Raw genomic sequence first — 576,716 nt, 5'->3', positions numbered from 1 at the left:
TGAATGTTATACGGTTCACAGAAACGTTCACGTAAACTATACTCCATCAGTGAAGTTCATTAGGTAACCTTGCAGGGTTGGTAGGAGACTATAAAAGACAAAGGGACACAACGCTGAAAGAAAATCAAACGTTAGTTTTCGAGCGGAAATGTGCATCCCGATAGCCGCACTCGCTCCCAAACCAGTTCGCAGGATTAAATGCTTTGCTTTCAGGCCTCAAAGAAGGAATGACAGGACCGATATCAGTAATGATGACTATGGCAATAAAAATGTCAACAGCTGGAAAAATAAATAAAAATCATTTAGTAGATGGAATGTGCAAACACTACACAGGAATGCGAGCAACTGGATTGTACTGAAGCAAAAATGGTGATAAGTTAGCAGTCTCAACAGATACCAGATACAGACTGAAAGGCGCAAAGGACACAAACAACTGTGTTCAAGTCACTAAAATAAAATTAGATTGCTACGCATTCTGAAATGAATCGACTGTAGAACTAAGACTAAAATGCAATGAGGCTTCCTCACAGTCATAGGCGTGTTTTCTCTAGAAAAGGGTAGAGAGGAAGAACTTCACGATACCCTAGACAATACCACTAAGAAATAGTACTGTGTTCTAATGGGCGACTTCAGCGCGAGAGCTGCTAGCACAAGAGCAGAGACCGCAATTAGAACCCGTAAAAAAATAGGAAAGTACAAACACTGTTGTACACATCAATTTATAACAAACTCTACATATGAAACACATTTTTCCCGGACGATGACTTGTACACGTGTACTTGTTCTACAAAAGAACAAACATCAGTCATAGAATGCAGGATAACCAATAAGAATCTGAGTAAGTTGATACTTAAAGAAGAGTCTGTAGAGCCTATGAAATTGAATCGAATCATCACCGTTACTATCACCATGCCCAGATACATTTGAAAAATCCGGGGAAGATCAGTGTATGGCCTGCACACAACATCAAAAATGAACAACATGGAGACGTCCCTGAATAAAATCAATTATGACCTTCATTGGGAGAGACTACAAGAGAACCAAAATGTCAATGGACCACACAACCCTCGAGCAAGCATCGGCACTTGGGTACTACGGGTGCAACGTCAGCTGCATTCAAGAAAACGATTTGCAGCACAAAATCACACACTTCACAAAATAATATCTTCAGACCACCTCTTGATCAGCAGCCGTTCGGACTAAAACTGCACCTGCCGAACGTACCCTCTTGTATGTGAGCCAAGCTTGGACAATCCGTAGCGAGGAAGCACGGCAACTATTGAGCGCGGATCCGGTTCATGAGAACAACAGATGGCTCAGTCTGTGGGACAAGAAAAGACCTGATGATATCCTCAGGACCTGAAAGTAAAACCGGATATGAAAATAGTACAGAAGACCAGAACATACTGTAAAAACCATGCGCTACGGATGAAGACCGGCCGGATCACCCGAAAATATCCTCAAATACCAACCTAGAGATAGAAGAGATGATGGAAGCCCAGCAAGGAGATGGACTGAGATCGGAACAGGCCACTGGACCTAATACTGGATAGGAAGAAGAAAGAAAGAAGTAATTATTCATTATCAAGTGGTATTTGGTGATTAATAAACACAGTGGGTAAGTGTTCTTAGCTATCAATGTTCCATGTCAGTTTTCCTATGCTTACTAGTACGAGGTTCCATTTGTGATAATTAAAATTACACTGTCTTAAATCAGCCCCAACGCGTTTTCTCTGTCTGTTCATATTACAAAAATTCTTGCGATTTCGTGCTATTCTTGGTCTGACAGTATTGGACGAGTGCAGATATTAGGATGCCCCAAAGGGTACGAGACAACTTAAGTGTCATGTAATTCTTCTTGTAATTAACTTGGAGAAGCAAAGTAAAGTCTGTCTGATGCACCACCTCAAAAAGGTTCTTTTTATTTAAGGCTTGTCCGCAGCACGTGGTCTCGCGGTAGCGTTCTCGCTTCCCGAGCACGGGGAGTCGGGTTCGATTACCGGCAGGGTCAGGGATTTTCACCTGCCCCGAGATGGATCGGTGTTGTTGTGTCGTCTTCATCGTCATCATCATCATTCATCCCGATTACGGTCGGAAGAAGGCAACGGCAAACCACTTCCATTAGGACCTTGCCTAGTACGGCGGTGCGGGTCTCCCGCATCGTTCTCTTACGCTCTGTGAAAAAGCATGGGACTTCATTTCATTTCCTTTATATAATGAATAAATGTTTCGCCTTTCCAGATGACGAGAGCAACATTACTGGAGAAAAGGTATTTCTTTGCTGTTGCAGGGTGGCAGGAGCACCAGAAATGAATCTAAGAATGGAGACAGAGCAGGAAAAGGCACATTGTGCAGCTTTGTTTATTAAGACGAGGTCAGATACCCAAGTTCAGAAAAGCTTCAGAATGCGATACGGGAAAACGCTGCCCTCCCGGCCATCCATAAGAAACTTGCACAGGAACTGCATGGAAACAGCGAGCGAAGGACAGATGACGAAGACACGGAGAGAAGTCGACAGGATTTCCACCATTCAGCACGAAAGTCTGTTCGCAAGGCATCGAAAGAACAGCGAATCCCTGCGACAGCAGTGCATCAGGTACTCCAAAAGCATCTTCGTCTGTTTCCAAGTAGTTGTTGTTGTGGTCTTCAGTCCGAAGACTGGTTTGATGCAGCTCTCCATGCTACTCTGTCCTGCGCAAGCCTCTTCATCTCGAAGTACCTACTGCAACTTACATCTTTCTGAATCTGCTTACCGTATTCATGTCTTGGCTCCGTCTACTATTTTTAGCATCCAGTATTAAATTGGTGATTCCTTGATGTCTCGTAATGTGTCCTACCAACTGATCCCTTCTTATGGTCACGTTGTGCCACAAACTTCTTTTCTCCCCAAATCTATTCGGTACCTACTCATTAGTTACCTGACCTACCCATCTAATCTTCAGCATTCTTCTGTAGCACTGCGTTTCGAAAGTTTCTATTCTCTTCTTGTCTAAACTGTTTATCGTCTGTTTCCATAGAGACTGCAGTTGTTACAGGAAATAAAACCAGATGAAAAGCCAGAAAGAATAGCGGCATCTAGTGAGACAGCTGCCTTTGACATGTTAGAATCTGCTTGATCTGAGTTTAAATGTCTACTGGATACTGTACTTACCACACGGGGAACGCACGTAGAACTTGATTAAAGGACCAGAATAAAACTTTTTGAGTCGTTGCTTCAAACAACCTTTACTTTATTTCTCTAAGTTAATTGCAAGTTGATTGACACAACATTAAAGTTACAACGACCATTTTGGGTCACCCGAATCCGTCATTTTCTGTTTAGAGGATCCTATCAGAGTGCGCCCTTCTACGAAGTTTCCTACTTTTTATGTAGCTAACACCACATTAAAATAAACGCTTGCGTACAGTAACTGCTCAACAGTGCTTGCACAACGAGACCGTCAGCCCACACGACATAAGCATGGATTCATTCTAACCCAGATTGTCGGCGATACAGCTAAAATACCCAAGTGCATTCAAATACAGCGGGCACATACCGTCAAATGTTCAAACACAGAGCTACTTCGAAATGAAAGTATAGATAACAATAGTATTCAATTGTTTTGAGATTTATTTGGTTATAAATTGTGGTTCGTGCTGTCCACCGCTTCCTCTTGCCTGAAGAAAATTCACTGACGGAAAAAAATTGCAAGACCAAAAAATAATCCACTCTAGTCGACTTAATCGTCTGGAAAGCTTTCGGCAACTGTAAGCGAGTGGCTGTTTAAGATAATTCTCATCTATTGTTCCGTCTCAGCTACACACTTTTTAATTTGATTACATGTTTCAGTCATTATGGACCATCTTCAGATCTAAGTATTTGTATAAGCAACCTGTATTGTCTACACAGAAAAACATATCTGAGTACTGTCAATACTTGTTATGAGTAGATAGATGGGCTGCTGATGCAATGACTTAGATCTGAAGATGATAGAGAAAGTGATCGAAACATGTAAGTGTGCAACTGAGACGGGACCATAAGTGAGAATTAGCTTAGATATCAAAAAATAGTTAATGTAGTGTAATGAAATTTCGGGAATACATTTGTGTAGGTAATATATTTATGTGATTAACACATCAAGATCACAGGTTAATGTAAGCGCAAGACAAGCCAATGCAGATGTGAAACACTGGTATATTAATAGCCTGTGTAACCGCCAGAATGTTGAATGCAAGCATGCATAGTATTGTGCAGGTGCCAACTGTCAGTTTATGGAATAGAGTTCCATGTCTGTTGCACCTAGTCGGTCGATACAGGGACCGTTACTGCTGTTTGTGGATGAGGCTGGAGTCGAGCAAATATGGGACACCATTGTCCCATATTTGCTCGACTGATCTGGTGATAGAGCAGTCAAGGCAACATATCGATGCTCTGTAGAGCATGTTGGGTTACAACAGCGGTATGTTGGCGAGCATTATCCTGCTGGAAAACACTCCCTGGATTGCTGGTCATGAATGGCACCACAACATACTGAAGTACAAATTTACAGTCAGGCTGAGTGGCATAACCGCCAGAGCGCTCCTGCTGTCATTCGAAATCGCACCCCAAGCCACAACTCCAGGTGTAGGTCCGGTGTGTCCGACACGCAGACAGGTTGGCTGCAGGCTCTCAGCCGGCCTCATCCTAACCAACACACGGCCGTGACTGCACCGAGGAAGAGCCAAAGTTCATCAGAAAACACAAGAGACCTCGACCATGCCTTCCAATGAGCTTTCGCTCGACACTACTGAAGTCGCAAATGGCGATGGTTTGGGGTCAATGGATAGTAAGATACAGGGCTTCTGGCTCAGAGCTGTCGTTGAAGAAACCGATTAGTAACAGTTCACTGTGTCAGTGTGGTGCCAACTGCTGCTGCAGATGGAGTACGACGCGCCAGCGCCATTCGCCGGACACAGTGGTGTTCCTTCTCGGTAGTGCCACGTGGCCGTCCAGGGCCCGGTCTTCTTCAGACCGTACATTCTGGTGACCACCGCTGCCGGCAATCATGTACAGTTGCTACATTCCTACCAAGTCTTTCTGCAGTATCGCAGAAGGAACATCCAGCTTTTCGTATCCCTTTTTCACAACCTTACTCAAACTCAGTGATGTGTTGCTAATGGCTTCTTTGTCGCCTTAGAGACATTCTTGTCTGATATCAGCTCACAGCATCCAATCCCAACATTAACTGAAAATCACCGTCTCTTCAGAGTATATTTAAAGCATAATTTGCATCCTCATAGGGGCGCTACTAGCGCAACTCTTACGCGACTGACACGAGATCTGAATAGACATCATCTTTCAGATGTACACTCGAGCTCATAAATTAAGGATAATTGCACAATTTGGTGCCACACAACCTGGCGCTACACAAAACAGGCGCTAATATCATAGGCACATAGGGAACACACACGACACAGATCTGTAAGTCCACGGCATTGGTAATAAGTTGAGAAAACCATCCCAAATCACACGCGCTAGAAAATGCCACTGTTTCCTGCGCATTTACCCCTACATCAGTATGGGATATGATCACCATGCACACCATGCACAGGCCGCACAACGGGTTGGCATACTCTGGATCAGGTGGTCGAGCAGCTGCTGGGTTATAGCCTCTCATTCTTGCAGCAGCGCCTGTCGGAGCTCCTGAAATGTCGTAGGGGTTTGAAGACGCGCGGCGATACGTCGACCGACAGCATCCCAGACGTGCTCGATGGGGTTTAGGTCCGGAGAACAGGCAGGCCACTCCATTCCCCTGATATCTTCTGTTTCAAGGTACTCCTCTACGATGGCAGCTAGGTGGGGCCGTGCATCATCATCCACTGGGACCCACTGCTCCCCTGAAAAGGCGGACATACTAGTACAGAATGACGTCCCGATACACCTGACCTGTTACAGTTCCTCTGTCAAAGACATGCAAGGGTACACGTGCACCATTCAAAATCCCACCCCACACCATCAAAGCACGGCCTCCATACTAGTCCCTTTCAAGGACATTAAGAGGTTGGTATGTAGTTCCTGGTTCACGCCAGATGAAAACCCGGCGAGAACCACTGTTCAGAGTATACCTGGACTCGTCCATGAGCATAACCTGGGAGCACTACTCCCATGACCACGTACTGTGTTCTTGACACCAGGCTTTACGGGTTCTCCTGTGACCAGGGGTCAGTGTAATGCACCTGGCAGGTCTCCAGGCGAATAAACCATGTCTGTTCAGTCGTCTGTAGACTGTGTGTCTGGAGACAACTGTTCCAGGGGCTCCGGTAAGGTCCCCGAGCAAGGCTACCTGCTGTACTCCGTGGCCGTCTGCGGGCGCTGATGGTGAGATATCGGTCTTCTTGTGGTGTTGTAGTCTGTGGACGTCCCGTACTGTAGCGCCTGGACACGTTTCCTGTCTGCTGGAATCGTAGCCATAGTCTTGAAGCTTTGTGCCACATGCAGGGCCTGTGCTATGACCTGCTGTGTTTGTCCAGCCTCCAGTCGCCCTAGTATTCTACCCCTCATAATGTCATCAATATTTCTTTGAGCCATTTTCAACACACAGTTACCATAAGCACGTGTGAAAACGTCAGCACACTTACTTGCTGCACCGTACTCTGACATGCATCAACACACCTTTGCGTATGTGGACTGCTGTCAGCGCCACAGTGCGACCGACGACCGCAGGTGAAATGCACCGCATGGTCATACCCCGAGGCGATTTAGACCCGCAAACCGCCCACCAGAGCGTTGTTTCAACCTGTATCAGCGTTATCCTTAATTTATGGGCATGTGTATAGAAACACGCCTACCAACTTTCGCTCATGTCGCAAAACTTCTGCTTGGTGTTGCGACTTTTTTTCCGTCAATGTATGAGTTGTTTCGCACTCTCTCAGATCCTGGATACGCTGTTGCTTGGAATTCTCCCTTAACTGCAGAGTTGTTTTTGATGTGGTCCTCAGTCCTAAGACCGGTTTGATACAGGTCTCCACGGTAGTTCATACAGTGTAAGCCACTTCATCTGTGAAAAATTACTTCGGACTGCATGCGTTCGATCTTGGGCGCTATAGAGAAGCTTTGTTCTGTCTCCACATTTTTACCCACCATACGTACTTAGCACCATTTCGAATTTGACTATACTTTGATGCCTCAAGAAATGCTTTATCGTCCGATCCCGTGTTATCAACTTGCGCCATACATCTATTTTCTCCTCATTTCGCTTCAGTAGCTTCTCATATGTATCCGATCTACCTATATTATTGTCAACATTCGCGTGTAGCATCAAAACTGAGAAGGGTCTGTACTCTTCTTGTCCGATCTGTGTATCGTTCACGTTTAACGTCTTACAAGGCTACACTTTAGTTAAATATATTACGTAAAGGCGAGAACCACTGTTCAGAGTATACCTGGACTCGTCCATGAGCATAACCTGGGAGCACTACTCCCATGACCACGTACTGTGTTCTTGACACCAGGCTTTACGGGTTCTCCTGTGACCAGGGGTCAGTGTAATGCACCTGGCAGGTCTCCAGGCGAATAAACCATGTCTGTTCAGTCGTCTGTAGACTGTGTGTCTGGAGACAACTGTTCCAGATTTTCACAAGATGTAAACAGTTTCACTTTTTGACAATATCTTTCCCACTGTTATTAATCTCCTCTTTTCATCCTATTTATTTCTGCTGTCTTCTGTTCTTTTACTTCCCAAACGACAAAACTAATTTGGTGCGAATTTACTCAATCAGTTTACTCCTTCGAAGAAACTGCTTGCTCAACGAATAAAACCGGAAATTAGAGAGATAATGGACTCCACAAGAAAATGTGATACGCTAGAGTGGACAATAGCCCAACACTTAGATAAAAAGACGATCTGTAAACCATTTTAAATCATCCAAGAGTTTTGGGAAACGGAGCTCCCCTAAGTGGTCGGGCAGAAACATCCGTTTTCTCTATTCTGAGAAAGAGGGGAATATAGATATAAGCGGCTTCCCGAAAATTTCGGTACTCTTCGTGACTCATAAAAAATTTCCAGCCCCTTCCTACAATAAGGGGAGAGAAAACGTGTACACAACTGGTAAGGTATCAAGAAGAGAACAAGAGACTGCCGCATCGATCATCTCATGAGCGTTAAATCTGCTCTGTCAGATCTGAATGTCGGGTATGATAAGCTCGTGATTACTCTTGTTGATATCGGGGAAAGCTGATGTGCAAGACTTATGATGCAAATCCTTAAAGAATTAGGCTTGGATTTAAAAAAAAAAGTGTTAAATAAATCTAGACTAACATAAATGACAGTTTTCTCTTAGACATCAGCAGATTTTCGGCGCGGCAACGTGCTGTCGCCTCTTTTATGATTCTAAGTTCTGGTTTAAGGTGTAACAGTTACTTATGTGATAGGCCAGAGTTACAAGAAGGGCTTTAGAAGTGCCTAGCTTGGGCTCTTTCCCACTTTGCTTCTGACAGCACTTAAGCGAATTTCTCAATTTGCTAAGTAGCTAAGCAGTGAGGTGCGGCAGAGCTTAAGAAACTCAGCATTTGGGAGCTGCCGACCGTGATAAAAAAAACTGTTACACCAGTAACCAATAGGATGGTAGGTGCATCTATTTTACTAGAGCAGTGTCCAGTAACTGTCCAGCTTCACTCAACGTCAAATTCGAACACAGGTGTAGAGCCATTTGCCCACAGATAGATAATAACATTCTGAAAGAGACGAGAAATTCAGAGATAGAAACGTCTCAGATCAGATTAAATGGTAAGTATACAGTATAGCAGAACGATCAGTTGAACCTAAATATGAAAAGGAAAACAGGAACCAGACCAAAAGACGAGTCGTTTTCCATGGACATGAGTAGGTAGATAGTGGGAGCATGGGCGTCGTTAGGTCGCAAATGACGTCATCAATGACTTCATGGGATTTCCCTCCCCCCCCCCCCCCCCGGAACTCCCCCTCTGAGAAAGGCCTAGGTCTGAAATACTGGGAAATTCTACATGACGTTAGATTTCATGACGCAAAGGATACTTTTATCTCCCCTACACTTCCAAGCCCGTGATTCAGGAACAAAGGAGAAGGCCATTCCTGCACCTGGCCCAGGTCTATCTGTTAGAAAAACGATATACTGCTTGATTGTTAGACAAAGGATATACTACTTGAGATGGTTTTCCCCAACCCAGTATTCAGTCAGAAGTGTATGGTCATTGTATACTGCTTCCCTCTATGTTTGAATCTTCTCGTTTTAAATGTTTAACACCACACTGTGGGAGGGAAAGGTCTCTTCGCCGCCACACTACCCACAGTGGCTGCCTCTGGATGCCTTAAGTCTTTGTGCCACGAGCCACGATCGTAAACTTACCCTTGCACACAACTTAAAGTCCAGAGTGTATGCTGTGCAACAGGGAAAATTGCGTCTTTATTTAAAGAGATAGCTTTCCAGGGAGAACTCTCTTCTAGCAGTGGCAAAGTTCATGACCACCAGACCGGTCGAGAAGTCTGTCACCACCCTATCCGTGACACCCCACTAGGAACTGAGTCATCTCTGCTGCCATCGGGAGGATGGGCAAGGCCAAACCATTAGCCGCGCCGATCGCCGTCCTCTGAAAGACATAATAGTCCAAAGTTAAAATGACAGGAAACATGAAAAATGCTGGAAGCACACTTGTACTTTAACCCAAGTGGCAGCTATCAAAATTCACCTAAGCTGATAATAACCTATAACACACATGTACATTCTGCACGGAAACGGACAAATCGAGAGATGCTCATTCATCCTCCTGATCTTCAACACTTTTACATTGTCTCTGCAAAAAGACAAAGAATGTATTCAGGTACCATACTTGTAAAATTCACCACAAAATAATTTGACACAGTGCAAAGTTCACCACAACGCTGTCAAACATGTGTTCCTATACATACCAACGTAATTTGTGAATGAAATACACGTATACTTATTTACAAGTCCAATCGTAGCCATCGAAAACGCGGCAACTACGTGTGATGGGGAAGTATAATATTTTCTACGAGACTAATGGTCACCACCATACTTGAGCACCACATTTGAAAACGGAAAACTGAACTGTCATCACTAGCAGAGCACACAGCCGTCTACTGGTCGTAAGATTTTGTCTAGAGCCTCCAGCACGCTGTCTCAGGACTAGAGAATGCCGCGCGCCTCCATAAATACACAGCATTATGTGATTCACATGGGTCGTCTTGCTTTGCAAGCGCTGACGGCTCGCAACTGTCAATAGCGACGCCTAATACAAGTCTGCCAGTCAACAGTGGTATACAATGTACTCCATATGCGCTGCATAAAGGCCTGCAGAGTATACATAGTCGCTTTTCTAAGGCTTGTCGCTTAGCACAAGCAGCGTGAAAGTCTGTTGCTTGGAATAATACGATAATTTAACGTGTTTCTTAGACACGCTGATTTTCGCTGCAGATATGCCTTGGTGTGGTGGAAATTTCCTAGGGATGTAGATGGAACACTACGCCGTCCAGGGGAATGAATGAACAGAATGAGTCCCCACCGTTAAGAACAACATGTTATTTGCTAGGAAGTCTTCAGTTCAGTTATAAATCTTGCCTTATATTAGAACACAGAACAGTATTGAATTCAGTATCTGCGTAGGTACACGTATGTAAGTCCATCCAAGGTCGTGAACGGACAGAAACACTTTATATTCCAATACATTCTGGCAACACAACCGAAAACCGTTTAAAATATGTCCACCATTCCCCTGTCTTTTACAGACCCAAAAACACCGCCATTCCCATATCTGCTACAGATCCAAAACCACAACAACTAGTAAACTAAGAGTTTCACATATATTTTTGACGAACACTGGTGGTAGTGATATAACGACTTGTTAACAGAGCAGTAGATCTCCACAGTCTCTCTCTCTCTCTCTCTCTCTCATATACACAATAGCTGTCAAACAAATGCCGGCCGGTGTGGCCGTGCGGTTAAAGGCGCTTCAGTCTGGAACCGCGTGACCGCTACGGTCGCAGGTTCGAATCCTGCCTCGGGCATGGATGTGTGTGATGTCCTTAGGTTAGTTAGGTTTAATTAGTTCTAAGTTCTAGGTGACTGATGACCTCAGAAGTTAAGTCGCATAGTGCTCAGAGCCATTTGTCAAACAAATGATTAGGAAAACGTACGAACAGAACTGGCAGACCTAAAAAAAAACTATAAATGTTTATATTCAACATATGCAGTGGATTTCTTATGGTACTGTCTTCTTGCTGCAAACGTGCTGGTGATGATTTAATACCATCCAACAGTGTTAGGTTCATATGTTAAAGTGAAATCAGTAGAGCAGTATTGAACTGATGTTTCTGCTGGCTTCTGGATCTTGCGGGCGAACAGTGCGAACTGGATTTCACACAATCAAAGTTTATGGAATATATGCTGTTTTCTGTCTTCAGAAAGGGCATAAAACGTTCTCCAAAACTTAACGGCCGTATAGCACTAGACATTTACACGTTTTGTTGTGTGCATCACCTCAATGACACTTCACACAATACATTTTATATTTCTACTATAACACAGAACTAGCAGAGCAGTTGCAGCTGTGACATGGCAGTACTAGCCTTTGAGTTATCAAGTTAAGGTGTTCATATTTCTACCATAGACTCGGAACCGCCACTATCTGGAAGCTGAAGTTCCATACACATTTCTGACGTTCAATGCAATATTTGAAGCAGTAGTCCGTTTCTTCGTCTTCCTTGATTGAGATACATTAGGATGAAAACGCTTCTTATTAAATCAAAACTACGAATACCAGGTGAGATTGCAGGATACACTCAATGCGAACGCGCTGATGGTGATTTAACACCATCCGACAATCATTAATCATAATTTCAGCTAGCAGGTGCCACACGCTATGCTTTCAAACTTTAAGAGGGTGAGATTAGTTCCTTGTACACAAAATAAAACATAGATCTCTCTGATACAAGTCCTTTATAGGTTTTTGGAGGTGTATAATGTCAAGTGCTTACTAAATTCACATCAGATCATACTTTGGTAACTGTGGTGTGTTCACATCATTCCTTCAAAATGAGAGTCAGCAACAGTAAATGTACATGACGCCAAAGCGACATTTTACGAGAACAGCAGCCCGTTCCCTTCTTTTCCATGCATTTTAGCACAAAAAACAATCACCAGTGCCAGGTACCACACCACAGTGCACCCTGTACTTAACACTGATCACGAATCAGGAATGGTAAGTTCATGTTCCAACACATAACTGAAAACATAATCGAAGAGCAGTCTAAGATATGTCCACCATAGATCAAGTCTCTCAATAGTTATCCATATGGCAGAGTACAGTTCTCACTGGTTCACCTCACTTGAATCCTTAAACTTGCTTGACGAAGGTACATATTCATTCTCCCATTGCTCCCTATGTTTATGGACTAGAAAAAGGGACTGGCTAGCAGTGATATGAGATATTCTCCATAATGTGTTGTACACAGGCTTGCAGGGCATCCATAATCGTCTTTCTAAAGTCTAGGACTTAGCAGAAGCAGCATCAAAATTTTTAACATGGCACACAACACACACTGGAAACTGCACATCACGCCTCTCATCTCTGATGATCTGTAAGGATGCTTGCACAGGAAAATGTGCTAAAACAGCTCATATAGACATGTGGGTCGTTTTGGCACAGTTGGTATAGTTCCATGCTAACATTTGTAGTAGTGGTAGATTCAGTAGATTCGAACAATACAGGACACGGCAATTTAGGTAAGGTAGATTCATACTATAGGTTGTGGTAGATTCATAACTAGCTGTAAGATTCTCACCCAGCTGTACTACAATGATCCACACAATCTTTTGATGGGTGACAGTCTTATTTCTTAACTAACACACATTTCACTGCAGATTTGTCTCGGTGTGATGGAAACTTGATACTGATGCAGATCAAACGATAAACTCCAACCATCTTTCCTATAAATAGATTGTGATCTAATATCTGAGCTAGCACTGCATTTTTAAGTAATATTCACACAAACTGTAAATTTGTATATTGTACATTTCCCAGCAGATTTCTATTCACCAGTCACCTGTGGTGTTCATAGTTACAAGTCATCAAAAATATATTGGAGAAACATACAGAACGGTTTCCACACAAGCGCCATGATACATGTACAGTTATTTCCAGACTCTGATACTGCACTAGCATCACATAGCGCAACAATGAGTATGATATTACTCGCTGCAGCGTTAAATGTGTTGTTATGGGATTATCATAAGATGGAGAGTTCAGTGTAGTGTTACTTGGTTGCAGTGGGCACGAACCACCCAAGAACAGTGAAAATACATATGTCACCAACGATAATACCATACTGTGCACTCACTTTCAGAAAACTGCCGCATGTCAGCAAAATAATCCATAATGTGGTATTGTTATGTCTACAGATTTTATGGAACTGTCTGGAAAAACCTTACAGAGCTCACCCATCAGAACACTTCAGAAAATGTCTCTGCTACGAATTTCTAAGATGATATTCACGTGCGACATTCCAACAGTGTACACCACTGAGCAGAGTGACTATGAATCGTTAACGTTACCCTATAGGTACTGACTTGTTTGGTTCTAATTTTAGGATCCAAGATGGCGATCTATGACGTTTTAGACGATGTCAGAATCCAAGGTGGTTGACATGGCGATATGAGCACAGTTCAAATCAGTTGTTCCAATTCTCATGGTGTTGGGGTTGTCTACCATCTAGGATTAGTGGCCATCAAGTGGACCAACCACTTGTGGCCCATACTCCACAGTGAAAGGTTGATCATCATCATCATGAAGTATCATCCAAGTTTTACCACCTTCAGGCGGAAAAAAACTGACTTGCACACTCAGTTGTCAGTATTAAAACATTCCTCTCTGTCAACGTGTATTATTTGTTATGTGTCTATGTGTATGAATATGTTATTTATGGTTTTATTTTATTACTCCCTCAGATAAATAGCTCCATGATGTAAAAAATACAACTGAGCAACAGCAGAAAATAACAAACCCATGTGCAGACACACACACTGATGCAGCTCCCAATAAGTTGGAGTGGAAATCAGGTACATCTTGGGAGCAGCAGAAATAAAGTCAGCAAGCAGACAAGCTCTCTGTTGCAGATCCCCATATGCTCGAGTGGAAATCATGTCAGCATGCCTTCATCACTAAGTCAGCAGGCAGACAAACTCTCTGATGCAGCCCCCAAATATATCAGATGGGACATGGAACTGTTTTTAGATTTAGACCAAAACCAGCACCACTCATTAAGTCTCAGCTAAGTTGTAAGAGAGTGCTGTTGCTCAACACTTCTTATCAGTTGACTGCCAACAGATCAAACTGTTGCGTTCGTTTAACAGCTGACGTAGACTTCGAAGTTATAGTTTAAATAGAGAATATCCATCGTGGTTTAAAGGTGCAGTTCAGTGATATGGAGTGCAAGCAGCTGTGGAGAAATCTGAAATACATCGAGGATTGCGTGACAAATGAGTACAATCCATTCGCTCCTGACAGCAACAACGCATCAATCATCTATGTGATTGGGGGTGATACAATGAAGTTACCATCTCAAGATCCAGTGCAATGTGTATATTTAAAGCGTCCAAGTGTCATGAAACTGGGCGGCTTGTATGATGCAATACGGATCACCACAGACAGTTTCAGTCTATGGGGAAGGTATGTTAAACTGTACTTCAACATTACTGACAAGCATCTGCTGGAACATGGAAGTTCACGATGAGGGTGAGGAGTTAAATGTGTGTGTAAGTGTGTGTATTTTTTTATTTTCTGACTGAGAAACCAGATCCCAGTTTTCATAACTGTAGCTCCGAAATTCCCTTAATATCGATACACTTTCAAAAAGCCTTTCATCTCGTATTTCACGTCCTTAGGAATGGAATTAGGGGAAAATCCTTTCTTAAACGATGCCTACAGTACAAGATGCACACCCTCTCCAAACTTCAAGTTTTTATCCTCAGTGATCTGGGTTGGGCGATGATGAGTCGGTGAATCATTCTGACCCTATTTCATCACCTTAGGGATTTAATTTCCAAAAACAGTGAAACGTATTTTTCCATCTCCAAATGAGAAGCTAAAATCACCATTTTCAAAGATTTAACTTTAAAAATGCTTTCGCAATGAAATATTTTCATAAAGGGTTTCACTCTCTATTTCACCTCCTTAGAGGTTGAATTTCCAAGAAAAGTGACATGCGTATGTTTTATTTCTAACAAAGAAGCCACAAAGAAATTTTCATAGATTAGCTTAAAAAATGCTTGCTTAATGAAATATTTCCATAAAAATTTTCATTCCCTGTTTCACCCTCATAGGGGTTGGATTTCCAAAAACAGTGAAACACATATGTTTTCATTTGTAATTGAGAAGCCAAATACAAATTTTCACCTTTAAAACTGCTGTCATACTAAGATATTTTCATAAGGCTTTCATCCCATATTTCAGCTGCTTAGGGGCTCAATTTCTAAAAACATTGAAACATATATTTTTTCATTTGTAACCGGCAAGTCAAATACCAGTGTTCATAGATGTAGCTTTAAAATACGTTAGTAGTTATTTAATAATCACATTTTTTTAAAAAAAAGCTTTCACCCACTGTTTCACCCCTACAGAGTTATATTTCCAAAATGCCGAGATCGTAATTCTTTATGTCTGACTGAAAAACCAGATATCAATTTTCGTAGATCTAGCGTCAAAATTGCCTTAATACCAACATTTTGCAGAAAACTGTTTCATCCCATCTTTTGCCCCCTTAGATTTGGAATTCCGAAAAATTGCTTCTTAAATGACGCCTACAGTATGAGATCCACACCTAGTCGAAATTTGAGGTTTCAATCCTTAGCGGTTTGGGCTGGACGATGACGAGTGTCAGTCAGTCAGTCAGTCAGTCAGTCAGTATGTTCGTGTTATAGGTGGTTGATCCTATACATACTGTAACGTTCCCTGGCCGCACACACACTATTAATACAGGTAAACTAAAATTTAATTGTACTATATACGCCGCTATGAAGCAATTTGTATATACCGTAATTATTTAACAAAAAATATTATTTAATTTTGTGTAAAGGACATTCGTTATTATTGTAATATTTTCTGTAATAATATTATCGATATATTTATGATTGTAATATTTCTATACTCATAATGTAATTACGAAATGTGTCAATATCTGCAATAAGAAAAATGTAAAATACAGCCGCAGATTGCAAAGAGAGAATAACGGTTGAGAGTCGTATAAATAGGAATACATAGTGTGCATTCTTTGTCTTCTTCCCCGAGAGCTGAGAAAGAGAGGAACCTGTGACGTAGCATTTTATGAATGGGTAGACATCATTTGTCTGTATCTAGATTTAGCCGCCATTAGAGGAGAAATTACAAACTAATGTAAGTTGAATTATTGTTGTGGTCTAAATACATTATAATTTATCAAAAGTGTGTATTACTAATGTACATTAGCTTGCCCATGTCATCTATAATATTTCTTTAAAGAATTTTCAGCATTTTTAGCGGTGTTGTTGGGCTGTGCCGCGACCGAACGATTTACAGCGGCGGCACATTTAAAAAATTGTTCCGCTAAGAAAAATTAACCAAACCCGTAAATCGGGAGCAGATAAAAATTAGCAGTGAATTAAGAAAATGTTTTTCTTTTACAGCGATCCAGAGACTGACGGAATTTATTACTAGTTTCACATTTGTGCGTTCATAGGCGGATAGTTAACGTTGAAATTTAACAATTTGCTGATTCTTTCAAATAACTTAAATGTATAGTGAAGTGTGTTTCATCAATGATAATTAAACGTCGGCTTGGCAATATTTAACCATTTTCTGCTAATAGACACAGTCTTGTGTTCCATAGCTAACGCCGGGAAAGAATTCAGTAAATATTTTAAAAAAAACCACTGCATTTAGAAAATGTGTGCCAAGGCCGAATTCTCAACTAAATATTCTTAATCAGTTAATATGAATTTATCAGCATGAGAGGGTTGACTAAGTTCACGTAATTTTAAATGTACTTAATTCTATCTAAATGGATTTTTATTACCACACGTAAATAAGAGGTTCTACAACAAAGTTCGTACTGACAGAAAGAAAGAAAGGCAAATTAACTAAAAACAAATTAAAAAAAGGTAACTGTTTATTTTTTTAATTTCATTAAAATACCCATCTAATGTGTGCCCTATACCATGTGATAAGATGAATCACAATCATGTACAACTAGAACTATACGTACTGTGGAGGTTAATCAAGCGCGGTGACTCGGCTGTTGCGGACAGCGTGGCGACGGATTTCTCTACCGGTGTGGTGATTAAGAACTTTTGGGCCGCGGAAAGGGAGTTCCCTCTGGCAAAGTATTATTTGTTTAAATAAAGATGCAGTTGTTCCTGCTTCCAGTCATACAGTTTGGACTTCGACTTAGAAGAACAAGTAGGCTTATGACCTCGGCTCGGCCCCAGAGCAACCCAGAGACTCACGGCACACAGTCAGCTAGTGCAGGCAGTGCTGGGATAGAGAGCCCCGCCGCTCCCCTCGTATACCGGTAGTGTTAAAGATATAAAGTGGAAAGAGCTAGAGTTAGGAGAAGCAGTATACAGTGACCATGCACCTCTGACTGAATAGTAGCTTGGGGGAAAGCTTATTAAGTAGGGTATCCTGTGTCTAACAGACGTAACTGGACCTGATGCATGGATGATCTTCCCCTTTGTTCCAGAACCACAGACCTGAACTTGTAGGGCGATACGAACATACTTTGTCTCAGGAAGCCGGCCGGGGTGGCCGAGCGGTTCTAGGCGCTACAGTCAGGAACCGCGCGACCGCTACGGTCGCAGGTTCGAATCCTGCCTCGGGCATGGATGTGTGTGATGTCACTAGGTTAGTTAGGTTTAAGTAGTTCTAAGTTCTAGGGGACTGATGACCTCAGCAGTTAAGTCCCATAGTACTCAGAGCCATTTGAACCCTTTTTTTGAAAGACTCGCTCTGTTTCTGAGGTGCAGTTGCTGCATGTCCATCGATACGGAAACAAAGACCCTGCCTGTCTCGCAAGTCTTCAACGTCGGATCTTCAGATCCCATTGCCCGTAGAACTCAGGCCAGCGGGGACGGGGTGGGGGTGGAGTGGGCAGCGGCGTGTGGGGTTGTGGGGACGGCCGCGGCAAGCAGAAGCAAATGAAGATGTGTGCAGAGTTGGACAGCCCTTCTCTGTAAGAGAAAGCAATTTATTTCTCAACTGATCTGGGAGCCCCTGCATTCTGATTCCTTTCGGATGTACTCGTAACTGCTATTTTTGGTCATTTCCCAAAATTCTACTGCAAGTGGAGGCTCTCACTAGAATTTTTCTACCAAGCTGCGGTTAGCTGATTTTCCGGACATAGGAGATCATGGATTGTGATTTGGGTTTTTATTCCTATTTACGACTTTACTGGGTAGCGTGCCTTGGTTGATAGTGTTTGCAAGCCTGTACTCACTGTTAAAATTTTTTCTGTGTGCTACTTGTGTGGCGTGTTACCTATTCAGTACTTCCGACTCTTACACTACTGGCCATTAAAATTGCTACACCAAGAAGAAATGCAGATGGTAAACGGATATTCATTGGACAAATATATTATACTAGAACTGACATGTGATTACATTTTCACGCAATTTGCATGGATAGATTCTGAGAAATCAGTACCCAGAACAACCACCTCTGGCTGCCATAATGGCCTCGATACTCCTGGGCATAGAGTCAAACAGAGCTTGGATGGCGTGTACAGGTACAGCTGCACATGCAGCTTCAACACGATACCACAGCTCATCAACAGTAGTGACTGGCATATTGTGACGAGCCAGTTGCTCGGTCACCCTTGATCAGACGTTTTCAATTGGTGAGAGATCTGAAGGATGTGCAGTCGAGCATTTTCTGTATCCAGAAAGGCCCGTACAGGACCTGCAACATGCGGTCGTGCATTATCCTGCTGAAATGTAGGGTTTCCCATGCATCGAATGAAGGGTAGAGCCACGGGTCGTAACATATCTGAAATGTAACGTCCACTGTTCAAAGTGCAGTCAATGCGAACAAGAGGTGACCGAGACGTGTAACCAATGGCACCCCATACCATCACGCCGGGTGATACGCCAGTATGGCGATGACTAACACACGCTTCCAATGTGCGTTCACCGCGATGTCGCCAGACACGGATGCGACCATCATCCGAAAAAATGTTTTGCCATTCGTGCACCCAGGTTCGTCGTTGAGTGCACCATCGCAGGCGCTCCTGTCTGTGATGCAGCGTCAAGGGTAGCCGCAGGCACGGTCTCCGAGCTGATAGTCCATGCTGCTGCAAACGTCGTCGAACTGTTCGTGCAGGTGCTTGTTATCTTGCAAACGTCCCCATCTGTTGACTCAGGGATCGAGACGTGGCTGCACGATCCGTTACAGCTATGCGGATAAGATGCCTGTCATCTCGACTGCTAGTGATACGAGGCCGTTGGTATCCAGCGCGGCGTTCCGTATTACCCTCCTAAACCCACCGATTCCTTATTCTGCTAACAGTCATTGGATCTCGACCAACGCGAGCAGCAATGTCGCGATACGATAAACCGCAATCGCGATAGGCTACAGTCCGACCTTTATCAAAGTCGGAAACGTGATGGTACGCATTTCTCCTCCTTACACGAGGCATCGCAACAACGTTTCATCAGGCAACGCCGGTCAACTGCTGTTTGTGTACGATAAATCGGTTGGAAACTTTCCTCATGTCAGCACGTTGTAGGTGTCGCCACCGGCGCCAACCTTGTGTGAATGCTCTGAAAAACTAATCATTTGCATATCACAGCATCTTCTTCCTGTCGGATAAATTTCGCGTCTGTAGCACGTCATCTTTGTGGTGTAGCAATCTTAATGGCCAGTAGTGTATTTTATTTATTGGTATTTATTCGTAATTTATTACAACAGCATTTAACTCTGCTCACTATTATTTATTCGTATTTTATTAGAACAGTATTTATCTCTGCTCACGTGTGTGTGTTACAGGACAGATTAGCCATTATTCAATACCTTGTTTATTAAATACAAGAGCAAACCCAGAAAGTGGTCTCAGCATGTAATTTAGTTGAGATTATGACTTTCATCAGATCATTTTCGGTAATATAAATACCTACTACCTCTGTGGTAAAGGTATCTAGTTTTTGTAAGACAGCTGGCCAGTTGTTTCTAGTAAATCTACTTTTTATTAGCTGTTTGCCGAAGTTGCCCGTGTGTAAAAATTGTGTAGTGATTTTTTTGTTTGTCCTTTCTGCTTGGTTAATTCTTGCAATACATTTGATCCCCTGCTGCTGTGGTTTGCTTGCCTATAACCTCCTGAGATTAAGTGCTTGCCTTTTTTTGGCGTTCTGTATACTTCGAGTTCTATATGATACCGGCCAGGGGACCTTCATATTTATGATTAGTTTCATTTAGGACTTACTACAACTGATCTCTTCTAAATCTCACTTAAGCAACTGAAGTACCACCGTCTAGAGGCGGCTTTTAATGTAAGTTTCTTTCGCCGTTTGTGGCACCCTGTATGTTATAGGCAATTTGACGTGATGGTTTCACGAACTTCACACCTCGTACCTGGAGTTTTGATCGGCCACTATGGTTTAAGCCTCACTGAGATTACAAGCCTGATATCCCGTCTGGCTGCAGAGGCGTGTTTGGACGTAACCGTAAGATCCTTTAAAATATGTCAACACCATGAAGGAGTTGTCCGTCATAAACGAAAGCTGGCAGGCATATTTCTACATCTGGATGATGTAGAAACAGCATTCCAGAGAGTGTTTTCCAACAAGATAACGCTCGTCCACATACTGCTGTTGTAACTCAACATGCTCTACGGAGTGTCGACATGTTGTCTTCACCTGCTCGATCTCAAATCGAGCGCATACGCGATGTCATCGGACGACTACTACAACGTCATCCACAAACACCATTACCCGTTCCCGTTTTGACTGATCGAGTGCAACAGGCATGGAACTTCATCCCACAAACTGATATCCGGCCCATCTACAACACAGTGTGTGCACATCTCCTTTCTTGCATTCAACATTCTGTCGGTTACATTGGTTATTAATGTGCGAGCATTTCACATTTGCAATTATTTATCTCGCGCTTTCTTTAACTTGTGATCTTGCATTGTTAATCACTTAAATATGTTACCTAGACAAATGTTTTCCGGAAATTTTAATTACATTAATTATTTTTTGGTGTTGCGTTTGTATTTTCCATCATTGCTATTTTTAATGGGCATCTTGTATGTAAACCAAATTTCCTGTAATTCCTCCGCCCATTGTAAAACTTTGTTTGCATGGTCACCGGCCGTTGATTGTGTCGTTCTAAATCTCTCTAAAATGCTATTAAAGTTTTTTGAATAGTGTGATTTTATTCAAATGAGATTGGTCAGCGTCGGCGTAAGATGGTACTTAGAGGGAAGGCATCTTGTTCTTTAATGTCATTTGTATGGAAAATTGGATTACTTGAAAGGGCTTCGCGGTGGTAGGCATTTATCATAGGGCCGTAAGCCGGTTGTGCATTTGCTAAGTACGTGCGATCAGTTGAAGTTCTTGACCTGTAGTTGTTTGTTAACGAACAACGGCTTATGGCAATAAATAATTCTTCCTGCAACTGCTTATTACTTTAAAATTTTTTTAGTTATCACCTTCACCTATGCGTTTTAAGAATTATATTTAGTGATATGGTGAGATTTGGATTTTACTGCCTTATTTATTAGCCACCAGCACTTCCTAATAAACTGTGTATTTTACTAACTGTAAAGTGTTCGATTGTTTTTTGATAGTAAACTACTGTTTAAGTATATTCTATTTTGAGTCTGCAGGCTTTTGTGGCTGTTGTCATTGAAGTTAAATTTTCCTGGGTTGTCAGGCCGCGCCATATTTCTTCAAACAATCGACGTATCGACCCCTTTTCAGTACTCATTCTACAGCGGACACCACAAGATCCCAGCCGATCCCAGCAGAGGGGTCGAAACATCGATTGTTTGAAGACATATGACGCGACGTAACAACCTAGAAGAATTTAGCTCCATATACGATTTTATTAACTCAGCGCCTTACCACTTCACAACAAGCTCCTTACCGCCTCACTAAGTATTCATCAGTGTGAGAAAACGTGTTCTACATCTATGTAATACAGACTCTGGTTAATATCTCTCTGTATAGAAGCAGCTTGATCATGGTTTTGCAAACTAATAGTAAGTTACCGTATATTAAAGTAGTGAATAGCAGGCGCGAAATTATAGCAGTTAGCCAGTAGCAGACCATAGGTTTCGTCAAGAATTTTGGCCTGCGAAGTGTGATCTTCAGTCCACACGCCGTTGAGAAGAAGGCAAGCGTTATCAGTAGCACAGGTGTGGCAGATAAGGGCAATCGTGTGGCGTGTGCTGCTTATCTGGCCGGGTTTCACCGGACGCGTCCATATCAAGGTTATCAACACTCTAGGCAACACGTTGCGTAAAGGCTTATCTTCGATCTCGAGCGTGATAGCACACGTCACCTCCATCCCAGAGCAACGTAATCATGGCCAGCACTCACATTCTGTTATGTTGCAACGAATAAAATTTTACTGGGCCACAAAATCGTAAACAATTCCACGCTTCATTAATCTATCACTTTTCTAGATAACTTATGTTGTCGTGCGTTGTGAAAGTGAACTGTAGACTGACAGGCGAGGTTGTATGGGCACAGAAGCACTGACAATTCCTCTTGAAAGGTCTCTGTTGGTTTCCTTTCATGATAATTTTTTAAAACTGTTGTCATTTACGGCATACATTCCACTTTTAAATTTACGGTGGTGTTTCTGACTTTCTGGGAGGAGACTGAGCAGTGGAACGTGTTACTTTTACACATAATCAAGAACGATCTGTCACACTACTACACTTTAAAACATAGTTTATATGTAATTCATGTCACACAGTCTCATACGGAACCTACATCTGCTTTCTTTTATATACTGTATATGATAAGATACTGTCATCCCCCTTCCCTTCTGTGTGATAGGATGAATGAGCAAATGTATTTCTAGTTGCATGCTTGATGGTAGCAGACAAGCCTGTCTGCTAGAGAGCAGTAGGACCAACGTCAGAACAGGTAGCTACGCTTTCTAAAACCAAAGAGGTTTCTATTCTGAGGATGGTCCTGTCCGTCCCTTGTCATGTTGGTACAGGAAGCTGCCTCTCTGGTCACTTCCGTTTGTATCTGTTAAGCACCCTCGGCAGGGGCCCAAGGCAGTCGGTCTGCGGCGAGCGTCTGAAGTGGTAAGATCTCTGGCTAAGCGCGTCTCTGCTAAGTCCGTAGGGCAATGGATTTCTTAAGTTCAGCCTAACTGAAAATTTAATCACCTTTATTTCAGGTTTAGATCTAAAATACCTAATGTTATCTTAAATTGCAACACAGTGTAATTTGAGTGTGAAGTTCAGAATATTTTCCAGCAGTTGCTTTGTCACTACTTTGCGAGTAAAGTGGAACCACATGTGGATGATCCTAACTCTAACTAAGATCATCAGTCTTAAATGCAAATGTGCGTGAGATTATATCGTCTCATCTCGACAATATTTTTCAATATAGCAATTTTTCTTTATGTTCAACCCATGTGGGGTGTACTTTGTGAGACCAGTACCACGTGCTTATACAATTGTTTGACACATCAGGTTAATAGTAAGACGATAGTAACCAGTTCGAGGTTTCTCTTTTGTAATTTGTGTTTCGATGTAATTTATTTTAATTACCAAAATTATTGTGGAGTTACACTCTTTGTGTAAACCAAGTTGACCATGTGAAGCATGTAGTGTAATCATCAAAGTAGTCCTCAGCTATTCTTTTCGGGAAGATTTCACAGAGAGTTAGTATGAATTTAGTATGCCAGTGTGTGGTAATTTCATAACGGACAGGATTGCGCTACGAACGTAACTTCTTTGGGTGAAAATTGAATCGGTTGGTTGTGATTAATTTCCTCTTGCATATGTTTCAACGTTCTTCGTGTGCTATTTTATGAATGTAGTGTTGTATGCAGTCTCCCAATCCTGGCTCCATATTTGATGTGTTCTGTAAGATTAAAAACTCACATTTTCACAATCCTAAATAAGGCACCAGTTTAGTTATGAATCAAGTTTAATATGCTGAAATTTTAACGGAACAAAGATCAATGTTAAAATAAATGTCCAAATATAAACTGATTTATTTCTTTTTATTTAAATTGTCTTTATATATATATCACCGGTTATCGTAAGATGACTACTAAAAGATTGTAATTAATGTTAGTCTGGTTGGCAATTTGGTGAGCTAGACTGGATACCTGGTGAAACTGTTGTTCAGTAATGCAAGGATAACTTCCCCCAGATAGCTCACAGCTTTTAACCCGCTTTTATTGTCTTGAATATCAGCACGGCTTTCAGAACAAATTAATGCAACAACATTACACTCTTTACTATTGAACCCCCGATTCTGTACAGAATCGATCTCCCATGTATAAACCAGCTTCAAACTTCGCTATGCTTAAAAAATTTAATGTCTTAAATATTTGACGTTCAGAATGTAAGCGAGAAAAAGTTCAGAAAAGGCTCGAAATCAGGTTCAAACTTTGTTTCAAATTGTTAAGTGCTCTCATTGTAAAACACTGGATCAATATAATCTGGGCAATTTGTGCTCCGTTTTAAGCAAATGCTAGTTTTTCTCACATCTCAGTGTTTATGAAGTCATATTTCCTGAACTATATGTCGTACAATGATATAATTTGGCCATATATTCATGCTATTTGTGAATACTGCCTGAAAATGTATTGCGGTTAGAATCAGTGGTAAATAACTAATAAATTAAAACGTCATGGTAGATGCTTAACTCTGACTGCATGAACAGGGATAATGTTGCAAACGATAAATTTTTCCTTTCGTCATTTATGGTTGGTGTCAGCGAGTGAAATTTTCGAAAAGGTCTGGAATTATGTGTAACGTTTGCTGTAATTCACTACATGTTCTCATTCTCAAATACTGAATGAATACACCCTGGGTATTTCCGCGTGCTGGGTTGCAGTGTCTCAAAACACATACGCATGTTGTAACTGTAATTCTTAACTTAAAGTGATAAACTTCTAATACAAGATTATACCTTTCTATAACTGGATTATGATAACATTTTAAATTTTTCAGTTTCGTCAGTAATTACACCGAAGCGCCAAAGAAACTGGCACAGGCATGCGTATTCAAATATAGAGATACGTAAACAGGCAGAATAAGGCGGTGCAGTCGGCAACGCCTAAATAAGACAAGTGTCTGGCGCAGCTGTTACGTCAGTTACTACTGCTACAATGGTAGGTTATCGAGATTTAAGTGAGTTTGAATGTAGTGTTATAGTCGGCGCACGAGCAATGGGACAAAGCATCTCCGAGGTAGCGATGAAGTGGGGATTTTCCTCTACGACCATCAGGAATCCGGCAAACACATCAACTCTCCGACATCGCTGCGGCCGGAGAAAGATCCTGCAAGAAGGGGACCAAAGACGACTGAACAGAATCGTTCAACATGACAGAAGTGCAACCCTTCCGCAAATCGCTGCAGATTTCAATACTGGGCCATCAACAAGTGTCAGCGTGCGACCATTCAACGAAACATCATGGATATGGGCTTTCGTAGCCGAAGGCCCACTCGTGTACCCTTTATGACCGCAGACACAAAGCTTTATGTCTCACCTGGACCCGTCAGCATCGACACTGGACTGTGGATGGCTGAAAACATGTTGCCTGGTCGCGAGAGTCTTGTTTCAAGTTGTATCGAGTGGATGGTTGTGTACGGGTATGGAGACAACGTCGTGAATACATGGACCCAGCGTGTCAGCTGGGTACTGTTCGAGCTGGAGATGGTTCTGTAATTGTCTGGGGCGTGTGCAGCTGGAGTGACATGGGATCCATGATATGTCTATATACTACTCTGACAGGTGACACGTACGTAAGCATTCTGTCTGGTCACCTGCATCTATTTATGTCCGTTGTGTACTCCAACGGATTTTGACAATTCCAGCAGCACAATGCTACGCGCCACACAGAATTGCCACACAGAATTGCTACAGAGTGGCTCCAGGACCACTCTTCAAAGGTAAAAGACTTTCGGTGGCCACCAGACTCCCCAGACATGAACATTATGGAGCATATCTGGGATGCCTTGCAAAGTGCTGTTCAGAAAAAATCTCAATCCCCTCGTGCTCTTACAGTTTTTAGGACAACCCTGTAGGATTGGTGGCGTCAATTAGTCGAGTCTATGCTATGTCGTTTTGCCGCACTCCGTGTTCGTTGCGGCCCTACACGATATAAGGCAGGTGTACCAGTTTCTTTGGCTGAAATATTGCAAATCGGTTTTTTGTCACCCCTAGGACTTCGATAGACAACTTGCAGCTGGGAATGTGCACCATGAACCATGGATCGGGTTAGCCGCTTAGCATCATACGGAATGAAACGGAACTGTATCGACCAACTTTCACAGCTTCTTCAGGGGTATCTTCTGAGTGTTTTGGTACAAGCGAAAAAATGCTTCTACTGAAGAGTACAAAAGGTGAATACATTCCTGTTTATTTAAAAGACTCTGACTAGAAATGGGGTATCACCCGCTTTATTCTACCTTGCTAAGCACCTCTAAAATTTTTTCCAAAAAATTTTGCATGCGAACATACTCGCGCTGCTTTTAACATGCAACTCACCTCTTACTCCCACAAATTCCCCTCACTGTTAACTCATTCAAACTCAGCAGTCCGTCGCTGTAAGTCGCTCATACCCATCGACTCCCACTTTCCCGTCCTCTTCACTCATTCAGCCCAACTCATTGTCCGTTTCTCTTTGGGTCTCTCTGGCTGTCACTGCCTCCTGCCTCACTGCCACAGTCTCCTTCCTTTCGTCCTACTACTACGATCTTCTCCCACTGACACTGTCTCCCTCTTGCTCTCTGTTGCTGCTGCTATCTCATACATCGCTTTCCACTGCTGCTGTCTCTTCTCATCGCAACTATCTCTCTCTTCTTCGCTGTCATTTTCAGAGACATTTTCTCATTACCACTGGCTCTCAACTACATCCAATTTCTCCTTCTCTTTATTCCTCGCCCATTGGCACTATCCTCTTCACTCTTTTCCTTGCACTGTTCTGGCATTGACAACTATGTTACATTACCACTGTATCACTCTCTTTCTCCCACATTGCCACTGTCACCTTCGTATTTTGTATACCAGAACCACTGTTTACCATCTTTCAATATTTATTACTTTTCCATCTCTTTCTCACTGCGCTGCCTCGTTCTCTCTCTGCATAAAAAAGCACGAATATGTATGCACGCGAAAATTTTTGGGAAATTTTTTAAAGGTTTGGAGGAAGGTAGTATGAGGCAACTGGTACCCCATTTTACAGTCAGCCTTTCAAATAAACAGGAGCGTATTCACATTATTTGTACTCCGACGGGAGCATTTTTCCACTGGTTCCCTTCTTTTCCTTGCTGCAGAAATGAATCGCTCAGAGGAATTTTGGTAATTTACTTATGTGAAACTGAAGAAAGGCAGAACTAATTTTACATCTCAAACCGGATTGTACGTGCAAAAAATTTTGCATGTGCTTCAGTACTATATCATGGGGTTCCCAGAACCCTTATGGTGGCAACAGAGGCACTTGACAGCAGGTTTGTCCTTGCTACGTCAATTTATATACTACGTTTTCGCCTCACACCGAATTTTCCGTGCATGTTTTACGTATACAAGCAGAATAAATTTGAACATCGGTATCCCAGAAACCGATAAAGATATCAGAAACATTTTCTATCTTGTTGGGGATTGGAATCCTGGAAACACATCTTAAAAATTTCAGTCATTTGGTGTGTGTAGCCGTCTTGGAATCCACGCCTCGGTTTTAATACGAAAAAGGGTTAAAATGTTTTTTTTTTTTAGGTTTTCTAACGAACCGGATATGAAGTAATGGTGCCCTCATAAGCCCCCTAATGCCCAGAGTAGACCAAGATTTGTTCATTTTGCCAAAGCTGGAGGAAGTATGTAGTATTGATACTTTGACCCGATACCATAAGGCAGCGACACTAAGACCTTCGTTCTGCCATGCATACAAATGGTCCCTAGCTCAAGGACGTATTACACTTGACCCTACCTTTCTATCAGGAATAGCCCCCGAGGAATGAGTGCCCGAAGAGTTCCGTTTCTATGCGCGGCATTTTGGAACATGTTGGGTAGCGCATGCTGTCGCATGTACGCCGATAAGGGAGCCACGGTCTGCAGTGACTCGATACAGAGAAATGCTGTCATATGATTTTTTCTGTTTGTTACGGCAGGCGCCCTTGTTCGTGTAAAACTACTTTCACAGCAGTGAAGAAGCCTGTAATATGCAATAATCAAAACTTACAATACGCAACACAGAGTAACGCAGCAAAGGACGAAACACTGTACAGTGATGGTTATACCGTCGCTGCGGCAGACAGCGCAACATAGCGGCTTTGTGTGCTCTTCCATTGCATTAAGTCAGAGGTTCCCAGCCTGGGAGTCATTACTGAGGGCTAAATGAGATTCTTTGATGGGCAAAAGCGAAATGGTTGTTTTTATTTCAGTAATGAAACTAAATTATTTTTAAAAGATCATAATTATTATCACTATTTCGTAAGACTGATACTAATTACATATGTTACCAATAACTATACTTTTTTCAAATATTAGCATTAACAAGTGACAATGTGGTGAAGATTACTGTTTGTGAAACGAATGTATGACATCATCTTCCTCACAGAGCCCACCCGATATACGCATAAAGGGGTTGGACAAAAAAGTGGAAAGACCCCCGGGAAATGCATGCGTGAACATAAACGCAGCCGCTAGCCAAGTCTGAGGTGGCGCTGTTATATCTGACCACGAATGGCTCCTGTACAATGTCCTCAATATGTTGCAAGTATCCGCCATGGAGAGAACATTTTTCTCTATACTTGTGTGGACATTATATCGGCGCTAAGTGAATCCGTACGTCGCCAAATTGTTGGTGCTCATGTGGTGGATGCTTCTGCAACCAAGTTAACCGAAATATTTGGTTACTTTTGAATACATCGTGGGAAAAGACAGTGATCAATGTTCTTACTAATAGTTACTATTAAAATCAGTCTTGATCAAAAATTTATTTATTCTGGTAACCGGTTTCGACCACGCTGTGGTCATCTTCAGACCTACAAGTCAAACAGAAAGTCTGAGCGGAGGGCTATATACATTAAAGAAAATTTTATAAAATTACAAAGTTACAGGATTTTGGTAATTCGTGGTTTTGTAACTTTGTAATTTTATAAAATTTTCTTTAATGTATATAGCCCTCTGTTCAGACTTCGTATTTGACTTGTAGGTCTGAAGATGACCACAGCGTGGTCGAAACCGGTAACCAGAATAAATAAATTTTTGATCAAGACTGATTTTAATAGTAACTATTAGAAATATTTGGTGTTTCAAGAAGCAACTGACCGCCTACAGAAAAAGTAGTCACAACGAGGATGAAAGTGTGTGCTGAGGGATCGTGACAGACGGTCACTGGAGAGGATTGTGACGAAAAGTGAGAAGGCAACAGCTGCAAAAGTCAGTGATCAGTGATGGAAATGTCTGAACAGGACAGGTGCCTAAGCCATGAAACCTGGAGTATGGAGGAATGGAAGAAAATCATTTGGTTGGATGAGTATTGTCGCACACTGTTTTCGGCTTTTCGCTGAGTTTACATCCCAAGAGTAAAATATGGCGGGGGTTAGCCGATAATTTGGGCAGCCACATCGTGCTATTCCAAGGGCCCCATGGTTGTTCTGCGAGGTCGCTTTACTCGCAAGGATTATGTGATCATTTTGGCTGATCACGTCCGTCGAGTGGTACAGCGTTTGTTTTCCAGTCGTAATGCTGTGTTCCAAGACAACCGGTCACCTGTCCCTGCAGCTCGTACCGTCCAGGACCGGTTTACCCTGCCCACCACAGTCACCAGGTCTGAATATCATTGTGCTTTTGAGGAGAAAGACGAGTGATAGCTATCCATCTCCATCATCATACCTGAACTTGGCACAATTTTGGAAGGAAAAATGGTGTAAGATCCCCTTAAACATGCCGTGTGCCACGACTGCGTGGAGCAAGTCTTTCGACTGGACACCATTTGCGCGACTTGTGCTTCTTTAAAGCCAACAGCACCCGATTTCCCCGGGCTGTGACCCATACAAATATCAGCCGGGCCCAATGTTGCTTAACTTCGTGATCGGAAGGGATCCTGTGTTACCAACGTGACAAGGATGTTGGCAAAATTTTCTTGAAAACTATAGAAGACCTGTTTTTCTCCACTCCGAGATGGGTGGAAGCTGTTACGAATGCCTACGGTTTTCCTACACCGTACAAGAAATGTTAATGTACCGTGTTTTTACTGTTTCTTTATTTTTGTCCACCTTCTGTTGTTTGTGCCACCTCTCTACGACAGTAAAATTGTGACTTATACATCCCATGTGCTTAAATAGGTCGTTAAAGTGTCATCTCTGAGCTGTAATTAGTCTCTGCGGCAGACGCGAAATTGCTTTATTATACACTTCGCAGTAGATAAACGAACTAACTAACAGTATGACAGTATATTAAGTACGTAACGGCTTCTAAATTGCTGCGTGGCATACACAGTATTATTACTATTATTATTATTACTATTGGAAGGGAGAAGAGTGGTGCAGAGAATGCATGTTTTGTGGCCGTTGTCCAGCCTCAGTGTGGATAGTTAGCTTTCTCTCCTGATAAGGAGTTGTAGGTAACAGTCATCGTGCACTGAGAACTGTTTTATCACTCTACAGGAAATGTTGTTGGGAACCCGCAGTGTCAACTGCCTCACACATTATTTAATAAAACACCTGCAAACACTAAATATCATCTAGCTCCTATCATTTTAAAAATAACTGTTTCAGCGAAAATTATTTTTCGCTCGTTCTTTTCCATTCTAATGTTTTAGTCAGGCGATACTTTTGACGATGGTGGTGGAAACGAGGGTGAGGTTTCCGATCCATGGTGGGGGGTGGGGGGAGGGGGAGGGGGAGGGAATTACTAGTTGATATGTGAACTCAGCGATAATGGTCTCAGAAAGATGGGGAACCACTGCATTAAGTAATTCCAGTCACGAGGTGCATATCGGTCAACTCCTCGTCAGCAAACCTACCCATACAACTGTGTGTCGCTGTTAACGTATGACTAACACTGCCGGTAGAAAAGCCCAAGATAGAACCGAGCAGTACTGAAAGAAAGCTGGAAGGTGGAGAGTAAAGTGGGTGCTACATTCGTCAGCAGCAGGCAGCGTGAGCGAATGGAAACAACACAAGACGCATATCGTCGACTTTTGCACTGTCGTGCATTATATTTGTTGCAATACAGGTACAAAGCTAACGGGGACAAGAAACCAAACGAAATGCAATCGGACCGCCGGATACCAAAATAATCAGAAGATTTCCGTGAACATCGTCCGAATGTTTGTCGACGCATTTCTGGTCCATCCTGTAGATCAGAACTTATAATGGAGAAGTACTGAAAAGAAAAAGTGAGTAAACAAGTCTATGACATACGCAGCGGTATCCAGGAATAGACGACCTGGAGCTGGAAGGAAAATCAGAGGAATACACGATGTTGGGCGCAATCATTATGCAGAGATGAAAAAACTGGCACATGAAGTGAGCAGATGGAGGACAACGCCAAACTATTCGAGAGATTGATGACGCCAATCTTTATCCGGCAACAGCCGTCGTTGAGAGTGACGCAAAGATATTGTGAGTGCTTTCTCATCCTTAACGCCATATGCCTTTCAAGAAACTTACTGATAAGAACATCAGCTTTTTGTAGTCGTTTCTGCGATCTTTCCTTGTCCGTGACAGGAGCGGTTTATCCACGTGGCGTATGTTACAATCTCCTCGCTATCAGAAGCCTCTACGGCAGCACTGCCTATTTTTTCTCCGAAAATTTACACTTAACACTTTTGATTCAAAAATAGTAATACATGATAGCATAATGTGCGCATGGTTGTGAAGCTGTAGAAATAATAGGTCATTTGCGTTGCACTGCGTTTATTTTCTAAAGTTTGAAGATACATTTGCAGTAGTTCTACATAATCATCAGAAGCATGCAGACATCACCGTCTAACGCGAAATTGGACATTAGACGTCTTGAGACGCACACCCGCCGGTGTAAAAGCGGGCGAGGAGTAGTGTCAGTAGAGAAGCAGTTAACAGCTGAACCGGTCGGTCAGTAGAGTTCAGTCACATCCAACGTGCAGTTGGTGTTGGATGTAACCTGAGTAAAACATCTGTCACGGATATTTCAAACCTTCTAAGGCCACCAAATTCGATTGTTAGTGATGTAATTGTGGAGTGGAAACGCAAAGGAACAATCACAGATAAACAAAGACCAGGCAGATCTGACGTACTGACGGACTGGGTGGGTGGCTGTAAAATATAGCATGAAATCATCGGATGGAATCACTAGTGAGTTACAAAGTACTACCAGAAGTCCACGTAGCACAATGACTGTCCGTAGGCTGTTCTGGAGTCTTTGCTAAGCGACGCTAGAGGTGGCGCAAAGAGCGACGACACGGAGAGAGGATCTCGTCTACATATACATCTACTTGGATACTCCGCAAATAGTACTTAAGTGCCCGGCAGGCGCTTCATCGAAACACATTCACAATGACTGTGTATTATTCCGCTCTCGACCAGCACGCGAAAAAAACGAAGATCTATATCTTTCCGTACGAGCTATGTTTCCCTTATTTTATTATGATGATCGTTTCTCCCAACGTAGGTCGGCGTCAACAAAATATTTTCGCATTCGGAAGAGAAAGTTGGCGATTGAAATTTGGTGAGAAGATTCAACCGCAACGAAAAACGCCTTTGTTTTAATTATGCCCACCCTAAAACCTGTATCATGCCAGTGACACTCCCTCACCTATTTTGCTATAATACAAAGCATGCTGCTCTTCTTTGAACTTTCTCGATATACTCCGTTAATTCTACGTGGTGAAGATCCCAGACCGCGTAGCAGTACTCTAAAAGAGGGTGGATAAGTGTAGTGTAGGCAATCTGTTTACTAGATATGTTACATTTTCTAAGTGTTCTGGCAATAAAACGCAGTCTTTGGTTCGCCTTTCCCACAATTCTTCTATGTGTTCTTTCCAATTTAACTTGTTCGTAATTGTAATTCCTGGATATTTAGTTAAATTTACGGCCTTTAGATTTGACTAATTTATCGTGTAACCCAAATTTAACGGATTCTTTTTATCGCTCGCGTGGATGACCTCACACTTATCATTATTTAATGTCAACTGCCAATTTTTTGTACCACACAGATATCTTTTATAAATCATTTTGCAATTTAGTTTGATTTTCTGATGACTTTACTAGAAGATAAGCAACGGCATCATCTACAAACAACCTAACACAGCTGCTGAGATTGTCTCCTAAATCGTTTACATAGATAAGGAACAGCAAAGGGCCTATAACACTATCTTAGGAAATGTCAGAAATCACTTCGCTTTTACTCGATGATTTTCCGTCAAGTACTATGAAACCTCAATCCAGTCACATAACTGAGGCGATATTCCATAAGCACGCAATTTCACTACAAGCCGCTTGTGTGGTACAGCGTCAAAAGCATTCTGGAAATCTATAAATGCGGAATCCATTTGAAACTTCTTGTCAACAGCACTTGCAGTGCGTCAGTAGCACTTACAATAGCATGACTGGAAACCAGTAATTCTGGAGTGATGACTAATGCTACACCCTGTGATGAGTTTGTGTTTGGCAAATGCCTGGACAGCATTACCTGTCGCTATTTGCAGTGCCAACAGTAAACTACAAGGGATGTGGAACTATTGTACAGCGATGTTCTTCGCGCTAAGCGTGTCGTCCCCTTATTGCGCTTCACAAAACGCTAAATACGGAAAGATGTGAACACATTTTGCAGCATCGTGTATTGCTACAGTAGAAGGACTGTTCAGAGACGATGAGTGTATCAGCGTCACAATCAACCCTGTCATAAAGCAGCATCTGTGAGGATGTTGTTTGTGGACGATGAGATTTCTAAAATCGACTGGCCTTCCCAGTGCTGACCTGAATTCAGTGGAACTCTGTAGTGAGTAACGACGATTGTTTCTGACGCCAGCATTCAACATCACTACCTTCTCTTGTTTGGACCGTTGAGTAAGAATGTGTTTCCACTCATCGACAGGCATTCAGACACCTCACTGAAAGTGTCTCCAGCAGCGGTAAAGCAGTCTTGCATAATAAAAATTGGCATAGGAGTTTTATTTACATATTATGGAGTTTGTGGTGTCACCGCCAGACACCACACTTGCTGGGTGGTAGTTTACATTAGTACATGTCGGACCCGCGTGTCGCCACTGTCAGGGATCGCAGACCGAGCGCCACCACAAGGCAGGTCTCGAGATACGGACTAGCACTCGCCCCATTTGTACGGACGACGTAGCTAGCGATGCACACTGACGAAGCCTCGCTCATTTGCAGAGCAGATAGTTAGAATAGCCTTCAGCTAAGTCAATGGCTACGACCTAGCAAGGCGCCATTAGTAACTTTGCATGTATCTAAAGAGTCTCACTTGTATCGCCACAATCTCCAGATGTACCAAAAGGATGGATTAATGTTAAGTACTCCAGAAGCTACGTACTTTTCTTTATAGCATTCATCACGTATCCTGTTTCAGACCTCACGCCATCCTGCTTTAGCTTAGCGCGTGCCTTTCGGCTTCCTCTCATTGTGTCTAGGCTGTCTTGTCTAGACACAACAGAGTTGCACCACCATACTGTCTGCAGAAATTTTTTGCTTTATTGTTAATAAAGCTCGCCTAAAATTGTTAGTTGATATACCCTCGCGCAACGACGAAGGCTACTACATGAAGAGAATTCTTCTCAGTTAAAGGTGTTGATAATGTAGCTCATTCACGGTTTTTGTTGCGATCCTGTTTTACGTTACGTTCACTAATTATAAGTTCAGCCAGTAAGCCTCCTAGCAACTTTGCCATATGTCAGCATTATTCTGGGAAGTTAACATTCTCACCACAGTGTTTAATGCATTCATATACGGCACTGTTCTTACCTTCTTACGCGAATGTCGCAATGTTAGATTTCCACCACTGACCGCCAGATCTCGCTTCCCGCGCCCGGGTTCCCGGGTTCGATTCCCGGCGGGGTCGGGGATTTTCTCTGCCTCGTGATGACTGGGTGTTGTGTGATGTCCTTAGGTTGGTTAGGTTTAAGTAGTTCTAAGTTCAAGGGGACTGATGACCTCAGATGTTAAGTCCCATAGTGCTCAGAGCCATTTGAACCATTTTTGACCGCCATATGAAACGTAGTTCGCCGTGGTTCGCGCCGTTTTACTGTCTCGCATAGTCTTATGTAGTAAACCGCAAAATGTTGCTCCATACAGAAGGTTGAATATTACAATCAAAGCGTTTTAACTTGTAATGTGAAATTTAATTAACTTATAGACAGTCTGTAAAAGCCAAACGGTGGGCAGCTGTCAGTTCTGTTTGCCGGTAACTGCTGAAAACCTGGAACACTGGTTAGATTGCCCTCCTGGATTAGCAAAACACTCGAGCAAGAACACGTCCGTTGCTCGGTTCGTAGGAGTGTATAGACTGTAGCAGTTCAGAAATGTTATTTCATACAGGGTTATTACAAATGATTGAAGCGATTTCACAGCCCTACAATAACTTTATTATTTGAGATATTTTCACAATGCTTTGCACACACATACAAAAACTCAAAAAGTTTTTTTAGGCATTCACAAATGTTCGATTCAGCAGACATCAAGCCGATAATCAAGTTCCTCCCACACTCGGCACAGCATGTCCCCATCAATGAGTTCGAAAGCATCGTTGATGCGAGCTCGCAGTTCTGGCACGTTTCTTGCTAGAGAAGGTTTAAACACTGAATCTTTCACATAACCCCACAGAAACAAATCGCATGGGGTTAGGTCGGGAGAGCGTGGAGGCCATGACATGAATTGCTGATCATGATCTCCACCACGACCGATCCATCGGTTTTCCAATCTCCTGTTTAAGAAATGCCGAGGATCATGATGGAAGTGCGGTGGAGCACCATCCTGTTGAAAGATGAAGTCGGCGCTGTCGGTCTCCAGTTGTGGCACGAGCCAATTTTCCAGCATGTCCAGATACACGTGCCCTGTAACGTTTTTTTCGCACAAGAAAAAGGGGCTGTAAACTTTAAACCGTGAGATTGCACAAAACACGTTAACTTTGGGCGAATTGCGAATTTGCTGCACGAATGCGTGAGGATTCTCTACCGCCCAGATTCGCACATTGTGTCTGTTCACTTTACCATTAAGAAAAAATGTTGCTTCATCACTGAAAGCAAGTTTCGCACTGAACGCATCCTCTTCCATGAGCTGTTGCAACCGCGCCGAAATTCAAAGCGTTTGACTTTGTCATCGGGTATCAGGGCTTGTAGCAATTGTAAACGGTAAGGCTTCTGCTTTAGCCTTTTCCGTAAGATTTTCCAAACCGTCGGCTGTGGTACGTTTAGCTCCCTGCTTGCTTTATTCATCGACTTCCGCGGGCTACGCGTGAAACTTGCCCGCACGCGTTCAGCCGTTTCTTCGCTCACTGCAGGCCGACCCGTTGATTTCCCCTTACAGAGGCATCCAGAAGCTTTAAACTGCGCATACCATCGCTGAATGGAGTTAGCAGTTGGTGGATCTTTGTTGAACTTCGTCCTGAAGTGTCGTTGCACTGTTATGACTGACTGATGTGAGTGCATTTCAAGCACGACGTACGCTTTCTCGGCTCCTGTCGCCATTTTGTCTCACTGCGCTCTCGAGCGCTCTGGCGGCAGAAACCTGAAGTGCGGCTTCAGCCGAACAAAACTTTACGAGTTTTTCTACGTATCTGTAGTGTCGTGACCATATGTCAAAGAATGGAGCTACAGTGAATTTACGAAATCGCTTCAATCATTTGTAATAGCCCTGTATTTATGATGGAGATACGTATTATCTGTGAAAGGCAAGCTAGTGTTCAAATTAGTTAAATAAACTTTTATTAGATATGGTGTTTACATTTTGTAGGATAGAAAAGTAATAAGTTTGAAAACGATGAGTGGTACACACAGTGCTCTCGGCTACACGTCCGTGAACGTGTCTTGAGGAGTACTGACTTAGATGAAGACTACGGACCTCGCTGTCCATCATTAACATTGATCCTACGCGACCTTAAACTTTTCATCAACGGTCTTGTTAGTAATTTAGTAGTAGTATCAAATTGTGTAAACCAGTGTTCCCAATCTCAGGAGACTTTCCTCCTAAGGGATAAATGGCTTTTCTGAGTGGTAGGAACCAAAAGGGTTCGATTGTGCTTCAGTCACGAAATTAAATTATTTATAAAAGTTCATCGCTATTATCACTATTTTTTAAGACGCTTAATGTTTTTTATTGTATATAAGTTATCAACAACAACATTTTTTTCTCAGTTACTATCATTACTACGGTATGCCATGAAATGGGGATAACAGCTTTTGAAAAACACGCGTGAAGATCTTCTTTGTTACGAAGTCGTAGTTACTTCTCGTTTTATATCATGCATTTATGACAGTGAAAATGAGACATTTACGTAACAAATAATAAACACTTCTCCAGAAAATATCTTCTCCAAGTTATAGATTGTTCCGACAATGGGTCAAAAATTGCTTCATTTCTCATTTAGAAACAGATAATGGGCTAAGAGAAAGCACGACATAAAAGTAAATATATCAGGACACTATCGTACTGTGAGCAGTAGCCGGCCGGAGTGGCCGTGCGGTTCTAGGCGCTACAGTCTGGCACCGAGCGACCGCTACGGTCGCAGGTTCGAATCCTGCCTCGGGCATGGATGTGTGTGATGTCCTTAGGTTAGTTAGGTTTAATTAGTTCTAAGTTCTAGGCGACTGATGACCTCAGAAGTTCGGTCGCATAGTGCTCAGAGCCATTTGAACCATTTTGTGAGCAGTATCATCATTATTGAATTGGGATTTAAGAGCCGAGTAACATTCTTGGAATTCATGATTAGGAAAAACAGTTTCTGGATGTGCAGTGCGAACCCAGGGAGATAATTAGGCACTGCCATATGAAACTCACTAACAAGTTTTAGTTGGGAGATGCAACGTGGACATAAATAATTTTTGTAATGTTCTGCGTGAACTGGAGTTTATGTTTTATGCTCAGCACAGCCACGAAGGGCGTCATCACTACGAAGGACACGCTGGCATACCGTCACGTCGGCAGAGGTAAGATAATGTCATGGCGTGTCAGGGTCAGAGCAGTGACTCAGCTTTCCTGACCATATATTACATCAATTGGTGGAACATACAGGTTACGACGACACCTTCATATCATGATGCACTGCAAACATTCATCGACATTGAAGTTAAATGTATTTACTAGCGCAGCCGGCCGGAGTGTCCGAGCGGTTCTAGGCGCTACAGTCTGGAGCCGCGCAACCGCTACCCTCGCAGGTTCGAATCCTGCCTCGGGCATGGATGTGTGTGATGTCCTTAGGTTAGTGAGGTTTAAGTAGTTCTAAGTTCTAGGGGCTGATGACCTCAGCAGTTAAGTCCCATAGCGCTCAGAGCCATTTGAACCATTTTTTACTAGCGCATAGTGACAAAAACTCCTAGAAACAATAGAAGAGCTAAATAAGTGCAGTAAACAGTCTACCCAGCTAATCCTAGAGACACATCCACGATTGCTACCATGCTTCCGCAAAATATTCGCAGAGCCAATCCTGTGGCGCACCTGGGACATGTCTTTCCTCTGCCAGATCTCAGCTCATCAACTTCAGCAGGCTGGTGTCAGCAAGAGGGTAAAGTAGGTCTTGGCACATATTGTTTCTGCACATTGCATACATTCTAGGGCAAGCACACATTCCGGGGTAAACCTGTTGTTCTGTTAATTGATTTATGTCCCCCTGGGGATATTCAAACATTCTGAGAAACCCACCACCCTTGCCCCTACCCCACTCTTCAGGGAAATCCCCAATATCCCAATACCCCCTACCTGTCTCTGATACACACACAGTTTTGATATCAGATTAACTGATTAATTAATTAAATTCATCACTTAATTATCCCCTCCCTCTCTGAGAAATTCATTGTCAATGCACTCCCCTCTCCCACCATACTTCCCTCTTCCGTTCCCTCATCTAGAAACTGGTTTGGAAAAGACTGTCTGTGCTGGAAAGCAAGGATCCCACAACACGAAATTCAAATCAGTGTCAATAATATATTGCTGCATATTCTTTATTTAATCAGTATACAGGAGACAAGACTCCTCCCTGGTAGGAATTAACTCAATTGCGGTGCATCCACTCTTACGACATCACCTTACATCCTATTGGTAGATACTGGTACAGCTACGACAAAATTCTTACTGCGTCGCTGCTACAATCCAGTGCTTATCCGGAAATATTGTGGCAATTTTGATTGATCGCTTGCATATTTGGTGGGATTTATCTCATCAAATTGATTGACTATGTAGAATATTGCCATTTGGGGGAAAACGGTCACCATGTGTCTGAGGTGTATGCACCAACATGTGATTACACAAGCACCATCCTCCACCACCACAACCCGTACCAGACAAAAAAAAATGTCCCTCTGCTTGGGCCTTTGCACAGACTGCAGGGCAAACATGCAGGGAACTGCAGATCCACCGGCCGCCTCACGTATTCCTACGCACACAAAATGGGATAGAGGCCCACAAACTGGGCTGGCTTGTGAGATGCAACGACCAGAAGTCGCACTAACCCTCAGACAAAGCGCCAGGTGATGGCAGCCCCCTGCACGGTTGTGCCGACAGGTAAGAGGTGGTACGAAGCAGTAGGTATCCGCTGCCACAAACATCAGACGTCACATCCTTCTCTCATTACAGTGCTACAGACTAGCGGTGTGAATAAGACATAAGAAAAAAAAAAGTCGCTAACAAAGACCTAAACATTCCACAAAGATCGCAAAACCCTGCCTACTCTGTATACCGCAAATAGACTACAAAACGAGCCCATTAACAGCTCCAAGTAGATGGGCTGTGCACTTTGCTGGAATTCTATGACAACACATCTGCTTCCCAAGGAGTACAGAGGCATTTTGCCAGGTTTGTGACAACTAGCGAGCGATCTCAGAGCCCTAACTGACATCTGTGGAAACTAATGACAACTGAGCCATGCTGCGGCTCACGTTCATACCGTTTGTAGGTATCTGTCCTCTGTTGGAGGCCAGAACGTATCGTTTAGTTGACATGGTTACAGTTGTTTGTCTTCTTCTCGTGTTGACTGGCGCCACTTGGTTTCGCAAGCGTTGCCTGTCCGCTAGTAGCAGGAGCGGTGGTTATCGTTATGTAGTATCTGTGGCCCTATCTTTGGGGCGACCTCTTGGTTCTTCTGGGTCGAGTCAGTGTGGAGTTCGGTTGCGGACTGAGGAGGAGCCAGGTGCACGCAGTGCGAGAACACGCTGGGACCGCTGGCGGTGCACATGGACTGCCAGATTGAAGGCCTGTGGTCACGAGGGTGCACGACCTCGTCGTAAACCGGATCCTGCAAGTTTTAAGTTGAGTGCATTTGGATTCAGGTTGAGAAACCTCGAACATTGTGAGGTCTTGCGATTCTCCAGTGACTTGGGTTCGTGTTGCTGCTTGTAGTGTTGCCGAGGCGAAGAGCAGCGAGTGGAGTGCTTGGGGAACGCGGATCTCATTAACTTTCCTGGACTACTAGTAACTATTTATTGCGTTCAGTTTGCTACTATTTGTTAAGTTCAACCAGCGGTATTTTTCCTGCCTCGTGGCCGCTGACGCCCCAGTTACCTGCCCTGGGGGTTAGTGTATGTAACGGGAGTGTACATTTCCTTGCCTTGCCGCTGCTGTCCGGTGAGGCGTGTAGTTTAGACAGCTTTCTTGATTGTAGGTTGTTTGGTGATTCTTCTAATCCGGTGGTAGTTCCGGGCGCTCTAAGCACAGTATTCTGTGGGCGGAGTCCAGACTGCTGGTTCCGGCTTTGGTGTATTTTTACGTCTTTGCATTTGGTTTATTGGAAGTCAGGTAGCCTCAGCAAGATTATAATTAGTCATTCGTTAGACTGCCACTAGTCTGAGTTACCATATTGTGAAGTGAATGCAACTCTTGTCTGCCAATCTCATTGCTCACAGAAGTGTTTTTTGCTAGACCTACTCAGAGGTCGATTCCTGGTGCACCGTCTTTCAAAAATGTTCAAATGTGTGTGAAATCTTATGGGACTTAACTGCTAGGGTCATCAGTCCCTAAGCTTACAAACTACTTAACCTAAATTATCCTAAGGACACACACACACACACCCATGCCCGAGGAAGGACTCGAACCTCCGCCGGGGCCAGCCGCACAGTCCATGACTACAGCGCCACAGACCGCTCGGCTAATCATGCGCGGCGCACCGTCTTTGACTGGCCGTTGTGTTTCATTATTATATTTGCTGTTTTATTGTATGTTTCTAAATTTTTTATATAATTGCCTATCTTGGCGTTACAGCAGGTTTAAATGGTTGTGCTACCAAGTTTACCATCATTTATTATCACCCGTTGGGTGATCAATTGCCTGTCTTTTTAAATTAACCTTGCTATTGCATTGCTGTTTTACAGTATGTTTGTTAAATTTTTATAATTGCTGTTCTTGGCGATAAAGGCCTTCAGCCGTGACTGTGGTTACTTGCCTTAAAATTCTAATTGGGATCACATTGGCTTGCTTTTAAAACATTTGTAGCTGTGTCTGCATTTTATACTCATTTGGTAAATTGTGATGCACTGAAAGCACTATTACTCACAGAGTTGTTTATTTCTTCATTAATAACCTATGATATCTTTATTTATTGCTGAGTCTGGAATTACCGTTTTAAAATAAATGTGTGTAATATCAAAAGGGAACCAACAATAACTTGCCCGCGAAAGGCAAAGTTCCCGAATTCGAGTCTCGGTCGGGCACACAGTTTTAATCTGCCAGGAAGTTTCATATCAGCGCACGCTCTGCTGCAGAGTGAAAATCTCATTCTGGAAACATCCCCCAGGCTGTGGCTAAGCCATGTCTCCGCAATATCCTTTCTTTCAGGAGTGCTAGTTCTGCAAGGTTCGCAGGAGAGCTTCTGTAAAGTTTGGAAGGTAGGAGACGAGGTACTGTCAGAAGTAAAGCTGTGAGTACCGGGCGTGAGTCGTGCTTCGGTAGCTCAGTTGGTTGAGCACTTGCCCGCGAAAGGCAAAGGTCCCGAGTTCGAGTCCCGGTCGGGCACACAGTTTTAATCTGCCAGGAAGTTTCATATCGGCGCACACTCCGCTGCAGAGTGAAAATCTCATTCTGGCAACAATAACTGATTCTGGCCCCTTCCACACTCGTAACCGAATCCTGCCTTCCTTGCTTACCAGGTTACAACAACATAAAGAATAATGTGGTCCGTTCCCACCTCTATGGACAGAAACACTCGCCGTATATTTGGGTCTTGGATGCAAAGACATTTGAGAACACAAGCACCCTCCTCCGTGTGTTGCCCATAACCTATGCGATCCCACAGGCAGCCAAATGCATACTGAGCAGTAATTCGCTATTCACTCATCCACAGGGCGCCTTGATTATCGTCACCTGGACAGTCCAGCGACCGTGGAGCAGAGGTCGGCGTCCTTTGATATTTGATACGTGGGGAATTCCCACCAAACCACCACCATCCTCTCTCAAGTGGCTATGTCCTGTTTGTGTGTGAACCAATGCCTCCAAACATGCAAATGGAGGTTTTCATCCCTCCTCAGAATACTGTGTTCCTAATGGTTAGTGCTTCCGGCCAAAATTGAGCTCACGCAACTGCGACATACAAAATGGGGGAAATAGATTATTTGCACTGCCCTATCAAATTAATTGCTTAACTATTTACAGCAGTCAAATAGATCGCATGAAACCCTCCCCGCCACATTACGATGATCATCCTTCATAATGAAACTATTTCCAACGTTGGAGAAACACACGCAAACATTATGCAAATCAAGTAATTAAATCTCCGCCACTTAATACAGGGTGATTCCAAAAGAATACCACAACTTTAGGAATTTAAAACTCTGCAACGCCAAAAGGCAGAGCTAAGCACTATCTGTCGGCGAATTAAGGGAGCTATAAAGTTTCATTTAGTTGTACATTTGTTCGCCTGAGGCGCTGTTGACTAGGCGTCAGCGTCAGTTGATGATAAGATGGCGACCGCTCAACAGAAACCTTTTTGTGTTATTGAGTACGGCAGAAGTGAATCGACGACAGTTGTTCAGCGTGCATTTCGAACGAAATATGGTGTTAAACCTCCTGATAGGTGGTGTATTAAACGTTGGTATAAACAGTTTACAGAGAATGGGTGTTTGTGCAAAGGGAAAAGTTCTGGACGGCCGAGAACGAGTGATGAAAAGGTAGCACGCATCCAGCAAGCATTTGTTCGCAGCCCAGGAAAATCGACTAGCAGAGCTAGCAGAGAGCTGCAAATTCCACAATCAACTGTATGGAGAGTCTTACGAAAAAGGTTAGTTATGAAACCTTATCGTCTGAAATTGGTTCAAGCACTGTCTGCAGCTGATAAGATTAAAAGAATCGATTTCTGTGATTTTATCCTTGCTCAAATGGAAACAGATGAATCTTTCGTTTCAAAGATTGTGTTTAGTGATGAAGCAACTTTCCACACTAACGGGAAAGTCAACCGTCACAATGTCTGTATATGGGGCACTGAGAAACCGCGGGAAACAACCCAGTATGAACGTGACTCGCCTAAGGTGAACGTTTTCTGTGCCATTTCAGCCAATAAAGTTTTTGGTCCCTTTTTCTTCGAAGGTGCTACTGTAACTGGACTACAGTATCTGGAGATGTTAGAGTTGGCTGTTCCCTCAGCTCGAACAAGAAGCACAACAATTCATATTTCAGCAGGATGGAGCGCCACCACATTGGCACTTATCTCTCCGTAACTACCTGAACGTCAACTACCCGAGGCGATGGATCGGCCGCCAGGCAGCCCGTGACAGAGCACTTCATCACTGGCCTCCAAGAAGCCCTGATCTTACCCCCTGCGATTTTTTCTTATGGGGGTATGTTAAGGATATGATGTTTCGGCCACCTCTCCCAGCCACCATTGATGATTTGAAACGAGAAATAACAGCAGCTATCCAAACTGTTACGCCTGATATGCTACAGAGAGTGTGGAACGAGTTGGAGTATCGGGTTGATATTGCTCGAGTGTCTGGAGGGGGCCATATTGAACATCTCTGAACTTGTTTTTGAGTGAAAAAAAGCCTTTTTAAATACTTTTTGTAATGATGTATAACATAAGGTTATATTATGTTTCTTTCATTAAATACACATTTTTAAAGTTGTGGTATTCTTTTTGAATCACCCTGTATATCTGAGTCTTGTATGCACCAGCGTTTCAGAACACAAGCACCCTCATCCACCACAACGACTCTACTAAACAGATCAAGCGGAAAAAGCTAATGGAAAAGCACACTCTCGCGATTACAAAGCGTGCACCGCCCACGCACCACTGCAGACACTGCTACACAACCAGGTGGGGCATGGACGTATAGTTATAACTGTAATTCCATTCAGACGTAACCTCCCCAGTTTAAAAAATCCATTTTACCCAACGCAAAACAGGGATGTTGTTGTCCATACACCTCGAATTTCCCACACTAAATGTAGATATCTCCCTTTTGTACGAGCTATTTTCGAAAACAGAAGAAATCGGACCGTATACGCACTTTCAGATCTCTAAAGTATCGTCACTTGCTGTGAAAATCCAGTACGACAGTGTCACATAGGCTATATTTTCTCTAAGAATTTTCTCATCTGCGAAAAAAATTGCTGTTACCAGTTTAACATATGTTATGTCCTGCTTCACTGGACTAGAATATTAAACTCATTTTTCTCTCATCATTGAGCGCTAAGAGCATGCTGTGCTGTCACGTTACTACTACATATCACTTCATAACTTCGATAACGTAGCTGATTTTATTATAATGGCTACCTCATCCTGTATAGGTGGGAGATTGGAAGTCCGTTAAAAGATCTCGCCGCAGTTAACAAACGCCTGATTACTGCTCCAACTCCAAAATCATATCAGTGGTACTCACCCTAGCTTCCATCCACCCGGTGGTGTGTCATTGATATCAAATTGATTGAATAATTAATTAAATTGAGCATGAGGGCCACTTTGCATGGAGAGTATTTTTTTCCTGCAGTCGGATTACACAAGCCAGGAACTTCAAATGGGAATTCTTAGAGGGAAAACGATGTTCTTTTCAAGGAACACTATTCAGAACCGACATCTGAAGCTGACTACAGAAGGATTTCGAGTAAGGATTATGAAGATAAGGTACGAGAATTAACGCTCATGTGGATGCATACAGACAGTCTTTCTCTCCCTTGCTCTGTTTGCGAGTGGAATAAGAAAGGAAATGACTAGTAGCAGTACAGGGTGTCCTCCGCCACACACCGTACAATGGCTTGTGAAGTAAGCATATAAATGTAAATGTAAACTTGCTCTACCTATTAATATGCCAGCCCATCCGTTTACAGACGCACAAAACTTGTGGAAGAGTGTTATCTCTTATTTACCGAGAAAACATAAGGCTCGTCCACCGAAGAGTAATGTAACAGCGGCAGAGAGGGCTGTTTACGCATTCTCCAAGTTGATCCTGACATTGGTATTTCACCTGCGGACAAGGGCAATGCCACCGTTGTTTTAAACGAACAGGATTATGTACAAAAGATGCATTGTTTATTATTTGACGCAGCGTATCGCACGATCGAAGCTGACCACACTAAAAGTATTGAGAGAAAGACCAACAGCCTCCTGACGAAAAGTGGTTTGGCGCAGGACACTATCAAGAGTCTTAACACTTTTAGTGCTGTTCCCCCTTGGTGATATGGCCTTCCGAAGGTACACAAGGAAAGGGTTCCTTTCCGTCCTATAGTGAGCAATACCGGCGCTCCGACATATCGTGTAGCTAAGCATCTTGCTTCTCTGTTAAGCCCACTAGTTGGTCGGTGTGAACATCGTATCAGGAACTCGGTTGATTTCTTACATCGTTAGGTGGGAATGCGGTTGAATATTTTAATGAGTTTTGATGTGGTCTCTCTCTCTTCACTCGTGTTCCTCTGTCTGATTCGCTGCGGTTAATTGAGATTAGGTTTGGAATTGAATTAACTAATCTCTTTCGACATTTGTTGACATCTACTTACTTTTTCTTCAATGACCAGTATGTCGAGCAGACAGATGAAGTTGCGATGGGTAGCCCGTTGTCTCCTGTTATTGAAAATTTGTTTATGGAAGACTTTGAGGAATGTGCATTGGAGTCGGCGCCTTCGAAACCAGCCTGTTCCTTCAGAAATGTTGATGATACTTTTGCTGTTTGGCCTCATCGTAGAGAAAATTTGAATGCCTTTTTAGAACATCTGAACTCGATCCTCCCGAACATTCGTTTTACGATGGAGGTGGAAGTGAATGGTTGCCTTCCCTTTCTTGGTTAGGAGGAAAGTTGATGGATCATTGGGACTTGCAGTTTACCAGAAACGTACTCACACTGACTTGTATTTACAGGCTGACAGTCGTCACCTCCTGGCTCAGAGTGAAGGGGTACTTCGTACTTTGGTACACAAGGCACATGTCATCTCCGACACTGAGACTAAGCTGGCCCATCTTGAAGCTACATTTCGTCGGAATGGTTATAGTGAGAGACAGATTGAACGTGCGTTGCGCTATCGACCAACTGTACATCGGGTGAGTGATAATAGTACTGAGTCGACACCTATGTCTACTGCTTTTTTGCATTACGCAGGAAGCACTTCCAACACGATTGGTCGTATTTCACCGAAATACGGTATGAAATGTGTTACCCGACCTCCATCTAAAATTAGAATGCTTTTGGGTTCTGTTAAGGATGCTCTAGGTCTGCGTAAGGCGGGTGTATATCGCATTCCTTGTAGCTGTGGCATGGCATACATTGGTCAAGGCTATCAGGACCGTGGAGGACCGATGTACTGAGCATAAACGGCACTCACGATTACAGCAGGCAGGTAGATCTGCTATTGCCCAATGTTGTTTGTATACTGTCACCTTACCAATACCGAGATATTGGCATGCACGTCCAGCTATTGGGACAGTGTTTTTAAGGAAGCTATTGAGACTAAATTAGCGAGCAACCTTGTAAACAGGGATGGAGGTTTTTGTTTAAACTCTACTTGGATTCCTGCTCTCTCCCTTGTCAAAAAACAGAGAGACAGAGTCCACGTTACCTCAACTGCTAGTTCGTAGTCTTTCACTATCCCTACCTGTGACATGTCATCTGTGATGGCACTGGTGTTCAGTGTGTATGTGTTATCTCTCCTGAATTACTCCTAGGATAAAGGTTTTAAATTTGTTTTTACATCGCCTGTCCGTTGCAGTTTGTGCCTTCAAAATGGCGGGGTGTACTCCCGCCGATATATCGGTGGTCGCTGTAAACATTAGCTGGCTGAAATCCCGTAAGTTGTTGGAAAATTGTATACGCCAGGAGAAACTCAGGTCTCACAGTATTCACCATCAGTAGCCAATGCCGCTGGTGGAGGAATAGAACGATTATCTTACACCTAGGCGAGCACGTGGGTACACTGAGTCCTTCATATTTTGTTGCATTTTCATTAATTTTACGTATTTTGCATCAACTTTCATAATTTTACCAGGTTTCCTACGCACTTTACCCAACTAACCAAGTTCCAAAACACCATGCTCGACGATTTGGCACGTCAAAAAGCATCTCATCACGTCAATTTAATCTTGCCTCTCAACCAATGACATTGCAGCATGATTCTCAATTTATGTAGCGTTGCTACGTCACCCTCTTCCATTACTTTGCGAGTGCTATGTACATGTGGACAGATCGAAAACACTGTTTCGCTACCCACATAACATGGCAGAAATCTGTTTCTTAGCGTACGAAACAGCCATCAGCAAACAGGGGGTGCAAGGCTACGATCCTTAACCAAAATACTTTGTAAATTCAGTAAGATTTTAGAACTTTTTGTCATTACCCCATATGTGGATAAGGGTCCCAAAGTATTCTCCAATTTGTAGGATAAAATCGGAGATTGAAAGATCTGACCAACACCTTTCATGAGTACCGCCCCGCAAATGAATCATATCCATAGCATCACTCTGCCCCCTATTTCGAAACGAGCAGCCCCTTCGGTGTCCAGATTCCGTCATGAGGGCTGCGTCATACACGATATCTCTAGGTGCATGCATGCTGAGGAGGTTAGCACTCCTCATTGGTGTATAGTAAATATGAGCTTGATACCTTTGAGAGTGATGTGTTGATATAACAGACGATTAACAAGAAGAACAAGAAGAAGAAGAAATGTATGGTTTATGCATGACGGATATCCAGAAACCTATTCCTTAAATAACTTGCGCTACCAGTTCTGTAGTACTGCAGCAGTGTTTGGATTCCATACTAAGAAGGTACTGAATGAGACGAATGACCTGTTGTCGTGTGAAGATACGATTCGATGATTTTTTCGCTGGGTACTGGCTTTGGTGATGGAGGAGGGTGCTTGCATAACCACACATCGGTGATAAAAGGCCTCGGATATATGACAAGTATTTTTCCTGTAAATTCCAGTATTTCAAACAATCAGTCGATTTGATTAGATATTTCCCACTAAACTGCAAGCGATAAATCAAAAGTGCTTCAATATTTCTGGGGAGTAAAAGGGTTGTTGGGTCTATGCAGTAAGGCTCAAATGGCTCTGAGCACTATGGGACTCAACTGCTGTGGTCATCAGTCCCGTAGAACTTACAACTAATTAAACCTAACTAACCTAAGGACATCACACACACCCATGCCCGAGGCAGGATTCGAACCTGCGACTGTAGCAGCAGCGCGGCTCCGGACTGGAGCGCCTAGAACCGCACGGCCACCGCGGCCGGCTATGCAGTGAGGATTTTGACTTAATTGTACCAGTATTCACCAACAGGATAAGAGGTGATGTCATAAGATTGGATGTACTGCAACTGAGTTATTTCCCACCAGTGATTAGCCTTATTTCACACAAACTTATGAAACAAAGAGTATGCAGCAACATATTACTGACACTGATTTGAATTTAGTGTCAGAGATCTTTTCCCTTTAGCACAGACTTAGACTTTTTCTGCCCATTTCCAGATGAGGAAGGAGAGATGACAGCTGTGGAGGTGAGGGGAAAGCTGGGGAATTTCTCAGAGTGACAGCATTAATGATCACTTTAATTAATTAGACAAGTAATTTGATATAAAGTCTGTGCTTGTATTGGTGAGGGGGAGAGGGGGGTTGGGCATTTTTCACAGGGCTGGAGATGCACGAGGGGGAGGGTGGGGGTTTCTCGGCAGGACAGATTATCCCTAGGGGGTCATAAATCAACCCACAGGGGTCATAAACCATTCAACAGAACAATAGGCTTGATCCTGATTGTATGCACACCCCTGAACGTATGCAACCCACAAATGCAAAATGCTCCATGACTCGCTTTACCCTGCTAGTGGTGTCTGGTTCAAATGGTTCAAATGGCTCTGAGCACTATGGGACTTAACAAATGATTCAAATGGCTCTGAGCGCTATGGGACTTAACTTTTGAGGTCACTAGTCTCCTAGAACTTAGAATTACTTAAACCTAACTAAGCTAAGGACATCACACACATCCATGCCCACAGCAGAATTCGAATCTGCGACCGTAGCGGTCGTGCGGTTCCAGACTGAAGCGCCTGGAACCGCTCGGCCACACTGGCTGGCCTAGTGGTGTCTCGCTCACAGTTAACTGCACGATGTTGAACTGAGCGAATCTGTGCTCGCCATATTCCCACCACCATTCATCTTACTTCCGCTCGTTTCAATTACAGATATATTATGTAATATTCATAAAATACATTTCTTCTTGTATTAGGAGGTTTTTTGTTTCTTAAACTTCTTAGTTTCTTGAGGTAATTCACTGTGCTAATAATACGTAGTTTAAGTTTCGTTATTTCGCACAATAATGTCTTCTCACAGTTTCATTGTTCATTCAAAGTCTTCCACTCTCGAGGATGAGGAGGGGGTGGGGCAGGGGGGAGAGTGATGCCCGTTGCGTAATCACTTCCTCGTTTCTGAAATGTGATAGTCCATTTCTCTCAGGCTGGACAACCCGAAAATATACTTTCCTAGCAAACTTTCGCCGTCTCCTTACCTTCTCTCACTCTCTCTCTCTATTCATTTAGTCGGTTCAGACTCTTCGTGACCCCATGAACCAAATCACGTCACTTTTTCCTGTCTTGCACTTTCTCTTCCAGGTTGGAACACATTGCTTCTGTGATGCCATCGATCCATCTCATCCTCTGACGTCCTCTTCTTCTAGTTCCTTCAATCTTCCCCAGCATTAATGTTTTTTCCAGCGAGGCGCGCCTTGGCATTGTGTGTCCAAAGTAGGTCAGCTTTTGTTTTATCATTAGACCTTCCAGGGAGAAATCTGGTTTTATTTGCTCCAATATTGATCTGCTGGTTCTCTTTGCAGTCCATGGAACTCTAAGAAGTTTCGTCCAACACCACAATTCGAAGGAGTCAATTCTTCGCCGTTCAGCCTTTCTAATGGTCCAGGTCTCACATCCATACATCACAACTGGAAAGACCATAGCCCTCACAATACGGATCTTTGTTGCTAGTGTTATATCTCTGGACCTTATAACCTTGTCAAGGTTTGACATCGCCTGTCTACCGAGCAACAGGCGTCTCCGGATTTCATGGCTGCAGTCGCCATCAGCAGAGATCTAGGAATCGAGGTAACTGAATGTGGTCACTACCTCCATGGTGTCTACTGCTATATCCCACGAAGTAGTAGGTGTAGTTGCCATAATTTTCGTTTTCTTCACGTTCAACCCAAGACCGGCCTTTTCACTTTCGTCTTTCACCTTCAGCAAAAGTGTTCTCAATTCTTCTTCACATGTTTTGATTTCAGAACTCGTGACACTGAACGTTATGCTCTTGTTTTGCACTCCTTTCGTCTTTTATTTCATTTTTTTATGTCTTGTGATGACACGATATTGTTGCTCTTAATTTGCTACATCAAAATCACACATACTTGAGGGAGGATGGCAGTAAGTTATTTTGTCTTAGTCTTCCTTAAATGCTTCAGTCTCTCTTACTTAGCCATAATGGTTCCCTTTTCCCACCTTTACCGTTTGGTTTGATAGCACGAGTAAGTGGTTTGGAGGTTTTGTAAAAGCCAATTAAGGCTCTTTACTTATTCTCTCATGTAGCAGTACCAACATTTAGAACTTCTCTTCTCAGTAAACTTATAGCATCAGCGCTTTCTTGTTCCCCTGTAAATTATTTGCTTTTATTGCTACTAATTGCGTGTGAAATTCTCTTAGTTTTGAGCAACTTTGGACTTCGTGACCGTGCTTTGTCCATTATTCACTTTTCATACACATGAACGCACTGGGTACACTCGCTGAGTAACGAATTTCGCGATTATTTTGATCAGTTTTGTCTTTAGTGATTTTTCTTCCTGTTCTTTAATTCGTGTGCTGAACGAATATATCCGAGTGAGTAACTTTTCCGGAGATAAAATCTTGTTGCTTTGTGTTCGATCTTGAAACCACATAGAAAGTGGCTATTATCGATAGCAGTAACAGTTTTTCTCGCTAAGGATCCGAGAATCGTGTGAGGAATTTCCTCTAAAGTTACATAAAAGTGCAGATGGGAAACCAATTTGTTCTTTTAATCGTCCTGCAGCGAGTTCACCGATCGATTTAGTCATCTTGTTGATTATTCCCAGTTCTGTGTATGCAATTATAAGTTTCTTTTCGCAACGGTCAAGCTCCTTTCGTATCTGCTCATTTTACCGTATTCCTTATCGAGAGAGATACTACTGCTGAGATGATATCCAGAAGGATTAGATTACATTGTGAGATGATATAATGAGTTACAAAAACTGACTTTTCATCTCATTACTACCCGAAAGTAAGATACTGTGTGATAAATTTGGTGTTGGGCTTTGAAATTTACTTATTAATGATGATACCGACAGCCCCCCCCCCTTTTTTTTCAAGAGATAGTTAACGTATGAGAATTTGCGGAGCTTCGTAACATATGTGAAGAATATAATGAAAACTGAATCACGTCGCCGTACAGTAGGCCGGATCTTGTGTTACCATTGCGTATTATTTGATGAATGAGATTCACGAAAGGGCTTAATTTCTTCTCCGATCCGACAAGACCATTGCACATGCAATAAACATTTACTAATGAATTTTTGTCATTCTCACTCGGAAATTTAACGTGTCTCACTAGATGGAACTTACGTAAAACCCAATTGATTTGGTGAAATCGTGAATTATTAGGAGAATTATTGTGAGACATTTATTAGTCAGGCAGAATTTCTATGCTTTACTTACAATTCGGTTTGCCTTCTTCACTGAACAACTCCACCCAACGAATGTCCTAGAATTCCCATAATGCTACTTCTCACTACCATTTACGCTGTAAAGTTATTGTGTTGAAATTCGTCTTTTATTTCAGTCTGGCATTAGAACTATTAGCGTTTATCACTTCATTGCACAACACTGTTACAGCACAATAACACGAAAGATTTTCGTCTTCAGTGTGAGATGTCAGAGATCGTTATGCAAAACACATCAAAGAGGCAGCGATCAGATGACATACTTGGGCGTGTTCAAATGGTTGAAATGGCTCTGAGCACTATGGGACTTAACTCCTCAGGTCATCAGTCCCCTAGAACTTAGAACTACTTAAACCTAACTAACCTAAGGACATGACACACATCCATGCCCGAGGCAGGATTCGAACCTGCTACCGTAGCGGTCACGCGGTTCCAGGCTGTAGAGCCTAGAACCGCTCGGCCACTGCGGCCGGCTTGGGCGTGAGAGACAATCACTATTCAGTCAGAGAACACGAAGTACTCAGTGGTGATGTTGCTTTAGGATTCTTTGTGTGTTGTGGTCTTCTGCCTGAAGACTGGTTTGATGCATCAAATACGATTTCCTTATCCGTGGTTGCAGCTGCTGCTGCATCTCCTATATTTGATTCCGTGTTGATAACCCTTTGCTCACCCGACGAAGTCCTGCTGTCGCACACTTTTTAAATTCCCTAGCTCACCTATCCGATTAAGGGGTCTAGCATTCAATGCTCCACCCCTCAGAACACTATATTTCTTTCTGCATGTCCATCTTTATGCAGATGGTTGAGGGACCTCGGTTGTTGAGTGCAGAATGTCGAATCAAAAAACATTTGAGCCCTCTCAATTTGCAATTGTTATTTTATTGGGCAACCAGCTTCGGCGATGTATTACGCCATCTTCAGGCCCCCTGACTGGACCAGAGGTGGGAATCTTCCTACACGTCGGTCAGGGGGCCTGAAGATGGATTAATATATCGCCGAAAGAGATTGCTCGGTAAGATAACAATTGGAAATTTAGACGGCTGAAAAGTGTTTTGATTCGACTTTCCTTAAATTCCTTTTTTTCCGATGTTAACAACATCTGAGTATTCCCTGCCCGGAGATCTGAATTGAGGACTATTTTACTTCTGGAATATTTTACCAAAGAATTCCATCGTAATTAAGGCACTCAGTGGAGGTGCATGCCCTTGGTAAATATAGCAGTTATTGTTTCTCCTTACTTTCAGCCCAAAGCAGTATCAATATTGCAAGGCCATGTCGGCCAATGTTACGAGGACACATCAATCAAATATTCCGCCTGGTGACCTGCTACTAGTGTAAGGGCCTCTTTTCAGGAACATCAAGTCAATCTGGGGTGTCCGTAGATACCCTTCGGTGTGTCTGGTACGGCTATCTCTATCATTGAGGCATGGAGACCTCCGAACCACGGCCAGGTACTTGACTCGTGGAGAGATGGGTCCACTTGAAAATGTGAACACCTTTGTTTTGAGAACTTGACGATAAAACCGAGGTCCACAGTTGATAATGTATTAGGAAGTGCTATAACATGGCAAATGGCAGAATAGTGGCATCTTTTCGTTGATTGCCTCAGTGTCGGAGATACGGCCCTTTGTTCGCAGTTATATTTAACAGTCTGGCGACTGGTGTGGTATAGTCCTCAAGTTTCCCTATCCTCTCAATGTCCATACACTAACGCTTACATGTGACAACCAGTACGGAGCTGTAGTTTCCTGTAATCGAGTGAGGCAACTCAGTGTTAAGACACTGTGGTGCTCCTCTTATTTCAGGCCCAATTTCTTTGCCGTTTCTAACATTATATTTGAACGCTACGTGGGAACTAGGTCAGCTGCTACTGCGAGCGGTAATACAGAGCACTACTGTAATGCATCGGGAGGCAATGCCCGCGGTCAGCGGTTAGAAGGCGGGTATGGTCACGCCATACAGGGTGCAGACAAAATTAAGGAAACATCACAAACAGCTGGGATTGAAAAAAGCTTCCAGTCATCTCGTATTGTATAAATACAGATCCTGTATGGATTTCAAGAAAAACTTATACCCTTATACCAAATAGCGGCAAGTTTAGATACCGTGGCTAGCGATCACACACCCTCCTCTCCAAAGTGGACCACTAAGGCTCTATGATGGTGAGGTTTGTTGACTTTTGTTAGCCAGGGGAGATGCGACAATTCATCCTGGTGCACATAAAAAGAGCCCAGAACGACGAGTGTTGTATCAGCACGGTCTTTTTCGTCTTGAAACACAGCAGCACTCTTGGGGAACCAACGTTGTCCAATGGGATGGACCTGATCAGCCGTAATGGTCACATGTCAAGAAATGCAGTCTGATATAGCGACTTTGGGACCCATGAAATACCACGATAAGGCCGCCCAAATCGTCACCAAACTCACACGTTGTTCCACGCATCGGGTGTAAACGCGTCAAGAAGTCGGAAATAGTATAAAACAAGACGAAGATGATCAAATGACATTGTTCCATTGCTCCACACTCCATTTTTTATGGCATCGGTACCATGCTTTCCTGTTACGGGCATTTGCATCTCTAATGAGTGGTTTCAGAATTCAAGCGCACCCTCCAATTCCCAGCTTATGTAGCTTCCTTCACGTTGTTTCTATGCTTACAGAGTTCACGAGTGCCACATTTACTTCTGCAGTGACTTTTGCAGTTGCCGTCCGCATATTTTTCGTCAGGTACCTGTTCAGCCACTCGGCGTGGCCGCGCGGTTAGAGGCGCCATGTCATGGACTGCTCGGCCCCTCCCGCCGGAGGTTCGAGTCCTCCCTCGGGCGTGGGTGTGTGTGTTGTTCTTAGGATAAGTTAGTTTAAGTAGTCTGTAAGTCTATCGACCGATCACCTCAGCACTTTGCTCCTTTTCAAATTCACACAGCTCACACACACACACACACACACACACACACAAACGCATACACACACAATCCTGTTCAATCACTGTCTCTCACGATCATTCAACGCACATTTTCATCCGCGTTGCGACTTAGTGGATCATTTTATTCCGTTTGCTCTGTATGTTGTATAATTTTTTCACACCGTTCCACTGGAAGCACAAAGTACTTCGGCTGCCTTGGTTAACAAAGAGCAGCAACATTTACGGACGTTTTTCCCACGTTCGAATTCACTTAGCTCCCAGATGACGCGCTCAGAACTACAAAAAGCTCTGTTCTGACATGACTGACACTTGCAACGTATTGAAGACATTGCTCAGATTTCAGACACGACAGTACAGTCTCCAGACTTGGTTAGCATCTCCATTTATGTTGAAACATGCATTTTTCACTGTGTTTCCATATTTTTGTCCAACCTTGGTACGTCGCTGTAGATTTGCTGGTGGTGAGGAACCGAACCAGGGCTGAGAGCGTAACTACCGTAGCAATCGGTGACGACGGGGACAGTCAGACATTCAAGCACGAAACAAATACTTTTTCTGTATCAAATATTAATCATTGGAATGTACTTGTAACTTAATAAATTCTAGTAGTACTCTGAGAGGCATGAAATCTTCTTTACTGTTACAGCACTCTGTAGTTTACTAAATGTAATAGGAAATAAAGTTTAGCGGCATATTTCACTATTACGATGTGCACTCGTGAATAAGGACGTGTATATGGACGTTTTTGTGACTGGCAGCGGAAATTTTTCTACAGCCTATAAAGGTACAAATTTTTCCGATGTCGTATGATGTTTGCCAGTATTTCTTGTTGCATACTAAGTAAGTCAGTGGGATTTAAGATATACTCCTGGTGTGAATTCCGTGTCAGCCATGCTCTCGGTTTTCTTTATTTTACGCATTTAAGTGTATAAAACTGAGTAATTGTCTAGCCTGTTATTTTGACGTGTTTATCAATAGACGCGCCGTAATGGCATCCCAAACTATTTAAATATCTTAAACATTTCGCGGCCCTGTCAGCAACAGTGTAAATATTAATTTTAATTTTAATGATCAACAGCCTCAGTTGCCCGGTTTGCCTGAAATTTTCCGAGGTTTCAGTCGGGATAACCCAACTTTCTTCAGAATAACAGTAACTATCGTCTTTGCATAGTGGACATCGTCAAGCTAAAACTACAAATAATTTATCGATTTGTAGTTTTAACTTGACGATGGAAAGACGGTAATTACTGTTATTCTGAAGAAGGTTAGGTTATCCCGAGTGAAACCTAGGTAAAGTCTAGGCAAACAGTTTAACTGAGGCTGTTAATTATTAAAATTAAAATTAATCCCAAACTGTTGTTTAAAGTACACTGATTCGTGGTAATTGTGAGAAGTGCGCGAGCCAATCTTGAAACTGTATTCATGAGGACGACGGTTCTAATCCCCGTCGAGCCATCCAGCTTCAGGTTTTATACACTTTTCCTAAATCGGTTAAAGCGAATGCCTGGATGATTCCTTGTAAAGGCTGCGGCAGGTTTTTCATCCATGTACTTCCTTAGTCTGGGCTGGTGGCTCATCATAACGAGACGTGAAACCATTTCTTCCTAGTCTTTTTCTGTAAACCCTCATTTGTTTTCATTTCTTTCCCTGTAATTCAGTCGCTCCACTGTTCACGTGATGTATATGTATTATCCGTAAGCTTAAACTACTTGGCCGAGGATACCCTCTAACAGTATTAATCAGTCCCTCTCCTATCCCAATCGAGAAAGGAGCGAAGCAGAGATGAATCTATGCTTATTTATATGTCATAAACTCTCTTAGGGAAATATACAATGGAACCAAAAAACTGTGGCGTATCAAGGTCAAATACTGGTTCTTCAGTTGAGTTTCGCAAAAGTTCCTTGTGTAAGTTCCCTGAGAATCTGTGTTACACATTCGTATCGGCTATATCTATCAGTTCTATACTCCTGCGACGTCTGCTGTTACGTTTACTTGACAAAGGCTACAGATAATCTACATTTGCCCTATAAGAGGCCATTTATGTAACAGGTGTACCGAACTTCCCCGGTATCCTCGCAAGAGATCTAAGTCTTTCGCCTGCGTTGTTGTCACGTGTCCTCTAGCTTTATGATACCCAGAGACATCAGAATGTAAGCTGCGCATGTCACCCGACACTAGCACCATTACGTTACGAGAGCGGCGGATTGTCAGAAGAGAGAACGTGTCCCAGGTTTTGCGCAGGCACAGTTCTGCTTGCATTACATTGTGCGAGTGATACGGCGTGGGAACTGGCAAAGGACTGCAAACCTGAAGTACGATTCTTGTCGGAAAAATGTCTAAATTGAACACAGGTTCAACATGAAATTCTGACGGTATATTGACCGATGCCACAGTGAAACGGTTCCAGTAGTTTGACTAAGGTGGAACAGATGTGGATGATGCTGATTGGGAAGGAGCGCCACAATGTCTAGACAATCGAGGAACTGATTCCTAGCAATCGCAGATTGAGTGTCATGGTCAGTGCACAGCAAATACACACCTCACTTCCATCGTTTGAGATCATTAGCTACATCGGATGTTGTGCTCAGGCCGGGTTCCGCGACCTGTGACCCACACATAATGGCGCGTGGCTTATGACTATCAAGAAAAAGTGGCGTGGAAAATTAAGCAAAGGCGTTGCTGTGCACAACAATGCAACACTACAAACGGTGTGCACATCCCAAGTCTTGCTTCGGTATTTTCCAGGGATGTTTGAAGTAACTCGCATACTGTCTAGATCTTGCGGTATCTGATTTCCATATTTTCGGTTAGCTAAAAAACATCTGGGGGAAAGTGATTTGCTATTAACGAGAGCGTTCACACAGCGATTCTCGAATACGTTCGTGACCAAGAACCGTATTTATATCGTCGAGTAATTAAACCATTGGCAGGAATCTCAGACCGTAGTTTGCTGACTTTCTTGAAAAATACTAACACGTCTACGTCACTTTGATTTGCTGCTGAGTTGAGGCGCGCTGCGTCGAGATGGTAGGTCTGAAACTGTTCAGTACTGAAGAACATGGATAATTTTTTTTTCTTCCATCTTATTTGTTTTAATAAAGAATTTTGGTTGCTGTGGTTACCGGTTTTGGGCTGACAAGCCCATACTTGAACAACACACCTAAATTTACATTTCACATGTCGTACAATAATACACTATGTATGACCATGTTACAGACACTTACATGCTGTTAGACATACCATATTATGAACCGTAACTAGTCATACAGCGTGGTGACAAAAGGCACGAATAGCTTTTGTACAGAAAGTCAAACTGTAGACTACGACTATTCCCACTGATAGTAGCCCATGTGTCTACTGTTGCACCCGACTGACACAACCAAACCAATAAATATTTCGTTCTGTAGTCAGCAGGACACGTTGGCAGGTTTGGCCTCATACATATGTCCAAGTGCATGCTGCTGCCTGTTAGTTTTCTGTAGTGCTGCCACACCGATTGTGATTTATTGATAACATTTTCAAAAAGTAGAAAAGTATTAGTTTTACATTCCTTTTCAGAGCGAATGGCGTTTGTTGTTATATTACTTGCGCTTGTAAGTTGTGTGCATGCATAATCACTTGATACACTTATTCAAACGTGTTTTACCAATTATCTGCATGCATTGAGATAACACACATTATTTGCAACAAACCATTTTGTAATGTAGCCCTATGTAATGATATATAACCGGCGTTTTTATATAATATTTTTATCTATGATTTTTTGCATGTACGATCGATGTACAAATAGTAACTGTCTATGTCTTTCACCTTATTTTATTTTGCTACAGTATGTGGATAACACACAATATAAAAAAAGCATATTTTAGATTTTATCATTGACTCTCTATATGGAAGGTAGTAAGTAATTGCTGCTACTGTACTGTGCAATAAAAATAAAGGGTTGTAGGCCCTGTATAAGAGGGGGTGATATGTTGTGGTATTGGGACAAAGAGCATCCTGTCCCACTCTCCATTGTCGCCAGATGTACCCAAGTTGGTAGCGTGATGTCATCAAGGATAGTGGCGCATAGACTTGGCGACAGCACATGACGTCATCCAAGATGGCGGCAACTGATGATGCATGTACTGTTATCCAAGATGGTGGGAAAGTGCACACCCCCTGCCATGTCCCCTGGTGGGAAGTTTGAATTTTGGAGGGAAGATAGGTCAATTGCGCTATCTCTACTAACCTAAGAAAATAGCGGGAAAAAAGGGCAGTTGGGCCACCTCCACTAACCTAAATCATCTCACCACCACCTCTTCCTAGGAAATGGTGGGAGGAGGACTCAGCCTGTGCTGCACATAAGTCTTTATTATTTTGCATGCACTATTTATTTAAACAATTAGAGGCAGTACCACCATCAAGTGTGGTACACAGTACTGCCACCGAAGGATGCTGTTGTCCGTTCCGTGACGTAATCCAAGATGCTGGGACAAATGGCAGAAAACAGTGTGGTCGCCGTAGGGTCCGGACCCAGCACACAGTACTGCTGTCATCTGTTCCATGACATAACACAAGATGGCTGTCTGGAGGGGAAAAAGATTCAGCATGCGCTGAGCTGTTGGAGAGAGGGAGGAGTGTACTTTATTTATTTTGGAACAATTTATTTAGTACATTTACCACACTGATACAAAACACACACTCTGACATGCTTGGGGTCACGCCACACAGCCCACAGACCTGTAAACTACTCCTAAATTACCGAAATAATTTCAGTACACAGCACACAGACCTGCAAACTCATCCTAAATAATGCAGTACACTGATGTGCAGACACACTGAGTACTCTGCCAAATAATGCATAGCACAGCCTACAGATCTGCACACAAAATAATGCAAAAGACACACAAATAACATGTGCAAACAACATGTGCCGCCCCTGTCCATTGGACCACACAGGACGCTACCACACACACTCTCAGAAGTCGAGATGCACCGACTGCTTTCAAACCATGTGCAGGTGCTTGCAAGCGTGAGGTGGCGACATCCCTTTCATACTTGACACCTGAGAAATTCAAAATTACCTAGGCTCCATTGCTGATGTGATCAGAGAAGAGCAAAGACATATTTGCAGAGCGCAGATTCTCCAAGGGCATGAGCCACCTCCGGACGCAAGCCACTGTGAGCCATCACCCTCATGCCACTACCGACAGCATGTAATACTTCTTCAAGTGCTATACTGACGTCAAATGGCTATCTAAATAAGTTGCTCTGGACCACGTGCATGTGTGTTCACCACTGTCAACGTCATCCATTTCCCTACCTGTGGTCCAGCGAAGACCTATTTGCAGAGCGACTCATCCTCACAAACGTTGAAGAAAACTGTTCCACTGCTTGCGATTCGTAAAGGAACATGTGTGACAGGCGTACTGACATCACAGATCATGCAAAAGAAAAATGGTTCCACTGCTCATGACATGTGTGTGTGTGATGCACATACTACATCACAAATCGTGCTCTAGGAAAACTGTTCCACTGCCTGCAACATGTGTGACACTCCTACTGAAGCATTACTGCACATAGCTACAAACAATCGCAAATGCATCTAATAAGGTTCTCAGTCTTATATTGATGTCACATGGCTATGTAAAATAAGAACCCAGACAAACTCTCGGAAATTGTATAGTGTCCCAGAAATAGTTAACGCTCTCTTTCTTGATGTCTCAGCATGTATGCAAGGAAATTCTTGCCCTGAAAGAACCTGTTTAAGAAAATAGCTCAGAATAACCTCGAATGCATCCTTCCTTGCACTCCTAATGTGGCAGCCCATCCATCACATATTTGCTTTCAACATACTCAAACGTTCTAACCACTACGTAGAGACTCCTATATCCCAGCACAAAGAATGTATGTGAATGAATTGAGCATTATGATTGGCTCTTATCGAATTTACAATCGAATTACTGATGCAGCCGGTGTGGAAGCACCATCTGCCTTTTCTTTCCTTCTGCAGACGATACTTTCAATGGCAAAAAAAAACTATTTTACACAGATCGCCATACTGCACCGACAATTAAACCGTGCAGAGTACCCCTACAGATCGTCAAATATGGAAAGACTCTTACTCAATTACACTGCTCTCCCACTGAGGACAGGAGCTTCAATATTAGAACATAAACTGATCTCCAACCCAGCAATATATCACTGTGTACTGTGTCGATATACTATACACGCATTTCCTATCTTGCGCCATACAAAATCATCCCATTTACAACATTCATACATAAACTGCGAAGACAGACAGCACCGTATATAGAAAAGCGAGCAAGCAAGCTGGTCTGGACCAGAAACAGTAACGCATTTGTGCTGAGGGAAAATGAGCCTGAATTTGTAGAAAAGTTCTGAGATTGACTTCGGCCCGCTGATGGTGCTATGGTCATCTGTCAGAGGTGGATGATTGCTGACCATGCATGGAAATATCTAGTGCTGCGAGGACTATATACGGTGCTGTCTGTCTTCACAGTACATGTATGAATGATGTAAAAGGGATGATTTTGTATGGCGCAGGATAGCAAATGTATGTTTACTACAACGACAAGTTCCACAGTGATATATTGCTGGGCTGGAGATCGGTTTCACTCTCTAATATTCAAGCTTCTGTACTCAATGGGAGAGCAGTGTAATTGAGTAAGAGTCTTTCCATATTTGACCGAATGTAGGGCCACTTTACAGGGTTTAATTGTAAGTGCAATATGGCGATCTGCATAAAATATTTTTTGCCACTGAAAATCTCATGTGCACAATGAAAGAAAAGGTAGATGGTGCTTCCACACCGGCTGCATCAGTAATTCAGTGGGTAAATTCTATAAGAGCCAATCATAATGCTCGATTCATTCACACAACATCCTTTCTGCTGGTATATAGGGGTCTCTACATAGCAGTGAGAACGTTTACGTATGTTGAAAGCAGGAAGGGTAACATGTGATGGATGGGGGACCACGTTATTATCGTGAGGAAGAATGCATTTGAGATTATTCTGGGCTATTTTCATAAACAGTTACTGTTGTTGCAAGAATTCCCATGCATTCAAGATGAGACATCAAGAAGTCGACTCGGTTCTTATTTTACATAGCCATGTAACATCAGTTTAAGATTACGAACCCTATTAGATGCGTTTGTGATGGTTTGTAGCTATGTGCAGTGATGCTTCAGTTGGGTTTTAACACATGTCACGAGAGGTGGAACAGTTTTTCCAGAGCGCGATGTGTGACATCAGTATGCACATCACAAATGTATGTCACGAGCAGTGGAACCGTTTTTCTATGTCATGATCTGTGACGTCAGCATGCACATCACCCCAGTGGCAGTACTGTGTACTAGGTCAGTTGGACCTCGGAGCCCATGGCAACTACACTTGACGGTGGACTACCTCTAATTGTTTAAACAGAAAGTGAATGGAAAATAATAAAGACTTATGTCCAGCACAGGCTGAGTCCTCTTCCCATCATTTACTAGGAAGAGGTGGCAGTCGGATGACTTAGATTAGTGGTAGTAGTCTTAATGCCCTTTCTTTCCTGCCACATTCTTAGGTTAGTAGAGATAGCCCAAGTGACGTTTCTTTACCACCAAAATTCAAGCTTCCTGCCAGTTCCTAGGAAGAGGTGGCAGTCGGGTGACGTAGGTTACTGGAGGTAGTCCATGTGCCCTTTCTTTCCTGCCATTTTCTTAGGTTAGTAGAGACAGCCCAAGTGACCTTTCTTTACCGCCACAATTCAAACTTCGCCCCAATTCCTAGGAAGAGGTGCCATGCAGATGACTTGGGTTAGTGGAGGTACCCCAACTGGCGTTTCTTTCCCGCAATTTTTCTTACAAGGGAACCTCCCCATCGCACCCCCCTCAGAGTTAGTTATAAGTTGAACAGGAGCAAGTTGTGTGGAACTATGAAAAAATAAGCAAAATATACAAACTGAGTAGTCCTTGCGCAAGATAGGAAACATCAAGGGCAGTGTGAGCTCAGGAGCGCCGTGGTCCTGTTGTTAGTGTGAGCAGTTGCGGAACGAGAGGTCCCTGGTTCACGTCTTCCGTTGAGTGAAAAGTTTACTTTCTTTATTTTCGCAAAGTTATGATCTGTCTGTTACTTCATTGACGTCTCTGTTCACTGTAATAAGTTTAGTGTCTGTGTTTTGCGACCGCACCGCAAAACCGTGCGATTAGTAGACGAAACGACGTGCCTCTCCAATGGGAACCAAACACATTCGATCGCAAGGTCATAGGTCAACCGATTCCTCCACAGGAAAACACTTCTGATATATTCTATACGTCACTGGTGATGGAATATGTTGTCCACCCGCCTAACTTGTACTGTAGTTGACTGACATCGTATGTTTCGATGTTTGTTTAGGTGTAGCGTCCCCATATTACGGCGCAGTTACCTCGCATCGGACAGACGGACGGACAGATAATAATTGTCTTAAAATAAAAAACTAAACTGTTCATGCGAGGGAAGACTTGAACTAAGGACCTCTCGTTCCGCAGCTGCTCACGCTAACCACGGGACCACGGCGCTCCTGAGCTCACACACCCCTTGATGTTTCCTATCTTGCACATGGACTACTCCGTTTGTATGTTTTGCTTATGTTTTTATAGTTCCACACAACTTCTTCCTGTTTTCTCGATTGATCTGTGTCCAGTTTCTCAAGGTCTATCCACTGTGCCAACTTATAACTAAATCTGAGGGGGGTGCGATGGGGAGGTTCCCTTGTTAGGTTAGTAGAGGATGCATTATCCTGATGGAATTTGAACTTCCCGCCATTTTCTGGGGGAAGAGGTAAGGTTAGTGGAGGTAGCCCAACTGACCTATCGTCCCGCCAAAATTCAAACTTCCGGCAAAAGCCATTATCTTAAATAACGTCATCAGATGACGTCACAGCCGATATCTTGGATGATGTCATCGCCACCATCTTTGATACATCTGGCAACAATGGAGAGTGGGTCAGAAACCGCTTTGTCCACAATTCCTGTTGTCACATCCTGGCTTTGTAAGTTTCATTTGGATGCTGCTTTACTCCGTAAAAAAAGTTATCATCATCTTGTGTAATGTAAAATTGATACCTTTGTACTTTTTTAAAAATGTAATTGGTCAATGACATGGATGCGGCAGCACCACAGAAAACTAATAGGTGGCCTCATACACCTGGGCGTATGTACAAAGGCAACATCTGCCAATGTGTCCTGCTGCCCACTGATATTAATATTCGTCAGTTTGGTTTTGTTAGTCACGTGCAACAGGAGACAAGTAGGCTAAGAACAATGAGAGTACTTTTTGTTCACAGTTTGACATTCTGTACACCAGCAATTTGTGCCTTTTCGCACCGTGTTGTATGAACAGTTACAGTTAGTAACAAGGTATTTCCAGTAGCATGTCAGTATCTGTAATATGGACATGCATACTGGAGGAAACATTATTGTATGACATGTAATTTGTAATTTCAGGTGTTTGAGGATGGGAGTGTCAGCCGGAAACCGGTAACCATTGCAGCAAAAATTTATTATTAATGCAACTCAGACGGACGAAAAAAAAAAAAAAAAAATACAATTTCCTCACTTTGACGTGTAATGCAGCGTTCAATAGGACTTGCTTGATCTGCTATAACAATGTGTAATTTAAATTTTTGAAGTGTCATCGCATTACCTCTAACAAATTAAACCATTTTATAGGCCCCAGAACCTTGTTACTGATCTTGTAATCAGCTACTATCGTTTCATTTTCTCCTGAGTGTGAGTAGTAAATTGCATTTAAAGAATGATTTCATGCAATACATCGCCAGAGTGGTTAGTAGCTTTTCAGTTTAGCACATGTCCCCAAACCTGTTTTATCTAATATATTTTCATTTTACAATTACCTGACACTGTCAGTGTTATAGGATGCGATCTTTAAATTTAGTGTTGTACCCTTTTACTGGAAAGCTTTGTATGATCCAAGATCCCACCTTGCGATCTTGGCAAATAAAAAGTTTTCTTTGAAGACTACTACTATACTTTCATTTCACAATTAACATACTAGCCTCACTTTTAAAATGCAATTGGTTTATTGTTTTCTGGTTTCTCCCTACACAGCTGTCGCTTCATTCATCGCCAAATAGTCTGTTTTGGTAACTCTTTCTATTCTTAGTCCTGATGTGTTGGTAAATGTGCCAACACCTTGTAGATAGAGGCGGCCTAAATGCACGCTACCTAACGCAGACGGGCGTGAATTCTGGAACAGGATAAGTAGTGAATGCTAATAAGAAAAGTCTGCAGCTCCTCGAATACTTAACTTTTATTTATCCTTTGTTGTTTACAGCATTCTCGATGAGACATTTCATACGATAACTTTCAAACTATGTAAGGCTAATGGCGCCTTGCTAGGTCGTAGCCATGGACTTAGCTGAAGGCTATTCTAACTGTCTCTCGGCAAATGAGAGAAAGGCTTCGTCAGTGTAGTCGCTAGCAAAGTCGTCGTACAACTGGGGCGAGTGCTATTCCGTATCTCGAGACCTGCCTTGTGGTGGCGCTCGGTCTGCGATCACACAGTGGCGACACGCGGGTCCGACATGTACTAAATGGACCGCGGCCGATTTAAGCTACCACCTAGCAAGTGTGGTGTCTGGCGGTGACACCACATTCCTCCCCCGCAAATCGGCGAACGGTCGTGTGATAAGGCTTCCGCCCGCCGTGGGGAGGACCCCATGTTGACGTATGCGGTGAGGTGGGGAGCCCAACAACAGGCGAGGCTGTGCCACCCGCACCCGGCCATTCGGTCCGAGGGGAGCTAGGAAACGCCTGAAAACCTAGTCCAGGGTGCACGTCAACATGCGGTGTATGTGCCCGTAAAGAGACAATAGGGGCTGAAGGGTCGACCTCCATTGCGTCGGGGTACTCGACGAGCGAAGACGCCATGTGGTCCGGAGCGGGCAAGAGTTCCATGGCGGAGGACAGCTGGTCACGGGAAGCGATCGGTGGCGCGTGACCCAGGGAGGCGCTTGGCGGCTGCAGCGAAGCGTCGAATGCGGGCGGCGCCGGCGGGAGAACAGGCGGCGGCGGCGGCGGCTGCGGCGGCGTGTCGCCATGGGGCAAAATGGAAAGCATCGTCGGTAACACCTGGGGATGAGGCGAGCCAGTAGATGGGTCCCCAGGGCGCTGACCGGACGGCACCGTCGCTGAAAGCAGACGGGGAGCGGCAGAACCCGTGCGACGACAGAGGCGCAGCTGATTGAGATGCCGACGCACCTCACCAGAGGCCCCCAAAGCCAAATACATCGCGCGGCCGAGGCAGCGAAGAATGCGCCCTGCGAGCCAACGCCGTGAACCACGATAGTTGCGGTAGAATACAACGTCGCCTGGAGCAAAAGCAGAAGTCTGCCGCTGCACAGGAACCTGATGCGGCGGGTGAAGCAAAGACATGAAGGTTCGATGAGGACGACCGTGGAGCAACTCAGCCGGCGAGCGACCATCTAGGGGCTGAGAGCGATACGAAGACAAAAAGAGCAACAACGCGTCCTCCCGAGAATGCGACTCTTTCAACTTGAACATCTGTGACTTGAAAGTCCGGACCAAACGTTCAGCAGCACCGTTTGACTGAGGCGAAAACGGCGCGGATGTCAGATGTTGAATACCATTGGCCTGGCAGAATGACTGAAATTCTGCGGACATGAATTGTGGGCCATTGTCGGAAACAATAGTCTGCGGAAGACCTTCAATGCAAAAGATAGCAGACAACGCCTGGATGTTGGCAGAGGACGTCGTGGAACACATCCGGACAACAAAAGGAAAATTACTGAAGGCATCTACCAAAACCAACCATCGAGCATTCCAGAATGGACCAGCAAAATCGATGTGCAAGCGTTGCCAAGGGGAAGTGGCTTTCGGCCATGCAAAGACTTTCCGCGGCGGTGCGGATTGTTGTTCGGCACACGCCATGCAAGAAGAACACATATTCGTAATCGCAGCATCGATTCCGAACCAAGTACAGTGCTGACGAGCAAGTTGTTTCGTTCGCACTATACCCCAATGTCCTTGGTGAAGAAGCCGTAAGACAGAGGACTGTAACGAACGTGGGACCACGACTCTGGACTGATCATTATCAGAACGCAACAACAAAACACCACGTCGAACAAATATTCTCTCCTTGTGAGCAAAAAATCGGCGAACCAACGGATCCTCGATCCGAGACTTTGACAAAGGCCATTGCGTAGCAACAAAACGCAAAACGGTAGCAAGGACCGGGTCAGCAGCTGTGGCTGTAGCTACACGACGAAAATCAATCGGAAACGATTCGACCACTTCATCGGTTTCCGAATCAATGAACATGCAAGCAAGTTCGGAAGAATCGAATGCTTTATCCTCAGCAACAGGCAAACGGGACAACGCATCGGCGTTTCCGTGCTTAGCAGTGGACCAATACAAGATATCGTAGCGGTACTGCGAGAGGAAAATAGACCAGCGAATGAATTTCTGCGCTGTACGCGTGAAACGTCCCCTTTGAACAATTCTACAAGGCTGTGCTTAACCTGACACACAATATTTTGTTAGCGCAACGCAATCTGACTTTCAAAATTCCCTTCAAAAGAATGGCCCTGACTAACATTAAACTATACCTTTCACAAATCACTTACCTCACAAAAATCTTCGCTGCTCAAGCTACTGCAATACAGCGAGCGCCACTACTGCCAGCTAAATAAAAGATTCAAACTATGGAAGGCACTAACTACTGATAGGGATAGTTAGCAAATGAAAGATATTAATAGAGAACAAACAATGTATTTACCTTGATATCATCATATATAAATATAGCAGTTCATGACAAATTTCAAAACTCCGCCATCTCTCTCCCCACATCCACCACTGCTGGCGGCTCACCTCCAACTGCGCAACGCTACGCGCTGTTCACATCCAGCTGCCGCTGCCCAACACTACAATGGCAGTATTACAACAATGCAAAGCAGCCACAGACTGCACACAGCACAGCCAGTGATTTTCATACAGAGGTGGCGTTACCAATAAAAAACCTAAACAGCCTACTTACATAGAGAAAACATAAACAGCCTACTTACATAGAGAAAACATAAACAGCCTACTTACATAGAGAAAACATAAACAGCCTACATAAACAGCCTACTTACATAGCCCCCATGCTCCCCACAAAAAATTTTACAAATTTTTTTTTTGGGCAGTGGCCAATAATGATTTGATAAAATTTTTCATAATTACAATAACAAAGAAATCAAATGCACACACTTATTGATACAACGTTGGTCAAAAGCTAAAATTTTGTCACAGTCCATAAAGACAGTCCTGAAAAGCTTCAATGTCGTCTTTGCAACGTCCTGCCAAAATAATATGTCGTAAATGTTCAGGCAGTTTGATTAAGCAAATGCGGATGAGTTCTGAGGGGCTGTATGGGTTTGAAAGATACTGATTCTTATGCAACATGTCTTCAAAATATTTCATAAGACTGGAAAATTCAGATTGTTCGAAACGTTTCATCATTATGATGCTATGTTTTACACGGTCTTGTGTGGCTTGAGACCAATATGCTGAGAGGAAGGCATGGTAAAACTCTCCTTCACTGTGGCAATCGTGAATTACCGATCGCATTCTTACAGCTGGTTCATTCTCCAAGTAGCCACACATAAATTCTAATCTGTGTTCCAACGACCAGTTGGGAGGAAAACAATGAGAGAATTGATGGAGCCATGCTTGTGGATGAATGTCGTTGCCAGAATTCTTAAATGTTTTGAATTTACGTGTAGTAATGAACAGCTTATAGTCAAAATCATCATGTCGGCGAGTAGCATATCGGTCATTGTTACGTCGTGTCGGCGGTTCCATATCGAAATTCGGTGCACATTGCCAGTTTCTTTCATAACTTCCGAAATGCCCTGTGTTATTATTTTGCGTCTTTTCCGTATTTCTAAGTCCCTCTTCCCGTGTTGGAGCGCGAGTGTCCTCTGAAATACGTAATTCTTGTATTACCTGTGTCAGCTGATCTTGTACTTCCCGGATTTCTCTTTGGTGTTGTGTATTAATTTGATTCTGATTTTGTTTGAATTTTCTTATTTGTTCATACTCTTCTGTGTCAGTGAAGGCTACGGGTCTTGTGTCATTCAGATCATCATCTACCTTTGTAGATAAGTTAGTGACCTGATCCGAAAGTTCGGCTACTTTCTCCGATAGTGTGCTTATTTCTTCAGTGTGTTTTTCTGAACCAAGTTTCAGAGTATCTACTGTGTCCTTAAAGTTTTCCTGAGTTTTTTCAAGTTGCGTAACCGAATCGGTAGATGCAACTGAGTCAAATTTAGCTTGCAAGGTCTCATGATTTTCATGAACAATAATTTGCAGTTCTTTTATGGCTGCTTCGTGATTCTGTAATGCATTTTCATGCCGCGAAAAAATAGGTTGAAAATGCTCACAAATTTGTGTTTTTACGTCATTACAGACTTTTTGACATTTCGATTCAATGTTATGTAACTCAGTAGTTAAATCTTCACGTGTTTGTTCAAGTGTTTGTTCCAATGAGTCTAACTTTTTAAGATTTTGTTCCACTGTGTCTAACTTTTGAAGCTTTTGCTGTGTTTGTCTCTGATTTTGTTCCATTGTGTCTAACTGTTGCTGTGTTTGTCTCTGGTGTTGTTCCATTGTGTCTAACTTTTCAAGCTTTTGCTGTGTTTGTCTCTGATTTTGTTCCATTTGTTGCATTAATTGCAATAATAATGTATTAGTGTCTGGAATCTGTTTCTCTACGCTTTTCGGCAGTGCATTTGCACCGGAAACATTCACATTTTGACAAGCAGAAAATGTGTCTTGACTTATTTGAGAAAACGGTGATGACCCAAAACCTGAATCTACAGTATTTGCGAAATTGTGTCCTGTCATTTCGGATTCCTGAGGCAAGCTGTTGCCGACCGATCGATCGATAATGCGTCCCTCTTCACTAATTGTTTCACTGTCCACGCCATTGTTTGCCGCCTGCTCCATTTCCCTATGAACAGTTACCAAATTACTACTTTGAATGTCTGTTAATTCATTACTCTGCGGCGCCATCACACTGCTTTCGTCTTCACTGTCATTTCTCAGTTTACTTTGGAGCCTAGTATTACGTTTGTCACACGCCATTATTGTCACAATATTTCACACGACAACACAGAAAAGCACAATTTGAAGAGCAAAAATAAGAGAACACATTAAAATAATATCTAGTTAATTGCAGCTGCGAAATATTTGGTGCAAATCTACATGCATGCCACAACTGTTTTACAGTACAACAATGAAAGATTGCAACTACAAAGGAGATTCTCTCTACAATTACGCGCTAGCAATAAACAAAATATACACTAATTACACAAACTACAAGAAAAAAAATCAGAAGATTCCAGTGAGGTATCCTAGGCTAAGGGTCGACATATGAAACGTCCCCTTTGAACAATTCTACAAGGCTGTGCTTAACCTGACACACAATATTTTGTTAGCGCAACGCAATCTGACTTTCAAAATTCCCTTCAAAAGAATGGCCCTGACTAACATTAAACTATACCTTTCACAAATCACTTACCTCACAAAAATCTTCGCTGCTCAAGCTACTGCAATACAGCGAGCGCCACTACTGCCAGCTAAATAAAAGATTCAAACTATGGAAGGCACTAACTACTGATAGGGATAGTTAGCAAATGAAAGATATTAATAGAGAACAAACAATGTATTTACCTTGATATCATCATATATAAATATAGCAGTTCATGACAAATTTCAAAACTCCGCCATCTCTCTCCCCACATCCACCACTGCTGGCGGCTCACCTCCAACTGCGCAACGCTACGCGCTGTTCACATCCAGCTGCCGCTGCCCAACACTACAATGGCAGTATTACAACAATGCAAAGCAGCCACAGACTGCACACAGCACAGCCAGTGATTTTCATACAGAGGTGGCGTTACCAATAAAAAACCTAAACAGCCTACTTACATAGAGAAAACATAAACAGCCTACTTACATAGAGAAAACATAAACAGCCTACTTACATAGAGAAAACATAAACAGCCTACATAAACAGCCTACTTACACGCGGAGGTACAGGCTTGTTCGGATGAAAAAGCGACGTCAAAAGTTTGTGGTCTGTGATGATGGTAAAGTGACGACCATACAAGAAATCATGGAACTTAGTAACACCAAACGCGAGAGCCAAAGCTTCTTTCTCTATCTGTGAATAATTTCTTTGCGCAGACGAGAGCAATTTTGACGCAAAGGCAATAGGGCGATCATGCGAGCCAACTTTGTGCGCAAGCACAGCACCGATCCCGAAATCCGATGCATCTACCATCAACAAAAGGAGTTTCCGGGGATCGAATGGCTTAAGGCAAGTATTTGAAAGTAACACCGATTTCAACTGGCGAAAGGCGCGTTCGCATTCCGTCGTCCAGACGAACGGAACACCCTTACGGCGTAAGCTATGAAGCGGAGCTGAAATAGAAGAGGCATTGCGCAGAAAGCGATGATAATAGTTAATTTTACCCAACACACTCTGTAGCTGCTTCACATTTTGTGGGGAAGGCAAATCTTGTATGGCACGGAGGTGCTCTGGACTCGGATGTATGCCTTGGGCATTGATGACATGTCCCAGGTATGGTAAGTCACGAGCAAAAAACACACATTTGTCCTTCCGCAAGCGAAGACCATTCTGTCGCAATACCTGAAATAATGTGCGTAGGTGTGCTGAATGCTCGTCGGCTGTCTTTCCGGAGACCACAATATCGTCCAGATAGTTCGCAGCAGTAGGGACCGACGCACAAACAGTTTGTAAATATTGCTGAAACAATGCAGGGGCGGATGCACACCCGAATGGCAGTCTTTTGAATCGGTACAAACCAAGATGCGTGTTAACCACCAAGACGCGCTGGGATTCGGCGTCCACTGGGAATTGCAAGTACGCATCAGCTAGGTCCAACTTGGAAAAGTATTTTCCCGGGCACAGTTTATCAAAAAGATCTTCCGGGCGGGGCAAGGGAAAAGTTGCAATCACGAGTTGTGGATTCACTGTTGCCTTGAAGTCCACACAAAGTCTCAGTTTTCCGAAAGGTTTTGGCAAAATTACTAAGGGTGAGGCCCAGAGAGAAGCTTGCACACGTTTAATTACACCCTGTGTTTCTAGATCGTTTAATGTTCTTGCTACCTCATCACGTGAATTCTAATAAGAAAAGTATGCAGCTCCTCGAATACTTAACTTTTATTTATCCTTTGTTGTTTACAGCATTCTTGATGAGACATTTCATACGATAACTTTCAAACTATGTAAGGCTAATGGCGCCTTGCTAGGTCGTAGCCATGGACTTAGCTGAAGGCTATTCTAACTGTCTCTCGGCAAATGAGAGAAAGGCTTCGTCAGTGTAGTCGCTAGCAAAGTCGTCGTACAACTGGGGCGAGTGCTATTCCGTATCTCGAGACCTGCCTTGTGGTGGCGCTCGGTCTGCGATCACACAGTGGCGACACGCGGGTCCGACATGTACTAAATTTAAGCTACCACCTAGCAAGTGTGTCTGGCGGTGACACCACAGTCCAATGCATGTTAGCAGCAACTTTATTTTGTTGTGCAGGCTTCCTTGCTTGTACTATTCCCTTCAGCTTTTGTTGCGATACGAGAATCGCGATGGTGGCTATAATTCCACATGGAGGTCTGTGACCATATTTTTTTGGCAGTTCAAAAATAGCTCTGAGCACTATGCGACTTAACTTCTGAGGTCATCAGTCGCCTAGAACTTAGAGCTAATTAAACCTAACTAACCTAAGGACATGACACACATCTATGACCGAGGCAGGATTCGAACCTGCGACCGTAGTAGTCGCTGGGCTCCAGACTGCAGCGCCCAGAACCGCACGGCCACTCCGGCCGGCTTTTTGGCAGTTATTAAGTATTTGGCCTTCATCGAACATTATTCTAAACTTTAATTAAAAGCCATATATAATTCAGGAACGTTTGTGCAAGGAACTTCAGGTCTGATGAGATACCGTATACCTATTTCTGGGAGTGTTTTTATTAATTTTCTTATGACCTTACGATCAAGTTATCGAGACGCATGATGTACAAATTTTAATGAAAATCGAATGTCCGATCAAGACGGATTATTTAAGAACTCTATGTTCTGATGGGAAAAAATTCTTTCGACCAAATTTGAAAAGCAGCAGAGCGAGCAGGACGATGTCAGAATGTATCCCGGCTTGTTCTGTTCCTTTCTCAAATACCACACGTGTGTGGCGCGTATTACGTAGAGAACTCAAGATCTGTTTGCACCAGACGGAAGAAACATCATAGGTCCCGCATATAACAAAAAACCGATTCTACAATTGCACAACATTACTTGCCAACAAACGTTAAACAGATGTCGAAACACTGCCATGATGAAAGAGAGAATAGGATTTGAATCATTAGAAACAGAGAGAAATAAAAACTAATAAAATCCCAGTGCAGATTTAGGTACTCTATCTGCGTCACGGAAAGAGAGCAATAGATTAAAGGAAGCTATAGCACGCCCCAGAATTATCTGATGACCACATGAGAGGACATAAACAGTCACGTAAGAAAATCGCGAAGGTCTTAAATCGGGAATAAGAGAAACAGACAAAATTTAGCTACACGAGTAGTTATTCATTTCGTTAAGAAAATTTAGTACAGCTGTGAATACGAACAGGCACCTCAAGATAATCTAGTGAACACGTGGTAGAACACTAACGAACAGGCGAAGTAGGAACCTCGACTATTTAGTCACAAAAGCCGCATCTCAAAGAAAAATCACCCACCTTCCAGACAAGCACTGAACACTCGAACGCTAATTCAAGACCACGAAAGCAAAGGACATCAATGCTATCACACGAAAATACGGCTGAAACGAAGATTCAGTTACAAAGACCGTTAAAAATAGGTAATCTTGGAATTCTAAAACCGTGTTAAGCAGAAAAGGACATCTTTAATTTATCTAAAACAATGAAGATGAAACAACTTGATAATAGATCTAAACTTGGTTCATTTGTCCTACAAACAAATGTGGTGGGCGAATGATCTATACACAAGGGTACTATTCATGTAAAATACAGAAACACTCGGAGACACGAGAAAGGATACTCAAAATGACTAAGATAAATTTTGTCGTAACATTCCAAAGCTGAAACCTCACTATAAAACAAATTTAAAGGATACGAAGGCAATTCTGACACCTGTGTCTGCATCTCGGAGTGTCTATGAAAGACACAACCTGACTTACCAACAGCTCGAACGAGAGTGTGCGGTGATTCGACTGACCATCTCGCTCGCTACAGTTGCCGAGAGAGGAAGAACGCTAAGTGACACCAACTTTTGCGTAAGCTCTGATACAAAGGCACTGCCTCCATATGTTCGTAAACCTCTCTAGTGGCTTCTGCCTAAGGACCCTACGTTGGCAAAACTGCCCTCACAGATTACAAGACTCCTTTCAATCATAAGAAAACACGCTTGTCTCGCACACTCAGAACAGACATGGAGAAACAAAACACAGGGCTCGGACATGGGAAAAGGGATTGGATTAACAAAACAGAGATGCAGTTACTGAAATGGAAGAAAGTTCTTTTCCCTTCGTTAAGGTTTGCTTCTGTCGCGTATCAGAAGCTACAGGCATCTAAAACCCAGAAATAACACAGCTAAATTACACATACATATGAAATGGATGTGACGGGTCCCTTTCGATGTTATATTCGGCTACCAACCACTAACTTGATGAAATTTTCCTTTAAAACATTTTATTGTTTCTTGCAGTTGCTGTTTTCGAACGTTTTGTTCATTACAGACGAAATTTAACTGCTGGATTGTTTGAATGCTATGGCACCCAAAGTGAAAGAATTTCAAACAGATGAATTTTCGAAAATAAATAAATACAATAAAATTCGAATAAAAATGCAAGTTGAAATTGTTTAATAAACGTGTGGCGCATGTACTTATAGTGAAAGCTTTGTAGGCTTGTATTTTTTGCGTGTTGCGTGAAATATTGTGCTGAATAAGCGTGCCAGTAACACAATGTTTTTCAGTAATCACACTTACGAATGCACAGAGTAAAAGGATGGTCATCGCTCTCACTGATATGTTTAACTGCGTTATTTTACTTTAATATCACGTGCTCTACGTGCACTGATAGCTACAAACCAATAGACGTAGCACAAGTTTTCAGTTGGTAGGTCTCTACTATAGGCATCGAATAAATACAATGGGACACAAGCATGTTACGAAAAGGACATAAAAAAGAATACCACTGATGATGGCTACGATAAGTAGGGGAAACATGTTTGTAGACACAAATAAAAAATACAGTTGCAAAAGATGAATTTTTTTCTTATCTTTAAGATAACGCATAATTCAAGCAGCAACTCGGGGGAAATGGCTGCATACATCAACAAAATTTCTATACTTATATGCTATTTATGATATGGAGGATGATATAATATGAAAGGAATGGAGACATATCTTTAAATAGTGTGAATGATCATGTAAACAAATGGTGACCTAATGGCTCTGAGCACTATGGGACTTAACATCTGTGGTCATCGGTCCCCTAGAACTTAGAACTACTTAAACCTAACTAACCTAAGGACATCACGCACATCCTTGCCCGAGGCAGGATTCGAACCTGCGACCGTAGCGGTCACGCGGTTCCAGACTGAAGCGTCTAGAACCGCACGGCCACACCGGCCGGCAAATGGTGACCTAATCTCTTTATGTTACAATAAATGAACTTTTGTGTTTTAGTTGATACTAATTGGTTCAAATGGCTCTGAGCGCTATGGGACTCAACTGGTGAGGTCATTAGTCCCCTAGAACTTAGAACTAGTTAAACCTAACTAACCTAAGGACATCACAAACATCCATGCCCGAGGCAGGATTCGAACCTGCGACCGTAGCGGTCTTGCGGTTCCGGACTGCAGCGCCTTTAACCGCACGGCCACTTCGGCCGGCTGATACTAATTAACTGCATATGTGGCATTCTGGGCCAATAGAATGAAATTAAAATTGCTGTATAACTCAAAATCTGCTAACGGTAGATGTGCCTGCAGTGACTAGAAAAATAGATAATGGTTCAATTAATCGCATGTAAAATCCAAAGTAAAGCGACAGGTTGCTAGATAAATCGCCAACTACATTTATTTGTTGGTACTGCTACAGCCACAATGTCGCAGGTCGACAAATTACAATGTAATGACTGGAACAATATTTTAAAGACAAAATAGGTATTTTATTATTTTTGGAACTGAGAGACCTACCACTCCTTAAATAAGAAAGAAGATGACGATCACATTGTTGTTAGTGATGATGCTGTAGCTCTAGCCTTGAAAGAAAGAAATGTAAACTACTGTGATAAAATAACCTGAAATCTTTTAATGCGCCGGATAACAAAGACATTTTTAATGACACCTGATTTGAATATGTCAGTGTAACGCTGAAAAACTGTACCGTAATTGTTAGTAAATTATATATGTAAAAACCCTTATAGCAGTCCATTTTAAAAATCTCCGTTTCGGCTGCATCTCGCTACAGGATTCCAAGTCAGTATGGCGACTATGTTGCACTGTGCTGGTGGACTATGTTCACAACTGGTGAGCCACGCTCTGCGTTGACTTACCTCCACAGACATCCCAGCTCCTTGGCACAACAGTCCCAGCTGACTCCACTGTGGCTGCTGACCACCAATCATCTCACTCTTGTCCACTTTGGTCCATGTCTTCAGCTTCATGCGAGAGCTACTGACATTGCATACCTTGCACAAAGCAAGCCCTCTGCTTGAACAAGCTATGGGAAATCCACCAAAACCCCTATCCTGGTGATTCAAAGTTGAAAAGTGCCTCTTTGTGTCATAGGATATCTCCCCCTCCCCCCCCCTCCCCCTATGTGACATACATACTCCGCAAGCCACCATACGGTGTGTTGCGGAGGGTTCCACGCACCACTACTAGTGATTTCCTTTCTTATGCCACTCGCAAACAGAGCAAAGGTAAAACGTTTGTCTGAGAGCCTCCGTACGAGTCCTGATTTCTCGCATGTTACCGTAGTGGTTTGTACAGTCACTTAAACACTAGGTGGCAAATAAGTTCACGACATCCACGTAAGCTACACATCTTTCCGACCCTAACAATATTCGAAAAGTGATCGGTAAAGGCCTTCATCATCGACTTTGCTGTCACACTGTGTAGTGGGGTATGACGAACTTGGAAGTAGGTTGAACTGCAACTAATAGATACTGAAATCCTCCCTGCATCCGGGCTAATGGACCAAATGGCCCAGTAGGGGCAGATTCACGCTCTCTGTTGGTTACTATCAGAAATAATGGAGATCAGTGATGATAATGAGTAGCTTGGCATTCTGACAGAGTCTGCAGGTATCAAGAAATTCCCTTAACCTCTTCTCCATGCTGCTGAAGTCAACAGATTTCCTTGATTTCAGATGGTATTTACGTGATGCAAAGCGAATGTCACTGAGATGAGTGCACCAAATCAACTCATTAATGAACTCTTCAGACACATACGCCACCCAGTTGCTATCATCCAGACTGGTCGAACATAAATGTGTCATTTATTAAGCAATACAACCGAATGCTCATCTCCTCTCCACCTTGCCACTGCATCTTCACAATTTTGAGAACTGAATTTTTGTCACGGTGCCATGTAATATCTGTGAGACTCATGCTAGAAAAATTCACAAAACTCAGCTGCTCTAGATACAGGAAATAAAAATTTGTTTCCCACAATTCGTTATCACAGCTATGTGATTATCTAGTAGGTGCTCAAGATAACGTGTCATTGGCGTAGTTTTATTTTCCTAGCGCATAAACAACATGGGAACCACATTCCTGTAAGTACAATGCCCAGGGAGAAAGACATCCATGTATCAATTTAGCCGTCATTAAAAATTCCGTTGTCTTCTGGTCACAACAAACCTTTGAGGGTCTTCCCGACAAACAGCAATGGAACTTTGTGAATCCCCACACAATCGCCAATGCCTCCAATGTCGTTACTAAATAATTTCTTCCCACTTGTTTACAGTGCATTCGTGATGGCAATAGTTGTCTGAGTAATGACGCCATCTTACTGTGCTTCCTGGAACAAGTGTATATCTAACACAGTCCGCAAGGCATCAGACGAAACGCAGAATTCCTTGGTTACGTCAAAGTGAAATTGTAACAGAGTTTTAGGCAACGCTTCTTTAAGCTCATCAAAATTCTACTGTCCTTGATCATTTCACTCCCAGTCTACATTTTTTCTTGTCAAATATTAAAACTGCGGTCTGGTAAGTGATCTCTTAACGCATACTGAAGGAGTCCTAAGAGGCAATATATGTGGTGCTTGGTATATGTCACAGGAAAACTTTTATAGCTTCCTGTTTAATGGTATCAGAACAGGTGCTGTCTAAATCATGTGACCCAGAAAACCGACTTCCTTGAGGTTGAACTCTGACTTTATTAGCATAACTGTAACTGAGCGCTCCACAAAAGCTTCAAAACCTTTCAGCATCAGATCTAATGTTGTGTTACAATCTCTCTTATACACCATTGATGCATCACTGACATGGAGTATCACTTTTCCTTTCAAGTCTTCTGTAATCATGGCGTTAAGTCCGCTACTGAAAATGGTAGATGACACATTTAATGATAATTTCCCGTATTGGGAGCACCACCCACAACACACAACATACGTGCATTGGTTACATCTCAGATGCAGCTCCACTTACAAAAAACTGGCTCTAAGATCCATGGAAGAGTTTACACTTGTGCCATAGAATCACTGCAGAAGTCTGTGGAGGCTCGCTATGATGATGCTCTTTTGCCTGGAATCAAGCACCAGCCTCGGCTCCTCTAGCGGGCGAGATGGTCAGTCGAATCACCGCACACTCTCGTTCCAGCTATTAGCAAGTCAAGTTGTGTCTCTCACAGACACACCGAGATGCAGATAAAGATATCAGAATTGCCTTGGTACCCTTTAAATTTGATTTATAGTGAGGTTTCAGCTTTGGAATGTTACGACAAAATTTATCTTATTCGTTTTGAGTATCCTTTCTCATGTATTCCAGTGTTTCTGTATTTTACATGAATAGTACCCTTGTGTATAGCTTGGGCACCATATTTGTTTGTAGGACAAAGGAACCAAGCTTAGATCTATCATCAAGTTGTTTCATCTTCATTGTTTTAGATAAATTAAAGATGTCCTTTTCTGCTTAACACGGTTTTAGAATTCCAAGTTTACCTATTTTTAACGGTCTTTGTAACTGAATCTTCGTTTCAGCCACATTTTCGTGTGCTAGCATTGATGTCCTTTGCTTTCGTGGTCTTGAATTAGCGTTCGCATGTTCAGTGCTTGCCTGGAAGGTGGGTGATTTTTCTTTGAGATGCGGCTTTTGTGGCTAAATAGTCGAGGTTCCTACTTGGCCTGTTCGTTAGTGTTCTACCACGTGTTCACTAGATTATCTTGATGTGCCTGTTCGTACTCACCGCTGTGCTAAATTTTCTTAACGAAATGAATAACTACTCGTGTAGCTAAATTTTGTCTGTTTCTCTTATTCCCGATTTAAGACCTTCGCGATTTTCTTACGTGACTGTTTATGTCCTCTCATGTGGTCATCAGATAATGCTGGGGCGTGCTGTAGCTTTCTGTAATCTATTGCTCTCTTTCCGTGATGCAGATAGAGTACCTAAATCTGTACTGGGATTTTATTAGTTTTTATTTCTCTCTTTTTCTAATGTTTCAAATCCTATTCTCTCTTTCATCACGGCAGTGTTTCGACATCTATTTAACCTTTGTTGGCAAGTAATGTTGTGCAATTGTAGAATCGGTTTTCCTTTATATGCGGGACCTATGATGTTTTTTTTCCCGTCTGGTGCAGACAGATCTTGAGTTCTCTACGTAATATGCGCCACACACGTCTGGTATTTGACAAAGGAACGGAACAATCCCGGATACATTCTGACATCGTCCTGCTTGCTCTGCTGCTTTTCAAATTTGGTCGAAAGAATTTTTTTCCCATCAGGACATAGAGTTCTTAAGTAATCCGTCTTGATCGCACATTCTATTTTAATTAAAATTTGTACATCATGCGTGTCGATAACTTGATCGCAAGGTCATAAGAAAATTAATAAAAACACTCCCAGAAATAGGCATACGGTATCTCATCAGACCTGAAGTTCCTTGCACAAACGTTTCTGAATTATATATGGCTTTTAATTAAAGTTTAGAATAATGTTCGATGAAGGCCGAATACTTAATAACTGCCAAAAAGCCGGCCGGAGTGGCCGTGCGGTTCTGGGCGCTGCAGTCTGGAGCCGAGTGACTACTACGGTCGCAGGTTCGAATCCTGCCTCGGTCATAGATGTGTGTCATGTCCTTAGGTTAGTTAGGTTTAATTAGTTCTAAGTTCTAGGCGACTGATGACCTCAGAAGTTAAGTCGCATAGTGCTCAGAGCCATTTTTGAACTGCCAAAAAAATATGGTCACAGACCTCCACGTGGAATTATAGCCACCATCGCGATTCTCGTATCGCAACAAAAACTGAAGGGAATAGCACAAGCAAGGAAGCCTGCACAACAAAATAAAGTTGCTGCTGACATGCGTTGGACTAAGAATAGAAAGAGTTACCAAAACAGACTATTTGGCGATGAATGAAGCGACAGCTGTGTAGGGAGAAACCAGAAAACAATAAACCAATAGCATTTTAAAAGTGAGGCTAGTATGTTAATTGTGAAATGAAGGTATAGTAGTAGTCTTCAAAGAAAACTTTTTATTTGCCAAGATCGCTAGGAAGGGTCTTGGATCATAAAAAGCTTTCCAGAAGAAGGGAGCAACACTAAATTTAAAGATCGCTTCCTGCAACACTGACAGTGTCAGGTAATTGTAAAATGAATATATATTAGATAAAACAGGTTTGGGGCACGTGCTAAACTGAAAAGCAAGTATCCACTCTGGCGATGTATTGCATGAAATCACTCTTTAAGTGCAATTTACTACTCTCAATCAGGAGAAAATGAAACGATAGTAAATGATTACAAGATCAGTAGAAGGTTTCTGAAGCCTATAAAATTGTTAGAGGTAATACGATGACACTTCAATAAGTAAGTTACAGATTGTTATAGAAGGACAGGCAAGTGTTATTGAACGCTGCATTACACCTCAAAGTGAGGAAATTGTACTTTTTTTTTCTTCTTCGTCCGTCTGACTTGCATTAATAATAAATTTTTGCTGTAATGGTTACCGGTTTTCGGCTGACACTTCCATTCTCAAACACCTGAGATTACAAATTACATGTCATACAATAACGTTTCCTTCAGTATGCATGTCCATATTACAGATACTTAAATGCTACTGGAAATACCTTGTTACTAACTGTAACTGGTCATACAGCACGGTGTGAAAAGGCACAAATTGCTACTGTACAGAATGTCAAACGGTGAACAAAAAGTACTCTCATTGTTCTTAGCCTACTTGTCTCCTGTTGCAACTGACCAAAACCAAACTGACGAATATTATTATCAGTTGGCAGCACGACATAGTGGCAGATGTTGGCTTCGTACATATGCCCAGGTGCATTAGGCCACCTATTAGTTTTCTGTGGTGCTGCCGCATCCATGTCATTGACCAATTACATTTTTAAAAAAGTACAAATATATCAATTTTACATTACACAAGATGATGATAACTTTTTTGACAGAGTAAAGCAGCATCCAAATGAAACTTACAAAGCCAGGATGTGACAACAAGTATTGCAGACAAAGCGGTTTCTGACCCACTCACCATTGTTGCCAGATGTATCAAAGATGGTGGTGATGACATCATCCAAGATGTCGGCTGTGACGTCATCTGATGACGTTATCTAAGATGGTGGCTTTTGGCGGAAGTTTGAATTTTGGGGGAACGATAGGTCAGTTGGGCTACCTCCACTAACCTTGAGCAAGATAGGAAGCATCAAGGGCAGTGTGAACTCAGGAGTGACGTGGTCCCGTGGTTAGCGTAAGCAGTTACGGAACGAGAGGTCCTTGGTTCAAGTATAGAATATATCAGAAGTGTTTTCCTGTGGAGGAATCGGTTGACCTATTACCCTGCGATCGAATGTGTTTAGTTCCCATTCGAGAGGCACGTCCTTTCGTCTACTAATCGCACGGTTTTGCGGTGCGGTCGCAAAACACAGACACTAAACTTATTACAGTGTACAGAGACGTCAATGAAGGAACAGACAGATCATAACTTTGCGAAAATAAAGAAAGTAAACTTTTCACTCAACGGAAGACTTGAACCAGGGACCTCTCGTTCTGCAACTGCTCAACCTAACAACAGGACCACGGCGCTCCTGAGCTCACACTGCCCTTGATGTATCCTATCTTGCACATGGACTACTCAGTTTGTATATTTTGCTTATTTTTTCATAGTTCCACACAACTTCCTCCTGTTCAACTTATAACTAAATCTGAGGGGGGTGCGATGGGGAGGTTCCCTTCTAAGAAAAATTGTGGGAAAGAAACGCCAGTTGGGGTACCTCCACTAACCCAAGTCATCTGCATGCCACCTCTTCCTAGGAATTGTGGCGAAGTTTGAAGTTTGGCGGTAAAGAAAGGTCACTTGGGCTGTCTCTACTAACCTAAGAAAATGGCAGGAAAGAAAGGGCACATGGACTACCTCCAGTAACCTACGTCACCCGACTGCCACCTCTTCCTAGGAACTGGCAGGAAGCTTGAATTTTGGTGGTAAAGAAACGTCACTTGGGCTATCTCTACTAACCTAAGAAAGTGGCAGGAAAGAAACGGCATTAAGACTACTTCCACCAATCTAAGTCGTCCGACTGCCACCTCTTCCTAGGAAATGATGGGAAGAGGACTCAGCCTGTGCTGGACATAAGTCTTTATTATTTTCCATTCGCTATCTGTTTAAACAATTAGAGGTAGTCCACCGTCAAGTGTAGTTGCCATGGGCTCCGAGGTCCAACTGACCTAGTACACAGTACTGCCACCGGGGTTGCTGTTGTCCATTCCGTGACATAACCCAAGATGGCTGTCTGGAGAGGAAAATGACTCTGCCTGCACTGGGCTGCTGGAGAGAGGAAGGAGTGTACTTTACTTATTTTGGAACAATTTATTTGCGATGGATTTTGAGCAAAGACCTATTTGCAGAGCACAGATGCTCCAAGAGCGCCAGCCACCACCAAACACAACCCAGCATGCGCCGTCACATTCACGCCACTGTCAATGGCATGTGAAAGTTCTTTGAGTGTTATACTGATGTCACATGTCTAGCTAAATAAGTGCCAAGTCATCCACTGGACTGCGGTCCGGCGAACACCTATTTGCAGGGCGACACACCCTCGCAAATGTTATAGAAAACTTTTCCACTGCTCGCATTTCCTAATGGAACATGAGTGACGTGCATACTGACAGCACAGATCATGCAACAGAAAAACGGTTCCACAGCTTGTGACGTGTGTGTGTGTGACGCGAATACTGATGTCACAGATCATGCTCTAAAAAAACTGTTCCACTGCTCATGACGTGTGTGATGTGCACGCTAACTTCACAGATCATGAAATAGAAAAACGGTTAAACTGCTCGTGACATACATGTGTGATGTGCATACTGATGTCACAGATCGTGCTCTAGAAAAACTGTTCCACCTCTCGTGACATGTGTGACAGCCATACTGATGCATCACTGCACATAGCTACAAACCATCACAAACGCATCTAATAGGGTTCGTAATCTTAAACTGATATTACATGGCTATGTAAAATAAGAACTGAGTCGACTTCTTGATGTCTCAGCTTGTATGCATGGGAATTCTTGCAATAACAGTAACTGTTTATGAAAATAGCCCAGAATAATCTCAAATGCATTCTTCCTCACGGTAATAACGTGGTCCCCCATCCATCACATGTTAACCTTCCTGCTTTCAACATGCGTAAACGTTCTCACTGCTATGTAGAGACTCCTATATACCAGCAGAAAGGATGTTGGGTGAATGAAACGAGCATTATGATTGGCCCTTATAGAATTTACCCTCCGAAGTACTGATGCAGCCAGTGTGGTAGCACCATCTACCTTTTCTTTCATTCTGCACTTGAGATTTTCAGTGGCAAAAAATATTTTATGTAGATCGCCATATTGCACTTACAATTAAACCCTGTAAAGTGCCCCTACATTCGGTCAAATATGGAAAGACTCTTACTCAATTACACTGCTCTCCCACTGAGTACAGAAGCTTGAATATTAGAGAGTGAAACCGATCTCCAGCCCAGCAATATATCACTGTGGACCTTGTCGATGTAGTAAACATACATTTGCTATCCTGCGCCATACAAAATCGTCCCTTTTACATCATTCATACATGTACTGTGAAGACAGACAGCACCGTATATAGTCCTCACAGCACTAGAAATTTCCATGCATGGTCAGCAATCATCCACCTCTGACAGATGACCATAGCACCATCAGCGGACCGAAGTCAATCTCAGAACTTTTCTACAAATTCAGGCTCGTTTCCCCTCAGCACAAGTGCGTTACTGTTTCTGGTCCCGACCAGCTTGCTTGCTCGCTTTTCTATATACGGAGCTGTCTGTGTTTGCGGTTTATGTATGAATGATGTAAATGGGATGATTTTGTATGGCGCAGGATAGGAAATGCATGTATAGTATATAGACACAGTACACAGTGATATATTGCTGGGTTGGAGATCAGTTTATGCTCTAATATCGAAGCTCCTGTCCTCAGTGGGAGAGCAGTGTAATGGAGTAAGAGTCTTTGCATATCTGACGATGTGTAGGGGTACTTTGCACAGTTTAATTGTTGGTGCAATATGGCGATCTGTGTAAAATAGTTTTTTTTTTTTTTGCCATTGAAAGTATCGTCTGCAGAAAGAAAGAAAAGGCAGATAGTGCTTCCACACCGGCTGCATCAGTAATTCAATGGTAAAATCGATAAGAGCCAATCATAATGCTCAATTCATTCACATACATCCTTTGTGCTGGGATATAGGAGTCTTTACATAGTGGTTAGAACGTTTGAGTATGTTGAAAGCAAATATGTGATGGACGGGGTGCCACATTAGGAGTGCAAGGAAGGATGCATTCGAGGTTATTCTGAGCTATTTTCTTAAACAGGTTCTTTAGGGCAAGAATTTCCTTGCATACATGCTGAGACATCAAAAAAGGCAGCGTTAACTGTTTCTGGGACACCATACAATTTCCGAGAGTTTGTCTGGGTTCTTATTTTACATAGCCATGTGACATCAATATAAGACTGAGAAACTTGTTAGATGCATTTGTGATGGTTTGTAGCTACATGCAGTAATGCTTCAGTAGGCATGTCACACATGTTGCAGGTGGTGGAACAGCTTTCCTAGAGCACGATTTGTGATGTAGTATGTGCATCACACACACACATGTCATGAGCAGTGGAACCATTTTTCCTTTGCATGATCTGTGATGTCAGTACGCCTGTCACACATGTTCCTTTACATATCGCAAGCAGTGGAACAGTTTTCTTCAACGTTTGTGAGAGTGAGTCGCTCTGCAAATAGGTCTTTGCGGGACCGCAGGTAGGGAAATGGATGACGTTGGCAGTGGTGAACATACATGCACGTGGTCCAGAGCAACTTATTTAGATAGCCATTTGACGTCAGTATAGCGCTCGAAGAAGTATTACATGCTGTCGGTAGTGGCATGAGGGTGATGGCTCACAGTGGCTTGCGTCCAGAGGTGGCTCTTGCCCTTGGAGAATCTGCGCTCTGCAAATATGTCTTTGCTCTTCTCTGATCACATCAGCAATGGAGCCTAGGTAATTTTGAATTTCTCAGGTGTCAAGTATGAAAGGGATGTCGCCACGTCATGCTTGCAGGCACCTGCACATGGTTTGACAGCTGTCAGTGAATTTCGACTTCTGAGAGTGTGTGGTAGCGTCCTGTGTGGTCCAATGGACAGGGGCGGCACATGTTGTTTGCACATGTTATTTGTGTGTCTTTTGCATTATTTTGTGTGCAGATCTGTAGGCTGTGCTATGCATTATTTGACAAAGTACTGAATGTGTCTGCACATCAGTGTACTGCATTATTTAGTATGAGTTTGCAGGTCTGTGTGCTGTGTACTGAAATTATTTCGGTAATTTAGGAGTAGTTTACAGGTCTGTAGGCTGTGTGGCGTGACCCCAAGCATGTCAGAGTGTGTGTTTTGCATCAGTTTAATAAATGTACTACCTCTTAAAATCCATCCCTAAATAAATTGTTCCAAAATAAATAAAGTACACTCCTCCCTCTCTCCAACAGCCCAGCACAGGCTGAATCTTTTTCCCCTCCAGACAGACATCTTGTGTTATGTCATGGAACAGATGACAGCAGTACTGTGTGCTAGGTTTGGACCCTACGCCGACCACACTGTTTTCTGCCATTTGTCCCAGCATCTTGGATTACGTCATGGAACGGACAACAGCATCCTTCGGTGGCAGTACTGTGTACTAGGTGAGTCGGACTATGGACACCATGGCAACTACACTTGATGGTGGTACTGCCTCTAATTGTTTAAATAAATAGTGCATGCAAAATAATAAAGATTTATGTTCAGCACAGGCTGAGTCCTCCTCCCACCATTTCCTAGGAAGAGGTGGTGGTGAGATGACTTAGGTTAGTGGAGGTGGCCCAACTGCCTTTTTTTTTCCAGCTATTTTCTTAGGTTAGTAGAGATAGCGCAATTGACCTATCTTCCCTCCAAAATTCAAACTTCCCACCAGGGGACATGGCAGGGGGCGTGCACTTTCCCACCATCTTGAATAACAGTACATGCATCATCAGTTGCTGCCATCTTGGATGACGTCATGTGCTGTCGCCAAGTCTATGCGCCACTATCCTGGATGACATCACGCTACCAACTTGGATACATCTGGTGAGAATGGAGAGTGGGACAGGAAGCTCTTTGTCCCAATACTACAACATATCGCACCCCCTTATACAGGGCCTACAACCCTTTATTTTTATTGCACAGTACAGTAGCAGCAATTACTTACTACCTTCCACATAGAGAGTCAATGATAAAATCTAAAATATGCTTCTTTTATATTGTGCGTTATCCACATACTGTCGCAAAATAAAATAAGGTGAAAGACATAGACAGTTACTATCTGTACATCGATCGTACATGCATAAAATCATAGATAAAAATATTATGTAAAAACGCCAATAATATATCATTACATAGGGCTACATTACAAAATGGCTTGTTGCAAATAATATGTGCTATCTCAATGCATGCAGATAATTGGTAAAACACGTTTGAAGAAGTGTATCAAGTGATTATGCATGCACACAACTTACAAGCGCAAGTAATATAACAACAAACGCCATTCACTCTGAAAAGGAATGTAAAACTAATACTTTTCTAGTTTTTGAAAATGTTATCAATAAATCACAATCGGTGCGGCAGCACTACAGAAAACTAACAGGCAGCAGCATGCACTTGGACATATGTATGAGGCCAAACCTGCCGACGTGTCCTGCTGACTACAGAAAGAAATATTTATCGGTTTGGTTGTGTCAGTCGGGTGCAACAGTAGACACATGGGCTACTATCAGTGAGAATAGTTGTAGTCTACAGTTTGACTTTCTGTACAGAAGCTATTCGTGCCTTTTGCCACCATGCTTTATGACTAGTTACGGTTCATAACAAGGTGTGTCTAACAGCATGTAAGTGTGTGTAACATAGACTTGCATGGTGTATTATTGTACGACACATGTAATGTAAATTTAGGTGTGTTGTTCAAGTATGGGCTTGTCAGCCCAAAACCGGTAACCACAGCAACCAAAATTCTTTATTAACACAAATGAGATGGAAGAAACAAAAAAAAAATTATCCATGTTCTTCAGTTCTGAACATTTCCAGACGTACCATCTCGACGCAGCACACCTCAGCTCAGCAACAAATCAAAGTGACGTAGACGTGTTAGTATTTTTCAAGAAAGTCAGCAAACTACAGTCTGAGTTTCCTACCAATGGTTTAATTACTCGACGATAGAAATACGGTTCTTGGTCACGAAGATATTCGGGATCGCTGTGTGAACGCTCTCGTTAATAGCAAATCACTTTCCCCCAGATGTTTTTTAGCTAACCGAAAATATGGAAATCAGATACCGCAAGATCTAGACAGTATGCGAGTTACTTCAAACATCCCTGGAAAATACCGAAGCAAGACTTGGGATGTGCACACCGTTTGTAGTGTTGCATTGTTGTGCAGAGCAACGCCTTTGCTTAATTTTCCACGCCACTTATTCTTGATAGTCATAAGCCACGCGCCATTATGTGTGGGTCACAGGTCGCGGAACCCGGCCTGAGCACAACATCCGATGTAGCTAATGATCTCAAACGATGGAAGTGAGGTGTGTATTTGCTGTGCACTGCCCATGACACTCAATCTGCGATTGCTAGGAATCAGTTCCTCGATTGTCTAGACATTGTGGCCCTCCTTCCCAATCAGCATCACCCACATCTGTTCCACCTTAGTCAAGCTACTGGAACCGTTTCACTGTGGCTTCGGTCAATATACCGTCATAATTTCATGTTGAACCTGCGTTCAATGTAGACATTTTTCCGACAAGAATCGTACTTCAAGTTTGCAGTCCTTTGCCAGTTCCCACGCCGTTTCATCCACACAATGTAATGCAAGCAGAATTGTGCCTGCAGAAAACCAGGGACACGTACTCTCTTCTGACAATCCGCCGCTCTCGCAACGTAAGGATGCTAATGTGGGATGACATGCGCAACTTACACGCTGAAGACTCTGCGTATCATAAAGCTAGAGGACACGTGACAACAACGCAGGTGAAAAACGTAGATTTGTTGCGAGGATACCGGGGAAGGTTGGTACCCCTTTTACATAAATAGCCTCCAATAGGGCAGATTTTGATTATTTGGAGCCTTTGTCAAGTAAACCTAACAGCAGACGTCACAGGAGTACAGAACTGATTGATACAGCCGATATTAATGTGTAACATAAATTCTCAGGGAACGTATAGAGGGAACTTTTGCGAAAAACAATTGGAGAACCAGTATTTGACCTAGATACGCCACAGTTTTTCTGTTCCATTGTACATTTCGTAAAGGCACCTTGAGAATAAAATAAGAAAGTTTGGGACATATAAATAAGCATAGATTCATCTCTGCCTCGCTCGTTCTCGATTGGGATAGGAGAGGGACTGATTAATACTGTTACAGGGTATCCTCGGTCAAGCAGTTTAGGCTTACGGATTATACATATACATCACGTAAACAGTGGAGCGACTGAATTACAGGGAAAGAAAGAAAAACAAATGAGGGTTTACAGAAAAACACTAGGAAGAAATGGTTTCACCTCTCGTTACGATGAGCCATAAGCCCGGACTAAGGAAGCACATGGAAGAAAAACCTGCCGCATCCAAGGTATCATTCAGGCATTCGCTTTAAGCGATTTAGGGAAAGTAAGAGGTGCATTCAAGGCCTCCGATTTTTTTTCTAATTAGCTACTCACCCGAAATCGATGAAACTGGCGTTACTTCTCGACGTAATCGCCCTGCTGATGTACACATTTTTCACAACGCTGACGCCATGATTCCATGGCAGCGGCGAGGGCTTCTTCAGGAGTCTGTTTTGACCTCTGGAAAATCGCTGAGCCAATAGCAGCACGGCTGGTGAATGTGCGGCCACGGAAAGTGTCTTTCATTGTTGGCAAAAGCCAAAAGTCACTAGGAGCCAGGTCAGGTGAGTAGGGAGCATGAGGAATCACTTCAAAGTTGTTATCACGAAGAAACTGTTGCGTAACGTTAGCTCCATGTGCGGGTGCGTTGTCTTGGTGAAACAGCACACGCGCAGCCCTTCCCGGACGTTTTTGTTGCAGTGCAGGAAGGAATTTGTTCTTCAAAACATTTTCGTAGGATGCACCTGTTACCGTAGTGCCCTTTGGAACGCAATGGGTAAGGATTACACCCTCGCTGTCCCAGAACATGGACACCATCATTTTTTCAGCACTGGCGGTTACCCGAAATTTTTTTGGTGGCGGTGAATCTGTGTGCTTCCATTGAGCTGACTGGCGCTTTGTTTCTGGATTGAAAAATGGCATCCACGTCTCATCCATTGTCACAACCGACGAAAAGTAGGTCCCATTCGTGCTGTCGTTGAGCGTCAACATTGCTTGGCAACGTGCCACACGGGCAGCCGTGTGGTCATCCGTCAGCATTCGTGGCACCCACCTGGATGACACTTTTGCCATTTTCAGATCGTCATGCAGGATTTTGTGCACAGAACCCACAGAATTGCCAACTCTGGAGGCGATCTGTCCAACAGTCATTCGGCGATCCCGCAAAACAATTGTCTCCAGTTTCTCGATCATGTCATCAGACCGGCTTGTGCGAGCCCGAGGTTGTTTCGGTTTGTTGTCACTTGATGTTCTGCCTTCATTAAACTGTCGCACCCACGAATGCACTTTCGACACATCTATAACTCCATCACCACATGTCTCCTTCAACTGTCGATGAATTTCAATTGGTTTTACACAACGCAAATTCAGAAAGCGAATGATTTCACGCTGTTCAAGTAAGGAAAACATCGCCATTTTAAGTATTTAAAACAGTTCTCATTCTCGCCGCTGGCGGTAAAATTCCATCTGCCGTACGGTGCTGCCATCTCTGGGACGTATTGACAATGAATGCAGCCTCATTTTAAAACAATGCGCATGTTTCTATCTCTTTCCAGTCCGGAGAAAAAAAATCGGAGGCCTTAGAACTTGAATGCACCCCGTATATAAAACCTGAAGCTGGATGGGTCGATGGGGATTTGAACCGTCGTCCTGATGAACACAGTTTCAAGATTAGCTCGTGCACTTCTCACAATTACCATGAGTCAGTGTACTTTAAACAATAGTTTGGGATGCCATTACGGCGCGTCTATTGATAAACACGGAAAAAGCAGACTAGACAATTACTCAGTTTTATACGCTTAAATACGTAGAATAAAGAAAACCGAGAGCATGGCTGAAACGGAATTCACACCGAGAGTATATCCTAAATCCGACTGACTTACTTAGTACGCAAAAAGAAACACTGGCAAACATCGTACGACATGGGAAAAATTTATACCTTTATAGGGTGTAGAAAAATTTCCCCTACCAGTCACAAAAACGTCCATATTCACGAGTGCACATCGTAATCGTGAAATATGCAGCTTAACTATATAAAACTGAAATATAGACGTGAAAATTATAACAAGTGTGTAACTAAGTGGAAAAACTGTCACCACAGCGTAACTATAATAATGGTGCTTCATTTTTGTGTAAGATATATTTTCGACAGATGCTGCCTTGCCACTTCCAGTTGTTCCACTTGTATCTGTTTAGTCACCAGCAATTTTGTTTTGTATTTATACAGTGATCTCCAGCAATATAAACACGTACATGAATGTATAAACACCCGAGGATGGGCAAAAGCCCGAAACCGGTTGTGTGACGGAGAAATAATCTTTTATTGTGACTGGTAGCGGAAATTTTGCTACACCCTGTAAAGGAACAGTCGCGAAGTTCAACAACATCCATTATGGATGAAATTCATTCAGTTTTTACCTTGGTTGTAGCGCATGCACCATCATTTTGTTTCCTATTATACTTAGTTGACTACAGAGTGCTATAACAGTAAAGAAGATTTCATGACTCTCAGGGTACTACTAGAATTTATTAAGTTACAAGTACATTCCAATGATTAATATTTGATACAGAAAAAGTATTTGTTTCGTGCTTGAATGTCTGACTGTCCCCGTCGTCACCGATTGCTACGGTAGTTACGCTCTCAGCCCTGGTTCGGTTCCTCACCCCCAGCAAATCTACAGCGACGTACCAAGGTTGGACAAAAATATGGAAACACAGTGAAAAATGCATGTTTCAACATAAATGGAGATGCTAACCAAGTCTGGAGACTGTACTGTCGTGTCTGAAATCTGAGCAATGTCTTCAATACGTTGCAAGTGTCTGTCATTTAAGAACAGAGCTTTTTGTAGTTCTGAGCGCGTCATCTGGGAGCTAAGTGAATTCGAACGTGGGAAAAACGTCCGTAAATGTTGCTGCTCTTTGTTAACCAAGGCAGCCCAAGTACTTTGTGTTTCCAGTGGAACGGTATGAAAAAATTATTCAACATACAGAGGAAACGGAAGAAAATCATCCACTAAGTCGCAACGCGGATGAAAATGTGCGTTGAATGATCGTGAGAGACAGTGACTGAACAGGATTGTGTGTATATGCGTTTGTGTGTGTGTGTGTGTGTGTGTGTGTGTATGTGTGTGTGTGTGTGTGTGTGTGTGTGTGTGTGTGAATTTGAAAGGGACCAAAATGCTGAGGTGATCGGTCGATAGACTTACAGACTACTTAAACTAACTTGTGCTAAGAACAACACACACACCCACGCCCGAGGGAGGACTCGAACCTCCGGCGGGAGGGGCCGAGTAGTCCATGACATGGCGCCTCTAACCGCGCGGCCACGCCGAGTGGCTGAACAGGATTCTGACGAAAAAAATGCGGACGGCAGCTGCAAAAGTCACTGCAGAAGTAAATGTGGCACTCGTGAACTCTGTAAGCATAGAAACAACGTGAAGGAAGCTACATAAGTTGGGAATTGGAGGGCTCGTTTGAATTTCGAAACCACTCATTAGAGATGCAAATGCCCGTAACAGGAAAACGTGGTAGCAATGCCATAAAACCTGGACTGTGGAGCAGTGGAACAATGTCGTTTGGTCAACTTTGTCTTGTTTTATACAGGGTGAAAAGTATTTAAACCGACAAACTCTGGGAGGTTGTAGGGGACATCAAAACAAATATTTTTCCCTAATGTCATTTTTCCCATGAGGATTATTTAAACCGGTAGAGGCCGTATTACGCTCTTCAGTTGTTAGAGGGCGTATGACGCTCTTCAGTTGTAGGCAACTGCTGTCCACCAGTGTAGTAGTGCATTGTCTCTGTTTACTAATGGATCGATACATCTGGAGTGAGTACACTGATATGGTTGGTGCGTACTACATAGCGCACCACAACGGACGAACTGCACAGGGGGTTTATCAACAACAATATCCTAAACGCCGTATCCCGCATCATACGACCTTTGCTGCTGTGCACCAACGTCTGCGTGAGACCTGGACAGGGACACACAGTAAGAACGCTGCAATTTGAAGCAGCACGTGGAGCGGGATCCTTCAATCAGCACTCGTGCAATTGCACGTAACATGCGGGCGAATCAGACGAATGTAAGAACAGTCCTTCGGGGGCAATTGTTACGTCCATTTCACATACAGCGTGTCCACAACCTGGAACCAGTTGATTATCGACATAGAGCACAATTTTCACAGTCGTACCAGGAACAGTGTGAAATGCATTCTACATTTCCACCCTCTGTGTTGTTTAACGATGAAGCAACTTTCTGCTACCTAGGCCATTAAACGGCTGGCACTATTACAATTTTCTCGCCAGAGCATTGCCAGAATTGCTGGAAAACGTCCCGCTCCCTACAACACAACGCATGTGGTTCCAACATGACGGGGCGCCGGCACATTTCAGTCGTCGTGTGCGTCGACTCCTGGACCGACGGTTCCCAGAAACGTGGACTGGCGCAGGTGGTCCTGTACCATGGCCTTGTCGATCCCCAGACATGTCCCCTCTGGACTTTTTGTGTGGGGAGAGGTGCGCAACCTTGTTTACGCAACTCCCGTTGCATCAGAAGAGGATCTGGATGCCTGGATAGTGGCAGCTGCTGCAGCAGCAGGAACAATTCAGGGTACTTTTGGGGTTTTTTCCCGTGTTAGACAGAACATGATTCGACGGTGCAATCTTTGTTTACGTGTCAATGGAGGCATTTTCGAAAATCTACTGTAATTGAAATTTGGTTGTGTTCATGTGTTGTCACTCGGTCATAAAAAATGGAAAAGTGTTCGTTGGTTTAATTAATTTGCCGCCAAAGTAATCTTCCTCTACCGGTTGAAATACTCCTTATAGGGAAAAATGACATAAGGCAAAAATACTTGTTTTGATGTCCCCTACAACCTCCCAGCGTGTGTCGGTTTAAATACTTTTCGCCCTGTACGATTTCCAACTTCTGGCCGCGTTTACACCCCGTGTGTAGAAAAACGTGGGAGTTGGGTGATGATTTGGGCGGCCTTATCGTGGTATTTCATGGGTCCCATGGTTACTCTATCAGACTGCATTACTTGACGTGTGACCATTTCGACTGATCAGGTCCATCCCATTGAACAATGTTGCTGTGTTTCAAGACGAAAAAGACCCTGTTGATACAGCACGCGTCGTTCTGGAGTGTTTTTATGAGCACCAGGATGAATTGTGGCATCTCCCCTGGCTAACAAAAGTCAACAAACCTCACCATCATAGAGCCTTAGTGGTCCACTTTGGAGAGGAGGGTGTGTGATCGCTAGCCACGGTATCTAAACTTGCCGCTATTTGGTATAATGGTATAAGTTTTTCTTGAAATCCATACAGGATCTGTATTTATACAATACGAGATGACTGGAAGCTTTTTTCAATCCCAGCTGTTTGTGATGTTTCCGTAATTTTGTCTGCGCCCTGTATGGCGTGACCACACCCGCCTTCTAATCGCTGACCACGGGCATTGCCTCCCGATGCATTACAGTAGTGCTCTGTATTACCGCTCGCAATAGCAGCTGACCTAGTTCCCACGTAGCGTTCAAATATAATGTTAAAAACGGCAAAGAAATTGGGCCTGAAATAAGAGGAGCACCACAGTGTCTTAACACTGAGTTGCCTCACTCGATTACAGGAAACTACAGCTCCGTACCGCTTGTGACATGTAAGCTCTGTTGTATGGACAGTGAGAGGATAGGGAAACTTGACGACTATACCACACCAGTCGCCAGACTGTTAAATATAACTGCGAACAAAGGGCCGTATCTCTGACACTGAGACAATCAATGAATAGGAACCACCATTCGGCCATTTGCCATCTTATAGCACTTCCAAATATATTATCAACTGTGGACCTCGGTTTTATCGTCAAGTTCTCAAAACAAAGGTGTTTCCATTTTCGAGTGGACCCATCTCTCCACGAGTCAAGTACCTGGCCGTGGTTCGGAGGTCTCCGTGCCTAAATGATAGAGATAGCCGTACCAGACACACCGAAGGGTATCTGCGGACACCCCAGATTGACTTGTTGTTCCTGAAGAGAGGCCCTTACACTAGTAGCAGGGTCACCAGGCGGAATATTTGACTGATGTGTCCTCGTAACATTGGCCGACATGGCCTTGCAATATTGATACTGCTTTGGGCTGAAAGTAAGGAGAAACAATAACTGCTATATTTACCAAGGGCATGCACCTCTACTGCGTGCTTTACTTATGATGGAATTCTTTGGTGAAATAATCCAGAATCAAAATACAGTCCTGGAAATGGAAAAAAGAACACATTGACACCGGTGTGTCAGACCCACCATACTTGCTCCGGACACTGCGAGAGGGCTGTACAAGCAATGATCACACGCACGGCACAGCGGACACACCAGGAACCGCGGTGTTGGCCGTCGAATGGCGCTAGCTGCGCAGCATTTGTGCGCCGCCGCCGTCAGTGTCAGCCAGTTTGCCGTGGCATACGGAGCTCCATCGCAGTTTTTAACACTGGTAGCATGCCGCGACAGCGTGGACGTGAACCGTATGTGCGGTTGACGGACTTTGAGCGAGGGCGTACAGTGGGCATGCGGGAGGCCGGGTGGACGTACCGCCGAATTGCTCAACACGTGGGGCGTGAGGTCTCCACAGTACATCGATGTTGTCGCCAGTGGTCGGCGGAAGGTGCACGTGCCCGTCGACCTGGGACCGGACCGCAGCGACGCACGGATGCACGCCAAGACCGTAGGATCCTACGCAGTGCCGTAGGGGACCGCACCGCCACTTCCCAGCAAATTAGGGACACTGTTGCTCCTGGGGTATCGGCGAGGACCATTCGCAACCGTCTCCATGAAGCTGGGCTACGGTCCCGCACACCGTTAGGCCGTCTTCCGCTCACGCGCCAACATCGCGCAGCCCGCCTCCAGTGGTGTCGCGACAGGCGTGAATGGAGGGACAAATGGAGACGTGTCGTCTTCAGCGATGAGAGTCGCTTCTGCCTTGGTGCCAATGATGGTCGTATGCGTGTTTGGCGCCGTGCAGGTGAGCGCCACAATCAGGACTGCATACGACCGAGGCACACAGGGCCAACACCCGGCATCATGGTGTGGGGAGCGATCTCCTACACTGGCCGTACACCACTGGTGATCGTCGAGGGGACACTGAATAGTGCACGGTACATCCAAACCGTCATCGAACCCATCGTTCTACCATTCCTAGACCGGCAAGGGAACTTGCTGTTCCAACAGGACAATGCACGTCCGCATGTATCCCGTGCCACCCAACGTGCTCTAGAAGGTGTAAGTCAACTACCCTGGCCAGCAAGATCTCCGGATCTGTCCCCCATTGAGCATGTTTGGGACTGGACGAAGCGTCGTCTCACGCGGTCTGCACGTCCAGCACGAACGCTGGTCCAACTGAGGCGCCAGGTGGAAATGGCATGGCAAGCCGTTCCACAGGACTACATCCAGCATCTCTACGATCGTCTCCATGGGAGAATAGCAGCCTGCATTGCTGCGAAAGGTGGATATACACTGTACTAGTGCCGACATTGTGCATGCTCTGTTGCCTGTGTCTATGTGCCTGTGGTTCTGTCAGTGTGATCATGTGATGTATCTGACCCCAGGAATGTGTCAATAAAGTTTCCCCTTCCTGGGACAATGAATTCACGGTGTTCTTATTTCAATTTCCAGGAGTGTAGTTCTCAGTTCAGATCTCCGGGCAGGGAATACTCTGAGGTTGTTATCATCGGAAAAAAGAAATCTAGAGAATGTCGAATCAAAACACTTTTCAGCCGTCTAAATTTCCAATTGTTATTTTACTGAGCAATCTCTTTCGGCGATATATTAATCCATCTTTAGGCCCCCTGACCGACGTGTAGGAAGATTCCCACCTCTGGTCCAGTCAGGGGGCCCGAAGATGGCGTAATATATCGCCGAAGCTGGTTGCTCTATAAAATAACAATTGCAAATTGAGAGGGCTGAAATGATTTTTGATTCGACATACGGTGTTGAACAACCGAGGTCCCTCAACCATCTGCATAAAGATGGGCATGCAGAAAGAAATCTAGTGTTCTGAGGGGTGGAGCATTGAATACTAGACCCCTTAATCGGATAGGTGAGCTAGGGAATTTAAAAAGTGTGCGACAGCAGGACTTCGTCGGGCGAGCAAAGGGTTATCAACATCGAATCAAATAATCGAAATGCAGCAGTAGCTGCAACCACGGATAAGGAAATCGTATTTGATGCATCAAACCAGTCTTCAGGCAGAAGACCACAACACACAAAGTATCCTAAAGCAACATCACCACTGAGTACTTCGTGTTCTCTGACTGAATGGTGATTGTCTCTCACGCCCAAGCCGGCCGGAGTGGCCGAGCGGTTCTAGGCTCTACAGTCCGCAACTGCGCGACCGCTACGGTAGCAGGTTCGAATCCTGCCTCGGGCATGGATGTGTGTCATGTCCTTAGGTTAGTTAGGTTTAAGTAGTTCTAAGTTCTAGGGGACTGATGACCTGAGGAGTTAAGTCCCATAGTGCTCAGAGCCATTTCAACCATTTGAACACGCCCAAGTATGTCATCTGATCGCTGCCTCTTTGATGTGTTTTGCATAACGATCTCTGAGATCTCACACTGAAGACGAAAATCTTTCGTGTTATTGTGCTGTAACAGTGCTGTGCAATGAAGTGATGAACGCTAATAGTTCTAATGCCAGACTGAAATAAAAGACGAATTTCAACACAATAACTTTACAGCGTAAATAGTAGTGAGAAGTAGCATTATGGGAATTCTAGGACATTCGTTGGGGGGAGTTGTTCAGTGAAGAAGGCAAACCGAATTTGAAGTAAAGCATAGAAATTCTGCCTGACTAATAAATGTCTCACAATAATTCTCCTAATAATTCACGATTTCACCAAATCAAATGGGTTTTACGTAAGTTCCATCTAGTGAGACACGTTAAATTTCTGAGTGAGAATGACAAATAATTCATTAATAAATGTTTATAGCATGTGCAATGGTCTTGTCGGATCGGAGAAGAAATTAAGCCCTTTCGTGAATCTCATTCATCAAATACTACTCAATGGTAACACAAGATCCGGCCTACTGTACGGCGACGTGATTCAGTTTTCATTATATTCTTCACATATGTTATGAAGCTCCGCAAATTCTCATACCTTAACTCTCTCTTGAAAAAAAAAAAAGGGGGGGGGAGGGTGTCGGTATCATCATTAAAAAGTAAATTTCAGAGGCAACATCAAATTTATCACACAGTATCTTACTTTCGGGTACTAATGAGAAGAAAAGTCAGTTTTTGTAACTCATTATATCATCTCACAATGTAATCTAATCCTTCTGGATATCATCTCAGCAGTAGTATCTCTCTCGATAAGGAATACGGTAAAATGAGCAGATACGAAAGGAGCTTGACCATTGCGAAAAGAAACATAATAAGTGCATACACAGAACTGGGAATAATAAGCAAGCTGACTAAATCGATCGGACAACTCGCTACAGGACAAGTAAAAGAACAAATTGGTTTCTCAAGCGCACTTTTATGTAACTTTAGAGGAAATTCTTCACACGATTCTCGGATCCTTAGCGAGAAAAACTGTTACTGCTATCGATAATAGCCACTTTCTATGTGGTTTCAAGATCGAACACAAAGCAACAAGATTTTATCTACGGAAAAGTTACTCGGGTATATTCGTTCAGCACAAGAATTAAGGAACAGGAAGAAAAATCAATAAAGACAAAACTGGTGAAAATAAGGGCGAAATGCGTTACTCAGCGCAGGTAGTCATTGAGTGTATGCAAACTGAGTAATGGACAAAGGACGGGCACGAAGTCCAAAGTTGCTCAAAACTAAGAGAATTTCACACGCAATTAGTAGCAATAAAAGCAAATAATTTGCAGGAGAACAACAAATCGCTCATGCAATAAGTTTACTGAGAAGCGAATTTTTAAATGTTGGTACTGCTACTTGAGAGAATAAGTAAATGAGCTTCCTTGGCTCCTACAAAACCTTCAAACCAGTCACTCGTGCAATCAAACTAAACGATAGAGGTGGGAAAAGGGAATCATTGTGGCTACTGAAGAGAGACGAAAGCATTTACGAAAGGAAATACAAAATAACTTACTGCCATCCTCCCTCAAGTATGTGTGATTTTGATGTAGCAAATTAAGAGCAACAATGTCATGCCATCACAACACATAAAAAAATGAAATAAAATACGAAAGGAGTGGAAAACAAGAGCACATCTTTCGGTGTCAATTGTTCCGAAATCAAAACATGTGAGGTAAGGTAAGGAGACGGCAAAAGTTTGCAAGGAAAGTATAATTTCGGATTGTCCAGCCTGAGAGAAATGGACTATCACATTTCAGAAACAAGGAAATGTTTGTTTTCCCTCAAAGAAGCCATTACAGAACTTATCCTTGAGAGTGGAAGATTCTGAATGAACAATGAGATTGTGAGAAGACACTACGGAGCGAAATAACGAATCCAAAATTACATATTATTAGCACAGTGAACGACCTCAAGAAACTAAGAAGTTAAAGAAACAAACAACCTCCTAATACAAGAAGGTAACTCAAACAAGCGGAAGTAAGGTGAATGGTGGTGGGAATATGGCGAGCACAAATTCTCTCAGTTCAACATCGTGCAGTTAACTGTGAGCGAGACACCACTAGGCCAGCCAGTGTGGCCGAGCGGTTCTAGGCGCTTCAGTCTGGAACCGCGAGACTGCTACAGTCGCAGGTTCGAATCCTGCCTCGGGCATGGATGTGTGTGATGTCCTTAGGTTAGTTAGATTTAAGTAGTTCTAAGTTCTAGGGGACTGATGATCTCAGCTGTTAAGTCCCATGGTGCTCTGAGCCATTTGAACCATTTGAACCAGACACCACTAGCAGGGTAAAGCGAGTCCTGGAGCATTTTGCATTTGTGGGTTGCATACATTCAGGGGCATGCATACAATCAGGATCAAGACTATTGTTCTGTTGAATGGTTTATGACCCCTGTGGGTTGATTTATGACCCCCTAGGGATAATCTGTCCTGCCGAGAAACCCCCACCCTCCCCCTCATGCATCTCCAGCCCTGTGAAAAATGCCCAACCCCCTCTTCCCCTCACCAATACAAGCACAGACTTTATATCAAATTACTTGGCTAATTAATTAAAGTGATCATTAATGCTGTCACTCTGAGAAATTCCCCAGCTTTCCCCTCACCTCCAGAGCTGTCATCTCTCCTTCCTCATCTGGAAATTGGCAGAAAAAGTCTAAGTCTGTGCTAAAGGGAAAAGATCTCTGACACTAAATTCAAATCAGTGTCAGTAATGTGTTGCTGCATACTCTTTGTTTCATAAGTTTGTGTGAAATAAGGCTAATCACTGGTGGGAAATAACTCAGTTGCAGTACATCCAATCTTATGACATCACCTCTTATCCTGTTGGTGAATACTGGTACAATTAAGTCAAAATCCTCACTGCATAGCCGGCCGCGGTGGCCGTGCGGTTCTAGGCGCTCCAGTCCAGAGCCGCGCTGCTGCTACGGTCGCAGGTTCGAATCCTGCCTCAGGCATGGGTGTGTGTGATGTCCTTAGGTTAGTTAGGTTTAATTAGTTGTAAGTTCTATGGGACTGATGACCACAGCAGTTGAGTCCCATAGTGCTCAGAGCCATTTGAGCCTTACTGCATAGACCCAACAACCCTTTTACTCCCCAGAAATATTGAAGCACTTTTGATTTATCGCTTGCAGTTTAGTGGGAAATATCTAATCAAATCGACTGATTGTTTGAAATACTGTAATTTACAGGAAAAATACTTGTCATATGTCCGAGGCCTTGTATGCACCGATGTGTGGTTATGCAAGCACCCTCCTCCATCATCATTCCAGTACCCAGCGAAAAAATCATCGAATCATATCTTTACACGACAACATGTCATTCGTCTCATTCAGTACCTTCTTAGTATGGAATCCAAACACTGCTGCAGTACTACAGAACTGGTAGCGCAAGTTATTTAAGGAATAGGTTTCTGGATATCCGTCACGCATAAACCATACATTTCTTCTTCTTCTTGTTCTTCTTGTTAATCGTCTGTAATATCAACACATCACTCGCAAAGGTATCAAGCTCATATATACTATACACCAATGAGGAGTGCTAACCTCTTCAGCATGCATGCACCTAGAGATATCGTGTATGACGCAGCCCTCTTGACGAAATCTGGCCACCGAAGGGGCTGCTCGTTTCGAAATAGGGGGCAGAGTGATGCTATGGATATGATTCATTTGCGGGGCGGTACTCATGAAAGGTGTTGGTCAGATCTTTCAACCTCCGACTTCATCGTACGAATGCGAGAATACCTTGTGACTCCCATCCACATACGGAGAGATGGCAAATAGTATAAAATCTTACTGAATTTATAAAGTGTTTTGGTTAAGGATCATACTTTTGCACCTCCTGTCTGCTGATGGAAATTTCGCACAGTATTTTCGTCATGTGAGGTATGTAGTGTAACAGGGTTTCCAATATGTTCACATGTACGAGGGCGGTTCAGAAAGTAACCTCCGATTGGTCACAGTGCGGGTTGTGGGGGGAGTAGCGACGCCATCTGTGCGTTCACGCACTCAACAGGTCAGTCGGCATGAAGCCGTGGTCGAGTGAACGTCGTACCTGCGCTAGTTTAGTTTTTGTGGCAGTTTGAAATGTGTGCTGCAATAGAAAACCCCGCCAAATGTGAAGTGTGTGCTGTCATAAGGTTTTTTACAGCCAAAGGATATTCTGCAGCAGCTATTCATCGTGAGCTTTGTGCCGTGTTCGGACCAAGAGTTATGAGTGAAGGAGTTGTCCGTGAATGGGTACGTTTATTTAAAAGTGGACGAGAAAACGTTCATGATGAAGAGAGGAGTGGTAGACCATCATTGGTGACTGACGAACTCGTTCAGACAGTTGATGCAAAAGTTCGTGAAAATCGACGTTTCTCAATGTCGGAGCTGTCTACTGGTTTTCCACAGATTTCTAAGACTCTCTTGTACGAGATAGTGACAGCAAGATTGGGTTACCGTAAGTTCTGTGCACGATGGGTGCCCAAAATTCTTACCGACCACCACAAAACTCAAAGAATGGCCTCTGCATTAGACTTTCTGTCACGTTATGAGGACGAAGGAGAACCATCGTTAAACAGAATCGTGACCGGTGACGAAACCTGGATTAAGTACGTGAACCCTGAGACAAAAGAACAATCAAAGATGTGGGCACATTCAAATTCGCCTACCAAACCAAGAAAAGCCTCGCAAGATTTTTCTGCCAGAAAATTGATGGCAACGGTGTTTTGGGATGCCAAAGGGGTGTTGTTGGTTGAATTCATGGAACGTGGTACGACCATTAATCAAGACGTGTACTGTGAAACAATAAAAAAGTTACGACGGGCTATACAGAACAAACGCCGTGGTATGCTGACTTCCGGTATCGTTTTTTTGCACGTTAACGCCCGTCCTCACTCTGCTCGCAGAACAACGGCCCTTCTTGAGTCCTTCAAGTGGGACGTTATCAACCATCCACCTTACAGCCCAGACCTGGCGCCAAGTGATTATCACCTCTTGATGCATTTGAAGAAATGACTCGAGTCACAGCGGTTTGATGACGACGAAGAGCTCAAAGATGCGGTCACAGGCTGGCTCCAGGCACAAGCGGGTGATTTTTATGCAGAAGGAATTTCAAAGCTTGTGAAGAGATACGATAAGTGCCTCAATCGCTATGGAGACTATGTAGAAAAATAGTGCAAAGATGTAGTTGTAAGATGTATATATTAAAATATTTTTATTTAACTTGGTGTATTTTTTTAAATCAACCGGAGGTTACTTTCTGAACGGCCCTCGTATATAGCATTCCCAAAGTAATGGAAGAGGGTGGCGTAGCAACGCTACATAAGTTGAGAATCATGCTGCAATGTCATTGGTTGAGATGCAAGATTAAATTGGCGTGATGAGATGCTTTTCGACGTGCCAAATCGTCGAGCATGGTGTTTTGGAACTTGGTTAGTTGGGTAAAGTGCGTAGGAAACCTGGTAAAATTATGAAAGTTTATGGAAAATACGTAAAATTAATGAAAATGCAACAAAATATGAAGGACTCAGTGTACCCACGTGCTCGCCTAGGCGTAAGATAATCGTTCTATTCCTCCACCAGCGGCACTGGCTACTGATGGTGAATACTGTGAGACAAGAGTTTCTCCTGGCGTATACAATTTTCAAACAACTTACGGGATTTCAGCCAGGTAATGTTTACAGCGACCACCGATATATCGGCGGGAGCACAACCCGTCAGTTTCAAGGCACAAATTGCAACGGACAGGCGATGTACAAGCAAATTTAAAACCTCGATCCTTGGAATAATTCAGGAAAGATAACACACACACACACACACACACTGAACACCAGTGCCACCACAGATGACCAAAGTCAGAGGTAGGGATAGTGAAAGACTACGAACTAGCAGTTGAGGTAACGTGGACTCTGTCTCTCTGTTTCATGACGAGGGAGAGAGCAGGATTCCAAGTAGAGTTTAAACAAAAACCTTCATCCCTATTTACAAGGTTGCTCGCTAATTTAGTCTCAATAGCTTCCTTAAAAACACTGTCCCAATAGCTGGACGTGCATGCCAATATCTCGGTATTGGTAAGGTGACAGTATACAAACAACATTGGGCAATAGCAGATCTACCTGCCTGCTGTAATCGTGTGTGCCGTTTATGCTCAGTACATCGGTCCTCCACGGTCCTGATAGTCTTGACCAATGTATGCCATGCCACAGCTACAAGGAATACGATATACACCCGCCTTACGCAAACCTAGAGCATCCTTAACAGAACCCAAAAGCATTCTAATTTTAGATGGAGGTCGGGTAACACATTTCATACCGTATTTCGGTGAAATACGACCAATCGTGTTGGAAGTGCTTCCTGCGTAATGCAAAAAAGCACTAGACATAGGTGTCGACTCAGTATTATTATCACTCACCCGATGTACAGTTGGTCGATAGCGCAACGCACGTTCAATCTGTCTCTCACTATAACCATTCCGACGAAATGTAGCTTCAAGATGGGCCAGCTTAGTCTCAGTGTCGGAGATGACATGTTCTTTGTGTACCAAAGTACGAAGTACCCCGTTACTCTGAGCCAGGAGGTGACAACTGTCAGCCTGTAAATACAAGTCAGTGTGAGTACTTTTCTGGTAAACTGCAAGTCCCAATGATCCATCAACTTTCCTCCTAACCAAGAAAGGGAAGGCAACCATTCACTTCCACCTCCATCGTAAAACGAATGTTCGGGGGGATCGAGTTCAGATGTTCTAAAAAGGCATTCAAATTTTCTCTACGATGAGGCCGAACAGCAAAAGTATCATCAACATTTCTGAAGGAACAGGCTGGTTTCGAAGGCGCCGACTCCAATGCACATTCCTCAAAGTCTTCCATAAACAAATTTTCAATAACAGGAGACAACGGGCTACCCATCGCAACTCCATCTGTCTGCTCGACATACTGGTCATTGAAGAAAAAGTAAGTAGATGTCAACACATGTCGAAAGAGATTAGTTAATTCAATTCCAAACCTAATCTCAATTAACCGCAACGAATCAGACAGAGGAACACGAGTGAAGAGAGAGACCACATCAAAACTCATTAAAATATTCAACCGCATTCCCTCCTAACGATGTAAGAAATCAGCTGAGTTCCTGATACGATGTTCACACCGACCAACTTGTGGGCTTAACAGAGAAGCTACATGCTTAGCTACACGATATGTCGGAACGCCGATATTGCTCACTATAGGACGGAAAGGAACCCTTTCCTTGTGTACCTTCGGGAGGCCATATCACCAAGGGGGAACAGCACTAAAAGTGTTAAGACTCTTGATAGTGTCCTGCGACGAACCACTTTTCGTCAGGAGGCTATTGGTCTTTCTCTCAATACTTTTAGTGTGGTCAGCTTCGATCGTGCGATACGTTGCGTCAAATAATAAACAATGCATCTTTTGTACATAATCCTGTTCGTTTAAAACACCGGTGGCATTGCCCTTGTCCGCAGGTGAAATACCAATGTCAGGATCAACTTGGAGAATGCGTAAACAGCCCTCTCTGCCGCTGTTACATTACTCTTCGGTGGACGAGCCTTATGTTTTCTCGGTAAATAAGAGATAACACTCTTCCACAAGTTTTGTGCGTCTGTAAACGGATGGGCTGGCATATTAGTAGGTAGAGCAAGTTTACATCTACATTTATATGCTTACTTCACAAGCCATTGTACGGTGTGTGGCGGAGGGCACCCTGTACTGCTACTAGTCATTTTCTTTCCTATTCCACTCGCAAAAAGAGTGATGGAGAGAAGGACTGTCTGTATGCCTCCACATGAGCGTTCATTCTCCTATCTTATCTCCATGATCCTTACTCGAAATCCTTCTGCAGTCAGTTTCAGCTGTCGATTCTGAATAGTGTTCCTTGTAAAGAACATCGTGTGAGTGGAAACTTATGGGACTTAACTGCTGAGGTCATCAGTCCCTAGGCTTACACACTACTTAACCTAATTCATCCTAAGGACAAACCCACACACCCATGTCCGAGGGAGGTCTCGAACCTCCTCCGGGACCAGCCGCAAAAGAACATCGTTTTCCCTCTAACAATTCCCATTTGAGATTCCTGACTTGTGGGATCCGACTGCAGTAAAAAAAATTACTGTCCATTCAAAGTTACTCTCATGATCAATTTAATTAATTAGTCAATCAATTTGATACCAATGCATACCACCGGGTGGGTGGAAGCGAGGGCGAGAGTACCACTGATATCATTTGGGAGTTGGGGCAGTAATCAGGCGAGATCTTTTAACGAAATTTCAGTCTCCCACCTACACAGGATGAGATAGCTATTGTATTAAAATCAGCTACGTTATCGAATTTATGAAGTGATATGTAGTATTAACATGACAGGACAGCATGATCTTAGCCCTCCGTGATGAGGGGAAAATGAGTTTAATATCCTAGTCCAGTGGGGCAGGACTATACGATGAGCGGTGTGCTCCGAAACACTTGTTCATGTACCAGCGTTGTGCTGTTTCGGCAGAGAAGCCACAGATCACCGTCTGAACACCAAGTACTGTGAAGAGTCGTAGACGTCCAACCATGTAGTACCTAGTGATACTTTCACTGTTCTTCTACATCTTTCCGTAGATGCTCACGATAGTAGCACGTGAACACTGGGCCAGTTTCGCCGTTTTCGAGATACTCGCTCACAGGCTCCGCGTAATAATAATTTTGCCTCAATGGATTTTCCCATTTGCAGCCCATATATTCGCTAGAGAGATCCCCCGTCTGTGTATGCTCGGCTTACATGCTTCTGTTAACGCATCACGTGTCCGTAACGCCACCAGACGGCATCCAACGTCACCGAGGGCAGTGGTCGTAATATTTTCACACTGTAAGTAGGCTGTTTAGGTTTTTATATTGGTAACGCCACCTAGCGCTCTGTATGGAAATCACTGGCTGTGCTGTGTGCAGTCTGTGGCTGGTTGGCATTGTTGAAATATTCTCTATTGTAGTGGGCAGCAAGGTCCGTAAAAAAAATAAGGCTGAGCAGTAAGCGTTCTGTCCTGCCATTGGCTGAGGCTGTGACGTCACGAAGGAACCGCCGCTGCCTCTGGAACAGCGCTACGAGACGCAGCCCGCGCATTTAAGCGATGTATTTGTGAAATGTTTCAGTTTCTACAGAAATAGTAAAAGGTAAATTGTTATTCCGCTATTTCTAGAAAGTTACTGCTATATTCTGTAACTTGTCCAGCTTTTAAACAGACACTACTGAGTGCTGACTTTAATAAAATCAAGCGTCTATAGATCAAACCATACAAAAATAAGTGCAAAGTACAGTCTGTTTTGCAGTTCTCTACGAAGTAAACGTTCGAAATGAGCATTCAATTTTCTAACTTTGGCTCTGGGAAAAGTGTTAACTTGTAGACAAGCTCTATGTAACGCTCATTTATATTCTGTTTACATCATGTCTACAAAAAGACTGTCATTTTCACTCAAGAAATTATGCAATTGCCTTATCTGTAGGAAGCATTTGAATTACCTACCTGAACTGTCACAAACACACACAAACACACACACACACACACACACATTCTTAATTTTCTCACACCTCAAACCTTTGGCTTATATTTTTATCAAGGTGGCTGTATAATGTTTGCCCTAGTTGTTAAAATTCACTTATATAAAAGGGCACTGAATCAAAAAAAGTGCTGCAAAATACGATTTACAGGAAATAGTGGTAAATTAACTTACCGAGTCCGCCGTTCAGCAAAGTTGGTATGTAGTGTGGGAAACAATAAGCCAATCCTTGACACTGTCGGTGTAAAGTCTTGCTAGTTGTGAAACAACCACGGTCAGAGGACCTTCACTTGTATCACTGAGTTTATATATTATTTAACTTTCATAAATATTGTTTATTTACATTCTAAAGCGATGACAAATACCACTTCCTTGCTTTCCGTTGCTGAGCGGCAACTGCTTTCTTCGACTTGTCCTTTGCAGACAGCCAACGCAGTTGGATAAATGTTCTCGTCCTAGCGTAAATCTTAATGATTTCTGGGTGAATAGTGGGGAATCGCTCGGAAAGTATAGCGCACAGGTTCTTGATGACACCAGTTTCCCTGGACAAACTGTCGTGTCCATGGATCTGGGCAAAAATTAATTCAAATCTGCTAATTGTTTCGAGCCACGTTTCTGAAGGCACAAGCAAAGCCCCACGAGAAACTATGCCCAGCCACCCTCTCGATGTCTACTCAGGCAGTGTCAGTAACTCCCCAATGGGTGTGGCCAGTGATCTGTCATACTGTCTGCATTGATAAGCTACATATCCAGCAGGATATTTAAATCCTTCAGTGCTACAATCAGAAGCCAGTGACGTTGGAGGCACATCGGATTCTCCTACTCTAAAATCTAAATCATCTAAATCTTCTATCTCCTTCTCTCCTTCAACCATTGCCAACGCCTCAGACATATTGCCAAAAACAGTTGCAGTCACGAATCTTCCTTCTTCATCTGGCTCAACAGACGATGCATTTGAAAGTGGAATATCATGAGCGTTTGCTCCCAACAACAACAGTCTTATCCGGCTCTTTACCTCGACTGGCGATGGATGATCATAAAAACGTCCAAGGCCTCTTAAAGAGAAAAAAAGTTCTCCAAGCAGTCTTGATTTAATCTTGCTGTAAGAATATATTCAATATTATAAACAGCTAAGTCACTGAACAGACCCAAAAGTGACCGAACAGTTTTCAAAAATCCTTTCTGGAAGGGTAGGAGATGTTTTGAGTTGCCAACACGCATCTTCTCACAACACTTAGAAAATTTACGTAGGCACTGTTCTTGGGCTTGAAAATTGACACCAAATCCACAAGCTAGTGATTTATTACTTTCTTTTGTCCTTGAATTAAGTGCATCGAAAGTCTCATCCACCATCTGTATGAAATCACTGGCGTGTCCTTCTTCAGGCATCAAATACCGAATCGCCTGTGCAGTTGTATTTGATAGCAGCTGAGCTGCTAAGCGTACTCGCTGTCGCTCTCTGCCCTTCACTGTAATGTGTTGCTGAGATAACTTGCGACATATTTTCATCTCGCCACTGTCCAAAACTAACAGTTTCTCGAACACGGTTTTTGTCACAGTCTTGTTTTCCAACATTATTCCTTGATCCAGCAAGTGGTTCCTTAAGAGTTTGAGCAAATGGGGAACGTCAGCAAATACCCACATACGTCTCAGAGAGTCACACGGGTGAGCAAAACAAGTATTTTAATGAGTAATGCCAAGCTCCTTCCAGACGGAACTATTCTTTGCACCCATGTCTGCTACTGCAGCCACAACATTGTAGCAAATGCTGGCCAGGGAAACAATTACTTCGTTCAAGAGTGCTGCTGTCATCTGAACGTCAAAATTGAAATAGGTAGGCTGATTCCACGTTGCAAACAAGCCTCGGGCCATGACAACAAGGACATTACTGTGAGGTCCAAGAATCCTGTCATCTTGCTGACCTTAACAAATTCTACTGTCAATGTTCATTTCATCAAATGACAAAACACAAATACGTTCCCTGTCAGTCAGTGTTGCAGTCTGCATTTTCATCATCACTAAAACATCCTTCAAAATTCCTGGTTGGCAACTGAAACTGCGATTAATCCAAGAACGCAAGGTTGACACTGCAGGTAGAGGATATCCGAGTTTTTCTCTGAGGAAATTGTAACTCTTCTGCGACAGAGCACGTAAAGTAACAGACTTACAAATGTCCTCTTTGCCCCATCGGACCCGTTTTGAACCATGCAACAAACTTCTAATTTGATTGGGTGAAAATATTTTGCCCAGTATTCGATTAGTTTCACGAGACACAAGTTCCTTTCTATTAAATTCTTCTTCGTGCAGACGTCATTTCATTGAGGACAGCTGACCTCTAAGATCTTTATTACGTGCTCGCAATTTCATGCACATGTTCCTTAGATGAGCATTTCTCCTCTGTAGTAACGCTACAGAATTCTGTAAAGTGACTTTATGTGGATCACTACAAAGAACTTCATCTGTAAATGTATACTTGTCAACATTCCTCTTCAATGGTGAGAGCTTCTTTAAAGTCTCTAGGCTTCTTCTACGAATTTCACGTTTGTTAAAACGTTCTTTCCTTTCTTCTATTGCAATCGGTGTGTTATCACTGGCGTTACTACCACAAGGCAAATTGCAAGACGGATACGCATCACTCTTAAGGATTAGTTTCCGCGGTAAATTTAACAGTTCTGAACGTAAGTCCCGGATATAATCCGTTTCCTTGAAATGACGAGAGCATATTCTAGCGTTCCCTACGTTCACAGTATCTTTCCTAAAGCATTTTGAAAGCCAAACCTTTTGCAGACTTTCATCGCGTGGGAAACAATGCAACACTATTTGAGTCCGTTTTGTATTGCGATTGTGAGAGTTACAGCCAACAACAGCACAACCTGGCATTGCTTCCACACACTCAAATACTTCGGACAAACACTCACTGCACAACGACAACACGCACGAAACACAACACGGACGAACCACGACAACACAAAGCTCAGACGTACACTTCGCGCGCGCCAAGAGCTGTTCCTCAGTGACGTCATGCGTAGAACGTCAGAAATGGGTTTACTTCTACGCAGCAGTTACTGCTCCCTCGTGGTGGGCAGTTGGCTGTTAACAGCGCGTAGCGTTGCGCAGTTGGAGGTGAGCTGCCAGCAGTGGTGGATGTGGGGAGAGAAATGGCGGAGTTTTGAGAGCGGATGATCTGGACGTGTGTCCGTCAGAGACAGTAAATTTGTAAGACTGGATGTCATGAACTGATATACATATATTATGACATTTGAACTCTATTAGGGTAAATAAATTGTTTGTTCTGTATCAAAATCTTTCATTCGCTAACTATGCCTATCAGTAGTTAGTGCCTTCAGTAGTTTGAATCTTTTATTTAGCTGGCAGTAGTGGCACTCGCTGTATTGCAGTAGTTCGAGTAACGAAGATTTTTGTGAGGTAAGTGATTCATATTGTTAGTCAGGGTCATTCTTTTGTAGGGATTTTTCAAAGTCATATTGCGTTGCGCTAAAAATATTGTGTGTCAGTTTAGAGTTGATCAGAATAAGTAAAGAGAGTAATGTCTGAGTATGTTCAGTTTTGTTGAGCTGTTTGAAAAGCAAATAATGTAAGAGGTTTATCAGCACAGTCATTCATAAATTTTTCTAAGGGGACGTTTAAACATATATGTGTTTTTTCGTATTACAATTTTTGTATACACTCTAAAACGCATCACGAAGGAATTGTGCGAATGGGACGGAAATCGGTAGATGTAACGTGCTTGTACAGACAAACAGATGGTTAAAGTTTCAGGTAAATAGGCTGACTTAATCAAAAGAAAGAGCTTCACATACTAAGCAAGTCTATAATACGTTGGTGCACCTCTGGCCCTTATGCAAGCAGTTATTCGCCTTGGCACTGACTGATGGAGTTGTTGGATTCTCTCCTGAGGGATATCGTGCCAGCTAGGCTCCAGCTTCATGTACAGAAATGCCGAATCGGTGCGCGGTACAGGGATATCCGCGAGTATATCACTGAATGGGAGGAAACTACCCAGGCGTCCACGAACAGGTACCAAAGAGCTGTGGCGCGGATAAGCAAGCCAGCAGAAAATTAGTTTGTAACATTGTGACTAAGCTAACATTTTTCTATGCGCCGAAATTAGTCCTCTACGCCACCAGTTTCCCGGGCACCTGGGAAACCACTACAATTTTGTAAGGTTGAGAGCAATCTGAAAGCGACGTGGCTTGCCCAGACTGTGGCGCGGCAGTTAAATTTACGATCTGAGGCTGGACTAGAACCTGCTGCAGTACCAGTTAAAATTTTTGCAGTCAAAACGGTAACTGAATTCTTAATAAAAAAAATAATAATAACTACAATAACGACGTTTCTCGAATGCCACCAACAACTGGAACCTATTACGATGTGATAACGACAATTTTTTATAGTTGGTTGGTTGGTTGATTTATTTTTTGGAGGGGACCAAACAGCGTGTTCATCGGTCCCATCGGATTAGGGAGGGATTGAAAACGAAGAGGGCCGTGCCCTTTCAAAGGAAGCATCCCGGCTTTTCCCTGAAGTGATTTAGAGAAATCACGGAAAATGTAAATCAGGATGGCCGGACGCGGTTTCGAACCGTTGTCCTCCCGAATGAGAGTACAGTGTGCAAAGCCCTGCACACCTCGCTCGGTAAACAGTTTGTAAAACACCACAATGGTGTAAGGGAAGTCGCGACGCACAATTTGATCTAAGACGTATGTGGTGTATCAGGCGGGAAACAACCTCAAGTTGGGTTAGAAAAGCCATCTAAGATACATCACATGTGCACCCCGCTTGCTTTATAATATCCTGCCGCCCTCTTATACCAGCAGCGTTTGTTAACCTTCACAGGAATGTGAAGGTAATAAAAGGAACATAATTTCAGCACGTTATGCGGAAACTAATTACGTTTTCAATTCTGTATAAACTTAACCTCAGAAGCACAGCCATATCATGGTAAGAAGGTCAGACTTAACCGTTAATTTTACGCTGTGAAAATGAACAAAACTGTGAGGCAAAATTTACGAAAATTACGTCAGTTTCAAAATTTGTAAGTGTACGACTAAGTCGGTGGCGTGAGAAGGCGAGAGGGTACTGAAAATGTCATACTGCGCGCATGCGCAGTAGCTTTCGTGGCGTTACTATCTTACATCAAATTGTCCGTTTCGACGTCTCCCACGCACTGTATAAGACGTAACGACCTGTGCTAGACGCAGAGATTCCTAAAGAATATGCCTGAAAGAGATACTTCCGTGCGTAAGGAGAAAATCAGACAAAAATGCAGTAAGTAAAATTCACATTGCAGTACCTTTATTAAACGAACTGTTCTTAGATCTAGAACCGAACCGAAATTGTAGTTCTAGGCACTTCAGTCCGGTACTGCTCTGCTGCTACGGTCGCAGGTTCGAATCCTGCCTCGGGCATGGATGTGTGTGATGTCCTTAGGTTAGTTAGGTTTAAGTAGTTCTAAGTCTAGGGGACTGATGTCCTCAGATGTTAAGTCCCATAGTGCTTAGAGCCGTTTGAACCATTTTTGAGCCGAAGTTGTAAACATGATTGATTCCACACCAGATAACGTTTGAAACGATAAAATGAAACGTATATTTTAGAATAAATATTCAATTTTAGTAGCTGCATAAACGAATTTGAAATACCTTAAGTAAAAAAGGTCCTTTTTCAAAGAAATGCTGCTCAGTGCTACTAATAGTGTAGGCTGCACTCGTGCCAATCACCGTGCCATTCTGTTTTCCGTTGGCTGTCGTTCACAATTCAGCAGTTTCGTAGGATATGCTGTGTATTGATAGGACGAGGAGGAAGAATTAGGTAAGGGAGATAGAAAGTAATAATCAGTGACAGTTTCAGGATATAAAAGTAGATAAACGACTGAAAGAACAAAAATATATAATTTATTTAAACTAATATTAAATGAGTACACGATTCTGTAATGTATCAAACTAATTGAAGACATTTTCAGATCATCAGCTGGTGTGCTGGGAGACACGCAGCAGCAGACGTCGCCGTGTGACGTGGTCTGCTGTTGCGTAGTCCCCACCTTCGGCCCGCATTACAGCCCTGTAACACAGACGAAAACAAAGCCATCAGTAGCAAGTCAAGTGTGGCCACTCGCTGTCACGTACTCAGCCACAGTGCTGCCTGTTGTTGTTGAACTACGGATAGAAATCTTGCACAGCACAGCATACTGTAAAATACCATCAACCGCTATAGAAAACGTTTGCGGGAGTACAAAATGGACCTGTTACATTTAGTGACGGAATAGGTGAAAGCTGAAATTTCACTGTGCTTTGACTTCGTCTATTGTTAATTTCATGCATGAAACTTGCTGTGCCGCTGCAACAGTGCTGAAGATTGCGTATCCTAACACATAGACCTCACAGTAAATTTCATTGACATAACTCCAGCATTTTCGTACACTGCAGTTTTGATGAGAAATAATGTGCGATTCCCACCAATGTCCTGTAGTTGAACTAAATGAGGAACGTGTTGTTTTTTAATGCCTACATAACCATATTTTTAGGTGTTGAACCTAATGAATCTTGGCAGTGAATTTCAGCTTGAGGTTATATTTCAGTTTTCTGTGCTTACTTTCTAATAAATATGTTTACGAAAGGATTCTGCACTGAGTGCACACAGCTTTCGTCCATTTTCTCTTATACATATGTGTGAAGATTCACCATCACAAGTGGGTTTCCTTTATTTTTCTAATTAGCACATACCGTTATTCATGGTGCTGTTATCTGAAGTACATATTCCGAAATAATTTATCACGTACAATTTTTGTGGTTACCACGTTGTTATGACGCTATGAAACTGTTCTCGCAAACACACACTGTATTAACATTAGCATATATGTCAATCAGCTTAGCATGTAACTACTACACTTACTGACCGTGAAAAGAAAAGAAAGATTTCACTTTTGCTGAACATACTCTGAATGAATGCCATCTTTATGATATTAAACCTGGTGCCATCCACAGAGGAACTAAAGGCAGAAAACTAATGTTACTTAAAAATTCTGGCTCTCAATAAACACCAATCTTAGAACCTTGACTAAATACTTAATGATCAAATACAGTTCCAGCACTTATCCTTGCTAAAGTAGCAGCATCCAGTTAATGTTTCCTTCGCCATAAAATAATACTCTTATTGTGAATAGTAAAACAGTTCCCCAGCCACGTTCCATTGACTCCTTCTTCCCCGCTGCCGCATCCCTTTTTTGGCATTTTGGCCTGCTCATGTAACACAGTAGTTTATGCCAGGTCTTACTTGTGTACGGTTGTTGGCCTATGTATTCTTATACTTTTAATCTTTGACTGTGGATCAATGTAGTATTTCTCTGTTCACAGCTTTTTGTGAATTTCATTATACTTGTAAATAAATTCAAAAGTCGTGCATGATGCGGACGTTTTTCAGGCATTTCAATGTGTATGAGGTTATAGCTCTTTAATTATTATAGGTAGGTGGCTATTACGTCCCCAGAAATTGTTTCCTGATAATAAGGAAGATGAAAACCAAGTTTGGTTAAACCAGTCCATTGGTTTGGAAGGAGATATGGGACAAATATACACATACATAGACATCCATTTTTATTATATATTCGTAAAAAGGTATCATATCTTTGGAAAAACAATCTTTCCACAACTATAAACTCTTACTGATTTGTGTGGTCAATATGTTTAGTTTTCTAAGGATGGCCTACAAAGTCATAAGCTTCAAAACGAACTTTAAAAATTATATCGTGGAACGTCAATACTGAGTAGTTCAGTTTTTACATCTGCATCTACACAGAATCTCTGCAAATCCCACTTAAGTACCTGGCAGAGGGTTCATCGAACCACTGTCACAATAATTCTCTATTATTCCACTCTCGAACAGTACATGAAAAAAAACGAACACCTATACACCTACACATTTCCGCGCGAACTCTGATTTCCTCTATTTCAATATGGTGATCGTTTTATCCTATGTAGCTCGGCGTCAACAAAATATTTTCGCGTTCGGAAGAGAGGATTGGTGATTGAAATTTCGTGAGAAGATCCCTCCGCAACGAGAAACGCCTTTCTTTTAACAATGTTCACCCCAAATCATGTATCATGTCCGTGACACTGTATCCCCTATTTTTCGATAGTACAAAACGTGTTGCTCTTCTTTGAAATTTCTCGATGTACTCCGTTAATCTTAGCTGGTAAATATCCTACAACAGTACTCCAAAAGAGAACGGACAAGCATAGTGTAGGTAGTCTCTTTACTAGATCTGTTGCATCTTCTAAGTGTTCTGCCAGTAAAACGTAGTGCTTGGTTAGCCTTCCCCACAACATTTTCCGTGTCTTTTTCACAATTTAAGTTGTTCGGAATTGTAATTCCTAGGTATTTAGTTGAATTTACGGGCTTTACATTTGAATGATTTATTGCGTAACCGAAGATTAACGTATTCCTTTTAGCACTCAAGTGGATGACCTCAAACTTTTCATTATTAAGAGTGAATTGCCGATTTTCGCACCATACTGATATATCTTCTAAATCGTTTTGCAGTTTGTTCTGATCTTCTGAAACTTTACTAGACGAGAAACGACAGCATAATCTCAAACAACCTAGAACACTATGTTACAGTTTACGAAAAATGTCCTCCAACATACGACTCAAGGACGCCTCTCATTTCGTTCAGTCGATTTTTGATTATCCTTAGTTGCGAAAAACGAAATTTTAATGAATGTTTTATTTTCACAACTTTGGCACTGACTTCTCATTTAATAAAGAGTACATAGGTAGTAATTCAAGGCTTTTCTTTCTGCTCGTTATGTTTTAAACAGCAAGTCATATATTTTCTACAAGGCAGCTCCGTTACTTCCCAGGAATTTACTTTTAATCGTCGGACTGTCCCACTGCCTCATTAACTACGCCATTTTCGGCAAATGATGTATTAGTTTCAGGTAAGTATTCAATCATCCTTTTAACCTGTTATTCAGTATGCGTTGTTTTACAAGTGTAAGTTATGTTTATTTCTCATCGACACTGCAAGATTTCGATAGGCTACACCTTATATAAACGATTATCAGGAGATATCGACGCAAGACTCTGGTAGACTATGACCAGCTACTGCGTAATCTATGGACCTTTGTACTCGATCTCAAGTCACGCCAGTTTTAACCTTCAAATGGTTGCTGTGCCATATACCAACCACGTCAATTGGATAAAAGTGTAGCTGCGGCTCAGAATTACATAAATAAAATTAAGAATTTTTTTCTTCTTTCCAGTTATACAACAGTTTCCCTTTTTTGTTATAATTACCTTAAGTTTGTCCCATTATTAGAAAATCAGTGTATCCGGTACTTTAACATGGTGTTTTCCGATCTTCGCTCACTTTTTAGATACATCTATTACTATTTTTAGGCTTTTTGTTGCTCAGTGTTTTCATTTTAAAGTTTAACGCTCCCACTTGTAAACCTTGTATTTTAAAAGCTTTATAACCTATGCTACTTAACATCTCGCCTGATCACTGCAAGGACTCGAAAGTTAATGTCACCAATGACGTTGATTACCGAGATCACGGATACGAGAAAATCGTCCAGATCATGATGTCCATATTATTAAGTCTCATACACGAGTCCTCCAGGATATGTCTCAAGGACAGACTCTCATTACGTATAATGGACTTTTGATAGTGACTGATGACAGTAACTTGTGGCGAGTTGCCATTGACAGTTGGATGAAGAAGAGATGTAACAACTTATAGTTAAGTTATCAGTCCCGGAGATTGTGCTGCGATTGAAGTACATGGAAAAAGTAATGAGTACGCGTGTAGAAATCGTTATTTAGAAGGCAAAGGTTATGTTGATGTTTTCTTGAAAAACGAATTTTATTTTAAAAGACGATGAGTCATTTTTTAGTCGAAGACGTTCTGACGGAACGACTTGTAGACTGAATGAGTGTATTAACAAGCAAACCAAAATCGTCAAATTCGTGTTACAGTGAAGTAATTAGAGATATAAAAATCTTTATTTGGAAAAGTAAATAGAAGGCCACTATTTATGCAATATTTTGAGTTCTTGTATTGAAAACATCTCTTTTTAAAACAAATAAATCTTGCTTCTAATTCTCCTACATTCGAAACAGATTTTTCCATGTCCCTGTTCACACAAAAATCGATAAATAGTAACATAATAACATTAATACCGTTGCTCCTATTCGCTCTTCTCTGTGGGGTGCAGAGAAACAACAAGGTTTTATTTTTTGTGTTATAAAAGAGTGAGCTACGTCCCAAATCTGATTATAAGTTTAAAGTTAGAGACGAAACCTATCCCGTTTAGTTTAGATTTTCATCATTCCTTTTAAATTATTAATTCTTTTCCTTTAAAAACGAAAATTGTTCATATTCATCCCATTTTGAGGTACCCATGTAAGAAAAGCACGTATCCTATATGGCGAGACGTGGAAACACGTCGTAATGAACCCAGGAACGTTGTCGAACATAATCGTTTTGGTGGTCTGGATGTCATGGAGTGGGGATGCATAATGTTGGATGGGCGTACTGACCTCCCAGTCTTTGAGCACGGTACGTTCACCGGTCAAACTGTGCCTTTTTTAAAGGTGCATTCGGCCCTGAGCTCATTTTTGTGGATGACAATGCGCGACCGCATCGAACAGAGCAGCTAGAGGAACTCTTGGAACGAGAGGACGTTCGGCGAATGGCCTGGTCTGCTCATTCCCCCAACGTAATTCCCATCCAACACGTAGGGATGCGTTGGGAAGAGATACTGCCGCACCAAAAAAAAAAAGGCCAACTCAAGTAAACCATCTGCAGGAAAAGCTGTGCTCACAGATTTCTGGGGCGCAAAAATGGCAGTTCTGGATAATTACCTTGACAGTGATGTTGAGGCAGTAATGATAACAGTTAAGACAGTACGAATTTCGGTTTTATATCTAAAGTAAGTGCTGCAACATACAAAATCATGTAAAACGAAAAATTTATGACTTTACATGATAAGTAACTTCCTGGCATGCTAGGATATTTTATGTAAAAGTCAGTGAAAAACTTTATTTAAAATAATTTATCATTAAGTAACTAAGTAAATCACAGTTTGGTTATAAAGGTAAAATTGACGTAATTTTTAGGTTTCAGTCACTATTTTTTTCATTTGGTGGATGCCATTTTTTTCATTCGTTGTATTGTGTGAGTGAAAGAGGGCGTGAATGAGGCATGTATGTGAAGCATGGGTAGTTGAATTCCTTAATAATTAAGTGTGAGTGAGCCTGAGAATCAGATTGTACAACCTTGCTGTGAGTCACATGTATGGAGGAATGCGATTGTAAAGTAGCCAGTTTTCGGTGTTTTAGTATCGTAGTGCTTACTTTTGTCTTTCAGGTGAGTAAAGATAGGGTTAAATTTACATAATTTGCTCTCTGGCATTTATTAATTTCGGTTTTTGTGTAAACTGATTTCGGAACTGAGATTGGTCGAAAGAGGAAGATTATTGGGAAGTATGAGTTGAAATAAGACTGGAGACCGCGTTCAGCGAAGGGACAATCCGCGCTCTTTGGTAGGAGGCGATTTCGCGCTTTCGTATCTACGTCGTTGATGTTACGACTTATCTAAATTTATTTTGCGAAGAACCGAGTGAATTCTTAAAAGTTTATGACTAGTCATGGATGACATCTACAAAAATTCCGAGTTCTTGGTGTGAGCTGGGACTTGCTTTCAGTGGGAACAAATCAGGCGTAGCTTGCTGTGCAGCCATAATTGTGAACATTCAGATTCATAGAACGTGGTGAACCGCACAGTATTTGGGGGAGCATTCAAAACCATTAAAAGTTGTGTGTATTTATAATTCCAGAATGAATTTTCACTCTGCAGCAGTGTGTGTTGACATGCGACTTCCTGGCAGATTAAAAATGTGTACCGGATCTGGACTCGAACCCAGGATGTTTCCTTTTCGTGCTTCACCGACATTTTTGTCGCTCTATCTATCTGTTTCTTCGTCATTTTTCGTGATCTGTTCTGTGCTGTTGTGACATGACACCTGTCAAACTCCATTACCGAAGACTTCAATCAGTCTTTCCTTTTTTTTCAGAGGTCTGTCAGCGTAACAAATAAGCGACGACTTGTGGAACTTTTTGATGAGGGGGATATGTCAAATTTATACTGGTGGTGGTGATTGAGGGGGGGGGGCGGAAAGCGAGCATTTGTCTATGTATGGGAGGCCAATGTATAGCCGGCCGGGGTGGCCGAGAGGTTCTAGGCGCTACAGTCTGGAACAGCGCGACCGCTACGGTCGCAGCTTCGAATCCTGCCTCGGGCATGGGTGTGTGTGATGTCCTTAGGTTAGTTAGGTTTAAGTAGTTCTAAGTTGTAGGGGACTGATGACCTCAGAAGTTAAGTCCCATAGTGCTCAGAGCCATTTGAACCATTTTTTTGGGCAGATTTTCAGTAATGTATCAATCGTTGGACCATCAACAAACAAAAGAACTGTGATAAATTTTTATTTGTTCAAGCTCAATACACTTAACAACGTTTCTTGAGTGATGTTTGAAGCTCCTTGAACCAACTTTTCATCCATATTTTTTGCTTGCAACAGAGAAATTACCACAGCAGGAGCGTCTATATCGTCCAACTTTCCGAGCCATAGTATTATTGCAGAATACTACTGAAAATATAACCGACAATAATAGTCTACTTAAATCGTCAATAATGCTGCACAATATTACTGTGCAATACACTGAAGTGACAAGACTCATGGCATATCTTATAATATCCTGTCGGAACTCCTTGTCCCCGCCATATTGCAGCAACACGGCGTGGCATGGACTCAACAAGTTGTCAGAAGCCCCTGTAGAAATATTGACCCATCCTGCCACTACAGTCGTCCATAATTGCGAAAGGGTTGCCGGTTCAGGATTTTGTTCACCAACTGACTTCTCGCTTACGTCCATAGATGTTCGATGGGATTCATATCGGGCGATCGGGGTGGCCAAATCATTCGCTCGAATTATCCAGAATGTTCTTCAAACCTATCGTGAACAACTGTGGCCCGATGGCATGTCTGGGAAGAAGAAGTCCATGAATGACTGGATATGGTCTGCTGGTACCCGAGTACAACCATTTACAGTCAATGATCGATTCAGTTGGGCCTGAGGACCCAGTCCATTCCATGAAAACACAGCCCTCACCATTATGGAGCCACCACCAGCCTGCACAGTGTCTTGTTGATAAGTCGAGACCTTGGCTTCATGTGGTCTGCATCACACTCGAACCCCTCCTTCTCCTCTTACTAATTGAAATCGACACTCATCTGACCAGTCCAGGGTTTTCCTGTCGTCTAAGGTCCAATCGACAAATGCACTCAAATGGCTCTGAGCACTGTGGGACTTAACATCTGAGGTCATCAGTCCCCTAGAACTTAGAACTACTTAAAACTAACTAACCTAAGGGCATCACACACATCCATGCCTGAGGCAGGATTCGAACCTGCGACCGTAGCGGTCACGCAGTTCCAGACTGAAGCGCCTAGAACCGCTCGGCCACACTGGCCGGCGGTCCAATCGACATCGTCAAGAGCCCACGAGAGGTGCTGGAGGCGATGTCGTGCTGTTAGCAAAGGTGACCGCGTCGGTCGCTTGTTGTCATAGCTCATTAACGCCAAATTTCGGTGCCCTGTCCTAACAGACGCGTTCACCGTACGTCCCACGTTGATTTCTGCGGTTATTTCAGGCAGTGTTTCTCGTCTGTTAGCTGTGAAAACTGCATCGGGGCGCCGCCGCTCTCGGTCGTTAAGTGGAGGCCATCGGCCACTGCATTTTCTGTGGTGAAAGGTAATGCCTGAAATGTGGTGTGCTCGCCACACTCTTGACACTGTGGGTCTTGGAATATTCAATTCCCTAATGATTTCCGAAATGGAATGTCCCATGCATCTAGCTCCAACTACCATTCCGCGCCCAAGGTTTGTTATTTTATTTAATTTAATTTATTTATTGTTCCGTGTGACCAAATTAAGGAGAAGTCTCCATGGTCATGAAACGAGTCAATACATGAAATTATAACACGATAGTAGAAACAGATAAAATGAAATACAAGAAACGTATTCAGGCGATAATTCGTAAGTTTAAATAAAGAAAATCAACAATGTAACACTGGAATTTGCTTAATTTTTCAGCTCTTCCAGGAGCTCTTCGACAGAAGAGAAGGAGTGAGGCATGAGGAAACTCTTCAGTTTAGATTTAAAAGCGTTTGGGTTACTGTTAAGATGTTTGAGTTCTTGTGGTAGCTTATTGAAAATGCATGCAGCAGAATACCGCACTCCTTTCTGCACAAAAGTCAAGGAAGCGCATTCCACATGGAGATTTGATTTCTGCCTAGTATTAACTGAGTGAAAGCTGCTAACTATTGCGAATAAGCTAATATTGCTAACAACAGACGACGTTAAAGAAATTATATACTGTGAGGGCAATGTCAGAATTCCCAGACTATTGAATAGGGATCGACAAGAGGTTCTCGAACTTACACTACATATAGCTCGAACACCCCGTTTTTGAGCCGAAAATACCCGTTTTGAATCAGAAGAATTACCCCAAAAAATGATACCATACGACATAAGCGTATGAAAATATGCGAAGTAGACTACTTTTCGTGTTGAAGTGTCACTTTTCAGATACTGTTCTAATGGTAAATAAAGCAGCATTTAGTTTCTGAACAAGATCCTGAACATGGGCTTTCCACAACAGCTTGCTATCTATCCAAACGCCTAGGAACTTAATTAATTCCCGTCGTGCCGCCTTAATCACATCGGAAACGTTTTCACATGAATTGCGTGAGTGCAACTGACAACTTCGTCTACGCATTGCCCTTTTACACATTGTGTACGCGATGCTACCGCCATCTGTATATGTGCATGTCGCTATCCCATGAATTTTGTCACCTGAGTGTATTTTTGACCGCCCGGAAGCCGCCTTACGCACCTGTTCAGATGTCGCCAGCACGCGTCGGCGCCCACTCGTTGGAGTCCGGCAGCCTGTGCCCGGCGTGACCAGTGGAGGCGGCGCCGCTGGAGGCTCTGCTGGAGAAGTGGTCTCGGTGCCCTGCCGGCGCCCACTCGTTGCTGTCGGGCAGCCTGGGGCTGGGCGCCGCCGCCGCCGCCGCCGCTACCCTTCCAGCCGGCGCCGCCTCCGCAGCGTCCTTCCTCCTGGTGAGCTGCTCCAGGCGGCGGCGGAACTCCTCCTTGTGCATCGCTGGAGCCTCCAGCCTGCCGTCCTCCAGAGCTGCCGCCCTGGTCGCCAGGTAGGCGCGCCCGCCCGACACCGCGGCGCCGACACCCTGCCGGACGCTGAACATCTCTCCTGCAGCGTCTGAAGCACTCTGCAGCTCGTGGTATAAGCCGGCAGACGCCGAGAAGTTGCCGCCCTAAGCTTCTACGCAGAGGCAGCTGCTAACGCTGTGGATATCTCCCCATCTCTGCTGCTTCCTTTTATCGGGCCGGATCCGATGCCGGACAGTGCGTCAGGTGTTATCTTAGCTTATCTGCCTTGTGAGCACTTTGTCATCCGATCGGTTTTCTGACTAACAATGATGACGAAACTCGTTGTCACGACGGAAGGTCGTAATGTTCCGCAACAACTCAAGCGCTCTGCTTTAAGAATTCATTTCATTACGTCATCCATTCCTATGGTAAAAGACAGTGAGAGTTATCTACAAGTTGTACGGCAATCAGATTGGAGATACAAGGACCAAAGAGCTTCATAAGGTAGCAGAAGTTGGCTACCACCTCCGCCAACTCAAATATTTCAAATTGTTTGTACCAGAATGAAGATTGTAATCTAGGGATAGGAAAAACCGACTGGTTAAAACTGATATCTGTATTTTAGTTCTGAATAACCGTTATTTTTCGATATTTGTTTGTCTCTGTTTTAGCGTTTATTATTTTGTAATAACCGCATAAAAAGACCGAAATAGCAGCAGTGCTATAAATTTTGGCTTTTAAATAAATATTTTTTAAAAATAGGTGCTATTTATTCGTAAACTTTCCGTTGCTTTGAAATACAGCGTTATTATAGAAAATGAGAAAACCGGTCCGTATTATTACAATAACAATGCCGATAGAAACGAGCAACAGACATTTGACGTAAGAAATAGTGCGCGTGCACGTGCAATGTGCGGGACTTGCTACATCTTTTCGATACGTTAGTTTATCACGCTGCCGTCATTGAACGTTACTTGTATTACAGAACGCCAACGTCCCTAGTCCAGAAGTGTCTCACGAAGTGCGGTGTCACTAACGTACAATGCTCCATTTGCTTTGAAATATTAAGAACGGCGGGAGCCACAACAAACTTTTAACATAATATAAGGACAAAACATAAACTTAACAGTAGATTAGTAGTTTACAATAACGATAGCAACTAGGTGATCTACTGCTTGTGTCTACATAACATGCCTCTATCTGCTTGTTGCCCTTTAAAACGGACAAATTAACAGCAGAAATGGAGTTCTTCAGCCTCAGTTTTCACTCTTTAGCGCTGACTGTTCGTAATGTCCAGATAGTGGTATGATCCACTATAACAAGTTTCTTGACCAGAGTTTAAAAAAAGAATATTACAATCAAAAGAAGAACACAAGTGATTTCTTGCAGTAGTCAACAACTCACTTTTCGAGAAAAGTGACGAACGGTGGAAGAACTAAAGTTTCTTTCATTTGCCTATTCAATTTAATATTTTGACTGTATGTATCTTGAAACTGATGGAGTGAAAATTTTTCAGTCTTTGTCCGATTACTACGTTTTTACAGAAAACAGTAGGAATAAAAATCCGATAATCGGTTGTTTCAGAAACAGATTATTTAGAGCGGTTTTAACTCTCAACTTAAACTGGCTTTGAACAAAAACCGATATAACCGAAAACCGGTTGTTCCAGTGATAACCACTGTTCCTATAGTAGTCCCACATTGGTGTTGGGAGCAGCGCAACAGAGGATGTGGACCGACTGAATTTATAAACTGTGTTCTGGATATTGCGGTTTGCTAATCGCTCTGTGCTGTACGACCAATTTGAAAAACCCGGACTTTTTCTCTGAATACTAAAAAGTGAATGTTGTAAATTAGTAATGAAAACACGCCAATGACAGATCGATGTGACATCGAAGTGTTGTGTCTTTGCTGCTGGAAATTCTGAAAAAGAGAACTCGTAATACAATAAATATTCGTATAGATATGTGATCTGATGGATTAATAAGAGAGAAACGCATAAATCATTCTCAATAACCTCGTTTATTGTGAAAACATGTACAGCTACAGCCCACGATAGCTGAAGGCAGAAAGACAAGTACGAACAGCCAGGCTGCTCCTAGCTGCTCTATAAAAAATTTAAAGGCTGCGCCTTCTTTTCTTTTTATCAAACGTTTACTTATAAACTCGTTGACATTTATATCGATACAAATATTGGTGCAGACATATGGAAAAGGTATATTATAGAGTGGGACAGGATTATAGCCTGTTTCCAGTGCTATTCAATACGTACATTGCGCAACCAGTAAAGGAAACCAAGAAAAAATATGGAAAAATGATTCAAGTTGAGACAGAAGGACTAAAAACTTTGATCTTTGCCGGTCGCATTGCAGTTCTCTCAGAAATGGCGATGGACTTGGAAAAGCCGTTCTACAAAACACATACTCTCTTGAAAAGAAGTTGAAAGATCGACAGAAACAAAATTGAAACAAGAGCAATGGAATGTAGTCGAATCACATTAGTTGATGCTGATAGAATTAAATTACGAAATGAGACAGTAAATGTAGAAGATGAGTTTTGCTATCTGGCTTGTAAGGAAAATGACCGTCACAGCAGTAGAGAGGAGATAAAACGCAGTCTGGCTACTGGAAGAAAAGCGTTTCTGGGAGGGAAGCTATATACTGAAGTGAAGCGCGCCCGATAAGTACTTCAGATGTGGAGCTACGGAAGTAAGCTAAACGTTTGGATGGTGCATAAGTTAGATGTTGGTATTCCGGTTGCTATGGGTGTCATCTTTTACTTGTAGTTCACTGTTGCTGTTTGAGTTTACACATTATCATTTTGTCGAGTGGAGATAGCGAATGGAGTGGTGGACGCTACAACATAGGGTGCCAAGTGGAGAAATCGGAACATTTTCGGCTTATTCTTATGTCTGAGAGCACTAGAAGGTGGCAGCAGCGGAGACATGGGGATGATTCCATTAGAAAGCGTGCAGCAAGAAAATGTTTTTTTCTGCTTTTAAGGGGAATAGTTTTCATATTAATAACTCTCCACGTTCAGCAAGACCTTCGGGGCTTGATGAAAATCGTTTAAACGTGTTAATCAACAATGATCCACATCCGTGTACTCGAGGGCGGCCAAAAGTGATGAACTGTGATCATTCCAACATCGTGCGACATTTGCGTGGTATTTGAAAAGTTAAAAAATCGAGTGCACGTGTACCGCTTGCTCTAAGCCACAATCACAAAAATCAGCGGGTGGTCATGTGTGCATCGTTGCTTGCTCGGCATCAGTTGGCTCGTGAACAACTCCGTCGATTACTGTCCTCTATCGTTACTGGTGACGAGAAATGGTGTCTTTATGCTAACATGAAGAAAAGAAAGAAATGCATGAGCCCAAACAAAGTAGCAACTTTCCGTACAAAGATCTGCGCGCCTCCACAAAAGATAATGTTATCGATCTACTGGAACAGCTTCCCCGAGGTGTAACCATCGCTATTGACATCGCCAACAATGGAGACGACTTGCGGACGCAGTACAAGAACAACGAGCACGAAGACTGCGAGAAATTATGCTACACAACTATAACGGACGTTCGCTTTCTGCTAGACTGACAGAAAGCGCTGTGGGAAGTTATTCCGCAACCACGTTATTTACCTGATCTTGCACCCTCAGATCTTCACCTTTACTGCTCTCTGTCGAACAACGTTCAAGAAGCCTCTTCTCAAGGATGAAAATGCGCTCCGAACATTGGTCGACGATTTCTATAGCTGCAGAATCTAAAAAAAATAAAAAAAGAACATAGCTTGACTAAAAGAAGGGATTGGTTGTTAGGACACATCCTGAGGCATCAAGCGTCGTCAGTCTCGTAATGGAAGGGAAGTGTGATGGGGGGGGGGGGGGGGTGTAGAAGTAGCAGAGAGAGATTTGGCTTGAGTATAGTAATAGTAAGTAAGCTGAAATGGATCTAGGTTGCAGCAGTTAAGCTTGGAGAGCTGCATCAAATCTGATTTCGGACTGAACACCATAACAACAACGTTTTTATTCATAACGCTTTTTTCTGTCTCCAAAGTTGAGATCCTTGTGTAAAGTCTAAATATCGAGACCTTCATTTATTGAGCGTACTGAAGCAAATATTAAGCGATTAAATCCTGTCATTGAGAGATTCACATCGCTTAAAAAGTATTAGACAACAGATGTCCGTGTGGGAAAGGTACCGTTAAGTATAGAAATTATTTTCATCCTCTTATTCCTTCATTGCCACTTGCTGCCCAGGAAGGTAAAACAGCAACTTTCATGTTATCGTTTTTCCTTGGATATTTTACTTTCTCTCCTGATCTCCTATTTTTTCATTTATTTTGTTTTGCAATGAGATGTTCTGGGGTTCGGCAGTGGTCGTAAAAAAAAAAAAAAAAAGAAAAGAAAAAAAGGGGGAGATCTGTGCTCGTTGACAGACTACAAAGATCAAATGTTTCTCAGAAAAGCCCTCAAATTGATTTCAGTGTGGGTTCCTGTATTGCAAGGGATCTCCAGCGCAATGAAAGCACAGATTAAAATAAACAAATGTGTCTGAATGTATTCATAAAATTATTAATAATGAAGGTCGCGTGTTCAGAGTCATAAAGCTGATTAGAATAATTTAAATGGATCACTTTTAATTAATATAGTTTATTTTGATTATGCAGAATACACAACGTAATCTGAGTCAGTGATACTCATAAAAAATATATAATTTTTTGTAAATATGGTATAATAAGAAAACTACCCACGGTATACTAAGTCATGAATTTAGGTGTACAACATCATTAAACTAATTATTATGAAGGCTTTTCGCAAACAAGATCGTTTTATCAAACCAGATAACTGATTATTTGCGACTGGTAATACCCAAATTATTTATGAGTAGCTGAGCTAATAACAAGAAAGACTGCTAGTGGAAGAGCAAGTGGCGTTCCAGGAGGTCTGAGCAGCTCACAAATACAATTAAAGAAGACCGTTGAATACTAAATGCAACTCTGAATTAATATAAATGCAACAGAAGTTGCAATTTAGAGCACGCGCAAGTTGCGAGTTGCTCAGAGGTAAATGACTGCGCTCCTGCGAAATTGCGACGCTTACTCGAACAGTAAGCCCGTCCAAGATTGCAGACCGGCGTCTCGGCGATCGAAAGTGGGACCTCGCCGATCTACGGCGTTCTCCGCTCTCGCTACGACCACACACACTCGCTCCGGAACACCACGTGCTCGAGGGACGTGTCTATCACGATTACCAGCCTCACAACCCAGGATTTCTCTTTCCAGCAGAAATCGCAGCGGAGAAACTGCTACGATTCTGGAATAGCGCCCGACGCATATTCCTTAAGCCGTCGGCACACGGACCGTGCTGTCGAACGTTAACGTTGAGCGTGCCAAGTTCAACGTGCTGCTGAACGCTCAGGAACAATGCGACTTGTGCATACGGTACGTGGGCCCCAACGTGGTATAAGCGATCGCAGCGCACTCCACCGGCAGTTGAGGGATGTTTGTAGTTCGTGAATCACGCTGTTTACTCAACGGGCGCGCGTAAATTTCCCACCTTAGGTCTATTGAAACGCACATTTCCTCCATCGTCCACGAAAGGGAAAGTACCACGTCCAATCAATAAGGACACAGGCTTATAAAAGTTCCTTTACAAATAGTGCGATACAGATTTGGAATACTTCTCCGCATAAGATAGACATTATTTCATCATTCCCACATTTTAGTAAAGCCCCAAGGTCAGTCTTACTTGATCACTGTTCCTACCCAGTATCAGAATCCTTGCAACATGTGAATTACGAAGCGTAAAAGAAAAAGGAGCAAAACATCTGTATACAAGTAGCGCAAGCTGTCCTGTAGATTAAGCTAATTGAACAAAGTCACCCCTCAAAAAAGGGGAACTTGTATTTACATAACAGCAAATATTATAGTCTATACTTATATTAAACTAATAATAAAGTATCAGAACCTAATAAAAACGCGAATGTTAGGAAAAAAAAATTGGTTGTGTCAGGACGCGAACCACTGCCCCAACAAGCAAAGTCATTCGTCGACAGTGCCGCTATTCATTACACTGAACCAACATCACAGATTAGTCTCTTTTAATAGAATCTTACCTTTCGCTAAAAACCTTAATCGTAGTTATGTTACTAATTGAAATTTAATTATAACACATTGTACCAAGAACAATGCGTTTTGGGTGGATCTTCAGTGTGTCGCTGCCTTCAAATAGCCTACTCTCATAATACGCAAGTTACAACTAATACGCCAGTTACGACTATTCTTTTGTTACAAATATGATGTTTCTCATTATTTTATTGCAACGAATCACAAAGTTAACAACGGGTTTTCCAGTGATTCTCAGTTTGGTGGTGCTCAGAAACGGCGTGTATACATATAGGCTTGAAATGAATGGCAATATGGCGCCTCACAACTCTGTACTGAAGGAGACGGCGAGCGTGTGACGTAGGTGGCGTTGTGCCATCTCATTGGCCAACGCTCAGAATATCTGACATGCCAGATATTGCTCTGCACGTTCGGAAAGACTCCCGGACGTGCTATTCCACGCTATGACGTCAGAAACTCGGCACGCTCAACGCTCAACGTTCGGATGCACGGTCCGTGTGCCGACGGCTTTAGTTTTCTGACGTTTGTCACACCTACTGCTATTTCGTCGCTCATTGGGTAAACCAAAAATAGTTGCGGGCGACTGCTGGAGATCCCAGAGTACGTAAAGGTCTCACGCTATGGAAGCACAGAGTAGCACACTTCAGCGCCCTGAAGGGAGAACAGATGCGTCACGCGTGCGTACTCTCCCGGGACTCAACGGAACTTTCTGACTTCAAAGGGCGCACTCTCCTGCCGATTTACAAGAACTGTCATAGAGCTCCAGTGAGTTCTTGCAATTTCGTGACTCTTGAAAAGCTCAGGGAAAGAGCCCCGTGTTTTGAAACGACCAGCCCTCCTAGGTATGATGCTAACTCGCCTGTCGCTCACAAGAGAAAATACTGTAACTGGACTCCAATAGTCACTACATGTGTCCATTCTCCCGGTACAGTTAAGATAACACAGATACTTTCAGACAGAAAAAGACCATGTAGCGACATGTAACAGACCAGCGATGTTACAATGCTTTCACTGCTACTTACTGCCGAGGAAGGTAGTACAGCAACTTACAGTTTATCATTTTTTGCCTTAATGAGACCATATTTGTGGTTTTTTCCTTGAAATCACGTAGCTGTACAGTAACCAGTGGTTGGTGTACGCGAGGTTCGAACATCGCGAGTTGTCTCAAACAGAGGCCTGATGGAAGAAGAGTGATGGAAGAAGGCTGCAGCTTACGCAGCCAATTTCTGCAAGAGTGGAACTTTTTACGAATTGTACTTAGATTTCTTGTGCACCGTTACGGTGCCGCTGATGGTGCGACTTTCATAAATTATGTTTCAAAAATGAGAGTGTATAGAGAAACACTAAACATGTAAACAATTCCCAGATTGGAGGCAGCGACATGAAATGTTCGATAGTAGCCAGTCACAGTTCATGAGTAACGGCCATACGGAGAAAAACACATGACGCTATCTTAAGACAACGATAATACATTCCAGGGCGGCATTATTCGACAATGACACTTGTTTCCAATAGAGAGGCAGGAATGCTCTGAAACAGTTTTTTTTATAGATAGTGTAACAGAAATTCACTAGTGTAAGTCAATTGTTCTCACCTCATGAAAACGTTGAAACCTCCCCTTGGAAAAATTTATGAATGACAGTGCTGGAAAATGTCTACGTTATTTGTTTTTCAAACAGATGAGCAAAACTGAACGTACTCAGACATTTCTCTCTTTAATTATTCTGATCATCACTAAACTGACACACAATATTTTTAGCGCAACGCAATATGACTTTCAATAATCAAATGGTTCAAATGACTCTGAGCACTAAGGGACTTAACTTCTGAGGTCATCAGTTCCATAGAACTTAGAACTACTTAAACCTAACTAACCTAAGGACATCACACGCATCCATGCCCGAGGCAGGATTCGAACATGCGGCCGTAGCGACCGCGCGGTTCCAGACTGTAGCGCCTAGAACCGCTCAGCCACTCTGGCCGGCCTTTGAATAATCCCTACAAAAGAATGGCCGTGACTAAGAATAACCTATACCTTTCATGAATCACTTACCCCACAAAAATCTTCGTTACTCGAACTACTGCAATGCAGCACGCGCCAATACTGCCAGCTAACTAAAGGATTCTAAATACTGAAGGCACTAACTTCTGATAGGCATACTTAGCAAATGAAAGATTTTGATAGAGAAGAAACAATATATTTATCTTGATAGTGTTCAAAAGTCATTTTATATATATATATATATATATATATATATATATATATATATATATATATATATATATAGTACTACAAATTTACTCTTTCTGATGGAAACACGTTCAAATGACCCGCTCTGCCATTTCTCTTCCCACATCCACCACTGCTGGCGGCTCACCTCAAACTGCGAAACGCTACGCGCTGTTCACATCCAACTGCCCAACACTACAATAGCAAATATTCCAACAATGCAAACCAGCCACAGACTGCATACAGCACAGTCAGTGATTTTCACACAGAGCGCTACACGGCGTTACCAACATAAAAACCTAAACAGCCTACTTAGAATGTTCTCGCTTTTTTCCCATTTCATTGTTTCTCTAAGAGCTTTATTTCTGAAAACTGTTTCTGCGTTAGAGCTTATTAATTGTTGTTTCCGTTTTTTACTTGCACAAGGGGACTGTCTAATTGAAGATAAACATGTGTGAGTTACCGCATAATAAGACACTAAAAATTCCACAGGTAACAGCATTTCCACATTCCGCAATATTTGTGGGACACGAAGCCAGCAACGACAGATTTTTCGCGTTTCTGCGTTGTGATAAAGTTTCCGAACGGTGCAACTGGTCAGATACAGTAACCGTCACATGTAAATCATTCTAATACAATAAAAAGCTCACTTGAAAACGAGAATTTTTCCCCACAGTGCATAGCGCGCAACAGTAACAAAAAGAAAGAAACAAAAGTCATGACTACTGGCAAATATTTTTCTGAGGAAACTAAATTTTTGTTTTATAATTGCAGAATTTCACAACCATTTTACAATGGATGAATTAAAAACACACTTGGGGGTTGTGCTTGGGAGTCGGAAACATGTAATTTTAAAAGAAACAAGTATTTTATTCAAACGAATTACGGGAAACAAACTGTGTGTAACAAAAATCTGCGGCACAAATTGCAGGACACGTGCCTCACACGTAGACGAAGAAATTATGCTATATGAACGCAGGTCTGGAAACGCTTTCTTTCCGTGTTACAACATATTTTCTTCAACTCATTAATCATGGGAAACGCCGACAAACAGAACGCATCAGCCTCCCACATGCAACTCTTTCTCACAGGAGGTGTTCAGTATGCCCTCCGCCAGCATCAGTACATCCATCAACCCGCCATCGCAGTAAATCGCGGATGCACTGATGTATCGCTGGAGTATTGCGTATGGTTTCGCAGCCTTCCGTTATATAGGCACGATGACTCTTAGCATCTTGTACTGGGGTTCCGTACACAAGAGCTTTCAGATGCCCCCACAAATAAAAGTGCAGTGGGTTTAGGTCCGGAGAGTATGGAGGCCAGGCAACTGGTCCATTTCTACCTATCCGTCTGCCACCGAATCTGTTATTTACGAGGCCGACGGACATTAACACTAACATGAGCAGGTGCTCCATCGTGCATAAAGTACACGTTTTATCGGAAAGCTAAAGGCACATCTCATCTGCTAACAGATCAGGTAGAACATTCTCTACGAAATTATGATAACTTCGTCTACTGATCCTCGATGGAAGAAAGTGAGGCCCTACCAAACAGTCACCAACAATGTCAGTCCAAACATTGACAGAAAATCTTTGTTCATGACTTTCTTCAACAGTTGCATAAGGATTGACGTCGGCTCATATATGCTGATTGTGAAAATTTACAATGTGATCTCGTTAAAATGACGGCTCATATATGAAGAGCAGTGTTGCACTAAAATTAGGGTTGAAACTTTGTTGAATAAACCATTCGCAGAAGAGTATCCGTGCAGGAAAATCAGCTACTGATATGTGCGTGTTAATGGTTTGGTTACAGCTGATCCTCAGGTAACACTTGCCAGTCATGTGGTCAAAATTCAGTTTTGCTGCTTCATGTCTCGTACTGACACTAGGGTCGTAATGAACTGCATGAAGAAGTACCGCCTCCCTTAGTAGCGTCCTCGTCCATCTAGACCACCCCCGGTCGGAAATATCAAATGCCCCGCGTTCCCTAAGTCAGCGATCAGTGGCTTCAAACGTTTTCCTGTCGGGGCACCTTCGGCTCGGAAATCTCTACCGGTACCAAGGTTGAGCGCTGGCGCCATTGCCGCCTGATAATCCATACATCAAATGGGCATCTGCCATCGCTTCGCTTGTGTACATAGCCACTGCACGAGAAAAGTCTGTGCTTAGCTCTGCGTGGTAACCTGTGTGCCTGCAACGGCCGTACTGATCGCTGAAACCTGTGAACAAGCAATGACAAGCAGGGACATGTAAAAGAAAACACTGGCGGTGCACAACGTAACCAGACATCACCAAGAGTGCATGTTCCCCACGATTCTAACGTTCTGTTATTGTGTGTTTCTGTTGTGTACATAGTTCTGCGTAGTCAGCGCGTACACAACTTTCCCAGTAGAGCGCGGCCCGCTGAGCACAACAGCGCAGGCGCAGCGCTCGTCCGTCTCTGCACTACGAGATGGCGCTGCCGTAGAGACGGACCAAATTCTGCTTCCGCCGACCCGCGTGTTAATATGTAACGCAGCCAATGAGATTGCTGCTAACACAGAACCTTTTCTCCTCGCGAATCACACTCGCGCAGTGATACCTGAACGCGCGAGGTATTATAACGAGTGTACAGACCTCCGATTAGTCAGTCTGCGTTTGTCTGCATCAGTCTGCATTAGTCTGCGTTAGTTTATAGTCAAGTTACAGTCGGCACCTAATAAGATTATCATATTCCTGTACATAGCCATGAAGAGAAATGTATAGACACTTTGTCAAGTATCAGAGATATGTGAGAATAAGAATAACGTACCAAGACCAAAGGAACTTCAGATTGTCAATTGTAAATAGCATCCAGAACCAAGTTAAGTTATTTTTATGCTTGTTATTATTTTAATAAATGTGTGTGAAAATTAATCAAGTTCTGTTTAAAGTTGGTCACCGTCAATCTGCTACTCTAAGCGTGCAAGTGGCATTTCTGTCGTCTGACCTAACGGCAGAAGATAAACACGCCACGATAAGACCACGAGACATATTGCTGACACTCGCCTACTTCGTTAGAGCGACAATTCATATAATCTGATGGTGTGTGTACCGAAGGTCTTACACTGCGCGCACCACAGTTTCCCATGATTAACGAGTTGGAGAAAATGAGTTGTAACATGGAAACAAAACGTTTTCAGTCCCACGTTTATATAACATAATTTCTTCGTCTACAACGTTTTATTGTAGAATTCTGTAAAATGTTTAACTCTCGTTTATTACACTGACGTGACAAAAGTCATGGAACACGTAGTGCAGCAACTCGATATGGCATGCACTCAACAATTCGTTGGAAGTCTCCTACAGAATTGTTAAGTCGTGCTGCCTCTACACCCATCCATAATTGCGGAAGTGTTGCTGGTGCAGGATTTTGTGCACGAACTGGCCTCTCGGTTACGTCCTACAAATTTCCTCTGCGATTCATGTCGGACGATCTGGGTGGCCAAACCATTCCGCGTTCAGAGGATGTTAATTCTCGTCGTGCGGATATTATGGTATGGGAAACCCTTCATATGAATCGCCTGACAGGTCCGCCGATGCACTTCCCTTTTATACCTCGTGTACACGATACTGCCGGCATCTCTATGTGTGCATACCGCTATCCCATAACTCTTCTCACCTCAGTTTCAAATACAGGTACACGCACAGTACAAATTTTGGCAGTTTATCCTCAACACAAGGAAGTTCAGGTATTATGCTTAATGACACGTCGTTGACTTCACGATTGCGCCCTGCTTCCTCAATTTTTGTTGGGCGTACTCCAGTCTCAATATCCCCCTACAGTTTTTGCTGCCTACAGCTCAAGTACATTAGGAGTTATTTCTTGATGTCATTCTGTGCTTCTTTCTTGGGAGTGTCCTCCATGTGAACCTTTCATCATCGATTGTGCAGAGCACCTTCTCAGTTCTCATCTTATCAGTACACTTAAGATTCAGCATCCACTCGCAATATCGTATCTCAAACCTTTCGATTATTTCCAGTTTTTCCATTGACCATGATTCACTTCCACGCAATACTGTTCTAACGACGCAGATTCTCAGAAATGTGTGACAGTGTGCTTCGGCCGCCAAGTGTTATTTGGCTTCCAAGGTAGCAGCCTACTACGTCGTTCCCAGTTTTTGTGCTCCGATCATCGCTAATCACATATTTACTAGTGCCCATTACTGTACTACCGTTATTCTTCGGTTTACTTTCAGTCCATATTCTGTGCTCATTAGACAGTTCATTTCATTCATCAGGTCCTGTAATTCTTCCTCACTTTCATGGAGGGCAAATACGTCATCGGGGAGTCTTGTCATTGAAATCTTTTCGCCGTGGATTCTAATATCCTTTCGTCGTGAGTTTAATTCCTACTCCCGAACCTTTCTACTTCTGTCACTGCTTCTTCGGTATTGTTGTGGATTGGCAAGAGAGCCAACCCACTATGACAGGAAGCCGAAAGGCACGGGTTTTAGCTCACGCAGGCTGGCGTGAGGTCTGGAACAGGTCAAGGAAGTGAGACTAGCAAAAAAGGACGTAGCTGTGGAATACTTAACTTTAATCCATAAATGGTGAACATCGCTCTTGACGGTACATGTTTTACAGCATCAATAGTAACTGGTAGTGGCGCCTTGCTAGGTCGTAGCAAATGACGTAGCTGAAGGCTATGCTAACTATCGTCTCGGCAAATGAGAGCGTATTTTGTCAGTGAACCATCGCTAGCAAAGTCGGCTGTACAACTGGGGCGAGTGCTAGGAAGTCTCTCTAGACCTGCCGTGTGGCGGCGCTCGGTCTGCAATCACTGATAGTGGCGACACGCGGGTCCGACGTATACTAACGGACCGCGGCCGATTTAAAGGCTACCACCTAGCAAGTGTGGTGTCTGGTGGTGACACCACAGGTATAATGATCAAAAGTAACAGGACACACATCAGTGGGCATTCATATGTGTCGACCCTTCTCCTTTGTGACAGTCTCAACTCTGCTAGGGACACCTACAATCGAATCAGTTTCTAAGGGGGAATGACAGCCCATTCTTCCTCAAGAGCCGAAACCAGAGGATGCTGGACGCTGCAGCCTGGGGCTTAGTCCACGTTCTGTTTATCGCAAAGCCCACAGATCTGAAGTCTGGGCAGGCCAGTCCATTTCAGGAATGTTATTACACACTAAACATTGCCTCACAGGTGCTGATATATGACCTGGTGCATTGGCATGTTGATACAAACAGTCACTGTGTCCGAACTGTTCCTGTCCTGAAACTTCCTGGCACATTAAAACTGTGTGCCGGACCGAGACTCGAACTCGGGACCTTTGCCTTTCCCGGGCAAGTGCTCTACCACTGAGCTACCCAAGCACGACTCACGCCCCGTCCTCGCAGCTTTACTTCTGCCAGTACCTCGTCTCCTACCTTCCAAACTTTACATAACCTCTCCTGAGAAACTTGCAGAACTAGCACTCCTGAAAGAAAGGATATTGCGGAGACATGGCTTAGCCACAGCCTGGGGGATGTTTCCGGAATGAGATATTCACTCTGCAGCGGAGTGTGCGCTGATATGAATATCCTTTCTTTCAGGAGTGCTAGTTATGCAAGATTCGCAGGAGAGCTTCTGTAAAGATTGGAAGGTAGGAGACGAGGTACTGGCAGAAGTAAAGCTGCGAGGACGGGGCGTGAGTCGTGCTTGGGTAGCTCAGTGGTAGAGCACTTGCCCGGGAAAGGCAAAGGTCCCAAGTTCGAGTCTCGGTCCGGCACACAGTTTTAATCTGCCTGTAAGTTTCATAACAGCGCACACTCCGCTGCAGGGTGAAAATCTCATTCTGCTCCTGTCCTGTAACCAATACAACATTGTGAAATTAGTTCATATCCTTCCATATTTAGCATTCTCTAAAGCGTAATAAGGGGATCACGCCCTAACCACGAACAATACCGCCATTACGTAACACCACGTCTTCCGTAATTCTTTGTCGGTAATGCACATGATGGCAGGTAAAGCTGTCCAGGCATTCTGCAAAACGCAAACCCAACCATCCGACTGCAACAGGGTACAGCGTAATTCGTCACTCCAAATGCCTCGTTCCCAGTCATCGAATGTCCAATGGTGTCACTTTTTACACCTCCTCAAGGGTCACTTAACACGGTGTACAGAAAAATTTGGCTTGTACAGAATTGCTTGACCATTGTACCTCATTCTTGTTAACTCTTATGTACAGATATCGTGCTAGTCGGACAGCTGGTAGCGCTGTGGAAGTCACGGGTGGTTCCTTCTGCTCATTTCATGCCATTTTTTGCAACCGCCATCCGCAATGCTACACAGTCAAATTCCGTCAGTACATGAGTGTGTCAGCTCTTGGTTTAGCTGTACTTCTACCTTCCGTTTCCACTTCGTAATCACATCATCAATAGTGGACTTGGGCAGCTTTAGAAGTGTTCAAGTGTCACTGATGAATCTGTTACTCACGTGGCTTCCAATGACTACTCCACGCTCGAAGTGACTCGTGATCACCCCACTCTGCTGTTACCGCTTCTCTGTTGACAACACAGTACTCCTCGCCTCGTTTTATACTGGCGAGTCCGTCTCTCGTGACATCTAGTGGTCAGTTCCACGTTTCGTGCCCTCAACCTGGTACTTTCGATTAGCTAGTGTACTAACTCAACTGTAGAGAAGAAGAAATCATTTTAACAGTTTTACAAAGATGTGTAAATGTTTCACTTTCTTCATTAAATTGTATACAGTTTATATATTTTAATAATCACTGCGCGTAGAGGAGAATGTACGAGGCACTGTCAGAAAGTAAGTGTACGGTAACGACAGTGGGCAGGGGTTGGCAACACTGAGTGGCAGAGGGGTCCCCTGATCTCAGCGAGCATCGCAGGAACACGGTAGTACGTAAATTCACGTTGTAGTGCCCAGCTGCGTGAAAGATGTCCGTAAGAAAAACCGCCAAGTACGAGTCACGTACTGTGTTCCGCTGCCTACTCGCGCAAGGAATGACACTCGCCAAAATATTTTCGTGAATCTAAATGATTTTCGACGAAGGCGTAAGGCGAAGGTGAAGGGAGTTTAGAGGAGGCAGAGCAAACCGCACATTTGTACCAGAGGAGTGGAAAAACTTCCATTTTGACTGATGAGTTCGTACAATAAATCGACGAAACTGTTCGTGAAGCCTGGCGACTGACAATGGATGAAAGTTTTGCGATGTTTCCACAACTCTCCAGAACTCTCTTATACAAGACACTCAAAGAAACGCTAGGATATCGAAAACTGAGTCCAAAAATAGCTGACAGAACTGCACAAGAAAAATCGGGTTTGTATTGGTGCTACTTTCTTGAGCGACATGAATTTGAATGTGGGGATTTTCTGAACTCTATTGCGACTGGAGACAGAACGTTGGTGGCTCATTACACGACTGAGACAAAAAGACAGTCGTCACAATGGTGTCCCACCAGTTCTCCATCTGCTACTAATTCTAAACTACAATGTCGGGCAGAAAAACAAGGGGCTCAGTGCTTTGGGACCGAAAAGGCATGATTTGGACAAATTTCTGCCTCGGGGGCGGGACAGCATTAATGTACAACGATATTTTGAAACGCTTAAGAAACTCAAAAGAAGCATTTAAAACAAAAGGAGTGGAGTGCTGTGGAGAGAAATGAGCTTGCTGCAAGACAACGCCCCTGGTCGCACAGCCTTAGCCAACAAGGCTTTCCTGGACTCATTTTGTTGGGACGTCTTGTACCTTACCCCGCATTTCTCTGACTTGGCGCCTTCTGGTTATCATCTATTCAACTCCCTAAAGGCACACATGACAGGAATTAAATTTTCAACGGACGAGTAGGTGCAGAAAGAGGTTCTGAAGTGTGGGAAGGAGCTAACGGGAGAGGAGGGCACAAAGAGGCTTGTGCCGCGGCTCACCACCTGCACTGAACGGGACGGCGGTTTTGTGAAAAATAGTCAACAAGTGTATCAACAATATCCTGCATTTCTTTTCAAATACACTATTTAAAAAACATACAAAAAATCTAGTACACTTACCATCTGCCTCGCATGTACCGCTGATAGCCATGCCTAGCCACCCCTCCATCAGGACCACATCTCGCAAAGCAGATGTAACAAGGAAAAAAAGAATTCGACACTACTCTCGGAAAACATTTAAAAAACCTTCCTGTGTATCTGAATGTAGTTTGTGCTCGGCCAGTCTGTCTCTAACTACGGACAGAAACCCCCCTTTGCCCAAGTTTGAAGGTCACACGTCTGGTATCACAACAGATTATTCGAACATTAAATTATTGTTACGTGCTTCCAGTCTTGTACTTACGAACCATGAGCTCAACATCCGAGTGTACATTTTCTTAAACAGTCATGGCATTTTTATATGCTGTATTTTGAGAACGTTACACATCCATCACGTTACTAAAGATGCCTACCGTCTCTGGTTCGGAACTTCATCACACTCGCGAACGCGGCCAGTGCCCACGCCGCTCTCGACGATGTGCGGCGAGCGAGACCGATCACGTGGCGTACTGCTCCACGGATTTAATCGGAAACGCCTATTGATTCGAGCCGGATTCATTCTCCGCTACACTACAATTCACTCTGCATGAGCGTCGCTGGTATCACTTCGATGTACGAGAGTCGTTTAATATTTAATTAAATGAAACTATATGATAACAAAGACCTTTTCAAGTCTCAGACATCAATGATGCATATATACAGTCTGAAGCAACGAATGGAACTTTGTACCAAGGCCAGGATTCGAACCCGGAACTCCTGTTCACTAGGCAGATGCACCATCCACTACGCCTCCCTGGCACAGCAGCTTTGCAGAACTTCACGGAAATACAGATATACACCGATTATCTATAACTTTATAACCACCTACCTAATAGCCAGTATGTCCACCTTTTGCACGCTTAACAGGGGGGACGTGTAGTGACATAGAAACAATGGCGCCCTGCTAGATCGCTGGAGGGAGTTGGCATCACATCTGCTCACACAAGTCACCTAATTCCCGTAAATTTCGGGGAGGAGGGCGACGAACTATGACGCAATATCCGATCATATTCCACATGTGTTCGCTCGGGTTCAGATCTGCCGAGATGGGGCCATCACGACATCTGGAACTCGCCTCTGTGTTCCTCGAACTGGTCTTGTGATGCGGCACATTATCTCGTTGAAAAATGCCACTGCCGCCGGGAACCATGATCGTCATGTAGTGGTGTACGTGGTGTGCAGCCAGTGTACGATACTCCATCCCGCTCGTGGTGTCTTGGACGAGCTCCACTGCACCCATGGATGGCCACGCGAACGTTCCACAGAACCGCCACCAGCTAGTCTCTGTCCCGCAGTGCAGGTGTCAAGCTACCGTTCCCCTGGAAGACGACAGATTCACGCCCTTTCACCGGCTTCATGAAGAAGATATCGGCATTTATCACGCCATGCAACGCTCTTCCACTGCGCCATCGTCCAGTGCCGATGGTCATGTACCCACTTCAGTCACAGTTACCGATGTCGTGCTGTTAATGTTAGTACACGCATGGGTCGTCGGCTGCAGAGGTCCACCATTACGAGTGTCCGGTGCAGTGTGTGTGTCTGCCCACCATTAATGTCTGATGTCAGTTCCGCCACAGTTCGCCGCCTGTCCTGATTTACCAGTCTTCCCGACCTACGACATCCGACATCTGTAATGAGGGTTGGCGATCCCACTCCACGACGTCTGGACGTGATCCCACCTTGGTTTCGCCACTTGTTGAAGACACTCACCAAAACACTCCTCGAACGCCCGACAAGCCATTCAGTTTCCGAGATGCTCGCGCCGAGCCTCCAGGCCATCACAGTCTGATTAGCAGTCAGTTCTCGCCAGGTGACGCTGCTGTCGCCTGGACGGGTTTACATCGATAGTACGTCGGTGATCAAAATGTCCTCGCTCGTCAGTGAACGTCACAGATGTTTGTGCCTTGAAAAGACTACTAGTACCATACAGCTTCAATTGATTAAAACACCTAAGCCTGGGTTTCGGGCTGGATCCTCCATTTCCTTCGAAGTAGAGGTGCTACTCCAGTACAACTGGAGAGTCTGTGCAAAGCTCTTCGAGTCTGGTGGGAATACCGAGTGGGTTAAGGGGTGAATGGAAATTTGGATTGAGGAGGAAGGCGCGCTACGGTAGTCCGAGCAGTAGTGCAGATCCATATATTCCGGCAGTAAATGGACGTTAACATTGGCAATCTGGCAACACTGTAATCACATGTACGGTAACTACCTCTGTCAGTATTTAGGCTCGGTGTTGTGCAGTTCGTGCAGTCGATTACATTTTGGGTTGGAACGCAGAAGGTCGAGTGTTAGATTCTGCGTCGATGTGTATTTGTTTTTATTTGCTACTTGTAGTCTCCGTGACACGGTTTTGGCGTCTTAATTGTCATGCAGCGATTACAGTGGCTCAAAATGGTTCAAATGGCTCTGAGCACTATGCGACTTAACTGCTGAGGTCACCAGTCGCCTAGAACTTAGAACTAATTAAACCTAACTAACCTAAGGACATCACACACATCCATGCCCGAGGCAGGATTCGAACCTGCGACCGTAGCGGTCGCTCGGTTCCAGACTGTAGCGCCTAGAACCTCACGGCCACTCCGGCCGGCGATTACAGTGGGTCTTTTACAAAACATATATATATTATGACTTTTGAACACTATTAAGGTAAATACATTGTTTGTTCTCCATCGAAATCTTTCATTTGCTGACTATGCGTATCAGAAGTTAGTGCCTTCAGTAGTCAGAATCTTTTATTTACCTGGCAGTATTGGTTGGCGCACGCTGTATTGCAGTAGTTCGAGTAACGAAGATTTTTGTGAGGTAAGTGATTCGTGAAAGGTATAGGTTATTGATAGTCAGGGCCATTCTTCTGTAGGGATTATAGAAAGTCAGATTGCGTTGCGCTAAAAATATTGTGTGTCAGTTTATTGTTGATCAGAATAAGTAAAGAGAGTAATGTCTGAGTACGTTCAGTTTTGTTCAGCTGTTTGAAAAGCAAATAATGTAAGAGGTTTATCAGCACAGTCATTCATAAATTAGGGATTTTTGAAAGTCAGATTGCGTTGCGCTAAAAATATTGTGTGTCAGTTTAAGCACAGTCATGTACAATTTTTCTAAGAGGACGTTTCATATGTCGATCCTTAGCCGAGAATACCTCACTGGAATCTTCTGATTTTTTTCTTGTAGTTTGTGTAATTAGTGTGGCTTTTGTTTATTGCTAGCGCGTAATTATAGAGAGAACCTTCTTTGTAGTTGTAGTTTTTCATTATTGTACAGTAAAACAGTTGTGGCATGCATGTAGATTTGCACCAAATATTTCGCAGCTGTGCTTGCAATTAAGTAGATATTATTTTCAGTGCTACTTACTGTGTTTACTTATTTTACTCTTCAAATTGTGCTTTTCTGTGTTATCGTGTGAATTATTGTGACAATTATGGCGTGTGAAAAACGTAATACTAGACTCCAAAGTAAACTGAGAAAGGACAGTGAAGACGAGAGTAGTGTGTTAGCGCCACCATGTAATGAATTAATTAATGTTCAACATAGTAATTTGGTAATTGTGCATAGGGAAATGGACCAGGCGGCAAATAATGGTGTAGACAGTGAAACAATTAGTGAACTGGGAAGCATTGTCGATCGATCGGTCGGCAACAGCTCGCGTCGTGATTCCGAAATGACAGGACAAAACTTTGCAAATACTGTAGATCAGGTTTTGCGTCCTCATCTTTTTCTCAATTCGGTCAAGACACATCTTCTGCTTTTCAAAATGCGAATGTTGCCGGTGCAAATGCACTGCCGAAAAGCATAGTGGAACAGATTCCAGACACTAATACATTATTATTGCAATTAATGCAACAAATGAAGCAAAATCAGAGACAATCACAGCAACAGCTTCAAAAGTTAGTCACAATGGAACAGCACCAGAGACAAACACAGCAACAGTTACACACAATGGAACAAAATCAGAGACAATCACAGGAACAGCTTCAAAAGTTAGGCGCAATGGAACAAAATCAAAACAGTCACAGCAACAAATGGAACAAAATCAGAAACAAATTAAAGAAACACTTGAACAAACACGTGAAGATTTAACTACTGAGTTACGTAACATCGAATCGAAATGTCAAAGAGTCTGTACTGGTGTAAAAACACAAATTCGTGAGCATTTTCAACCTATTTTTTCGCGGCATGAAAATGCATTACAGAATCACGAAGCAGCCATAAACGAACTGCAAACTATTGTTCGTGAAAATCACGAGACATTGCGGGCTAAAATTGACTCAGTTGCATCTACCGATCCAGTTACGCAACTTGCAAAAACTCAGGAAAACTTAAACGACACAGTAGATACTCTGAAAATTGGTTCAGAAAGACACGTGGAGGAAATTAATTCATTATCAGAGAAAGTAGTCGTACTTTCGGGTCAGCTAAATAATTTATCTACGAAGGTAGATGATAATCTGAATGACACAGAACAGTATGAACAATTTAGGAAATTCAAACAAAATCAGAATTAAATTAATACGCAACACAAAAGAGAAATTCTGGAAGTACAAGATCAGTTGGCACAAGTAATACAAGAATTACATATTTCAGAGGAGACTCGCGCTTCAACATGGGAAGAGGGACTTAGAAATACGGAAAAGCCACAAAATAATAACACAGGGCATTTCGGAAATTATGAAAGAAATTGGCAAGGTGCACCGAATTTTGAAATGGAACCACCGAAACGACGTAACAATGACCGATATGCGACTCGCTGACACGATGACTTTGACTATAAGCTGTTCATTACTACACGTAAAATCAAAACAATTAAGAATTCTGACAATGACACTGATCCACAAACGTAGCATCATCAGTTCTCTCATTGTTTTCCTCCCAACTGGTCATTAGTGCACAGATTAGAGTTTATGTGTGGCTATTTAGAGAATGAACCAGCTGTAAGAATGCGATCGGTCATTCACGATTGTCACAGTGAAGGAGATGTTATCATGCCTTCCTCTCAGCATATTGGTCTCAAGCTACTCAAGACCGAGTAAAACTTTTTATTGCGACGACGATGTGTAATATGCTGTTGAGATATGTTAATGATCAATAAGATGATGCTATATGAGGAATGTGATTACGTGTTTATACGTATATGAATGATGAGTAGTGGTTAGGGACTCTAATTTGTGAAAAAGATGTTGGAAACCATGAATCGTATTGTCAGACATACATGAATGTGAGCATCACAACACTGCTATTCATGGTATTTCGTTTCTACACATTTGTAACGTAAATTCTCAACCTGTGAAATTTTATATATGTATATGAGACTGTCACTGTGGCGGAGACTGCTGGCGTAAATATTTCGGTAAGGAAGGTAAGTGACAGCGTAATACGCTGTAGGCGCCCAGCTGTGCGACACATTCGCCCGGGAAAAAAGCCATCAGGTGGAGAGAAAAAGAGGCCATTAACCTCGATATTGACATTCCTTTGTAGAAAGCATCGCAAATACGACATGCTCATACTTGAAAACATATGATTACACTCTGGAGCTCGTAGTTGCTGATATTTACTGAAATGCCATATGGCTAGCGAATGACATTTCATGCTTTGGTTTATGTATATATTTGCTCATTTTGTTTAATGTCTAGTTTCTAGTTGCACCACAGCATTGGTTAAATTAAAATTTAATAGATGTATTAATAGAAACGTTTCCTGTCTACAGATCCAGTAAATAACAATTTTATGATCTACTTTCTTAAAAAAGGGAGCACAAATAGACATTTCCCTAAGTTAAGGTGATGCATCACTCTAGTGTTAAGATCTGACATAGGTATTAGACATTTCCTATCTTTACTGTAATATTCTTTCTGTTTGAGCTTTATCATGTTTAGGTATAAGTTATTGCATTTGTCACTTTGTATTACTCTGCTAAGCCAGTTTTACTACAGATTTATTTTTCTTGTTGCTGCTCATTGGCTCATATTAGTTATAATGTTGCATTTGCTTTGCTAATTTAGATATACTGCTGCTTGCTTTGCCAATTTACATTTTTTGTCATTGCTCTTTGTGTTAATTGTTTTGTGCTGCTGTAATGCCTTGTCCCTTAGTATATATATATATATATATATATATATATATATATATATATATATATATATATATATAAGCTCAGTAGGTTTAAGTTAGCTTAAGAGGGGGTAGACTATATAAGGGAATGGGTTGCGATGAATTGTAAGAAATGCATTGAGAAGCTATAATAAAAAAGGTTTGGCAAAGAAAATTTAGTGCACAGTGAAGAATAATTATTTTGAAAGAGGATGTGAATAGAATACAGAAAGCAGGTATAAATAGGGCTTTTTGGGAATCATAATGAACTGAGGGAGATCTCCAAGAAGTAAAGAAAGTTTTGTTTGCAAATCAAATACGATAAATGCTGCAGTAAAACAAACCCTGTCCTTTCCTTTTGTGTTATCCCGCTATCTGTTTGTGTACCTTTGTGTATTTGTGTTCTTCCTGTCTTTACATGTTTATCTGATAAGAGTTATGTTTTAGAATTTTTCTAACACTACGTTATTTACTTCGTAAAGATGTTTAGACAGTATTTATTCTATTCTGTTTTAATGCTCAAGTGTGAAGTTAATCTTTCCAAAGCTCTTCTCATTGTTTTATTTATTTACTTGTGTCATAATTCCTGTAACACTGATGTATATGTTATTTGTATTCTTTTGTAAAGCCTGTATTACTGCAAATGTTATCACTATTATTATGTGCTTTAATGATGTATTCTGTATCTTTATAATTGCATTAATATGCCATAAAATTGTAGTTGACACCAGTTCATCAAATTAAGTAACTTGTAGGCATTCCTACCTACCAATAGTGCACACATTTCTGTTGGTCATAGTATATGCACAATATGTGACAAGTTAAAAAAAAGGGGGAGGGGGACTGTTAGTGTTTGCACGTGTGTTAATAATTCAGCAAGGGTCTGGTCAACAGCATTGCTGGTTCTAAGGACAATTCCAAAACGTTTGTGAGTGCACAAGTGGTGGTTTATGGACTTGCCATATTGTCCGCAAGACTCTTCGATTGTGCACCCACACATTTGCAACAGATGGCTGCTGGTCGTTTCTACAAGGACTGTAGTGGGTCTGCACCTTTGATGGCTCACCAATGCCATAATCTCTACCACGACTACAGTGGGTGTGTTCTGTGATGACCTACCTACCAATATTCTTCAAAATTTTGACTGACTCTGCTGTGGGTTTGCTCTGTTGTGGCCCATTACCTGTCTGCATGTCAAGAGTTTGCACTGTCTTTCCGTTGGGAGGACAACACTACTTCTTCAAGACGATGTGGCAGCCGTATCGCACACGCAAATGACATGTCCATACGTGACTGAGAACTGGGCTGCTCTTGCCGCTGGTGGTTGTGCTGACAGATGTCCTGGTCGGCGTCTTCTACATAAAAGTGTGTTTTTTCGTCTGGAGACACCTTCTCTCCTTCCACCATCGCGTGACAGATGTCGTCCACGGACTCGCCGTACTCCAGCTACTGAGGAAGCTATTCTGGCCGTCATACATCAAGAACCACAGTGAAGTAGAAGTAGCCTAGTAAAGCACGTGCATGTCTCGTAACGCACGGTAGTTGACATGCTGCAAGAGCGTGGGCTGTACCCCGATCGTTATTCTTTAAGGCGACATCTGCATCCTGCAGACCGTCGTCTGTGGATGCATTTCTGTGAATGATTCGAACAACAACAGGAATCCAACGATGACACTGCAATACGGTCGGATGAAGTAGCGTTCAATATGCAGAATGCCCACCAAGTATGTGACACTAACCTGCACATCACCCGCTACCGCGGATGTGAAGTTCGGTTTGGCATCAGCGTCTGGTCTGGAATATTAGTAGACAGCCGTTTGGATCCCTACTTGTCGCCTGAGTGGTTGATTGCACAAAGGTATAATGCATTCCTCTCAAGCTATTTTCTTTGCGCACTGGAAGATGTTCCATTCATGTTCGGCAGAGGTTATGGTTCCAACATGATGGTACACCTCCACACTTTGTAATTAATGTGCGACGGTATTTAGACAGAACATTTTCATGGAAATGGCTCGGACTGTGAGGTCCAGTTGATGGCCTCCGCATTTACCTGACGTAAACCCCCTGGATTTCTTCCTGTGGGGACAGGCGAAGGAGCACGTGTGTTCTACTCCACCGACATACGTGCAAGAACTGACAGCGCGTCTTCATGTTGTTCTTGTATCTGTGGATGGAGCCATGTAGAAATGACTCCAGAGCTGTATGTTCCAGCAGCGGGCCGCGCAATGTTTGGACGTCGTGCTTAGTGGAGCGGGATGGTGGGGGGCGGGGGAGGGGTGGGGGAGAAGGGACCCTTTGAGCATCTGCTTGGTGGACAACGTATTCTTCTGTAAGTATCATGCGACAATTAAAATGGAAATTATTATTGTCACTGGTTGCTAATGTGCTACATCTGAGCAAACTTACCCCGTGTAGTATAAATGACAGCAGATGTTGAGTTATTTAACTGACCAATTATCTATAGCATCTCAAAATTGATAGTGGTTTTGCAGTTATTCTGTCCTAATACAGATCATTTGTTTCAACTGTCCAAAATGGTTCAAATGGCTCTAAGCACTATGGGATTTAACATCTGAGGTCATCTTAGACTTAGAACTACTTAAACCCAACTAACCTAAAGACATCACACACATGCACGCCCGAGGCAGGATTCGAACCTGCGACCGTAGCAGCAGCGCGGTTCCGGACTGAAGCACCTAGAACCGCTCGGCCACAGCGGCCGGCTCAACTGTCATTTCTGACTAGTATGACTACGTTTTTGTTACGTTCACTGTCACAAAACACTGTGCTATATAAATGTCGGGTATCTGTGTGGCTAAAGAAACGGCGTATGCTACAGTATTATATAGCAGAATGAAACTGGTAAATAGAAACAAATAAGTCTCGATCCAGAATCGTACACTCGACCTCCTGTCTGTTAACCCAGAACGCTGCCCACTGCAGCAAACTACACAACACTACTGCCATTTGCACCTTTGATTACAATGTAGCCAGAATGCTAGTTTTTAACGTCCATTCACTGCGCAGGACGAAATTATCTGCCAGAAATTTTTGTATGCAAATATGTGAGAAATCGTGCTGCGAAGACGGAGCGCACGAATTTTTCTTCACCCTGTGTACACACATAGCCAACGGCCTAGCCGCAGTGTTAACACCGATTGCCGTCAGATCACCGAAGTTAAGCGCTGTAGGACTTAGCTGACACTTGGATGGGTGACCACACGGTCTGCCGATCGCTGTTGGCAAGCGGGGTGCACTTATTTTAATAAATCAAACGCAGAAATAATCCTTAGGTTATGATCTTTAATTACCAATAATCACTTTTCCACATAATCACCAGCCAATTGGATACATTTCTGTCAGCGATGAACAAGTTTTCTGAAGCCGTCACGGAAGACGTCGACACTGTTTCCGCAACAACGGTCTCACAGTTCTCTCAACATCTTCATCAGAAGCATAATGATGTCCCCGCAGATCGTCTTTCATTATCTGGACTGTATGGAGGGTGCCGCACGGTGGTGAGATTCAGTCTCTGAAGTTCTGCTGTGGTGGCACGTGAAGTGTGTGGTTTGGCATTATCATGCTGCAGGAAAACATTTCCCTTTTCCTTTCGGACCCTTGTTAGCCGTCGTTTCAGTTCGCAGCGTTGTGATGTAACGCTCTGAATTTATTGTTGTTCCACGATCAAGGAACTCAACATGGATAGCAGCATCTGCGTCCCAGAACACTGTGGCCATGATTTTTCCAGCTGAGGGCTGCGTCTTGTATTTCTTCCGTCTCCTGTCACTACTGCATGTAAAAAGGCGTCACCTTCATTCTCGTAACGCGAGAGGAGTTCATGGCAAATTTCCAGTCTGTGAACTTTCATTTCAGGAGTCAGTACCCGGGATACCCTACGTGCACAGATCTTACGACAGCCAAGCAAAACAATAATGTGACCCACACGTTCTTGTGAAGTGGTTATTGTGCTTGCAAATTCTCTCTTAGTGATACGACGAGCGTCCTGAATCAGTCTGTCAACAGTTTAATTGTGAAACTCGGTGGTTGCTGTCACAGGACGTCCAGCTCCTTGTTTGTCACGCAGGTCAGATGTTCCCGCCTCAGCATCTTTAAACGTACTCGCCCATCGAAGCACAGTACTCACATCAGCACAGTCACCATAAACTGCTTTCATTCTCTGATGAATCTCCTTTGGGGTGACGCATTCTGCTGCCAAGAATTCAATGACTGCATGTTGCTTAAATCGCATTGACCGACCGTCTGCGCAGGACTCCATACTTCACACTATAACAACCCAACCGTTTAATGTTAAGGCTTCCCGCCAACTGGAGCTGTAGAGGCTACGGAACAAGCCAGTACCTACCGCTTACCAATGCTACCAACTGTTGAAGAGTTACGAAGGTGGAGGCATTACTTTTCGGTCAACCCTCGTACAAAGGGTGTTCATTTTAACTAAAGACATCGAAATATCTCGAAAACTACACGTCGGATCAGAAAAAGTTATAAGTCCAATTTGTTTGTGTCGAAGGTGGACATCCAATGATACTACACTTGACCTCCCGTCCCACCCCGTGCTTGGGTGGCGGGGGCGACTTTGAAATCTTCAATACGAACACCCGTTTTTCATTGCAGATTACTGTTCCACAGAAAAATATACATACATTTTGTCTGAAGCATTTTCTTCGTTTCGCAACAGAAGGCGCTGTAATCGGAGGAATAGAAATGGGTATACAGTCGTAATTTAAGACATGCTACTCATTGGCCCTTGAATATCCAATGGTATGTGGGACCCCACCTCCATGCTGGGTGGGTAGGAGAGGCCAGTATTTCATAACTTCTAATTGGGATCCCCATTCGCAACGTTGTATTCCTTCGACATATCGAAAAGGAGACTACTCGACTCGCCACTATGGCCATGGCTCGAAGCGAACGCTACTCTGCTTTTCCGATTAGAGTAAGTGTTCAATCGTAGTATCTCCACCGTCAGTACATTCTGTGGTCTGCTTTTCAAAAGAACGTACACAGGATAGAAGCATACCTTCAGGAATGTGAGCACAGGCAATTCTGATGTGGTCGACCATTTCTTCTACATCTATCTACATCTACATCCATACTCCGCAAGCCACCTGACGGTGTGTGGCGGAGGGTACCTTGAGTACCTCTATCGGTTCTCCCTTCTATTCCAGTCTCGTATTGTTCGTGGAAAGAAGGATTGCCGATATGCCTCTGTGTGGGCTCTAATCTCTCTGATTTTATCCTCATGGTCTCTTCGCGAGATATACGTAGGAGGGAGCAATATATTGCTTGACTCTTCGGTGAAGGTATGTTCTCGAAACTTTGACAAAAGCCCGTACCGAGCTACTGAGCGTCTCTCCTGCAGAGTCTTCCACTGGAGTTTATCTATCATCTCCATAACGCTTTCGCGATTACTAAATGATCCTGTAACGAAGCGCGCTGCTCTCCGTTGGATCTTCTCTATATCTTCTATCAACCCCATCTGGTACGGATCCCACACTGCTGAGCAGTATTCAAGCAGTGGGCGAACAACCGTACTGTAACCTACTTCCTTTGTTTTCGGATTGCATTTCCTTAGGATTCTTCCAATGAATCTCAGTCTGGCATCTGCTTTACCGACGATCAACATTATATGATCATTCCATTTTAAATCACTCCTAATGCGTACTCCCAGATAATTTATGGTATTAACTGCTTACAGTTGCTGACCTGCTATTTTGTAGCTAAATGATAAAGGATCTATCTTTCTGTGTATTCGCAGCACATTACACTTGTCTACATTGAGATTCAATTGCCATTCCCTGCACCATGCGTCAATTCGCTGCAGATCCTCCTGCATTCCAGTACAATTTTCCATTGTTACAACCTCTCGATACACCACAGCATCATCCGCAAAAAGCCTCAGTGAACTTCCAATTTCATCCACCAGGTCATTTATGTATATTGTGAATAGCAACGGTCCTATGACACTCCCCTGCGGCACACCTGAAATCACTCTTACTTCGGAAGACTTCTCTCCATTGAGAATGACATGCTGCGTCCTGTTATCTAGGAACTCCTCAATCCAATCACACAATTGGTCTGATAGTCCATATGCTCTTACTTTGTTCATTAAACGACTGTGGGGAACTGTATCGAACGCCTTGCGGAAGTCAAGAAACACGGCATCTACCTGTGAAACCGTGTCTATGGCCCTCTGAGTCTCGTGGACGAATAGCGCGAGCTGGGTTTCACATGACCGTCTTTTTCGAAACCCATGCTGATTCCTACAGAGCAGATTTCTTGTCTCCAGAAAAGTCATTATACTCGAACATATTACGTGTTCCAAAATTCTACAACTGATCGACGTTAGAGATATAGGTCTATAGTTCTGCACATCTGCTCGACGTCCCTTCTTGAAAACGGGGATTACCTGTGCCCTTTTCCAATCCTTTGGAACGCTACGCTCTTCTAGAGACCTGCGGTACACCGCTGCAAGAAGGGGGGCAAGTTCCTTCGCGTACTCTGTGTAAAATTGAACTGGTATCCCATCAGGTCCAGAGGCCTTTCCTCTTTTGACCGATTTTAATTGTTTCTCTATCCCTCTGTCGTCTATTTCGATATCTACCATTTTGTCATCTGTGCGACAATCTAGAGAAGGAACTACAGTGCAATCTTCCTCTGTGAAACAGCTTTGGAAAAAGACATTTAGTATTTCGGCCTTTAGTCTGTCATCCTCTGTTTCAGTACCATTTTGGTCACAGAGTGTCTGGACATTTTGTTTTGACCCACCTACCGCTTTGACATAAAACCAAAATTTCTTAGGACTTTCTGCCAAGTCAGTACATAGAACTTTACTTTCGAATTCATTGAACACCTCTCGCATAGCCCTCCTCACACTACGGTCTGTTGGCACTTGCAAGTACACCTTATTTTTTAAATATCCCGATAGATAGAAATCCGACGACGTAAAATCCGGCGACCTAGAAGGTTAATTAATAGGGCCAACTCTGCCGATCCATCGACCAGCTTCAATAGCGTAATACGCTGGGTAATCGTCATGCCGAAACAATATGCGTTGTGGACCGTCTAGGGCAACATCCTGCAGTAGCACCGGTAGTTCCTGTTCCAAAAGTTCGAATCCTGCTTCGAGCACGGATGTTTGTGATGTCCTTAGGTTAGTAAGGTTTAAGTAGTTCTAAGTTCTAGGGGACTGATGACCACAGATGTTAAGTCCCATAGTGCTCAGAGTCATTTGGACCCAGAAATCGGCAACACTCGTCGAGAAAAACAGCAAGATGCCAAAGCAAAATACCACTCTCGCCCTCAAGAACACACTTCGGATTCTCTCAGTCTTCTGCATTGCACTAAGTAATTTCGTGGATCCCGAAGGACAACCTATTCCGCCCTGAAGAGCACACGACTTCTGCACCCACGAGGCCTCTAGCCGACTTGTCAATTTCGTGAGCTCCACGGAATTGTTCAACATTGAGACCTCTCAGAATCGGGAGCAGAATACAAGTACACTTACGTTCAGAACAACAGTACATGTACATTAGAATGCTCTTCAGAAATGATTACCATTTGAACCATGTCGACCGGCGGGTTCGAGGTCAACATCGGTATCGCTGCGAAATATCATCTGTGGCTCTCGTTGTATCAGTGTGACTTGAGCATAGGTGTAGGACGCCTCGCAGGCGTATACTCGAAGCGTACCGTCGAATCAATGGGTTTTAAAGAGGGTGCATTTTTGACATGAGAGTGATACGGTGTAAAGTCAAGCCCCAGCACGCCAGTCGGAACCGAGCGAGCAGAGAGGGATAGCTGGGATTCAACACAGAGAATCTGACATATCCATCCAGGAAATTGCTGCGCATGCGGGACGAAGGGTTTCAGCAGTGCAACAGGTGTGTGCAAAATGGTCCACAGTAGACCCACCACCCAGACCACCCCAAGCCCCTCTCCAGTGAAACCTTCCCGTCTCCTCTATTCCTCTTTTGTCAATGATAACCTTCCATTTTACAATAACCTATGTAACCTTCCCTTAGGATCTCTATCTCTTGCTTAATAATAACAAATGAAATCTTCCCTTTGAAATTTATTCTCTTTCTCAACCTTCGCATACAAATTTAATTGCTGCTTATTAAAAGTGATTTTCTGATTATTTCGACGAAACATGGAATGTGTCGTCGTCGTGGCCCTCAGTCGTTATCTGCAATATCCCAAAACTGTTCCTCACCTTTTTTACTGTTACTGGATCGCCATCTAACTGCTAAATCGAACTGCATCATGAATATACTTACTCTGTTTTACTATACTCTATTAGCTGCTGGTGGGCTTTCATAATAAGTGGCTGTATTTATTACCAAAGCTGACGTTATCCTTTAATAGCAAAGCTGACGTTATTCTTTAATTAATTTGACTGAAGTTACGTAATTCATAGTTACACTTTTTCCTGACAACAATAAAATTTTTGCAAAGTTTTATGTTGATAGTTTTTGGGATGGATTATAATCAGTAATGCAACATTGCTGGCAAAAATTAATTATATTCTGAAAACGCTCCTAATATTTACTGTTGGCAATGAAATGATTTTACAAATGTTCAAATGGGACTTACTTTTGACAATAATCTTACAACTAGCATTGCGCAAACATACCTTCAGTAGTCTTGGGTTTCTCAAAGAAAATAATTCAATAATATTAGTTCCTCTTATGATAATAGTTAGTTGATGTCTCTGTACATCCGTTTATAATCTCTTGTAAATCATAGCTGGTGGCTGGCAGGCACACCGCTCCTCTCAACCTCTCGCTTCAGACCTGCTACCAACTCGCTTCACATCTCGCTTACTACTGACTTCCTACGAACACTAAAGTGCGGTCCCTCGTGCCAACAATGCTTTCTGGTGCAGACAATCCCTGATACCATTACAAAATGTATCAATGTGCGGTCTTTCCCACTCTTTTCTTACAATGTATCCATACGCGGTCTCTCCCGCCCTTTTTAAAATTATATCAATTTGCGGTCTCTCTTGCCAACCATACTTTGGTGCAGACATTCCTTGCTACCACAATTATTTCCAGCATGACTAATATTAATTATTCCTACTTAATCCTATTAATAAAATATAAACATCTTTCATAGATTCTGATTTGACAATAGACAATAGAAATATACACGTCTTACACTAGAAAAGACTGACTCCTCTTCCGAATGGCATTGCAGGACAGATCTCCGTCCTCCTCAGCTCTGGCGCAACAGTGGAACAGTGGAACACATCGTACACTATCAGGGGTGACAGTCCGTCGTCGCTTTTATCGTTACGTGCGCGTCGTCCACTTCTCCGCCTACTTTTGGAGAATGTACAGAAACACGTTAGACGGCAATGGTGTATGGAACGACGTCACTGGAGGCTGGAATGGCATCAGAGAGTGTTTCCGGACGGATACAGGTTCTCTTTGTTTGAAACTGATGGCCACATTTTGGTTCGCCACAGGCAGGGGGAGCAGCATCACAGTGACTGCATTTGCACAACAGGACACACAGCGCAAACTCAAGGCCTTATGGGGTACAACCACAAATTACAGTTGGTGCGCGTCCAGGGCATTGCGACGAGTGCGACCTACGTGAATGACATCCTGCGGCCCATAGCCATACTCTTTCAGCACAGCACTCCAGACGCCATTTCTCAGCAGGACAATGCACGACCACATCTAGCTACAGGAACACGTGCCTTCTTGGTGTCACATGATGTCAATCTTCGTCCTGGCCTGCCAGATCACCAGGCATGTCGCCAATCGAAAATGTGCGAGTGTACTGAAACGATGGGTGCACTGCTGTGACTCAACGCGAACCACCTCAGTTGAACTGCGGAACCAGGTGAATGCAGCGTGGATGGCTATACAACAGGATACCATTCGCGCCTTATGCTCGTCGGTGCCGTCTCGTATGGAACGAGATATCAGGACCCATGGTGGACCCTGTGCCTGCTAGGCAACAGCAGACATGCTGAACCTAGGTGACCGAAACGCCAATCGTTTGTGCAGAACATACTAAAGTACATGTCCTGTGAATGTGAACGACCTATCTCTAGTCGTTCAAGGCGTTCTGCTTTTTCTGAACATGAGAGTATTTTCTCCTTCTCGCTTATAGCGCCTCGGTAAGATATTGCTTCCTGGTACCACTTTTTGAAGTTCGGCGGGGGGCAGGGGGGGGGGGGGGAAACACTGGCCATCGTGGGCAAATGCCTCTAATTTAATAATTTAAAATCAGTGTAGCTGATTCTAACCACAACCACTTAGGACGATTAGGGAATGACCGGCCCCCCATCTCCGTGCAACCAGAAACTGCTCGAGGTGACTACACTCGCGAACACAGCTAGCAAACGTGGGCGGTAAGAAAGGAATTTGCTACAGCACGTATCATGCGGAACAGTGCGTGAGCCGTCTGTATCTCCTAACAGTCATTATCTCACGCAACATACGACAGAGTGGTGTAACGACACACATGCGACAGTGAGTGCATTGTCCTAATAATCCGACGAATATTGATTACAAAACTCTGATAACGAATCCATCATCCGTTGATAACAAAGTCTTGATCTCTTATGTCATAATGAAAATACATTAGTGGACCCATGTCACCTTTACCTTGACGATTATGTAATCTGTGTATCGTAGTCCAAATGAGACGTTTCGAGAAAGGTGTCAGGTGTCAAACTTGACACGAGAAGAGGGAACTGAGCATCTAATTATCTCGCTCGGGGATCTAATGTAAGAGCAAAGTGCTTGCGACATGCTCGATTTTTACTTCTCCAGAATTTGGAACAGACTCCCGTCACCCATATACGAGGTGCGACATTAAAGTAAAGAGACTGATTTTCTTTGCAAGATGTGGCAACCCTGCAGGCTTGCGTAGGCACAATATCTTTGACCTTGGTCTATAAGCTGCTTCTAGTCCAAGCGGCACATCGATGCAACTGCTCAGTCATGAGTTGTGCTGTAATAAGTTAACACGCGTTTCTGCCTCTCGTTACGGAAATGGAACCACATAATATTGCGCAACGGTATGCCATTTCTTTTTGCGTTAACTTGGGTGAAAACGCGACGACAACTTACTGTAAGCTTCAGAAGGCTTTTGGAGAGGAGGTTATTTCAAGAGCTCAAGTTTTTCATTGGTATAAGATGTTAAGTGAAGGCAGAACGAATGTTGAAGATGAAGACCGCAGAGGACGATCATCAACCTTTCGGACGGATGTCAGCTTGGCCAGGGTGTGTGAACTCGTACGATCTGATCGAAGAACTGAACATCCAACGGTTCGTCTAATAATAACTGAAGATCTTGGTATGAGAAAGATTTGTGCAAAAATGGTTCCCAGAAATCGCACAACACGTCAGCGAGAAACACGGAAAAATGTGACAGCCGATTTGTTGGAGCAAACGGAAATCAATCCAGAATTTTTGAGCAGTGTTATCAGTGCTGATGAAAGCTGGTTTTTTTCAGTACGCTCCAGAGACAAAACACCAAAGTTCGCAATGGTTCTCAAAGGGATCACCAGACCAAAAGAAGCTCGCATGTCAAAGTCAAAAGGGAAATGCGTGCTTGTTTGCTTCTTTGATTCCAAGTGAATAAAGAGTGGGTGCCTCCTCGACAAACAGTTAACCAATATTACTGCAAAGAAATTTTAGAAAGACTCCGTAAAATAGTTCTTCGTGGCCATGCCATGCTGATAATTGGATTCTGCATCACGATAATGGGCCATCCCATACTGCTCTGTCAGTACAGAAATTTTTAACCTGAAAACAAATTTCAGTACTGCCACAGCCACCTTATTCACCAGATATCGCTCTGTGCGACTTTTTTCTATTTCCAAGAGTCAAAACGGCGGTCAAGGGACACCATTTCAAACAACACAAGATGTCCAAAAAGCTGTGACGAGTGTCTTGGAGGATATTACAGAAGATGAGTTCCAGAAATGTTACCATCAAAGGCAGAAGCGCTGGAAAAAGGAGACCAGACTAAACTTGACTAAAACGGTAAGCAACATTTTTTTCACATCAGTGTCAATACTTTATTGTCGCACATTGTATATTCACAGACAATAGAGAAAGTTTTGCTGTGAAAATATTATTTCAAGAGGTCGGGCAACCGCAGCCAAAATTGTGTCATGGTGAATAAAATCTTTCGGACTGGCTGTTAAAATGCTTTTATTAAAAAGACACGACCGGTTTGTCATCAGTGGAAATGCATCTTCTGGTGATAGGTTTCTTTATATTTTTAAACAATTGCACGACAGAGCGAACGCTAAGAATCAGGTCCCATCGATCATCGTTTAGATTAAACTCTTGACTTAATCTTGACGATGAACGATGGGACTTAGCTCTTAGCTTTTATTTTGCCGCACCATGACAGTCTTAAAAAAACAATGAAACTCTTCAACTGAAAATGCATCTCCACTGATGAGAAACCGGTCGTGAATTTTTAATAAAAGTACGTTAACGGCTAGTGCGGAAGACTTTACTCACCGTTTTGCTGTGAGTTCTTTCTTTTTTCTGTGGAACGAGTGACAAGGAAGATTTACTGTTTGTCAGGTTATTCGCACGTCTATGGGGTAACAATACAAAGTCCAATTAATGTCAAAGTAAGATTAAGATATGAGTACGGAGAAAGATTTGACTTGAATCTCGAAATATTGTGACAAGTTCAGCCGAAAAAAGTATTTTGCCCATACATTATATTGGAACGGTTAACCAACTCTAGGCTATGGGAATTCATGTATACCCAGCGAGGTGGGCCAGTGGTCAGCATACTGGACTCGCACTCAGGGGAACGACGGTTCAGACCCGCGTCCGGCCATCCTGATTTAGGTTTTCCGTGATTTCCATAAATCGCTTCAGGCAAATGCAGGGATGGTTCCTTTGAAAGGGCACGGCCAACTTTCTTCCCCATTCTTCCTTAATCCGATGGGAACGATGACCTCGCTGTTTGGCCCCCTCCTTCCAATTCTTGGCTGAATCTAATAATAGAAATCTCGTTGAAGAGATGTGGTCATCGTTGAAGTGGACTATCGTCTGGGGAAACGTCAAGAATCCAAATATACTATTGTCCGTCAGATCGTAGAGGTAGATCACTGTAAATTCCGACGTACGAGAAACTGAGCCGACATCAGGACGCGAAATTTGTGAACGAGTGGATACCATCATGCACAGGTTTGTTAGTGTCCAAAATTCACAACAATATCTTCGGCGTGGACTGTCAATTAAAGATCGAACAGATCCATATTACGTCGAAGTGACAGAAATTATTCATCCTGGGAAACTCCGATATCTATGCACCAACAAGAATGAGGCTGATAGTACGGAACCGCTACACCAACTACGACCATTATTACACGTACACTGAACACGAGAATCATAAAATCTGAGGAAAAATGTCACGCAAGGCCAGTTGTAGAACAATGTTCCACACAAGCGACACATCATTCGGTACGCTCTCTCCTCCCCTTCCCCTCCTTCAGGTTTTAGTTGGTGTTCTTGGACTTTTACCCACTTTAATCATGTCACCAATATATTAAGTCTCTTTCGAAGCTCAGTGGTAACATACACGATTCTCATTCAGTGGACCTGGATACGATTAATGATGACAACACAAGTTTAAACCGACATGGCCACCAGTAAAATGACGTCACATCAAAATATTTATACCGAGCTCTCAGACCCACGAGATTTACTATCGACATGAATGCGCAGAGTCTGTTCTTTCGGACATCTCCGAAAGAACAGACACCAAGCGCAATCCGCGGCAGTGATACGTATCACGTAAACTGTAGATGGAGGAGGGAGAAAGAAGAGGGAAGGAACTAACCATATCAGCTGCATCGGAACGAGTGACGAATGAAAATGTGTGACGGACCGGGACGCGAACCTGGGATCCCTTGCTTACTATGCCGTTGAGTTAACCAGTGCACCACGCAGACACTGTGTTCATCACAGCGATGGGCATGAAATCACAACCTTCAGTGTGGATGCACATTTACGTTAGACGTCCAGCAGGAATCTAAAATTAGCTACGAGTAAAATGGAGAACCTGGACAGGGACTGCAGATAGGTGGCAATGTGGGTCGGACCGAGAGCGTGTCGAGACAGTCCACACATTTGCGATGAATACTGTGTTCCGGTGGCGAAGCGGTTAACGTAACTGCCTAGTAAGCAGGACATCCCAGGTTCGAGTCCCGGCCTGGCACACGTCTTCAGTCGTTGCCGCTGATGTCGCATGAAGTCCTGATGCAGCTAATATTAGTTCCTTTCCTTTCCTTTCTCCCCCTCCACCTACAATTTACATAATTTATTGTTTCCTTATTTATAAAATAACAGTTTGTTAATAAATATTCATGTACTGGTCCAACTTTTTGAGGAGATTTGGAGAACTGCGATGATACCAACTGAATGGCAGTCAGCGTTAATCCATCCTCTACACGAAAAAGGCGATCAAAAGATTGTCAGTAACTATAGGGGCATCTCATTAGTATCTGTTCCATGTAAGATTCTCTCCAAAGCGATAGAGAACAGAATAGAAGGTCATCTTCACCAACTGATTGGGGAATATCAAGCTGGTTTCCGAAAGGGCCGTTCTTGCCCAGAACAGATCTTTAACTTGAAGAACATCATCAGGTGACAAAAAAAACTGGAGGAAATAAATAAGTGGTCGTGTTTCTTGATTTTCAGAAGGCATATGACTCCATGGATCGACAGGAATTAATGAATATTTTGGAAGGCTTTGGGGTAGATGGCACATCAAGAAAGCTGATCAAACAAACTCTCACTAACACAGTGTCAAAAATAAAATTTATGGGTGAGATATCAGAACCCGTTACAATCAGAACGGGCGGAGGACAAGGACATGGGCTATCTCCACTCCTTTTCAACTGCGTCTTGGAAAAGGTTATTCGAGAGAGGAGAAAGTTGTTAGCCCAAGAAGAAACGAATGAAGAGCAGTTCAGACTTGGTCCTAAGAACAAAGGGGCGTACATTGACTGCCTTTGCGGATGACCTGGCCATTTTTGCTAACAACATAGAGCCAGCAGTGAACAATATCAATAGGCTGTTAGAAATTGATGAACAAGTTGGACTCCAGATCTCTATTCAAAAACCAAAATATATGACCAACATCTGTGATGGACCTGAATGGATGATTACCAAAATTGGACGAGGTAAGAATTTCAGGTATCTCGGTGAAGTCATCCAGGAGAATGGATTAGAATAAGAAGCAATTAATGCCAGGATAAGGAAGTTGGACCAAGCATACCAACTGACAAAGAATACCTATAACAAAAACTCTATGACTATTGGGGCCAAGTTCCGACACTATAATACAGTTGTGAAACCTAAGGGCTTATATGCGCCCGAAACTTTGACCATGAATAGACAAGGTCAAGCTGAGCGGCTGGAGAAGCGAGAGCGTAGGATATTAAGGAAAATCCTAGGTAATAGATGGGTTGATTGACAATGGTTAATGAGAGCACATGAGGACTTGTACAGCAAGACAGAACCTATCGCAGCATCCATTAAGAAGAGACGATTGCTATTTTACTGTCATCTCATGAGGATGGACGGTGACCGACTGACTGAAAGAATATGGAGTTTCATCCAATCTAAGAAAACAAGGGCAAGATGGTTCGAAGAATGTGAAAATGATCTTAGGCAGATTGGTATCTCAGAAAGAGAAATTCTGACAGGAACAAATTTAGAAGATTGGTGAACAACTACCAAGGTTTTAGAATGGCAACGTCCAAAAGACGGAGAGGACCATTATCCGAAGAGCATAAACAGTCAATTCTTGGTGGGCTCAGAAGATACTTGCAGGAAGTCGAAGCTGCAACGAGAACAAGACCTAGAAACTAAAATGAAATTGGTTGTTACCACGCAGTCCATAGACGCTCAAATCGATAATTTAAAAAAAAAATCATAGTGGATGACCATTGACAGTGAAAACTGACGGGTGTGAAAGTATACGATAATAGTATAAACATTCCAGTAAAGCTGTGTCCTCGAGCAAGAAGTTTCCGAGGTAATGGCGGATGTCCCGCAAAAGCCTCGGTTGTGGTGTCACTGCTATTGGATTGCTTTCAGCTGTGTCTTTTCCACTTCTAATTATGGTACACCCTGTATACAAATTTTGCACTTCGTCGCCTCTGGGACTCCACTCAGCTTAATGGCTCAAGCAGCCGCTTGTGTCGCTGGGGCCTTAAATCAGCCATGGTAGCATGCCACAAATTATGATTAACATGCAAGGCTGCAACTATATTACATAAAAAACAAAAATAAAATAAAATAGTGAAATCCTCAACAAGGTGGAAAGGCTTTTTGTTAGAACTGCTGAGAATTCTTCCATGGCCGTGGTCCATGGAACTCTTCTATCCATGACGTTTCGTCCAAAGTTACGTTGGACATCTTCGGAGGTGCTCCTTGTTAGGTTGGTGCACAAGTTCATAGCATTTTTGTTTTGCATGTTGATACTACTAGTTCACTGCTACCATTTCAGTTTACATATTCTCATTCTGTCATATGGAGATAGTGATTGGAGCTCTGGACGCCAGAAGATGGAGTGCCAAGTGGAGAAATAGGAACCTTTCCGACATATTCATTTGTTTGAGTTCAGTAGGGGGTTGACAGCAGCGGATGCAGCTAGAAACATTTGCGCCATATTTGGGGATAATATCGTTGGACAGAGCACGGCAAGAAAATGTTTTTCTGGTTTGAAGGACTATCGTTTTGACATTAGTGAGTCTCCAAGTCCACGAAGACCTTCGGTGTTTGATGAAAACCGCTTAAACGCATTAATCCACGATGATTGGCGCCAGTGTATTTGAGGACAGGCAGATGTGATGAACGGTGGTCATTCCACCATCGTGCTACATTTGTATGCAATGTGGATTGTTAAAAAATCGGGTGTATGGATTCAGAATGCTTAAAGCCAAAATGCCAAAAATCAGTTGGTGGTCATACGTACACCTCTGCTTGCTCTCTGCACAGCACCGACCATACCTATCCTGTATGGCTACTGGTGGCGAGCAATGTGTCTCCATGTTAACATAAGGAAAGGAGAGGAATGGTTGAGCCCAAACAAAACAGCAATACTCATCTCAAAGACCTGTGCGCATCAACAAAAGATTACGTTATCACCTGGTGCAACAGCGTTGGGGTGGTGTACTATGAATTGCTTCCCCGAGGTGTTGAATCCTGGTTCAAATGGCTCTGAGCACTATGGGCCTTAACAGCTGTGGTCATCAGTCCCCTAGAACTTAGAACTACTTAAACCCAAATAACCTAAGGACATAACACACATCCATGCCCGAGGCAGGATTCGAACCTGCGACCGTAGCAGTCGTGCGGTTCCGGACTGAGCGCCTGAACCGCTAGACCACCGCGGCCGGCTGTTGAATCCTCCCCTTAGAAAAATTTATAAAGGACAGTGCTGGAAAATCTCTTACGTTATTTGATTTTCAAACAGCTGAGCAAAATTGAACGTACTCAGACGTTTCTCTCTTTACTTATTCTGATCAACACTAAACTGACACACAATATTTTTAGCGCAACGCAATCTGACTTTCAATAAAAGAATGGCCGTGACTAACAATAAACTATACCTTTCATGAATCACTTACCTCGCACAAATCTTCGTTACTCGAACTACCGCAAAACAGCGAGCGCCACTACTGCCAGCTAAATAAAAGATTCCAACTACGGAAGGCACTAACTACTGATAGGCATTGTTAGCAAACGAAAGATTTTGATAGAGATAGAGAACAAACAATGTATTTACCTTAATAATGTTCAAAAGTCATCATATATATATATATATATATATATATATATATATATATATATATATATATATATACAGGGCTATTACAAATGATTGAAGCGATTTCATAAATTCACTGTAGCTCCATTCATTGACATATGGTCACGACACACTACAGATACGCAGAAAAACTCATAAAGTTTTGTTCGGCTGAAGCCGCACTTCAGTTTTCTGCCGCCAGAGCTCTCGAGAGCGCAGTGAGACAAAATGGCGACAGGAGCCGAGAAAGCGTATGTCGTGCTTGAAATGCACTCACATCAGTCAGTCATAACAGAGCAACGACACTTCAGGACGAAGTTCAACAAAGATCCACCAACTGCTAACTCCATTCGGCGATGGTATGCGCAGTTTAAAGCTTCTGGATGCCTCTGTAAGGGGAAATCAACGGGTCGGCCTGCAGTGAGCAAAGAAACGGTTGAACACGTGCGGGCACGTTTCACGCATAGTGATGTGAAAGATTCAGTGTTTAAACCTCCTCTACCAAGAAACGTGCCAGAACTGCGAGCTCGCATCAACAATGCTTTCGAACTCATTGATAGGGACATGCTGCGCCGAGTGTGGGAGGAACTTGATTATCGGCTTGATGTCTGCCGAATCACTAAAGGGGCACATATCGAACATTTGTGAATGCCCAAAAAAACTTTTTGAGTTTTTGTATGTGTGTGCAAAGTATTGTGAAAATATCTCAAATAATAATATTGTAGAGCTGTGAAATCGCTTCAATCATTTGTAATAACCATATATATATATATATATATATATATATATATATACTCCTTGAAATGGAAAAAAGAACACATTGACACCGGTGTGTCAGACCCACCATACTTGCTCCGGACACTGCGAGAGGGCTGTACAAGCAATGATCACACGCACGGCACAGCGGACACACCAGGAACCGCGGTGTTGGCCGTCGAATGGCGCTAGCTGAGCAGCATTTGTGCACCGCCGCCGTCAGTGTCAGCCAGTTTGCCGTGGCATAGGAGCTCCATCGCAGTCTTTAACACTGGTAGCATGCCGCGACAGCGTGGACGTGAACCGTATGTGCAGTTGACGGACTTTGAGCGAGCGCGTATAGTGGGCATGCGGGAGGCCGGGTGGACGTACCGCCGAATTGCTCAACACGTGGGGCGTGAGGTCTCCACAGTACATCGATGTTGTCGCCAGTGGTCGGCGGAAGGTGCACGTGCCCGTCGACCTGGGACTGGACCGCAGCGACGCACGGATGCACGCCAAGACCGTAGGATCCTACGCAGTGCCGTAGGGGACCGCACCGCCACTTCCCAGCAAATTAGGGACACTGTTGCTCCTGGGGTATCGGCGAGGACCATTCGCAACCGTCTCCATGAAGCTGGGCTACGGTCCCGCACACCGTTAGGCCGTCTTCCGCTCACGCCCCAACATCGTGCAGCCCGCCTCCAGTGGTGTCGCGACAGGCGTGAATGGAGGGACGAATGGAGACGTGTCGTCTTCAGCGATGAGAGTCGCTTCTGCCTTGGTGCCAATGATGGTCGTATGCGTGTTTGGCGCCGTGCAGGTGAGCGCCACAATCAGGACTGCATACGACCGAGGCACACAGGGCCAACACCCGGCATCATGGTGTGGGGAGCGATCTCCTACACTGGCCGTACACCACTGGTGATCGTCGAGGGGACACTGAATAGTGCACGGTACATCCAAACCGTCATCGAACCCATCGTTCTACCATTCCTAGACCGGCAAGGGAACGTGCTGTTCCAACAGGACAATGCACGTCCGCATGTATCCCGTGCCACCCAACGTGCTCTAGAAGGTGTAAGTCAACTACCCTGGCCAGCAAGATCTCCGGATCTGTCCCCCATTGAGCATGTTTGGGACTGGATGAAGCGTCGTCTCACGCGGTCTGCACGTCCAGCACGAACGCTGGTCCAACTGAGGCGCCAGGTGGAAATGGCTTGGCAAGCCGTTCCACAGGACTACATCCAGCATCTCTGCGATCGTCTCCATGGGAGAATAGCAGCCTGAATTGCTGCGAAAGGTGGATATACACTGTACTAGTGCCGACATTGCGCATGCTCTGTTGCCTGTGTCTATGTGCCTTTGGTTCTGTCAGTGTGATCATGTGATGTATCTGACCCCAGGAATGTGTCAATAAAGTTTCCCCTTCCTGGGACAATGAATTCACGGTGTTCTTATTTCAATTTCCAGGAGTGTATATATATCAGTTAATTATATCCAGTATTACATATTTACTCTTTCTGATGGACACACGTCCAGATCGTGTGCTCTCGAAATTCTGCCATCTCTCTCCCCACGTCCATTACTGCGCAACGCTACGCATTGTTCACATCCAACTGCCCAACACTATGATAGCGAATATTCCAACAATGCAAACCAACCACAGACTGCACAAAGCACAGTCAGTGATTTTCATACAGAGTGGCGTTACCAACATAAAAACCTAAACAGCCTACTTACAGTGTAACCACCACTGCTGACATTTATTGTCAACAACTGAGACGTCTTGCAGACGCAGTGCAAGAACAGTTACCAGGAAGACTGCGTGAAGTGATGCTGCTCCACCATAACACCCGCCCACATTCAGTTCAACTGACTGGAAACACTGTAAAGGTGCTGGGTTCGGAAGTCGTTCAAGACCCATGTTATTCACTTGGTCTTGCGTCCTCAGATGTTCATCTTTTCCGCTCTGCATCGAACAACCTTCAAGTAACTTCCTTTCTGGATGAACAAACATTGCGTGGAGCCGAATTTTTGAACACAGTCAGTAGATCTGGAGACGACACTCGTAACTATAAGGTCCTTTTGCAGCAAAATGGCGTAGTTTAATGGTTAGCATACAAAGTGCTGTACAAAAAGTCGAAGGATCGAAACTCGTGAAATACAGTGACTTTTTTATTTTTCTAGATCTAATCAAAAGAGTTCGATTATCGTTTTTATTCAATTAATTGATTCAAATGCAGTTTCGTTTACTTCTGATACTTTTCCACGTCATTATGGTCATTGCATTGACTTAATTTGTTGTTGTTTGTCTTCCTGTCTTTCTTTTTCCGTTTGGAATCTGCTTTTGTTGCCTATAAACTCCAGCCTAGTGTCAAAGATAACTGTTCATCGATTGCTGACACGGCATCCTGTGTAGCTAGTGTGAGGACAATTTCAGGTAACTAGTAACAGAAAGAAATTAAACTTCGCTTTTACCGCAAAAATTGAAATTTTGCTGTGGAAGATGGCTACGCAACTAAACATATTATGAACTTTTTCTGTCTTTAGTTTTCTAGTGGAGTCAGCCTTAAATGCTGCGAACAAAGTGATCGCGGTTTTAGTTCTGCTGCACATTGTTGATCGCCGTTTTGCCTGATACGTAGACATCACGAGGTTGAGGTTAGGCTAGGACATGAGTTAAAATTCAGGGCTACAAAACCCGTCGTCTGCCCCAGTTCAGTCAGTGGTCACTTAAAATCACGTGTCTTCCATTTCCGTCATACGTCGCGGCGGCAGCTTCCAACACTGCTCCGCGTTGCACATTAACAGCATTTGTGAAGTTACCCGCCGTGTGTGTGTGTCGGACATAATCGAGCGGTAGCCGGCAGTGGGTGCGGCAACATTGCAGCGGCAAGTGACAGATGTCAACTATCAAGTAATTTTAGTCGTAGTTTACGTGGGGCTTCCAAAGCCGGATTTCGTAAACCAATTTCCCAATACCACTTCTGGGTGGTCATGTAAACACTTCAAAATCGATTCTGGAAATCCGCTTCTAGTTGACGGTTTTCCAATTCCGCAATCAATTTTCGCTTCCACGTAAACGCAACCGGTTTTGAAACGTGTTTAGATTGTCACGTTACATCTTGTTTTCAGAATACTCGCTTAATATGGACTTAGTGAAGGAGAAGTAGAAATCTTAGACTGAACATGAAGCTATGTACCGCTCAGGGTGTGTGTCATTCAGCACACCTCGCACACCCGAACTCCAATGTGGGGGTTCACCGTCATGTTGGGAGATGATGCCGTTCTATCTGTGGTCGTAGGAACTGTCTGAGCATATCCTGGTCTTACTGTTATGGTGGATTTCTCTGCGAGGAAAAACGGACCTATGAGCCTATCGTTCATTAGGCAACACCAAGCATTAAGCTACGGGATATGATGGATGTGCTGTGGTGTGTTGTGTTGGTTTTTCGGGACCAGTTTCTAATGTGGCGATTCACACGTCCAGGAAACTTGGAACATTGCTTCATCTGAAAACAGGTACCTTTTGAGGTAGTCATTGTCAACATCTGTGGATGCCAGCATGGAACACAAAAAAGCAAACCACAAATGGCGATTATTTGATTACAGTGCTTGTGCCATTTGTACTTTGTACGTAAAAAGGCGTAATCTCTTATGTAATACTTTATGGACAGTTGATATAGCTTCGCCGGCCAGAGTGGCTGAGCGGTTCTAGGCGCTACAGTCTGGAGCCGCGCGACCACTGCGGTCGCAGGTTCGAATCCCGCCTCGGGCATGGATGTGTGTGATGTCCTGAGGTTAGTTAGGTTTAAGTGGTTCTAAGTTCTAGGGGACTGACGACCTCAGCAGTTAAGTCCCATAGTGATCAGAGCTATTTTTGATATTGCTTCCTGCAATTTACTTGATGCACGATGTACTAACTTCCGGGAGCTGGGCTGAAATGCAGCACGCATTGTGTCAACACGTTCTTGAGGGACGTCCCCTTGAGGTGGGTCTTTGACACTGCCTGTCTCTTTAAAGTTTTTGAACATGCTCTTTGTGCTTGTTTCTGTCAGCGGTGCTCTCTCATACTGGAGTCAATAACCCCACAGTACCATTGTCACAGTTTTGGATTCTGCATACCAGATGACACATTACGACTTCGCGTGGCCTGCCGCCATTTTGATGCACTCCCAGTGAAATCTGCAACAAAGAACAAGGGGGGAAAAAACTTTGAAAGCAGCTAAATGTCTTACAATAAACCACGATTCACTGTCTCTAACAGTTTCGAATATACGTTTTTGTTTTAATGAAAGCGGTATATAGCAGACACCCTGCATATCGTCATTACGTCCAGAATGAGTAATAACAGTGTATTGAACAATAATAATCATTATTCTCGATCACTTATAATTCAAGAATAAGGAAAAATCGTAATTTTGACACTTTTAACGAGAAAGTAAAACTGCGGAAATCCGGAGACAGCGCAGGCATACAGGCTGTTCGGAAATACAAATTTCTAGGGCTTCCAGAGGGGAGTGACTAGATGATATTTTGAATTGGAACCCATGTCCGGAAAGGCGCCGTTTCCTTGATATAGCCGTTTGAAAAGTTGTTTGCTGGGCAGACGTGCAATAAGATAGTCACGTGAGGGGGAGGGGGTGGTTGCGTCATTTGACCTCCACCCTGCCTCTTTGGCCAGGTTCGTGCCTCACTGACGTGTCTGTAAGTGTTTGAGCACTTCGGTTGAGTACACATTTGTAGAAAACACCGACACGATTCTTCTGAATGGCGGAGTTCACGGTAATGGAAGAGCTGCTCGTCGCCTTTATCAAGATACCTCTCCACAACGTCCGACTCCGTCGCATACTCTTTTCGTCATTATTACACAACGGCTTCGAGAAACAATAGCTTCACTGTCAGCAGGCGTGAGTGTGGTGCTCCAAGGAGACGGCGCACATCCAAACTGGAACAGGCCGTACAGCATCATGTCGAAGAGGACCCGTCAGCGAGTACACGAGCAATTTTTCTGGCTATTAAGGAGTGCAGTCTAGCAAGTGCACCGAATCTTGCCTAACCAATTACTTTAAAACGGTCGCTGTGAAATCTTATGAGACTTAACTGCTAAGGTTATCAGTCCCTAAGCTTACACACTACTTCACCTAAATAATCCTAAGGACAAACACACACACCCATGCCCGAGGGAGGACTCGAACGTCCGCCGGGACCAGCCACACAGTCCATTACTGTAGCACCTCAGACCGCTCGACTAATCCCGCGCGGCAACGGTACGTTTCCGGACATGGGTTCCAATTCAAAATATTATCTCCTCACTCCCCTCTGCAAGCCCTAGAAGTTTCTAACGAGAATTTCCGAACACGCTGTAAGTCCGTAAACTGAAGTGGGGTTTAGGTCCGGCGAACGCGAAGGGTAGGCAGATGGGAAAACACTGCGCCTCTTCAGAACCATCTGTCGTGGAATCTGTTCTTGGGAAGACGACGGACATTTTGCGTCTTTTCTCTCAATTCTGCTAGCTCTGACTACAAGTTTTCCTTATTGCTTTGTTTGTTGCTATAGACAACGTCGTCATAAAGCATGCTACACATCAGTGCGTCGAACTATATGGGCTGAAGATGTGTGTGTGTGTGTGTGTGTGTGTGTGTGTGTGTGTGTGTGTGTGTGTGTGTGTGTGTGGATGCGTATGATAAAGTTTGAGTTGTAAGAAATATACGGAATGTACTCTAATACCGTGTTCATGTATCTAGAGCACCATCAATACAGTATATGTACTATGCAAACCTTTTATGTATGTGAGAGCAGCTTTCAGGAAAGGAAAAAAAAAAAAACAAGTGCAAGAAAACTAAGCTCATAAGCGTGCCGTGGGAAAACAGTACGGTGAGGTGCTGCACAGCAAAGGTGGACGATGTGTCATCGCCTGCATCGTTCCTCTCTCTGTGATTCCCTACTGTTCAGAAGACTATAATCAGGAGCGGTCGCGGCTGCAGACCCGGGTCCAGATCTAAGAGAATGAAGTAAATGACACAGGAATGACCTGGCGGAAAATGGAGGAGCGCCGCCGTGCTTTTTCCCCCCTTGTTACTGGAGCACAATTACCCGCGGTGAGACAGCACATCGCCAGGGGTTTGGCGGCCGCGGGCCGTGCCGGACCCGGTGTACAGCACACCGTGTTCCGTACACAGCTCCTGTCACACGGCGGAAGACGGGCGCCACCGCATCTCCTACCCGCACCTGCAAACGCTGCTCAAAGTGTTCACCTGTCCCGATTATAATATAAATTACTGAGCAAATCAACATCACTAAGTTAGTGAATGTAGCACACACATATCAAGTATTAAGTCTTTTACGCGTTCTGGTTAAATGTTCTGGGGCCGCCGTTCATACTTCCGTTTACATAAGAAAGGAAAAGATTCACCATGCAGCAACTACATGTACGAGGACATGTGTGGTGGAGTCGAGTGAGGGAGAGAAATACGGGCAGCGAGAAGAGACAGTGGGACATGGCGGCGTATATCTTGAGTCGCAGGCTGTGGCACCTTCAATTGCAGCTGCGATTGCCCGCGGGTGTTTTGTCTCACTATCGCATAAGTTCTTATGGTGATTTACGCCTCACGAACGGTAAACGTCACGATCTCTGTTAGAAGCATGAGTGCTCGCTTACAGCTCTGTGCACAAGAAGGCGGCTGCACGACGCCGTTTCGCCCAGAGGGAGATGGAGTGCGTAACGTGCTGTGCTGTGCTGTGCTGTCTGGCTGTCCCGCGTCACACGCTCCAGCCGTCCTCCCAAGTGCGCTTTCACAGGTGGCTGGCGTTTATTGTTACTCTGCTGCTAATGCATGTAGCTGGACTAGGGGATTAGAGCGTTGTGTAGTTGTTCTTTCCCGAAGCAGTCATTATTTCCTTCGTCAATAGCCACGTGAATGTGACGTGGACCTACACTACTACTACCACTTCTTCTCTCACGCTAGTCGTCTCTGCGACCGCACCTGGAACTCTGCGTTATGGATTCAGCAACTAGTTAGTTCTTGGTCTGCCGCTCATGCAACTGGCCCTGACTTTGAGGATACTGTTTGAAAATCGTTCGTGGACAGGTCGAAAGTGCTGTTGCATCAGACAGTGGCAACGAAATTGAAAGTGAACATAATTCAGAATCGGGACAGTGGGAAAGTGAAGACGAGTCTGTTTTGCCACATGTGAAATCCTTGAAGTGATCAAGACAGAGTTGTAGAGATTGAATCTTTAGCTAAAGGTTCTGCTGGAAATACGTTAAATTGAAACAAATTTCGCTCGTCGTCGAAGCGTCTTTCGGCGATGACCAATGGCGTTATTTATCCGCAAAAGGTTTCAGCAAGTACAAAGAAGATCTCTGAGAAAGAAACTAAAAATCTGAAAAGTATTATTGTAATTTTAATTCTTTTAATATTTTACGGCAGTTTTTTATGTTTTTATTACTGCAGGTATAATGAACAATAAAAATATAGCAAAAAGTGGAGTGCATCGTATATGAATTTTTATATCATTAACACTGTCATGTAATATTCTGTTCATTTTGTGCAGTTTTTTTCGTAAAAATAAACTTTAAAAATTATTTGAATATATTTCTGTGTGGTATTAATGCAACCTTTTACATAAGAAATTGAACTGTTTCACTGAAATTGCTGAACGCAGTTTAATAGCTATTTAAATATAGCGCTCCTGGAACAGAGTGTGACAAAATGACGACGTGACAGACTCAGGGTTAAGGTGCCATTCAAGTGGAGCGGCTGTGGCAACGTGAACGCCGCGGCTATAGCGATGTACAGTCATGCTCAAAAGTATCCGAACGACTTGAATTGCATTTCGCCTGATTCACATGCAACCCACATAACGCAGCTGTCTAGCAGGTCCTCTAATCGCTCATTAGTACAGTCGTTTGACTATTGAAAATTGTTCTAACAAGTCACCACTAGAAAACACTGCTCTGTATCGCAATAATTCAAGATGCAAAGTAATACCACGATACTAGTAATATCAGGGAACACCTTATTACCGATAAGGCTGTCCTTAAGCATTGTAAGCTCACATTTATTGCAACAAATGACATACCTGAAATGTTACCACTCTCATTATTACGTCAGATTGGTAATGCACGTACTACGTTCATCGTATTCATGATTTCCTCATCAAAGTAACATACCATGCTTGTTATTTAACACAAAATGACATTAAAAATTTAAGTTATTCACGAGCAGCTATTTGAGAATATGTATGAACTTCAAATGACACGACGAACCGTCTCGTTCTGCAAATGGATTCAAACTCAGGTCATGCAGACTAAGATTTCGTGACTGACGGAAACTAACAGTCATTCCTGACTAGGCATACAGACAGTGATATACCTCGGTTTTGAAAGTATCAGTTGGCAAATATCAACTTTAAATTTCATAACGTAAACATTTTTAAAGGACGCGAATTCCTACCCAGCATCTATTGTCCCTATTAACAACCTACGAGAGATGTTAAATATTGCTTCCTCACAAGTAACTTACTTGAAATGCCGTGAGGTAAAGCTTTGTGTTGGACAGGGATTCGAACCCAGAACCTAATCGGATTGTTATCGAGGCACAATCAACTGCGACATATCCGTTTTTCTCGGCGGTAACTAGATGAAATGACGAGACGAAACATTACTTTTTTCGTTGTCTGGACTCTAACGTGGCACCTATATTTGTTATATTCTAGAGAAAACGAACGTTAAATATGGGTTTGTTACACCAGCAGCGACATGTGAGCATGTTTGTACTAGAAATAATATGACGAAGAGTTCAGTGCTGACTGGGAATCGAACCCCACACATATCGTTGTTGACTACACACAAAGAGATGTCAGCTACCGAATTTTTCTTCACCATTAGTGTTAACAACGAATGAAAATGCATTAAAAATCAAAATTATTATCCACCAACAGATAGGTGTTCTCATGCTAGAGCTTGATAACACATAATGAAAACCTTGATGCCGGGGCAGGATTCGAACCCATTCACGCGCAATATGTAGAGATGTTGAGGATTGTCCAGTTTTGAACAAACAACAAGGTGTATTGTCACGAAGGGATCAAATTCCGCATTAAGGGCGGTCTGAGTTGCATTCCCAGTTCGGAACCAATTTTATCGACATACAGAAGCTCAAATAAAAAATGGAATAAGTGGCCTGTGACCCTACTTAGCGTTTGTTTCGTCACTAGAAATAAATATCTAGTATAAGATAGGTTACTGGTGATAGAGTTCCCACATTTCGCCACTCCTGACTTTATTGTGGTTCAACCTAACGTCTACTTGGTAGAGAAGCAATATCATGTTGAATGTAAATTTCAGACCACAATGCCATTATACCTTATTCACTTGGCGTAGCCAGAAGAGAACAGAATCTGTCTCTACCTAGTAAAAATAATTAGCAGAAGTTGGACTCGAACCCAGACCACCATCATACGAATCTAGCATCAATCCAACTTTTTTTTTTTGCCTTTTTTCCTTTATTAAAACAACCATATATGAACATAAGCACAAAAACAAAATATTGAAGTGCTGGAATTGATTCAACACGAATTGTACCCTACAATACAATGAAGAACACATTTCAATATAGTGCCATTTGTAAGCTTACAAAATAGAACATAAATAGTAAACTGACAATAGCCTCTTCAGTCCAGACAGAGACATAGATCCGAAACGCAAACATATATATGATTGCTTGTCTTAACTGGAATGACAGTTCTGTCATTTGATTCATAACCGTCCAGACCCAAAGTCATTTGGAGCGCACAAACGGATAACAAGAGATGCACAGGAACATAAATTAATGAAAACGTCATAATGAAGTTAATAACACCATTGAGAAGTCGCGAGTAGTCCTAGGAACTGGTATAACCCCTTATTCGTTTTGTATTTTGTTCGCTACATAGTCTTGCATGTTATTTGTGTCCTTACCGGCATCGAGAATTACCCTACGCCTTGTTTTTCAAAAATTATGTCTAACATGTTAGCAAACATCTTCCTGAAATTTGGGTAACGTTTCATCTTCCAGCGTGCCGTTCCCGTATAAGCCTCGAAACTAATGAGATTATCTTCACTATTGTGCATGATGGTATATGTCACAAACTGTCCTAACATCCACATCACGGTGTTGTTCTTGGTAGCGGGAAAATGTTTCGCGTCCGGCCAGAGCAGTATGTCGGTGCAGTGGCTGGGCTGCTGCGAGTAATCAGGCCCAGCCTCTGCTGCACCCATTTCCAGTTAATGAGATGACCACCACAAGTGAAGCGATGACGTAAGGTGTCGACCAGTCCACAGCGGACGCATTTATCACTGTCACTTAAACCGATTCTATGCAACCTTTCATTAGTGGGTATAACATCGTTTACCACTTTATGCCATGTGGACGCCACTTCAGCAGTGTGGACGGTTAAACTTATGTTGTCCCAAACTGCCTTCCAATGAACACTCGGGTATTTAAGTTCAATGGGATTCCGAACTATTGGAGACGTCCATCTTTTTAATAACAGGTGCGTCGTCGGTAAATCCTGCGTGAAATAATGTCCATCAATATAGCTTACTTCAAGAAAAAACTGCTTGACATGTCGTAGTTTGTAATGTATTTTACCTTCATCAATGGGTGGATGCGTATCCGGGAGTTGTAAGGTTCGGAAGAGCCAACTGGTTATGCTGAGAGGTTCCTTGTCCAACAAATGGGTGATTCGTTTAATATATAACGCAGTACACTTTCGGGTAATGTCAGGCATGTTTAGTCCGCCGGCCTGTCTGGAAGACGTCAGCGTGGTGTATTTCACTTTGAACAGATGCCCTTGCCAGATAAATCTATTAGAGAGTTTCACCACGTGTTTGGCCTGCATCTTGGGGACTGGAAATAGTTGGGCCATATAGTACGCTTTACTGAATATATAACTGCTGAGGAGTAGTATGCGTTGGAGAATGTTAACGGACCGCCACTTGATTTCATAGATGGCACCTTGCATTTTATTGGTGACCTGCTTCCAATTTTTTGCATTCATTTTTAGCGGGCATTTGTCGATAATCATCCCCAGAGTGGTGTGGGTTTCGACACGCTTCGCCCAAGGTATAATAACTGCGTCGAATCCTCGAATGTTGACAAAGGTGCATTTACCGGCGTTGATTTTAGCACCAGAAGCACGACAGTACTCGTCTACCACGGTCTTAAGGGTTGATACGTCTCCGTCGTTGCGCAATAATACTCCGACGTCGTCGGCGTACGCACGAACCACGAAGGACGTCCCGGCGATCGAAAAGCCTGCAAGTTTGTCATGAACAGAGCGTAAGAGCGGCTCGAGCGATAAAACAAATAACATCATGGAGAGAGGGCTCCCCCTGCGGCACTCCTCTTTGGACCTCGATGGGTTGAGTAAGCTGTCCATTTACGCTGATTCTGGTTGTAATGCCCGTGACGAAATGTTGCACGACATTTATAACCCGTTGCTCAAAACCACAACGCTGCAGTAGCTGTAGGAGGTACTCGTGGCGGACGCCATCAAAAGCCTTGCAAAAGTCGATAAACAGCAATGCGAGATTCACGTTAGTGACTGACGCTATGGCTATTACATCTCTATATTCCGAAAGGGGCGTCATAATAGTGCGACCAGGGATGCATGATTGATGGTTGTGAATCACTTGCTTCATCAACGGAGACAATCTGCTGTTGAGTGCTCTGGCGAGGTTTTGTAATCAAAATTGAGTAAAGTAATAGGTCGGAAGTTATCTAAGGTTTTTCGGTGTTTGCTTTTTGGTATCAATACAATTCGGCCTTCCTTCAAGTCGGCCGGCACGTCACTCCCTCGCATCGCTTCATTGAGAACGTCTGTAAATGCGTGTCCGATTATGGGCCAGAAGCGCACATAAAATTCCCGTGGAAAACCATCAGGGCCAGGGGATTTATTTGATGGCGAGCCAGAAATCAGTTCAAGGACTTCGTCTGGAGCAAAATCGTGTACGACCGCCGAGTTGTCCGCAGGCGTGACTACGGTGGGCAGAGCACTCACGATATCGCCGCCGTCATCACCATATGTATCGCATTGCGAGTACAGATCCGTGAATTACCGGTAAACTGCAGTAAGAATATCACTATGTCGGGTCGAACGGAGTCCATCATCTGTGTCCAGCTCCCCGATAAAAGCTCGCTTGCGATGGGCACGATGTTTTATGAGGTGATACAGCGATTCAAGTTCGTCCTCTTGAAGCCATTTTGCTTTAGATCTGATCTTCAGCCCTTCAAGCTGCGTTCGCTTTATGCCTATAAGCTTCGCCTTTATTTGTTTGATGTCGTCAGCTGTGTGTTGGTTGGTGTCGTAGTCGCAAATGTTCTCAGAGATGTACAACTCTCGCAGAACTGTTTGGTAAAAATCAATCGTGCGTTTGACATCTTGCGCCCGTTGCCAACTGTAGTTTCTTAAAGATAATCGCATTTTCCGTTTGACCACAGCATTCCACCAGGCTATCTTGCTCGGATATCTGCAGCATTGCTTGAGACAATCCGCCCATGTCGTGGAGACTTGGGAGAGCTACCCAAAGCGAAATTCTTCCATCTGGTGTGCATGATGTATGAGACACGCGAAATACCTTCAAACTTAAAGAAGAAAGTAACAATTCCGCTTCCAAAGAAAGGAGATGCTGACAGATGTGAAACTTACCGAACTATCAGTTTATTAGGTCATAATTTAAACACTAACATGAATTACTTACAGAAGAATGAAAAAACTGGTAGAAGCCGACCTTACAGAAGATCAGTGTAGATTCTGGAGAAATGCAGGAATACGGGAAGCGATGCTGTCCATATGACTTACTTTAGACGATAGGAAAAGTAATGCCAATCTACGTTTATAGCATTTGTGGACTTGGAGAAAGCTTTTGAGAATGTTGACTGGAATACTCTCTTTGAAACCAGACGGCAGTTACAAGAGTCGAGGGGCATGAAAGGGAAGCAGTGGTTGCGAAGGGCGTGAGACAAGGTTGTAGCTTATCCTCCATGTTATTCAGTCTGTATATTGAGCAAGCAGTAAAGTAAATCAAAGATTATTTTGGAGTAGGAACTAAAGTTCAGGGAGAATGACAAAAAATGGCTCTAAGCACTATCGGACTTAACATCGGAGGTCATCAGTCCCCTAGAGTTAGAGCTACTTAAACCTAACTAACCGAAGGACATCACACACATCCACGCCCGGGGCAGGATTCGAACCTGCGACCGTAACAGCAACGCGGTTCCGGACGGAAGCGCCTAGAACCGCTCGACCACAGTGGCCGGCTGGAGAATGACATTGTAATTCTGTCATAGACGGCAAAAGAATTGGGAGAGCAGCTAAATGGAATGGCAGTGTCTTGAAAGGACGATATAAGAAGAACATCAACAAAAGCACGAAAAGAGTAATGGAATGCAGTCGAATTAAATAAGCTGATGCTGATCGAATTAGAGCGAGTAATGAGGCACTTAAAGTAGTAAATGAATTTTTTTTGGGATGCAAAATGACTGCTGATGGCCGAAGTAGAGAGGATATGAAATGTGGATTGGAAATGGCAAGAAAAGCTCTTCTGAAGAAATTTGTTAAGCTCGAATATAGATTTAAGTGTTAGGAATCGTTTCCTGAAGGTATTTGTCTGGAGTGTATCCATGTATGGAAGTGCAACGTGGATGATAAACAGGTTAGACAAGAAGAGAATAGAATAAAGTGTTACAGAAGAATGCTGAAGATTAGATGGGTAGATGACATAACTAATGAGGAGCAGTTTGCGCCGCAACCTGACTAGCAGAAGGGATCGGTTGATAGGACACATTCTGAGACATCAATGGATCACCAGTGTAGTACTGAAGGGAAGAGTTGGGGCTAAGAATCGTAGAGGGAGATCAAAGGCCAATACGATAAGCAGATTCAGAAGGATGTAGGTCGCAGTAGTTATTTGGAGATGGAGGGGCTTACAGAGAATAGAGTAACATGGAGAGCTGCATCAAACCAGACCTTCATATTGAAGACCACAACAATAACGACACTGCTAATATTATTCAACCTTATCACAGTACCGACTTCGTCAACAGTTCTCGAATGCCATAAATGTACTTTATTCCTGGTTTTTCTTTCTTTCTTCTATTTTTTAAAAAAAGAACGAAAATTAGCATCAGTATCTCGATAGGAAAAAAGTGATAAGAAGTACATAAAAATACTTTCTATTTTGATAAAAATCTCTTTCGAATATCGTGAACCAAGTGCAGCATTGATTACTTATTCTTCACAATTACAGCCTATTATCTGAAAAGCTAAAATAGGCCATACAAATCACATTTTCCTGGATAATAAGAGGTACATATTAACTATTTCTTTTGTATTTATTTTTTAATAACTCTAACTACTCCTCTTACTACTACAAAACTATAGAAAAACTAGAACCAGTTACCCAACTACTAATACTGGTATTAGTACTACAGAATCTGTTCTGTGTTTCTTCATTTATTTTGGTGCATTTAATGGTTATTTCTGCTACTGCATCCACAGCCATGCTACCTCAGACAATAGACATTGTCTGCTGGATTCCTTGGACATCAGGCAGCGTGTCAGCGGCGTTCGCACTATAAGAAGCAATTCCACCAGTCACTGTTACATCTTAAAGTCCACACTTCCTTGATCACTTGCACCAGAGCAATACAAATTCTTGAGAAACTATTTCATTCAGTGATTACTGGCCTCAGTTGTGTTCTCTCGATCCGCAGAGTACGTGTCTAGTCGGAATGGTTGCTTGCTGACGAAAGGTTGAATACCTCGATAAGTCTTCTTTGACTCTCGTGGACACTGCAGCTGCAATATAGTCAAAGATGTTCCAGATCGAATCGCTTGTTAGTGTTACTTCAGGATCCAACATCATTAATGCCTGACGGACATTACTCACTGCATCTTCATAGAGCAGGAAATTCGGTTTTGAGCCCTGGTCCGGTACAAATTTTCATCGTTGTTCTTCCATTATCCAGATGATGGTTGTCTATATACATATGTATGTATCCGATGACACTGAGCAAGTGACTTTCAATTAAAATGTCTCGCATGTATGGGAATATCCATAATGAATGTGCAAGTGCAGGTTGCGAACACGTGTTTGATGACATATGGTAGTTTTGGTCAGGCTGTAAAGCGTGATTGGCTAGCCTAAAGGTAAGGCGATCGCTTTTGATTAGCAGGAAATCTGGGTTCGAGTCCCAGTTTGGCAATATTTTTCATTGTTGTTATTCCATTATACATCTGATGATTATCCATATTTGTAACTGTATATACCTGTCGTGGAGATATGGAAATGATAGATGGAGACGTCAGGTGGCTTTCTCAGATAGGGGCAATGATGATAAATGCAGGAAAGAGCATGGTTGGTCACAACCACTTCAATAGATGTAACAGTGATGTTGTCTGGTAGTACAGTGGATCACCTGATCCAGAGCATAATCACATGTAGGGAGTCTGATGCCAAATTCAATGCTTTCCGAGAGGGAAGGGGGGTTGGGTTGTTTGGGGGAAGAGACCAAACAGCGAGGTTATCGGTCTCATCGGACTAGGGAAGGAAGTCGGCCGTGCCCTTTCAAAGAAACCATCGCGGTATTTGCCTGGAGCGATTTAGGGAAAACACGGAAATCCTAAATCAGGATGGCCGGACGCGGGATTGAACCGTCGTCCTCCCGAATGCGAGTCCAGTGTGCTAACCACTGCGCCACCACGCTCGGTCTGCTGCCAAAGGAATGGTAAGTGTTGTCAGCAGCTGGAATAGGATCTGCACAAAGAATAAGTGGGAGTACTGAAGCGTTAAATATGTTAAATTTTAATGATGTGAATGAAGTCTTAGTACTAAATCAGTAATGGATCCACTGCTTGCAATTTGTATGAATGGAGTTGTCTTGTCATTTGTGTTGGACACAGGGGCTGGTATTGAGCATGTCTGTATTTCGGAGCTGTGAAGGAGGGGTTCTTGGTCTATAAGGCCTTTAGAATAGACGAAAGTGATAGAGACAATCATTGGAAAAAGCGAAGCGTTGAGGTGGAAAGACAAGTCGTCTTTGAATTTCAGTATCTGGGATATGGGTTTTATGAGAATTTTGTTATTCTGCCTAGGTTCGCAACTGAAGCGATTTTAGGAGTGGATTTTTTATCAAAGCACCAAGCAGTGATGAACTTGGATTCCAGTGAAGTAAATTTGAAGAATAACGGATCTATGATGGAGCTATTGTTTGATGTATGTACAGTTAGAGAAAAGAATTGCAACTATTGTCTAAAGATTCTCAGCAGAGTCGTCTCTCAATCTCAAGTTTGTTGAACTGGGAGTATCACCCATTGAATGTATTACAACATCTTTCATTAGCGTTTTCAGAGCATCCAGCTATTATTAGAAGTTTCTATCATCAGTTTTCAGTCAGTAAGCATAGGAAATTATTTTTCAAACATTATTCTACACCGTTAATTTACAAAGAGAGAGTAGAGACAGAGGTTAAAAGATGTTACAACAGGGTGCCATAGAACTTGCTGTAAGTTTATATGTCTAATCCATTGTCATGTTGGATTCTGAATAAACAATTAGTCTCATTCTACCTGAAACCGGCAGTCTCCGAACATCGGATTAACTTTTACTAAATTTCATAGTCATGTATTTTAGTACAGTTAACCTATAGATGGTTGTTCCTGCTACTGCATCCACCCTCACAGCCACAGCCATTGTCTGCTGGGCTCCGTAGACGTTGGAAGATTTGAGTGCAAGTTAAAGGCAGTTCGAACTGCGTTCTGCATGTGAGAAATATATGCAGTTTTTGTATTATAGCTCTTGTTATCAATTCCATAAGCTAACTTCTAGATTTAATGTGAGTTTGACTCTCTTTATAAGTGCTTTCACAAAATTTTCCCTGTTGGTTTAAAAAAGATATTAAAGATGTGTGTAGACCATGCCTTGATTGTAGAGAACAGTTAGCAAAGTCATAACAAAGTGATGGTTGGAGAAAGTATTTAAGGATTTTGGAGTGACTGTTAATTGTAGAGATCAGAGATTAGTGGGAAGCAAGTTAAATTCCTTTCACATATTGTTACTGTGGCAATAATTCAGCCTGACCCAGTCAAGGTTGAAACCATTCATGATTTTCTTGCTACTTTACTAGAAAGCATATTCATTCATTTCTTGATTTGTCAAATTTTTATAAACATTTCATGTATTTGAATATGTTGCCTTCATATCATCTTTGTGCGCCAATGGGTAAGAAGTTTCATTGGGACTGGGATGCCCGAGCACAGACTAAATTGCAAGGTGTGAAATAGCCTCTTCTTAATATTCCTATACTGCCTCATCCTGATTTGCGTAAGGAATTTTGTCTTGGTCATTTCAATAAGCGGAGCAGAACTCTTTCAATAATTTGAGATATATGGTGATGTGTGCCATATGGCTATTGATTTTGTGACAACGGTGTTCTTGAAGTGTGAATGTATTTGTTGTGACATTTAGTTGGAAGCTTTGGCTCTCATGTCAGTATTCACTAAATTTCCTTGTTATTTATTTACAGGAGACTATGGGCTTGGGACAAAGAATGAGAGAGGAGAAAGACTAATTGGGACGTGTAACAAGTTTCAGCTAGTAATAGCGAATACTCTGTTCGAGAATCATTAGAGGAGGCGGTATACTTGGAAAAGACCGAGTGAAATTACATCATGGTCAGACAGATTCCGAAATCAGATACTGCATTTTAAGGAGTACCCAGGAGCAGTTATATAGACTCAGATGACAATATACACTCCTGGAAATGGAAAAAAGAACACATTGACACCGGTGTGTCAGACCCACCATACTTGCTCCGGACACTGCGAGAGGGCTGTACAAGCAATGATCACACGCACGGCACAGCGGACACACCAGGAACCGCGGTGTTGGCCGTCGAATGGCGCTAGCTGCGCAGCATTTGTGCACCGCCGCCGTCAGTGTCAGCCAGTTTGCCGTGGCATACGGAGCTCCATCGCAGTCTTTAACACTGGTAGCATGCCGCGACAGCGTGGACGTGAACCGTATGTGCAGTTGACGGACTTTGAGCGAGGGCGTATAGTGGGCATGCGGGAGGCCGGGTGGACGTACCGCCGAATTGCTCAACACGTGGGGCGTGAGGTCTCCACAGTACATCGATGTTGTCGCCAGTGGTCGGCGGAAGGTGCACGTGCCCGTCGACCTGGGACCGGACCGCAGCGACGCACGGATGCACGCCAAGACCGTAGGATCCTACGCAGTGCCGTAGGGGACCGCACCGCCACTTCCCAGCAAATTAGGGACACTGTTGCTCCTGGGGTATCGGCGAGGACCATTCGCAACCGTCTCCATGAAGCTGGGCTACGGTCCCGCACACCGTTAGGCCGTCTTCCGCTCACGCCCCAACATCGTGCAGCCCGCCTCCAGTGGTGTCGCGACAGGCGTGAATGGAGGGACGAATGGAGACGTGTCGTCTTCAGCGATGAGAGTCGCTTCTGCCTTGGTGCCAATGATGGTCGTATGCGTGTTTGGCGCCGTGCAGGTGAGCGCCACAATCAGGACTGCATATGACCGAGGCACACAGGGCCAACACCCGGCATCATGGTGTGGGGAGCGATCTCCTACACTGGCCGTACACCACTGGTGATCGTCGAGGGGACACTGAATAGTGCACGGTACATCCAAACCGTCATCGAACCCATCGTTCTACCATTCCTAGACCGGCAAGGGAACTTGCTGTTCCAACAGGACAATGCACGTCCGCATGTATCCCGTGCCACCCAACGTGCTCTAGAAGGTGTAAGTCAACTACCCTGGCCAGCAAGATCTCCGGATCTGTCCCCCATTGAGCATGTTTGGGACTGGATGAAGCGTCGTCTCACGCGGTCTGCACGTCCAGCACCAACGCTGGTCCAACTGAGGCGCCAGGTGGAAATGGCATGGCAAGCCGTTCCGCAGGACTACATCCAGCATCTCTACGATCGTCTCCATGGGAGAATAGCAGCCTGCATTGCTGCGAAAGGTGGATATACACTGTACTAGTGCCGACATTGTGCATGCTCTGTTGCCTTTGTCTATGTGCCTGTGGTTCTGTCAGTGTGATCATGTGATGTATCTGACCCCAGGAATGTGTCAATAAAGTTTCCCCTTCCTGGGACAATGAATTCACGGTGTTCTTATTTCAATTTCCAGGAGTGTAGTAGTGATGAAGAGTAGGCTGATGTTCAAGACATTAGTCAGGAAGAATCAATACACAAAGAAGTGGGATATGGAAGTACTAAGGAATGAAGAGATGCGGTTGAAGTTCTCTAAGGCTATAATACAGCAAGGAGGAATAGTTCAGTAGGCAGTACAGTTGAAGAGGAATGTACATCTCTAAAAATGGCCATCACAGAAGTTGGGAAGGAAAACATAGGTACAAAGAAGGTAACCGCGAAGAAACCATGGGTAACAGAAGAAATACTTCAACTGATCGATGAAAGGAGTAAATACAAAAATGTTCCAGGAAACTCAGGAATACAGAAATACAAGTCGCTGAGAAATGAAATAAATAGGAAGTGCAGGGAAGCTAAGACGAAATGGCTGCAGGAAAAGTGTGAAGACTTCGAAAAAGAAATGATTGTCGGTGACATTTAAAGCAAGGGTGGTAATATTAAGAGTGTAACGGGAATTTCAATGTTAAATGCAAAGGAGAGAGTGGATAGGTGGAAAGAATACACTGAAAGCCTCTATGAGGGGAAAGATTTGTCTGATGTGATAGAAGAAGAAACAGGAGCCGATGTAGAAAAGATAGTGGATACAATACTAGAATCAGAATTTCAAAGAGCTTTGGAAGACTTAAGATCAAATAAGGCAGCAGGCATAGATAGAATTCCACCAGAATTTCTAAAATCATTGAGCTAAGTGGCAACAAAACGACTATTCACGTTGGCAATATACCATCTGAGTTTCGGGAAAGCATCATCCACACAATTCCGGAGATGGCAAGAACTGACAAGTGAGAGAATTATCGCACAATTAGCTTAACTGCTCATGCATCCAAATTGCTTACAAGAATAATATACAGAAGAATGAAAAAGAAAATTGAGGATGCGCTAGATGACTATCAGTTTGGCTTTAGGAAAGGTAAAGGCACGAGAGAGGCAATTCTGACGTTGCGGTTAATAATGGAAGCAAGACTATAGAAAAATCAAGACACATTCATAGGATTTGTCGACCTGGAAAAAGCGTTCGACAATGTAAAATGGTGCAAGATGTTCGAAATTCTGAAAAAAGTAGGGGTAAGCTATAGGGAGAGATGGGTCACATACAATATATACAACAGCCAAGAGAGAATAATAAGAGTGGACGAGCAAGAACGAAGTGCTCGTATTAAAAAGGGTGTAAGACAACGATGTTGACTTCCGCCCCTCCTGTTCTATCTGTACATCGAGGAAGCAATGACGAAAATGAAAGAAGAACATAGAATGATCTACGATTATGACATGAGAAGGATTATTGAATGTGTACTTCGTAATGTTGTACCGATTTCTTTGGTCGCGCAAAATTTCGTTTATTATCTATTGTTTATTTTGAGGGACCACTTAGATTATTACGGATGTTCTGCTGTACCACTACCAGATCCTTTTTTGTATCTTTCTTGAATTATCATTTATTCATAATAATTATGGAAAATTGTTCAACTTCGTACTTAGTTTGTTGTATATATTTTCATGTCATGGAGTTGAGAGACAGACAATCACTGGGAGATGTTATGAAGGAACACGTGAGGAGAGACCACACTCTATTCCCAGACAAAACGATGGACGCTCTATAAAGGATCATTCAACTTGACATGAGATATGTAAAGCAATTACTGAAAAATACTCGACATTATGGAGGGCTATTTCGATTGTCAGAAGTCCTGCAATATAGTACTCACCTCGGACTGACCCTGGAAATACCTGCCGTGCAGGGTGGGTAGTAGTTGCTCAGACGGAAACTGGATTGCCATTGAAATGTGACCTGTAGAAGTGTGTCAGCCCCAGGGACGTGTAGAGGTCATGGATCAAGAAAATACCCTGCTATTACTCACAGCCATGGATCTTGCCATTGGTCTCCACAATCGACGATTTGCTCCTCATCTGCAGCGAGGTTCCATTCAGCTCACTAAACTGTCAGATGGAAAACGTCTCGCAACGTGAGTCGAAGACGTCTCTCACTGCAGAACGCTTCCTGAAGTGTATGAGTGGCTATGAATTCCATCAAACGCTTGACGAACCAGTTTAGTACTTCCACCATCCCTAAAGTAGACCTGAAGAAAGACTCATTTACTAGAGTATTTTGTTATTAGGGCTTGCATTCATGAGAACAACTACCTCAAATCTTCTTCCTGTACCATCTCTATTTTATTTGTATGCTTTTTATTCATTTCCAGGACAAACTTTTTTTTTACTTGACTTGTCTTAGCACTGGACTAAGAGAAAGGTGTGTCTCTTTCCCTAACTGTGCTCGTATTCAATTTTATTTTTGTTGCATAAATCGTTAGAACGTTAAAGAATATGACTCAGTCATTAGCATGTTTAGGGAGACTGCTGTCATTCTGGTTGCATATTAATGACTGCTTAATCAGCAATGTTGCCTCACAGTTTTCTTTTAAGTTTGAAATATTGTTCAATGACAAAATGTTATTTCTTTAGGTAACTACTTAATACCATACCTACTTATGCCGTCTAAAAAAATATCGTTATAAAAATTGTTATAAAGTTTGTAACTCGTAGATAAATATACACATTGCACGGATGTTTGGGAATTTGGAATCCTTTTTGCACTAGCTTCTCATATTTAATTTACTGAAAACACTCCAAATAATGATCTGAAATAAGTGAGAGAGTGATGGAAGTCGATCATTAGAAAACACCTTCAATATCATTTGTCTATACGCGAATTATAAGTCGCTAGAGTGGTATGGATACTCTACCCACTGGTTTTGTCTCCTAGGAATGCCTCAGTATTTGGCTGCGTAGTGGAAGCATAACTACACTAAATATATTGATGACGGTAACTGATTGACCAATCCTTTGGCACGGGGATTCAGATTTGAGCTAGCACGTCCAGGTGGACTGGGAGACAGAGACACTTGTATTTCCGTGATCATAGCGGTTACAAGCATCGCGTGGGTACCGCCTGCGATTTCACGATTCTGTCAGTTGAAATTCGACAACTTTGTTTAATGTTTCATTTAGGATGACGATTTCTGCGTAGAAACGTACAAGAATTTGTGGTAAGACCATTGCTTACTTGTGCTCTTTGTCGTAATATTCCACCTATTTTTCAACTTTACAGATGCGCTTTCTTTGTGACCACGGCTAAATCTGTTGTTCAGAGCGAGAGATTTTTTTCGGGGTTTCTAGTGTCTACATTGGTCCTTCATTAACTCAGCCGTGAATATAGGTCTTGGTTCACATTACTATACTGCTTATTTAGTCATTTACTACGAGGATTAGTCTATCTGTAGTTTCTTTTGTTCTGATTTTGATGATTTGTGGTCATTGTATCCCATGTACACTCCTGGAAATTGAAATAAGAACACTGTGAATTCATTGTCCCAGGAACGGGAAACTCTATTGACACATTCCTGGGGTCAGATACATCACATGATCACACTGACAGAACCACAGGCACATAGACACAGGCAACAGAGCATGCACAATGTCGGCACTAGTACAGTGTATATCCACCTTTCGCAGCAATGCAGGCTGCTATTCTCCCATGGAGACGATCGTAGAGATGCTGGATGTAGTCCTGTGGAACGGCTTGCCATGCCATTTCCACCTGGCGCCTCAGTTGGACCAGCGTTCGTGCTGGACGTGCAGACCGCGTGAGACGACGCTTCATCCAGTCCCAAACATGCTCAATGGGGGACAGATCCGGAGATCTTGCTGGCCAGGGTAGTTGACTTACACCTTCTAGAGCACGTTGGGTGGCACGGGATACATGCGGACGTGCATTGTCCTGTTGGAACAGCAAGTTCCCTTGCCGGTCTAGGAATGGTAGAACGATGGGTTCGATGACGGTTTGGATGTACCGTGCACTATTCAGTGTCCCCTCGACGATCACCAGTGGTGTACGGCCAGTGTAGGAGATCGCTCCCCACACCATGATGCCGGGTGTTGGCCCTGTGTGCCTCGGTCGTATGCAGTCCTGATTGTGGCGCTCACCTGCACGGCGCCAAACACGCATACGACCATCATTGGCACCAAGGCAGAAGCGACTCTCATCGCTGAAGACGACACGTCTCCATTCGTCCCTCCATTCACGCCTGTCGCGACACCACTGGAGGCGGGCTGCACGATGTTGGGGCGTGAGCGGAAGACGGCCTAACGGTGTGCGGGACCGTAGCCCAGCTTCATGGAGACGGTTGCGAATGGTCCTCGCCGATACCCCAGGAGCAACAGTGTCCCTAATTTGCTGGGAAGTGGCGGTGCGGTCCCCTACGGCACTGCGTAGGATCCTACGGTCTTGGCGTGCATCCGTGCGTCGCTGCGGTCCGGTCCCAGGTCGACGGGCACGTGCACCTTCCGCCGACCACTGGCGACAACATCGATGTACTGTGGAGACCTCACGCCCCACGTGTTGAGCAATTCGGCGGTACGTCCACCCGGCCTCCCGCATGCCCACTATACGCCTTCGCTCAAAGTCCGTCAACTGCACATACGGTTCACGTCCACGCTGTCGCGGCATGCTACCAGTGTTAAAGACTGCGATGGAGCTCCGTATGCCACGGCAAACTGGCTGACACTGACGGCGGCGGTGCACAAATGCTGCGCAGCTAGCGCCATTCGACGGCCAACACCGCGGTTCCTGGTGTGTCCGCTGTGCCGTGCGTGTGATCATTGCTTGTACAGCCCTCTCGCAGTGTCCGGAGCAAGTATGGTGGGTCTGACACACCGGTGTCAATGTGTTCTTTTTTCCATTTCCAGGAGTGTAGTTCGTAGTTCCATGGAAGACTTATTCTATTGCTTATATATTGTGTTTGTCATGAGTAATAACTAAAAGTTATTCTCTTACATGTCCGCTCTCTTAGCTGAGCGGTCAGCGCATCTGAGTGTCATACAATGGGTCAGGGTTCGATTCCGGATCGGGCATTCTCCCCCCTTGGGGACTGGATGTAGTGTTGTCCTCATCATCATAGAGATGCAAGTCGTCCAATGCGTGGTCAGCTGAAAAGACTTGTAACTCGGCAGCCGAACTTCCCCAGGGGGGGCTCCTGGCCATCAATGCCATATGATCATTTTATTTCATTCAATTAAATTATTTCACATCCCGAAATAATTCATAATTTGTCATGCTCTCTTGTCCAGATCCGATGTGCTCATTTACTCTTTGTCTCAAATCGTAACCGACGTGACCGCATTTAACTAAATACGTTCTTCTTTCAGTGGAATCGTTGGCTGTACTACTTGACATCGGCAGACTACACGAATTTCTTTACACTCTAATTACAACATAAATAAGGTAGGTCTGAGATGCAGAGAACTTCGAGATACATGCTGACCCTGTGCGTGCTGAAAATGACTAATGTGATTGTTTCTTGTGTGTAGGTGTTAGTTAACACAGCGCGGAATCTTTATCTCAATAACGTGAATGCTCCCTATAAGGACTTGGGCTTTACACTTTTATATCGTGTTAGTAATTTTTGAATACACTGAAAGATTTTGAACATGACTGTGTTTCAGTAACTGTGCATGCAAGAGCTTTAATGGATTGGGAATAACAGCCAACCAGTTGCAGAATACAGGTTTATTAAACCTTGACCATGGTTTCGACAGTTTTAAAATTGTCTTTCCTCGAAGGTATTGTACCTATTAAAAATTATTACGACACTGTGTGTGGAACAGATGTGGTATCGTTACAATAAACAAAATTACAGGAAATATTTACAAATAATTTTAATGAATCATACCCATGTAGGATCACATTACCTATATGAAATATGGTAGTAGTTGCCCTTGTCTAGTAGACGGCTGTGTGCCATTCAGTTAATCTCTGTTTCTAAAATATTTGATATAGAAGTAGTAGCTGTCTACTGTAGAGCTTTGTCTTAACAGTTTTAAAATATCACGCATTTGATATTGGATCCAACAACAGGTAGTGTGCCATTTGACAGGTATACGGCATTAAATAAAAAACGTGGCATTTGATCCTACAGAGGATAAGTGTGCCACATAAGAACTAGTGACACGCGCCGACTGGCTGAAGACTGGGTATGTGGCGCTGATGTGCGTCGTGTTCGTGTGTGCAACCAGCTGCAATGAGCAGCGTGTGCGATATGACAAGGACACATTCACTACTAGAATTAACTTATTAACTAAAACGTTTAAAAGGGGAGAGTGGATGGGGTAAAAAAATTATGCCATTAAATTCATTTGGTTAATAAAGAGCTCAGGTCAACATAGCAAACCATTTATAATATCATAAAAACGCACGAGAAGCACTTTTGCGTGAATACGAAACTGTAGCAACAACGAGCGTCAAACCAAACACCCTTCAAGGAATTATTATCAGTTTATAAGAGCTCCAATACTGACATATTAAATTGCTACCTGACATGAAGGAATACTGTAAAAGAACACACTGCGACGCAGAAACCGCAAACATTAAAAGACGAATGCGGACTGGTGAAAGAGAAGATGGAAGGGGGGGGGGGGAGCAGGTGTGGTACATCATTACTTGTGAAGCATCACGCTAATGGAAATGGTCGTACTTGGTCGTACTGAGAAAGCATGCTATATGAGCAAATATACTGGAAGGGTGAGGGGGGAGGGAATGTTATAAAACACCCAGTAAAACAATGAATAAAAGAAGGCCTCTAAGCACTGTACATACATGATGTTACAGTCTGAAAAAAAACTAACTAAAAATTTTAAAAAAATTAAAAAAGGGGGCGATGGTTCTAAGGTAGGTCATTACAGCCTATTCAAAACATTCATTTCCTTATACATCGGCATCGCCGTTCACCATCTGCCGCCGCTACCCAATACCTACTTTTCACTTCACTTTCTAATTACTGAAATAAAATCACATAACGGCCCTCTGCATGAGCTGGCAACATGGTAGAATACGGAAATTTCTGCAGGAAGTGATGCTTTCCATTTAAACTGCTGTGGTGTCTTATATACTTATGGTTTGTGATAAATTTGGCTCAGTGGAAATGCAAGGGCAAGATATCGAAAACACTGTTCTATTAATTTTCTTAAATTAATTTCGGTGGTCTGTTACAGCAAATATTTTTTACTGTCAAATGACCGTACCGCAGAGATATTGAGGACCTGCAAGAAAGTTACGTTACGTGGGTAGCATACGAATAAGGCGGAATGTAGTTCACGTCTCTGCCATACTACTGAGCATGATCTACATCTACATCTACATTGATACTCCGCAAGCCACCCAACGGTGTGTGGCGGAGGGCACTTTACATGCCACTGTCATTACCTCCCTTTCCTGTTCCAGTCGCGTATGGTTCGCGGGAAGAACGACTGTCTGAAAGCCTCCGTGCGCGCTCTAATCTCTCTAATTTTACATTCGTGATCTCCTCGGGAGGTATAAGTAGGGGGAAGCAATATATTCGATACCTCATCCAGAAACGCACCCTCTCGAAACCTGGCGAGCAAGCTACACCGCGATGCAGAGCGCCTCTCTTGCAGAGTCTGCCACTTGAGTTTATTAAACATCTCCGTAACGCTATCACGGTTACCAAATAACCCTGTGACGAAACGCGCCGCTCTTCTTTGGATCTTCTCTATCTCCTCCGTCAGACCGATCTGGTACGGATCCCACACTGATGAGCAATACTCAAGTATAGGTCGAACGAGTGTTTTGTAAGCCACCTCCTTTGTTGATGGACTACATTTTCTAAGCACTCTCCCAATGAATCTCAACCTGGTACCCGCCTTACCAACAATTAATTTTATATGATCATTCCACTTCAAATCGTTCCGCACGCGTACTCCCAGATATTTTACAGAAGTAACTGCTACCAGTGTTTGTTCCGCTATCATATAATCATACAATAAAGGATCCTTCTTTCTATGTATTCGCAATACATTACATTTGTCTATGTTAAGGGTCAGTTGCCACTCCCTGTACCAAGTGCCTATCCGCTGCAGATCTTCCTGCATTTCGCTACAATTTTCTAATGCTGCAACTTCTCTGTATACTACAGCATCATCCGCGAAAAGCCGCATGGAACTTCCGACACTATCTCCTAGGCCATTTATATATATTGTGAAAAGCAATGGTCCCATAACACTCCCCTGTGGCACGCCAGAGGTTACTTTAACGTCTGTAGACGTCTCTCCATTGATAACAACATGATGTGTTCTGTTTGCTAAAAACTCTTCAATCCAGCCACACAGCTGGTCTGATATTCCGTAGGCTCTTACTTTGTTTATCAGGCGACAGTGCGGAACTGTATCGAACGCCTTCCGGAAGTCAAGAAAAATAGCATCTACCTGGGAGCCTGTATCTAATATTTTGTGGGTCTCATGAACAAATAAAGCGAGTTGGGTCTCACACGATCGCTGTTTCCGGAATCCATGTTGATTCCTACATAGTAGATTATGGGTTTCCAGAAATGACATGATACGCGAGCAAAAAACATGTTCTAAAATTCTACAAGAGATCGACGTCAGAGATATAGGTCTATAGTTTTGCGCATCTGCTCGACGAAATCTGCCTTCTATTACTCTTGCTAAACAGATGATAGTACGTTCAATTGTTTTTACAGCTTCAGAGTCGGATAAATGTGTTTACCCCTGTATAGGACGGCGCGACGACACGGAGCTAATAAAAGTCGCGACATTGGAAGTCGAGCAGACGACCTCGAACGCGCGGTTGTGATGGTAAGCCTGGAAATTTGCAGCTGCCGCATTGGAATCGAGTCTTTACTTGGATTAAGAGGTATATTGTGCCACCGACCTTGCTTCTTCTGATTCTCCCTGTAAAAATAAGCTACATGGTTGCTGCTGTTGCTGCTTCATGTAATATTTATCGTTCTAATGTCGTCCATCTTACGGACTGGAGGTAGCGGTTGTTAAGGAAATCGTTATAAATATTTCAGTATACAACTAATGTTAGGGACATAATCCTCAGCAACGCGTTGCGGGAGTGAAGCTTCCATCATCTGGCTGTATGTTAATCCTACATAAAATGCATTTCAAAAGCACTCATGATCAAAATATAAAAACGGATAAAATTATTCGGACACGAATTCCTCGTCCCAGTTAAAAAACATTCCGAAGATGTTACAAAGGGTATGCAGAGACATCATGCTAATGGTTATCAGCGCCAAATCGTTCACATTCGTTGTACTAATCCTAAACTTAAAAAAATTTATAAAAAAAACGTTGTAGAATGTGTTACCACTCTCGCCAGTGAGTATATTACGTAAATTATCAAACATAATCCGCTTGTTTTCTAGTTCAAGTTCTTTTCTTATCCACAAGTATCAACTCTAAGTCTTCTTCTATGCCTTTCAGATGGTGACATGTATATGTTTGGCAACTACTGATCTGCCCAAGTGGTTTTGTATTTAGACCATGAGTGCTTTTCGAGGGTATTATATGTAGGGTTAACCTAGACAGCCAGACATTGCGAGCTTAATTTCTAATATTAGTACTTACATGCTAAAATATTTATAGCGAATACTTGTCGTCCTTTGCTTTATTGCAGCTGTAATTAACAGTACTGTAGCGAAGTACCTTCACCGTACCTAAGTAACATGAAACTCAACTCTGAATGTTCTTACTGCACTCTAAAGCACACGCTGCAGACAGACGCTGTAGAATGATTCACAGCTCTTTGCAAACTGCTATACGCACTTTCTAATTTTAATATTTGAATAATTGTCTTAAACCTTTAACGTAAGATTTTGACTTAAGGGGATTTTCCGACCTCGTAGCCTTAGTATCTGCAAAAAATTATTTTTTCTGACAAATGTTTATTAACAAACAAAAGTTCGTATCTTTAATGCTATGTAAATTATTTTTGCCCGGTAAACTGATGAGCCTGTACAGCACAAAATGGTTGCCAAAATATCTCTTCGCTGACTGAATAACTAAGCTGTTCGCACGATTAAGGTGAAGTCCAGGTCTGCAATCAAAATTAAACGTATATACATTATTAGAAGTAAAATCTCTTTGCCGTCAACCTTGAAAACCAAATTTCCTGTAGTACATTTCAAAATGGTGGCAACTTGGGAACGTAAAATCGACCTATTTTGTTGCCTTTAAAAGTAAATAAACAAAAAAATTATCAAAAATATATTGTTCAATAAGATGGAACTGTTCCGGGATAATATACGACAGTCATCGTGTTACTACTGTGGCCTGAAAGCAGAGACAGTCACTACCCGCACCGCTGGAAAAGTTATATTGCTTCTGCAGCGAGTGAGTATCTTATGATGGTACGCCCTGTGTATGCAACACGATATTATGGCCATCCAGTACACTTTTCTAGTCAAATAACGTTCTAAGTCCTATACGTGACAATGTTCTTAGATAAGGTATTAAATTTATGGTACGCAGGGAGCGATAAAATGTAAGCAAAGTTTGGTTTTCGCTTGACTTACTTCTAATTGAGGGATACTCCCTTAAATGTACTAAAGCATCTAGCTACGGAAACCAGAAAGTATCACATTAATATTTCTCTTTACGCTTCGACAATATGAGCTATAGACCTCACGCTATCCTGTAACCTCGATTAATCCAAATTGGTTACGTAAACAAAACCTTAATATTCGTCGCTAAATCAACTTTCTTGAGAAATTAAATCATAAGTTTGCTTTACTACCACATTCCCAAGTCAAAAGAAACTATACATACATCGCTGGCTAGGTGAAACGATTCTGCCAATTGCCAGAAATTATCTATGGATTTCCGTTCCTAAACCGCACACAAGCCGCTAATCGGTAAATAGCAACCTACTGATTATGTATTTAGTTTTACTCACCTTATACGTAAGCAAAAGTTCACCAGTTCCTTAGTTGCCGATCACGTCAATACTCACAGATGTACTTTATTGTTAAGCCAGCGGCATAGACGTATCCTCTGACTTTACTTCTGATCTTTGTTTGTTATTAGTTGGCTGGCTCTGAGCACTATCGGACTCAACTGCTGAGGTCATTAGTCCCCTAGAACTTAGAACTAGTTAAACCTAACCAACCTAAGGACACCACAAACATCCATGCCCGAGGCAGGATTCGAACCTGCGACCATAGCGGTCTTGCGGTTCCAGACTGCAGCGCCTTTAACCGCACGGCCACTTCGGCCGGCTGTTATTAGTTAACGTAAATTCCTATTCACTCTCCTTTATAAGATAAAACTGTTATGCAAAGTACTATTATCTGTCGCTTTACTTATGATGATAATATAATAATATCATTTTATTAATAATATGATTTTCAAGCAAGGTACATTTATATTATTTTCGAAAAACAAACGAACATTCGATAACCAGTAGGATCTTTTCTTTAGTAAAATATTATTTCTTCAGGTTCTGTCATTTTTCAGTTACTGTTATTCTTTTTTTTCTTTATTTCTCTTTCTTTCAAATTATAAGGTACTTCTTTTCCTCTCTTGGACTCAAAATTTATTTTTGATCGCCTAGGCTTTATTTAGCTCGTTGTGTCAGCACCACAATGACGATATGAGTGAACGACAGCCAGAAAAAGTTAATCCCAGGTGAAACGACAGAAATCAAAAAAGGGAAGTAAAAAGAACCTACATGCCACCACCACTTTCGCCTTAACTTACATAATGTAAACAAAATTCAACTCGTACTTCGCTGCAGAGTGAAAATTTCATTCTGGAAAACTCAGCCTCTTCAGGTGTTGACTATTCGCAGACCCAGTATTATGCCCTATTTTAAGTGGCAACTAGTCAGTTAAAGTTAGCAGTAATAGTAGCCTCGACAAACATTTTCTCGAATGGTTCTAGTTTGGTACGGTTTGCCTATTAGTGGGAATTAAAGGACAGCCTCCGCTGTACGACCACAGTTCTAGAATTCCGCTACCACAAATATTAGTCCCAGTTTGTAAATTAATTCAATGAATTTGAGTACTCTGCTCAAGAAGAATCCTGGATGCACCTACCCACACGTTATTACCTCAGTGTGTGCCATTACAGCCAATAAAACTGCAGTCGCTAACCTTCGCAGTGCGCTAATCACCGAGTTACACATATGTACGTACATCACGAACACGCAAATTCCTTGAAGTGCACACACAGGATCACTAATTAATATGCGCAGAACAAATAGGTACGACGATTGAATGCAGCGCAACATAAGTACAAATTATCAACGTCTGGTCCAGGTGCAGCATTTACTTAAACATCGTAGTAAACTATCAGTCAATTTTTACGGCCAGAAAAACCTATAATCGCTAACATAGATTTTTCATTGATCGTGACTTAATAACAACTATAGGAACTCAGTGCACCGGATAACAACCACTGTTAATAGTAACCTCTGACATACCTAACTCCTCCAAATAAACCTTACAGTTATTCAGGAAACTATTCCTCTGAATAGACCCAGTTGAGCAGTTAACTGTGACTATAGATACGACAGCTCACCAGTAAGTCTTCTCTGCCGTAACTCCACTGCCCTGTAAGAGACCAGATAACCAGCTGCATTGCTCAGGTACTAAAATCCACTGAGTACTAATCCCATATTAAAACTACCTAGGGACCATTGCAAAGAAACGTACAAAGCCACCATTACTTTTGGCAATTAGTTCATAATTTCTGCAGCAATCAGCTCTTGCTTCTGTGGCTAGCTCCTGTTAGATATAGTCTTCGCCACAGACTGCTTCTATTGGCGACAAACATGACTCGCACCATCTTTGGCAACTTGCTCTGTTATTAATAGCGGCAAATCTCACAGTACCCATACTAAAACATTTTTAACAAATAAACATATAGAAGAAAACCTTATACTTACATACACTACTGGAAATTAAAATTGCTGCACCAAGAAGAAATGCAGATGATAAACGGGTGTTCATTGGACAAATATATTATACTATAACTGACTTGTGATTACATTTTCACGCAATTTGGGTGCATAGATCCTGAGAAATCAGTACCCAGAACAACCACCTCAGGCCGTAAAAACGGCCTTGATACGCCTGGGCATTGAGTCAAACAGAGCTTGGATGGCGTGTACAGGTACAGCTGTCCATGCAGCTTCAACACGATACCACAGTTCATCAAGAGTAGTGACTGGCGTATTGTGACGAGCCAGTTGCTCAGCCACTGTTGACCAGACGTTTTCAATTGGTGAGAGATCTGGAGAATGCGCTGGCCAGGGCAGCAGTTGAACATTTTCTGTATCCAGAAAGGCCCGTACAGGACCTCCAACATGCGGTCGTGCATTATCCTGCTGAAATGTAGGGTTTCGCAGGGACCTAATGAAGGGTAGAGCCACGGGTTGTAACACATCTGAAATGTAACGTCCACTGTTCAAAGTGCCGTCAATGCGAACAAGAGGTGACCGAGACATGTAACCAATGGCACCCCATACCATCACGCCGGGTGATCCGCCTGTAAGGCGATGACGAATACACGCTTCCAATGTGCGTTCACCGCGATGGTGCCAAACACGGATGCGACCATCATGATGCTGTAAACAGAACCTGGATTCGTCCGAAAAAATTACGTTTTGCCATTCGTGCACCCAGGTTCGTCGTTGAGTACACCATCGCAGGCGCTCCTGTCTGTGATGCAGCGTCAAGGGTAACCGCAGCCATGGTCTCCGAACTGATAGTCCATGCTGCTGCAAACGTCGTCGAACTGCTCGTGCAGATGGTTGTTGTCTTGCAAACGTTCCCATCTGTTGACTCGGGGATCGAGACGTGGCTGCACGATCCGTTACAGCCATGCGGGTAAGATGCCTGTCATCTCGACTGCTAGTGATACGAGGCCGTTGGGATCCAGCTCGGCGTTCCGTATTATCCTCCTGAACCCACCGATTCCATATTCTGCTAACAGTCATTGGATCTCGACCAACGCGTGTTGCAATATCGCGATACGATAAACCGCAATCGCCGTAGTCTACAATCCGATCTTTATCAAAGTCAGAAACATGATGGTACGCATTTCTCCGACTTACAGGAGGCATCACAACGACGTTTCACCAGGCAACGCCGGTCAACCGCTGTTTGTGTATGAGAAATCGGTTGGAAACTTTCCTCATGTCAGCACGTTGTAGGTGTCGCCACCGGCGCCAACCTTGTGTGACTGCTCTGAAATGCTAATCATTTGCATATCACAACATCTTCTTCCTGTCGGTTAAATTTCGCGTCTATAGCACGTCATCTTCGTGGTGTAACAATTTTAATGGCCAGTGTGCATTTCAGTTCTCCAACTTCTCTGTATTAACTAACCCAACAGCTGATACAACAAGTTAAGACGACTAAACTCCGGTGACGAACATCAAATTTTTACCATTACATTTTGACGGTTCACAAAGTTCACGCTAAAATTACAAGTGTCTGTTTTACTAAATACAAAACGGCATTCAGTTTTAATGAGTACTTTGTTTTGAATTATGTGAACCAGTTTACGAAAGATTGTCTCTAGAAATACGCATTCGAAGTTTTGATTTTTCAACTTATCTTTAATCTGCTGTTCGTGGGCCATATAGAAAACCTTCCTCGTCTTTGAAAGTCTCATTTTCTTAAGCGCAGTCTCTGTAGCTGCAGTTCTCGCGTCGACGCTGATCTGGGACGATCTACGATATGAACGCTTGAGGATTTTCTCGGTGGTTTTCGTGGCGAATCAGCAAGTTGTCACGCAGATGACAACTCCCATGACTTTCACATTATGCAGGACACCCGTAAATCCGTCTTTAAAAATGACGCACGGCCAATTATTAGCTATCTGGACAACTTTTACATTCGAAAACATGTGTTATGGAGCACAGGTCCGACTTAAACAATTAATTGATTCATTGTTGTTTTGGATGTGGGCTTCTAGACATCTCTCCAGCAAACTGGCGTCAGCCAGATGTTTGCACACGTCATCAATAGCTGCAGTAACGTCACTCTTCAGTGGCGGCTTATGATCCAAAATAACTAATGTCCCCTTCATCTCAGCTTGCTATCATTTACACCATCTTTCATAACAGCTACCGTGCTGTCAATTGTCATTCGTTGCATTGCTCTGAAAAAGTGTCGCCATAACCGCTTTTGTCATCCACTTTTATCGAAAGCGTCTGATGGGCAAGGACAACAACTGCATCGATATTTTCCTCAACCTACAATGTTACACTAAAATTACAGATAAATAAAACTATAAGAAGTCAAATTATGAAAAAAAGATGCTTCCAGACAGGAAAACCGCCTTAGTGAATTTCAAGAAAGTAAATACTGACACCGCCGCGCGGGATTAGCTGAGCGGTCTACGGCGCTGCAGACATGGACTGTGAGGCTGCTCCCGGCGGAGGTTCAAGTCCTCCCTCGGGCATGGGTGTGTGCGTTTGTCCTTAGGATAATTTAGGTTAAGTAGTGTGTAAGCTTAGGGACTGATGACCTTAGCAGTTAAGTCGCATAAGATTTTAAAAAAATACCGAGACCCTTAATTTTATGAATGAGGTTATTTGACTACTAGTTTCGGTTCCTCATTGGTACCACCTCCAGGCCGCTCTATGCACGTAGCTAGAAATGTAATCTAAACTTCTGTACTACTATAGGGATCACTAATTTCAACTGGCTACAGTAGACTTCTGAAACTTCTCTGTAGACGGGGACTCTCCATACCTCTAACCGTAAGTTGTCGTTTGACGTGTGGAGAGTCCACGTCTACAGAGAACTTTAAGAAATCTGCAGCAACCATTTGAAATTCCGGATCCCTAAAGTTGCACAGAAGGAACTATAGGCTCTTTTCTCGCACAAAGCGTTGAGTGCTACTGACAAGAGATTTCAAATTGATTCCGTATTTCTGGATTTCCGGAAGGCTTTTGACACTGTACCACGCAAGCGGCTTGTAGAGAAACTGCGTGCTTATGCAATATCTTCTCAGTCATGTGACTGGATCCGCGATTTCCTGTCAGAGAGGTAGTAACTGACTGGAAGTCATCGAGTAAAACAGAAGTGATTTCTGGCGTTCCCCAAGGCAGTGTTATAGGCCCTTTGCTGTTCCTTATGTATATCTCAGCGGCCGTCTTAGGTTATCTGCGGATGACGCTGTTGTTTGGCGACTAGTAAAGTCATCAAAAGATCAAAAAAAAGAATTGCAAAACGGGTTAGAAAAGATATCTGAATGGTGAGAAAATTGGCAGCTGATCCTAAATAACGAAAAGTGTGAGGTGATCCACATGAGTGCTAAAAGGAATCCGTTGAACTTCGGTTACACGATGAATGAGTCAAATTTAAAGGCCGTAAATTCAATTAAATATCTAGGAATTACAATTACGAACAACTTAAATTAGAAAGATCACATGGAAAATGTTGTGGGGTAGGCTAACCAGAGACTGCGCTTTATTGGCAGGATACTTAGAAATCTATACTACGCTTGTTCGTCCTCTTGTAGAATACTGCTGCGAAGTATGGGTTCCTCACCAGATAGCACTGACGGAGTACATCGAAAAAGTTCAACAAAGGGTAGTGCGTCTTGTGTTATCGCGAAATAGGGGAGAGAGTGTCAATGAAATTATACAGCATTTGGGACGGACATATTTAAAAGTTTGGAAGGTAGGAGACGAGGTACTGGCGAAATTAGAGCTGTGAGGACGGGGCGTGAGTCGTGTTTGGGAAGCTCAGGCGGTAGAGCACTTGCCCGCGAAAAGCAAAGGTCCCGAGTTCGAGTCTCGGTTCGGCACACAGTTTTAATCTGCCAGTATGTTTCATATCAGCGCACACTCCGCTGTAGAGTGAAAATTTCATTCTAAAAAGGCGTTTTTCGTTGCGGAGGAATCTTCCCACGAAATTCCAATCATCCTCCTAATGCGAAATATTTTGTTGGCGTCGACCTACATAAGAAGAAACTATCACCACGATAAAAAATAAGGGAAATCAGAACTCGTACGGAAAGATACTGGGTGTTCGTTATTTTCGCGCTCTATAGTAGATTGGAATAATAGAGAATTGTGAAGGTGGTTCGATGAACCTTCTGCCACGCCGTTAAATGTGATTTACAGATTACCCATTTAGATGTAGATGTAATGAATAGATTATGACAGCATTTTAAACTTTTAAATTTGGCCAATTTTTATATGCAATACTTCAATTCATTAGTTAGTCAGACTGGGACCGTGCATCGTTTTAGACGTTCAGTACTACAGGTAGTCGAGACGCCGAGTCCCTGTCCGTCAAGGACAGCATTGGCAGCATGTTCAGAAGTCCTTGTGGCCTTCCCCTGCAGCTCGAGGACACGTTGACGTCTTGTCAGAAGTCCATCCAACGTCACGCTCCTCGCCACTTGAATTCCACGCACGTATACAGGTGAAAAGTTGGCAGGCAGTCGGTGCCGGCAGGCAGCTAGCTGTTATCTGCTTCGCAGGCGCGTTAAACCCGATGTACGGCACTGCTGGTCATTTCAGAACTAGGAAAGTAACACATAACGAAATTTTACTAATCGTGTTTATCCATTTGTGCAGGGTGGATGTAATCAGACTTGATAGGGCCCCCATGAAAAACGAGTGATCGTAGGACAATGAAACTTTGTGCAAAGATTTCTAAGGACACGCGGGAGAGAAATATCGAATAACCCACTGAAAGAAACACATATTAATTTCCACATGAGAGATTAACGACTATTAACTGCGCCTCTTGTTTACATTCCAGGTTACAAATGTTGCTCAGTATGATGACCATACGCATTCACGACAGCCTGGAACCGCACTAGAGGTATTATTTCACAATTGTTCGGACCACTTTCCGAACGGTGGACTATTGAATGTTCAGCTGTTGTGACACCTCTCGTGCATTTCTTGAAGAGCGCACACTGCGTCCAGCATTCTCAGCGATGACAAAAGTAACTTCTTCAACAAGTTGTGGCACACATGAACGTCTCTCCCAGGAGCAATTCCCTAATCCGTAGTTAACTGAACTTCCGGATCATGTTCTGGAAGGAGCACCTCTCCGTATTCGCTTTTTGCGTCGATACTCAGCAGCACCGCTGATGCTGACGTATTGATAAAACAGCTTTACGAGTAAAGCCCTGCTCACCTTGTCCAAACCAACACTACCTGTACTCACGCTCTTAAATTAAGGGTAATTGCAGAATGTGGTGCCACACAACGTTGCACTACACAAAACTGGCGCTAATAGCATAGGCACATAGGGGACACACACGACACAGATCTGTAAGTCCACGGTATTGGTGGTAAGTTGAGAAAACCGTCCCGAAACAAATTTGCTACAAAACGGCACTGTTTCCTGCGCATGTACCACGACATCAACATGGGATATGATCACTATGCGCACATACATAGCCGCACAACTGGTTGGCATACTCTGGAACAGGAGGTCGAGCAGCTGCTGGGGTGTAGCCTCCCATTCTTGCACCAGTGCGTCTCGGAGCTCCTGAAGTGTCGTAGCGGTTTGAAGACGTGCAGCGATACGTCGACCGAGAGCATCCCAGACGTGCTCGATGGGGTTTAGGTCTGGAGAACAGGTAGGCCACTCCATTCGCCTGATATCTTCTGTTTCAAGGTACTCCTCCAGGGAGGCAGCTCGGTGGGGCCGTGCGTTATCATCCATCAGGAGGAAGGTGGGACCCAATGCATCCCTGAAGAGACGGACATACTGGTGCAAAATGACGTCCCGATACACCTGACCTGATACAGTTCCTCTGTCAAAGACATGCAGGGGTGTGCGTGCGCCAATCATAATCCCACCCCACACCATCAAACCACGACCTCCATAGAGATCCCTTTCAAGGACATTAAGGATTTGGTTTCTGGTTCCTGGTTCATGCCAGACGAAAACACGGCGAGAATCACTGTTCAGACTATACCTGGACTCGTCCGTGAACACCTGGGACCACCGTTCCAATGACCATGTACTGTGTTCTTGACACCAGGCTTTACGGGCTCTCCTGTGACCAGGGGTCAGTGCAATGCAGTGTAATGCAGGTCTCCAGGCGAATAAACCACGTCTGTTCAGTCGTCTGTAGACTGTGTGTCTGGAGACAACTGTTCCAGGGGCTGCGGTAAGGTCCCGAGCATGGCTACCTGCAGTAGTCCGTGGCCGTCTGCAGGCACTGATGTTGATATATCAGTCTTCGTGGTGTTGTACACTGTGAATGTCCCGTACTGTAGCGCCTGGACACGTTTTCTGTCTGCTAGAATCGTTGCCATAATCGTGAAATCACACTTTGTGGCACACGGAGGGCCCGTGCTACGACCTGCTGTGTTTGACCAGGCTCCAGTCGCCCTAGTATTCTACCCCTCATAACGTCATCAATATGTGTTCTTTGAGCCATTTTCAACACACAGTCACCATTAGCACGTCTGATAACGCCTTCACACTTATTCGCTGCACCGTAGTCTGACATGCAGCAACACACCTCTGCGTATGTGGACTGCTGCCAGCGCCACCGTGCGACGACCGCAGGTCAAGTGCACAGCATGGTCACACCCCGAGGTGATTTAACCCCGCAAACCGCCCACCAGAGCGTCGTTTCACCATGTATCAGCATTATCCTTAATTTATGAGCGTGAATGTAGATGGAAAGGCTGAGCAAGTGCGAGAATTCCAAGTTGTGACGTCAGCGAGAAGCTGCGGAAGTCAACAGCTCTCTTGCGTTGTATGAACAAGGTATTGGGTACAAAAACTCGTTGTTCTATGTGAATGTTAGGTGATGGTTAGTCAACCACAAAAAAATCATATCTTGTGTTACTAAGTTGTGTTTGTGCGAGGTTAACGCAACATGATATGCGTCTATCCAGTTTAATCTTTATTACAATTACCAAGTGTTGCGCGCCAAACGGTAATCGAAATTACACAGCAGGAAACAAAGCTTATTTGTTCAAGTTTTCTAAAGACCACCTAATGAGACGGAAATGGCTCCACTTTATCCCAGGGAAGAATTTCGCAGTTACTACTTATTCAGTCGTAAGTTTTGTTTTGAATGTGATTTAGTAACATACGTTTTAGGTAGAGCTATATTATTGTACCCCGGGTCATTTATCTTGAATACATTACGATTAATGTAATCAACTGTTCATTTTCTAGGTGTGCAACAAGTATTTCAGAGTTAGCTGCATTATTTGGGAAGTATCAGCCACAGGCGGAAAGAGATCATAACTTCTCCACCTTCAAAACCACAGCTTGATTCAAATACAGTGTTCAGACATTTTCCCTATTTGTCCTGCCTATCTGCCTTCAGCTCAGGAGTATTCAGAGAGGGACCAGAAGAAGAAGGCAGCAGTATTGCAGGGAAGCATCAAGGTTAGCGCAGCCAGCTACGACGAATATTTAAAAAGAATTTCATATAACAGCTTTCAGAGATTGAAAGATAAACTTAATGTAATATCTTTACAGAAGAAATGGATGAAAATAGAGGAGGAAGAAGAGTGCATTGTTTTTATGTGTATATTGTAATTGATAATCACATGAATGTCGAGGTCTTTCCCAATGGAGTATCATGAACCAAAATTTGAGTCGCTCAATTTGTTCTTGATCTTGTACTGGTAACACAAAATGTGTGAGTACAACAGAGTATGATAATATGAAAACCTTATTTAGAAATGTGTGAATGTTTTGCTAAACAACTGCTATAGGTTACATTTAAAAATGCTCCAGACGTTCCTAACAGTTCCTACGCGATAGGCGTCAGTAATGTAACGGCTGCTGTCCACAATCAAGCATGTTGCTGGGACCATATGATAAAGCCGATTCAGTCTGACTACATTCGTCCTCCCCATTGCATCCACACAGGGGTACATCCATAATGATATCGTATACAGACCTGTGTGCAGTGTTGTCGCTGAGCGCACCACTGAATTGAAATCGTCGTGCGGCATTTACGGCCGGGAGTCCGGCCGCCGAATTGCAAGTCTTTAAGTCTTTTCAATCGACACCACATCGGGCGATCTGCGTCTCGATGACGATGAAATAATGATGAAGACAACACAACACGCACTCCCGGAGCGGAGGAAAATCTCCGACCCGGCCGGCAATCGAACCCGGGCCCTCTATATGGTAGTCGGGCTCGCCGACCAGTCAGCTAAGTGGACATACCTGCAGACGTGTATACATCATACACGAACAATCACCCTCTCTTCTTGCAAGCAGTCTACACTCAAATGTGAATTCTAAATGAGAAATCCACTGCGTAATATTCCTTTATATACAGAAAATAGATGGCAGTACCTGAAGGACCGACAAAGTTTTGTATACGTACCTTGTTCACATGCTGTGGTTTTCCTGGCCTTTTGTGTTTTTTTTTTTGCTCTTTTTTCTTTCACAATTTGTAATTTTTGCTGTTTACTCATTATATTCATTGTGAAGACCTGTAGTATGCAACTTTCTCTGTCACTGTTTACAAACTACGAAGACAAGATGGCGGACAGTCGAAAAGTTGAATGTGTTCTAGGCGGGAATTTTGAATCTTTAAGAGACACATCCGCTTGTGTGTGTGAGTGTGTGAATAAGTGTGTGTGTGTGTGTGTGTGTGTGTGTGTGTGTGTCTGTTTAGATTGGGGGGGGGGGGGTGTTTGTGGGTTGGTGTTGTCTGATACATCTTTGATGGCGGAGAACGATCTCCATTCCAGAGAACTGTGTATTCCTTTGTTATTTATTTTTCTTCAATTATGGCTTTTTGTATTTGGTAGTTATCTTCAATTATTGGTTTCTGTGATGTTTATTTGCAGTCCTGCCGTCTCAGTTGGCAAATACTAAATGTGTTGCATTGGTCTGTGCTCGTATTGGTTTCCCTTAATTTTCTCCGAACTGATTTGTCCGTTCTGTGGGCTATTTTTATCCCTTTTTGGAGTATGTTGCCTATTCTGTCGGCTATGTTACTGTCGTAATTGAGAGCGTGCTATTTGACTGCCGTTGTAGATGTTTCTTGTTCATTTGTTCTTGTGTTTGTGTTGGTGTTCTGTGTATCTGCGTTTGAAAGTTGGTGATCGGCTGTTTTATTTGTGTGCTAGGTATGCCCTTTATTTTTGTTTTAATATTGTGATTCGCTTTCTCTATAATGTTTCTATTATATCCATTCACTAGGGCTATTTGTTTAATTACCCGTAATTCATTTTTGTAGTTGCTTTCACTCAGAGGAGTCGGTTCAATCTGTGCAGCGTATGTTGAAAAACAGCTAGTTTTTGAAGGTCCGAATGCTGGGAGTAGTTGTGTATGGCTGTGCTGCTGGTAATGACTTTCCGGAATATGGAGAATTGGTGTTGGTTGTTGTGTCTGTGTATTGTGAAGTCAGTGCAACTTAATATTTCGTCATTTTCTGTTTCTGTGGTGTCACAGGGGAGTTGTTCGCTGCAACTGGGTGTTCTATCTAGAAGCCTTAGGATGTCATCTACATAACAATATCAATGTGCTATCCTGTAGTGGTTGGATCTTACTACTGCTTCAAATATTTGGTTCTGATTGTGTTTGAGGAAGATGTTGGCTAGGAGTCCACTGACTTGTGATCCCATAGCAAGCCCATCTTGTGGTAAGTCGAACTGGTTGTCAGATGAGAAACAGTTTTGCTCTGTGATTAGTTTTAGAATACCGGCTATTTCCTTTATGTGGGATTTGGGAATGTCTTTCTGTTGCTCTAGTCGTTGTTTGATGGTATTGATGGTTTTAGCGGAGGGGATAATTATGTACATGGATGTGATGTCAAATGATGTGAATATGGGTCTTGTGGGTGTGTTTACGTCTTTGATTTTTGTATCAGCTCTTTGGTGTTATAAGAGTCTGTTATTTGTGCATGCATAATGTTTCCGTTAGTACATGTGTATTTCTCTGGCTAGAAGATATGTAAGTGCAGTTCTCAAATTTACAACTGCACGTATTGGAACATCCGTCTTTTGGACAGTTAGTAGGCTGTTCTTTTATTTTAGCTATCTCACTTTCTATTTCGTGAATATCTCGATATATTTTTTAGAAGTGTCTTTTCATTGTTTTGGTATCTTTGAGTTGGGTCACCACTTAGCTTTGTATGTTGTTATCTTCCAGAAATTTTAGGCTTTTATCTTTGTATTGCTGTTGTTTTATTATAATCATGGTGTTACCCATGTCTGATCTCATGATGGGAACACCGTTTTTTTAAGTTTGTTCATTATTTTTCTGGAAGTTTTTTTCTTCAGTTTGCTCAGGGATGACCCCTCCAAAAACAAAATCTGTTTATAGGCAAACATGGGCAGGGGAGCTTCAACCTCAATATGATTATCAATTTAATAAGTCATTGTTGAAAAATACTCGTACGATTTATGTACAGAAGCATAGAAAAACTGGTAGAAGCTGGCCTTGGGGAAGATCAGTTTGGGTTCTAGAGAAATGTAGAAAAATGCGAGGGAATACCGAGTCTGTGACTTATCTTAGAAGATGGGTTGGAGAAAAACGAAGTTACATTTACTGTATTTGCGGATTGAGAGAAAGATTTTGATATTTTTTGCTGGCATATTATCTTAAAATTCCGAAGGTATCAGGGATAAAACACAGGGAGCGAAAGGTTATCTGCAAATTGTACAGAAACACGATTCCAGTAACACATGAAGAGGAAGCGGTACTAGAGAAGAAAGTGAGACAGAGTTGTACCCTATAGCCGACGTTATTGAAGGTGTGTGCTGAAAACCACATAAAGGAAGCCAAAGATAATTTTAAAAAGGGACTAAAAATTCGGGTAGAAGGAGTACAGACTTCAAGATTTGGCGATTATAGAGAATTTTATCAGAGGCGGCAAAGGACTTGGAAGAGCAGGTGAATGTATTCCATAGTATTTTTAAAAGGTGTTATAAGATGAAAATCGACAAAATCGTTGATTATGGCAAAAGTAGGGAGGATATCAAATGCAGGTTCGTAATACCAAGAACAGATTTTCTGAAAAAGACCAGTTTCTTAATACAGAATACATATTTAAGTGTTAGGCAGTCTTTATTGTAGGTGCTTGCCTGAATTGTCACTTTGTATGAAGTGAAACATGGACGATAAAAACTTTCAAATAAGAAAAGAATATCAGCCTCTGAAATGTGCTGCTGCAGAAGAATGTGGCAGATTTGATGGGTGGATCGAATAACTAACGAAAAGGAAATGAATCAAACACGGTAAAAAAGAAATTTGTGGCACAATTTGACTAAAAGAAGTGATCGGTTGATATAACACATCCTAAAGCATCAAGGAGCCGTCAGTTTGATACTGGACAGAAGTATGGGAGAAAAAATTATAGAGGGAGATAAACACTTGACCACAGTAAGCAAGTTCAAATGTTTGTGGGTTGCCATGGTTATTTGGAGGTGAACAGATCTGCACAGGATAGACTAGCACTGATAGCTACGTAGGAAGGCTATTCTGAAAGTGAGGTCCGATGGCGAGCGAAATGGATACCACAGTGAAAATCCGATGAAGCTTTGCACAGATCTGTTGGGCAGTGTCTCTAGTATGCACGTCGATCGCTTCACGTCGTTCTTTTCAGTTCTGAGGGCGCAGTGAGCACGTAAAGATGCCTAAACCAATAGTGTCTCCCGCCAAGTGTAGGATTTCGCCTGAAGTCATGCAGCCAACGTAACATAACTGTCATGCGCTTTCTTCTGCATGACAATTAGTAGCCGCAATCTGACGGGGCAATGAAGGTCGTCCTGCAGCGTTTTCGATGGGAAGTGTTTGATCACCCACAATAGAGTCCGTAATTGACTCTCCCTGAGTTTCATCTCTGCTCACATGAACCGCTGGCTATGAAGAAAACGTTCTGGCATAGACAATGAGCTGTAGACCAGCGCAGAGACTTGGCAGGTAGCACAGGGGGCTTCCTTCTAAGACGAGGGTATTGGAAAGTTGGTACAACACTACAACAAATGTCTAAATCGGATCGGCGACTATGTAGAGAAGTAGCTGGATGGTGTAGATAACTGCTGCAAATAAAATGTTTTTGACTGTCACAGTGGTTTCCATTTTGCAACCGATCGGACCTTGCTTTCCGAATAGGCCTCACAAAACTATTCTTCAGGGTAAAAATCACAACAATAACAACAACAATATAACGACTGGATGGATAGTAAAAAGTACAAACAAACATTTAAAAATTATCTGATAGCTTTTCGTAAGCTAAGAAGAGTATTAAATATGAAGATTCTCATTCATATGATTCAGAAATACGTAAAGTCAATCTGCACTACAAGTTTTTGTTTAAAGACAGTATCGGGTGAACTTCCAGTATATCATTCAAAAACTATGAACAAGACGTGTTGCACCTCTCTTTTTGCTGTACTTTTTACTTAACCCTTATTATTTCACGGGAGCATAACATATCATTGTGAGATGATGAACCATGTAATCAGTAAACGGGGGACAATGTCTGACACGGACCAAGACCGACAGCAACTTTATTCGGAGACGAATGACAGATTCATTCGCACATCTCCTGAAGAAACGAATGCTGCATATGTTAAAATGATCGGTCACTAGTCTGGGGGTCGCTGATTGCTATGAGCAAAGACAAATTCATGACTGAACGCAACAAGCGGTCGGTCATTATGTCACTTGACAATGATACGCCGATTTCGCTGGAGTCTGTCTGCAACAAATTATACGATAGCAAAAGATCATGTAACCATCCACACAGGGAGTAGGTAGATTTAAAAGAATTGCAAAAGTTGTAACATCTACCTCGTTTAGTTACTTTAAGCTAACATACATTATAATTTAAACTCAACGTACATGGCATACCGGCTCGCCAAGACAGATTAACAGAGAGAGACGAAGAAGAGTGAATAAGTTCGCGCCCTTACACAAAAAACAATAGAAATTTTTCCCTACTCCGTTCTGTTTCAGTAACAGGCCACTTCAATATCGCTGCTAATCGATGAATTTTCACTAAGGTGGCACAGAATACAATAGTTATTATTATTACATTTCATTGAACGACTAGACATTGCTTCCAACGTTCTCGGGTGTACTGCCGGATTCAATCTTCGAAAGTCAGCATATTTCGGCGAACAACCGTTCCACCATCATCAGGTGGTACTGATGGATCAGTACCACCTGACGGTCGTTCGCCGAAATATCGTGGACCTTCGACGATTGAATCCGGCAGTACACCCGAGAACTTTGGAAGCATCATGAACACAGGGAAAGCCTCTTAACGCAAACTAGATATTGCGTGGAATTTTTCTTTTTTCTGTATAAGACTTTCTATTAAAGAAAGAAACATATGCGCAGGAGACTGGCTCTGTACAAACAATAACGAAAATATATACTGTGGTGTCACCGCCAGACACCACACTTGCTAGGTGGTAGCCTTTAAATCGGCCGCGGTCCGTTAGTATGCGTCGGACCCGCGTGTCGCCACTATCAGTGATTGCAGACCGAGCGCCGCCACACGGCAGGTCTAGAGAGTCTTCCTAGCACTCGCCCCAGTTGTACAGCCGCCTTTGCTAGCGATGGTTCACTGACAAAATACGCTCTCATTTGCCGAGACGATAGTTAGCATAGCCTTCAGCTACGTCATTTGCTACGACCTAGCAAGGCGCCATTACCAGTTACTATTGATGCTGTAAAACATGTACCGTCAAGAGCGATGTTCACCAATTATGGATTAAAGTTAAGTATTCCAGCAGCTACGTACGTTTCTTGTTAGTCTCATTTCCTTGACCTGTTCCAGACGTCACGCCAGCCTGCGTGAGCTAAAACGCGTGCCTTTCGGCTTTCTCTCATAGTGGTTTGGCTGTCTTGCCAATTCACAACATATACTCCCTTCAAAAGGGAACACTGCAAACTCTGGAAAAAATGTATTATAATTTCACTTCACTGACTCCTATTCCATAACCCGTGGTCTAGGGGGCTCAGTCCGCCTTTAGCCGCGGAGCAGCTCGGACTTGTTTACGTACCGGCTGCGAACGTTCGCGGAAGAAGCGGTGTTTACACCGTCGTCACTCGCGTGTGTTACTGTTTGAATCGAACGCAATGGCACACAATTTCCGAAAAACCACGATACAGTTCACGTTCTGTAACGAGTATGCAAGACCGAAGGCACTTGAAATCGAACGTTTCTTGAGGGACGAAGTGCAACTTAATTACACTGAGGTTATTGGAATTCATTTATCGATCGTGAGCAGCACTCTTTACGTAAAGATGATTGACGACGCAGCATGCGATAAGATCGTTGAAGCTGCCAAACGAGGATTCCAGTTCCGACACTCCGATGGTCATATTGGAGAAGTGTTAGTCGCCCATTCGGGCCTGGGCGTGCGTACGATTCGAGTCTTTGAGCTGCCATTCGAGTTACCAGAATCCTTGGTCACTGAATCGCTCCAGCCATATGGCAGAGTTATCAGTCATACGGCCGAACGTTGGGCAAGTTTTAGCACGTATCCAGTGCTCAATGGTGTCCGACAGGTGCGAATTGCACTTACGAAACATGTGCCATCGTACATCAACATCGGCGGCTGTCGAGCTATTGTCATCTATGATGGACAGCCCCGGACATGCTCCGGGTGTGGTGGTGAAGGACATCTTCGATCTGCGTGTATGCAGAGGAGACTCGTGCAACTCCCCAGCGGAGACCTCCAGAATCAGACTACACCAACGTCACTGCCGATGACTTACGTGGCGGCGCTTCGCGGGGAGGTGACGCCGAGGTCGGAGCGCACTATTGAACCGACGCCGCAGTTGATTGAGGCGCCTTCGGACCCCACTGAAGAAGGGACGGCTCCCACCAACCCTCAGTGCCAGACATTACAGATGGTGCGGAAAGAGGATGAGAGCATCACAACAGGCATGGAAGCTGAAGTGGAACGGCCCCAGGGCGTTGTAGCGGCGGCGAGAGCGCAGGTGATGCAAGATTTGCCAACACCAGAGGCCGAGGTTAGGGCCCGCAAACAACGCTCGCCAAAGCGCCGCAAGAAGCGCCGACTAAACTCTGCGGAGACGCTCCCTTCTCTTCTTGGGAGCCCGGATGAGTCTAACACTATGGAACTGTCTGACTTGGAACCACAAGCTTCGGATGTCGCAGACCATATGAATTCGGACAGTGAAAAGATGTCATGTCGCTCGGAAGACGCATCCGCTCCGGGGCCTGCTACCCCTTCTGCGGTGGAGTCTAATGCTGCGAAAGAACAACAGATGTCACACATCAATGCCGCACAGGAAAATTTGGAGCACCCCAATAGTATCAGCTGGTATGAACAGGACGACGAAATCACCGATGCGGACCATTCTACTGGTGGGGACTCGCATCCGTCCGCATCTCAAGACACCTAATGCCGCAGGGACACGTCCGTCGGGCGACCCTCTGCGGATGTGCAAAGGGACTATCGATACGGTGAAACTTTGTCATTTTAACATCATGTGGAGATGACAGCTACTCGACCCCAGGCATACAGAATAGGGACAGTGAATGTAAATACCATTAGATCGCCCGTGAAACAGCAGTTGTTTAGGGACATGATATACGCGTCGGATGTGGATGTACTTATGGTGCAGGAAATTTACATTCCTGAGTTCCAGGAAGTCCATGGATACATCTCCTACACCTCGCCGCACTCGAACAACGACAGTGGAACGGCGATATTGGCCCGGGACGGGATTCCGGTCCGAGACCTGGCTTATCTACCTTCGGCACGAGGACTGGCGATAACTGTTAATGGAATTCGCATTCTCAATGTTTATGCCCCTTCCGGCACAGACAACAGACGGGCGCGTGCTAGATATTATTCGGAAGAGATTGTGCCCTTATTTACCGGCAGATTCGATCATTTCATTATAGGTGGTGACTTCAATTGTGTTTTAGCGCAAAAAGACCAGACTCCACATTACAATACCTGTCGTGAATTGCATGTGCTATGCCGGGATCTGGAGTTAAGCGACACCTGGGACATGATTCATAGGAACCGTGAGGGATATACTTTTTATACCAGTCACTCGGCGAGCAGACTCGATCGAATATATGTTTCGGTTGGCCTACAGGATAAGGTGGTCGACGCGGAACGATGGCCTGCGGCATTTCCTGATCATCTGGCTTACATTTGTACCATATCACTCCCTAGGCAAAGTGTGTGGAGAAGCCGCGGGACATGGAAGCTCAATTCGTCACTTTTGGCGGACCCCGAATGTCGTCGGAGAGTCGAGGAGGTATGGGTCACATGTCAACGCCGTCTACCAACATATACCTCCGTGCTTCAATGGTGGCTCCAGTGTACTAAGCCGGCATTAAGAAGAGCTCTCATACAGTATGGTCGGGATAAGACGAGATGGCAACGAGACACTCTTGATTATTATTACACCATGCTTCGTGAGCTGTCCTTCCAGGTGCCGTCTGCAGAACATCATGCGGAAGTTCATCGTGTCAAGGCACAAATCCTATCGATCACGCGACGACGACTGGGTGGCATCCCAATACGGGCAAGATGTCTCGATACCATCGCTGGGGAACGTACCTCGATGCACCATGTGTCGCGGGAACATAAACGTTACCGCCGGGCATTGGTAACAGTGCTCCACGGTTTAGATGGCCGTCAACTGACAACACAACAGGACATTGCAAATGAATTTTTGGAGCATTTCCGCCACCTCTATGCCGGTACACCGACGGACCGTCTGGTGGGGGAAGAGATACTGCAACATCTGCAAACGACACTGACAGAGACGGATAAGGCAGCGCTTATGGAGCCACTCACAGAAGACGATATAAAGGTGGCACTCACAAAAGGAGCGGCCCATAAATCACCAGGACCAGATGGGATTACGCTAGAGTTTTATCGAGAATTCGTGGACATGATGATGCCACAGTTGGTGTCGATGTACAATGAGGCGATGCGTCCGGACATGCGCCTACCGTCGGATTTTATGACGGGCTTTCTTCTTCCTATCCCGAAGATGGCGGGGAGTCGTAGTGTTAATCAATATCGGCCTCTCACTATGCTAAACACCGACTACAAAATCTTTGCACGACTACTAGCGTCTCGTCTCAAGCTGGCGATTTCCAGGACAATATCCCCTGATCAGGCTTGCCTAGGGGTGCGCAGCAACATCTCCTCGGCGTTAAGTGAATACCGTGACGTTATCGCCCTTGCGGAAACGTGTAAAATGCGAGCAGCGATGATATCTGTGGACTTCGATCGTGCGTTCGACAGGATAAACCATGACTTCTTGGTGTCAGTCATGAGTCGAATGGCGATTCCTCCGGTTTTCATCTCCATCGTTATGAGGCTAATACGAGGGGCTACATCGAAGGTGATTGTAAACGGTCGGGAAGCGGGCTCGATACCTATTAACAGCTCAGTCCGACAAGGGTGCCCACTCTCCATGATGCTGTTTGCGATAGCGCTTGAGCCGCTGATGTGTGTTATGAGGCGCTCACTTACTGGGATAGCGCTTAATGAGAACTCTTTCATTTGTCGCGCATATGCGGACGACCTGATCCTTCTTGTCAGATCAGGACATGAAGTTCGTCAGGCTGTTGAACATCTAGACTCTTACGGGACGGCGGCAGGCAGTGTCGTTAACATGACGAAATCCAAAATTATGCACATTGGACGGGGTCTGGTAGACGTACCGGGACCGTTCCAGACGGTGGAATCGCTGAGATGTCTGGGGATTACATTTACCCGTTCACTACGGCGGTCAGCGGCGGCGAGTTCTCGGCGGCTTCTGCAGACTGTTCGTCTGACGATACGCAACAACTCACTGAGAGCCTTTGACATGATCCAACGTGTGGCATACACCAACGTTCACATAGCGTCACGAATGCCCCATTTAGCGCAGATCCTACCAATACCGAAGGGTATCGCCGACCGCCTCATGGCTGCCTTTGGTTACTATGTCAGTACTGGGATGTTATTTAAGATCACATATGATACGTTAACGCTACAGTTCCGGAACGGTGGCCTCAACCTCACAAACGTGCGAAACAAAGCTCTAGCGCTTTACATGCGAGCAATGATACGAAATTGGCAACAAAGAAAGCATACCATAACGTCAGCTCTGATAGAAGCACTTGTTCCGCCTTCGTACGAACCCCCTATTGCGGTGGGCAATATTTCGCCTTCTCTTGCACACTTTGCCTCATTTCTTGTTGATTACAGTTATGTTCGTCTGAAAGTCCCTTCAACGAGAATACCCACGACTCGGGAGATCTATAGATGCTTGATGGATCACCATGGCCGCAACATAATGGAATTCAAATACCCGTCGAGAACGTGGAACCACATTTGGTGTGCAGTGCATACTCCATTACTGTCAACAGCAGCGAGATCGATGTGGTATATTCTTATAAACCGTAAACTTGTGACCAGGAGTCGATTACATACAATTCATATGGTCGATTCTCCTCTTTGCACCAACTGTGGACTGTTAGCCACGGAAGAACATGGTTTAGTGTGTGGCGCAGCGAGGGACGTCTGGATGCTGACGCGTCGAATATTGGCCTTCCTTCGGCGCACTAACTACACAGAAATCACATCGGATGTACTTTTTCTACCGGACAAGACCTTTTTTCCGAATCAAAAGACGTATGCGGTCAATTGGATCGCTGGACATGCGGCGAAATATTTGTATTCGTACGATATTAAGTCCGTGATGGATTATTGGTTGTATTTACAAGAACAACACGAGCTCATACGGAGTCATACGAAATACAGGACTTACTTTTCCAATTTTTTTTAGGAAGTGTTTTTCACAATCCGCCCGACAGATGGGGTGTCCCAGAACTGGGAAGACTCCTGCAGCAGAACGACTAGAGACACTGGCAGAAATGGTCAAGATTATATGGCTTTCTGCCAGGTTTATGATGCGACACCGCGTGCTGCAGGGATTGTGATGCCGATGATAACTTCTTTTTCACTCCCGCCCGTGACTAGGATTGTCATTTACTTTATTCCTGTTACAAAAAAAAAAAAAAAAAAAAAAAAAAAAAAAAAAAAAAAAAAAAAAAAAAGAAGAAGAGAGAGAGAGAGATTATGAGTTCAAACCTTGTGCGGTGTGTACAATTTTCTTTATTTAAAAACAATATTGAAAAAAAAATAAAAAAAAGGTACAGAAAAAAAAAAAGAAGAAGAAGAGAGATTATGAGTTCAAACCTTGTGCGGTGTGTACAATTTTCTTTATTTAAAAACAATATTGAAAAAAAAAAAATAAAAAAAAATAAAAAAAAGGTACAGAAAAAAAAGATGGCTAGAGCGTCTGCCATGTAAAAAAAAAAAAAAAAAAAAAAAAAAGGGTAGTGTCTTTGATTCATAATCAAAACGTCTTCGGTCCCGGGTTCGATCCCCGCCTGACTCCTATTAGAACCAGACTAAACCTTCACATTTCCCTTTTCAGAATTTTTAACTTTCGGACTATATTCAGAATTGTAACATTGCATGCTCCGACTCGTTGAGTGTTACGCTTTCGTTGCTTGTTCCATCTTCTTGTCATGGTCACTTCGCCCTTGGCAGCACACTTCTGGAGACCCGGATGGTGGACTAATCCGTAATCTTTTGTACATGGGGAGATAATCATGACACTTTTTTCAATGGAAAAAAAATGGAAATGAGCGTTTGGCGTCATTGGCCGGGAGGCCCCTTACGGCGCAGGTCCGGCCGCCTTGGTGCAGGTCTTATTACATTCGACGCCACATTGGGCGACCTGCGCGCCGTATGGGGATGAAATGATGATGAAGACAGCACAACGCCCAGACACTGAGCGGAGATAATCCCCGACCCAGCCGGGAAATCGAACCCGGGCCCGTAGGACAGCAATCCGTCACGCTGACACTCGGCTATCTGGGCGGACACTTTTTTCAATTAAAGGGCACATTTCCTTCGGATACACATTGAGTGTTTTCAGTGTAGTGGCTTCCACTGCTTTCTTCATTCCGCCATTGATTATTTCTGATCCTTCTGCCTTTACGCCAATTTCCTACTCTCCAAGGGCAAGAGGGTGCACTGATCCTCCATCCGCTTCTCTACCACCTTTGACAAGGCCGTTGACAGAATGAGGGTGCCGTGTTATTGTGTAAGTCTTCGGTCGCCATGGCTGATGATTTTTGTTCAGAATCTGTGTACTGGTTGGGTTAGAATCTGGGACCAAGGGCAGTTTGGTTACTAGTCAAAGACGCAACCACTGGACCGCAATAATAGCAATAGCTGAAACTAACCGTCCAGTGCCGGGTCCGTCTGTAACTAACGGCGCAATATTTTGAGTTTCTTGCTGCTTCAACGTGCCCATCGTTTCGATCTGCAACGTCACGAACGGATCAAAAACGTGTCAGAAAGTATTATGAGTCCAGCTGCAGTCAATAATGTACTAGTATAATCGACGTTTACTGTAGGCTATCATCATGTGGGACTGGAACCGATAAGAAAATGAGGTATGTTATCTCACAGTCAGGATGTTTTACTGCTAGGAATACCATATTCGAAAATTTTCTTCAAATGACATTATTACTATGTTTTCCACAATTTTATGTTAATATACAATATACTCAATATAAAATGTGTGAATAAATACCTGAATTGGCAAAACGAGGAGCGCACTACCTCGATGAGCTGTTTCTTGCAAAATGATTAGATGTACCTTCTTAAATATAGATTTCTACATCGAATTTCCTTTTGCAAAAAGGGAAAGTCAGTATAGTATCCTGGTAGTTTGAATGCTGCAGTCCTTTGTTAAATGTTAGCCTTTACTCTGGTCCGTGACGCAAATTCACCCAACTCATTACGCCACGACCTACAGCATGGCGTGGAGTGCATAGAACAGAATACTTAAAAGTTTCTTCGACTATAGACGACAGTCACATTTATGCGGACAACAGAATAAAGTCTGTTTTCCTAGCGATAATACTGGTGATTAACACATCGTCATTGTGGTTTGTTGTAGCGGAAGATGCTGGTCTTTGCTGCAGCTGACGTTTCTGTCACATGAAATTATTACATGAATATGTACTGCTCCTGATCTGAAGTTGAAGCCGGACACAGACTGACGGTTTCCGGCTATTTGCAGGAGGTGGAGGGGGTGTGACGTCATAGGGGGTGGGGAAAACCCAGCCACCAGTTTGAATATATTATTTGTACCCCTATCGGCCTTGTTAGAGGCTGCTTACGAACTACTCCTGTCAATAAGCTGTACCAAATTACAGGTATAGCACCGCCACCCGTTCGAAGGCAAGCTGCAACAGAAGTGGAGAAGAAAAAACAAGAAATCGATCCTAGACATCCTTTGTTCGAACACGACCCTTAACAGCCAAGACTGAGGTCAAGAAAAAGCTTCCTACAGAAAACTATGGCAATTCGTTCATCTCCCAGAACTTGCAGAGAGGAGCTTTGGCGAGACTCTATAGCTGAAGACAATCACATAACGGTCGAGGAGAAAATAACCGAAGGTTCACACCTGCCATACAAGACCTGGAAGACTTTGAAGACACTGCGAGTTGGGGTGTCACGGTGCAAAGCCGGCCTCAGCAACACCGACTCAAAGGAAGGCCTCGGCGCTTGTTCGTGACGTCACGTCAGCTAGGCAAGGCGAACGCCAGGTCTGTTGCAGGCATACTCATAATGGTGGTGTCTCCCTCCCTGACACGGGAAAATGTGGAACTATTGGCGGTAGTTGACCAACACATTGTTCTGAGAGATTTCTGCAATCAATTAATTGTGCAATTAATTACACTTCTTAACAAATAGTGTACTCTTGAACTTAAATTTCCACCTGTTTTAAGGATTGTCGTACAAAAACAACTTCATGGTCCAGCAGCAACAGAATTCGTGCTTCTCTACCTTATTTTCAAATCTGAGGAAGCTACGTTTGTACTGGGTTGCTTTTACAAGAAACTGTCAACATATTGGTGCTCTTCTTTAGTTATCTTGGTTGACTATGGGGTGAGGAGCACTGAATGTTAATGAAATATCTTGCGATTGTACACGTTGGGGGAGGGGGTGGGGGACAGAAGAAGAGGCAAAAGAGAGATACTTGTTTTATCAAATAAAATTTTTTATCTTATAAAGTTTCTCCTTTCAGTTGCAAGGGGCAATATTTATCTTTTCTAACGTGCAAGTTTAAAAAAGTTTAAGCTCAGCAGTATTTTCGATGTCTGAAGCTATTTTGTTTCCTGTTTAGAATTCCTTTCGTTGAAAATGACTGTAATCTAATGACTGGCAACAGTTGGACATTTACACATGTAAATTAGTTCACATTTCCAGTGACGATGTCAAACGAAAATAAATAAAAGACGCGAGTTAATTGTGAGGGGTTTGGGGAAAGTTTCGACAGGAAAATGGATCAAGTAAATATAGTTACTTCAATGTAAAATTTCCGAAGCTTGCAATGGGGCAAAGCATCTTCTCATATTCATCTACGTTTGTTTCGACAGGATTCAGTAATACAGAACTATGATATTCATTTGTAGCTTTACGATAGTAAGAAAATCTTTCATCTAAATAAAACTGCAGAATCCAAAACAATACCAAACATTTTGTCCAAAAATAAGAGATTTATAGTGATAAGCACGCCCAGGCGTTTCTGCCAGCAACAGACCTGGCGTTCGCCGTTCCTAGCTGACGTGACGTCACCAACAAGCGCCGAAGCCTTCCTTTGAGTCTGTGCTGGCCTCAGGAAGTGGGGCTTCAGTAATGAGGAGGAAACTTGTCAGTATGGTGACGTACAGGACGAACAACATCTGTTAGTCTGCAGGAACCTACCGGCTGCATGCACTCTCTGTGATCTTGCTGCAGCCAGCGAAACTGCTGTGATAAACGCCGAATACTGGGCCTGTCAAAAAATATAATCATGTTGCTGCCTGTTTATCTGCTGCTTGTTTGTGTATATTATTGAATCTGTGTCATAAATACTACTGTACATATTTAATTTTGCAAATTTGTTTTGTGAATCAATACTTATTAGGTTTTGTAATTATTTTATGTCCTGGACTCGAAAAATAAAAATAAAATCGGCCTTGTTCCATGGTCGACATCAGAGCCAACGTCTTGCTGCATGAATAACCTTCACATCGTCCAAGTACTGATTCCTGCGGAGTGCATCCTTCCTTGGGCCAAACAGTTGGAAATCGGAAGGTGCGCGATCTGTGCTGCAGAGTGGATGAGGAAGAACAGTCCAATGAAGTTTTATGAGCTCCTCTCGGATGTGCGGATTTGTGTCGGACCTTCTGCTTTCATGGAGAAGGAGAAGTTCCTTTGCATTTTTGTGGTGACGAACACACTGAAGTGGTTTGTCCATTTTCCTTAGTGTAGCACAATACACTTCAGAGTAGATCGCTGCACAGTGAGGGAGGATTCCAAACAGTAAAACCCGTTCAGAGTCCCAGAAGACCGTCCCCACGACTTTACCGTCCGAGGGCGAGGCTTTGTACTTTTTTCTTTTGAGGAGAAATGGTATGACGCCACTCCATGGATTGCCGTTTAGGTTTCCAGTTCCAAGTGACGAACCCATGTTTCTTCGCCTGTGACGATGTTCGATAAGAAGTTGTCGCGATCAGCCTCCTAACGTTACGCACTTCCGCACATATGCTCCTTCGCTGCTCTTTATGGTCTTCTGTTCAGGCGGCGAGGAAACCAGCGAGCACCCTCCTCTGAGTATCCCGACTGCTGGCCTACTACGTCAGAACTACTGGCAGACACATCCAGTTCTACAGCGAGGTGTTTGATTGTGATTCATCGATCAGTTTGAATGAGAGTGTCCGTAGGTTCCAGCATTGGAGGAGTCACAGCTATGTGCTCCTAGTTGGCACGCAAGAGATTGGACATTAGTACGATGATGGCAGACGCCTCGCCAATCACCCACCGTTGTTTTGTCCACTGCCAAGTTTCCTCGACATTCTGCAAGGTTCTATGAGTATGTGCAGTGCTCTGATTTTCCGCCGAAAGAAATTCAATAACAGCTCTCTGTTTGGAATGCCCCTCTGTTAAAGACGGCATTTAGAAGGCTGCATATAGCGCTCCAGCTATTGGAACTTCATGAAACTATAGGGGATCAAGCGGGAATATTCCACGACGTCCCACAACAAATTAAACTTTTTTGCAACCGAACTTTTTGTGGCGGCCAAGAAATGATATGTTACGAACTTCTACTCCCCACACTTCCATCCATAACGAAGTTAATCTCTTTGCTGCCCGCTTCGATTCAGTATACCTCTTCATTATCTTATGTAAGCCTCTAATCGTTGATAAGAACATGAGACACTGTTCGAAGCACCGTGCAGAACTCCGACTAAGCCCCGTCTAAAGCTGTCCTGTCACGAGACGCGAAAACGCACGTGGACGAGGAGGTGGCAACGTCACTGCATGGAACTAAACGTTCTGCTACATGGCAGATAGTGATATAGAGAATCTGGCGTGTTAGATTTTTGACTTTTATAGCGGAACGTGGCCACGGAGATGTAACATCATTTCCCATCACAAGCAGAAGATAGAAAGCTGACATACTATATGGCGTTAAACTTCGTATTTAGTGGGTTTTCTTTCTCATTCAGTACATGGTAACGAATATAAGCTGTTTCACAGCATCAGAAAATTTAGAATCTCTCGAAAATGTGTCGTTTTAGCTGCGGTTTATTATAATAAAATGACAAGAAACTACATATCGGTAGGTAAAAGCTTCCTGCAGCTGATGTTTATAGTGCCGTAATTTGTGTGCTACGGACGTATACGATTTCAGTGCTAACCCAAAATGATGATCTAGTAAAAGTGCGTCCTTTTTAGTGCCATTGGCACACTAAATGTCAAATAGTGGCATTTGTAGATACGATTTTTAAACAGTGTACGCTGTATACCGAAGACAGGTCCCCATGTCAAATCTGTAGTGTCGTTGGCTCGTGTGTTGTGACAAAGGAGGTAGCATGTTCGCGTCCACCTAATTTAAAAAAAAAATTAACGTTCAGTTTTCTATAAGATTCTGGACATTTCTTATTCATTTAATAGGAGTATTACCTCAAACGTCTATGTCATTCATTATAAATAATGTATTTGCTGTAATTCTTGTTCATCTACACTATGAGGATACTCTCCAAATAACATTTAACTACCTGGCAGAGGTTTCATCGAACCACCGTCACAACAATTGTCTATAATTCCGATCTCGTGTAGCGCGGAAAAAAACGTAAAACCTGTATCTTTCCGTGCTAGCTCTGATTTCCCTTATTTTATTATGGTGATCGTTTCTCCCTACGTAGGTCGACACCAACAAAATATTTTCGCATTCCGATCGGAGTGGCCGAGCGGCTCTAGGCGCTACCGTCTGGAACCGCGCGACCGCTACGGTCCCAGGTTCGAATCCTGCCTGGGGCATGCATGTGTCTGATGTCTTTATGTTAGTTAGGTTTAAGTAGTTCTAAGTTCTAGGGGACTAATGACCTCAACAGTTAAGTCCCATATTGCTCAGAGCCATTATCGCATTCGGTGGAGAAAGTTGGTGATCGAAATTTCGTGAGAAGATCGCGCCGCAATGAAAAACGCCTTTGTTTTAATGATGTCCTCCCCAAACGCTGTATCATTTTAGTGACATTCTCTCCCGTATTTCACGATAATACAAAACGTGCTGCCCTTCTTTGAACTTTCTCGATGTACTCCCTCAATTCTGTTTGTTAAGGGTCCCTCACCGCGCAGCAGTATTCTAAAAGAAGGCTGACAAGCGTAGTGTAGGCGGTCTCTTCAGTAGATCTGTTACATTTTTCAAATGTCCTGCCAAAGAAATGCAGTCTTTGGTTAGCCTTCCCCACAACATTTTCTACGTGTTCCTTCCAATTTAAGTTGTTCGTAATTGTAATTCCTAGGTATTTAGTTGAATTTACGGCCCTTATATTTGACTGATTGCTCGTGTAACCAAAGTTTAACGGATTTCTTTTAGCACTCTTGTGGATGGCCTTACAATTTTCGTTATTTAGGGTCAATTTCCAATTTTTGCAGTTCGTTTTGATCTTTTGATGACTTTACTAGCCGATAAACGACAGCGTCATCCGCAGATCTGCAGACAAAATAAGACGGCTGCTCAGATCGTCTTCTGAATCGTTTATATAGATAAGGAACAGCAAAGAGCCTGCAACACTACCTTTGGGCACACCAGGAATCACTTCTGTTTTACTCGATGACTTTTCGTCAGTTACTTCGAATTGTTGCCTCTCTGACAGGAAATCACGAATCCAGTCACATAACTGAGACGATATTCAATAAGCATGCAATTTCACTACAAGCCACTTGCGTGGTATAGTGTAGTTTCAAGAACCTTCTGAAAATCTAGAAATACGGAGTCAATTTGAAATCCCTTGTCAATAGCACTCAACATTTCGTGTGAGTAAATAGCTAGTTGTGTTTCACAAAAGCGATGTTTTCTAAATCCGTGTTGACTGTGTGCCAATAGACCGTTCTCTATGAGGTAATTCATAATGTGCGAACACAATGTACGTCCAGAATCCCGCTGCTTACTGACGTTAAAGATATGGGCCTGTAATTTAGTGAATTACTTACTTTGCAGTCTCTGGGCACGGATCTTTCATCGAACGAACTGTTGTATACAATTGTTAAGTATGGACCTACTGTATCAGTATACTCTGAAAGGAACCTAACTGGTATACAGTCTGGACTTGCTTTTGTTAAGTGATTTTAGTTGCTTCACTACTCCGAGGATATCTACTTCTACGTTACTCATGTTGACAGATATTCTTGATTCCAGTTCTGGAATATTTACTTTGTCTTCTTTGGTGAACGAATTTCGGAAGGCTGTGTTTAGTAACTCTGCTTTGGCAGCACTGTCGTCGATAGTATTTCCATTGATATCTCGCAGAGAAGGCATTGATTGTGTCTTACCGCTAGCATACTTCACATACGACGAGAATCATTTTAGATTTTCTGTTAGGTTTTGTTGTGGAAACTATTGCAAGCATCTTTCATTGAAGTCCACGCTAAATATCGAGCTTCTGTAAAAGATCGCCAATCTTGGAGATTTTGGGTCCGTTTGAATTTGGTATGTTTTTTTTTCGTTGTTTTTGCAACAGTGTTCTGACTCGTTTTGTGTACCAGGGAGTACTAGCTCCGTTGTTTGTTAATTTAGCTGGTATAAATCTCTCAATTGCTACCGATACTATTTCATTAAATTCAAGCCACATCTGGTCTACACTAACATTGTTAATTTGAAAGGAGTGGAGATTGTCTCTCAGGAAGGCTCAAGAGAATTTTTATCTGTTTTTTCAATAGGTATATTCTTCGTTTATTTTTGGAGGATTTGGGAGTTACAATATTCAGTCTCACTAATCCCTGAATCGGTTTTGATGCTCGTTATTAACTCAGGATTATTTGTTGCTAAGACGCTAAGTGTGTTTTCACAAGCGCTTCCTATTCACATGGGCTCATGAACTAACTGCTCGAAATAACTTTCAGAGAATGCGTTTAGCACAATTTCGGATGATGTTTTATGCGTACCTCCGGAATTAAACATGTATTTTAGCCAACATATCGAGGATAAATTAATGTCACCAACAACTATAATTGTATGAGTGGGGCACGTGTTCGAAATCAAACTCAAGTTTTGTTTGAACCTTTCAGCAGCTGTATCGTCCGAATTAGGAGGTCGGTAAAAGGATCCAATTATTATTTTATTCCATTTGCCGAAAACGACATCTGCCCATATTAATTCACATGAACTCTTTACTTCAATTTTGCGACAAGTTAAACTACTTGTAACAGCAACAAACACGCCACCGCCAACTGTGTTTACCCCATGCTTCCGGAACACAGTATGGTTCTTCGCAAAAATTTCGGCTGAACTTATCTCCAGTAAGTCAGCTTTCAGTGCTTATAACGATTCGAGCATCAGTGCTTTCCATTAGCGCTTGCAGCTCTGGTAGTTTCCCAACACAGCCACGACAATTTACAACTGTTATACCGGTGGTTCCTGTATCTACATTCTTCCTGTGTTCGGCCTACACCCCTCGTGACTGAAGCCCTTTTTGTGTTTTCCCGAGATCTTCTAACCTAAAAAATCGCCCAGTCCACGCCACACAGCCCCTGCTACCCGTGTGACAGCCTCCTGCATGTAGTGGACTCCTGACGTATTCAGCGAAACCCGAAACCCAACCGCCGTTTGGCGCAAGTCGAGGAATCTGCAGCCTACACGGTCGCAGAACCGTGTGAGCCTCTGATTCAGACCCTCCACTAACCTCTGTACCAGAGGTTTGCAATGGGTCCTGGCGAGTATGCTGGAAATAGTGAGGTCTGCTTTCATCTCGTAAACAACACTGGCGGCCTCTACCACTTCTGTTAGCCACTCGAAGCCGGAGAGAATCTCTTCCCATCCAAAGCGACACACAACATTGGTACCGATGTGAACCCCCACGTTGAGTTGGTTGCACCTTGTTGCAATGTCCAACGACTGGAATATTTTCCCAGTGGTCAGACACGTTAACGTGACTGACAGTTTGTGTCTCAAAGTATTATGAAATTTTCTGTTAATCTGGGTTTACGAAAAAATGGTTCAAATGGCTCTGAGCACTATGGGACTTAACATCTATGGTCATCAGTCCCCTAGAACTTAGAACTACTTAAACCTAACTAACCTAAGGACATCACACAACACCCAGCCATCACGAGGCAGAGAAAATCCCTGACCCCGCCGGGAATCGAACCCGGGAACCCGGGCGTGGGAAGCGAGAACGCTACCGCACGACCACGAGATGCGGGCTGGGTTTACGGACTCGCTCATGTTTGTATGTTGCCAATAAATATCTTGTGGGCAGCTTTGAAAAATTCTTCTTTTCCATTCGAATGAAACTACAGAGGAACCTCAGTCTTGAAATCTATGTGATGAAGTACGTTGTTTCAGAGTGCTGATAGTCAATGCGTCATCGAGAATGTGGATACCGTGCATGTGAAAACTGACATCAGAGACTATATCTTAGTTATATTTAGTTTAAAATCGAAACTGGTATGATAATTCAATTGAACTAACGAATGACTTCTACCAGTATGGATCTCATATCGTTGTACAGCACTATGCAGTGTTAAGGGAGCAACTTTGCTCGTGTCCAATTTCGTGAAGGAACTGTGTGGTTTGCAAGGCAAATAAAGTCGACAACGGGCGCTGGAGAGGGCTGGGAGAGTAAATAGTTCGTCCCGTGTGTGGACGTACGCTGCCTCTCGTGAGGTCGGATGTTTCGTCCGCACCCGCCTCAGCGTTTTTTGCCTCGTCCCGTGTGAGGACATCTTAAGGCTGGTCAGTGCACGAATTCCTTTCGATTGCGCCTCACCTTGTCTAGAAAGCCCGTATTTTTCAACTTCCACTCAACCTTACCGATTACGATGTATACCATAAATAGACGGGTTTCACATTGAGTTGTGATAGACTGGTCCGTGGGAGACGGACAGCTGGCAGCAGCAGCGGGTCGCGGCCTGGTTGTGAGCAGAGTGGATCGACACGAGCGTCGACCTGACCTGGGCGGCCTGCGTGGGCGCCGCGGACTGTTCGGCCGGCCGGGACCTCCGAGGCAGGCCCGAAGGTCGCCGTCATGACCCGGAGGGCTCTGGCAGCGCCGCGCGGGAACGTCGCTGCCGCGCTGGGGCGGCCAGCCTCTGCCAGCTCCTGGCTGGCGACTCACGGCAGCGAACGACACGCTTTCCTAAATAAATAAAAATGTCATGTCCGTTTGTTCACAACCGATATCTTCGAAAGTTCTTTACCGATTGAATTCAAATTTTGACACAATGTTGCATTCGAAAACGGACCGTAGAGGTCGCCTGCTGAAATTTCGGGAGCATACTTTCTGGGAAGAGCCGGAAACAAATTACATCCTCCCAAATAAATGTCGCGAAATGACCATGACGAGAAAATTCCAGGTATTATGGTAGTACAGAGGCTTACTGACAATCATTCTTTCCACGCGCCATTCACGAGCGGAACAGGGAAGGGGCGATCAGTTAATGGTAAGAGATGAACCATCCGTCACGTGGCTTTCGGAGCACTGGTGTAGATACGTCTGAGAACACCGTGACCACATTTAATATATGAAGAAATATAGACAGCCATCCGAAGGAGTGGGGCGGGGGGGGGGGGGGGGGGGGTGGCAGGGGAGGGAATCTAGATATACACTATGTACTGTGGATACTTGTTAGATATCAAATGCATGAATTATTACCTAATTTGATAAAGCATAAGTCTTCTGACATGTGTAAACAAAAATTAAGTGAACTATTAAATTGAGAAGTTCACTAAAGTGAAGGGATAAATTTTACTAATATTAATTACAAAAGGATAAAAATTTTGGGCACGGAAGGGGGTGGGGAGACCATACCACGATTAAACACTGTTTTAAATGAAAGTTATTGTGTGAAATATTAACGTAGTTTAACGAAAGGTTAGTACAACAATTTTTCTCGTACAAATCTAAAACAATAAAATGTAAACCACAACGTAAGTGAAGCACATGACAATGAACAAAAATCTAATTGACAAAGGTTTGTTACTTATTAAAAAGGAGTACTAAGTGTTGTGACTTGGCAAGACAGCCAAGCCACTATGAGATAGCCGAAAGGCACGCGTTTAAGCTCACGCAGGCTGGCGTGAGGTCTGCAACAGTTAAAGGAGTTGAGTCTAGTAAAAAAAGTACGTAGCTTCTGGAATACTTAACTTTAATCCATAATTGGTAAACATCGGTCTGACGGTACATGCATCACAAGATAAATAGCAAATGATAATGGCGCCTTGCTAGGTCGTAGCAAATGACGTAGCTGAAGGCTATGCTAACTATCGTCTCGGCAAATGAGAGCGTAATTTGTCAGTGAACCATCGCTAGCAAAGTCGGCTGTACAACTGGGGCGAGTGCTAGGACGTCTCTCTAGACCTGCCGTGTGGCGGCGCTCGGTCTGCAATCACTGATAGTGGCGACACGCGGGTCCGACGTATACTACCGGACCGCGGCCGATTTAAAGGCTACCACCTAGCAAGTGTGGTGTCTGGCGGTGACACCACACTAAGTATTTACCCTGGTTTAGTATTTGACAGACGATTACTCTGACGGGAAAATTAATTACGAATCGGAAAACAACGGTGAATACTTTACAAACCCACGTGGCGTTTTCTCATCCCAAACGTTCCTTAAGGCTTACTTGGAGCAGAACAGCAATGTCCACCATTCCTGCTAGAGTGCCGACCAAAGATGACATTTTATAGGGGCTACACCAGACACCCCGCGCAGAGATAGAGACACAGACATGACACTTCAACGGGTGGAAGGATAGTCTTTGGAAAGGTATGTCGAAATAGACAGTTAAAGGCCTAGTGATTCCCACGCGCCAGCAGAGAGTAAAACAGTGATACTCACGACACGTTTACTTGAGAAGCCAGAGCGCATTCAGAAATTGATACGTAATAGCTAATATATAGCTGATTCTCTTCGAAACCACGCAACTACATGTTCACTATGCATTAAAAATTTGGACGTAAGACTTTAAGAAATTGTCTTTGAACGCAGAGGCATTCCGAAGCTGAGGGTAATTCAGCGAACAACGATGTGGATTACTAGGAAAGATAGGAGACAAGCTTATGCGTGATGTAGCAGAAATGTGCTAGAGGACGTAATAAAAGTGTAATGGAGGTGGGTGGAACATGTTAGCACTTTCGGGAATCGTTTCCTATAGTTTGTCACTATTTTTCAAAGTCACCCTATATTTGGTATGCCTCCATACCTCAGTGGTCCATGAGGTTGACTGCTATGCGGGGGATCCAGGTTCGACGCCCGGTACAGCGAGGTTTTTTTGGGGAGGGGGAGGAGAGGGGGTGTAACGAGGTGCACTCAGCCTCATGAGACCAACTGAGGAGCTACCTCAGTAGAAGTAGTGGCGCCAAAGTCAAGAACGCCGGCAAAGGCCTGGAGGGCGCTGTGCTTACCCCACAGTGCCCCATACCGTGTCCAGTGAACTCCACTGGTAGAAGATGACACGGCGGTAGCTCGGTACGTGGCCCATTAGGGCCAGAACACGGAGCTTTGCTTGCTTTGCAGCTTGTGTATTACTCTCAGACAAGACATTATCCCCAAGAGTGATATGCTACACGTTCCACTTACTGCTACCCAACAAGACGTACTAAATGGTCCAAATGGCTCTGAGCACCATGGAACTTCTGAGGTCATCAGTCCCCTAGAACTTAGAACCACTTAAACCTAACTAACCTAAGGACACCACACACATCCATGGCCGAAGCAGGATTCGAACCTGCGGGCGTAGCGGTCGCGCGGTTGCAGACTGTAACGCGTAGAACCGCTCGGCCATAGAAGTACTAATTTATTAGCAGAAGAGGAAAAGTAACGTTGGGGAATTATTGACAGTATTTGAAAACAGAGCACAATAAGTTAAAGGGAAACCCGAAGTACAAAATCAACAACGCTCGTTTTCTAACAGTGACAATCTCCCATTAATACAATGGCGTCCAAAATTAAAGCAACAACATGCTATCTCTCCGTCTTGTGTCTAATTCACGGTATAATCATACAAAATGTCAACAGATGTCCGTACGATCGTGATCTGCAAGCAAGGTGACATTCCGGTCAACAGAAAACCACGCCAGCCATGACGTCAGGGCACCTACCAAGTGGGGTAGCGTTTTCCGGGTAGTCCCACATCCACAGTCGTGTACACAGTCACGGACGGTGCAGTATGGCACGGAGAAGATCCCTACCAGACTCTCTGCGGTGGGGGAGCCATAGAAATAATGGAAGCAGGACAATCGCAAACTTTTGTGGACCAGTGGCTTAATGTAAATCGTTCTGTTGTTTCTCGGATGTTGCGACAGTTCACAGAGACCAAAACTGTAGCCCCAAGGCCAGGTAAGGGCCGATTATGTGTGACATCAGAGAGGACCATTATTTGGTTGTAAGGGCACGACAATACGGCCTTAGTACTGCACGGCAACTGGCATCTGACCTCACGGTATCCACTGGACATGTTTTATCGACGCACAATGTGTACGGAATGCTTCGGCAGTGGGTCCTTCATTGTCAGAGAGCTACTGTATGTGTACGTCTGACGGGTCATCGCACAAGGGAACGCCTAAAGTGGAGTCATCAACATGCCACCTGTACAGTCGAACAGTGGACCGATGTCCGTTTCACAGATAAGTCCCGGTTTGGTCTGGAGAGTGATTCTCCACGGATTTCCATCTGGAGGTAACGTGGAAAAAGCTTTTGGGACCCAAACATTCGTGGAAAGAGACCGAAATCGAGGATGATCCCTAATGGTCAGGGATAACGTTGACCACTCGAGCACATCTTCATGAAATTATACGGCGAATCAGCAAGGTTTAACTGTCGTCAGGTATGGTGATGAGATCTTGGGACTTAATGTGCGGTGGTTGCGAGGTGCTGTGGGCCCAGACTTCGTAACGATGGACGATAATGCTCGACGTCTTAGAGTACGGATGGTTGACGTTTTCTAGGAAACGGAAGATACTGCAAGCGTGGCGTGGCCTCCTCGCTCTCTCGATTTGAATCCCATAGAGCACGTATCGGATGCCCTAGGGAGACGGGTTGTATCACGTCAGCATCCACCAACCACTCTCAAAGACTTGTGAGCAGTCTGCAGGAAGAATCGGCGTTATTCCCTCAACACGAGATTAATGACATCGTACACAGCATGTCCCATCACTGTCAGGCCTGTATTGCTGTCAGAGGCGGTCACACCCCATACTGACCACATTAACCAATTGTCGAAATGTATGTGCAAATCCTTTAAGTTGGAAAAAACGAAGAACATTTTCGTCTACCGTTATGCATGTTGTAGTTGTTTACGTTACGTATTCTTGGTATTGTTTCCATTTTGCTATCTACTGCTTATACCGTTTTGTAGCAAAATAAACGCAATCTAACAAAATTTCCGTTTATTTCTTTAATTTTGACCCAAGTGTAGAACAGATAGAACTCATCCCGAACACCAGGATTTATAATTATATATTATACCTGTGCCTCAGCTCTTACCAGAAACCACTAATGATAAATGTTAAAGTGTGAAACATGGCGAAAACGAATTTCGTAAACTATGCAGTGGAGAAACAAACAAAAAAGGTAAAAAATACGATAATCAAACTGCCGAAAAAAAGGTACAACGTTCTCTTATTAACAGACAGCCACGGCAGAAATTTGGCGAGTATTTTACAGGACAGTTACAAAGATATCCAAGCAATAGGAATAGTGAAACCAGGTGCAAGTACGAAGTCTGTTACTGATGTCGACCTGCAGGGAAACAAGAAAGAAGAGAGTGAATATGTAGTGTGTATAGCTGGTGCCAATGACATCGCAAGAAATGAAGAACGAAATTGCCTAACAAGCCTGGAAAACTTCCTAGAAGCAAATAAATCACGAAACACCACTATTACAACGCTGCCTCACAGGTATAATCTCATGTACAATTCGTGTGTAAATAAGTTGATTCGAAAAACAAACATTAAAATGAAACAAATGTGTGCTCGTTTTGGCAAATGTAAAATATTAGATATAGGCAAACTGAAAAGAAGCCTACATACCAGACTTGGTATATATCTAAATTCTGAGGGCAAAAAATTCTTGTGTGACAAAATATGGGAAATTATCAAAGAAAAAGACGATTTAAACAGATTTCTCAGTTACAATGGTGTTTTTTTAGAGGAAAGCATAATAAATTAACCCTTGCATATCAGAATGTCCAGTATGTAACTAATAAAACAGAGCAGCTGAGTGTTTACCTAAATGAAACTAAGCCACACCTCTTCCTAGCGAGTGAATTGGGATGCAAGGTAGAGGAAGCATATGGTTATAGGCTAAAAAAATTACAAACTTATAAACTCGTACTGCAGAGAGACACAAAAAAGTGGTGGGGTAGGCATTTACAGTAGAAATGATGTAAAATGTGAAAAAGTTAAATGGATAGATGATCTGAGTACTGAAATGGTATTTGAGGTTGCAGCAGTAAACCTGAAGTATGGAAACAACAACCTTATTACAGCAGCACTGTATAGGTCGCCTGGAAGTAACACAGAAGAAGAGTTTCTAAATTGGCTAGAGGACTTGCTGGAGGGGACAGCAATGTGTAAAAAACACTTGTTGCTTGTTGGAGACATCAACATAGACTTATTAAATAATAGTGTTAACTATTTGCGCTATATGGATGTATTAAAATGTTATAACCTTAAACAAATGAACTCCGAACCTACAAGAATGACTGCAAATACGAAGACATGTATTGACCATGTTCTCACAAATGTAGGAATAGAGAGAGTAAATGTAAACACATTAGAAAACTACATTTGCGATCACAGAGCCCTTACTATGGAAATTGATGTAGGGGACATAGATGTAACTGAAAGTGATACAGTTATATATAAAAGAAAATTTAATTATTCTAAACTTAAGATGGCACTAGGGAATGAAAAATGGGAGCCAGTGTACAATGCAACTGAAGTGAATGAAAAATGGGAATATTTCTATAAGTTATTCAGTAACACTTTAAATGAAACCTGTCCTTCAGTTAAAAAAGTAAGTAAAGCTGTAAACCATAAAGCCGAGAATCTCCCTTCTGAAATTATTGAGCTGAGGGAGAAAATGAAAGATTGCCATATACTTTTTAGAGATACTAAACTACAATATTTCTCAACAAAATATAAACTGCTCAGAAAAACATACAGAGAGTCCTTGACTAACCTAAAAGCACAGAAATATACCTCTGAAATAAGGAACTCTAGCTGTATAAGTAAAACTGCCTGGAAAATAATGCATAAAGAAAGTGGGAAACAGAATTCCTATGAACACAGCAACATAACATTAAAAGAAAATGGTGAAGAAATAAATGACCCAAAAGAAGTGTGTGAGAAATTTATACAAAAGTTCAGTACCATTGGTACAAATGGAGTTCATGTCAAGCCGCAAAATTTTAGTCTTGGAAAATCTAGCCAGTCCTTTTATATCCACGGCATTACTGAGAGGGATGTCCTAGCAATCATATCAGCACTTCAACCACAAATGTCTTGTGGCTGGGATGACATTTCACCTAAACTGTTAAAGGAATACAGGGATGAATTAGTGAAACCCCTGACTCACTTGATAAATACCTCCCTCAGAAATGGAGTATTCCCTGACCTTTTGAAAATTACTGAAATTATACCAGTACATAAAAAGGGATTAAAAACCGACACTAAAAACTACAGGCCAATATCATTAACCTCAGAACTAGGCAAATTGTTAGAGAGAGTAATACTAAATCAAGTTGAATCATATTTCACCAAACACAATCTGTTAAACAACCTACAACATGGATTTAGAAAAGGGAGATCTACTACAACAGCAGTAGCATCTTTTGTTCATGAAATATTAAATAAGCTGGACAAAAGTGACAAGGTAATAGGCACTTTCCTAGATATGAGTAAAGCCTTTGATACTGTGAGTCATACCATTCATCTGTGTAGCCTAGAAGACTATGGGTTGAGAGGACTAGCCTTGAAACTACTTACCTCCTACTTGAAAGACAGGAAACAGTGTTTAAGGCTAACTTATCAAAATAATGAGCAGCTCCTAACAACCAAATCAAACTTCAGGACACTTCAATGTGGCGTGCCTCAAGGAAGCATACTAGTGCCTTTTCTGTTCCTTGTATATATGTAAATAACTTATTTGAAACCCAAAATTGCATGGCTGTAAGCTATGCCGATGACATATCCTTCATCAACTGTGGCAGTGATATGCAGTCTGCAGCTAACAGTACCGAGATCACTTTCAATACTCTGTCCGCATACCTTACAGCAAACAAGCTTCTTGTAAATAAAGACAAAACGATAATAATGAAGTTCATCCACAGTTATAATGCTGCCATAACTGATACTCTATTTACATCTCCATTGGGTCTTGCATATGCAAATACACATAAATTTTTGGGCATCATTGTTGGTGAACACTTATCACGGAAAGACCATTAGATAATATTTGCAAGAAAATCAGTAGAAATGTGTATCTACTGAAACGGGTCCCAGCCTTCTTGGACCATGATACTTTAAGGGGCTCCGGAACGCTCTATACTTGTGAAACGTCCCCTTTGAACAATTATACACAACTGTACTTAAACTGACACACAATATTTTGTTAGCGCAACGCAATCTGACTTTCAAAATTCCCTACAAAAGAATGGCCCTGACTAACATTAAACTATACCTTTCACAAATCACTTACCTCACAAAAATCTTCGCTGCTCAAGCTACTGCAATACAGCGAGCGCCACTACTGCCAGCTAAATAAAAGATTCAAACTATGGAAGGCACTAACTACTGATAGGGATAGTTAGCAAATGAAAGATATTAATAGAGAACAAACAATGTATTTACCTTGATATCATCATATATAAATATAGCAGTTCATGACAAATTTCAAACCTCCGCCATCTCTCTCCCCACATCCACCACTGCTGGCGGCTCACCTCCAACTGCGCAATGCTACGCGCTGTTCACAGCCAGCTGCCTAACACTACAATGGCGAGTATTACAACAATGCAAAGCAGCCACAGACTGCACACAGCACAACCAGTGATTTTCATACATAGGTGGCGTTACCAATAAAAAAACCTAAACAGCCTACTTACATAGCCCCCATGCTCCCCACAAAAAATTTTACAAATTGTATTGGGCAGTGGCCAATACAGATTTGAAAAAAAAATTTCATAATTACAATAACAAAGAAATCAAATGCACACACTTATTGATACAATGTTGGTCAAAAGCTAAAATTTTCTCACAGTCCATAAAGACAGTCCTGATCATTCATTACGGTAAAATATAGTGTTTTTCTCAAAGTCTGAGCAGTAGAAGAAAATGCACACGGAAGTAGTGGATTTCCATGCAGTCTTGAAGAAGTAGTGTTGTCCTTCCAACGGAAAGACAGTGCTGACTCTCGACATGCAGACAAGTATTGGGTCACAACAGAGCAAATCCACTGCAGAGTCAGTCGAAGTTTTGATGAATATTGGTAGGTCATCACAGAGCAGACCCACTGTAGTCCTGGTAGAGATTACGATACTGGTGGGCCACCAGAGGTGCAGACCCACTGCAGTCCTTGTAGCAATTGGTGGGCCATCAAAGATGCAGACCCACTGTAGTCCTGGTAGAGATTACGGTATTGTTGGGCCACCAGAGGTGCAGACCCACTGTAGTCCTTGTAGAAATAATGGTAACGATGGTCCATCAAAGATGCAGACCCACTGCAATTCTTGTAGAGACGGACAGCAGCCATCTGTTGCAACTGTGCAGGTACACAATCACCATTGAAGAGTCTTGCGGATAATGTAGCAAGTCCATAACCACCACTTGTGCATTCACAAAGTTTTTGGAATTGTCCTTAGAACCAGCAATGCTGTTATCCAGTCCCTTGCTGAATTATTAACACACGTGCAAACACTAACAGTCCCTACTTCTCACATATTGTCCATATACTATGACCAACAGAAACGTGTGCAGTGAAATGTAACTAACAAGTTAATAATATCATGAACTGGTGACAATTACAATTTAATAACATAAGAATACAATTACAAAGGTACAAATACATCATTAAAGAACATAATAATACAGATAACATTTGTAGTAATAGGGGCTTTACAAAAGAATCGAACTAACATATACATCAGTGGAATTATGACATGAGTACATACATAAAAGATCACAATAACTTTTGAAACATCAACTTCACACATGAGCATTAAACAGAACAGAACTAATAATGTCTAACATCTTTACAAAGTAAATAACATATTATTAATGCCAATTATATTCGAGGATAACAGTATTCATCATCATAGTGAATGTAGCTTAATATTAAAAGAAGAAAAAAATTCTATGAAATTACACAGAGACAGGAAGAAAACAAATACACAAGGGTACACAAACATATAGTGGGATAACACAAAAGGGAAAGGACAGGGTTTGTTTTACTGCAGTATTTTGCATGGAGATCTCCCTTTGTTCATCATTATTCCCAAAAAGTCCTATCTAAGCCTGCTTTCTGTATTCTGTTCATATTTCTTTCAAAATAATTATTTCTGATTGTACAATACTCATTTGGGCCCAAAACGTTTTCATATAACTTTCAAAACATTCTTTCCCTATTCTCCATAGTTAGGTTCTTATATAGTCTACCCCCTCTTAAGCTAACTTAAATCTACTGAGCTCAGATGCTAAACTAAGGGACGAGGCAATGCAGCAGCACATAAAACAGTTAATATAAACAGCAATAAAAAAACGCAGATTTGCGAAGCAAGCAGCATTAAGAAATTAGCAAAAGTCAAATTCAATAACACTACGCCTGGCAAACAGCAGCAGCAGAAGTATTAACTTATATCTATACATGACATAGCTCAAGCAGGAAAAATATTACAATAAAAACAACAATGCAGACAAGAGAAATGTCTATTCTCATCTTAATGTCTATGTAATTAAAGTGGTGCACCACAACAACTTATTGTAAAAAGAAATATTACCATGTACTTGAAAAGAAAATTATTTGTTACTGTTACTAGTTCCTTCTTATTGTTCTTTCCTTTCCACGTGCTCCTTTTTTAAAGAATGTGGATCATAAAATAATTATTTAATAGATCTGTTGACAGAAAGTGTTCACATTAGCAAATGCATTTTATTTTATAAAAGCAATGCTGCAACACAGCTGGAAACCAGATATCAAATGAAATAAGCAATTACGCAAACCAAAGCATAAAAATATCATTCAATAGTCATGTGGCATTTCGTAAGTCAGTAGCTCTCAACTCTCGTAGAAAGACACTTGTCATAATCAGGTGTGCAGATGTACGAATATTTCCCATCAATTCATAAGCATTTCAGTAATTAGCACAAAGTACGAGTAATCATATGTTTTCAAGTAATGAGCGTGTAATATTTGCGATGCTTTCTACAAAGGAATGTCAATAGCGAGGTTAATGGAAGTAATGAGGGTGTCGCATTTGCAATATTTGCTCTAAAGGAATGTCAATGGCGAGGAAAAGGCCTGCCTTTTTTCTTTTTTTTTTTTTTTTACCTGTGCCTCTGGAAAGGCCCTCACTCTAATGGCTTGTTCTCCAGGTGTCTGACACAGCTGTGTGCCGACGACGCACGTGCAGGTGGTCACTTAACTTTCTTACGGAAATATTTACGACAGCAGTTTCCGTTACAGTGACAGTCTCATATAGAAATATTTCACAGGTCAAGAATTAGCGTTGCAAATCTGTAGAAAGAAAATCCTATAAATATAAGTGTCCAAATAAAATATTCGTCAGCATTGTGATACAGTCACGAATTTACGCACATTTCATAACTCTTAAAGTACGATTCTTGGTTTCCAACATACTTCTTATTCCTCATATACGGTGGCATCATCTTATTGATCATAAACATATCTCAACAGCATAGTACACATCGTCGTCGTAATAATAACATCATAACACCTCAGTCAAATCTCAAAAACGTCGTAGCTTTCTGCAATAATTTCAAAACCTAAAAAAAATTCTCTGCTCATTTCAATAGTGTCATCTACCTCAAACATACTTTAAAATCATGCTCCCTTACCAAATACATCATTCAAAGCTCTCATAGTATCACAATGATTCCGAAAAAATATGAACAGTTTACAAAGTACAGACAAAATACAGTTTCATAAGTGTGAAGTTATCCAACTGTGTAATTGCGTAAACATGTGTCACTGATGTAGTAAAAAAATGTTTATCTCTCAGTTAAATGATCAGATAGCTGTGTAATTTGTGTGTTAGAGAAATATGGTACCGATGAGTAAAGTTGTATAAGCAAATACCATATTAGCTAGGGTTCCTTGTGGTTGGCACACACATGGTACACAAAGTAAGTGTGTAACCCCCCTGAGGATTAATGTAATTATACCCTCAGGTGTTACAGATTACAGCAATGGAATGAAATGTATCACGGAAAACTTTCTTTGTAATTCAAAAATCTTTAAAAATAAATGTTTTAAGTACAAAATTAATCACTCAAATACGTGTACTGTAGCGCTAAATGTGCGACTTGTTGCAACATAATCTGTGTGGAAGTGTAGTAGTTATCGTCCTCCGAAAGCTAAGTTCTGCAGAAGACAATGTACTTACCTCATGATAAACGAAAGTGAAATGCTTTGCGTATAGATATCTTAGTTATTACGCTTATTGTTGTGGTGAAGAACGTACTGTGCTGTAACGTATTGTTGTACTATGGAAAACCCTGTCTCATTGTAGCTATACTACAAAAGTTACTACTAAAACATGTTTTACTTTCCAGAGTAAAACAGAAAAACTGTGCAGATATAAAACAGAAACACCGCAAAAGCAACATTGTATATTGTCACTCATTAGTAGCGTCGTGATAAAATCGTGTAGCTGTCACATACACTAATCACTGTGTCATCTGGTATCTCACAGAAAGTACTTTAAATCCAGAATATATTTTCAAGTAAACCAAAATGTTGCATTAAAATCTCATTAGCAGTACTGGTAAATGTTCTAAGTATGTAAGCCTTATAGTCGTTCCATAATCGTGCAACTAACAAGCAAGAATGTACACACACAATAACACTGTGACGTCTGTTCACTACAGCAATGCATTCGTCATTTCTGTTTAAGTAAGCTCTCTTGGTTCTTGATTGAATATTTAACTTCAAACATTGTTGTATGTTAACAGATTCTAAGTCTGACAATGCATATTAGAAATGTGAAGTGAAAAATTTTATGGCAAAGACTAAGTTAAAAAGCAGATTATCTTTCAATAAATGGTTTTACATGTGAAATGTGGTGTAAACCTTTACTCTTCCTAGTACGCAGAGTTTCAACTTCAACGCAATTATCATGTGGTATACGTCGGATTCTGTAAGGTCCATTGTAAACTAGAAAGAATTTGTGACTCAAGTGTTTCTTCTTATGTGACAATGAATGAGCTTTAATGAGAACTTTCTGACCAATATACAATTTCTTTGCATTTGCTTTACCGTGTAGTTTTCTCCTTTTGTCTGCTGCAGATTTTATATTTTTAAGAGCCAAATCAATTATGTCTTTGTGTCGAAGTTTACGTGTATTTGGGAAAGGTACAAGCTCTCTGATTCTGTTCGGTGGTTCTTCATTCTTTAGTACAAGAGTAGGTGGTAAAGCAGTGGAATCAAGAGGCATTTCATTCAGCACATTTTGAAATAAGTGTAAATATCTGTCCCAATGCTGATGCTTTCTGTGACAATAAAGTCTGCAAAGCTTATTGATTTCTTTCATAATCCGTTCAGACGGGTTACAATGTGGTGAGTACAATGAAATAAAAACAGGTTTGATTTTATGGTTGCGAAGCATGCGTGACCAAACAGCAGATCTGAATTGCGGTCCGTTATCTGAAATGACTTTGCTAACGTGTCCAACTTCACGTAAGAAATTTTTAACAAAGGCGTTGGATACAGATCGTCCAGTGGCTTTACGTAACGGAGTGAAAGAAACAAATTTTGAAGTAAGTTCAACAGCGACTAGAACGTACGAAAATCCATTGGATGTTCTGACAAGCGGTCTCAAGAGATCAACAGCAGCAAATTCTTTTAATTTAGAAGGAATAATAGGAAACAACGAAGCACGATGTGAGACAGTAGATGGTTTCGCCTTTTGACAAAGTTTACAAATAGATAAGACTCTTCGAATTCTTTTTTCCATATTGTTAAAATAACAAGTCGTTCGAAGAATATGATAACATTTTCGTGGACCAAAATGTGCGTAGCTGAAATGAATGTACCAAATGAGCTTATTAACAAAATCGTCAGGAATGCAAAGTACCCATAGCTTGTCATCAACAGTGCAGCATTTGAACAGTATGTTGTTTCTAACCAGATAATAATGCCGAATCTATGTGTGTGTCTTTTCATGCCATTTGCTCTTGATGTCTTTCCAAATCGGATCTTTATCTTGTTCATGAGCAATGTCCTTTAAAGATGTGGTGATGAAGTTTTCAAAGGCGACTTTCTGAATGTAAAGAATACTGAAATTTTTCTCGAGGTTGCCTTCTGTGGTACTTTTCTCAAGCCCAGCCGGTGCGCGTGACAGTGCGTCCGCAACAATGTTCTCCTTGCCGGGAATGTAGACTATTGTGAAGCGGAATTCTTGCAGAAACAATGCCCAACGTTTTAACCTGTCATGATTTAATTTTGAAGACATAAGAAATTGTAATGCACGATGATCACTGTATACTTTTACGTGCTTACCAGAAAGAAAGAAACGGAATTTGTTAAATGCCCAAACGATTGCTAAAGCTTCTAATTCAGTAACGGAATAATTTTTTTCAGATTTTGTTAGCACTCGGCTAGCAAAAGCAATGGTTTTCTGAACAGTAATGTCATTTTCTATGGCTTCTTGAAATAAATGAGCACCAAGACCGACTTTAGAAGAATCCGTGCTAAGGCAGAAATCTTGTGACAGATCAGGATGAGCTAGTATTGGCGCGTGAAGTAACGCTTCTTTCAAAGAATTGAATTCCAACTGTGCTTGTTCGTCCCAGTTCCAAATAATATTTTTTCCAGTGAGAGAACAAAGTTTTGGTGTAACTAGAATTTGCATATTCAGAAAACGACGGTAAAAATTTACGAGACCTAGAAAACTGCGGACTTGTCTTTTTGCGGATGGAACTGGAATGGCTCTGATTGCTTCTAACTTTTCAGGATCCGGCTGAATGCCTTCAGAAGAAATAATATGTCCCAAAAACTTCACCTTTGACCTACTGAATTCAGACTTTTCCAAGTTAACTGTAATTCCAGATTCTGCAAAAATACGTAACAAACTGTTGAGGATGCGATTATGTAGTTCCCATGAAGCTTCTGCTATTAGAATATCGTCCACATATAAGGTGATGTGACGTTTTAAGAACTCAGGTAATATGGAATTTAGCCCGCGAATGAATGCTGCTGAAGAAATGTTCAAACCAAAGGGAAGTTTCCGAAACTGATAACAAACGCCGAAACAAAGGAAAGCTGTGTATTTTCTACATTCTGGATGAAGTTCGATCTGATAAAAGCTGGATCTGAGATCAATGGAAGACAACACTTTTACACCATTAAAATTTTGAAGAAGTTCTTCCAACGTTTGCGGCCTGTCTGTTTCAGGAATAATGATCGTATTGATTTGTCTCGAATCTAAGACAAGCCTGATCGATCCATTTTTCTTCTCAACAACATGTAATGGATTGTTGTATGAGCTTACTGCAGGCTCAATAATGCCCTCATCAAGCATAGATTGTACTTCTGTTCTAACACGGTCCCTATAATGCGCCGGAATTACGTATGGTCTGACACAAAATTTAGTATGCTCACGAACACGAAATTGGTATTGAAATCCCTTGATTGTTCCTGTTTTGTGAGTAAAAACTGTGGAATGTGCCTGTAAAATCTCAAAAAGGTCCTGCCTATCAATGTCATTACAGTTCTCAATTGTTTGAATTTTATTTTGAATTAAATCATTAGTATCAGATATGTCGTCGATACCATCCCTGTCAGTACTTGCAGAGTGATTGTTAGTGTCAAGTTCCGTTGAAAATTCCGAACTGTTGTCTAAAGCCGATTAATTTCCTCGTCATGGTTTGAGAGCCAATCTTCAAATTTCAAAGCTATTGACTTACCTTCTTTTTCTAAACTTATTTCAGCATCGTGAAAGCTTAAGATTGCTTTGTATTCATTCAAAAAGTCTACTCCCAGTATAATTTCCGTCGACAATAATGGAACAATAAGAAAGCTCATAGAGAAGCTGTGGCTTTGACAAAAGAATTCTAAGTTGGTTTGTTGGCGTACATCTACACTTTTTCCAAAGATTGCACCTTGTAATTTAATCTTACGTAACGGAAGTGTGGGACAATCGTTCGATTTGTTGCATTTGCTAAAGGCTGTTTCACTAATTACTGAAATGGGACTGCCAGAGTCAAGTACTGCCGTAAATTTTACATCATTTACTGTAATGTGAATCACAGGATATGCAATGTTGTTATGTTTTATGTCGTGTTCCTGGAGTAAGATGTCCCTAATGTCTTCCATTTTTACGTAATTACTAGCTACGGCAGCTGCGTCGTCAGTTTCATAAGTATGTTTTGTGGCTGCCAGCGGTGTGAGTCATTGCCTATTGTCTCTTTGTTGGCGCGCGTCGTTATTGGGGTTTGGAGACCTAACTTCTACAAATTCACCGTGACGAGAGGGCCCTGCTCTGTTTGAATCCCGCCAGTTCTGATGCGATTCAGGTCTGTCGTTACGATCACATCGTCTGTCGTCATGTCAGTAGTTCCTGTAGTTTCTTTCTTGTCGGTTAAGTGGTGGAGAATTTCTCCCTGAATCGTAACTGCGCGCTGGACCGTTGCGTCTCAAGTTATTCTGTCTCCCGTAATAATAATTGTTTTGGTTCCCATATTGTCTGTTTCTCTGATTGTCTCTGTGATAGTCATTACCGCGGAGAGGTGATCTTTCCCTGTAATTATTACTACTCTGCCAACGGTTGTCATACGGGTGGTGTCTGTTTTGGTCACGATTTGTGTTGTGAGAATAGCCTTGTCGCGTCCAGTTATTATCGAGGAATTGTGACGGATGTGACCTGTAATTGTTGTGTTCCTGTTTCCGCATTCCGCGATTGTCAGTGTCAATTTCCAATTCTTGTAACAGTCCCTGAAAAGCTTCAACGTCGTCTTTGCAACGTCCTGCCAAAATAATGTGTCGTAAATGTTCAGGCAATTTGATTAAGCAAATGCGGATAAGTTCTGAGGGGCTGTTTGGGTTTGACAGGTACTGATTCTTGTGCAACATGTCTTCAAAATATTTCATAAGACTGGAAAATTCAGATTGTTCGAAACGTTTCATCATTATGATGCTTTGTTTTACTCGGTCTTGTGTGGCCTGAGACCAATATGCTGAGAGGAAGGCATGGTAAAACTCTCCTTCACTGTGGCAATCGTGAATTACCGATCGCATTCTTACAGCTGGTTCATTCTCCAAGTAGCCACACATAAATTCTAATCTGTGTTCTAATGACCAGTTGGGAGGAAAACAATGAGAGAATTGATGGAGCCATGCTTGTGGATGAATGTCGTTGCCAGAATTTTTAAATGTTTTGAATTTACGTGTAGTCATGAACAGCTTATAGTCAAAATCATCGTGTCGGCGAGTAGCATCTCGGTCATAGTTACGTCGTGTCGGCGGTTCCATCTCAAAATTCGGTGTACCTTGCCAATTTCTTTCATAACTTCCGAAATGCCCTGTGTTATTATTTTGTGGCTGTTCCGTATTTCTATGTCCCTCTTCCCGTGTTGGAGCGCGAGTGTCTTCTGAAATACGTAATTCTTGTATTACCTGTGTCAGCTGATCTTGTACTTCCCGGATTTCTCTTTGGTGTTGCGTATCAATTTGATTCAGATTTTGTTTCAGTTTCCTAATTTGTTCGCTCTGTTCTGTGTCATTAAAGACTACCGGTTTTGCGTCATTCAGATTATCATCTACCTTCGTAGATAAATTATTTAGCTGATCCGAAAGTTCAACTACTTTCTCTGATAATGAACACATTTCCTCAGTGTGTTTTTCTGAACCAAGCTTCAGAGTGTCCATTTGTGTTGAAATCGAATCTACTGTGTCCTTTAAGTTTTCCTGAGTTTTTGCAAGTTGCGTAACCGAATCGGTAGATGCAACTGAGTCAATTTTAGCCCACAAGGTCTCATGATTTTCATGAACAATGGTTTGCAGTTCTTTTATGGCTGCTTCGTGATTCTGTAATGTATTTTCATGCCGCGAAAAAATAGGTTGAAGATGCTCACAAATTTGTGTTTTTACGTCATTACACACTTTCTGACATTTCGATTCAATGTTATGTAACTCAGCAGTTAAATCCTCACGTGTTTGTTCGAGAGTTTGTTCCAATGAGTCTAACTTTTGAAGCTTTTGCTGTGTTTGTCTCTGATTTTGTTCCATTGTGTGTAACTGTTGCTGTGTTTGTTTCTGATTTTGTTCAAGCGTTGTGTCTGACTTTTGTAGCCTTTGTCCCATTTGTTGCATTAACTGTAATAACAATGCACTGGTGTCTGAAACATGTTCCTCAGTGCTTTTCGGCAGTGAATTTGCACCGGCAACATTCACATTTTGACAAGCGGAAAACGTGTCTTGACTCATTTGAGAAAACGGTGAGGACGCAAAACCTGAATCTACAGTGTTTGCAAAATTGTGTCCTATCATTTCGGATTCCTGAGGCGATCTGTTGCCGACCGATCGATCGATAATGCTTCCCTGTTCACTACCTGTTTCACTGTCTACACCATTGTTTGCAGCCCGCTCCATTTCCCTATGCACAATTACCAAATTACTACTTTGAACATTAGTTAATTCATTACATGGTGGGGCCAACACACTGCTTTCGTCTTCACTGTCATTTCTCAGTTTACTTTGGAGCCGAGTGTTACGTTTTTCACACGCCATTATTGTCACAATATTTCACACGATAACACATAAAAGCACAATTTGAAGAGCAAAGATAGGGGAATACATTAACATAGCACCGAAAATAATATCTAGTTAATTACCAGCGCAGCTGCGAAATACTTGGTGCAAATCTACATGCATGCCACAACTGTTTTACAGTACAACAATGAAAGACTGCAACTACAAAGGAGATTCTCTCTACAATTACGCGCTAGCAATAAACAAAAGCTACACTAAATACACAAACTACAAGAAAAAATCAGAAGATTCCAGTGAGGTATCCTAGGCTAAGGGTCGACATATGAAACGTCCCCTTTGAACAATTATACACGACTGTACTTAAACTGACACACAATATTTTGTTAGCGCAACGCAATCTGACTTTCAAAATTCCCTACAAAAGAATGGCCCTGACTAACATTAAACTATACCTTTCACAAATCACTTACCTCACAAAAATCTTCGCTGCTCAAGCTATTGCAATACAGCGAGCGCCACTACTGCCAGCTAAATAAAAGATTCAAACTATGGAAGGCACTAACTACTGATAGGGATAGTTAGCAAATGAAAGATATTAATAGAGAACAAACAATGTATTTACCTTGATATCATCATATATAAATATAGCAGTTCATGACAAATTTCAAACCTCCGCCATCTCTCTCCCGACATCCACCACTGCTGGCGGCTCACCTCCAACTGCGCAACGCTACGCGCTGTTCACAGCCAGCTGCCTAACACTACAATGGCGAGTATTACAACAATGCAAAGCAGCCACAGACTGCACACAGCACAACCAGTGATTTTCATACATAGGTGGCGTTACCAATAAAAAAACCTAAACAGCCTACTTACACTTGCAATGTTATAATAACGCTTATAAATTACATCTTTCCTCACAAAGTATTTGAGGTAGGAAGTTGAACTTTTTACAGATTATTTATTGGAATATGGGCTACAACTTAACACAGGGATTTTACAAAATTTTAGTTCGGTTATTAAAGATGATTTTTTTTTCAATTGCAATGAAAATTCACAACATTTTTTTGCAATTTTTTATTTATATATTCAAAAATATACAGTTTTTTGGAAAAAGGCTGTGTTAAATTATGCAGAAGGTACTGTGTAACATTTACTGAAAGTTTGAAAGAAATATGTTTGGAAGATCCGTAGAAAACATGTAATTAGTATGAGAAAATAAAAGTTTTGGGAATCGAGCGACAAAGATTGGATTAACTTTTTAGTGCATTCCAGGTCCATAGGATGGATTATCTTCATCCTCTGCAAACTCCTCCAGCTTCCTCTTGTTCCTCCTCCTTTTTACTCTTGCTTGTATTTCTAGACTCTTTACAGCCCTGTCTGCAGCCCAAAGGCGTTCCTTGTCTAAAGCAAGCATCGCTCGTACCATGTTAGAAGCTATCTTCATTCCCATATTTCTAAATACCTTGCACCTTACAATGTTGCCATCATTGAAAGTCGCAACAGCATCATACACACCAAAGTGAAGTGTTTCTATTCCAACAAATACAGTCTTGGGGATTCTCGACCATATAACACTATTTACACTTTCATTGAGGTTTTGAGTTTTTCCGTGAATACACTTTTTCAACAGTTCAGGTGCTGCTAAGTCTCTGAAAATAGGTTTTATCACCTCCATTATTGCATGAGGCAGACTAAAATGTACCTGATGAACACGGACGTTAATAATAACACCATTTGACAGCAGCTTAACAGCGCCACAGTGGGTCACGCCCATGTAGAACACATTTAAAAAAAAAATTAAAAATAGTTGTAGTCTTCGGAATTGAATAAGTTATATATCTATTAAAAGGTAATAGTCTGCAGATTCAGAAAACGCAAAAAAGTAAAAATTGAACTTTTCATGATTTTGAGCCTTTCCGGAGTCCCTTAAGGCAAATATATTTTGGGTTTATTCATCCGCACCTTCAGTATGGTATTGAGATATGGGGTGGGGCATGAGCAGTTCATATAGATAGACTTTTTAGATTACAAAAAAAGGCAGTAAGAATGGTGGCCAAGGTAAAGAGGAGAGAGCCTTGTAGAGACATCATTAGAAAATATAAAATTCTTACGGCGTACTCCATGTATATGCTGCAGACAGTGAGTCATGTTCGTGAAACAAAATCCTGAATTTAATATGAGAAACGGTAATGTACACAACTATGATACACGGGGAAGGGAAAATTTTCATAGAATTTTGACCAATAAAAAGGCAACGGACCACAGCCCACACAGAATGGGAGCAATTTTCTACAATGCACTACCCTGTGAACTCAAGAAAGTAAATCTAAATATACTAAAGAGTAGACTGAAGCAGTTATTAATAGAGAAGTGCTGTTACTCTATAGAGGACTTTAAGTTGTAGTGCCATCTTGGAAAACAGTGTATATAGACAATGTCTCCGCTCTATCAGTGGTATGAAAGAATGTAATTATACACTGTACTATGTGCACTGTACTATTATAAATATAAGTTAAATTGTGTTTCACTATAGAGGAATCTACTTGTAGTGCCCTTTTGAAAAATAATGTTTACGGACATGTGTCTGATCCATATGTTGTTATGAAAGAATGTAAATATTTTACTGTATATGTGTAATGTAATCTAAATTTTCCTGGCAACGTCCGAAAACTTTTTGTTATATGGACAGAAAATAAATAAACAAACACTGCACAGTGATATAAGTACCAGATACAAGAAGCAAAGAAGAGGAACATACACGTACAAATACGCTAAACCACAAGATCTGACCCGCGATTTCTGCAATGCGGCCCGCGTGAGAACTTCGTGAGGGTTAGAGAGCCATGCGCTAGCATTGCCGACCAGGACGCATTTTCTCATATTTATTCCGACGCTCTGCTCGCCTCGGGTTTGCATCTCATGACGGAGACAACTGAAAGTTTAGCTCACTGCGCACACGCGCAATGCCATTTCGCCGCCGCTGGATTTGAAAAACAGTCGAATGACCGGCCTGTGACCAAAGATCGCAAAGTTACTCCTAACTGCTTGTCTACTGAGATTGCCTGGGATTGTCAACCTCGTTGCCGCATTTTGTTTTTCTATTCTTTCTCGTGTAACACTGCTAAATAATTCTTGTCCCTTGCGGACGTACTATGACATTACAACTCTTACAAAAGAATTAAATGCTACCATCTGCTTTTATAACGTCTGTTTTGGTATGATAAGATTTCAAGAAGCCTGGCGTCCCACTTCAGTTGTTTACGTTCTAGAATTTTGCAACGGACGTTTTTAGAACACCTATTTCAAAGCACCGTAAGTAAAGAAACGATGTTCAGATGGTTCAAATGGCTCTGCGTACTATGGGAATTAACATCTGGGGTCATCAGTCCCCTAGAACTTAGAGCTACTTAAAACTAACTAACCTAAGGACATCACACACATCCATGCCCGAGGCAGGATTCGAACCTGCGACCGTGGCAGTCGCGCGGTTCCGGACTGAAGCGCCTAGAACCGCTCGGCCACCGTGGCCGGCAAGTACGTTCAGTTCTGTTATTTTGTGCATGTCTTACTTTTCTTTTCCGTATTCACGACCCAATAAGTAAATTAATAACTAAAAATAACTCTTTCTTATTTCCAAGTAAGCTCTGCTTCCGTTGACCTCGTTTTTTTTTAATAACAAAATGGCGTAGAAATCCGCCAAAGAAGGCACACTCAGAAAATGTGAGGTTGCGCTAGAAGGGGAGGCCGGAAGAGGTGTTCAGTCCAGAGATGGTCCAAGAATTTTTCTGCCATTTGTCCCTTAATTTCATCTCTTTGTGGTTGTGAGAATTGGCGAGTTGGTCACTGTCTCAAGTCTACGTTAAACTGTACATTTTAATGTAATTGGCTGCCTAAGTCATCTCGAAGGTGGTAGGATGGCGAGGGTATACCATCTCCACAAGGAGCGTGCCTAGAATCACAATAAAGTGTTCAAACAAACCTTCGAGTTGGAAACCGCTTTTTTTTACGCTGGTATATGCCCTGTAATACTGTACGCATGAAAGATGTGGGACACAGGTAATAATAACGTGAGAGGCAGACAAGATTTGAACAAATTCTTCGGATCGAGAAAAGCTTAATTTCTTGCCTAGATGTTAGGTTATAGATAATAATCAGGAAATCATTTCCGTAATTCCTGGGACGTATTCTTATCCAGTACGAATGAGTCAGCGAAAGCTATAATTTTCTTTCTTCTGCTCACTGTCAGTGACGCAACTAGAATAAGTCGCACTCAGGGCAAACTTCGGATTTGCGCTCCCCTGTCCCCCCACCCCCCCCCCCCCCAAATCCTACCCTTTTCTCCCACCCACGCGTACGCAGTCGTATCCCAATTCTTCTTTTGTATAAAAAAAGTTAGAAACATGGAACAGCACCCATTCCAAAATTGCACTGCTTGCAAGATTTCTTTCCCTTTTATTACGTTCATGTGGTGCTCCCAAACCTGATGTTTGTAAATCGACTTTCCAGTCCCGCTTTTGGTTGAACATGTAAACACTCCAATGTCGTTTTCCAAAACGTAGTTCGAGCGCCGGATTTCACCGTTGACAATCGAGTTTCGCTGCCATGTCGACTCTCAACTTTTTTTTTTTTTTACATTTGTTACTCCTGATCAGATGACTTTCGTGTAGCAGCGGAAAAGTACAAATATCAGACTAATCAAGTAGTCACCTACCTCCTATATATAATCGAAAGGAAGCGAATATCATCAGAGCACAGGACAGCTGATTCCCAAGAGCAACTTACGTAACACAACCGACGATCAGCAACCCGATATGTAACAGTCTTAACAAAACCGATCAATGTGTAACATGTAAATATAATAGCGATAAAAGTTTCTGAAATTTGGTTTACAAATTCCGTATTGTCCCTCAACGAAAAGCCGTAACAGGCAAAACAACAAAGGCAAGATGTAGTCTTTAAGTTTTAACTGTGTTCACTCACTTGACATGGTGAACGGAGTTCCTACAGGTAGTCGGAAACAAGAGACATGCACTTTAGTACTGTTGCTCAAAGCAACCCAATCGAAATCTCTTCTTGATTCGCTTTTTACAATCGGCCCCCACCCGCATTACCATTTTAGTTTCTCGAATTCATAACCTTCTTTATTTGATTCATCTTCTGATCTCTTTTCCTACCTTTTTCTCTGCCTTCGCTTTTTCTTTGGCCCTTTCTCAACTTTCGTAACCACTTCTGCCTCATCCCCCCCCCACCGCCCCCCCTCATCTCCGATCCCCCTCACGGAAACGTGGTCCAGTTTTAAGTGCATGATCCTCTCTATTACTTTTCGGGGACAATTTTATTGGCACGTCCGTAGATGATAAAGTATTTGTTTTTGTAAATAGGCATTCCACAGTTTCTAATCTATCTACCTTTGATGCGTTGGTACCAGCTCTGCGTCGTAGTCCCATTTTCGAGCAGTCACTCCTCCCGCCAATTCTGGCATCCAGCATCGCCATTGGTTCCTGCTATGACGGCTTGCCTGATGGCAGAAGTAACTGCTTGATAATGGAGCTACAACGCGGAAACTAGTACCAGTGAACAAAAGATAAGTAAACACACTATACCACACTGGTAAGAACATAATGTGAAAACACGCATGAATGATAATCGATACACTGTTAGTCGGACGTAACAGAGATATTTGAAAGACGGATTATCAGAAAAATAACGGGTCCAATACAAACTACAGATGGTTCGAATGTGAGAAGTAATGAGGAAATTTGCGAAAATATAAATATCAGAAGTAATGGCGAGGCGAAGGTTAATCTTCTTTTAATATCTCTACAGGAATGAATGAGAACAGGATAAGGAAGCAAATATTCCTGTGTTTCTAGAAAAAGAAGTTAATAGCACGGATTACAGAAAGAAAAGAACTAGAAATAAACAACACGAAATAATCGGCAATAGTAGGAACCATTCTAAAGTATAAAATACCATATTTAGAAGGTTTTAGAGGCAAATGATGATGATGATGATATGGTCTATTAGTTAGGTCCACTAGTGTAAATTCAGAATTAAAAGGTTTTCCCGGTTTTTTGCAATCATTTCGCGTACCACATTGGTGCATTTATCCTAATGTCGTCAATCAGTTGATGTCTTCTTTTTCTGGTCTCCGCCGCTGTCTGGTCCCACACCCGGAATGGGAAAGGAGGGGGGTTGGCTGGTCTGTTAATCAGCCGTAAAACTGCCAGCGCCGCGCACTGGGCGGCGTTAAATAACCCAATTACATAGGGACACCGACGGTACGACCGGACGAGGTCATTAGAGCTTCAGTGAAGAAGCTCACACTGGAAAACATGCGGTGGCGTCTGTTCTCCATGTTAGGGGCGACCACCAATGCCTTCTGTTTCCGATGTAAGGGTGGCCTCTAATGACGTGTAGAAAGCGACAGTCAGACACCACATTTACCAGGTCCCCAGGAAAACCGGTAAGTGTAAGGGCCGGTCAAATGAAAACGAGACACATGAAAGAAAAGTTAGTAAAATGTTAATTATTCCAAAAGAAATAGCCGTAGCTGTTAATAAATTTATCTCGCAGTGAGACAAGACGGTATGTGTCTTCATGGAAAAATGTTTGCGGGTGCCTACTGTAAACTGCACTCAACGTTGTGCCCTCATCTGAAGTGAGATATGTACGATGAAGTTCCAATGATGCAAGGTGGCTCGGTAGCTTCGTGTACAAAAGCGAAGTTAGTACTTAGCTTTTGCAGAGTCGTCTCCTTCAGATGGCGTTGTGTTTCTCTTCCCCCAGGTTCATTAACTCCGCGAATTTCCTTATGATAATTGTCTCTGTTGTTCCCAGAATGAGATTTTCACTCTGCAGCGGAGTGTGCGCTGATATGAAACTTCCTGGCAGATTAAAACTGTGTGCCCGACCGAGACTCGAACTCGGGAACTTTGCCTTTCGCGGGCAAGTGCTCTACCATCTGAGCTACCGAAGCACGACTCACGCCCGGTACTCACAGCTTTACTTCTGCCAGTATCTCGTCTCCTACCTTCCAAACTTTACAGAAGCTCTCCTGTGAACCTTGCAGGAGAGCTTCTGTGAGTAGCGGGCGTGAGTCGTGCTTCGGTAGCTCAGATGGTAGAGCACTTTCCCGCGAAAGGCAAATTTCCCGAATTCGAGTCTCGGTCAGGCACAGAGTTTTAATCTGCCAGGAAGTTTCATATCAGCGCACACTCCGCTGCAGAGTGAAAATCTCATTCTGGAAACACGCCCCAGGCTGCGGCTAAGCCATGTCTCCGCTATATCCTTTCTTTCAGGAGTGCTAGTTCTGCAAGGTTCGCAGGAGAGCTTCTGTAAAGTTTGGAAGGTAGGAGACGAGATACTGGCAGAAGTAAACGACGAAATATAATTCGCTCTTATGTCTAATAACCGACAGTCTAGGAAGTTTCAATGAAAGTGAAGGTTTTACCGCATTCTCCCTCGCTAGAGCTTTCTAATGAGATACAAACTTCAGAAATGGTAATTCGTTCTTTAATTATAAATTTCCAGAATTTTTGTGTTACTTGAAATTAAATGTCGCTTCCATGTTTTGGTGGCTTTGAATGTTGTTTACAAATCATAGTATATCAGAGACTAGATTATCATTATGGTTTGCTGCCAAATGGTATTGTTTTATTACGTACTTTCAGTCATGGTAGGGGTTTTGGCTTGATATCAGATGTCACTATATGAAAAATATAACTTCGTCATTTACGGCAGTAAGCAGATGTCATCGTTTCAGATACTACTCGGATCGTTATTAACAAGTTACAAATGTTAATCTTTACTTTACAGTGCAAACTTGTCAACCGGACTTACTGATACCACATTCGACCAGATTTGTTGCTTTGTTACCAGGCTGAATCTAAAATGCAGAGATCGATACCATACGAAAAGTGTTACGCTACGGAACCGTGTTTGTTTTCAGGCGTGCACCTCTTCGTTCCAAGTAAAGCGACAGCCACGAATGACTTTCATCAGCGCTCCAAAAATACGGATATCGCATTGGGACAGATAGCGACTGTATGAAGGATGTAAGGGCTTCCAGCGAAACTTGTGGAGCGTAGTGGAAACAACCTGTCAACAAAATGCCCTCCCATTCGTTGCCAAAGTTGTTTCGACTACGCTACAGAAGCGTCGCTTGAAAGTCGTTACACACCCGCCATATACTCCATATTTCTCACCATGAGATTTCCACATTTTTGGAGCCCTGAAAAAAGACAATCGTGGCTGTCAATTTACTCCGAACGAAGAGGTGCAGAGGTGCACGCCTGAAAATAATCATGGCCCCGCAGACAGCCACAAACATTTTTCCGTGATATGATCGTCTTGTCTCGCAGTAGGATATACGTATTAATAGTTATGGAGATAACTTTTGAAATAGTGAACAGTTTACTTGCTGTTTTCCACCTCTCCTCTTTTCAGTTGACTGCCGCTTATAGTACTATGAGTCCTTCAAGGAAGACTAAATAAGAAGACCGGAACAACATAGTGGAACGTTCCTCCTATCGGACAAGGCGTAGAGATTCAACGAAAAGTTCTGTTCGTAGGTGGCACTTTCCTCGACAGCAAAATTGGGAGTTTCGCTAATCATAGAAGCTTTGGACCAGAAAACGCTACTTTCACAATTATTACTCGTCTTAATGGACTCGAGGATGACGTTCATGCCGGCCGGGATGGCCGAGCGGTTCTATGCGCTACAGTCTGGAACCGCGCGACCGCTACGGTCGCGGGTTCGAATCCTGCCTCGGGCATGGATGTCTGTGATGTCCTTAGGTTAGTTAGGTTTAAGTAGTTCTAAGTTCTCGGGGACTGATGACCTCAGAAGTTAAGTCCCATACTGCTCAGAGCCATTTCAATCATTTTGATTATGTTCATAGTTGTTCATGTTTGTTCGCTGCGGATGTTCTGATTTCATTGTCTTTTTCGACGCTACAGCATTGTTAAACAGTTCTTATGGGATGACTTTTAAAAATAAAATATGCGATACTACTATACTAATAAATTTTCTTCATTCGTTCGTTCCAACTATTTCACTCTTGTACTGCCTTTAACAACCAGCATGAACCAGCTGATAACTAAACAGTGTTGCCGTCTGTCTCTGTGGTTACAGGTACTGTCACTTATACAAGGTGTAAATAAATGTATTCTATATTGCGACAGGTGCTTGTGCGAACCAAAGCAAGACAAAAACGGCCAGTAAACATGAGTACCTTATGAGGCCTGAGCACTTGTTCATCTCTGCTACTACGCAACCTCTCTTCTACTGTTACCTTTCTGCTGCAGAATACTTAAACAAATGAGTACAGATTCCTCTGTTATTGACCAAATGGGTACGGTAGGGAGTGAACATCTGTTAGTTTCTTTATTGAAAACCGTATTCACAATTCTGACTAATTACCGAGCACATGTTAGTATTAATGGGACCAGTTTGTGTTGTGATAATTTGTGAAATGCTTTTACATCGTAGTTTTCTCTTTAACTACTATTTCACATGAGAATTGGCGTACATGATCTGTTATGATCAGGCAAATGGAAGCAACTGACCAGCCCATGTCCTGCATGCTGGAAAATATCCAAAAGGCAGGGTACCTTCTGCACAGTTATTCAGCCGTCTTATCACGCGAGTAGCAGACCTCGCACCATTCATACTACTGTTGTAGAGGAGCGAATATTGGCGCGTACTGCAACGAGTGGAAGAGGATACCGGAACTAGCGTACGACTAAGTAAAAGTTCAGCATCTATTGGTGTTAGTTGTCGTCTAGTCTGGGCGATCCCGTATGAACAGTTGCTGAACCATGCCAGCGGCCTTGCTTCGTTGGACACATCGGTTCCCGTCAGATTACTGAAGTTAAGAAACGCTGGGTGTGGCTAATATATGGATGAGTAACTGGCTGGGTACGCCATCTCCTGTCAGCTGCTTTGCCTTTGTCTTTATGACAAAGGGGAAAACGAATGGAGGCGTAAAACCCCTGATCACGAGTCTTTGCATCAATGTCCTTGATTAAATTCCAAAACTCTCCACAGTGCCGCAGAGGATTCGTCGATGAGGTCCAGTACGTCGCCATTTCGTTCCCCAGATCTCAATCCCTTGGATTTGTTGTTGTTGGGAAGCTCGAAAAGCACGAACTTTTTGGTGTATGCAGACCCGATTAACGGCGTTCAAGCGCTACAGCAAAGCATCATCAGTGCCTACCAGTGTATCGTTCACCAACCAGAAATTTTTCAGAGAGTGCGTGATTCCTTAAGATGTCGGACAGAAACATGCCTTATTGTGAACGGACACATATGTTACACATCCTTTAGCTATGGCTCACAAGTAAAGGTCGTTTGTAATAGCAAGCAGATGAGATTAGATGTTCTGCTGTTTCGCCCGTAATAGCAAAGAGCGTACAGTAGAAGAGGCCTGTACACAATGTTGAACAAGTGGTCACAGCTGTTAAGGTAGGACTATGCATTTTAAAATCCACGTTTACAGGACATTTTTTCCTCGTTTCGGCGCATGTTAGCAACTCTCAGAACATGCAATACTTTTTAACACCATGTAGAATCTCTCGATAATGCATTATACTTACAGTATTGTTCTCAACAATATTGCGTATTATTTACAGTGAAGAAAACCGCTATACAATTACAAAGTACGCTCAGCAGAAAACATAAACACATTGTACATAAACAGTTTCATGAAATAGTCTTTCAATATTAAGTTTTATATAACTAATGCCGGCCGGAGTGGAAGAGCAGTTCTATGCACTTCAGTCTGGAACCGCGCGACCGCTACGGTCGCAGGTTCGAATCGTGCCTCTGGCATGGATGTGTGTGCTGTCCTTAGGTTAGTTAGGTTTAAGTAGTTCTAAGTTCTAGGGGACTGACGACCTCAGATGTTAAGTCCCATAATGCTCAGAGCTATTTCTATATAACGAATATTTTTAAAAATTAACATTACAATATGCAACTTTCCGTCAAAAGTAAATTAATATTCCGCTTGCCTGCAGCACTGGCAATTCCAATCCTAAATCCTCGACATTTTATAAAATATAATAAAATATACATGGTTTCATTTCGTATTTGGAGACTAGCAATTAACATGTGTTTACATTACAAAAGAAACTATATTTTAATATAAGTAGTTAGTATTAAGTCCAACTTCTTTGATTACTACTTACGGCAATAAGTGGTGTCTTGTCGATCTCTGTTCACGAGTCTGGGTATTTTGACATTGGCCTCTCTCTCTCTCTCTCTCTCTCTCTCTCTCTCTCTCTATATATATATATATATATATATATATATATATATATATATATATTTGCCATTTCTTCTTAACAATATTAACTTATTCCCAAGAATAGGCAGCTTTTACTCAGTTAAAACTCGGCAGAAATCAATCCTGCATTTGGTGCATTTGGATCGGACATCCGTAACTCTCGTGCAGAAGAAAGGTGTGCAGTATACTGCTGCATCCATTTTCAGTAAGCTACCACTAGAATTCAAAAATCTTAGCAGTAGTCCACGCGCTTTCAGATCGAAAGTGAAGTTTCCTCATGGGTCACTCCTCCTATTCCGTCGAGGAGTTCCTTGAAAACTTAAGCTGATTCTTGTTGTATTGTTGATTGCCTTTGCTTAAACTTACAGCTTCACTTTGTTTGGGTTCATATCATTTTTATCTGTTATTACTTTTATGTTGTAATTTCGTGTACTGACATGTTTCATGACCTTGGAGATTTGCTCCTCAGTTGGGTCCTATGGAACTTGACGTGTAAATAAAAAAATAAAAAAACTTCAAGTAACTCGGGTGACAACCACCGATATCTCGACATTAGCACACCTTGCCGCTTTCAAGGCAAAACTGCAACAAGTAAGCGCTGTGGAAGGGAATTTAAAACCTCGGTTTCCAGAGAAATTCCGGAAAGATAACATCCACACACTCCATAAACACTAGCAGCATCACAAACCAAAGACGACCGGCGTCAGAAGTTATAGACAGTGAAATTAATACTCAATGGGTTTTCGAGAAGTGAGAGAGCATTATTCTACACAGAATTTTAGCAAAAACCAGCGTCCCTACTTATAAGGTTACAAAAACTTCCTCAATAACACTATCGCAATAGCCGGAAGTGCATGCCCGAATCTCCTTGTTATATTCCATAAGATGACCAAGACAATGTTGTGCAATGGCGGATTTGCTCGGTGTTGTGAGCGTGTGTGCTGCTTATGCTCAGTACGCCGGTCCTCTACAATCCTGATAGTCTGATCAACATATGACGTGCCACAACTGCAAGGAATACGATAGACACCCGCATTACACAGCTCAAGACCATCCTTTACGTAGCCTAAAGGGACCCTGTGAAACCTTCCCGTCTCCTCTATATCTCTTTTTTTTTTACGCAACCTTCCCTTCTACAATAACCTATGAAACCTTTCCTTAGGATTTCTATCTCTTGCTTAATAATAACAAATGAAATCTTCCCTTTGAAATTTATTCTCTTTCTCAATCTTCGCATACAAATTTAAATGCTGCTTATTAAAAGTGATTTTCTGGTTATTTCGACGAAACATAGAATGTGTCGTCGTCGTGGCCCTCAGTCATTATCTGCAATAACCCAAAACTGTTCCTTACCTTTTTTACTGATACTGGATCGCCATCTGACTCCTATATTAACTGCTGGTGGGCTGTCATAATAAGTGGCTGTATTTATTACCAAAGCTGACGTCATTCTTTTATAGAAAAGCTGACGTTATTCTTTAATTAATTTGACTGAAGTTACGTACTTCATAGTTACACTTTTTCTTGACAACAATAAAATTTTTGGAAAGTTTTACGTTCATGGTTTTTGGGATGGATTATAATCAGTAATGCAACATTGCTGGCAAAAATTAATTACATTCTGAATGAAATGATTTTACAAACGTTCAAATGGGACTTACTTTTTACAATAATCTTACAACTAGCATTGCGCAAACATACCTTCAGTAGTCTTGAGTTTCTCAAAAAATAATTCAATAATATTAGTTCCTCTAACGATAACAGTTATCTGATGTCTCTGTACATCCGTTTATAATCTCTTGTAAATCATAGGTAGTGGCTGGCAGGCACACCGCTCCTCTCACCCTCTCGCTTCAGACCTGCTACCGACTCGCTTCACTACTCGCTTACTACTGACTTCCTACGAACACTAAAGTGCGGTCCCTCGTGCCAACAATGCTTTCTGGTGCAGACAATCCCTGGTACCATTACAAAATGTATCAATGCGCAGTCTTACCCGCTCTTTTCTTAAAATGTATCCATACGCGCTCTCTCCCACCCTTTTTAAAATTATATCAATTTGCGGTCTCCCTTGCCAACAAACTTTGATGCAAACATTCCCCGCTACCACAATTATTTCCAACATGACAATTATTCCTACTTAATCCTATTAATAAAATATAAAAATCTTTCATAAATTGTAGTTTGACAATAGACAATAGAAATATTCACGCCTTACACCTGGTCTAAGATGGTGGACGAAAACAGCACTTCACATCATATTTCCGCAAAATAAGCCAAATCTTTTTCGGAATGCTCCCTGCGTAAGGCGAAAAGGACTTAAACTTTGGTGCCACCTCGGTACTATCATCAATCACCCAGTGCACAGTAGGTCGATAGCGCAACGCATGTCTGATCTGCGTTTCAGTACAACCATTCTGACGATCGGCTAATTCTGCTGACAAGCTCTCAGGGTCCGCGATGACATGGGTCCTGTAAACCAAGATACGAAGTACTGAAACTTCCTGGCAGATTAAAACTGTGTGCCCGACCGAGACTCTGCAACGAGACTCGGTCGGGCACATAGTTTTAATCTGCCAGGAAGTTTCATATCAGCGCACACTCCGCTGCAGAGTGAAAATCTCATTCTGGATACGAAGTACTCCTTCGTGTTGAACAGAATGGTGACAACTATCAGCCTACAGAATGCAAATCACTGCTAGTAGACGTCCTATAAACTGCATGTCCCAACGTACCATCCACCTTCCTCCTGACCAACACATCAAGGAGGCGAAGACAGCCATCCTTTTCCACCTCCATAGTAAAAGAAATATTCGGGTGATGTAGAAAGTCGTTCAAATTTTCGCTGTCATGAGGCGAAACAACAAATCGTCTATATATATGAAAAACCACGCGGGTATCATAACTTCAGACTCCAAGGCACGTTCCTTGAAATCTTCCATAAACAAATTGGCCGTAATAGGCGACAACGGGCTTCCCATCGCAACTCCATCTGTTTGGACGTGATTATTCAATGAAAAGTAAGTCGAAATCAACACACATCGAAATAATTTCGTTAATTCAGCGACAAACACAACCTCCTGTCGAAATATCGGTGGTTGTCGACGAAGTTATCCAGCTGCAGTCCCTTAAGTTTTTTGAACATCGTATACGCTGGAAGAAACTCAGGTTTCACAGAGATTGTAAGTCTTCGCCACACTATAAAATGAGTACTGTAACCTAGAATATGGCCATACATTTATTTTTATTTGCAAAGAAAACTCCCCGTCGCGCCCTCCTCAGAGTTATTAGTGGTAAAATAGTCCAGCGGATAGCCCACCAGAAACTGAACACAGATCAAGCACGAAAACAGGAGAAGTGTACTGAGCTGTGAACAAAAGACGCGAAACAGCAACACTGAACGGTCCAAGTTCAAGATATGCAACATGGAGCGAAGTACGAGAACAACGGCGTCATCGTTGAGTGTCACGATGTTCGACTGCAAAGCGGGTGATCGCTGTTCAAACCTCCCTCGCGCCCCAATTTTTTTTCCTTTTTTTTAAACAATATTATGAACGCAGCATGTCATTCTCAATGGAGAGAAGTCTTCCGAAGTAAGAGTGAGTTCAGGTGTGCCGCAGGGTAGTGTCGTAGGACCGTTGCGATTCACAATATACATAAATGACCTTGTGGATAACATCGGAAGTTCACCGAGGCTCTTTGTGGATGATGCTGTGGTACATCGAGAGGTTTTTACAGTGGAAAATTGTACTGAAATGCAGGAGGATCTGCAACGAATTGACGCATGGTGCAGAGAATGGCAACTGGATCTCAGTGTAGACAAGTGTAATGTGCTGCGAATACATAGAAAGAAGGGTCCTTTATCATTTAGCTACAATATAGCAGGTCAGCAACTGGGAGAAGTTAATTCCATAAATTATCTAAGAGTAGGCACTAGGAGTGATTTAAAATGGAATGACCATATAAAATTAACCGTCGGTAAAGCAGATGTCAGACTGAGATTCATTGGAAGAATCCTAAGGAAATGCAATCCTAAAACAAAGGAAGTAGGTTACAGTACACTTGTTCGCGCACTGCTTGAGTACTGCTCACCGGTGTGGGATCCGTACCAGATAGGGTTGATAGAAGAGATAGAGAAGATCCAACGGAGAGCAGCGCGCTTCGTTACAGGATCATTTAGTAGTCGCGAAAGCGTTACGGAGATGTTAGATAAACTCCAGTGGAAGACTCTGCTGGAGAGACGCTCAGTAGCTCGGTACGGGCTTTTGTTGAAATGCCGGCCGGAGTGGCCGAGCGGTTACAGTCTGGAACCGCACGACCGCTACGGTCGCAGGTTCGAATCCTGCCTCGGGGATGGATGTGTGTGATGTCCTTAGGTTAGTTAGGTTTAAGTAGTTCTAAGTTCTAGGGGACTCATGACCTCAGAAGTTAAGTCCATAGTGCTCAGAGCCATTTAAACCATTTTTTATTTTTGTTGAAGTTTCGAGAACATGCCTTCACCGAGGAGTCAAGCAGTAGATTGCTCCCTCCTACGTATATCTCGCGAAGAAACCATGAGGATAAAATCCGAGAGATTAGAGCCCACACAGACGCATACCGACGATCCTTCTTTCCACGAACAATACAAGACTGGAATAGAAGGGAGAAGCGATAGAGGTACTCAAGGTACCCTCCGCCACACACCGTCAGGTGGCTTGCGGCATATGGATGTAGATGTAGATGTAGACCGAGACTGGAACTCCTTTGTCTTTCGAGGGTACTGGCAGAAGTAAAGCTACGAAGACGGGACGTGAGTGATGCTTGGCTAGCTCAGATGGTAGAGCACTTGCCCGCGAAAGGCAAAGGTCCCGAGTTCGACTCTCGGTCCGCGAGGAAGTTTCATTTCAGCGCACACTCCGCTGCAGAGTGAAAATCTCATTCTGGAAACCTTCTTCCTGTTTTCATGCTTAATGGCTCTGAGCACTATGGGACTCAACATCTGAGGTCATCACTCTGCTAGAACAAAGAACTACTTAAACCTAAGTAACCTAAGGACATCATACACATCCATGGCCGCGGCAGAATTCGAACCTGCGACGGTAGCGGTCGCGCGGTGCCAGACTGAAGGGCCGGCTATAAATCATGGTTAATGCGTGTTCAGTTTTTTATGGGCTTTCCACTGGGCCATTTTACCACTAAATCTGAGGGGGATACGATGGGGAGTTTTCCTTGTTAGCGAAAATGTATTGACAGTTATACTGAAAGATGTATTGTATACTACAATTGGGTAATCTGAGACTGAAACTTCCTGGCAGATTAAAACTGTGTGACCGACCGAGACTCGAACTCGGGACCTTTTTTTTTTTTTTTTTTTTTTTTAATTCTTTTATAAGAACAACACAACACCCAGTCCCTGAGCGGATAAAATGTCTGACCCAGCCGAGAATCGTACCCAGGCCCTTAGGATCGACATTCTTGGACCTTTGGCTTTCGCGGGCAAGTGCTCTACCAACTGAGCTACCGAAGCACGACTCACGGCCGGTACTCACAGCTTTACTTCTGCAAAGGTGCCGAGTTCGAGTCTCGGTCGGGCACACAGTTTTAATCTGCCAGGAAGTTTCATGTCAGCGCACACTCCGCTGCAGAGTGAAAATCTCATTCTGGAATCTGAGACTGTTTCATTACGATGCGCAGAAGAGATGGAAAGACAAATTGGGAGAAACCGGATGAAATAGTATTGGAAAATTAGGGAAGAAGAAAGCAAGCAGAGGAATTGAAGCTGTTACTTGACACTAGTAGGTCACTACGAAGATGAAATCTGTTTTCGATACAAAAGGACCGTGATCGTCTTGCGTATCTCAGGTATGAGGACTAGCTCTACGCGGTCACCGCCTCAGGCCACCTGGGCGGCCCGGCGGCGATCTGGAGCGCCGGGAAGCGAACCCGGCGCCCACTGCGTGGGGCACAGCTGACAGCAGGCGGCCGGCAGCTGCTCGGCGGAGTGGGGCAGCGTGCCGCGGCCTGGCAGGGCCGCGCACTTCCGCAGAGCAGAGCAGAGTAGCTCTGGCCAGGGGAGGAGGGCAGGGCAGGGCAGAGCGGAGCGGAGCGCAGCCGCCAGCGCGGCCGGCCCGGCCTCGCTGGGTGGTCCCGACGTGTGTGGCTCGGGCCGCCGCCGCCGCCGCCGCCTCCTCCTAGAGGCCCCGCGCTCTGCCGCTCTCTCCGGCTCGGCGCAGCCCGGCTCTCGTAATTGCCGGCCCAGACGCCGCCGCCCGGACAGCCAGCCAGCCAGCCGCGCTCCGCAGCTGCGCATGGCCAGCCCGCGGCCTCCGCGAATCCCGCCGCGGCTTCCGGGTGTGGTCGGGCCTCTGCGGCGCGGCCAGGCGTGACGCTCCCCCCCCCCCCTCCCCCCCAGCTGTACCCAGCCCACTACTGGATATAACGTCCCAGTGCCGAGGAGCGCACGATAAGGTGTGTCTGAACTAGTAACTTCTGCAAGTACTTTCCGATATTTTTACATCGGAACATAAACTTGCGCAAGTTTATTCTGCAAGTCCCTTAGGCAACTTAATTTCAGTATCAAGCTGCAAGTACACTACTGGCCATTAAAATTGCTACACCAAGAAGAAATGCAGATCATAAACGGACAAATATACTGGAACTGACATGTGATTACATTTTCACGCAATTTGGGTGCTTAGATCCTGAGGAATCAGTACCCAGAACAACCACCTCTGGCCGTAATAACGGCCTTGATACGCCTGGGCATCAAGTCAAACAGAGCTTGGATAGCGTGTACAGGTACAGCTGCCCATGCAGCTTCAACACGATACCACAGTTCATCAAGAGTAGTGACTGGCGTGTTGTGACGAGCCAGTTGCTCGGCCACCATTGACCAGACATTTTCAATTGGTGAGAGACCTGGAGAATCTGCTGGCAAGGGCAGTAGCGGAACATTTTCTGTATCCAGAAAGGCCCGTACAGGACCTGCAACATGGGGTCGTGCATTATCTTGCTGAGATGTAGGGTTTCGCAGGGATCGAATGAAGGGTACAGTCGCGGGTCGTAACACATCTGAAATGCAACGTCCACTGTTCAAAGTGCCGTCGATGCGAACAAGAGGTGACCGAGACCTCTAACCAATGGCACCACATACCATCACGCCGGGTGATACCCCAGCATGCCGATGACGAATACACGCTTCCAATGTGAGTTCGCCGCGATGTCGCCAAACACGGATGCGACCATCATGATGCTGTAAACAGAACGTGGATTCATCCGAAAAAATAACGTTTTGCCATTCGTGCACCCAGGTTCGTCGTTGAGTACACCATCGCCGGCGCTCCTGTCTGTGACACAGCGTCAAGGGTAACCGCAGCCACGGTCTTCGAGCTGATAGTTCATGCTGCTGCAAACGTCGACGAACTGTTCGTGCAGATGGTAGTTGTCTTGCAAACGTCCCCATCTGTTGACTCAGGGATCGAGACGTGGCTGCACGATCCGTTACAGCCATGCGGATAAGATGCCTGTCATTTCGACTGCTAGTGATACGAGGCCGTTGGGATCCAGCACGGCGTTCCGTATTACCCTCCTGAACCCACCGATTCCACATTCTGCTAACAGTCATTGGATCTCGACCAACGCGAGCAGCAATGTCGCGATACGATAAACCGCAATCGCGATAGGCTACAATCCGACCTTTATCAAAGTCGGAAACGTGATGGTACGCATTCTCCTCCTTACACGAGGCGTCATAACAAGGTTTCAGCAGGCAACGCCGGTCAACTGCTGTTTCTGTATGAGAAATTGGTCGGAAACTTTCCTCATGTCCGCACGTTGTAGGTGTCGCCACCGGCGCCAACCTTGTGTGAATGCTCTGAAAAGCTAATCATTTGCATATCACAGCATCTTCTTCCTGTCAGTTAAATTTCGCGCTTGTAGCACGTCATCTTCGTGGTGTAGCAATTTTAATGGCCAGTAGTGTACTTGCAGAAGTATAGTGTAGGACAAATAAAAGTGGCCCAGACAACAGAGTTCTAGGGTACAAAGACACACAGCAGAAGAAAGGAAATAGTGCACTAGCCTGACTACAGCAGAAACTGAAAATGAACACCATTCATCTATTGGCACTTTTGGGCCCTAGTCAGTAAGTAGCTGAAGACGGATCGAAGCTGGACTGCTGCAATCTCATCCGAAATGTTCTGCTGTAGTTCATGAAGACTATCAGCGTTGTTGCGATACACATTACACTCGAGGGCTCTCCACACAAAGTAATCGCTCACTGACAGGCCAGGTGACGTGAGCCGTCAGCTAGGGCCGCAACCAGATTGGCCTCTGCTAACTACACTGTCAGGCGGGGAGATGGTGTAAATGATCTCCAAGGTACTGCCAGCTCTATTGGCAGCTGCTCCATCCTGTTGGAAATAACTTTTTCTCCTCCGTTAATGCTGCCAAAAATGTGCCCAGGGAACCAGGCCGCTTTTATTTGCCCTACCCTGTATGTCCGGAAGAACAGACTTGACATATGATCATAAACTGGGGAAAAGAAATTAGTACATGTGGAAAGACGAAATCGATTTTTATCCTGCAATTCCTGTAAGGGAATTAGATTAGGAAATGAGACGCTTAAAGTAGTAAAGGAGTTTTGCTATTTGGGGAGCAAAATAGCTGATGATGGTCTATGCAGAGACGATATAAAATGTAGACTGGCAATGGCAAGGAAAGCGTTTCTCAAGAAGAGAAATTTGTTAACATCGAGTATAGATTTAAGTGTCAGGAAGTCGTTTGAGGTGTAGCCGTGTATGGAAGTGAAACATGGACCATACATAGTTTGGTCAAGAAGAGAATAGAAGCTTTCGAAATGCGGTGCTACAGAAGAATGCTGAAGATTAGATGGGTACATCACATAACTAGTGAGGAGGTTTTGAATAGAGTTGGGGAGGAGAAGAGAATAGAAGCCTTTGAAATGTGGTGCTACAGAAGAATGCTGAAGATTAGATGGGTAAATCACATAACTAGTGAGGAGGTATTGAATAGAATTGGGGAGAAGAAGAGAATAGAAGCCTTCGAAATGTGGTGCTACAGAAGAATGCTGAAGATCAGATGGGTAGATCACATAACTAATGAGGAGGTATTGAATAGAATTGGGGAGAAGAGCAGAGTCTGGCACAACTTGACTAGAAGGAGGAATCGGTTGGTAGGACATGTTTTGAGACATTAAGGGATCACCAATTTAGTATTGGAAGGGAGCGTGGAGGATAAAAATCGTAGAGGGAGACCAAGAGATGAATACTCTAAGCAGATTCAGAAGGATGTAGGCTGCAGTAGGTACTGGAAGATGAAGAAGCTTGCACAGGATAGAGTAGCATGGAGAACTGCATCAAACCAGTCTCAGGACTGAAGACCACAACAACAACAACATGCCATATGCCACATGAGGGATAGTATATGTACTGATAATGGTTTCACCGTCGTCGGCCAACAGATCCCATAGTGGCGCAGCTACCAGAGCGCCGTCTGTGTCTACACTATGATAGTGTTCGCAGTCAGAGGGATCAGTGTGGTGCAAACGTGCGAAGCAAGCAGTCAGTCATTCCACAGAGATGCACTCGTGCTTCTTACAGCCAGTTGAAACATTCGACAGGGGTCATATTGTGGCCTTCCCAGTGTCGAGATGGTCCTTTTGGAGAATTGCCAAGCAAGTTGGACGTGCTGCGTCAGTCGTGCAACGATGCTGGTACCAGTGCTCACGTGAACGTCCTCCACGCCCGTAGACGAGGTTCTGGACGTCTACGCAGCACAGACGCCCGCTGGAGCGTCGCACTGCAAGTACAGCAGTGGCATATCCGATAGCTGCCAAAGCACAGATGAGAGGGCTTGTTAGCCCAGACGTGTCAACAAAAACTGTTGCGACCTGCCAATCCGCAATGGGACTACGGGCACGCACGCCTCTAGCCCATCTTCCTCTCACGCCACAACATCGACGTGCACGGCTGGACTGGTACCGTCAGAGCATCACTTGGAAGATGGAATGCCACGCTACGGTCTTCAGCAATGAAAGCTGGTTCTGCCTGTACGCAAGTGATGGTCGTTTGCACGTACAATTTAGACCTCGTGAGCATTGTCTCGTAGAGTGCATTTGTTCAAGACACACGCTGCCTGTTCCAGACCTTATGGTCTGGGGTGCAATAAGCTACAACTCTCGTGCATCTTTGTTGTTTCCCGAGGAGGCGCTAACCTGCGCTCGGTACATGCCGCATATTGTTAGACCCGTTCCTTTGCCGTTCTTGCAATAGGAATGTGAAGTGTTGTTCCAACAGGATAACGCTCGTCCACACACTGCCCGTGAAACTCGATGTGCTCTGCAAAGCGTGCAGAAACTTTCCTGGTCATCCTGATCTCCGGCTTTGTCTGCAGCCGAGTACGTGCGGCATGTGGCAGGACGAGAGGTGACCCGTGTGACTCATCAGCTAAGAGCTCTCACAAGACTACGTGAACAGGTCGGGCAGGCGTGTCACAGCGTATCCCAGGACGGGACTCGCCATCTGTACAACCGACTAGACACGCCTGCATTGCGCGTCATACAGGCCACACTACGTACTAGTATGGGTGCTTCAGCATGGGTCAATAAATGGTACCTCGAAACCGTTCGTGCTATAGACCAATAAATGTGATCATGTATTCCACATGCACTGATGCAACGATAAACCTTGAGTGAATTGGAAACCTATAAATGGATGTACTATTTTTTTCTGGCAGTGTGTAAATCAATAAGGTGACCACGACCAACGCAAATGCGCAGCATGGCCATCTCTTATCGAAATCAGGGATCCGCCAGAGAGGTGTTCATGATTAGGTGACGCCAAGTCAGTAGTGTGTATCATTTTGCAAATTTGAGTCGAAAGCGAAGTGACTTTGGTTGGTCTACATCTACATCTACATTTATACTCCGCAAGCCACCCAACGGTGTGTGGCGGAGGGCACTTTACGTGCCACTGTCATTACCTCCCTTTCCTGTTCCAGTCGCGTATGGTTTGCGGGAAGAACGACTGTCTGAAAGCCTCCGTGCGCGCTCTAATCTCTCTAATTTTACATTCGTGATCTCCTCGGGAGGTATAAGTAGGGGGAAGCAATATATTCGATACCTCATCCAGAAACGCACCCTCTCGAAACCTGGACAGCAAGCTACACCGCGATGCAGAGCGCCTCTCTTGCAGAGTCTGCCACTTGAGTTTGTTAAACATCTCCGTAACGCTATCACGCTTACCAAATAACCCTGTGACGAAACGCGCCGCTCTTCTTTGGATCTTCTCTATCTCCTCCGTCAAACCGATCTGGTACGGATCCCACACTGATGAGCAATACTCAAGTATAGGTCGAACGAGTGTTTTGTAAGCCACCTCCTTTGTTGATGGACTACATTTTCTAAGCACTCTCCCAATGAATCTCAACCTGGTACCCGCCTTACCAACAATTAATTTTATATGATCATTCCACTTCAAATCGTTCCGCACGCATACTCCCAGATATTTTACAGAAGTAACTGCTACCAGTGTTTGTTCCGCTATCATATAATCATACAATAAAGGATCCTTCGTGGCGATGAAGGCGACTCCTCGTGTAAAGTGGAAAATCTGAGTTCCAGTTCCAGTCTGGCTTTAATTTTCAACCATTGCCATTGCCTAAATGCGCCTTACGTCAGTGAAACCTTTGAACAACTTCCAGAAATGCTTCCACTAGAGTCGCGTTGAGACATAAGCAAGTCGGTATTTACAACGTCGTATAAAAAAAAAAAAAAAAAAAAGAGCAGCAGCCATTTTTGCTATGTTATTATTATTACTGAACAAAAATCGTGTCGAAAAACTAAAAGTTAAGAAGAAAAGAAACGTTTGGGCGAAGAAATAAATACAAAAGTGTACATATTTAAGACTAGTGACCGAACCTAGTTTCACAAAATTAGCACTAACTGCAAGGATATAATGTCACACGACTTATTTGTAATATGGAGTGAGGAGCGAGATAATGCATGACGCTCTCGATGAGAACTACGTGACGCCTTGCTTTCAGAAGGACCCAATAAATTCACGTTTTCTAGACAAGAAGTCAAATATAAATAAAACCTATTGATAGGTGTAAAGCAATTTCGCTAAGTTTTTTAATCACAAAGGGAAATCAGTAAATCTGTATACCCCAGCCAAGTAAACTCAATATAGTTTGTACTCGTAAATTTAGATTGCGGTGCTTAGTTCTGTAACTGTCGTAAACTTTCGACAGTGCCTTTGTCATTGAGATAAAAAAACAAATGAACAGCACAATGACCTGTTTCTTTGGTTATTACCAAACTAATAACGCCATCTATCGGTTCATTGGTCTGCTATGTCGTGTTCTGAGGTATCTAGTAAGCTAAGAAGAGTCCTAAAACTTTAAACTAAGGTATCTTTTTTCTTTTATCAAATTTTGGTGAAATAAAGCCTATATGTGGCCTCAAGATACCTATGAAAACCCCATTAAAATTCGTCCAGTAGTTTTGGAGATTAGCGTGTTCAAACAGACAGAAAAAGTCTTTTAAAAATAGTCATAGTATTGAATACAATGTTACACTCCCTACATAGCCCACAGTCCGTTTTTGCATATATTTGGAGTTGTACAAGCACAACTGTTTTACAGATAGGTATCGAGAAACGCTATCGAATGAACTAAAATCAGACGCCTTCGTTCAGATTAAAAACTTTTTGAGAATGTCATCTGCAAGTGTCGGGTATCTATTATCTATTGTACAATCAAATATTTCAAATCAGGATACAAAAATGCGACAACCTGTACCAACAAGACATTGCCTTTTAATTACTCTTAAATTTTTTCAAATCATGTTTATTATTCTCATTAAAAATGAAATTATTTATGTTTGTGCTACAATAAGAAAAGACAGCTAAAATTTAATGACCTCATGAAACAAAGTAATCGATAAATTCATTTCGCAATTCCTTGGCTGATGTTGGCAATTTACATTTGCTTCGGCCTATTTTCTTTCGTGCCATTCTCCTTTTCGACAATGACATTTTCGCATCGGTATTCAGAGCACCAAACTTCGCAAATTTTAGAAAAACTTCCACCAACTGCAAGTTCCTCAAGTAAATGTGGCAGAATGCAGGAAAGTGTTTCCACCAACTTGCAGAACCCAGTCTTGGAAGTTAGTGAAACTTAAGGAAGCGGATTGTTCTGCGGGTGTTTCCACGTCAAAGAGCTTGCAGAAGTAGCTTCTACAAGGGCTCTGCGAAACTTTTCTGGGTAGTGGACACACGCCGTTATAAATTACTCAAAAAAACTTTGCGAATCTTTGAACGTTCGTGGGCCTAAAGCGTGCATCCACCAACAAGTGAACTTCCACAAGTTCCATTTAAAAGCTACTTCAGCAGTCCTTTGACGTGGAATCGTCACCAGCAAGTAGACTTTCGTCATCCTACAGTAGTAGCTTCGGCAAGTTAACATATAATAAATTTCCGTGAGACGGAAAAGCTGCTGTCCACACATCAGTATGGTTTAGAAAGCTCCGTTCGTGTGAAACTCAGCTTGCCCTTTCCTCGCACGATATTCTACGAACCGTGGATGAAAGGCAACAGGCAGATTCTACATTCCTAGATTTTCGGAAGGCGTTTGACAGAACATTTCAGTGCAGACAGTTAACGAATATTCATGCATACGGAATAGTTTCTCAGATATGTGAGTGGCTGTAAGATTTTAAAATAATTGAAACTAGTACATTGTCCTTGATGACTAGTGTCTAAGTTAATGCACACGAGTAGCAACGTTCAAATACAATATTAGTGACATCCTGCTTGATTCAGTCACGTCCATTAAATATCTAGACGTAACACTCCAAAGCGACAGAAATGGAACGAGCACATAAGGTCGGTCGTAGGGTAGGCGAACGGCAGACAGGTGTATTAGGGGAATTGTAGTAAAGGATAGCTCATTTGTATAGGAGACTGCGTACGGAAACTTGTCCGACCCATTCTTTAGTACTGATAGAGTGTTTGGGATCCCCACCAGGTCGGATTAAAGGAGGACGTGGAGGCAATTAAGAGGCGAGTTGCTATATTTGTTACCGGTAGGCTCGACCAACATGCGTTGTTACGGAAATGCTCCACGAACTCAAATGGGAATCCCAGAAGGGAAGGTGACTTTCTTTCCGCGAAACACTATTGAGAATTTTTAGAGAACCGCCATTTGCGTCTTACAGCTTATAAGGACCCTGTCGGTATTCCTTCAGACTCGGTGTATTAGATCGCAGTCTCTCTTTACTCTTCCAACAAACTTAGAGTAGTTTTGTATGTTCAGTACTGGTACGAAAACGTTAATTTCGGAAAGAAGAATTGGGCAGTGATGATGGGAAACAAAAAATGTACTACAGGTACCCATAAACAAACATAACTGGTAACTATCAGACAAAAGAGAGTGAAATGAATTTGACTATTTTTTTTCTCACCAGGAGCGGAGTGGAATGGCAATACAGAGGTCTTTATATTTCTTTTAATGTCAGTTTAAACATAAATGCATCACATTTGTGTTAAAGATAATAAATAATGATGTACAAGTCGACGGGTAATTAAATGCCACATCTCTTAGCATGCCGTATTTTTGCACCCTGTCTTCGAATACTTGCACAGTGCACAACAGATGTTGAAAACTTGTCCACAACAATCACAGGAGGTTTTTAACCTGTTCAAAATTTTCTGATTTTACTTCATTCAACAGTGTTTCATGACAAAAAAAGCATGCCTCTGTAGCCTTTACTTAGTCCAAACACTTCTTTTTTTCTGAATGAAAACATGGTCCAGGCACGCTACATTTCTTGTCTAACGCTTTGTTTTTAGTCACATTCCTTCTTTAATTATAACGCAACAACGGTGAGAGCAGCTTTGACCTGTAAGCGTGACAATGTAGACTTCCGCTTGCTTATTTCACTAGGCGGCTCTAGTGAAAACACATCTGCAAGCTCTTGCGGCAAGTTCCCGAAATTAATTTCATGGAATTAATTTGCTCATGCGACTTATAGAAGCAAACTTGCGCAAGTTTTTATTCTAATGCAGCAAGTACTTGCAGAAGTACTTGAAGAAGGCTGAGTTACTTGTTAGTGGACACACGTCTTTATATGCAAAGTGAAGCAAGAGATACGAGAATAAGCCTTACGAAACAAACAAAAATATCACTTTACTGTGAAACAGAAACAAACCACTAATCAAAATAAACGTAACGCAAAGTGTGTATCATACAAGATAGGAAACGAATTCCAAACTAGGATGGGTTCGTTAGTCAGAAAATTTTTCCTGGTTCATTCCAGTAAGTTTTCCAGCTTTTCCTGTCGTCACAGACTAGGATTCTTCATCCTCCTGTTTCGAGGTCACTGCCCACGTTTCGTAACACACGCGGTCACAAAAGTAAAACTGAAAGATGAGGTACCACGACCTATCAAAATAAACACAGGTGCCCAAGAAAGCACTTGCATCTTGGAAAAAAAAACTTAAGAGAACTTAGAATAAAAAATTTAAAGAATACAAAATATTATCTCTCATGCTGGGAAGAAAGAATAATAGAGTTGGAATAAACTGCCTAAGATTTGTAGTTGACTTTACTGTGTTTCCTGAAAGTGTAGCAAGTGCAACAATGGAAGTTAATTTTTTCTGGAAAAGATATTTTACATGGCAGGCTTAAGAATCTCTCCTGTCAAAATATTTCCTACGAATTGCTCTAAAACTTTTGAGAACTGGGTATTGTCGTATACGAAACGTGCAGTAATTTGGTGGAAGCAATCGAAGACAAAGTATTAGAGAAATCTGGTAAAGAGGAAAGGATACAGAAGACGCAAAGAGTTTACCCTATGATATTGTTAATACCAGAAGCCATTTTTCCCCAGCTGCTACTTCAGTTACGTATTATGAAATAATATAAATAGCTGTACACTCTTTGAATAAAAAGCGATACACCATGAAAGAGCTATCTTAATGTTACGGAAATTGGCACATGTTATGTACATGAACAGACAAACGATTACAATTTTACGAGAACTGGATGATTTATTCGAGAGGAATAACTTCACAAATTGAGCAAGTAATCAACGCGTTGATCCACCTCCGGCCCTTACGCGAGCATTTATTCGGCTTGGCATTGATTGATAGTGTTGTTGGATGTCCTGCTGAGGGATATGGCACCAAATTCTGTCCAGCTGGTGCGTTAGATCGTAAAAATCCAGAGATGTTTGGAGAACCCTGCCTATAATGCTTCAAACTTTCTCAATTGAGGAGAGGGCCGGCGAACTTAACTGTCCAAGGTAGTGTTTGGCAAGCGCAAAGACAAGCAGCAAAAACTCTCGCCGCACTTAGGCGGGCGTTGTCTTGCTGAAATGTAAGCCCAGGATTGATTGCCATGAAAGGTAATGAAACTGGCCGTCGAGTATCGTAGGATGCCGCGGGTAACAACCAAAGGGGTCCTGCTATGAAAAGAAATCGTACACGAGACATCACTGCTGGTTTTAGAGCTGTATGGCGGGCGACAGCCAGTTTGGTATCCCACCGCTGTCTGGAGCGACTCTAGACACGTCTTCGGCCTGGAATTTCACTAACTAGAGTAGAATTGTCTGCAGTGATGAGTCCCGCTTCGAACTGAGCCTCGATGACCAGTGAAGATGTGTCTGGAGATGTCCCGAACAACGGTGGAATACCACCCTGACCGTCACCCGTCATACAACCAGAAGTGGTAGTTGGGATACCACTTCTTTTCATAGCGAGACCCCTTTGGCTGTCATCCGTGTCACTCTTACAGCACAGCGGTACGTCGATGAGACTCTATGCCTCGTTGTTTTGCCCTTCATGGTAAGCCATCCTGGGCTTACTTTTCAGCAAGATAATGCCTGCCCCTAAACGGCACGAGTGTTTACTGCTTGTCTTCGTGCCTGCCAAACCCCACCTTGGCCCGTGAGGTCGCCAGAGCTCTGCCCAACCGGAGCATTATGGACGGAGCCCTCTAAGTAACTCAGAATCTTGACTATCTGACGCGCCACCTGGTCAGAATTTGGCACGATACCCCTCAAGAGGACGTCCAACAACTCTATCAATCAAAGACAAGCAGAATAACTGCTCGCTTAAGGGCCAGAGACTGACCAACTCATCATTGACTTGGTCTTGAATAGATCATTCATTTTTTATGAAAGCCTATTCATTTGTTTGACTGTGCATGTACGCCACATGCATGTCTTTCTGTCCTATTCGGATAATCCTTTCGTGGTTGGTCGTGTTTTTCGTTTTTTTTCCAATATTGTGTATTACTGTCTACCAGACACGTTTCTTCTATTCACGTAGGGCATCAACAGTAGTCTACAATATAAGGAAAATGATTTAATAATACATATTTTGATGTGTGATCTGTAAAGATTCTTGGCAGCTTTTTAAATACAAACTATTTACAAATACATGGTGTTTTTTTACCACCTACATTAATTTTTGAGTTATTTTGTTTTATCTATTTGTTTTTCTGTATGTACTAGATGCACATGGTACAGGTTTGCAATTGGTAAGTCTTACACTATGATTGAGAATACCTATAACAAAATGTGCTTATCTAATTACCTTAACATAAAGCACTGCAATGCAGAAATTCTAGTATGCTAAAAGAAAAAAAATTAATTAAATTGAATGTATTTAAATTTTTTTCAATTTTATTCTGATAATTATGTATATATTGTGTTTCATACTAGAATGTCGTGTTCCCAGGTTGGCACAGCTTTGCCACAGGAAACACGAAAGCGATCGAAGACGTCCGTCTTCTGGTCGTCTCCTGATCGTTGTCAGAAGGAGGCTGGTTTCTGATTACGCAAAGGCTTCTATTACTTGGAAAACAACAACCCGGATTCCTTTACGTAATCAGTACGAATTTTATAATTACCTAAGGGACTTTTAAGTATGAACAATAAAATATTGCATTTGCAAATGAAATCATTAATAAATGGGGCAGCTATGAGGTGTATAGAAGACAAGCAGCGGCCTTCTGTCTACGGCCAGGATGCAGCAGTATTCTCTGCTGTAGTAAAGGCTCTTTGACATTTATAAAAATACCATGACATGGAGGTAAAAAAAAGGAAAATAATAGAATAAGAAATCTGGTAAACACTAAATATATTCAAATAATTCTCACAAGCAATTAGGGCTTATTTATAAACAGAATAACTTACATAAGTAATTTCTGACTGTATGGTGCGTTCAGATTTCAGCCTGTCCTGTGAAATCTTGGTTCACGTTTTTTGTCACAAATTACAGTCATAACTTTTCTCCTTCCTTCGAGACAATTCTTGCACCATTCAACACCTTCATAACAATAACTTTCCGATTTACGGTATCGAACATAAATTATTTGAATTTTATTAATTAATAACTGTTGTCTGCACGCTGACAAGACCGCTCACTTTTATACTTAAAGACGACCTTCTTTATGCTTTCACATTACAAGAAGAATTACGATAAAATCTGAAGATCTACAAAGGTTTTTACCATCATATTTTTTATTTAAATCGAAGCGGAACGCTCAGTTTAGCTTCTGTCAAAATGTTTCTTTGACTGAGCAATAGATGTATTAGCGTTCGCGTTAGATGCGCATCTTTACAGTTACGTAAATTATATAAAACAAATGTCTTTCAAAGAATAGGTCTCATCTCATAAGCTGATCATTTAATACACAGCTACATGAATGCCTTTCCACGGGTACGCACAGCTTTCGTACGACGGAAAGCCCAATAATATTACAAAATCGAACCGGAATGCCTAAATACCAGGCAATTATTGGCTCTGATTTTGTAAGTCTGAATATGTACAACTATTAGAAAGAAGGATTATAAGAAAATAGATTATGTCTTCAATAAATTCCAAATGTTTTGAAATTGAGAAGGAATAATGAAATTTATCGAAATGTGGAAAACATATCACAGACAATGAAGATGCGGAGATTGCATTTCTTTGGACATATTTACGTAATGGATGGCTTTTAAGCAATCAAAACGATCTCGAAATATCTTTGGGAGCAGAAGTCAACAACTACACGGGCTCAAGAGGTCAAGACAAAGATGGAAAGAAACAAGCAGAAATACTCAGGAGGAAAGTTGTTAAAAACTAAAACGGAAGGCATAAAGTGCACTGAAGAAATAAAGAAGAATCATTGAAATTATGATGGAATACTTGAAGAACGGATAGGAAGAACGAAAGATGAAGAATTGAAAACTACACGTGGCGCCTGAAAGTTCGTATCACGGAAAGTAAATAAGGGCAGCCTGCTCGAAAGTAGTGTCTTAATACTGGTGTATTTACTGTTATTTCATTAAATGTCATTTTGTCTTTTCTGTACGTTATTTCATTTTAACTCCCATCTTCGTTCTATTGATTTCATTCTTAAGTTACTTAAATTGCTGTATGCCTTTCTAATCCTCAATATTTTTGAATTTATTTCTTTCGTCGATCAACTGAATCATGTCTTCTGTTGTCTAAGGCTTCATGGCAGTTGCTTTCCTTGTACCTGTGTTTGTGTTGTGATTGATCTTTTTAGGGATGACCATTCCTCTTCATCTGAACTATTTGTTGCGGTGTTCACTAATACAGTATCTACAGCCACATACAACTACAAACGCACATCATCATTCCTCAGTGCTTCTGTATCGCACATAATTCACTCAAACTTCAACATTTTCTTAATAATTACCAAAATGTGGTCTGTCTATATCTCTTCCTGGATACTCATTAAAACCCAGTACCTGATTACGGAATATACTGCCTCACCATGATGTAATCCAGCTTGCATTCTCCTGTGTCTCCAGGACTTTTTACCCTTGACGAACATTATCTGAATGTTTCTCAAGTCACTGCCTACGTCTGACACTGAAGGTCTTTTTCCGGCCAGGAATTCCCTCTTTGCCTGTTCCAGTCCGCTTCATATCATTTTTGGTTCGCCTGGTACGCGTTATTTTGCTTGCAAGGTATCAGATTTTTTTTCATTTCATCTACTAAGTGGTCCTCTAATTTTGGTGCTAAGTTTGTCGACGATGTATCTTTTGTTGGTCCACAAACTTTAGATTCTTGTGTAGTCTCAGTTCACATTCTGTGTCCAGTGGACTGTTCATCCCATTCAGCAAGCCATGTAATTCTTTTCACTATCACAGTAAAAGCATTATCTTCAGCGAAACTTATCATTTGCACACCTTCACCCATAATTTTAATCTCACTGATGAATCTTCCTTGTGTTGTCTTTATTGCTTCTTCGACGAATATGACGAACACTACAAGAGAAATATTGCATCCCTGCCATAAGACCTATTGCATCTCAGGACGTGTCTCTTTGTTTTCTAATCTTATTGTTCCATCTTGGCTCTTGTACGTATTGTACAGTTAGTAAACCTGAGACTTTGCAGCGATGTCTCACATGTATACATGTATAGGTCTCAGCAGCTGCGTAGTCCAGTCCCTTACGCGATAATCAATGTTTCCAATCACAGATTAGTACAGCAGACTAAATTACTACTCCAGTGACAGTTATTATGGGCCATCTGCATAATTAGTTAGCGACTCGTTAAACTTAATGGGCCAATTTATACATTATAATCAACTTTCCAAAGCCATCTGCAGCTACCGATGTGTTACTCTGGTACCGGACCAACGAGTGATGGGAGCGGATCAATTTGAGTACCAGCCATACGGTTAATTTGAGAGAGCCACAAGATTGCGTAACTAACTGTCCCCCCCCCCCCCCCCCCCCCCCTGTAAAGGCGGCTACCGGAACTGCATTCTCTCGGACTAGACACACCATTGTGCTTTTTCTGCGTCGACGAGAATACAGAGAGAGACACTCTCCAGACCCCATTTCGCTGCAGGCACCTCATTACTGATCTTAGAGATCTTAGACGGTGTTCCAGTAGTTTTCTGTCGGATTAAGGTCGGATCCTTTAGCCGCAGGGCTCGTGAGTGTTCGTCAAACTCGGATCATACTCTGTGAACACGGCTGTTGTCATATTAGAGTGTTCACAGCATACTCATTATGAAAAAGACACCGATGTTGAAGTAAATATCTTGGTCCATAGGAAGAACTTTCACCCTGCGCAGCGGAGTGTGCATTGATCTGCAGCTTCCTATCTGATTAAATATGAGTACCGGACTGGCACTCAAACCTGGGACCTTTGCCTCAAGAAACTAAGTGCTGTACCGACTGAACTATTCGAGCAATTTCGCGATTCCACCCCCCGTCCCCACTCATCCCCCCCCCCCCCACCCCACCGCACAGCCTTGCTTCCGGAGGTACCTTATCTTCTACCTTCCAAATTTTACAGAAGTTCTCCTGTGTACCTTGCGGGACTAGCATTCCTGGAAGAAAGAATATAAAGGAGAAATGGCTTAACCACGGACAAAAATCTCAGATTCGAATCCCAGTCTGACACACAGTTCTAAAAAGCCAGCAGGTTTCATCCTGACTCATTTTCGTGCTGACCTGAATGAAATGGTCCATTGCGGAGTATAAGAGACAGCCACAGAGCACCACAGAACAACCTACAGCCCCAACACAGTGCTGGTTCACTCGACGCTTTGCACCATTTGGAAAGAGGCAACGTCGCGACTCCAGTATGCCTTGTTTGGTGCGCTGAAGACATGCAACTTTACTTTGAGGAATGGCCTTCTGAGAGGTACCTGACTCCGAATATCTGCTGCGTGAATTTCCGCCTGCAACGTTCGCTCGGGAGCTCGATGGGTGAGACACGATTCCTGTCGAATTTGAAACCTATTGTCATTGATAAGCCACGTCACTCGTTTCCGGTCTCTGCTGTTTTCGATCTTTTATTTACCGCTGTTCTTACGCAACGTTACGTAGCTCCTCCTGCCATTCTGTCGTGTTCGCACGCCGAGATCTTACTGTGCTGATTCCACGCAGCCCTATGACACCGATACACTATTTCTCTCGCACGACTTCACGTTAACAGCGAAGGGACAAATAATCGTCTGGTAACAGAACTACAGGGAAGGGCAAAAATATGAAAACACCGAAGACACGACACATTATAATGCCTAATACGGCCTAGGAAAATTTTGGTATTCAAAGCAGCTTCCAGTCGTCTCAGAATGGATAAATACAGTTCCTGTATGGCTTCCAAGAGAATCTTATACCATTCTCCCTACAAAGTAGTGGCAACTTCAGGTAACGATGATGGAGGTACGTAGAGATCACGCACCCTTCTCTCCAAATCTGACCACAAACTCTCGATAATACTGACATGTGATGGCCACGGTGGCCAGGGCAGATGCGAGAATTCATCATCATGCTGATAAAACCAGTCTTGGTTATGCGATTTGAGCGACAAGGGCCTCTGTCATGTTTAAATGCAGCGTCAGCATTGGGGAACAAACACTGTACCGTCGGATGGTTCTGACCAACCAAACTGATCGCATAATCCTTAGCAGTGATGAGATCGGGCGAAGTATCAATGGAGTCCGTGAAGTACCACGATGTGGATCCCCAAATCATCACAGAACCCCCGCCATTTTTCACTTTCGTGACGTACATTTGGAGTGTGAAACGGCACCCATCCGACAAAATGACTTTCCTCCATTCATCCACAGCTCGGGCACCAGGTTTTCTTACCACGAACATTTGCATCTCTGAATAGTGTTTTTGGGATTTCAGTTCGCACTGCGATTCCCTCCTTTAGGTGTTCCCTTCGCATTGTTTCGGTTGTGACAGGGTTCACGTGTACGACATTCAGTTCTGCGGTAACTTTTGCAGCTGTCGTCCTCTTATTTTTCGTCACAACACTCTTCAATCACCGCCTGTCATGATAGCGCAACACACATTTTCCGTCCGCGTTGCGACTTAGCGGATGATGTTCTTCCGCTTTCTCTGTATACAGTATAATTCTTAGATAAGATGCCTCTTGAAACACCAAACACTTCAGCTGCCTCGGTTACGGAAGCAACCACCATATGAGCACCAACAATCTGCCCACTTTCGAACTGACTTAGCTCCGACGTGATGTACTCACAACCACACAGAACACTATTGTGACCACGATTGACACTTGGACGTATCGAGGACATTCCATAGGCGCCGTTCGTGGTCAAATACAACAGTGCAACCTGCAGGCTTGGCTATCCATCTGTCTTTATGTTCAGGCGTGCATTTATTCACCCCTGTACTTCATCTACAGCCCTCCAAAGCGACCAGTGTGCTATTTAAGGGGTGACAAATTTTTTTCCTAGTGAGATTACTTTATTAGGATTGGCATTCTATGTTAAAATGATTGTAACTAATGACGTTTTGATATAACGCTGTATTTAGTCCCAAGATAGACACATTACTCTAAACTCTTGTCAGAGCTACAGTAGATGGAAATTTTTACAGCGTATGAGCACATCTATGTACCAGTTCAAGCTTTAATAGTTTCTTACTCCACTTTGGAGCCATTCTCTTTTCAGCCAAACCTTTTTCTAGCGTCGCTGCCCTTTCCGATTGTCAAGTGCCAATAGAAATCCTCACTGACCAGTGCACACAGCCTCTTTCAAGAAAATCAGCACCGGAGTTACCACCCGAAAACATGCGAAGATCGCTGCTGGCAAGCAACCTGTATGTAACAGTATCGGTGCCTGTTTGGTGGTTAGACACTGGACTCGCATTCGGGAGGACGACGGTTCAATCCCGCGACCGGCCATCCTGATTTAGGTTTTCCGTGATTTCCCTAAATCACTCCAGGCAAATGCCGGGATGGTTCCTCTGAAAGGGCACGGCCGACTTCCTTCCACATCCTTCCCTAAACCGATGAGACCGATGACCACGCAGTCTGGTCTCCTTGCCCAAAACAACCAACCAACCAACCTGTTTGGGAACCATCGTGAGGACCATTAACTAATCTGACAGCAACTCTTACTCTGTATGACACGAGCTTTAACCCTAATGTCAGACTGAAAATGTATGATTTTAGTAACCTCACACATTGAACAACTCTCTCCTAGGAACACCAAAGCTTTCTATAGTCGCTATACATACAAAAGGAAGAAAAATTTCTAGAGGTCCAGAATTGTTTTATTTTTTCTATAGTCTCTTGAAATTTAAGTATCTGTCAGTTTTGCCACGGTTCGCGCGGCACCCCCTCCCCTCCCCCTCCCCCCGTCGCAGGTGTCGAGTCCTCCCTCGGGCATGGATGTGTGTTGTCCTTAGCGTAAGTTAGTTAGATTATGTAACGTGTAAGTCTAGGGACCGCTGACCTCAGCAGTTTGGGCCCATGGGAACTTACTACCACCACCATAAATCTGTGTGTTTTACACGTTTAAAGGCAAGTTTGCATATTTGTCATAGCCTCTTTTCCAACTGAGACTGGTGTCCATTAATAATTTATTACATCAGCTCACTAATACTCCGAGCTGAGAGCCACTGCTGACATCATCCAGTCTTTATGGTCACCAGTACGCCACTCATCTTCTGCTCGTGTCAAGAGGTCCTTCCCCTGCTTGAAGACTCTTTGGCCATCTCTTCTTGCTATGCTGTCTCTTAAGCCTGTTTCACAATTGTCGACTTTTAATCAATTACATCACTCCACTTCCGACAGCGTATCCTGTGTTCTACGAGTCGTCATTACGTAGACTTCAGTCCCTCTAAACTCGATTCACTACTCAAGCTCATTACCTTCGACAGTAACGCGCAGTATCTCAGCAAGATCACCGCATCATCAGTGTTCGACACCAGTAAAACTCAGCTTCCAAGATAAATTATTTACACTTCCAGAACCAATGGTTCAGTCCCATAACGACCAGATAAATTTCTCTGTGTAAGCTGCCGTCTAGCTTTCGAAATCCTCGCAACGGATCCCACCATGACAGGGGTTCTATTGACGTAGCAGAAAAAATGATGGTTAGGTCGAAAATCCCGGTTACTTGTAACCGAATACTGGCTCACTTAAGCTTTGTTCTGCACAGTTCCCTAAGAAGGCTGTAATGCTTTCGTAGAGCAGGCCCACTTACGGAGATCTTCCACTTAGCTGGCGAGCGCCGCTTGCCGGATTCCGAGCGTACGAGACCACCCAGGCAGCTGACCGGCTGTCTCCATTAGCGCTAAATCCAGATTCGCACGTGTCCATCTCAAAATCTCTGTGTCGCAATACACTCAACACGAGCATGCGGAAATATTTTTTGTTAAATTGTCTCCATGCCTGTCTAGTACTGTATGAAACTCATAATATGTGAACGCACCAACTGCTGCCTGATCAAATGCCGATATGGTTTTAAAATTAAAGTAATTCACTTAGTAGCTATCGGCGTATGTGTTAATTATTAATTAAAGAAACCTTACCGAAATGACGCGTTCCAGAAAAGTTCGTGGTGCTTATCACTGACGTACTTACAAAAGCCGTGTTTACTCCACTGTACTCCGTAACAACGTAGCTGCAAATATACACGGCCAGCACAAAGGCAGAGACGGCCCTGCAATTTACGTTTCGAGTTCGGATAATCAAGATATCAGCAGACTGGAATATGTGCAGAAGATGTCCCAAATCGATATGCTTTTGCAGGGAGTTTCCAGTTCCGGCATTCGCCTTATGACCAGCGGACACCTATCGGAAACCTTTGTAGGAATGTGTAGGTGTGTGTGTGTGTGTGTGTGTTTGTTTGTGTGTGTGTGCCCCTGAAATGGCTGCAGAATCTGCGAGAGATAGTAAATAACAAAATGGCTCGAGCACAATTTTCAAAATGAAGTATTATCCCTGATAACGTAATGAAAGCATTATCTTGGAGACGATGGTGTGAGATTTAAGTTCGGTTCTTCCAGTAATGATTGCAGGGTCTTTTACTTCGACGGTAGTCGTGTGTCATACAGAACAATGCTATTAATGAGTGGTATATGGTAAGGAAACTGACCGATAACAAATGTAGTTACAGTCGCGTTACTGGCATGCGCTCACACCGATGCACCTCTGCCAGCGAAAGTGCAGTGACTATTTACTTAATTCGGAGTTTCACACGCTGCAGAATTTACTGAAACGGCTTGCTAGCGGCAATAAATGAGAAAGTCTGCGTGTGTAGGAAACATCATGTATGTGAAATAGCGCTTTTTTCCCCCTCAGGCGATATTCTTAAAATGGTAAACACAGACTAAACACCACTTCCCGCCGGAGGTTGGAGTCCTCCCTCAGGCATGGGAGTGTGTGTTGTTCTTAGCACAGGTTAGTTTAAGTAGTGTGTAAGTCTAGGGACCGATGACGTCTGCAGTTTGGTCCCTTAACAGCTCTCACACACATTAAACACCATGAAAACAATGCCTTTCTGTCGACTGATAAACTATATTATTGAAACTGAAACATAAAGGCTCGACTAAAATAGTTTCCTATTTGGCAGCAGTTCGCTTTCCTGGAGGGAGAAACATTTCGCATTTGGCCGCAGACTGGGGCTAGTCTTTGGACTGCCTTAATAGATGCGACGTGTTAACGGTCTAAGAACTTTTAGCACTGTACTCGATAATGTCATAAAAGGCGAATACTAGATGGTACAGAAGATAGATACAGTAATACACAGTGAACTGGCGGTTTATTCTTTCAAAGAATGTTGCATGACTGTGGCTTTGCGCCATCGAACTTTTTGCAGTTCGCTTTGCTGGAGCGAGAATGTTCGAGAGAAACTAAATATCGTCTGGTGAGCCCCAAGGAATCGTAAAAGAAGCTAATTTCTTCACTATATATACGAATGGTCCAATCATGATTCATACTGTTCGCTGGCTGCGGTGTTGCACATCATCCCTAAATTTCTACTCGGTGTACTGCGTTGCGGTTCTCTTTAAAATGTCGATAAATGGAACACCCATGTACAACACAAGTACAGTACGGACGGAAGACCTAAATTTGTTGTTGTTATGTTTCTGGGAAATGCATTGTTTATGTTAAAGAAACTATATAAAAAGAGTGTACTGCGACTTTATTATGTAGGCATAACAAAGGACTGAATGAAACCAGAGGCGTGCTCCTATGTGCCCCCATACGAATATATACCAGAAAAGCACGGGTTACAGGTGCCGAAAGAAATGCCAGAGTAAGACGTAAAACGTATTCGATAATGATTGTGCAGCAGTTCTGCAGCCTCCATCATATATGTCGCGTAGGTATCATGAGAGTAGAAAAAATAAGGCACCCGCAGAGATGTTACAACATATTTCCCTCGCTCCACATTAGCTCTGGTGCAAAATACCCTTCAAAAGAAACTGTGCAGTGGCCTTTGGAGAATAAATGTAGATTTTAATGCTGATATGTTACACTGATACGCACAGGAAGTCTCCAATTTACAAGTTGTTCGTGGACACTTGATACTAAAATGCGGACACCAGTGACTGAATTAGAGATGTCGTTTAAGTAACGCGTAGCTCAGACGTGGACTGCAGGAGACTGAGAGAGTTCAAGGGAGCCATCCTCAAGCACACTTGAACAGCGCTAACAAGTTGCGGAGATTCTTCGGAACTGGTCCCAAGACGTGCACATCTCGATCGATATCATCTACATCTACATCCATACTCCGCAAGCCACCATGGCGGAGGGTACCTTGTACCACTACTAGACATTTCCTTCCGTCCTCCACTGGCAAATGGAGAGAGGGACAAATAACAATTTATATGCCTCTGTATGATCCTTAATTTCTCTTACGTTGTCTGTGTCGTCCTTACAAGAGATGTACATTGACGCCAGTAGAACTGTTCTGCAGTGAGCCGCAAATACCAGTTCTCTATACTGTTTCAGTAGCGTATCTTTCCACTAGGGATTCACATTTGAGTTCACGTAGCATCTCTGTAACTCCCGTGTGTTGATTGAGCCTGTCATTAACAAATCTACCAGGATGTTCGTGAACTGTTTGAATTTCTTCTTTTAACCCGACCCGGTGGGGATCCCAAACACTTCCGCAGTACTCGAGAATGGCTCGCACAAGCGTTCTATACGCTGTCTCCTTTACAGGTGAGCCACAACACTTTCCTTCGTTCTCCCAATAAACCGAAGTCTACCACTCGCCTTCCGCACAGCCGACCTTACGTACTCGTTCCATTTCATATCGCATTGCCAACGTCGCACCTAGATATTTATTCGTCGTAACAGAGTCAAGTAGAACACCACTAAAACTGCATCCGAATCATACATGGTTATTTTTCCTACTCATCTGCATTATCTTAAATTTTTCACTTATAGAGCAAGCTGCCATTCATTACACCAAGAGAAAATTCAGTCAAAGTAATCCTGTATCCACCTGCAGTCGCTGAACCAAGACACTTCCCCATATCATTCATCAGCAAACAGTCGAATATTGAATATTTTCAACATTTCACGGCCCAATCAGCAACTGTATAAATATTAATTTTAATGTCCACTATGGACAAACGATAGTTACATTTCTTCTGAAGACGGTTGGGTTATCCCGACTGAAACCTAGGTAACTCTAGGTAAACATTGCATCTGAGGCTGTTGGTTATGAAAAAAAAAAAAAGGTCGCATATTGCTCCACCGCGCAAGGTGGCGCAGTGGTTAGCACACTGGACTCGCATTCGGGAGGACGACGGTTAAAACCCCCATCCTGATTTAGGTTTTCCGTGATTTCACTAAATCGCTTCAAGTTCATCTTCCTTTGGAAGGGCGCGGCCAGTTTCCTTGCCCATCGTCCCCTAATCCGATGGGACCGATGACCTCGCTGTTTGGTCCCCTCCCCAGAATCAACCAACCAACCATATTGCTCCTGACCTTACATACACTACTGGCCATTAAAATTGTTACACCACGAAGATGACATGCTACAGACGCGAAATTTAACCGACAGGAAGAAGATGCTGTGATATGCAAATGATTAGCTCTTCAGAGCATTCATACAAGGTTGGCGCCGGTGGCGACACCTACAACGTGCTGACATGAGGAAAGTTTCCAACCGGTTTCTCATACACAAACAGCGGTTGGCCGGCGTTGCCTGGTGAAACGTTGTTGTGATGCCTCGTGTAAGGAGGAGAAATGCGCAACATCACGTTTCCGAATTTGATAAAGGTCGGATTGTAGCCTATCGCGATTGCGGTTTATTGTATCCCGACATTGCTGCTCGCGTTGGTCGAGATCGAATGACTGTTAGCAGATTATGGAATCGGTGGGTTTAGGAAGGTAATACGGAACGCCGTGCTGGATCCTAACGGCCTCATATCACTAGCAGTCGAGATGACAGGCATCTTATTCGCATGGCTGTAACGGATCGTGCAGCCACGTCTCGATCCCTGAGTCAACAGATGGAGACGTTTGCAAGACAACAACCGTCTGCACGAACAGTTCGATGAAATTTGCAGCAGCATGGACTATCAGCTCGGAGACCGTGGCTGCGGTTACCCTTGACGCTGGATCACAGACAGGAGAGCCTGTGATGGTGTACTCGACGACGAACCTGGGTGCACGAATGACAAAACGTCATTTTTTCGGATGATATCAGGTTCTGTTTACAGCATCATGATGGTCGCATCCGAGTTTGGCGACATCACGGTGAACGCACATTGGAAGCGTGTATTCGTCATCGCCATACTGGCCTATCACCCGGCTTGATGGCATGGGGTGCCATTGGTTACAGGTCTCGGTCAACTCTTGTTCGCATTGACGGAACTTTGAACAGTGGACGTTACATTTCAGATGTGTTACGACCCGTGGCTCTACCCTTCATTCGATCCCTGCGAAACCCTACATTTCAGCAGGATAAAGCACGACCGCATGTTGCAGGTCCTATATGGGCCTCTCTGGATACAGAAAATGTTCGACTGCAGCCCTGGCCAGCACATTCTCCAGACCTCTCATCAACTGAAAACGTCTGGTCAATGGTGGCCGGGCAACTGGCTCGTCACAATACGCCAGTCACTACTCTTGAGGAACTGTGGTATCGTGTTAAAGCTGCATGGGCAACTGTACTTGTACACGTCATCCAAGCTCTGTTTGATTGAATGCCCAGGCGTATCAAGGCCGTTATTACGGCCAGAGGTGGTTGTTCTGGGTACTGATTTTTCAGGAAGTATGCACCCAAATTGCGTGAAATTGTAATCACATGTCAGTTCTAGTATAATACAGGGTGATTGAAAAAGAATACCACACCTTTAGGAATTTAAAACTCTGCAACGACAAAAGGCAGAGCTAAGCACTATCTGTCGGCGAATTAAGGGAGCTATAAAGTTTCATTTAGTTGTACATTTGTTCGCCATTTCTGCCAATAAAGTTTTTAGTCCCTTTTTCTTCGAAGGTACTACTGTAACTGGACTACAGTACCTGGAGATGTTAGAGAATTGGCTGTTCCCTCAGCTCGAACAAGAAGCACAATTCATATTTCAGCAGGATGGAGCGCCACCACATTGGCACTTATCTGTCCGTAACTACCTGAACGTCAACTACCCGAGGCGATGGATCGGCCGCCAGGCAGCCCGTGACAGAGCACTTCATCACTGGCCTCCAAGAAGCCCTGATCTTACCCCCTGCGATTTTTTCTTATGGGGGTATGTTAAGGATATGGTGTTTCGGCCACCTCTCCCAGCCACCATTGATGATTTGAAACGAGAAATAACAGCAGCTATCCAAACTGTTACGCCTGATATGCTACAGAGAGTGTGGAACGAGTTGGAGTATCGGGTTGATATTGCTCGTGTGTCTGGAGGGGGCCATATTGAACATCTCTGAACTTGTTTTTGAGTGAAAAAAAACCTTTTTAAATACTCTTTGTAATGATGTATAACAGAAGGTTATATTATGTTTCTTTCATTAAATACACATTTTTAAAGTTGTGGTATTCTTTTTGAATCACCCTTTATATTTGTCCAATGAATACCCGTTTATCACCTGCATTTCTACTTGGTGTTGCAATTTTAATGGCCAGTAGTGCACAAGATCATTTATGTATACAGAGAGCAAGAGTGGTAACACGCTTCTCTGGGGCCCTCTGATGAGCACTTGCCGGTCAAGACTTTGCACCTGATTATATTACTTAAGAATTCTTCGAGCCACTCACACATCTGTAAATAATTCGTCTGAGTATTTGTAACTATGAATTATTAAACTAATGGTGCGGTAGAAGTCACACGTGTGTGCACCTGCCTCTCCTAGCGACAAACAAATAGCTACGTGGACAGCGTAATTGGCTTGAGGTAAAAATATTGAACGAACTCGTTTCAAGGCAGAGCATGCACAGCTCTGTGAGCAAGTACGTCAGGCTGAAGTGTAAAGTGGCATCGGTTCTCTCGGGCTTCTTTATGAAGCCGCCCCTAACTCGTACATCTCGTACACAGCCTATACGCCACTTGCCACACTGTCCCAGCGATGGGTCGTCGTGTGATGGTCAGGTCCTGCCTATGGGGCCATCTACGCAACGCTGGAGAGAACGCTCGCGTCGTACATGAAACAGTGTATCTCTGACCAGTTTGAAGGTAAAATGTTACCTAGTTTTAAATGTAAATAAAAACCATGTCAAGAAAATTATTACAAGAAAGCTTACCTGCCTGTTTTCGGTATCTCTGCACGAAATCGGACGACGTTTGAAGTACTGTGCGCTGCCTCCAGAGTCGCATTTCTCGACAGAGTCGTTGCTCTTCGCTAGATGACCGAATGTCTGTCTATCTGCGTTCAGTACGGAGGCGGGATTGTTTTATTGTGGAGTCGGCAACATTGAAATCGGGCGCTGAATGAGCAGAAGAATGTATCCTTCTTCTTTTACTTTGCCGGTAAAATCACACGAATACCTGAGGAAGAACCAGATGTGACACTCTCTGCTGGAAGGCATCAGGCTGGATCGGCATACGCAGCACCACATCTTCGTTAGTGGTCACGGGATTATTATTAAGGCCCAGTAGTGTAGGCATGAGGTACTGTAACCACATATATGAATTTTTTTTAGTGGTTCAATTGGTACAGATATTTTCACAGACGATTATTCTCAGCCCCTTCAGTGAGCTGTGGTGAATGAGTATTTCGATTGGAAAATTGTTTGCCATATGGAGAGGCCACCAAATACTGTAGACTATGGAGCATGTTTGGTCTACACGGGGGAGGAAATCTGCTGCCCATCAGTCATCAGCGAGTACTGCTACGCGCCTCTTTTTCAGGTACGAGGTGACTGCCAATGAAGATCTAGAACCGTCAAACAGACGCTTTTGCGTCATTGTGTAGCGGCTAGTGGCAATTATGTCTCCTGTTTTCTGTTTCGTTGCTGAAAACATTTTCGAGTTCGTTACGTGTTTTCATTGTATATCTTTCGTTTTTATAATTACAAATTTTGGTCATTTTATGTTAAATGCACTGTGATAAAGTTTCACGTTGTTCCGATATTCTGTTATGACGAAACACAGTGTAACGGGTAAGCTACTAAAAAATGTCGTGATACTGTGGATCGACTAGGTTACTAGAAGGTGTCGACGTTCTTATGATCAACGTAGGCGGTTCGTAGACAGTGGAAGTGTGATCTATACACGTGAACTGATATCCATACTGCAATTAGCTGTTGTTTAGTTATATGTATTCCATTAGAAGTGTGTAATGAATAAAAATTTCTAATTTAAATAAAGAAATCTCTGTAAAACGAGTTAGTCAGAAACATTAATGTTAACGTTATTTGTTAACGGGAAGGAATGGTATAAATCTGCTTTGTGTAGCCAAACCATTAAATTATAATTTTTTTAAATTAGTGTATTGAAATTTAAAATGTGAAAGAGTGATGTGAGCTATTACAGTTACGTAGTTAATCAAAACATGACAGTAAGAATGTACTTAAGAAGTTATTGTAAAATAAAGGAAAATAATAGCTTGAAAATTATTTTTTTGGAAAAATTATAGTAGAATTGTATTGAAAATAAGTTTCTAAATTCTTCGAATGCGTTATTTACATTTCCTTTACAGATAATTTTCGTAATGTATCGTATTTAATAGTGTTACTATGCGAATAATACTTTACCATAAAAGTTCTTGTTTGCTATAGGAAAAGGAATTACCAGTTTCAATGAACAGCACAAAAGACAGAGGAGCTGACGTTTTTAAAATTATCAAACATTTATTTATTTTTTCTAGGTGTATGGTCAAACGTTATGTACAAGAGGCAATTCGATTCGAAGTGTCACATCGTTTAATCTATAATAAATACATACATACATATGTTACACTTCCGTGACGTGTCCAATCGTAGCCAAGTTTGTGGAGATCAGAGACAATGAATAACTCATTGAATATTTGTGAGACAGTTGGCACCCCTAATCTATTTTTATCACCATCGATGTCACATATAACGGCATTTAAATGTAGACAACAGTATTCCATAGGTATTACCTTTTACATAGCAGTACATTTTGTGGACGACATAGATGACACTATCATGATACAAAATGGTAGCTCCCGACGTGGAAATGTTGTAATACTGCAACACAACTACTGCATGTAAATTATAGTAAATATCAGTCCAATTTCAATACTTTTGAACTGAGATTTATCCTTTGGTGTACGTACTGAAAATAAGACTACTTTATTTATGTAAACCGAGTACCGTAGAGCCTGCACCTTGTACTCAAAACATTGTTTGGTGATGGCAAGCTGCGAGATACAGAAATGAACCCAGGCCGGTTTGACAGTTTCTTTGGCGTCTGTGTACTATGAGTATTTCACAGATTTAGGAATACAATTTTTGCAAAGTTTCTTCTTACCATGTAATAGTTTAAGCCGTGCTGAGGCTTTCACAGAGATATCAACAGCTGGGAGCTCTGAAAACCACTCGGCAATCAGATTGTTATATAAAATTCATTTGTGGCACCCGTGCTTTGAACACGGGAAAGCTTAAAGCTTGTGTATATATCTGTATATAAAATATAATTTTGTACATTATTCTCTCACGATCTCATTTCAGCAGTTTTGCAAACCACGCCCGCCAGCAACCTCTTGTTTCTCACTTGTACTTGGTATACGCCTGCCGCTTCTTCAGGCCACAACAAAGCAAATGTCCCGCAGCACTTTGTCGAAGTGTTCCGCAACGGAACAAACCTGAGGAATCGAGGAAGGAAGAAGACGCAGGATGAATACTGCTCGGCGTTCATGAGGTAGGTGTGTGTCCAGGCCACCGGTGTCCGCAACGCCCGACCGGACTGTAGTCTGTGTCTTTTGTGACCTGTGAACATTAAAGTTACAGGTTGATGAAAGATTTCGTTGGAAAATATCAGACAGAAAATGATTTCCCGAAATTCCGCAAAAAAAAAAAAAAATTATTTGATGGCTTTAGGCTTCTTAAGCCGCCAGGCGACAATGGAAGGTCGCAACCACAGATAAATGAAGTGCGACTTACAAAGATATTATTGATTACTTCCAGAGACATATAAAATGATGACACAGAGGTTTATAAAGGGAAGTATTGGTTCCAGAAATTACTGTAACCAGTCGCCTTTTGTGATGCTCAGTTTATATCTACTATGAGCTGTTTCGAACAGCCAAGCGACTCATCATCAGACGGTAAACACTTTTAATGACCGTTCGGAGCATTGTGGGGGTGTGTGTAGTTGCGGGAAAGTAGAAAAACGAAACAAGCAAGCACTGAATGTAGCCGTAAGGTCGACTTAAAGGCATTACTTACAGTTATTAGCAACCATGAGTTTATTCCTGGTGCACACATTACTCTGGAGAACATAATTTACGTTTTCCAGTTTCGTTATATATGTAGCATTACACAAACTCCATGTCTTTCACAGGATTCATTACATGTTTGTACTACCTGATGATGAGTCCCTAGGTGATTCGAAATCGTCATGGTAAATAAAAGCTGAAGATCATAAAAGACGACTAGCTCCAACTGTTTCTGGAAACCGTTATTTCACAGTCGCAGCGTTCGACACCCATAATGGATTAAAGTCTTAAAGAAAGTATTACTCTTTTATGCCATGCGAGAATCTTTACATCTAACAAAATGGTAATTTTTTTACGTTATGTGGAAATCGTTATATTTAAAGAAAGACGATAAAGTTGAATATGCTATTGCAACCTGACATCTGCATAGCTAACACTTCATTTAACATGGGAAAAAAGTCCTCGTGCATTTCATTTTCGTAAGAGTACCGCACAAAAACAACAAGCTGGGGAAGATTCCCGATACCAATAGCGTCAAGTTGCAGGGCGAATTTTGGGCTTCCATGAAGACGGGGAAGCAACTTATTTTTCATGTCAGCGGTTACTGCATCACTACCACGAGCCACAGTATCGAGTGGTACCGACTTCATACTCTCGCCAAACCTTTACCCATGCATGATTTCGCACATTTTGACGGAAGACGTAATTTCTCAGTAATAATGTCTGGTGGTTAGGATTTTGCAATTTAAGCAAGATACCTCTAGGGATGCTCTTAGGGCTGTCCTAGGAACTAACACCTGTTTTATTTATTTTTTTATTTTTTGAGAAATCTGACAATTCCTTTCTCGGTCTGGATGTTTTGTCTGCAGGTGTCTCTTTAGTCTTATAGACTCCAAGCTTTCGTTGGCAAAATCTCGAAACAAAGAACAAAGGGTGGTCATTCCTTATTATTCGAAGGAATGCAGGCAAGGTCTGATGTCATATAATCAACTCGATATTCATGCACTTCCGTTTTGCGTTTAGAGAAAGGTGCGAAAGAGGCATGTACTTTGATTTTTGATTGATTAATTTTTGCCCTTCTTAGAACTGCATACTGTCGAAGGAGAAGAGACACTCAGCAAATCACTTCCATGGGATCTGTTGTTATCACTGTTGATCAGTCAATTACCCACCGGAATGGAGGAACTTGTACCATTTTATTTTAAATCCGGTTAACTACTTCCACTGAAAATGCGCTGGAATTCAACTTTTGACTAACTCACTACCTTCGATCTGACTCTGGAAGCCTGGATGTAATCGAGTAGACAGTCAGGATGGATGTGATTAACAATATATTTTAGTAGTCAGCGTTACAAGGAAGTGGTGGTCGCACTGTCAAGCGGCTTATTGTCATTAGTGGTTGTTCAGTGTGTGGAAAGTAGACAACCCAGCCGGTGATCGGAGGCAGAAGCTATGTGGTAAAATGTTATTCGCGACTTCCTCAGCATACAGAATGGGAGGGGGTGGGGCTTGAGGACGGCTGGGATAGTGCAATAATTTTTTTTTTCTTTTTTCTTACCTACTGCTGATCAATGTCTGTAGGCTAAAGTGCAGAAGTGGTGTAATTTTACCGATTTATCTTTTTCGTAGAACATTATCAGTCACGTCAGGGCTGTGACTATTATTGAAAATGATTTGTTTGATAGTCAGTTTGAAAGGCATCCTCGGAATAGATAACATATGCTACATATGATGATGTTATGGTGGAAACCGTTCTGATTTGTACTTAAATTTTCGACAGGGTGGGAAATACTTAATACCGTGTCGTGAGCTGCCACTCTCTCCCCAGAGAATCACTGAGTGACGTGGCTCTGTGGTTAAGAGTTGTTGAGCTCAAATGCTTGTTCGGCCATTCTGACAACTTCGATGGTTTCAGTACATTATGGGGGGTGTATTCTAAAAACAGATTCACGGCTGATTCCTTTCTTCATGTTTGTTCAAATGGATTAGTGAGCCGTTTATGGTTAACATCATATTGAAGAGAAGTTTACCTACGAGATTGTAAACGACGAGTGGATAAAGAAAATTTGGGTTTTAACGCCCTGTAGCCGACGAGGTCATCAGAGATGTAGCACAAGCTCTGATTGGAAAAGAGTGGCGAAAGAAATCGGCTGTGTTCTTTTAGAACTTTTAACATTGCAGTGCATCAGCAGTCGTGGATAATTTAATGATTATAAGGAATCCGCCTCGATTGCAAATTGAAACCGGATGTTCTTTTAAAAGGAACCATCGCGGCATTTGCCTTATGAGGCTTCGGGAAATCAGGGAAAACCACAAAGTGGATAGCCGGACGAGGATTTGGACCATCGCCCTCCTGAATGCGGGTGTGTGTAAATTACTTCGTCATGTTAAAAGAATATAGGGCTCCTTGTGCAAGCGGGAACTCAACCATGAATGATATTCACGGTGGCGCACGAAAAACTGGCCCCGAGTACAGACTGCTCACCAATTACGCACGAACTGTTGCCCGCTTCGAGTAGATACAATAACAAACAAATAAACATGTAGTAATTGGATAATAAAGAAATAACAAAGAAACTGATGCAAAGATCTCTATTTACTGATCTATTCTGTCAGATTAGGTACTGAAAATGACCTCCTTTCGCTTCAATACGCTCTTGCCTAACCTGCCGCATCGATTCTTAAAATTTTATTAAGAATATAGTACTTCAAGTCTTCTTACGTTCTAGGCGCTACAGTCCGGAACCGCGCAACCGCTACGGTCGCGGGTTCGAATCCTGCCTCGGGCATGGATGTGTGTGATGTCCTTAGGTTAGTTAGGTTTAAGTCGTTTTAAGTTCTAGGGGACTGATGACCTCAGGAGTTAAGTCCCATAGTTCTCAGAGCCAGTTGAACCATTTTTTTCTTCTTACGTTATTTCATTATGTGCGCACACTTTTCGCTTTAGATTGCCTCACAGATAAAATTCACCAGTGATTTGCAACTAAATCTATAGTACGCCACTTCGGCACCAATTACTGCATACTGCTCTTTGCTGGTATGGAGACGCCAGGAAACTTCTTTGCAAAAATGTCGCACTTTTCCGTAAATGAACCGGTAGACACGTACGCCAACACTACTGTACTTAAATCATGAAGAGGATACATCTCGCTGAGATATTTACTTCACATGTCTTAACAAAGTCGCAACGGCTTTCGTACTGAGACTATAAAACGTAGTCGGAACAACAGATGACAACTGGCGGGCGACAGTGACTGTTGAACAGATCGCCTCCAGAGTTGGCATTTCTGTGGGTTCTGTGCACACAATCCTGCATGACGACCTGAAAATGCGAAAAGTGTCATCCAGGTGGGTGCCACGAATGCTGACGGACGACCACATGGCTGCCCGTGTGGCATGTTGCCGAGCAATGTTGACGCGCAACGACAGCATGAATGGGACTTCCTTTTCGTCGGTTGTGACAATGGATGAGACGTGGATCCCATTTTTCAATCCAGCAACAAAGCGCCAGTCAGCTCAATGGAAGCACACAGATTCACCGCCACCAAAAAAATTTCGGGTAACCGCCAGTGCTGAAAAAATGGTGGTGTCCATGTTCTGGGACAGCGAGGGCGTAATCCTTACCCATTGCTTTCCAAAGGGCACTACGGTAACAGGTGCATCCTACGAAAATGTTTTGAAGAACAAATTCCTTCCTGCACTGCAACAAAAACATCCGGGAAGGGCTGCGCGTGTGCTGTTTCATCGAGACAACGCACCCGCACATCGAGCTAACGTTACGCAACAGTTTCTTCGTGATAACAACTTTGAAGTGATTCCTCATGCTCCCTACTCACCTGACCTGGCTCCTAGTGACTTTTGGCTTTTTCCAACAATGAAAGACACTCTCCGTGGCCGCACATTCACCAGCCGTGCTGCTATTGCCTCAGCGATTTTCCAGTGGTCAAAACAGACTCCTAAAGAAGCCTTCGCCGCTGCCATGGAATCATGGCGTCAGCATTGTGAAAAATGTGTACGTCTGTAGGGCGATTACGTCGAGAAGTAACGCCAGTTTCATCGATTTCGGGTGAGTAGTTAATTAGAAAAAAAATCGGAGGCCTTAGAACTTGAATGCACCTCGTACTGCCGTTTACGATATTAATTTTCTCTTAGCAACTGTTTTTGAGTCATTCTTCTTGGTAATTGTAGTGAATGGTTAAGTGACTGAGATGGTAATATCAATGCAGAAAGAATATAGCATGGCATGAATTCGACAATGCCTTGGCTGTGCACAGGTCACGCAGTTCTGCTAAATTACTGGCTTGTGTTTAGTGGGTGTAGAGCTGGCACCCGATAGCGTCCCAGATGTGTTCCGTCGGTTACGCATTAGACAAATTTGGTAGCCAAGGTATCAATATGAGTTCGCTACCACGCTTCTGAAAACATTCCGGCCTGTGAAACGGACACTTATCGCGCTGGAAGAGATATCGCCGTCGTGAAATACATCTAGAATGAAGGGATGTAAAGAGTCAGCAATATATTGCGGTGACAAAAGTCATGTGTGTGTGTGGTGGTCTTCAGTCCTGAGACTGGTTTGATGCAGCTCTCCATGCTACTCTATCCTGTGCAAGCTTCTTCATCTCCCAGTACCTACTGCAACCTACATCCTTCTGAATCTGCTTAGTGTATTCATCTCTTGGTCTCCCTCTACGATTTTTACCCTCCACACTGCCCTCCAATGCTAAATTTGTGATCCCTTGATGCCTCAAAACATGTCCTACCAACCGATCCCTTCTTCTAGTCAAGTTGTGCCACAAACTTCTCTTCTCCCCAATCCTATTCAATACCTCCTCATTAGTTACGTGATCTACCCACCTTATCTTCAGCATTCTTCTGTAGCACCGCATTTCGAAAGCTTCTATTCTCTTCTTGTCCAGACTGGTTATCGTCCATGTTTCACTTCCATATATGGCTACACTCCATACAAATACTTTCAGAAACGACTTCCTGACACTTAAATCTATACTCGATGTTAACAAATTTCTCTTCTTCAGAAACGATTTCCTTGCCATTGCCAGTCTACATTTTATAACCTCTCTACTTCGACCATCATCAGTTATTTTACTCCCTAAATCGCAAAACTCCTAATCTAATCCCCTCAGCATCACCCGATTTAATTTGACTACATGCCATTATCCTCGTTTTGCTTTTGTTGATGTTCATCTTATATCCTCCTTTCAAGACACTGTCCATTCCATTCAACTGCTCTTCCAAGTCCTTTGCTGTCTCTGACAGAATTACAATGTCATCGGCGAACCTCAAAGTTTTTATTTCTTCTCCATGGATTTTAATACCTACTCCAAAATTTTCTTTTGTTTCCTTTACTGCTTGCTCAATATACAGATTGAATAACATCGGGGAGAGGCTACAACCCTGTCTCACTCCTTTCCCAACCACTGCTTCCCTTTCATGCCCCTCGACTCTTATAACTGCCATCTGGTTTCTGTACAAATTGTAAATAGCCTTTCGCTCCCTGTATTTTACCCCTGCCATCTTCAGAATTTGAAAGAGAGTATTCCAGTTAACGTTGTCAAAAGCTTTCTCTAAGTCTACAAATGCTAGAAACGTAGGTTTGCCTTTTCTTAATCTTTCTTCTAAGATAAGTCGTAAGGTTAGTATTGCCTCACGTGTTCCAACATTTCTACGGAATCCAAACTGATCTTCCCCGAGGTCCGCTTCTACCAGTTTTTCCATTCGTCTGTAAAGAATTCGCGTTAGTATTTTGCAGCTGTGACATATTAAACTGATAGTTCGACAAAAGTCATGCGGTAGCGATATGCAAGTTTACACAATGGCGGTCATATCGCGTACACAACGTATAAAATGGCTGTACATCGGTGGAGCTGTCATTTGTTATCAGGTGATTCCTGCGAAGAGATTTCCAACGTAGTTTTGGGCACTCGACGGGAATTCACAGACTGTCAACCCAGAATGGCAGTTGGAGCTAGACGCATGGGACATTCCATTTCGGAAATTGTTAGGGGATTCAATATTCCGAGATCCACAGTGTCAAGAATACCAAATTTCAGGCATTACCTCTCACCACGGACAACGCAGTGGCCGATGGCCTTCACTTAACGACCGAGAGCACGGGCGTTTGCATGGAGTTGTCAGTGCTAACACACAAGTAACACTGTGCGAAATAACAGCAGAACTCAATGGGGACCGTACGACGAACGTATACGTTGGCACAGTGCGGAGAAATTTGGCGTTAATGAGCTACGCCAGCAGGTGACCGACGGAAGTGGCTCTCCCAACAGCACAACATCGCCTCCAGTCCTGGGCTTGTGGACGTTTCGGTTGGACCAAAGACGACTGGAAAACCGTGGCCTGGTCAGATGAGCTCTGGTTGCAGTCGATAGGAGCTGACGGTAGGGTTCGAGTCTGGTGCAGATCCCACGAAGGCATGGGCCCAAGTTGTCAATAAGGCACTGTGCAAACTGGTGGTGGTTCCATAATGGTGTGGACTGTGCTTACATGGAACGAACTGGGTCTCCTGGATGTTCGGCTACTCCGTCCGAACAGGCCTCGAAAGGTCCAGCGGTACCGACCGACCGCCGTGTCATCCTCAGCGGACAAGCGTCACTGGATACTGATATTGAGGGGCATGTGGTCAGCACACCGCTTTCGTGGTCGTTGTCATTTTTCGAGACCGGAGTCGCTACTTCTGAAACAAGTACCTCCCCACTTGGCTTCACGAAGGCCGAGTGCACCCTGCTTGCCAACAGCTCATTGGCTTCACAGGGGCTGCGTGCACCCCACTTGTCAAACCGGACGGTCACCCATCCAAATTCCAGCCAAGCCCGACAGCGCTCAACTTCGATGATCTGACTGTAAGTGGCGTTACCACTGCGGCAAGGCCGTCGGCTCAAAGCGATAAGTGTGTTGAAATTCATGATGGAAACCTTCAGCCGTCTTTTACTTTGCACAGTGCTCTCCTGGGAGAGTCTGGTGAATGTCTTTCTGACTTGCACGGGGAGGAGTTCCGAGTGCGTGGTGTGCTCAGGCGAGGGCTGCGAAAGGCGGAAACTGGAGGAGTCGTTCCCGGCGTCCTTGAGGCTCGGGCCACGCCTCTCCAGAAGTCTGCCGGCGCCACGCCGCTCGTGAGTTACAGCCATTCCAGCCGTCCCGCCGGGTCCACAAAAGAGCCGCCGCAGACCTCAGACACAATACAAGGCGCTGCGGGCGACGAAGAGACTGGCCGGCACCCCGCGTACCGCCATGTATCAGCTCTGCTGCCAGCAGCAACACTTGTCAAACTATGTAGTACAGTGCATTCCACTTTGCTAAATGTTGATGTCGACTTTAAAGTACCTCCTCTGTTCGGTTGGTAATATTTCCTGCTAGGTAGAAAGTTTTAATTGAACTGATGGTTCAGTGCAATAACTTAATACCCAACTATACAACTAGTAACACTACTATCGGTATTACCTACAATTATCTTTTCTAAATTCTTTGTTTTTAGCTAACGTAACTTGGTATCACGACACTCTTTTTCTATTTTTTTTTTCAGGGAGCAGAAACAAGTAGGGTCACATACAACCACGTCAAAACTGTAAAACAGGAAGACAAAGGGAGGAGCTGAAAACGATTACACGTCAATTCCAATCGACGGAAGAGAAGACAGCTAAAAACAGGGACGTGGAGACAGGTCTATAAAATACGCCCTAGAGAAACTGAGGTCCAGAACTAAAATTTAAATGGCCTTCGCCATACTGCTACGACGGATAAGAAATAAAACGCCGGTCTAGGGCGCTACAGTCATGTACTGTGCGGATGATACCGGCGGAGGTTCGAGTCCTCCCTCGGGCATGGGTGTGTGTGTTTGTTCTTATGATATAATTTAGGTTAAGTAGTGTGTAAGCTTAGGGACTGATGACCTTGGCAGTTAAGTCCCACAAGATTTCACACACATCTGAACATTTTGAAGTAAAACGCTGTCGGCAGCTCGCGCGTCGTTCGCTAAAACGGCCGATAACTCAGGCGGCAAACAGAATCGGGAACGTAAACCGGTTGAGAAAGGGCATTCCGTCAGGAAATGGCGGGCAGTTCAAATGGCTCTGAGCACTATGGGACTTAACATCTGTGGTCGTCAGTCCCCTAGAACTTAGAACTACTTAAACCTAACTAACCTAAGGACATCACACACATCCATGCCCGAAGCAGGATTCGAACCTGCGACCGTAGCAGTCTCGCGGTTCCGGACAGCGCGCCTAGAACCGCTAGACCACCGCGGCCGGCGGCGGGCAGTTAAAAGGTGGGCACAATGTGGTGGGGGAGCACCACTTAACAAATGGCGGGGGCTAAAAATACAAGGCCCAATACGCAACCTCGTTAAAATGACCTCCTCGCGACGAGAGGGTCCAGAGGAAGTTGTCCAAGCCGCTGGGAGAAGCTTCATTTTCGATATTTGTGGTACGGTCTTATCGGACGAAACTGCTGAGGTCATCGGTCCCTAAGCCTACACACTACTTTAATCTAACTTACTCTATGGACAACATATCCAGGCCCGAGGGAGGGACTCGAACCTCCGACGGGGGTAGCCGCACGGACCGTGATAATGCGCTTCAGATCACGCGGCCACCACGCCCGGCAGAAGTTTAATAACCCGGAGCTTGTTCCCACGAAGGGAGGACCAGTGGTGATGCCAAAGTGACACCACCTGCCGACAGACGGCAACACGGAGATCGTCCGAGGGAGTGTAAGAAGTAGCGGGCTGAGGTACGAGGACTGCAGCCTTGGCAGCAGCGTCGGCAGCCTCGTTTCCAGTCAGACCATCGTGACCAGGAACCCACATAAACATCACAGTGACTCCATCACTAACGAGCAAGTGGGACATTTCTTCGACCCGTTGCACTAAGGGATGGACGGTGTACAGCACACAGAGGCTTTAAAGGGCACTGACATAGTCTGAGCAGATGACGCAATTGAAAAGCCTGCGTCACCGGATGTATTGCGTGGCCTGATACAGGACGAAGAGCTCTGCTGTAAATACTGAGCGGTGTTCCGGAAGCCGATACCGAAAAACTTCGGCGCTAATGACGAAGGCGCACCCCACATCACGGTCGTTCCGACAGCCATCAGTTTACAGAAAGGTACTATCGCGAAATTTCATGCGAAGGCCGTGAAACGGAAGGTGGTAGAGCGAGACTGGTGTCCTCAGGAAGCCAACGAAGGCCAAGGTGAACGCGAAGCTCTTTGATCTAACATCTGCGTTAACGTTTTGTTCGAACAATAGAAAATCCAGGAGGGAATGTAACAATATTAGAGAAGGGAAGTTGCTACTTACCACATAGCGGAGATGCTAAGTCGCGATAGGCACAACGAAAAGATTCACACAGCTATAGCTTTCGGCCATGAAGGCCTTTGTCAACAATAGACACACATACACACACCCACACACACTCACCCAGACGCAACTTACACACACTTCTGCAGTCTCAGACAGTTGAAAGCACACTGAAACCACGTCTGAGACTGCAGACGTGTGTGCAAGTTGCGTCTGCGTGAGTGTGTGTGTGCGTGTGTGTGTCTATTGCTGACAAAGGCCTTCATGGCCGAAAATTATAATTGTGTGAATCTTTTTGTTGTGCCTATCGTGACTCAGCATCTCTGCAACTTTCCTTCTCTAATATTGTTAAAGTATTATTCATTATTTATGACCATTTATGCAATTGTAATTAATCTATGGCTATAACTTCAAAACTAATATGCCGTAAAAAATGGAATTGTTAAAATTTCACTTGTAGTACTGGTTCATGCGTACGGTATGTAGATTTGTAAATGGGTAATACTTGGAGGGAATCCCCTCTGCAGTGAAACTGGCTTGGTGGGAATAAGAAAGGTGGAGTTGGCGGTCGAACTGCAAGACTCCTTTGTGGCAAGTCCGTTAGTGACTAGCGGTCAACGTGTTCACATCTTGTGAACTGAACGAGGCAAGAAGCCTTAGTTGTGGAAGTAATTTGGCTTATTATTGATGGCATGCTTTGGTTAGCTCTGCACTATGAAAATCCGACGCTAACAAGAAAAATTTTAGAGCTAGTTACATAGCAAGAGCCATGGATACAAATACCAATCAGTATAAATGATGCAATTACTTTAATACTATTTCAGTGCTAGTAATTTCCATTAATTACATTGGTAAAAGGACTACTTGTCCAGGTTAATAGCACTCCACCATTAGTAATCATTTATCTATAATGATCATTAGCTTAGTACTGTAATTTACGGATAGTGTTATGGGGAGCCAGTTGTTGCAAAAAAGGTTTGTATTCTATCTGTGTTGTTCATGCCAAACTACTGTTAGCTTGCTTGATGAATTGCACTAGTGCTTAGTATCTTATCTGCAAAACATAATTTCTGTATTATGTAAAGTCAATTCCAATAGGTAACTTCCTTTGATGCACCATGCTAGTACTTGTTACAACTTTGCCTAATTTGGCTGGCTACCGTTTCCTTTAATGTAATTACAGTATACTTGATTACTAATAGAACCTTAGTTCGATTCCCATTTGTTCTGCTACCGCTTCCTTTCAATATAGATCTTTAGACAAACTAAAACAGTCATACATTTCCATTGCGCACGGACACGGTAAAATTAATATCCTTTCACAGGAGTAATATTATCGGTTTATTGCTAATTTAGTAGTAGCCGGTAGGGTGATATACACAGAGTGAAACTTAGGCTGAGAATTGAGACGACCTATGAGAATGCAATAGATACTATAGTATTGTTTAGTGTAATACTAAACATTTTTAAATAATGGCGGGAAAAAAGTATTGTTCTGGGCAGGGACGTGGAATCTACGCTGGAAGTTTGCCGTGTAGCGTACTCCTTTCTGTAATATTTTCTTATTCATCTTCATATTTTCCGAAAGAGTCTAGAGATTTTTTATTAATGTAATAGAAGTTAATATTCGATATTACGTATAAATAAGAGAGCTCAAGTGCTTGATTGAGTGTTACCTTGCTTGATGAATGGCGCCAGTGCTTGGTATCTTATTTGCCAATCATATTTCCTGCATAGAGTAAAGCAAATCCCAAAGTGAAGCCAATTCAGAGGCGGGTTACCAAATTTGTTACCAGCAGGTTCGAACACCACGTAAGTTTTACAGAGATGGTTTGTGAACTCGAATGGGAACCATTGGAGGGAGGACGACGTTCTTCGTAAGGAACACTATTGAGAAAATATAGAGAAGGAAGCTGACTGTCAAATGATTCTACTGCTGCCAACATACACCTGGGTGTAAGGACCACGAAGATAATGCACGCGAAATCAGGGCTCATACGGAGGTGTACAGTTGTGTTCCCCTCGTTCTGTTTCCGGCTGGAACAGGAAAGGAGATGGCTAGTAGTGATACAAGGTACCCTCCGCCACGCATGTTGCAGTGGCTTACGGAGTGTCTGTGTAGATGTAGAGGTAGACCTTGTAAATGTGCCAATGAACGTGGACCAATGAACTGTAATACACTCCTGGAAATGGAAAAAAGAACACATTGACACCGGTGTGTCAGACCCACCATACTTGCTCCGGACACTGCGAGAGGGCTGTACAAGCAATGATCACACGCACGGCACAGCGGACACACCAGGAACCGCGGTGTTGGCCGTCGAATGGCGCTAGCTGCGCAGCATTTGTGCACCGCCGCCGTCAGTGTCAGCCAGTTTGCCGTGGCATACGGAGCTCCATCGCAGTCTTTAACACTGGTAGCATGCCGCGACAGCGTGGACGTCAACCGTATGTGCAGTTGACGGACTTTGAGCGAGGGCGTATAGTGGGCATGCGGGAGGCCGGGTGGACGTACCGCCGAATTGCTCAACACGTGGGGCGTGAGTTCTCCACAGTACATCGATGTTGTCGCCAGTGGTCGGCGGAAGGTCCACGTGCCCGTCGACCTGGGACCGGACCGCAGCGACGCACGGATGCACGCCAAGACCGTAGGATCCTACGCAGTGCCGTAGGGGACCGCACCGCCACTTCCCAGCAAATTAGGGACACTGTTGCTCCTGGGGTATCGGCGAGGACCATTCGCAACCGTCTCCATGAAGCTGGGCTACGGTCCCGCACACCGTTAGGCCGTCTTCCGCTCACGCCCCAACATCGTGCAGCCCGCCTCCAGTGGTGTCGCGACAGGCGTGAATGGAGGGACGAATGGAGACGTGTCGTCTTCAGCGATGAGAGTCGCTTCTGCCTTGGTGCCAATGATGGTCGTATGCGTGTTTGGCGCCGTTCAGGTGAGCGCCACAATCAGGACTGCATACGACCGAGGCACACAGGGCCAACACCCGGCATCATGGTGTGGGGAGCGATCTCCTACACTGGCCGTACACCACTGGTGATCGTCGAGGGGACACTGAATAGTGCACGGTACATCCAAACCGTCATCGAACCCATCGTTCTACCATTCCTAGACCGGCAAGGGAACTTGCTGTTCCAACAGGACAATGCACGTCCGCATGTATCCCGTGCCACCCAACGTGCTCTAGAGGGTGTAAGTCAAGTACCCTGGCCAGCAAGATCTCCGGATGTGTCCCCCATTGAGCATGTTTGGGACTGGATGAAGCGTCGTCTCACGCGGTCTGCACGTCCAGCACGAACGCTGGTCCAACTGAGGCGCCAGGTGGAAATGGCATGGCAAGCCGTTCCACAGGGCTACATCCAGCATCTCTATGATCGTCTCCATGGGAGAATAGCAGCCTGCATTGCTGCGAAAGGTGGATATACACTGTACTAGTGCCGACATTGTGCATGCTCTGTTGCCTGTGTCTATGTGCCTGTGGTTCTGTCAGTGTGATCATGTGATGTATCTGACCCCAGGAATGTGTCAATAAAGTTTCCCCTTCCTGCGACAAAGAATTCACGGTGTTCTTATTTCAATTTCCAGGAGTGTATTTCTATTTACGTCACTGCCTGATTCTCTCGCATTTTAAGCGCGTCGATTTTGCTAAACTGCATGATTAGCGCGCCAGATATAGCCGACATTTGCCGGTGGAGAGGGCTGCGATCGTAAACCACATTGAGGAATACGTTTCGTGTGATGTACCAGTTCGTTTCTAAACGTCCACCAGTCTCGTTCGACGTGCCGCACTTTGAGAAACACGTTCCGTGTGAAGACGGAATAAAATCACCTTCATACGGAACGTGGCACTCAACGCTTAACGCGATGACGTGGTACCCACCATGGTGCTGAACAGTGTAAAACGTTCCGGCTTGTCCATATGGTACGTACGGGGAAAGTAACATATACGACCACGGCACGGCGCAACGGCAATTGGCGGTCGCAGGCGACGCGTGCTAACTGTACATTACACACGAGTTGTCGAAAAGCACAAGCGTAAAGTAGCTTCTCACACGAGACTGATCCCCCGTGCTACAACGATTACGATAATAACCTGTACTGTTGACGCTAATCGAAACACGCAACTGTTCTCTGTGTCGAGGCAACCGTGATGCTGTGTCCGTAATGAAACGAGAAGCGACCTGCACGTGACGTAGGTAGCGTTTTCACCATTTCATTGGTTTACTTCGGAAAATGCGTTCATAGTACACTATCATCCGTACACCTGCTGGTGGGCTGCAATACTGAGTATATTCACCCTTCGCCTTTATGACGCCTTGAACTCTGCCGAGTACACTTTCGAAGACGCTTCTGAATGTCTGTGGAGGAATGGCACCCCATTCTTCCTCAAGAGCCGGAATCGGAGAAGGTACATCTACTTCTACATACATACTCCGCAAATCCACCATACGGTGCGCGGCGGAGGGTACCTCGTACCACAACTAGCATCTTCTCTCCCTGTTCCACTCGCAAACAGAACGAGTGAAAAATGACTGCCTATATGCCTCTGTACGAGCCCTAATCTCTCTTATCTTATCTTTGTGGTCTTCCCGCGAAATATAAGTTGGCGGCAGTAAAATTGTACTGCAGTCAGCCTCAAATGCTGGTTCTCTAAATTTCTCAGTAGCGATTCACGAAAAGAACGCCTCCTTTTCTCCAGGGACTCCCACCCGAGGCCGTGAAGCATTTTCGTAACACTCGCGTGATGATCAAACCTACCAGTAACAAATCTAGCAGCCCGCCTCTGAATTGCTTCTATGTCCTCCCTAAATCCGTCCTGATAGGGATCCCAAACGCTAGAGCAGTACTCAAGAATAGGTCGTATTAGCGTTTTATATGCGGTCTCCTTTACAGATGAACCACATCTTCCCAAAATCCTACCAATGAACCGAAAACGACTATCCGCCTTCCCGACAACTGCCATTACATGCTTGTCCCACTTCATGTCGCTGTGCAATGTTACCCACAAATATTTAATCGACGTGACTGTGTCAAGCGCTACACTACTAATGGAGTATTCAAACATTACGGGATTCCTTTACCTATTCATCTGCATTAATTTACATTTATCTATATTTAGAGTTAGCTGCCATTCTTTAGACCAATCACAAATCCTGTCCAAATCATCTTGTATCCTCCTACAGTCACTCAACGACGATACCTTCCCGTACACCACAGCATCATCAGCAAACAGCCGCACATTGCTACCCACCCTATCCAAAAGATCATTTATGTAGATAGAAAACCACAGCGGACCTACCACACTTCCCTGGGGCACTCCAGATGATACCCTCACCTCCGATGAACACTCACCATCGAGGACAACGTACTGGGTCCTATTACTTAAGAAGTCTTCGAGCCACTCACATATTAGGGAACCAATCCCATATGCTGTACCTTAGTTAGGAGTCTGCAGTGGGGCACAGAGTCAAACGCTTTCCGGAAGTCAAGGAATACGGCATCCGTCTGATACCCTTCATCCATGGTTCGCAAGATATCATGTGAAAAAGGGCGAGTTGCGTTTCGCAGGAGCGATGCTTTCTAAAGACGTGCTGATGCGTGGACAGCAACTTCTCTGTCTCAAGGAAATTCATTATATTCGAACTGAGAATATGTTCGAGAATCCTGCAACAAACCGATGTTAAGGATATCGGTCTGTAATTTTGAGGATCCGTCCTTCTACCCTTCTTATATACAGGCGTCACCTGCGCTTTTTTCCAGTCACTCGGGACTTTACGTTGGGTAGGGATGCTTGACGCTGGAGTCTGGGGCGAGGTCATCTTAATGGTGTTCCACGGGGTTCAGGCGAGTACTTTTCAAGAATGCTCGATGATCGCTGTCCGTCAGTACGTAAGGTCCGGCTGGTCTTGGTTTATCTCCGGTTGTTCCTTCGCGTTTCAGCTCGACACTCACATCACCAACAGTCGGCTCCTCAGGTTCAGAAGAGTTGAAATGTCCCTAATGGATTTGTTAGTCAGGCAACATTGAAAGATTAGTCACTGGGGCCCTCGTGAAAGACCTGTTCTGCTGTTACTGCATCCTTACTGACAGAGACTGCTTTCATAGTGGCGAGAGCGCCTCTGGTGACATCTATCGGTCAATTCCGCATTACATGGAGATGTCCAGATACACTTCATCAGATACGGTATCTGACATACTTGAGAGTCCTCTGCTGGTTAGGAAATACCCCACAAGGTGCATTTCACAAGCTCTGACGTCAGAAGCTCTCCACGTAGCCACAGAGCATAGAAGTAAGTAGAGGGGCTTTACTGAGGCGTAGGACCGTAGGGCGTACGCTCCGACCCCCAGCCTTTGGGGTGCGCTGCGCAGCACCAGTCTCGCGGTTTTTTTTTTGTCTGTGTCTACCTGTTTACTCACTGCCTCACCTCACCTTTTTGTCAGGTCTGCTTTAAATGTCTTAGTTTTCATTTTAGTTAGTTTTCAAGTTAGTTGGATAAATGATCGAATAAATTCAACAATAAACATAACGTTATGAACAAAATAATGCAGGTAACATTCCTTCCTGAGACCAGGTAGCACAGACTGAAGAAAATCTGGATTAATGCTAGTAAGATTCGCGCGTTGAAGGTTCAGCAGAAACATAATTATGTGTACAGATAGTTCACCCATCTGGGCATTCGAGAATTTCAACGATTTTTGCCTGTTACCCACATCGATACTGGAAAGATATCAAAATATGTGACGTAAATGGCTGTGTCGTTTGCCTGCGTCGACGTAGAAGCTTACTTTTTTTGGGACGTGAGGTGACCGTAGACTCCGGTACGTGACACACTTTCAACTTGATACGTCTGCCCTTTTCTGAGAAAAAGGAGTGTTAATATTTAGAGAGATAGACTGATGGCCGACAAAATGATCGTATTACGTTTCTATTTTTTACCGACTGAGGTACGGAATGCTAAAACCATACAGTCAGCGTCATGAGCTGATTATTGCCAGTGTCTTTTCATTTCATTTCGTTTTTCTTTCTTTTCAGCTTCGATTTCTATCGGCAGCATTCGAAGAAGAGAAATACGAGGCAGCTCCACACTGCACACAGCAGGCGGCAATAGCCGCACGTATGGCGCGTAAGTGGCAGACCCGTCACGGACAATCTGCAATACGCCTCACGTATTTCTCAGCAACTGAAAAGATAAGGCTCTGCTTCCAAAGTTAAAAACAACTTCGGTACGTTTGCTATATTTCATACGCTGTAACATGCGGCATAAAACACACCAAACGTAAACTGTCCAGCGACTACATTTCAAAATACTTGAACAATGATAACAAAACCTCCGGCTGTATTTGAATCTACCTCGTTTATTCATCTTAACACATGCTACCATCTTCAGGGCCCAAGCGTAACCTGCCATCCACAACATTAGAATCGTATCAGCTGGACAAAATTACCTGGATTCCGTACCTTCTGTGGCAATAACAAGACCAGCGTGGAAGGAACGGAATGCAGTTAATATTGCCCCGCTGCATACGATTCTTTTAATTGCACATGAGAACGAATGTGGATGGCGACTTACGCCTGCGGCCTGAAGATGACACCATTTGGTATCGCACCTTATCGCATGTGTTAAAAAGAATAAATGATGCAGATTCAAATACAGCCGCTGGTTTCGTTATCGTTATTCAAATACTTCGTGTTCGGCTGCAGTCCCCACCTTCCTTGATGGATTACTAAACATATTTCAAAACATCATACTTTACATTGAAGTATCACAGTAGCTATGGGCAATGAAGAAAAGAAAACAAGTTCATTTTGAAGCTCCGATGTGTCGCTACAAGATGTGGAAAAATGATTTTTTTACCGTATAGTTTCCTCAGAATCGAATGAGAAGAGCTACATAGCGGAGAGCACGCACAAAGTTTGTATATATATGTATTTTATACGCTGTATATATATATATATATATATATATATATATATATATATATATATATATATATATATACACTCCTGGAAATTGAAATAAGAACACCGTGAATTCATTGTCCCAGGAAGGGGAAACTTTATTGACACATTCCTGCGGTCAGATACATCACATGATCACACTGACAGAACCACAGGCACATAGACACAAGCAACAGAGCATGCACAATGTCGGCGTTCGTGCTGGACGTGCAGACCGCGTGAGACGACGCTTCATCCAGTCCCAAACATGCTCAATGGGGGACACATCCGGAGATCTTGCTGGCCAGGGTACTTGACTTACACCTTCTAGAGCACGTTGGGTGGCACGGGATACATGCGGACGTGCATTGTCCTGTTGGAACAGCAAGTTCCCTTGCCGGTCTAGGAATGGTAGAACGATGGGTTCGATGACGGTTTGGATGTACCGTGCACTATTCAGTGTCCCCTCGACGATCACCAGTGGTGTACGGCCAGTGTAGGAGATCGCTCCCCACACCATGATTCCGGGTGTTGGCCCTGTGTGCCTCGGTCGTATGCAGTCCTGATTGTGGCGCTCACCTGCACGGCGCCAAACACGCATACGACCATCATTGGCACCAAGGCAGAAGTGACTCTCATCGCTGAAGACGACACGTCTCCATTCGTCCCTCCATTCACGCCTATCGCGACACCACTGGAGGCGGGCTGCACGATGTTGGGGCGTGAGCGGAAGACGGCCTAACGGTGTGCGGGACCGTAGCCCAGCTTCATGGAGACGGTTGCGAATGGTCCTCGCCGATACCCCAGGAGCAACAGTGTCCCTAATTTGCTGGGAAGTGGCGGTGCGGTCCCCTACGGCACTGCGTAGGATCCTACGGTCTAGGCGTGCATCCGTGCGTCGCTGCGGTCCGGTCCCAGGTCGACGGGCACGTGGACCTTCCGCCGACCACTGGCGACAACATCGATGTACTGAGGAGACCTCACGCCCCACGTGTTGAGCAATTCGGCGGTACGTCCACCCGGCCTCCCGCATGCCCACTATACGCCCTCGCTCAAAGTCCGTCAACTGCACATACGGTTGACGTCCACGCTGTCGCGGCATGCTACCAGTGTTAAAGACTGCGATGGAGCTCCGTATGCCACGGCAAACTGGCTGACACTGACGGCGGCGGTGCACAAATGCTGCGCAGCTAGCGTCATTCGACGGCCAACACCGCGGTTCCTGGTGTGTCCGCTGTGCCGTGCGTGTGATCATTGCTTGTACAGCCCTCTCGCAGTGTCCGGAGCGAGTATGGTGGGTCTGACACACCGGTGTCAATGTGTTCTATTTTCCATTTCCAGGAGTATATATATATATATATATATATATATATATATATATATATATAGAGAGAGAGAGAGAGAGAGAGAGAGAGAGAGAGAGAAAATAAATTCTTCCAATCCATATGTGGCATACAGGAAACGAATGTGTAACAGTATTGGTTAAAAACAGTCTTGGTTGCTATTTTGGTTTTTTTACTTTTCAACGACGCGTTTCGCCTTATTTAGGCATCTTCAGGTTATCTTTTCTAGATGGACGCGAGAGCAACCAAGTTCTGCATAACGCGTTCCCGTTGACAGGAGCGAGTAACAGTAAGATGGGGGCTCAGGAATAAGCATAAAGATAACCTGAAGATGCCTAAATAAGGCGAAGCGCGTCGTTGAAAAGTAAAAAAACTAAAATTGCCACCAAGACTGTTTTTAACCAATAATATATATATATATATATATATATATATATATATATATATATATATCAAGCTCCCCCCAGTGGGGAGCCTGACACCTCTCGTGCGCCCGAAGGTCACTCTATTTAGTTCTATGCTCTGTGCACGTAGCACGTCGATGTTGGGGCTCGCGACCCAAGGAGAGCGGCAGTGTGTGTGGCAGTGGGTACCTGTGTCAGGTGGCGAGGGGCAGCAGCCTCCAGCACAGCAGGGCCGCGAGCCAGGCGGCGGCGGGCAGCGGGGCGGCGCCGGGGGCGGCAGCGGCGGCGGCGGTGGGCGGCAGCAGCGGGGGCGGCTCGGCCGGCTCCCGCGGGGGCGGCTCCGCGCTGGCGGGGAAGCACAGGCGGTTCATGTTGACCCGCACGCGCTCGCAGTCGTAGCCCTCGCTACCGTCGCACCGGCAGTCCGACAGCTTGGCCGCCTTCTCCTGCAACGGCGCAAAAAAATTGGAAATTTGTGGTTAGTTCCTGTGGGACCAAACTGCTGAGGTCATCGCTCCCTAAGCTTACGCACTACGTAATCTAACTTAAACTAACTTACGCTAAGGACAACACACACACACCCAAGCCCGAGAGAGGACTCGAACCTCCGACGGGGGGAGCCGCGCGAACCGTGGCAAGGGGCCCCCAGACCTCGCGGCTACCCCACGCGGCAACAGCACAGCAGTGCTCGCCGTTCGCTCGTTCGGTCATACATCACGATCCCTAAATCCCAATATGTGGAACAGTGCGATCCCTGCAATTTGCTACAACTGAAGGATTTAATTATGAACGGGTTGCCTTAGTCCCGGATATGGTACACGTGATGAAACTTGTCGTCTCTCTTGTCCCCTGTACTGATGTCATTATCGAGTATACAGGCTGTGTTTTGCGGTATTACAGTGATGTCTCCTGGGGGGGGGGCGGTGAAATATTAATTTTTTATGTTGTGTGCTCTAATTACAGGAACAGACAAAATTTAGGTTATGTGAAACAGATTATAGTGGATACTAGCAACACCTCAACCGTCTCGAGTCTTCAAAGATCCGATCTCTCATATATAAAACAGATTCAGTAGACTAGTTACTTTACAAATTAGCTGATGTGTTAAATACTTGACGTTGAGCATGTGAAACATTTACGGTTCACGTCGCAAAGTTGTAATCATGTTAGCTTTATTAGTTTCTGGAATATTGAACCACAGACTTACAAAAAAGTCAAAACCTTATTTCACACATCTCAATGTTTATGGCTTCATATGTCCTGAAGTATGTATCACAAAACGATATAACCCTGCAAGTACATACAGTTGTTTATGTACAGTCTGTAAAATGTTTTATGAATAGAGTCAGTAATAAACATGCAATAATATAAAACGTCATGCCTGATGCTGAACTTTTAATATATGAAGAGCGATATTCTTTCCGTTTCATAATTTTGTGGTGGATGTCACGGGCAGAAACTTTTGAAAAGGTTTGAAATTTTCTGTAAAGTTCGTTAGAAGTCGCTAAGTGCTCTCAGTCTGAAATAGTGGAAAAATGTAGTATGGGTAATATGTGTACCGTGAGTTACACTGCCTGGAGATATACAGGGAATAATAGGTATAACTGCAGATATTTTTATTCGTGACCGTAGCGACCGCGCGGTTCCAGACTGTAGCGCCTAGAACCGCTCGGTCACCCCGGCCGACCATCAGGTAGTAAATTATATGATGTGTCTGTTGGAAGGCTATTTCACACAGAGAAAAAAAAACAACCAATACAATGATGTGCGTACATATCAAGGTACCACATATAAAAATATCTGCACTTATGGCCATTACAGCCCACATACACTGTTTCTATCGGTAATACTTATCTTATTGTGTTAAAGCTTAAAGAGAAAATTATCCCTCTTATTGAGTAGATCGTGACAGAATTATATATATATATATATATATATATATATATATATATATATATATACTCCGCTGTATCGGTCCCAAGCCCGGGGCCTCATTATGCAAGTGACGAGGAAGGAGGAGGGGGAGGAGTAACAACCTCGTTTAAAAAACCAGAGTTCACCTGGCCCGGGTGATAGTACTCTGTCAGGGCCCCTTTGCTAGGGTTACAGCGAAGACCTCAACGGTAGTGAAGGCGGAGAGAACGAATCTCGGTACGGTGGAACTAGCGGAAGAGGCACATAATACAATAAATCCACCTTGCGTCTGACTTGTAACAAGCGGCACTGTGGTCGGCGTCTGTTCACCAGAGGTGCGGCCGTAATACAAATTCTGGAACTAACCACTCCAGTCTTAACCACTGAGCTTTTCTGAGCTCAACCCTTTGATTCTAAGTACTATCATGGAGCGTTTTAGTAATTACAAAATTACCCCAGGTGGTAACAAATCCTCCGCCATCAGTGGCGCAACTAGTCTATCGGATTCTGGGGAGACTAGGCTGAAACGCTATATCCCAAACCAGAGGAAATCGAAGTCTTTTGACCGACTCATGCCCAAGGTCGAAACATTTTTTGTAACTATCAATATTAACTCTCTCTTGACACCAGGAAAACTCTATAAATTAGGAGACACACTAAAAGAACAACATATCAAAATTTTAGCCCTGCAAGAAACAAGGTTGCCTGATGAGAATACCATGGATTTTGGAAACTACCGATTGTTTAAAAGTAAAACAGACAAAAGAATTCTTAAAAACACTCCGCATCTGGGTGTTGCATTCGCAATTTCGCAAGACATTCTTGGCTCCGTAATCGAAGTAAATCCAGTAAACAACAGACTAATGACAATTTCCATGAAATGTGCAAATAAAATGTACTGTTTAATTAACGCACACATGCCTATCAACCAGGAGAATAAAACAAATCCAGAAAAAGTAAATAAGTCATGGGAAGTGTTAGAGAATACAGTCTCCAAAATTCTTCAAAATTATGTAAAGATTTTAATGGGTGATTTTAATGCACAGTTAGGGAAAGAGAGAAAATTTAGAAAAACGGTCGGTGAATTCCCTGCACATAAATGGACCAATCAAAATGGAAAGAAGCTGGTAGAATTTTGCAGAAATTTCAATCACAAAATTATGTCAAGTCATTTTAAGAAAAAACCTTCAAAACAAAAGACATGGCGATCACCTAACAAGGACATAGGTGAATTCCAAATTGACCATATTGCAATCTCGTATCCATGTCACAAAGAAATTTTAAATGTTCAAGTTCGTAAAGGCGCCAATATTGACTCAGACCATTACTTAACCTGTGTGAAACTAAAGCTAAAACCCCAAAATTTCAACAAAAGGACACCATTAATCCCCAAATTTGACACCAGTAAAATCCAACCATCATTATTAGCAGACGAATTTGACAAAACAAGTGCACAAAATTGGGAACAAGTCAAACACAAGATTATCAAAACAGCTCAAGATCAAATTCCTTTACGAAAACACAAGAAACATGCTTGGTGGAATGAAAACTGTGATCATGCAATCAAAGCCAGACAAGAGACATTTAAAGCATGGAATAGCAACAAGACAGAAGACACATATGATACATTCCTGACAACTAGAAAAGACACTTCAAAACTAATTAGACAAACAAAAAGACAATATGAGAATAGTCAACTCTTAGAAATTGAAGAAGATTTTCAGAAATACAATACCAGAAATTTTTATAAAACTTTTAAAACCAAAATAAAGGGGTACCAACCCCAGAATCTTTGCTTCAAGAAGGAAAATGGACAGTTGGCTCTTAACAACCAAGAAAATTGCAAAGAACTTTCTAAATATTTTAAGAATCTTCTAAATTGCCCCGAGCCCACAGAAAGATTTCCACCAAAAATTCCCCAACAATGCAATCCAGTTTCACTTGCACCAAATGAAGAGGAAATCATTAAAGAAATTCATAGGTTGAAAAACAACAAAGCATCTGGTGAAGATGGAATTGTTGCAGAACTTTTAAAGGCAGCTGGTCCAAAAACCGTTAAAGAAATTACTTCAATCATGCAAAACATTTGGCAAACTGAAAGAATTCCTGATGAATGGAAAACCGCCTTGATTCACCCACTTCATAAGAAGGGAGACAAAACTGATGTTAATAATTACAGAGGAATTTCTCTTCTTCCAGTCACATACAAAATCCTCTCTCAATGTCTTCTGAACCGAGCACAACAACAACTTGAATGGAAAATTGGCGAATATCAAGCAGGTTTCAGGCCAAATAGATCTTGCCCAGAACAGATTTTAGTCCTCAAACTAATTCTCAGACATCAAAAAATTTACAATAAAAAACTAGTTTGTACCTTTGTAGATTTTAGAAAGGCTTATGACTCAGTGGATCGTGAATCTCTTTTCCAAATTGTGAAAGAACAAGGCCTGGATCCTAAAACCACGGCAATTATCAGAGACACGCTAACTGGTACAAAATCAAAAGTAAAGTTCAGAGGAGAAATTTCAGAATCCTTTGAAATAAAAACAGGCGTGAGGCAAGGTGATGGACTCACTCCGTTGCTATTTAACTGCGTTCTAGAAAAAGTAATACAAGAGTGGCGCGAACGAAAATTGGAGTTCAAAATTGACCAACCAGTGAAATTAGGACGAACAAATTTTCGAATAGACTGTTTGGCCTTTGCAAACGACTTGGTTATTCTAACGCAGGACATCCAAATTGCTCAGAAACAAATAGAAATTCTTAAAGAAACAGCAGAAAGAGTAGGTCTCCAAATCTCATTTGAAAAAAACACAGTATATGACTAGCAACAAACTGGCACCCAAACTTTTGGAAACTAAGTATGGAAAAATCAAAAGAGTTTCGCAATTCAAATATTTAGGTGAGACAATCTCAGAGACTGGTCTAGAAAAAATTGGAAATGAAATTCGTTGTCAAAAGATGGAGACAGCTTTTAGACTTACAAAAAATGTCTCTCGAGGTACTCTAAATTGAGACATTACAACACGGTCATAAAACCAGAGTGCCTTTATGGGGCTGAAACGCTAATTTTAAACAGAAAAAAGGACATTCAAGAAATCCAAAAAAGAGAAAGAAAAGTAATCAGAAAAATTCTAGGTCCAAAATATACTGAAGAAGGAACATACAGGCTAAGAGCAAATAGTGAAATTCAACAATACACCAGCATATATTCGGATACGAAAAAACGCAGATTAAAATTTTATGGGCATATTAAAAGAATGGATGCTACCAGACTAACTAAACAAGTAGTGGAATTCTACGAAAATCGAAATAAAGCTAAATTTGAGACAATAAAATGGATTGCTGCTATAAAAGAGGACATGAAAGAGGCAGATATAAAACAAGATGAAATTCAAGACAGAAAATTATTTAGGCAAAAAATTCATGACTGGGTAGTTGGTCAAGCTGAAAAACCAAAGAAAACTGGAACCACATGGTCTGATGAAAGGAAAAGAGCTCATTCCGAGAGAATGAAAACAATTTGGGCAGAGAGAAAGTCTAAAAGAAAATAACTGAATGCCCCGTGATTGTACTTCGCGTGGTCCAGTAGGGCCCAAACGTGAATAATAAGAATATATATATATATATATATATATATATATATATATATATATATATATATATATTAGTCAAATAACACATGAAATACTGAAAATATAATTTTTGTGGCCCCTGGAAGCTTCTAGACAGCCAATATGCAGCTTGATCTTGTGATTGTTTTCGCCGTTTAGTAATATAGATAGAGAGCGTTGGAGATGTAAAGGTGAGAGCAGGTGGACAGATAGAGGGTACTGGAGATGTAAGGATGGAAGCAGGTTGATAGATAGGGAGTACTTCACATGTAGAGGTGGAAGGAGGTGGATGGATAGAGGGTACTGGACATGTATAGGTGGAAGCAGGTGTATGGGCAAGGGCTACTGGAGATGTAGATGGTATGTATATTGAAGATGGAGGTGGGTGGGAAGGAAAAGAAAGGAAAGAAACCATTAATGTCAGCTGTGTCAGGACTTTATGTGGGGTCAACAACAATGAGAGAAAATATGTGACGAAACAGGTTTCGAAAGTGTAATCTCCTCCTTACTAGTCAATTGCGTTAGCCACTTCGCCACCTTGGCACAGTGTTTATCGCAATTGCGAAGACCACATTGCTGACGCACATTCCCACCTAGTGCTACTTATCCACAGTCCCCATCGATGTTCTCCTTACTCGCTACTTAGAGATTCCCACAGAAGGGCGGACACAGTTGTGCATGTGCACTGAAGATGGTGCAGTCATTGCTCATACGGCAAGTCAATTATGTGAAAGTGTAGAGCTGTTCTTTGGGATATGTGTCTGGCTACCTAGTACGCAGGAGATCCAAGGTTCGAATCCTGGTCTGGCACACATTTTCACTCGTCGCCGCTGATTCCCTATGAAGTCCCAAAGGAGCTGATTTCAGTGGTTCCTTCCCCTTGCTTTCCTTTCTCCCACCTGAACAACAGCTGTGGATTCCACATGGTGTGTGTTCTTATGGACATGTCTGAAAGAACAGCCTCCCCACATTCGTATAGGTGTTGAGGTGGAAGTAGGTGTACAGAGAGGGGGTACTGAAGATGCAGAGGTGGAAGCACGTGGAAAGATAGGGAGTATTGGAGATGTAGACATGGAAGCAGGTGTATCCTTAGGAGGTATTAGAGACGGAAAGAGATGGACAGCTAGGATGTATTGGAGATGTAGAGATGCAAGTAGGTGGATAGATAGGGGTACCAGAGATATGGAGATGGAAGCACGTGGATAGACAAGCAGCTGTAGAGACTGAGACAGAGTGATAGTTAGGCTGTTCTGGAGGTGCAGAGCTGCAAGCAGTTGGATAGATACAGGGCTATTACAAATGATTGAAGCGATTTCATAAATTCACTGTAGCTCCATTCATTGACATATGGTCACGACACGCTACAGATACGTAGAAAAACTCATAAAGTTTTGTTCGGCTGAAGCCGCACTTCAGGTTTCTGCCGCCAGAGCGCTCGAGAGCGCAGTGAGACAAAATGGCGACAGGAGCCGAGAAAGCGTATGTCGTGCTTGAAATGCGCTCACATCAGTCAGTCATAACAGTGCAACGACACTTCAGGACGAAGTTCAACAAAGATCCACCAACTGCTAACTCCATTCGGCGATGGTATGCGCAGTTTAAAGCCTCTGGATGCCTCTCAATGGGGAAATCAACGGGTCGGCCTGCAGTGAGCGAAGAAACGGTTGAACGCGTGCGGGTAAGTTTCACGCGTAGCCCGCGGAAGTCGCCGAATAAAGCAAGCAGGGAGCTAAACGTACCACAGCCGTTTACAATTGATACAGGCCCTGACACCTGATGACAAAGTCAAACGCTTTGAATTTTCGGCGCGGTTGCAACAGCTCACGGAACAGGATGCGTTCAGTGCGAAACTTGTTTTCAGTGATGAAGCAACATTTTTTCTTAATGGTGAAGTGAACAGACACAATGTGCGAATCTGGGCGGTAGAGAATCCTCACGCAATCGTGCAGCAAATTCGCAATTCACCAAAAGTTTACGTGTTTTGTGCAATCTCACGGTTTAAAGTTTACGGCCCCTTTTTCTTCTGCGAAAAAAACGTTACAGGACACGTGTATCTGGACATGCTGGAAAATTGGCTCATGCCACAACTGGAGACCGACAGCGCCGACTTCATCTTTCAACAGGATGGTGCTCCACCGCACTTCCATCATGATGTTCGGCATTTCTTAAACAGGAGATTGGAAAACCGATGGATCGGTCGTGGTGGAGATCATGATCAGCAATTCATGTCATGGCCTCCACGCTCTCCCGACTTAACCCCATGCGATTTCTTTCTGTGTGGTTATGTGAAAGATTCAGTGTTTAAACCTCCTCTACCAAGAAACGTGCCAGAACTGCGAGTTCGCATCAACGATGCTTTCGAATTCATTGATGGGGACATGCTGCGCCGAGTGTGGGAGGAACTTGATTATCTGCTTGATGTCTGCCGAATCACTAAAGGGGCACATATCGAACATTTGTGAATGCCTAAAAAAACTTTTTGAGTTTTTGTATGTGTGTGCAAAGCATTGTGAAAATATCTCAAATAAGAAAGTTATTGTAGAGCTGTGAAATCGCTTCAATCATTTGTAATAACCCTGTAGATGCTATTGAAGGTGTAGAGATGGAAGCAGGAAGATAGGGGGTATTTAAGAGATGGAAGCAGGTGGAAGAGGAGCATGGGGCAGGTACGAGCGGCGCTGTCTCACCTGCCGGCGCAGGATGGAGATGGAGTTGTTGCAGCGGTGCGAGCAGCGGCGGCCGGCGAACATGGCGCGGCAGTTGCGGTGGTAGAAGTCGAGCGCCGTGTAGCACAGCTGGTCGGCGTCGCAGACGGCCTGCGCGGCGCGGCAGCTGAGGCGCGAGGTGCGCGTCATGTTCTCCACCCAGGGCCGGCACACCTCCACGCGCCGCTTCGTCTCCGAGCACTCCTCGTCGCTGCACCGGCACTGCCCACACACACAACACAACACAACCGTTCACTCTGGCGTCCCAGAACGGACCACGGGGGTTAAGGCGTCGTCTGTCTAGGCTCAGGGACGGCAGCAGCACACCTGTATGCCGGAAACATCGGTTTGTGTACAATTAACGTCTGGCTCTGTGCAGTTATCTTAAAAGGACTATTGTATACTTCAATAGTCTTCGAATGAAACAACAAGTTTACGGTTACCAGCTACCGTATACTCATTATCAAGACCAGTTTCGCAAGTTTAAACCTCCATCACTAGATCGATTGTCCGCACCCAGTAGCTGAGTGGTCAGCGCAGCAGAATGTCAATAATAAGGGCCCGGGTTCGATTCCCGGCTGGGTCGGAGACTTTCTCCGCTCAGGGACTGGGTGTTGTGTTGTCCTAATCATCATCACCTCATCCCCATCGACGCGCAAGTCGCCGAACTAGCGACAGATCGAAAGACTTGCACCCGGCGGGAAGCCCAAGTCACACGGCAATATAATATTAGATGAATTAATGTGCATTAGAATGACGTATATGTGTCCTGTTACAACTTCGGTGTACCTGTGTCCCTCTCTAGTATAAGAGCAAGACACTACTTCTGCACATGTTTCAGAATATTGTGGAGGCCCAATAATCACAGGCTCTAAAATGTAAATGGGCTGGGCATATCTCACGAAGAAATGACGAAAGATCAACAGTGGCAGTATTGGAGTGGAGTCTCAGAGAAAGTCGTAGACCACAAGAGAGGCCACCCAAATATTGGGATAAGTAACTGAAAGAAAGTCGCAGCTTTATACTAGCAGAGGACAGCAGGAGCCAGAGTGAAATGGAAAAAAGCGAATGAAATTCTGTTTTTTAGCTTAAGAATAAATAGGCTGTGCTTTGCATAGGTTGAGTTAGCTGAAACATAAATAAATAAATAAAGACATTCAAAATCTGACAGGGAGAAGAAACAGTCGATGTGTGGGTCCATGCGCTGGGTTTTGTGGGGTAGGCAAGTCAATCGATCATTCAGAAAATATCCTGGAAACATCAAAATAACTAACAGCTGCTTGGGCAGCTGTACCTGTACACGCCATCCAAGCTCTGTTTGACTCAATGCCCAGGCGTATCAAGGCCGTTATTAAGGCCAGAGGTGGTTCTTACGGGTACTGATTTCTCACGATCTATGCACCCAAATTGCGTGAAAATGTAATCACATGTCAGTTGTAGTATAATATATTTGTCCAATAAATACCCGTTTATCACCTGCATTTCTTCTTGGTGTAGCAATTTTAATGGCCAGTAGTGTAAATAAATTCGTCTGAAATAGTGACGGTTGTTGGCTCTCGTAAGACATGCAGTGTCACGTGCTGTCTTTCTCGTGGGCCGCGGGGGCTTGATTCATTACCCCACACTACTATCCATCGTAGTACCCCTTACTAAATTTTGCAGTGGAGTTCTTAGCAACTTGAGCAAGTTCAAACCAGCGCTGAAGAGCGCGATTCGATCTAACTGCCGTGCGAAGAGTGCGGCAACAGCGCCATCTCACAAGGGAACCTCCCCATCACACCCCCCTCAGATTTAGTTATAACTTGGCATAGTCGATAGTCCTTGAAAAACTGAACACAGATGAATAGAGAAAAGAGGAAGAAGTTGTATGGAACTATGAAAAATAAGCAAAATATACAAACTGAGTACTGCATGCGCAATGTAGGCAACATCTAGGAGAGGACGTACTCAGGAGCGCCGTGGTGCCGTGGTTAGCGTGAGCGGCTGCGGGTCGAGAGGTCATTGGTTCAAGTCTTCCCTCGAGTGAAAAGTTTACTTTCTTTATTTTCGCGAAGTTATGATCTGTCCGTTCTTTTATTGACGTCTCTGTTCACTGTAATGAGTTTAGTGTCTGTGTTTTGCGACCGCACCGCAAAACTGTGCGATTAGTAGACGAAAGGACGCGCCTCTCCAATGGGAACCGCAAACATTTGATCGCAAGGTCATAGGTCAACCGATTCCTCCACAGGAAAACACGTCTGATATATTCTATACGACACTGGTGACGGCTTGTGCGTCACATGACAGGAATATGTTGTCGACCCACGTAACTTGTACACTTGGCGAATGGGTAAAAAGATTCTTCTACCTTTCCCGATTTAGGTTTTCTTGTGGATGTGATAATCACTCCCAAAAAAGTGATGAAAACATAAGAGTTTGTCACATAAACTGCAACAAGTGAATGCAACATTTTCACAGTCGCACAGTTTTCCCTGTGCTCTGCCAAAACATATGTTTTTAACGTTTTCAAATTTTTCCGTGTGTAGACCGTCAAATCCTGCATATTTCCAAGCAAATCTCAACATGTCCTGGAATTTTGGAGAGCGAAGTTAATTATATAAAAAATTAAACTTTTCACTCCAGGGAAGGCTTGAACCAAGGATTTCTCGTTCCACAACTGCTCACGCTAACCACGGGACCATGGCTCCCATCAGCTCAGGCAGTCCTAGCTGTTGTATATCTTGCACATGGACTACTCAGTTTGTATATTTTGCTTCTTTCTTTTCATAGTTCCACACAACTTCTTCCTGTTTTCTCGATTGATCTGTGTTCAGTTTTTCAAGGCCTATCCACTGTGCCAACTTATAACTAAATCTGAGGGGGCTGCGATGGGGAGGTTCCCTTGTCAGTAAGTTTATAGCATACCTAAGTGCGTGGCGCTTCAGTCTGGAACCGCGTGGCCTCTACGGTCGCAGGTTCGAATCCTGCCTCGGGCATGGATGTGTGTGATGTCCTTAGGTTAGTTAGGTTTAAGTAGTTCTAAGTTCTAGGGGACTGATGACCACAGATGTTAAGTTCCATAGTGCTCAGAGCCATTTCAACCATTTGAACTTAGTGCGTGATTAAATTGTAAAGCTGACTTTTGCATTCGTACAGAACAATCTAATAACCTTTGTAACGGATTCTGTGTAGCTACTGTTGGTTCCTACAGGAAACAGTAAGTTTTCAGGCAGCTGGCAATTACCTCTTAATATTATGTACGAAGATATCAGGTAAGTAGCAAGATAGTCGTGTAATTTCTTAAAGTATTAGCTGTCCTACCTGGCTCGAAATTAGCAGATGACATCTCTTTCTACAAAGGAATATCTACATTTCGCTGCCGGTAGACACACCTGAAGTAATTAGCACGATTACATCGTCTCTGCATACGAGAGGAAACGACAGCCATTGCTAGCCCACAGTACCCATCCCTTTCCGTTAAACGCTGCTGAGCAGCTGCCTCTAATGATATTAACTCTCCTGCGACGACCGTAAGCGAAACGGTTTCCGGTTACCGACAGGCTTCCTCTTGTCCTCACGAGCCGATCCTCCGCTCGTAGGAACCAGTCCCGAGCGGCCTTCTCATAACCTCTGCTTAATTAGCTGTCATCATTTGCGCACAAAATAAACCGCCGCTGATGGGAGTTTAATTTAACAGCCGTGTTCTCATCGAATACTAACTTCGGCCTAACATTCGTTATAAAGATTACCTGTTGCGTCGGCTGCGAGATGCAGGCAGAGGTCAACACATCCTCCAGCGTACAAGACGTGCTAGCCGCCTCCACAGCCGTGCTGCGGGCGCGCGTGTCGCTGCCACACAGGGGACCGAACCTCGATCCCTGGTATCAGCGACGGTGTTGCAGGTAGTGTGACGACTGGTATGGGGGGCACCCAGCCTCTTGCGAACAACTGGGGTCCTACATAGGGAGGCAGGAGCAGCTCCTGTGTCGCAAGACTGCGTTAACGACCGGAAAAGTTATGTGCTGAATGTAAACCTAAACAGTGCTGTGGCGCAACTATATCTAATGCAGAAGAGGAGGCGGTGCACGGCCAGCATGCCAAGGTCCTACGTGGACTGTATCGCCAACAGAATTGGCCTCGTGAGGCGAGTTGTTACAATGTGCATGCCACACACCGGCTGCTTAGCTGTTCAAACAAACAGAAAACCATGAAACGCCCATGAACAAGCATGTATAATGGAACAACGACAACGAAAATTTGTGCCGGACAAGGATTTCCCACTTATCGCAAGCGGTCGCCTTAACATTAGGCTAACTGAGCACAACTTAGGGCTAGACCTAAACTCCATACGTCGTCAACCGAGTGTCTACAGCCTGGTTTCTACATCCATTATGTATTTTCCCGTACAGGGCGGACATGCATGCATGTCCGAAGGAACAGTGCTTCGTATTTCTGAACAACTCAGGCACTTCAGTATCGTATGTATCCGCTGACACCGAGCAAGCGTCCTTCAGTTAATATTTCCCTGTCCGACACAACTTGTCATTTTCGTCTTTCGATAATACAGCTGACGGCTGTCCGTGTTCACAACTGAGAATATATTTAATGTATTTCATAACGGCCGTAGTCACCGAATGCACTTCTAAACAACACAGGCACTGCACTACCGTAAACAGAAAAGTTTCTAGAAACGAGACACACTCAACCAGCACCTATGCGATCAATACTAAAGAATGATAAATAGACTTCATTTCTCATGTTGAGAACCCAGAAGGAGCGATCCGTTTTACTCGATAAAAACTTTCTAAAGCTAATATTGCAACACAATTTCTTTGTTGATAGACAGCTGGTTTCGACGGACTTGGCTGTCATCTTAGTCTTATAAGGCACCTTATACGCCGTCTAAGATAGATCTCCTGATTACAACAAGTCCAGCTAAAGTAAACAGATGAACTACTGTGCATTTAACTGTGTACTGAGTTTTTGTTATGTAACAACCATCTGTTAAACGTTGTATACGAGGGTTGGAACTTAATTACTAGCAACTTATTTATTCACAACCGATACAAAAGAGTTACATGTTTGCATCCCTTGCTGTCCTTCAAAGCTGTCACCAGCGTTGTGTAGAACTCGTTGCCAGCGGTGTGGAAGGCGTAGTATACCGTTATCAGAGCCTGTTCTGTTTATGGTGCGAATAGAGCCGTCTTAAGTTATGGTGATTCTCCTGTACCACTGTGATGGTGTTATCCTAACGCATTACGTTCCTCCACGGCAGATCATCAATGCACAGTATTACTGTTCATTTTTGGAGTATCACCTGCGACCAGCTTTGCGAAAGAAGCTGCGACACTTTCTGCGCAATCATTTTGCATTACAATGCGCGGGGGTATACAGCGCAAGCTGTGGCTGCTCTGTTCGCTCGATGGGACTGGGAAGTACTGTACCATCCACCATACTCCCCGGACTTAAGTCCTTGTGAACTGATTTGATTCCGCCGGCCGTTGTGGCCGAACGGTTCTACGCGCTTCAGTCTGGAACCGCGACTGCTACGGTTGCAGGTTCGAATCCTGTCTCGGGCATGGATGTGTGTGATGTCCTTAGGTTAGTTAGGTTTAAGTAGTTTTCAGTTCTAGGGGACTGATGATCTCAGATGTTAAGTCCCATAGTGCTCAGAGCCATCTGAACCATTTGATTTGATTCCGAAGTTGAAGGAACCACTTCGTGGCCATCGGTTCAGAACTGTTCCAGAGATTAGACAGGCAGTCCTTGGACCGTTATCGGAATAATAGGCGTAATGATTTCTTTTTGGTGCACTCTCATTTCGAAAAAAATTTGGTCAGTTTATTTCAAATGGTAAGAGAATAAGATAGGGAGCTCTATTCGAGAAACTACATGTTTACTAATCTCTTTTTTTTTATTTCAGGCAGTGGGTGAAAATAGTACTTAGTTCTGTGGGCTATGTTTAGTGCCAAACGGAATGGCTAACAAGGGAACCTCCCCATCGCACCCCCCTCAGATTTAGTTATAAGTTGGCACAGTGGATAGGCCTTGAAGAACTGAACACAGATCAATCGAGAAAACAGGAAGAAGTTGTGTGGAACTATGAAAAAATCAGTAAAACATACATAGTGAGTAGTCCATGGCAAGATAGGCGCCTTCAACGACAGCATGAGCTCAGGAGCGCCGTGGTCCCGTGGTTAGCGTGAGCAGCTGCGGAGCGATAGGTACTAGGTTCAAGTCTTCCCTCGAGTGAAAAATTTAATTTTTTGTTTTCAGACAATTATTATCTGACAAACTCTTATGTTCTCATCACTTTTTGGGAGTGATTATCACATACACAAGAAAACCTAAATCAGGCAAGGTAGAAGAATCTTTTTACCCATTCGCCAAGTGTGCAAGCTAGGTGGGTCGACAACGTATTCCTGTCATGTGATGCACATGCCGTCACCAGTGTCGTATAGAATATATCAGACGTGTTTTCCTGTGGAGGAATCGGTTGACCTATGACCTTGCGATCAAATGTTTTCGGTTCCCATTGGAAAAGCACGTCCTTTCGTCTACTAATCGCGCGGTTTTGCGGTGCGGTCGCAAAACACAGACACTAAACTTATTACAGTGAACAGAGACGTCAGTGAACGAACGGACAGATCATAACTTCGCGAAAATAAAAAAATCAAAATTTTCACTCGAGGGAAGACTTGAACCAAGTACCCCTCGTTCCGCAGCTGCTCACTCTAACCACGGGACCACGGCACTCCTACGCTCATACAGTCCTCGATGTTGCCTATCTTGCGCATGGACTACTCAGTTTGTATATTTTGCTTATTTTTCATAGTTCCACGCAACTTCTTCCTATTTTCTCGATTGATCTGTGTTCAGTTTTTCAAGGCCTATCCACTGTGCCAAATTATAACTAAATCTGAGGGGGGTGCGATGGGGAGGTTCCCTTGTAAGAAGCGTTCGTTAGTTGTAGCGCAACTGTTGAAGAATATAATTTCTTGCACTGATCAGTCTTTAAATCACCTCATACGTGATTCTAGGCATGTGCATCACCAACTAATACTGCGACGTTTGTAAGCAAGAAGGGAAGAGATTGCAAAGATTAAAATATATTCATTAGTCGTCTACTTTCGTCGCAAATTATTCATGATGAGACTTCGCCGGTATCTCTTCCGTTGCGACTTGCTCGAGTCGCCTCCCTCATGAGCGCCAGTACCGGAGTTTCTATCCAGCGCACTTTCCGAGAAGGGGCCAAGTTCTCTAGGAACGAGCGATCCTGATGCACGTGCTGACCACCTGTACATACAGTCGTGGCTGTGAGGAGCAGATGCTCGGAACTGCGCTGCAAGCAGTAGCCGCCTCCGACGCTTTTACCAGAGCGGTAGTTTAAGACCCGTCCTCTGGCAGGGACAAGCCGCAGGCACCGTCCAGGCGCCGAGCGGTCGCGCGTATCACCGGGAGCGGGCGGTCGGCAGCCGACTGCCGCCTCACCGTAAATCAGGGCGTGCCGGCCACAGCGGCCGCTGTTCTTCACCACATACAGCGCTACACAGCCAGCCTCTGGCACAACACGCGTCTGCACGAGGACACACAACACACCGCGTATCGTTTTAGGTGGTCGGGCAGACGTACGCGGGTTGTTATTATTAAGCTGACGGTGCTGCGAGTGCTGTAGCGCGGGCCGTATACATCGCAGGGTGCTGAAACATCGTACGTACGTCCATTAATCGGTGTCCTAGCGGAGCGTGCAGAAAAAAATAATAGTTCCAGTTTCCGCCATCAGATAAAAATACGGCGCTATTAGCTGTCGAAGTGCGGTGTGAGGGGAGCCAACGGGGGAGAACTATGAAACACTTGATAGACCCTAACGGTGGTTTTGCCACGTTTATTACGATATGCTCACAATATAAAACATGTTCAATATGAAACTTCCTGGCAGATTAAAACTTTGTGCCGGACCGAGACTCGAATTCGAGACCTTTGTCTTTCGCGGGCAAGTGCTCTGCCAACTGAGCTACCCAAGCACGACTCACGACCACCCCCCACAGCTTTAAAAAAAATGGTTCAAATGGCTCTGAGCACTATGGGACTTAACATCTGAGGTCATCAGTCCCCTAGAACTTAGAACTGCTTAAACCTAACTAACCTAAGGACATCACACACATTCGCGCCCGAGGCAGGATTCGAACCTGCGACCGTAGCGATCGCGCGGTTCCACACTGCAGCGCCTAGAACCGCTCGGCCACTCCGCCAGGCCTCGCAGCTTTAATTCCACCAGTACCACGTCTCCTACCTTTCGAGCTTCATTCTGGAAACATCCCCCAGGCTGTGGGTAAGTCACGTCTCCGCAATATCCTTTCTTCCACGAGTGCTAGTTCTGCAAGATCTGCAGCAGAGCTTCTGTAAAGTTTTGAGGGTAGGAGATGAGATACTGGAGGAATTAAAGCTATGAGAATGGGTCGTGAGTCGTGCTTGGGTAGCTCAGTTGGTAGAGCACTTGTCCACGATAGCCAAATGTTCCGAATTCGAGTCTCGGTCTGTCACACGGTTTTAATCTGCCAGGAAGTTTCATATCAGCGCACACTCCGCTGCAGAGTGAAAATTTCATTCTGAATGTTCAATATGGTCTCCAGACTCAGTAATATGCTGCATCCGCATCACGGCACGGTCGACAGTTCCTCGCAGCTTATTTCTTTGTAGAGTATCCTTCGGATCAGGAAGAGTCCAGACATATCTCCGACAGAGATATCCCCACAGCCAGAAGTCACATGGAATGGGGTCGGGGTATCTTTAAGGCTGCGCACTTTGCAACAGCCCAGAGCTGAAAGCTTCTCGAAGCAAATATTGTAACTGGCAAGTGACATGTGGTGTCGCCCAATCTTGCACGAAAATAGTGGTGTGGAGACAGTTGCGTAGTTGCAAAGCTGGAATCACGTGTTGGACAGGGAGGTCCTCACGACCTGCAACATGGCACTGTACACCACGCCCGTGAGATGCCGTCTCCTCGAAGAAAAACAGAACGAGAACGATAAAGCTTGAGAAACCACATCGCACTGTCAAATAACCTGAGTGCAGTGGATGTTACTGCACAACGTGTGGCAGAGTAGAACCATATATGCGGCAGTTCTGTGTATTCACGGCATCGTGCAGAGTAAAATGTGCCTCGTCTGTCCAAAGAATATTCCCTGGCCATATATCACCCGTTTCAATGCGTGCCAAAAAACAAAGGACAAAACCACGGCTTTGTAGCCTATCTTCATTTGGTGCACATGAATCTTCTAGGGATGCCAGAGTGAAACGCGGCGCAAAATTTTTTGAACTGTTGCCCAGGGGAGAGATAACTCCCGCGACACAGCTCCAGCACTGGATGCGGAATTGGACGCACTTCATTCCCGACGTCCATGGCGAGGTCCATCTTTGCAATCACGGCACCATGCAGCGCAGGACAGACGGGCCCAACAACATGCCGAATGGACCGCTCAGGATTCGCATCACGTTCTCTTCACCGATGAGTGTCGCATATGCCTTCAAACAGACAGCTGTCGGAGACGTGTTTGGAGGCTACCCGGTCAGGCTGAACGCCTTAGACACACTGTCCAGCGAGTGCAACAAGATGGAGGGTCCCTGCTGTTTTGGGGTGGTATTATGCGGGGCCGACGTGCGCCGCTGGTGGTCATGGAAGGTGTGATAATGGCTGTACGACACGTGAATGCCATCCTCCGACAGATAGTGCAACCATATCGGCAGCATGTTGGCGAGGCATTCTCCTTCATGGACGACAATTCGCGCCCTCATCATGCACATCTTGTGAATGACTTTCTTCAGGATAACGACATTTCTTGACTGGAGTGGCCAGCATGTTCTCCAAACATGAAACCTATCGAACATGCCTGGGATAGATTGAAAATGGCTGTTTATGGACGACGTGACCCACCAACCACTCTGAAGGCTCTACGACGAATCGCCGTTGAGAAGTGGGATAATCTGAACCAACAGAGCCTTGATGAACTTTTGGATAGTATGCCACGACGAATACGGGCATGCATCAATGCAAGCGGACGTGCTACTGGATATTAGAGGTACCGGTGTCTAAAGGAATCTGGACCACCACCTCCGAAGCTCTCGCTGTATGATGGTACAACATGCAATGCGTGGTTATGTTGATCTCTATTCCAATTCTCTGTACAGGTTCCGGAACTATCAGAACCGAGGTGATGCAAAACTTTTTTTGATGTGTGTATGTCGTACTTCTTTTCTTGATGAAACGGATGGAACTAACTGGTATCAATTAAACCTCACCAAGTCCTTCACTTTAACTGAACACCACCTGCAGCTAGCTATTGGCTTCACTCATTGTTATCAGGCGAGTTTGCACACGCTGACCATAACTGCAACACTGCGCAGAATTTCTACCCCCATGCATGGCAGATTCTTTTAAAAACTTTCTTTATCGCAAGAACAACTTTTCTGATCATACGCACGTTTCGATACACTCAACACTCTTCAAATACGACCGCCGCCCCACGTATCCCACTACTTTCTTCCTGCACCTGGGAGGTCTTCCGACTCACAGCTGAGTTTAGTGAGCTCAAATTCGCACCACATTAGTGTTCCAACATTCAGGTCTCCAGAGCATTAGTTTAAGGAGCAGAAATGCAGCCATGTTCACGGGCTTCTTTCCTACTCGCGCTAATAACAGTCCACTGCAAAACGCTGCTTCTTGCCAGAATTTTATGTCCAACTAAAGACAATAGAAACGCTTGCTGTAATGGATAAGTCTTATACCTTCAGCCAGCATACAGTAGTAGGTCCCGACTACAACCCATCTAGAAACATTACGCAGAGGCCAATAGTCTCCAGGCTGGACAAAGCTCCCTTATCCCAGGGAAGGTGCATCAACAATGGTGAAGAGGACGAGTTTACCGCTGGGGCCATGAACATTTTACAAACTATCCGAGTAATACCCAAAAATTTTACTTAATCTTCCGGTTTCCTTAATAAGTCATAGTTGCAAGACATTGACACGAATTATGTACAGAAGAATGGAAAGCCTGGTAGAAGTCAATCTTGGGAAGAACAGATACCGGTGAAATGTAGGAATAGGCAAAGCCATAGAGATCCTACTGCTTATCTTACACGATAGACTGAAGAAAAAGAACATTCGCAGAGTTGGGGAAACCTTTCGACTGTGTCGACTGCAATACTCTCTGAAATTCTATACGAACCACGTAGTACTGATAGAGGAGGTAGAGAAGAGCCAAAGAAGAGCAACACGTTTCGTTACAGATTCATTTAGTAAGCGCGAAAGCGTCGCGGTAATGTTGAAGGAACTCCAGTGGCAGAGCCTGCAAAACAGGCGTTCTGAATCATGGTATGATCTACTGTTAAATTGAAAAGAGCGTACGTTCCTAGAAGAGGCAACTAATATATTGTTTCCGCCTTCGTATCGTGAAAAGACTATCAACATAAACTTAGAGAGATACGCGGTCACAGGGAGCTTAACAGCAGTCACTCTTCCCGCGAACCGTTAGCTACTGGAACAGGAAAATGGGGAACTGTAACTGGAATACAAAGTTCCCTCCACCACACAACGTAATGAGGTTTGCGTTTTATAGATGTAGGTGAATGTAGCTAGGGATAAAAAACAGGGTGCAAAAGTTACCTCACAATTTCTACAGAAACCAGACTGATTTTAAAAGAGTCGAAGGTCGCGAAAGGGAAGCAGTGGTTGAGAGGGGAGTTCTTATTCAATCTGCATATTGGGTAAGCGTTAAAGGAGCCAAGGAGAAATCTGGAAAGTTCATGGGCAATAAAGAAAAACTTGAGAGATGGGAGAGTGCAATTGAACGTAATGGGTAGTATCTTAAAACGGGTTATAAGATGAGTAACAACAAAACAAGGGTGATGGAATGAACTCGAATAAAAGAAGGTGACGCTGCGAAAATCAGATTAGGAAATGAGGCAGTAAAAATAGTCTATAAGTTACGCAATTTGGGCAGCAAAATAACAGACGACGGCCAAAGTACAGCGAACATAAAATGGAGACTGGGAATTTAAAGAAAACCTTTTATGAAGAAGAGGAATTTATTAATATGGAATACAAATTTCCGTGTTAGGAAGTATTTTCTGAAGATATTTGTCTGGGGTGTAGTCTTGCGTAGAAGTGGACGACTGGCAGTTCAGACAAGAAGAGAATAGAAGCATTCGAAACTTAGTGCTACAGATGAATGCTAAGGTAGATCACATAACTAATGAGGAGGTGCTGAATCGTAACGGGAAATAAGAAATTTGTAGCAGAACTTTGCTTAAAGGATCGGCTAGTAGTACACATCCTGAGACGTTAAGTGTTGAATCCTGCCTAGTCGTCAACTATGGGGAGTCTAGGAAACCTGCTTTGTCGGACAGCTATACAACAATTCAAGCAAATAGTTCAAATGGCTCTAAGCACTATGGAACTTAACATCACAGGTCATCAGTCCCCTAGCCTTAGAACTACTTAAACCTAAATAACCTAAGGCCATCACACTTACCCATACCCGAGGCAGGGTTCGAACCTGCGAGCGTAGCAGCATCGCAGTTCCGGACTGAAGCGCCTAGAACCGCTCTGTCACACCGGCCGGCTTTCAAGCAAATCGTATTAATGAGTTTCATTACGCAAAGAAAATGACAATATGTAACTGACAATAATACGGAAGTGTCGCAAGCAAAGGGCGATCTATGAAATAAACAAGCTTCTTCACTATAGACAAAGCTACACAGTACAATCGAAATAACTAGTGTCGAAGCTGCTGAAGTATCGGTCCGCGGCAAGTACAGCACGGCGCTTATGTCCTCTTCGTATGAAGCCCGCTGCTGTCGCGTTGTCGTCCTGGAGAGGAGTCGGTCTGCGTGCGATTGGCTGACTTCTTCTTCACAGCCCACTCTGCTCTCCCATTCCTGACTGGCTTACCGGCGCTTGACTTTAGGCCGTAACATTTTTTTTTTTTTTTTTTTTTTTTTTTTTTTTTTTTTTTTTTTTTTTTTGTCATCAGTCTACTGATTGGTTTGATGCGGCCCGCCACGAATTCCTTTCCTGTGCTAACCTCTTCATCTCAGAGTAGCACTTGCAACCTACGTCCTCAATTATTTGCTTGACGTATTCCAATCTCTGTCTTCCTCTACAGTTTTTGCCCTCTACAGCTCCCTCTAGTACCATGGAAGTCATTCCCTCATGTCTTAGCAGATGTCCTATCATCCTGTCCCTTCTCCTTATCAGTGTTCTCCACATATTCCTTTCCTCTCCGATTCTGCATAGAACCTCCTCATTCCTTACCTTATCAGTCCATCTAATTTTCAACATTCGTCTATAGCACCACATCTCAAATGCCTCGATTCTCTTCTGTTCCGGTTTTCCCACAGTCCATGTTTCACTACCATACAATGCTGTACTCCAGACGTACATCCTTAGAAATTTCTTCCTCAAATTAAGGCCGGTATTTGATATTAGTAGACTTCTCTTGGCCAGAAATGCCTTTTTTTCCATAGCGAGTCTGCTTTTGATGTCCTCCTTGCTCCGTCCGTCATTGGTTATTTTACTGCCTAGGTAGCAGAATTCCTTAACTTCATTGACTTCGTGACCATCAATCCTGATGTTGAGTTTCTCACTGTTCTCATTTCTACTACTTCTCATTACCTTCGTCTTTCTCCGATTTACTCTCAAACCGTACTGTGTACTCACTAGACCATTCCGTTCAGAGGATCATTTAATTCTTCTTCACTTTCACTCAGGATAGATTATTCCCTCTTGGTTGTTGTACATATTGTATATGACCCGTCTCTCCCTATAGCTTACCCCTACTTTTTTCAGAATCTCGAACAGCTTGCACCATTTTAAATTGTTGAACGCTTTTTCCAGGTCGACAAATCCTATGAAAGTGTCTTGATTTTTCTTTAGCCTTGCTTCCATTATTAGCCGTAACGTCAGAATTGCCTCTCTCGTCCCTTTACTTTTCCTAAAGCCAAACTGATCGTCACCTAGCGCATTCTCAATTTTCTTTTCCATTCTTCTGTATATTATTCTTGTAAGCAGCTTCGATGCATGAGCTGTTAAGCTGATTGTGCCATAATTCTCGCATTTGTCAGCTCTTGCCGTCTTCGGAATTGTGTGGATGATGCTTTTCCGAAAGTCAGATGGTATGTCGCCAGACTCATATATTCTACACACCAATGTGAATAGTCGTTTCGTTGCCACTTCCCCCAATGATTTTAGAAATTCTGATGGAATGTTATCTATCCCTTCTGCCTTATTTGACCGTAAGTCCTCCAAAGCTCTTTTAAATTCCGATTCTAATGCTGGATCCCCTATCTCTTCTAAATCAACTCCTGTTTCTTCTTCTATCACATCGGACAAATCTTCACCCTCATAGAGCCTGTCAATGTATTCTTTCCACCTATCTGCTCTCTCCTCTGGATTTAACAGTGGAATTCCCGTTGCACTCTTAATGTTACCACCGTTGCTTTTAATGTCACCAAAGGTTGTTTTGACTTTCCTGTATGCTGAGTCTGTCCTTCCGACAATCATATCTTTTTCGATGTCTTCGCATTTTTCCTGCAGCCATTTAGCTTCCCTGCACTTCCTATTTATTTCATTCCTCAGCGACTTGTATTTCTGTATTCCTGATTTTTCCGGAACATATGTGTACTTCCTCCTTTCATCAATCAACTGAAGTATTTCTTCTGTTACCCATGGTTTCTTCGCAGCTACCTTCTTTGTACCTATGTTTTCCTTCCCAACTTCTGTGATGGCCCTTTTTAGAGATGTCCATTCCTCTTCAACTGTACTGCCTACTGCGCTATTCCTTATTGCTAAATCTGTAGCGCTAGAGAACTTCAAACGTATCTCGTCATTCCTTAGTACTTCCGTATCCCACTTCTTTGCGTATTGATTCTTCCTGACTAATGTCTTGAACTTCAGCCTACTCTTCATCACTACTATATTGTGATCTGAGTCTATATCTGCTCCTGGGTACGCCTTACAATCCAGTATCTGATTTCGGGATCTCTGTCTGACCATGATGTAATCTAATTGAAATCTTCCCGTATCTCCCGGCCTTTTCCAAGTATACCTCCTCCTCTTGTGATTCTTGAACAGGGTATTCGCTATTACTATCTGAAACTTGTTACAGAACTCAATTAGTCTTTCTCCTCTTTCATTCCTTGTCCCAAGCCCATATTCTCCTGTAACCTTTTCTTCTACTCCTTCCCCTACAACTGCATTCCAGTCGCCCATCACTATTAGATTTTCGTCCCCCTTTACATACTGCATTACCCTTTCAATATCCTCATACACTTTCTCTATCTGTTCACCTTCAGCTTGCGACGTCGGCATGTATACCTGAAATATCGTTATCGGTGTTGGTCTGATTAGAACAACCTGGTCACTGAACTGTTCACAATAACACACCCTCTGCCCTACCTTCATATTCATAACGAATCCTACACCTGTTATACCATTTTCTGCTGCTGTTGATATTACCCGAGACTCATCTGTCCAGAAATCCTAGTCTTCCTTCCACTTCACTTCATTGACCCCTACTATATCTAGATTGAGCCTTTGCATTTCCCTTTTCAGATGTTCTAGATTCCCTACCACGTTCAAGCTTCTGACATTCCACGCCCCGACTCGTAGAACGTTATCCTTTCGTTGATTATTCAGTCTTTTTCTCATGGTAACCTCCCCCTTGGAGTCCCCTCCCGGAGATCCGAATGGGGGACTATTCTGGAATCTTTTGCCAATGGAGAGGTCATCACGACACTTCTTCAATTACAGGCCACATGTCCTGTGGATACACGTACCGTGTCTTTAATGCTTCCATTGCCTTCTGCATCCTCATGTCGTAGATCATTGCTGATTCTTCCGCCTTTAGGGGCAATTTCCCACCCCTAGGACAAGAGAGTGCCCTGAACCTTTATCCGCTCCTCCGCCCTCTTTGACAAGGCCGTCGGCAGAATGAGGCTGACTTCTTATGCCGGAAGTCTTCGGCAGCCAATGCTGTTTATTTATCAAAATCTAGGCAGTGGCGGGGATGGAACCCGGTACCGAAGACGTTTTGATTACGAATCAAAGAGGCTACCCCTAGACCACGGATCGGCAATTAGGTAATGGAAGAAAGTGTGGGAAAAATTACAGAGAGCGACCATGAGAACACAATATCCAGCTTGAAAGGAATATAGAGAGCTGTCAATAAGCAGAGGTGAAGATGCTTGCACAAGACAGATGAGAGCTGGATCAGACCAGTCTTTTCACTGAAAGCCACAAGAAACAACATTTCAAGTGAATTTAAGAGACACCCATCTGACGTGTTTCTCCAGCGAGCTTTGCGGGGGAACTTGACGCCTTCAACTGCGTATGCGTCTTTCGACGAGTACCGAAAACCAGCGTCAATCGCCCTTTGGCGTAATACTGTGTCCACATCGGTTAACAGGCTATCGGTCACTATATTTACAAAGTGTCTCTCCCGATAATGTCCATCGATGTTAAGGAAAGCGTGCTGGAATGAATACTTCTTGGTGTTTCCTTACGGCAGTTGCGTTCTTCCAGGAGAGACCGCGTTCAGCAGTGTTCGATCTTCTTCAGTTTATACAGGGTGGTCCACTGATCGTGACCGGGCCAAATACCTCACGAAATAAGCATCAAACGAAAAAACTACAAACAACGAAACTTGTCTAGCTTGAAGGGTGAAACCAGATGGCGCTATGGATTGCCCGCTAGAGGGCGCTGCCATAGGTTCAAATGGTTCAAATGGCTCTGAGCACTATGGGACTTAACATCTGAGGTCATCAGTCCCCCTAGAACTTAGAATTACTTAAACCTAACTAACCTAAGGACATCACACACATCCATGCCTGAGGCAGCATTCGAACCTGCGACCGTAGCAGTCGCGCGGTTCCGAACTGAAGCGCTGCCATAGGTCAAACAGATACCAACAGCGTTTTTTAAAATAGGAACCCCCATTTTTTATTACATATTCGTGTAGTACGTAAAGAAATATGAATGTTTTAGTTGGACCACTTCTTTCGCTTTGTGATGGATGGCGCTGTAATAGTCACAAACATATGGCTCACAATTTTAGACGAACAGTTGGTAACAGGTAGGTTTTTTAAATTAAAATAACAGAACGTAGGTACGTTTGACATTATATTTCGGTTGTTCCAATGTGATACATGTACATTTGTGAACTTATCATTTCTGAGAACGCATGCTGTTACAGCGTGATTACCTGTAAATACCACATTAATGCAATAAATGCTCAAAATGATGTCCGTGAGCCTCAATGCATTTGGCAATATGTGTAACGACATTCCTCTCAACAGCGAGTAGTTCGCCTTCCGCAATGTTCGCACATGCACTGGCAATGCGCTGACGCGTGTTGTCAGGCGTTGTCGGAGGATCACGATAGCAAACATCCTTCAACTTTCCCCACAGAAAGAAATCCGGGGACGTCAGATCCGGTGAACGTGCGGGTCACGGTACGGTGCTTCCACAACCAATTCACCTCTCATGAAATATGCTATTCAATACCGCTTCAGCCGCACGCGAGCTATGTGCCGGACATCCATCATGTTGGAAGCACATCGCCATTCTGTCATCCAGTGAAACATCTTGTAGTAACATCGGTAGAACATTACGTAGAAAACTAGCATACATTGTAACATTTAGATTGCCATCGATAAAATGGGGACCAATTATCCTTCCTCCCATAATGCCGCACCATACATTAACCTGACAAGGTCGCTGATGTTCCACTTGTCGCAGGCATCGTGCATTTCCGTTACCTAATAGTGCATATTATGCCGGTTTACGTTACCACTGTTGGTGAATTACGCTTCTTCGCTAAATAGAACGCCTGCAAAAAATGTGTCATCGTCCCGTAATTTCTCTTGTGCCCAGTGGCAGAAGTGTACACGACGTTCAAAGTCGTCGCCATGCAATTCCTGGTGCATGGAAATATGGTACGGGTGCAATCGATGTTGATGTAGCATTCTCAACACCGACGTTTTTGAGATTCCCGATTCTGGCGCAATTTGTCTGCTACTGATGTGCGGATTAGCCGCGACAGCAGCTAAAACACCTACTTGGGCATCATCATTTGTTGCAGGTCGTGGTTGACGTTTCACATGTGGCTGAAGACTTTCTGTTCGTTAAATAACGTAACTATCCGGCGAACGGTCCGGACACCTGGATGATGTCGTCCAGGATACCGAGCAGCATACATAGCCCACGCCCGTTGGGCATTTTGAGCACAATAGCCATATATCAACACGATATGGACCTTTTCCGCAACTGGTAAACGGTCCATTTTAACACGGGTAATGTATCACGAAGCAAATGCCGTGCGCACTGACGTGATACCACGTCACGTTTGTGACTATTACAGCTCCATCTAACACAAAGCGAAAAAAGTGGTCCAACTAAAACATTCATATTTATTTACGTACTACACGAATATGTAATAAAAAATGGGGGTTCCTATTTTAAAAAACGCAGTTGATATCCGTTTGACCTATGGCAGCGCCATCTAGTGGGCCAGCCATAGCGCCATCTGGTTTCCCCCTTCAAGTTAGACGAGTTTCGTTCTTTGTAGTTTTTTCCTTTGACGCTTATTTCATGAGATATTTGGCCCGGTCACTATCAATGGACCACCCTGTAGACACAGTGTGCAGCAAGACCATTTGTGAGTGGTACTCTTGACGAAGAGCGGATAGCGGCTGCGGTCGTAACGTCGTGTACGCAGCTTTATGCGGCTAAGGTAACGAGAATCGTTTATAGAGGAATACTGCAGACGGGGGGCGACAAAGTGCTGAAGGCCGCGGTGGGAAGCCACGCGGCCTTGGGGGTGCTCCGTGGTCCCGCTCCGCCACTCGTAGATCTGCCATTACGCGACCCACCCCCGGCCCCTCCTATTAATTCGATACAATTTAGCGTAGTTACAAAGTTGCGACTGTGTTGTCCTTGCTGCGGCCGTCATTATCCAATTTCACGTCGGCACGACCGTTCCCCGTCCGGAGAGAATGAGGGACGGCAGACGGAAGAGAAGGAAGGAAGTAGGCAGTAGGCGGACCGCACGCGGAGCCAGCTGCACAGCCCGCAGCAATACAGCTTTCTGGGCGTTTCTGTTCTGTTCACTGCGTTACCTTCCTGACTTCTGCAGCAGACGTTAGCTTAGACCAGGGGTCTCCAAACTACGGCTCGCGGGCCGAAACCGTCCCGCCAAATTTTTGAGGTGGTACCTATACTGCCAACAATTGACTTTCCAGGCCTATCGCGACCAATACGCCGCGACGTTGGCTCTGCTACTCGCTACAAGACTACATAACTAAACTTATTGTTGCGCCGCTTGACATAACAACGCGTCGACATACTCTACCTCTGTTACGTCTTGCAGTAATAGTGTTGCTAACAATGATTTTGAGATTTCGTTAACTTTGCAGGACGCTTTCGTGAAGAATGTGCAGTGACATACTATTTTGTCGGTGAAATTCGCCAGAATAAAATACGCCAGAATTTCGGTCAGGTACGTCCACCAATCAAAATTGTGTAATTAAATAAAAATCGTAGTTCGTTTCAATGCTAGCTATTCCCACAACCTTAGATTTTTGGGATTTCATCTTTCCTTTAGCCTTACATTACGGTGATCATGGAGTGCTAGGGTGCTTTAGTCCCACTAGGTAGATCTTGGCCCTTATGACTTCGTGGAGGAGTCAATGTGGCCCAAACTAAAAAGTTTGGAGACCCCTGGCTTAGACTACCAATGATAACGCGCTCCTGTGCAATTTGTCCCCGCTAAGCACCACTTCACTTTCAAACGATATACGTCAATTTAGCGAGCATATTAATAGTTTGCGAATCAAAACAAATGCAACAGTACACACTGGAACTGTTGCAGAAAATAAGTCTTTTGTACAAAACAGAATACTATCTATATATACACTGAAGCGCCAAAGAAACTGGCATAGGCATTCGTATTCAAATACGGTGCTGCGGTCGGCCACGCCTATATATGACAACAAGTGTCTGGCGCTGTTCTTAGATCGGTTACTTGTGTTAAAATAGCAGGTTATCAAGATTTAAGTGAGTCTGAACGTGGTGTTATAGTCGGTGCATAAGCGGTGGGGCACAGTGTCTCCGAGGTAGCGATGAAGTGCGGATTTTCCGTACGACCATTTCACGTGTGCTCCGTGAATATCAAGAATCCAGACAAACATCAAATCTCCGACATCGCTTTGGCAGGGAAAAGATCCTGCAAGAACGGGACTAACAACGACTGAAGAGAATCGTTCAATGAAAGAAGTGCAATCCTTCCGCAAATTGCTGCAGATTTCAGAGCAGGGCCATGAACAAGTGCCAGCGTGCGAATCATTCAATGAAACATCATCGATATGGGCTTTCGGAGCCGTTGGTCCACTTGTGTTCCCTTGTTGACTGCACGACACAGAGCTTTACGCCTCTTCCAGGCCCGTCAACCATGACACTGGACTATTGATGACTGGAAACATGTTACGTGGTAAGACGAGTCTCGTTTCAAATTGTATCAAGAGGATGATCGTGTGCGGATATCGAGACAACCTCATGAATCCACGGACCCTGCATGTCAGCAGGGGACTCTTCAAGATGGCGGAGGCTCTTTAACGGTGTGGGGCCTGGTCAGTTCAAGTCATAAGGGACTGCTGATGCGTCTAGCTACGACTCTGACAGGTGACACGTACGTAGGCATCCTGTCTGATCACCTGCATCCATTAACGTCCATTGTGCATTCCGTCCATTGTGCATTGGACAATTTCAGCAGGGCACGTCGAGAATTGCTACAGAGTGGCTCCAGCAACACTCTTCTGAGTTCAAACATTTCCGCCGGCTACCAGTCTCACCAGACATGAACAGCATTGAGCATATCTGGGATGCCATGGAGCGTGTTGTTCAGAACAGATCTCCACCCCCTTTTAATCTTACGGATTTGTGGACAGCTCTGCAGGATTCATGGTGTCAATTCCGTCCAGCCTACTTCAGCCATTAGTAGAGTCCATTCCAAGTCGTGTTGCGGCACTTCTGCGTGCTCGCGGGGGCGCTACAGGATGCTAGGCAGGTGTACCAGTTTCTTTGCCTCTTCAATGTATTATAAAAATGTACGTGTGTACGTTCCACATTTCCTCCTAAACCACTGGGCCGATTTCAACCAAACTGGGTGCACATTTCACTTACTGTCGGGAAATTGTCACTGTGGGGATAAGAACCGTCTAACTATCATAGAGGTTGGGGTGGGAGTGAAAAGAAATGTAGCCTACAACGCGCGAATTCCTAGACTTTATTCACCCAGTATTTGAGAAAGAGAGCACTTAGTGACTTTCACAAACTCTACACATAATCTCCAGTTGTAGAGATACAGTTAAAGTCGAGCTAAATGTAGGACGTACAATTCTTACTTGCATGAACTAGATGCGCGGAAATGTTTTAAGTTAATCAAATAAATAAAAAATGCATTATTACGATATTTTTTTGCCACCACTTCTGTGTTTCAGAGTTGTACGAATGGCTTCAAATGTTGTAATAAGGCAGACAAACGCATTTAGTTCATTGTTGTCCTTTTGTTTTGTTAAAGCTTTATCCGTTACCTCGATGTAAGCAACATGGTTCGAAAGACAGTAAAAGCACCTATACCGCATCAGACGTTGCCCGAGGAAACAAAAATCTACATCGATTCTCAAGCTAAGGCACTCTAATGTCAACATTATGGTACAGTAAAAGTTGGGAACCAGAATGAGAAATGCTCATATAGTACCACAAAAAAGACGAATATGTCCTGAGCAGAGTTGCGGATGTAAATTAATGGAGCTAGCTTTTCGACTTAGCTGCCAGCTTCAGCCATTTAAATCAAAATATCTTGACATATTCGCGCTATTTTACGTGTTAACCACTACTTCCCTAGCGCTGTGAGCTCACTTAGACCCACCCCCTGTTAAATGTGTGGTGAGAGGTGTAAGAACAGAAAGACACAAATTTATGTGCTCCTAGAGAGTGGGATGCATCTACGATAGGAAGTAGCCAACAGTGGAGGTGTATCTATTATAGGAAGTACTACAGAGGGGGGATGCATGCATCCTAAACTTTAATGACACGTTTTGGTATACTGCATGACATAGCAAATGCATTATTACGATATTTTTTTGCCGCCACTTCTGTGTTTCAGAGTTGTACGAATGGAGTTGGATGACATATCGTTTTACTTCATTTGATGCATTGTATTTATTATACTAGCTTAGCGGCCGTTGCTTCTTTCGCGTACACTTTGGTCTACGCAGATTTTTTTGTTTTATTTAATCGATTTGTTATATTGTTAACAAATTACTGCACCTGAACTTTCCACGCTAGTTACAGCCGCAGAACGATGGTCTTTGCCGAATGCACTTCTGATCAAAAAGGATTCTGGTAGCTGGAATTCAAGGTTTTTGTCGATCACGCTTTTTGAGTTCTTGAGGTGATATTTTCATAGAAACTTTCATCTCCTAACACACATTTCTTTTATCTAGGCGAGAAGTGAAATTCCAATTTTCATAGATTTAAGTTATCTTTCTTAACTTCCTAAAAATTTACATCCCCTATATCACCCCCTAAGGAGTGGAATTCGTGACGGGCCGCATCAAACCACTCAAAAGACTGATCAAGCAAAAAGAAAAGGGGCTAAATTGCCAGATACGTAGGAACACGTACTTTTTATTTCTAAGAGAGAAGCCTAATACAAATTTTCATAGATTTAGCTTTGAAAATGCTTTCATAATAAAACAGTTTCATAACATTTTTCACCCTGTGTTTCACTCCCTTAAGGTGTTGAATTTCCAAAAACATTGAGACATGTATTTTTTTATTTGTAACCGAGGAGTCAAATAACAATTTTCATAATGTAGCTTTAAAAATACTTGATCAGTTCTTATAATGATTTATTTAAAAACGGCCTTTCACCCAATATTTCACCCCCCCCCCCCATAGGGTCTAAATTACCAAAAATTCTGAAACATGTGTTACTTTATTTGTGCCCAAGTAACCAATGCCGATTTTCGTAAAAATGGCTCTGAGCACTATGGGACTTAACTTCTGAGGTCATCTGTCCCCTAGAACTTAGAACTACTTACACCTAACTAACCTAAGGTCATCACACACACCCATGCCCGTGGTAGGATTCGAACCTGCGACCGTAGCAGTCGCGCGGTTCCAGACTGAAGCGCCTAGAACCGCTCGGCCACTCTGGCCGGCAGATTTTCGTAGGTCTAACTTCAAATATATCTTAGTAGCGACTTATTTTTAAAAACCTCCCATCCCGTATTTCGCTCCCTTAGGGATCGAATATCGAAAAATCTCTTTTTAAACGATGCTTACACTTTATCAGCGCCCTTTGCAAATTCCAAGTTTTTATTCTTAGCGGTTTGCGCTGGGTGACGCTGTCAGTGAGTTGGTCAGTCAGCCGAGACATTCCATTTTGTAAATAGAGACGATATGTGTGCTAATAGTAACAAGTAGAAAAGAGCGAACAAGTCAAGATGTTTTGATTTAAATGTCTTCGAAGCCGCCTGATAAGTCAAAAGATAATTCCCTCCTTTTAGATCCGTAAGTCTGCCCAGGAGGTATTCGCCTTCTTTTGTGCTACGATAGGAGAATTTTTCATTCTGGTACAACAGTGTATTCTTGCCTCATACTGATTTAGGTGATCAACATAATTCCGAATGGAATGGGACGCTGCTTACGTCTCTGGAATAGCACCAAGGTGGAGGCCGGGCTCAATATCTCCATCGACAGACGGACTATCATCAACAGTGTTACATGCCCTATTTACACTCACAGAGTCTGGTCATCAGGAACGTTACGATACCCCTTGCCGGCTGATGGTGAAATTTTGAACTGTTGTTGTTGTTGTGGTCTTCAGTCCAGAGACTGGTTTGATGCAACGCTCCGTGCTACTCCATCCTGTGCAAGCTTCTTCATCTCCCAGTACCTACTGCAACCTACATCCATCTGAATCTGCTTAGTGTATTCATCTCTTGGTCTCCCTCTACGACTTTTACCCCCCACGCTGCCCTCCAATACTAAATTGGTGATCCCTTGATGCCTCAGAACATGTCCTACCAACCGATCCCTTCTTCTTGTCAAGTTGTGCCACAAACTCCACTTCTCCCCAATCCTGTTCAATACTTCCTCATTAGTTACGTGATCTACCCATCAAATCTTCAGCATTCTTCTGTAGTATCACATTTCGGAAGCTTCTATCCTCTTCTTGTCTAAACTATTTATCGTCCATGTTTCACTTCCATACATGGCTACACTCCATACAAATGCTTTCAGAAACGACTTCCTGACACTTAAATCTATACTCGATGTTAACAAACTTCTCTTCTTCACAAACGCTTTTCTTGCCATTGCCAGTCTACATTTCGTATCCTCTCTACTTCGACCATCATCAGTTATTTTGCTCCCCAAATAGCAAAACTCCTTTACTACTTTAAGTGTCTCATTTCCTAATCTAATTCCCTCAGCATCACCCGACTTAATTTGACTACATTCCATTATCCTCGTTTTGCTTTTGTTGATGTTCATCTTATATCAAGACACTGTCCATTCCGTTCAACCGCTCTTCCAAGTCCTTTGCTGTCTCTGACAGAATTACAATGTCATCGGCGAACCTTAAAGTTTTTGTTTCTTCTCCATGGATTTATTACGAGAAATCGAACCACGCACCTCCTAGTCGAGAGCCAGCGCACAGGCGAGCGCCAGAGACCCCGGCTGCGGAGGCGGCAGCCCGCGCTGCGCTCCGCAGACGTCGCTGATTAAGACGGCGCTGTGGGCGCCTAATTAAACTTGCAGATTGAGTCGGCAGGGTAGGGGGAGCTTCATTTAGATAGGCATCGGCAGGCGGCGGCCGCTTCCGCGCGGCGCTGCCCTGCCCACTGGAGACGCCTGGTAAGGACTCAATCGCGGTGGCGCTCGCTGGCGACAGCCGCGCAAAAACACGCGGCGCCAGCACCGGCCACGGCAGCTCGTAAGCCGAATTTATACCGGGCCGCGGCGGCGAGCGCCGAATGCGCCATAAATTAAGATATCGCTGACGGATGGCGGCCCGCCGGCAAAAAGCCGGCCGCCGAGCGAGACCGGTCGTGGCCGGGAACGCCCGGGGCCCTCCTGCCGACCCCCGGGGTCCGTCCCGCAGCGCGCTGGTTCTGGCGAACCACGCCTGCTACCTGATTTGCTGGCTATAGTTGTAAAACTACAGTAGACTACCACAAGTAAGCGTACATTACGGTAGTTCTCCTAGTAGTTTTGGTCAGTTAATTTTAACTGCGTTACATGTATGTTAGGCGTGTTGCATACCTATCAGGCGTTACCTCATTTTGACAGCTTTTTTTGTGAAGTTAGTTAGTTAGTTGGTTGCGTGTTCCATTGATCAATCCCACGGTACGGTAGCCGTTATGATGTGAAACGTGTCAAGTGCACAAGAATTGCACATATGAAACAAAATTTTGTGTTACAAAAAGGTACGGCCAAACTTTCAGGAAACATTCCTCACACACCAATAAAGAAAAGACGTTATGTGGACATGCCTCCGGAAAAGCTTAATTTCCATGTTAGAGCTCATTTTAGTTTCGTCAGTATGTACTGTACTTCCTCGATTCTCCGCCAGTTGGCTCAATTGAAGGAAGGTAATGTTGACTTCGGTGCTTGTGTTAACATCCGACTCATTGCTCTACAGTACTAGCATCAAGCACATCAGTACGTAGCATCAACAGGTTAGTGTTCATCACGAACGTGGTTTTGCAGTCAGTGCAGTGTTTAAAAATGCGGAGTTGGCAGATGCCCATTTGATGTATGGATTAGCACAAGGCAATAATCGTGGCGCGGTACGTTTGTAACGAGACAGATTTCCAGAACGAAGGTGTTCCGACAGGAAGACGTTCGAAGCAATTGATCGGCGTCTTAGGGAGCACGGAACATTCCAGCCTATGACTCGCGACTGGGGAAGACCTAGAACGACGAGGACACCTGCAATGGACGATGCAATTCTTCGTGCAGTTGACGATAACCCTAGTGTCAGCGTCAGAGAAGTTGCTGCTGTACAAGGTAACGTTGACCACGTCGCTGTATGGACAGTGCTACGGGAGAACCAGTTGTTTACGTACCATGTACAGCGTGTGCAGGCACTATCAGTAGCTGATTGGCCTCCACAGGTACACTTCTGCGAATGGTTCATCCAACAATGTGTCAATCCTCATTTCAGTGCAAATGTTCTCTTTATGGATGAGGCTTCATTCCAACGTGATCAAATTGTAAATTTTCACAATCAACATGTGTGGGCTAACGAGAATCCGCACGCAATTGTCCAATCACGTCATCAACACAGATTTTCTGTCAACGTTTGCGCAGGCATTGTTGGTGATGTCTTGATTGGGCCCCATGTTCTTCCACCTACGCTCAATGGAGCACGTTATCATGATTTCGTACGGGATACTCCACCTGTGCTGCTAGAACATGTGCCTTTACAAGTACGACACAACATGTGGTTCATGCACGATGGAGCTCCTGCACATTTCAGTCGAAGTGTTCGTACGCTTCTCAACAACAGATTCGGTGAACGATGGACTGGTAGAGGCGGACCAATTCCATGGCCTCCACGCTCTCCTGACCTCAACCCTCTTGACTTTCATTTATGGGGCCATTTGAAAGCTCTTGTCTACGCAACCCCGGTACCAAATGTAGAGACTCATCGTGCTCGTATTGTGGACGGCTGTGATACAATACGCCATTCTCCAGGGCTGCATCAGCGCATCAGGGATTCCATGCGACGGAGGGTGGATGCATGTATCCTCGCTAACGGAGGACATTTTGAACATTTCCTGTAAGAAAGTGTTTGAAGTCACCCTGGTACGTTCTGTTGCTGTGTGTTTCCATTCCATGATTAATGTGACTTGAAGAGAAGTAATAAAATGAGCTCTAACATAGAAAATAAGCTTTTTCGGACACATGTCCACATAACATATTTTCTTTCTTTGTGTGTGAGGAATGTTTCCTGAAAGTTTGGCCGTACCTTTCTGTAACACCCGGTATATGTATATTACAATACAGACTTAAAGATTAATATTTCTATTATTTGCCCATTCCCTTAAATGACACAAAACGCATATACTATATTTATAGATTTATTTATTCCTATTCATGAATTCATCTATGATATAGAAGGAGTTGTCAAGGAGATATGATTTCAATTTATTTTTTAATCTATTATTGCTGTCTGTCAGACACCTTATTTCATCTGGTAATTTGTCGAAAAATTTTATAGCAGCATATTTTACCCCTTTCTGTGCCAAAGATAGGTTGAGTAAAGGATAGTGTAAGTCATTCTCTTTTTCTGGTATCATAATCATGAATGTCACTGTTGTTTTTAAACTGGTCCATGTTGTTGAGAACAAATTTCATTGGTGAGTAGATGTATTGTGATGCTGTTGTAAGAATTCCCAATCTTTTAGAAAGATGCCTACAATGTATGCGACTATGAACCCCACACATTACTCTAACCATTTTGTTTTGAGCAGTGAATACTTTTTGTCTAAATGTTGAGTTACCCCAAAATATTACTCCATATGACATGGGAGAGTGAAAGTATGCAAAGTATGTTAGCTTATTAATTTCTATATCCTCAATATTAGCAATTATTCTGATCGCAAAAGTTGCTGAACCTAGTCGATTTAGGAGATCCAAAATATGAATTTTCCAATTAAGATCCTCACCTATATGTACACCCAAAAACTTAGTATGCTCTACCCTATTTATTCTGTTGATGTGTTATATTTATTGAAGGAACTGTACTTTTCCCAGCAGAAATATGGATGTACTGTGTTTTTTCAAAGTTTAGAGCAAGCCCATTTGCACAAAACTAATTAATGACTTTTCCAAAGATCTTATTTGTATCATTTTCAATTGGACTTTCTTTAACTGGATTATTAATGATGCTTGTATCATCAGCAAACAGTGTCAATTCAGCTTCCTGTTTCAGATAGGAAGGGAGGTCGTTCACATATATCAAGAACAGAAGGGGACCCATGACTGAAACCTGTGGAACACCTAATGTAATTTCACCCCAGTTAGATGAAGTGTCAAATTTATTTAAATCACATGACCCATATAAGGAAACTTTTTGCTTCCTGTACTGCAGGTATGACTTAAACCACTCATATGCTATTCCATTTATACTACAGAATTGTAATTTCTGTAACATAATGTCATGATTCACACAATCAAATGCTTTGAATAAGTGTATGAGACCAGTATCTATTTTCCCCTAGAAACCGGAAGCAGTGAACTGTCTAGAAACTGAGTCAAAATATACAAAGGGCCCAGTAACGTATGGAACATATTCCTTCTACATAGTTATCCTCATCTTCGTTTCTTAAAAATAAACTGTTTGTACAGCAAAACTGAAAATGTCAATATTTAATTCAGATTTTATTCGAAAACAGCTGGTTTTCTAGCTTGAATCCGACAGATTTTATAACAAAAGTAAAAAAAATTAAATAAAATGCAATTATCTCAAAAAAGGGTGATTTGAGACAAATGAAAAACAGGAAAATATCAAACATCACTTCAGTACTTCATTGAGCTTCTAAAAACCATCCTCCTGTTATTCAACAACAGCTTTCGCCTTTGATCATGATGAAGGACGTTCCATTGAGTACAAAAAACAACAATGGCAACACAGATTTTTTATGATTTTGTGAAAAAACTGTCTTTGCATCAAAGTGAATAGCTCCAGTGACCTAAAAGCATAGACATTATAAGATCTACTAACTTTTGGTCCTTTTAAAAAATAATTCCGTGCAAAACTAACATAAAACAAAGTTAAGATGACGCCTCACAGTTTCTCTCTAACGCATTCATTTATGTTTCTTTCCCTATCAAAGCTATCAATACTACTTTGTAATCCTACCGTCACTTTTGTATTGTATCAAAACAACGGAAGGGTAGTTCTGGTACTTTAACTAACACTTTAAAAAATTCGCAGTTAAGAAACCTCCAACAGTTGCTCATGCAACAAACCATTTTTCATTACCAGTTTCAAACAACTGTTCATCATCAGGTAAGAAAATTAACTAGACTACTTCAGCATGAATCATCCTTTACCTACTCTAGCGTACAAAAAAGAAAAAACAATCCTAGGTTACTAAAACTATTCAGTTTTATAAAAGCATGCATTTTCAGCGACGGCGGTGTCATCTTTCAGCAGTATAACTGTCCGTGACTTGGAGCCAGAACCATGCTTCAGTGGCTTGAGGACCATTATAGTCAACTCATGTTGACGTCTCGGCGACAAAATTCGCCTGATGTAAATCTAATGGAATCATCTGGGTCCGAATCGGATTCAATCACCACGTATGCAAATCTGTAACCCGTTATTTACGCGAATTACATGGCCTGTGCGTGGACACCTAATGCTACGTACCTCCAAAAACATACCAACGAGCTGTCGGATCCCTGATAGTCAGAATCAGCGATTTATCTCGTTCCAAAGATGGATAAACAAGATACTAAGAAGGTCCTCGCCAACTGACGCGAAGTCCACGCGGCATGCAGTGCGATCTCGAAAGGAAACAGTTCTGTATGACCAACTGTGGTGCGTCCATCTTGACAGAGTCTGGCGGGGATAATAAAATTTCCTTCCCTTCCTTTATTTTTACGAAAACTGTAAGGTTACACATTAAACGCGCCTTATATCAAGCGTTATGCGTACATTTTGCCACGTGATGGCTGTGTTGTGTAGCTATAAAGCCTACAGCACGTTCAAATATGTGTTTCACCACTCAAAAATATCTTGAGAAAGCATATACGAGCTAGAGTAATATATTTGATTCTGAATAAAATACAGGGTGATTCAAAAAGAATACCACAACTTTAGGAATTTAAAACTCTGCAACGACAAAAGGCAGAGCTAAGCACTATCTGTCGGCGAATTAAGGGAGCTATAAAGTTTCATTTAGTTGTACATTTGTTCGCTTGAGGCGCTGTTGACTAGACGTCAGCGTCAGTTGATGCTAAGATGGCGACCGCTCAACAGAAAGCTTTTTGTGTTATTGAGTACGGCAGAAGTGAATCGACGACAGTTGTTCAGCGTGCATTTCGAACGAAGTATGGTGTCAAACCTCCTGATAGGTGGTGTATTAAACGTTGATATAAACAGTTTACAGAGAATGGGTGTTTGTGCAAAGGGAAAAGTTCTGGACGGCCTCCAAGAAGCCCTGATCTTACCCCCTGCGATTTTTTCTTAGGGGGGTATGTTAAGGATATGGTGTTTCGGCCACCTCTCCCAGCCACCATTGATGATTTGAAACGAGAAATAACAGCAGCTATCCAAACCGTTACGCCTGATATGCTACAGAGAGTGTGGAACGAGTGGGAGTATCGGGTTGATATTGCTCGAGTGTCTGGAGGGGGCCATATTGAACATCTCTGGACCTGTTTTTGAGTGAAAAAAAACCTTTTTAAATACTCTTTGTAATGATGTATAACAGAAGGTTATATTATGTTTCTTTCATTAAATACACACTTTTAAAGTTGTGGTATTCTTTTTGAATCACCCTGTATATTACAAAACCATAAGAAACCAGTAGATAACTATCAAGACTTATGAGAGAAACTGGCTGGCCATCGAGCCCTTAAGCACCCAGGGGCTGAGGGCAAACGATCCTAGCGGTGCAGTGCTGACTTTCCCCCTTAAGCGATATGAGCTGATCGGAGCACTCGCTTGCCTCGAAACTCGTCCAGAGACGCTATCGACTGGAACCCGTTCTCCTCGTGATTCATCCGCTGCATAAAATTTACAGCGTAACCTCGTCATTTGCTGCCACTAAGCTTTATGTTTTGACATAATAAACACGCTCCGGAACGCTGTCTGGACGTAAAGATATCAACTATAGCATCTCAACATGGCGTATGAGGTAACAAAACCAGACCGAAGCAAGAATGAGAGAATAAGACTTTTGGCTGAATCTACGGCACGAAATATTCATCGGATATTTATCACCACAACTGTAATTCGTAGAGCACCAGTGTTGTTTCTCTGCGACCATTTTTACACCTCCGATTGTTTCTGAGTACCAGTATACCATTGTTGTCACGGCAACAAGTACGAGGTGAATATAAGGTCTCACAGTTCTAGGACCAACATTTCGCGTTAAACAAAATGCGTTTCTATTGGCGTCTTATGGAGGAGTTTATTCCTCCTCAAAACGCTTGGGATATTCTTGACAACCGGAATAAATTAATAATTGATTCCTTTTACCGATCAACCGACTAGCTGATGCAGTTGCTCAACAATTCAAAGAAAACTTGACCATCATTTCTAACACGTACTCCACTCACAAAATTGTAGTTGGTGATGACTTCAATCTAACGTCGATATTTTGGCGAAAATACAGTTTTAAAGACGGTGCCAGGCATAAAACGTCGACCGAAATCGTACTGAATGGTTTCTCAGAAAACTATTTTGAACAATTAGCCCAGCAGCCCACTTGCAGTGTAAACGGTTGCGAAAACATACTGGACCTCTTAGCAACGAATGATCATGAGCAGATAGGGAGCATCATGACGGATACATGGATTTGTCATCACCATGTCGTTGTAGCGAGACTGAATACCGTAACACGTAAACTCAACAAAAATAAACGCAAAAGTGCATCAGTTTAAAAAATCAGATAAAAGTCCGCTTGACCCCTTCCAATTTATGTAAGCGTAGACTAGATCTGGTGTAAATTCAAAGAAATAGTATCGATAACAACGGAGATATATATTGTATAATAAATAAATTAATAAGAGATGGTACTGATTCCTTATCGAACACAAAACGGGTCAGAACATCGTTGCAGAAGAAATGAAAAAAGCGTGCCACATTTAAAAGAACGCAAAATCCCGAAGATTGGCGAAATTTTACGGAAGCTCGAAATTTAGAGTCGTCTCGCATGCAAGATGTTTTTAATGGTTTCCACAATAAACTCTGTCTGGAAAAATGACAAAAAAACCCAAAGAGATTCTGGTCATATGTAAAGAACACCAACGGACAGACACATGCTTGTACTGCAGGGTAACATTGGCTATGTTACAGATGACAGTGCCACTAAACCAGAGTTACTAAACGTGGTTTTCCGGAATTTCATTACCAAAGAAGATGAAATAAATATTCCAGAATTCTAATCAAGAACAACTGCGGACATGAATAACTTAGTAGATATCCTCGGTTTAGCGAAGTAGCTTATACCACTTAATAAAGACGTGGCCTGCAGTTCACACCGTGTACCAATTAGATTACTTCCAGAATATGCTGACACAACACCTCCATACTCACTAATGATATACAACCACTCGCTCGTAAAAAGATTCGTACCAAAAGACTGGAAAATTTCAGAAATCACACGAATACCCATGAAAGGAATAGGAGTAATCCGCTGAATTACTGACCCATATCGCTAACGTCGATTTGCTGTAGGATTTTGGAACATATGCTGTATCCGAACATTATGAATTACCTCGGCGATTTATTGACAAACAGCCAACACGGATTCAGAAAAGATCCTTCTTGTGAAACATAGCTCGCAAGAACACAAGTCGCTCTTTATTTTCACGAAGTAATGAGTGCTATTGACAAAGTATGTCTTACGTGTCTATGGACTGCCGTCCCATCTGTGCGACTAGATTCGACATTTCCTGTCAGGAAGGTCACATTTTGTACTAATTGACGAGAAGTCATCGAGTGAAACAGAAGTACTATATGGAGATCACCAATATTATAGGCCACCTGCTGTTCCAGTTCTACACAAACGACTAAAGGGCCAATGCGAGCAGCTCTCTTAGCTTGTTTGCAGATGATGGTGTCGTTTACCGTCTTGTAAAGTTATCAGATGATCAACACTAATTGCAAAATGATTTAGACACGATATCTGTATGCTGAAAAAAGTGGTAATTGACTCTAAATAATTAAAAGTGAAGTCATCCGCATGATTAATAAAAGGAACCCGATAAATTTCGGGTACACGATAAATCACATATTTCTAAAGGCTATTAATGAAAAGCCGGCCGGAGAGGCTGAGCGGTTAAAGGCGCTACAGTCTGGAACCGCACGACCGCTACGGTCGCAGGTTCGAATCCTGCCTCGGGCATGGATGTGTGTGATGTCCTTAGGTTAGTTAGGTTTAAGTAGTTCTAAGTTCTAGGGGACTTATGACCACAGCAGTTGAGTCCCATAGTGCTCAGAGCCATTTGAACCATTTGAACCATTAATGAAAATAATACTCAGGGATTACAATTACGAATAACTTAAATTGGAACGATCACATAGATAATGTTGCGGGAAAGCAAGCCAAAGACTGCGATTTATTGGCAGAATACTTAGAAAAACAGCTCTACTAAAGAGACTCCTTGCATTACGCTTGTCCGCCATCTTCTGCAGTACTGCTGTGCGGAGTGGTATCCGCAACAGATAGGACTGACGGAGGACTTAGAAAAAGTTTAGAGAAGGGCAGTTCGTTTTGTGTTATCGCGAAATAGGGGATAGCGTGCCAGAGAAGTGATACGCGAATTGGCGTTGGCCGTCACTAAAAGAAAGGCGTTTATCGTGGCGGCAGCATCTTCGCAGGAAATTTCAGTACCCTGTCAGGATGTTTTTAATCAGAATTATAGGTTCTTTTGAAATGTAGTTAGACATTTTTTTGGGCAAGTTAGTTCTACATCTTCCACGGACGAAAGCCCATGTCACTGTTTCTCCCGAAATGATGACACATCATGGCGCAAATTTAACAGGACAAAAGTGACAGGAGAATCTTCAGTGTCTAAGCATAGTCTTCCAGCAGATGTACTTGGTGCTATAAATCGAATACTTAGAGTCGTGGCCAGGGCTGAGCTACCGAAGAAGTCGAACACAAATCCAAATGAATGTTTCAACAGCTTTACTTGGAATCGTCTGCCAACAGCTGCGTTTATCGGTATCAATACATTAAAAATAGTCCATGACGCTGTTCTCACATACAACTGTGGAAATATTGCCAAGTGTTGGGCATTACAAGACTTAGGAATTATTTCTGAGGAGAATGACAAAAAAATGTTCAAATGTGTGTGAAATCTTATGGGACTTAACTGCTAAGGTCATCAGTCCCTAAGCTTACACACTACTTAACCTAAATTATCCTAAGGACCAACACACACACCCATGCCCGAGGGAGGACTCGAACCTCCGCCGGGAGAACGACAACATTACAATATAAGATGGTGAAAGATCTGCGATGGCAAAAAATGTAAGACAGTTTGCTACATGCAAAACAAAGTGGGAGGACATTCTAGAGATAGAAGAAGACAAAACATATGCATCAGACAGATTTTAATCATCTGTAAGTGTTACAGCTCAGCTAATTTTCTTTACAAGTGATTTCCCTGATATAATATTTTTTACTATAAGATTCTTTTTCGGAAGAATTATTCCAGGCAGTTCATTGAAATTTAGTGTGCAACTAGATAACAAGCATTTTCAACTATGGAACCTCATATAATGTGAAATTTTGTAATATTTTCTTCTAAATAAAATTATAAGTGAGGAAAAAATGTGTCAAACGTTTGGATCCTTTCGTATTTTAAAAGGTTTTGGAGAAAAGCAGCTTAAAGGACATTTTTAGTTCAGTATATGCACAGTACGTACTTGATGTCTAGTATAAATTTCATTGTTGTACGTTCATTAGCCTTCCCACACGGGGGACAAATGTTTAGTGTAAAATTAACATGGACCAGATAGGCCAAGTATTGATCACCTTAAAAATGTATAGGCTGTGGGCAAAGGCGGTCCTCATACCTCCCCCCTCCCTGTATTGTTACAGCTGAACTGCCCGCTCGCTCGCGCTCTACGGCTTCGGAACTGGCTCCGATGCGACACGCTATTGACTGGAGCCCACTCTCCACGTGAGTCATCCGCCGTATAAAATTTACAGCGGGACCTCTCCATTTACCACCGCTAAGCTGCACTTTCTGACATTATAAACACGTTACGGAACGCTCTCTGGACGTAAAGATACCAGCTACAGCACCTCAACATGACGCGTGAGGAAACAAAACCAGTAAGAAGCAAAACCGAGAGAGAATTTATGGCGTGAAATGTTGATCGCTTATTTATGACCACATAACGCCAGCCACAGTAAAGTGAAGGCGAAGAGTGCGTGGCGCACTATTGTTGTTCGTCTGTCTCCATCTTTACAGCTCCGATTTTTCTAAGTACCAGTATACCGTTGTTCTCATTGTGCAGTCATACTGAGGGAGGGGGGAGGTTGGAAATATAAATTCCCCAAGTCTTACGAGTAAGTAATCGCATGAAATAAAATGCTTTTGTATTAGCATCTCGTGGAAGAATTTATTGTGTCTCAAATCGCTTACGATACATTTGACTGGTGTGACAGTCTCTTACGCAAACATACAAAATATAATCATTAACAGTTGTTAGTAAAGATCACTACCGCTTCAGCTGTCGATAGATGAGATTTGACTCACATTCGAGTTTTCAATTTTAGGGTGTTGATACGAGAAAAATTTATGAGTCCTTCCTTCAGCTTCGGTTTCAATTTCTATTTGTCTGCTATTTCTCCTTTCTCTCTAATTTTATGATGACTAATGAAACAGGGCACACTGTCATATAACTTGCTAGAAACAAGCTGTGGTAACTAGTAGCGAGCATAGAAAATATGGTCTATTGTAAGAAACATTTAATACTACTATCTGAAAACCGAACTAAAGCCAATAATTATAAAAGAAGATATCTCAAGGAAATACGTGCAAACATTATTATATCACTATCAACAAAAACAATTAACTTTTCTAAAGCTGACGTTACAATTCCCGCACGTACACTTAGGTGTACTAACGGATATTCGAAATCTGAAGTCGATACGAAGTTAACGGAAGTCAACAGTCGTTATTCAGGCAAGATCTTGGTAACACATCAGGTCGTGTTATGTAGAATACTAATTTGTAACACAAGGAGCAATGTTAAGTGCATGGACTTATACGACAGTGTCAGAGCAGGAAACGTCTTTGAACTTATTATGACTGTGGTATCGATAGCAACGATGCCACGGCATAGTTTCATAAGTTGACACTATGAGACACCGACGACAGCGCACTCTAGCTGGTGCTGTGGAGCTCTACGAGCTCCGCTACAGGTTCTCCCCATTTGATCAGGTGCAGACAAACAGGAAACATCGCTCCAGCTTAGTTTGCTATTGAGACTTTGCATCAGTTGGAGCCACAACGTTGCACCTACGTGTCTTCACCCAAAGTTATGTAATATGTTTGCATATGATTATACGCTAGTAAAGGTGCTTTAACTGTATTTGGAGTACCGACGTGTACTAAATTTTGCTGCTCCTACCCACGCGCCGCCTTCCAGGCGGGATACAAAAATGACACTGACCCCAGAAACCATACGTCGTAGTATACATAAGAGAAAAGCCACCACATGAGTTAAAGGTTAATAGACATAAATCTAACAGATGATTGAGGTTAGGTTTAACCCTCCGAAACGGTCACTGGAAATAAAAATAAATTGTGACTATTCAGAGTAATTTGAACAAGGCGTGCAAAACGAAGCTGCCCGGGAAAATATTTTATGCGCCTAAGATAGACAATCCATCATGCAACATCCTTCCCTAAACAGATAAGTTGGGTTGCCTGGCCTAATTTAAGGATCATGTAAGTTGGGTTGCCTACCTTAAGGCAAGGATGATGCAATTTGGGTTGCCTACCTTGAGGCACAGAAAATACACTACTGGCCATTAAAATTGCTACACCACGAACATGACGTGCTACAGACGCGAAATTTAACCGACAGGAAGAAGATGCTGTGATATGCAAATGATTAGCTTCTGAGAGCATTCACACAAGGTCGGCGCCGGTGGCGACACCTACAACGTGCTGACATGAGGAAAGTTTCCAACAGATTTCTCATACACAAACAGCAGCTGACTGGCGTTGCCCGGTGAAACGTTGTTGTGATGCCTCGTGTAAGGAGCAGAAATGCGTACCATCACGTTTCCGACTTTGATAAAGGTCGCATTGTAGCCTATCGCGATTGCGGTTTATCGTATCGCGACATTGCTGCTCGCGATGGTCGAGATACAATGACTGTTAGCAGAATATGGAATCGGTGGATTCAGGAGGGTAATACGGAACGCCGTGCTGGATCCCAACGGCCTCGTATCACTAGCAGTCGAGATGACAGGCATCTTATCTGCATGGCTGTAACGGATCGTGCAGCCACGTCCAGATGGGGACGTTTGCAAGACAACAGGCATCTACACGAACAGTTCGATGACGTTTGCAGCAGCACGGACTATCAGCTCGGAGACCACGGCTGCGGTTACCCTTGACGCTGCATCAGAGTCAAGAGCGCCTGCGATGGCGTACTCGACGACGAACCTGGGTGCACGAATGGCAAAACGTCATTTTTTCGGACGAATCCAGGTTCAGTTTACAGAATCATGATGGTCGCATCCGTGTTTGGCGACATCGCGGTGAACGCGCATTGGAAGCTTGTATTCGTCATCGTCAGACAGGCGTATCACCCAGCTTGATGGTGTGGGGTGCCATTGGTTACACGTCTCGGTCACCTCTTGTTCGCATTGACGGCACTTTGAACAGTAGACGTTACATGTCAGATGTGTTACGACACGTGGCTCTACCCTTCATTCGATCCCTGCGAAACCCTACATTTCAGCAGGATAATGCACGACCGCATGTTGCAGGTCCTGTACGTGCCTTTCTGGATACAGAAAATGTCCGACTGCTGGCCTGGCCAGCCCATTCTCCAGATCTCTCACTAACTGAAAACGTCTGGTCAATGGTGGCCGAGCAACTGCCTCGTCTCAAAACGCCAGTCACTGCTCTTGATGAACTGTGGTATCGTGTTGAAGGTGCATGGTCAGCTGTACCTGTACAAGCCATGCAAGCTCTGTTTGAGTCAATACCCACGCGTATCAAGGCTGTTTTTACGGCTAGAGGTGGTTGTTCTGGGTACTGATTTCTCGGGACCTAAGCACCCAAATTGCGTGAGAATGTAATCACATGTCAGTTCTAGTATAATATATTTGTCCAATGAATACCCGTTTATCACCTGCATTTCTTCTTGGTGTAGCAATTTTCACGACCAGTTTTGTTTTGCCCACCCTGTAGCTTCATTTGCTTGTACGTCTAGCCCCGCCCCCTGTGCGCGGGACGAAGTGGACGCCGGCTCACCGTCATGAGGTGGTGGCCCTCGGGCGTGGAGGTGAGGGCGACGAGCGCCAGCTGGCAGTCGTCGGGGCAGCGCGGCTGCGGCGAGTCCGGGTCCAGGGCGTTGGGCGGGCAGTGCATGAGGTAGAGCTGCAGCGCCGAGCGGCAGCCGCGCCGGTAGCCGCAGCGCAGGCGCGCCTCCTCGCAGGCCATCGCGGGGGCGGCGCCGGGGCCGTGGCCGGGGGCGGCGCCGGAGGCGGAGGACGAGGCGGGCGCGACGGAGGCGGCGCCGGACGCGAGGGCGGCGGCCGCCAGCAGCAGCCGGCGCCACATCACTCTGCCGCCTGCCGGAAGAGCCACCAGCCACCGTCACACATAGCCAAACACTGACCGTCACGCTCAGCTAACATGACAAATACACTGAGGTGATAAAAGTCACTGGGTACCTCCTGATAACATGTCGGATCTCCTCTTGCCCACAGTCCTCTGTAGAAATATTGAGCCATACTGCATCTGTAACACCCGTGAGCCGTGGTAAAAATTGCTGTTTTGTATGTTTTGAAGAGCGCGCCACAGCGCGTTGTGTGAAGCAGTTGCCCTCCGTTTCTGGCTGTGGCAATCGCAGCTTTGGTGTCTCCCTCTGGTGGGAAAGGGGAAAGGTTGCGTGTTGACGTGCATTTAAGGGCACTATGAGCCCGCTAGGCTCTCCTTTCCTCCGTCCTTTCCCTGGGCTCCCTCTTCCCCCCCCCCCCTTCCATCCTCTTTTCTCTCCACCAAACCTCTCCCTACCTCCCTTCTCCCCCTCCCCCCCACCCGGGTCCCTTTGTATTCCCCTCCTCTGCCTTCCTCACTCCCTATAGCGTCTGCCCGGCATCCCCCACCCCTCTTATGGGTCCTCATCCTCCATCGGCTCCTTTCCCGCCTCCCCCCCATCGCTTTTCCTCTCCTTCCCCCCTTTTTTATTTTCCCATCATCTGTCCAGCTTCCCCCCACCTGCTCTCGGCTGTGGTATGTCACGTTTGCCAACTTTTTAGTGCAGTGCTCCAGTGACTGTACAGTGTTGTTCATCTTTCTCGTGTTGCGAACAGAAACCATGCTGTCGCTAGGTGTGAATTTTATGTCTTTTGCGAACAGAAACCAGACTGGCGCCGTGTTTTTTAATTCTCTGTCTATTGTTTTACCTGTCTGCTTCGTATGTCTTTTATTAGCATCATCATCCCTCTGTTTGATGTTTTAAGTTCCACGATTTTTTTTTTCGCCATGTTACTCTTTAAGTCTCCGATTTTATCGCCTGTTATATTATTTATTCTCTTGATCTTTTTAACAAAGTCTGTAGGCTGAAGAGCGGCATACTAAGCTGCTGCCAGCCCGTCCCCTTCGCGGGGAATCGAAACTCAATAAAGAAAAAAAAAAGCGCTAGGCAGCGAGTCTGGTCAGCTGGTCAGCCGGGTCAGTGTGGGGCAGTCAGTGTCTGTCTGTCGGTCTGCCATACGTTAATAGCTGCCTCTGTCATGTTCGTCGGATTCGGTGTTAACGAATTTATTGCTTAAGGTGTAAAGGCCGAATTCCTGAAATATGTTTTTATCTTGCATATCATCTTGAGAGGCGGTATATGTGTAATGCAGAGCATGTTTGTACATTTTATGTAAGACTGCATTTCATGGGTTTTTATTTAAATGGTCATTTTAGTATATAAAGTTGCCACCCTTCCACCGTAAGAGTTTTCTTTTAAAAACAAGTTGCACTTTCGGTGGCAAGTAATTTGTCAGTGTGTCTGTCGTCCGGAGTGCTAATATGTGTTAGGCCGCCAGTCTGCTCGAGTGTGCTCAGTCAATGGTCATTGGTGGTTGGATCGATCGGTTGGTCGGTCGCGCACTGGGACACAAGATGACTTGTCCGCCTTGAGCGTCGGCGCATGTGAGGTCGCCACGTGAGTCCAGTGGGCCGCGCCGTATAGCGAGCAGTAGTGGTTTCGCAGCCGACACGAGAGCAACAGGAGTCAACCCACGACGTCGGTCTGGCCGGTGCGAGCTGCGACGCCGTGAGACGGGAGATCGGCGCGCCTTCCTGTGTCCGTTGAAGCGGCTGGCAGCAGACGGTTCGGGAGAGCGGTTTGGGGGTGCTCCGCCAGGTCTTCGCCAGACATCGCAGTTTATTAGAAGTTAAGTGATTCGTAATCTGTTGTTTCAATTACTTGTTAAATTCTACTAGTTTTCTTGGTCAGTCTGTCTCCCGTCCGCATTTGTTAGGCAGTTAGTGTCTGTCTGTCTGTCGGTCTGCCGTACGTTAATAGCTGCCTCTGTCATGTTTGTTGGATTCGGTGTTAACGAATTTATTGCTTGAAGTGTAACGGCCGAATTCCTGAAATATGTTTTTATCTTGCCTATCATCTTGAGAGGCGGCATATGCGTAATGTAGAGAATTTTTGGCCAACCTTGTATATTTTATGTAAGTGCATTTCATGGGTTTTTATTTAAATGGTCACTTTCGTATATAAAGTTGCCACCCTTGCACTGTAAGACTTTTTTTTTCTTTTTTTTTTTTTTTAAATCAAGTTGTACGTTCGGTGGCAAGTTAATCTTTTAATGTTAGTGTTTTGTAACCTTTCCATCCCTCCTACGGGGTGCATAGTTTATGAGCTAGTGTGAGTTGTTAAAATTTTTAGTTTAAATTAATCTGGTGTGTTGCAGATTTGCACTAGTGTAGTCTTTCAGCGGCTGTTGTTAGCGGTCGTGACTGCGGCAAGGTTCTCAGCCCGAAAGCTCATACTGTCAAAATTTGTTCTTTCTGCCTCTGAATAAGTTGTAACTTGATATTTAGAGCGTGCTTTCTGATTATAATTTTTAAATCTGTTTTTTAAAAAAGAAAGGGTTTTTAGGAATAAAATTTCCATTTGTTGAAAGAAATTTGCTTTCTTCAGTTACCCACTGGCAACTACTTCCACGCTCACATAGTGTGATTAAATGTGTTTATGTTCCTCATGAATCGTTAGTAAATAAAGTGAATGTTAAGAAAAATTTTTGAAAGTAAATTCACGGTTCAACCCGTAACTACGAAAACGTTGCCAGTGCAGGATTTTAAACAGAACTGACCTCCAGCCAAATTTCAAACTTCTGCGTCACAAAACGAAAAAGTGACGTGTTTAAAAAGAGTGACCCTTCCATTATTTTGCACAGTGAAGTTTGGGAGGTCGTAGTATAGGGTAATTCAAATAAAATATCCTACTTAACATTAACGAGGTGGAAAATAACATTTATCGACGACAGTCAGTAGCATACGAATTAACGAGACGAACTAACCAAAACAACACTCCATCTTCAGGACACAAGTGGCCCATCGGGACCATCCGACCGCCGTGTCATCCTCAGTTGAGGATGCGGACAGGAGGGGCATGTGGTCAGCACACCGCTCTCCCGGTCGTTATGATGGCTTTCTTTGACCGGAGCCTCTACTATTCGGTCGAGTAGCTCCTCAATTGACATCACGAGGCTGAGTGCACCCCGAAAAATGGCAACAGCGCATGGCGGCTGGATGGTCACCCATCCAACTGCCGGCCACGCCCGACAGCGCTTAACTTCGGTGATCCACGGGAACCGGTGTATCCACTGCGGCAAGGCCGTTGCCCCAACTAACCAAAAAGGGGGAGATACATACAATAACGTTAGAACTATAGGAACAGCATTACAAAAAACTATCAGTTGTAGATTTAGCAGTGGAGTAATACTGTGAAAATTGCCCAGTCAACAGACACCGAAATGAATGGACTAGATTCAGCAAAGCAAAAAATGAAGAACAGAAAAGCGAGAGGCACAGGCGAAATAAATGCTGAATTCTTAAAACTGGTCTCTGACTCAATCAACGTATGCTACAAGTCATTAAACTACGTCGCATTGCGCTTAAGGTAACTGAGAAATGGAAGCTGGCTAAAATTTTCTCCGTGATCAAGAAACGCAACGGAAACGACCCAATTAACTTTAGAGGAATTAGCCTCGTTAACGAAGGCTAGATGATCTAAATAATAAACTGCATCCTATCTGTGATGCAATTTTATTAGAAGAACATATACGTTTTAGAAAAGGACTATCCTGCATTGATGGTATATATAGTCAAAGAGGGAATTAAACTTAGAGACGCATGATAGATCTGTAGACTACGAAAATGCTTTTCACGAAGTCAGTAGAAGCCTATTACTGCAGATTAGGGAAAGAAAGGCCTCCCACAGCCTCTAATCAGCTCTACTAAAACTCATTACAAAGAGACAAAAGTTATAATCGAAGAAGAAGTTGTCTGAATTTTTAATGACACAGTGTCGCAGATCTGATGTCTCCAACTACATTGAACATCTACATAGGCGACCTGTACAGGGTTCGGAAACAAAATACCAGCTGTGGCTAAAACGTCAATGGAGAAACATTTCATTATTCTGCTACGCGCAGATGATCAAATAGAAATTCAAGTAAATTAAGATAAAATTCAAAGACCCGATTATTACCTTAATTTGTTGGAGTCCAAATATAACATCTCCACTAATAAAACAAAGGTTATGGCATTTTAGGGGAAAATTTGCTATAGATCTGAAATTATAGTAAATAATATAATACTGAAACAGATAGCCCATTTTCTCGATTGTGACAAGGGGCAAAATTTCGACAATGAAACTGATAACAAGATACTAAATATTAACTTAATCTATGGGACAATTAAAAATACGCTACAAAGTGTACCACGAAAGAGGAACAGACGAAGTTCTACGTGCTATGCTCTATGAATCTGAATCCTGGGTTCCCACACGAAAGGAACAGGCTACAGAAATGAGATTTCTCCACAGTATTAAAGGATGCACCAGAGAAGATTGCCTCAGGCATGAAGACATTGTAAATGAATTACAATTTGATCCAGCGTACAAGAAAATAGATCTAACCGGACGCAGATGGAGGGAACAAATGGTTCAAATGGCTCTGAGCACTATGGGACTCAACTGCTGTGGTCATAAGTCCCCTAGAACTTAGAACTACTTAAACCTAACTAACCTAAGGACAGCACACAACACCCAGCCATCACGAGGCAGAGAAAATCCCTGACCCCGCCGGGAATCGAACCCGGGTGGAGGGAACAACTTCATAGAATGCATGACAATAGATGCTCAATACAAATTCTTGACTGCAATCCTAGAGAGAACGACAGAGTGATAGGCCACGGGAGAGGTGGATGTACCCTGTTCATAAGAAAGCGTATTCACCTAATCCATGGAGGGAAAAGAAGAAGAAAACTACAACATGTTAGAAAAATATACGAAGGCTATTCGGAAAATAAGGTCTGATCGGGTGCAAAATGGAAATCACACTGAAATTCCGATGAAGATTTGTGAACGTGTCTTGGGCAGTGTCACTAAAATGCCCGTCGGTCGCGCGTCACGTCGCTCTTTTCAGTTGTAAGCGAGCAGTGTGCACTTAGAGATGCCCAGAAAACTGTTTCTCCCGCCAAGTGTGAGGACCTGGTGAGAGATGTCGCCTTACGCCACGCAGCCCACGTAACATACCTGTCATGCGTTTCATTCTCCAAGACAATTCTCTGCCGCATTATGCAAGGGCAATGAAGATGCTCCTGCAGCGTTTTCGATGGGAATTGTTTGGTCACCCACAACACAGCTCGTAATTGGCTCCACCTGAGTTTCAACTCTGCTCATGTAAACAGCTGGCTATGAAGATAACATTCTGGCGCATACAACGAGTTGTAGACCAGTGTAGAGAATTGGCAGAAAGCACAGCTGGCTGCCTTCTGTGACGAGTGTATGGAAGTTGTTGGTACAACGCTATCATAAATCTCTAAATTGGAACGCTGACTATGTAGAGAATAGCTAGAAGGTGTAGCTAACTGTTGCAAATAAAATACGTTTGATTTTCACAGTGGTTTCCATTTCGCGACCGATCGACCTTACTTTCCGAATAACACTAGTATCTTGTAAGACAACGAACCTAGCCAAAATGGTTATTCGTGAGAAGCCACTAACAGACAAAGAAATCCCAGTTTATGAATAAATAATACGTATCATTTCAGATTCCAGATCCCACTTTTAATAAGTGACTAACTGGTAAACTTACTATTAAGTTATCAGTCTTTTCCAAGGTTCCACGAAACAGTGAATGCAAAATTACCCCATTACTTACGAGATAAAACAGACGCTAATACACATATTCATGACATACTGAGGAACATTATTCCTTAATCTGGTTTCAGAGGCGGTCATTTTGAGTGAATTTAATTATTTGTTCGGGATGGCAGCAAATGCTAAATTTAAATAAAAATTCAAACGACTCACCTTTTCCTTTCTAGAGGAGGTACAGTGATACAAAGGCGATCATGTTCCGACGGTTAGAGTCTAAGACAGGATAATAACCTCTACAGACAGAGGACGTTATGGATTCTCTAAGTACCCTCGGCAGGGTACAGCAACCCTCGGCAACTGCCCCTCCCAGCAGTTGGTACCAGCACTGTCTATTTAAGTCGGAAGCTCACCACACTCGTAAAATCCCAGAGCGCAGCCGCTCCAGCCTAGTTTGCCAGCTACTCTTAAGAACAGCGGTATCAGAATAATCGCTCACTCCAGCATGTTAGGATTCCCACATGGATTGAATTCCCTCTGGCACGTTAATAATCATGGAGTCATCTGAGACCTTTTGTAATTACATATACTGATCCCTGCAGTTACGGATTTCTGTCTCTCTACTTAAGTAGCATGAAAGGCGGTGAAGGCTACTCTCAGATATACATACACTGTAGTAGAATATATCTCGTTTTTATTTAAACATTAACCTGTTTTATTAGTGCTGAATACCCGGCCGACTTTCTTGAGTCTCCTAATTAGTTGGAATACCCTGAAGTACAGATGAAATTAATTACCTTCCACGGTCGAGACTGAGTTAAATCTTAATTAAAGCATTCCAGGGTCATCTTTTGTTAGCAGATATCTCTCCCATAATCTGCGTACTCCATATCCTACTGCATTACATGGCATACTCCGGAAGCTTCGTTGTGCATACAGTTTCTTACGTAAAGTACTCAAACACCTACTGGTGTCCGATAATATATGGCGTGTCCACTATTTGCCATTATGATGGCTTGAACTCTGCTGGGGACGCTTTCAGTGAGGTGTCTCAACGTCTGTGATGGAATGGCAGCTCATTTTTCCTCACAACCCAAATCCAGAGAAGGTAGTGATGTTGCACGTTGCGGCCTGGAGCGAAGTCAGCGTTCTAACTCATCTCATAGGTGTTCCACTGGCTTCAGGACAGGATTCTGGGCCGGCCAGTTCATTTCAGGATCGTTAGTGTCCACAGACCACTGCCACACAGTTGCCACTTCATGACAAGTTGCATGGTCATGCTGGTACAGTCATCATCTTCAATCTATCTCTTTACTGTACGCAGGACCGCTACGGTCGCAGGTTCGAATCCTGCCTCAGCCATGAATGTGTGTGATGTCCTTAGGTTAGTTAGGTTTAAGTAGTTCTAAGTTCTAGGGGACTGATGACCTTAGAAGTTAAGTCCCATAGTGCTCAGAGCCATTTTTGAACCTTCTACATTTAGCGTTTTTCAAACGCAGTAATCGACAGCAATCTAACTACGAAAAACACCCCCATATTTTAATACCACCTCTTCGTCACCATTGGCAGTGAACATGTGGCGGGTTACTTTTTCCATGCACTTGCCCAAGCCCTAACCCTTCAATCGGATAGGCATAGGATATAATGTCAGTCGTCACTCCTCATCTACTGACCTATGGCGTCGCACATTACAGCACCCCAAACGTCGCTTAGAGTTCACTACAGAAATGTGTGTGGCTCGACCGTTGTACCCCATTCTTTTTAACTCCTACGCATATTAATTGTGCAAGGAGGACTGCTCGTAGCATTTTGGAATTGACTAGTGATTCCTTCAGCTGATTTCATATGATTTTTTACATCCAACTTCGCTCTGCTCGACGGTCCCTGTGCGTCGTTACATGAGGCCCGCTTTGTCTTGGTCTAGCTGTGATTGTTTCTCCCGTTTCTACCTCACAGACAAATTACTAACAGTCGACCTGGGGAGCTTTAGACGTATTGACATATCTATAATAGCTCTCCACTCAGGTAACATCCAATGACTAGTGCACATTCGAGGTTATTGAGCTCTCGTGACCAACCCATTCTACTGTTCTTGCTTCTCTGCTGACACCAGAATGCTTCCCGACTCCTATTATAATGGCGGGTCTACCTTTCGTGATATGTACTGAAATCCGTAAAATATAGCGGTATCCGGATATTTTTGATGGGATAGTGAAATTTTTGCTGACCTGCAGACTAATGGAAAAAGCTACAGTGATACAATGGTACTACAGACACTCGCCAGCGACATAATTGGCTTTTCGCGTCTTCAGGCCAGCGCATGTATACACACTGCGATGCCTACGCCAGGAAGTCTTCGCCTATGGCAGTGACTTGCATTGTATACATGCTAAGAGACCATGAAGAATTGAATCACATTTTTGCAGAGCTTATTTACACTCTGCAAGAACAAGCTGCGACCGAAAACAGGAAGATAGGAAGATTACGTATGAACGTCCTGTCGACGACGAGATCATTCGGGACGGGGAGGGGAAGGCAATCGGCCGTGTCGTTTTGAAAGGAATTATACCACAAATCTTAACAGATTTAAGAAAATGACGGAAAACGTAAATACGGATATCAAGACGGAGATTTGAACTGCCATCCTCCCGAATGCGAGTCCAGTGCCACCTTACTTGGTCTGTAATTCGAGCTTACCGGTTCAAGATGATACTTAAGTTGTTAGATTTCTAACGTATCTTTCTTTTCCCTAGCGTTTGCCCTGTCTAGTTGGGAAACGTTTTTTCAAGATTTAGCTGATTTAATTTTTATTAGCTTAGCTTTGAGGTCCGTGCCTGTATACAAGATATAGGTTGATTCTTTCAGAGAATAAACCAGCAGTTAGCCTCTATCGATAATGCTATTTATTTACACAAATATCACTGTAACCGGTTTCTAATCGACATATTCATCTCCAGATGGCTGTTCACGTCAAGCTGCACGTCTGTTGAAACTTACCCAAGTTTTGGTTCTTTATTCTTCTTTGAGGTGAAAAAATCTTGGAATAGTGGTACACTACAGTAAAAAGCGATATTAGAAACCACCTATTTAAACTAAAAATCCGTTGTAACGACCCAAAAAATGTAAATAAATCTTTAAGACTGAGTAGTTGTTATATTTTACTTACGTCGAAAAACTCGCACCATTTTGTTGGAATGTTGTTGGCTTGTATTCACGAAATGCTGTGGAATATGGAGGACTTATGTGATTGGTACATAATCGTATTGCGCTACGCCCACTCAAAACCCAAACATTTTTTGCCACATGGGAAAATGTAGACAAAGATGGTGATATCACAAATAAATCAGTAGCAAAGTAATTCTCTCTCACAGATCTTACAATATTTACGTGTATTTGACAATAGAAAATTTATAGGCAATAAACGTTATACACTCCTGGAAATGGAAAAAAGAACACATTGACACCGGTGTGTCAGACCCACCATACTTGCTCCGGACACTGCGAGAGGGCTGTACAAGCAATGATCACACGCACGGCACAGCGGACACACCAGGAACCGCGGTGTTGGCCGTCGAATGGCGCTAGCAGCGCAGCATTTGTGCACCGCCGCCGTCAGTGTCAGCCAGTTTGCCGTGGCATACGGAGCTCCATCGCAGTCTTTAACACTGGTAGCATGCCGCGACAGCGTGGACGTGAACCGTATGTGCAGTTGACGGACTTTGAGCGAGGGCGTATAGTGGGCATGCGGGAGGCCGGGTGGACGTACCGCCGAATTGCTCAACACGTGGGGCGTGAGGTCTCCACAGTACATCGATGTTGTCGCCAGTGGTCGGCGGAAGGTGCACGTGCCCGTCGACCTGGGACCGGACCGCAGCGACGCACGGATGATCGCCAAGACCGTAGGATCCTACGCAGTGCCGTAGGGGACCGCACCGCCACTTCCCAGAAAATTAGGGACACTGTTGCTCCTGGGGTATCGGCGAGGACCATTCGCAACCGTCTCCATGAAGCTGGGCTACGGTCCCGCACACCGTTAGGCCGTCTTCCGCTCACGCCCCAACATCGTGCAGCCCGCCTGCAGTGGTGTCGCGACAGGCGTGAATGGAGGGACGAATGGAGACGTGTCGTCTTCAGCGATGAGAGTCGCTTCTGCCTTGGTGCCAATGATGGTCGTATGCGTGTTTGGCGCCATGCAGGTGAGCGCCACAGTCAGGACTGCATACGACCGAGGCACACAGGGCCTACACCCGGCATCATGGTGTGGGGAGCGATCTCCTACACAGGCCGTACACCACTGGTGATCGTCGAGGGGACACTGAATAGTGCACGGTACATCCAAACCGTCATCGAACCCATCGTTCTACCATTCCTAGACCGGCAAGGGAACTTGCTGTTCCAACAGGACAATGCACGTCCGCATCTATCCCGTGCCACCCAACGTGCTCTAGAAGGTGTAAGTCAACTACCCTGGCCAGCAAGATCTCCGGATCTGTCCCCTACTGAGCATGTTTGGGACTGGATGAAGCGTCGTCTCACGCGGTCTGCACGTCCAGCACGAACGCTGGTCCAACTGAGGCGCCAGGTGGAAATGGCATGGCAAGCCGTTCCGCAGGACTACATCCAGCATCTCTACGATCGTCTCCATGGGAGAATAGCAGCCTGCATTGCTGCGAAAGGTGGATATACACTGTACTAGTGCCGACATTGTGCATGCTCTGTTGCCTGTGTCTATGTGCCTGTGGTTCTGTCAGTGTGATCATGTGATGTATCTGACCCCAGGAATGTGTCAATAAAGTTTCCCCTTCCTGGGACAATGAATTCACGGTGTTCTTATTTCAATTTCCAGGAGTGTATTTTATGAATTTAACATTAAGAGAGCATTAATGACAAATGAAGTCAACAAATCAAGCTACGAGCTGGTTAGGGAAACTTACTTAAATGGTAGTATTTAAATATACGCAGAGAATAAAATAAATCGTGAGAAATAAATAAATATTACAACAGTAGAAATTATATGAAAAATGAGCGACTGAGTAGGCTGCATATTTTAGTGTAGTGTTTATATTTGATTACTGATTGTATGTTCTAGTCAAAGGGACTAGATTCTTGTGTTCCTTTTACCTATGTAGCAAATACTTTTTGGTGTGTGTGTGTGTGTGTGTGGTGTTCCACACAATGTGGTTACGTACAAACCAAGTAAGTGCTGCACGTACTCTACCATACTTTCCAACATCTCTCTCTACTGTATGGCACCACCACTCCAAGAATATTTCACCACAAGTGAGAATAAAGAGCCAAAAAAGTATGTAAACTTGAGCAAATTTGCATCTTGACACGAACAGACATCTTAAAATGAACAGCAGTCTGAAGATGAACCTGTCGGTTGGAAACCGGTTACCACGCTATTTTTGTAGATAAATAGCATTGTCAGTTGTGGTTAGCTTGATGTCTTCTTTTTGAAAAAATCAACCTATATTATGTTTCAAGGAAGTTTACAATTTGCTGAGATTCGTATCTGTTTATGCGGAGAAATAACGAACTAAAAACCGGTAACGTGGCTACCATGTAGACTGAAATGGAAAACTGCTTTCTGATAAACCTGTAATCCGAGACAATCTAGGGACAGTGTTTTTGTTGGCCACATTATCTGGCAATTAGTATAAGCTGACCGTAAACGAGACCCGTGGAAACGTGATTTTCGTCACGTGTTAGCGGCTGCCGCTCACAAGAATTGCTTTGACGCCGGCAGCAGCTCAGATGGCGCCTTGTAACACGAGAGTTTAGCTGCACAAATATTTGCAGAGAATTCCAGACTGTACTACACACGCCCGCCCACCACTCCGTCTTCACAAACACACACACATACACGACCCGGCGCGCGCGTACACACAGCGGCAAGTGCTAACACCACTGGCTATTCAGACGTAACAGATCCTTGACGTGCAATGTGTGTGGCTTGCTGGTTTGCTGAGTGGCCGCCGAAACTTCGTCGAAGGACGACGTGGGCAGGAAACAGTTTAAGGCAACAAAGGAATTTCGAAGCAGACATGGTTTTTCTGGCGTGGACACGCACTTACCCTCGTGAGCTCTTGCTCTGATAAAGGCCTGTGGGACACCGCGTATGTAGGTCAAGTCTCTTAAAAGCCCGACAAGGAGAACTTCGCAATAAAGAATAGCAGCTGTGAAGTACGCACAGGTACGTGAAACGAACGGCACCGCTGTTTGACTGCTAGGTTGCGACGTCTTGACAAAGATTTTGCTAGTCAAGCCGATAAAGTATCTTTCCAAGAGAGAAATGTCGGGCTGCCATCGGATTCTTGTCATAGGTGCAGTTGTGACTATTCGAACAACTTATGAAACAACTCATTACAAAAAAAAATATGTAAATACTCTTTGGCATTGAACAGGATGACCAAAATGTAACTGGTTTGGAAAACATTTGAAAGACTGACGCAGAATTAACTCCTCTTAATAAAAATAAGAACAGCCCATCACAGAAAACGCTGGGAAGCTGGATTTAGGTGCACCAGTCTGCTAGTGTCACGTGTCTGCTCATGCGCACCTCTCGCATGCTCTGTCCCGAGTGCTTCGCCCAGTAATTCGTTTCAGTGAGTGAGAGAGGAGCAGATTTAGCTTAGTGACCAGTTGAATGTAACACATGATGGTGATCACGACAAAACGACGCGTGTTCATTGTCGAGTGTTATGCGAAGCCTAATTCGTGGAAAGCGTGTGCACAACTACTTGCGCCAGAGTTTACGACAGGAAGTGATAGGGCGAGCCCTCTAGCAATGCTTCAATGAAAATTTTTGTGTCAAAATGGCGTGGATCGGGCTTTAAAGAGAATAAAATCAGTAATTGCCGAAATGAGCTCGAACACCGGTAAACAAAGTCCGATGAAATCTCCACGCCCTCTTTCTGTACAAGTGGAAATCAAAAATAATCCGCATCTGTATCCCTAAAAATTTAATGCTCTGCATGAGTTAATGTGTCTAGTCGGACTTTCTTGTGTTGAGTTCTGCTAGTGGTTTGTGAGTGAAGTCGAATCGGGACTTTTCGTGCCTCAGTTTTTGATTCCTTCAGATGAGGCGTGTTTCAGCCTCTTAGGTTATGTGAACTCATGGAACATGCGCCATTATGTATCTGAAAATTGTCATCAGTAGTTGAAGAGTAGTTGCATGATCTCAGTATTGGTGTTTGCTGTACCGTGCCTCGTGACTACACCGTAACACCATACTTTCACCAACTGATAATGCCAGCCGGTATATAGAGAAAGTGTTTAATCCCTATGTGGATCAACTCGAAGAATATGAACGACTGTAACGATATTTTTAGCAAGACAGAGCAACAGCGCACACCCCTAGAGCCCATGAGGTGTTCGGCGAGCAGACGACGATCTGCAGAGGCAGTGTAATCTCCCATGCACGTCGATCGCCTGGTCTCCTTCCCTCCCCCGATGATTTTTACATGTGGGGTAAACTGAAAGAATCAAATGTACGCAAATGACCCTCACACGCTATTGTTTCTGACCCTCAGGCAGAACTGCTACCTCTGTCACAGGTGATAAATCGAGCACAGCGCACCGTCAACGTCAACGTCAATGGAGGTCATTTCCAGCATCTTCCGTAATGTTCAGTACCAAGGATCAGCCTCGAGTCAGTCTTATTGTAAATATTATTCAGGCCAGCTTTATTCTGCCCCCCCCCCCCCCCCTTGTATGTATACAAACCACGCGACAATATCGGAGGTTCTGGATCAGACCGCATTTTGGATTCTAGGATTATTACTTTCTCTTTTGTCACTTCCCATACCTGCCAGCATGTAAGTAGTAAACACCAGCTTGTGTCTTGAATTAGATCCATGCTGATTACGTGTAAAGGAGAGTTGGCAACTGTGTGCAGTGGCTAATCGTGCACATTCGATATTTGAACGTGGCGATTAACATGACAACTTCCGACTACTAACGGCCTCTTCCGATTCCTGTAGGTATAAAACAGCAACGAGAGGTGTCATTTGATCTGTTGAACCCGCGAGCGTGAGGCAAATAAAATAGGCCTTTTTTTTTTTGCTATTTTCAGCGACAGAAATTAAGAGGATATGCTTACAGTTATTACCGATTTATTTTGAGCTGAATACACATTGACGAGCCAATACATTATGACAACCTGATTAACACCTTGATTATACGGTAAGATAGCAACCACATTACCTGTACGTTAGGTATGTTGCATACCTACTGGGCGTTTGCAACCGCAATACCAGTACATCAGGTGTGTTGCATATCTATCAGGCGTTACCTCGTTTCGATCACTTTATTTGCGTATGCAGACAGTGTCTTAGCAGATTCTCCTAGAAACTGGAAGCCGTGAACCATCTAGAACGAGGATACATAAAGGAGCATGAAACATTTTTGTCTTGCATAGTTATCCTCCTGCCTGTTACTTGAAAATAAACAGTATTTATAGCAAAATTGAAACTATGTTTACTTCAGGTTTAATTCGAAAATTGTTGATTTGTAATGTGAGACAGAGAGATGTAATAAAAAGTGTGTTTATCTTATAGATGAAAGGTAGAGTACGCGTGGGGAAATTGGAGTCAGAAGAATTTGTAGTAAAGAACGGACTTAAGCAGGGAGATGCCCCGTCTCCGCTACTTTTTAATTTGGTCCTAGAATATATTGTACGAATGACAGCAGATCATTCAGAGGATGTGGAGTTAAATGGAAATAATAAGATATTAGGGTATGCAGACGATCTAAACATCATTAGCGATAGGAACGAATCTGTAACAGCAAATGCGAATGCGTTAATCAAGGCTAGTGAAGATGTAGGTCTAAGGATAAGTGAAAACAAAACTAAATACCTGGTTACTACTAGAATGCCAACAGCAGTACATCAGAAAATGTTAAGAGTTGTAGACACGCAGTTTGAAAAAGCGAACACATTTAAGTACCTAGGCGTGGACATCACTTCGAGAAATGAGATTGAATCCGAACTGAAGAAGAGATTACGGGCGGGAAATGCGTGCTAGTTCTCATTGAATAGATTACTTTCATCACGGATATTGTCTAGGAATTTAAAGATTAAAATATAAAAAACTATTATTCTATCAGTTATGCTGTATGGGTGTGAGACTTGGTCTCTCACTGTGCAAAATGAAAAGGAGTTTCGAGTATTTGAAAACAAAATTTTGAGGAAAATTTTCGGAGCAAAAACGGATGACATTAGCGGAGAGTGGCGAAAACTGCATAACGAAGAGGTTCACGAACTCTATTCAAGCCCTGACATAATAAGTATTATTAAATCACCCAGGCTGCGATGGGCGGGTCACGTAGCTCGAATGGATGAGGGCAGGGTAGCGCGCAGAGTACTGGTAAGGCACCTAGAAGGAAAACGTCCTGTGGGGAACCCGAGGCGTAGATGGGAGGACAACGTGAAGGCTGATTTGAGGAGCCTAGGTATTGAAGGTGAATGGAAGGAAATAGCCCAAGACAGAGACAGATGGCGAAATTACGTTGCTGCGGTAGTGGACTCTCGAGTCCGGCATGACCAGTGAGTAAGTATCTTATAGTGCTAGAAAACACAATTTCCTAAAAGAAGGTAAAAATAAAAAAGTAACTCAAAACAAAAACATATCAAACGTCACTTCAATACTTCATCAAGCTTATATAAAACATATTTCTGTTACCAGTGAATAACTTTCGCACTTACCAGTAACAAAAGGAAATTCTTGCCTTTGATTATTGTGAAAAATGTTCTACTGAGTACGGTTCTAATTATGTGGAAAACAAACATGTTTCTTTCCCTACCAATGCTACCAATACTATCGGAAATCCTACATCTGCACCTACATGATTACTCTGCAATTCACATTTAAGTGCTTGGCAGAGGGTTCATCGAACCACAATCATACTATCTCTCTACCATTCCACTCCCGAACAGCGCGCGGGAAAAACAAACACCTAAACCTTTCTGTTCGAGCTCTGATTTCTCTTATTTTATTTTGATGATAATTCCTACCTATGTGGGTTGGACTTAACAAAATATTTTCGCATTCAGAAGAGAAAATTGGTGACTGAAATTTCGTAAATAGATCTCGCCGCGACGAAAAACGTCTTGGCTTTAATGACTTCCATCCCAACTCGCGTGTATCATATCTGCCACACTCTCTTCCCTATTACGTGATAATGCAAAACTAGCTGCCCTTTTATGCACCCTTTCGATGTCCTCCGTCAATCCCACCTGGTAAGGATCCCACACCGCGCAGCAATATTCTAACAGAGGACGAACGAGTGTAGTGTAAGCTGTCTCTTTAGTGGACTTGTTGCATCTTCTAAGTGTACTGACAATGAAACGCAACCTTTGGCTCGCCTTTCCCATAATATTATCTATGTGGTCTTTCCAACTGAAGTTGTTCGTAATTTTAACACCTAGGTACTTAGTTGAATTGACAGCCTTGAGAATTGTACTATTTATCGGGTAATCGAATTCCAACGGATTTCTTTTGGAACTCATGTGGATCACCTCACACTTTTCGTTATTTAGCGTCAACTGCCACCTGCCACACCATACAGCAATCTTTTCTAAATCGCTTTGCAACTGATACTGGTCTTCGGATGACCTTACTAGACGGTAAATTACAGCATCATCTGCGAACAGCAGAGGTCCAAGGACGCTTCCCTGGGGAACACCTCATATCACTTCAGTTTTACTCGATGATTTGCCGTCTATTACTACGAACTGCGACCTTCCTGACAGGAAATCACGAATCCAGTCGCACAACTGAGACGATACCCCATAGGCCCGCAGCTTGATTAGAAGTCGCCTGTGAGGAACGGTGACAAAAGCTTTCCGGAAATCTAGAAATACGGAATCAACTTGAGATCCCCTGACGATAGCGGCCATTACTTCGTGCGAATCCTACCACTTAATAGGTCATTCACGTACTGTAGCAAAACTACCGAACTGTAGTATTGGCAGAAAGCAGCTCTACTGCCTACTGGGGTACCGGTATTGTAGTTTCCACGCGACGCCGCCTGTTGTTATAGGTGGTTAATGTTATGAAATACTGCGAGACTGACACAAGGAACTGGTTTGCTGTGCCTACCTGTTGCTCACGGGGGCGATCTCGAGAGCAGGACGGAGAACTACCGCAGTCGCCGGTCGTCTCCCGAGCTACTAGCCGGTCTGGCGCACGGGGCTGGGCTAAGAGCGGCCTTCTTGCGGTTGCTCTCCGGACTTATCTGCCGCCTCTCCGGGGATTTATGCCAACAGGCGCCGGGTAGGCTGCTGACGTCACGGCAGCGACCTCAGCCGCCATGTTCTCCGTTAAAGAACGGTACACAGGGCTCTTTGTCGTATGATGGACGCCCGTCAGGCCGTAAAACTGTTTTTAGTCAGTAGACGGAACCCTGTCGCTTACATACGCGACTGCGAACTACAATATTTCACGGAAGCGCGCTGCTGTACAACAAAACAGTACCCGGCTCTTCTCTAGTCTGTAAACTTCCGTGTTTATACTGCGTTCAGAGAGATGGATGCTACACCACTGCCTTCCTAGACAAGAAGAACAGGTCACAGGTTCGAGTTTCAAACGTGCCTCTACTGTACGCCTTCTTGTCACGTCCCAGCCGTCGATCGCATCGCCTGCAGTTGGCGGTGCCGTTGGTCCTCGATAGATATCGAGAAAGTCATCGAGTTAACCCTTCTTCTTGCGTGAAGGCCTTCTAACGATCACGCTCCAAGTGTTAATCCTTTGTTATTCTTTGATTTCCTTCCTCTTTCCTTCAAAGTTTCTTTTTCCTGTCATCAGACTGCTTTGTGACAGTTTTCTTTTCCCTCCTGCCTTGAATCCTTTCAATTTTAAAACTGTTGTTGTTGTGGTCTTCAGTCCAGAGACTGGTTTGATGTAGCTCTCCATGCTACTCTATCCTGTGCAAGCTTCTTCATCTCCCAGTACGTACTGCGACCTACATCCTTCTGAATCTGTTCATTGTATTCATCTCTTGGTCTCCCTCTACGATTTTTACCCTCCACGCTGCCCTCCAATACTAAATTGGTGATCCCTTGATGCCTCAGAATATATCCTACCAACCGATCCCTTCTTCTAGTCAAGTTGTGCCACAAATTTCTCTTCACTCCAATTCTATTCAATACCTCCTCATTAGTTATGTCATCTACCCATTCTTCTGTAGCACCACATTTCGAAAGCTTCTATTCTCTTCTTTGTAAACTATTTATCGTCCACGTTTCACTTCCATACATGGCTACACTCCATACAAATAGTTTCAGAAACGACTTCCTGACACTCAAATCTATACTCGATATTAACAAATTTCTCTTGTTCAGAAACGGTTTCCTTGCCAAATTTAAGACTATTTCCGTAAAAATCTCTCTTTCCTAACCTCTTGAATCCAAGTCCTTGTTAATTACTTTTTCCTAAGATATTTGAAGATCTTAAATTGTTGTGGTGTACAGTAACCAGCCTCAAATGGTTCCAGGTTACTTTATTTAAAAAATACCATAACACGTTTCGAATTTTTACAATTCATCACCAGACGGTTTCTTGATGCTTTCATCAACGCAGATTATACACTGGTTTCCTGTGATTTGCCGTGAAATGTCCATCTGATACATTAGCATCAGCAGGTACCTGGCTGCTGCACACCATCAACAATTTACTCTATATAAAAGCCACGATCACCAACCATGTCTACATATGACAAAATTGCATTTGAAGATCTCCTTGGTGAGTATATTGTCGTCTGTCCCTTAAATATGGCCAAAAAAATAGTAATGTCCTCTTCCTTATTGTTTCTGATATTTTCCTGTGTTCCAACAAATTTCATCGTTACTTCTTAATTTGCAACGTGCTGCATGTTTCTAACAATCTAATCTTTTACGTGAATTTTTTTTTTCAATATTTCTAATTTATCAAACCTGCAATTCAGTACTAGAGGTTCGCTAGCATACAGACTTTCTGGACTCGCTACTGTGGTGTTGTGCTTGAGTTTTCGTGCTTCTTGCCTCGGTTGTAAGACAAATGCCGGCCTATAAATCCCTTCCCAAAATATTCCCGATTGAGATTTCCTATCACTAGACAATGTGTCAGAACTCAAACTGTCTGCTCTACCTTTGAAGTGAAGGAAAGGAAATAATTTCAAAAAATACTTTCCCTACATTGATAACATTAAATGATGGAAACTGCTACATGTGTGTGCCGACTGTGTACAAACGAAAAAGAATTAACTTCGTGTTAAATAATTGATTTCTTCATTTTTGTAGAGATTTGCTCGCCTGTAGCTGAGACACAGTATGTAGGGTGATTCTAAAAAATGGCAAAAATCAGATGCCTCACTTTGCCAGATGTGACACTTGAAGACGGTTTTTTTACACACTGCCCACTATAAAAGTGAAACACGTAGCAGACCTGGTCATATGCCTGTATAACTTCCTACACGTACGCACCATTGACAATTACGTAAATGATTAGGGTTGCAATCGTCTGTTACCCGTGCAAAAGCCACTATAATGCATTGGTTTAGTGTTGTTACCAGGCCTAGTAGAGTATAGAAGGAGCGTAAATTGTGTCGAATGTTGACTCATCACTAATGAGGATACGGAAATGGAACGTACTCATTTGAGACAGCATTATCAGCACCTGACATAGTTTGACATAGTTCCAACTATTACGTAAATGTTTGACTAAAGGTCCGAGCTAGTTATAGGTAAATAAAGTTTTATATCACTGTGGGTCTTAATTTGGCCTCCTGGTAGAATCGTGCAAAGTCCAGATTTGTGGTGCGTTCGTACGTGGCAGTGGCACATTATTGGACTACATGGGAATGTCAGGGCAGGCACATACTTTGTCAAGATTTCGGTTGACCGCGTTGGCCACCACGAGAGACGATCACCGTACTGTGCACCGAGCGCATCGTAACCCCCTCATACCTGCTTCGGCCACCCGAAACTCAGAAATGGACTCCCTGCGACATCTGCGTGCCATCCTGCACCGTTGGTCGTAGACCAGCAGCAGGTGGACTGGGGAATTACCATCCCATGCGTAAGGTTGCCATTAACACAGCAAAACAAAAGGTAAATGACCGAACGTGTGTGTTGACTATCTGCCTACGAAAATGAACGAGCTTTATGGTAACGAACCCATAAAAAGAACCAGATCAGGCTTTAAAAAAATTTCAGAGGTTTCTTGGTCTGTAGCTGAGTTTTCAACATAACCGAAAAAAAAAGGAAGAGAAGTATGAGACAAGCTCGTCACTAGGATGGAAGATAGCAGAGCATTGCAAATACCAGTAAGAGCAGGGTGTCACAAGAGTATTGCAAGAGCTATAAATCAGTGAAGAGCCAAAGAATCTGGTGTACCTGCCTGATACAGTGTAGGTCCTCCGCGAGCAAGTAAAGGTGCCGCAACACGACTATAATGTCTGAAGCAGTGCTGGAGGGAGTTCACACCACGAATCCCGCAGGACAGCCCATAAATCCGTACGACGGGGCAGAGATCTCCTGTGAATACCACTTCGAAGGCGTCACACATATGCTCAATAATGAAAACTAGAGCTCGCTGATATTCATAGGCGCTTGCAGAATATCTACGGGGAACTGGCAGCGATCAAAAGCACGATGAGTTGTTGGGCGAGGCGTCTGCCATTATCACAACTAGGTCGCGGAAACCCGTCCGATCTCCCGCGTGTCGGCCGACCGCACACAGCTGTGACTCCTGCATTGTTGGGACGACTTCAGCGTGTCCGTCGCCACAAAAATGCAAACCAACTTCTCCTTGTGTTTCACAACGCAAGACCTCACACTAGTCTGAGCATCTGGGAGAAACTCAGTAACATTCCCTGGACTGTTCTTCCTCAGCCGCCCTACAGCCCGGATCTCGCACCTTCCGACCTGCATCTGTTTGGATCCTAAGAATACACTACGCGGGAACCAGTATGAGATGATGGGGAGGTTAATATACGGAAAGACATTGGCTCGACGCCGACCGATGGAGTGGTATCATGTGGACATACAGATCCTCCTAGTAAGATGGCGCAAGACTGAACGGAGATTATGTAGAACAATAGGGTTTTGTATCCAAACGAGTGGAGAATAATATGGTGCATTGGAATCCTCAATAAAACCAACCTGCTTTCAGAAAAAAATGTGTTGCATTACTTATTGAACGCCCCACGTGTATTACAAAACGCCAGAAACGGTGCATAATCCCAGCTACTGCCAGGGACAACAAACATTTCATTTTCAGTATGTCAAATAATTACTGACCGAATTTAAAACTTTAAATACTGTCACAATCTGCGCATTGAGACGATTAATCTGACGTTGATGATTTAAAACAGTAAGTCAAATATTATAGTTAGAAACAGTGTATCCGTATTGAGGCAGTGTAACTCATTGCCCGCAGATTACTCACACTTCATCCGTCCAGTATCTGAGGATGAGAACACTTAACGAGTTCTAACAAGCTTCACAGACAATACCAAGGCTTTTAGAAACCTTTCCACGTTAAAACTCCCCATAGAACAATGAAAGGAAAAAAGTTTGCCGCTCACTACATTTTCGTTTTTCAACCAGTGAATCTTCAGCGTCAATCATGACGTTTTGATTTATTACTTCTTTACTACTAAATGTATTCGCAACACACTTCGCAGGGTGTATCCACACGCCCCACACACTGTAGCTATCATTCTACGCCACGCAGTTAAGGAGACAGGACGTCGTAAACAATGAGATGCGTGAGAAACTAGCTTGTCCTAAAACAGAGCATTAAAGTTTTACATGCTTATCGCCAAGTATTTAACACAGTAACTCAATCGTAAAGGAGACGGGAGTAGGAGATTAGTGTTTAACGTCCCGTCGACAACTAGGTCATTAGAGACGGAGCACAAGCTCGGATCAGGGAAGGATGGGGAAAGAAATCGGCCGTGCCCTTTCACAGGAACCATTCCGGCATTTGCCTGAAGTGATTTAGAGAAATCGCGGTGAACCTGAATCAGGATAGCCTGACGCGGATGTGAACCGTCGTCTTTTTGAACGCGAGTCCAGTGTGCTAACCACTGTGCCACCTCGCTCGGTGACCTGTAAAGTAATCAGGCGTTTGCAACTCTCTTATACACGTCAGTTCCCATCTTTAAAGAACTGGGGTGGGATTACTGATGACAGATATCATGAAATAACGTATTTAGTGAAGAGTTTTCAACATAATCGTCAAAAAAAAGGAAGAGAAATACGAGACAAGCTCGTCACTAGAATGGAAGATAGCAGAGCATTGCACATACCAGTAACAGCAGGGTGTCACAAGAGTATTGAAAGAGCTATAATACAATGAAGAGCCAAAGAATCTGGCGTATCTGCCTGATATCGTGTAGGGCACCCGCGAACAATCAAAGGTGCCGCTACACGACGTGGCATGGACTCGATCAGTGAAGTAGTGCTGGAGGGAACTGACACCATGAATCCTGCAGGGCTGCCCATAAATCCGCAAGAGTACGGCGGTGTGATGTTCTGAACAGCACGTTGCAAGGCATCCCAGATGTGCTCAATAATTTTCATGTCTGGGGTGTTTGGTGGCCACCAGAAGTGTATAAACTCTGAAGGGTGTTCCTGGAGCCACTCTGTAGAAATTCTAGATGTGTGCCGTGTCGCATTGTCCTGCTGCAATTGCCCAAGTCCGTCGGAACGCGCAATAGACGTGGATGGACGCAGATGATCAGACAGGATGCTTATGTACGAGTCACCTGTCAGAGCTGTGTCTACATGTATCAGGGGTCCCGTATCACTCCAACTACACACGCCCCACACCGTTACAGAGCCTCCACCAGCTTGAACAGTCCCGTCCTGATATACAGGGTCTATAGGTTCATGGGGTTGTGTCTATACCCGTACACGTCCATGTGCTCGACACAATCTGAAACGAGACTCGTCCGACCAGGCAACATGATTCCAGTCATCACGAGTCCAATGTCGGTGCTGACGGGCCCAGGCGATGCGTAAAGCTTTTTGTAGTGCATTCATTAAGAGTACACGAGTCGACCTTCTGCTCCGAAAGCCCAGATCGATGATGTTTCGTTGACTGTTTCGCAGCCGGCCGCAGTGGCCAAGCGGTTCTAGGCGCTACAGTCTGAAACCGCGCGACCACTACGCCTTGCCTTGGGCATGGATGTGTGTAATGTCCTTAGGTTAGTTAGGGGGACTGATGACCTCAGAAGTTAAGTCCCATAGTGCTCAGAGCCATTTGAACCATTTTTTGTACAGTATTTAACAATAAGTTTCTGAGCATTGTGTAGTGCATTCATTAAGTTTACACCAGTGGACCTTCGGCTCCGAAAGCCCAGATCGATGATGTTTCGTTGAATGTTTCGCAGGCTGACACTTGTTGATGGCCCAGCACTGAAATTTGCAGCAACATGCGGACTGGTTGCACTTCCGTCACGTTGAACGATTCTCTTCAGTCATCGTTGGTCCCGTTCTTGCAGCATCTTTTACCGGGAGCATGGATATTTTACCGGATATCTGATACCCACGGTACACTAGTGAAATGGTCGCACAGGAAAGTCCTCACTTCATCGCTACCTCGGAGATGATGTGTCCCATAGCTCGTGCGCCAACTATAACTCACGGTCAAGCTCACTTAAATCTTGATTACCTGCCATTGTAGCACCAGTAACTGATCTAACAATTGCGCCAGACACTTGTTGTCTTATTCAGGCGTTGCTGACCGCAGCGTCGTATTCTTCCCGTTTACATATCCCTGTATTTGAATACGCATAGCTATACCACTTTCTTCGGCGCTTCAGTGTAGAATGGATTCGAATTAAAGACAAGCTAGGTCCGAAAGTTAGTTAGTTGTTTCAGAGGTGCATCTCCTTGGTTTCCTCAGACCAGCTTAGACAAATTTTTGGGGTAGTTTCTCCAGCAGAATATGACCTCATTTTTCCACCACGTTTCTCCGTCTGGAATTATTTGGATGTTGACGAAAATTTGATCTTTGTTTCTTCTTCCGATAGAGGCGTATGTGATGGGAGCCGGAACGGGTCAGAGGGCTTGAAGTTCCTCAAAGGGAAGACGTCAAAGCAGCCTCATTTCTTGGCCAAAAGAACTCTTTTCCTGCGTTTGTCCGAGTAATGACGGTTCTGCGTTACGGTCGCCAGCCTGCTGGCCCCGGGGCAGATACAAAGTGTTTATCTCGGCGGCAGGCCGCTGCAAAAACACTACGGACGACCCGTGGCCCTCGCTGAGGCCCCAAATCGCCGCTAACGGCCAATTAGGATTCATTTGTCTGGCGCCGGTCCCGCGGACCCCAACCGTAGCGGTCGCCAACCACTGACCGTCCTACACCGTGTCTATACTCTCCGCGGAATATCTCTAGAGTTACAGAGACTACATACATGGCCGTTTGCATCACAGGCCCGGTACAGGTTGCAACACTATCACAGCAAACAGGGGAATGAATGTTCGAAATATCGTCTGCCACAGTATGTACACGGGGACGCATGGTGGCGCTACGTGTGATTTACAGATGAAATACAGTGCGTCTGCCCCCCACTTCTCGTAACTGCATTGTAGCCGCATTGCTTACCTTACGTAGATATTGCCCCAACTGGTTTCCTTCATAACGCTTACGCAGAAAACAGTGCACAGTGTGTCAAGTGGGCAGGTTTAAATGCTAATAACAATGGCAAAGTGTTAGGATGAGAATTTTATTTTATTTCACCATTCGCAAAATCAGTAAAATGATTTCTAGAGCCAGTCTAATATTCATAACAAGATTCTCATCATTAATCATCAGATCTCTAGCACCACAAAGGTCACAAAAATGCTCCACCAAATCTTAAAATCAACGTGAGGTCGCACAAAAATGTTTTCCGAGGCAACTTTAGCAAGTAATTCCGTCTTTACGCGGATTTTCATCTGACACACTAGTTCGCTTTTTGCCACCGCGAAAAACGATCACAGACTGCATTGGATTTCACACAACATCATCGAAGTACGTCACACGAGCTGCGCGGTGTAGCCGCGTGCTCTTGGGCGCCCTGCCGCGGTTCGCGCGGATCCCCCCCCCCCCACTCCCCCCCCCCCCCACCCCCCCACCCCGCCACCCCCCCGTCGGAGGTTCGAGTTCTCTCTCGCGCATGGGTGTGTGTGTTGTCCTTAGCGTACGTTAGTTTAAAGTACAGTACCTAGTGTGTAAGCCTAGCGACCGATAACCTCAGTAGTTTGGTCCCATAAAAACTTACCACCACCACCACGTCACCTGAGGCAATTTTTCAACTAACTGTTCCGTGTTTACATGAGATCAGATTTTATACGCGGATTCATGTATTACACTGCTGGCCATAAAAATTGGTACACCACGAAGATGACGTACTACAGACGTGAAATTTAACCGCCAGGAAGAAGATGCTGTGATATGCAAATGATTAGCTTTTCAGAGCATTCACACAAGGTTGGCGCCGGTGGCGATACCTACAACGTGCTGACATGAGGAAAGTTTCCAACCGATTTCTCATACACAAACAGCAATTGACCGGCGTTGCCTGGTGAAATGTTGTTGTGATGCCTCGTGTAAGGAGGAGAAATGCGTACCATCACGTTTCTGACTTTGATAAAGGTCGCATTGTAGCCTATCGCGATTGCGGTTTATCGTGTCGTGACATTGCTGGTCGCGTTGATCGAGATCCAATGACTGTTAGCAGAATATGGAATCGTTGGTTCAGGAGGGTAATACGGAACGCCGTGCTGGATCCCAACGGCCTCGTATCACTAGCAGTCGAGATGACAGGCATCTTATCCGCATGGCTGTAACGGATCGTGCAGCCACGTCTCGATCCCTGAGTCAACAGATGGGGACGTTTGCAAGACAACAACCATTTGCACGAACAGTGCGACGACGTTTGCAGCAGCATGGACAATCAGCTCGGAGGCCATGGCTGCGGTTACCCTTGACGCTCGTGTATTCGTCATCGCCTTACTGGCGTATCACCCGGCGTGATGGTATGGGGTGCTATTGGTTACACCTCTCGGTCACCTCTTGTTCGCATTGACGGCACTTTGAACAGTGGACGTTACATTTCAGATGTGTTACGACCCGTGGCTCTAACCTTCATTCGATCCCTGCGAAACCCTACATTTCAGCAGGATAATGCACGACGGCATGTAGCAGGTCCTCTACGGGCCTTTCTGGATACAGAAAATGTTCGACTGCTGCCCTGGCCCACACATTCTCCAGATCTCTCACCAATTGAAAACGTTTTGTCAATGGTGGTCGAGCAACTGGCTCGTCACAATACGCCGGTCGCTACTCTTGATGAACTGTGGTATCGTGTTGAAGCTGCGTGGGCAGCTGTACCTGTACACGCCATCGAAGCTCTGTTTGACTGAAGGCCCAGGCGTATCAAGGCCGTTATTACGGCCAGAGGTGGTTGTTCTCGGTACTGATTTCTCAGGATCTATGCACCCAAATTGCGTGAAAATGTAATGTAATGTCAGTTGTAGTATAATATATTTGTCCAATGAATACCTGTTTATCATCTGCATTTCTTCTTGGTGTAGCAATTTTAATGTCCAGTAGTGTACTTCTTCAGAAACAATTGGTAGCTTAGTAATGAGCTCTCTTAGTAGTTGGCGCCTACTTTCTCAGACAGCACTTGTGATTGGTCCATACTATCCATCGATAAGCACAGACAATAACTAAACTCTGAATTGAGTGACACTGTAATTATTATTAACAATTTCTCAGAGCAACATCATCGGCACGGTTCGATCTGTCAGTTAATATTCAAACAGTAAATATAAATAATAAACGACTCGTTGCTTGGTGCCCAAGGTTGTAGGTGAATCCCCATTGTCTCTCTCCGCTCCAGTACTACACTGCTCTTGCCCATCCGGCTGTTCTCACGCTAATATGCGACATCTGGCGCGTCGTTTGATGAGTTGGCTCCGTGATTCTACCCACACACTAGCCTCCCGTAACAAAATCTTTCTGTATTGTGCATTAAACCGCAGAAATAAAAATGTGATAAACGTGGACAGGGATGTGGCATAAACGCCATTAACGGTGCAATTCCATACCGGTACGTCTTTTTTTTATTCTCTGCTAAAACATTAATTTCAAGTTGAGGTAGTTTATACAGAGTGTATATAACTAAAGTCATTAGCCCATGCAGTTGAAAAAACACAATACTAGAAGCACCAAAGTCTCAGTAAACACAGGTCCACAACCGAACCATTTGCAAGATAATGACGACTTTGTTGTTACCAGCCACTACTGACGTGATCCCGTGTAAATACCGTATGCCGATCCGTAGTGTGCTCCTTGATTACACTTTCGAGACGAGTTTGTGTAAACAGAACGGATGCGAGCGTACAGTACACAGTCAGAGTGCCACTCATGTCATTTGTTTGCGCAGCGTCAGTTGTGCTGTACGCGTGTTGGTGAAAACAGGGAGCATTACAGCAATGAGCAGTATGCGGATATGCGTTTCGTGTATGGTAGGGCTAACGGGAATGCATGGGAGGCAGTACGTACGAAATAAGAAGCATACCCTGCCGGCGCACACCCCGAGAATCGAACGCTTACAGGGGTGCGTCAACGCCCCCGAGAACCTGGGAGCTTTGCACATGCTGCGGGAATGGATGGGCCTGCACGAATTAAACCTGTGCCTGAAGATGTGGTGCTGGAAGCAGTCGCACACTCTCCAGGAATCTCGACAGGAAACTTCTCTCACAAATCCCTGGAATGAGCCATACTAGCGTTAAGAGAATAATGCATGCACTGCAGTGTAACCGTATCACAATCAACGAATTCAGTTACTTAGTGAGGCGGACTTTGGTCCTGGACCAACGTTCTGTCAGTTAATACAATAACATTTTATTCACAAGTACAGATTTCGCAAGGCTGAATCGTTATGCTGTGAAACTTCCTGGCAGATTAAAACTGTGTGCCTGACCGAGACTCGAACTCGGGACCTTTGCCTTTCGCGGTCAAGTGCTCTACCGGGCGTGAGTCGTGCTTGGATAGCTCAGTTGGTAGAGCACTTGACCGCGAAAGGCAAAGGTCCCGAGTTCGGACTGATAAGCAGCAGTCCCATAGAACTTAGAATTACTTAAACCTAACTAACATCACACACATCCATGCCCGAAGCAGGATTCGAACCTGCGACCGCAGCGGTCGCGCGGTTCCAGACTGTAGTGCCTAGAACCGCTCGGCCACCAGTACTAACTACAACAAGTTAAAGAAGTTATTGCCGTTATAGTCTAAAAAGACTGCAATGCCTACAATGAAAGTACGTGCCAACTGCGGACCAGAATCAAACTGCTGATCCCCACTTTCCTCAGGCTCATTTTCCAGTTGAGAACTGAAGAATTCCTTCTGATCTGCAAAAATTCTGACCACTTCGCTTTCTCTGATTATTATTCTGCATGCGCAATTATGTCAACCATCTTTCTCACATTCATTATTGTACGAATATTTCGATACATATTCTCGATAAAGTGTTTACAGAAGGCTTTGTTAAATAAAAATATGCACCTTCCTCTAAATGTCGCTGAATCCGCTCCCATTATTTTACTTCCAGTAATAATTTTATCAGGATTAATACACTGAGATGACAGTCATGGGGTAGCTATATGCGCATATGCAGATGGCGACAGTATCGCATCTATAAGGTAAATGAGCTGTGTATTGGCCGAACTCTCATTTGTACACAGGTGATTGATGTGAAAAGGTTTCCGAAGTGATAACGGCTGCTTGACGGGAATTAACAGATTTCGAACGCGGATTGGTAGCTGGAGCTAGATACGTGGAACATTCCATTTAGGAAATAGTTGGGGAATTCAGTATTCCGAGATGCGTAGTGTCAAGAGTGCACCAAGAATACCACATTTCAGGTGTTACGTCTCGCCAGGGGCAACGCAGTAGCCGACCGAGAATAGCAGCGTTAAGATATAGTTGTCAGTGCTAACAGACAAGCAGCAGTGCGTGAAACAACCGCAGAAATCAATGTTGGACGTACGAGGAACGTATCCGTTGGGATAGTATGGTAAAAATCTGGCGTTAATGGGCTATGGCAGCAGAAGAAAGACGCGAGTGCCTGCAGCGCCTTTCCTGGGACCGTAGACGACTGAAAAACTGTGTGGCACAGACCCCACGAAGACATGAAACTGTCAACAGGACACTGTACAAGCCGGTGGCGGCTCCATAATGGCGTGGGCTGTGTTTCCATGGAGTAGAATGTGTCCTCTGGTCCAAATGAATCGACCATTGACTGAAATGGTTATGTTAGACTGCTTGGAGACCATTTGCAGCCTTTCGTGGACTTTTATGTTCCCAAACAATGAAGGAATTTTTATGGGCGACAATGCGTCTTGTCACAATTGTTCGCGGGTAGTTTGAAGAACATTCTGGAGAATTCGAGCGAATGATTTGGTCATCCAGATCGCCCGACAGGAATCCCATCGAAAATTTATGTGACGTATTTGGAAGGTCAGTTCATGCAGAAAATCATGCATTGGCAACACTTTCGCAATTATGGACGGCTATAGAGGCAGCATGGTTCAGTACGAGTACTTCTGCAAGGCCTTCCCACGACTTCTTGAGTCCATACCACGTCGCGTTTCTTCACCACGGCGGGAAAAAAGAGGCACGATACAGTTTTAGGAGGTATCCCATGATTTTTGTCATCTCAGTGTATAAAGTTGTCTCATTCACTTCCAGGATAACTGTTTTAGTCTAAGTCTTTGTTTCCAATTTTCAGCCGTATGGAGCTCAAGGCATTAATCCCGTCACCGCGTCCCAAAACGACTTCATTCTTTCGCTTCTTATCTTCCTCTATTTCTTTGTTAAAAATTTTTATGAAAGTGCTTCTAGGTAGTTTCTCCTTAATTCTCGTGAGGTTAACTCGGATTCTTAACTCCATTCCTTTATGCATAATCTCTGATTTCGCACCAACCTATCCTGTATCTTTTTGTTCATTCAGTCTAAACGTACATTTTCATCCTCCGTTTCCATAGTGTGTCCATTATGTTTACAAAATTTTTTGTGTGTCCCCATTTTTACTCCTCTTAAAAGTTTTACTCATAGTTTTCTGTGGTACTAAAATTTTTCTCATAGGCTTTTCCTTTCTTTTTTGTAGCTTCCTAAATTTGTTCTGCATAAGAGACTCTGACGCATGCACTCTTACTAGTGGCTCTGTATCATCATAATGTCTGAATCTATCCTTATAAGATCGTTTGTAATTTTTGTACCTGTTTTCGTTTTAAGTTTCATACTCACAATAAAAACGGATTTCATTAGCGCTGTTGTACTACCTGATTAGACACAACTCGTTGATGAGCGCTTGTGCTCCCGGCAAGGGCGCTAGTAACTCGCTGCATTTCATTGAGTTTAATTATGGCTTAACTGCGGCCTATTCCGTGGCTGCTGAGAAAAGTAACGTGCCGTAATAACAAGATCTCATGCCACAACGACGACGTTCGCCTTTGAAAAAATGCAGCATCTCTGCAAAGCCTCGTACTTGCACACCTGTCAGGGAACTTACCCCGCAGCTGCCGTAAAGGTTCTAGGCTGTAATTGTTAAGTAGGCATATCGGTTTACATTTTCTTAGAAAAGAAGAAATATCGTGGATCCTTGACTTACCATTTTGTAATTAAAGATGTAGTTTCCTAAATACGACCAACTCAATATGCCCTCATGAGTTATTTCAAAGATACAGTTTGTCAGATATTTGCAAGAAATGTTAACGATACCGAAATTAATGTGCAAAAAGATGTGAAAAATTAATGCAGGTTTCCGACAGTTCTGTGCAACATATTCACGGAATGTACCTTTTGTCGGCCGCTGTGACCGAGCGGCTCTAGGCGCTTCAGTGCGGAACTGCGCTGCTGCTACGGTCGCAGGTTCGAATCCTGCATCGAGCATGGCTGTGTGACGTCCTTAGGTTAGTTAGGTTTAAGCAGTTCTAAGTCCAGGTGACTGATGACCTTAGATGTTAAGTCCCATAGCGCTTAGAGCCATTTGAACCATTTGAAGCTACCTTTTTTCCTCTTTTTTGTGTGTGTAGGGGAGTCCAGTTGCTTTGTTGAAAACAGCTTCATTTTATGGTGTCAACCACTCTAGTTTCTTCATTCCTGTTTCCCTTCGTCCTGTTTCCTAATGTCTAAGTATTTAGATCAGACCACTTTTAAAATTTGCTTTGTAATATCTCGTTAGGTATGTATTATTGTTTCTGCAAAAAAGACTTTTTTAATTATTCTATTCGGTGGTTTTGTTCCATTTATACCAATTTTTTAGATGTTGTTTGTTGAACAACTTTATCGTTCCTGGGTATTTTAGGAATTTAATTCACTGCTGGAAAAAATGCACTACCCTCAAGGATTAGGTTACTTTATTGACAAGTGGAATGAGACGTAGTTCATCATTGTAGGAATATATGATAGCAGACCAAATGAAACACACAAGTCTTAGTAATGGTATCCAAACAGTCGCATCAAAACACAGTGTGATATCGCAGAGGTGTACTCTCGCATGTAAACTATCATAAGGGTGACGAATGACATTCTGCGACAGACTGTTCCAAGCATCTGGTGCCTTTTGCTGCGATTTGGCAAAGGTTCTCGCTGGCCTTGGACAACACACAAGGACCCATACGTGTTCAGCTGGTGACAACTCTGGTGCCCTTGCTTGCCTTGGTCACACATAGTACACCTCGAATACTAAGTTGCGTAGCAGCAGCCTATGTGGATGTACAATGTGCTGCTGAAAAAGCACATCAGATGGCTCTGAGGACTATGGGACTTATCATCTTAGGTCATCAGTCCCCTAGAACTTAGAACCACTTAAACCTAACTAACCGAAGGACATCACACACATCCATGCCCGAGGCAGGATTCGAACCTGCGACCGTAGCAGTCCCGCGGTTCCGGACTGCAGCGCCTAGAACCGCACGGCCACCGCGGCCGGCGCACATCAGATGCTTACCATAAGAGCTATGAGCAATTGTTCGCCTTCGATACCATGAAACACTCTCTTCTAGTGCAGACTGCTTGGTTATTATACACTCCTGGAAATTGAAATAAGAACACCGTGAATTCATTGTCTCAGGAAGGGGAAACTTTATTGACACATTCCTGGGGTCAGATACATCACATGATCACACTGACAGAACCACAGGCACATAGACACAGGCAACAGAGCATGCACAATGTCGGCACTAGTACAGTGTATATCCACCTTTCGCAGCAATGCAGGCTGCTATTCTCCCATGGAGACGATCGTAGAGATGCTGGATGTAGTCCTGTGGAACGGCTTGCCATGCCATTTCCACCTGGCGCCTCAGTTGGACCAGCGTTCGTGCTGGACGTGCAGACCACGTGAGACGACGCTTCATCCAGTCCCAAACATGCTCAATGGGGGACAGATCCGGAGATCTTGCTGGCCAGGGTAGTTGACTTACACCTTCTAGAGCACGTTGGGTGGCACGGGATAGATGCGGACGTGCATTGTCCTGTTGGAACAGCAAGTTCCCTTGCCGGTCTAGGAATGGTAGAACGATGGGTTCGATGACGGTTTGGATGTACCGTGCACTATTCAGTGTCCCCTCGACGATCACCAGTGGTGTACGGCCTGTGTAGGAGATCGCTCCCCACACCATGATGCCGGGTGTAGGCCCTGTGTGCCTCGGTCGTATGCAGTCCTGATTGTGGCGCTCACCTGCACGGCGCCAAACACGCATACGACCATCATTGGCACCAAGGCAGAAGCGACTCTCATCGCTGAAGACGACACGTCTCCATTCGTCCCTCCATTCACGCCTGTCGCGACACCACTGGAGGCGGGCTGCACGATGTTGGGGCGTGAGCGGAAGACGGCCTAACGGTGTGCGGGACCGTAGCCCAGCTTCATGGAGACGGTTGAGAATGGTCCTCGCCGATACCCCAGGAGCAACAGTGTCCCTAATTTGCTGGGAAGTGGCGGTGCGGTCCCCTACGGCACTGCGTAGGATCCTACGGTCTTGGCGTGCATCCGTGCGTCGCTGCGGTCCGGTCCCAGGTCGACGGGCACGTGCACCTTCCGCCGACCACTGGCGACAACATCGATGTACTGTGGAGACCTCACGCCCCACGTGTTGAGCAATTCGGCGGTACGTCCACCCGGCCTCCCGCATGCCCACTATACGCCCTCGCTCAAAGTCCGTCAACTGCACATACGGTTCACGTCCACGCTGTCGCGGCATGCTACCAGTGTTAAAGACTGCGATGGAGCTCCGTATGCCACGGCAAACTGGCTGACACTGACGGCGGCGGTGCACAAATGCTGCGCAGCTAGCGCCATTCGACGGCCAACACCGCGGTTCCTGGTGTGTCCGCTGTGCCGTGCGTGTGATCATTGCTTGTACAGCCCTCTCGCAGTGTCCGGAGCAAGTATGGTGGGTCTGACACACCGGTGTCAATGTGTTCTTTTTTCCATTTCCAGGAGTGTATTTTAAAGGTGATTGTTCGCCTTCGATACCATGAAACAGTCTCTTCTAGTGCAGACTGCTTGGTTATTACATTTTAAAGGCGGTAATACGGATGAAACAAGAAAAAAAGTGCAATAAATAGGGGCTCTAAAATGCAGATCTTGAGAGCTATGATCACGTTTTCAATAGAAGAGTGGCGAACATGAAAAAGTGCTCATTGCTCTTAAGGTATGCAATTTAGTGGCCATGTTTTTTCTTGTTTTGGTTCATACTGCCACGTCTGAAAGTTGCCTAGTCTACAATGGTAGCAAGAACAGTACCGGTACATGCATTCATCTGTATCAGAACGATTTTCGCGTATAACATCCGACTCTGTCGTTTTTAGACCAGGTTTCGTGACCCAAAATTGATAGTTTTAGCCTTCTCCATCGTCCCCGAAAGTTTGTGACATCATCACGGAACCATCCTGTAAAATGAAGTGCTCAGGGCTGACTGCTTTTGAGCCGGATGACGGAAACTGCGCTCATTTAGATAAAGATCTGGATGAGTCGACTCCCTGTAGTCAGAATGACGCAGTCGTCCATCGAAATTACTTCGACCATCAAGTCCAAAAACCTGAGCGCTACTATGGAGGAAGCAGACTTGAGTCTCAGCAACAGTCATCACCTGACGAAGAAGACGTTGATATTCTTCGAAAACTCGAGTTTTAACTCCGATTTGACGCGATCTGAAAACCGAGAAGATTTTATGCATGGATGCCACCGCGAGAAACCCTCATTCAGTGGTCGCAATGTTTCGGCTCCTTAGTGAAAGGAGGGTATAAGATGAACTTAAACAAAAGCAAAACGAGGATAATGCAATGTAGTCGAATTGAGTCGGGTGATGCTGAGGGAATTAGATTAGGAAATGTGACACTTAAAGTAGTAAAGGAGTTTTGCTATTTGAGGAGCAAAATAACTGATGATGGTCGAAGTAGAGAGGATATAAAATGTAGACTGGCAATGGCAAGGAAAGCGTTTCTGAAGAAGAGAAATTTGTTAACATCGAGTATTGATTTAATTGTCAGAAAGTCGTTTCTGAAAGTATTTGTATGGAGTGTAGCCATGTATGGAAGTGAAACGTGGACGATAAACAGTTCAGACAAGAAGAGAATAGAAGCTTTCGAAATGTGGTGCTACAGGAGAGTGCTGAAGATTAGATGGGTAGATCATATAACTAATGAGGAGGTATTGAATAGAATTGGGGAGAAGATTTTATGGCACAACTTGACAAGAAGAAGGGACCAGTTGGTAGGACATGTTCTGAGGCATCAAGGGATCACCAGTTTAGCATTGGAGGGGAGCATGGAGGGTAAAAATCGTAGAGGGAGACCAAGAGATGAATACACTAAGCAGATTCAGAAGGACGTAGGTTGCAGTTCGTAGAGGGAGACCAAGAGATGAATACACTAAACAGATTCAGAAGGATGTAGGTTGAAGTAGTTACTGGGAGATGACGAAGCTTGCACAGGATAGAGTAGCATGGAGAGCTGCATCAACCCTTCTTGCAGCGGTGTACCGTAGGTCTCCAGAAGAGCGTAGCGTTCCAAAGGATTGGAAAAGGGCACAGGTCATCTCCGTTTTCAAGAAGGGACGTCGAACAGATGTGCAGAACTATAGACCTATATCTGTAACGTCGATCAGTTGTAGAATTTTGGAACACGTATTATGTTCGAGTATAATGACTTTTCTGGAGACTAGAAATCTACTCTGTAGGAATCAGCATGGGTTTCGAAAAAGACGGTCGTGTGAAACCCAGCTCGCGCTATTCGTCCACGAGACTCAGAGGGCCATAGACACGGGTTCACAGGTAGATGCCGTGTTTCTTGACTTCCGCACGACGTTCGATACAGTTCCCCACAGTCGTTTAATGAACAAAGTAAGAGCATATGGACTATCAGACCAATTGTGTGATTGGATTGAAGAGTTCCTCGATAACAAAACGCAGCATGTCATTCTCAATGGAGAGAAGTCTTCCGAAGTAAGAGTGATTTCAGGTGTGCCGCAGGGGAGTGTCATAGGACCGTTGCTATTCACAACATACATAAATGATCTTGAAGATGACACCGGAAGTTCACTGAGGCTTTTTGCGGATGGTGCTGTGGTATATCGAGAGGTAGTAACAATGGAAAATTGTACTGAAATGCAGGAGGATCTGCAGCGAATTGACGCATGGTGCAGGGAATGGCAATTGAATCTCAATGTAGACAAGTGTAATGTGCTGCGAATATATAGAAAGATAGATCCCTTATCATTTAGCTACAAAATAGCAGGTCAGCAACTGGAAGCAGTTAACTTTATAAATTATCTGAGAGTACGCATTAGGAGTGATTTAAAATGGAATGATCATATAAAGTTGATCGTCGGTAAAGCAGATGCCAGACTGAGCTTCATTGGAAGAATCCTAAGGAAATGCAATCCGAAAACAAAGGAAGTAGGTTACAGTACGCTTGTTCGCCCACTGCTCGAATGCTGCTCAGCAGTGGATTCCCGGCGGGGTCAGAGATTTTCTCTGCCTCGTGATGGCTGGGTGTTGTGTGCTGTCCTTAGGTTAGTTAGGTTTAAGTAGTTCTAAGTTCTAGGGGACTTATGACCACAGCAGTTGAGTCCCATAGTGCTCAGAGCCATTTGAACCATTTTTTTGCTCAGCAGTGCGGGATCCGTACCAGATAGGGTTGATAGAAGAGATAGAGAAGATCCAACGGAGAGCAGCGCGCTTCGTTACAGGATCATTTAGTAATCGCGAAAGCGTTACGGAGATGACAGATAAACTCCAGTGGAAGACTCTGCAGGAGAGACGCTCAGTAGCTCGGTACGGGCTTTTGTTGAAGTTTCGAGAACATACCTTCACCGAGGAGTTAAGCAGTATATTGCTCCCTCCTACGTATACCTCGCGAAGAGACCATGAGGATAAAATCAAAGAGATTAGAGCCCACACAGGAGCATACGGACAATCCTTCTTTGCACGAACAATACGTGACTGGAATAGAAGGGAGAAACCATAGAGGTACTCAAGGTACCCTCCGCCACACACCGTCAGGTGGCTTGCGGAGTATGGGTCTAGATGTAGATGTAAAAACCAGTTTCTGGACTGAAGACCACAACAACAACAGTGTATTTTAGCAAGGTCACTCCCCGTGGAGCGCCCCAAGCGAACACGCACACACGCCGAGTGTTCGCCGCCCGCCAGTACCAGCAGCACCAGCAGAGCGGGCCCCGGCCGGACAGCAGGTACGCTGGCCACGTGGGCGCCAAGGCCGGACCCGCCCTCGCCGTGTCACGCCGTGGGACAGCCGCTGTTTACGGGCAGCGACACCTCGCGGATGCTGCTGGCGAGGCTGGTGCGCTCTCAGAAATGACCGCACGGGACGCGCTCAGCAGCGTAATCTGCGACTGCGCCGCATTCCTTGCATCAGTTCTCAGCGGCTGCGCAACAACCACACGTCCCAGACCCTGAAAGATTGTCAGTTGAGCTACCCCGCTTCGAAGTCACCTTAGACAAGACGCGCGTTGACTTATCGACCTGCCGCGAATCGGGATGGCCTTTTTGCCTTAAGCCTGGTTTACACGACGACATTGGGTTGCGCCACTCGTTGCGTGAAATGAGTCGCACGCGAGTGGTTTCATATATGACTGTAGACTACAGATGGGTAGTTCGCGAACGAACGAGTGCAAAGGAATGGTTCACCAAGATGAACGAAAGGACCGATGACCGAATTACAAGGAACGATCGGATCATAGTTCACTTCCGTCGCGGCGGTCTACTTATAGTTCCCGGGAACGAGGAACGATCGGTTCATAGTTCACTAGTTCACTTCGGTCGCGGCGGTCACTTCGGCAGCTCTTGTTCCAGCCTCGGTCGCCTGCTCGTCTCAGTCTCGGTCTCCCTCGGCCGCACTCGTCGTTCTTCGCATGACTACCGACCTCAGTTCCACTGCGGACTGCTCCTAGTTAGTTCAGTATCCAGTTGTTCGTTTCGTTCACTGCGCTCGCCCATTTTACATGTGTTCCAAACTGTTCTTGCACTTGAGTCTGGCTCTTCAGCGTCCACAACCGGTAATCAAAAAGTATTTTGTAGTTACGTAAATTACATAAAAATCACGTTGTATGTAATACGTATGTCTTTTCAGGTAACAAAAGGGCATATCAGCTCACTTCATTACATCGATGAAGAGCAGAAGACATACTTATAACGGGGCAAGTTTTTTTTTTTGTTATTCATATATTTTTTGGTTTCATCGACTTGATTTAGCAACTAACTTTCTATTATTTGCTTAATTTTCAGTGTAAGAAAATTCATATAAAACGATTTTCGTCTATCTTTCATATACAAAACATAACATTTAGGAAGGCTCTAATTATTTTTAAGTTTGGTTGTTTCCAATTTACATTACCTGCCAGTTTTGTTTCTTTGAAAAAATAAAAAAAAGTGGGTTGTGGGTCATTTTGGCTCAGTAGCAAAAGCGGTGCCTCTCCATTTGAAAAGACATAGATTGCTATAAAATCGTATTTACTTATTATCTCAAAAACATTTGTTGAGAAAGAGCTTTCAAATCAAAAACTTTATTACTGCGAACTTAATTATTATTATTATTATTATTGCTGTATTAACTTTAATAATGCAACACAAAAATCTAATTTTTACTAAGCGTGTGACGCAAGTATGATGAGAAAACCACATTTTATTTTATGCTTCCATAAAGTCTACTTCGCCTACGAACTCAGAGACAACGTGAAGTATATATAGGGTGTAAACGATATGTAGTGGAAGTCGAAACGAAGAATTTTATACAAGATGCTTGTGGTCTATTAAGTTGGGAAACAGCCACCAACAGGTTTACAAGACTACATGTGCTATAGCCCACGCGCGTCGCGTGAGATTTTCATGTTCCCTTCTCCAGCTCTCTACACATCGCCATCGATTGTTTCGCAATTGTTGCTTGCATTAGCTTGTTATTTCTTCACTGCCTAATTATTACATGTTTGTCTGTTTGTTGTATCTGCTCGTTACGGGCAACACATCGTCCGTAATTGGCGAGCAGTCTGTACTCGGGGTCGGTTTTCCGTGCGCCACCCTATATTATTTCCCTGCGATCAGCCACACAACGCTACAGTTGGCTAAACGACAGGTTCTGCAGAATCACAGAAATTACTTCTGAAAGTGTGTAAGAATTCTGTAATGAATAAAATCTCTATACTCCAGGGGGGAGGCAAGTGCCCCCTCTTGGTGCCCTCCATCCTTCAGTCACCTACACTACTAGTTTTCAGTTTTTCATAAGAACCATGTACCAAGCACAAATGAACGGTGAACGAGTAAAAATGAACGGTTTCCAAAAAAGAACGATCAGCAGTGAACTAGTTCTCAAGGATGAACGAGATTGCCCATCTCTACTGTAGACACGGCGACACCAGTACAACAAAATGGTTCAAATGGCTCTGAGCACTATGGGACTCAACTGCTGAGGTCATAAGTCCCCTAGAACTTAGAACTACTTAAACCTAACTAACCTAAGGACAACACACACATCCATGCCCGAGGCAGGATTCGAACCTACGACCGTAGCGGTCGCGCGGTTCCAGACTGTAGCGCCAGAACCGCTCGACCACCAGCGGCCGGCACGATAGCAGTACACACTTCAGTTTCATCGTTTTTTGGGTCCCTGAGTCGTGTTTGAAATGAAAGTTTTGGCAGCTGCACGTCGCACAGGTTGTGATGTAGTTAAAGCTTGTTGCGTGGAATCGCTACATAAGAGAGAGAGAGAGAAAAAAAAGAAACGTGTGACTGGATGAAGAAAAGATGTCAGCTCGGTTGCTCAGCATCCTTCCTGAAATAATTCATAACGGAAAATCCAAGAAGTTCTTTTATCTTAGAATACCACCAGAACTGTTCACGTTTCTTCTAAATAGAGTTAATTATGCGATAAGGAATAAAGGTACTGTAATGCATGAAGTACTGTCGCCAGAACCTAAATCACATACCGGGTGATCAAAAAGTCAGTATAAATTTGAAAACTTAATAAACCACGGAATAATGTAGATAGAGAGGTAAAAATTGACACACATGCTTGGAATGACATGGGGTTTTTTCGAACCAAAAAAATTGCTAGACGCGTGAAAGATCTCTTGCGCGCGTCGTTTGGTGATGATCGTGTGCTCAGCCGGCACTTTCGTCGTGCTTGGCCTCCCAGGTCCCCAGTCTCAGTCCTTGCGATTATTGGCTTTGGGATTACCTGAAGTCGCAAGTGTATCGTGATCGACCGACATCTCTAGGGATGCTGAAAGACAACTTCCGACGCCAATGCCTCACTATAACTCCGGACAAGCTTTACAGTGCTGTTCACAACATTATTCCTCGACTACAGCTATTGTTGAGGAATGATGGTGGACATATTGAGCATTTCCTGTAAAGAACATCATCTTTGCTTTGTCTTACTTTGTTATGCTAATAAATGCTATTCTGATCAGATGAAGCGCCATCTGTCGGACATTTTGTGAAATTTTGTTTTTTTTTTATTCTAACAAAAGCGCATGTCATTCCAAGCATGTGTGTCAATTTTTACGTCTCTATCTACATTATTCCGTGATTTATTCAGTTTTCAAATTTATACTGACTTTTTGATCACCCTGTATATTGCGTGCATTACAATCGAGAACACTCGGCATGCTGTAAGATACGGTTTTAGTTGCTGATGACGCTGCTTCATGAACATCAATAATTATTGACATTAACTGTAATAATTATTAACATTAGCAACAATAATTATTCGAAGCAGGCCGCATTCAGAAGAGAATGGTTTGCAAACTACTCTCTTGAAGATAGATATGTACAGTGACAATATTACTAAATTTTAACACATGTGAATGGGGAGCACTGCAGAGACGTTTTAAATACATGACTATTGAATAAAGCATGCAGCTTCTTAAATTTGTATAGTCTTCTCTGCTGTCAACAATATTCCTTAACAAAGAGTTGGTCAACCCGAACGATGGGGTGTTAGTCTTGTAGACGACAGAATTCCAAAGCTAGAATTACACTTGCTTGTATTTTTCTTAATTCAGTTGTATATCTGCTCCTAACTCAATAAATTTTGCACTGCAGCTCAGATATTGTCAAACCATCTATGTTATGATCGCTCATGAAGGTCTCAGCGGCAGCAATATGTTGCTTATTTTTGTAATCGGCATCACTGAAATTCCACAAACACCTATGCAAAGCATAGATATCCAAAAAGCGAACATTATTCTCCGTTCCCCACTTTATATTTCAGTTTGTCTACACCCTACGAACAAACATAACCGCAAAACTCATGCAACTACTGGCGCCAAAGTTGGAACACGAGGAGAGTGTTTAGTTTCACCAACGATTTGCACAAACGCGCGGCGTGCATGCGGAGTGGCCGGCAGGGCAGTTGCCTGCAACCTAGTGTCGTCGTGTAAACTAGGCTTTTCGCAGGTAGCATTTCTATCAGGAGAGGCCGCATTCTGTGGAAACACGATGTAAAGTGTTTTTCGACCACCATCTAACATTAGGGAACCTTTAGGATCTGCAAAGGACGATATTGGTTTCGGTAAGTTGATGTCTAGATCTCATTTGTAGCATGTCATAAATTGATTGGTCAGTCCATGACGACCGTAGACAATCAGTGTATGGGGCATAAGCGTCACATACGCCTACAACAGCGAGCACATCTGCTATTACAAAACACTGCCTTGGTACATGTCACCCTATGTGTTACAGCAGAACAGAGATTCAGACGTGCACTGCCTGCTACTGTGATAGTGTTATGAGCGGAGCAGTTGAGATGAAATTATCAAATATCTCACCCCGCTGGGAAAACTGTGCGTGTTAAAGCGCCTCTTCCGTGTTTTAGACGGTTTCCCACACCACACTATGTGGATACTGGGCTGTTACCAAAGTCCTTCGTCTGTTACACGATTTGCAAACATTTACAAAATTTCTCTATTTCTCTCACTTCCACATCAATAGTTCTGCTCGCAGACTGTTGAGGTATAGATATTCCGTCCTGGACGGTGGGCACGGGCTCGGGGGAGCGGGTGGGGGGGGGGGGATGATAACCAGGTGGCGAAAGGAAGGATAGCCGACCACCCTTTAAATTAACCTTGCGAAATCCGTTAACAACCAAGTCGACCCTGCGGCAACGCCGGACAAAGACACAAGGAAAGAAAAAGAAGAAGAGACGGAGAATGCTGCTCATATTCTGCTGGGAATCCTGTCCGCCCCGCCCCCCGTGGTCAGACGCCAGAGGGACGGAGTCAATGCTACTTGTTCCCCCGTTGGTAATTAATATTCACTGTTGATAACTTCCGACGTTTGTCACCTTTGGGCCGGCCGGTGCGGCCGAGCGGTTCTAGGCGCTTCAGTCTGGAACCGCGCGACCGCTACGGTCGGAGGTTCGAATCTTGCCTCGGGCATGGATGTGTGTGATGTCCTTAGGTTAGTTAGGTTTAAGTAGTTCTAAGTTCTAGGGGACTGATGACTTCAGCTGTTAAGGCCCATAGTGCTCAGAGCCATTTGTCACCTTTGGTTGGTGATGGCGTTGGTTGTTTACAGTTTGTGTGTGTGTGTGTGTGTGTGTGTGTGTGTGTGTGTGTGTTATGAAATGACGAAACTATAACATAACTGTGAATCTTTTAACTGCTACAGGAGATGGTTGATCTAAACTACAATACACGGAATGTTAGTTCACTTTCTTACAAGAATGATAAAAAGATTGAATTAAAATTAATACAGGCCGTTGCCACAGGAATGTGTAGAATTTTTACCACTGAACATTAAAGCATGTATTCAAGCACACATTTACTAAACTCTTCTCTCGAAGTATGAAGTTCTCAATGTTCAAAAAATACAGTTCTGTCTAAGAGATGAGTAACACTAGTCAATGTTGTTGTCTGCTTGATCGGAGGTCCATGCAATGACGATGAGTACTGGGAACGAGAGTGTCGCTCCACCAGAGCCTCCGATTGCCCAGTCTGGGTTGCTGCGAGACATCTCTGACTGTTGTGGTATCGATGCGAGCTGTCGACTGTGGTGTGGCACCGCGGTCAGAACGTGTGTGTGTGTGTGTGTGTGTGTGTGTGTGTGTGTGTGTGTGTGTGTGTCTTGGTCAGCACTTCCTTCCGAAGCCTTAAGTTTTACTGCACAGCGCTCTATCACTGCATTTGCACCTTCAAAATATGGGGTGTTCACCTATCGAAATATCGGCGGTTGTCGAAGACGTCTCTCCGCTGCAACCGTTAAGCTGTGTGTGTGGTGTCACCGCCAGACACCACACTTGCTAGGTGGTAGCCTTTAAATCGGCCGCGGTCCGGTAGAATACGTCGGACCCGCGTGTCGCCACTGTCAGTGATTGCAGACCGAGCGCCGCCACGCGGCAGGTCTAGAGAGACTTCCTAGCACTCTCCCCAGTTGTACAGCCGACTTTGCTAGCGATGGTTCACTGACAAATTACGCTCTCATTTGCCGAGACGATAGTTAGCATAGCCTTCAGCTACGTCATTTGCTACGACCTAGCAAGGCGCCATTATCATTTGCTATTTACCTTGTGATGCATGTACCGTCAGACCGATGTTCACCAATTATGGATTAAAGTTAAGTATTCAAGAAGCTACGTACTTCACTTGCTAGTATAATTACTTTACCTGTTCCAGACCTCACGCCAGCCTGCGTGAGCTTAAACGCGTGCCTTTCGGCTTCCTCTCATAGTGACTTGGCTGTCTTGCCAAGTCACAACACTTTGTCCACAGATTTTCCTTCCAGAAAGGATGTGCGAGAAATGGCAAAGTTAACTGTTATTGATTTTCGAAGACTGGTACAAAAAATCCCGGATAACATTGAGGAGGCGTGATTGGATTCGAAGGGGTAAAACATCTGACACCCGCTTTCAAAGGTTCGTTTACGAAGGACAATCTAGGGTTACTTCTCGTTTTTAATTCTTGCAGTGCTACAAAAAAAAGATGATTGATACGGATGTTTGTGTTATTGCTGTCGAGAAACAGCCGAAAACTCTAAACCTAAACAAACTCAGAGTTCGATGGAATCACTATCAAATTGCATAAAGATTTTGCGGAAGTTTAATCTCTCTTTAAACTCTCGAACAAAAACTGTGCCCGGCAGTCGGATAAAGCACGGGTCACACGTTCTGACGTCAAACGCAAAGCCGTATCTCGAGCGGTAACCGGCGTGGATTCCGGAAGCAATGGCCATGTGAAACCCAAATTGCACTTTTCTCACATAACATCCTGAGGGCCTGGGGTCAAGGTAGTCATGTAGACGCACCATTTATAGCCTTTCGAAATGTACATATACTTCCTAGTTTATTTTTGTTCGCAGTGTCTTTCGACATTAAAGAGCGGCGCTGTAGGGATAGAAGATGTACGCTCGTCGTTATTTCCAGTTCAGAATTGTTACTTCGTTCTTGGGTACTAACGACTTTCTTTATCAGTTCAGAATTGTTACTTCGTTCTTGGGTACTAACGACTTTCTTTATCATGTCCCTGAAAAAAAAAAAAAGAAACTACCGCTATACTACAGTATAGAATTTAACAACGCTTTTAGGTTAATACACTTGGCTTAAGTAAGTAAATCAAGCGTACCACACTTATTTATGAAAGGAAACGAAAAGGAAAAGGGAAAGGGACAGAGAATAGACGTTTGAGGCCGATGCAAACATCACGAGAAATAAAATATCGAGCGAAGTGGTCCATCCATTATAGCTCAAATAAAATAGCTTCGTGATTGACAGATTGTACAAAACAGGTAGCACTGGAGCTCGAGAAAGATCTACGGTTGGTTGTTGGTTGCCGCCTACCTCTGCATTCGCTGAAACGTCAATCTCGATGACAGTAAGTATTCTGTAGCATCTGTGGCCTCTACGCAGCAGCAGGCAGGCAGGCAGGCAGGCAGTACATACGGTGTAGCTGCCTGGGCAGCGTAGAGCCGCGCTGCATGCGGAACGAGGGACGGCCGGGATGAGAAATGGAGCGCCCGTCACCGGCTGGACACGTGTCAGCCGGCCCCAGGCGAGTTCAGGCAATCCTCCTCCCTGGCAGACCCCAGCCGCCTTCCCACGGGACGGGATTTCCACCGCGCCGCTCAGTGCTCAGCAACGATGCGGCTTGTTCACACCGAACGTTCACGGCGACGTGATGATGATGTTGTTGTTGTGGTATTCAGCCCGAAGACTGGTGTCATGCCTCTTCACCTCTGAATGACTGCTACAGCTTAAATCCAACTGAACCTGCTTACCGCACCCATGCTTTAATTTCTCTCTACAATTTTTACGCCCCAACCATTACCAAACTGACAAATCCTTTATGCCAAAGCATGCGTCCTATCAACTGATGCCTTCTTTTAGTAAAATTGTGCCTCAAACTTTCTTTTCCCCAACTCGACTCAGTATCATTAGTTATTCGATCTAACCCTTTAATCTTCAACATTCTTCTGTAACACCAAATTTCAAAATTTTCTTACACGTTTCACATCCATATGTGGCAAAAACCAGACAAATTCTTTCGGAAAAGACTTCCTAAGACTTCAGTTTATATTCCGTGTTTACATATTTCTCAGTTTGTGGAACTCTTTTCTTGGTACATCCTCTCTACTTCGCCCGTCATCAACAAGTCTGCTGCACAAATAGCAAAATTCGTGTGCTGTTTTCACTGTCTCATTTGCTAATATAATTTCCTCAGCACTGCCTGATTTAATGCCACTACATTCCATTACCGTCCGTCGTTTACGTCCTTTCATTCCATTCCATTCAATTGATATTCCACGACCTTTACCGCATCTGGTAGAATTACAATGCCCTCAGCGAACTTTAAGGCTTCTTTTATTTCTGCTCTCAGAATTCTAATTTGGTTTCCAAATTTCTCCTTGAATAACACTGGTGAGAGCTAAGAACCCTGTCTCACTCCCATCTCAATTACTACTTCCCTATCATGTCTTTCGATTCTGAGAACTGCGCTCTGGTTTCGTTGCTACTTGTGCATAACTTTTCGCTCTCTGTATTTTATCCCTGCTACCTTGAGAATCTCAGAGACTGTATTCCAGTCAACACTGTCAAAAGCTATGTGTAAATCTACGCTGGTCGGTGTGGCCGAGCGGTTCTAAGCGCTTCAGTCTGGAACCGCTCGACCGCTACGGTCCTTAGGTTAGTTAGGTTTAAGTAGTTCTAGGGGACTGATGACCTCTGATGTTAAGTCCCATAGTGCTCAGAGCCTTTTTTTGTGTAAAACTACAAATGCTATAAACATAGGTTTGTTTACATCTCTTTAAGATACGTTCTAAGATAAGCCATAGGGTCAGTATGCTTCCTGTGTTCCTGTGTTTCTCTACAACCCAAAATGATCTTCCCCGAGATCGGCTTCTATCACCTTTTTACATCCTTCCGTAAATAATTCATATCATAGTTTTGCAACCATGACTTACTAAACTAATGGCCCAAAACTCTGAAAAATGTCAGAACTTGCTCTTATGCGAAGAGGAGTTATTACATTTTTCTTTAAGTCTGAGGCTTTATCACCTGTCTGACATATCTCACATACAATGTGAAATAGTTTTGTAATGTTACTTATAATCCGTCCTGATTGCAAATTTTTTTTATTCATATGACCGGTTTCGGTTCATTCAGAACCATCTTCAGGTCTGATATTTCAGTTACAGGAGTAACCCGTCCAAATCCAGCAACTTTTACATGCTGAATGAACCGAAACCGGTCATATGAATAAAAAAATTTGCAACCAAAACGGATTATAAGTAACATTATAAAATCATTGATTGCTGTTATCTCATCAGATATTATGTCTGTTTTTGCAAAGTGAAATAGTTTTATCATGGTTAGCTCTCCCAACGATCTCAATAATTCTGAGTGACTGTCGTCTAGTCATCCCAGCCAATAGTAGAAAGTAATCTGGATCGAATGAGAAACCTTTGAGATCCTACAGAGATTATTCGGAAGAACTTGTTTCCCTGTTAGCAGCAGTTTATCGTAAGCCGTTGAAGCAACGTAGGGTTCCTAGCGATTGCAAAAAGAAACGCACAAGTCACTACAGATTTCGAGAAGCATCGTTGGATAGGTGGACATAATGACAGTACAATCGAACATTTTTTGTTCTATCACACGATGACGTTTCTGCAGAGCGAAAATCTTGAGTATAAAAATCGGTTTTGATTCACAGAAAGAAGAGTTTGTGAATCCTTGCTAAATTAAATCGAAAGTTACCACAGTGATGCAGTATTCCACGGCATCCTTACAGCACAACAGTACGTCGATGATACTCTACGTCCCGTTTCGTTGTCCTTCGTGGCAAGCCATCCATTTCAGCAAGATAATGCCTGCCCACACACGGCAAATTTCTGCTACTTGTCTTCGTTCCCGTCAAACTCTACCTTGGCCAGCAAGGTCGCCAGATCTCTCCGCACATGAGAACGTTTGGAGTATTAGGGGCAGGTCCCTTCATCCATTTGACGATCTAACGCGACAACTGGACATAATTTTGCACGATATCTCTGAGGAGCCCATCCAACAATTCTATCAATCAAAGCCAAGCCGAATATCTTGCATTAGGGGCAGATGTGGACCAAAGCATTTTTGATCTGTTCAATTTGTGAAGTTCTTTCTCATCTTTTTTTAGATTTCAGATGTGTCCCAAGGACGTGTGACAGGTCTATTAATGTATACACTGTATGTAAACGGTCTAGTGGATAACGTCGGAACATTCTTGGCGCTGTTCGCAGATTATGCATTTGCCTGAAGGGGATGTTGCCAACACTGTTTCGAACTGCCGGAAGACATGTAGACCTTCGGTGATGTGTGGAGCTGGCAGGTGACCCTAAACATAATGTAGCGTTTTGCGCATATAAATAAGCGAAGATTTCCACTACTTTCCTATTTAACTATCGGGTACAAATGACTGTAACCAACAACTATCGTAAAATACTTAGGAGTAACTTAAACCGGAAGGATCATGTAAAACTAATAGAGGGAAAAACAGTTTCCAGGATGAGATTCACTACAACAGTCTTTTAAAAATGTAATTCATCCATGACAGAAATGGTTTACAAAACACCGCTTGTACCGTTTCTTGAGTACTGCTCGTCAGTTTCAAATCCTTACCAGGTTGACTACTCAAAAGAGATAGAGATGATCCAATGAGAAGCGGTGTGCTTCGTCATGCAATAATTTAGTCGGTTCAGTGACAGACGCTACAAGAGAGGCAGTGACTACCAAAATTCCGTGAAAGTACGTTCCTGGTAGAATCGGGAGATGTATATTACTTCCTTCGATATCGGTCTCGCGAAATGACCGCAACAAGAAGAAAGCAGAGAAATTAGAGCTGATACGGAGATTTGCTGACCATCGTTCTGCCCACACGCCATTCCGCAGCAGTTAATATACCGCAGTTGTGCCAAACAATGTAAACAAAGTACCGCTGAGCCGGCCGGAGTGGCCGAGGGGTTCGAATCCTGCCTCGGGCATGGATGTGTGTGGTGTCCTTAGGTTAGTTAGGTTTCAGTAGTTCTAAGTTCTAGGGGACTGATGACCTCAGATGTTAAGTCCCATAGTGCTCCCAAACTACCGCTGAGTACAAGTGTTATTATTGCACCTGGGAGTGATGCCAGTCAGGCTTCTTCGTGATGTTTCACGAGGACATGCTGCAGCACTTGATGGTACATGCACAACTGTCTTGAAACCATTCACAATGCGATGTGCTTTCCTTAGTCACCACTGTGCTTGTTTACTATAACGTCACCGTGTGTTTCCAACAATGCAATAATATCGTGGTCAGGTAGTTTGTGCAGCGAGCACTTTGCAGTTAGCTTCCGGCGTATTGATAGGAAAAGTTCTACCCTTTGGTGACACCAGTTTAGTAACAGTTTAATAGTAGATGTGGCACATGATCTGTGTTGTATCAGCACCTATGGTGGTGTGAATGAACAATAAACGTGAATAAAGAATTACGGCTGCGCCTGGTGCTTCCGCAGTTGGATAATGAACGGTATACAAATTCAGTGTCCATCCTCTGAGTTTCTCCACTGTCGGGACGACGGGCAGCTCACGACAAGTACATGAAGGACACGGCTGTGAACGTGAGAAGGTGCACGGCGCGCGCGTGTTCCTAGACATGACAAACGCGGGCGCTGGCGCTAGTGTTCTGGGGTGGGCGTGGCACGCTCCACACGATGCGCTGCGGCCTGCGTGCCCCCCCCCCCCCCCCCCCCCCCCCGCCCATTACCAGACCCGTTTTCCTGTCGGGCACGGCTGTCAGCGGCCGCGGCGCCAGCAGTAAATAGCCGGCGGTAAGAGCCGGCAGGCTGGCACCAGGTGTGGGCAACAGCGATGCACGTGGCCTGCCTTCACCAGCCGCCAGCGGCAACCTACTGGCGCGGCTCACTATGTCCTGTGTACAGTGCACAGTCAGGAGATCCTACCTACATAGATGACTGTCTTAGACAATAATGTCACTGAAACTTGCTGGCAGATTAAAACTGTGTGCCGGACCGAGACTCGAACTCGGGACCTTCGCCTTTCGCATGCAAGTGCTCGGTCCCGAGTTCGAGTCTCGGTCCGGCACACAGTTTTAATCTGCCAGCAAGTTTCATATCAGCGCACACTCCGCTGCAGAGTGAAAATCTCATTCTGGAATAATGTGACTATCTTCCACAATCAAAGCCTGCAGTCGTATACGGGGTGATTTCGCTAAATGGTGATAAACTGCAGGAGACGGTCCCTGAGACGAGTAAAACAAAAGTCATTCGACCGGAAATGCCCTCCAAGAGAGCAACACTCACTTTAAGGTGCACATGAAAGATAGCTGACAGCGTAAATTTCAGTGACTGAAAGAACACACAAGAACAGGCCAAGCAAGTACGAATGTACTGCCTGAACTAGTGGTTTTGCTGATCACTCGAGAGACGAGTAATGTTCTACAGCACGGCAAAGTGCTCACACATTGGCACTAGGGCATTCGCTTCATCGCTATTGCCGACTCACTCTGACGTAGACGTGTACTTCTCGTGAGCTTCCCGTCGTCCCGACAGCGGAGAAACTCAAGAGGATAAACTGAATTTTTACACCGTTCATCATGTAACTCCGTCAGCACCAGGCATGCTCGTCATTTTTTATTCACATTTATTGTTCACACACACCATCTCAGGTGTTGATACAACACAGATCATGTGCCACATCTACTATAAAACTATTACTGAACTGGTGGCAGCACAGGGCTTGGAGGAAAAGGTGTCGAATAACTCAGAACAAAATTCCATTATCAGCAGCTGACAGGTGGCTCGCCAGCATGGAATAAGGCAGACGACCGTGTGAAGCATTCCCCACGAGAAATGCTACTTTCCGTATCACTTACAAGGCGTGCAGGCCTTATTATCTACGGACTTGTCTCCGTGGCAGTGGTTTTGGCCCTTGTTCGTTGCACAAGCCAAAACGATTCAGGGATCTGTCCGTGCTATTCAGAGATGAGACTACCTGTACGAGGGACACACCCACTGCACAGAATCACCCTGATTGGAAGCAGCGAACCGTCAGCAGCGGTCAGCCTCAATGTGTGGGTGGGGATTATTGGCGACCGCCTCATGGGACCAGTCACACTTCCACAACGCCTCAAAGGCGAGGCATGTCTCCTCCACTTCTGCGGGTCACCCTGCCACCCCTACTGACAGACGTGCCTTTGGTGATATGAAGACTAACGTAGCTATCGCATGGTGGTGCTCCAGCTAACTTCCGCATTTCCGCGAGGAAGCGTCTCCACTAGTACCCCGACAGATGGAGCGGACGAGGTGGTGCAGTGGCTTGTCCCGCCCGGCTGCCTGTTCCGTTTGATTTCCACCTCTGGGAGCACCTCGAAGAAGTCGTGTATGCGGAGCCCATCCCAGTCATGCAGATATAGTACATTCGTGCTGCCTGTGATGCTATTTCATTGCGTGTGTCATTTGGTAGTGCACCGTCGTCACGCATGTTTCACTTCGAACACCTCGTCTAACGGTTCTATCATCACTGCATGTTGTGCACTGCATTGTACTATACAGGCATTGTGCATTAACAAATACCTACTTTTGTAGACACCATGCATTTCCGGTCATCTGTTAACAAAATTGTTCAAATGTGTGTCAAATCTTATGGGACTTAACTGCTAAGGTCATCAGTCCCTAAGCTTACACACTACTTAACCTAAATTGTCCTAAGGACAAACACACACACTCACGCCCGAGGGAGGACTCGAGCCTCTGACGGGACCAGCCGCACAGTCCATGACTGCAGCTCCTCAGACCGCTCGGCTAATCCCGCGCGGCCCGGTCAGCTGTCCATATGACCTTGTTTGTTTCTTATCGTCTCAGAAATCGTTCTCTGCAGTTGGTCCCACCCTGTAACCGAGGTACTACCCCAAAATTATGAACAAATCTTTGGCGTGGCGATGGGTTGTGAGTTATCGGCTGTCGTGACGAAACCATACAGGGAACACTTAGAAGCAAAGCCGCTACCTTCCGCCATGTTGAGAGCAACGTATTTCTATCGATACGCGGATAAGACTTTTGTGGTATGGCCGCGTGGAGCGGCTAAACTTCGAAGCTTCCTGGAACATTTAAACTGCGTCCATCGTATCATAAAATAATAGAAAAAGAGAGCCAACTACCTTTCCTAGACTTATCGGTTAAGAGAACGGACTGATCCCTGTGAGACAGGTCATATAAAAACCTAGGCATACTAACTCATCTCTGTCTCCAGGCCTCAAGCCACCACTAATCCTCAAGAAGAAATTCGGTCCTACAGAAACTGGTCGATAGAGCTCTAAGATTTTAAGACGACGAGAGCTTCGTCGAAGAATTACGACACCTACGAATAGTGTTAAGGAAGGAACTGGTACTCAGATCGTCAAATTGAATGAACGTTGCCGCTAAAATTGCCAGAGTAGGTGGTTGAGACTGTTACCTAGGAAGAAAAGCAAAAAATCACTTATTCTACCTTATGCTGGCCCAACATCGGTAAAGATCGTTAGATACCTAAGGAAACAAGGCATACAGTGCATTTCGCTCCCTTCAACTAAGATAAAGTCTTTTTTGTAATGTTACAGAGGATCTAGGTCTCCGCAAGTTGTGTGTGTGTGTGTACCTCATCCCATATAAATGCGGCATGTCCTACCTGGGACAGACTGTCAGAACAGTAGAGGAGAGATGCACGACTCGCCCAACCGAAACAACGAAACAAATCATATGTTGTCGAACAGTGCCTCGAATACGATCATCCAATGTAGTACGTCGAGACCAGCATCGTACTGCAAACACCAAGTCTCTTGGACAGCATAACTAATGAGCCTATCGACATAAACATGCCACCAAACCTAATAAACGGGAACACAGGTTTCGATTTAAACAGCGCTTGGGATCCGGCACTCAGTTTACTAACTCGCTGGGCAACACAGCTGGAAAACGCTGAAAGAATTTGCGTTTCACGGGCTCTAAAAAACAAAAGAACACCAACGTGAAATGCGGGACGAGTATCGAACTCATCTCAAATAGCGGCGCGAGACCAACAATTGTTCGCAAGCTGGTTCGAGTCCAGGCCGCGAGTACACATAACAGCAAAATCGCAGCACCTGAAGAAGTCCGCTAGGTCGGTCGTCGAGCTATTAAAAACTGTATAGAATGGAAACATCAACTTGGCAGAACACACGGAAGCACATCCTCAAACAATCACGCCGATAAAACCTAAGAGATTACATCCCCTTGATTTTCTTAAGTGCCTGTAAGACAGTTTCAGTTCCATATCTGATTCAGATACATTCAGCTTTACATGATGGTGCTCCTCAGGAGTTCAGGACATATATTAAGCTCCACACCTTTTATGTCTCTAGAGTCTTTCGACGCTCCTTCGCATGCTGGTCGCATGGCGATGTGTGTAAGAAGAATCCTTACTAGCGGCAATTTGCGCTCGTAGCCCAGGTTCCAGTAAACAGTTTGCTGGCAGTCCCACCAGACACTGTGGTTGCAACATTGGTCTTTTGGCGCAGAAGCCTTGCGAACAACAAAGGCTGTTCTCGGTATGAGAAGCTCCAGGCTTGAGCCCGCCGTTGGGAACCAGGATTGGAATGTGCTCCTCCCTTGAACTATCGGGACCAAATTAATACTCGACTGACAGTTTGTGGTAGCCGTGTTGCGCAGTTCTTCCGTACCACCTTCTAGCTCCCAAATGGCCCAGAATATGACCTCTTGAAACTAAGTAAACTCGACTTATGCCTACAACGTTTGATAACCCCATATAATACTCTGACCAACAGACTACTCTTGCAGCAAATCATGTAGAGTTACTAGGAACTCTTGGCTATCACGCTGAGTAAATGGCTCCTACTTCGTTCAGGGCAAGTCGCCTCACTGTGTATTGATTCTGTGGAGGAGACACACAGACATAATGAGTGATGGCCTTGACAATTTTTGTTTTCCATCTTCCGACAACTGCAAGCTCACTACATTGTCGTGTCATATCATAATCCTGAATGATGGCCTTTCATAGTAGTGTGTAAACCGGTGTCTCAATCGTAAAGTGCCAGGCTATAGATCCACTGGTCTCGGGTTCGATCCCCGCTCACTTCTAGGATTTATATCTGTCACTTATCATTCCTTTCCCCTCTGACAATGTTTGTTGATGTAAAAAACGCTGAGTTCCGCCGCCGTTCGAAATCCACGTTAAAACGTAGATGTCCTGTAACAGGCTGGGTGAGTCAGTTCATAGTTCGGAGGAAGACAAGGCCATAGCACCTCCACGGCTAGTAAAGAACAGTCGTGTTCAAAACAGTCTTCGGATTAATGAATACTTTGCTTCAGTTGCGAGAGTAGTCGGAACTAAGACAAGTTCATGCTGATGGTTCTGCACAAGTGGTCGAAGCAATACTTCAAACCCTGAAATGTGCGTGGAAGGGGCGTTATGCAGGAAACACGGTCGCGGTCGAAATGACCGCAAAATCCGAGGAATATTGTGGCAAGAAAGAACTTACAAAAGTCCTGTCTGCATTAATGTACACTTTTAGTCATTTTGTAACAAGCATACTCTTCTGGCAAATTCCAAGACTGACAATTAAGTAGCATGAATGTGTTATGCGAGGGTCGTTCGTCACTAATGTGCCACCAGTGCCTTAAAATTGGACAAATGGTGTCGCAGGAGGCAACTTTGCCATAGACTTCTGTTCATCCAGTAATTATGCAAAAGTGTTTGTCCCTAAATGGCCATCCGACAAGGTGGTCTTCCAATCTTTCCAAGGTAAAAGATGGTCACTGGTGGAGGCAACTTGTTATGAAACAGTAACAGTCTAGTTTGTTTCTACAGAGCTGAGCAATCTGCGCAAACATTCGATCTCAGTTTCAGCATCCTAAACAACACAGTAAGCGAAAAATATGACAAATAATAATCCTACACTTAAGCGAAATGCACAATGAACTTATTTCTACATTAACATACAGCAAGATTTTTGTACATTAGTTCTTGACGGCAAGTTGGCAGCTCATTTTAAGGACAGAACACTAACCGAGAACAGAAAAGTGAAGACTTGTGCACGGGAACCACAAAGCTATTAGCATCACACTTAACGATTGGTTATCGAAGTAAAACAAAAAGCAGTCGTTACAGCCTATTTCAATTAGGGATAAACTTCAAAAATAGTACAGTTGCCTTCTCCGTTGCATTTTACTAGCAGCCACAAGGACGGTGTAATACAGAATATGCAAACAAATACTAGCTTTTGCGTGAAATATTTTTTAAAATATTCCATCTCTCCTTCAAGCAATAGGTAATTGTGTTCAGAAGGTTACTGACCTCAGCAGGACGTTCCTCGCTAACTTGGGTACAGCGCCCTGGCAGACATGGTAGCAGAACGTCCATAGGCGCCAGGTCCCCAGCACAGCTCGATCCCGGCGAACGAAAACCGCACCACGGAGTATCTTGCGTGCCTGTAATAAACAAGAAAGAGCTTTGTTAGTTGTGGAACTACGGCACGTCAGCGACAGAAGAGACCGTAAAATAATAATAATAATAGAATAAGAAACAGCTGTGGTAACGTCGTATACACTGAAGTGCCAAAGAAACTGGTATAGGCATGCGTATTCAAAAAAATGGTTCAAATGGCTCTGAGCACTATGGGACTCAACTGCTGTGGTCATAAGTCCCCTAGAACTTAGAACTACTTAAACCTAACTAACCTAAGGACATCACACACATCCATGCCCGAGGCAGGATTCGAACCTGCGCCCGTAGCGGTCGTGCGGTTCCAGGCTGTAGCGTCTTTAACCGCTCGGCTACTCCGGCCGGCGCATGCGTATTCAAATACAGAGATATATAAAAAGGCAGAATACGGCCCTGCGGTCCTCATCGCCTATATAAGACAACAAGTGTCTGACGCAGTTATTAGATCGGGTGCTGCTGCTACAATGGCAGACTGGCAAGATTTAAGTAAGTTTGAACGTGATGTTACAGTCCGCGCACGAGCGATAGGACACAGCATCTCCGAGGCAGCGATGAAGTGGGGATTTGCCCGTACGACGATTTATTTATTTACGCGTCAAGTTCCGTAGGACCAAATTGAGGAGTAAATCTCCAAGGTCATGGAACGTGTCAGTACATGAAATTACAACATGAAAGTACACTACTGGCCATTAAAATTGCTACACCAACAAGAAATACAGATGATAAACGGTTATTCATTGGACAAATAATTTATACTAGAACTGACATATGATTACATTATCACGCAATTTGGGTGCATAGATCCTGAGAAATCAGTACCCAGAACAACCACCTCTGGCCGTAATAACGGCCTTGATACGCCTGGGCATTGAGTCAAACAGAGCTTGGATGGCTTGTACAGGTACAGCTGACCATGCAACTTCAACACGATACCACAGTTCACCAAGAGTAGTGACTGGCGTATTGTGACGAGCCAGTTGCTCGGCCACCATTGACCAGACGTTTTCAATTGGTGAGAGATCTAGAGAATGTGCTCGCCAGGGCAGCAGTCGAACATTTTCTGTATCCAGGAAGGCCCGTACAGGACCTGCAACATGCAGTCGTGCATTATCCTGCTGAAATGTAGGGTTTCACAGGGATCGAATGAAGGGTAGAGCCACCGGTCGGAACATATCTGAAGTGTAACGTCCACTGTTCAAAGTGACGTCAATGCGAACAAGAGATGACCAAGACGTGTAACCAATGGCACCCAATACCATCACGCAGGGTGATACGCCAGTGAGGCGATGACGAATACACGCATCCAATGTGCGTTCACCACGATGTCGCCAAACACGGATGCGTCCATCATGACGCTGTAAACAGAATCTGGATTCATCCGAAAAAATAGACGTTTTGCCATTCGTGCACCCAGGTTCGTCGTTGAGTACACCATCGCAGGCGCTCCTGTCTGTGATGCAGCGTCAAGGGTAACCGCAGCCACAGTCTCCGAGCTGATAGTCCATGCTGCTGCAAACGTCGTCGAACTGTTCGTGCAGATGGTTGTTATCTTGCAAACGTCCCCATCTGTTGACTCGGGGATCGAGACGTGGCTGCGCGATCCGTTACAGCCATGCGGATAAGATGCATGTCATCTCGACTGCTAGTGATACGAGGCCGTTGGGATCCGGCACGGCGTTCCGTATTACCCTCCCTAAACCCACCGATTCAATATTGTGCTAACAGTCATTAGATCTCGACCAACGCGAGCAGCAATGTCGCGTTACGATAAACCGCAATAGCGATAGGCTACAATCCGACCTTTATCAAAGTCGGAAACGTGATGGTACGCATTTCTCCTCCTTACACGAGGCATCACAACAACGTTTCATCAGGCAACGAGGGTCAACTGCTGTTTATGTATGAGAAATCGGTTGGAAACTTTCCTCCTGTCAGCACGTTGTAGGTGTCGCCACCGGCGCCAACCTTGTGTGAATGCTCTGAAAAGCTAATCATTTGCATGTCGCGGCATCTTCTTCCTGTCGGTTAAATTTCGCGACTGTAGCACGTTATCTTCGTGGTATAGCAATTTTAATGGCCAGTAGTGTAATAACAGATAAAAATAAATTGTTAATGAACCCGAAAAAGTCAATCAAGAGGTTGAAGTAAACGCAGCCAACAATACAACAAGAATAAGCTTACATTTTCAAGGAACTCCTCGACAGAATAGAAGGAGTGACGAATAAGGAAACTCTTCAGTTTCGATTTGAAAGTGCGTGAATTATTGCTAAGATTTTTGAATTTGAGTGGCAGCTTATCTCCCTGTCCCAGCCAGTTTAGGTGGTGGAAGGCCACGGAAACGAAGTAATCGCATACATTCAATAAGAGAATTAAGTTGTCTGCAGGCTGGTACCCTTTCAATTTATATTAGCATTAACTTGGCCGCCATGGAGCTGTTATTCGACTGTCTGTCTGTCCGTCTGTCTGTTAAGATCCCTTTCCCTCAGGAACGGGTAGACATATCAAGTCAAATTTTATACTAAGGTCTATAGTCCCTTGGTGTTGTAATATAAGTAAACTTCTAAATCCAGGTAATAAAAAAATACGGCCATTTATGTCACTAGAATTCAAGTGCACCAGTGGAATTTTCTGCCTTGTGGCCGTTAGTGTTCCGGTTACCTGCCCTGGCCACTGACGTAATGTCAGGCAGCGTCCTTTAATCACCTGTTGTCGCTGTATATTTTAAAATTTTGAAATTTGATTGTGGCCTTCAGCAGTTTGTATTGCACGTTGTATATGTTTGTTCTATCCACTTTTGCCTTGAGGCTTTCCGCCTAGCTGAGATATATATTATAATATTTGCAAATTTAACTTCATGTCTTCAGTCACTTGAAATTTATCTTGTTGATTTTTAAGATTTCTTGTTTGGAGGCCTTCAGTCGTGAAAGAATTGGATTTTGAAACTCGTAGTTGTAAAGGTTTGGCTATGTGCCGTCTTGGTTTAAAGGTGCTATTAAATTGCAATAAAATACAATTTTGAATCAAACTAATCGAAACATTATTTGGCCCTTCCCACAATCCTAATCACCTGTTGTGTCCAGCGGGTTTAGCGCGCGTATCAACCTAGAATCATTAAATTTGGCAAGAAGTGAAGTTTCACAGTACAAATAAAGCAAAAAATACGAAAATTGTTAATTTGTAATTATATCACACGAAAAAAATATTTATCATGTTGTCCGAGAGTCTGTTAACTCCTTTTCCTCAGGAAGGGGTATATGTAACAGCTTGAAATTTATGCTACATACTAAATTCCATGGTTCCCTGGCGGTGTAAAAAAATGTAAACTTCTAAGTCAATGCGTCCATTTATATCATAAATTTTGATATGTTGCCAATACTGATATCGATAACAGGCAAAAATCATCGGAATTTTAGATTCCCGGGATGGATGAACTATCTATATAAATAATTAAGTTTGTACGAAGCCCACATTGCGTGAGTTCTAATCGCGCCTACACTGATTGTTTCCTTATCACACTTTAATTCTCTGTACTAACGAGATCTGAAGCAATGCTTTCACTGTCACATTACCATGTGCTACTCTAGCGCCTCTGGGGACGCACTTCCTGCTGCATTATTCCCTTATGCTCTTTAAATGTATTCGTTCTTCGCACCTAGATACCACATTTTTACCTTTATTGCTTTGCCAATGTCTGCTCCTAAACATATTGGCCCATTTTTTTTAACTTAGTGACAAAATTTTATTTTTACTGTTATTCATTTAATAATTCATTATATGATTTCGTAGAGTTAGGTCTAATTCATTCATCGGAATTCTTTAAAAATATGCTTATGCCGTCTTGCATACTCCAAAGCATAACTGAAGCTCGCTGCGAGTGTTGACCGAATTCCTCTATGGAAAACTGAGCCTGTAACATGCCTTTTGATATTCAGTAGCTGACGCAATGGAAATTCGGTAATGCGTATGGCGTCGCGATGAAGGCGATACGCCGGATTGTGTGTGACTGGTGTAGCGTGAGTTGGCCACTCGCCCTTCGCGTTAGCTCTGCTCAGAGCTGACGTCAATCTGTCCGATACAAGACGGGAGAGAATGACTAGTCGGGTCAAATCGATCTGTGCAGATGTCTTTCTGTTTCACACGATGACGTCAGGCCGTAGATCGTCGCACTTGTAGCTTCAGTGATGGAAAGAGCGATGTTCAAGCGGTGAAGCGGAGAAGACACGAACGTATCTTCTCTTCGAGCACAACGCCGCGTTCATATGAACGACGCTACAGATGACCAGTCTCATTACACTCTTTGCACTCCGCTTCGTGGCAGTTGAACACCTACGTACGTCCTTTCTTTTAACTTAAGATGGGCATAAGATGCCCATATTATGTCTTTGCCAACACTTCTCTTCTCTCTCTCTCTCTCTCTCTCTCTCTCTCTCTCGAAAGAGTACACCAGTACACTCTCCTCACTCTGACATTTCCTCTTATACGTTGCGATCCCATTTTCACTTTTCATAATCTCCTCTCTACATATCATGGCTCCTTCCTCTCATACTGAGTGAGGTGACGCAGTGGTTAGCACATTCTGGAGGACGACGGATCAAACACGCGTCCGGTCGTCCCGATTCAAGTTTTTCGTGATTTCCCTAAATCACTTTGGGCAAATGTTAGGATGGTTCCTTTGAAAGGTCACGGTCGTATTCCTTCCCCATCCTTCCATAATTCTATGGGACCTGTACCCTGGCTGTTTAATCCCCTCTCCCAGATCAACCAACTACCCAAACCCAACCAACTACGAGGACTCTCAACTCACATTCTCATTCCATAATTGTATTCTAATGTCGCGAAAATCCGTTCTTTCGCTCCTCATTCTCTCCCTCCACTAGAATCTCGTTCACTTCAGGTATGTCCATACGATGCGTCTTTCTTCGTTCGCAATCGCTGATGCATGGGAACAAAAGCGCATGCACAAAAATTAATAGAAAGAACGCAAGTATGCATGCGTGTTCTCGCATCCACACGTTGCCTCATTGTTCGAGCCGTCTCCCATCTGTCCATTTCTTTGCTCGTTAGTATGTGCTACCTTTCTCGGGCTGAAAGGTAACAGAAACAGAAAACACAAGAGACTCTGGGTAAAACAGAAGTACGAGAAATACACACTGATGGTGACATTGTGTTTCCAAATTTCAGAATTACGACGCAGCGAGATTTCAGATTTTCTGCTTGGGAAACTGCCACGATAAAGCTGGCAATAACATTTCGTCAGCTGGCAGCTAGGGACTTAGATACCACTTTGAGATATTTATTTCGCATTTCGAAACAAATCATTTCACTCATGATTACTGAAACTGAGAAATGCTTAAGGGAGGTTCTTAGTTGTTCTATGAAGGTTAATTGACTCATATGTATTTTATTTTATAAAAAGTCTTTTACATAACTTCAGCCGAAGGAGATTACGTGTAGGTTAACATCCTCGTGCTCCATACACTGGTAAAGCCACAGACCCCATGAACCACTAGACAGAAGGTTCTGTTGTCAAATTTTGTATTTTTTGCATCATCAGTGTCCTTTATATCAATCTCTAGTAGTTTGATGAGGAACTCCACCTATCCCATCTCTCCTTTGGTTCAGATATTAGTCTCTTCAAATGTTATGCTATTCAGTCGCCCTAACGTGAATATTCGTACACAGTTTTCATATGCACCTTTCATAAATTTGTAGTCGTCTTCTTCTCTGTTTTCCTACTTCGTGACTTAACTTATTCTTTGCAGTGATTTGATGAGAGTGTTTTTACCCAATACTTGACGCTCAGAGCATTACGTCTCAAATTATTCAAATAATCTTTAAAAGTGTCATGTCCTGTTGGGGAAGAATCACCCTCCCATCAAATGATTTGAAGTGAAAAAGCAGTGTAGTTCACGACTCGAGAAAACTCATACTTTAGTCATCCAGTATGTGAGAATGAGAGCACACAGAGACTTGCAACAAACTTTATACACAATTCTAAACCATTACGAAAGATTTTTTAGCTGACGACCCCCATAAAATAATTAAAGAAGAAAAGTATGTTACTTCTATATTTTCGCTGTTCGTGCAGTAAAATTGTCGTATGAAGCATGACGTTTTAATATATTACTTCTCTACTGCTGACTATATATGTGTCACATTTTGCTCACAGTATTCACATATACCACTGAATGAAAAAGAAAAATTACATCATTTTACGCCTCTCAGTTCAGGAGATATGACGTCATGAACACTGAATGCGTGAAAACAAACGCAAAATGCGAGACGTTTAAATTTATTACTTCGTTGCTACTAACTCTATTAGCAACAATTTTCGCAGACAGTATCCACATTTGGCGATGAATATATGTACATAAATATATAACAGTACGACACATAGATCACGAGATAAACATTAAGCTGTCCGAAAATGAAACTGCTAGACGAAATTCGGTAGACGTGCTGGTGAAATGTGTGTACTAATAAGCGTGAAATATGTTAAATACGTGTGAAATATATTTTACATGCGCAAAGCCATGGGTAAAAAGTTCATCCTAAACCCCTGTAACAATTTCAACCAAATATGGCACACATGTTAGTTACTATCTGGAAATAAATACTGCAAAGTTAAGAAACATCAGCCTCCTATTGAGGCGAGTGTGACAACGTGGAGAGAGAAGGGAGGACGAGGAGCTGGACAAACATCGAAGGAGAAGGAGGAGACAGACAGCGAAGGGAAAGGAGGAGATAAGCACAAATAGGAGGAGGAAGACATGGGCAGAGACAGGGGGGGGGGGGGGGGAATGGACAGAGACAGGAGGTGAGGAGGAGATTGACAGAAAGGAAAGAGGAAGATATGGACAGAGAGAGAGGATAAGGAGGCAGGTAGAGAGATGGGGAAGGAAGAGAAAATGGAGAGAGAAGGGGCAAGGAGGAGATGGACGGAGAGAGGAAAGAGGATATGGACAGAGAGAGATAAGGGGAGGACAGAGAGAAGGGACACGAGGAGATGGGCATAGAAAAGAAAGGGGGAGGAATGAACAGGAAGAGACGGTTGGGTTGTTTGGGGGAAGAGGCCAAACTGCGAGGTCATCGGTCTCATCGGATTAGGGAAGGACGGGGAAAGAAGTCGGCCGTGCTCTTTCAAAAGAACCGTCCCAGCGTTTGCCTGTAGCGATTTAGGGAAATCACGGACGCGGGACTGAACTGTCGTCCTCCTGAATGCGAGTCCAGTGCGCTAGAGAGAGAGGGAGGAAGAGGTGGAAAGAGAGGTGAGAGCAGGAGATGGACAGAGAGACTGAGGAGGACACACACAGAGAGAGGAGAAGAAGGGGATTAACAAAGACGAGGGTGGAGCTGGAATTAGTGGGGGGAGGAGGACATGGATAGAGGGGGGGGGGGGGCAGGAAGAGATGGACAGAGTTGGGAGAGAGGAGGAGACTGGAATAAATAAATACCTGGGCAACTCCAGTTTTCTCAGCGAGAACGTATTGCAAAAGTGGATGTATGCATGCATGTGTGGTCCGCATTTCCCATAAACGACTAGATCGATTTGAACCAAACTTGGTATACAAATCACTTACTGTCTGGAAAGAACGACTGTGATGGTAAGAACCTACTACCTCTCTAACGGGTGGGGAAGAGAAGGAAATGTAGGTCATGAAGTGCAAAGAGCCAGACTACTGATCCTTTACTTCAGAATGAGGGAACTTGCAACAAACTTTGCACATAATTTCAAATCTTTTCGAAACTTTTCCTCCCTGACATCTTGCACAAAATGAAGAAACGAAGAAAAATCGCTATTCATGGAGTAAAAATGGCGGATCAAGCACACGTTCCATTTTATTACTTCTTTACTACTATCTGATTCAAAAATTATTTTGAAGACAGCATTCACACATACCACTGAATGTACTTTCAAAAATATATTGTTGTGACTTGGCGAGACAGCCAAGCCACTATGAGGTAGCCGAAAGGCACGCGTTTAAGCTCACGCAGGCTAGCGTGAGGTCTGGAACAGTTAGAGTTGAGTCTAGTAAAAGAAGTACGTAGCTTCTGGAATATTTAACTTTAATCCATAATTGGTGAACATCGGTCTGAAGGTACATGCATCACAAGATAAATAGCAATTGATAATGGCGCCTTGCTAGGTCGTACCAAATGACGTAGCTGAAGGCTATGCTAACTATCGTCTCGGCAAATGAGAGCGTAATTTGTCAGTGAACCATCGCTAGCAAAGTCGGCTGTACAACTGGGGCGAGTGCTAGGAAGTCTCTCTAGACCTGCCGTGTGCCGGCTCTCGGTCTGCAATCACTGATAGTGGCGACACGCGGGTCCGACGTATACTACCGGACCGCGGCCGATTTAAAGGCTACCACCTAGCAAGTGTGGTGTCTGGCGGTGACACCACATACATCATTGTACGATAGATAGTTCAGAAGATATAACGTCATAAACAATGAGATGCGTGAGAAACTGCCGAATCATAAATGCCATTTCAATTTATTACTTCCTTACAACTAACTGTAGTCACAACACGTTTCGCAGACATTATTGACATATACACTGAAGAGCCAAAAAAACTGGTACACCTGCCTAATATCGTGTAGGCCCCTGCTAGCACGCAGTAGTGCCGCACCACGACGTGGTGTGGACTCGACTAATGTCTCAAGTAGTGCTGGAGGGAACTGACACCATGAATCCTGCAGGGCTTTCCATAAATATGTAAGAGCGCGATAGGGTGGAGATCTCTTCTGAATAACACGTTCCAAGGCATCCCAGATATGTTCAATATGTTCATATCCGGGGAGTTTGGTGGCCAGCGAAAGTGTTCAAACTCAGGAGAGTGTGACCGGAGCCACTCTGTAGCAATTCTGGACGTGTGGGGTGTCGCATTGTTCTGCTGGAATTGCCCAAGTCCGTCGGAATGCACAACGCACAATAGACATGAATGGATGCAGGTGATCAGACAGGATGCTTACGTACATATTAGGGGTCCCATATCACTCCAGCTGGACACCCCCCACACAGTTACAGAGTCTCCACCTGCTTGAACAGTCCCCTGCTAACATGCAGGGTCCATGGATTTATGAGGTTGTCTCCATACCCGTACACGTCCATCCGCTCGACACAATTTGAAACGAGACTCGTCCGACCAGGCAACGTGTTTGCAGTCATCAACAGTCTAATGTCGGTGCTGAGGGGCCCAGGCGAGACGTAAAGTTTCGTGTCGTGCAGCCATGAAGGGTACACGAGTGGGCCTTCGACTCCGAAAGCCCATATAGACGAGTTTTCATTGAATGATTCGCAGGCCGACACTTGTTGATGACCCAGCATTGAAATCTGCAGCAATTTGCGGAAGGGTTGTACTTCTGCCACGTTGAACGATCCTCTTCAGTCGTCGTTGGTCCCGTTCTTGCAGGATGTTTAACCGGCCGCCGCGATGCTGGAGATTTGATGTTTTACCGGATTCCTTATATTCTCGGTACACTCGTGAAGTGGTCGTACGGGAAAATCCCCACTTCATTGCTACCTCGGAGATGCAGTGTCTCACGGCTCGTGCCCCGACTATAACAACACGTTCAAACTCACTTAAATCTTGATAACCCATCATTGTAGAAGCAGCAGCCGATCTAACAACTGCGCCAGACACTTGCTGTCATACACAGGCGTTGCCGACCCGGCGCCGTATTCTGCCTGTTTACATGCCTCTGTAATTGAATACGCATACCTATACCAGTCTCTTTGGTGCTTCAGTGTACATGTACCACAATACCTGCAACATTGCATCGCTGTATGACGCGTAGTTCAGAAGATAAAGCGCCACCCTCAGAGGACGGCTCCGTTTCCCGAACTGCAAAAGCTAGTGAACAGGAAGCAGTCAGGCCGGCCGCTGTGACAGAGGGGGTTTCTAGGCGCATCAATCCGGAGCCGCGCTGCTGCTACGGTCGCAGGTTCGAATCCTGCCTCGGGCATGGGTGTGTGTGATGTCCTTAGGTTAGTTACGTTTTAGTAGTTCTAAGTTAGGGGACTGATGACCTCAGATGTTAAGTTCCATAGTGCTTAGAGCTATTTGAACCTTTTTGATTTTTGAGGCAGTCCGTGACAGCACCAGTCGGGACTACACACAGGGTCCGTGCACGGGTTCCTCATGTTATCTGGAGCCTTGGTCTGAAGATGGACTGAAAACAGAAAATGGCAACCAGAATTAAAAACAAAACAAAAAATTTTGCGATCTGCGCCAGCATTTATTAAAAAATCACCTTATTGGTTTAGAAAGACCGCGGGAAACATAAATACTAACAGCCGGAGCGGAACATCAGTTCTGGTCGTCTTGAATGCGTCTCAGTTGCCTTGCACTGCGCCACAGTGATGGATACTTAGCCGGCCGGAGTGGCCGAGCGGTTCTAGGCGCTACAGTCTGGAACCACGCGACCGCTACGGTCGCAGGTTCGAATCCTGCCTCGGGCATGGGTGTGTGTGATGTCCTTAGGTTAGTTAGGTTTAATTAGTTCCAAGTTCTAGGGGACTAATGACCTCAGAAGTTAAGTCTCATGGTGCTCAGAGCCATTTGAACCATTTCTGATGGATACTTGGATGCAGCCTGGTGCCTTTCGCGTCTGTTTCGCCGTGTTTGTTATTTCGCGGCTCCACTCGCTGCTCTGCGAGAGTGCTCAGCCGACCAGCGGCTGTGCCCGTCGTATCTGATGCGGCAGACTAATTTCTCACCAGACAGCAGGCCCCTGTGTTAGGCGGGGTGCGGTCGCGGCCGTTGGCTATCGAGTGGGGCGAATGATGGACGAGCTGCTTACATAATTGTCCCCCCTATCTGTGGGCCGCGCCGCCACGCTGCTCCCGTGACAGACAGCCCGTCTCGAGGGCCCGCATTAAGCAGTCCAGTTAAATCGATGAGTCAACAAAGCAGGCGATACACTGGCGCCATCGAAAGGGCTGGGAACGTTGAGCATCCCGCTGCAGAACGGTGTGCAATGAAACTGTGGCTCTGGTACCGACCAAAAAACAAAAGATGTTTGGGAATATCAAGGGGGAAACAGGCCAGTGCACTGGAAAAGGCCTGCAATGCTAACCATGAAGCATATGTGGTGGTGTTGATGCTGATGATGATGATGCTCATGATGCTGTACTTTTCGGTAAGATACGCGCTGACCGGTTCCGGGGCAAATTTTTGCAGGAGCCTAAACAGTATCGTCTATATACAGTCAAATTTTGCAGGTGTAAGATACTCCAACGTTTCGGCCTCAGCGACTTTTCACTTGGGCAGGAAGTCGTCTAAAAATTAAGTCTGGCAGGTGTCGCATTCTACACTGAGTGTGCCATTTCCATTTCACCGTGTCAAAACTGAGAGCCAAATAAAATGGTTCAAATGGCTCTGAGCACTACGGGACTTAACTTCTGAGGTCATCAGTCCTCTAGAACTTAAAACTACTTAAATCTAACTAACCTAAGGACATCACACACATCCATGCCCGAGGCAGGATTCGAACCTGCGACCGTAGCGGTCGCGCGGTTCCAGACGGAAGCGCCTAGAACCGCTCGGCCACTCTGGCCGGCAAAACTGAGAGTAGTTCATCAACTTACAGTTGACGTAATGCACAGACAAGCTAGATCATTCAAACAGAAATGTGTAAACACCTTCGACGCGTTCTTAGTGAGGTGCTCGCACTTGCTTTCGCTAATTAATACATTCATTTTCATTTCAAAATACAGTGGCCAAAATGAACGTTGCCTATTGCCGAAACTTGATTTTTTGGCATCAGACTACCGGTTTAGGTTTATAATGACCATCCTCTGACCTGTAACAAAATATAGGAAAAACACAAATACACTAGCAGATTGTCTACTGCTTAAAACAATAAAATAGACCATTATGAAAAGTATTACTGACATACATGTGCATTTGTGTGCTTTAAGTATGAAGAGGCATACCTAATATGCTGGAGCCATAGTGGCATCGTCCATTATCAAACACAAAATCAGCGCCAGCATCGTCAAATATTTGTAAATAATAGATTTCAGCTGTCAGTCGTCCTTTGCAATTTTTGTTGGCAGATCTAGATTTCAGCTAGAAACTAGCCAGTATTCAATGAACTGTGCACAAAGCCAGACCAACAGGCATTGACCAAAAAAGGATAGTGTATTGAGAATGACTAGTTTCTAGCTGAAATCTAGATCTGCCAATAAAAATTCCAAAGGACTACTGATACTGAAATCTATTACTTACAAATCAAAATAACGGGCGCTGCGTGCAACAGCCTCTGAATGGAGGGTAACCTCATCGTCAAATATATGTAAATAATAGTATATACAAGACTCATCTATTCAGCAGCACTACTGAGCAAAACAATCCAGAAATACATTATAATATCAATACATCTGTACATTTGAGGGGGCAGTACAAGCAGTCTGTGCCAGCCGTCTCATCGGCAAACATCGCAGTACTTGTGCTGCATGCCATTACGTGTTGCATTGCTTCAGGATGGTTCAGACCACAACAATGTACAACCTTAGGCTCCGTATAGTACGGAGTGAGACAGGTGGGCGTCGTAGTGAATGTCGCTGTGAATCAAAGTGATGCCTCTAGAATGTGGAAAAAGCTTCTACTGGCAGGGCCGGCTGAGAAGTGGCCGCGAAAGGAAAACAACAGGTGTGCAGGGCGCATATCTGCGTATAACAGCAAGCAGGAACCCTCAGCACGATGCTACACGGCTAGGGCGCCAGATACAAGAAGCTACAGGAATGCATGCGTCAACACAAACGATACGAAAAAGGCTCCGTGAGCAGGGATTACATACCAGACTCCTCCTTTAAATCGGGTTCGGAAAGGGACTCGTGTCCAATGGGCACTAAACCACTCTTTGTGGACTTGGCAGCTGTGGAAGACAACGTTCTTTACTGGTAAGTCGCGTATCAGTCTCCACCGTAACAATACCGATGTTCGTGTGTGGAGGCAGCGAGGATAACGTTTACACCCTAACCATGTCGTAGTTCGCGACACTTATCGAGGTGGTTTAGTCATGTTTTGGGGCGGAATCACGTATGGGAGCACGACACGCCTTGTGCCAATGTATGGGAGGATGAGGAATCGGGAAGTCACGCTTGCGCACATTGTGGCTCCTGTTGGTAAACACACTGCAGCGGGATTCAGCCCGATGGACGACGGGACGTGCCCCCATCGTCAGAATCTTGTGAGCATATTCTTAGTGGAGCGTAGGGTCAGTCCGATGGAAAAGCCTCCATATTCCTCAGATATCAACTGCAGTGATAATTCACGATCCACGCTAAAGCGAGCTGTTTGCAATGGCCCTGTGCCACCAAAGACCTTGCAGGGCATCGTAAGCGCTGCTGTGGAAGAATTCGATAACACAAGGAGGACCAGCTGATTCATAAACAATGCGTTATGCAATATGACAGTCAGAAGAAACTCTACTATCTGCAGTGGAATCATTTGCAACGTTTTGTTTCTTCTTTTTTTTTTGTTAAACACATTTCCATTTGATAATCTTCTACATTTTTGTTTTATGTAATTGCACCTGGCAGAGCAAAATCAGTTTTGTTTTCTATTATGTCCAGTATTGGCAATAAAACAGTATGCAACATTTATTTTGAACACTGTGTACCTGAAGGGCACTCTTCTTAGTAGACATGGCTCAACTGTAAGCGTTACATCTCTATCATTCTTCGATCTGAGAAACGTCTCACGAAGAGACCACATGCCAATCGGATTTTTGTAACTTTTTTTTATATTTGAGGTACGTGAAGTTCAGACCTCGACTATCGATCGTTAGGTGCGACTCTCAAAAATTCTTGAGAAAATCTATTCTCAAGTTTTCCGAGTATCTTTAATACATTAGATCAGCCTAACTTCTTCGATGAGTCGCGCCGCGCTGCAGTAGAATGCTGGCCTGTCACTTGGGTGGTGCTAGTTCGATTCCTGGCTGAATAATATTTTCAAACAAAGGTGCGTCTCCCACAAGCGCTCTGCTAGAGTTGGATGAATAACTAAAGCATACGTAATGCCCATTATGTCTATACAGTTCTTTAAAATGGAGTTGCAGCTCCGAAATGCATTGGAAAGTAGTCAGGAAATAAAAATACTGTGACAGAAGACGAGATGTTATGAATAAAATACATCCCTAACTTATCAGCTGCTGCTACGGGTAGTCCACCACTTACTGTCTATTAATAACATTATCAATCAATACGATATTAATGCTAGCTACTTACATGAAAACCAGATGTGCGACACTCAGAAAGGTTCGTGTAAGAAGAAAGCCACGTACTTTGCATGATATAGGAACAACTTATAGACCAGTTTGACCTGTACTGTAGCAGCATCTTAGATAAACACGTTGATGCCACTTATATCATTAAGAAATTTTATTTATGGAAGTAGTTTGTTGACTGTATTTGCTTTATGTCGATTTACTGAGACATAATTTCCCACTGCGCTATTTTATCAGTCATTTGTGTAACAGAGCGATTGGTACATCATTAACTTCCATACATACATTTGTAAAGCTTACACACATGGAAGAATCCATTGTCTTTCAGTATTAAGAAAAGCGCTGTTGAGCAAAATACCGCACAGTAAGCGGAACAGCAGTAGCGGGGAGAGCGAGTTGTAGTTGAGTGTTGGACGAGATGTACCGGTGATCAGTTGGCTTGGCCGAGGAGCTCTGAGTCAGAATATCATTCCCTTTTGAAGATGAGAAATTTTAAAAAGTAGAGAATAGCTAAGAACTGAATATTATTGGAGGAACGTTTTTTGGAATTTGATTTTGACGCAGAAACGCCTTGGAAACCAAAAGGTATTTGTCGCACTACATTCCGTGCATTTATTGATTATTGTAATAGGTTAATTTTCGTTGTTCAGTGATTTCGAGTGTTAGGCAAAGGAGATGATTTATCAGTCATACCGGCAAGGTGTTAGCAAGTGGTTCAAATGCCTGTGAGCACTATGGGACGTAACATCTGAGGTCATCAGTCCCCTGGACTACTTAAACCTAACTAACCTAAGGACATCACACACATCCATGCCCGAAGCAGGATTAGAACCTGCGATCGTAGCGGCAGCGCGGTTCCGGACTGAAGCGCCTAGAACCGCTCGGCCACAAGGGCCAGCCTGTTAGCAAGTGCCATCCATCTATTTTAAACAAAATGTAATTCCGATTTAATAATTCAAAAGTATAACTGATAGCAATTTTATACTTAAATAGTACCTGGTGTCTGCGATAGGGTTACAAAGAATGAGTCATTTTTGTTAAAAGGAGTATAAATGCGAGATTAGCAATCCAGAGAAAATTAAGTTCTGATCTACTTCCAAATGATTTCCAGAATTAGACTCTGATAACGTTTTACCTGAAACGAATGCTCAGTGCTGCTCCGTATCACCGTTGTTGCCAATTACAGAGCTGTTGCGACTTAATGAACTGAAGGAGTAAAGCGCTACGCTTGCATGCTACAGTTTACAGCTTGTCAAGAAAGACAACACCCCATATACAGTGCTTTTAGTGTCATTGCATTCAAAAGAAGTGTCATTTAAGAAAAAGGAGAGAATGATTATAAACGAAAAGTAAAATTAAATCAGTACTTATATAATTTTACTTTTGGATTATAATCATCCTCTTCCTCTAAGTCGCAACAGCGTTGTAGTCGGCAGCAAAGGTGATACACACCAGCACTGAGCGTCCATTGCAGGTAAAACATTATCAGCGCCATTAAAAGTGCTACACAAAGAAGAAATGCAGATTATAAACGGGTATTCATTCGACAAATATTATACTAGAACTGACATGTGATTACATTTTCCCCCAGTTTGGGTGCAGAGATCCTCAGAAATCAGTACCCAGAACAACTACCTCTAGCCGGCCGAAGTGGCCGAGCGGTTCTAGGCGCTACAGTCTGGAACCGCGCGACCGCTACGGTCGCAGGTTCGAATCCTGCCTTGGGCATGGATGTGTGTGATGTCCTCAGGTTAGTTAGGTTTAAGTAGTTCTCAGTTCTAGGGGACTGATGACCTCAGAAGTTAACTCCCATAGTGCTCAGAGCCACAACCACCTCTGGTCGTAATAACGGCCTCGATACGCATGGGCATTGAATCAAACAGTGCTTGGATGGCGTGTACTGGTACAGCTGCCCATGCAACTTCAACACGATACCACAGTTCATCAAGAGTAGTGACTGGCGTATTGTGACGAGCCAGTTGCTCGGCCACCATTGACCAGACGTTTTCAATTGGTGAGAGATCTGGAGAATGTGTTGGCCACTGCAGCAGTCGAACATTTTCTGTATCCAGAAAGGCCCGTGCAGGACCTGCAACATGCGGTCGTGCATTATCCTGCTGAAATGTAGGGTTTCGCAGGGATCGAATGAAGGATAGAGCCACGGGTCGTTACACATCTGAAATATAACGTCCACTGTTCAAAGTGCCGTCAGTGCGAACAACAGGTGACCGAGACGTGTAACCAGTGGCACCCCATACCATCACGCCGGGTGATACGCCAGTATGGCGATGACGAATACACGCTTCCAATGTGTGTCCACCGCGATGTCGCCAAACACGGATGCGACCATCATGATGCTGTAAACAGAACCGGATTCATCCGAAAAAATGACGTTTTGCCATTCGTGCACCCAGGTTCGTCGTTGAGTACACCATCGCAGGCGCTCCTGTCTGTGACGCAACGTCAAGGTTAATCGCAGCCATGGTCTCCAAGCTGATAGTCCATGCTGCTGCAAACGTCGTGCAAATGGTTGTTGTCTTGCAAACGTTCCCATCTGTTGACTCAGGGATCTAGACGTAGCTGCACGATCCGTTACAGCCATGCGGATAAGATGCCTGTTATCTCGACTGCTGGTGATACGAGGCCGTTGGGATCCCGTACGGCGTTCCGTATTACCCTCCTGAACCCACCGCTTCCATATTCTGCTAACAGTCATTGGATATCGACCAACGCGAGCAGCAATGTCGCGGTACTATAAACCGCAACCGCGACAGCCTACAATCCAACCTTTATCAAAGTCGGAAACGTGATGGTATGCATTTCTCCTCCTAACACGAGGCATCACAACAACGTTTCACCAGGCAACGCCAGTCAACTGCTGTTTGTGTATGAGATATCGGTTGGAAACTTTGCTCATGTCAGCACATTGTAGGTGCCGTCACCGGCGCCAACCTTGTGTGAATGCTCCGAAAAGCTAATGATTTGCATATCACAGCATCTTGTTCCTATCGGTTAAATTTCGCGTCTGTAGCACGTCATCTTCGTGGTGTAGCAATTTTAATGGCCAGTAGTGTAGATATCATTTGGAAGTAGATTACCTTGTGACGCGCATTGAAATAAATTCGACGTGAACACATTCTCGACATGTAATGTATAGCCTCGGTGAGTGAGCATTTCCACGACAAGGTTAGTTTCTTTTAATACTGTCGATGTTCAAATTTCTTTTCATTAGGAACTACCGATTTGAATAATAGTCATTTTACGAGGTACTCTCCGCAATATTGTTCATTAGATGCTGTCAGCTCTTTTAGCTCTTGTCAGTCTCATCCTGATACGTCGTGTACCAACATGCGTCCATGCGAATGGCTGCGCCTCTGCCATACCTTGGCACTCAAGTACACTGAGGCAAAAACTCATCGGTGGCGTTATACCTGGCGAGTGCCAGTCCAGGAATAGAACGCACACAGGCGACAGAGAGTGAGGGGGATGGGGGACATTACGTCTGTTTGTCGGAGGCGTGTGTGATGCGTGGCAGGCAGTGAGGCGGAACGCAGCAGCCGTGTCAGTCGGCAGTTCGTTAGCTCGGCGGCTGGCCACCTGGCGGGGTTCCAGAGAGACAGACAGACAGAAGGACCGCCCTGCCCTTTGCTGCCTCCAATTTGTGCCAATCCGGGGCCGCCGGCCGCTCGTTACATTCGCCACTGGTCCGCGCATCCGGCCCGCGTCCGCGCCGGCGGAGGGCCGCTGCTCATTCCGGGCAGTGACTTGCCGGCCGCTATTAGCGCGTCCTTGTGCAGCAGACCACCCCGCGAACAGCATCGCGTGTGGGCTAGGCAGGCGCAGTATGGGAAAAACTAGAGGGGCTCACTCCTGAAAGCCAGGCAAAACCAAATGGGTCCACTCATATTATCACGCGAATCTTTTAGAGGACCGCAATAAAGTCATGAGATGTTCAATTGACTCTTTTATTAGAACATGTTACGCGTTTCGGTATTACACCCATCTTCAGAGATCACAAACTTCAATTCCTTCCTAACCAACCAGGCGTACAGCCTTGACAACTCATAGAAGGTGTCGAATAACGTGTGACTGCGACACAAGCAGTCTTCACGCGGAGGATTTTTTTCCAGAAGTTCTGATCCGTGAAACCACTAGCCTTTAGCAGCTGAAAGGTCTTTTGCCGTTACCCACCCAGATCTGGATTCACGAAACCGAATAGCTCATAGCAGATACTTGATAGGAATATGTTGCACTTCCTTTAATCACCTCCCACGTTATTTATCATGGTTCAAAAATGGTTCAAATAGCTCTGAGCACTATGGGACTTAACTTTTCAGGTCATCAGTCCCCTAGAACTTAGAACTATTTAAACGTAACTAACCGAAGGACATCACACACATCCATGCCCGAGGCAGGAGTAGAACCTGCGGCCGTAGCGGTCGCGCGGCTCCAGACTGTAGCGCCTAGAACCGCTCGGCCACTTCTTCCGGCTATTTATCATGGTTCAAATGGTTCAAATGGCTCTGAGCACTATGGGACTTAACATTTGTGGTCATCAGTCCCCTAGAACTTAGAACTACTTAAACCTAACTAGCCTAAGGACATCACACAGACCCATGCCCGAGGCAGGATTCGAACCCGCGACCGTAGTGGTCACGCGGTTCCAAACTGAAGCGCCTATTTATAATGCAACTACACTCTAAGACAAACGCCGCGGCACGAAGAAATTATCCGAATGGGTCGTAAATCGTTAGGTGTGACGTACATGTGCAGATAAACAAGCGATTAAAGCTTGAATGCAGTCATGGACTGTGCGGCTGGTCCCGACGGAGGTTCGAGCCCTCCCTCGGGCATGGGTGTGTGTCTTTGTCCTTAGGATAATTTAGGTTAAGTAGTGTGTAAGCTTAGGGACTGATGACATTAGCAGTTAAGTCCCATAAGATTTCACACACATCTGAACATTTTTTGAACAGTTTCAAATACTGGATGACTTATTCAAGATAAAGGGTTTCACAGACGGAGCGAGTCAATAGCGCGTTGGTCCGGCCTCTGGCCTTTATGTAAGCAGTTGTTCGGTTTGGCGTTGATTGACAAAGTTGTTGGACGTCCTCCTGACAGGTATATAATTCCGTCCAAATTGCGCGTTAGATCGTCAAAATCGCGGGATGGTTGGAGGGCTTTGCCCATAATGCTCCGAACTTTCTCAATTAGCGAGAGATTCGGCGACCTAGCTGGACGCGGTAAAGTTTGGCAAGCACAAAGGCAAGGGAACAGAGACTGTCGCCCCGTGCTGACGAGCATTATCTTGCTGGAATCTAAGCCCAGGAAGCCTGGCCGTGAAGGGCAAGTCAGCGACGTGCACAATATCGTCAACGTACCGCGGTGTTAAGAGTGCCGCGGATGACAACCAAAGGAGTCCTAATATGAAAAGAAATGTCATCCCACTCCGTCTCTCCCGTCTGTCATGCCTCAGGGTAGATGCCAGTGAGGTTGGTATTCCACGGCTCTCCCGGGCGTCTGCAGACACGTCTTCGACCTGGAATGTCATTCATTGGAGTAGAATTGTCTTCAGTGCTGTGTCCCGCTTCGAACTGAGCCCCAATGACCAACCATGATGTGTCTGCAGACACCACAGGCGGCGGTGTGGTACCAACCTGACTCGCCTGCCATATAGCCCGACGACCAGCAGCAATGGAGTGTGGGGCCATTTTTTTTTCTTTTTCACAGCAGGACCTCTTTGGTTGTCACCCGCGGCGCCCTAACAGCACAGCGGTACGTCGACGACGGTCTACGCCCCAATGCCTTGCCCTTCATGGCAAGCCATCCTTGGCTTACATTTCAGCAGGATAATGCCGGCCCGCACACGGCGACAGTTTCCCCTGCCTTGTTTTCATGCTTGCCAGACCCTGCCTTGCCCAGCACGATTCCCTTGAACGTTTACAGCATTATGGATGGGGCCTTCCAATCAGCTTGGGATTTTGATAACCTAACGCGCCAGTTGGACCGAATTTGGCACGATATCACTCAGGAGGACATCCAGCGACTCTGTCAGTCAGTCAGTACCTGCTCAATTTTTGGAGCTGTTTATCTTGAATATATCATCCAATATTTCTGAAACTGTAATCATTTGTTTGTCTGAGCATATAAAGGGTGTTACAAAAAGGAACGGCCAAACTTCCAGGAAACATTCCTCACACACAAATAAAGAAAAGATGTTGTGTGGACATGTGTCCGGAAACGCTTAATTTCCATGTTAGAGCTCATTTTAGATTCGTCAGTATGTACTGTACTTCCTCGATTCACCGCCAGTTGGCCCAATTGAAGGAAGGTAATGTTGACTTCGGTGCTTGTGTTGACATGTGACTCATTGCTCTACAGTACTAGCATCAAGCACATCAGTGCGTAGCATCAACAGGTTAATGTTCATCACGAACGTGGTTTTGCAGTCAGTGCAATGTTTACAAATGCGGAGTTGGCAGATGCCCATTTGATGTATGGATTAGCACGGGGCAATAGCCGCGGCGCGGTACGTTTGTATCGAGACAGATTTCTGGAACGAAGGTGTCCCGACAAGAAGACGTTCGAAGCAATTGATCGGCGTCTTAGGGAGCACGGAACATTCCAGCCTATGACTCGCGACTGGGGAAGACCTAGAACGACGAGGACACCCGCAATGGACGAGGCAATTCTTCGTGCAGTTGACGATAACCCTAATGTCAGCGTCAGAGAAGTTGCTGCTGTACAAGGTAACGTTGGCCACGTCACTGTATGGACAGTGCTAAGAGAGAACCAGTTGTTTCTGTGGTGTCACCGCCAGACACCACACTTGCTAGGTGGTAGCCTTTAAATCGGCCGCGGTCCGTTAGTATACGTCGTACCCGCGTGTCGCCACTGTCAGTGATTGCAGACCGAGCGCCGCCACACGGCAGGTCTAGAGAGACTTCCTAGCACTCGCCCCAGTTGTACAGCCGACTTTGCTAGCGATGGCTCACTGATATTACTCTCTCATTTGCCGAGACAATTGTTAGCATAACCTTCAGCTACGTCATTTGCTACGACCTAGCAAGGCGCCATTATCATTTGCTATTCATCTTGTGATGCATGTACCGTCAAGAGCGATGTTCACCAATTATGTATTAAAGTTAAGTATTCCAGAAGCGACGTACCTCGTAGTGGCTTGGCTGTCTCGCCAAGTCACAACAGTTTCCGTACCATGTACAGCGTGTGCAGGCACTATCAGCAGCTGATTGGCCTCCACGGGTACACTTCTGCGAATGGTTCATCCAACAATGTGTCAATCCTCATTTCAATGCAAATGTTCTCTTTACGGATGAGGCTTCATTCCAACGTGATCAAATTGTAAATTTTCACAATCAACATGTGTGGGCTGACGGGAATCCGCACGCAATCACGTCATCAACACAGATTTTCTGTGAACGTTTGGGCAGGTATTGTTGGTGATGTCTTGAGTGGGCCCCATGTTCTTCCACCTACGCTCAATGGAGCACGTTGTTATGATTTCATATGGGATACTCTACCTGTGCTGCTAGAACATGTGCCTTTACAAGTACGACACAACATGTGGTTCATGCACGATGGGGCTCCTGCACATTTGAGTCGAAGTGTTCGTACGCTTCTCAACAACAGATTCGGTGACCGATGGATTGGTAGAGGCGGACAAATTCCATGGCCTCCACTCTCTCCTGACCTCAACCCTCTTGACTTTCATTTATGGGGGCATTTGAAAGCTCTTGTCTACGCAACCACGGTACCAAATGTAGAGAGTCTTCATGCTCGTATTGTGAACGGCTGTGATACAATACGCCATTCTCCAGGGCTGCATCAACGCATCAAGGATTCCATGCGACGGAGGGTGGATGCGTGTATCCTCGCTAACGGAGGACATTTTGAACATTTCCTGTAACAAAGTGTTTGAAGTCACGCTGGTACGTTCTGTTGCTGTGTGTTCCAATCCATGATTAATGTGATTTGAAGAGAAGTAATAAAATGAGCTCTAACATGGAAAGTAAGCGTTTCCGGACACATGTCCACATAACATATTTTCTTTCTTTGTGTGTGAGGAATGTTTCCTGTAAGTTTGGCCGTACCTTTTTGTAACACATCTATCGATTTCCGTCCCATTCAGATAATTCATTGGTGGTGCATCATTTGTTTTTTGTCTTAAGAGTGTAGATTCTTAGCTTCTCCGCTTGGGCTGGGGCAAATCTCCAACTACTTTGAAGGGATATAATTATTTGACCGTCTTTATCTAATGCGCATATTTTCGATGTGTGCTCTCCAAGCACGCAACCAGTGGGACATTCTCTTCTGCTTCCTAATTTCTTGACATTTCTTTGCTGGCCCTACAATCAGTTACTTCTATCATACATATTATAAATTAGTCTGCCGCCGCAAATTCTGTCTGTACGCTCAGGCTAACCTTAGGACTACTACAGTGATGTTGATATGGTTTCCGCCAAAATTTTTCAAGTGTTGATGCCGTCATTCTCCCCAAGCTTCAGCAACAGTATGAGTTACATTCTCCCATTTATTGATTTCACCGTTCCAAACAAGCTGCTGCCTTTCTGTGCCCTCTCTAAATTCGTGCAACGTATTTTCACCAATATCCCTCTTTAAGCACTTAGTGACCTTTTGGTCCTAAAGTTGAACTTCAGATAGATGAGATGTCGCATTGCCGGGTATCAATATCGCACGTTTATTCTTTTATTTTTTATTTTTTAAAAGGTGCTTCGTAACGGCAGAGACAAGTTCGCCATAAAACCATTTCTTAAAGTGCCTGGATTCCATGTTAACTTTTCGTTACGACAATACGGAAGTAGTGTTGTCATATTAACTTTCTTGATCGTCCTTGATTATCTTGCCTCTACGACATGTTGCGACACCTGCGAGGAAATGAGAGAAGGAAACGGCCTAAAATGTGGCGAGACAGTTCATGGCTCTTCCATCAGGATAACGCAACCGCACATTCATCCCTTTTGGTGCGTGACTATTGCAAAAAAAAACGATATCACTGTGCTGCCACATTCTCCGTACTCTCCGGACCTGACCCCTGCGGACTCTTTTTATTCCAAAGTTGAAAACCCCGTTTCAAGGACGAAGATTTGCAACGACAGACGAGATAGAAGTAAATTCGCAGACGGCGCTTCGCGCAATCCAGGAAAAGGCGTACGTAAGACTGCTTCCGGAAGTGCAAACGGCGTTGGGAGCGATGTATCAGTTGTGATGGAGAGTATTTCGAAGAGACCATGCACAATAAGTGAAAGGTAAGTGTAGAAATATTTTGTGGACAAAGTTCCAGGATATTTTAAACAGACCTCGCATGCATGCCGACTTGGGTTCGTAGTCATCAGCCACTGGCTCGTATCCCGTTCAGTGTCAACCGTGGGCTTGTGTTGAGTCTCTAATGAGCACGATAGTGACATGAAAAAAAGCCCTACAAAAACAGGGAAAGCACACACGCAGTCACAGTTCCCTAGTCTATCTCCTGTGGAGGGAATTTATTTCTCCTCTCTCGTTCGTAACAGCCTGTCAGCCTAGGAAGACCACTTCACATTTATGTCGTGTGCCGGGCATCGTAAACAGCGAGATAGGGGCACACGAGAGGTGTGCTTGCCGCGAGGAACAAGCAGCTGCCTCAGAGAGAGAGAGAGAGAGAGAGAGAGAGAGAGAGAGAGAGAGGGAGAGAGACGGTCGCCGTCACCATGCCTCAGTCGCGCGGGGCGTGGGCGTGAGCCGGCACGAGGGCGGATTCGTGTCGACAGCGCGGACGCAGCAGAGGCGTCGCCAGCTGTATAGGTGTGTCCGCCGCGATGTGAGCAGTCGGCCCCAAAGAGATGAGTCTGCCACCTATGTTCTCACTGTTGTCCCCGACGTAGCAGATCGTACAGAGCATCGGAGAGTTGCTACACCCAGAATCTGTTTTTATTCGGCAGTTTTTCATTTTTGAGAAATACTTCGCTGATTTTTATGGAAACAATAGGTACTCAGTATATTAAGAATTACCCCGTAAGTCCAAAGAGTCTCGAGACTCGATTAAGAAACGATAGAGAAACGTCAAGACAGTGTATGAAATGCGTATTTAACCGTCAAATATCGAGAGGTTTCAGTCACAGACCATATTCATGGATTAAGGTTCAAACAGTTTAGGCTACAACATCGCATCTGCCTTTACTTAAATAATGGCCACGTCTCCTATGTAGAGCATGCCACGATTTCCAGTTGTGACGTCTCCTGGCAAGACAGTCACAAAATCGTTGTTATATCTGTGAAAAAAAGAAATATTTATCTGTATTATTATTATTATTATTATTTCATTTCTGTATGAACGTTTGTCTATTATGAGGACTTTGTAAAAAAAGAAATAATCTTTTTTCATTTTTATGTTTGTGCAATAATTATATATCTATATTTTGTAAATAACATCTCTGGTCAGCGAGTATAGAAATCGAAGCAGACGTTGATAATTAAAAAAGACAACAAAGATGCATATAAATTGCCTATAAATAGTGGAGGTTAAACTATTACTCTCTCTGTCTTCTTGTAGCCGTTAAAGTTGTAATAGCCTGTCACGCTCGATTGAATGCTTGGTTAGCTTTCTTTTGTTCCTTGTTGGAGAAAGACGCCATTGGAGGCAGATCAATGAAAAAGTACTTTAAATTTATGTTGATGTTTGAATACAGAAATTGTTAAAAATACTTGTAATAATTTATTGCTCGCTTGCCCAGTATTTCATTCCACATTTTTTAGCCGTTTTCAGCATATTTAGAATTTTTCATGACGCAGAGCTGTGCAGCGATCGCGGGAGCCGCTGCCGCGGCAAATTCAGATTACATCGAATGAAAGCAGTTTTCCCGCAATTAAGCGGGCAGGTAATGGCACATTACAATTATTTCTTTCAACTCCCCGGAGACCTCAGAGGTAAATGGTGGATTTTATTATATCATTTTCAGGGAGACTTGGGCAGGTGCTATTACAATATCACTGACGCAAATAAGAGTAATAAAATTTTTCTTGTGAGATATCAAAGACTGCTGTGATGAAACCTGTTCTGGCTAGTAATACAAAAGGCAAATTTCATTTTTAGTTTCATGCTCTCGTGTTAGTCGTGGCAATCAACAGTGTTCATACATTAAGAAATCCACTACAGCTTTTACGTTTTAGCGAACAAAGCATACTGTAACTTCTGTACGTGTAATCTTAGTAATTTTCAGTGCATTTCAGAATGAAAGTGGTGAAGGACATGTTTAAATTCCTAATTAGTTACAGTAATGATACCGTGTTCCATTTCTAACAAGCCAGATCAGGGTTATATAAAAATAGTTTGCAAATTAAAGCTCATACATGCACAGCAGGAATTCTTGTAGTGTTGCGCGCATCCCCACGTAATAGATCAAGGTCCACAAAGTTAAAATATTTTCAACTGCAGAAACTAATAGCGAGAATCGCATTTTGTCTGTTGTGCTCGCCACAATAAACTATATACAGTTAATTAAAATATTATGCCATGCTAACAGCATATAAAGTCAAAAGCGCGGTGAGGATGACGAGACACGGTGTAACACACAGGACTTTTAAAGACAAACATACTAACAACATACGTAAACAGAGTCCTGCTCTGTGACTGAAACCGGTCGATATTTGGCTTTTAACCAAAAAGCAACTGATAGTCAAACATGCATTTTATGCATTACTTTTACGGCTGTTAGCAGTCACCTTCCAGATATATTAAGATAATGGTTTTAATGCTTTGGGAGTGCTTCGTAGAGGACACGCTCTCGCCCAAACCTCACCTCGCTTGAGTATGGCACACAGAACTTTCAACCCGCCACGTCAAAGTTTCTTCGGCACGATGTTCAACTCGCACGTCGCATTGGCTCGAATGTCGGTTATGTCGTCAGAGCGTCGACACAACATGCGAGTTTCTGTACTCCGTCGTTTTGTGGTAGGTTCGTACAGGTAACAACAAGTCTCGTAGTCAGTGCTGATGTTTTTCAAGAAAAGAAATTTCCGCATTTTGCACTTCACTGATGTAGTGGCATGCTTCCACGGATCGTTATTTTTGGTCGGGACTCAAGATGTCCGGGACAAACTTTGCTCGCAATTTTCTCTTCTTGCAAACAATTTGCAAAACGTCTTGGACACTTAATGTAGAGATATTGCTCCACTGTGTTTTGAGACACAATGACGTGAACACACTACGTTCGCTCGTCCACTACTTAACACTGCCCGCTCACAACTGACTGGTCCATTGCACAGCTGTTGTTTACAGTTTTTAGTACAAGCTGCCGCCATAGTTACTGCGCCGACGAAAAAAAATCAGTCTCGGAACTTTTTGGACAGGCGGTGTAGATGGTTGGTTGGTTGATTTGTGGGAGGGTATCAGACAGCGAGGTCATCGGGGCCATCAGCTTAGAGAAGGACGGGGAAAGAAGTCGGCCATGCCCTTTCAGAGGAACTATCCCGGCATTTGCCTGAGGCGGTTTAGGGAACTCATGGGAAACCTAAATGAGGATGGCCGGACGTCGTCCTCCCGAATGCGAGTCCATTGTGCTAACCTCGTCACCTCGCTCGGTCGCTGTAGATGTGTTGCCAGGTATCTTCAAAACACGCAACACCCCTACTCGCTTGATGTTTACAGCAAGAGATGAGATAAATGCATAGAGACATAGCTCCTCTTTGTTCGTCCCGTTCCACAAGTCATACTTGAAAGAAGGTACGTGTGGAACCCTCAACTTCATGTTCTCATGTAACCAGTCATCGATTTCTGCAATTTTAGGTGTCTTTATTCCCAACGGAAATGCAAATTTCAAGTTTCTTAAAACTTGCTCGATAATTATTCAGGGTGAACACCAATAAAAGCGACAAACTGTAGGAACGGATTCCTGACTGCAAATAGAGGAAAAAAGCTCCTTTAAATGCGTCCCGAAATGCATCGTTGTCACAGTAAAGGGCGGTGACGAATGAAAGTTCCTCTGACCACGTGCTGTGTGTTCCTTGTGCGTTGCAGGCTGAGTGATTGACGCAGCGAACTGTAAGCGGCAGAATGGTCCGGTATTCATATCGGGATCAAACCGAGATGGTGGTCGTGTACGGCCGAGCAGATGGGAACGGTCAAGAGACAGCACGGCTGTACCAAAACAAGTACCACCACCGGCACCAACCACATCATGCCCTTTTTGGATATTTGTGTGAATTTAGGACCTTTCAGACATACAAACGTGTAGGGAGGCAGCGGACTGTGCGTACACCAGTTTTGGAGGACCAAATTCTACAAGATATTGAGACCTGAATGGGAATTTAGACATAGAAGGGAAGCGCAGTAGGCAGATTATGTGGTTATCCCCGCCGGCCGCGGTGGTCTCGCGGTTCTAGGCGCGCAGTCCGGAACCGTGCGACTGCTACGGTCGCAGGTTCGAATCCTGCCTCGGGCATGAACGTGTGTGATGTCCTTAGGTTAGTTAGGTTTAAGTAGTTCTAAGTTCTAGGGGACTGATGACCACAGCAGTTGAGTCCCATAGTGCTCAGAGCCATTTGAACCATTTGTGGTTATCCAAAGCCACTGTGTCAGGGTGGTGCAGTTAACACATCTGCCTTGTGAGCAGGGGACTCGGATCCGAATCCCACCCTTGTACAAATTTTTATTTGTCGCGTCTATATATAATAAAAATGACTACTTTACTTATGATGCTATTTGTTAAAAATTAACTGTGGGGAAAATTTCTGACAGTTCGAGCTTTTACAGCTGTAACAACGCATTTCCACTGAATAGCCAAAGAAACTAGTACACCTGCCTAATATCGTGTAGGGCCCCCTCGAGCACGTAGAAGTGCCGCAACACGACGTGGCATGGATTCGACTAATGTCTCAAGTACTGCTGAAGGGGATTGACGCCATGAATCCAGCCGGGCCGTCCATAAATACGTAACAGGGGGGTGGAGATCTCTTCTAAACAGCACGTTGCAGGGCATCCCAGATATGCTCAATAATGTTCATGTCTGGGGAGTTTGGTGGCCATCGGAAGTGTTTAAACTAAGAACAGTGTTCCTGGAACCACTTTGTAGGAATTCTGGACGTGTGGGGCGTCGCATTGTCCTACTGGAACTGTCCAAGTCCGCCGGAAAGCACAATAGACATGAATGAATGCAAGTGATCAGACAGGATGCTTATGTACGTGTCACTTGTCAGAGTCGTATCTAGACGTATCAGAGGTTCCATATCACTCCAACTGTACATGCCCCATACCATTACAGAGCCTCCACCAGCTTGAACAGTCGCCTGCTGACATGCAGGGTACATGGTTTCGTGAGGTTGCCTCCACACCCGTACACGTCCATCCGATCGATTCAATTTGAAACGAGACTCGTCCGACCAGGCAACATATTTCCAATCATGAACAGCCCAATGTCGGTGATAAAAGGCCCAGGGGAGCCATAAGAGTTTGTGTCGCGGAGTCATCAAGGGTACACGAGTGGGCCTTCGGCTCCGAAACCCCAGATCGATGATGTTTCGTTGAATGGATCCTACGCTGACACTTGATGATGGCCCAGCATTGAAATCTGCAGCAATTTGCGGAAGGATTGCACGTGTGTCACGCTGAACGATTCTCTTCAGTCGTCGTTGGTCCCGTTCTTGCAGGATCTTTTTCCGGGCGCAGCAATGTCGGAGATTTGATATTTTATCGGATTCCCGATATTCACGGCACACTCGTGAAATGATCGCACTGGAAACTCCCCATTTCATCGCTATCTCAGTGTGTTCCATTGCTCGTGCGCCGACTATAACACCACTTTCACTCTCACTTAAATCTTGCTAACCTTCCGCTGTAGCAGTAGTAACCGATCTCACAACTGCACCGGACACTTGTCATATATAGGCGTTGCCGATCGCAGCGCTGTATTCTGGCTTTTGACTTATCTCTGTATTTGAATATGCATTCCTATACAAGCTTCTTTGGCGCTTCAGGGTATATATTTTTCCGTACCGTTAAGTATAGGCTACAATGTAAACAAGTGCTTCTGATGTAACTCTTCAGGCTTTCCCGGCGATCTAATGACATCTTGGGTTGTCGGGTGTTCTGCCGGATATCAGCGTCGTACTTGCGCGATATTTCGGTCACGTAGCTCGAGACCTTCATCAGGTGCGACCTGAGACTGCTCCTCGAGTGGACCTGGTCCAGTATTTATGCCTATGGACTTCCCCCTCCACCAACGGCTGCAGGCGCTTCCTCTGTGGTCCGCGCCCATTCCCTGTGACCTGCTGGAGCGTTGCTGCTCCGTTTTCCGTCCGCTGCGGTTCTAGGTGTTCCCTCTGCGGTCCGCGCCCACCAAACCCGCTCCTGGGGGTTTCATCTACGGTCTGGGGTACCAGGCGTTCCCCCTGCGGTCCGCGCCCGCTCACCACGACCTGTTGGAGCGTTGCCGCTCCGTTTTTCATCTGCTGCGGCTCTGGATGTTCCCTCTGCGGTCCGCGCCCACCAGTCCCACTTCTGGGTGTTCCATCTTCGGTCTGGTGCTCCTGGCAGTCCGTCAGGGGCTCGTTTACCATCTCCATGTCTCTGGTTCTTCTGTTTGTGTAGTGTTGCAGCTGGCCCCGTTGCTCCTTTAACAATTCCAGAGCCGGATCCCAGGCTCTGCTTAGCTGGTACCCTGTGTCACGATTCATAAGATCGTCAGCCATTTTAATCTCAATCGATTCTCTTATGACACTGTCCCAAAATCTGGGTGTTTGTGCTAGAATCTTGGTATCCTCATACTTCATGGCATGATCTAGCTCTAGACAGTGTTCAGCAATGGCTGACTTAGTCACCTGTCTTAATCTAGTGTGCCTCTGATGTTCTTTGCACCTGATCTCCACAGTTCTTGTCGTCTGGCCAATGTAGGACATGCCACATTGACAAGGTATATTGTAAATCCCTGGTTTTCGTAACCCCAGGTCGTCTTTGACACTCCCCAGCAGTCCCCCGATCTTGTTGGATGGACAGAAAACACACTTGATATTGTGTTTACGCAGGATCCTACTGATTCTGGCAGAAATAGAGCCAGCATAGGGCAGATATGCCACCTTCCTTGCTTCATCTTGGCCTTCTTCAGGAACCTGTGGTATAGTGGCTGGTCGGAGTGCCCTCTCAATTTGTCTGTCCGTGTATCCATTCTTGGAGAAAACTGTTTTGAGACGTTCTATCTCTGTGGGTAGATTCTCTTGGTCTGATAGGGCACGTGCTCTGTGGACCAAAGTCTTCAGAACCCCATTCTTCTGTGCAGGGTGGTGACAACTGCTGGCCTGCAGATATAAATCAGTGTGTGTAGGTTTTCGGTACACACTGTGGCCAAGTGATCCATCTGCTTTCCTCTGGACTAGTACATCCAGAAATGACAGCTGGCCATTCTTCTCCAGTTCCATGGTGAACTTGATATTAGGGTGGCATGAGTTAAGATGTTCAAGAAACTCATTGAGCCTGTCCATCCCATGTGGCCAGATCACGAAGGTGTCATCCACATACCTAAAGAAGCATGTGGGTTTAAATGTGGCTGTCTCCAATGCCCTCTCCTCAAAACTCTCCATAAACATGTTGGCAACCACAGGGGACAGTGGGCTGCCCATAGCTACACCTTCAGTTTGCTCGTAATATTGGTTTCTGTACAGGAAATATGTGGATGTCAGTGTATGACTGAACAGGTCCAACAGAGCACCATCAAATTTCTCTGCAATCAGTTCTAGTGAGTCCTTCAGTGGGACCCTGGTGAACAGCGATACCACATCAAAACTAACCATGATGTCCGAATCTGTGATGTTCAGTTGCTTGAGGCGTTGCAGGAAATCTTCTGAGTTGCGGATGTGGTGAATACATTTCCCCACATATGGAGCAAGGAGACCTTTCAGGTACTTGGCTGTTGTGTACGTAGGTGCCCCAATATTACTGACAATAGGACGTAGGGGCACACCCTCCTTGTGTATTTTAGGCAGACCATACAGTCTGGGTGGCACTGGCGCTTTTTCCCGTAGTTGTCTGATGATCTTATCAGGCATCCCTGTTTCCTTCAAGAGAGCACTAGTCTTCTTGGCCACCTTGTCCGTGGGGTCACACTCCAGAATTCTGTATGCAGGGTCCTCCAGAAGTTGGCGTACTTTCTCATCATAATCCACTCGCTGCAAGATGACAGTGGAGTTCCCTTTGTCTGCTGGCAGTACCACAATGCTGTTGTCTTCCCGTAGTTTCTTGAGTGCAAGCCTCTCCTCGGTTGTGATGTTCGATTTCGGCGGCCTGGCCTTGGTGAGGGCCCTGCAGGTCTCTCGGCGGACTTCCTCTGCCACATTAGGTGGAAGTGTGGCTGCAACTTGCTCTACTGCACTGACGAAACCTGAAATGGGTACGTTTCTAGGGGTCGTAGCAAAGTTGAGACCCCTGCTGAGTACCTTTAAGGTCGTATCATCAAACTGTATGCCACTTAGATTCGTCACCGTGCGTGTCTCTTCCATCTGCTGTGCTTTCTTGCTCATGCGGTCAAACTTTGCAGATTGGCAAGATGAGGCATTCCTTCTAGCACACTCAGCTAAAGACCAGGAGGCACGGTCTACCCAATCCCAATCTTCTCTTGTTAAGGAAGCTGCCATGTACAGATGAATGTGTAACAGCTCCCTGGCCACAACATCTAACCTGTGGCGCATATCTCGAATCCTCTCTCTCACCAGTGCCATGCTAGCTCTGCGTTTTATCTTGTTCGCCGCTCTGGAGTTGATGTGATGTTTAATTCTGGCAAATACTGGTACCACTTCTCCATCTCGACACCTCAGCAAAAAACTGAGAGAACTCAGCATCTTCCCTTTCTTCTGCCGTAGCTTGTCCAGCATCTTGATATTCTGATACATCTCCTCCCCGTAGAGACTTTTGATGTAACTCTTCAGGCTTTCCCGGCGATCTAATGACATCTTGGGTTGTCGGGTGTTCTGCCGGATATCAGCGTCGTACTTGCACGATATTTCGGTCACGTAGCTCGAGACCTTCATCAGGTGCGACCTGAGACTGCTCCTCGAGTGGACCTGGTCCAGTATTTATGCCTATGGACTTCCCCCTCCACCAACGGCTGCAGGCGCTTCCTCTGTGGTCCGCGCCCATTCCCTGTGACCTGCTGGAGCGTTGCTGCTCCGTTTTCCGTCCGCTGCGGTTCTAGGTGTTCCCTCTGCGGTCCGCGCCCACCAAACCCGCTCCTGGGGGTTTCATCTACGGTCTGGGGTACCAGACCAATCTGCAAAGTTTGACCGCATGAGCAAGGAAGCACAGCAGATGGAAGAGACACGCACGGTGACGAATCTAAGTGGCATACAGTTTGATGATACGACCTTAAAGGTACTCAGCAGGGGTCTCAACTTTGCTACGACCCCTAGAAACGTACCCATTTCAGGTTTCGTCAGTGCAGTAGAGCAAGTTGCAGCCACACTTCCACCTAATGTGGCAGAGGAAGTCCGCCGAGAGACCTGCAGGGCCCTCACCAAGGCCAGGCCGCCGAAATCGAACATCACAACCGAGGAGAGGCTTGCACTCAAGAAACTACGGGAAGACAACAGCATTGTGGTACTGCCAGCAGACAAAGGGAACTCCACTGTCATCTTGCAGCGAGTGGATTATGATGAGAAAGTACGCCAACTTCTGGAGGACCCTGCATACAGAATTCTGGAGTGTGACCCCACGGACAAGGTGGCCAAGAAGACTAGTGCTCTCTTGAAGGAAACAGGGATGCCTGATAAGATCATCAGACAACTACGGGAAAAAGCGCCAGTGCCACCCAGACTGTATGGTCTGCCTAAAATACACAAGGAGGGTGTGCCCCTACGTCCTATTGTCAGTAATATTGGGGCACCTACGTACACAACAGCCAAGTACCTGAAAGGTCTCCTGGCTCCATATGTGGGGAAATGTATTCACCACATCCGCAACTCAGAAGATTTCCTGCAACGCCTCAAGCAACTGAACATCACAGATTCGGACATCATGGTTAGTTTTGATGTGGTATCGCTGTTCACCAGGGTCCCACTGAAGGACTCACTAGAACTGATTGCAGAGAAATTTGATGGTGCTCTGTTGGACCTGTTCAGTCATACACTGACATCCACATATTTCCTGTACAGAAACCAATATTACGAGCAAACTGAAGGTGTAGCTATGGGCAGCCCACTGTCCCCTGTGGTTGCCAACATGTTTATGGAGAGTTTTGAGGAGAGGGCATTGGAGACAGCCACATTTAAACCCACATGCTTCTTTAGGTATGTGGATGACACCTTCGTGATCTGGCCACATGGGATGGACAGGCTCAATGAGTTTCTTGAACATCTTAACTCATGCCACCCTAATATCAAGTTCACCATGGAACTGGAGAAGAATGGCCAGCTGTCATTTCTGGATGTACTAGTCCAGAGGAAAGCAGATGGATCAATTGGCCACAGTGTGTACCGAAAACCTACACACACTGATTTATATCTGCAGGCCAGCAGTTGTCACCACCCTGCACAGAAGAATGGGGTTCTGAAGACTTTGGTCCACAGAGCACGTGCCCTATCAGACCAAGAGAATCTACCCACAGAGATAGAACGTCTCAAAACAGTTTTCTCCAAGAATGGATACACGGACAGACAAATTGAGAGGGCACTCCGACCAGCCACTATACCACAGGTTCCTGAAGAAGGCCAAGATGAAGCAAGGAAGGTGGCATATCTGCCCTATGCTGGCTCTATTTCTGCCAGAATCAGTAGGATCCTGCGTAAACACAATATCAAGTGTGTTTTCTGTCCATCCAACAAGATCGGGGGACTGCTGGGGAGTGTCAAAGACGACCTGGGGTTACGAAAACCAGGGATTTACAATATACCTTGTCAATGTGGCATGTCCTACATTGGCCAGACGACAAGAACTGTGGAGATCAGGTGCAAAGAACATCAGAGGCACACTAGATTAAGACAGGTGACTAAGTCAGCCATTGCTGAACACTGTCTAGAGCTAGATCATGCCATGAAGTATGAGGATACCAAGATTCTAGCACAAACACCCAGATTTTGGGACAGTGTCATAAGAGAATCGATTGAGATTAAAATGGCTGACGATCTTATGAATCGTGACACAGGGTACCAGCTAAGCAGAGCCTGGGATCCGGCTCTGGAATTGTTAAAGGAGCAACGGGGCCAGCTGCAACACTACACAAACAGAAGAACCAGAGACATGGAGATGGTAAACGAGCCCCTGACGGACTGCCAGGAGCACCAGACCGAAGATGGAACACCCAGAAGTGGGACTGGTGGGCGCGGACCGCAGAGGGAACATCCAGAGCCGCAGCAGATGAAAAACGGAGCGGCAACGCTCCAACAGGTCGTGGTGAGTGGGCGCGGACCGCAGGGGGAACGCCTGGTACCCCAGACCGTAGATGAAACCCCCAGGAGCGGGTTTGGTGGGCGCGGACCGCAGAGGGAACACCTAGAACCGCAGCGGACGGAAAACGGAGCAGCAACGCTCCAGCAGGTCACAGGGAATGGGCGCGGACCACAGAGGAAGCGCCTGCAGCCGTTGGTGGAGGGGGAAGTCCATAGGCATAAATACTGGACCAGGTCCACTCGAGGAGCAGTCTCAGGTCGCACCTGATGAAGGTCTCGAGCTACGTGACCGAAATATCGTGCAAGTACGACGCTGATATCCGGCAGAACACCCGACAACCCAAGATGTCAAGTGCTTCTGATGGTTAATCAGAGTGCGAGCTCTAGGGGCCAAATGATTTTTTTAAAAGAAAGTTCGTAACTGTTTGAAACTAGATTTCTTAAAAATGCTTGTGGACTACACGGTGCTAGAGCAGCGTTTGTTACGTGTAGGAACGTCTAAAATCGACTGAAACGTGAGTGAGGTTGATCATCTGTTGGGTGTACACTTCCCTTGTAAGACTCCGTATTGGTACGTGTGTTGAATCTTCTACTGTAAGCGCAAAAATAACGTCTTTATTATTCCGTGAATTTCTTGATGTCACAGTGTCGGCGTCCAGTACCACTTTCCACGAAGCTAGGAATCTCCGCCTTTCGCTCTTTTGCGGTCTGCGCTTAACTGTCTCCGCGTGGCTCTAAATATTCACGACGGCGAGGAACGTTCTGTAGCTTCGTGAGCGGCGAGCGAACGCGGCGGGTCGTGCAGCAGACGGTATCACGTGCTGTGTTGAGCGGAGAGTGAAGTGGCTCTCGTTCCAGGAAGGCCGCACGTGCCCGGCTGGGTATGCGGGTCGCGGGCGTATCCTGGGGCGGGATCTGGCAGGCGCCGCGTCCGCGCTGGCATCCCATCTGATGCGGCGCGGCCTTGCCGTAGCCGCCCAGGGAAGGACGAGCGGACGTCGCTACACGGGCTGTCAGCTTCCGCCTCTGGCCGATGACCGGCAAACACACACCGGGAGTCCGCAACGGCGACCAGGGGTCGTACAAAGATCGCATCTGCAGTCGGCTGCAAGGGACACTCCGCGCGGCTAAAAATGTTCAAATGTGTGTGAACTCCTAAGGGACCAAACTGCTGAGGTCATCGGTCCCTGGACTTAAACTCTACTTAAACTAACTTACGCTAAGGACAACACACACACCGATGTCCGAGGGAGGACTCAGATCTCCGGCAGGAGGAGCCGCGCAATCCGCGACATGGCGCACTAAACCTCGTGGCCACTCCTCGGGGCTGTACTCTATCAAAGGCTTTTTCCAAATAAATAATAACAGCAAAACAGCATAAATTTCTCTTTGTTTCTCAATGTACACTACTGACCATTAAAATTGCTACACCAGGAAGATGACGTGCTACAGACGCGAAATTTAACCGAAAGAAAGAAGATGCTGTGATATGCAAATGATTAGCTTTTCAGAGCATTCACACAAGGTTGGCGCCGGTGGCGACACCTACAGCGTGCTGACATGAGGAAAGTTTCCAACCGATTTCTCATACACAAACAGCAGTTGACCGGCGTTGCCTGGTGAAACGTTGCTGTGATGCCTCGTGTAATGAGGAGAAATGCGTACCATGACGTTTCCGACTTTGATAAATGTCGAATAGTAGCCTATCGCGATTGCGGTTTATCGTATCGCGACATTGCTGCTCGCGTTGGTCGATATCCAATGACTGTTAGCAGAATATGGAATCGGTGGGTTCCGGAGGGTAATACGGAACGCCGTGCTAGATCCCAACGGCTTCCTATCACTAGCAGTCGAGATGGTAGGCATATTATCCGCATGGCTGTAACGGATCGTGCAGCCACGTCTCGATCCCTGACTCAACAAATGGGGACGTTTGCAAGACAACAACCATCTGCACGAACAGTTCGACGTCGTTTGCAGCAGCATGGACTATCAGCTCGGAGACCAAGGCTGCGATTACCCTTGACATTGGAAGCGTGCATTTGTCATCGCCATACTGGAGTATCACCTGGCGTTATGGTATGGGATGCCACTGGTTACACGTCTCGGTCACCTCTTGTTCGCATTGACGGCACTTTGAACAGTGGACGCTGCATTTCAGATGTGTTACGACCCGTGGCTCTACCCTTCATTCGATCCCTGCGAAACCCTACAGTATAAAGCACGACCGCATGTAGCAGGTCCTGTACGGACCTTTCTGGATGCAGGAAATGTTCGGCTGCTGCCCTGGCCAGCACATTCTCCAGATCTCTCACCAACTGAAAACGTCTGGTCAATGGTGGCCGAGCAACTGGCTCGTCACAATACACCAGTCACTACTCTTGATGAACTGTGGTATCGTGTTGAGGCTGCATGGGCAGCTGTACCTGTACACGCCATCCAAGCTCTGTTTGACTCAATGCCTAGGCGTATCAAGGCCGTTATTACGGCCAGAGGTGGTTGTTCTGGGTACTGATTTCTCAGGATGTATGCACCCAAATTGCGTGAAAATGTAATCACATGTTACTTCTAGTCTAATATATTTGTCCAATGAATACCCGTTTATCATCTGCATTTATTCTTGGTGTAGCAGTTTTAATGGTCAGTACTGTATCTTTCCCCTATGTTTCTTAACAGGCCATTAGCATCTCTTGCTCCTTATCCTAAATCCGAACTGTTCATCCGGAATCCATCTGTCTACTCTCCTATACAGCCTTCTCACAACTCCGAGCAGTACTTAAGCTGCATGAGAAATCAGACTCGTAGTCCTTTGTTCTCTCAGTTGGTATCATTACTGTTGCCAGAAAGCCGTCAGACTATCCCCCTTTGTCGTATATCTCATTATAGTGGTAGAATGTTTATTTCCTTCTGTCCGCTGTTTCTCAAACCCTTCAACACTTCTGCTGGAAAGTTATCGATTCCACCTGCCTCCCGATTCTTCATCTCCTTCAGCGCCTTGTCTACTGCTTCCAAGATGCTATAGGCCTTTCCATCTTCCGGCACACATTCCTCCCTTTCAAGCTTTATTTCACTTGGTGTTTGATCAATTTTATACAGACATTCTGTTTATTCTTTTCATCTGCTCAGCCACATACCGACCACTCTTTCTATTTCCATGTTAGCCTTCTTTTCCTTTAAAGACTGTCTCCCTAGCCTATCTACACATCATTCCACACTTTCCCCCTCTGTGTTTTCTTGAATTTCTCTTTTATCCACATTTCTCCTGCTTCTTCACTTTCTCTTCGTAACTCATTCTTAATAGCATTTAGTCGAAATTTTCTCATTATTGGTGGAACATTGTAAGGCAAAATGTGTGGGCGCGTTTCTCACCACAAGAAGTTCGCGGCACGTGGTACAAGGTTATAAACAGCACCATACCGACCAATGGAAAACTGGAAGACATGCGCCTAACCGGGTCAGGCGCCCGTGACTCGTGCAGTGAACTATAGGCTTTGAGCCACAGGATTTTGTGCTGAAAAGTCGCAGACGCTTGGCAAACTATTGAAGAAATAATCAGCCTGATCGGCAGAACCGCCCCGTGGCATTTTAGTGCAACAACAATCACAGTACCAGACTTCAAGCCGACCCCAACGTGCAAGAGATTAGCCAGCACGTGAATAGTTGCCACACAGCAAACGCTAACTTTCAACTGCGATGTACCGGAAAATTACTGTTTGTGTGTTACCTTTAGGACTAACATTAAAAAACGAGGAAAACACCAAAATATAGATAAATCTTTCTCCCCTCTTAGTCCGTTTTGCGGCGTTTGTTCGTACTTGCCGATGACTCATTGTCCGCTATATGGGTCAGTAGGCAGTTGACCGATCGATATGTGCTGTAGTTCGATCAGTTTTAGAATGAAATAGTTGTTTTTACCTCTATCAGTATGTTTATTGTGCACGCATTTGTTTTATATCTTAGTGACAGTGTTGCTCTGACATATTAAAGTGCGTAAAACTAAATTATGGCCGGCCGTTGTGGCCGTGCGGTTCTAGGCGCTTCAGTCTGGAACAGCGTGACCGCTACGGTCGCAACTTCGAATCTTGCCTCGGGCATGGATGTGTGTGATGTCCTTAGGTTAGTTAGGTTTAAGTAGTTCTAAGCTCTAGGGGACTGATGACCACAGATAGTGCTCAGAGCCATTTGAACCATTTGAACTAAATTATGGCATGAACTTGTAATACCATAATCGATAGTGAGTAGTTTATTATGTGAAGTATTTACATTACTGTAAGGAAGTGGTGTTAAACGAAATATGTTTTGTAGAATTATAGCTGTGTGCTTAAATAATGGAATTTTATTAAATATATTTGTTTATGTATGAAAAACTGCCATGTAAAAACTGGTTCATACTTAGGGTTTTGTATTGTATAATATAAAAGACATAGTGATTTCCCTCCGCTACGAAAGTGGTGTGGCGCCAAGTAAAAGGTGGAACTAGCGCTCAATCTTGGCGGCAAGCGAGAGATCACAGTAGGGAGTCAGTAGCCAGCAGCCGACCAGTCAACGTGCTCACGCATTGGAAATGGCTCTAAAAATGATATTCACGTCGCCAAAGGAGAGACCAGGTAGCCGCCACGTGCTCGCCACCACTATTACGCCACCACTTCATCAGATCCAAGAGGTTAGAACTGTATAACAGAATGAACCAGAGTGTTTGTGTGATTTAATTTGCAATAATAATTCAAATATTGCTGAACTTTGTGTTCGAACCATGAATTTACTCCTTTCATGGTGCCTAACAGGGTCCTCTCCTCAAAATTGTTAAACACCGAGTATCCTATGTGTGAAAACTGATAATAATCTGTGTTATTTGATTATGCCTAATTTCTGAACGCAAAAATATATAAATTTGCATAGTCGGATTACTGGTTTCATTGAAATCAAGGGAGACACTTATTGATAATTTATAAAAATCGCCAATGTGTTTTGCTTTGCTACTATTTTACAAATATCAGTGTTTTAATGTTCAGCAGTATAAAATTTGTCAGTGAAAATCACTTGCTTCACAAGTGGTGTTATAAAGCATTCGGTTTTGAAGCTATATGAACTTTTACTTAGTCATTTCTGAAGCTGTAGAGAGTATTGTCAGTACAAATAATGTTGAGACTTTGCAAGATAAATGATCTTAATTGGGGCAGTAATTCAGCTTTTATCATAACGCTAAATATTTCTGAAAAGTGTATATAGTTTGCTTATATAAAGAAGTGATGGTTTGTGGGCCCCGATTTCATTCTTTTCTACCACGAATAAACCAAACGGAATAGTTGTTTTCTAGCTAAATAAACCTGAAGTAATTATTTAAAAGAACATATATAAAAGGTATGTGTTCTGTGTTATCTTATTGCATCTGTAATGTGTATATGTGTGTTAGTCAAACTTTAATTTTTATCAGATGCCACTCAATCTTCTGTAGCCTTTGGGAACAATTCCTGCGCTAAAGTAGTGAAAGGCAGAAGTGAAGATTATGGTCAACAAGGATAAAGTCTCTTTTCTGTTTCTGTGATTGCTTAACTATGCTGTTGACAACTACCGCTACCCACTGTGTAGTTCGTCTGGTCACTGTAGGTGTTCATTGTACTTTTCTGAGAAAGAATATATGAAAGTCACTTTTGCAAGAGTATATGCAAATCCATTGAAAATAATGTTTTCACATTATTATGTCTAACTAGGCTGGCGACCGTTTTAATACTTCATTTATATTCAATCTGTTACTGTAATTTCTTACCAAATTTTTAATCTTCCTGTTGTCTACCAAGTGCTACCCTTACGAATTTCATGTTCGATATCCCCTTTCTGTTAGATGACACACGGTCAAAGTAAAAAATCCTCTCAGATGGTAACACATACTGTGCGTTTAAATCATAATTAGGCAAGTTGCAGCGGTCGTGTTATATTTGGCTTCCTTGTGACAGGTTTGTAAGTTCCGTTATTAGGAAACAGTGAAGGACACACAAACGAGAACGCCGGTAATAGTGTTATAAACTGAAAGTAAACATGTGACGCTGTTCTCAGCGGAGAAGCTGTGCTTGGAAGATTAGATAAAGCCGGGTCTCTTGAAAACATTGTAAGCGAGGTACGGGTCGGTACAGCAACTGTTAAAAACTGGATGAAAAATTGGAAAACTGGTGAAAGTCATACCGTAACGACTGAAGGATCGAAAGGGCTACAAATACGCAAGACTTTGAAGAAGCCTAAAAGTGAAATCTAGACAATGTTTCGTGGATCTGGTTTGAAAGGGAGAGAAGAAGAGAAACTCATTTGCCTCAGCGATTCTTAAAGGAAATGTACTTATTTTGTATGAAAAATAAGATGGAGACAATGAAAATAAAAAGTTTACGGCTAGTGAAGACTGGCGGCATCGCTGGAAGAAATCCACATGGCACTCGAAATGTAATTATTTCAGGCGAGGAGCTGTTCGGGCCGTGGAAGGACGATCAGAACGATGCTTGTCAGAAATTGACATTTCACCACTTTGAAACGGGAAAACCTCTCTTCTGTTTTCCCCAACAGGATCGTCCTTCTACGCCGTTTTCAACATTTCAAGAGTTTCTCTCCCACTTTTTCCGAGCAAGAAGCAGCCTCATGCTTTCACGAAAATCAGTCACCGGAAAAACGACAATCACACGAAACACTTGTCGCTACAAACTCTGCCGAAACTAGTCCTGATATTCTTCAGCGACGGCATTCGGCTTACTGACTCTGGAATGTTCTCTCTTTGCGTTCTTAGCGGCAAAACGCGGTACTACGAAAGCTCTGTCCAGTAAAAAATTTATTCAGTTTCTATTGGGTACCCCTTGCTGGAAGAGTATTGCCACAAATTCCTTGTAGACATCATCTGTTAAAGACAGTCGCCTACAATTCCAGCCCACACATTAGTCTTAACTTGTTGCTGACGTCTACCACGAACTGCACCGTAAAGATTTTCATCCACTCTTAGATGTTGTGGGAAAACATCCGTTCGTAAAAGAAAGCGAAGTACAAAAAATCGTTCAAATGGCTCTGAGCACTGTGGGACTTCTGAGGTCATCAGTCCCCTAGAACTTAGAACGACTTAAACCTAACTAACCTAAGGACATCACACACATCCATGCCCGAGGCAGGATTCGAACCTGCGACCGTAGCGGTCGCGCGGATCCAGACTGTAGCGCCTAGAACCGCTCGGCGACTCCGGCCGGCAAAGCGAAGGACATTTTAATCACATATTAGGAGAGAGAAATTTGTAAAATAAAGTTTGTCAAGCTATTTCCGACGCATCCTGCGGAGAACAATAGTGATGCGTATCTGAGAGAAAGAGGAGCACCACGTTCTTCAGTAAATGTTTCCGTATCCGCTTTTAACAATAAAACCATGGTGTACGAGATAACTTTTTGTTGCGCCAGTTTTCTTCTCTTTTGCTCTCAATCTTTTTCCTTCTATAAAATAAGTCCATTATGTTGAAGAAACATATAAAACAGTGTTACAACTTTTTAATATGATCCAGGATGATTTTGTTAAATGGAGACAAACTGAAGGAAACGATTCTGAGAGGATAAAGAGCAAAAACGGTTACCTGGGCTCATGGCTGAAAATTCCTTCCAAAGGACGCACACCCACTTGAAGTTGGAGATAAAAGATCGTTGACAGTGACCCCGGGGACAGCAACTACCAGCATGAGCTAGGCCAGACTCTGACCGTGTTGTTCTCCGCTATCCCTGTCACGTTACAACGCCTGTAGGCCTCATTACCGACGGACTTGTCTGCTTGGCTAGTTCGCAGCACATTCCACCATGGTGCCGGGATTTCCTGTCAGCCACCCTATTCAATACGAGGCTGTGTTTACGAGGGTCGGTATCGTCAATCTTCACAACACCCACCTGTGGGCTACGGGGAAGCCCCATCTCAGGTAGCAGCGAACAGTCAGCACTGGTTCAGCCTCAGCGTGTGGGTGGGGATTATTGGCGACCGCCTCTTCATACCAGTCGCCCTTCCACAACACCTCACAGATGGGGCATGTTACTTCTTGTAGGTGATCCTGCCTCTTCTGCTGGAAGACGTGCCTATGGCGATACGAAGGGTAATTTGGTTACTACGTGATGGTGATCTAGCTCACTGCCGTCCTGAGTGTGGACATAAAACACTGGTACAATCAGAACGTTCCCACTAACCTGTAATGTTCTCACGTGTGGTTCCAATCACAGAAACCTAAGCTGCCAAACTCGCCACTTTCAAATAGGTAGCATATTCCTCCCTTGGAGCCGGCCGTGCGGTTCTAGGCGTTACAGTCTGGAACCGAGCGACCGCTACGGTCGCAGGTTCGAATCCTGCCTCGGACATGGATGTGTGTGATGTCCTTAGGGTAGTTAGGTTTAAGTAGTTCTAAGTTCTAGGCGACTGATGACCTCAGAAGCTAAGTCGCATAGTGCTCAGAGCCATCTGAACCATTTTTGCTCGCTTGGAACCTATTTCTGACCATATGTCCATATGACTTGTTTGCTTCTCATTCTGTTAGGGATCGTTTCCGCATTTAGTAAAATCGCCGTGTATATTTCACTAAACTTCTGCCGGGTTATTCGAGAACTATGGAGAATAATATGTTCCGTAATACTACGGCGGGCGTTCAATAATAATGGAACGCATTTTTTTCTCGATCAATTTCGGTTGAAAAAATGCGGAATTTCTTGTGGGGCATCGTGGAATGTTCCCGAGTAGCCACGTATAGTTTTATAAAGTTTCAAGAGCTGGTGGCGCTATATGTAGCCTTCAAAATGGCGTTCCAAGCAGAGAGCTGTCACTGAGTTACTTTCGGCGCCGAGAATCGTAGGTATTCATAGGCCCTTGCAGAATGTCTATGGAGGCCTGGCTGTGAACAAAAGCACGGTAGAACTTTGGGCGAGGCGTCTGTAATAATCGCAACAAGGCCGGGCGAACGTGCCGGCCGGCCGCACAGAGCAGTGACTCCAGCAATGTTGGAACGTGCGGACACTCTCATTCCAGGCGATCGACGAATCACAATCAGCCACATCGCTGCTCGACAGGATGTCTCTGTTGGTAGTGCTGACTCACTGGCCCACTAGTTGGGGTACTCAAAGGTGTGTGCCCGCCTAATAGAAGAACATAAAGAGCAACCAAGGACCATCTGTGCGGAATTGCTTGAGCGTTTCGAGGCCGATCGTGACAATTTTTTGTCGAGCTTCGCAACATGCGATGAAACACGTGTTCATCACTTCGAACCGGAAACAACATGGCGACCCGTGGAATGGTGCCACACCAATTATCCTCTGCAAAAAAAATTCAAAGCCACATCCTCGGCTGATAAAGTCATGACGACGGTCTTCTGGGACTATGAAGAGGTTATTCTGTTTGATGTTCTCTCTCCTGGTGCAACTATCAACTGTGAAGTATACTTTGCTACCTTCAGGAAACTGAAGAAATGACTTCAGCGTCTTCGCCGCCTCAGAAATGCAAACGAATTTCTCCATCTCTACGACAACGCAAGGCCTCACACAGGTGTGGACAATTCTTCATCATCCATCCTACACCCCGGATCTCGCACCTTCCGACTTCCACCCGTTTGGCCCGATGAAGGATGCTCTCCAAGGGAAGCAGTTCGTGGATCATGGGGAGATTACTGACGCAGAAGACCCAGTGGAGTGGTAACACTTGGGCGTACATGTCCTAGCGACAAGGTGGGGTAAGGCCGTCGCACTGAACGGAGATAATGTTGAAAAATAGGTTTTTGTAGGAAAAAGCAGAGAATAATATAATGTATTGGAATCCTGAATAAAACAAACTTGCTTTCGGCAAAAAATATGTAACATTACTTATTAAAAACCCCTCGTAGTATGTGTCCATGAGGTCAAGAGCCTCGTAGACAACGGCCCCCTGGTTATGCCATGCTCTTTCACTTCTGGGAGGCATTCGATACAGTTCTACGCTGTTGTCTAGTGAACAAAATACGAGCTTACCAAGAATCAGACCAATATTATGACTGGCTCAGGACTTCATAATGGATGCTCAACAATATGTTAATACGACGAATTCAACAGACGTAAAAGCAATTTCGGATGTACCCCAAGACAATGTTACACTGGTGCTGCAGTTTACAATGTGCATAAATGACCTGCTGGATAAACTCAAAGCTACGTGAGGTTGTTCGCAGACGATACTGTGGTCTATAAGAAGGTCGCAAAACTAGAACACTAGTGATATTCAGGAAGACGTGCAGAGAATCGACTACTGGTGCAGGAATTGGCATTTCACCCTCAATGTAAATAAATGTAACGCATTAAGGCACTGCGCATATACAGTAGAAGAGAGCCATTACTCTTCGATTAAGCTATTGGCGATAACACATCCGCAAACTTCAGCAACTTGAAATGTTACTTTTCAAGTACATTAAAATTTGTATAGTCCAAGAAAGAACCCATATTTTGATGTATCCCTCTTAAAGTTTTCGGACTGAGATTAATTTATTATACCTAACTTATGAAGTCTAAGTTGGTGTTTACTGTGTGCGACTCTTCTAAAGAAATTGTAATTACGTCATATCGCAGGAAAAATAAGAAGAATGTTTCTTCTCCTGTTCTGCCTGTTGCTAGCTTTTCACTCCCGTCAGTTGTTTCTTTACGCATCATGTAATTTCGCTCAGTACACTAAATTAGTTGAATAATTGCTGTTAATGTTTGATACATTACCGCGTGAATTATTTCAATTCTATCACCTTACCGAATCCTTCTCATGCAAATATTACTCATTGTGTTTTTATAGTTTCATTTCACGCTTCAACTTAAAGAGGTTGGTGACGAAATGTTGGACGACGGACGACCGAACGCTAATCGCGTTCTCTTGTTGCATATTTCTTTAAATGAAGCTAACGCGTCCCTCAGATACTTTGTACTGGTGAGTCTTCATAGTTCACGCAATATTTTTTGCAAGGACTGTAGTAAATTGATCGGTTACTCGCCGTCGAACAAACACAATTTCCTCACTGGTCTGATAAACAACTATAAGAAGAGGAAGCCTTTTCATTTAATGTTATTTGCCACTCGTGCTGCACTGGAAAGTGTACTAAATAATATCTGGTCCCCATCTTCAGCGACGCTATCTTTCACGATACAAAAAAATTAAATAAGAAAAATAACACCTCTAACTCTAAGCTACATAGGAGTAACCATTCAGGAATGGCTCTGAGCACTATGGGACTTAACAGCTGAGGTCATCAGTCCCCTAGAACTTAGAACTACTTAAACCTACCTAACCTAAGGACATCACACACATCCATGCCCGAGGCAGAATTCGAACCTGCGACCGTAGCGGTCGCGCGTTTCCAGAACGAAGCGCCTACAACCGCTCGGCCACTCCGGCCGGCGCAGTAACCGACTGTTGCGACGTAACGTGGAGTGACATCATGAAGCTAGAGGGAATCCTGTCGTCAAACATAGGACGGATCCTCAGTAAACACAAAGTGAAAGTGAGTTTTCGCCCTCCACCAAAGACAGCATCAGTCCTGGGTTCCGTTAAAGATGATTTGGTGTTTCAGACGCCTGGGGTTTACAAGATCGCCTGTGAGTGTGGCCTTTCATACATCGCAAAGACACGTACAGTCCAGGAGAGATGCACAGAGCACCGCAGGTGCACCCGGCTCTTACAACCTAATAAATGTACTGTGGCGGAGTACTGTATAGACACTGGGCACTTTATGGTGTGCGATAACATTGAAATTTTAGCCTCGACTTCATCTTTCTGGGACTCAGTAGTGAAAGAAGCAATTGAAATTTGGTTGGCGACGAATTTAATTAATAGAGATAGCAGCTTCAGCTTGGACAAATCACAGAATCCGGCAATTTCTGTAATAAAGTCACAAAGACGTTGCGACGGTGCAGCTCGCAGTGATACATCGATGTCACCTTGTTTATCGAATGCTCAGCCATAGATCTATTTCCATGCATATGCCGTACCTCTTTGCCGCCGATCAACGTCTCTGGTGCGTTATGTATCTGTGGCAGCATGCGCAGTGGTGCGATCCGTGGATTTAAAAGGACGGAGCAAGTGCTGGAGCGTCAGTCACCTCGGCTCGCTCTGAAGATGGCTGGACGGTATACAGTCGAAATACTAGAGGGAGAAGTCGAATTTATGCAACTGCAGGCCCGAAATTTTATGGAACAATATTTGCGCCGCGAAAATATGAAGATGCACAACATGAAACTAGTTGTCAGAAAATCACGCTGGGGTCCTCTGGAAGAATCTAACACAATTGCAGTTCATCCACGGAAGAAGAGTCTTGCAAATCACTCGTTCTACCGATGTTTGAGTATTGCTCGTCAGTTTGACAGCCTTACACCGCTGAAGTAATTGAAGAAATACAGAGTATCCAATGAAGAGCGGCAAGTTTCGTCACAGGATTGTTTAATTAGTTAGAGAGCGTTACATAGATGCTGCACAAACTCCAGTGACAGATGCTATGAAAGAGGCGTTCTGCATCACGGAGATGTTTATTGTTAAAGTTCAAAGAGCGTACGTTCCAATAACAGTCGGGCAGCATATTGTTTCCTCCCACTAAACGGCCACGGCGAGAAAATCAGGGAAATTTGAGCTCATGCGGAGACTTATTGACAGGAGTTCTTCCCTCGCACAATTCGTTAATCGAACAGGGATGGAAGGAAATGATGGTGGTTCCATAGATACCCACCGCCACGCACAGCAGGGTGGCTCGTAGAGTATGGATGCAAATGCAAATAAGACGTTTGTTAAGAGTAAGCATCTGTGTATATGTGTGGGACGTGAGTGGGTAACAGATTTAACGCGCTACTGTCAGGAGGCCAAATAAAGGGACTAAACAGTTACGCGGCGTATACGCAGAGGCGAACACCTCTCAGCGAAACTGTGGTCCAACTGTCAAGCTGCGAGCAAACACTTTGCCAGCAAACACGGCTCCTGTCTCGACGCACACCGCTGTTCACACACTGTCCACAATAGCCACTTGACCTCAGCGGTGCTTGTCGGCTAATAGCATGGAGACAGCGACACGGCAGCCGAGTCTCTTCCTTTTTGCGTCGCCTTAAGTAGCGGGACTGAAACAAGAAATGTAAACTGTGAGACGCTTTCAAAGGAATAGTGGAACAAACCGAGCAATGCTACAGCCGAAGAGCAGTCTCAAGCTCTTTAATGAAGCTGTGTTGCTAACAACGTTCCGTGTATCATATCCTCTACATAAAAATAAAAAAATTTTCGAAGTACTTTCTTAAATAATTCTTAGGTGTGGACCAAGGTTATCTAACATTTGTCGAATTTTTCCTGTAGCACTCACACTACCGTAATCTGACTCGTGAACCTAACTACAACCAGCGTAACTCATTGGACGCAGAGTTAGTACGTGGAAATGGATTCGATCTATTGGTCCTTGGTGTTTCCATATGCTCGTCCAACCCCTTTAGGTAGTGAATGCACTAAGTACTGACCGTTTTCAAAACTTTTTTTCTGCGATCTGTTAGGGTATCCTCCCAGCAAACATCATCATTTCTGTAAACTGCACACCTTCTTCCAAAATTAGGTGAGGTGCAAATAATGTGCAACATTTAGCACAGGTTTGGCTATATTGGCTCTAAGCACTATGGGACTCAACAGTCCGCCAGACTTTACTTAAACCTAATTAACTTAAGGACGTCACACACATCCATGCCAGAGGCAGGATTCGAACCTGCTACCGTAGCAGCCGCGTGGTTCCGGACTGAGGCACCTAGAACAGCTCGGTCACAACGGCCGGATTAGCACAGGTTTACATCGGCTTCCTCTTGCTGGTACTGTGTTGCACAGTTTGTCGAAAAACCCGTTGCCGTACTATTTCTAAGGTCCACCTTAAACTACATGCTGCACTTAAAATTAAACATGACTGGCACTCACTTCTACAAAGCAGAAATCAGCTTTTAATTCACGCAGACAGTCCCCGTGCGGCAGGTGGTCGGCAGGTGGTCTGGGAGAACTCCAAGACGGCAATTACGGTGTATGTTGCTGGCTGCTCTCCCAGCATCAGAAAGAAGCACTTCACCCGATGCAACACTACGTGTACATTCGACTAGGTTCTTGCACTCCAGATTCTGATTTCTACACCATACCCGCAGAGTTGAAGCTCGTGCGAAAGAAATAGAAACGCACGTATCACAAATCAGTTGCCTCTTACAAATTTTGTTTGTGTGCTTTTTAGTGGTTCCGTGAGAAACTGGAATATGCAGGGACTTCAAATTTACGTTAGGCAAGCCGTCCCACGCTAAGACCATTGCGCAGTAAGTGGGGCGCATGGTCAGAAGAGAGCGCATGTTCCGGAATTCCTGCAGACACAGTTCTACTGCGGTACAAACAATAGGCACAGCACAGTGTGTCAGCAAAATGGAAACGGCCTCCAAGGCTGAATTAGGCGAGGTAGAACGGTCCGTGTTGCAAAGCGTCTAAACTGCACACAAATTCAAATCGAAATTCTAATTGTATATGGGCCAAAAGGAAATTCGCGTCAGCTGTAGAGAAATGGAGCCAACAATTTGACTTAGGCCACACAGGCGTGAGTGATGCCGATAAGGGAGACAGGAAGGTCTTGCACAGCGTGATTTCCATCTTTTCGGCAAGCTGGAAGAGCACCTGTGGAGGGAAAGACATTTTCCAACGATGAGATGCGGTTCTGGAATGACCCGGTGACAGAGGAGCGGACTTCTGACGCCGAAGAACCAAACGATGGGTAGAACGTTCCGACCCGACCACTGCTTACAGAGACAATGTTGAAAAATAGTGTTATGTTCAAAAATGGTTCAAATGGCTCTGAGCACTATGGGACTTAACATCTGAGGTCATCGGTCCCGTAGAACTTAGAACTACTTAAACCTAACTAACCTAAGGACATCACACACATCCATGCCCGAAGCAGGATTCGAACCTGCGACCGTAGCGGTCGCGCGGTTCCAGACTTAAGCGCCTGGAACCGCTCGGCAATCACTTTGAAGTACAGTGCAACATTCAATAAAAGTTACTTGGCCTGCCATGTTAATGTGAAACTTAACTTTTGAAGCCCGCTCTTATTATCTCGTACAGAAAAAACGAGGCTGCTCTTATTAACATGTTAATAAAATCTTCTCGGTTTACGAGCCAAGTCACTTCGAATAACATACTCGAGCTTTCAGTTGCCGTCTCCGCCATTATCATCAGGAGTTAAAGCACTGCCTGTCGGTGCTGGCACGGTGCTCTGCTCACGTAAGTGCGATAGCAGCGTTTCGAACCTTTCTAAGAGGACCATGCCAGCCCTAGCACTCAGTGATGTTAAGTTCTGATCACGATGATGATAGCTTGAGTATTTTATTCGAAGTAACGCAGCTTGTAAAACGAGAAGATTTTATAGCAGCATGTCATCGCGAAATACTTAGAGGACACGTAACCTTTATTGTGGCGTATTAGTGCGAACTTTTGTTTTTTTCGACCATGAAGAGTCTCCCTATGCCGAGCGGTTCTAGGCTCATCAGTCCGAAACCACGCTGCTGCTACGGTCGCAGGTTCGAATCCTGCCTCTGGCATGGCTGTGTGTGATGTCCTTAGGTTAGTTACGTTTAGGTCGTTCTAAGTCTAGGAGACTGATGACCTCAGATGTTAAGTCCCATAGTGCTTGGAGCCATTTGAATTTGAAGTGAGGATTTAAGACCTCGTCAACGACGACGCCATTAGAGTTAAGAGTGGGCTGGGTAAGGGTGCAGGTGAACATGTGAATTCCGTCTTCCTAGATTTACGAAAAGCGTTCGGCACTGTATCACATCGTCGGTTACTAATCAAGAGTCCGCAGCCCGTGGTCGTGCTGTAGCGTTCTCGCTTCCCGCGCCCGGGTTCCCGGGTTCGATTCCCGGCGGGGTCAGGGATTTTCTCTGCCTCGTGATGACTGGGTGTTGTGTGATGTCCTTAGGTTAGTTAGGTTTAAGTAGTTCTAAGTTCTAGGGGACTGATAATCAAAGATGTTCATTCCCATAGTGCTCAGAGCCATTTGAACCATTTGAACTAATCAAGATAGTGTAATTACAGTGAGCAGTGTACCACTAAGTCGATACGTTACCCTGGATGGTGTACGTTCTGCAGATACGAAAGCAACATCAGGTGTACTAGAGAAAAGCGTAATACGACGTCTAACGTTCTCAGTAAACTGTACGTAAAAGATTTATCACATAGCATCGGTAGCACGATTGGGAGAACGCTACGACCTGTGTTTACAGAATGATGTGTCTTTCGAAACTTAAGGCACACAACCACACATAGTCGTGCATCCAACTGCCTACTACTCAGGTGCTGTCAGTCACCCGAGAGGGCACCACTGGACAAGACGTGCTCTGTGCTTTCGCCATGTATCACTCAAACAGTCCTCAACCGGACATCAATCCTGCGATGAGGTGGATACACCTCTTCGCACGACGGTATCACCGAAAAGCATCAACAATACCTCAAGATAGCGGCAGGACCGTGTGTATAGTCCCCTCCAGGAAGAATCGAACTGGTCATTTTACAAGTGGTCGTAGTTATCTTTCACCGAATCCAGAAAAGGTTTTAAAGGTAGATCAGTGCAAGTGAACCTTGAACTACTGCCACGCACTGTCGCTATACTGAATAAGTAACGTTTCCATTAAAAAAATTGTTGTAAAGTGTTCCTGCTCTGTTTCTGCTCATTTTGCGTTATATGTTGCGTAACCCTGTTTGGCCCTCTGACGAAACTGTTTGGCTGCTCCGTACGAGCAAGCCACCTCACAACAGCAGCAACGTTCCGTGGTATCGGGTTCTCTTCCTGCCAACAATTTGTGTTTAACACCAAGTGTATTTGGTCAATAGAACACAGAGACTTGGTGCATATTTTGAAAATAGTGCCATGTTCCTGTGTCACATTGAAATGATGTGCAGCATTCAATAGAAGCTACTTGACCTACCACAATAATGTGTAACTTGCACAATCTACAAGGCGACCTCAAGAATTTGAGCAAACCACACGTTCAAATGAGAATTACGGGGAAATAAAAGAAAATTGCAGCTACTTCTCAGTTTCTTACAGACTGTGCTTACATCCTAGCTATTTTTTTCCCTCCAGTACTCTGCTCTGGGACTGTTCTAACTACAGCTCCATTGTTTGGGGTACTTGTAAAGTAGGTCTGACAACAGACTTAAAGGGAATCCACCAGACACATGGAACCGTAAAATGTCTGTAGAACCCATACGATGCGAGCTTGTTAGTGTGAGATATTACTGGGTGCATTTAGAAACCAGTGTTGGAGGAATGCGTCGCCACTGTGTTGCAGAGAAGGTTAGGTACTTCCCTTTTCCGTCTCCACAACTTTCACTGTCTGCTTGCTCGATCTATGTCTCTCTTGCCGGCCGGGGTGGCCGAGCGGTTCTAGGCGCTACAGTCCGCAACCGCGCTGCTGTTACGGTCGCAGGTTCGAATCCTGCCTCGGGCATAGATGTGTGTGATGTCCTTAGGTTAGTTAGGTTTAAGTAGCTCTAAGCTCTAGGAGACTGATGACCTCAGAAGTTAAGTCCCATAGTGCTCAGAGCCATTTGAACCATTTATGTCTCTCTTCCCATCCAGGTTATAGTTCAGGATTTTCTTCGGTGGTCTTTCCACCAATCTATGATTCAGCCTTTTTCAATTCATTAACAGCGTTTTCATATTCAATTATTTAATTAAGTCCTTAATATTTAATTACGTCCCTAAGGTTCCTAGTTCGAGTCTCGGTCCGGCACACAGTTTTAATCTGCCAGGAAGTTTCATATCAGCGCACACTCCGCTGCAGAGTGAAAATGTCATTCTAGAAACATCTCTGTTCATTCTTTTCGACGATCTCCTGTCTGCTGCTTGTATGTTTTTCTTCCCAAACTCTGGCTTCCATACCTCAATAATGAATCGTCATAGTATTATAAAATTTTATTTTTGGATATCTTAGCGTTTTGTAGTCAAGTGCTCTGTTTATTGTTCCTTGTATCGTTGGATATGTGTGCAGCAAAAAAAAATGTTCAAATGTATGTGAAATCTTATGGGACTTAACTGCCAAGGTCACCAGTCCCTAAGCTTACACACTACTTAACCTAAGTTATCCTAAGGACAAACACACACACCCATGCTCGAGGGAGGACTCGAACCTCCGCCGGGACCATCCGCACAGTCCATGACTGCAGCTCCTAAGACCACTCGGCTAATCCCGCGCGGCTATTTGTGCAGCTTTTCAGCTACATCGTTAATATAATCATGTGACAAACCGGATATTTAAAATGTTATTTCGTTGTTAATTGCCATTTCGGTCTATTTCAGTGAAAAGCCATACCTCTCACCCGATGAAGTCTTCGGAAATCAACTAAATAAGTTTCTGCGCGTAAGGAACATCGGAAGACGTCTTTCGCTATTGAGGACGAGTTATTACGCTTTATTGTAGGTTGGCACCAAGCTAGAAGTTTGTTTTGTGTTCTAAGGCATAACTTCAAAACTAATATTTGCTGCTGATATCTATTTCAATTTATTTTGTTTGAGAAATGTTGACAGTGCACAATTGCATTAGAAGCCTGATAGCTGCGAAGCACCTCCTGTTCTGTAGCTGGTAAAAATTAAGAACCGCCTTCTACAGCATGGTCTTGCCCTCCGCCATCAATTTTGTAACGTAGATTCTGTCAAAAAAATGGTTCAAATGGCTCTGAGCACTATGGGACTCAACTGCTGAGGTCATTAGTCCCCTAGAACTTAGAACTAGTTAAACCTAACTAACCTAAGGACATCACAAACATCCATGCCCGAGGCAGGATTCGAACCTGCGACCGTAGCGGTCTTGCGGTTCCAGACTGCAGCGCCTTTAACCGCACGGCCACTTCGGCCGGCTAGATTCTGTCGTCTATGAAAGAACTTCATCACTATAGGAGAGAAGACGCAGCGGTTGCAACCCTGCTGCGCCCATTTTCGGTCCAACATCCGAACGAGTGGGAAGACTGGCCGCTAGGTCGACCTGAGAGAATAATAAAAAACGAAACACTACAGGACACGTCGGTGACATTCTGAGGACTCTGCCTTTCCGCCTCAGAGCGTGTTGTGAAACGCGCGCCAGATTGGTTGTGGGAAACTCAATTTGGCCTTCGTAAACACGGGCTCCAAGCAGTACCAGCCCACACGGCGACGTGACAGTCGTAAACGATTCGTTCAGCGCTCTCTCTCACTCTCTCTCTCTCTCTCTCTCTCTCTCGCTCTCTGACACACACACACACACACACACACACACACACACACACACACACAGAGCGAGAGAGAGAGAGAGAGAGAGAGAGAGAGGATGGCCTCACCGCATACATTCATCATTATCTCACACCTGGAGGCGGCGAGCAGCTTTATTTATTTATTTACTCATTGTAGACTAATTTCTTGATCACAAGAATGTGCCGTTACAGATAAAACATTATTTATGTGAGTCGTTAACCTGTTTGTTGCCTAGGAGCAAACAGCAGACTAGGTTCTATTTGGATTTTTCCTCTTCCAACCAAGCGGAGAAGACTACAAAGAATCTGTTTCTGTTTGCCAGAATGAAGGCCGGATTTTTAACTGGGATTCACAGGAAATGCATTCCACAGGTTGTATCGTAATTAATGGCAAAGCCCCTGCAGTTTAAAGTAGACTATCCTAGAAGCAAGAAAGTCTCAGCATACATGGGCGCTAAAACGCATACCTTAACAGCTATAATCATTTCTTCGTCTTCGCTACTGTGAAACATCTCTCCTGCTTATTAAGCGCTCGTAGCCCTTAAGCCTTAAGGTATGCAGTTGAGAGCCCATGTTTACTGGATATCTTTTTCTTGTTCTGATCCATCCCACCTCCCCCCAAAATAAGGAAAGCAAAGAGCTTGCAGTAGAAGAGATTTGTTTCACAGTGTCGAAGATGAAGGCGTGCTTATAGCTCTTAAGGTATGCGTTCTGAAGCCCATATTTACTGAGACCTTTCTCCTTCTAGTATCGTCTAGTTTCAACTGCATGCGTTTACGCTGTTAATTGTGATACCAGCTGTACCAACACGAGCCAGTTGCCAAATTACACGTCATCACCCTCGTGTGCAGTTTAATGTAATTCATTGAATCGGATATACGAAAGATTGTCCAGGCGTAGGGTATTATAAATGTCGCTAAAGGGTCTCTTTGTTCTGATGACATATATGTCATCCATGTAAGTGGAGCTGTAACTTGTGTACAAAAGCAGTGTCCTGTATAAATGTCGCTAAAGGGTGTTTTTGTTCTGATGGTATACACGAGAGACCTGTGTAAGTGGAACTGTTACTTGTGTACAAAAACTATATCCTTAATAGAGTTTAAAAAGTAGTTCAACAAACTTAACTTTTGTGTTTGAAAATCTAAACAAAGCCTTTCTTTATAAACAAAACAATGTTCTGTCAAGAAATGACAGTGGGAAGTCAAACTATTTTCATTCTTTGTTTGTACGAATGGACCAATCTCTCTGGTAACATGAAACATTTAATTACAACATTTGCAATTACTACAGTTAGCTTCCAATTAACAGGTAAGAGAGAACAGTGACCAGGTTAGCCAAATTATTCAATAATAAAGATTGGTTGTAACATCACGATCAGAAAAATCTATGATCTTAAAATCAAAATTCTAATTATAAAAATTAATATTATATTAAGTCACTCATCTGTTTCTATTTCCTTTGTTTCAGAGGCAACATTGACAGGTCTGTACCGTATAGTACAAGGAAACTTCAAAGAAGGAAGAGCAGAATTTGGAGCACAAGCTCGGTTTCAGAGAGGATGGAAGAGGTGTCCTTTCAAAGGAATTATCCCGGAATTTGATTGGAGCTACTTCGGGAGAACAATCTGGAAATCGAGGGAATTTTAGAAAATAAGTTGCACATTATCGTGGCAGGTCAAGTAACTTTAATTGAATGCTGCAATACATTTCGAAGTGACACCGATACAAGACACTATTTTTCAGCGTATTCACTAAGTCTCTATAAATAACGGTCTGAACGTTCTACCAACTACTCAATTCCTCGACGACAGAAATCCGCTCCTTGGCCACCTAGCCATTTGAGGACCGCTTTGCGAACGTCCTCGTCGCCGAAAAATCTCTTTGCTGCCAGATGTAATTTCAGCTTTGCCGAAAAGATGGAAATCACATGGTGCAAGATGTGCATTTAACGATCGGCATCAGGCAGGTGTGCAACCTTTGTCGCCATTGTTGGCACCATTGCACTACGGCTCTACGGGACATTGCATTTGGTCCATACACCTCCAGAATTTCACGGTGAATCCGCAGCAATCTAGACGTCTTTTTTTTTCCAACTACTGCATCATTTCAGTCACACGCTGTAATGCGCTTGTGTAACGCAGTGTAACTGTGTCTACAAGAAAAATGTATTTTGTTCTGACAATGAGCAGCTCTTGTTGCAAAATGGACTTCGCGTGGGACGACATATGTGACTCACTGTATTAAGTCACTACGTAGTACATACAATAAGTCTCTTCTAGACCTCAGAGCGAGCAGTTCCAAGGGCGGATGCTTCGTACAAATAGCGGATGACTATAAAAATTGTTTAAACTGAAAATACGAAATCTTTGAAATGCAAGATGATGTAATGAATTTTGTATAAACAGTGGGCGACAAAGAGGAAAATAGAGTAAATGGAAAATGTATGCATTGGAACTTTCATGTTCAATAGTACACTGAAAGCCCAGTTCTTGGAGATTTTAACATAGACTACTCGGCTGCAGCCAAATCATTTAAGTACACCGTTTTCAAAATAGTTTTCTTGTCCCAGTTTTCGATTTAAAAAAGTTAAGCTGCAAAATATGTGTTTAACATGTGGTAGTCTAGGTGGAAAGTATTGGCAAGTAACAGCAGGTATTCTCACTGCAATTAGCTACAGTCGTGATGGTAACTAGCTAACAAAGAGAAAGAGTGACTCTGTAGCGAGCCATTACATACCAAGAGTTCCTCGCGTATCACAGTACTCAGGAAACAGCCTGGCTCGACATCAGACACTTTCTCGGGAAGTCCGCTCTCACCCAGTGTGACACAATGAAGTCTCGTTAGGCTGCAGTGCGTTCTGGCACATCTCTCGCAAGCCTCCGTGCTCCCCGCTGGAATCCCGGGACGGACGCTCCAAGAAGTCCCATTAGAGCTCGTAAACTCCAGCACAAAGGCTTCTGCTCTAATGAACCCGTGGGCGAGACGTTCCAAATTGTATGGGCGCAGGACTAACGCGCTCGTTCCTGAATCCCCTGAGTGTCGCCTCGATCTGTCGTTCTCACAGCCTTACGGGACAGGTGGCGAAACGAGCTCAGAATGCGGCACCATTCTGCCGTCTCAACGGTACTTAGCGTCAGCTTCAAAGTATTCTCGTTACAGAGCCTTACACAGTACACGTCACCCTCAATCCTTTCGTGGGCAAAATTATTGAGCAGTTTTTTTTAATGAATGGAGAGCAGATAGTAGTTAACAGATAGGTATATTTATCATACAGAATATCAAATTTGCTCCGTGAAAGTGAGGTCACACAAAAAGGTGGGAAGTATTCTTCCCACTGCCCTTCCTTGGAGTTAAATGACAAAAACAACGTTTTCAATGTGTCATATTTATTTGATACACTTACTTCTATTGTTACAATGATTGTTCACAATAACTTGCCATGAAATTTTCTGAAACATGTGTCTATGCAAAGTGGTAGTTGACAATATGTATAAACAAAGCGAGTACTCTTTTCCGCAGCTTTGGTACTACAATGACGGCACTTCCAGTAGGTTTCTCCTAAAATGGGTTGCTGCTCCCCTACAGCCACATGACGAAAATCTTCACGTACTCTACCCCTTTTTGCCAGAAAGACATGTTTTTGTCCACTCCTTTTTTGGGATGAGAAGCCAGCGGTCAATTGTCTGGCTAGATCGATCCTGTATGTGAGCTGATCATGCTGCCCATTTTCTTTTTTACTTACTCTCCACAGGATAAAACTGTTCACTGCAGCAACGTCCACCAGGAAATAAAATATTCTGTGCCACCATTTTACAGAACGTCTGCCAATAGCATACCTTTCTCGTAATCGATCAATCTTATCGACACCACCCATTATTTTGTTGTATTCTGCCACAACTTCAGGACAAGAAATCTCTGTACTAGTACCATCCTTGTTTTTCCTTTTCATTGGAAAGTGACTGGACGGTTATCCATCCATTTTACTGCAGAAATAGCTCCTTTTGTTTCAAACTGGAATTCTCCTCGTTCAAATTTTAAGTTTTTCTTCATAAATTTGTGTAAATCAAAAGTATTTACCTTATACCATAGCTTTGAGGAAAAAATCACAAAATGTCACGCAAACAGCAATGAAAGGCTCCTCTACAGAGCAACACTCAGCTATACAATGCCTCTGCACTAGACTTGGCCACTGTTTCTATGTTTCGATACAGAACTGTTTCAGTGTTTCGGAACGGCTGTGGTTCACTGTTTCGAAACAGTGGTGTTTCATTCCCCCCCTGGCTCGGATATCCGGACCAGATTCGATCTCGAGGCAGACACAGAAACTGTATCGTTGTTTCAAAATAAAGCTGTTTCAGTCCACCTGTGCTTGGAACGGACTGATTGTATCGAAGCAGTGATGTTTCATTCCGCTCTGTGTCGGACGAGATTCGGGCTCGGTACAGGTACTGAAACACAACATACCACTTCGTGAAACACTTTCAAGAGTGTCGAAATCATTTTGACAAGCAATAGCATGAAGCTTAAGATATCCGAAAATAAAGCTTCGTTTCTAGATGACTGTCCTATTCCGAAATGGCGTAATATTTGCTTTATAAACATTAACCACACAATAAAACAACGCATACTATTCACATTCAAAATAATAAATATGTGAAAATCATTCAGTTACATTACACTTTTTTTTTTGTAACATACATTTCTCTGTTCAAGTACAGTAATCACATTAAGAAACGCAAGTAAGCTTAGAACATTTTGAATAAAAAAAAGCCGTAGAGTGACAGTTATTGTATATATATATACATAAATTTAATGTAGGTATAATTGCAAGCAATCTGTTTGACATATCACTGATAGTGTAATGGTGAACGGGAAGGGCTGGGAAGCATGGTGAATTTATAGTTACGGTTCGAAACACCTTGAAAGACAAAATTTTTCTGTTATATTGTTGTTTATTCGAATTATTTGACATTATTTGTGAGTCTATAGTCAGTGTGCCTATTATCCACAATGATTCCCTTTGTGTCCATGGGAATTAGCAGGATGGGTATATTCCCATACTAGCGGAATGTGGGAATCCCAGTACCATATCCGTTGTTCCTGCAGTTCGCTCCCACCTCCAGTTCCGTTCGTGATGGTTCTTCTGTCTTCAGTTATGGCTGTCCTCAGCCAATTGAAAAGTATGAAAGTCACACGACACGAAAGCAGCGCATTTGCTGCATGAAATACGAAACTGCCAAGACGCCTAAGTGATAGTTTCATACTTTCTGCGATATGATTAGCGCTCTCGCACCTCACTTGTGTTTATATGGACATACCTATACAGTAGACATTCAAGATGATAAAATGTCTAGGTTTATTAGATTACAAAACACAAACTGTTTCACTGTTTCGAAACAGGGAATCGAAACATTACATTGTACTGTTTCATTTGTTTCGAAACAGTTACGTGTTTCAGTTTGCCCATCTCTACTCTGCACGAAGGTGCAGCAAAAACGGCGGGAACTTCCGATTGGAAGTAGTACCCTATACTGTTCCCTAGGTGGTAGCACCGTACAGAGGTGCGAACTGTGAATCCCACGGGACTAGGAGCGAGTTCATTGTTGTGGGAAGCATGTTTCCCACGGCTCACTAAAGGGTTAACAAACACATTTCCTACACTGTCAAGCAATTCCGATGCTGCTAACTCTTAACATCATTATCATCATTAACAGCAGAAAAACAATGTTAAGCTCCACACGCATTACAGAGTCAGCTACACTAAAGATAGAAGTGAAACACAACTTGACAAAATGGTACTAACCAAAAAATATTCTACCAGTCCTTGAGCTACACGAATGAATAAATGACTTATTCTCCATCATGCAGATTAGTCAACAATACATCTATCATGACTAAAATTTTCAGGAGCAACTCTTCATTCACTTGATTATTTTTATGCGATCATTGCACATTAATTGTATGGGGTGTTTCCTTACTGCTTGATTTCCCAAAAAAAAAAAAAAAAAAAAACTAGGATCCACCATGGCGATCAAGATCGTCACATAAAACTTAATGTGCGCAAATCTGATGGCACGCTCCAATTCATTGGAAGAATGTTACGGAAACGTAATTCGTCCATGAAAGAACTGCTTTACAAAAGACATATTCAGTTGATTCTTGAGTCCCGTTAATCAGTATCGGACTATCGGCAGATTTGGCTAATACAAGAGTGAGAAAAGATCCTATGGCCTGCAGGGGTGGCTGAGCGGTTGTAGGCGCTACAGTCCGGAACCGCGCTGCTGTTACGGTCATCACTCACATCCTGCCTCGGGCATGGATGTGTGTGACGTCCTTAGGTTAGTTAGGTTTAAATAGTTCTAAGTTCTAGGGGACTGATGACCTCAGATGTTAAGTCCCATAGTGCTCAGAGCCATTTGAACCATTTGAACCACAAGGCGACATAGTTCCCTGGCCCGGATACTTCACCACACTGTGGGTGAGTGACTCGTGAGGCAGTTTCCTTGTGGGTATTGATGTCATTGAGACTTAGACAGCGAGTCACCTGACAGTGTCATGATCAGAGATTAACGCTTGCATCTTCATTATCATAGCTGCCGAGTCACTGCTACACTTTCTGTAGATGCCATCACTCAACAAATGAACCACGTCTTTCGTGGGCAGTGCTATAAGGGCAGGTCTGTACAGCTCGGTAGTTCAGCCTGTTCGATCAGGGGACTGGTCACATTCTCTAACAAAAAAACGAAAGAAAGATTAAAGTGTTCATCGATGGAAGTTGAAACATGTCCACTCAGGACAGCTAAAGAAAAATTAAGAAGAACAAAAGTAAGTTGGAACGAGCTTTGCCAGCGGAAAATAAGGTTCTGGGTTCGAATACTGGTCCGACAGACAGATTTAATCTGACACGAAGTTTCAAAATACAATACACTCCGCTGCAGAAATAATAATTCTTAAATCAGTCGTTCTCGGTTCATATTGTTTAGTGTCTATTACGACGGTGCCTTTACCTTTCTCCGCCTGGAGCGTCAAAACGTCCACACTACTTTGTCCTACGGAAGCTCTGCTTTTCGTGTGTTATTCTGGCTGCGTCGTTCCGCTCTTTGTAGAATTCTGATTTTTTCCTGTCTTATCTTTCCGCCTTAGACTTGTGAGACCTGTCAGAGCGCCTCTTCAACAGACTGAATAATTTCTTCCACAGAAGTCCTAGATTTCACTGCAGAGCTTAGCCTTTTGTGCACCATCTTTACAGAGATTGATCACATACTTCAGATTATGATGAACAGGGGCGCCACAGTACCCCTCCAGAAGCCTCAGTACGTCCAGCAGAGAGCACTGGAATATACGGGGGACTTAAATATACTGGTGGCTTCTGACAGACTCGCGACCAGCCGTGCTGCTAATATGGAATCGTGTCACTAATAGCAATCATTACTAGGTGTAGCAGAGTATAGTCATTATTCGCATATACCACTGAATAAAATTTTATCATTCTACGACATGTACTTCAGGAGATATGACGTAATAAACATTAAAGTGCGTGAAAACTAGGTTTTATTAAAACGGAGCGGAAATGACACACTCTCTACTCGTCCAGTGTTTGATAATGACAGTATTTAGTGGCTTTCAACAAACTTCAGACAAAAGTACAAACGTTTTTCAAATTTTTTCTCGCTTACATTTTTAACGTCAACTACCCAAAACACTAACTCGTCTACAAGTGTTTAGAAGTTTGCTGTTTTATAGAGGGAAGTTCGATTCTTTAAAGACTCTAGGACTCACTGGTTACTTCTTATCTGAAAAGAAGCACTATCCGGCTGAGAACCACTTACATCTCATAGGGGTGGAAATGAAAAGGGGTGACACTGAAGCATAACTCAGGAGCAACTAGAAGAATTTCAACCTAATTTGTTAGGCACCCGTGTTATTATTCGTATAAAAAAAATACTGTGGGAATAAGATTCCCTGTTATTGTCAGGGATAAGGGGGTGAATGAGAAGGGGCGGCGTAAAAATGTTTCAAAACGACTTGTTGATATTTATTTCCTGTATTTAGTTGACTTGGAATACTTTCAAAAGTATGACGTGATATTTTTGTCTTATTTGTGCTGGCCAGGTTGTGAACCATGTAGGGAGAATGAGCAGTGCGGGTACTAGGGGCTTAAAATAATACCATATGAGCCGTATAGTGCGAAACAGCAGAGAAACAGACGTATGTGTGTGACATTTACGTCGAATACGCATATTGTCAACATCTATTTCTAAGTCACTGGATCGGTTCCTACAAAACTTTGTAAAGATACATACATCCAAAAAAGTTTTCCATCGCTTCGGTTCCGAGAGTTCCGGAACCTATACAGAAAATTGGAATAGAGATCAACATAAACATCATTTGTGCCGATTGTACTGCTCATGAAAACCACACATTGCATGTTGTACCACCATACAGCGAGACCTTCAGAGGTGGTGGTCCAGATTGCTGTACACACTGGTACCTCTAATACCCAGTAGCAGGTCATCTTGCATTGATGCGACCCTGTATTCGTCATGGCATACTATCCACAAGTTCATCAAGGCACTGTTGGTACAGATTGTCCTTCTCCTCAACGGAGATTCGGCTTAGATCCCTCAGAGTGGTTGGTGGGTCACGTCGTCCATAACAGCCCTTTTTTAATCTATCCCAGGCATGTTGCGTAGGGTTCATGTCTGGAGAACATGCTGGGCACTCTGGTTGAGCGATGTCGTTGTCCTGAAGGAACTCATTCACAAGATGTGCACGTTGGGGGCGCGAATTTTCGTCCATGAAGACGAATGCCTTGCCAATATGCTACCGATATGGTTGCACTATCTGTCGGAGGATGGCATTCACGTATCGTACAGCCGTTATGGCGCCTTCCATGACCACCAGCGGCGTACGTCGGCCCCACATAATGCCACCCCAAAACAGCAGAGAACCTCCACCTTGCTGCACTCGCAGGACAGTGTGTCTAAGGCGTTCAGCCTGACCGGGTTGCCTCCAAACATGTCTCAGACGATTGTCTGGTTGAAGGCATATACGGCACTCATCGGTAAAGAGAAGTGATGCCAATCTTGAGCGGTCTCATTTGTACCGCGCTGCATGGTGTCGTGGTTGCGAAGATGGACCTCGCCATAGACGTCGGGAGTGAAGTTGCGTATCAAGCAACCTATTGCTCACAGTTTGAGTCGTAAAGCGACGTCCTGTGGCTGCACGAAAAGCATTATTCAACATGGTAGCATTGGTGTCAGGGTTCCTCCGAACAATAATCCGTAGGTAGCGGTCATCCACTGCAGTGGTAGCCCTTGGGCGGCCTGAGCGAGTCATGTCATCAACAGTTCCTGATTCTCTGTATCTCCTCCATGTCCGAACAACATGGCTTTGGTTCACTCCGAGACGCCTGGACACTTCCCTTGTTGAGAGTCCTTCCTGGCACAAAGTAACAATGCGGACGCGATCGAACCTCGGTATTGACCGTCTAGGCATGGTTGAACTAGAGACAACACGAGCCGTGTACCCCCTTCCTGGTGGAATGACTGGAACTGAACGGCTGTCGGACACCCTCCGTCTAATAGGCGCTGCCCATGCATGGTTTTTTACATCTGTGGGCGGGTTTAGTGACATCTCTGAACAGTCGAAGGGACAGTGTCTGGGATACAATATCCACATTCACGTCTGTCTTCAGGAGTTCTGGGAACTGGGGTGATGCAAACCCTTTTTTGATGTGTGTATTACTTACTACATGGAAAAAATAATGTGGATATGAAAACCTCCAGTTTCCCATTGGGAGTGAGAAGGGGTGATGGACAGAGTACGGGGGGATGGGGGTAAGTGGATGGAGAGAGTGCAAAGAGGAGATGGATGGTAAGGGGGAGGAGAAGGTCGCCAGTGAGAGGGGGAGGTGGAGGTGCAGAGTGGGGGTGAGGAAGGTGGAGATTGTCAGAGAGAGGCGAGGAGAAGAGAGATAGAGAGAGTGGGAGGACTGGATGAATAGAGAGGGGAGATGGACAGAGACAGGGGAAGGGGGTGGGTAGGAGACGGGCACAGAGAAAGGAGGGGTGGACAGAGAGGGGGAAGAGTAAGTGGATGGACAGGCGGGATCAGATGGGCATAGAGATGGACTAAGAGAATATTGGAATAAATAAATACCCGGACAAATCCGGATTCCTCAGCTAGAAAGTAAATGTGAAACGAAGTTTAGCCCTTTGGACACTGGTTCCAACTACGAGTTTGTGGGTGATGGATCTCGAGACAAACGTGTGCGGTGCAGTGGCAGACAGTGGACGGAGCAGAGCCGGACTCCCACTTGAGTCCGCCGCGGCCTCATGTCCAGCCTCAGAGCGGCGCCTGTTGACAAGAGTGGCCACCTGAGCTCCGGCAAGAAGCGGCCGAACCCGGAATGGCCTGCGGCGACAGTTTAGCGTGGCGGGCGCCGCTCCGCACGGCTACCACAGAGCACCGCAGCGCACACACGCGAGGCGTGCTTTTTGCGACGGCCGGGCATTCACTGCGCTGCTGCCGCCAGCGAGGAGTGCCTGGAGCTGCCCGCCTCTCGCCTCTGCGGCACATGTACAGAGGACAGGCAAAATAATGCGAACAGTGCTAGTAATGGGATGGTTGTGTTTCATGGTCAAAAACGCAGATAAGACACGTGTCGCGCTGGACTGTGAGTGTTCAGTGCGGACTAGGCACCAGTGCAGGATGTTTACGAGTAGTGCATACTTCGTATTGAGTTCGACGTGCAATGAAAGGCGTAACGGAATTGGTTAAAAACAGTCTTGGTTGCAATTTTAGTTTTTTTATTTTTCAACGACGCGTTTCGCCTTATTTAGGCATCTTCAGGGTATCTTAATGTGGTATTTCTTAGAAGAAGCCACTAGTCAGTGTAGCCAAAGGGCATCGTCGAATATATCAGATCAACATCGCCTTCGTTAAACTCAGTAAAAGCTTTTCTAGCTCGCGTTATGCAGATCTTGGTGTCACTCGCGTCCATCTAGAAAAGTTTTTACTGGGTTTAACGAAGGCGATGTTGGCCTGATTTATTCGACGATGCCCTTTGGCTACACTGACTAATGGATTGTTCTAAGAAATAGCAAATTAAGATAAGCTGAAGATGCCTACATAAGGCGAAACGCGTCGTTGAAAAACAAAAAACTAAAATTGCATCAAGACTGTTTTTAACCAATACTGTTAAGCACTGGTTTGCTGTATGCCACATATGGATTGGAAGAAGACCTAACAGAGTTCCAAAGAGGACAGATTGTAGGGGCCCGATTAGCTGGAGCATCAGTAAGACTGCCAACTTATTGAACGTTTTAAAAGCAACTGTTTCAACAGTCATGACAGCCTGCACAAAACATGCAAAGACATCGTCGGGTAAACGTAGTAGTGGGCGCAAATCGAAACTAAATCACAGAGATTGTCGTATGCCAACACGAATTGTGTCAAAACAGCGCAAAACTACGGCGACTAAAGTAGACTCCAGAGCTCAATAGCCATCTTCGAGACCCCGTATCTACCGACGCTGTCCGCTGAGAACTCCATAAAGCGAATATTCATGGAAAGGCCACTATACCGAAACCATTAGTGACGACACACAACGCAAAGAAGTGTAAAACATGGAGTCAGGAGCATAAATCATGGACGGCTGATCAGTGGAAACAGGTCATATGGTGCGACGAGTCAACGTTTTCGTTGTTTCCGACATCGATCCGGATTTACATCTGGAGAACGCCAAAAGAAGCCTACAAATTTGATTGGTTGATTCCAACGGTTAAGCACGGAGGTGGAAATGTGATGGTGTGGGCAGCCATATAATGGTATTCTGCTGGTCCCATCATTACTCTCAAAGGCCGTGTTACAGCCAACGATTATGTGAACATTTTAGGTGGTCAGGTGCACCCCATGATTCAAACGTTGTTCCCCAACAATGATACCATATTTCGGGGCGATAATGCACCCATTCACACAGCCAGGAACGTACAGTTGTGGTACGAAGAGCATGCAGCTGAACTGCAGCGTCTTCCCTGGCGAGCACAGCCCCCGGACTTGTAACAGTATCGAAGATTTGAGGGCAGTATTGGAGCGCAGACTCCGGAGCAGATGTCCGCCTGCCTCGTCACTACAGCAGTTATATGAGGTTCCGGTCGGAGAGTGGCATAACATTCCACTGGAGACTGTACAATCATTATATGCCAGTATTCCAGGAAGAATCGCAGCTGTGTTACAGGCAAATGGGGGTCGAGCTCGTTATTAATAAACCATTCCCAAGTAAGTAGAGGTGTTCACATTGTTTTGTCTATCTCCCGCAGGTCGTCCACAGTAGTGGCTAGTTACTGACGTCTAACCATAGCATACGCGCGAAACCTCGACTACCGAACGTATCTGTGACGGCCAAGCAATGATGTCTTTATCTACATCTCTGCATCCTCATCACGGTTCTCTCGTCCATCGTAACGGAAATATTCAAAAATGTATTTCGTAGGTAAATGTCGGACAACTTGAAAGAGTGAGCACTAATATGCGATACAATGGCAAGTGCTTTGGCAGAATATGACACTAAGGTGACAAAAGTCAGGGGATACCTCATCGGGTCGCATCTCCTTTAGCCCGACTCAACAAGCCGTTGGAAGGCCCCTGCTGAAATATTGAGCCACGCTGCCTCTTTAGTCGCCCATAATTGCGAAAGTGTGGCCGGTGCAGGATTTTGTGCACCAACTGATCCCTCGATTGCGTCCCATAAATATTCGATGGGACTCAAGTCAGGTGACCTGGATCATTCGCTCGAATTGTCCAGAATGTTCTTCGAACCAATCGCGAACAACTGTGGCCTGGTGGCATGGCGCACCGCCATCTATAAAAATTCCATCGTTGTTGAGGACCATGAAGTTCTTGAATTGCTGCAAATGGTCTCCCAGTAACCGAACATAACCATTTGCAGCCCACCAATGACCATGCAAGCCATCGGAATAAATAACTATTTCCAGTCAATTATCGTTCATTTGGGTTAGGGGACCCAGATCATTCCATCTAAAAGCAGCCCACACCATTTTGGAGCCACCGCCAGCTTGCACAGTCCTCGCTGACAACTTGGGTGCACTGTCTCTTGTGATCTGCACCGCACTCGAACTCTGCCACTAGCTATTATCACCTGAAATCGGGACTCACCTGGCCGAGCCACGATTTTGTTGAGTGCAACCGATACGGTCACGAGCGCAGGCTCGCTGCAGCCGATGTCGTCGTGTTCGCAAAGGCGCTCGCGTCGATCATCTGCTGCCACATCGGATTAACGCCAGATTTCACCGCACCGTCCTAAAGAATACGTTTATCGTACTTCGCGCATTGGTGTCTACCATTTCTACGGTTAGTGCTAACAACTCTAAGGAAATGCCGTAGCTCTCGGTCGTTAAGCGAAGGCTGTCGGCCGCTGCGTTGTCCGCGGTGAGACGCAATCCTTGAAATGCGGTACTCTCATCACGTTCTTGACACCGTGCACCTCGCAATACTGAATTCCCCAACGGTTTCCGAAATGGAATGTCCCGTGTGTCTGTCTCCAACTACCATTCTGCGTTCAAAGTCAGTTAATTCCCCCGTGTGGCCATAACCACGTCGGAAACCATTTCTGTCCTTTTACTTGTATATCTTGTGTACACGATACTACCGCAATGTGTATATATGCAGGCCGGCCGCGGTGGTCTCGCGGTTCTAGGCGCGCAGTCCGGAACCGTGCGACTGCTACGGTCGCAGGTTCGAATCCTGCCTCGGGCATGGATGTGTGTGATGTCCTTAGGTTAGTTAGGTTTAAGTAGTTCTAAGTTCTAGGGGACTGATGACCACAGCTGTTAAGTCCCATAGCGCTCAGAGCCATTTTTTGTATATATGCAATTGGTAGCCCATGACTTCTGTCAGCTCAGTGTCCTACTCTCTGACTATTGTATTAAAGAGATCGATGATTAAATTACATATTAACTCCAAGTACTTCTCATGATTTTATCCCGAAGTTTTCACGAAAAATCTGGACTGAAGCGCCTAGAACTGCTCCGCCACAGCGGCCGGCCCACAGACTGGCGACGCGTGGCCTTTTCAGGTGCATTCCTATTTATGCTCCATCGGGCAGATGCCTGTTGGCCAGTGCAGCGAGTAACGACTTGAAGCAAATACCCTGCAACAATTTTCGGAAAGGTCCATGACGGAGAACGGGACGTCATGGTCTCGTGAACGTGTTCGTGGAATTCCCTGGGTTACCACGTCATTCTGGAAGGCCCAATGGATCAACATAAGTATGCATCTCTCGTCGGGGACCATGTCCACCCCCACATGCAGTTTGTTTTTCCTCGGTGCGATGGCAGCAGAAAAATGCAACGTGTCACAGAGTTCGCAGCGTACGTCCGTGGTTCAAAGAGAACAATGATGGGTTTAATGTATTTCCCGGCCACCTAACTACCCGAATTTTCGCCCAGCTGAAAATCTGTGGGATCACTTAAATCGACCTGATCGCCCCATCGATCCTCAACCGAGAAACCCTGCGCAGCTGGCCATGGCACTGGAGTCGGTATGACTCCACATCCCCGTCGGTACTTCCAGAATATCATCAACTCACTTTCTGCATGTCTCGCAACGGTTCGCGCTGGAGAATGTGGTTATTCAGTGTTTGACAGGTGTCACATTAATGAGATTGGCCAGTGTATACACAGGGTGGGGCAAATAAAAGTGGTCCGGACGAGTGGATACGATTGGGCGTGAATATATGCATGTAGCCACACCCATTGGCAGGCACACAACGTGATCCACACCGGTTCAGAGTGTAGTCATTGCTGCATCAGTGTGGGTGGACCAGTGCAGAGGGCACGGTGGTATTCCCAGTGGAGCAGCAGGTGTTCCTTGTGGACAGCTAAGTGACGAAAGAATCGTGGAAACGGGTCGTCAGTTGTTTGCTGAGAATTTTGATGGTGTCAAAGTGCCGCCAAAGAATGCCATGCAACGCTCAGTCCGAAAATGGCGTCAGGTGGGAACTGTTTTGAACAAGTCAAAAAACTTCACGATAAAGGATGACAGCCAAAAACAGTTGCAGGAACTTTATCGTGAAGAATTTCAACAGTTGCTGTTGCAGCCATGTTTAAAATCTTGAAAGTCAAAAAACATTCCGAAACGTACCGGCACACCAGAAAATAAGGCTGGAGGTCGCCAGAAAATGCTTCAGAGTCCTACCAAATCAAATATGTCGTTTGTCGCAAGAGACCAGCATATCACGTCGATCACGCTGAAGAATGTTCCTCCCGGACCTGAACATGCATCCCTGCCGACTCTCTGTCGTTCATGCATTAAAGCCAACAGATGCTCCTCACCGCCTCCACTTTATGAGTGACTGTTCAAAAAATGGTTCAAATGGCTCTGAGCACTATGGGACTCAACTGCTGAGGTCATTAGTCCCCTAGAACTTAGAACTACTTAAACCTAACTAACCTAAGGACATCACACACATCCATACCCGAGGCAGGATTCGAACCTGCGACCGTTGCGGTCGTGCTGTTCCAGACTGTAGCGCCTTTAACCGCTCGGCCACTCCGGCCGGCGAGTGACTGTTCACTGAGATAACAATGAAGGGCCTGGAGCTGGAACGCCGGCCTGTGTGGCCGTGCGGTTCTAGGCGCTTCAGTCTGGAACCGCGTGACCGCTACGGTCGCAGGTTCGAATCCTGCCTCGGGCATGGATGTGAGTGATGTCCTTAGGTTAGTTAGGTTTAAGTAGTTCTAAGTTCTAGGGGACTGATGACCTTAGAAGTTAAGTCCCATAGCGCTCAGAGCCATTTTTTTTTGGAGCTGGAACCCTTCTTTATGTCTGATGAAGCCTGGTTTCATCCGAGTGGTTATGTCAGTTCACAGGATCACATGTCCTGGGCAGCGAAGACTCCGCATAACTTCCACGACACACCAGTGGGTGATCAGAAGATTGGGGTTTGCAGTGCAGTGTCCGCACTCCGCATTATTCGTGTCATGTTCTTTCATCAGACGCTGACTTCGGCACGTTACATGGGAAACATTTTGAAACCATTTGTGGCAACGTTGGCGGGGGAGGAATAGACCTACAGTTACTTCCAAATGGATGGAGCAGCTGCCCATACAGCCGGCCGAACCATGGAGCACATTTACACAATATCCACGCCTAACTAAGTTGTTAGCAGAGGGCAGTCTGGTAGCGATCCAGATCAGCTGATTTGTGTGAGTGCGATTACTTTGTATGGGAAGCCCTCGAGTCGAAGGTGTATCGCAACAACCCTCATAGTCTTCAAGAACATTTCGGATGAGATTGCAACAACTCCAACAGCCCAGCTTCGATCCGGCTTCCGCGACTTGATGACCAGGGCCCAAAAGTGCCAAGAGATGAATGGTGATCACTTTCAACATCTGCTACAGTCAAGTTAGTGCTGTATTTCCTATCCTCTGCTATGTGTCTTTGTGCCACAGGACTCCATTCTCCGGGCCACTTTTATTGGCCCCACTCTGTATTTGGTATTTCCGCTGTTGGAAGGAGCTTCAGCTCAGGGGATAGGACGGATCCTTAAGCCGTCGGCACACGGACCGTGCTGTCGAACGTCAACGTTTAGCGCGCTAAGTTCAACGTGCTGCTGAACGCTCAGAAATGATGCGACTTGTGCATACGGTACGTGGGCCCCAGCGTGGTATACACGATGACAACGCACTCCAGCGGCAGTTGCGGGATCTTTTTAGTTCGTAAATCACACTGTTTACTAAACGGGCGCCCATAAAGTTCTCACGTTAGCTCTATTAAAACGCACATTTTCTCCACCACCCACGAAAAGGAAAGTAACATGTCCAATCAATAAGGATACACGTTTATAAAAGTTCCATTACAAATAGTGCAATACAAATTTGCAGTGCTTCTCCACGTAAGATAAACATTATTTCATCATTCTCACATTTTGGTAAGACCGCAAGGTCAGTCTTACTTGATCACCGTTCGTATCCAGTGGCAGAATCTTTGTAGCATATGAATTACGAAGCGTAAAAGAAAAAGGAGCAAAACGTCTTTAACAAGTAGCACAAGCTGTCCTGTAGATTAAGCTCATCGAACAAACTCACCCCTCGAAAAAAGGTGAACTTATATTTACATAACATCAAATTTTATAGTATATACTTAAACTAATAAGAAAGTATCAGAACCTAATAAAAACTCAAATGTTAGGAAAAAAAATTCGAAAGTTTCGGTACGCGCACCACAGCCCTAGGATACATTTTGTTCGTTGTTGATCGTTGTTTGGTCGTTGCGGACGTCACACGACATCCGTTGAAGTTCGTTTTGTTGATCCTTCCACTCACTCAGTTTTTTTTAATTACAGACGCCAACCGGCTCTCTGACTGAACACGCTGAGCTACCGTGCCGGCATGTAACAAAACATAGCATCTTACCGCATGCTAAAAACTTTAATCGTAGATATGTTACTGGTTGACATTTAATTATAACAAATTATACCAAGAAACAATGGGTTTTGGGTGGATATTCAGTGTGTCGCTGCCTTCAAATAGCATACTCTCATAACACGCAAGTTACTACAATTCTTTTGCCACGAATATGATGTTTCTCGTTATTTTATTGGAACGAATCACACAGTTAAAAACGGGTTTTCCGGTGATTATCAATTTGCTGGTTCTCAGAAACGGCATATATAGGTATAGGCTTGAAATGAATGCCAATATGGCGCCTCACAACTCTGTGCTGAAGGGAGATGGCGTGCATGTGACGTAGGTGGCGTTGTGACATCTCATTGGTCAACGCTCAGACGCACGCTCAGAATATCTGACATGCTAGTTACTGCTCTGCACGTTCGGAAAGACTCCCGAGCGTGCTATTCCACGCTATGACGTCATAAACTCGTCACGCTCAACGCTCAACGTTCTAAGGACCGTGCTGTCGAACGTTAACGTTGAGCGTGCCAAGTTCAACGTGCTGCTGAACGCCCAAGAACGATGCGAGTTGTGCATACGGTATGTGGGACCAACGTGGTATACGCGATCGCAGCGCACTCCAGCGGCAGTTGAGGGATGTTTCTAGTTCGTAAATCACACTATTTACTCAATGGGGGCGCGTTAAATTCCCGCGTTACCTCTATTAAAGCGCACATTTTCTCTATCGTCCACGAAAAGGAAAGTACCATGTCCAATCAACAAGGACACAGACTTATAAAAGTTCCATTACAAACAGTGCGGTACACATTTGGAATACTTCTCCGCATAAGATAAACATTATTTCATCATTTCCACATTTCAGTAAAACCCCAAGGTCAGTCTTACTTGATCACTGTTCCTACCCAGTAGCAGAATCTTAGCAACATGTGAATTACGAAGCGTAAAAGAAAAAGGAGCAAAATATCTTTATACAAGCAGCGCAAGCTGTCCTGTAGATTAAGCCAATCGAATAGTCATCCCTCAGAAAGAGGTGAACTTATATTTACATAACGTCAACTACTACAGTATATACTTATATTAAACTAATAGTAAAGTACCAGAACCTAATAAAAACGCGAATGTCAGGCAAAAAAAATTTGGGAGTATCAAGAACCGACCCACCGCCCTAATTAACAACTTCATAGAAAACGGAGATGCTACTCATTACGCTTTTTTTTATCGTTGTGTTTGGTCGTTGCGGACGTCGCAAGACATCCTGTTTAAGTTCGGTGGTTGATCTATCCACCCAGTTTTTTTATTACAGCGGCCAACCGCCTCTCTGACCTAACACGCTTTTTTTTTATTATTTAAATTTTCATTTTGTTCGCTTTAGTTCGTTGCATCTGCTCGGGGCGGACGTCGTAAGACATTCATTTAAGTTCGTCGTTGATCTGTTAACTCAGTTTTTTTATTACAGAGGGCACATTACCCTCTGACCGAACACGTTGAGCTACCGTGCCGGCTATGCTAAACCAACACCTCATCTCTTGCACCTAATCATAGCTTCTTAGACCTTTCTGAAAGCCTTACTCGTAGATATGTTACGAATGGAAATTTAATTACAACAAATTGTACCACGAACAATGCGTTTTGGGTGGATCTTCAGTGTGTCGCTGACTTCAAATAGCCTACTCTCACAATATGCAAGTTACAATAATTTTTTTGCCACGAATATGATGTTTCTCATTATTTCACTGGAACGAATCACACAGTGAACAACGGGTTTTCCAGTGATTCTCAATTTGCTGGTGCGCAGAAACGGCATATATACATATAGACTTGAAATGAATGGCAATATGGCGCCTCACAACCCTGTTCTGAAGGGAGACGGCGAGCGTGTGACGTAGGTGGCGTTGTGCCATCTAAATGGTCAACGCTCAGACGCACGCTCAGAATATCTTACATGCTAGATATTACTCTGCACGTTCGGAAAAACTCCCGAACGTGCTATTCCACGCTATGACGTCAGAAACTGGGCACACTCAACGCTCAACGTTCGGATGCACGGTCCGTGTGCCGACGGCTTTAGGGACTTCCTTGATGGGCCAGGCGAGTGGAGTGCGGTTGACAGTGATATATTAAGGGTAACGGAAGAGAAAGAGGACTTCATTGATGAAAGTTAAGAGGTCAGGAGTTTAAATAGAAGACCGGAATGCTTTCGAAAACAAAGATGGCGAGTGGCATTTGCCCCGACACTCCGGAGTGTTACAAAGTTGTTGTTCCAGATGTCGAGTGGCGCGTCCAGACAAAGGCGACAGTGCTGGAGAGCCCGCCGGCTGGAGCGACGCGGCGCTGCGCGGTAAGGCGAGTGTATATATAGCTGGAGCAGCCCTCAGTCCTGCGACGGCGATAAAAACGTCTGAGCGGAGCGCTGGAGCACTCCCCGGAATAGAAGGCGGTGGGCCGGCGCCGGCGGGCACATCACACGCCGGCCACGTGCGCCCACTCCACACTCCGCCGCCCGCGCCCCTGTGTGCCAACCTTACAACAACAAACCCCGGCGGCGATGACAGACGGCGCGCGCCGGCGCGACACGGCACCGTACCCGGCACCCCAGCCGCCGTCCAGGCGAGCCAAATAAACATTCATTACGTTACGTAAAGGCGGGGTACTACCCGACAGAGCTGAGTGCATTAAGGGCAGCTGCAACAAGAGCCCATCAAGCCAGCGGAGGGCGCTCCTAGACGTGCCGCATTTAGTGACATTCCGATTAGGTGCAACCAGTGCCTGTTCTGAAGACGTGCGGGTTTAGATCAGGGGTCTCCAAACTACGGCCAGCGGGCCGAAACCGGCAAACCGGCCCACGTTAGCTGGACGGTCATCCCCGGTATCCAGCCCGCCAAATATTTGAGGTGGTACCTAAACTGCCAACAATTGACTTTCGAGGCCTATCGCGACCAATACACCTCGACATTGGCTCTGCTACTCGCTACAAGACTACATAGCTAAACTTATTGTTGCGCCGCTTGAAATAACAATGCGTTGACATACTCTACCTTTGTTACGTCTTGCAGTATTAGTGTCGCTAACAATGACTTTGAGATTTCGTTAGCTTTGCGAGACGCTTTCGTGAAGAATGTGCAGTGACATACATTTTTTGTCGGTGAAATTCGCCAGAATAAAATACGCCAGAATTTCGGTCAGGTACGCCCACCAATCAGAATTATGTAATTAAATAAAAATCGTAGTTCGTTTCAGTGCTAGCTATTCCCACAACCTTACATTTTTGCGATTTCATCTTTCCTTTAGCCTTATATTACGGTGATCATAGAGTGCTGTTATTGTTGTTGTTGTTGTTGTTGTCTTCAGTCCTGAGACTGGTTTGATGCAGCTCTCCATGCTACTCTATCCTGTGCAAGCTTCTTCATCTCCCAGTACCTACTGCAGCGTACATCCTTCTGAATCTGCTTAGTGTATTCATCTCTTGGTCTCCCTCTACGATTTTTACCCTCCACGCTGCCCTCCGATACAAAATTTGTGATCCCCTGATGCCTCAGAACATGTCCTACCAACCTTTCTTCTTGTCAAGTTGTGCCGCAAACTCCTCTTCTCCCCAATTCTATTCAATACCTCCTCATTAGTTATGTGCTAGGGTGCTTTAATCCCACGAGGTAGATCTTGGCCCTTATGACTTCGTGGAGGAGTCAATGTGGCCCGCGGAAAGTTTGGAGACCCCTGGTTTAGATGGCTCTGTGAGCAACGAACGCCTGCCGGAGTGGCCGTGCGGTTCTAGGCTCCACAGTCTGGAGCCGCGTGACCGCTACGGCCGCAGCTTCGAATCCTGCTTCGGGCATGGATGTGTGCGATGTCCTTAGGTTAGTTAGGTTTAAGTAGTTCTAAGTTCTAGGGGACTGATGACCATAGCAGTAAAGTCCCATAGTGCTCAGAGCCATTTGAACCATTTGAGCAACGAACGGTCTTTTGCGGGGCACCCTCCTCCGAATGTGCACTGCATGTAGTCAGCTTCTCATTGTTGGCTCAGGAACTTATTGAAATGAACGAGCGTTCACAAAGCACCAGCAATGCTTGCCGGCTTTATACCGATTGTCACTGACGAGGCATGACTCTCGTTTCTGGCCGCCGTCGGTTAATATTTTGTCGTTACCACAGTTCTTATGCCGTGTTGCACCGTTACGAAAGGTACACAGTTCCTTGTAGAAACGTTGGGAAGTCCGTGCTGATACACCAATAAATCGAGCAATTGGATTCAGGGTGTGGTCACGAGGACGCACAAACACGATAGGTCCATTCCGTCTTTCTCTCAGACCTCTCAAGTCGACCCATCTTACTACGTTGAATCCACGCCATACTACAGTATTCATACAATCTGTTACCAAAAGAATGCTATTTATGCAATTACTACCCGAATACTACAAGCCATAAATAATAAAATATCACAATTTGGTATTTCTTGTGATGTTTTCTAGGTATTTGACTGTGTAAACCATATTACTCTGTTATAAAACTTAAGCTTTATGGGATTTATGGCTTTACAAACAACATACTTAAACTGCAGAGAGTTGCAATAAATAATGCAGACAATGTAGGAAGGAGAAAAAGTTTTGGAGACTAGGAGAAAATCACGAAGGGAGTTCCACTGGGTTCAGTTTAGGTTCCACACTAATTCCTTACATTTGTGTATCATGTTCCTCTTGACACTCATCTATCAGAATTAGTACCTTTTGCGGACGATACTAGTGGTCAAAATTCCATTAGAGGGAAAGCAACACAAGAAATTGTTAATGACATTTTTCTACGAACCATTAAAAGGTTTTTTGGTAACTGACTCCCCATTAATTTTGAGAAAACACACTACATTCACTCAATAAATTGTGTCATAACAAGGGTCGATGTAGCACTCGAACACACGTCAGTAATCGGAGTAGAACGTTATAATTTTTTGGGTGTATATACTGATGGAAACACGCACTGGAAAAAACATATTTCTGAGCTGCTCAGACAGTTAAGTTCGAGTACTTTTGCTCTTCAAATAACCGCTGGTCTCGGAAACAAATGGTTCAACCTCTTAACATATACTGCGTATTTCTGCTCAATAATGTCTTATGGAATAATTTTGTTCGGTAATTCGGTACTTAGAAGGAAAGTATTGAGTGCACAAAAGGGAGAAATAACAATAATATCTTATATGAATGAACGGTGTCTGTCCTTTCAGACATGTCCAAAAGGACAGACACCACACGTTCATATAACTGGTTCACCTCGATGGGCAATGAATCCACCACCTTCAGTGTGCGTGCACGACTAGGTTCGACATCCTGCGGGAATCTTAATACAGCGAGCATGGGGGACATGGACGAGTACTGTGCATAGGCAGCGCTGTGTGCAAATGTGACTCGTCCGGGAGGCGCGCTACGACAGTCCACACAGTTACAATAAACAGCGTGTCCGGATGACGTAGTGCTTAACGCAACTGCCCAGAAAACAGGAGATTCCGGTTTTGAATCCTTGTCCGTCAGACATTTTCACTCGTCGCTGCTGATTCCGCATAAATTCCCGACGCAGCTGTCATTAACAGTTCCTTCCTTCTCCTTTCCTTTCTCCCCCCTCCGCCTTCAATTTACATAACAATAATATGTGGTATTAACCTGCAGTCATCTTGTAGGTATGACTTCAAGGAATCAGCTATTTTAATAACACCTTCATAATATCTATACCACTATGTATGCTCGCTAATGAGATTCGTCATAAATAAATCAGAGCAATTTGAGAAAAATTGCGGAGTCATTACAACATTACAACAAAAATTACCTTTACTAAAGCTGTCAGTGGCTAAAAAAGGAGTTGAATATGCATCAACATCGTTTGCCGAATAACATAAAATGTCTTATAGGTAGCGAAGCAAGTATTCAATCTGACCTAAAATCATTTCTTCCGGACAAGTCCTTCTATTCCACAGACCAATTTTTATTAAAAGCTGGCAGCTGTAGTTACGTGAGTAGGGTAGGGTGACCAAACGTCCCGGAAAACCGGGATTGTCCCGGTTTTCATCCCTGTGTTCCGGTGTCCCGAAAATTTGTTTCGGGACGCTCAAAAGTCCCGGAATTTAGTTTTTAAATATATTTCGTGAAACTTTCTCAAATTTTTGGGACTTCGCTATATTAAAGGAAATAAAACACAATAAATTAATATATTTTAGCTTATTTGTCCAAAACCTCCATTGTCCCATACTAGTAATCACAGTATCAGTATCGATACACTCAGGCAATAATTTACTTTAAGCGGTACTTTGGCCAACAAGTAGTAAGTTGTATTATTGTAACAGAGCTATGAAACCGTCCAGCCACTTACTCACACACTCATTGTCAGAACAGTGCAGTAATTGATGTTTTGTCAGACAAACTGCAATAGTTTTTTCTCATATGTACCCTCATCGCCGGTGTTTTATTGGATGTTACTGAAGAGAGTGCCAAAATGGGAAAGTGTTGAAGAGACCGTTTCTTATTTGAAGAGTAAAGAGATTGAAATCGATGATTCCATTCTCTTTGATCAGTTCGGCATACTGACAAATTTTGTTGAAGAAAGTCTTCACAAGTGGAATGATGAAAAAAAAACACCATTGGAATGTCATGAGAAGTGGATGAGTTTTTTTTAAAAGCTGTGACTGTCTTCAGCATTACTCTGAGTTGGTAATAATTGCAAGGTATTTATTTGCAATCCCAGCCCATAATGCTAATGTGGAAAGAGTATTTTCGTTCATGAATATCCAGTGGACTGATGGAAGAAACAGAATGGAGGTGGACTCTCTTGAAGCAATCCTGCAGATCCTGTACAACTACAAAATGGATTGTGCCGAGTTTTATCACTGTGTCTCAAAGAACAAAGACATGATCAAGATGGCTGGAGGCAGTGAAAAATACGCTTTTCTTCAAGGACAGTCAATTCCATTTACAAGTGCTCAGTAATATTAAAGCTCATGTCAATATTAATTGATTAAAAGTTGAATGGCTGTAAAATTTTGTAAAATCGTAATACATTTCTTTATTACTGTATACGTTTATTAAATGTCATTAATTATACAGATAATCTAGGTTATATCAATCTTTTGTATCCTCTTATTAGTTATAATAATCGGGTTAACAAAACGTATCAACAAAACATTAATATTTAAAATTAAGAAACCTGGGTACACGTGAAATGAGGTGTCCGTTGGCACCCGGGTGAATGTGTCCCGGTTTTCACCGAAAATAATTTGGTCACCCTAGAGTAGGACTTAAAAATAATATGATCATAAATGTTAAAATTAATAATGTATACATATCGTGTAAAGTGACTCGTTCCACGTAATTTCGATAAGACTATGTAACTAATTAACTAACAAACCAACCAACCAATCATAGAACCTAGTGGCACATACACATTTCACTGCCATGAATTTCGGCAGCAGCGGAGGGTCAGATGACTGGCACCAGTTCTACACAGTCTGCTGTGCTCCAGAGCGACCTGTTTCCTTATTTAGTGGGGTGACCGATATTTGTAATCTGAGCATATGTAGTTTTGAATATAACAATAAAGTGTGTTGCACATAAAGCAGTATGTTCGACGTTGCGCTGCGAGCCGTTGTTCAGACTTTACCGTGTGGCGTAACCGTTTTAGCCGAAATAGGCCTTGTAAAGTAGTCCGAGAAATTCGTTGCGCCATTTAGCACTTCAGACAGATGAGTCAGAAGCATCCGGCCACATAATGGTGCACAACCCAATACTGAACCAATCTGTGACAAAGATTTTGGAAACGATGCGGCATGACCCACATTGCTCTTGTGAATGTGTATACTGCTCCCTTCCGATGAGCTTTAATTACGTCAGTGAAACGCCACATCTGCATTTCGATGCCGAATAAAGAAAGCACGTACGACTACACAACAACTTCTATTTTGGGAACAATGACTCTGCAGTACTGCATGTATTAACATACGCTGATGAGCCAAAACATTACACCGCTGTCCACCAGGAGACTGAATGCAGCCACGTGCCACTGTAGGCATCTGGTGCGTCAAAGAAAGTAAGCAGTATAAGAGAGCAGACAGAAATGGGAATCATTCTATGCAACGATAGGCGCGGCAAATGAGGAAACCCACAGACATAAGCGACGTTGGAAAAGGGCAGCTAGTTATAGTCCGGTGCTTGGAACGATCATCTCGGAAACGGTGAAGCTGTTTAGATGTCCTCGTGCTACCGTCGTGAGCATCTACGCACGCCTAAGCCCGATCACAGGACTTGGAAGTTAGAAGCTCTGTAAAACAGGATAGGTGGCGATTTGTGGCAGGTCTGAGGACTGAGTGCAATGCTGGTGCAGGTACAGATATTTTGGAGCACACATTTCAGCAAGCATTTTTGAACACTGGGCTCCGTAGCAAACAAGACCTACATCATTTGTTACGATCGCAGCGGGCACGGTATCAACGTGGACTGTGGATCAACAGAAATATCTCGCTTGGTTGGTTGAGTCACGTTTTTCGTTACACTGGGTCTACAGTCGTGTCCGGCGACGACGTCATTCAGTTGCTTGAAAATGCACGGAGCCCCGGGTGCAGGCCAGTAGCGCCGGGAGGCGTGAACCATGGACCCTCTGACAGCAAGCGAAGACATCGTGACAGCTGTGGACTGCGTGAAGATCACTGTCGACCACCTGAATCTCTCCGTGCTTCATGTCTTCTCCGACGGCACTGGCATCTTCCAGCATGATAAGTGTCCTTGTCCGAAAGCCTCAACTATGCTGTAGCGATCTGAGGAGCATGACAGCATTGTCTCATTAAAATTAAAAGAAAGGTCAGCGTTGGCCGTAATATTGATGTTTTACTGATGGCAGAATCGATTTTCGATCACATAATGATCATCTTCAGTGCTGATATGTACAAATTAAACTCAGACACTGGTATCAAGTTATCAATAACTCAGACACTGGTATCAAGTTATCAATAACTCAGACACTGGTATCAAGTTATCAATAACTCAGACACTGGTATCAAGTTATCAGTAACTCAGACACTGGTATCAAGTTATCAATAACTCAGACACTGGTATCAAGTTATCAATAACTTGATACCAGTGTTTTATTGATATCAGAATCGATTTTCGATCACATAGAGATCATCTTCAGTGCTGATATGTACAAATTAAACTCAGACACTGGTATCAAGTTATCAATAACTCAGACACTGGTATCAAGTTATCAATAACTCAGACACTGGTATCAAGTTATCAATAACTCAGACACTGGTATCAAGTTATCAATAACTCAGACACTGGTATCAAGTTATCAATAACTTGATACCAGTGTTTTATTGATAGCAGAATCGATTTTCGATCACATACAGATCATCTTCAGTGCTGATATGTACAAATTAAACTCAGACACTGGTATCAAGTTATCAATAACTCAGACACTGGTATCAAGTTATCAATAACTCAGACACTGGTATCAAGTTATCAATAACTCAGACACTGGTATCAAGTTATCAATAACTTGATACCAGTGTTTTATTGATAGCAGAATCGATTTTCGATCACATACAGATCATCTTCAGTGCTGATATGTACAAATTAAACTCAGACACTGGTATCAAGTTAACAATAACTCAGACACTGGTATCAAGTTATCAATAACTCAGACACTGGTATCAAGTTATCAATAACTCAGACACTGGTATCAAGTTATCAATAACTTGATACCAGTGTTTTATTGATAGCAGAATCGATTTTCGATCACATAGTGATCATCTTCAGTGCTGATATGTACAAATTAAACTCAGACACTGGTATCAAGTTATCAATAACTCAGACACTCGTATCAAGTTATCAGTAACTCAGACACTCGTATCAAGTTATCAATAACTTGATACCAGTGTCTGAGTTTAATTTGTACATATCAGCACTGAAGATGAGCAGTATGTGATCGAAAATAGATTCTGCCATCAATAAAACATCAATATATCGGCCAACGCTGACTTTTGTTTTAATTTAACATATATGGTCGTTGTGCACACAGAATTCCATGGAGTCGCCAGTCAACAGCATTGTCTCATGCAAATAAATAGCTTCTTGCGAAATAATACCTCATTTACGACTCTTGTGAATTTGCTTGTCATAACTGCCTGTTATACAATACTATTTTCAGCTACGTGTGCTTTGTAGCTTTTAGATTAGTTAACTTTTAATCGTAAGTTGTAAATAAATGCAGCGCTCTACAGATAAATGACCTTGATGGGCGACAAGACACACACATCTCTGTACTTTAAAAAAAATTGTTTAAGCCATTCCAGTAGGGGTACTAACTTTGCTGGATCAATTTTTCAGAAAACATCATACTATACAATGGCGCATAAAATCATCTGTAATACTCCGTATTTAAATGCACTTTCCAAGATTTCATTTAAGTGCAGCCCCGAAGGCTGCACTGCTTGTATTCTAATCCACTAGGATTGCTCACAGAATTTTCCCATTTGCATCCTTGCACCCACTGCACCAAAGATATGACTCCAGAGTAACGCTCCACTAAACCTAACGGAAGGACGACTTCTACGGGATGATCATTCAGCATTACCTTCAGGTTGGTCTCATCCCCGCCTCACTCTCGTTCCTAGTCCGCCATTGCTCGTTCCATTCTCGGTGTCGTACCGTCGGTCTAGTTGCTCGTTCCAGTTCGGCCGTTCCTCTTTCCCACACCTGTGTCGTTCTGTCCGTTTCATTCCTTGTTCCAGTTCTGCCGTTCCTCGCTGCTGCCTCGGACTCATTCCTTTTGTCTCGTTCTTCTTCCCAGTTCCACCATTCCTCATTCCCACCTCAATTTTTTTCGGTTTGTCTCGTTCCTCGTCCCAGTTCAGCCATTCCTCTTTGGCACGTCTTTGTCGTTAAAACTGTTTCATTTCTCGTTCCATTTCTGCCATTCCTCATTCCCGTCTCGCTGTTACTCAGCCAGTCTAGTTCCTCGTTCCAGTTCGGTCATTCCTCCACCCCGCATCTGTGTCCTTCAGCACATTTCATTCCTCGTTCCCGTTCTTCATTCCCACCTCGCTGTCATTCTTTTGTTCTCATTCCTCTTTCCAGTTCCGCCATTCCTCGTTCCCGCCTCGGTGTCATTCGGTCAGTTTCGTTCCTTGTTTCACTTCCGCCGTTTCTCATTCCTGCCTTGATGTCACTCGAATAATGTCGTTCTTTCTCGGATGACCAGTCGTTCCTCGTTCCAGCTGCACCGTTCTTCGTTCAGCTGTAGTTCCTTTCGTTCATTGCTATCGCCTGTTCTTCTTCAATTTCAAACTGTTGTCAAAATACTGACTTTCAGTTGTTTGTGTACACTGTTCATCAGCACCCACAACTGATCATTTGTTAATTTTAATAACTATACACTAAAATTAACAAAAGATGTTCCATTCAGTGGAACTCGTTTTTTGATATGCTGGTTTCGGAATATAGTGTTGTTAACTACAAAAAAAAAAAAAAAAAAAAAAAAAAATGGTTCAAATGGCTCTGAGCACTGTGCGACTTAACTTCTGAGGTCATTAGTCGCCTAGAACTTAAAACTAATTAAACCTAACTAACCTAAGGACATCACACACATCCATGCCCGAGGCAGGATTCGAACCTGCGGCCGTAGCGGTCGCTCGATTCCAGAATGTAGCGCCTAGAACCGCACGGCCACTCCGGCTGGCCCTAACTACAGATTTACGATTTACGTGCAATGTTTATCAACTGCAATATTTAAGTTTATATGTGGACATCTCCTAGTAATTGTTGAAAAAATAAAAATTTAAAATGAATTTAAACTAATTCGTCAAGTTAGCTCCCTGTACCATTTCACTGTTAAGCCTCTCTGGAACAACAGGATAATCCTTTGAAGGGATTAAAGGCCAGTGTGACCACTCGTACTAGGTATCAGTTCAAATACGTTTCGCTCATTTAACTTATACCTCTAATTTCGAAACTTCTATAATTCCACTTTAGTTCAACGTATGTGCAATATTTACCTAACATGAGGACCTTACATACTGGTCCTCTTCAACTTTATTTGCATTTATAGGGTTTGAAAGTCGTTGCATGAACATCAATTTCCTAAAGCAATTCTCAAAAGTCTCCATTATTCGGCTTTGAATCCTGCAAGATTCCTGAGCTCTGTTAAGTAAAAACAATTCGTGAACGTCACCCTAGGCACCAGAAGCTGTGTGCCGGCATAGTAGCTCCGTGTGTTCAGTCAGGGGAATGGCCCCCTTGTGTGATAAAAGAAACGGAGTGAAATGTTCATCGATGGAATCTGAGAGATATCACGCGACACACCTGCAGAATTGCTGGAGAAAAAAAAATTGTTCAAATGGCTCTGAGCACTATGGGACTTAACTTCTGAGGTCATCAGTCCCCTAGAACTTAGAACTACTTAAATATAACTAACCTAAGGACGTTACACACATCCATGCCCGAGGCAGGATTCGAACCTGCGACCGTAGCGGTTGCGCGGTTCCAGACTGTAGCGCTGGAGAAACGCAACCAAAATTCAGATGGAAAAAAGTTTCGTAATAGTAAAATCTCTGGTTCTAGTCCCACTTGTAGCAACTGTTTTTTAACTTTATTTAAATTACATATATGTATAAACAAATTGAAATGTTAATCAATAGATATATAATTACAATTTTTAATAAAAATAATGGTTTTATTTTTAATTACTGGTCACATGGTTCTGACATGGAGCACTATATCATTAGATTAAGACATGGAGCTGTAAACGAAAAGGACCAGTGAACCGGTTCCCTAAGATGAACGAGTCTGCCTATCTCTAGCTAGAACATACTTCTCAAGGTCAGATCCTGAAATGGTAACCACGAGAAGGGAACAAAAGAGTACCGATGAAAACAGCGTTTACTCAGAACCAAGGTCGTACAAGCGAATCAAAATTAACAGCCAAAGAAGAAAATGTAAGACGAAGCCCACGTTGGGGGTGTAAATTTCACGGCTCACGAGCACACCTGGCGCGGAAATAAAGAACGATGCATTCCAGCGTAATAAATGAGAGGTTAGCAGCAGCCAGGAAAGCTGTTTACGATCGGCAAGGCAATTAAAAACGGCAGTTACCGGAACACTCAACAGCCGGCATTTAGCTTCCATTACCCACATTAATTTAATTGGGCTAACTACCAATTTTGTAACCGTGTTCCAGGAAATATAAATACTCGTCAGTTTTGTCGGCGGCGCTTCACTGTAATGGCCACAAGTCTTTATTGCGTCCGGCAAGAAACGTCGAGGGCGGCGAGGGTGTTTACTTGACGCTATCGCCTCGCGGACAATAAAAGGCGCTACACGCGAGCAACCCTCACTTCTCCTTTTATTTTTAAACAGGAAGGACTTTACGACGCCGCCAGGATTGCGTCCGACAGGAGATGAGAGGTTCGACATACGGACAGGTGTGTGCGTCCGCGGGCGCGCCACCGCACTGTACTCCGATCGTCACAAACTTCAGCCTAATGTAAGCAAACGCCTGCTCAGCGCGCTCGGCGACTGGCTGTCGCGTGTAGTGAGCACAAGTTGCGACGCCACTGAAAATAGGACCCACTTACGTACCAGTTACGCTGTTGTTACTCTAGCGTTAATGACTTAATGAAGCACGTTAAATCATTGCAAGTTTTCGCTGTACTTTGCCAGCCACCCTGTTAAATGTTCTGTCCTACCAATGGTATTGATATGGTCTGGCGGTTAGTATGCTCTTGTCTCTTTTCACCGATGTCGTAATACAATCACACGCTGGCTACACGAGCGATTCGCTTCTGTGTATACTGTGGGTGAAGTTTTTATTCCTGTGTCAGTGCAGTGGACTACTGTTTTCGGGTTCGCCACATGGTTCGTACTCACATGTTGTGAAGCAGCACGGGTCTGCTTACAGTGCCACACGTAATTTTGTTCATACTGTCAGCGTGTCACAGTTTAACATTTTAGAGTGGGCTTTAACAGCCTTCTATGCTTGTGTCCCGTCCCAGGGCAGGTGCTATAATCAACTTCGAACGAAGATATGGCCTGCATGACGCAGTCAGGACGTAGACAATGTGGGATGAGATCTGCTAAGTTACCTTCATTGGAGTCAGAGGGAGAAAATGTCCTTAGGATGCCGGCCGGAGTGGCCGTGCGGTTCTAGGCGCTACAGTCAGGAACAGAGCGACCGCTACGGTCGCAGGTTCGAATCCTGCCTCGGGCATGGATGTGTATGATGTCCTTAGGTTAGTTAGGTTTAATTAGTTCTAAGTTCTAGGCGATTGATGACCTCAGAAGTTAAGTCGCGTAGTACTCAGAGCCATTTGAACCATGTTTTGTCCTTAGGATGCTTAGTACAGATAATTTTGGAATGCACAGGAGAAGTTTTTCGCCTCGTAGGAAGTGAATAAGCGCCGGCCGTTGTGACCGACTGGTTCTAGGCGCTTCAGTCCGGAACCACGCGACTGCTACGGTCGCAGGTTCGAATCCTGTCTCGGGCATGGACGTGTGTGATGTTCTTAGGTGGAAGGCGAAATCACGAATACGCGGCAAGATGTTGCACGCCTACGCCCAATCACAAAACGTGGAAGTTAGATGCTGTGTAAAATAGGATGGGTGGCGATTTGTGGCAGGTCTGACGACTGAGCGCAATGCTGGGGCAGGTACAGGTAGTTTGGAGCACACATTTCAGCAAGCATTTTTGAAGACTGGGATCCGTAGCAAAACAGGGGGAGATATTACGAGTATGTCACCAACCCTGTTCAATTTGGCCCTCAACATAAACCTGAGGGGAGTAACATGTGAAAGTGCAGGAGTCAGCATAGAAATGTCCTGGCTTTAGTGGATGATATTGTGCTGATAGGGAAGAACGTGGAAGACCTGGAGAAAATGGGGAGTGTCGTAATGGAAGACGCTAAGAAAATAGGTCTTTATTTAAACAAAGTCCATGACAGTAGGAAGAAGAGCGAGGCATCCCAGATATGCTCAATAATGTTCGCGTTTGGGGTGTTTGGTGGCCAGAGGAAGAGTTTAACCTCGGAAGACTGATCCTGGAGACACTCTGTAGGAATGCTGGACGTGTGGGGTGTCGCTGGAACTGCCCAAGTCCGTCGGAATGCATAATGGACATGAATGGATCCAGGTGAAAAATCCCCATTTCATCGCTACCTTGTGCGCCGACTATAACACCACGTTCAAACTCACTTAAATATTTATAAATGGCTCTAAGCACTATGGGACTTAACATCTGAGGTCATCGGTCCCCTAGACTTAGATTTAAATCTAACTAACCTAAGGACATCACACATATACATGCCCGAGGGAGGATTCGAACCTGCGACCGTAGCGGTCTCGCGGTTCCAGACTACAGCGGTTAGAACCGCTCGGCCACTTCGTCCGGCTCAATATTTATAACATGGCATTGTAGCAGCAGTAACCGATCTAACAACTGCGCCACACACTTTCTTATATAGGTGTTGCCGACCGCAGCACCGTACTCTGCCTGTTTTCATATCTCTGCATTTGAATATGCATCATGTCTGTACTAGTTTCTTTGGCGCTTCGGTATATCGTGGAAAGGGGATGAAAACCAAACACTATCCTTGTGGTGTCGCCGCCAGACACCACACTTGCTAGGTGGTAGCCTTTAAATCGGCCGCGGTCCGTTAGTATCGTCGGACCCGCGTGTCGCCACTGTCAGTGATTGCAAACCGAGCGCCGCCACACGGCAGGTCCAGTCTAGAGAGACTCCCTAGCACTCGCCCCAGTTGTACAGCCGACTTTGCTAGCGATGGGTCACTGTCTGCAGACGCTCTCATTTGCAGAGACGACAGGTTAGCATAGCCTTCAGCTACGTCATTTGCTACGACCTAGCAAGGCGCCATATTCAGTTAGTATGTCTTCTGAACAGATAAAATTGTGACTAATGTACCGTCAAGAGCGACGTTCATCATTAATGGATTAAAGTTAAGTATCAAACTAAGTACGTCCGTTTTCTGAATTCTAATTCCTTCGCATGTTCCAGACCTCACGTCAGTGTAGTCCTTCCCTCCTCACGCCAGCCTGCGTGAGCTAAAACGCGTGCATTTCGGCCTCCTCTAGTAACACGGTGTTGGCTCTTCTCCCAGCACAACGATCCTTATAACGCGTTTGACTGTCTGCTTTCTCGCTGCTTGGAGCCCTAATGTCGCTGCGTCTGACAGACGGTAACAACTTTGGCAGCAGAGAGTGACACGGCTTTAAGTACTAGATTGTGACAGGGCAGGAGAGCACGGGAGAGGAGAGGAGAGGAGAGGAGAAGGCGGGGGCGGGAGCAGCAGGAAGCAGCGGCGCTGGCGATGATTTGCGGTCGCGACGCCGCCGCCCGCTTCCGGCCGTGCGCGGAATGCGTCAGCGCCGCTGCTCCTACCCCACCCGCCTGCCCTGTCGGCGCAAGGACGGCCCGCGGCCATCCATACGCGTCAGCCGGCGGATTGCAGCCGCCGGGCACGTTGGCCGCTCGCGCTTCCGGCTGCCACGTCGCCGCCAGCCAGCCTCGTCAGCCTATTGGCAGTCGCTGACAGACACCTGGGCAGTAAACGGGCGAGGCGGCTGACGCCGCTGCCGGAACTGGCAGCCTCAATCCCACGTCATCCTTCATCTCCTCCCACTTTGTCTCGGGCGAGGCGTCCGTGAGGCTTCGGGATTGCAATAGGATGACGTCGACGTCATTCGACGATTTTTCGTGTGGCAATCAGGCAAGGTGCGCGCCCGCTGAGCCACAACTCCAACAGCTCTGTACTTCGAGCGTCCTCTGCTGCCGCTGTATAGGATACCAGCGGCAGCGACCCAGCAGGGTGTCTACGTGGACAAGAAAAAAAAATTCCCGGATTTCCCGGTTAAAAACACGATTTCTCCCGGATGAAATTACGTATAAAGCGGGTGAAAATACATCCGTGTTAAGCAACAGTATAATTTCCCAGGGAGCTGTAAAACCTATCAGTCCTTTGAATCGTAAAGGTCTTATACCGGCGGAGGACGTCCCAGCACTTAAGAAAACGAAATCCAGGAAAAACAATAACGTTTGGAAAGATGTTTGATGCAAGACAATATGCACAGAGTTTATTTTCGTATTGCGAAAGTATACACACAAATTCCACAAATTACAGCACGGTAGCTTCGGAAACTCTAAAATAGAGATTGCGTTGAGCGATGCACTCTTGTCAGCCAGTCATAGCTCATGTCACGTGATCTCGCTAGCGAATGACGGCAGTTAATCAGAGCACGAGGCCTACGAGAAAGACAGGCCTCGGCGCGTACGTTACGAAGGTAGGCCGAGCTCAACTCAGGAAAGTGCGTTTCAACAGCGGTTAACTCGTAAGTAGATGTGTATGTACGAACGAGAATTGCATCGTCTATTGGCATCCACTGTTATTAGTCCTACAATGATAGGAAGTCCGTAGGCCTACTAACAATTAAAATCGTGCCAAAATGATTATCAGTTGCGTAGAAAAGTCGAGGTGTTCTGGCATGAAAAGACTTGTGACATTACTCAGTAACACATTATGCACAATTTTTTTGGAGGTCAATTACACTTTTTGCCATCGATCGCATAATTTTTTATCTACGTAAGGACAACATTAAATATGAAAACTAACTTGAAGCTCGGTCTTTTTTTAGCGTGTGTTACACGTTAAGTCATATCAAATACAAATGTGCCGGTAACATTTTAAATAGTGCCATAAATGACTTATCTTCTAGGCCCGACATTTTTCAAATGGCTGATCCTCAAAGTGTTACGTTTTGAATGAGAGTTATAACGCCCTGTGATTTAAGAAATTCACTGCACATTCTCACACGTAACATAAATCATCTTGAGTGGAAATTTCCTTTGAAAGCAACGCATGTCAAGCCACTATTCGTAATATTTACTGGTGATCTGTTAGAAATGTAAACAATTGTGACGTCACGCATATTGAATGCACGTTAGTTGTTACGGACGCACTGCATAATCTCCGGCCTAAGGCCTTAGACACTTTACGGTGTCGGCAAACTGGTCTGTGCATTGTGTAAATTACCCATTTTCTATGCAAGTAAACTTTTATTTTGGTGTTATTCCCTGATTAATGTTTCATTGCTGCAGTATTATTCAGCAGTAGTGGACTAAAGTTCTTTGTCAGAGTATCAGATCTTACACGTCAAACCTACAAAACTTTAACTGAAATCTAAAACAATGAAAAATCCCGGAATTCTAAGAAATTCCCGGGTTTTCCCCGGATTTGTCCCGGATGAAAAAATTCCCGGGTTTTTCCCGGATGTCCCGGGCCGTATACACCCTGGACCCAGCCCACTCCCGCTTGCAGCCACCTCAGTAAGTGTTGCTACACGGACGCCGCATAGTCGACAGCATAGTTGTACTCAGGACAGCGAGTCTCATCCCAGTTGCTATTGTACAGCCTGTACTCTATTTCTTGTTGCATCACTTGTAATGAGTCTTTATACGTCTGGAGAAATAAGAGTAAATCTATTCTTTCTTGTGTTAATACGTTTGCTACACATTTCTCCTTCTGTAGCCCACCACTCCTTACTGTCTTGTTCAAAGTCGTACACACAAGAAAAAAACCTGACGACTTTTTTCTTTGAGGTTATCTTCTAATGAATGTCAATAAACCCTGAAAAATCCACGAATTAAAGGAGGAAATTGGACCTGTTGGTGGCGTAATGCAAGTGGATTAGTCATAGTGAATTTCTCTGACGGTGTTCCTGAATGCCAGCGAAGTTGAGAAGGTCATATCAGCACTCCGTCTTCAGGCCACGAGTGGCCTACCGGGAACATCCGACCGCCGTGTCATCCTCAGAGGAGGATGCGGGTAGGAGCGGCGTGGGGTCAGCACACCGCTCTCCCAGTCGTTATGATGGTACACTTGACCGAAGCCGCTACTATTCGGTCGAGTAGCTCCTCAATTGGCATCACGAGGCTGAGTACACCCCGAAAAACGGCAACAGCGCATGGCGGCTGGATGGTCACCCATCCAAGTGCCGGCCACGCCCGACGGCGCTTATCTTCGGTGATCTGACGGGAACCGGTGTATCCACTGCGGCAAGGCCGTTGCGGGGCAAGTAATATGCCAGACATAACTTTTTAAGGAGAAAGGTGTGATGGTGTTTCTGCATTTGTTAATGTGTTTTGAAAAATAAACATTCAGAATGTGATACATCGAAACCGGCGCACTTTTTGCCAGTAAGCGAACGATGTCATTCGCTTCCGCACAACGCTACAGCGAGTGCGCCCACACTTTACGCCTGGGATGTCTTGCAGCTTCTGGAGCCGCAAGTCACCGCCGGCTGTCGGGATAATGACCGGACTAGCTAACCAGCCATCCAGCCATCGAGGCCCAGAGTGTATACGGCTGCGGCCACCCAGGAACTGGGCCGGCCGGCTGTTTGGGCAGCTGGGTGGCGGTTTACGCCCGCCAGCGAGCGCCGTGTTATGACAAGCGCTGTCCGCGCGCACTCGCCGCGTCCCGAGTGGAAACGAGGCCGCCTATCCGACGCCACGAGATGTTCCGTCCCCACTCCGGACACCGGCACAGCTACACAAACGTCTAACGATGTAGCGCCTTCTGTGTGCTACTTGTACCAATGCGGTATTTTGATTCGTTATCCTACAGCTGCAAGTGTTCTAATGCGCTAATTTTTTTAAAAAAATCTTATGGGATTTGACTGCTAAAGACATCAGTTCCTAAGCTTACACACTACTTAATCTAAATTATCCTAAGGACAAACACAAACACCCATGCCAGAGGGAGGACTCGAACTTCCGCCGGGACCAGCCGCACAGGCCACATGACTGCAGCGCCCCTGACCGCTCGGCTAATCCCGCGCGGCTCAAATGCGCTATGTATTTATACATTTTAACTACGACTGCTACGGTTAGATACTGCATTTCTCACTCATTATTTCTATAAGATGGCAGGCCTTCAGTACCTGAGATTCCAACTATCATTCTGGCAAATAGAGACCTATCAACTAGCAGGTCCAAACCTGTTTGAAGTAGTTTTGTTTTTCACAACTACCGTTGTTGGTACGCCACGGAGTCGAGTATAGTGTTACTGTATTTCTTTCCACAAGAGGTGGTCCCACAGATTCTCGATTGGGTTTAAATCTGGGGATTTTGGTGGCCAGAGCAGTACGGTTAACTCATCCTTGCGCTTCTCAAAACACGCACTGCGAGCCGCGTACATGTTGCGTTGTCCTGCTGGTAGTAGCCATCACGGCGAGAACAAACTAACTGCATGTGCGAGTGGACATGACCCCCAACGATAGATGCATACTTGTGTTCATCCATTGGACCTTCCAGAATGACGAAAACCCCCGAAATGCCACGAACACATTTCCCACACCATAACGCTCCATCCTCTGATCTGTACCCTTCAAAAAACTGTTGCAGGTTGTTTGCTTTCAGACGTTTCCCGCCGTACAAGACATCGGCCATGTGTCCGATGTAGCATAAAACGCAGTTCGTCTGAAAGGCGACTCAATGGACATGCAGTTGCGGTACTGGCGTACAGATTCCAGCCTTCGGCACCGACGAACAGCATTAAACATAAATGCATGTTCCAGGCGCCTGTTGAGAAGGCCCAACGTTCGCTAAACGGTCGAAGACGTACCGTTGGTAGGCGCTATGTTCATCTAGGCACTCAGCTGCTCGTGAGCTCAACTTCTATTCGCCCGTAAACATCTACGCAGCTGTCATCCACCCTTGCCATGTACGGCCCATTGTGCACCACAGTTTCCCCAGCGACAATTTTGGATAGCGCCATTTTGCCTTGCACAGACTTTAACCACAAAGGCACGCGACTTAGCCGTTTCGTAAATGCTTCGACCTTTGGCCCGAAAGCCAATGATGACGCCCTTTTACACGTCAGAAAAATCGCTCCGTTTGCGCTTTACAACAACGACTGCACTGATTTCCGTGTCCCCTCTCCCGACATCTGAGAGCTTTCTTCTGTCCCTTTTGAGTAGTCCAGTTGTTGCCAGAATGAGATTTTTCACTCTGCAGCGGAGTGTGCGCTGATATGAAACTTCCTGGCAGATTAAAACTGTGTGCCGAACCGAGACTCGAACTCGGGACCTTTGCCTTTCGCGGGCAAGTGCTCTACCGGCTGAGCTACCCAAGCACGACTCACGCCCCGTCCCCACAGCTTTACTTCTGCCAGTACCTCGCCTCCTACCTTCCAAACTTTACAGAAGCTCTCCTGCGAACCTTGCAGAACTAGCACTCCTGAAAGAAAGGATATTGCGGAGACATGGCTTAGCCACAGTCTGGGGGATGTTTCCAGAATGAGATTTTCACTCTGCAGCGGAGTGTGCGCTGATATGAAACTTCCTGGCAGATTCAAACTGTGTGCCGGACCGAGACTCGAACTCGGGACCTTTGTCTTTCGCTACTCTCTGCCATACATCCTTATCGTATAAAACTGGTCACTTCTGACTGTTTAAAAAATAGTTTATTGTGACCGAATATCTTCAAAACTACATAGTCACGCAGGAGAGCTTCTGTAAAGTTTGGAAGGTAGGAGACGAGGTACTGGCAGAAGTAAAGCTGTGGGGACGGGGCCTGAGTCGTGCTTGGTAGAGCACTTGCCCGCGAAAGGCAAAGGTCCCGAGTTAGGGTCTCGGTCCGGCACACAGTTTTAATCTGCCAGGAAGTTTCAGTCCAGTTGTTGATGACTGCCCAAGGTCCTCACCACCCACGCCAGCCCTTTCTACCCTGTGCGAACGAGGCAGTGTAGTTTGCTTTTTGACTGGGCAGTGTAACCATTTGTTGTGTGTATCGTCGATAGACTGTTTCCCTATTCGTCTTCGCTCCGCTTACATAGTTTACTTATTGCGTCGCCTGTCCGATACTCCACCAGGAGGCATTCACTCTCACACCGGGCAGGGTCACAGTTTTTTGGCTCAGTAGTGTAATTAATATCAGGCGGAGAACGACGCAGGAGGGTCGTTGGTACTGCCACAAGCTACATGTCACAATGACTAAAGAGGAAGGTCCTCCTGCAAATATTGTAAGCTCAACTTTCAAAAAAAGAAACCACTTTCCTCTGTGGTGTCAAAAATACCAATTTTGCTACAGCTTGTTGTCCAGCTACTACTATGAATACCACATTCTTCACTATCTATTATTACGCTTATTATTATCGATACTCACTGCCATACATCCTTATCGTTCAAAACTGGTCACTTCTGAGTGTTTAAAAAATAGTTTCTTGTGATCAAATATCTTCAAAACTACTCACTCACACCAGTGTAGATGGATTTCCATAGAATATTAATCCATTACTCACACTAAAAAACACCTAGTGCACAGTCTAGCAGGCCCCTCCCGCCGGAGGTTCGAGTCCTCCCTCGGGCATGGGTGTATGTGTTGTTCTTAGCATAAGTTAGTTTCAGTTAGTGTAAGCAGTGTGTAAGTCTAGGGACCGATGACCTCAGCATTTTGGTCCCTTAGGAATTCACACACATTTGAACATTTTTGACAGTCTAGTAGCGTTGTCATTGAAACGTGTTTCCCATAGATGTAAGCCGGCCGGGATGGCCTAGCGGTTCTAGGTGCTACACTCTGGAACCGTGCGACCGCTACGGTCGCAGGTTCGAATCCTGCCTCGGATGTGTGTGATGTCCTTAGGTTAGGAAGTTTTAAGTAGTTCTAAGTTCTAGGGGACTGATGACCTCAGAAGTTAAGTCCCATAGTGCTCAGAGCCATTTAAACCATTGAACCATAGGTGTACCGCGTCTCAATGGTTTGGCAGTACTACGACATTCAACAAGCCATCCACAAAAACCCCTTGGCTTGCACAATCGACATTTGTTACAAGGGACTGCAATATACGTCTATATGTACGAAACCATTTCCTATTATTTAGCCTTAGAATCCGACAGCACCGGAACATCGTACACATTCGGAGACGAAGAGTACAAATCGGACTCCGCTTAACAAAAGTGAATATTTTATATGGTAATCTGCATGCAATTAGTGCCTTGCCGCCGATTTCGTACTCTTTAATCACAAATGTAACCAAATCTCAATGAGTAACTGCTATATCAGGTTTGTAACTAAACATCCACGAACAATATGTTTCAACATAACGAATAAGGACGCCCATTTGCCTTTCAAATTTCTCATACAGTGTAACATGATGCGTACCTAGCTCCTCACATTTGCCACATCGGAGCTCTGAAAATTACGGAATATATACCGTCTGTTTCCGAGATAACAATTTCTCAGTCAATGTTGATTTACCGATGTTCGTATCACCACATAAGTTTAATATTGCCGGTGCTGAGGACACCCAGGAAACTGCTTCTGATGTAATCTTTCTTTTTGTATAAGGCTTGCTTTTAAACAAGTGTAAAAAATGTCTTGCAACAAGACAGACTTTCTCCAGTGAGCACATAGTCCAAAATTATCTGGTGGTATAAGAGATTCAGTGACGACATTACGACAGAGTCTTCAATGAGAAGCATGCAGTGTTACCACATACGTGAGTTACGAACGAATGTTTACCAGGGTGAAATGAGGCAAATTACAGCGGTCACCCAGCCACGTTGCAAAAAAAAATGGTTCAAATGGCTCTGAGCACTATGGGACTTAACATCTGTGGTCATCAGTCCCCTAGAACTGAGAACTACTTAAACCTAACTAACCTAAGGACACACACACATCCATGCCCGAGGCAGGATTCGAACCTGCGACCGTAGCAGTCGCGCGGTTCCGGACTGAGCGCCTTAACCGCGAGACCACCGCGGCCGGCGCCACGTTGCAAGTTGCGTGTCTAACGACTTCCAGGGGAAATAGAAATTTCGTTTCCACTATTTCATATAATCATTTAACTTGTTGGAAACGCTGACATAAACAGTTGATTAAAGAAGCATTAATGTTTGATACTGTGTATATGTCTTGAGGCAGCACACGTCACAGCACGCAACTTATCCAGACTTCACTCATCCGGTATTTCAAAATGACAGCACTAAGCTACGTCCAACATACTTTACACATAATTTCAAAATTTTTAGAATTTTTTTCTCGCTGACACTTCTCACATAATAATGAGGGGGGAAAAGTTGATCGCCTACTACATTTTCGCTGCTCGTGCAGTAAAACTTCAGCATCAGAAATGAAGTTTTAATTTATTACATTTTTACTACTAACTCCTCTCGCAGCACATTTTGCAAACACTATTCACATATACCACTGTATGTAGCTACAAATTGCATCAGAATGTGACATTTAGTTCATATTAAGTCACTTCCAAAGGAATCACGCGTGTGAAGCTGCTTTACACATGAGAGTTCCACTTTGTAATAAATTGAGATGCGGAAAATAAGGGGGTACTGGCAAATACTCTTGTGAGCCAGACATAATGACTGCCTGCGTACCGTGGAAGTGAATGCGTTGCGGACGCTAAGGAGAATATACAGGGTGGTCATAAAATGTCGGAAATGATTCTAGGGATGTTCCAGGGTTGGTTGTACTGAGACATAAATGTTGAGAAAAAAATTCGATTTGCGAGTTATTTAGCAGTCAAATTAGCCGATCGGGGCGTCGAGCGCTCGCATTCAAACGGCCTGCGAGGGGCGGTGTTGCCCAACAAATGGTTTGTTTGATTAGCTGAAACTGAATTTGCGCTCGCGACGGCCTGATTGGCTAACTTCATTGCTACATGACTAGAAAACGGCGCAACATGTCGAATTTTTTAACATTTATGTCTCAGCACAATTTGCCTGCAATCCTTACAAGTGTTTCAGAAATTTTCTGCCCCCACTGTATAAGTGAAGAACAGACGAATGTAGTACCATTCTCGTGACGATTCCGGCCGCAAATGTGAGAACCCACTGAGATAAGCGACTCTGATGAAGGGCAGATTGTTATGCCTCGGTGCATGGGAACGGCCATCTCGGAAACAGCGAAGACGTTCGCGTGCTAATGCCGTGAGCATCTACAGAAAGTGGCCGAAGGACTGGATAGGAGCCTTACCCGCGCTGTAATGGCAATCTGTGGCGCTGAACATGGGCTCTCAGCAGAAGACATCCCCAATGTGTTCCTGCGTTGTCCCAACAATACGATCAGTCATCGAGACTGGAGAGTGGATCAATGGAAACGTTTCACCTGGTCCGATGGTTGGTTGGTTGGGGGGAGGGGGGGACCAAACAGCGAGGCCATCGGATTAGGGAAGAATGGGGAAGGAAGTCGGCCGTGCCCTTTCAAAGGTACCATCATGGTATTTGCGATAAGTGATTTAGGGGAAATCATGGAAAATCTAAATCAGGATGGCCGGACGCGGGTTTGAACCGTCGTTCTCCCGAATGCGAGTCCAGTGCACTAGCCACTGTTCCACCTCGGTTGTGGTCGGATGACTCACGTTTCCTGTTACACCGGGTCAATCGTCGTATCCGGATATGCCGTCATCCAGAAGGACGGTTGCTGGAAACATGCACTGCGCAACAGACATAGGCCGATGGGGCCGGTACGGAGGACATTCACCTGGGCTTCCACGGGAGCAGTTGTAGTAATTGAAGACATCATGGCAACTGTAGCTATGTCAAAATTGTTGAGGGGCACCCACATGTCTTCATCGCACCTTGCAGCAGGATATCTGCCCGCGTGACAAGGCAAGAATAGTGATGTCATGTTCATGTCTCGGACACCAGATCCACGTGATCTGAAACCGACGGAACTCATCTGGGACGCTATCGAGCGCCAGCTCCGCGCCCACTGACCAGCATCGCGTAGTTCACGGGAATTGCGTGACCCGTGCGTAGACATCTCGTCTAATGTATCTCTAGAACCCCACCGACGACTTGTGGAATCCATGCTCAGTAGAACCGCTGCTGTCTTGCTTTCCGAAGCTGGACCAAACGTTATTAATCATGTGGTCGTAACGTTCTGGTTCATCGTCGTGTACCTCTGGAAAACAATGTACAAGATGCGAGTTGTACAAAGTAAGAGAACTACAGGAAAAAGAAGTATAGAGAGTTCTTCTCATAGTGGTAGTCGATGTTACCCTGCAAATCTTTCCAAAACGTGAATTACGTATCTCGGTAAAAGCAGTGGAGGCGTTCCACTTCTCCCAAGTAGGTTACGAAGAATCGAGGAAAATATCACTCATGTGAAGCAAGTTTTTAATGTAATGTTTCAGAATTAGTCATATGTGCGGACTGCATCGATACATATGTAGTAATTCTCAGAGAAAAATAACCAGACGCACATGTATGCAGTTGTGAAATCAGCCTCTTGTCGAAGATGCTGTGGAAGACAGAGCTTAAGCAAAGGCAGGACTATTATGACGCGCAAATGTGTGAGATAACTCGTTTCATGTGTGGCAACCTGGAACATTTGTGCCAAGTAAATTAAGACCGTCAAGAGGCGCTATTACTGTGAAGAAAAATAGTAGTTAAAAAAGAGAGTCGAGGACGCTTACATTTGAATAGAGGCCCTCTGAAGATCGTTCGAACAAACAATTGCAAGCCGAAAATAGCACGCAACTGGTGCGTGCGGCACCTGGCAAAGAACGAGAGGAACCGACTGGTCTGTACCGGCACGCGTCATTAAGGGCGAAAAAATGAACCGTAGCGCCCATCGCTAAAAAAAAGGCCGCTTAGAATTACTGGAGACACAGGGACGTTTTGGAATATTCGTAGTAAAACGGGCAGCGCGATACATTGCGTAGCTGATGCGTGCCACGGCTAAAATCACAGAAGCCCTCTCTTTTAGACTTCTAGGGAGTAAACATCAGCGTGTATCAACGTTTCGAAATAGGCTCTACCACTTCCATTTATCGTGGAAAACATCGTGGATGGGAAGCGTTAGTTCAAGATGGTTCTTTATTCATAAGATAATTTTTCTGCTTCGGTCACGTTTCACTGACACGTATTTGCAAGACGCATTTCACAGCACGCTGGCCCGGGGTGGAAGCGTCGAACTCGAGTTTAGCTGGCAGCACAGCAACACAACACTGAATGAAGACTTTGTTATAATAGACCTCTTTACAGTGTTAACATATTCTCTTGCTTTCAAGTCAATTTCCTATCGAAAACATACAAGGAACGAAATTTTGGTACAGACATTTTCATTATGTAAGAATACAAGGACTAGCAATGTGGTGTCCGAGTGCGAGAATTTTGTTGCACCACGTATACACTGATCAACCAGAAAATTATGGACACCGACCTACTCTCGACATAAAGCCGTCGACTGGGTGTTGTGGATCTCCTTAGGTTGGTTAGGTGTAAGTAGTTCTAAGTTCTAGGGGACTGATGACCATAGATGTTAAGTCCCATAGTGCTCAGAGCCATAAAGCCGTCCAGGAGATAACAGCGTCACCTGACGAGGACTGACTGCCAGTCAGGCACACGCACGGTGTATATAAGTACCAGTGAGCCCGCTGTCCGTGTGTAGAATGGGGAAGGCATGCGAACTATCTGAGTTTAACCGAGGCCAGATTGTGATGGCCCGAAGCTCGGCACTAGCATTTCGATTATTCGAGGAGTGCTGTGGTGAGTGTCTTCAACACGTGAAACCACATCGAGACGTCGTGAGGTAGGGCGCCACCATCCATTACTGACGTTGGACGTCGTAGGCTACGCAAGTTGGTAAAGCAGGACAGGCAGCCGAATGTGGAGGAACTAACATCAGAGCTGAATGCTGGACAGAGCACAAGTGCATCTGAACATACAGTGAACGGAACACTCCTAACGATGGGCCTCCGCAAACGACTACCCATGCATGTGCCAATGTTAACACCACGTTGTCGGCAACTACGACTGAAATTGGCACGTGATCATCGGCACTGGATGTTGGCCCAGTCGCAGAGCGTTGCATGGCAAATGAATCCCGATACATTCTTCATCATGCCGATGGAACGGTGCGAATCCGTCGTCTTCCAGGGGAACAGCAGCGTGGCACCTGTACTGCGGTACTGAGACAAGCTGGTGGCGGCTCCATTATGCTCTGAGGAACACTCACGTGGGCAAAAAAAAAAAAAAAAAAATGGCTCTGAGCACTATGGGACTCAACTGCTAAGGTCATTAGTCCCCTGGAACTTAGAACTAGTTAAACCTAACTAACCTAAGGACATCACAAACATCCATGCCCGAGGCAGGATTCGAACCTGCGACCGTAGTGGTCTTGCGGTTCCAGACTGCAGCGCCTTTAACCGCACGGCCACTTCGGCCGGCTCACGTGGGCATCCATGGGTCCAGTGGAGCTCGTGCAAGGCACCATGGTGGGCAAGGAGTATCGTACACTGGTTGCAAACCGCGTACAGCCCTTCATGACGGTCATGTTTCCCGACAGCAGTGGCATTTTTCAGCAAGATAAAGCGCTATTTCAGAAGGCCAGGAGTGAGATGGAGTGGTTCAAGGAACACAGTGGCGAATTCCAATTGATGTGCTGGCCCCCCAACTCAGCAGATCTGAACCCGATAGGAAACATCTGCGATGTGATTGAATGTGGCGTCAGAGCTCACCGCCCTCCCCGGAATTTACGGGAATTACGTGGACTGAGTGAGCAGATGTGGTGCCAACTCCCTCCAGCGACCTACCACGGCCTCAAAGCTTCCATCCCACGACGCGTCGCCCCTGTTATCTGTGCCAAAGGTGTTACGTAGGTAGTCATAAAGTTCTGGCTGACCGTTGTACAATGTGATGTTTTAAGAAAGTGTCACATGTTCCTACAGAAGGTAGTATTGGTAAAAAGTAAAGGAATTTCATGTAATTATATATCTGGAAACTAATACCCATTGAAATACGTCCCAATCTGTCCAGTCACAAAAATATGATACGTACAAATGTATGCTATAAGTAAATCTGCATCCCTTCTTTTCAGTGAAGCGCGCACTCTTTCAAATACACCTGGCTTCATTCGGTTTTGAACACAAGCATTGATCACGCGCTCCTGTAACTTCTGCACTTTGCCAATGGGTTTGGCACACACCTGTCTTTAAATACCCCCATAGCTACAAATCCAACGGATTTAGATCCGAAGAATTGTGAGTGCACGCCACCAAGCTTCCTCGACGAATCCATCGCTCATGAAATGTTGGGGTGAGGTACTGTCGCAGGATGTATAAAAAATGGGTTGGTGCCCCTTTGTGCATAAACCACAATCGTTGTCATCTTCAAAGGTGACGTTCTCCAACAGCACTCGTAATTTATCACGTGTATTCGGTGATACACAACACCTGTTAATCCATTTAATGAAGCGTATGACCCTGTGAGTCGGTCAGCAACATTTACTACCATAAATTGATATCGAAGCACCTCGATGATTGCCAAAGAATCTCGTATCTGATTAAATTCTCATGGTTGGGATTCACAGTCATATAATGTTTCTTAAAAGACATCATAGTCGCCGTTGACTGTATAAAATATTTACTGTTACTATCGCAATTTCGGCCTTATGGCCATTTTCAAGTAAACTGCAAAAGTTGCATTCTGACACAATGTAGCTTTTGCTATAGTAACAATCAATATTTTATACAGTCAACGGCGACTATGATGCCTTTTAAGAAAAATCTCGTGTCTGATCTCACCTGCATAATGTGGTAATTAATTATGCCATCTCTTGTGAATTCCGCCTCAGCTGCAAATAAAATACAGTCTGTGAACTGCAGATCTTCAACGACTCACACTTCAGCAGGTATTGGTTTCCGGACGCATAGGTGTTACAGAACTGAGAGCATTACTGCATTCAAATCGGAGCGACATATTTGAAGTATTCTGAGCTGCACGCTGTTCCAGTACAGACCGCCCGTTGACAAGATAACAACACTCTGGACGCATAGAAAACGTCATTACTGGCCAAATCAAAATAAAGGTAGTGCGATACTCAGGAAATGATGATAGGGGAGTAAATGCAGGAATCCTGCTCAGTGGTTCTAGGCCAGGTCCGAGTAGATGTGGTTTGCCGATGCCTCCCTCCGTCCTGTTATGGCCAAGTGAGTATCTGTGTCGTGTGAAAGGCTGTGGACGACTGCTGGTAGAGTGTAAGGTCGGGTTTGTGTTATTATAGATGAAGGAAACGCAGAGGGCTGGCGCACAGCCCGTTCCTCTCGAATGACACGAAAGCGCCCACCGAGCTGAAGTCCCCTATCCGGTGAACGGATCACCATCAACACTGTCACATTCCCATACATAGTTTTGGAATTAATTCATGCCACTGGCGCAATCAGGAACTATATAACACCATCCCCCCTCCCCTTCCAGGCCAAATACAGGCAATGAAAATTTTTCATCACCAGGATTCGAACCAACTTACCACCGACTCAAGAGCCACAGTACAGGCAGGAGTTTGCGAAATCGGCTAATAAGGCAGTTACTGGGCAAATATCGAAATAGAATTTGAGAAAAGGTTTAATAATCGCAGTATATCTGTGCTCTAACGCAAATCACTCGGAGGTAACAAAAATCATGTGATACCTCCTAATTCTGTGTCGGATCTCCTTTCACCCGCTGCAGTGCAGCAATTCGAGGTGGCGTAGACTCAACAAGTCGTTAGAAGTCCCCTGCAGAAATATTGAGCGATGCAGTCTCTATGTTGTTGTTGTTGTTGTGGTCTTCAGTCCTGAGACTGGTTTGATGCAGCTCTCCATGCCACTCTATTCTGTGCAAGCTTCTTCATCTCCCAGTACTTACTGCAACCTACATCCTTCAGAATCTGCTTAGTGTATTCATCTCTTGGGCTCCCTCTACGATTTTTACCCTCCACGCTGCCCTCCAATGCTAAATTTGTGATCCCCTGATGCCTCAGAACATGTCCTACCAACCGGCCCCTTCTTCTTGTCAAGTTGTGCCACATGCTCCTTCCTCCCCAATTCAATTCAATACTTCCTCATTAGTTATGTGATCTACTCATCTAATCTTCAGTATTCTTCTGTAGCACCACATTTCGAAAGTTTCTATTCTCTTCTCTTCCAAACTGTTTATCGTCCATGTTTCACTTCCATACATGGCTACACTCCGTACAAATACTTTCAGAAACGACTTCCCGACACTTAAATCTATACTCGATGTTAACAAATTTCTCTTCTTCAGGAACGCTTTCCTTGCCACTCCCAGTCTAGATTTTATATCCTCTCTGCTTCAACCATCATCAGTTATTTTGCTCCCCGAATAGCAATATACGTTTACCACTTTAAGTGTCTCATTTCCTAATCTAATTCCCTCAGCAGCCTCAATAGCTGTCCATAATTCCGAAAGTGTTGCACAGTGCAGGATTTTGTGCACGAACTGACCGCCGGCCGAAGTGGCCGTGCGGTTAAAGGCGCTGCAGTCTGGAACCGCGAGACCGCTACGGTCGCAGGTTCGAATCCTGCCTCGGACATGGATGTTTGTGATGTCCTTAGGTTAGTTAGGTTTAAGTAGTTCTAAGTTCTAGGGGACTAATGACCTCAGCAGTTGAGTCCCATAGTGCTCAGAGCCATTTGAACCACGAACTGACCTGTCGATTAAACCTCGTAAAAGTACAGTGGGTAACCATATCATTTGCTCGAGTTGTCCGGTGACATAGCGCATACTCATCCACAAAAATTCCGCCTTTGTTTGGGAACACGAAGTCCTCGAATGGCTAAAGTGGTCTCCAAGTAGCCGAGTATAACAATATGCAGTGAATGATCTGTTCACTTGGACCAGAAGACCAAGTTTGCTCCACGCAAACACAGCCCATACCATTAGGAGCCTCCACCAGCTTCCTGAGTGCCTTGTTGACAACCTGGGGCTCCGTGGGGTCTGTATCCCACTCGAACCCTGCCATCAGCTTTTAACGGCCGGAATCGGGACTCACCTGACCAGTCCACGGTTTTCCAGTCGTCTACGGTGCGATATGGTCACGAGTCCAGGACTGGAGCAACAGGCGACGTCGTTATGTTGGCAAAGAGAGTCGCGTCGGTCGTCTGTTGCCACAGCCTAATAACGCCAAATTTCGCCACAATGTCCTGACGGAAAGGTTCGTCGTACATCCCACGTTGATTTCTATGACGCAGTGTTGCTTATCAACACTAATAACTCCACGCAAACGCCGCTCCTTTTGGCCATTAAGTCAGAACCGTCGGCCACTGTGTTGTCCGTGTTGAGAAGTAATGCCTGCACTTTGATATTCTCGGCACGGTCTTGACACTGTGGATTTCGGAATGTTGAATTACCTACCGATTTCCGAAATGGCGTGCCCCATTCCGCGATCAAAGTCTGTTAAATTCCCATCGTGTGGCCATAATCAAAAGGCTCGCTCTGAGTACTATGCGGCTTAACTTCTGAGGTCATCAGTCCCCTAGAACTTAGAACTAAGTAAACCTAACTAACCTAAGGACATCACACACATCCATGCCCAAGGCAGGATCCGAACCTGCTACAGTAGCGGTCGCGCGGTTCCATTCTGTAGCGCCTAGAACGATTCGGCCACCCCGGCCGGCTATGGGACTTAACATCTGAGATCATTAGTCCTCTAGAACGTAGAACTACTTAAACCTACCTAACCTAAGGACATCACACACATCCATGCCTGAGGCAGGATTCGAACCTGGGACCGTAGCGGTCGCACGGTTCCGGACTGAACCGCCTAGAACCACTCGGCCACACTGGCCGGCGCCATAATCACACCGGAAACGTGAATCATCTGACACCTCCGCCAATGGACGGTCTTTTTATACCTCGTGTACGCGATACTGCCACTATCCCATGACCTTTGTCACGTCAGTGTAAAATACCGCAGCATAAAATCTTGCGGCGTACTACAGCATACATGTCGGCCGCCACGTTCACGTGTACTGAATAGCCGCCACGTCGCCTTCTTTTATGGTAGCCCACTCCACCTGCCAACCGCTTTGCCGCGATGTTGGGACACTGGCGCGCGTCGCAGATAAAGCGGTATCGCGTAGCGGGTAACGAGGGGACAACCGCACGAGTAGCAGCGACACACAGCTACGCGCCCACGCGGGATCCTGGCGGCAGTCCCGTGGCGGGGGCGTCGCCGGGGCAGAGCTGGAGGAGGGGGGGAGGGGCGGCCTTCAGGGGTGGGGTGGGGGTGGGGAGCCTAATGGATCGCCGCCGTAAAAGTGTCGGCCAGATTTACGGGTAGGTCCGCGCCGGCCTGCTGAATACACAGCCTACCTGCCGGATGGGGCCGGGCGCGCCAGATTGGCGCTTCATGACGCAGCCGCGGAAGACCGCGCGCTTTTTGTCGCGCGCGCCAACTCTTACAGACCGGAAACGAAGAGAGCGGCGAAAGAAAGAGAGGCGAACGCACTGACATCTGCTCCGACAGGAAAACTGTCCGTACCGCTCACCTCGTACTCCGGGGGAAGCCCAGGGCGTCTAAGCCACGGAACGACAAACGAGCGAGCAGAAAGAGGATACGGACGTTAGAACGAGACCATACTGTCGAAGTTCTTTTATCTTCACTGTGTATTTTAATGCTGAACATGTACTCTAGTGAAATTATTGTTCAAAGTTTTCAGAAACAAACATGGACCTTCTGTAACAATTAGCCATTTTCATCCATAACTGTAAATCACCCCACATCATCCAAAATGAGCAAATTGGTTTAGCAAAGGAACTTTTTCTTCAGAATTCTAAAGAACTTTTAACCCTGCAAAATTAAGCACTCACTCTGACACTACATACCCCAAGATACGCCCTCCCTCCCCCCCCCCCCCCCACACACACACAACTGTCCCAGTCACACAACATTTCTCTCTGTCTCTCTCTCTCTCTCTCTCTCTCTCTTTCTCGCCTACATACGAAGACACACACAAACACACACACACACACACACACAAACAAAAAGATGGTTCAAATGGCTCTGAGCACTATGGGACAACATCTGAGGTCAGCAGTCCCCTAGAACTAAGAACTACTTAAACCTAACTAACCTAAGGACATCACACACATCCATGCCCAAGGCAGCATTCGAACCTGCGACCGTAGCGGTCGCGCGGTTCCAGACTGAAGCGCCTAGAACCGCTCGGCCACACCGGCCGGCACACACACAAACACGTGTTTGTGTGTGTCTTCGCATATATATATATATATATATATATATATATATATATATATATATATATATATATATATTTGTGTGTGTGGGTGGGTGGGTGGGTGTGTGGGTGTGTGTGAGAGAGAGAAACAGAACCCACCCACACCAAGCACTCACATTACTAAGCGAAGCGAGTACCATGATACAGCTCTGCTGTCTAGTTCGTAATCAATATGTAATAACCAAGGAAAAAACCGACTAAATGTAATTTCATTACCGAGAAATTTAGATCAAGTGGCATTTTGAATCTTACAATTTGCAATTTGTACACTTTGTAACATATGTAAAAGAAAGAAAGGAAAATACTCATAAAATTTTGTGACTGCAAAACAAATTACAATTGGACGAAACTGAGAACTGAAGATCTATTCAGAAACACAGAAACAATCGAAGACACTATAAGGAAGAAAAAATTAAAGTTTTACAGAAATATTTACACCGTAAACGACAACAGACTAACGAAGAAAATTTTTAATTCCATTTCCAAATTAAAAAACTCCATGGAATGGTTGAAGGAGACAAGAAGGGCTTTTGAGAAAACTTAATGTCGCAGAAGACACCACACAAGACAGGAAAAATTTCAGACTTCCTATAACTACTTGGTTCAAATGGCTCTGAGCCATTCTATGGTCATCAGTCCCCTAGAACTTAGAACTACTTAAACCTAACTAACCTAAGGACAGCACACAACACCCAGCCATCACGAGGCAGAGAAAATCCCTGACCCCGCCGGGAATCGAACCCGGGAACCCGGGCGTGGGAAGCGAGAACGCTACCGCACGACCACGAGATGCGGGCCTTATAACTACTGCAAAGTTTCCTATCCAACGACAAAAACCACAACCTAGGAGTGTGATGTCAAATGAACAGAGGTAGGCCTTCAGTCAACGCATGTAGATATTTTGGGAAACTAAGAAGAAGGAAAAATTGTACCATAGTCTTAGGTTCTATGCGGTCTGTAACTGACCAAATTTTGTAACGTATATAAATGTTATTTTTTTCCAGCGACGCCCAGTCCCGAAGTTATACAAAATCTTTTATTATTAGCCTGTGTCACACACAAGTTAATTTACATCTTGCACAGAATATGGAATTTTTTACCTGTGCCAAAGTTTGTGTAATGCTGTATAATCAACAGAACTGGAGAACATAACCAATGTTTTCCGTAGTGAACTATTAACCTCATGGATTCAAGTACCTGTAACGCCATTAACTCAACCTTATAATGTGAGTAATTTCAGGCGCCTCGCCAATCCAGTGCTTATTTTTTTCGATTTTTCTGTCTTGCTATAACTACGCAGTGACCTCCACGATGCTATGAACAGTAACTAAGAACTGTGTACCATCTGATGATCAGTCGCCAGCCGCCTTGAAATGGCGATGGCGAAATAAATATTTTGTCATCACAAAAACTTACACGTTGTAGTTATTTCTGGAAACATTTAGTTATCAAAGTCACGGGGTTCCACAACCATATTGAGTTATTGTTGTATTTATGTATTCAGGGCAAATCCGAATTCCACCAAGAAAACTGCTGAGGCTGCTCAGGAATAAATTCTGAGTATTTTTGTGTAAGGTGATCTCCGGTAGGTCGTTACACAATAATTGCATTTCGTTTGATATCTCACCCGTATTTATATTTGTACCCATAATGCACTTAAAATGAATGGACAACAGTGCAGATATAGACCGTAGGAACTGTGCGTCTTGTCTGTAAACAGATGTACTCAGTGTTGACAATAGTACCACTGAGGTGACAAAATTCATGAGAGACCTCCTAATTTCGTGTCGGGCCACCCTTTGTCCGGCGTAATGAGGCAGCTCGAAGTGGCATGGAATCAACAGGTCGTTGGAAGTCCCCTGTAGAAATGAAATACTTCATCTCAGAGTAGCACTTGCAACCTACGTCCTCAATTATTTGCTGGATGTATTCCAATCTCTGTCTTCCTCTACAGTTTTTGCCCTCTACAGTTTCCTCTAGTACCATGGAAGTCATTCCCTCATGTCTTAACTGATGTCCTACCATTCTGTCCCTTCTCCTTATCAGTGTTTTCCACATGTTCCTTTCCTCTTCGATTCTGCGCAGAATCTCCTTATTCCTTGCATTATCAGTCCACCTAACTTTCAACAATCATCTGTAGCACCACATCTCAAATGCTTCGATTCTCTTCTGTTCCGGTTTTCCCACAGTCCATGTTTCACTACCATGCAATGCTGTACTTCAGACGTATATTCTCAGAAATTTCTTCCGCAAATTAAGGCCGATATTCGATATCAGTAGACTTCTCTTGTCCAGGAATGCCTTTTTTGCCAAATCTAGTCTGCTTTTGATGTCCTCCTTGCTCCGTCCGTCATTGGTTATTTTACTGCGCAGGTAGCAGGATTCCTTATCTTCGTCTACTTCGTAACCATCAATCCTGATATTAAGTTACTCGCTGTTCTCATTCCTACACTACTGGCCATTAAAATTGCTACACCAAGAAGAAATGCAGATGATAAACGGATATTCATTGTACAAATATATTATACTAGAACGGACATGTGATTACATTTTCACGCAATTTGGGTGCATAGATCCTGAGAAATCAGTACCCACAACAACCACCTCTGACCATAATAACGGCCTTGATACGCCTGGGCATTGAGTGAGACAGAACTCCGATGGCACAAGTCGTTAATGGCGGGCCGAGAGATCACCGACGAACCTGGCAGTGGACGGCCATCAACCGCACGAGTCGACGAAAATGTGAAGCGTGTGCGCGATTGTTTCAACTCTGACAGACGGGTGAGCCATCAATTGATAGCAGAAACTCTAAACATGTCAAAAACAACCGTTTTCCGAAGATTTAAACATGAGAAAGGTCTGTGCCAAACTCGTCCCAAAAGTGTGACCGACGAACACAAGCACAATGCGAGTGCTACGATGCCGGGAAATGTTGAAAATGTGTGAAAATGATCCTCATTTTTTAAACTCAGTTATCACTGGTGATGAGTCGTGGATTTTTGAGTAGGACCCTGAGACAAAAAGGCAGAGTTCAGAGTGGCACACCCCGTCGTCGCCCCGTCCCAAGAATGCACGCCTGAGCAATTCCAGGATCAAAACCATGCTCTCTGTCTTCTTTCACGTCAGAGGCATGGGCCAGCTCTGCAGCAGACGACCCCAGCGTGTTTCTACGTTTAGCCAACGGTACACCGTCAGTTACGGTTGCAGTAGGCGCGGGACCACCGAGACTGATCAATGCCTGGTGAGTGGATCAGTTATTACTTGTTACACCAGGTCAATGGTTGTGCCCAGATGCGTCATCATCTAGGACGCGAACAGCTGTTCGAAAAATGCACTGTGCTATGGACGCTTGCAGGTGGAGGTAGTGTTCTGCTTTGGTCGATATTCACTGTAGTAGGTGAGGACCACGTGAACAGTACTATGGACCACCTGTATCACTTCATGCTTAATATCTACCCTGACGACAATGGCATGTTGCAGGAGGATAACTGGCCATGTCATGAAGCTAGAGACGTGCTACAGTGGCCTGAGGAGCACGATAGTGAACTCATGATGATGCCTTGGCCAGCAAATTTGCCTGACCTGAACCTGTCTGAACATATCTGGAATTCGTGTCTCGCAAAAGCGCTGCTATACTGCATTCCAAAGGTGGACCAACACACTACGAAGGGGGCGATCATACTGATTTGGCTCATCCATGTATGTACACCGATATGAAGTGTGAAACCGAATTGTTCTGACAAAATTTCGGAAACTGCGCAGTTCTGAGTTGTTTTGTATAAAGGCCCCGTGCTCTGAAAACGGCTCTGAGCACTATGGGACTTAACTTCTGAGGTCATCAGTCCCCTACAACTTAGAACTACTTAAACCTAACTAACCTTAGGACATCACACACGTCCATGCCCGAGGCAGGATTCGAACCTGCGACCGTAGCGGTCTCGCGGTTCCAGACTGTAGCGCCTAGAACCGCTCGGCCACTCCGGTTGGCCCGTGCTCTCCAGTGGCTCGTTACGGAGTGATATTTACTCGGAATATTATGTCAATACCTTTATTTTTTGTGAGAATATACCTCTACAACAATGAAAAAGCTTGTAATGTATAGCGTCTATTCGTCGTTATTGTCGTTGTACGTAGTTCTTTTGAACCTACTACAACGCCGCTCTTCATTTTAGGATTTACTTCCATTTATAATCATCATCACCGTTTTCTGGGGCCTTTGTCCCACTTCAATGAGGGATCGGCCATGTTACTAAGGATTTGGCAATGTTTACTCTCTTTCAAATTCTGAAGGTGGCAGGGGTAAAATACAGGGAGCGAAAGGGTATTTACAATTTGTACAGATACCAGATGGCAGTTATAAGAGTCGAGGGACATGAGAGGGAAGCAGTGGTTCGGAAGGGAGTGAGTCGGGGTTGTAGCCTATCCCTGATGTTATTCAATCTGTATATTGAGCAAGCACTAAAGGAAACAAAAGAAAAATTCGGAGTAGGTATTAAAATCCATGGAAAAGAAATAAAAACTTTGAGGTTCGCCGATGACATTGTAATTCTGTCAGAGACAGCGAAGGACTTGGAAGAACAGATGAACCAAATGGACTGTGTCTTGAAAGGAGGATATAAGATGAACATCAACAAAAGCAAAACGAGGATAATGGAATGTAGTAGAATTAAGTCGGGTGATGCTGAGGGAATTAGGTTAGGAAATGAGACACTTAAAGTAGTAAAGGAGTTCTGCTATTTGGGGAGCAAAATAACCGATGATGATCGAGGTAGACAGGATATGAAACGTAGACTGGCAATGGCAAGGAAAGCATTTCTGAAGAATAGAAATTTGTTAAGATCGAGTATAGATTTATGTGTAAGGAAGTCGTTTCTGAAAGTATTTGTATGGAGTGTAGCCATGTATGGAAGTGAAACATGGACGATAAATAGTTTGGACAAGAAGAGAATAGAAGCTTTTGAAATGTGGTGCTACAGAAGAATGCTGAAGATTAGATGGGTAGATCACACAACTAAAGAGGAGGTATTGAATAGAATTGGGGAGAAGAGGAATTTGTGGCACAACTTGACTAGAAGAAGGGATGGGTTGGGTTGGTAGGACATGTTCTGAGGCATCAACGGATCACCAATCGAGTATTGGAGGGCAGCGTGGAGGGTAAAAATCGTAGAGGGAGACCAAGAGATGAATACACTAAGCAGATTCAGAAGGCTGTAGGTTGCAGTAGGTATTGGGAGATGAAGAAGCTTCCACAGGACAGAGTAGCGTGGAGAGCTGCATCAAACCAGTCTCTGGACTGAAGACCACAACAACAACAGCGTCAGAGGGTGGCCAGATGCCCATCCTGTCGCAACCCAGTATCTCCCAGGACGGAAATAGTGTACCTCAGCTGCCTGCGTCTAGTGTAAGCCATGAAATGGTGCGAACGTTTTCAAATGTCTGCGAGTCGGGTAACTGAGGCGGGACATGGGGACCAGCCCGGTATTCACCTATCGGGATGTGGAAAACGGCCTAGAAACCACACCCAGGCTGGCCGACAGAGCGGCCCTCGTCGTTAATCCGCCGGGCGGATTCGATCCGGGACCGGCGCGCCTACCCGAGTCCGGAAAGCGGCTCATTAGAGCTCTCGGCTAACCCGGCAGGTCATTTACTTCCATTTAAAGTATTTTCAGAATAAACGATGCAAAGCACTGACAATACCATGGAGTGGGTGAAATGTCCGGAAAGAAAGGAAGGTTACAGAGTAAAATGTCGATGTCCAGGCCATTGGTGACAGGAGCCCTACATTAGTTTTACTTCATTTTTCAGCTACAGTGTGTGTTAGATATTTTTTTCAAATCATGTTGATAGCAGCATTCCGAAATGATAGTCCAGTGTCATAACAACCCACCCACACATGTATACCTAACTGAACAAGACACTGGGCTCTGCGCAACTGATGTAACGAGAGGCCTTCCGGCCCCTTCTTTCCCCGATTGAAAACGATACGCAGAAGACGTTAGCAGCGCACTGACTCGTTTTCGACACGAGAAGTGGGCACGTCAGGCGATTCCTAGAAGACGACGCCAGTGTATACCGACGTACACTTATGCGTCGGCACGGACAGTAATTTCGCAGTTGCTTTCTGAGGAACGTGGCAAGGCCCGCGTCGCTGCCACTCCCATGGTAAATGAGAACGTGCAGTGACGACTAATTGTCAGTTACAGAATCGACACTGCTTGTAGATATGTCAACAGAAAACTGTGCAATATGATTTGTGAGTCAGTTTCTTCCGTCGCCTGTTATTCCACCACAGAGAAAAACTAGAAGTTTTCGGATAAATACCTCGAGCGTGTCAACTGCGCTGGAGCAAAGCTGGCCGCTGGAACGAACAACACAGTTTTACTTCTCTCGCAGAGCAAAAGTTCTGATAGGGGAGGATGGAGAAAGAAACGTATGTTTACATGTGACAAATAATTTTAACAAGGAGAAAGAAATCGTTCGCATCTTTTTCACGAGGACCACAACGGAATTCGTCTTAATCGATCTAGGGAAATCTCGAAATACCCAAATCTGACAGCCGAACTGACAGAAAGAACACCGACAACTGTGTCACTCGCCCTAAGTCCATGGAAGATGGTGGAGAGATTTCAAATCTTGGGCATTTGCGAAGTCTGGTGAGCAGAAACTTCGAGCCTCTTCCCGTTGCCTGCCGAATATACATGGTGAAAAGTTCTTACACGGCTAGGATACGAACTGGGTGCCTCCGAATCGAGTGTCACCTCAAAACCGTGCGTTAGTGATCCCGGCTACGTAGGCGAGTGTGTGTGAAGTAATACAATCTTGAAATTTATTACGTATTGTCGCAGCAGACAAACACAACGAAAATTATAGTCGTTATACACATACTCGAACAATCGTCTGTTTAACTGTTCATCCGTAGAGACTGCAGCGTCAATAGGTGTAAAGTCAGTTTCGTTGCCGCGTTATAATTCCACTGTAAATTTTTGGTAATTCGTCTTTTTTGGTAATTATAAGCGTTATTAAAACACTAAATGCGTAATCTCCTTACTATAGCGCCTGAAAAAGCATATGAGCGGATGGTTATTGTCTAATAACTCTCACTCAAATACCATTTTTATTACAAAATTAATTAATGTGGCATATGTCGAAGTACTTTTTTGTTTTTATCTATCACGTTTTGTGGGCCTGTGCGGGCCAAAGCATTCATAATGCCGATTGGCATATTTATAAACAAAAAACTTAAAAAATTAATCATACACGAAATACTTGTGACAGATTATGCTAATAAACGAAACAATACAGAGAAAAGGATTCGACGTTTTAAGTCAGATTTGAAGACCTGGTGTTTGTTGTATTCAGTTCCGTTGGAAGCCTATTAAAAATGAAACCCGCTGAATAATGCAAACTTTTCTGTATAATGCATAAGCAAATATTATCCAAGTGCATATCGTATTCTGTTTGCTGTTCAATGAACAAATGTTGCAGTTTCTTCTAAATGATTCAGTATTGTCAATAACAACTCTCGTGATGGAACACGCATCGCAGAGTTGAAATTCCGACATGCCTCAACAATTGCCTATGCGAAGTCCACGAACTGACACCGCAGTTCATGCTGACCACCCTCTTCTGGGCTGAGGATATTCTGGGCGAGGGCATAAATTTGCCCAAAGTTTAACACCATACGAGATAGCAGAGTGAGAGCAATCAACGCGAACAAGCCTTCGCGTTTCAGTGTCGCACGCAGTGGAGACCAGTCTTACAGTGAAGCTAACTCCCAGCAATCAGTTTCTACACAATGTCTTGAACGTAATACATTTATGAAAGACTCCCATTTACCCTCAGTCCTATCAGTTTAATATGGCCGACTTCACTGACTGTCTGGCTATTTTCAGACAGTAAAGTTTCGCTTTTCCGAGAGTTCCGTGCCACAAACGGCAAGCATTGCGTTTTGTTGCAGTTAATCGTTAATCTGATCTCTGTGAGCCACGCCTTATGTTAATGACTACCTTATTAGCTACAACACTTACATTACGTTTCATATCTTTCGCAATAATACTGCAAAGAGAAAAGTTTTTGACTCATCTACATCTACATCTACATCTGTGTGGTTTCTCTGCTATTCATAATAAAGTGCTTGGCAGAGAGTTCAACGTACCACCTTCAAGCTGTTTCTCTACCGTTCCACTCTCGAACGGCACGCGGGAAAAACCAGTACTTAAATTTTTCTGTGCGAACCCTGATTTCTCTTATTTTGTCGTGATGATTATTTCTCCCCATGTAGATTGGTGCCAACACAATGTTTTCGGAACCGAAGGAGAAAACTGGTGATTGAAATTCCATGAGAAGATCCCGTCGCAACTAAAAACGCCTTTTTCTGTAATGACTCATCAGTCATGTTCGGTGGCAGATCATTGAGGTATGCAAGAAAAGCAACAGATCCAAAACAGGACCCTGCCGTATCCCCCCACCCCCTCTCTCCCCATCCCCACACGCAGAGATACTCTTTGCATGATCCGTCATAATCTCTTCCCTGTCCTCTTTGTCGAGACTGGAAGAAACTTTCTGTTTCCTGCTTTACAGGTATAAAGGAAAGCAAAGATGAGCTTTCGCCAATTCCAAACTATTCTATGGTCCACACAATCAAATCATTTTTTTTAAACTAAAGAAAATACCTACTGTCCTTAGTCTGTTGGTTTGCTCTGATGATACCAAACACTACCTGCAGACTACTTGAAATGTAATCACAACAGAATACACATCATTTATCCTTGCTTTTCGCCAGCCACTATACAGGGTGATTCAAAAAGAATACCACAACTTTAGGAATTTAAAACTCTGTCGGCGAATTAAGGGAGCTATAAAGTTTCATTTAGTTGTACATCTGACTAGGCGTCAGCGTCAGTTGATGCTAAGATGGCGACCGCTCAACAGAAAGCTTTTTGTGTTATTGAGTACGGCAGAAGTGAATCGACGACAGTTGTTCAGCGTGCATTTCGAACGAAGTATGGTGTTAAACCTCCTGATAGGTGGTGTATTAAACGTTGGTATAAACAGTTTACAGAGAATGGGTGTTTGTGCAAAGGGAAAAGTGCTGCACGGCCGAGAACGAGTGATGAAAATGTAGCACGCATCCAGCAAGCATTTGTTCGCAGCCCAGGAAAATCGATTCGCAGAGCTAGCAGAGAGCTGCAAATTCCACAATCAACTGTACGGAGAGTCCTACGAAAAAGGTTAGTTATGAAACCTTATCGTCTGAAATTGGTTCAAGCACTGTCTGGAGCTGATAAGATTAAAAGAATCGATTTCTGTGATTTTATCCTTGCTCAAATGGAAACAGATGAATCTTTCGTTTGAAAGATTGTGTTTAGTGATGAAGCAACTTTCCACACTAACGGGAAAGTCAACCGTCACAATGTCTGTATATGGGGCACTGAGAATCCGCGGGAAACAACTCAGTATGAACGTGACTCGCCTAAGGTGAACGTTTTCTGTGCCATTTCAGCCAATAAAGTTTTTGGTCCCTTTTTCTTCGAAGGTGCTAGCTACTGTAACTGGACTACAGTATCTGGAGATGTTAGAGAATTGGCTGTTCCCTCAGCTCGAACAAGAAGGATGGAGCGCCACCACATTGGCACTTATCTGTCCGTAACTACCTGAACGTCAACTACCCGAGGCGATGGATCGGCCGCCAGGCAACCCGTGACAGAGCACTTCATCACTGGCCTCCAAGAAGCCCTGATCTTACCCCCTGCGATTTTTTCTTATGGGGGTATGTTAATGATATGGTGTTTCGGCCACCTCTCCCAGCCACCATTGATGATTTGAAACGAGAAATAACAGCAGCTATCCAAACTGTTACGCCTGATATGCTACAGAGAGTGTGGAACGAGTTGGAGTATCGGGTTGATATTGCTCGAGTGTCTGGAGGGGGCCATATTGAACATCTCTGAACTTGTTTTTGAGTGAAAAAAAACCTTTTTAAATACTCTTTGTAATGATGTATAACAGAAGGTTATATTATGTTTCTTTCATTAAATACACATTTTTAAAGTTGTGGTATTCTTTTTGAATCACCCTGTACTACACCAGCGGACGGGGTCACGTCGTGGTTAAGGCGCTACACTCGCCTTCGCCCTACCAAAATTCAAGATTTACTTGGTTTCCACGAGTCGATTAAGGGGGCAGTCCTCTTCGAAAACTTCAAAAAATGTTTTTTTCATAATCGTTTTTGGCTTATGTTCTCAGTGATGTCTGCTTTATTGCAGCGTTCTCCTCAAGTTCGCCAGAAACTCCGTTACCTACTTACATGGCAATTTTTGAAAAAAAGTGTCTCCGAAAACCACTAAAGGCGGGAATAAAGTAGTAGACATGGAATTTCAACGACGCCCTAACAGGCATTGTGGAAATTACGAACGTGCCCTAGCTTGATACGGGGCAGTCCGTTTCAACTTCTACACAAAAGCGTATCGAATGAGCAGAGCAACAGATGGTAGGTGCTGCCAGAGAGGTCCGGAAGGCCAGCACGACCACAAAGAAGTGGTGGTGGGGGGGGGGGGACGACCTCGTTTTAGATCTGGAAGAATTCCTGTACTGTCCAAGAATCGCTGACTGGAGGTATGTTTTGCGACAACTCAAAAGCCGATTTTCGGTGCACGTTTTTATCTCGATTTTGTGGGCGAAGAGAAGGACATGTTTTTCAACACATCACCATTTTGTTACAAATTAATATTTTTCAATTGTCTTATCCTTCTGACGATGATGTTTGGTTTGTGGGGCGTTCAACTGCGCGGCCATCAGCGCCCGGTCTCGACACACTGATAGAAGATATGTTGAAAATCACTCGTACACAATTATTTTGTCCAAGGGGCCCTTGCAGCTGACGCAGCGGTTACAGGGAGCCTCAGATGTGGACACAAAAATGACTTCTTAAAGACAAAAGTATAAGGAATGAAAGTATGTCATCAGAGTTAACCGTAGTTTTTATTTTACTTGAAAAAAATTCCTAAAATCAATTATTTTTCATGCGTTCAGAGAAGGCTACCCCTTTAAGAAGAGTGTGAGGAATATTCCCTTCGTTCTGTTTCGTGATTTGATGTAACTTTTCATCTTTATTTCCTCATCAGGTATCGATTAGGCGTCCGCTTGAGGAATTTTATCTTTGCTGCTATCTCATTTGCATTTGCTTCAAAATAAATGAAGAATGCAGATAAAGATGTAATTCCTAATTCGTCTCCTCCTTGTGGAAGCTGTAAAGGGTGTAAACAGAGACGCGCCCACGCTTCCCAACACATTGTGTAAACAACGGTAAGCTCCAGAATAACTCAGTGTGGACCACGTTAGTTAAAAACTTATTCAAATCCAACGTTGTTACAATAAAAAGGTAGAAAGAGTGTTATTGTGAAAGGAAAAGAAGGAACTGTCTGTTATATTAGTCGTTTCGCTTCAAATCGCACCCTACGGATAAAACTCTTGATGCTTGACAGTTGTGAGTATTTGGAGTAATGGCAGGAAGATCCTGAAATCAAACAATATCGCATATTTTATTCTACACTTACTGCCGTCACTTGTCGAATAGGTAGGTGGAATTCTATACATTCATTATTACGTCTGGCAGTGACGTACTTGCCAAGTATTAGTCACTGTTCCTCTTACGGGAGTGAACCCAGCAATTCGAGCTCATTTTATAGGAACGATAATAGTCGCATTACCCGCCTGCGCCATTCTCAACTGCAATAAAAAAGAAATTAAAATGAAGTTTAGTTGGCATCACAGCTGACAAGGGCGTAAGTCGGGAGGGAGTAGGTAATGACACACGCCGGCGCTGCTGTTTTCGCTTCCTCACACTTGAAGAGTGGAAATAAATTGGGACGTCGAGAAGACGCAGCAGCGTCAGCTTCTAAAGTGCCGCGATAAAGCCGGCGTAATTTAGTGGCGTGTTTACAGAGGTCTGTTGCTCCAGCACGGAGGGTACGCATAAGGAATGATAAAATGCGACACGCTCATTACAACGCAGAGCCTGTATCTACACACGAGGAAGCTATACGTCTCGATGGGTCGTAAAACAAATGTTTGAAATAGTCGCTAAAACATACTTCACTATTTGTGTTCTCTGAAGTGTCTTCTTTTGCTATAAGGGGCATCCGGCGCTAATTAACAACCATCCCTATTCTTTTTTACGTGTTTCTTTGTGTAAAAAATTAACTTTTCTTCTTTTAAGCACTTTCAAGTGCAAGCGTTTCTCGGCTTAGCGCGTCTGCTCTTTAATACTTTCAGTTTCCAGAGTACACTTTGTCTTGACATACTATAAAAAGTTTCATAAGGAAACGCACGTATTTTTTGTTCTTTCTTTTCTCTAGTGAAGTTCATTGCGAATAGGAACGAGTTTCGAAAGGATGTCTTTGAAAAAATAAAAAAATGGTTCAAATGGCTCTGAGCACTTTGGGACTTAACATCTGAGGTTATCAGTCCCCTAGACTTGGAACTACTTAAACCTAACCAACCTAAGAACATCACACACATCCATGCCCGAGGCAGGATTCGAACCTGCGACCGTAGCAGCAGCGCGATTTCCGACTGAAGCGCCTAGAACCGCTCGGCCACAACGTTCGGCGATGTCTTTGAACACTATATAGTACAGTGGAAATGAAATGAAGTTAGCTTAGATAAGAGATGGTATGATAATTTAATTAAAATTCTCTTTTCTCTTTATTTGGATGCAACTACGTTTTGGTGCGGAGTTCCTAAAGAAGCATTTGACAGCCAATAAAAGCTTCATATCGTGATACGAGCGAAAGTATGGTTAGCACTAACGGGGAGCAGCACCGAAGACAGCATAAAGTATGACTTGTAAACTGTTCACTGAGCAACCTACTACTCACGGAAGGTATACTGAAGAGATTCAAAATTGAATGTATTGCAATATTGTGTCTGAATATATTGTAATATTGTTTCTTGACTGTTGTTTCGTCTTCGCCCTCGACTGACATTTTAAAAAATAACGGAAGTGAACAGCAAAATGAACTGGTAATGTTAGAATGTTCAAAAAGTCTTTGTGTAAAAGTAACGAAAGTTTAATCTGAAACAAATTTAGTGTCTTAATTTTTTTCTTTACTTAAATAAAAATATTGTTCTGTCTTTCTAATTATTAATTCAGGTTAAAGACGTGTTAATCTTTGGTTTAATACAGTGGTAGAACAACGTGAAATGTTACGCTTTTATGTTACATCTGGAAGTATTGATGTGCCTCAATTACCAACATAGTCGAAGTCCGACGCAGTCTCTTAAGCATCAACTTGAAAAATTTACAAAGAACTCAAGATTTTTTTCAGGGAAGCGTTCAAGAGCGGCTAGTTAATGTCAGTTTTTCGTGCTGTTGTTTTCTCTCAATGACTACTTGGAAAAAATGTGATCGCTGGTAGCAGCTGTTAATAGTAAATGAATTCTAGGCAGACCTGCTGTTAACGGTATTCTGTCACTACTTGTTAAAATATACCATTAACCTGAATATATGAACACAAACGCTCAAATATTGGAATGAGTGTCATTTCAATGTAATGTCTTGTAACTGTCATACAATAAGCAAAACAAATTTGTCGTTTGAGCTGGTATCTTCAGGCAAAAAGATTTTTGCCATAAAAATGTTAAATGCGAACTTAAGAGAAATGTTTAAACCGCCCGTCTAAAAAGTTTCGAGGCGGATTTTATTCTTGCCATATGAGCTGCGTCAGCGCGGGAACTACGACGGTAGCTTCAACTAACAGCTACAAACAACAAATCTGCATTCTACCATTCAGTTATGAGCAGATAGTGTTGGGAGGTAGCGAATGTACGAACATAGTGTGTCAACGTTATTGCGTCACAAATCGCTGTGAAGCAACATCTCTGAATCAAGCATTCAAGACGTTCTCCAGAATGTTTCGAAGAAGAGAAAGGCGTGTGCAAAGGTTGTCCCGCACACCTTGACTTTCAATCTAAAACTACGAGAAGCGGACATGTGCTGCGACTTCATAGAAACTCAAAATGCGTGCCGGTCTTCTCTGGAAGAGACTTGTCACGTGTGACGAGGCTTGGTGTTATTTATATGAACTTACCGCTCACGTGCAGAAACTCACGTGAAGGGTTAACGCTCTGACGATATAACAGACACTGAAGCCACTGTGACAAGCGAATTGAACAACTTCCCAAAGAAGGACTTTTCTCACAGTTTCACGTGGTAGTATGAACATTCTGTACATTGTACTCAAGTGAGATTAGACTATGTAGGACACGCGAAGTATTAAAACACCTTTTAACGTTCCTCTGATTTTTATTCATCCAGTCTCGAAAGTCTTTTGACTGACGGTATGTCTTCTATCGTTCCTTAGCCCCTAAGTTAGTAACCGAGCATCGTCACTTGGGCTAATCGAAAGGAACGCTCTTTGTCAGTTTTCCATATGCGTTTCGCTTCTTTCCTTGCCGGAGCATCATCAGTGACGCTCATGAGAGCTCCCTTCTTCACATCTGTACCGCGCCACAACTGTATTTTGTTGTTGTAACATTACAGTGTGAAATACGAGAGTAAAACGTGGATAATAAACGTTACAAACAGGGAGAGAACCGACTCTTTTGGAATGCAGAAGATTAGATGGATATATCTGATAACTAATATGGGAGATATTACGATAAGGGATGAGATCATAGAACAAATTCCGAGAGATCCAAGGTATAGTCAAGTTCGTAATAAAAGTTAGTGTGTGTGTGTGTGGGGGGGGGGGGGGGGGGGTTAAAGAGGTAGATCAACGTTGGACTATGGAAGCAGATTCAAATGGATGTGTAAGTTGCAATAATTATGCAGAAATGAAGAAGTTTGGACACGATACACTATCCTTCAAGGAATCCTGTGAAACCGAAAAAAGCGAACGCAGTTTACGTCATTCGACACGCCACGTACTGCCTACCGCGCAACCGTAATATTGGCTGCTAATGGCAACAGGGGACGGGACTGGACTGGAGGCATCCAGCTGTGGAGCGTAGCTGAACCCCTTATTCGACGAATAACTCACAACGATGCTGCTGTGCTAGTGGTGTTGATAGAAAGCAGAGCAATAGCAACGATAAACAAAGCAAACACTACAATATATTCACAGCAACAGTTGGCGAAATTGACGTTTCCTCAGAAAGGAACCCGAGGAATTTCGCTGACTGGGGAAGAAATAGCAGATGAAATTTAGCGTGATCTACTACGTTACGCATATGAAATTGATTGCAGTGATTTCAAGGGAAACAGTGGTTAGTTGCGTAACTACAAACAGTGCAAAAGAATTGGAAGACGTAAGATAGCAAAATTTCGAACAAATCGTCAACTTGACTATGCACAGAAAACTGGGCAATCGGCCCCAAAATTTGTAGGTGAGATAAACAAACGTCTGCTGTCGTTCAGCAAGGAATTTGTTTTCAGCTCCGACCAGTCGGGATTTGAAGAGAATATGCATATGAAAGGAATCCTGGAAATTACAGGTTCCAAGAAAGTTGTATCAAGATCAACGAACATCATTGCCTTGAGGCATTCGTATGGAATTATGACAGCTGTTAATGTGGATGGTAAATTGGCTGGTGAGTTTTTATTGTACTGCGAGAAGTTGGAGGTGCTCTGCCCCCCTGCGATTCTTTCTCGTGTGCCTCATCTTGCAAGGGCAGTATGGAATATTTACGTTACAGCAAGCAAGAGTGGGAAAATGAGTGTAAGAGAATTACTATGTTATGAGCACTGCTTTTGGTCAATAGCTGGTCAAAATAACTTCTCTACTTGATTCCCAGTCTGCGTACAAAAATATTACTCCTTTACAGCAAACTATTCCTCCCGAAAAGTGTGTGACATTGTAGTTCACACCATCTGCAACCACTGGACGAATTCGGCCTCTGAATGTTCGTTTTTCCAGCGCCTGCAAAAAATTACGGCACATTCTGCAGCTACGCCTTAAAAAGACAGCCAGTTTCAGCATAAGCTCCACGACAGACTTTCGCATTCGGTTGCATGCCATCACATTTAATCAGTTCTTCTCGTCCCGTTACATCAATATGATTCTATATGCATTCTTTAAGAGTGGATATTTACCTGAACGTTCCGCGCAGTTTGTAACTCCCAAGCAGGTCGCCTTCGATCTTGACAGTGCGAACCTTTGGGAATTCTGTGTGGTCATGGGGCAAGTTAATGGTTTGTTTTCAACATTTCTTGTATGCAGGCGATGTCCATTTTGTGAAATGTAATACATACATCCCACAGAAAATTGATTTCTGCTCTTACCGAGCACTCATTATCTGTCGTCCTCCTGATGCCGATGATGAGTCATTAGCAACCAATATTTTTTCTTTCTTAAGCGTTAACACATCTCTTTCATATGAGCCTTACTAAAGACTGAACTCGCGACCTCGCACTCAAGGGGTTCTTTGTTTGAGAGCTGCATGGAGCCAGATTTCGGACAATAGACTGCAATAACAACAATGTCCCACTGTGAAAATTTGTGTGCACATTTGAAACTTCTAATTTACTCGGCCAAAAATTCTTTCGCGGCATAGAATATAAAAAAGGGACCGCACGTAATCACTTCTGATGAAGGTTCATAAATAAAAAGAGCGAAACGTCTACGGCAGACAAGCTGTAATGGGACATCCTCCTCTAGCATTACTTCTCCTCAACAGTATTTGCTGATACCAGTATTATTTTTCGAATTTTGGACAAGTCACTATTATCTCAGTTGCTTTTCTGAAAACTTTCATATAATTTTATACACAGTATATCTCAAGCTAAAATTTATGAAAATGAATTACTTTATAAAATGTTTCAGTCTCGTAGTTATAATCGATAAGTACCAGTGCTGAATGTACAGTTAAAATTATCTTTCTGGAAACATTTTAAATTACGAACTATTGGCTCACTTAAAATTTCTATTATTAATTGCGCAATACTGTACTGGTTACTATGTGTATTTCTGGATTCATTTGTGAAATATTAATCGAAAGTAATAATTTAACAGAAACCAGTTGAAATTCATTTGTTAAGAAAAATTGTAAACCATTTGGAATATGGTTATTTCCGCAGAGTGTGAGAGTCGTAAGCATGCTGCTTATGTGATCGGACGTATTTTTGTATTTTGTGCGAACAATGTAATTTCGGCTATGTTAAAGTAAAAATCAAAAGACAGTATGGTATATTAAAATAGATAGAAAATAGATTTACGTAAAAACAAAAATTCCGCAACAACAATCTTCAAATTTACTGAGGACCTACAATGTGGCATTTTCACCTTCAAGATCAGACCCCTAGACAAGAAGAACTGGAGCTAACTCTACATGACTAGCTAAGTAAACTAGAAAGTTTATTGTAATCTTCGAGCCTCTCAAATCTTCATAAAAGACTAATATGAACAATAGATGGAACAAGGAAGGAAGAGGGGGGGGGGAGGAGATTACAAAGCAAAGAGCTTTTTATTTTGACGAAGAGACTGGCCTCAGTGCTATGAAGATAGTCGTAATAAAATTTGTCAGTAATTGCAGGTTATCAGACCATATAGACTGAGGCACTTGAACAATTCTGAATAATTAAACTACAACCGTGGTGCTGGATATTTGATTTTTAAAGCATTTACGGACGAGATAGTTATTTTGAAACAGACTGACGAAATAAGATGCACATCTAACAACTTTCCTCAACCTTTATTTATGACAACGATTGAATACGAACTCTTTGGTAAGGCCTCAGACAACTTCAGTGTGTGTTTACTCCAAATTATTAGCACTTTACGCTTCAGACGTAAATTGTAAATGAAGAAACAAGAAGATCGTAAAGAACAAAGCTGTGTAAATAGCAGTAACATTTATTTCTCAGAGGACAATGAGACTAAAACTTGCCAGCTTGTCAGCTACTTAAGAGCCGCGCACTTAGGATGTATGCGCACGTCGTTGGGGTATTTAGGCTCTGCAGAGACTTGGCGCATAACCAGGCTCTCTGCATCTGCAGTCGCCATTCTTAACACGAGAATGCTCGCCACTTCCCGAACTTTAAAAATTAAATCATTTGCGTCTTCACCATCTTCTACTAAAATCCTTTCCAGCACTTATTTTAGTGTTCTATGGAAGCTGGATTCTCACGCAAAAAATTCATAAGCTTTTACGCGTCGTTCTCCATAAATAAAATCACATCGTCCGATGGTACAAAATGTGGAAACATTAGAAAGTAAATAATGAGACAAAAATGTATCGGAAATTACGGGTACACTGGAGCTGACAGATGAATAGTCTGCTACACAGCTAAGTGAGTGGTTAATACTAGAACTTGTCATCGGCAAAAGTTGCTCCGGTTTTTCTGGTTCTGAACGCAGAGAGCGTGTAATTTAATGCCTCTCTCTCCTGCCGCGCGCGCGCGCGCGCGCGCGCGTGTGTGTGTGTGTGTGTGTGTGTCTCACTTTTATGACGATGTAACATCACATTTACTGAAGCAGCTTCAATTTACTCTGCAGTTTCCGAGGGAAATTGTGCAGCAGTCTGAGGGTACTGAACTTCGTCCTTCGGAAACAAGTTGGTGCCCGCCCGCAAAAACGGCGCTAAAGAAGTTTTACGATACAGGCCACTTTATTTCAGTTTTTCGAAATAAGCTCCACTCCACCAAGACATCACTTTTCGCTTCGGAAACAGACATCAAAATTCTTTCTTTTGACTATGAAAGAGCTCCCATACGTAGGTTCTTCCAACAGGGTTTTCACTTGGGCCTAGCCCAGTTTTGCCAGACGTCCCTATTGTCGTACGATGTCTCGCTTTTTAAGGGTTTCATGACCCATCCCGAGTAAGCCTTACTCGAGACTCCAAAAGTTCCGAACTTTGGGCACTGACGACAATTTGAAATTCGCCTTTAAAATGGTCTTGTATATTAAAGTTCCGATGTGAGCTTCTGAACGCGTCGATGGTGGTAACCAAAAAAATTAGAATACGCTGAACTAAGAGGACACAATCCGTTGATGAACTAAGGGTATGCCTCTGCTGTACGCTCCGAAAACACCCAGCCGCGAGACTTCCATGTTGTATTAGTCCCGTCACACCGGTGTTTCAACTTCTGCCCCCTCTCGCCTCTGTGACAAATCAAAACACGGGAGGCAGGTGAATTTAGGTGTGTGCACAGCTCCTGTCGACGTTCTCAACTCATTTAGCAAGAGGAAATACGACTGGCAAGTAATTTATAGGAATACGTAGAGTTATATTTCGAAAACAGTGAACAGAAACAATTTGAATGAAGCTGTATGCTAATAGGGTACATTAAGCAATTGCACTAACGAGTCTAAACTATCGTCCTGGCTTAGTTTACTTAAGAAAGCAAAGCAAACCATTCTATTTAATTAGATCCATATTCTGCAGCTGAGAAACATTACTGTATTCAGTGCACAGGAAGTACGAATAAAAACGCCGTCAGTCACGATTTTTAGTGTTTCATTTAATTACACGATGCATTTCGAATCATGTGGGCTCATCATCAGCTGCGAATCGTCTTAATATATTATTTGGTTCTGCTCTTGAGTGATGTGAAATGTATGTTCCTTACATGAAAAGGTTAGATGTTAAGGTTCGTATTTCGCGAATCAACTGCTAAAAATATGGTGAGAATCAGTGGAAACAAAATTGTGGGACACTTACCGAACAATTAAGAAAAGATATTTTTTACCTTTCCACACCAGCAGAGTTGGTATACCTGTCTCTCATGACACACCACGTCACTAAGGCGCACATTTGTTTATAGTTTTTAAAAATACTTCGCAGATGTATTTTAACGTGATATAATCAGAGATGGACTTCATCTCGTAGTGTCACAGATCTGAGTATTAACTAAATTAACTTATTCAAGGAACAAATTTAAAATAAATCTTTAAAATTACTAAAACAACTGTGGCTAGAGAAATCTGTATGTTGATTTAACATCGATTCAGGCTTTCTAATTTTATGGCCGTGTATTTCAAGTTGCTCCAATAGATTTAGGGTCTTACCATTGGCTTCACTGTGTGGTACGGCCAAATTCCGTTCTCTCTTATTCATAATGCGTTTGATTCCCAGCATATGCTCCATAACAAGCGATTTGCCAAAGCAGCTGAGTCTGAAATCATTTGTGTGTTGCTGAAAGCGGGTTTTGATATTTTGTCTGTTTTCCCTACATAGTGGACGGGGTAACAGGAGCTAGATACTTTATACACTCACTAGCGATGATTATTTTATCAGTTTTAAAGATTTATTTTAAATTTATTCCTCGCATAGGTCAATTTATTAATACTCAGATCTCTGACACGACGTGGTAAACTTCATCTTTGACTATATCATGTTAAACTGCATCTGTGAAGCGTTTTCAAAACCTATAAACAAATATGCCCCTGGAGCGACGTGACGTGCGATGACAAAGAATAAACCAACGTCTGTTGGTGTGGAAACCTTTAAAAAAGTTCTTCCTTGACTGTTTGATAAGTTTTCTACTATTTTCCCACTGTATTTCATCATATATTCTGCGGCTGATTCACGAAATATGAAATCTAAAGTCCTACGTTCTCGTAAAAGTATCATGGATGTCACCTCGAGAGCAGAACTAAATTATATATTAAGACGATTTGCACCTGATGATGGGCACACAGGGTCCAAATGCATAGTGTAATTAAATAAAATACGCTTGTAATGCTCGCCTTTCCTTGTTAACGATTTTTCTGTTGACAAGCTGATGTCACAAATGTCAGGAGGATCACGAAAAATTCAGTTTTTGTTTGCAAAATATTTTTGTATGACGAACCAATATTTTGTACTTTTGATAGACAGAACAGTTCTTTTGATTACAGCTGTACAAATGTACGAGTTTTGATAGTAATATATTATGTAACGATTGAAAATTAAGGACCTTTTTCGGTGTCCCGACTTATAACTCTTTGTCTGGACGATTTTTAAACCACCCATCTCTAAGTTCTGGAAATTGGATCCAACGAAAGAAGCCAAGGTACATGAGACAGATGTAGAGCACTTCAAGGACTGAAGCTGACTTCATCCAGTCAACACAGACTTCCGCAAAACAGTGACATACTGAGTGGGGTTGTTGGTTAAGTTATTTTATTGTTTATATATCTTTTACGACACAATCGCATGCGCATCTCGTAATCTTCAGACTGGCAATGAATAAAAAGAGCACAAAAAGAATCATAATCGGATCTATAAAATTAGATCTGATTTCATACCCCTTTATCATTACACAGATTGCCAGCTTCTACAATGATTTTTTGTCTCCTCATTTTATATATTGACAATCTAAAGACAGCCACTAGTTTGTCAAATCTGCTGAAAGCTTTGTCAAATGCTCGTGTGATTGTGTCGTAAAAATTAAGAAACAGAACAATACAGACTTCTTGACAATGCGGTTTTTTGTATGATGAAAAATCGATTTTCTGGTCTTGATCTTGAATAGTTTGCTGCTCACCAACGACTTGAGGCAGACGTTCTTTAACTATCACTTTTTAGTGACTGTTTCTTTTTAGAGCCAGAATTACATGTTTCGTCATTCTACGCACAGTGCAGGAAACAGCCATCATTCTTTTCTGGACAGACTGGCATTTTCTACTTGCAGCAGTTAACTTTGTCCTACTACTTCTTACTCTACGATTTGACAGTATTGAGCATGGTGACACTGTGATTATGACACTGGCATCCCAATCAGGAGAAGTGACGTTTTTATACCCAGTCAGGGCGATCCGCACAAATATCTTTCCTTACCAATTTCAACCTCATACCGCGATGGTGTCATTGACAGGCCGCAGTTGATTTCCTGACGCATGATAGTCCAGACCGCCGCCTCATAACTGTTCGTTAGCAGAATCTTACACCTTTATCTACCCTCCTTACTTGATTCGAATATCACATTAACAAAAGCCAATTTACGTTGACTGTAACAGCAATATTCGCACAAGGAGATTCGGCAATTTTGAATTTTTTACACGTTTTTGTGCAACAAAGGGATCCTAGGCGCTATCCACCATTTTCTCACAATGCACAGAGTTTCCAATCTTTAAAGTGATATTTCAAAACTTTGATCTACAGGTTCTCGTGGTCGCTGTCAATCCGAATAAAAGCTACCAGCTTCTTGAGCTCCTCAGATGGCTGAAGTGTTTTGAAAGGAGTATATGTCAGAGGTCTTCCGCTTTTTAAATTTTTCTTTTCCTGAAAAATGAGAATTAAGGACTAGTGGACCGTTGTACATGTTCATCTTCAAGCAATTGACAGTGCGGCGAGGAAAATGTTTCTACAGAATACATCACATCATTATGATGTGAATTGCAGGTGCGGGAAGGGTAAAGGACTGATGTCTGGCGATGTCGCACTGACCAGATATCCTCCACGAGTTTCTAGTCAGCAATAACATTTCCTTCCGCCGCAGAAAAAAAGATCGAAGTGAATGGGTCATCGAAGTTACTCTTCTGAATACTCTTTCAGTATTTTCAAACGGCAGAGCGTTGTGTAGTGTCTCCTACAAACACAGTGGACGTATCTCTAAACCACCGTTTCACGATAAGCCTCATCGAAAACTTGTACCGCTCAACAGCATGCCGTTTTTCTGTCCTGCAACGCGATATGTGTATGTGCAAATTGAAAGCGGCAACAGTAAAACTAATATAGAAAACCTGAGGTTCTCATTAGCGTGTATCTATGGGAAGTCCTAAATATGCAAGGAGACGGGGTCGTCACTCTTCTACCCTGAACCTCTCACTGCGTATCGTTTCCATTTCCTGTTGTACGTAGCGACACTTTTAAGCGTCAACACTTCGGACCTTGTGTCAAGAGTGTGACATGAAACCGAGAGGTCATGGGATCGAATCCTGGCCGGACCACGGAAATTTCTTGTGTGCCTTTAAAAGAACCTTCAGCTCTCAAAGACGTAAAAAGTCACCAGGAACCACACTTGGTTCGGACTCCACGTTTAACTGTACGTCCCCTTTCCCCGGTGGGATAGCTGGGGTTTATTAGCGAATACGCAAGCCGCCGAAGTGGAGTCCAATTGAAATGACTTGCATTCGACCACTGAGCCACATGCGGTAATAATGATAATAATGGTAATAATAATAGTAAAAATGTCAGTATTAAAGAACGAGATTCATTGCTGCAGCACATTGTAAAAGAACGGAAGTGCACTTTACGTGGTCCTTTACTCCTTTCCGTCATTACTAGTTTTGTTGTCTTTTTTTCCACAATATGCAAAATGAGATACTACTTTCCTAATAGATGTTTTTATTTGTCTGTGCCATAATAGCTTCATGACCGGTTTCGGCGGAGTACAACCATGTTCATATTATCATTTACAGCGTATGTGTAGCCCGTTAGTACCTGCGCTAGCACCAACACACGCTTAGTCGATATAGATGCAAACGAGTTACGTATTTACACTACGTAATTGCAGTTTCGACATGCATATTTACAGCATGGTGACACTGCGGCCTAGACACATAATATAGCTACAGGAAAAGCATAATAAGACAAAACGTTAGCTTGTACAAAGGAACATCACAATCCAGAAACGATGCAAAATTTCACATCAGCAAAATTCCTACTTCTGTGGCGTTTCACTCATAGTACGAACGCACATGACAGTATCAATAATGTAATAAATCGTATAAAACTATGAAACGCGTACTGAAATCTGTCGATTAAAGTATTAGTTTCTAAACAAGCAATGGTTCCATATATACGAAACTATGTGACGCAATACAGCTAATAGCAGTTTTAATTTCCGTTAAGCAGTAATTGCATTTTTAAAAATCACGCACTTGTTGTGTCTGATTTTAAAAAAAAGGAAGAATTCTATTGAGTTTTACGCTTTCATAAAAATTGTATTCATCTGACTCTTCAAATTCCTACCATATTCCCGGCAACTGCACCCCAATATTCAAAATTACGACAAATGATCTGTCATGATCCATTAAGTCAGGAAAAGTCTCATTGTACAACAATAATTTGAAGCTTCCACCGATCTTCTTGTTCAGTTGTTGGTAAAAAATAAATAAATAAATAAACATGTTATCACCTGAAATGAACACCACAGTGCCTTTCTACGCATGGTACTATTGGATGCGGTTTGTCATTGCCTTCCTCCGAACTCTGAACATTTATGTAGCCAGTGATAAGCCAAGTTAAAGAGAAAAGAACGATTGTAACAACTACATCTAGTTTCTCCAGTACTACGGGAGAGATAGCAGGAAAGGTTTATCGGGTAAATAGAGGGCGATTTATTTTGCAAGTATCCCAGATCACAATACTGAAGGAACGATGACAACGGTATTTTGTCGCCGATGACGAGGTTAATTATTAGACACGGAGCAGAAAACCCGTGAAGAGCAAGGATAGCTAAGGAAACCTTCCGTGTACCTTTCAAAGCAACAATTGAAGCATTTCATTTGGTTTAAGACAGGTGGGGTAGCAACGGAAAATATAAAAGGCGAGATGGGTTATTGAACCACGGGCCCCCTTATTGCAAGTTCAGTGCCTTAATTATAATGGCTCTTCCCTCATTATCTCGATAACGTTGCTTCTGTATGTACACTACCAGTAAACTACAAGTGTTTCATCCACAAATCGACGGTGTCAAATTACGTTCCCGCTGAACTACCGAATTTTCAAAAAACGCGATTATACAACACCATAACTAGAATTAATAACGATTCTGTGACTAAAAATAATTCTTGCTCTTGGATGTACTCCTCTAAATAGTTTTAGGCAGTGCCACGGCTTTGGCGGCAAACTACAGAGGAATCACAAAGTAAATGCTCTTGCAAATGTCACCATTTGGAGAGCCTGCAGGAGTTTATAAGCTGCCAAACGGAAGAATAAATGTATCAAGATGATAATGCCTCTCTTTTGTGTGTGCCTAAGCCGTACTTTACTTTCAACAAAACCACAGCGTTAAACAATGTCTAAAACTTACTGAATATTTGTTCCTAAAAATTCCGATGTATTCGGTCAGTGTAGAGTTGTAATCCCATAAGAACTGCAGCTGACAAAGATCACACATCTGCATCTACAACATCAGTAATTGAGCTAGTCATCAGGAACAGATGGCTAGTAAACAGGTGATGAATTACTTCGAACTAAATATTTTAAAATAGGAAATCGGCGGGAAAACATTCCGTGCTTTACAATAGGGAGCAATTTTCGTAGTAGTTACCTAACTGCATTGTGCTGCACAATTGCAGAATGGAAGTGGGAGGCGTTAGTTATTGTTATCCTTTCGAATAAGAGACTGCGCCACCTCATTAGGTGTATTTCCAACCAGTTTCGTGGCGCAACTTCTGTGGACGTATGTCGGATGTACAGGGCTTCTCATAAGCTTAGCACAAAAAAGTATAGGGAACTCAATTATAAAGTGTTTAAATTCAAAACGGGCAATAGTGCAGGACAATCAAAATATTTACGTGTTAGTGTCGTGCTAGGTAGTTGTTTTACAAACTCCGATTCCTAATCAGCAGTTTCTGGTGAGAAAAATCCTCCCTCCAGCGCTGCCAGCGCTTCTATTGATAGGAACACCCTCTGCCATGCACTCCATAGTGGTTTGCGGAGTATAAACGTACATGTAGAAAAGTTGGAACGTATTTCTATCAAACGAAATTTGTGACTGGACTGAGGATTTATTTGAAGGGAGGGCGGAAAATGTTACCTAGACATGGAGAGTCACTTAATGATGTAAAATTAACTTCAAACGTATCCCTTGCAGTTGTATGTTAATGATTTGGTGGACAATATTAATAGTTACCTCAGCCTTTTACAGATGATGCAGTTGTCCATAACGAATTACTGTCTAAAAAAGTTGCACAAATATTTAGCCACATCGTGATAAGATGGTTCAAATGGCTCTGAGCACTATGGGACTCAACTGCTGAGGTCATTAGTCCCCTAGAACTTAGAACTAGTTAAACCTAACTAACCTAAGGACATCACAAACATCCATGCCCGAGGCAGGATTCGAACCTGCGACCGTAGCGGTCTTGCGGTTCCAGACTGCAGCGCCTTTAACCGCACGGCCACTTCGGCCGGCATCATCGTGATAAGATTCTAAGTTGTGTTAAGGCTTGACACCCTCTTTAAACGTTTAGAAACCTCAAATCGTGAGAACTGCAGTATGCTATAACAGTATTAGTCAATCACAATTAGACCGATACAAATATCTTGTGTAACAATTTGTGTGGAAATCAACTGCAATGAACACACATGGGAGAGCAGTTCACTTGTAAGGCACTAAAAAGATGATTGCTAACGAAACAGCTGTGCGACCTGTCCCAGAATACTGGTCACGTATGGGGGACCCATACCAAACAGGACTAATAGGGGATGTTGAATGTATATGAAGAAGGGGAGTGCGAATCGTCAGAAGTTTGTCTGGTTCACTAGAGACCGTAACGGAAATACTGAAAGACCTGAGTCTTGAAGATACACCCCAAATATTACACGAAAGCCTACTTACGAAGTAGCCGGCCGCGGTGGTCGAGCGGTTCTAGGCGCTTCAGTCCGGAACCACGCAGCTGCTACGGTAGCAGGTTCTAATCCTGCCTCGGGCATGGATATGTGCGATGTCCTTAGGTTAGTTAAGTTTAAGTAGTTCTAAGTTTAGGGGACTGATGACCTCAGATGTTAAGTCCCATAGTACTTAGAGCCATTTGAACCACTTACGGAGTGGCCCAGGCTCGATTCCCAGCTGGGTCGGAGATTTTCTCCGCTCAGGGACTGGCTGTTGTCCTAATCATCATAATTTCCTCCCCATCGACGCGCAGGTCCCCGAAGTGGCGTCAAATCCAATGACTTGCACACGACGAACGGTCTACCCAACGGGAGGCCCTAGACACACGACCTCAAGAGTTTATCAATTTAGTATTGGAGGGAAGTGTGCGGGGTAAAAGTTGCGGAGGGAGACGACGAGTACAGTAAGCAGGTTAATTTGTTTGTGGGTTGCAGTAGTCATTCGGAGATGAAGAGGCTTGCACAGGATATAGTAGCTTCGAGAGCTGCATGAAATATTCTTCCGAATGAAGACGACGACGACAAGAAAAACAAGAACAACAACAGATTAAAATATTGTACTGACAATCAGCCAACACGGATTGAGAAAACGTCGTTCTTGTGAAACACAACTAGCTCTTTATCCCCACGAAGTAGTGAGTGGAATCGACTGGAGATGTCAAATTGTTTCCATATTTTTAGATTTCCAGAAGGCTTGTGACACCGCTCCTCACAAGTGACTTCTGACCAAATTGCTAGCCTATTGAGTATCGTCTCAGCTGTGCGACTGGATCCTTGATATCAGGTGACGAAAGTCACAGGTCATAGTACGTAACTGGCGGAAACTCATAGAGTGAAACAGAAGTAACATCTGACGTTCCCAAAGAAAATGTTAGAACCCCTCTGCAGTTCCTAATTTAGATACGCGTTTTAGGAGAGAATCTGAGCAAATGGTTCAAATGGTTCTGAGCACTACGGGACTTAACTTCTGAGGTCATCGGTCCCCTAGAACTTAGAACTACTTAGACCTAACTAATCTAAGGACATCACACACATCCATGCCCGAGGCAGGATTCGAACCTGCGACCGTAGCGGTCGCACGGTTCCAGACTGTAGCACCTAGAACCGCTCGGCCATCCCGGCCGGCGAATCTGAACAGCCCTCTTGGATTGTTTGGAGATGATGCTATCATTTCCTGTGATATAAAGTAATCAGATGATCAAAACAAACTGTAAAACGATTCAGACGAGATATCTGCATGGCGCAAAAAGCGTCTATTGACTCTAAGTAATGAAAAGCGTGAAGTCGGCAACACGAATACTAAAGGGAATCCGTTAAGTTTCGGTTACAGGATAAAGCACACAAATCTAAATGCTCTAAATTCAACCAAATACTTAGCGATTATAATTACAGATAACGTAAACTGCAACGGTCACTTAGGTAATGCTACGGGAATAGCAAACGAAAGACAGCGATTTACTGGCAGAACACTTAGAAGATGCAACAGGTTTACTACACAGACTGATTCTACTGCACTTGTGCGCCCTCTCCTTGAGCACTGCCGGCCGCTGTGGCCGAGCGGTTCTAGGCGCTTCAGTCCGGAACCGTGCTGCTGCTGCTACTGCCGCAGGTTCAAATCCTGCCTCGGGCATGGATGTGTGTGATGTGCTTAGGTTAGTTAGGTTTAAGTAGTTCTAAGTTCTAGGGGACTGATGACGTCAGATGTTACGTGCCATAGTGCTTAGAGCCATTTGAACCTTGAGTACTGCTGTGCGATGTGGGATCCGCGTAAGGTAGGATTGACGGAAAAAGTTCAAAGAAGGGCAGGTCATTTTTTTTTTTTTTTTTTTTTAGTATCGCAAAATAGGGGAAGGATTGCCACGGGTATGATACGCAAATTGGGGTGGTAGTCATTAAAGCAAAGGAGATTTTCGTTCCTGCCGGACCTTGTGAAAATTGTCCTCGGAGTGTGAAAATATTTTGCTGGCGCCCGCCTACATAGGGAGGAACTATCATCGTAATGAAATAAGAGAAATCAGAGGTGTCACGGAAAGATTTAAGTGTTTAGCTTTCCCGCGCACTGTTCGATTATGGGACAGTAGAGAAGAAGCTTGAAGGTGTTTCGATGACAGAAGGTCAGGCACTTAGTCGTTGCAGATGTAGTGGCTGACGGCTGTTTTACAAATTCCTGTTTCTAATACACTACCGCTGAGGCGGGAGTTCCGGAGGCGCGCGGACGAACGTGCGCCGGAGAGCGTCTGAGCAGAGGTAAACATAGCGTGCTACTGACCTGCGAGGTGGAGCGAAGTCGGCTGTGGTCGCGTCGGCCGGAGGCGGCGTCCCACTGGCACTCGGGCGGACACTGGCTCGCACACTCGCGCTACGCGACACGACGCTCCGCGCACTCGCTCGCACAGACGGACGGAGAGACGCGTGTTGCCGGGCCGGCGTCGGCGCCGCGATTGAGTTGTGCTGCGGGCGTGACAGCGCGCTCCGCCTCCCGCGGCCGGCCGCCCGGCGCGCCGTTGCCACGTCTCGGGGGCAGCGCGGGGCTCCGCCGCAGCCTCCCGCACCGCAATTATGTAACGCCGCCGCCGCCGCCGCCGCAGCAGCAGCCCCTCGGCGCAGCGCAACACCTGCCCAGCGCTCACCCCCCACCACCACCACCGCCCCCACCCCCTCATCCAGCGGCTACTGCCGCGCGCGCCGGAACACCCCGTCCGTCCTCCCGGTGCACTGCCGGACCACAAGCTTAACAGCCGTCACCTGTCCCACCTCGGACCCAGAGTTCAGTAGTGTGGGGATCACACAGTAGTGACACTGCCGTAAGACGTGAAGAACGGAGTGCGCGTGCAGCGTTTGTGTTTACGTATCTAAAAAACCAGCCAGCCAGAGTGGCCGAGCGGTTCTCGCGCGACATTCTGGAACCGCGCGACCGCTACGGTCGCAGGTTCGAATCCTGCCTCGGGCATGGATGTGTGTGATGCCCTTAGGTTAGTTAGGTTTAAGTAGTTCTAAGTTCTAGGGGACTGATGACCTCAGAAGTTAAGTCCCATAGTGCTCAGAGCCATTTGAACCATTTTCGAACCTAAAAAACCATATTTTTTGTAAAGATTTGGGTAAACAATTGCATCAAATAGTCAATGTTCATATTAGTGTTATCTGCGTAATAACAGAGGGTGCAGCTTCCAAAGTTCTTTCAGCAGCTGGGAGGAGCCTGGCTGTTCGCACTTGTGTTTCTGCTTTCAGTTTTTGACTTCTAATCTTCGTAGACTCTAGTTGCAGTTATTTCACAATATACTAACCTATTTTTTCAATGATTTCGTAATGCCTTCAGCTGCCATTCTCTTTATTTCATGTACGATCCTACGATATCAGTCTTAACAGTTTTGAAGTATCTAAAATGGAAGCATTATACACTGGATATTAGTGACACTTGTGATTTTGACATGGGAACAATTCATATCTGTATTTCCACTAGGCGCATTGTAACTTACTTTATGGGTGATTCTTCAGTATTATACTATGCCATGTATGCCCTTGCTCCTCTGACAGTATTTAATGGTCATAAAATAAATTAGAAACGATTCTCGCTGATTTAGAAGCACAGTACTTTCCAACAATTGTTGCAAATCTCTTATACTCTGAAGAGGCAAAGAGACACAGCTGCCTAACATCGTGTAGGGCCCCCACGAGCACGCAGAAGTGCCGCAGCACGACGTGACATGGACTTGATTAATGTCTGAATTTGTGCTGGACAAAACTGACACCATCAATCCTGCAGGGCTGTCCATAAAGCCGTAAGAGTACGAGGGGGTGGAGACCAGCACAACGCAAGGTATCCAAGAAAATGCTCAATAATGTTCATGTCTGGGAACTCTGGAGCCCAGAGGGAGTGTTTAGACAAAGAGGAGTGCTCCTGGAGCCACTCTGTAGCAATTCTGACGTGTGGGGCGTCGCATTGTCGTGCTGGAACTGCCCAAATCCGTCGGAATGCACAATGGTTATGAATGGATGCAGGTGATCAAACAAGATGCTTACGTATGTGTCACCTGTCAGAGTCGTATCTAGACCTATCAGAGGTCCCACATCACTCCAACTGCACGCCCCTCACACCATTACAGAGGCTCCACCAGCTTGAACACTCCCCTGCTGACATGCAGGGCACCTGGTTTCATGGGATTGTCTCCATACCCGTACACGTCCATCCGCTCGATACAATTTGAAACGAGACTCGTCCGACCAGGCAACATGCTTCCAGTCATCAAGAGTCCAATATCGGTGCTGACGGGCCCAGGCGAGGCCTAAAGGTTTGTGTCGTGTTCAATGGTACACGAGTGGGTCTTCGGCTCCGAAAGCCCATACCGATGATGTTTCGTTGAATGGTTGTCACGCTGACACTTGTTGATGGCTCAGCATTGAAATCTACAACAATTTGCCGAACCATTGCACTTCTGTCGCGTTGAACGATTCTCTTCAGTCGTCGTTAGTCCTGGTTTTGCAGGATCTTTTGCTGGCCGCAGCGATGTTGGAGATTTGATGTTTTACCGGATCCCTGATATTCACTGTACACTCATGAAATGGTCGTACGGGAAAATCCCAACTTCATCGTTACCTCCGAGGTGCTCTGTCCCGTTGCTCGTGCCCTGACTATGTCACTACGTTAAGACTCACTTAAATCTTGATAAACTGACATTGTAACGGCAGTAACCGATTTAACAACTGCGCCAGACACTTGTCTGATTGTGCGTTGCCGACCGCAGCGCCGTATTCTGCTTGTTTACATATCTGTGTATTTGAACACGCATGCCTATACAAGTTTCTTTGGTGTTTCAGTGTATATACGGTTGGTATTTTAATGTACTTAGCACGAGGAAGATTAAAATTAATTTACATAAATTTTTTAATTAATCTACATGTACCTTTGTTCTCAATTACATTTCATTATCGTTCATCACTGTGTAAAAATATGACTGTATCTAATTTCTTTACAGTAACTTGTAAATACTTGTTCTGTTATCGTGGAAGCATATCATCTTTTGTATAGTTGTTACAAATATCTTATACATAAAATCGATCACAGTACTCTAATGAAACAGTACGAAAAAGTATGAAAAGCGAGTAAAGATGGTTTTATGGTAGAGTGATCTTTCGCATTACAGTTATTTTTGTTATCGACATTATATGATTCTTTAATATTTTGTTGTAGAAGTAGTAAAAAGTTGTCTAGGATATTTACAAGTTACTTTTAAGTAATTACATACAGTCATATTTACACCAGTGATGAACGATAGTTAATTATAATTGAGAACAAAGGCCTATTTACGCCAATTAACAAATTTCTGTAAAGTAATTATAATATTCCTTGTGTAAAGCACGTTACAGTATCGACCTTATATATAACAGACTTGCAACAACTGCTCGAAAGTTATGTGCTCCTAAAATAGCAAAAAACCTTTCTTATTTATTTTGTAACCATTACATGCAGTCATAGAAGTGACGAAGTACAAGGCATAATATACTACTAAAGAACCATCCATGAAGTTACTTATAATGAGCCTAGTACAAGTACCGATATCACTAGGTCCTATGTCTAATCACAAGTGTCAGTAATATACCCAATGTATAATGATAAGATACCTAAAAACTGCCCAGGGCTGAAATTGTGCAATCACACATAAAATAAAGAGACGGCAGGTGAAGGCATCACGAAATCGTTCAAAAGATTCATCGCAGCCGCCGACCCTATCGCACTGAAAATTATGCTATCCTATTTTGAGTTACTTAAGTGCTGTTGTATATCCCCTAATCCATATGTATGTTTAAATATTCCTAGAACAGGGAATAGGCAACATTTCATGTCGCACTGATCCACCACTGGCGTTATATCATTAATAATTTGCATCGTATATTCTTACCTTTTGTGTGTGCGGAACCTGCAGTCATCCAGGAAAGAAGGCCAAGTTTTTTGGAATCAGTCACTCAGTAATCAATCAAATCGCGATATGCAAGTAACATTTCCCAAAATTCAATCGGTCCACATCCTCTGTTAAGCCACTCCCAAGACCAGTCTGAGATGACGTTCTTCAGTCTCTGCCCGGGGACTGGGTGTTTGTGTCGTCCTCATCGTTTCATCATCATCATCATTCGTGACAGTGGCTACATTGGACAGTGTAAAGAAATAGGACTGTGTGAAAAATTGGGACTGTATGGGAGCTGATGACCGCGCAGTTGAGTGTCCAACAGAACCAAACAATCTTCGTTCTGCTTACGAAACTCTAAAACATTTGAATTGCCGGAGGTGGAAGCCAACTTGCAGGTTAAAATGTAGAGGTCGAGACATTATACCACCACTGCTCCCTATGTCCATTTACAAGTCACTGTTGCGAAATTACACGATAAGTAACTGCACTCTTTCAGCTAGTCGTAGAGCTATGTGAATGCGTAGTTATAAAGTATGACGAACAGCAACGTTAAAAAACGGTTCTAAATTGTATGATGTATTGAGCAAAAAGTATAGTGCTCACCTTACTTCGTGAATGTAGTTGTGACTCTAAACTTCCTCTTGTCCATGGGTTTATGTAAATGTCCTGGGCCGTCTAACATTGGTGAAGACTCTTATTCACACGTTCATCACATTTTCTTTTATTTCCCATCCAGGCATGACAAAACACTGAAATTTATGCAACAGTTTTCTGCACTTCGCTAAAGAGAGTCTGCTTTTGAGCATACAGAAATGTCATAATAATCACTGTGCTCAGTCAACAAGTTCGTAAAGTATTCCGATTGCATTTTCACTACAAATTACACTTCCAATTATACGTAACGCATGCTTGGTGCACGTCCAGTCCGTAGCATAAAGACATTTACAATTCCACGTCCAAACGAAGACTGTGCCACTCGAGCCCGTGATAAAAACTAACTGTTATGTATGAGGCGCAACTATGGTCCTCATGGAGAAAGGGTGACCCGCCTGAGTCACGTAATTTGACTCTTAGTCTGATCACGAGGTGTGGCCATTAACTGCACGCGTTGATCACGTAATCTGACGTCAGGATCAATGAAATATACTTGACGGGATGTATCTGGAACATCTTAAGTGATTAGAAAGTTAGTAGACAGGAATACAGTTAAATACTGAGCTTTAATTCACCACCAGCGGTGAACGTCGATCTTGACTTTCTACAATTATATTTACAAGTGCAGTTATAGGCTGAACTGGCGAATACTTCTTTACAATTCTGATTGCTTCACACATATAGATCAATTGTCAATGCATAAATTGTATGTGGCACCTGGCTTGGTCGTAGCTACTGACTTAGCTGAAGGCTATGCTAACTAGCGTCTCTGCAAGTGAGATCTCTGAAGCTATAACAAGTGAACCATTCCTGTTAAAGTCGGCTGTAGAACTGGCCAGCGCGCTAGCTTGTCTCGTAAGACCAGCAGAGTGGCGGCGCTCTGTCTGCTTGCGTCGACAGTGGTGACTCGCGGGTCCGATGTGTACCGACGGACCGCGGCCGATATGAAGCCTACAACCTTGCAAATGTGGTGCCTTGCAGTGACACTACATTATCCATTTTTGGCGCGTGTGACAAACAACACGGTATACTACAGCAACCCTAGAACAGGCAGTTGGGCGAATTAACTTCTGTACATAGTTTTCTGCATGGGTAGCGAACAGTTACAAAGAAAAGACCCCTCCTGAGGTTAATAAAATTCATAAAAATAGAAGTAATTATGTATTAGGCCTACAACATTGCTTCCGCCGTTTTGCAATTTCGTAGCCAAAATACTGCAAAGTGCGAAAATTATGCCGATTATGACCAAATAAAACAAATGAAATTTGTGGGATGATTAATTTAGTTTAAAATCAGAACTAAAAATGGTTATCCAAAGCATTACAGAAAAATTTTGAAAAGTGTATAATTTAAATAAATATTTCCATTCAATGCACAGATCCCATTGCCTCGTCTCTAACCCTGTTCGAAACTATCCTCAACGTATTATAGACATTCAGTATCTGACTACTGTGTGATTTTCCAGATCGAAATCCAGTTCGCTGAGGAACGAAATTTCCTTTAGTTATGTTGTTAAATCGGTTAAGAGTAAGACGTTCGAAGATCTTGGTGCAGTGTCACAACAATGATATTGGACGAAAGCTTTTATAGTCGTTTGACAACAGACTTGAACAGTGTGACCACTCGACCTTTCCTCCAGAGCCTCCGAGTCTAAAGCTTAGCTACGCACTCATTCATTAACTGAAGGAGCTATGGCGGGGCAGTCTGGTCTGCTGTTATTACAATAAAGTTATATAATTTATATAATATACAGCTACTCCTCTATGCACCTATTCTCCTGAATTAAACCAGTCTATGGGAACAACAGCGCGACAAAAAGCGATTCTGTCGTTTATAGTTTCACATATCAATTGGACCATTATTAGTTCATTTGTTCCGAGTGAAACCAGTCAGTAGGAGCAACCGAATGAAGCAGTGGAAACAGTTCGTCTTAGCTTTGTATACTGAGTGAATTATTCAGTCTTTCTTTTCAAGTGAAAACAATAACTAATAATAATTTTAACCCCCCTTACCTCCCACACACATTGAAAAAGTGTACTTTAAACATACCACATATTCCTACGATTTTTAACTGCAATGAAATATTTGAATATAATACTAATTAACTGTTTACATTAGTGCTTAGTACATCACTTTAACGTAACATCCGAGAAATTGCAGTTCAGAAACACGTGCATCATATAATTAATTAAAAAACTGTATGTAAAAACTTCGACAATATAAAATTGAAGGTCGCAGTCACAATTAGGAGTAGTTCACTTAGCACTACGACCGTGAACATGGGCCTGCAGACTGTGTCGATGCTAGCTTGTAAATGCAGTTTCTTTCTCTCATTTCTGTCTATATTCAGCAAGTCAGGCTTTCTATTGCTTTTTTTTTCTCTTAGCGAGCGGAGGTCTTTCCCTTTCTGCCTTGACTTCCTCAGCCTTTGGTATCCTGGTTCTACAGTATCTGAGGACTTACGAACTGTGTCGAATTTTTTGTTGACTATAGGTACAGTTAGTCTGGTAATGTGCGCCTACATGTGGCTGGAATGTTAGCTGTCAGGCAGTAAACCCATCCACTTGGGCACAACTGGAAAGTGTCTTGTGTTGAACCATTCTACGAAAATGTATTTTTTGGGAGTGGAGGACTAGTGGGGCAATGACTCTTATGACACTTCCCCCTTTGACCTACACCTGACCCATCATTGCCCATCTTCCCTTCACTCTGAATCTCTCTGTAAATCAATGCCTGCTTATGACCGAAGAAAATCAAAACAGTTATCAATGTTACTTCTTTTATTAATAACCACGATACGTTACAGTTGTCTTTGTAAATGACGTCGCTGTCTTTTTATGATTCGCTAGACACATCTGCAGGACAAATCAATCAACCGTAGACACAAGCAGTGAAGTTGGGATTCCAGATTATAACACAAATGGTTCCCTAAAAATATTCAAATGAAGTATTACGCATTACAGCAGGGTTAACCCTCCATCCACAATGAAGTTTTTGTGTCAGTTAATAAGGAACACTTTTTGGGAACACGTGGCACTGTCTGTATCCAGATAAAGAAAAACAAAACAGTACATTAATGCATGGCTCAAGATTATATGGCTTTTTTATTGTAAAGTGAACAGTAATGCAGATAACAAAAAAATAAAACATTTAAATGGACAATCCTTTCAGGATTATATCATAAACTTTGTATACACCTAACTAAGCGAATGCAGTACATTAGCAGCTAAGGTTTGCCAAGTATGTGGGCCCCTGGCCCTGAATCAATTTAATACAAATTCAGTACACAAGCAACAAACTTCATTAGCATCAACATTACACAGTTTACAGCCACCTAGCTCCTGTAGGAGTGGAGATGCAGGCAAGAGCCTGTTTTTCCAGCCCCTGGTGTGTAGACTGATCTGCATGATAGGAATGTTGTGTGGGAATAGTATAGGCCCATCTTATCGACCTGCTTTGCAGGATAGCTCACACAACAGGTGCAAAAAATAGTTTCCCAACCCCCTGCATTTAGGCTGCCATGCATGACAGACATGTTGCATTGGGGAAGTATTAGAATATCTTATCGAACTGCTTTCTGGGGCAGCCTATATACTGAGGCAAAGCACAGTTTTCACAGAGCTGATAACGTATGCTGTCCAAAATGTGTGCTATTGCAGTAATACCAGCCTGCTCTAAGGATCTGTTTTGCACATGCAGATGAGCACAGCTGAAGGAGGCTTCAGATGTGTAGAGCAGAGGATGGGCAGAGAAAGAGGGAAGGAGAGGATGGAATGTGCAGAGACAGGAGGACAGAAGGGAACAGGTTCGAATCCTGCCTCGGGCATGGATGTGCGTGATGTCCTTAGGTTGGTTAGGTTTAAGTAGTTCTAAGTTTTAGGGGACTGATGACCTCAGCAGTTAAGTCCCATAGTGCTCAGAACCATTTGCACCCATTTTTGAATTTAATTGATGGAAGGAGAAAATATAAAAATGCAATAAACGAAGCAGGCGAAAAGGAATGAAATGGGAATGGCTAGAGAACAAATGTAAGAATCAAGAAGCATATATCACTGTGAAGAGCTCAGATAGTAAACCAGTCCTAAGCAAAAAAGGAAAAGCCGAAAGGTGAAGGGGAGTATACAGAGGGTCTACACTAGGGCGATGTACTTGGGTACAATATGGAAGAAGACGTACATGAAGATGAGATGGGAGACATGATACTGCATGATGGATTTGACAGAGTACTGAAAGCCCTAAGTAGAAACAAGTCCCCAGGAGTAGACGACATTCCGTTAGAACTACTGATAGCCTTGGGAGAGCCACCCACGATCGGACTCTTCCATCTAGTGGCAAAGATGTATGAAAGAGGCGCAATAACCTCAGACCGCAAGAAGTATATAATAATTCATATTCCCAAGAAAGCAGGTACTGACAGATTTAATAAGTCACAGTTGCAAAATACTAATACAAATCCTTTACATACGAATGGAAGAACTGGTAGAAGTCGATCTCAGGGAAGATCAGTTTGGATTCCATACAAACGAAGGAACACGCGGGACAATACTGACTTTACAACTTAGAACATAGGTTAAGCAAAGGCAAACCTACATTTATAGTATCTGTAGAGTTACAGAAAGCTTTTGACAATGTTGACTGCAATACTCTTTTTCAAATTCTGAAGTTGACAGGGGTAAAATACAGGTTGTGAAATGCTATGTACAATTTGTACAGAAACCAGACAGTAGTTATACGAGTCGAGGGGCATGAATGTGAAGCAATGGTTGAGAATGGAGAGAGACAAGGTTGTAGCCTATCCCCAATGTTATTCATCCGTACAGTGAACAAGCAGTAAAGGAATCCAAAGAAAAATCTGTTGTAGGAACTAAAGCCTTGAGGTTTGCCGATGACATGGTAAATCTGTCAGAGACGGCAAAGGACTTGGAAGAACAGTTGAACAGAATGGACAGCGTCTTGAAAGGAGGATATAAGATGAAGGAAGAACAGTTGAACAGAATGGACAGCGTCTTGAAAGGAGGATATAAGATGAACATCAACAAAAGCAAAACGATGATAATGGAATGTAGTCGAATTAAATCAAGTGATGCTGAGGGAATTAGATTAGGAAATGAGACGCTTAAACTAGTTTTGCTATTTGGGTAGCAAAATAACTGATGATGGTCGAAGTAGAGAGGATATAAAATGTAGACTGGCGATGGCAAGGACAGCGTTTCCGAAGAAGAGAAATTTGTTAATATCAAGTATAGATTTAAGTGTCAGGAAGTTTTTTCTGAAAGTATTTGTATGGAGTGTAGCCATACGTGGGTGTGAAACATGAACAACAAACAGTTTTGACAAGAACAGAATAGAAGCTTTTGAAATGTGGTGCTACGAAATATTGCTGAAGATTGAATGGGGGTTCACGTTACTAATTGAGGAGGTACAGAATAGAATTGGGTAGAAGAGGAATTTGTGGCACACTTTGACTAGAAGAAAGGATCGGTTGGTAGGACACATTCTGAGGCATCAAGGAATCACCAATTTAGTACTTGAGGGAAGCGTGGAGGGTAAAAATCATAGAGAGAGACCAATAGATGAATACACTAAACAGATTCAGAAGGATGTAGGTTGCAGTACTTACTCGGAGATGAAGAGGCTTGCACAAGATAGAGTAACACGGAGAGCTGCATCAAATCAATCTTTGGACCAAAGATTACAACAACAGATGGACAGATGGATGTGGAGGATGAAGTGGATAGAGAGAAGGGTGAGAGGGCATTGTAAACAGAGAGAGAAGAGGAGTTGATGTGTACAGAACATGAGTCGAACACCTATGAAGGCGAAGCCATGGGGTAAAGGCTAGTAATAAGATAAAATTGGTAGTGTGTGAATTTGCGTGTGTGTGTGTGTGTGTGTGTGTGTGTGTGTGTGTGTATGTGTGTGTGTAAGAGGGAAGGGGGTAGAGAGATGTGGCAGAATTAAATTATGAGAGAGCTGTGGATTGTTGAGCTTATGATCCAAAAGTCGTATGTACACAACATACATGACATTAAATTATTTTAATCCATCTGATGATGGAGCTTTAACCTCTGAAGTGCATAACGGCAATAAAATAAATAAATAATACACTTAATCTAAAACTTCGCATTTTAAACAAATGATGCAGTCGCACATTGGAAAAAATCTAAGTTTGTCATAATAATGTCAGTCCACACTATGTCCTCTATGTTACACAATAGCATTTTTTTTATACAAGTCACACAGAGACACATACATTACTTAATTCTATTGTGTAGTAGACCCTTTTAATTTTAGCATGTCGCAATGGATTAACAACATACATGGTAGCAAAAATTAGAAGGTTCATTCACATCTTTCACACAACATTTTGCTTCATGTATGACATTTATTAATGTATATGCAATTGTCGTATTGCATTGTTGGCTGGGCTATTCCATGGGTTACGTTCACTCAACTTTTGGAAAGAGTATTCTTCCACACATTGATATCTTTCCACATGGATATGTGAGAGTGTGTCGTTTGTGTATTTGTAGAGTGTAGGTCATGTTTGTGGTTTATGATAATGATGGTGATGTGAGAAGGCTGAGCTTAAAACCTGGTGCTGCATGTAGCTTACTCCTCTTGAGTAGCACAAGGGGACCATGATCTTAACGTCTCCATCCGACAGATGGATTGGCATCAAAAGTATCGCATGCCTCCACTTCATGGTACACTGTGGGGAGGTCTGTAATTTAATCCAGGACATTGGCGCTAATACTGGTGATCAAGAATTATGCATCAGAACCTCTCCTCCCCTTGCGAGCTGAGTAACGCCAGTGAAAGCTTCATCCACTACCTGGTTTCGAACCAGCTTACCTCCAAGTTGAGCGGCACACTCAGGCGCGCCTTAGCAACGTCAGCTAAGCAGCAGGGTACATTATTAACACCCTGACCGCCAGTGCAGTCAACTGATGGGGTGCAAAAATTTCGGTAGGCTGTGAACCCCGTCATCTGAAAGTGTAAGATTTCTACCGCTTCTAAATACGAAGTCATGTATATTGACAGGCGGGATTGGTCCTCATGGTGGGCTATTCGTCTTAATAAATATCGAAAATCTATAAAAATGTCAGACATCCAAAAAAAAGGCGACGTTTACATGGCCAGGAGTCAAAGTGTTAATATTCCTTGTTATGTTATTGTAGTGCGATATGGCTTACTATTCACGATTCCACCAAACAAAATAAAGTACGGAAATTTATCTGTTCACAGATTTAGTAAATTAATTAATGTAGTGCAATATAATTAATTAATTAATCTACAGATGGAAAGTATTTGTTCAAAAATAAATTGCATGTTATTAGCAGGAGTCAGGAGAGCTATTACAAAATTTCAGTAACGTACTGTAATATGGCTTATACAAACTGCTTCATAATCCTATATCATTTCAGTTATATTTATTTCATAAACCACAGTGGCCAGTAGAAACAGGTAGGTGGTGACTGCAACGTTCTCATTGTAAGCAAGTGAAGTACAAGCGTTTACTGTTGAACTGAGGCAGACAAAGCTTTACTCAAGTCTTGGGAGGAAGTCTGGGAAGGTTCCCAAATCCTGCTCACCGCACTCTGAGGTAGAGGATCCCAGGCGTTACTCCCTTATATATGGCTGCAAGTGCCCCTTAAGCCACCCATTTGCAGCCTGTCTGGTGTGCTGACTGGCTCACTGACCATTTTACTGTGTGTCAGCTATGGCCACTGTTATGCAGTCCCTATCTGTCTGCATGGACAAAGTATGGGCTGGCAGATAGCGGGTAGGACTAGCAGGTGGCGGTTCACTGTCAAACTGACACACCCCCCAGGCCACAGACCCGACTGCTGCAAAATCATCCAACAAGGGAGTGGTGTCAGGGCAGCCTGACTCACCGGAGGGGGGGAGGGGGGGGAGGGGGGGAGGGGGTTGGCTGACTGGTCATTCTGCGTACAGGGACGATTAGTCACCAACCCACTTGAGACGTGGCAAGTATCTATTCAATATGTATGTCAACAAGAATCTCACCTTTTTCATTTCCCATAAATCGTGGGAAATTTTATATTATCTCAAAATAATTTGTGTCCAGCCAGTACTGTATACTGACTCCTCTACTACCCACCGTGTGTGTTATATCAACCAACAGTAAAAGACCGTTCAAACTTGTCACCAAACCAATAAATTGTTTATGCATATTTGTTTGTTATATCAGTGAAACTTTTCCAGTTCTTCCCTCTATTTTCACTTTCACCTTCGACTTTCACATTCAACACATTGCTATAACATGGTGTCACTCCTTCAGCAGAGTTTAGATTGAGAACAGAGAACTTATAATTCTAAGGATTCGCTTTCTGACTTTCGTTCTATGCTGACTGTGCAGTTTGAATACGTATGTATCGCTTTTGGCAATAACATGCGGTGTTAGTTTCATATTTCAGAGTCCATATTCTGAACAGTTTACTTTTAACTGGTTCTTTGTACACGTTGTGTGGGGAGTTCCTTGGGTTACTTTCTCTTGTTGGTCTGAAAATGCAAGTTGTTTAGATAAGAAACTATAATTTTATTCTACTTTCAAACTCCCTAATGTTGTCAGTCAAACTCCCAAACATTTTTCAAGCACTTCAGTTTTTCATGTTAGTTTTCTGCATTTTTCTTTTTCAAGCGTAGCATTGCAGGAAGAGTCCATATTGATTTTAAATTAGAACAAATATGTGATAACTTCCATAGATTTAAAAAAAGCAAATGACACAATTGATACAATTGCACTGATCAACTTTTTAAACGAATTCAGACTCGACAATAAAACAATAATTACAGGACGTTTAACAAACACAGCATCAAAAACAAAATTTATGGGGAACTGTCAAAATTTTTGGAAATAAAATTAGGAGTAAGACAGGGAGATGGTTTATCACTCCTACTTTTTAACTGCATAATAGAGAAAGTAATAATAAAATGGAGAAAATCTTTCATCACAGTGTTGCACTAGGAAGAAACCCAAATAAAATCAGCATAGATCGTCTACCATTTGCAGATGATATGGCATTACTTTGACTCACTGGATAGTGCTAAGAACTACAGAACAAGCAGACGCAATAGGTCTAAGAATATCTATTGAAGAATCACATTTATGACAAATATCAGTAATGCCCTTCCAAATGTTAGAATTCATAACAGCACAATATCTGAAACAAGCTCTTTCAAATACCTATAAGAATAAATAACAAGCAACGCAAAAGAAAAGATAGCCATAGAAAATAGAGTAAATAAAATGGAAACAGCTTTCCAAATGACAAAAAAAAACAAAAAAAAAACCAAATATAACAACTTTGTACCAAAACACAAAACTAAGACACTATCAAACAGTGTTAAGGCCTCAAACACTGTATACAGCAGAAAAACTTAAGCAAGTTGTAGGGATCCTGGAAAACTGGAATAAGTTGAAGGTAGAATTATAAGGAAAATACTGGTACCTAGAAGTATTACTAGTGTTCAATACAAATTAAGATTACATAGAGAGCTTTGTTTGAAAAAGGAAAAGCTACCTGATGTATGAGGAAAAGAAGACTACAGTTCTGTGGCTACATATACCGAATGAATAATAACAAACTAACCAAGCAGATCTTCAATTTACTAGGTATCGACAAATCCAGACCGACATGGTTCATTGTAATCGACGAAGATATGAAAAACAAAGAAATTAGAATGGACGTAATAGATAGCAGAGTACTTTTTAGAGAAGCAATACAAAAGGCAAATTTTCAGGAAGGAAAGAGGTCTCCTAAAGGAAGAAAGTGGACCCAGGAAGAAAAGCAGCGACACACTCAAAGCATAGAGAAAGAATAGGAACAATGAAAAATTAAATACAAATAAGTAAAAACAAGGTCGACTAACATACCCTTCAAAAGGGTTATTCAAATAAATAAATATAAAAACTTTGTAAACGTAAAATTGTCTTCCATTTATGAACCCTGCTTTCTACAATTTCCCCCATGATCAGGCAACACTTATTTAACAAATATAATCAGGAAAACAGTAATGTGTTGTTTCAATGTGTTGTTTCCATGGTGTGCAGTGGCCAAATTAGTGAAATGCTGCATAATATTCATAGCTGGTATGTGTGGTAATGAATGGGTGGTGCTCACATCTTTTTATTCAGAAACACAACTCAGTTACTAATACAGATTAATTTCATGATGACCCTTTTCCAGCATACTTTCCTCTGGTTCCTCTGTGTCTTGTAGTTAGAAAATCACATTGTGGTGGATCTTAGGGTACAGATGTTGTAGCAAACAATTATTTTTACTCAGTTTGTTTGCTAATTTACTGCAGCTTTAGTGCTGTCACTGCAAGTGTTGAGTATATTGTGTTTTATTTTTCCCATTATATTTTCTGTGTTTATGTACCAGGTGATCAAAATGTCAGCATAAATTTGAAAACTGAATAAATCACGGAATAACGTAGATAGAGAGGTACAAATTGACACAAATGCTTGGAATGACATGGGGTTTTATTAGAATCAAAAAAATACAAACGTTCAAAAAATGTCAGACAGATGGTGCTTCATTTGACCAGAAAAGCAATAATTATCATTACAAAGTAAGACAAAGCAAAGATGATATTCTTTACAGGAAATGCTCAATATATCCACCATCATTCCTCAACAATAGCTGTAGTCGAGGAATAATGTTGTGAACAGCACTGTAAAGCATGTCCAGAGTGAGGCATTGGCGTCGGATGTTGTCTTTCAGCATCCCTACAGATGTCGGTCGATCACGATACACTTGCGACTTCAGGTAACCCCGAAGCCAATAATCGCACGGACTGAGGTCTGGGGACCTGGGAGGCCAAGCACGACGAAAGTGGCGGCTGAGCACACGACCATCACCAAACGACGAGCGCAAGAGATCTTTCATGCGTCTAGCAATACTTCGTTTTTTTTTTTGTTCTAATAAAACCCCATGTCATTCCAAGCATCTGTGTCAATTTTTACCTCTCTATCTACATTATTCCGTGGTTTATTAAGTTTTCAAATTTATACTGACTTTTTGATCACCCGGTATTTGGGGGGTGTATTTATTGCGTTTATTGATTGGCGACTCCATGGAGTGCTGTGTGCACAACGACCATATACGTGAAATTAGAAGGACGGTCAGCGTTGGCCGTAATATTGATGGTTTATTGATAGCAAAGTCGATTTTCAATCACATAGTGGTCCCCTTTCAGTGCCGTGGTGTACAAATTAAACTCATAGGCACTGGTATCATGTTATTATCGGCAACCAAAGCTAAGAAATGATAATAAGTTATTGTGATCGTTTTTTAGCTTTGGTTACTGATAGTAACTTGATACCAGTGCCTATGAGTTTAATTTGTACACCACAGCACTGAGGATGATCACTATGTGATTGATAATCGATTTTGCTATCAATAAACCATCAATATTACGACCAACGCTGACCTTCCTTCTAATTATTGTGTTTTGTGTTGTGCATCAATTTTTTGTGTGAATTTTTTTATCCTGGTTTAGGATTTGTCTTTGTTGATTATAAATTTTTTAGTGTACCGACACTTCATAGTATTTGTTATCAAATTTTTTTAGTTGTTTTATGCGTAGGGGTAATAGCACCAGTTCCAGGGAAGCGCGAAAGATTACTAATAAGGAAAATCTGTGAGGGAGAAGCATCAGTGCCCTTTACATTGCCTGATACCCAGCAAACAGCTGTAATTTCACAGTAGAATGAGAGTAACTCAGGTTGCGAGATTGAAACTACTGTGGCACAGTACAGCCCAAATTGTGAAACCATGGGTGACATCCTTTGTTGGGTAATACACATGTTGAAGAAACTAGAAGAACGGGAAAAAAGACAGAGGCTGACAGACAGACAGTAGAGGGTGATAGATGGGAAGCACAGGAGAAAGATATGTAAACAATTGCAGACAAAAAGAAAGCAGAAGAAAGAGACAGAAAAGCAGAGATAAGAGGTAGAAAAGCAGACACTGAAGGGAAAGCATGTCATATGGAAGCACTGCGCAAAAGCTTCGACCTCAAGTTAGATTTACTCAATGAAAAATTGGAGGACATAAACGAAATTGTTGACAGCAATGTGTCTATGTCTGAGCAGGCTGAATCTAACTAACAGAAGAGAATGCAGAGGAAATAAAGTCCCCTTTCACTGAAGGTTCAGCTACTGGAGTAGCATACTGTGGCAGAGATAACTCAAACATTTCACTTCTCCGAATCCAAGGAGCTTTTCACACTTCGAAGAGACGTTGATGAACAAAAAACGTACAGCCAGATACCGCAAATCATGGTGAGATATTGTCAGCTATAGAAGAAATACTGCAGCCATGCAGTGAGATGGCAAGAGTTTCGTCAGTACAAAACGGAGCTATTGTGATTATTTTGTAATCTATTCTAAGTCGACTGTGGGGAAAATATTTCGATATTTCGATGACAAAACCTTTTCTATTTACGCAAGTTTGTCACCTACTCAGTGGGTGGAGATACAAACATAAAGATGTGTATCGGTCTGTTAAGAGATAGTTTGCCGAACTGGCCGATTCAGCGTAAACTGGAATTCATGGGCAGTCGCATGATTGGCGAAGTGATTGCATGAGCTCTGCCAGAAATCAGATATTGCAAGACGTTTGCTGGTTTCAGAGTGGAGCTCATGGATGTACAGGCGGACTGTGGAACAAAACAGAGTGTGAATAGATATTATCTAATCCCCATGTTTATGAGAAACTAATTTTGTAAGTAGGCTGCTTGTTTTCTTATTGGCAACGTTATGTAGCGCTCTGTATGAAAATCACTGGCTGTGCTGTGTGCAGTCTGTGGCTAGTTTGCATTGTTGTCTGCCATTGTAGTGTTGGGCAGCGGCAGCTGGATGTGAACAACGCGTAGCGTTGCGCAGTTGGAGGTGAGCCGTCAGCAGTGGTGGATGTGGGGAGAGAGATGGCGGAGTTTTGAAATTTGTAAGACTGGATGTCATGAACTGATATATATTATGACTATTAAGGTAAATACATTGTTTGTTCTCTATTAAAATCTTTCATTTGCTAACTATGCCTATCAGTAGTTAGTGCCTTCCGTAGTCTGAATCTTTTATTTAGCTGGCAGTAGTGGCGCTCGCTGTATTGCAGTAGTTCCAGTAACGAAGATTTTTGTGAGGTAAGTGATTTGTGAAACGTACAGGTTAATGTTAGTCAGGGCCATTCTTTTGTAGGGATTTTTGAAAGTCAGACTGCGTTGCGCTAAAAATACTGTGTGTCAGTTTAAGCACAGTCCTGTATAATTGTTTAAAGGGGATGTTTCATATGTCGACTCTTAGCCGTGGATACCTCACTGGAATCTTCTGATTTTTTTCTTGTAGTTTGTGTAATTAGTGTAGCTTTCGTTCATTGCTAGCGCGTAATCGTAGAGAGAATTTCCTTTGTAGTTGCAGTCTTTCATTGCTGTACAGTAAAACAGTTGTGGCATGCATGTAGATTTGCACCAAGTATTTCGCAGCTGCGCTTGCAATTAAGTAGATATTATTTTCAGTGCTATGTTAATGTGTTCTCTTATTTTTGCTCTTCAAATTGTGCTTTTCTGTGTTATCGTGTGAACTATTGTGACAATAATGGCGTGTGAAAAACGTAACTCTAGGCTCCAAAGTAAACTGAGAAATAATAGTGACGACGAGCGTAGCTTATCGGCACCACTGTGTAATGAATTAACAGATATTCGAAGTAGTAATTTGGTAATTGTGCATAGGGAAATGGAGCAGGCGGCAAATAATGGCGAATACAGTGAAACAATTATTGAACAGGGAAGCATTATCGATCGTTCGGTCGGCAACAGCTCGCCTCAGGAAGCCGTAATGACAGGACACAATCTTGCAAATACTGTAGATTCAGGTTTTGGGTCCTCACCGTTTTCTCAAATAAGTCAAGACACATTTTCTGCTTGTCAAAATGTGAATGTTGCCGGTGCAAATTCACTGCCGAAAAGCACTGAGGAACATGTTTCAGACACCAGTGCATTGTTATTACAATTAATACAACAAATGGGACAAACACAGCAAAAGCTTCAAAAGTTAGACACAATGGAACAAAATCTTCAAAAGTTAGACACATTGGAACAAAATCTTCAAAAGTTAGACACAATGGAACAAAATCTTCGGAAGTTGGACACCACGCTTGAACAAACACGTGAAGATTTAACTACTGACTTACATAACATTGAATCGAAATGCAAAATGTCTGTAATGACGTAAAAACACAAATTTGTGTGCATTTTCAACCTATTTTTTCGCGGCATGAAAATGCATTACAGAATCACGAAGCAGCCATAAAAGAACTGCAAACTATTGTTCATGAAAATCATGAGACCTTGCAAGCTAAAATTGACTCAGTTGCATCTACCGATTCGGTTACGCAACTTGCAAAAACTCAGGAAAACTTAAAGGACACAGTAGATACTCTGAAAATTGGTACAGAAAGACACATGGAGGAAATTAGTTCATTATCAGAGAAAGTAGTTGAACTTTCGGATCAGCTAAATAATTTATCTACGAAGGTAGATGATAATCTGAATGACACAAAACCGGTAGTCTTTAATGACACAGAAGAGTGCGAATAAATTAAGAAATTCAAACAAAATCAGAATCAAATTAATACGCAACACCAAAGAGAAATCCGGGAAGTACAAGATCAGCTGACACAGGTAATACAAGAATTACGTATTTCAGAGGACACTCGTGTTCCAATACGGGAAGAGGGACATAGAAATACAGAACAGCTACAAAATAATAACACAGCGCTTTTCGGAAATTATGAAAGAAATTGGCAAGGTGCACCGAATTTTGAAATGGAACCGCCGAAACGACGTAACAATGACCGATATGCGACTCGTCGACACGATGATTTTGACTATAAGCTGTTCATTACTACACGTAAATTTAAAACATTTAAGAATTCTGGCAACGACATTCATCCACAAGCGTGGTTTCATCAATTCTCTCATTGTTTTCCGCCCAACTGGTCATTAGAACACAGATTAGAATTTATGTATGGCTACTTAGAGAATGAACCAGCTGTAAGAATGTGATCGGTCATTCACGATTGCCACAGTGAAGGAGAATTTTACCATGCCTTCCTCTCAGCATATTTGTCTCAAGCCACACAAGACCGAGTAAAACATGGCATCATAATGATGAAACATTTCGAACAATCTGAATTTTCCAGTCTTGTGAAATATTTTGAAGACATGTTGCACAAGAATCAGTACCTGTCAAACCCATACAGCCCCTCAGAACTCATCCGCATTTGCTTAATCAAATTACCTGAACATTTACGGCATATTATTTTGGCAGGACGTTGCAAAGACGACATTCAAGCTTTTCAGGGACTCTTACAAGAATTAGCAATTGACACTGACAATCGCGGAACGCGAAAACAGGAACACAACATTTACAGGTCACATCCGTCACAATTCCGTGATGAAAGAAATAATAACTGGACACGACAAGGCTATTCTCACAACACAAATTGTGACCAAAACAGACACCACCCGTATGACAACCGTTGGCAGAGTAGTAATAATTACAGGGAAAGATCACCTCTCTGCAGTAATGACTATCACAGAGACAATCAGAGGAACAGACAATATGGGAACCAAAATAAATATTATCAGGGGAGACAGAATAACTTTAGATGCAACGGTCCAGTGCGCAGTTACGATTCAGGGAGAAATTCTCCACCACGTGACCGACAAGAAAGAAACTATGGAATCTACCGACATGACGACAGACGATATGATCGTAACGACAGACCTGAACTGCATCAGAACTGGCGGGATTCAAACAGAGCAGGGCCCTCTCGACAAGGTGAATTTGTAGAAGTTAGGTCTCCAAATCCCAATAACGACACGCATCAACAAAGAGACAATAGGTAATGACTCATACTATTGGCAGCCACAAAACGTATGTATGAAACTGACGACGCAGCTGCCGTAGCTAGTAATTACTTAAAAATGGAAGACATTAGGGACATCTTACTCCAGGAACACGATGTAAAACATAACAACATTGCAAATCCTGTGATTCACATTACAGTAAATGATGTAAAATTTACGGCAGTACTTGACTCTGGCAGTCCCATTTCAGTAATTAGTGAAACAGCCTTTAGCAAATGCAACAAATCGAACGATTGCCCCACACTTCCGTTACGTAAGATTAAATTACAAGGTGCAATCTTTGGAAAAAGTGTAGATGTACGCCAACAAACCAACTTAGAATTCTTTTGTCAAAGCCACAGCTTCTCTATGAACTTTCTTATTGTTCCATTATTGTCGACGGAAATTATACTGGGAGTAGACTTTTGGAATGAATACAAAGCAATCTTAAACTTTCACAATGCTGAAATAAGTTTAGAGAAAGAAGGTAAGTCAATAGATTTGAAATTTGAAGATTGGCTCTCAAACCATGACGAGGAAATTAATCGCCTTTACCTTCTGTTAGACAACAGTTCGGAATTTTTTACGAAACTAGACACTAACAATCACTCTGCAAGTACTGACAGGGATGATATCGACGGCATATTTGAAACTAATGAGTTAATTCAGAATAAAATTCAAACAATTGACAATTGTAATGACAGTGATAGGCAGGACCTTTTTGAGATTTTACAAGCACATACCACAGTTTTTACTCACAAAACAGGAACAATCAAGGGATTTCAATACCAATTTCGTGTTCGTGAGCATACTAAATTTTGTGTTAGACCATACGTAATTCCAGCACATTATAGGGACCGTGTTAGAACAGAAATATAATCTATGTTTGACAAGGGGATTATTGAGCCTGCAGTAAGCTCATACAACAATCCATTACATGTTGTTGAGAAGAAAAATGGATCGATCAGGCTTGTCTTAGATTCGAGACAAATCAATACTATTATTATTACTGAAACAGACAGGCCGCAAACGTTGGAAGAACTTCTTCAAAATTTTAATGGTGTAAAAGTGTTGTCTTCCATTGATCTCAGATCCAGCTTTTATCAGATCGAACTTCATACAGAATGTAGAAAATACACAGTTTTCCTTTGTTTCGGCGTTTGTTATCAGTTTCGGAAACTTCCTTTTGGTTTGAACATTTCTTCGGCAGCATTCATTCGCAGGCTAAATTCCATATTACCTGAGTTCTTAAAACGTCACATCACCTTATATGTTGACGATATTCTGATAGCAGAAGCCTCATGGGAACAACATAATCGCATCCTCAACAGTTTGTTACGTATTTTTGCAGAATCTGGAATTACAGTTAACTTGGAAAAGTCTGAATTCGGTAGGACAAAGGTGAAGTTTTTGGGACATATTATTTCTTCTGAAGGCATTCAGCAGGATCCTGAAAAGTTAGAAGCAATCAGAGCCATTCCAGTTCCATCCACAAAAAAACAAGTCCGCAGTTTTCTAGGTCTCGTAAAATTTTTACCGTCGTTTGCTGAATATGCAAATTCTAGTTACACCAAAACTTTGTTCTCTCACTGGAAAAAATACTATTTGGAACTGGGACGAACAGGCACAGTTGGAATTCAATTCTTTGAAAGAAGCGTTACTTAACGCGCCAATACTAGCTCATCCAGATTTGTCACAAGATTTCTGCCTTAGCACGGATTCTTCTAAAGTCGGTCTTGGTGCCCATTTATTTCAAGAAGCCGCAGAAAATGACACTAATGTTCAGAAAACCATTGCTTTTGATAGCCGAGTGCTAACAAAATCCGAAAAAAATAATTCCGTTACTGAATTAGAAGCTTTAGCTATCGTTTGGGCATTTAACAAATTCCGTTTCTTTCTTTCTGGTAAGCACGTAAAAGTATACAGTGATCATCGTGCATTACAATTTCTTATGTCTTCAAAATTAAATCATGACAGGTTAAAACGTTGGGCATTGTTTCTGCAAGAATTCCACTTCACAATAGTCTACATTCCCGGCAAGGAGAACATTGTTGCGGACGCACTGTCACGCGCACCGGCTGGGCTTGAGAAAAGTAACACAGAAGGCAACCTCGAGAAAAATTTCAGTATTGTTTACATTCAGAAAGTCGCCTTTGAAAACTTCATCTCCACATCTTTAAAGGACATTGCTCACGAACAAGATAAAGATCCGATTTGGAAAGACATCAAAAGCAAATGGCATGAAAAGAAACACACACAGATTCGGCATTATTATCTGGTTAGAAACAACATACTGTTCAAACGCTGCACTGTTGATGACAAGCTATGGGTACTTTGCATTCCTGACGATTTTGTTAATAAGCTCATTTGGTACATTCATTTCAGCTATGCACATTTTGGCCCACGAAAATGTTATCATATTCTTCGGACGACTTGTTATTTTAACAATATGGAAAAGAGAATTCGAAGAGTCTTGTCTATTTGTAAACTTTGTCTAAAGGCGAAACCATCTACTATCTCACACCGTGCTCCGTTGTTTCCTATCATTCCTTCTAAATTAAAAGAATTTGCTGCTGTTGATCTCTTGTGACCCCTTATCAGAACATCGAATGGATTTTAGTACGTTCTAGTCGCTGTTGAACTTACTTCAAAATCTGTTTCTTTCACTCCGTTACGTAAAGCCACTGGACGGTCTGTATCCAACGCCTTTGTTAAAAATTTCTTACGTGAAGTTGGCCACGTTAGTAAAGTCATTTCAGATAACGGACAGAAATGCAGATCTGCTGTTTGGTCACGCATGCTTCGGAACCATAAAATCAAACCTGTTTTTATTTCATTGTACTCACCACATTCTAACCCGTCTGAACGGATTATCAAAGAAATCAGTAAGCTTTGCAGACTTTATTGTCACAGAAAGCATCAGCATTGGGACAGATATTTACACTTATTTCAAAATGTGCTGAATGAAATGCCTCATGACTCCACTGCTTTACCACCTACTCTTGTACTGAAGAATGAAGAACCACCGAACAGAATCAGGGAGCTTGTACCTTTCCCGAATACACGTAAACTTCGACACAAAGATATAATTGATTTGGCTATTAAAAATATAAAATCTGCAGCAGTCAAAAGGAGAAAACTATACGGTAAAGCAAATGCAAAGAAATTATATATTGGTCAGAAAGTTCTCATTAAAGCTCATTCATTGTCACATAAGAAGAAACACTTGAGTCACAAATTCTTTCTAGTTTACGATGGACTTTACAGAATCCGACGTATACCACATGATAATTGCGTTGAAGTTGAAACTCTGCGAACTAGGAAGAGTAAAGGTTTACACCACATTTCACAAGTAAAACCGTTTATTGAAAGATAATCTGCTTTTTAACTTTGTCTTTGCCATAAAACTTTTCACTTCACATTTCTAGTATGCTTTGTCAGACTTAAGAAACTGTTACCATGCAACAATGTTTGATGTTAAATATCCAGTAAAGAACCTGGGCAACTTATTTAGACAATAATTACGAGTGCATTGTTATAGTGAACAGACAACACAGTGTTGTACATTTTTGCAACAAGTTGCACGATTACGTAACGACTATCAGGCTTACATACTGTATGAGATTTTAATGCAACATTTTGGTTTACTTGAAAATACATTCTGGATTTAAAGTACTTTTTGGAAGATACCAGATGACACAGTGGTTAGTTTATGTGACAGCTGCACGATTTTATCACGACACTACTAATGAGTGACAATTTACAATGTTGCTTTTGCAGTGTTTCTGTTTTATATCTGCACAGTTTTTCTGAATTATTCTGGAAAGTAAAGCATGTTTTAGTAGTAACTTTTGTGGTATAGCTACAATGAGACTGCCTTTTCCGTAGCACAACAATACGTTACAGCACAGTACTTTCTTCAAAGCATAATAACTAAGATATCTATACGCAAAGCATTTCACTTTTGTTTATCATGAGGTAAGTACATTGACCTCTGCAGAACTTAGCTTTCGGAGGACGATAACTACGAGACTTCCACAGAGATTATCTTACAACATGACACACAGTTTAGCGCTACAGTACACGTATTTGAGTGATTAATTTTGTACTTAAAACATTTATTTTTAAAGATTTTTGAATTACAATGATACAAAGGTTTCCATGATGCATTTCATTCCATTGCAATAATCTGTAACACCTGAGGGTGTAATTACATTAATCCTCAGGGGGGTACACGCTTACTTTGTGTACCATGTGTTTGGCAAGCACAAGGAGCCCTAGGTAATATCGTATTTGCTTATACAACATTATACATCGGTACCATATTTCTCTTACACACAAATTACACAGCTATCTGATCATTTAACTGAGAGAGACAAACATTTATTTTACTACATCAGTGACAGATGTTTATGTAACTACTTAAGAAATTGTATTTTGTCTGTACTTAGTGAACTGTTCATATTTTTTCGGAACCATTGTGATACTATGAGAGCTTTGAATGATATATTTGGTAAGGGAGCATGATTTTAAAGTAAGTTTGAGGTAGATGACACTATTGAAATGAGCAGAGAATTTTCTTTAGGTTTTGAAATTATTGGAGGAAGCTACGACGATTTTGAGAATTGACTGAGATGTTATGATATTACTACGATGACGATGTGTATTATGCTGTTGAGATATGTTTATGGTCAATAAGCTGATGCTATATGAGGAATTTGATTATGCTATGTATCTGTTATGATGAAATATTGAAGAAGTGTCGGCGAATATTTTTTAAATGTGTAGTAAGGTAAGGGGTAATGAATAGTGGTTAGGGACTCTGACTTGTGAAAAGGATGTTGGAAACCAAGAATCGTACATTAAGAGGTATGAAATGTGTGTAAATGTGTGAATGTATCACAATGCCGGCGAAAATTTTTTGGACACTGTTATATTCATAAGATTTTGTATCTACACATTTGCAACGCAAATTCTCGACCCGTGAAATTTTGTATATGAGACTGCCACTGTAGTGCAAACTGGTGTTGTAAATATTTCGGTAAGAAAGTTAAGTGACCACCTGCACGTAATGCGTCGTGGGCACCCAGCTGGGTGACAGTCGCCTGGAAAAAAGCCATTAGTGTGTGCCTTTCAGAGGCACAGGTGGAGAAAAAAAAAGGGAGGCCATTATCCTCGCTATTGACATTCCTTTGTAGAAAGCATCACAAATACGACACGCTCAAACTTGAAAACATATGATTATACTGTGGAGCTCTTAATTTATGATATTTACTAAAATGCCTAATGAAACGATGAGAAACATTCACGGCTATTGTCTTGCTTGTTGAGAGAAATGCCATATGGCTTACTTAATGTATTTATTAGCTCATTTTGTTTAATATCTAGTTTCTAGCTGCACTTCAGCGTTGGTTAAAATAATATTTTATAGATGTACTAATATAAATATTTTCTGTCTACAGATCGAGTAAATAATAATTTTTTTCAAAAAAAATGAGGGAGCACAAAAAGACATTTACCTTCACAGGAACTGCATTCATAATTTTCTTTTCAAGTACTTGGTAATTTATTTTGTAGAATAAGTTGTGGTGCACCACTTAAATTACATAGACATTAAGATGTGAATATACATTTCCTTTATCTGCATTGTTGTCTTTAGTGTACTATTTTTTTTGCTTGAGCTATGTCATGTTTAGATATAAGTTATTGCATTTGCTGCTGCTGTTTGCCAGGCATAGTGCTACTAAATTTCACTTTGTATTGCTCTGTTAAGCCAGTTTTACTACGAATTTATTTTTCTTGTTTGCTGTGCATTGCCTTATATTAGTTGTAATATTGCATTTGCTTTGCTAATTTATGCTGCTTGCTTTGCCTTTTGTATTTTTTATCATTGCTGTTTGTGTTAATTGTTTTGTGCTGCTGCATTGCCTCGTTCCTTAGTATATATATCTGAGCTCAGTAGATTTAAGTTAGCTTAAAATGGGGTAGGCTATATAAGAGAACGAGTTGTGATGAATTGGAAAAAATGCATTGAGAAGCTATAAGAATATGGTTTGGCCAAAAAAAAAAAGTATTTTTAAAGAGGATATGAAAAAAAAGTAGGGTTTAGAGACAACAAGTTTAGGTAGGATTTTCTTGGAAATAAATGATGTAAGATAATGGAAAATAAATAATGAGGTAAGAAATATGTGAACATATAAATACAGAAAGCATGCTTGGATAGGATGTTTTGGTGAAGACAAATGTTGAAATAAGACGAAAGATATATGGAATGAAGTTTTGGGCTGTACTGCAGTACCAAATGTTACACTGAAAACGAACCCTGTCCTTTCCATTGTGTTATCCCCCTATGTGTTTGTGTACTCTTGTATATTTGCGTTTTTCCTGTCTTTATGTGTTTAGCTAATAAGAGTTATGTTGTAGAATTTTTCTAATAATATGTTATTTACTTTGTAAAGATGTTTAGACATTATTTATTCGGTTTTGTTTTAATGCTCATGTGTGAAGTTGATGTTTCAAAAGTTATTCTGATATTTTTTCATAATTCCTGTAACACTGATGTATATGTTTATTTCTATTCTTCTGTAAAGTTTGTGTTACTACAAATGTTATCTGTATTGTTATGTTCTTTAATGATGTATTTTGTACCTTTGTAATTGTATTCTTATGTTATAAAATTGTAATTGACACCAGTTCATCAAATTAAGTAACTTGTAAGTTCCATTTCACTGCACACGTTTCTGTTGGTCATAGTATTTGGACAATATGTGAGAAGTAGGGACTGTTAGTGTTTGCACGTGTGTTAATAATTCAACAAGGGACTGGATAACAGCATTGCTGGTTCTGAGGACAATTCCAAAAGCTTTGTGAGTGCACAAGTGGTATTTATGGACTTGCTACATTATCCGCAAGACTCTACAATGATGATTGTGCACCTGCACAGTCACAACAGATGGCTGCTGGCCATCTCTACAAGGACTACAGTGGGTCTGCATCTTTGATGACCCACTAATACCATTATTTCTACAAGGACTGCAGTGGGTCTGCACCTCTGGTGACCCACCAATACCGTAGTCTCTACCAGGACTACAGTGGGTCTGCTCTGTGATGACCTACCTACCAATATTCTTCAAAACGTCGAATGACTCTGCTGTGGGTTTGCTCTGTTGTGGCCCATTGCCTGTCAGCATGTTAAGAGTCAGCACTGTCTTTCTGCTGGAAGGACAACACTACTTCTTCAAGACTGCATGGGAATCCACTACTTCCATGTGCATTGTCTTTTACTGCTCAGACTTTGAGAAAAGAAACGACAGTTTTACTATGATGAATGATCAGGACTGTCTTTGTGGACTGTGAGAAAATTTTAAGTTTGACCAATATTGTATTAATAAGTGTGTGCATTTGATATCTTTCTTACTGTAATTATGAAAAATTTTTTCAAATCTGTATTGGCCAGTGCCCAAAACAATTTGTAAAATTTTTTGTGGGGAGCATGGGGGCTATGTAAGTAGGCTGCTTGTTTTCTTATTGGCAACGTTACGTAGCGCTCTGTATGAAAATCACTGGCTGCGCTGTGTGCAGTCTGTGGCTAGTTTGCATTGTTGTCTGCCATTGTAGTGTTGGGCAGTGGCAGCTGGATGTGAACAGTGTGCAGCGTTGCGCAGTTGGGGGTGAGCCGCCAGCAGTGGTGGATGTGGGGAGAGAAATGGCGGAGTTTTGAAATTTGTAAGACTGGATGTCATGAACTGATATATACTATGACTATTAAGGTAAATACATTGTTTGTTCTCTATTAAAATCTTTCATTTGCTAACTGTGCCTATCAGTAGTTAGTACCTTCCGTAGTTTGAATCTTTTATTTAGCTGGCAGTAGTGGCGCTCGCTGTATTGCAGTAGTTCGAGTAACGAAGATTTTTGTGAGGTAAGTGATTTGTGAAACGTATAGGTTAATGTTAGTCAGGGCCATTCTTTTGTAGGGATTTTTGAAAGTCACATTGCATTGCGTTAAAAATACTATGTGTCAGTTTAAACACAGTCATGTATAAATTGTTCAAAGGGGACGTTTCAATTTCACAGTGTATTTGGTATTTTTCGATGAGCTTTTAAGCGTAATCAGCACCTATACATTACAAAATACCATACATAGGCCTACCCAGTAGCTTGAGTAATGTGTGAAGTAGGAAGAGCTATTGCATTTTCTGTAACAAACGGTGTAACCTCTGAGATGTGTTTGCTAAGGATTTAAAACTGGTACTGAATCAACTGCCACATTAATCAATAAAGATGGCACCAATCAAGACCTTAACAAATAAGCAGCCTTGTGACAGAAATTAGAAATTTGATCCAGAAAGAAACCAGCACGAAAACTGAAGTGGAGTGAGTGCACATATGGAGCTTTTGTAGAGAGAAAAGGCAGAAACAGATTCCAAAACCGCAGGAGCAACTGTCCCCATTAGAGGCAACGAAAGGATGGCAACAGTTTCCATCTGCCAGATTTTGTGTAAGAATAACGAAGAGAGGAGGAGAACGAAGGGGCGGAAAAGTTTGGGATTCGGAATTCAGCCCCATGCAGGAATCGGCAGGCTTACGCATGAGCAAGAAATAGGTATAAACAAGAGCCAGGTTTACACCTTAAATAATGTTGACGTATGAAGGGATCAAGGATGACTTTTCCAGCCAAGTTGTGCAATGTCAAAGTTGTGGCATGTCCTACCATAATGATAAAAATATCTTATAAGCATTTAGGTTCATAGTCCATGTACAATAGATTGTAAAAGTGTAGGATGCTGCAAATAGGCACATCTGCTCCAGTATCTTTGTCAGTTATGAGGTTTCATTTGGCATTGTGTAATTATTACTACTAAGCTGTTTGTGTTGAAAAAAATGTATACTTTGATGTGCTTACACAACAAGATTAAATTTTGTACTGCTGAAGAAACATGTTGATAGGGACTCTTGAAGTCATAGATCATGTAGATAAACATTGTCTCAATTTTATATTTGAATCTTGTGTAGGACGTTGGAATCAGAAGCCTCACAATTCTATAAAGTAAGAGATAAGATCAGAAAAAACACATTTTCTCTCAGAACAAGTGTCATTGTTGTGTCTGTCAGTTGTTTCTTGTTATAAGCATCCAGTTGTCCGCATGGCTTGATAATCTCGTAATGAAAACACGTACATGTCTGTTTTCTCAAATGTTATAGGTTAAGTGCAATGGCAATGTTCAACGAGAAATGTCAGTGAGACCCATCTATATATAGTTTTTCTTTCTATCCACACCAGAGTGTGTCAGAAAAGCTAATAAAAATTTATGTATCGTTCTATTTAATTTTGAAATTGTAGAAATGTCATTTGTGCCAAGCTGTGTTATATTAAGAATAGTTAAATTTTTCTGGAGACCATAGTTTCTTCTTTTTGTACAGAGTTTTGAAGGGTAGGGCTGAATTCATTGCTAAATGAGGTGTTTGGCTGGGATATATTGTATGTGGAACACTTGCAGATTTTTTCTTAGATGATTTGACTCACAAGGATGTGCTGCAGGCTATTATTTATGAATATGGCATACTGCCAGTAGCAAATGAACGTGCTGGGATATTGGCTAGAAGTTTCTTACAGATGTTGTGAGAGTTTTTATCTGATGCCAGTGTGCCAGGGAAGCACTGGGCAATCTTGATATTATTTGTAGGAGAGTTTTTATCAGATGTTCGTTTGCCAAGTGAGCACTAGATGATCTTCGCTTTTGTTCATATTAGGGACTATGTTTTTCTGCAGTCTCGTTTGAAGTGTTATTTTTTGCAATAATTACGCCACCCAATACAAACTTTCTGTGCAAAGTGCATGTCTCAGCAACGTGACTACAAGGACAACAAATGAAAGACTAATAAGGATAAAAAATATAATTTAATATATGTTATCTTTTGGGGGTAGCACTTCAAACAATGTGAAGTTTTAAGACAGGATTGAAGCCTTTCCACGCAGTAAAATGTAACTGCGAAAACCTTGTTCATATCGTTTTGCAATTTTCATTGAATAATTTAACTGTGAGTTTAAGTATTATAGTGGGCCAGGACAACGGCCACTGCCTCATTTGCCATGTGAAATGTGCTGGTGAGGACCTGTCAGACACCTGGAAGCGTTAGAGTAACATTACTGTCGGTTTACACCGTTATTAAACACAAGTACTGTTCGATACTCCTCAGACCGCGAGCAGCCAGGTGAACCAACAGAGCAATCATCAGCCTGGTATTTTCTGTCACGGGTGTGCCCCACAGAGTATGGTAGCAGCAGCTCACGCAGCTGCTGAGCGGCTGACGTGTCACGAGCGGCTGTCGACCTGTGGTGACGCAAACACAGCTGGCCCCACACAGTGGGCTGTAGCTCTGCCAACCAATTTCCAAGGTATTCTCATGCTCAGGGAAAGGCACTCAGCAGCTCTTCATAAAGTAGCTTTAGCCATGAAGAATTACGTCACAGGCACACTGCAAGACAACGATCTGTACACTGGAGTCCGCTAGTAGCTAGAGATTAGAAGGGGGGGGGGGGGGAGGGGACAGCAATTACTGCACTACCTGATCTCCAGGACGATGGTGGTACATTAGGTCGACAGGGACCAACACTGAGACCTGCAAGGGCCTGATGTTGGAAGCAAACCAAAATCTTTCCATCAGCGAGGGTGACGATGAGACAACAGAGTCCATCATATCTATTTGGCGGGACCAACACTGAGACCTGCAGGGGCCTGATGTTGGAAGCAAACCAAAATCTTTCCATCAGCGAGGGTGACGATGAGACAACAGAGTCCATCATATCTATTTGGCGGGACCAACACTGAGACCTGCAGGGGCCTGATGTTGGAAGCAAACCAAAATCTTTCCATCAGCGAGGGTGACGATGAGACAACAGAGTCCATCATATCTATTTGGCGGTAGGACCATAGGTCTTAGTCGTCTTGTAACGTGGCTATAATGTCGCACCTTACAAGCACTCATCTACATACTTTGCGTGATTTACAACCGGAATTAGGTATCATTTGATAGGATGTACATCGTATGTATGAATATTCAAAGAAGACTGGCATTACAATGAAATGAATACCCCTAGCTGCATGCAGGCGTTGATATAAGTCAACGGGGACAGTTGAAAATGTGTGCCCCGACCGGGACCCGAACCCATGATCTCCTGCTTACATGGCAGACGCTCTATCCTTCTGAGGACACAGAGGGTAGTGCGACTGCAGGGACTTATCTTTGACACACCTCCCGTGAGACCCATATTCCCAACTTATTGTCCCGCACCATATTCATAAGGCTCAACGGCCATTTGACCATCTTTGTCTGTGCGGCTGCACAAACAGCGCCCGAACTCTTACGGGAATCGGCAAAACGCCGCGAGTAATGAGTATAATGGGCAGAGGCACTATGAATATAGTGCGGGACAACAAGTTGGGAATATGAGTCTCAAGGGAGGGGTGCCAGAGATAAGTCCCTGCAGTCGCACTATCCTCTGTGTCCTCAGTGCCTCAGAAGGATAGACCATCTGCCATGTGAGCAGGAGATCCAGGGTTCGAGTCCCGGTCGGGGCACACATTTTCAACTATCCGCGTTGACTTATATCAACACCTGTATGCAGCTAGGGGTATTCATTTCATTGTAATTTCATTCTAACGAGCTCCATGGTCACTGATGGTGATGATATGTCCGAAAGAACAGATACCATCTTCCTATATATATAAGACTGACATTGTCACGTACACCTTGTAAATAGTTGTTAGGGCTTATTGCATGAAAGGTGAGGGATTGTCTTTGTTATCAAAACGGCGTAATGAATGATTGCCTATACTAGCAGAGGTTGGAGCGCCACTGGAAATGGAAAGACAGGTGTAACACAGGCCCTGGGTGGAAAATCCCGCACAGGTGTGTTGGTCCTGCTAAAAACAGGAAGTAGCCCAAAATGGACAGTCGGGCAACTGATCGCTGAAGCACAACACAGCGACGGCCGAACGGTATTGTAGCTAGGCCAGATGGACAACCAGAAAATCTTGGACGCAGCAGAGAGGAACAAGGAAGCGTTGCGTTATTTCCGAAGATTTTTACTCTGGGAAGTATACTGTAAGGCAGGGCTTTCCAACCTCTTTAGCTGGCGAACCCTTTCTTCAGTCGAAAATCCATGGCGGACCCCTAGTCAGTCAGGAGCACAGTAACTTTAAATTTCAGAGCGAAACCCATGAGAACTGAAAGCTTCTTAATGACCCTCCCCTCCCCCCCCCCCCCCCCCCCCCCCCACTCAGAAGTATGAATAGTCTTTGGTTTAGAGATGAATGAAAAAACAACTTGAAATTAACGATCCAATTTGAATTCTCACTGTATCCAGGCACTTACTAGTGGATTTTCTCCCTTTGTTCAACACACTATAGCTTGATTAAAATTACTTTGTAATTGACATTTCACACGTTGGAGCTGCCTTCCTCCAAGAGCAATCAACGTCACGTCCAAACTGTTCGCTGTTGACAAGCTGCCACTTGTGGTCTGTTCACTTCCACTGTTTGGCTACTGTTGTGTAAGGATCATGCATATTTCGTAACAGTCGTGTGGTTGTGTGGTCTTAACTGCTGGGGTCATCAGTCCCTAGTCTTACACACTATTAACTTAAGTTTAACTTCCGC

At 43.6% G+C, this 576,716-nt stretch overlaps 2 protein-coding genes and 1 pseudogene across 2 annotated transcripts; 1 reads left to right on the top strand and 2 right to left on the bottom strand.

The window, feature by feature from the left end:
* Positions 1–287,919: 287,919 nt before the first annotated feature.
* LOC126484399 (growth arrest-specific protein 1-like) lies at positions 287,920–544,053 on the bottom strand. Its single transcript, XM_050107900.1, has 6 exons — positions 543,825–544,053; positions 409,480–409,613; positions 355,051–355,370; positions 316,734–316,973; positions 308,708–308,964; positions 287,920–289,045 (listed from the first exon to the last, which is right to left on the bottom strand). Exons 3-5 carry the CDS (start codon positions 355,357–355,359, stop codon positions 308,713–308,715), a joined length of 801 nt encoding a protein of 266 aa, XP_049963857.1. The 5' UTR covers positions 355,360–355,370; positions 409,480–409,613; positions 543,825–544,053; the 3' UTR covers positions 287,920–289,045; positions 308,708–308,712.
* Positions 358,535–358,650, bottom strand: LOC126485780 (5S ribosomal RNA; annotated as a pseudogene).
* On the top strand, positions 497,326–544,290 carry LOC126484663 (uncharacterized). The gene is made up of 2 exons (XM_050108255.1): positions 497,326–497,514; positions 543,748–544,290. The coding sequence occupies exons 1-2, from the start codon at positions 497,326–497,328 to the stop codon at positions 544,288–544,290; spliced, it is 732 nt and encodes a 243-aa protein (XP_049964212.1).
* Positions 544,291–576,716: the final 32,426 nt, after the last annotated feature.

Source organism: Schistocerca serialis, chromosome 6 (genome assembly GCF_023864345.2).
Source record: "Schistocerca serialis cubense isolate TAMUIC-IGC-003099 chromosome 6, iqSchSeri2.2, whole genome shotgun sequence".
Lineage (NCBI taxonomy): Eukaryota > Metazoa > Arthropoda > Insecta > Orthoptera > Acrididae > Schistocerca > Schistocerca serialis.
Note: the sequence above shows the minus strand (reverse complement) of the source record. Positions and strands in the feature narration are given on the sequence as shown.

Excerpts from the sequence above, each read along its gene's own strand:
- LOC126484399 (XM_050107900.1), bottom strand. The coding sequence starts at position 355,359 with ATGTGGCGCCGGCTGCTGCTGGCGGCCGCCGCCCTCGCGTCCGGCGCC. Across the intron at positions 316,974-355,050 it reads AGGGCCACCACCTCATGACG|TGCCGGTGCAGCGACGAGGA; the intron begins GTGAGCCGGCGT and ends GTGTGTGGGCAG. Across the intron at positions 308,965-316,733 it reads TCTCCATCCTGCGCCGGCAG|GAGAAGGCGGCCAAGCTGTC; the intron begins GTGAGACAGCGC and ends GCGCCGTTGCAG.
- LOC126484663 (XM_050108255.1), top strand. The coding sequence starts at position 497,326 with ATGCGTCAGCGCCGCTGCTCCTACCCCACCCGCCTGCCCTGTCGGCGC. Across the intron at positions 497,515-543,747 it reads CGCTGACAGACACCTGGGCA|GCGGGAGTTCCGGAGGCGCG; the intron begins GTAAACGGGCGA and ends ACTACCGCTGAG.